This window comes from Lissotriton helveticus, chromosome 4_1, assembly GCF_964261635.1.
Source record: "Lissotriton helveticus chromosome 4_1, aLisHel1.1, whole genome shotgun sequence".
Taxonomy (NCBI): domain Eukaryota; kingdom Metazoa; phylum Chordata; class Amphibia; order Caudata; family Salamandridae; genus Lissotriton; species Lissotriton helveticus.
Genome location: NC_136063.1, coordinates 1,438,609,126 through 1,439,185,841, shown reverse-complemented (window position 1 = coordinate 1,439,185,841; position 576,716 = coordinate 1,438,609,126). Strand labels below are relative to the sequence as shown.

Here is a 576,716-nt window from a genome sequence, read left to right as displayed (position 1 = left end):
TCACCGAATAGTGGCAGAGCATTTAGATGAGGTGATTGTGAATCCAAATATTCAAGTGTGTCATTACATAGATGATATACTAATTCAAGGTGAGACACAAGATCAGGTACGAACACAGTCAGAACAAATTGTTGCACATTCACAAAGCAAAGGCTGGGAGATTAATCCTGATAAATTACAGGGTCCTGCACAGCATGTGAAGTTCCTAGGTATTCATTGGCATGAAGGGAATCGAGAAGTAATTCCACAAGTGAAACAGAAAATTGCAGAATTTGCAGTTCCTAAAAACAGAAAAGAAGCCCAAAGATTTATTGGTTTATTTGGCTTTTGGCGCCAACATATTCCACATTTGAGTCAGATTCTGGCCCCTTTGTACAAAGTTACACGTAAAAAGAATGCATTTGAATGGAACAGAGCACAGCAAGATGCGTTTGATCTGGCGAAAGAAGCAATTCAACATGCTTTAGATTTGTGGCCAGTGCGTGATGGAGATGTGGATCTGAATGTATCTGTACAAGATATGTATGCAAATTGGAGTTTGTGGCAAAAGCAAGGTAAAACTAGAGTACCCTAGGTTTTTGGACTAAAAAGTTACCTGAGGCTGGTGAGCGTTATAAACCCTTTGAGAAACAGTTGCTTGCCTGCTATTGGGCTTTAGTGGATACTGAGCAGTTAACATTAGGACATGATGTGATTTTGAGACCAGAAATTCCTATTATGCAGTGGGTTTTGAGTTCGCCAAAAACTCATAGAATTGGTCATGCTCAGGAATTGAGTATCATAAAGTGGAAGTGGTATATACAAGACCGGGCTCGTGTGGGCCCAAAAGGAGTTGCAATGTTGCATGAGATGGTGGCGCAGGCACCAATGGAAGAGAGAGAGAAAGAATTCTCCGAACCGATAGTACAGGAGTCTCCTGTTAAATGGGGTATGCCGTTCGATGATCTGTCCGTGGAGGATAGAAAACATGTATGGTTTACGGATGGTTCAGCTAGGTAGATAGGAGAAAAGAGACATTGGAAAGCAGTTTCGTATAATCCCACTACCCAGAAATTGTTGAGCACTACTGGTGAAGGACAAAGCAGTCAATTTGCAGAATTGTATGCTGTGTACCTAGTTTTGAAACAAGAATTGCCAGGGACCTGTCATATTTTCACTGATTCTTGGCCGACTGCGAATGGATTGGTAGTCTGGTTGCCTACATGGCAGTCCCATAATTGGAAAGTCCATACTAAAAATATTTGAGGAAAAGAATTATGGCAAGAAATTTGTGAATTACTCCCTGAAAGTAATGTGACCGTTTTTCATGTTGATGCCCATATGCCAATTAATTCGCTTGACATGTTATTTAATAACATTGCAGATGAGAAATCTAAAATTTCTGAGGCAGTGGTGGACGAACAAAATTCTGATTTGGCGGGATTGCGAAATGGGTCCACCAAAAAGCAGGACATTTTGGAGAGAAAATTACTAGCAGGTGGGCTACTGATAGGCATTTATATTCCCCTTGATCTGATTAAAACAGCAATACTTCAATGCCCTATATGTCAACATTCCCGACACAGAGAGGTTCCTAGAATAGTCAAAGGCCATTTGCATCGAGGCAAATCTCCTGCACAGATTTGGCAGATCGACTACATTGGTCCTCTGCCTATGAGTAAAAATTGCCAGTATGTTTGTACAGTTGTTGATACTTACAGCGTTTTTTTAATCGCTTTTCCATGTAAGAGAGCTACTCAAATTAATACGATGAAAACATTGGATTTGATTACATTATATTATGGTACTCCACTTCAGGTGCAATCTGACAATGCATCACATTTTAAAGGAAGACTTGTACAAAATTATTGTGCCAAACATAACATTAGTTGGGTATTCCATATTCCATATTACCCACAGGCCGCAGGCCTGATTGAACGCATGAATGGGTTGTTAAAAGATCAGTTGCGCAAATTGTCGGATGGTACCTTAAAGAACTGGAGAGATCATTTATCTGATGCTTTATTGATTTTGAATAACAGACCTTACCTGTATGCAAACTCTCCTTTGATGCGTTTATATCTCCCTGTTGTAGATGCACAACAAATTCAATCAAAAGTACAATTTTGTATTGGGAAATCACTCCCGGAGCTTTGGCTCCACGCAGAGATACCCCTAGGACTGCAGGTTTAGACCTGCATTCTTTGAAAACAATTGTTCTGAAAGTTGGTAGTATCATTATTATAGAGACAGGAATAGGTGTTCAAATACCAGCAGAACATTTTGGATTGATTGCCCTGATATCTGGTTTAGCTTTAAAAGGCATCCAGGTGCTTGGTGGTGTAATTGACAGTGACTATCAAGGAGAAATCAAAGTCATCCTGTTAAATAGTGGCGATTCTGAAATAACGATTAAAAAAACTGATCGAATCACTCAATTGGTCATCATGCCTGTTTTCAGTGGTGTGATTCAAAAGGGCACTGCTCCAACTCTGTTAACAATGCGTGGAACCGGTGGATTCGGTTCAACTGATAATCCTGGAGCCAGAGTGTGGGTACAGTTGCCAAATAATCCCCCTGAACAGGCCGAAATTATAGCAACGGGATCTGACAACACAGTGTTAGTGATGAGACCAGGGCAGGAAAGCTGGTATGTAGTCCCGGCTGATAAATGTTACTTGCGAGAATGAGTAATGCCTGTTCTTTGAATTGCAGTTCATTGCCTGGATTGCTGCTGCCGGATGTGTCGTCGTTGGACTCCATTTGGTCCGCTGCGCCGAGAGTCAAGAGAGCGCCCTGGACCGGATTAATCATATGGACAAAGAACATCGTTCCATTGCTTCGTTGGACATCACCACTAACTTTTGGACGCATTTGGCACGCACCATAATAAATTCAACGCATTTTTGCTCAGCATCTATGAGAGCTGTAAAAGATCTCCTCACAACGTGCCTTGTGGCTGTCCCAGTCTCGACAGCTTCCCTTCTACACTTTTTCAATGTATCTGAAGTTCATCCTGAATTTATTCATTCGGATTTTTCGGCATATGATTATTGTGTTTCGTGTACTGTTCTGGATGCATTAGAACCCCCACTAACTTTTCCAATTTCGACTTATAATATTACAGAGATTGAAGTCTGTTATGCTATGACTTGTGATCGTAGATATATAGGCAAATGTGCCTAACTCCGATTAGAACATTCTAATTCACTTTCTGCTCATGGGAGAATTTTATGTGTCACCAGGACTCCTGCTGGGTGCACTTCAGTTCATAATCACATGTATTGCAAACGTCTTATAACGACTGCGAGCCATTATCATCATGTGTTATTACCGTCCGGATGGCTCTTTTCATGTGGCAATGTATCCTGGTCCTATATTCCTGCAAATATTTCTGGAGGTCCATGTGCTTTAACGCAATTAAGCATTTTAATGTTTTCCCCTGAGAAAGCTGCATCATCCCGCATAGTGCGTGATGCACCACCACTTTCAAGTGATTGCGATTCCTCTTTGAAGCTGTTTTCTAAATCCGAATATCTTAGTTTAGCTACTTCTATTATTGGTGTTCCTGCACTATCAGTATATAATGCTAAAACTGTAGGCAAACTTGCTTGCTGGATGGTGAAATCCCTAAACAGCACCTCTACTATTTTGACTGATTTATTATTGGACGCTCAAGGTGAGCGCCGTGCTATTTTACAGAATAGAGCTGCAATAGATTACTTACTACTAAAACATGACCATGGTTGTTCAGATTTTTTGGGCCTATGCTGTTTCAACTTATCTGATCATTCTAAATCTATTAGGTCCCATCTTAATAAATTACACGAGCTAACACAAGAAGTGAGGGAACATTTAGATGAAGGGTGGTTTGATTGGCTTTTTAATTGGTTACCAGATTTACATTCTTTACGCCAGGTATTAGGTGGAATTTTCTTGGCAGTTTGTTTTTTGATTATTATTTGTTGCTGCATCCAGTGTATACCATCCTTTTTCCGTATGTTTCATTCACAAGTTATGGCTAGATCTTTTAGTTTTGTTTCCTATTATTCTTCTAATGATATACATCCTGTTTGAGTTCCCCTTTTTCTTTTGATTTTTGACTTTCGATGTTAGTACATTTAGTCTGGAGTGGAATGGAACGACAGGGTAATTTTATTCACTGGTGGTGACTATAATCCACTACCATCTCAGTCCTAGTTGCATTTGCGTTCATTTGTAGGGCTTACCTATGTGCTTTGACAGGGTTTAGTGCCTTTTATCATTTCTGTGGGCCTACAGGCCCGAAAGCTAGAGAGAAGCCATTTTGTGCTTCTGCCTCGACTGTGCGAGGCGCTTGCAGGGTAAAGGTAATGTTTAGAGCTTAGCCTGTTTTCTGCTAGTAAGAAACCGGTCAAGACTGGCCCTTATCGAAGGAATGTATTTGTCTCCCCGGTTCTAGACGCAATACACAAGTAGCCACTGTGGAAGGCGGAGGGAGCCGGGGATTGGTACAGGAATTTGGTGGGAGTCGGCCTGATACCAGAATTTTCCATAGAGAAAGAGAGCTCTATATTATCAAAGAGCGAGCAGTGAGATGAGATTCAGCATAGGGCCAAGATTCTCCTGGCTTCCTCTCTGGCAGAAAGAACTCAGGTGGTCACCATAGGGCCTTTTCAGTCCACCACCCTATCTCTGCCGTGCGGAGTGCCTCAAGGCTCATCCCTGAGTCCGACACTCTTTAATATATACGTGTCGGACCTTGCTAACATCATTCGAGCTCATGGGATGAGCCTTACATCCTACGCTGATGACACCCAGCTGGTCCTAGCCATCAGAAATGACGGCCAAAAAATCGCCGATAACTTCAATCTGGGCATGCAAGCCATAGGGAACTGGATGGCCTCCAATTGCCTCAAATTGAACTCGGATAAGTCCGAGGTGGTTATCTTCAGAAACCTAACTCCAGAATGGTCTTCCCGCTGGTGGCCACAGTCCATGGGTCCTCCCCCTACTCCCGTTAGCAAAGTGAGGAACTTGGGAGTCATGTTTGACGACCGTCTCACTTTCTTCCCTCACGCAAATCAGATCACTTCCTCTGCTTTCTATAAGCTGCGACTTATTAAGAAAATTCTTCCCTTCCTCTCTGCTTCAGCTGACAAAACTTTGATCACGTCCCTGGTTTTGTCCACCTTGGACTATTGCAATGCTCTTTTCCTGAATTCTCAAGAAAGAGTCCTTAATAAACTGCAAGTTATTCAAAACGCTGCTGCCAGACTGTTGGGTGATGTCCCCAAATTTCAATCAGTCTCAGGAACCATCAGAGAACTCCACTGGCTTTCTATCAGGAATAGAATTAAATTTAAGGCTCTTTGCATTGTCTATAAGGCGTTGCATAACCAGGGACCAGCCTTTCTCACTCAACAACTCACTCCCTACCGGCCCACCCGGTCCCTGCGATCCTCAGATCGACACCAGCTGGAGGTACCCCGCACCAAACTGGTTTCATGGGGCGATAGAAGATTTCTCGTATCAGCACCCAAGCTCTGGAATACTTTGCCACCATCCATAAAAAGTAGCCCATCCCTCTGGTCCTTTCGAAAGCACCTTAAAACCTGGCTTTTTGATCAATGACCCCACCCTCCTTTATGGTTGAATTCAGCAGATAATTAGCGCCGAGATGCCCACGGGCCTTCGTTCGCGCTTTAAAAGTGTTTAAAATAAATAAATAAATAAACGTGTGGAGTGGACAGGAGAAGTTGGTCCGAAGGCTGGTGCCGAGAGACTGATACCATCAGCTGAGTAAAATCCTGAGACAAGGAAGGAAGGTGATGAAAGGTCCCGTAGTGATATCATACGGGAGTGGCAGAGACTGAGTCCAGAAGAGGGTTCGAGTATTTCGGAACCATGGCAGCGTAGACGAGGCGTAGCGGTGCAGACCTGTATTCGTGAGCCATAGAGGGAGAGCAGAGTCCCGAGCATATTGAAGACAAAAGCAAGAACGAGAGAGGGATCAGCTCCGCTCCTGAGATGGAAAGACGCACGTCTAAGGTGAGGCGTTCTGAGTTAGTGTAGAATACATCTAGGGCTAGATGTAGGTAATTCGTATTTACCGATTCATAAATACCGAATTTTACCGATTCGGTATTTATGAATCGGTAAATATGAAGGGGGAGATGTAGGTATTTTCAGAATTTGAAATACCGATTTGTAAATATTCGGTATTTACAGATTCGGTAAATACCGAAACAGTATTTCCTATTGATTCCTATGGGCTGTGAAGCCCATAGGAATCAATGGGAAATACCGATTCGGTAATTACCGAATTGGTAAATACCGATTCCAGCAAGGGTGCAGGGGGTGTCACTTTGACACCCTCTAGCACCCCAACAACAGGCATGTGCGCCATGTGGCACACAGACATGCCCTAAGGGCATGTCTGTCTGTCACATGGCATAGGTGTGCATGCACAGATGTGCATGCACACCTGAATTCAGTATTTTACCACACAATAGGATTGTGTGGTAAAATACCGAATTCTGAAGGCCTGTAGCACTGTACACAGTGCTACCTACATCTTGGATTTACCGAATCAGTAAAATTACCGATTCGGTATTTTACAGATTCGGTAAATTTACCGATTCGGTAAATTTACTGAATCTGTAAAATGATGCCCCTACATCCCAAATACCCATTTACTGGTCGGTAACGGCCGAAATCGGCCGTTACCGGTCGGTAAATGGCCTCCTACATCTGCCCTTTATCACTTATTTTGCCCCTTTTAGGTTATAGGTAGCGACTAAGCTAAATCATGTTTGTTTGGCTCATTCTGTCATGCTTAATTTGAGAATAAAGGTTTAATGCTAAATATCTTTGAATGTTGTTTTTATGAATGAGATTGACCTTTCCTTTTAACCAGGTGCTGACATACAGAAGGATGGGATATGCCCTTCTGAAAAGGTAACTGAGATGGGGGGAGAGTGTAAACTTCATTTGGGAAATAACTTATAAAGATGAACCCCCATTAGTGTAGATCGTCGGGTGACGTTAAAGATATCGTCGGGTGATGTTAAAGATAAAAGTCGGGAGACTATAAAGAATCGTCGGGTGACGTTAAAGATATCGTCAGGTGACGTTAAAGATAAAAGTCGGGAGACTATAAAGAATCGTCGGGTGACGTTAAAGATATCGTCGGGAGACGTTACAGAATATAAGATGAGGTAATTACAGGATTAGATATGGAATCCATTAGATGTTAGTGGTATGTTTGATTGTATAGGCTTGTAAATAGCTTCTTTTCACCTTCTCAGGTGAGTCTTCTAGATATCTTGTAAATAGTGGCCTGAGAAGAGTGTGGTTACGTGATGACTGGGTTAGCTACGGTTGGTAGTCTGCTTGGTGTGAGGAAACAGTAGTTACAACATGTGCTTTAGAGGGATCCACTTCCCGTTGAGCACACCAATCACACCATCGCTTCCATGAGGAGGAATATCTTTTGTGGGTGTTGGCCGACCAGGCCTCATTGATAAATCTGTTAGCCTCGCTTGAAAGGCCCAGGACTTTCCATCTATCCCTCAAACCCGTCAGGCTACTAGAGGAAGTTGGCTCGATATCACCAAAGGATGAGGATTCTGAAAAGGGTCCTGTAACCGGGTAAGAAGAACTGGAATCACACAACTCATCTCCAGGATGACTGGGAACCATGCTTAAGCTCTCCACAATGGAGTGATCAAGATGAGCTCCGCCCAATAAGCCCATGTTCGCGCTAGAACTCTGGGGATCATGAGGAATGGGGAAAACGCATAGCACAGGGACATCGGCCATTCTTGCAGGAATGCATCCGTGGCCAGGGTCTCTGGATCCGGCCTACAACTGAAAAACTGGGGAACTTGTCTGTTGAGTCGGGATGCAAACAAGCCTATCTGAAAAGGACCCCAAAGACGGGTCAGGTTTTGAAATACTATGGGTAATAGCATACAATCGCTGTGATCCTGCAGATGCCGGGAGTGCCAATCTGCTACTTCGTTGCTGTAGCCCGGAAGGTTTTCTGCAGCTACCAAGTTTCTGTTCTGAAGACAGTAGTGCCAAAAGTCCTTGGCAATCTCTGCCAGCATCTGTGATTTGGTACCACCTAATTTGTTGACATACCGTCCCCCGATATGTTGGAAGGGTACAACAATCTGTTTTCTGAGGCAAAAGACATCTGATTGCGAAGGAACCAGCTAACAGTTCCAGGCAGTTGATATGCAAATGCAGTTCTTCTGGCCACCAACGACCACCCATGGACAATGGGCGGCAACGGACTCCCCACCCCACCTGCTGGCATCCGATTCGATTACCACATCCGGGGCTGATCTGAATAGCGCTCGGCTGTTCCAGGGCTCCATGTGGTTTAACCACCAGTTCATCTCCAGCCTCGCCTCCTCTGAGAGAGGAATTTGTTCTGAGTAACTGAGACCTTTCCGGAGATGGCGGATCTTGAGCCGCTGAAGGGCCCGGTAGTGAAGGGGGCCCTGGAAGATCACCTGAATGGAAGAAGCCAAAAGACCCACTATGCGGGCTAACGATCTCAGGGATGTCGTCTTCTTGTGAAGTGTAGACCTCAATTCCCGTTTGATGGCCCTGATTTTTGGCATTGGCAGCAGTAGCTGACAAGTCAAGGAGTTGACCAGAAAGCCCAGGAACTCGATGGACTGAGAAGGGGTCAGTACCAATTTCTGCGGGTTTACAATGAACCCCAAATTTGCAACAGACTGATCGTCCAATTGATGTGCGTTTGAACTACCTGAAGGGATGAGGAAAATAGAATATTATCGTTATGTATGTCCCATCATACACCCTCTCTTCCACGTCCCGAGTTCATCATGACGATAACTAGTAAATTCAGCCACATTAACGTAAGGTTGCATGCAAACACATCGATTCCTCAAACTGCAACTGCAGATTCCTATGGTCAAGCCAATTCCGAGAAACAAGCCCCCCTTTTAACCACCCCTGCTTCTGGTCAGACCAATTCCAAGAAATAGGCCCCCGTTTACCAAGACACACGACCAATTCCGAGAAACCAGCTCCTGTTTGCTAAACACATGACACCAGACATCCTGTCACGACCATTTCTCCTTTTCTTATCTAAGGAACCAGCTTAGGGTTATTTCTCAACTCTCTGCCTCTGCCATGACTTCCTCGTGATTATGACACAGTTACGTCACTACTGCCATGATCTCTGTATGATTGCCACTTTTTCTAACTGAATATTACCCAAGGGAAGCTCCTTCCTCTTTTTGATGTATAAATGCTATGTGTTCTTTGATTAAAGAAGAGACCATCCCCGAGCCTCCTTAGGTGACGGAGCTCTCCCTTAACTCGAGTTACTGAATAAAGACCCTGAATTCTAACCACCACGGACTCTGCTCTTCATGCTTGACCTTATTGATATTATAGAAATTCCGATCAAGGTAAATTACTAAAATATTTACCACAGCAAATTGGCGCCCGAACAGGAACTTCCCTTTCTCCCCACACGCCGGTGATGCGGACCCGAACCTGTCTCTCCAGACATCGACGGACTTCCAAGTGCACACTGCAGGGTGTTCCTGCATGAACTCCTTCGTGTCGAAGAGGGACCGAGCCGCGGCCTAGCCATCCACACGAGGCGGTGAGGACGACGGCGGAAGACTCGACCCAGAGCCCGAACATTGTGAAGTTGCCGAGTCCGAGGTCTTCAGAACCCCGACAAGCCCCTGATCAAGAGCGCAGCGCAACAAGTCCGGTGACCTGGTTTCCAAGGTCTTCAAGTTCTCTGCACCTCGGTGAGTACTGCTGGGGGTGTATCAAGACGGGTTCTGATCTTTTTCAGGACACGGTCGAGAGGGGTTCTGATTTTTCAGAGCACGGTCAAGACGGGTTGTAGGTTTCTAGAAAACGGTATGTTTGTACTCTGATACACAGGGTATATCAAGTTATCAAGTGTAAATTGTTTATTTATTGATGAAAATGCCTTTGTTTTCTAAATTGTGTAAACTGGGTACCCGGAAAGGGTTACTGGAACAATCTGTACCAGCCCCCCGAAGGATACTCCTGGTTACTTCATGTATACAAAATATGGAATTGGTGCCATCTTGTATTTGGATCTTTGAGAAGGTTACACTAAAGATTTAGAGATTGCGATTAGATAGCCAAAGAGTGGCACATGGGATTTGAATTGTATCATGGCAGTTGAAAAGAAATGTTGGGAAAAGAAAGCAAGACCCTCTATGTTAGAAAGTGTTGAAATATGGCAAAAGGAAGCACATCGAAGGGAACAGAAAGAGCAAGGGAAAGTGGAGAAAGCAAAGAGAATGTCAGAAGAAAGTAGGATGAGAAAGTTACAGGATCAGAATGATGATATTTGTTTTGAACAAAAGAAAAGGGAGGTCTCGGCATCCGTGACGGGTATATATCCCGTCCTCTCGCAAAAGACAGGATCCAATGGTAGTTCAGACCCTAACATCCCCACAGCACCTCCACGTCCTAAGGTTCCTTCTGTACCCGAAGACTTCATTACTACCTATTTAATGGAACCACCTCCTGCTTATACTAATCAAATAACAAACAGACGAGTAGTTACCCAGACGGAACCCATCCCTGACACTTCGGGTGGTGTTCTACCTATGTTAGAATGTGAATATGACCCTACTCCAGGGGAAGGCCCACAAGCAGACGTCTCCTATCACTTACGAAAAGCTCTAGAAAGAATACGGGAGGTACCAAATATCACGAATTGCCTAAATAAAATTTACGAGGCTCTCCGAACAGGAGAGGATTTAGAAGTCCTACAAGAGGCCATTAAAAATAGACCTATCGCTCATAGAAAATGCCTCTCACAATTTATGATTACCTGTTTCATCCGCGTGATCTCAAGTGCGGGAAAAAGGGTTCCCAACGACCTACTTCAGCTTGATCAAGCAGTGGTAGCTGGAAATTATAATAAAATAAAAGAAATAGATCTCTTCATTGTTCTCTTTACTAGTAAGGTTTCCGACTCACACCAGAAACATACCCCTACCCAGGAGGTCGAGAATGAGGGTACAGACGAAGACAGGGAAGAGGGAACTGCTTTTCAAGGAGCAGTACGTTCCCGTATCCCTCGATCCCTAGGTAGTGAACAACTCAGGAATAAGACAAAAAAATTGTCAGCTTCTTCAAATAGATTGTTCCAACAAACACAGGAAGCCTAGGATGATTGGATGGACGAAGAGCCTCCACTCACCACACAAGAAAAAGAACTCGCTCGATCAAGCGCTCATTGGGTGTCTCAATACTCCATATACAGCCCTGACATAGTTGCTCAAATGTTGTTATCACTCCCTATGACATCTCAAAGACTAGCCAGCATATATATGGTTCAGCACCTCATTATCTTGTACGAAGACACTGGCTACCCGCCCTAAATGTTACGTCCCCTCTTACGGGATTGTCTAGAAGGGAGGTGGGTGGCAAGGGGACAAGAATTCCTCAATATTTTCCTGGATCAGCGACAATGCTATGTCCAATGCTTTTCTGATGCATATGACTAAAATCCCCCTCAGTACGGCCAAGGTCAATTTCCCCTCCGAGAAGTTCACCCCGTCATAGATTCTGCAGGAAAACTACGAAAGACATTTGTCTATACTCCCTTGACAAAATTAGAAATATTAGAGATGAAGAAAATGGTCCCTTCTCATGAAAAAGATCCTACAGGATTCCATAGGGAACTCAACGATATTCTTCAAATGGTCTCCTTTACTTATAAGGACCTCAGTATTCTCCTCAAAGTCCTGCTACCTCAAGGAACATACGACAAACTAAAGGGAAAGGATTGGGAGGTTGAAGGGAAAAAGGTAGCATGGGCAGATTTAGAGAAAGAAGACACTACTCGTGATCCTGGACAAGGCCTGGGACCTCTGGTTCTGGAACTCCCTCGCCTTCTCCCAAAGATACTCTCTCAGTTGTTGGCCACTAAGAAAGAAGATTGGGATGCTATATCCGCATGCCAACAAAAACCAGATGAAGATGTAGGGGACTATTATACAAGATTAGAGAAACGTTTTCTTATCAATAGCGGCCTCTCCTCAGGTGGAGACGCCTATAGTCGATTATTTGTCTCAAAATTCATAGAGAATGCTTTACCTATGATCAAAAATAGAGTATTAAAGGTTGAAAGCACTTGGCTAGCTAGTTTCCCTTCACAAGCACTACAGATGCTCCAGTACCATCAGAACAGAATCAGGGACGAACAAAAACAGGAGAAAAGAAGGACAAAAGATACTAAAATGAAGGTATTGGTAGCGCAGACTAATACAATGCCTCAGACCCATAAGCAAACTCCAGTATCACAAGAAAGGGTTACCTGTAATTATTGTAAAAAGCCTGGTCACTTTGTACGTGACTGTCCAGTCGTACAACACAATATTGCTACTGGTAAGACACAACCTCGCACCTATACCACTCGTCCTTCTGCTACAACACCAGCTACCCCAACTGATACTAAGTTAGCGACACAACTCTATCAGTATCCGGTGTCATCCTATCCTGAATTCCCCACGATTTCATGAGACAGCTGGGAGGAACACGATAGTCGTCCACTGATTCCGGTCCCGGTTGACCAAAAGGGTCCCTATGTACATGCTAAACTCCTAGGTAAAGAAACAAAATTTCTGATCGACACCGGGGCTAGTAGGACGACAGTGCAACACAACGAAGTTCCCAAGGTACCCCTCTCTGGCTCAAATAGTATTTCCTTGGGTTTTTCAGGTACACCTGTCATCAACAAAGTTTCTGAACCAGTATCACTTCAGGTTGGCCCTCTTACAACTTCCACCGATTTGGTACTTACAAAGTCCTGTCCCGAAAATCTCCTTGGCATCCAGACGTTAAAAGAACTGGGTGCTGTAATATGCTGTTCCCCGAAGGGATCCGACTATTCCTCCGAGATTTCAAAGGTCACTACACCACACGAGAATTAGATGTCAGATTGAGAGACATTCCTGTTACATTATGGGCTACTGATCCAACAGACGTAGGATTCATGGATATTACACCACACCTAGTGACATTAAAGGAAGGTGTTGTCCTACCTCGTGTCCGACAATACAAGTTACCTCCAGATGCGGAACAAGCCCTTATTCAGATTATCGATGACTTGATACAAAAAGGAGTGGTCAGAGAAGTACCTTCCAACATATGTAACTCGCCAGTTCTGCCAGTCCAAAAGAAAACTGATGATGGTGCGCCACCAGTCTACAGACTTGTGGTTGACTTACGTGAACTCAATAAATGTGTGGTACCACAATACCCTGTGGTCTCAGACATCAGTACTCTGTTAACAGCTATAGATTCTGATGCCACACATTTTACCGTGATTGACCTCAAAAATGCATTTTTCAGTATACCCATTCACCCAGACAGTCAGTACCTATTCGGATTCTCCCTACAATGTCGTAGTTTCTGTTTCAAAAGTGCTCCCCAAGGATATACAGAAAGTCCCAGTATCTACAGTCAGGCACTTAAAAGACAGTTAGACGACATTGTTCTGCCCTCCAATACGACATTGTTACAATATGTCGATGACTTGCTGATCACCGCACGTTCCGAACCAGAATGTGAACAAGCCTCAAGAATTGTCCTAATGTTCCTTGCACAACATGGCCACAAAGTGTCACCCTCTAAATTGCAATTGTGTTTACAGCAGGTGGCATACTTAGGACACCTGCTGTCAAAGGAGGGTAGGGCACTCACACCTGAAAGAATCCAACTCATTTTTAACATTTCTATCCCTAAGACACAGAAAGAAGTTTGTGCCTTTATCGGCCTCACTTCCTATTGTAGGCAGTGGATTCCCCAGTTCGCCTATTTGGCCAAACCCCTGATACAATTAACGACCTCCGATTTTGCCACCTCCTCTCCATTGCCATGGACACCTGATCATACATTTGCTTTTAACACCCTTAAACAAGCATTATGCTCTGCACCTGTCCTAGCTACACCAGATTATGCCAAACCGTTTGTCCTCTTTGTCACAGAACGGGAAGGTACAGCCTTGTCAGTGCTCACACAAACACAGGCCAATAAACATCGTCCCTGTGCTTATTTTTCCAGTACTCTCGACCCTGTTGCACAAGGCTTGCCTGCCTGTTTAAAATCTGTTGCAGCTACGGCTCTGGCAATTCGACAGAGTGATTCCATTGTCCTAGGACATCCTCTTGAAGTACAAGTCCCACATGCAGTAGAATTACTCTTGAATAGGACACAGACACAACACTTGACCATAGCTCGTCTCACTGGTTATGAAGTTACATTATTCCAACCCCACATTATCATCAAGTGATGCAATATCCTCAACCCAGCTACGCTACTCCCCACTGTTCAAGTAGACAACCAAACCCATGACTGCCTAGAGATAGTCGAACTAGTCACAAAGCCCCGGTCTGATCTTGTAGACGTACCTTTAAATGCACCAGAACACACACTGTTTGTAGATGGTTCCTGTATGCGCCTCCAATCAGGCGAACTTTCTGCAGCTTATGCTGTCACTACAGAAAAACAGTCCTTCTGGCAGCTAGAATACACGTGCATTCAGCCCAAGCAGCAGAACTCATAGCTCTTACACAAGCATGTGAATGGTCCAAATGAAAACGAGTCAATATCTACACCGATTCGCAATACGCGTTCGGAGTAGTCCATAACTTTGGTACCCTATGGAAGGAAAGAGGTTTCCTAACCTCTCCTGGTGCTAAGATACAACATGGAGATCTTATTCTTCAGCTACTAGAATCAATACACAGACCCACAGAAGTAGCTATACTGAAATGCAAAGCACACACAAAGGTCATAGACTCTATCATTAGAGGTAATGCTCTGGCGGATGCCACAGCTAAACACGCTGCTCAGACAGGAACGCTGAACACTGAAAATTCCATCAAGACTGTGTATCCAGTTATTGACCCTACCAAAGATGTAGTAGACATCCAAAACCAAGCTACAGAGACCGAAAAGAGGAAATGGGAAGAAGAAGGAGGTTCTCACACAGATCAGGGTTGGGTAACATAGGATAGGTCCAAATGGCTTCTCCCTGACATAATGGTTCCTGTAATCATAGAAACTGCTCACGGTCCTGCACATCTAGGAGAAAAAGGGATGTTAGACAGTCTAAATTTGATATGGCATAACAAGCATCTACGTTCAGCGGCTAAACAAAAAGTACGAACCTGTATGATGTGCTGTCAGTTCAATCCAGGGAAGAGTGTCTCAGTTGAACAAGGAGGGTTCCATCCTCCAAATCACCCCTTCGAAGTCCTCCAAATGGACTACATACAAATGGAGAGACGTCAGGGACATTAGTATGTCCTCGTAGTAGTCTGTACCTTAACCCGATGGACTGAAGCATACCCCGTCCCAGACTATGGTGCCCAGATGACAGCTAAACAATTGGTGATGGAATTTTTTCCTCGGTATGGGTTGCCAAGAGTCATATACTCCGACAACGGACAACCATTCTCCTCCAAACTGATGGAGGCTGTTTGCTTACTGTTAGGATACACCTGGAAATTCCACTGTGTCCGACACCCCCAAGCCGCAGGTCTAGTCGAACGGCATAATCAAACCTTAAAGACCAAACTAGCTAAAATATGTGCTGACAAGCAAATAGACTGGGTTACAGCCCTTCCGGTTGCTCTCTTCTACATGTGAATGGTGGCACTTTCCCGGACGGGTCTGTCGCCATACGAGATTACATTTGGGAGACCTCCGAATATCTGGGGTATCCCATCCCCATAAAAGTTAACTGACATTGATTCTAATGTACTGACAGATTACCTAGCTTCCTTGATGTCTGCACTACGTTCTTGTCGTTCACAGGTGGCTGCAGCTTTTCCAGACAAAACAACGCCCGAGGAACATGCCATCCAACCTCGCACTTGGACCCTGGTGAGGAACTTTGATCGCGCCAGCCCCCTGGAAAGAAGGTGGACGTCTCCCAAGCTGGTGCTACTCACGACGAGGACTGCCGTCAAAGTCGAAGGATGAAAAGGATGGCTACATGTCAGCCACTGCAAGAGATTCTTCGGACCAACTCCTACTGAAATTGTTGCTAACCCCAAGGACATTGACACCGAGACAACAGACTCTGTTTCACCCCTTCCTGAACTTTCCCCCAATCAGAGTACAGATCGCGGCTGCGATCCCATAAGAAACAAGCTAGAGACATTGCATCTGACCTCGACCTACCGGTGGCTATTTAAGTCCAGGACGAAGTTTTGGTGAAGCGGTTGCTGGGAAGTGTCGGGCCACGTATGCAAAATTGACTCAGACTAGCAGACAAAAATATGGAGAATTTATTTAAAAATGTAAAATTATTACGTAACAAAGTTTCTATCTTCCTACTCTTTATGATTTCTATCTTTTGTATCATGGCTTGCCTAGGTTGGTTCCTTCATCTAGCCTTCCCACTGTCTTCCCCCACACCTTTGAACAACACAGCTATGCATTCACACGTAGATCTTCCACCACATCTCAAGAACAGAAGAACGGAGTTTTTCAATAGCACTTTCATCTCCACGCTCCACCAACATCAATTGGTGATTAACAAAACCAATTGTTGGGTACACGGAGAAATGCCTTTTATCCCTCTCCCTTTTGGCTATGCTGGAACTACCTATGCACTCTCTATGATATTCTCCGCTTCTGTTAAAAACATACCTGAGACCAAGGCCAAGAACGCTAGTACCTGGAACGAGATAAAAACAAAGACAGTGCGAGCTGTCGAAAAATGGTAACTTTCACAGCAACATGGGGACGAGCAGACATTAATGAAAACGCCAGTTATTCCCTCTTTAATGATACTACCTCCTTTAGGGAAAGGTTTTCAGTCCAGAAGAGACAGACAGAACAGGGAGGATGGGCCGTGCCCCATAAGGGCCTATTCTGCGTAAGAGGAAAGGGCAAGGGTCAGAAAATGGGAGACAGTGAGTGTAACAAGACCTGATCTAAATTTCCCAACGATGGCCACTGCCCCCAACACCTATTTTATCTGTGGACCTCACGCACGCACTTGGCTACCTCAAGGCTGGTACGGAAAGTGCTACATTGTATTTCTCTTTCCCCCTACCTACACCGCCCCAGCAGATTACCATCTAAGTGACCCTCCGACCGTAATTAATAGACGGCGAAGGGGGGCCATAGATGCTTAAGATACAGCGGACCAAGAGGCTGGCGATATCTTTAAAGAAATCATCCCATTATGGGGGCCTATGATCGACAGTCGCCACATAAGACAACTGACTCGTGTAGTCCAGGGAGCCATAAACGAAGCAGCTGGTGCATTAAGTAACATCACCGCTGAGATGGCTGCCGACAGACTCATGACGTTACAGAACCGCATGGTTCTAGATATCATATTGGCCGACCGTGGTGGCGTATGTGAACTGATCGGGTCCAGCTGCTGTATATTTATTCCAGATAATGCACCCTCGGTGTATTCCGCTATTTCCCGCCTTCATATAATTTCTAGAAAACTAGATGCAGACACTGATGCCTGGTCCCTGACGGGTTGGCTCTGGGGCCTCCTGTCCTCATGGGGATGGAAGGCACTTACAGTTACAGGTCTTGCCCTAGCCATTCTCTTCACCTGTTGCCTCTGTATTCAGTGCGGTCCAGCACTCTGTAGTATCTGTATCACTACCTGCATTCCCAGACCCCAAACTCGAAAGATAAAGAAGGAAAAGATTATGTTACAGGAACAAGTGGACAACCTAATGAACATCGAGGTAGATTAGGAAAAACAATCTTAAAAGGGTATATTATGGGACAAGGAGGGAATGTGGAAAATAGAATATTATCGTTATGAATGTCCCATCATACACCTTCTCTTCCACGTCCCGAGTTCATCATGACGATAACTAGTAAATTCAGTCCCATTAACGTAAGGTTGCACGCAAACACATCTCTTCCTCAAACTGCAACTGCACATTCCTATGGTCAAGCCGATTCCGAGAAACGAGCACCCGTTGTAACCACCCCCGCTTCTGGTCAGACCAATTCCAAGAAATAAGCCCCCGTTTACCAAGACACACGACCAATTCCGAGAAACCAGCTCCTGTTTGCTAAACACATGAAACCAGACATCCTGTCACGACCATTTCTCCTTTTCTTATCTGAGGAATCAGCCTAGGGTTATTTCTCAACTCTCTGCCTCTGCCATGACTTGCTCGTGATTATGACACAGTTACGTCACTACTGCCATGATCTCTGTATGATTGCCACTTTTTCTAACTGAATATTACCCAAGGGAAGCTCCTTCCTCTTTTTGATGTATAAATGCTATGTGTTCTTTGATTAAAGAAAAGACCATTCCCGAGCCTCCTTAGGTGACGGAGCTCTCCCTTAACTCGAGTTACTGAATAAAGACCCTGAATTCTAACCACCACGGACTCTGCTCTTCATGCTTGACCTTATTGATATTATAGAAATTCCGATCAAGGTAAATTACTAAAATATTTACCACAGGGAGGACACCAAAATTATGAGGTCGTCCAAATATATTATGAGGCGGACACCCTGAGCTCTGAGTGACTGGTCTCAGGAGCTTCGTGAAGCACCACGGTGCTGATGACAGGCCGAACGGAAGAGCTTTGTACTCGTAGCACACCTTGTTCCATACAAACTGAAAACCGCCGATGAGGGGGAAATATGGGAAAGGACAAATACGCATCCTTCAGGTCCAGGCAGACCATCTAGTCCCCTTCCTGGAGGAGATCGCGTAGCAGATGGATACCTTCCATCTTGAAATGCCTGTAAACAATCCATGAGTTGAACTCTTTGAGGTTTAACACCAACCTGGAACCACCCCCTTTCTTCTCCACTAGAAAGACATTGCTCAGAAAACCATGAGGGTGAATTACAGAAGGCACAATCACGCCTTTCCGCAACAAGGACTCGATTTCTGCTGTGATAAAGCTCTGATCTCGTTGGGAAAAGACAGAGGGAGTGGATGAACATCCTGCGAAGAGGAGCCATACAGTTCTAGCCTGTACCCCTGCACTGTTTGCAACACCCACGCATCCTGCGAGATTTCGCGCCAGTTGCTGAGAAAACAACACACTCTGCCCCCCAACATTACTTCGGAACAAGGAATCAGGCTCACCTGAGCTTCCGGCATCTTGTTGATTATTGGAGTTGCCACCAAATCTGCCATCTTTGCTGAACCTTTTTCCCAATCGTTAAGTGGAGTAGAAGGAGGAGGTATTGGAATTGTTCTCTTGATGTCCTCGTCTTTGCTGACCACGCTGGGCTCCTTGATTGTACCCCCGGCGGAACGAGCGCCCACGAAAGCGTCCGGTCCGGCCAAAAACTGGGCGGAAAGCCCGTTTGAGCGATCCTTGGGCCTTATCTAGCCCGCTGAATGTAGCCACAAACTTTGTTAACTCTTTCAAGAAGGGTTATCCAAACAGGAGACCTTGGGCTAGAGGACCCGATTCCGATGTGGACAATTTGGCCAGTTTGGGGTCCAGCTTTAGGAGAATGGACCGGCGGCGCTCTGTCGAAAGAGCACAATTGGCATTGCCAAGTTGGCACACCGCCCTCTGGGCCCAGCCAATTAGCTTGTCAGGATCAATGGCAAGGGATGACTCTTTGGCCCTAAAGCCAAGCTCTAGAATCTTGGTCAGCGGACCCGCTATGTCCAATAGCTTATCTTGACAGGACCTCCAAGATCTGTCCAGCCCTTTCTTGGGGTCCTTAGAATGTTTCTTCAGGTAAGTTAGCATTGAAGGGTCAACCTTGGGGGTTTCTGCTACTTTATCTGCCAGATCAGGCCTAAGGAATTCCGACCGCAGTCGTGCATGCACCTCTTTATCAAACGCTTGGTGCAGATGGGACTGGACATAATCCACCATTTCCTGGGGTGGAAGCCAAGCTGTAGAGTTAGGGTGGATAATGTCAGCAGGCTCAAAATTGAGAACTTTAGGGGACGGGGTCTCTACCGAATGTTTCTCCTTCCTTCCCTTTTTGGAAGGGCGAGGAGCCTCCTGGTCAGTGGAAGGGTCTGAGGAGGTGTCCTGGTCATCATCCTCCTGAGATATCTCAGTAATCGTGGCTTCTCTACCAGGAGTCTAGCGTTCCTGATCAGCCATTGATTTAGCCAGTCTAGCAAAGTCTGACGCATGGGGATTCGCCCTTACTTTACCCCCAGATCTACCTCGGGAACCTGAAGAGGGAAGCCAGCCCTGTTGCTTGGCGTAGGTACAAAGGTGACGTTTCAAGGGTGCAATTGCCCTCACCAGCACCAAATTCACAGAATGTTGGACACCCGCGTCCAGTGACTCCACAAGTTCATGTTCGATAGACCCAGAGGATTCCTCCTCATAATAATAATAATAGTCCTCCTCATAGTACTCAGACATCTTCAACACAAGTGTGTAATCACCGACCCTGGAGGACTGCCTGTGACTGTGCAGAGTAAACCAGGTAGGTAAAATATGCAAAGGAGGTCCGGGGGAGTGGTAACCCCAGGCAAGCCCTAGATTAGTCACAAAAAGTGAGCAAAATACCAATCTAGGATGTGGAGGGAGGGAGGGTTTGCTGACTCCACTCTAGGCAAAGCCTATGCTCAATTGTGCGGCCCACTGCGTGTCTGTATACAGTAGGGCGTCTGAAGAGCCAAAACTAGCCTTTTTCCGCACTGAAAGAAATATATACAAAGGTCAGAAGCATAATACGCTGCTTCGGCGTTCACTCAATGCCCGCAATTGCAGCAAATGGGCAAAAATGGCTGCCACGCATGTGCGCTGGCCGAGACTCGCTGAAATTAGAGGACTGCGCGTCACTCAGACGCGCGTCCCTGCTCCTCGGCACCTCCAACTCCACTAATGCCCGTGAAAACAATCAACGTGATCAACCACACTGTGCTGGAAGCACGGGAGCGGACATAGATCAAAGGCCCAAGCAATAGAGATGCGGAAACAAGAGGTGAGCGCACGCAGCGCGTCAGAGGTCCCGCAAAGGCAAATACCAATCAAGGCACACCGGCACCAATTAGATACCAAATAGGCATAGAAATCGCCTCGCAGTGATCGCCCACACAAGCCACCAGTAAGCAGCACATACAATAGGCATGCAATCGCAAATAACAACAAACCACAGTACAATAGCTACAACTCTTTCCCAGTATGAGTAAAATAGAAGGAACTTAACTGGCTGCGGAGCAGCAAAGAAAGAGGACTCTATGTGCATGCAGGGACCTTATATAGCCTGGAACTCTATGGTTGTCACATGGTTTTTCTATCTGTGTTTTCATTGGCTGCTGTGAGCTTCTACTAAAGAAATGAGAAGCATAATCGGAGCCTCCGGTCCTGACATAGAATTGGTCCTGTGCCGTGAACACAGCTTCAACAAGGCAGCACTATATTTTTCAACACTTTATTGGTTACTCCCTGGCCAGCAGACAGCAGCCATGTCAGGCATGTCTGGGAGAACAGGCAGCTTTGCTAGCACACACCGGCCGATCTCAGGGGTGCTGCTCTCTTCAGGACAGCCAGAAAAGTCTTCAGGAAGATTGGCCTGTCTCCCGTTGCACACTGGCCTCCCTACTCTGCCCTGCTGTGATTACTGGCACCAGCTGGCCTTACATGGCTCCAGATGAAGCCATGTAAGGCGGGGGGCCCTTTGGGCACTCCAGGTATGCAAAGGAGCACACAGTGATAAAAACAGGTAAACAAGTGCATTGTAGTTACTGTCATGTTAAAATATGCAACACTGACATCAATGCTGTTTTTTTAAAATGCTGTAGGATACTTAACTTTAATATGCCTCTCTATAGTTTTATTTATTTCACTCTTTCTTATATCTCTTTCCCATCTACCTGCCCCTTCATTGTCTCCACGCCCGCCCCTTCACTTTTCCTCTCTCTACCTTCCAGTCCCTCCTCTCCTCTCCTCTCCTCCTCTCCTCTCCTCTCCTCCCCTCACCTCACCTCCACTCCCCCTTTTCTTTTGAGAAGCAACGCAATGCAGCAATTTACTTTGTTTGGGTTACTGCAGTGCAAGGTATTTTCTTTCCCCATCATTTCTCATGATCCCAGCAGTGATTGATTGCAAACATATAGATGAAGGCACATTTCATGTCTGCGAGGGAGGATATCGCCTAAAAAAAGCCGAGGCTTGCAAGCCATTATACATTTCTGCTATGTAGGCTACATGCAGGCGGGCAACTAGAGACAAATTTCGGGGGGGGGCTGAAAAAATGTTGGGGGGGTAATTCTTCCAGCCGTAACCACAGTGGCTGTAAGAAGGGGGTGAAAACATAACAAAGGCCTCATTTACATTTAAATGGTCTTTTACAGACGTGTGAAGTACTCAGGTTCGGCTGCCATTAGACGTCGCCAGCCGGGAAGTTGTTTCAGCCCCGGCTTACACACACGACGGGGGGGGCTGAAGCCCGGTGAGCCCAATGGGTGTTGCGCGCCTGGCTACATGTCATGGGTCTCGCCCTGTGTCAGGTGGAAACACCTTGGTTTTTCTAATTGCAAAACTAAGAACGTGATTTACGTAATCATTTGCCCGTGCTCCAGAATTTACATAGGTAAAACAACCCAGCAGGTGAACCTACGTATAGGGCAACATAGGTCAAGGATCAGAAACAAAACACTCACAGCACCGATGGTCGAACATTTCGTGGAAATGTCCCATAGCGAGAATGAATTCAGATGGTCTGTCCTTCATACAATGAGTGACGTACATCGCGCATGCGACATTGAGAGGATGCTACTGGAGAAGGAAGCATACCTCATTTTGAAATTTAACTGTACCATTACTGGCCTTAACAATATGTCAGAATTGTCAAGGATTTGAGACTTTGCGTCAAACTGCATTGGTTGTCTTGGTTTTTTAGTCATTGTACAATATTAATTGTCTATTGATAAATGCGTTTCATGATTTCAATTGCCCAAATATATCGTTAAAAGCACACACTTGTTGCCACCCTTGAAATGCCTGGGCCATAACTATAGAAGTTTTAGTTGCAAACTAAACATACACTTTCACTGGTGTTTGTTAAAATAAACTACAACTCCCATAATACCGTGGGTTGAGAAGTAGTTCCTTTTACCCTGACAGTATGGCCGCCGACTTCACACACGAGCAAGCTGCCGAGTGAGAAGCAACGTGCAAACGCGGTGCGTGCGAACAGAATGCAGAGGCAGGTATTGTTCTCTACACGGCCGCGGGGGTTTTATTTTACCTTCCCGCGAACCGCTTAGTAATTTTGACAAACCGTCTCCCCATTTCAGATAAAGGACTGAATTTATTACCAACATCGGAAAACGCGAGCAGTAAAGAGAAGGCGATTCCGAGACACACAGCCCCGGACGGGGCTTTTAGACTGGGGACGAGAGGGAGTGTTAAGCTCCACATTAAGCACAGGTACATGAGCGTCTGGCACCTACTGTCTAAAGTTTAACGAATTGCTTCTGTTAACTTGCAAAAAATCTGTGGACTTATAAGTATATCGTTCAAACAGGTTACCGTGGCAACAATCACAGAAAAACGAGGTCGCTAACCACGATCCAAAATATTGTGCACTACAGGTACGAGAAGTTCGTTTGCATTTCAGCATCCTGAGTTTTAATAACATAAAATGGGTTGGTAAAAGCAAGTTGTGTGTTGCTTTATTAGGAAAAGAAAAAGAAAAAGATAAAGATACTCCTCCGCCCCTCCCTGCATCGCAAGCTCGTCCAGATTAAGGTACGATTTCCCTATAACATACGAACGGGTTGAATTGGTGCCCCACGTTGAAGTCCTATAAACATGGACAATTTTGTTGTTAATTTCCCAGATTGGTTCGTGGATAAAGTTGCACCAGTTGAGACTGGAAGGATTGTTTCCAATAAAATCACCCTTGGTTACTATATAACCACACACAGGTACATTTAACTTTTTATCCAAATGGTGGTTCCAATATAAGAGGTGAATAGGTTGTAATAAAACTCCGTTTTTTTGCATCCTACAGAAAAACAAAAAGAGCCCTGATGATGGTTTGGACATTAATGGCCCGAACTTGAAACGCGTCGGCATATTCAGCAAGAGCCAATTAAAACATCTAGTGTGGTCTAAAATAATAATGACATATGTATTGTTTCGCTCTTGTGATAAAGCAATCCTTTTTCCATGTTATCAAACTTTGATGAACAAAACGGTCTAATGTAATGTGAAATTGTGGCATTGCAAATTTGTTTGATTTATTGGATGCAACATTAATGTTATTTGTATTGGTTAACTTTTTGCAACATGTCTTATGGTAGTTTGTAATTTTGTAATGTATTGTGAATAATTGTTAGTACTGTGTATTTTTTTCTTGCTATTTTGAAATAATTTTTGTATGAAATAATATAAGTAACAGGTAAAAATAAATATACCGGACCAGATTTGATTAAGTTTTATTTGGTTCCTCACTAAAAGTCAATTGGGAAGGGGGCAATTTTTTGTATACATGAGTCTCGCCCTGGCACTCGATCAAGATAAAAGAAAATAGATTCTAGTTTCACCCACTTTAAGACGCTAAGAAATTATTTTTTAGGTTCCTTAATAGATAGACTTAAGACCTTCTTCAAGTTTATATGTTTTTTTTAGGATAGACTCTTTTGCTTCGTTTCTTGTGTGGGTGTGCTTTGTTTTGGGTGGGGTTTTATTTATTTTGGCAGATAGTTGCGTTGCTTTGATTGTATTCTACGCATAGCAAGAGCATGCTTTAAATACTTTGTGAACAAAAAAATAAACTGTTGTCAGTAGCTGTGTACAGTAGTGCACTTGAACAGCGATTGGCACCACTTTGGCGCAGGCTTCTCAACCAGTACATATGGCAACATCACACTATTCTAAACATTTCTGAAAACAGTTGGCTGGTTGTGCCACCAGACCATAAAACAGGCACGCAAACATTACATGCAAAATCCATTCATTGACTACTAGGAGCAACCCATCTGGCACTACCTGATTGCTCTATAGGCAGGGTCACTCGAATTATGCAGGAGAGAGGCACATATTATCCAGCAGGATTGAGTAAATTATGCAGCAATGAAAAGGCAAATGATGCAGCATAATGCAGCCTATTTTGAAATTGTATTACTTCTTTATTCAGTCAGGTCAAAAACTAAAATTAAGGATGCTATATTAAATGTGTTAATGCTTGAACAACACATTTAAGTACAGATAAGGACATCTCCTTAATAATCTTTTAAAGGTCCTAAAAGTGAGACCTATTGCCTATACCAATGCTTGTACTAGTTTATTGATTCCCCCACCGGCTCCTCTGTTGCTCGTACATCAACTATTTTTTTCTCAGCTAGAATAGAACTGGCAATGAATAAAAGCAGGGAGATATTTTAAATAGTCAGTGACTTCTCTTCGCCTGCAGCTGCAGTTAAGCCTTTTCCCCCTAGGGAGGAATGGACTGGCCATATGGCCGCTCATTTCCATGACACGATCAAAGATATCCAGGAGTCCTTTTTGACAACTTCGGCGGTGTGTAGAGACAGTGCTATGCCTGTCTCCTCATGTACACAAGCCAAAGTACCCTCTTTCGAACAGTTCCTGAGTATCTCCATGGAAAAGCCTTTAGACATTATGAAAGGCCTTAAATCCGACTCTCCCTCCGATCCTTGCCCTGCTCCCATTCTGGCCTTGACCACGGAGATTATGAATCCAGCAGTCAACCGGGTTCTCAATCTCTCCTTTGAGTCGGGGCAGGTCCCAGATAGGTGGAAAATTGCTACAATTCTACCCCCACTCAAAAAACCTACACTGGACCCAGAGTTAGTCTCCAATTACAGGCCAATATCTCTGCTCCCCTTTTTCTCCAAAGCTCTTGAAAAAGCGGTGAATATTGCAACTATCGCGTTTGTTGAGACTACCTCATTATTACATCTGAGCCAGTCCGGATTCAGGGCTAATTTCAGCACAGAGACTGCAGTGCTGGACGTCTCTAAGGCTTTAAAGGAGGTTATGGACAGAGGCTGCAGAGCCATACTCATTCTGCTAGAACTATCTGCGGCCTTTGCACCATCTCCCGTGACCGACTCCTGCTGAGACTCCCTGAGTGCGGGTTTGGGGGCACCGGTATTTAATTGGTTGTCCTAATTTCCTAAAGAGCGCCAGCAAACAGTATGGTCTCCTCCTTTTGCTGCCCCTATTTCTCCTTTAGAGGTGGGTGTACCCCAGGGCTCCATCTTCTTTAGCCACAACCCCAGTAATATCTGGCGTAGCTGGTGGCCCACTGACATGTCCCCTCCCACTACATCCTTAAAATCTGTGTAAAATCTGGGGGTGAAGTTGGATGAGGACCTTTCCATGCAGAGGACCTTTCCATGCAGCCACAGATCCAGTCAGTGGTGAGTACTGGCTTCGGCATGCTTAGGATGCTGAAGTATTTCCTACCTCTCTTGCCTATCCCCCATAGAAAAACGGTGGTCCAAGCCTTAATAATTTCTAGGCTGGACTACGTGAATGCACTTTACCTAGGGCTACCAGAGTATTTACTGGCTAGACTGCAGATGGCCCAGAACGCAGCAGCCAGGGCAATAATGATGCTTGGCCCTGGAGTTTGCATGATGACACAATTAAGATCCCTGCATTGGCTTCCTGTCCACAAGAGGATCCAATTTACGTCCTTGGTTCTTACCTTTAAGGCTATCCATGGCAGTGGCGCTGGGTACATTGCGAAGAGAGTGCAATTCTACCATCCTCTTCGCACTCTCAGGTCTTCAGCACTCCAACTGGCTCGTACTCCTAGATATCTGCGAACTCGCATTGGGGACGTTCCTTCCAGGTGCAAGCTGTGAAATTGTGGAATAAGATGCAGTTGGAACTAAGGATGATGCCGGATCTCTTGGCATTTAGGAAAACTATGAAAACGTGGTTGTTTCATCTTTACTGTCCTGATCAGCGGTTACTGAGGCTTAGCGATATCAGTCATCACGCCTAGCTCCGGGACACTCAATTGAGTAGCTGTGCGCTTAACAAAACCCATTTAACATAACATAACACCACACCAGTCCTGTTTTTGTATTTAATTTTTTGGAAGGCCAGGCAGCAAATTGAAGCAAGCTCCTCCAACTCAAAAGAGCACTTTCACACTACCTCAATTTATTTTCTTTTTTATATAGTGCCATCACATAATTTTATAGCCATATGCATGCATGGTGATGCATGTGGGTGTTTGCATTATGAAGCATGCATGCGCATGTGTCATCACGCATGCATAACATAAAAATTATGGGGCGGCTTCATTGCACCCTTCTTTTTGCCAATGCTGGACAGTGTCTGCAAAAAATGCATTTTTCTCACACAGTAGTCCTCTTGTGGGAAGAAGGTCGCCTTTAAGAAATTAGATGAACTGCACAGCCACTGGAAGACTACAAGAGTGTAGTTCAGGGCAATTAACAAATTTCACTTGGGAAGAAGGATCAGCGTGTGGTGTGTGGAGGGCGTCACATTTATGGAAGTTGCCAAACTGAATGGCCAATGGAATATGCTAAAGATGCAAATCGGGCTTATTCAAACTATGATGCCAATGTCACCTTGTAAGAAGCAAAATATGCCATCTTAAAACCCCTGGAGAGTGGATAACTGCACTGTTGACATCAGGCCACCCACCGGCGCCCAGAAGAGTCTGAGTTAGCACTCCAGCTCCTGAAAATGTTAGGAAATCTGCTATATCTTGAGCATTACCTATCGATATTGTTTCTTCTATGGATCTTCAAAGCCAAGTGAAATAAAAAGTAATTTCAACCAGTGATGGTACAGCTTCAGCCTGTGGATTTGTGATCTACAAAGATGATCATTTTTGAATTTTGGACAACTTTAACCCAGCTATGTAGAGCCCCTGGTGCAAAGCATAGTCATTTCACTGGCATTATCTGACCATGTATAATGCATGTTGTACTCCTAAGACATCCTGTTGTCACCTGTACTCTAGTTGCTCCTGATGATGGCTTTTTGTTTGGTCACTATGTAGGGTAATCCAAATGTATGATCTGTAAAAAATGATTAGATGATACATGCCAGCAGACTAAATTCATCAAGCTCATACTATTTGAAACTAAGGCCCCGATTTAATTATTGACAAGAAAGATACTCCATCACAACAGCGACAGAGTATCCTTACCACCACAGCTCGCCGAATTTAGATGCAGGAGGTCCTTTTGTTTAATCACAGCAGACTCAGAAGTCAAAAATTTATTCTCCCTTTTGAGATACTTCCAAACATACACGCATAAACAGATATCCACATCAACAGCTCATGAGGTAACACACCAACTCAGGATGTCAAGGCACTTATAAAAATCCCACATTCATTTGATAATAACATACAATTGAGAAAATACCAAAATGCATTCAATATAACTTAAAAAACGTAATACATTACACTTTCCCAAAATGTCAAAATTTCAACAACCCCCTGGAAAGGAATGTAAAAAGACACTCAAATTTGTCATTTAGTTGTTAATTTGCAATCATAACACAGGAAACACAGGGGGTCTACCAGCTAAATTCTAAAGCTGAACTGTCACCGAGTCCACAGGATCTCGTAGTGTACAAATCACATAAAGACAGCGTATTTCAGAAAGAAGAGAGAAAAGGGTGAACACTAAATGCATTGAATAGACCGTCACATCAATGGGTTATTCGTACACGGCCGACCGGTCCAAAGCAATTTGAAAAAGGTTTTCCATCAAATTGACTCAATGATCAGTCATATCATTTGGCCAAACCCGGGTGCATAATGGGCTGTTCCCCTGATCATTGGGACATCAAACTCCGCACCTTATTGCTGTTTTTCGGGTTTGGTCCACCAAATGTACAAACCGTCCACGACGACTGATCTTTTGATGGTAAAGATAACAAGTGCAACAGAAAAAATAGTGAATTAAAATAGGATGGAATGTCCACCTTCTGACACCTTTATTCTGCGGACAAGACAAGCCTCCTAATTAAAAACCAGAACAGTGCAAGAAAGACAGTAACAAATATCTGTCTAGAAATGGGCCAACATGTTTCTGCCTAACGGGTATTTAATCCCTTGGCATTCTTCAGGGCCTCTGCTCTTATAATAGTTGCACTCCTGATAGTGAAACAGAACAATCACCACCATCACCAGAGAAATAAAGTATAATAAAACTAGTTGAATACGGTACAACCTGTAACAACCGTGGACATTAACCCTCCATATTTACTTTAGTTACCGTGAATTCTGTGGAGGAAATGTCACATCATTAATGCTGTATTTGATGTGTCAGTCAATCATGCAAAGTGTATCACCCCAACATAATTATATAAGAAAAAGTAAATAAATAAATTGCTCACCCTTAATGGTAGGGGAATGGACCTCACCTCACCTGGACCATGCTCAGGTTATAAGAGGCCCCGCACTACAAAGACAAAGCACTGTTCTGGTTTTTAATTAGGAGGCGTGTCTTGTCCGCAGAATAAAGGTGTCAGAAGGTGGACATTCCATCCTATTTTAATTCACTATTTTTTCTGTTGCACTTGGTAGACCCCCTGTGTTTCGTGTGTTATAAATTAAGCAGTAGCTGGGGATTAAATCAGGTGCGGGTCTCTAAACCATATATCCCTTGGACCCTCTTTTTAACTGTTGTTTTGTTACTAATTTGCAATCATAGACAGCACACCGCAGAGGAATTAATTCTCTGTCTTTGTATATTTACTGTATTTGACAAATTTAACAGAAATTCCAGCGTCAACGCATTTTGATGGATTACATCAATCTGGCCACCTTCATCAGGACAAACATGTCATTCAATCTCCTCCTTTCTGCTCCCGTTTGCATTTGAGAGGACTCCCACGGCGAGGGGAGCATTTTCTTTTTCACTTTCAAAAAGGAAATCCAGCTTCAAGATTTTCTTTATGAAATATTTTTGGAAAGTTTGGTTAGGCCGCCATCATGTTGATGGTAACTCTACACCAAACTCTAAACCACATAGACAGGAACCACTGTGACTGTGGTTCCTACAAATGCTTTAGAAATGATGGCCAGCTTGGCGGTCATTTCTAAATGAGGCGGCTGGTACCTTCATCAAGGAGATGGAGTAATTTATGAGCCGCCACAACAACTAAATTAGGCCCTAATTCTAATGCTGCATGTGAATCTCAGTTAAAAAGGCCCTAGAGAGAAGTAGGACGCAAAGAAAGACGAGATGGGATGCCAAAGGGGGATGTTGCAGTAAAAAGGAAGAAATCAACTTAAAAGTTTAATGAAACAAGCATTTCACTGCAATCAGTCTCGCATTTGTGAATGTTAGAGATATTGGCGTTGCAAAGGTATTATTGTTTTCTTATGTTTTTTGTTTGTAGTGGAGTGGATGTATGTTGTTTGCTATTTGTAGAGGTACTGTATAGTCATTCATGGAGTACCGTGAGCACTGAAACCCTTTGATATGGGAACTGACTGAAGAGCTCACAAATGACATCATGAATTGAGAGCTCTATTACCCCTCCTTGTTAATACATAGTGATTTGATAGTGCGCATTCAGTTCTCATTCCGACATCTTTGTTGTCGGCAAAACATTTTCAGAGTACCTTTTGTTAGTTTCTTGTAAATATGTGGAAGGACGCCAACATAGTTTAAAAATCCATGTGAGCCTAGAAGAGCTTCTTAAATTAGACACGAGTGGGTCCAGATATACATATATATATATATGTGAAAGTGCATGTGAATGTAGCAACAATTAAGGAGCAGATGAAAAGGTAGTGTAGCGGCCCGGGGTTAGCGTTCCCTCCGGTGCCACGTGGTGAGGCCTAGCGGGAATGTGTTGGTACAAATAATATGCACACACTACTTGGGATGTAAGGGCCAAGAACACGAGCGGTCATGCTCCTGTTTATTTATACCCTTTGGGCGAGCCCGCCCTCCGGGGTGCTGTACAGTGACAATGTATGGTGCGGGCTGGGTGCCTCCCACACTACATCCCTCCTTTTCTTTAGCTGCTTACTAAACACTCAGTCCTGTGATTCTTCTCAAAACATGCAGCACAAAAAGTCTTGCAGCCTTTGGGTTGGGGCCGGGTTTGGCCGAAGACCATACATCTGGCTCCATGCGTTGGCACTCGGCTCCACTCGAGTCGGGGTGTTGACAGGCAGCGATTTGCTCGGGACTGCCTGAGGTTATCCCACTGCGGCGACAGCTCTTTCAGTCCTTGTGTTTCTAGACATCTCCGTGAGTGGGTGATGACACCACAGCGTCTTCCTCCAACTCTTCATGTTTGGGGTCTTCCCCCCTCTCAGTCTAGGGCGTGCCCACTTTCTTGAACCACAACACATTCCGGGCAACGGCGTGCAAGCCCCTTTTTTCAGACATCACGGTCCCTTATATGTCTGCCACCTCCCATACCTCAGGCTCATAGGGTGTCCAGAACGTCCACCCCGGGTGTCGATCCATGATGACCACGTGGTCGCCCACCCGTAGGCAGGCTGGCTGACTGAGCTCTTCTCGTTGCACTGGCCCTTTGGTTGGTTGCTTTTCTCCTGGCCTGAGGGGCCTCACTGTCCAATTCTTTGGGATGCCATGCAGGACCAGCGGGTATGCTGTCCTATGGAGCTCGGTGGAACAGTACGTGGGATGGGCTCAACGGGTGGTGCTGTTGGGGGTTTGGCGATACGCATTCAGGAATTGTTGCAGGCACTCCTCCACTTCTTCTCCCTTTCGCACGCTGATCTTCAGCGCCCTGTTAAGGGTCCTCATACATCACTCCACTTCTCAGTTGGCTTGAGGCAATTGGGGAGTTATTTTGCGGCGTCGGACGGAGTGGGCTGCCAGGTATTCATGAAATACTCTCCCTTGCAATGGCGGGGCATTGTCGGACCATATCTCGCCGGGGAGACCCATCAATGCAAAGATCTTGTTGAGGACGGTCTTGACCTATAGGAATGCCATAGATGATACAACCTCCAAGAATGGCGAAACTTGTATTGAGAGCCTATCAGGACAAGAGTGTTGCGCCCATCAGGAAGCATCCAAAATCGATGCAGATGTGGGACCACGGCTCCCGGCAGGGGTCGTCTGTCAGAACTGGATCTGGCACGGGGTCCCAGCCAGTGATAGCACAAGAGTGGTATGTTCGGATCATGTTGTGAACCATGGCCTTCATGCCCGAGAACCAGACCTTACTGCAAAGGCGGGCCTTCCTCTTAGCTAGTCTTTGGTGTCCTATGTGTGTTAGACTGACCACTTGGTGCTGCAGGCTTCGAGGTATGATGATGGCAGACCCTCTTAGCACTATCCCATGGGGTCTGGTGCTAAGTTCATTGCGATGATTCCATAGTTGTTGTCTGGCTGCCTTATCCTCTTCATTTAGTGCTTGGAACCTATCTAGGAAGTTTTGCCACCCCTGGTCTGGCTTCCTCCAGATTCTCGTTGAATGCTGTTGCAACACCTATTTCCTCCAGGGACAGTGTCTTGGGGCAGGCTTCTTGCATGATCATGTGCACCAGTTCTTCAGTATCTTCTTCATCAGTGGTGACTCCTTGTTGTTCAGACCCCATAGGATGTCGTGATAGAAAGTTGGCAGGATTGTTGGCCCCTGGCCAAATTTCCACTTCAAAATGGTACACTTGGAGATGCACCACCCACCTCTTGATCCTTGGTGGGGCCAGGCGTGTTGTCCTTGCAAAGAGGGGGATTAACGGTTTGTGATCCGTCATAACTCTGAAGTCTTGCCCATAGAGTTCCAGGTGAAAATGCTAGCATGCCAACTTGATGGCGAGGGCCTCTCTTTCTTTCTGCACGTACCTCATCTCCGTCTCTGACAGTGCCCTGTTGGCTTAGGTCATGGGAACCCACTCTCTGCCAGCGGTCCCTTGGAGGTTGACAGCGCCTAGTCCGATGGGACTGGCATCGACGACCACCTAGGTGCGTCGTCCTGGGTGGAAATACGCCATCACTATCTTGTCCATTAGGGCCACCTTGATGTCTTGAAATTCTTTGTGGGTCTCTTTGGTCCAGTTTCACGGCACACCAGTTTTTGTGAGGGCTCTTAGAGGTTCCAGCAGGGACACCAGATTCTGGATGAATTGGCAGCAGTAGGTGGCCATTCACAGAAAACTGCGGACTTCGGTCGGGGAGGTGGGTACTGGCACAGCACAGATGGCAACCTCCTTCCTCTGGTCAACTTGCAGCCCCTCTCAAGTGAAGACATAACCGATGAAGTCAACTGATTCTTTGTTGAAGGAGCATTTGGACTTGGTGAGAATGAGGCTGCTGTCCTTGAGACTTTGGAGTGTGTGTCTCAAGTGTGTGTGGTGTTCCTCAAGAGTCCCTGAGAAGACAAGCTCACTCCTCGTCCTTGCAGGCCAGAAAGAGTTTCCTGAATAGCATTCCAGAAGACCTTTGCAGCAGACGACACCTCAAAACTCAGTCATTTATACATTCTCAGCCCCACATGCGTGGAGAAAGTAGTTATGTACCTACTTTCTGGGGCAATTTCGAGCTGATGGTATCCAGCGTTTAAGTCTAGCTTGGAAAACCATTTAGCTTTGTTGAAGTTGGCCACGATGTCGTCCATTGTTGGTATTAGGTGCCGTTCTCTCTTCACTGCTTGGTTGGGAAGGCGCATGTCGACACACAGCCTGATGGCCCCTGGCTGTTTGAGTTTGGGGCTATGACGAGCAGCAATACCCACGGGGTGGGGCCGGAAACTTTTTCGATGACCCCAAGTTGTTCCAGTTTCCTCAGCTCTTCTTCCACTTCGGGGGCACAAATGAAAAGGCACACTTCAATGCCTTAGGACTGTTAGTCGGACTGAGAAGTCAATGTGTAACTTGACTTGTTTTCCTTTGAGACGTCCTAGGCCTTCAAACAGCATGGAGAACTCCCGCAGGATGGCATCTGAGTGGGAGTTATGAACTTGGTTGGCGAAAAAGACCAATTCTATATCTTTAGCTGTGTGACAGCTAAGAAGAGTGCGTCTCTTGCATTCCGTGACATGGAATCTCGTGGGGGCGGAGTGTCCTTCACTGGCTACTTCCTCATCCATCACTCCTCTTAGGGGGAGTGGCTCAGTACCGGGATACATGTAGATCCTTGCCTTGCATGGCAACATGGGAGGCCTGTGTGAGAGTCGTTTGTATTGCACACTGTCCCTGACATTGACGGATGCCCCGGTGTTAATGAGAGCCTCTATTGTAGTGTAGCTCCTATCATCCCAATAGGCTCTGCGCATTGGAATAATACCTACAGCAGTAAAGGCCTAGACCAGACGTTAACTAGGTCTACTACTGTCGATACTAGACTTAAAGTTTTGGGTTTGCCAGCTTAGCTCAGAGTTCACTAGAAACTTTCTCGAATGTTCAGGAAAGAATTAACTCCCCTGATTAGACAAGAAGGGATTTAGTTTCTGACAACCATAGAACATGACAACTTTGCTCTCCCCTAATCAAGAGTAAATCTCGAGAGTCGTGTGAACAAAAGGCAATTTATTTTACTCAGTCAGTACGTGCATTCTTAGTCTCATCAGAATGTAGAGAAAAGGAAGAGACGGGCGTGTTCAATAAAAAGGTGTTATTTATTGATCAGCGCGTCAGAAAGGCGGGGCTGCTGCCAGCGGGGTCTGCTCTGCTCTGGGCTTCGGCAAGTATGGCTGCTCCGTCTCGTCACCGCGCGTTTGTTTGCATAGGGCAAGATCGGTAATATTTATACCTTTAAGGTGCCGAGATTGACGTAAGGATGGACATAGATACGTCAATAAAGATGTCATACGACTTGCTCGTTAGCACATTCTTTTGCTGAAGTTCTCGGTGAAATCAAAACAATGGCCGCACGGATTTTCCAGGTTGTCATAGGTTTGATTTGTTATGAGAACTCCGTATGCCTTATCAGGGGCTGGAGGAATATCGCTTGTCTAATTAGATCGCAAGCGTTATGACCTAATCAGATAACACGTTCCTGTGCCGTAGTGTGACTGCGTCAGATAACGGTATCTGCATCATGGGGGTTTTCTGCCTCATGGGCTGACTGCTAGTTAACTTGTTGGTTTGTTAACCAGAATAGGGTCAGGAATAGGGGGATCGATTCAGAACCTATAGGAATACATGACACCCACTCCACGCTAACTATGGACATATTTACTAATCTAGTCATAGTATAACATAGTACAACATACTATAGAGTAGTGTGTATACCTTACCACCCCAAAATACATAAATGCATTTCGAAATTTTCAAATATACGGAAAATTGCAGTCATATAAATTGTATGCACTCAAGCTGTATAATAATGCCAAAGTAATCACGCATTTGTATACATTATTGCTTATTTGGTATATGAGAAATTACACATGAAATGGCTTCTTAAATACAGAAAAAAGTTTCGAGACCATTCCATCACATAATAAAATATTTGTGAACATACCAGCGGGCAGCTAATGTCTATAAAGTATCTAAAAATAGAAATCTTAGTTCTCTAGGAATAGTTTCTTACTTTAAGCAGAAGATAGTGTCCCGAAAAATTGTAAAAATCAATTTGGGGCTGCTAAAAATTGCTGTCCGTGAACTGGAGGGAAAATTGTTCATGTGACTTTATTTTTAAAGTTGAAGGCCGAATTCAGGGAACGCCGAGTGCGAGTTTGCTCAAAAGTCTCTATTTCTGTTCGGGTGAGAACATCATATCATTTAGGCTTTCGAAAAAACTGTCAACAGCTTCCTGGGAAAGTTCCACTAACTCGGAAATAGGTGTAATCATGCATTCGTGCGCATGATTGTCTCCATTGACATTCTGATTCATATTGATGACAGAAGGTCGTACCTGATCGATGCGGCTTTCATCTTGAACTTCACTACCCCTCAGTCGTAGTGGTGAAGCTTCCACGAATGCCGTCATCAGGATTGGCAGCCTTTGAGGGCAGCACAAAGCATGAACCTTTATTGGGCTCAACAATGTTTCTGCATCCATCGGCGCATCCGATTGTAGCGTCAGACAGGTGTCCAACACGCATTCTTCTCCGCATAGCAGACACCTTAGTACAGGTAAAACACATCTTTGCCACATTGGTCGAAATGATAGAAACCAAGTCATGTTCAGGTCTCTAAGCCGGGAGAGTCCCAGGATTTTTGTTATCCGGTCCCGGTATCCAATGGCTAGGATTGTTTCTTCCATTGTCGCGAGAGTTTGGTCTGTGACATGGGTTGCCATAACGAAAAATAAGGACTAAGAATAGGATTCCTGCAATTAGTCCCAAGATCAGGGGAAGTCCGCCAAAAATCGAATGGACGAAATCTGGAAAAATACCCAGTATGGCTTTGAATGGTGTTAATGCCATCGAAAATACTGTCTTAAATACCCCTGAGATCCCATTGGTATCAGAAATATTTAAGATTTCGTTCAGGATTTCCGCGAAATGTACGGGGGAATTAGTTGATAATAATGTATGTATCTCTGCAGTCGTCCTTGCGACTTGTAGATCATACGTTTCTTTTGATGACGTGAGCCTTGTAGGCGTCTGAAGAAGCACTGTTTTCATTCTGCTTAAAGTATCTATTCGAATAGAAGTAATTTTCAATTTGGGCCATGCCCTTGCCTCCCTGTCTGGAAAGGAGCTGGGGAACAAAGAGCGTCCACAGCACTTGACCTTCGCAGTCGTAGTTACTAGATAAGGAGTCCCGGGCATAAGACTACAGCATCTGCGGTCTACAATTAGAATGTAACTCCCATTATAGAGTCTTTGAAAGAATGGTTCTATCTCAGTTGCAGGTGTGCCTTGCTGGTGACATGAAAGGTTGTATGAATTCCCTTCACAGGCTCCATGCAAACTAATTCCGTTACACAGAAGCGTGCCGCTTAGTGACATCGCACAATTATTGCCACTAAGAAACACTTTCTGTCCTTTATTACTGACACATGCATGTGAATAGGGCAGGTTCCATGTTGTTTTAAGGTACCCCTTTCCCAATTTTTCGTACATGCCTATATATATTTTTGGCAGTATTGAAACCTGAAGGTTGAGATTGGAATATTTATTATCCCATGTATTATCCATTCACTGACAGGTCGTTCTGACATTGTCACTGGTAATCTTTCGAGTTTTTCAATGCTCAAGATTGTATAATCAGCACCCTTTTGTGCCATACTGATTTGTCTATCAGTAAGGTTAAAGATTTGGAATAATGACGTTGTGTTGATTAAACGCCAAGGCACATAGCCTGAACGCAGATTTTGTAACGTCCAGCCAAGCTGTACAATAGAACGCAATTGAGACTGACCGTGTTGTAATAACAGTAAGTCCTGCGATAATATGTCGATTGCTGAAGACACAATGCTGTCCAAAGAAAAAATTCTGGAGGACAGAGTCATTAACCCATTGTCCACTACAGAAAGTGATTTTTCCAAATTAATACGGTCAATTTCCCGTATTCTCTCTGCTGTTTCAATTTGAGTAACCTTCCAGGCCTCATTGTATGCTGCATATACAGAGGCTGCTATGAAACGCTTTTGACGCTGTTTGCGTGGTCCCATTATGAAATCACGCAAGTCAGCACCATCAGTAAGTAAAGTTAGGTGTTGCTTAATTTCAGGCAGTGTGGAAGTTTGTAGCCATTGAAGGCATAATTTGCCCACACTGTAGGTTGTTATTATCCCTGGGTGATGTCTTTGGGGATATCTAGGGTCTGGCCTGGTCATTTTGAACCCCTGTGTTTTGTTCAGGAATCTGTCTTGACAGTTATTAGTATCTGTGGGCCAGATCAACCATTGTTTCCAATCAGGATGTGTTCTGTTTTGGTTTAATATATGGTTTACGTCTATCTCTTCATCTGTATCAGAGTTATTGCTAAACATTGTTGGCTTTGGAATAGACGGTTTATTTAGGTCTTTGATTTTGGCTAAGCCAAGACAGGTGGTTTGTTGAACAGTGTCATTTAAAAATATCATTTGTTCTGGGATCATGCAGGCTCTAAACAGTGATTCTATACCCTGTACTTGCCATTCTTTTGTACCCCAAACACTTTTCAATTCAACATTTTTGTCCCAATACTCAAAACCAAAAGTATTCATTTGTTCGAAGAATGAATCTGAATATATCAATTTTGTGTTTGTTATCATGGTTTTCATCCCTGTCTTGTTTGACAATTTAAAATAAAATGTTTCAGCATTGCTTGTGTTAAAACCTGAAAAGTATGAATATTTGTCATAAACGGTTCTTGAGCTCCCTTTTGGAGGTGTAGCACAATGTTCCCATTGATTATAATTTAAAACATTTCTAGGCTGTGCAGATCTATGTAAAAATGGTTACCATAGTGGTTATAGCAATACATACTATCATAATTTGTAGAACCCTGCAAATAATCATGTTTGGTAAATTTAGCAGACATTACTAAGTCAGACATCATATTATTAATGCTTTCGAAGTCCCAATCATCAGCAAATGAGTTTGGTTTTACAAAGTCACTCAAGGAGATCTTAATTTGGTGTGGATATTTCAGGATCTCGACCGGACCATGAATTTCATAGTCAGTGTTGTCCCATGCTACCCCACCCGGTATAGGATTGGCTGTGAAGTTGGCTGAAGAAAGTTCTCTTTTCTCGACGTGTGAAGATGTGTGTGGTTTGAGGATCAAGTTGATTTTCTGACTTGCTGTGTCCATTTTAGCATATTTTCCCTCAATGAAGCGTCCCAAAGTTAATACCATGATGAGCCAAAGTATGAGGATAAATGCACCAAAACCCACCCAAAATTCAATCCATGGGGAAATCAGATATGTTTCTTTCAGTTGTTTCAAAAGTTCTTTAGCTTTATCTTTAAAGGTTTTTGATGATGGCTGTGTCTTTGATTCACTGAAGCCTTCAGAGGAATCATCGAAGTTTATGAAGTAGCCGGATGCAGTTCTGTCAATTGTTCCAATTGCTTCAGGATTACTGTTTCTTGCATTTTCACTTGGTACTTCATTATAGATTGTTGTGTCTCTGCTAAATGTTTTTATTTGGGTTTTCAGAGGTCTGAGTTCTATTGCATTGCTGCATAGTCCTTGTTGTTCTTCTGTAGGCGTTTCGAATGTGATGAGCCTCTTTGATAGGACCTCTGTACTGGTAGCAAACCTTGGTGTTCTGCTACTTATTGGGAGTCCACTTGGCCTACTGTTTGTTATCGGCCACATGTTGTGGTTCAGATGGGCAATTCTGGATTTTTCAAAGTTGAATTTGTAACCCTCTGCAGCGAACCCAAGTATTATGGTGTTCACTCTCTTCAAGTGAGTATCCAAGTCATCATCTGTTAAGTATATGTCGTCGACATAAGATAATGCTTCATCATCATATATTTGTAGTAATTCTGTTACTCTTGCTGTGAATACCCCCGGGCTGTTCTTGTACCCCTGGGCTAATCGACAGAATTGCTTTTGAGTGCCATTTATTGAGAATGCAGTTAAATATCTGCTCTCTAGTGCTATATTTTGACAAAAGAATCCATTAGAGATGTCTAAGGTTGTTTTGTATTTTTTGCGCACTATGTTATTCATTAGTGCAGCACTGTGTGAGTTTTGCACTGCAAAGGTTTTGCAACATGTGTTAAGGTGTCGGTAATCCAAAACTAGACGATATGAATTGTCTGGTTTGGAGACCGGAAACAAAGGGTTGTTCATTTGTGAGGTGCAAGTTTCAATCACCCCCTGGTATTCTAGCTGATCTAGTATTTCTTTTACCTGTTTTTTTAGCTTCTTGCTTAATTGGGTACTGCCTTTGTGCAGCAGGTTGTGATTTTAACTGGATTTTGTGAGGAGGGGAGTCCTCATCCCATCCTACATGATTTTTATATAAAGCAGGAGCTAGAGCTACTGCCCACTTTCTAGCAAGTGTATATTTTTTATGAATTGGGATATGATTTGAGAAGGCAGGCATAATTATTTCTTCGCCATGAGGGCACTCCCTGACAAACTCTGGTGGCCAGTCTTTTTCAGCTAGAAGGATGTCATAGCCCTCGGAGAGATTATCCCAAAATAGTCCCCTTATTCTCCTAGTCTTATCTCCCTCTATACGTAATGTTATTTCGTATATCTTGTGAGGTTTGCTAACCCTGGTGTCTGCAGTTTCCACTTGAAGATATTCATTCGTGTCCACTGTCTCCAGATGATTCATAAGGACTTTGCGAGCTATGCTCACTTCTGCTGCGCTGTCTAGCATTGTCTGAGCCCATTCTCCGTTTTTCAGTTGTGTCCTCAGTATTCTCTGCATTGTTAACTACCTTGATACTGGCTACCTTCTTTTTTGGAAATTGTAATTTCTTTTTTAGCTGAGCAGGTTCCTTGTCTTTGGACTTGGCGTGCTCTTCTCTTTGTTCTGATCGTCCTCTTCTTTCCGATTTCTGCGAGGAAGTCTGAAAAGATTGAGAGGGACGTGTATCAATGTCTTGATATCTATCAGGCTTTTTTATATTATCCCTATTTCTAAGGTTATATCTTTTCCCAGAAGGGTCACTCTGGGGTGACCTTTGTCTCTGGTTTGGAGATTTCTCTCTTCGCCTAGGAGACCTTCCTCTGGACTGGAATTTCTTTTCTTTAGGACTGGATTGTTTGTTTCCATCCCAGTTCTTTTTTGGTGAATTATTATTAAAAAATATTTCTTCTGGACTTTCAGTCAGTTGCGGTTTTACTGGTATTCCACCTAAACTATCTCTACCTAGTTCCTCATAGGATTTTTCTATGATTCTGGCAATTTCAGCTGGTTGGTCTGCTATATCTGTCTCTTTTAACCTCTGGTGGATCGCCACGTTTGCTGCTTCTCCCTTTATGTTCGCTAATAATATAGCCGAGACCTGCTTGAAGTCTTTCAGTAATTTCATACCAAGAGTTAAAGCGGGTTCTGGACCATATTCGTCTTGAATTTGTTTTAGCACATCTGGTATTACCGAAATGGATGGAACACCGTGCGTTTTTGTGTAGATAGAAGCGAAGACTGTACCCCAAGTGTCACAGTCCTCTATGTGTGGTGCGATTCCCATTGGGAGACATATAGTCAGAATCCTGTGTTTTTCTAGCGGGGTGGTGTCAGGAAACACCGCCTCTATTTGGGTGATTTTTTGTGCCAACCAGAATGGTATTTGTTCCCGTTTAGTCGGTACTTTACCTAGGCAGGACTGGATGTTCTGTGGTGTAATTTTATTTGTGTTCCCCTGGTGAGGGGTCAGCTGTGGAATTTTAATTGCTGGATGAATTGTTGAAGTCCGCATCACATACTGTACTAATTGTCTATGAATTTTTATTAATTGTTTTAGCTGTGTTAACAGCTCTGGTGCAGGCATCTCGTTGATGTCTGGATGTGGTGTGTATCCAGCTAGGACCGGCCACGTTGCTCCTGGTCTACCTAAAGGACCGAGCCTGGTGATGTGATTTTTATGTTTTAGGGCGCCATCAAATAAGAGCAAATGCTCTTGGAATTTGAGTGGTACTTCCACCTCCTCGAAAGGAGTGTAAATATCAGGAGGTTCCTCTATCTTGTAATAGTGGAAGTACTTTGTTACAGCATTTGCTGCTGGAAAATGTATCCATGAATAGTATACCTCTGTCTGCCGATATTCGTGTGCCTCAATTACGAATATGACTGTGCCACCTCTTGGTGTCGGTCCATTTTCTATAAGTTTTAGAGTTATAGATCTCCTTTTGATGATCGGGATGAGTATTATATCCCCGTCCGCATCTAATGCTGCAGCATCAGCTGCTGCGAGTTCAGCTGCTAATCTAACTGCCTCTCTTTCTTCTTCATTGTCTGACATTTTACTGTCTTGAAGGTTATTATGTTTGTTTGCAGATCAGGTTCCTTATGGAAACAAAGATTAGATGCACAATATTTTGGAACAGTGTATCCTTCAACGTTGACTATACCAAGAACCATACATAGGAGTTCCCTCCTGCGAGGTCTGGCGGATATAACCTTTCACCCACTCCAGACGTCTTTGGAGTATTATGGGAAAAGGGGTCTGAGTGAGAAAGCACGACTGAGTTACTCTAAATGTCTTACGTTAGTTTTATCGCCCTTTCCAAACGCGTTGGGCGCCATGTAGTGTAGCTCCTATCATCCCAATAGGCTCTGCGCATTGGAATAATACCTACAGCAGTAAAGGCCTAGACCAGACGTTAACTAGGTCTACTACTGTCGATACTAGACTTAAAGTTTTGTGTTTGCCAGCTTAGCTCAGAGTTCACTAGAAACTTTCTCGAATGTTCAGGTAAGAATTAACTCCCCTGATTAGACAAGAAGGGATTTAGTTTCTGACAACCATAGAACATGACAACTTTGCTCTCCCCTAATCAAGAGTAAATCTCGAGAGTCGTGTGAACAAAAGGCAATTTATTTTACTCAGTCAGTACGTGCATTCTTAGTCTCATCAGAATGTAGAGAAAAGGAAGAGACGGGCGTGTTCAATAAAAAGGTGTTATTTATTGATCAGTCTCTTTTCTCATACAAGAGAAATGGATCGATATTATTGCAATACTTATAGTTAAGTAAAGTGCATACATTAAAAGCAATAGTATAAAGTAATACTGTAAAAACATTGATATGGTTTCTAAGCCATATGAAGGTTTAAAATGATTAAAATAGATTACATACATATATACATTTGACTAAACGTACTCAACTGGTGTTTCTAAATACGCCTACCCCGTGTACCTGACCTAAGTCTAATACGTGGGCGGGAATAGAAAGTTACAGTTTAAGTTAAGTTTGTTTTTGCCAAGTGAATAACTAAAGAATTCTCTGTGAGGGGTTATTCAGTTCTGTACCTGGAAGTTAGGATGAATGAGGAATGGTATCTCTTTCTCTGCTCTCGATATTCCAGGCTGCCTGCGAGGGCTACCCGGAAGCTCCGGTGCTGGGTCTCTCGGCAGGAGAAAGCAGCTTCTCTCAGCGCGTCAGAAAGGCGGGGCTGCTGCCAGCGGGGTCTGCTCTGCTCTGGGCTTCGGCAAGTATGGCTGCTCCGTCTCGTCACCACGCGTGTGTTTGCATAGGGCAAGATCGGTAATATTTATACCTTTAAGGTGCCGAGATTGACGTAAGGATGGACATAGATACGTCAATAAAGATGTCATACGACTTGCTCGTTAGCACAATCTTTTGCTGAAGTTCTCGGTGAAATCAAAACAATGGCCGCACGGATTTTCCAGGTTGTCATAGGTTTGATTTGTTATGAGAACTCCGTATGCCTTATCAGGGGCTGGAGGAATATCGCTTGTCTAATTAGATCGCAAGCGTTATGACCTAATCAGATAACACGTTCCTGTGCCGTAGTGTGACTGCGTCAGATAACGGTATCTGCATCATGGGGGTTTTCTGCCTCATGGGCTGACTGCTAGTTAACTTGTTGGTTTGTTAACCAGAATAGGGTCAGGAATAGGGGGATCGATTCAGAACCTATAGGAATACATGACACTATGTTGGAACCGGCCATGAGAATTGAGCACATGGGAGGCGGCCTCTGGCTCTGGTCTGTGCGACTGACGAACGATACAAATAAGACCTGGCAGGGCGGGCCGGGCAGGGTGGCATCATCTCATCCTGTGGGATCTTCCAGGGACAGCTGCCTGATGGCGGCCAAGGCTCCACGCTAGCTGTTGGTAGTTGTTTTTGACCGTCCACCTCGGCACACTGGTGACGTAGTTTAGCTTACCACACCTGGAGCATGTCTTGCCCCTCGCAAAGCACGTGCTTGTGGGAGGATGCTCGAAGCTGCAGTTTCCACAGTCTCCTCTTGCAGGCATCTTCAGCCTTGCGTGGGAGCCACTGGGTGTCTATTAATGGCATCTACCCTCTCCCCTTTGACGGAAGGTGTCCAAAGGGGTCCGGATGCAGTGATGTGCCTGTTCAGGGCTGCTTCCATTTCATCCGCCCGTTCGTTCGATAACTCATGTGACCTCACCAGTACCAGTATTTTATTTAACAATATTCCAGGTTCTCTGAGGATTAATCGACGCAGTAACACCGACCTGCATCCCTGTATGATCTGCACCCTTATCTCCTCCTGTTGATCTTGGAATGTGCATAGAAGATGTTGATTGATTCGGTTTCTGCTTGCTTGGCCTGGCGCAGTTTGAACCGCTTGAAATCGGGGTTGATTTGAGGATCAAAATGTCGATTTAGCGCTGCCACTGCCGCATCATAGTCATTGGCAGCTCCTGTGTTTGGAAGCGTTTCGAACAGATCGTACAGTGTGCCTCCTCTGTAGCACATGAGTAGTGAGCTCTTAACTGTCCCATCTGTTTCACGCATCCCAGTGAAGTAATGGTCTAGGTTCCCGGTCCACGACGTCCAGCGTGGGGCTGCTGTCACGGGATTTGCGAGCTCACTGAACTGTGGAAGGGGCACCGCTGCTGCATGGGATTTGCGAGCTCACTGAACTGTGGTAGGGGCACCGCTGCTGCATGGCCCGGACGTTGTTGTGGTGCTGGCTGTGCGGCGCCAGCCTGCAGGTCAGCAGCTCCTGCCTGGGCTGATAGACTCATGCCTGTTCGGTTGAGTGTATAAGCTCTCCGCCCTCTCTGCCTTTATGCAGTTCAAATGTTGCTACGTATCTGGTTCTGCCTGCCTCCTGCTCTCTCAGTGCTGGCCTCCTGCACACTATATGTGTGGATCTCCCCCTCCCCGAGGGCAGTGTGACTCTCTATGCCCTCACTCTTCCTTTCACTTTCCTCCCCTGTTTTTTTGGGAGGGGTGCTCAGGAGCGAGTGTCTGGAGAAGAGGGAGAGAGAGAGAGAGAGAGTGGCGCTCAGTGGCTGCCTCCAGGCGAGCGTGCTTCCTTGGGGCACTGACCTGTTGTGTTGGAGGCGCCGGTCCGGCCCAGCAGGATAAAAACAGCGGAGGCCTTGTTGTGCGCGTGCTGGCATTGCAGAGGCGCGTGAACCGCAGTGCTGCCGGGATCACACAGGGGACGGTTCTGTAATGGTCCAGTGGCAGCGGCAGCCTGCGCAGGGCCATGACGGGGGCAGGATATGGCCACAGCAGCAGGACGACGGAGCGCTTTCAGACACAGCGGGCAGGTCAGTTTGAAGCAGAGGTGCATGCGCGGGTAAGATCCCACCTTCATCGCCAATATAGTGGCCCAGGGTTAACGTTCCCTCCGGTGCCGCATGGTGAGGCCTAGCAGGGAATGTGTTGGTACAAATAAAACACACATGCTACTTGGGAAGTAAGGGCCAAGACCATGAGCGGTCATGCGCCCATTTATTTATAACCTTTGGGCGAGCCCGCCCTCCGGGGTGCTGTACAGCGACAATGTATGGTGTGGGTCAGTGGCTCACACACTACAGGTGTCAATGGAATCAAGCTATCCTGGCTGAAGAGTGGTGAAACCCCGAAACCGGTCCTAGGATGCTTGTTTCCAGTCCAGGGAGGACCTGGCTTGGCAGTTCGGGCTGGACTGTTCTCATGAGGCACAGGGTCAAGATTGATTTGCATATAGCTGGGTCCAAACTGGAATGGCATGGTGAGCAAAACAACAATGGATTTAGGCCCAGATCTCTGTACTGGGGTGAATGTATGACATTGTTCTGCATTCTGTCCATCAACTGTTGTTTTTACATTTGTCACCCCGAGTGACACGGGTATGCTCAGATGTGAGTCCCATGCTCTCCATGCCACTGGAATCAAGCTACCCTGGCTAAAGAGGGGTGAAACCCCGAAACCGGTCCTAGGATTCTTGTGTCCAGGCCAGGGAGGACCTGGCTTGGCGATTCGGCTGGACTGTTCCCATGAGGCACATGGTCAAGACTGATTTGCATATGGCGGGGTCCAAACTGGAATGGCATGGTGAGCAAAAAAACGATGGATTTAGACCCCGATCTCTGTACTGGGGTGAATGTATGACATTGTTCTGCATTCTGTCCATCAACTGTTGTTTTTGCATTTGTCACCCGAGTGGGACGGGTATGCTCAGATGTGAGTCCCGTGCTCTCCATGCCACTGGAATCAAGCTATCCTGGCTGAAGAGGGGTGAAACCCCGAAACCGGTCCTATGATGCTTGTTTCCAGTCCAGGGAGGACCTGGCTTGGCAGTTCGGGCTGGACTGTTCCCATTGGGCACAGAGCCAAGACTGATTTACATATGGCTGGGTCCAAACTGGAATGGCATGGTGAGCAAAAAAACGATGGATTTAGGCCCAGATCTCTGTACTGAGGTGAATGTATGACATTGTTCTGCATTCTGTCCATCAACTGTTGTTTTTGCACACACTACAGGTAGCAGCCACATCCCCTCTGTAGTGAGAGCTACAGGGGAAGCAATCAGCATAAGGCCAGGGGAGCAGTTGCACAGTGCCATGCAAAAATAAAGGCACGTGTGTTGAAACATGGCGCTCAGGTCTTGTAGTTAAATTTAAAGTGCAAGCGGCGCCTTTGATAAATAATTGAAGGTGCGCTTAAAGTCAAAGCAGCGCTATTTATAAATACATGAAAACGCGCTTAAAGTCAAAGCAGCGCCATTCATAAATAAAGGCGCATGGCCATGCTATGTCGGGACGTCCGCTTTGAAGGAAAGTCAACGAACAACATTCCAAGCTAACTTTCATGGCGTTATTCAGGCCTCTGTCGTTCCGTGACAAGATATTTAGTCCCAGGTTACCTTTCATGTTTGTTGTTTGTAAGATCTCTCGTCTAGTGGTATAGTCATGTATATTCTCCTGTACCTATCGAACACTTGTGTTCTCTCCATAGTGTAATACATCAAATGAAGACATAACAAGTGCGGTTTGCCACAGCTTGCTTTCCTAACTAACAAACCTTCCCACACCCACTCTGCACCACTGAGCAAAGTCGTCCCACTTCACCATTATCAAAATAAGTGATTGCCCATATTAAAGTGTAGGTTTTGCATAAAATGTACGTGCCAGCAGCATGCATTTCCACAGACGTCCCAGCACAACTACATTGATGTACGAAGAGATGTATATAATCCGTGGAGCTCCATATCATCACACAATCAAGCAAATAGTTTTTCAGCTTTGAAATTTCATTGTTCAAAATTCAGTGATTCAGCAGTCCAGTCGCCACCCAATCGACATAAGGCTACTTGAGGTATAAAATGCATATTGTAGATATTCACAGCCTAGTTTTACTCAATGTCAGTTAAAATGGAGCACTCTGCTTCCTCTGATTGGGTATTTTCTCCTAAGTTCCCTCATTACGTTGCTTGATTCTAAATTGTTCGATCCCATACTTTAACATCTTCTTGTGATTCATATAGAACAATCTTTAGTTTTGCTGGACATTTTGCGTGAAGTCAGGGAACAGTGATTGTTTCATGACCCTGAGAGCAGGTCATGCACTTGACCAGGTCCTGTGCTCTCCAGAGAACAGTGCACCTTGGGCAGTCCCATCCCATCCCATCCCATCCAACAGAACATATACTAAGAAGGCTGCAGAAGAGCCGCAGTGACCAGAGGGTTACAGGCAGGGCCGGCGCTAGGCATGGGCAGCGTGGGCAGCTGCCCAGGGCCTCGCACTCAGCTCATCAGCATGGGGCCACGCACTGGTGATGCGTCCTGTCGGTTCCCTGGCGATCCATTTCAAAGAAAGGTGTCACCTTTCTTTGAAATGGAGGGGCCCCCCTCCCCGGGCCTCTCAGGGATGGTATCTGGATACATAAGGGAGGGAGACGCTCCCTTCAATTGAAAGGAGACCCATTCACAGACACTGTGGGAGGCCCATTGTCCATCATTTTGGCGCCCCCATAGTTTTAACTTTTAGCCCACAAGCAATTCTCGCACCTATCGACTGAAGGTGTGAGAAATGCTTGTGGGCTCAAAGTTAAAACTGTGGGGGGTGACAAAATGCTGGACAATAGGCCTCCCACAGTGTCTGTGAATGGTCTCCTTGCAAGGGGCCACTTATCTACATTAGATGGTGTTGTTACGTCATGCATACCGTGGCTCCGCTCCACGCGCCACGGTGGAATGTTGGGAATGCGAAGGTTTGATGTTGAGCGCCGCGCGCTGTCAGGTCAGTGATCATCTGCTGGCTGAAGGCGGCGGGCGCGCTGATGTCGTGTTGCTTTGATGAATAAACGCCCTAACACAAACAGTGTCTCCGCCTCATGTTGTGGTTACAACATGTTCTTGGTGACGAGGTGGTCTTCAAGCAGCGGGCAACACGACGTACAGCGGAAAGCGGACGCGTGAAAAGGTCAGATGAATAAAACTCTCCGGTGCGGGCAAGAGAAAAACATGAACATTTTGATTGTGCTACCACGCGTCATAAAAGAATAGTATTCCCACGCCGCTGGAATTGAGAAGTAAGAAAGTGCACCTCTGCTTGTTTACGTGTGAAAGACATGTGTGCAGAACATTTGGGACTCTGCCCCGAGTGTACAGAGTGCCCGCTGAGTGGAGCTGTAAAACGGAGTAAAGAAGGAAATGCCGAAACCCAGCTGAGTAGAGCTGAAGTGCGGAGAGAGGAAAGATATGCCGGAGAAGAGATGAGTCACATCGGAAATTTGTGAATGAAGGCGTTGATGAGATTCAAACGCAAGATGGTTGTGACAAGAATGTCGGCGGTTTTAAGCGGCGAGTGAGTACTACTGAGGAAGATATAGGAATTTGCCGAAAATAACAGTCACGCCAGCTGATGAGTTAAAGATAAATTTGATGCGGGTGAGGGGCGCCACGTCAGAAAGCGGTTCATGGTGGCAATTTGAGTCCGCGCTTTGTGACAGAAACGATCAGAGCGCAAGAGATACTACGCATATGCCGAGTAGCTGAGTAGCCATATTGTAAATAATTGCAGTCCGGGTGAGAGCAGAAGGGAGAGTCATCATTTCCGAAAGCTGCAGCGTCGGATTAAAAGAAATTGTGCGGAGAACAAATTATCTCTGACTGAATTTGACATTCACGGAAGACAAAGCGTATAGTTGGCATATTTTAACAGAAAACTGCAGTGGTTCTTGGTGTAATGCTGCCACCTAAGGGCATAGAGTGGTACATATAGGTCATTCATTGTAATGTAAAAGCACATTTATTGAGAAGGTTATAACTGGTGTTGTTTCAAAGTATACATCAGTAAGATAAGACCCCAGACTGTATGGTTACGCAATCTTAATCTTCACATTTCATTACTTATAAGTAGAAAGTGGAGTTAACCAGATATTACAGGTATTACTTGCGTGTTTACCAGTTGGGTTGGTATAGGGTATACATTTAAGTTAAAATGAATGTAAGTGCCCTTGATGTTTCCGCTGTGTTTACTCCTCCTCACTTTCTCAACAAGCCAGGGAATCCAAATATAGAATGGGATGAGTGGATTGAGATGTTTGACAATTATTTGGAGGCCTTGGATGCGCAGGACTACAGTAGCAATAGGAAAAAAGCAATCTTACTTACTAATTTAGGTAAAGAGGGACAACATATTTTTAAATACTTGCCTGTTGCTAACAACGAGCGTGGTCAACCCATTGACGATGTTTTTGAGGAGGCACGTAAAAGGTTGGAATTGAGATTTGCTAAAGAAACAAATATAGCGTTGAGAAGGTACAAGTTTTATACCCAGCCACAGAAAGTTGGAGAGTCTATTGATGACTTCGTCACAAGACTTCGTGAACTCTCAATAAAGTGTAAATTTGGCCCTATGACTGAAGAAATGATCAGAGACCAACTTATCGTTCAATGTAGAAGTAGGAAGACCCAGGAACACTTATGGGCTGCTAAAGACCCTTCTCTTAAGGATGCAATTGACATTGCCAAAATAATAGAAGAGTCGGATTCTTGCATGAAAGAAATGGATCGTAGGGACTCATAGGTTAACATGTCTAGTGAGGGTGAAACTTCTGTGGTGGAGGGTTGTGAAGGGGAGGTAGCTGCTTCTACTAAATTTAAAGGTGTGAAAAATACTCCTGGGGGTAGAACATATTCCAGTAGATTTGGTAACAAGACTTGTGGAAAGTGTGGCAGCGCTTACCACAAGTCTGACTCAAGGCAGTGTTGGGCCATTGGGAAAGAATGTAGAAGATGTGGCCGCAAGGGTCATTTTGCTAGAATGTGTAGGGATGCAAACAAAGGAAAGGTGGCAATGTTATCTGAAGAGTCTGCTGTCTATGAATGCTCTTACAGACCTGACAGGATCTTGTGTGTTGAACCTTCATCATATGATGAGGGTTAGAATGGAGAAATTCTTCTCACTGAACTTCACAATTTAGATGATAGGAGGAAACACAGGCCAAAAGCAGGATTTGTCATTGGTGACAAAAGTGTAGATTTGATGGTTGACTCGGGGTCACTATATACTATCATACCCCAAAAAAATTTCAAGCAGGAGTGGCCTAACAAAAAGCTGATGCCCAAAGATATAAACCCTGGGGGGTATCAAGGTGAGCAGATAGACATACTAGGTTACATGGCAACATATATTGTGTTTAAAGGAAGATCTGTGAGGGGTAAAGTGTATGTAGCAGAATCAGGACCACCTATTTTAGGGTGGTATCACCAATTGGACCTCCATATCAGAATTGACCCACACGCTGTTGAACAGGTTATGGTGGTGGATGACCTCTCAGTGGAAGACATCTTGGAGGGAGGTAAAGGTGTTTTCAGAGATCAACTGGGCAATCTAGAGGGATATGTACACAAGATAAAGCTCAAAAGTAATGCTGTCCCTGTGCAACACAAACTGAGAAAGGTTCCCATCATGGTAAGGGGGAGGTGAAGAAAATGTTGGATGAGATGCTGTCCAATGGAGTCATAGAACCAATTGAATGCTCATCATGGATTTCCCCTGTTGTAATTTCACAGAAAGCTGACGGAAATTTTCGTTTCTGTGTTGATCTCAGAAGTTTGAACCAAAATTTAATACCTGACACTTTTGCCCTACCTAACATAAACGAAATGATGGTATTGCTTAAAGGGGCAAAATACTTTCCAAAACTTGACCTTCGTCATGCTTACCATCAGATACGTTTGCATGAATCTTCGAAACACTTGACAGCCTTCATCACCAATGAAGGGATATTTCAATTTACGAGGATGCCCTTTGGGTTATGTTCAGCTGCAAGTGTGTTTCAGAGGATGGTCATGGAGATTTTCAAAGGTGTAAAGAATGTTATTTATTTCCAGGACGACATTTTGGTATTTGTTGAGAGTGTGAGTGACCATAGCTCTGCCTTGAAAGATGCTCTTGCGAGAATTTTGGAATCTGGTTTGACATTGCGCATGGAAAAGTGTTCCTTTTTGGCAACGGATGTGGAATATCTGGGGCATTCCATCTCATCTGATGGTGTGAAACCAAAGAGAGACTTACTGGCATCCATAAAGTTGGCTCCCGTTCCCACCAATAGAGACCAAGTACGCTCATTCATTGGGCTAATTGAGTATTACTCAAAGTTTGTGAAGAACTTTCGAGTAAAACAGAACCCCTGAAGGTGCTCTTGAGGAAAGGAGTCAAGTTCTGTTGGGGGGATGACCAGGAAAAGTGCTTTGATGTCATTAAGATGGAAATATGCAATGCAGGCATTTTGGTTCCTTTTGATGTACATGGGAAGACTATTATCACTGTGGATGCAAGTGATACTGGCATAGGAGCTGTGTTATCGCAGAGTGATGGCATGAGTGAGAAAACAGGGGCATTTTCATCTCGTACTTTGACTACTACTGAGCACTGCTATTCTGTTATAGAAAAGGAAACCTTGGCAGCTGCTTGGGATGTGGAGTATTTCAGGATGTATGTATGGGGGCGTAGGTTTAAACTTCGCACTAACCATAAGCCTTTGTTGAAAATACTCTCACCAGGTGGAACAGGCAAGGGGTCAGCCAGACTGGCTAGGCTAGCCCCAGACTACAGGAGTACAATTTTGATGTTGAGTTCATTTCGGGCTGGCGTAATGTACAGGCTGATTGTATGTCACGTTTATCCTTGAACTGGAAGGATGTAGACAAGACAGGAGTGTCAAAGAAAGAGAGAGAAGGAGCTATCTCTTGTGTCGAGGATGTAATTCAGTGGAGTTGTAGCGCAGTCAGTAAAAAAGAGTGGGCAGAAGCTATGTCTCATGATGAAGTTTTGAAGAATGTTATGAACCTCATCTCGAAGGGTAGACGTAGGGAAAGCACCTTGCCAATCAGCGTTAGACCTTTTAATGCAGTCATTGATGAGTTATCTATTGTCGCTGATCAGGTCATCTTGCGTGGTGATAAGATAATTCCCCCATTCGACATTCGTAAAAGACTCTTTGACTTGGCGCATATAGGGCATCTGGGCCAAACTATTACAAGAAAACGGTTGAGAAACGAATTTTGGTGGCCTGGAATGGACGGTGATGTGGTTATTTGGGTAGAGAGGTGCAATGAGTGCTGTGAAAGTGAGAAGAGACTCAATGTGGGACCCCAATCTGTCCCTAGTTCCATCCATGACCATGGCGTAGTGTCGCACAGGATATGCCTCGATTTTATCGGGCCTATGCCGGGCGTTCACCCCAGCAAAAGATTTGGTTTAGTGGTTATGGATGTCCATACTCGATGGCTCATTGTTTACCTACTTCCTGAAATAACCACTTGAGTTACCATTAAAGTTTTGCGCATGATTTTCAAAGATGAGGGTTATCCCTCAGTACTTATTACGGACAATGGGACAATAAGGAAAAGAAGTTGTCTAACGTACTTGTAGGTGACTGGGTCAAAGTCCGTTCTGGACGATGGGTCAGAGGTCTATGTACGTTTCGTGAACCCTTCAAGGTAAAGGAAGTGTACCCCTTCTATGTTGTGTTGGAAAATGGGGAGAAATGGAACCTACGAAGGGTAGCAAAGTACTGCTCACGCGACCATCCTCCTAACACCTTGATTAGTAATGCTGTTACCAAGAATTCATGTTCAGGTTACATGTTGGCCCATGATCGTCAATTGCTTGACAGTGCTCACACAGGTACAGAGGTGAAGGCACCAGGCCCTGGTGGGGATAACTTGAGCACAGGTCAAAGAGCAATTAACTCACCTTCGAAACAAATCCATTCTAAGGCTGAAGCAATGCTTCATTCTCCAAGCCCACTGACCCATTGAACCATTTCCTTCCGTGGAATGATTCCTAAGGGGTAAAGATGCAGTGTGCCCATTCGATCCTTGCCATCCTTACTCAAATCAAAGTTATTTTTAATACGGAGCTATGGCACATGTATTTTTGCCAGATTCTACTGTCTGCACCAAACACTTTGCCCCCAGACTTGGACTGTCCCTTTTCAAAGTCTTACTGTCAAGAACAATGTTTATTTGAATCGCATGATGACAAAAACTGCGTAGATGTATTGATTTCTTTTTATTAAAACCGGGTACAGAAAATATGGTACTTTACTTCACAAGGAGTCAAAAAGGACTCCCCCCCCCCAACCCCCCACCACCACCACCAATTGTCTGACAAGCTCATGGACTCCTCCTAAGTCTCTAGGGTTTAAATGGTACCTTAACTTGTTTTATGATAAGATAAAGCATTCAAAGTGCACCGGAGTGCTGCAGAACTCAAAGGGTGCAAATTGAAGTCATAAATATCCAGGCTCGTGTGAAAGAGTAAGACCCCTTTCCCTGTTGTGCCACACAGCAACATAGCGCTGCATGCATCTCACATACAAGGGAGACTAGCGCTTTAGGACCGGTATTTGTCAGCTACACAAGAGGCAGGTAACTCGTCTATTTATAAAAACACTTGGAAGGCCATCACAAGTTTGGTTTACCATTCTGTACAAAATGTAATATTGCTGTCCATTTCCCAGTCTATGGAATTGCAATAACTCTGAAATCTTTTTAAATAGTGTTTACCAAAGCAGGTTTTCTATTTCATAACAGTGCAAATTACATGTTGTACCTACCAAGCCTAGAGTATGAGTTAGGGTTCAGTAGTAATGGGAAATCCTCGGTTTTCTGGACCAAATAGGAATTACCAATAATCAATACACTAAATTTCCTACACAATAATATCTATGGAGGAGGAAATCGCCCCCAGCTGCATGTCCCCCACCCCCGATGCAGCATCTGCCCCAGATATTGGATGTTTTCCCATTTCCACCTGAAGTTCTGGATATCAGCCTCAGACGGATGAAGGGCAAATCAGTCACACAAACCCCTGCCATGCCGGCACACACAGCTGTCTGACCTGCTTTAAAAAGGTATTTAGGTGCCAGAAACAGCAAACAATGCCCCCCTATTGTGGGTGGTACCTGGAAATAACAGCTGTATCAGGTGCCCCCACAGAGGCTGGTCACTGCCTTCCTTCACTGTCCCAGGACGGTGCACGTTACTCTGCAGTGAAGGTGTACAGATCAGCAGTGACCCCAGGACATGGCCCGACAGTCAGACTTCCTAGGAGGCTGATATCAGAGCTTCCCACCCCACCCAGCTCCAGGTATTCCTCTGTCTGGAAGGCTAATGTTACCTTTAACATGATTAATAAAGGGAAAGTTTACACAGCAGTGTCTGCTGCTGTAATGATAATATTACAACAGGTCTGTATTGATAATATTACAGCGGGCTTCTTTCAGGGAGGTGTCTGGTATTACACCTTTTCATAAGGACGAGCACTTCTCTCAGAAGAAACACGCCTTCTCCTTCCTTTCTGTATTCAGAGACTTCTGGAAGTTCCAGACTCTTTCTCTTGAAACCCTCTCCTCGTTATCAGTCAGGAGGATATGTTTCAGCTCACAAGATTCATATCTGTACGTTCCCAGGCCCTTCTTTTGCGGTCACTGTGACGTGGCAAGGGTAGCATCGACTCAAATGCAAGGAAATAACTATATTGTGTCTCCAACCCTGGAATGGTTGGGAAAAAAGACAGTTATAAGAGCAAAGCGGTTCCCTAACAGGCGCGGACGCCGGTGCCACTGCACCTGATGCGCTATTGGCAGCCATGTCCCTGCGGCAGTGGCCTGTCCTCTCTCCAGGCTGGGCCAGGGTGCAAGGCTCTGACACGGCTCAAAGCTGCTGCTCCTTCTGCACAGCTGCAGACCTGTCCAGCGACCCTCCCCACACACACACGCACAAAGCCTCTGGATTTCTGCTTGCTGCCCTTCACCCCTTAGATCTGGGGGTTCAGTACCTGCTGGAGCCTGTTTCAGTGGCAGTGATCGTAGCTCCCACCTTGCCATCGAAGAAGAACCAGGGACAGGCCCCGGGAGGGGCAGGCAGGGGTTAGAAGCTTTTGAGCTGGCGGGGGCAGTTCGCTGTCTGCAAGAAACCAACTCCAACAACAAGGCTCCTAAATCACACGAGGCGCGTGACGGCAGACTCAGTTCAAAAGGTGAAAAGGAATAATAAAAGGACACAAAAATAATATTGCAGGAATCAACATATATAAAACAAGCATCTCCAAAAGTGCTTTGCTGTCCCACGGCGATTCCCATTGGCCTCTTACAAATCTGGGGATTGACCCGTGTGAGGCAGCGCTGCCAGGCGCCCTCTCCGGTGTGCTTTCCATGCAGCTCAGTCTGAAAATTCAAGGCCAGAAGGACTGGACTCCCTGGGACAGAGCCCTGTAGGTGATGACGCATGACGCCATCTTGAAATGACCACCTCACCCTTGCAAAGCAATGCGTGAAAACCAAGGATCGGGTAAATCGTGCAGCAGGAACATTTAATAAGTGTATAGAGAAGAAATATGAGAAAATAGGTTTTGTATTGCCTTGGATGCCGTGTTTTTTTAAAGGTCATATAATTCAAAAATAAAAGCATGATTTGAGAGCTTTTCCTGGCTCAGCTCGTTCCTTCCCTGTCCCAGCGTTACTGCAGCTCAAGCAAGCACTGAGGGGCGAACGGCCACATTCTTCTGAGTGCTTCAGAGTGAAAGGAGGCGTGGCCTGCTAGCTGTAAGCACAGGACTTATCCTGCTTGAAGAAGGCTCGGACAGCCGGAGGGGTGGCACGGGGTCAAAGTAGTGCTCAGGAAACATGCAGTAAAGGGGCCAATAGCCGTGGAAGGAGACATGGCCATCCTAAGGCGGGACTAGCAGCCTGCAAACCAATTAGAAGGCAGCATTTAGAAAGCAAAAAGCCACAAGCCAATGAAAATGTGGGTGGGGGAGTGGGCGGAGCTTCCCTCACCTATAGCGAATACTGCATGCCTCGCAAAGCAAGCAGCGCATGCGCTGCTCCACTAGGCGTGACCTAAAAACGAGGGACGGGAGGTGATGTTGCGGGAACGGCACTGGAGATTAAGTGAACTGGGACAGCAGCAAGGAGAGAACAGAAAGATAAAGTAGTGCACTGAAGCAAAACATACATAGTGAAAGGATCCATGTAGAAGGGGCAGTCTCCAGGGTGTAACAAAACAGCCCAAAGGTGGGACAAATCTATGCTATTGACCAGTGAAAACAAAGAAATTTGTAAAGGTAGACGAAAAAACCAATGGAAAGCGCTGGGCGTGTTTTAAGCCCATAGACTGAATACCACACGTATCAAAGACAGCGCATGCGCTGCCTAGGCAAGACCTAAAAATAGTACAGAATATCATTTGATGGGACTTTCATCGAACCATCCTTCACACTGCTCATTAAAGGCCACAGTGACCGTAAAACTGTCACACTTTTGCGCAAATCCAAATCATAATGATTTTTTACCGATTCTCTTTAAAAAAATTATCCGTACTAGGGGCTCATTAGGATTGCGGATTTCCCGCATCCTCCGGGCCGGCGGAAGCCACCGCCGGCCCGGAGGATGCGGGAAATCCGCTGCGGACTGAAAAAGACCCCCCGCCAGATTAGGATGGCTGGGGGATCGTTTTTAAGTCCGCAGCTTTTCCGCCGCGGTCGCCTTCCGACCGCGGCGGAAAAGCAATAACATGGCTGGCGGTGTCTATCAGACACCGCCAGCCATATTGTGATCGCGTAGAAAGTATGCTTTTCCACGGCGGCTTTTCCGCCGTGGAAAAGCATACGGAGATTGCCTTCGGGGGCCCGTTGCAGGCCCCCTGGGTGAAGGGGTGTGGGGGGTGCACATGGGGGGTACCTATGGTACCCCCCTGCATTTGCGTGAACAAAGCGGCAGGCACCGCGCCGTGCCTGCCGCTTTGTACACGCAAATGCTGTGCATGCATTTTTAACATTGTGGTGGGTGCAGCTTGAAGCTCCACCCGCCGAAATGTTAAAAATAGAGGATGTGACCGCCACCCTGGCGGTCACATCCTAATCTGTATGGAGGGCCCGCCGCTGCCCCTGCGGACGGTCCCTCCTACTCTATGGTGGCGGACGGACTCAAGTCCGTCCGCCATCATAATCGGCCTCAATGTTCTCTGCCAATGCATTATAGGAAAAAAGAAGGCGTGGAGCCTCTTTGTTATATTACTATGGATTAGGTGTTTCTTTCACTTAAAACACATCTCCCTGAGGATTTCTTGCTAGAGGTCCCTAAACTCTGCTTGAAATGAAAGATTAAGGCTCCCTTCTAAAACGTAATAGGTCATACATGTTGAAATGTAAAAGTAGTGTTAGTTTTAGAAAGGTAAAACCAACCCCAATGAGGGATGCTTAGAAGCAGAGTGTAATGTACATTGTTCGAAAACAACAACATTAATTTTATTCAAGCATAATATAGAATTATTACCGATGGACAGTGAAAGATATTTTAGTCATGAGGGAATAAAATAGTGTAGCTAGACGTTATCCCGCCGGTGGCATTCCCTGCGTTTACCAGGAGGGGAGTGGGGGGGTGCTGGCAATTCCTGCAACAGCCACCCCGTATGGCCGCAGGTAAGAGCGGGGGGAGGCTGCTGCCACCTGGACTGCACCCCCTGGCCCCCCTTGCTAAGCCACTGTGGAGTACCCAGCCACCAAACTCTAAATCAGGCACTAAAACGTGTTAAAAAAGCCTGCCGCAGTGAGACAAACTAAGACAAAAAATTATTTTGTGTGTAGAATGCATGTATGAAGTAAAGAATTTAATGTGTGATTAACTTGGCGTGATTTCAAAATGTAAAATAGTCCCAAATGCATTGCAAGGCATGCATTTAATAGAAAGTGGGGAGAGGAGTTGGCCTAATGGCTAGGGCGATCGACCTCGGACCTGGGGATCTGGGTTCGAGTCTCGGTAACGACGCCAAAAACCTCCTGTGATTCTGGGCAAATCACTTAATCTCCCCGTGCCTAAAATGAATGTGTGTCCTCATGTAACGTAACTGGTGCTCTGATACCTGATTCGGTACGGGTCTAGTTCGCGCTATATAAAACTCTGCAAAAAAAAAAAAAGGTGTAATGATACATCAAACAGCTAGTAGAATGAGTACCCCGATGAATAACTTAAAGGCTGGATTGGACTTGCTTTTTATCCCCTCCGACCCTCCCCAGTATGCTTGAACACATGCCTTATGACCCACAGAGATGTGTGAACTCCCGAGGGGTATTGCATATTTGAATGGTGTTCGAGTCCCCAGGACTATTTCATGTTGTTTTAATTTAGTTTACATTACTCATTTTGTATGCATTATGGCACTGATGAGTTAAGTCCTACAGCTCCCTATAAAAAGTTTATACAGAGAGCACATCATAATAGCGGATATGAGAATAGACATGCGCACTGACCAATCAACCCGATGTCCATAGGAAGAGGTTGAATGGTGTCTACTTGAGGCAGGGTTATGTCATAATTGTGTACCTTAACAAATGTTAGCTTTATGATAATATTTTCATTGCCACTTGAGACATATAATGACTGTCCTAATAATATGTTTTTCCTGAACTGGCACGGCCGGTGGAAGATTGCTGGACTCCCGCGTATGCTTTTGCAATATGCAGAAGGCTACTCTTACACAATTTCATGTATCACTGTTAAAATGGCAATAAAATATGTAAAAACAAAATAGCTCATAGAATGAGGTTAGGGAAAGACAGTACTCCAGATGGAGCCAAAGCTCACTCTATCAATAGTCATATAGACAGCTACATCTTCAAATCAGATCTAATGAATCCATTACTTACATCAGTGAAAGATAGCCGATCTTGGCTGTCACCCAAAATTTCTAATGCCCCAGACTCATGCTACTTATATATATATTGTAATGCTTCCTAAATATTTTTCTAGACAATGTATGTCACTTTAGAATATATAATTAGGGCTCTCTGATTCCATATTTACTGATTTTTATAGATAAATACAGATAGAAACCATTTGCTTTCCTGTCTTATTTATTTCTTAATATGGATGAAAACATAAATTATGTTTTCACTTGTCTTTCTTGATAGTGCTGTTTCTTTTCATACTGCATCCTGTGTTCTTAGTCTCCCTCTGTTGTCATGGTCTTTTCTGTCCCCTAATGTTCCCCCTTCTTTTTACACTCCCTCCTCTGCCCTCTTAATTCTCTCTGTTTTATCATACCTCCTCTTAGCAATGCCCCACTCAATTTAGATAGAGTGCTGCATACACTCTTGGGCAGATTTACAAGCACCTTGGGCCTCTTTCTTCTTGTATTGTGTCTCAATTTTTGGATGTAATGCTGGAAAAAGACTAATGCTGCATATTGGAAATGTATTTTGAAAATGAGTCAGGTTTCTGCACTGTAATGTAGTGCTCATATACATGGGCTGTGTTCTGTCTCTTAAACGTTTTAGTATGGTAAATGTGTTTTGGTAAAATGTATGGTTTTAAAGTTTTTGTCCAGGATCACACTGAGTGTCTGTGTAAATGAAATATTTATATTTGCAACTTTTTCTACAATCTCCCCTGTCTCTCCTCTCAGTCTACCTCTCTCTGCTTATACTGTCCTCTCTTTTCTGATATTTCCACTCTTCCCTTGTTTTCACTTGTCTTTCTTGATAGTGCTGTTTCTATTCAAACTGCATCCTGTGTTCTTAGTCTCCCTCTGTCGTCATGGTTTTTCCTGTCCCCTAATGTTCCCCCTTCTTTTTATACTCCCTCCTCTGCCCTCTTAATTCTCTCTGTTTTATCATACCTCCTCTTAGCAATGCCCCACTCAATATAGATAGAGTGCTGCATACACTCTTGAGCAGATTTACAAGCACCTTGGGCCTCTTTCTTCTTGTATTGTGTCTCAATTTTTGGATGTAATTCTGGCAAAAAACTAATGCTGCATATTGGAAATGTATTTTGAAAATGAGTCAGGTTTCTGTACTGTAATGTAGTGCTCATATAAATGGGCTGTGTTCTGTCTCTTAAACGTTTTAGTGTGGTAAATGTGTTTTGGTAAAATGTATGGTTTTAAACTTTTTGTCCAGGATCACACTGAGTGTCTGTGTAAATTAAAGATTTATATTTGCACCTTTTTCTATAATCTCCCCTGTCTCTCCTCACAGTCTACCTCTCTCTGCTTATACTGTCCTCTTTCTTCTTGTATTGTGTCTCAATTTTTGGATGTAATGCTGCCAAAAATCTAATGCTGCATATTGGAAATGTGTTTTGAAAATGAGTCAGGTTTCTGCACTGTAAAGTAGTGCTTATATACATTGGCTGTGTTCTGTCTCTTAAACGTTTTAGTATGGTAAATGTGTTTTGGTAAAATGTATGGTTTTAAACTTTTTGTCCAGGATCACACTGAGTGTCTGTGTAAATGACAGATTTATATTTGCACCTTTTGCTATAATCTCCCCTGTCTCTCCTCTCAGTCTACCTCTCTCTGCTTATACCGTCCTCTCTTTTCTGATATTTCCACTCTTTCCTTGTTTTCACTTGTCTTTCTTGATAGTGCTGTTTCTTTTCATACTGCATCCTGTGTTCTTACGGCCACATGCATCAACCTATTTAGGAAGTGCAAACGGTGCGAATCGGTAAATTCGGCCGTTTGCACTTCCTAAATACGTTTTTGGGATGCATGAAACAATGTTTCAAAATTCGCTATTTTTTGCATTTCCAAAAAATGCGAATGCATTTAAGAAATCGCATTTGTGCGATTCCTTAAATGCAATGCATCAATTTGTTAAAAAATGCGAATTTTGAAATAGGAAGTACAAATTAACACGAGGTTGACCCTCGTGTTAATTTGCGAAAATCTTTAAAAAAGCACAAAAGGGGGCGTGGCCAAGATGGCGGCTTGAAAGGACGCGGATTGCGAGGCTCCCCGGCCCGGTGTCCCTCACGCACGATTTCCTGGCTGCCACCCCCTTGTGCCCCTGCCCAAATTCGGCTCACGCCGACCTCACTCCCTTGGGGGACCACTAGCCGAGTTTCATGAGCCGGCGACCGCTGGAACCCCGCTTTTCCCGTTGCTGCCAAACCCGGTGCGCCGGCGACGAAGGTTAGAGCCCTTCCGCCGCACACCCACGCATCGGCGGCTGCGGTCGCTGACCGAAGCTCCACACCTACGAGCGGCGGAGCACAGAGAGGCGACCTGGGCGACCTACGGCGGAGAGCCCGATCAGCTGGTGATCCCGGCCGCCCCCGGACGGCCTGTGCCCAGCCGCCAGCCAACCGCCGACTCCAGGCCCCGGCGCGGGCCTTCAGGCGACCACCCGCGCCTTTTCTTGTAGGGCCTGTGGGGACTTGCCCTGCACAGAAGACGGGCTGCCGGCCCAGCGCACCTTCACCAGCCCCCCCCACCTCATCGGCTGCCTCCGGAGAGGCCGCTCCAGCTCCGGCGGCTGCACCCTCTCGGGGCCTTGAACGGCCCTCTACAAATTTAGGCCCCGGCGTGGGCCTACAGGGCGGTGACACAGGCTCAACCCCGCCGCCCCCCCAGAGCTACAAACCGGGCGGGACTTTGGTCGCTTGCCCTCCACGGATCTCCGGACCCCCCTCGCACCTCTGACCTCCGGCGGGGGGGACCCACCTGTGCTGCGGCCTACCCCTCCCCCCCGGCCTCTCCGAAACCTACGAGGACTCTGGCCTCCCTCGCCCCGGCGTGTGCCTGCTGGCTGACCGGAAGAGTCGCAGTCCATTGCGCCACGCACGGCGGTCACTCAACGAGGCAGCACCAGCCTTCAGAACACTTTAGGTCCCGGCGTGGGCCTACCGGGCGGTGACGCAGGGCCCTTCCACTAGCTGCCAGGCGTGGGCCTGCTGGACGGCCGGAAGGCCCACCATCCACCGCGCCATCTGCTGCGGTCATCACACGAGGAGACATCGGCCCGCCGCCTGCGCCCTGCGGCCCCCCCGCCCCCTGGCCTACCGGTGGAGGAGCACTCCGACGGCGTGAGACACCACCCAGCTGCAGTGACCCTCTGGACGGGAGATATAAGGTGAGCTGCGCACTGCGACCTGGACTGCCAGCCTTCCCCTCCCCCGGACCCTGCATTTCCTGTGTAGTGGCCCTCGGCTGCTGTGGTCGACATCGCGGACTTGTTGGGAGGGGCCGTTGGCTCCAGCTGCCTGCCGGCTGCCTGCTGCCCACCATCCACCGGGACCCCCGCGCAGTCCGTGGATCCCTCTGCGACATCCAACTCACGAGCCTCACGAGACTCTCTTCTTGCTAATGCCGGGGCTCAGTTCTCTTGCCTGACGCCCAGACGCTCCCCCTGGGCCCGTACTGCTCCTCCTCCGGCCACATATAACCCCGCTTAGTGCATTGCCCTAACCCGGACATTCTGGTTACCCCTACCATCAATCTCTCACTGGCTACTACGCACTCTGAGCGCCGCCCTTGCGACTCCCTTGCGACGGACAGCGGTCCCCGGACCAGCCCGCGGACCCCCCTGCTGAATCTCTGCGCTTGACCTCTCGCATTACCCAGGGCCGGCTCCGCATCACCCGCTGACTCTCACGGTTGGCCTCGCTTCGGTGGCTGGGCGATCACTCGGCGGCTCCGACGACGCCCGCTGGCCGAGCCCCTCACCCCGCTTGGGACATCATGACACAATCTACTCGCAAAGGTGGCCGGAATGTTGTGGACCTCATGCATAAGGCAGCGGCGAAGGGAGATAAGACCCAGCCACAGTCGTCCCCGAAGCCCCCCACGAGCCCTCAGACACCGGACGAGGACTCCGCTCCCATCACGAAGGCCTTCCTGGCCTCCCTTTTCAACACATTGCGAGAGGACTTCCAGACTTTGAAACAGGACATTGCCGGGGAACAGCGCGAACTCCGTCGTGACATTGATGGTCTGGGTGAGCGGGTTGCCTCTCTGGAGGACGCTGATCGGTCCCGCAGCGGGGAGGTGGAGAGACTCCAGCAGGAAATCCTGCGACTTCAGGATCAGCAGGTGGATTTACAGTCGCACTCTGAAGATTTGGAGAACCGCTCCAGGCGGAATAACATACGGGTCAGGGGTGTTCCGTTGAAGGCTGAAAAAGACAATGTGACCAGCTATCTCCAAGACCTATTCAGGGACATCCTGGGTGAGCCGAGCGACTTTGAAATCCGAATCGACCGGGCTCACAGGGTAGGCATGGCACGCAGAGCACCTGCACCACCTCCGGACATTCTGGCGTTCCTCCCGGACTTTCCTCTGAAGGAACGCATCCTTAGAGAAGCCAGGAAAGCACAGCCCATTAGATTTCGAGAAGAACCTGTAGCCCTCTTTCAGGACCTCTCCAACATCACCTTACAAAAGCGTAAGTCCTTCCGGCCCGTGACGAACTTCCTGCGAGATGCCGAGATACCCTACTCCTGGGGTCACCCGTTCCGCCTGATCTTCAAATGGGACGGCTCCCTTCATCAACTCAGATCACTCCGTGACGCCTGCTCCCTCCTAGGGATAGCCATGCCGGAAGGTTCCAACTCCAGAGACGCCTCTCCGTCCCGGTCACAGGAGGACCCATCTCGCCCTACAAGAGACGGCTGGCAGACAGTTCGCAGGAGGAGGACGCCGAGACCCATCCCAAAGCCGGACCCAATCACGGTCGCCCAAGAACGTGAAGCTGCAGTACAGGAAGTGGCGGATAACACAGCACCCGATCAGTAGAACTTCGACCTTGTCGGGGGTGCGCTTTCACTCGCACGTAGCTTAACTGGGGGTTGGGCCGGGGAGCCGCCAATTGGGCTGCAGCCATGGTACCCCTTTCTTTGACTTTCTGCGGACCTGTGCCCTGCACGACTAGGCCCGAGACTTTTACCAGTTGTTGTTGGGGGGGTTGTTCTGGGAGGGGGAGGGGGGTTTGGGGGACAAGGGTTCAGTACTTGGAGGGGGTTGGGAGGGTCCACTCTGTTGGGGTTAGGGTGGCCGAGGGAGGGAGGGAGTTGTGGGAGGGATCCAGTACGCCATGGGGCCTTTACACACACCACGGGCTCCCTATGTTTTACGTCGCTGCGCAGCGCCTTGCACTCATAATCCAGCTTGTTCCCTTGTGCCGTGGTGATGCCTGATACGATTAAAATCCTATCTCTTAACGTCAAGGGCCTTAACAATCCGATAAAGCGTAGAGCTATCATCTCTTACTTGGAGAACTCTGAAGCCGACATCTGCTTACTACAGGAAACCCACCTCTTAGCTAAAGATTGGCATCGGTTGCGCTCCCGCGCCTTCCCGCAGCAATTTTTCTCCTCTCTCCCATCTAAGAAAGCCGGGGTGGCTATCCTCATATCTCGGCGCTTCAAGGGCAAGGTGGGGGCCAAGGTAGGGGAAATCAAAGGACGCCTTCTAGCCCACACTTTCCTAATAGGCGACACTGCATACACAATAGGATCCATCTACTCCCCCAACACAGGTCAAGAGCCCTTCTTAATCTCCGCGATCTCTGAAGCGCTTCAAGCTCCTCACACCCACATGCTACTCGGGGGGGACATCAACTTCGTCATGGATACCGACAGGGATAGATCGGGGCGCCGCTACGGGGACACCGGGGCACTTTCGCAAAAAGGCGTTACCTGGCTGCATGATAGAGACATCTCGGACCTTTGGAGGCATACACACCCCCTCACAACGCAGTACGCATTTTACTCACACGTACACCACACTTACGCGCGCATAGACCACTTCCTAGGATCATCAGGCCTCATTCCTCACATCGCCACAGCGTCAATTGTCCCGGCAGCCCTCTCCGACCATGCGGCATTGGAATTGTCACTCAACGTGCCCAGGTCGCCACGCACCCCGGGGTCGTGGAGGCTTAATGAAACCCTCCTGCAGAAGCCGGCGGTAGCCAACCAGCTTCATAAATGCATATCAGATTACTTGGCCACCAACGACACCCCTGATGTATCGGTGTCGTCTTTGTGGGGGGCTTTGAAAGCTGTCGTCCGAGGGGAGTTGATAGCCATATCGGCCGCGGACGCTAAACTTCGCAGAGAGAAGAGAGGTGACCTCTCCGACAAGGTCGCGGAGCTGGAGAGAGCGCACAGCCGCACAGGCGCCCCAAGAATTTGGCGCCAACTTAAAGCCGCCCGGGCTCAACTAGCCAGCCTCGACACCGACCGAGCGGAATTTGCCGCTCTCCGCCTTCGCCACACATATTATGTGGGGGGCAACCGTACCGGCCGGCTTCTGGCCAGCGCCTTGAAAGCCAAGCTTCAACGCTCCAAAATTACGACACTACTGGACGACGCCGGCGACGCCGTTACGGAGGACGTACAGATTGCTTCAGCCTTTCGGTCCTTCTACGCCTCTCTGTACAGCGCGGACAGGGCGTCACCGGCAGACATAGATACATATCTGCAATCTGCTGATATCACGCCGCTATGCCCGGCAAGCACGGAAGCCCTAGATGCCCCTATCCGTGCCGACGAGATCCTCGCTGCTATTGCGCGCCTGCGCCCGCTTAAATCCCCGGGCCCTGACGGCTTCTCGGCAGGCTTTTATAAGTCCTTCGGCCAGGTCCTGGCGCCTGTCCTCGCCAGGCTGTTTAACTCCTTTGAAGGCCCGAGTTCCATCCCACCCGATATGCTGGCAGCCGATATCGTGGTCCTGCCTAAGCCGGGCAAACCCCCGACGCATTGCTCCGCGTTCCGCCCCATCTCCCTGCTCAATCTGGATCTGAAGCTGTTTACGGGGGTGCTTGCGGCTCGTTTAGGTCCATGCCTCCCGGGCATCCTCGAACCGGACCAATCGGGCTTTGTCCCGAATCGCCAGTGCAGCGACAACACGAAAAGGTTCCTGCATCTCGTGGACAAGGCTCACTTTCAGGTATCGGATTCTGCCCTACTAGCCATCGATGCAGAGAAGGCCTTCGACCGTGTCGACTGGACCTACCTGCGGGCTGTGCTGCGACGCTACCGCCTGGGCGACCGGTTTCAGGCCTGGATCGCGAGCTGCTATCACCGTCCCTTGGCCCGTGTCCGGTTGGGTGGCCTCAAATCAGAACCCTTCGAGATACAGAGGGGTACCCGCCAAGGATGCCCTCTCTCGCCCCTACTATTCGCCCTGTACGCGGACCCTTGGCGCAAAAAATCCGGGACAACCCTCACATTACAGGGATGTCTTTCGGCAACGAACCCCACGTGGTGGGATTGTACGCGGACGACATAATCGCCGCATTGGACCGTCCGTCCAGCTCCATACCGGCGTTCCTGGCGGAGCTGGAGCAATTCGGCGCGGTGTCCGGTTTCAAAGTTAACCAGGGGAAATCCTTGATCCTGCCCCTGGGACGCCATGCCCTTCCCAACAGCCCGCCGCCTACCTTCGGCTGCAAATTACGGTCCACTGCTCGGCTTCCGTACCTGGGGATCACCCTGACCTCTTCCACGATCTCGACGGTCAATCATAACTATTCTTCTTTAACATCCCAGATCCGGGCCGACTTCGCGCGCTGGTCGAAGCAACCCCTCTCCCTGCTTGGCAGGATCGCGGCGGTGAAGATGTCGGTCCTGCCCAAGATATTGTACATTTTTCAGACCCTCCCGATATCCCCGCCTCCGGGAATGCTAGCTGACCTCCAACACGACATTCACCAGTTTGTGTGGGAGAAGAAACGCGCCAGACTACATAGACGAGTTGCGCACAGGACCGTGGACGAGGGCGGCCTTGGGATCCCGAATCTATTGCAATATTTCCAGGCCTCGCAAATTCGATACCTGGTAGAATGGTACCGACCCGAGTCAGAGAAGAGATGGCTTTTTCAGGATAGGGCAATGGCTCAGACCTCTTTGTGGAAGGTACCATTTCTTGCTCGCCAGCACAGACCGCGCTATCTCCTCCGCTCCCCTATTACTCGGACCACTATGGCAACCTGGGACATGGTGGCGGTCAAATGGGGCCTCACGACCTTCCCGTCTCCACTTACCCCTCTCTTTGATAATCCCGCATTCCCACCTGGCACGGACGCTCGAGCTTTCCTGCAATGGCGCGATACGCCTTGCCGATCGGCCGGCCACCTCTTTGATCTGGAGGGTTTTCTCTCTCTCGCTGACGTTTCGCAAGCCTACGGGGTGGATAAACCACGCATGTTTCAATATTTCCAAATTCGCCACTGGCTCTTGCACCCGGAAGTTGCCCCCTTGGTCGGCCGGCAAATGACACCGTTCGAACGATGGCTTGTGTCCAAAGACTCAGATAAACATCTTATCTCAGACCTTTATCGGATGCTCACCCCTGCTGCCGACCCTGCTAAAACTGCTGGCCAGCGACGATGGGAAACCGAACTCGGGAGAACTCTTTCCTCATTAGAATGGAACCACATACACTATAGAGCCGCCCACACCACCCGCAATACCAAAGCTAGGGAATCGGCGATAAAACTGGCGATCTATTGGCACTTAACCCCAGCGAGACTCAACCAGGGTAACCCTACCCGAAGTGCGCTGTGTTGGAGGGGCTGTGGCGGCCGGGGCACGCTGACTCACCTCCTATGGGAATGTCCGGCCCTGCAGGAATATTGGAAGGTCGTCTTGGACGACATTGATTCCACATTCGACACTGAAATCCCACGCTTCCCAGCTTACACAATCCTAGGGCTCCCTAATGCGCTTATGTTCCCCTTGAGATCAGCTCGCGGCAAACAGATGGGCATCGCTATGCAGGCGGCGTCCCAACACATCCTGTCGCTCTGGGGCTCCACCACCTCTCCCACCCACACAGGCTGGCTGCATAAGTTGTGGTTCACGTTAGGCATGGAACGGATTCAGGCCACGCTCACACACACGCCTGACTCATTCCGAACCACTTGGCAACCGCTCCTGACGTTACTCTCCAGGGAATTCCATGAAATCACTTGCCCAAAGTACCTTCGCATCCTACGCCTTACGGAGTGCATGGTGGACCGCGAGCGACCGCAGGCACCCTGATACACTTGGACTGACTATAACGCATACGATCACTACGGAAGACTGGCGTACTGGTAGGGGCGGGGGGAGGGTGTTTGAGTTGGATGTTGGGGGGGAGGGGCGGGGTTTTTGTGTTTTTTAAGGCTGGCCTTTTTGATTACTGCTCCACTTAGGGGCTCTTCTCGATCCCCGGGCAGCGCCTCGCCATCTGGGCATGTTCACCCTGCTTACTTAATGCTTCTAAGAGAAGACGTGTTTGTCTGTCTCGCTTGCCTTCCTTGCCTGCTGATTGTCTATTGCCATGCCATGCCTGTTTCTTCTGTTTCAAAACTCAATAAACATACTTTGACACTAAAAAAGCACAAAAATGCATATTGGAAAGTGTCATGTTACAGACACACATGTCCTTAGGACATGTGTGTGTGAAACATGCACTTTAAAATACATTTCAGGGGTGCAGGGGGGGTGTCCTTTGGACCCCCCTCTGCACCCTTGCAATGCATCATCAAAATTGCATTCGCAAAATAAAAATTCGCAAAAAGGCATTGATTCCTATGGGCCTCTAGGCCCATAGGAATCAATGTAATGCCATTCCTTAATTGCGATTCGCAATTAAGGAATCACAATTTCCGAAAATTAAGAAATCCTAAAAACTTTTAGGATTTCTTGATGCATAGGATTTTGCAATTCCTAAATTGCGATTCCTTAATTTTCGCAATTTAGGAAGTGCAAAATCCTACAACGATGCATGTGCCCGATAGTCTCCCTCTGTTGTCATGGTCTTTCCTGTCCCCTAATGTTCCCCCTTCTTTTTACACTCCCTCCTCTGCCCTCTTAATTCTCTCTGTTTTGTCATACCTCCTCTTAGCAATGCCCCATTCAATTTATATAGAGTGCTGCATACCTTTTGGGCAGATTTACAAGCACCCTGGGCCTCTTTCCTCTTGTATTGTGTCTCAATTTTTGGATGTAATGCTGGAAAAAGACTAATGCTGCATATTGGAAATGTATTTTGAAAATGAGTCCGGTTTCTGCACTGTAATGTAGTGCTCATATACATGGGCTGTGTTCTGTCTCTTAAACGTTTTAGTGTGATAAATGTGTTTTGGTAAAATGTGTGGTTTTAAACTTTTTATCCAGCATCACACTGAGTGTCTGTGTAAACGACAGATTTATATTTGCACCTTTTTCTATAATCTTCCCTGTCTCTCCTCTCAGTCTACCTCTCTCTGCTTATACTGTCCTCCCTTTTCTGATAATTCCACTCTTTCCTTGTTTTCACTTGTCTTTCTTGATAGTGCTGTTTCTTTTCAAACTGCATTATGTGATCTTAGTCTCCCTCTGTCGTCATGGTCTTTCCTGTCCCCTAATGTTCCCCCTTCTTTTTATACTCCCTCCTTTGCCCTCTTAATTCTCTCTCTTTTATCATACCTCCTCTTAGCAATGCCCCACTCAATATAGATAGAGTGCTGCATACACTCTTGGGCAGATTTACAAGCACCTTGGGCACCTTTCTTCTTGTATTGTGTCTCAATTTTTGGATGTAATGCTGGAAAAAGACTAATGCTGCATATAGGAAATGTATTTTGAAAATGAGTCAGGTTTCTGCACTGTAATGTAGTGCTCATATACATGGGCTGTGTTCTGTCTCTTAAACGTTTTAGTGTGGTAAATGTGTTTTGGTAAAATGTATGGTTTTAAACTTTTTGTCCAGGATCACACTGAGTGTCTGTGTAAATGAAAGATTTATATTTGCACCTTTTTCTATAATCTCCCCTGTCTCTCCTCTCAGTCTACCTCTCTCTGCTTATGCTGTCCTCTCTTTTCTGATATTTCCACTCTTTCCTTGTTTTCACTTGTCATTCTTGATAGTGCTGTTTCTTTTCAAACTGCATCCTTTGTTCTTAGTCTCCCTCTGTCGTCATGGTCTTTCCTGTCCCCTAATGTTCCCCCTTCTTTTTATACTCCCTCCTCTGCCCTCTTAATTCTCTCTGTTTTATCATACCTCCTCATAGCAATGCCCCACTCAAAATAGATAGAGTGCTGCATACACTCTTGGGTAGATTTACAAGCATCTTGGGCCTCTTTCTTTTTGTATTGTGTCTCAATTTATGGCTGTAATGCTGGCAAAAAACTAGTGATGAATATTAGAAATGTATTTTGAAAATGAGTCAGGTTTCTGTACTGTAATGTAGTGCTCATATACATGGGCTGTGTTCTGTCTCTTAAACGTTTTAGTGTGGTAAATGTGTTTTGGTAAAATGTATGGTTTTAAACTTTTTGTCCAGGATCACACTGAGTGTCTGTGTAAATGAAAGATTTATATTTGCACCTTTTTCTATAATCTCCCCTGTCTCTCCTCTCAGTCTACCTCTCTCTGATTATACTGTCCTCTCTTTTCTGATATTTCCACTCTTTCCTTGTTTTCACTTGTCTTTCTTGATAGTGCTGTTTCTTTTCAAACTGCATTATGTGTTCTTAGTCTCCCTCTGTCGTCACGGTCTTTCCTGTCCCCTAATATCCCTCTTTCTTTTTATACTCCCTCCTCTGCCCTCTTAATTCTCTCTGTTTTATCATACCTCCTCTTAGCAATGCCCCACTCAATATAGATAGAGTGCTGCATACACTCTTGGGCAGATTTACAAGCACCTTGGGTCTCTTTCTTCTTGTATTTTGTCTCAATTTTCGGATGTAATGCTGGCAAAAAAACTAATGCTGCAAATTGGAAATGTATTTTGAAAATGAGTCAGGTTTCTGCACTGTAATGTAGTGCTCATATACATGGGCTGTGCTCTGTCTCTTAAACGTTTTAGTGTGGTAAATGTGTTTTGGTAAAATGTATGATTTTAAACTTTTTGTCCAGGATCACACTGAGTGTATGTGTAAATGAAAGATTTATATTTGCACCTTTTCTATAATCTCCCCTGTCTCTCCTCTCAGTTTACTTCTCTCTGCTTATACTGTCCTCTCTTTTCTGATATTTCCATTCTTTCCTTGTTTTCACTTGTCTTTCTTGATAGTGCTGTTTCTTTTCAAACTGCATCCTGTGTTCTTAGTCTACCTCTGTCGCCATGGTCTTTACTGTCCCCTAATGTTCCCCCTTCTTTTTATACTCCCTCCCTGCCCTCTTAATTCTCTCTGTTTTATCATACCTCCTCTTAGCAATGCCCCACTCAATTTAGATAGAGTGCTGCATACACTCTTGGGCAGATTTACAAGCACCTTGGGCCTCTTTCTTCTTGTATTCTTTCTCAATTTTTGGATGTAATGCTGGCAAAAAACTAATGCTGCATATTGGAAATGTGTTTTGAAAATGAGTCAGGTTTCTGCACTGTAATGTAGTGCTCATATACATGGGCGGTGTACATGGGCTGTGTTCTGTCTCTTAAACGTTTTAGTGTAGTCTAATCTCTGCTCTCTTCTTAAGAGTAATACAATAGTATGTTTTATACATTTATTTTTGAAAAGTGATATATCTTTTTATACTAGATTCTTTTCATCAATACTAAAAAAAGTCATCATGCCTAGTAAGGTTAAGAAGACAAAACAACGAAAGAAAGCAAGTTATTTAAAGAGAAGTGATCTACAAGATTTACCTCAAGAAAAATGTATTAATAGGACGCAAACATGTCCTGGTAAGAAAACTAAACGTTTTTTACGAAGATTGGTAAACAGTAAGACTAGTGTGTACAAAGAAAAAAAACAATCAGTGTTTCTGCAAGCAAGAGAAAAGACAAGAACCGTGTAGTATTATGTTCTGAAAAAAATGAGTGTAATACAAGGAGGAAACATGTATACACGGAGATGAGGAAGATATAGTATAATCGAGTTGTATTAAATTTGACTAAGATTGTAAAGAATTGTAAAAGAAAAATAACTTTTTACAAAAAAAAGAAATATATTGAAAATGTAATTCAGAAAGAGTTTGAATTGAAAAAAAGACTTTTTATTTTAGTAATCAATAGAATTCGATCATTAGATAAGACAATCCATTTAATGAAGGCCAAAAGTAAGTGGAAAAGATTAAATAACAAAAGCAATTTTTCAGAGGTTTTACAGGGAAATGGAAACATAGTTCAAGTTCCGAGCCTTTTTTTAATGAAATAAGTTATCTTCAGAGTAATGATTTATTGCATGCAGTTGACACTAGTGGTCGTGCTTATGAGGTTAGAAATGGTTGTCCTATTGAGAAAGAGAAAATTGTTCCTAGAAATGAGGAACAGTTGTTAGCTGATGAAGTTTTAGGGAGACGTCCTAAAGCTCCAGTGTACACTTGGAATTGCATTAGTATTTGTAGTGTACGGCAGGAGTCTATTGAATTTTTTACGCAATTTCTTACGTAACTATACTAAGAAAAGTGTTAAACAAAAGATTAGGATGTTGCAAGGATTAGACCCTTGCAGAGTGAGACAAATTACTGGATTGCAAGGACATTCTTTAGCTTGTCTTTCTAAAAAAGTGTGTTGTAGTGTTTTTCACCATTTCAGGATGTTAGCAGTTCATCATACTCAAATGAGGAAATTAGTGAGAAGGTTGTATTATGCAAAAAGTCCAGCATTAATGTTAAAAAAGTTGAACAGTGCTCTTTTGCATGGATCTTTATCAGATGTAATTAAGGTTTGTGATGAAATTGAGGTTAGTTATTTTGGTCCTCAACAACACTGTGCAGAAATTGATCCGTTAATAGAGGGAAATGTAGAAGAGAATGTACAGCATTGTAGTATAGAAAAATTTGAGCAAGAAATTACTACGTTTGAGGTAATTTCTGGTGAAAGGCCAAATTATTCTTGTATCTGTTGTCGACGTACTCATTATAAAAATCAGACTAGGACTGTTGATCTGTATGTAAAAAGTGAAAAAGAAAATAATGAGTGGAAAGATTTTGCAACTTATTTGTTGGTAGAGAATTGTTTTGATTTGGGTTCTGATCAGCGTATTTGTAAATATTGTTATAATAAATTAGATGAGAATAAAATGCCTGCTAGAGATGTGTAAAATAATCTTGAGTTGGTAAATATTCCTTGTGAATTGATGGATTTAAATATTTATGAGTCTATTCTTATTCAATGTGTTCATCCATTTCAAGCTATTGTTTGTATGGAGCCTAAGACAGGGACATTGCCTCCTTCAGATTTACAGAGAGGGTTAAAGTGAAGAGTTATATATTTGCCTCTAGATTTAAAGAAAAATTTTGAAACAATTGGTGTAGAAAATGTAGAAGATGAACCTTTAGTTATTTTAGTTAATGGTGTTCCTACTAAGAGTAAGAAAATCTGGCAGGAATTAGCGGATGTTAGGAAAGTTAAAAAGACAACGTTGTATCTGATAAAAAACAATCAATATTATGAAAATGTGTTTCTGAGAGAAGAAGAAATAACTGTAGAAGAAGAGAGTGACTTGCCATCTAGACAAATTGAAAAGTGGATGTGTCCAGAACAGAAGAAATCTACGAACATTATAGTGTTCCTCCACTCCATTCTAAAGAAGTGATGGGGTATACTATAGAGTTGTTCCAAATGAAAGAAGCAAAGGGAAATCCCATTAGTGTATGGGGAAAAAAGCTTGGAAGCTCGCTGCTTTCCTCAGTTGTTTCCCACAGGAAAAGGAGGACGATATGATGACCGACCTGTGCAGATTCCTGCATCTGAATACCGGACATCAAGATTGTATGCTGAAGATCCAAGATTTCAACAATGTATTCCATATTTGTTTCATCTGTTATTTGAGAGTGACTTGTCTGGACTATCTTATGCAGTAAATCATATATTGAAAACAGGTGTACATCTGCAAAATGTTTCAGCAAAGGAATTTATGGATAAAGTACACTTGAAAGATAATGTTTTAGAATCTCATCTGACTAATCTCATGGCATGTCAGCATGGTACTAATGAGTACTGGTACCGTCGTCATGGAGAACTTAAATGTATGCTAAGGAACTTAGGAACTCCTACATGGTTCCTTACTCTAAGCTGTGCTGAATATGCTTGGGATCATTTACTTCAATTTCTTCGAGGCAAATGCAAATATAGTAAATATTGAATACAAGACACCTGGAGAATTGTGTTCTTTGGATCCAGTTAATGTATGCAGGTTTTTCAATCATAGATTTGAAGCTATGATATCTTTTATCACCAATAAAAAAAATCCACCTCTTGGAGAGGTTTTGGATTTCTTTTGGAGAAAGGAGTATCAAGCAAGAGGTGCTCCTCACATCCATATGATAATAGGGATTTCTCCCCTCCATGCCATCTGTTGTTAGTCCCTCAGTTCTGCTTGGGTGCCGGACTGCTGGAAGCTGGCCGTGGTATCGCTGCTCCTGAAGAAGGATACATTAGATCCCACTTGCTTAGCAAATTACAGGCCAATTTCACTACTTCCTTTCCCAATTAAGATCTTGGAGAAGCTGGTTACAAAACATCTGACCAGCTTTATAGAGACAAACACCTGCCTGGATGTGGCTCAGTTTGGTTTTAGACCAGCCCATGGCACTGAGTCTGCGTTGGTGACCGCCTTGGATGACCTTCGTTCGCGTGTCGACCTTGGTCGAGCAGACTTTTTAGTGCTGCTCGACATGTCGGCCGCGTTCGGCACGGTCAACCATGCCACCCTGGTCAGGAGACTAGAGGGAATTGGGGTATCTGGTTTGGCCCTGGACTGGTTGATCTCTTACCTTGGTAACAGACACCAGGTGGTGGCCCTGCCGCCCTATCGATCTAACATCAAAACGGTAGGGCAGGGCGTACCTCAGGGGTCGGCCATCAGCCCCATATTATTTAATCTATACCTCTGTCCCCTTGTCAGGTTGATCAAATCTTTTGGCATTTCGGTCATCAACTATGCCGATGACACGCAACTTATCTTTTCTTTTGAAGGTAGGGATGCTGTATCGCAGGAGACTTTCCACCATTGTATGACTGCGACCGCAGAATGGCTGAGCTCTAACTCCCTGCAATTTAACAGCTTTAAAACTGAGGTATTGCACTGCTCTTTAGATCGCATCCCCCGACCTTTGCCACTGGACTTTTAGCCTCCCTCTTCCCAGGGCCCTGGGTTAGCGGCAGACTCAGTTTGTAATCTGGGCGTGATGTTCGAATCCAACTTACAGCTAGACACGTTTGTCAACAAAACTGTGGCTACGTGCATGATGCTGCTCCGCACATTGCGGAAGATTCTTTCTCTGCTCCCGGTTCACGCCCGACCAGAAGTAGGGCGCAGTATCATATTAAGCAGGCTTGATTACTGCAACGCGCTACTTCTGGGTGCACCAGCCACCTTAGTGGGCAAATTACAGCGAATACAAAACTTGGCTGCTAAGTTGGTCCTTTCTAGGCGACGTTCGGACTCTTCCTCCTTGGCGCTTATGGACCTCATTGGTTGCCAATTGCTCAGCGTATTGATTTTAAGGCACTTTGCCTGATATTCAGGGCCCTGCACGGGCTAGGACCGTCCACGTTGCAGGCAATGTTTTCTTGGTACACACCTTCTAGATCTCTCCGCTCCTCGTCAGCCTGTCTGGTGGTAATCCCAAAAATTGTCAGGACTCGGATGGGTGGACGTTCTTTTAGATTTTCTGCAGCTAAACTGTGGAATTCCTTACCTCTGTCTCTGAGAAATAAGGGGGATCTTACCTCCTTCAAAAAAGGACTAAAAACTCACCTTTTTCCCTAGGGCAGTGTAAGACTGTGGCAGCGTAACAACGTACATGGCTGGTCAAAGTCAAAGCGCCAGGATACCCTTTGGGTGACAGTGACTGCGCTATACAAATATGCCATACAATACAATACAATTAAAGATGCTCCCAAATTTGGAACAGACTCAGATGACACTGTATTGTCTTTCATTGAAGAATATGCAACATGTGATATACTGAAATGTACAAAAGATAAGGATTTAAGAGAAAAAGTCTTACGATTTCAAAGTCATCGTTGTGGCAAATATTGTCAACGAAAGTACAAATCAAAGGATAAATTCTATACCAAATGCCATTTTGCATTTCCACGTCCTGTATTATCGAAAGGAAGAGTGAACAATTTGTTGTCATCTCTGCAAAATAGTATCAGAAGAAAGTCTCCAAAAAATACCTACAACTTAAGAAGAAATGAAGAGTCAAAATATATAAATGATTACAACGCAGTCATTTTGTCCATGTGGAATGCTAACATGGATATTCAATACGGTGCGGACAATTCCATAGCTGTTGCTCGATATGTAACATCTTACATAACCAAATCAGAAAAGACAGAATTGAAAGAAATGTGGGAAGAGATTTCTCACGAGAAGAGTCTAAGTAAGAAATTATATACTTACAGTTTGAAGATGTTATCTCATCGAGAAATTGGAGCGTATGAATGTTCGGATCGCTTATCATCTGCAAGTCTTTACTCCAAATCTAGAAGAATAACTTGTGTGAGTCTTGGTCTTTCTGCAACACGAAACCGAGTACTTAAATCTGTACAAGAAATTGAATATTTAGCTGAAAAGGAGCCAGAAAGTACAGATATTGTGAAAATAAATATGTTGGATGCATATTATCCAAATCAAAGTCATCATCTTGAAAACATTTGTCTGTATGAAGTGTTGCAAAACTATATTTTTAAACGGAATATTACAGAAAACATCAATAATAGTAAATATGCCGTGATTGGTTCTGAAGGATGTCTGGTGAAATAAAGGAAAGGACATTTGATTAATCATCGTAAACTGAGTTGCGAAACACCTGACAAAAGGGAATTTTACTATTGAGCTCTTTTGCAACTTTTCAAGCCATGCGTTCAGAATTAGAATTACTTGGAGATTTCGAGAGCTATGAAGATTCCTTCAATGCTACTAAAGACACTATAGAATATCCTGTTTTCTAATTACGTGAAGATGTTGAATGATGAAATTGAGCAAGAAGCTGCAATTGCAGCTGAGATTGCTAGAGACAGTTCTCAGGATAGTCAAACTTCTGCTTCAATAAGTCAGGATCCATTAGGAGAATCAATTATTCAAAATGAAGCAGCAACTGCTATGGAAGAGGTGGAAACAGCAATGTATCAAGCTCTAGAAGATGTAAGAAACTTAGGAAGTTTGGAAGAACAACTAAATGTTGAGCAGAAAGAAATATATGAGCAAGTGAAAGAACAGATTAACCATGGATTTACTTCATGAAAAGAAAGAGTGCTCTTGCTCATTATTTTAATCTATCAGATTGTACGTGAGTGGACAAGCTGGAACAGGAAAAAGTTTTTTATTAAAAGTAATTTCAACTTATCTACACAAAACAACTGATTCATATTTGTCTTGTGTTGTCACTGCTCCAACTGTGCGTTGTCACTGTCTGGTCTGGGAAAGACATGGCTTGGTAGTTCGGACTGGACTGTTCCCATGAGGCACAGGGTCAGAGCTGATTTGCATATAGCCAGTGTCTAACCCAGGGTGGTGTGGAGTGCAAAAAAACGATGGATTTAGGCCCAGATCCTTGTACTGGGGTGAATGTATGACATTGTTCTACACTCTGTCCATCAACTGTGTTTTTTGCAATTTTCACCCCGAGTGGGCTGGGTATGCACAGACGTGAGTCCCAGGCTCTCCATACCACTGGAGTCAAGCTATCCAGGCTGAATGAAGGCTGATAGCCAGAAACCGGTCCTTGGATGCTTGATTCCGGTCTGGGAAAGACATGGTTTGGTAGTTCGGACTGGACTGTTCCCATGAGGCACAGGGTCAGAGCTGATTTGCATATAGCCAGTGTCTAACCCAGGGTGGTGTGGAGTGCAAAAAAACGATGGATTTAGGCCCAGATCCTTGTACTGGGGTGAATGTATGACATTGTTCTACATTCTGTCCATCAACTGTGTTTTTTGCAATTTTCACCCCGAGTGGGCTGGGTATGCTCAGACGTGAGTCCCAGGCTCTCCATACCACTGGAGTCAAGCTATCCAGGCTGAATGAAGGCTGATAGCCAGAAACCGGTCCTTGGATGCTTGATTCCGGTCTGGGAAAGACATGGCTTGTTAGTTCGGACTGGACTGTTCCCATGAGGCACAGGGTCAGAGCTGATTTGCATATAGCCAGTGTCTAACCCAGGGTGGTGTGGAGTGCAAAAAAACGATGGATTTAGGCCCAGATCCTTGTACTGGGGTGAATGTATGACATTGTTCTACATTCTGTCCATCAACTGTGTTTTTTGCAATTTTCACTCCGAGTGGGCTGGGTATGCTCAGACGTGAGTCCCAGGCTCTCCATACCACTGGAGTCAAGCTATCCAGGCTGAATGAAGGCTGATAGCCAGAAACCGGTCCTTGGATGCTTGATTCCGGTCTGGGAAAGACATGGCTTGGTAGTTCGGACTGGACTGTTCCCATGAGGCACAGGGTCAGAGCTGATTTGCATATAGCCAGTGTCTAACCCCGGGTGGTGTGGAGTGCAAAAAAACGATGGATTTAGGCCCAGATCCTTGTACTGGGGTGAATGTATGAAATTGTTCTACATTCGGTCCATCAACTGTGTTTTTTGCAATTTTCACCCCGAGTGGGCTGGGTATGCTCAGACGTGAGTCCCAGGCTCTCCATACCACTGGAGTCAAGCTATCCAGGCTGAATGAAGGCTGATAGCCAGAAACCGGTCCTTGGATGCTTGATTCCGGTCTGGGAAAGACATGGCTTGGTAGTTCGGACTGGACTGTTCCCATGAGGCACAGGGTCAGAGCTGATTTGCATATAGCCAGTGTCTAACCCAGGGTGGTGTGGAGTGCAAAAAACGATAGATTTAGGCCCAGATCCTTGTACTGGGGTGAATGTATGACATTGTTCTACATTCTGTCCATCAACTGTGTTTTTTGCAATTTTCACCCCGAGTGGGCTGGGTATGCTCAGACGTGAGTCACAGGCTCTCCATACCACTGGAGTCAAGCTATCCAGGCTGAATGAAGGCTGTAGCCAGAAACCAGGCCTTGGATGCTTGATTCCGGTCTGGGAAAGACATGGCTTGGTAGTTCGGACTGGACTGTTCCCATGAGGCACAGGGTCAGAGCTGATTGGCATATAGCCACTGTCTAACCCAGGGTGGTGTGGAGTGCAAAAAAACGATGTATTTAGGCCCAGATCCTTGTACTGGGGTGAATGTATGACATTGTTCTACATTCTGTCCATCAACTCTGTTTTTTGCAATTTTCACCCCGAGTGGGCTGGGTATGCTCAGACGTGAGTCCCAGGCTCTCCATACCACTGGAGTCAAGCTATCCAGGCTGAATGAAGGCTGATAGCCAGAAACCGGCCCTTGGATGCTTGATTCCGGTCTGGGAAAGACATGGCTTGGTAGTTCGGACTGGACTGTTCCCATGAGGCACAGGGTCAGAGCTGATTTGCATATAGCCAGTGTCTAACCCCGGGTGGTGTGGAGTGCAAAAAAACGATGGATTTAGGCCCAGATCCTTGTACTGGGGTGAATGTATGAAATTGTTCTACATTCGGTCCATCAACTGTGTTTTTTGCAATTTTCACCCCGAGTGGGCTGGGTATGCTCAGACGTGAGTCCCAGGCTCTCCATACCACTGGAGTCAAGCTATCCAGGCTGAATGAAGGCTGATAGCCAGAAACCGGTCCTTGGATGCTTGATTCCGGTCTGGGAAAGACATGGCTTGGTAGTTCGGACTGGACTGTTCCCATGAGGCACAGGGTCAGAGCTGATTTGCATATAGCCAGTGTCTAACCCAGGGTGGTGTGGAGTGCAAAAAACGATGGATTTAGGCCCAGATCCTTGTACTGGGGTGAATGTATGACATTGTTCTACATTCTGTCCATCAACTGTGTTTTTTGCAATTTTCACCCCGAGTGGGCTGGGTATGCTCAGACGTGAGTCCCAGGCTCTCCATACCACTGGAGTCAAGCTATCCAGGCTGAATGAAGGCTGATAGCCAGAAACCGGCCCTTGGATGCTTGATTCCGGTCTGGGAAAGACATGGCTTGGTAGTTCGGACTGGACTGTTCCCATGAGGCACAGGGTCAGAGCTGATTTGCATATAGCCTGTGTCTAACCCCGGGTGGTGTGGAGTGCACAAAAACGATGGATTTAGGCCCAGATCTTTGTACTGGGGTGAATGTATGACATTGTTCTACATTCTGTCCATCAACAGTGTTTTTTGCAATTTTCACCCCGAGTGGGCTGGGTATGCTCAGACGTGAGTCCCAGGCTCTCAATACCACTGGAGTCAAGCTATCCAGGCTGAATGAAGGCTGATAGCCAGAAACCGGTCCTTGGATGCTTGATTCCGGTCTGGGAAAGACATGGCTTGGTAGTTGGGACTGGACTGTTCCCATGAGGCACAGGGTCACAGCTGATTTGCATATAGCCAGTGTCTAACCCCGGGTGGTGTGGAGTGCAAAAAAACGACGGATTTAGGCCCAGATCCTTGTACTGGGGAGAATGAATGACATTGTTCTACATTCTGTCCATCAACTGTGTTTTTTGCATTTTTCACCCCGAGTGGGCTGGGTATGCTCAGACGTGAGTCCCAGGCTCTCCATACCACTGGAGTCAAGCTATCCAGGCTGAATGAGGGCTGATAGCCAGAAACCGGTCCTTGGATGCTTGATTCCGGTCTGGGAAAGACATGGCTTGGTAGTTCGGACTGGACTGTTCCCATGAGGTACAGGGTCAGAGCTGATTTGCATATAGCCGGTGTCTAACCCAGGGTGGTGTGGAGTGCAAAAAACAATGGATTTAGGCCCAGATCCTTGTACTGGGGTGAATGTATGACATTGTTCTACATTCTGTCCATCAACTGTGTTTTTTGCAATTTTCACCCCGAGTGGGCTGGGTATGCTCAGACGTGAGTCCCAGGCTCTCCATACCACTGGAGTCAAGCTATCCAGGCTGAATGAAGGCTGAAAGCCAGAAACCGATCCTTGGATGCTTGATTCCGGTCTGGGAAAGACATGGCTTGGTAGTTCGGACTGGACTGTTCCCATGAGGCACAGGGTCAGAGCTGATTTGCATATAGCCAGTGTCTAACCCAGGGTGTTGTGGGGTGCAAGAAAACGATGGATTTAGCCCCAGATCCTTGTACTGGGGTGAATGTATGACATTGTTCTACATTCTGTCCATCAACTGTGTTTTTTGCAATTTTCAACCAGAGTGAGCTGGGTATGCTCAGACGTGAGTCCCAGGCTCTCCATACCACTGGAGTCAAGCTATCCAGGCTGAATGAAGGCTGATAGCCAGAAACCGGTCCTTGGATGCTTGATTCCGGTCTGGGAAAGACATGGCTTGGTAGTTCGGACTGGACTGTTCCCATGAGGCACCGGGTCAGAGCTGATTTGCATATAGCCAGTGTCTAACCCCGGGTGGTGTGGAGTGCAAAAAAACGATGTATTTAGGCCCAGATCCTAGTACTGGGGTGAATGTATGACATTGTTCTACATTCTGTCCATCAAATGTGTTTTTTGCAATTTTCACCCCGAGTGGGCTGGGTATGCTCAGACGTGAGTCCCAGGCTCTCAATACCACTGGAGTCAAGCTATCCAGGCTGAATGGAGGCTGATAGCCAGAAACCGGTCCTTGGATGCTTGATTCCGGTCTGGGAAAGACCTGGCTTGGTAGTTCGGACTGGACTGTTCCCATGAGGTACAGGGTCAGAGCTGATTTGCATATAGCCAGTGTCTAACCCAGGGTGGTGTGGAGTACAAAAAAACGATGGATTTAGGCCCAGATCCTTGTACTGGGGTGAATGTATGACATTGTTCTACATTCTGTCCATCAACTGTGTTTTTTGCAATTTTCACCCCGAGTGGGCTGGGTATGCTCAGACGTGAGTCCCAGGCTCTCCATACCACTGGAGTCAAGCTATCCAGGCTGAATGAAGGCTGATAGCCAGAAACCGGTCCTTGGATGCTTGATTCCGGTCTGGGAAAGACATTGCTTGGTAGTTCGGACTGGACTGTTCCCATGAGGCACAGGGTCAGAGCTGATTTGCATATAGCCAGTGTCTAACCCAGGGTGGTGTGGAGTGCAAAAAAACGATGGATTTAGGCCCGGATCCTTGTACTGGGGTGAATGTATGACATTGTTCTACATTCTGTCCATCAACTGTGTTTTTTGCAATTTTCACCCCGAGTGGGCTGGGTATGCTCAGACGTGAGTCCCAGGCTCTCCATACCACTGGAGTCAAGCTATCCAGGCTGAATGAAGGCTGATAGCCAGAAACCGGTCCTTGGATGCTTGATTCCGGTCTGGGAAAGACATGGCTTGGTAGTTCGGACTGGACTGTTCCCATGAGGCACAGGGTCAGAGCTGATTTGCATATAGCCAGTGTCTAACCCCGGGTGGTGTGGAGTGCAAAAAAACGATGGATTTAGGCCCAGATCCTTGTACTGGGGTGAATGTATGACATTGTTCTACATTCTGTCCATCAACTGTGTTTTTTGCAATTTTCACCCCGAGTGGGCTGGGTATGCTCAGACGTGAGTCCCAGGCTCTCCATACCACTAGAGTCAAGCTATCCAGGCTGAATGAAGGCTGATAGCCAGAAACCAGTCCTTGGATGCTTGATTCCGGTCTGGGAAAGACATGGCTTGGTAGTTCGGACTGGACTGTTCCCATGAGGCACAGGGTCAGAGATGATTTGCATATAGCCGGTGTCTAACCCAGGGTGGTGTGGAGTGAAAAAAACGATGGATTTAGGCCCAGATCCTTGTACTGGGGTGAATGTATGACATTGTTCTACATTCTGTCCATCAACTGTGTTTTTTGCAATTTTCACCCCGAGTGGGCTGGGTATGCTCAGACGTGAGTCCCAGTCTCTCCATACCACTGGAGTCAAGCTATCCAGGCTGAATGAAGGCTGATAGCCAGAAACCGATCCTTGGATGCTTGATTCCGGTCTGGGAAAGACATGGCTTGGTAGTTCGGACTGGACTGTTCCCATGAGGCACAGGGTCAGACCTGATTTGCATATAGCCAGTGTCTAACCCAGGGTGTTGTGGAGTGCAAGAAAACGATGGATTTAGGCCCAGATCCTTGTACTGGGGTGAATGTATGACATTGTTCTACATTCTGTCCATCAACTGTGTTTTTTGCAATTTTCAACCCGAGTGAGCTGGGTATGCTCAGACGTGAGTCCCAGGCTCTCCATACCACTGGACTCAAGCTATCCAGGCTGAATGAAGGCTGATAGCCAGAAACCGGTCCTTGGATGCTTGATTCCGGTCTGGGAAAGACATGGCTTGGTAGTTCGGACTGGACTGTTCCCATGAGGCACAGGGTCAGAGCTGATTTGCATATAGCCAGTGTCTAACCCAGGGTGTTGTGGAGTGCAAGAAAACTATGGATTTAGGCCCAGATCCTTGTACTCGGGTGAATGTATGACATTGTTCTACATTCTGTCCATCAACTGTGTTTTTTGCAATTTTCACCCCGAGTGGGCTGGGTATGCTCAGACGTGAGTCCCAGGCTCTCCATACCACTGGAGTCAAGCTATCCAGGCTGAATGAAGGCTGATAGCCAGAAACCGGTCCTTGGATGCTTGATTCCGGTCTGGGAAAGACATGGCTTGGTAGTTCGAACTGGACTGTTCCCATGAGGCACCGGGTCAGAGCTGATTTGCATATAGCCAGTGTCTAACCCCGGGTGGTGTGGAGTGCAAAAAAACGATGTATTTAGGCCCAGATCCTAGTACTGGGGTGAATGTATGACATTGTTCTACATTCTGTCCATCAATTGTGTTTTTTGCAATTTTCACCCCGAGTGGGCTGGGTATGCTCAGACGTGAGTCCCAGGCTCTCCATACCACTGGAGTCAAGCTATCCAGGCTGAATGAAGGCTGATAGCCAGAAACCGGTCCTTGGATGCTTGATTCCGGTCTGGGAAAGACCTGGCTTGGTAGTTCGGACTGGACTGTTCCCATGAGGTACAGGGTCAGAGCTGATTTGCATATAGCCAGTGTCTAACCCAGGGTGGTGTGGAGTGCAAAAAAACGATGGATTTAGGCCCAGATCCTTGTACTGGGGTGAATGTATGACATTGTTCTACATTCTGTCCATCAACTGTGTCTTTTGCAATTTTCACCCCGAGTGGGCTGGGTATGCTCAGACGTGAGTCCCAGGCTCTCCATACCACTGGAGTCAAGCTATCCAGGCTGAATGAAGGCTTATAGCCAGAAACCGGTCCTTGGATGCTTGATTCCGGTCTGGGAAAGAAATGGCTTGGTAGTTCGGACTGGACTGTTCCCATGAGGCACAGGGTCAGAGCTGATTTGCATATAGCCAGTGTCTAACCCACGGTGGTGTGGAGTGCAAAAAAACGATGGATTTAGGCCCAGATCCTTGTACTGGGGTGAATGTATGACATTGTTCTACATTCTGTCCATCAACTGTGTTTTTTGCAATTTTCACCCCGAGTGGGCTGGGTATGCTCAGACGTGAGTCCCAGGCTCTCCATACCACTGGAGTCAAGCTATCCAGGCTGAATGAAGGCTGATAGCCAGAAACTGGTCCTTGGATGCTTGATTCCGGTCTGGGAAAGACATGGCTTGGTAGTTCGGACTGGACTGTTCCCATGAGGCACAGGGTCAGAGCTGATTTGCATATAGCCAGTGTCTAACCCAGGGTGGTGTGGAGTGCAAACAAACGATGGATTTAGGCCCAGATCCTTGTACTGGGGTGAATGTATGACATTGTTCTACATTCTGTCCATCAACTGTGTTTTTTCCGATTTTCACCCCGAGTGGGCTGGGTATGCTCAGACGTGAGTCCCAGGCTCTCCATGCCACTGGAGTCAAGCTATCCAGGCTGAATGAAGGCTGATAGCCAGAAACCGGTCCTTGGATGCTTGATTCCGGTCTGGGAAAGACATGGCTTGGTAGTTCGGACTGGACTGTTCCCATGAGGCACAGGGTCAGAGCTGATTTGCATATAGCCAGTGTCTAACCCAGGGTGGTGTGGAGTGCAAAAAAACGATGGATTTAGGCCCAGATCCTTGTACTGGGGTGAATGTATGACATTGTTCTACATTCTGTCCATCAACTGTGGTTTTTTCCAACTGGGTTGGCGGCACACAATATTAAAGGAATTACTTTACATCATTTATTAATGCTACCAGTAGAGCATGAAAACAAATTGGAATACCACAATCTATCTGGAGAAGCTTGTTTTGAAGTTTCAAGAGTCTTGAAGAAAATTAAACTTCTCATTATTGATGAGGTAAGCATGGTATCAAACTTAATGCTTGCCTTTGTGCATTTAAGAATGCAGCAAATTCTTAAAACAGAGTATGACGTATCATTTGGAGGAAAACACTTCATCGTTTTTGGTGATCTACTACAACGTACTCCTGTAAAAGGACAACCAGTGTTTAAAACACTAGGGCATGAAGATACCAGAAAATCTTTGGGGAGCATTGGAAATGTAAACATTTGGTCATATTTTGAGTATAAGGAATGTATTACACATATGCGACAGTCAAATGATGCTGATTATGGAACTATTCTTCAAGATATAAGAATTGGAAAAATGACTATACATGACAAAGAATCTTTACAGAGACGATTACTTTCAATTTGTTTCCAAATGAAAATATTGTCCCAGAGAAAATATATATGAGAATTGCAGAAAACCAATCTGTAATCTGCTTAATGCCAACACTGTGTGAATGTTCTATATTCAATGAAGAAATGTTCAAGTTGGAAAATGAAGAAATTATAAAATTGGAAGCTATTGATAAAATAGAACATGAAGGAATCACTATTATTTTGACCGAAAATTCAAGAGGAAATTGGATTCTTTAGAGAAATCGATAAGTAAAACTGCTGGTTTAGAAAAGAATTTATATGCATGTGTAAACTGTAGAGTAATTTTACGCCGTAATTTGAATGTGGAAAAAGGTTTAGTAAATGGAGCAATAGGTAAAATTGTTGATTTTGGTAATCATGTAAATAGATTTGGGATTGAATTCTTGAAGATCAAATTTGATAAAATTGCAGAAGTACAACAATTTAGTCGTTGTTCAGCTCGGTTCTTGCTTGTAAAAGATTTGTATGTTCGCAGAAAACAGTTTCATGTTTCTTTGGCTTATGCGGTGACCATTCATAAATCTCAAGATTTAAGTGTAGATAGTGCTTTAGTGAACATTGGAAGTACCGTGTTTAAAGAGGGTATGGCATATGTTGCTTTGTCCCGAGTGAGAACTTTATCTGGATTGTACTTGATAGATTTTGATGAGGCAAAGGTTAGTGCAGATGCAAATTGTGTGAAAGAGTATAATAGATTAAGAAGAGAATATGCACCCAATTTAGGTCAATATCCAGTGTTTGAAAAGCGTGTGGTAGGTAAAAAAAGAAGATTAGAGAATATCTGTAGTGAAACTGTAGAGGAAGGCAAAAAACAAGATGAAGTTGCGCCTGCAAGCAAAAAGAAAAAGGATAGTGTTGAAGAAAATATTGGATATCGGTTTGAAAATAGTTGTGGTGTCAACTGCTATGCTAATGTAGTTGTTAATGTTGTTTTTGTTATTCAAAATTTGCAACAGCAAATTGCTGAAAATCGGGTGGAAAATTCTCTTCATTGTTGTATTCTATTTATGAGAAATGTAGTAGTGATAGAACTAAAATACAAAGTGTTTCCGATACTCTAAATCTTTTGGACATATGTTCTGGTTCTACTCATTTTATGCAAAATATACAGCAAGATTGGCAGGAATTTTTTAATGTTTATGATAGGTGTATTGGAAGGTATAGATATTGAAACCCTTTTTAGCCTTTCTTATAAATGGGAACATGAGTGTCAAAATTGTTTGTCTACATGTACCACTGACATAGACACTGGAAGATTTATATATTTGACTTTACCAGAGTGTGAAAGATCAAAACACGGAGTGTAGCAAATGTAAATCAGAAATTTCATCAACATTATTTCTACTGAGTTATGGACAGTATGTTATTTTAATGCTGCAACGTTGTAGAGCTGATGGAAGAAAATTGGAAACTTTAATTAAAAATGTTGTAGCTACTCAAGTATCAATATCAGGAAGAACTTTTGTAGCTGTTGCAATTATTTTTCATGATGGACCTTCTACAACATATGGACACTACACTGTTTATTTAAGATGTCTGAAAGGTTGGACACATTGTAGTGATGCTCAATTAGTTTTTAAGCAACGTTTGCCTAAAGAGTTACCAAATTCTTACCTAATATTTTTAAAGCCAAAATTATAAGAGCTAAAATTTAGCCTATCATGATTACTGTTGTTAAGGTAGATTTGTTTGGTGTTGTAGAGTATTTTGTAAGGGAGGGTGAGGAGTTTGTAAGATAATCTTCATGTTGATGTTGAAGCAGTGTAGGTGTATGAGGTTGTGATTGATGTGGCTGCAGCAGAGGATATTGAAGATCAGTCAGGTAGAGGTGTTTTGGATTTGTTGTAGTCGTTGTAGGTGTTTGCTTGCTATTTCTATAGAGAGTGTGTTGCCACTGTGTAGTGAGTTGTTAATAAGGGCCTGTGTCACTGTTCTTCTTTTAGTTACGCTGCACTTATAAATGTTGCAGAGCATGTGGTGGGTGTTATAGCAATATGAGGAGATGCTGTAGACTTGCTTAGACATGCAGAGAGAGGAGTTAAGGATGAATCATAGGTTATTTACATGGTCAGTAGGTGTGGGAACTGTTTATAGTGTAGTTGGCCAGCAGAAGTCATCTGAAGCTGAGTAGGTGGGTTTGAGGATGTGTATCTTCATGTTGTGCAAGTTCAGATTTATAGAGCTACTCCTTATCCACTTGGTAACATCTTTAATTATGATGTGGAGGTTGTTTTCTATGGTATGTGGTTTCCTGGTGAGGAAGAGGATGAGCTGGGTATCGTCGACGTAAGAGATAATGTTGTGGTTGAGATGGTGGGCCACTTATATGAGGGTGGCTATGAAGATGTTGAATAGCGTTGAGATGACGGATCAGTACTGGGGGACGGTGCAAATGATATCAATGGTTTTAGATCAAAACACTGTAAAGCAAATGTTCAGAATTACTATTGAACAATTTTCAAAGTAAGAATTTCACACATACTATTTGGCCGTGGGGAATAGTTTGTGAAAACTTTAATAACTTTTTTTCAGGTTTTGTCATGGAATAAAATTAATGATGGTGTTTTTTTATTTCAGGATTGTTTGACATACCTCATAGTTACGTAAGAAATTGGTATTAAAAAAGAACATTTAAGATATGTTTTATTTCTATTTTTTAGATTCTTAATGAGATTGTTGTTTGTTTTTATTTAAGATAATCTTCTGGATTGTCTTTTTTTTGCCCGCTGTTATGTGATGAGTACTATTGAACTCACTGTTTGTAGTGAAATTCAATATATTCGCAGAACAGCAAAAAAGGCAAATTAAATGCTTTAGAAATGATTTTGTGTTGTAAAAGATAAATTGTAACTCTATTTCTTTTGTCTTCTACAGATGCTAAATTTGTAATAGTTTTTTTTTTATTTGTTATTTTGAAGGTAAGTATAACTAGCTGTCAAAAAGAATCGAAGGAATGTACTTCTACAGAGGTGAAGTAAGAGAACGTCCATGGTGTACAAAAGTTTGTAAAGATGGTTTGTATCTTTGAAACACATTTGAAGATTTAAAAAAATATATATACTGAGTGTACCTGTGTACTTTGTATTTTACTACAACACATCATCTGCTTTGGAACTGGTAAGCTGAATAGATATGTTTTACTTTGTTTAGTACTGCATTTTATTATAATAGCCTTAGTTGTTTTTATACTGATAAAGAGTGACTGGTTTGAAAATGTAAGGAGATTTTATAACTAAAAATTCATATGAGCAAATTTTATAGATATAATCATATAAAGTTGTTGAGAATGTTTTTTGCATAATATTTTTTAAAGAGCAAAATAGTTGTTAAAGCTAATTTTGTATTATGTATTAGGGAAAATGATAAAATTAAGTGTTTTGTTTTTTTGCAAGGAACAACAACATAATAAAATTCACTATGGAAGACGAACAGAAGAATATGGAAGAGAGTTTTGAAATTACTAACTCTCTGATGGAAGAGTTAAATATACCTTTCATGGAGAGTGAAAATGAAGTATTGGTGCAGGAGATATTACCTGCGATTTTTTAGATGAAACTTTCGACGACAACTTTCTTGAAGAGTTAAATGACATTGAGTTTCATGAAAAAATGACTTTTGAAATTCATGATGAAGAAAACGAAATTTCTGACGAAATCATGCTGGAAGTTCTATTAAATTATAAAATGTTACAAGAATAAATTTATGATTAAAAAATAAAAATGGTTTGAGAGACTCTTCTTGCAGAATTGTAATGATTCAGCTAGTATTTAAGTTCTCATGGTACAAACTGGGTCTTAGGGCATGGACTGCTTCAAACCTTTATAGATTATGTATGTACTGTTCTATGCACCAGCAAACTTGTGTTTTGTAATTTTTATTTCCAGGTGTATATCCTTTCACTTACAGCAAAGTCTCTTTGATTGGTGATTCCGTATTGTACAGAGGTATTCAACAGAATATCCTTCAGTATGCACTGTGCTAAAAATGAAGTTATTTAAAATTCAGTAGGCAGTCTGCTTGCAGAACTGTAATCATCTAGTCAGTATCCAAATATTGATGGAGGACAGTATGTCTTAGGCTGTCGACTGCTTTAAACCTCCATAAACTATTTATACAGTCTTCTATGTACCTACAAACTAGTGTTTTCTATATTGAATTCTCCAGTCTGTATTATTACATTTTCATCAATCACTCTCACTCTACTGTTTCAGTATTGTATTGAGCCATACAACACTATGGGTCTTATTTATGAAGGCCTTGCGCCACCGGTGTGTCACTTTTTCCCATCTTAAAAGTGACGCACCGGTGGCGCAAGGCCTTCATAAATAAGGCCCTATGTGCTTATCTATAAACTATTACAACATTGGAATGTTGGGAGCTCCACTGATAAAAATCGAGTGCTCTTGGCTTATAATGACTGGTATAAGCCTGGAGCTCCAACATTCAAATGTTACTTTGTTTACTGCTCTGGCTGTGAATAAAGGCTTCAGGGAGCCTGAGGGGAATCCAATCCTCTTGCACTCCCTGAAGGCTTTGTTCTTTTTTGTTAGAACATTCTGTCTTCTAATGGTAGAATGTTCTAATACTCTTATAGCCCTTTTGTAGCTGGGCTATACTGGCTATAAAAACAGAATACTCTCACCCAGTCAAGAGATCAGGGCTAGATCCAACACCGTTTTTTAGCTCACTGCACCATCCCAGTTCAGAACCTGGCTATATGCAAATTAGTCTGTTCCTGTCCCAGTGCATGATGGGAACAGGGCAAACCAAACTACCAAGCCAATTCTTACACTGGGAAGGAAACAAGCTTCCGGGGACCGGTTTCTGGCATTTCAGCCGTCCCCGGAAGCTTGTCTCCTTTCTGGTGAAGAATTGGCTTGGTAGTTTGGTCTGCCCTGTTCCCATGATGCACTGGGCCAGGGACAGACTAATTTGCATATAGCCAGGTTCTGAGCTGGGATGGGGCAGTGAGCTAAATAACGGTGATGGATCAAGCCCTGATCTTTGGACTGGGTAAGAGTGGTCTGCTTAATTCAGACACTCTGTTCATCACCACCCCCTTTTCTGAATCGTTTTTGGCCACTATAGGTGTGGCAGGGTATACTCAGACATGAGTCCCTTGCTCACTGCTCCATCAGGATTCAAGCAAGCCGGGCCGATGACGGATGAAATGCCAGAAACCGGTCCCCGGAAGCTTGTCTCCTTTCTGGTGAAGAATTGGCTTGGTAGTTTGGTCTGCCCTGTTTCCATGATGCACTGGGCCAGGGACAGACTAATTTGCATATAGCCAGGTTCTGAGCTGGGATGGGGCAGTGAGCTAAATAACGGTGATGGATCAAGCCCTGATCTTTGGACTGGGTAAGAGTGGTCTGCTTAATTCAGACACTCTGTTCATCACCACCCCCTTTTCTGAATCGTTTTTGGCCACTATAGGTGTGGCAGGGTATACTCAGACATGAGTCCCTTGCTCACTGCTCCATCAGGATTCAAGCAAGCCGGGCCGACGACGGCTGAAATGCCAGAAACCGGTCCCCGGAAGCTTGTCTCCTTTCTGGTGAAGAATTGGCTTGGTAGTTTGGTCTGCCCTGTTCCCATGATGCACTGGGCCAGGGACAGACTAATTTGCATATAGCCAGGTTCTGAGCTGGGATGGGGCAGTGAGCTAAATAACGGTGATGGATCAAGCCCTGATCTTTGGACTGGGTAAGAGTGGTCTGCTTAATTCAGACACTCTGTTCATCACCACCCCCTTTTCTGAATCGTTTTTGGCCACTATAGGTGTGGCAGGGTATACTCAGACATGAGTCCCTTGCTCACTGCTCCATCAGGATTCAAGCAAGCCGGGCCGACGACGGCTGAAATGCCAGAAACCGGTCCCCGGAAGCTTGTCTCCTTTCTGGTGAAGAATTGGCTTGGTTGTTTGGTCTGCCCTGTTCCCATGATGCACTGGGCCAGGGACAGACTAATTTGCATATAGCCAGGTTCTGAGCTGGGATGGGGCAGTGAGCTAAATAACAGTGATGGATCAAGCCCTGATCTTTGGACTGGGTAAGAGTGGTCTGCTTAATTCAGACACTCTGTTCATCACCACCCCCTTTTCTGAATCGGATTATATTTTTAGACAGATATTGTGGTCCTTGTTTGTGGAAGGCCCTAAAAGTTATCATTAGGACCTTAAATAGGATCCGCTTTTGGATGGGGAGCCAGTGTAGCATATCAAGTGCTGCAGAGGCTGAGGTTTTTCTAGGCATTTTCAGCACTAATCTTGCTGCAGCATGTTGGACCATTTGTAGTTTATGTAGAGCTGCTTTATTTGCCCCTGCATATAAACTATTACAATAATCCAACCTGGATATTATTAATGCCACTGCTACCGTTCGTCTGGCTGACAGGGGAAGAAAGGTAAAGAATTTTTTAAGACCCTTTATTACATTAAAGCACGATCCTGCTACTTCACTAGCCTGTTTTTTGAAGGTTAATGTCTCATCAAATTTGACTCCTAGATTTCGAGCCGCCATGATGGTGCTAGGCGGCGCCTCAGCCTCTATCGGCCAACAAGTTTGGGGGGAGAACAGGTTATTTTTACCAAAGGGTAGAATTTCGGTCTTTGCGGTGTTGCATCTCAGATGATTCCTGTTCATCCACTCAAATAGTGGCCTTCAAACAATTTCTCAGAGAGCATTCGGCAATAGCCACGTCCTCATCCAAAAGTAGGACAAGTTGGGTGTCATCGGCATATGCTATAGAGCTGATGGCAAAGGAAGAGATAAGCTCCATCAGTGGGACCATGTAAAGATTAAATAAAATGGGGCTCAGACTAGAGCCCTGGGGTACCCCCGACTGGACTTCCCTTTCTTCTGAACAGTACTGCCCCAGCATTGTAATCTGCTTTCTTTGTCCCAAAAAATTGTTACACCATTTCAACACGGTGCCCCCTATGCCCACTGTCCTAAGGCGATGTATCAGGATATTGTGGGACACCGTGTCGAAGGCTGCAGATAAATCTAGCAGGATCAGGACTGCTCTTTTGCCCTGATCCAAAGCAGCTCTAATTGTTTCAGTGGAGAACAAGAGAGCGGATTCAGTCGAATGCTGGGACCTGAAGCCAGCCTGATTTGGATGGAGAAGATTATTACCCTGCAGGTATGTTGTGAGCTGTTTATTAATACAGGTCTCTGCAAGTTTGCATACTGCTGGAAGCAGCGAAATAGGCCGCAAATTTGATAATACTGTAGAGTCTTGGATGGCTTTTTTCTGGAGAGGTCTAACTGCTGCGACCTTCCAGCATGTTGGAATATCTCCTGTTTGGAGTGAGGAGTTGAGTATGGAGTTAATCAATGGATTAACGTCATGTTTTATAGCCTTTAGAAACAGCGGGGGCAGGGATCAAAAGGGGAACCTGAATTCAGTCTGGAGATGGCCTGGGACGATTCCGCAGGACTAATCATGGCAAAGCTTTCCCAAGTAGTGGTACCCGATCTTTCCTTTAGAGCTTTAAAATCTTCATCTAGCTCTTCCTGATTAACCTGTGGGAAATCTTTTGTGAAATTGGTAATTTTATGTTCAAAGTAAACTGCGATTTCATTGCAGAGAGACTGGGATGACGGGATTTCTTGGTACAGTATTTTAGGTTTCCTAAAACTGTTGACAATTTGGAATATCTCTTTTTGCTTATTATTCGTGGACTCAATCACTTTTGTGTAGTGGTTTGTTTTAGCAAGTTTGATTGAGGTATGATAGTTTCTCCTGGCCTTTTTGTATCTTTCCCGGTCGTCACTCTTATAGTGGCGACGCCATTTACGCTCTAATACTCTCACTTCTCTCAATGTTCCTTTTAGTGAGCTAGTGTACCAGGGGGCGGATTTTTTTTCTTGAGTAGTTTTTGGTTTTGTTCCACGAGTTTTCAGTCTTTCCCCTATAGTTCTCATCCAGCCCTCATAGTGTTCATTGTCGATGATCGTATTCCCTGATATAGTTGGTTTTTCTGCTTCCACCCAGCTTTTCAAATCTGGGTGTTCTATTATCTTTCCCCAACAGGGGGTAGATTTTGTATTACCTGAAGTTAATTTAATTTCCTTTTTGTTGTTAACTGTAAGGTTAAAACCTATAAATTTATGGTCTGACCATGTTTGGGTTAGCGGAGAATCCACTTTAATTGTGTTTAGATTAGAGCAGATACAATCCAAGATATGTCCAGCTGTGTGAGTTGGCTCTACTGTTTGAGTTGTCAATCCTAAAATATGTAAGGTTTCTTTAAAGCACAGTGCGTTAGAGTCACTGATATTATCCAGGTGAATATTTATGTCTCCTAGCAACGTAAAATTTGCGAATCGTACAATCAGACTAGCAAGTACCTCCCCTATACTTTCCAGAAACTGGGTTGATTGTCCAGGGCACCAGCACAAAGGAAAAGGATAGAAATATGCTGCATCTTATAGATATGGTACATTCCTATCTTTTTCTTTTGTCATAGGGAAGTATCACATGAAGGCCTGCTGCACTTTACTACGGCAAAATCTCATAAATGAGGCCTATGTGAGCAGTGAATTACTGATGCTGCAAAGTAGGATTACTGATGGTGCAAAGTAGGCCTAAGGGTATAGAATGCTTCAAACTCCTACAGACTGTGCATACATTTTTGTATGCACCTGTAAATTTTCCTTTTTATGTTTAATTTTGCAGTTTCTATCTTTTCACTTGCAGTAAACACTCTGTTACTCTTGGTATACTTTTCCATTGAGTCATTGAAGAGAGTGTAGTAAGGCATTCACTACATTAAAACAGTAATTAGTAGATGTAGAATAAGTGGTAGATCCCCAAAGATATGACATTTATTGTTTACTGTGACATCACCACCATGGAAGCACTATATTTACAATGTTGTGCACTATGAGGCAAAAGTGGCGCAGATATGTGATGTATGTGTGCTGTGAAGATGGTGCATTGCTTCATTTGCATTAAAAGCAAAATGAATCTGTAGCAATGCTGTTTGGGCCCTATGGTCATAATGCTGTAACAATCCTTACACATGCTTGAAATAAGTGCAGGGTTTTGACGCAGTATAAGCCCAAAAGTGACTGAATGAAATCTTATACATTTCACTTAGTTACTTTTAGGAGGTGTTCGTGCACCAGAACAGCCACTATCTAAGCAAGAAAGCCTCCTTTTGGCGCACGGCTTTACAAGGTGACGCACCTTCCAATTACGTCAGATTATAAATAGCATATATCATGGTACATCTTTTACAGCACCGCTGCATGAGAAATGTGATGCAACGGTTGTGTAAAAAGGCACAAGGGGGTTGTAAAAACGCCCTTAATACATGCAAATTTATCCACACACTTTCACTAATAGTGCAAATTGAAGCCTAGATTTGTAACATATTTATATACATATGTTACATTCAAGTGCTTCGGAGGTACTACAGTATACTATAGGTAAACACCCTATAGATTTATGTTGTAGCACATCCTTATAGTTTTGCACTTTCATATGCATTCATTCATTTATGAACTACATATTCTTTCTGACAAAATTTTACAGACAAACATAGAAATATAGTTCTTTTTTGACCAGTAGAGGTAGTTCTAAAAAGAACTGTTTTTTTTCTTTGTTGTTTTGTATTTTTTATAGTTTTTTGAACAATTTTTTTCTTTTTTTTTCTAAACAAAAACTAGAAAAATAGAACTTCTCCAAACAAAAAACCGTGGACCTCTATAAAAAAAAAGAATTTTTACTTTTTGGGGCATTGGTGGTGTTCCTGCCTCCTTACAATGAGGTCCACCAACTGTTCCCCATAGCAAAGCAGTTCATTGCAGTATTTACATAGGAACTTGATGTTAGCAAACTGGGGAACAATCACATGTGAAGGAGTGGTTCCTGAAGGTGATGCAGTGGAGGTGCTCGCTATTGCAGGTGGTACATCATCTTGTCGGCTGCGTGTGGCTTCTCTAGCATAGTTATTGGGATGCAAGTTTTTTACATGCCGATCCATGCTTGCAGTCCCAAAAGAATATTTTTTGTTTGGATCACCATGGGACAGTGTCACTTGGCAGATGTTACGAGTGACCTTTGGAGCATTTACTTTCTTCTCCCCCTCTGGAAAAGAGAAAAATTTCCAAATAAAAGCCTCCTTCTTTTTCTTCTGAGGAGGCTCTGGAAGATAAGTGTTTTCATCTGAAGAGTGATCAGATGGGGATGAAGACCGAGCAGCCATGATAATAAGGAACAGTTGCACAATAGTTCACCTTCAAAGAAAAGATCCTGTTTGTCTGAAAGTCCAAGTAGAATGAACAAAATGGGAGGGGTCTTTCAACAATTGCACTTGGATGTATTATGAACCAATGAAATCTCTTCTTTTAATGTCACATGACTGTACGTGCTCTTACAGTGCGCTTACGGAGCTCTTATGTTCCGCTTACGATGCTCTTACGGTGCGTGTACGCTGGACGTACGATCGCGATGTTCGCAATTTGAAAAGTAGTATACGGTTCTTAAAAGTTAACAAAAAACATTTTCTTGATTATCCCAGGTAATGTCTACCTTTAAAATTTACAAGAAAAACATAAATATATCGTTTTTAACATTATAAAACTTTTGAAGGTGCGCGTACGGGGGGTCGTACAAACGTAGATGACGTCAAACAGAAGCGCTGATGCGCCGCGCAACGTTCAAACGCACTCTTGACATGTGCGTGCGCGCTGAGTACAATTTACAGAACAAATGACGGTGCGTTTACGGTACGCGTACGGTGCGACTATCTAAAAAAAAAAGGAATAATATAAAATAAAATTTTTATATTTGTAAAAAAAATGTAATTAATATTTTTTTTATTTCGTTTTGTTATTATGTTACATTATAATAGGAAATATAAATAAAACAAAATAATATGTAAATATTTATTATAAAAATGAGGAAATTTAATGAAAACAGATTTTTTTAAATAATTAATACATTTAAAAATGATCATTTACAAAGCCTTTCAAATTTATTGAAAAACCCATAGGTTTCTTCCGCATTATAATTAAAAATTAGCATTTAAAAACCTTACAAATTCACTGAAAAAACCATAGGTTTCACATACGTTATAGTTAAAAATTAGCATTTAAAAAACCTTACAAATTCACTGAAAAAAACCATAGGTTTCACACACGTTATAGTTAAAAATTAGCATTTAAAAAAACGTAGAAATTCACTGAAAAAAACATAGGTTTCACACACGTTATAGTTAAAAATTAGCATTTAAAAAACCTTAGAAATTCACTGAAAAAACCATAGGTTTCACACACGTTATAGTTAGCTGGACATTTCACTCATACAAAACCATTAAAATTCCCCCGTTATAGTTAACTATAACTCGCGCGCCCGCAATGCACTGCGGATGACGTCACATATTACATCACTCATGACATGATCAGTGACATCACTCATGACATCACTGATGACATCATCCAGTGAATGTGTGTCTTTCTGAGAAATAAATATTTTTTATATATGTATATCTAAACGTCGATGGAATAATAAATGGGTAAATAAATATCTAAATGGATTTTTATTTGTAAAATTGATTGTATAACTGACTTATTAAGTGTATCTTAGTGAATACATGTATTAGCGAGTAATGTTTAAATATGTAAATATCTGTATCAGTGTCTCACTTTGTGTATAAGTGGCTGCATGGGTTGGTGAGTAGCTACATGAGTGTGTATATGGGTTATTAGTTTGTTTTTTGAGTATCAGTATGAGTGTCTGTATGGTTCAGGGGGATATTACTTAGCGTATAGATGCATGAATGAGTGACTCACTGTTTATATATGTTTTGAAGACAGCATGTGTGCAGGACTGCATGGGTGGATGACTGTGTGTATGGGTGTGTTAGTGAGTGAATGACTGTCTCAATAGTATCTTAATGAGTAACTACATATGTTTTAATCTAGTATATGAGAGTATTGATGTATATAAGTGAGTATATGTGAGAGCAAAAGATTGTAAGAGTTCCTGTATAAATAAGCGTGTATTTCTATAAGTGATTGTTTAAGAGAATACGTATGTGTACGTTTCTGTAAAAGTAAGTGTAGTGGTGTGTGTATAGCTGTATATGTAAATATATGGATGTTTGGTAGCTTATTTGCATGTGTGAGTATGTGTGTGAGTAACTACGGATGAGTGTCGGTGTGTAACAGGATGTATAGGTGTATGAGTACATATGATGAGTGAGTATATGTATGAGTGACTATATAGAACTGTTGGTGAATGAGTGGATGTAAATGTAGATTTTGGAATTACTAAATAGGTTGTTATTACTGGTATTGGTATCTCCATTTAAAAAAAATAAAAAATTCTATTTTTGAATGTGTGTATCAAGGGTTATATTACGCTGAGAGGAGGTCTGCCACTCTTTCACAAGGATGGTTTTTCCAGTGGATGATGTCATCAGTGATGTCATTTGAGATGTCATCAGTGATGTCATGAGTAATGTCACTGACCATGTCATGAGTAATGTAATATGGGACGTCATCAGCAGTGCATTGCGGGCGCGCGAGTTATAGTTAACTATAACGGGGGAATTTCAATGGTTTTGTATGAGTGAAATGTCCAGCTATCTATAACGTGTGTGAAACCTATGGGTTTTTCAGTGAATATATATATATATATATATATATATATATATATATATATATATATATATATATATATATATATATATATATATATATATATATATATATATATTTGTACATATTTAACAGAATAGACATTATGGCCCTGATTACGGTGTCAGGCGTCCGCCTGACACAGTATTGGTCTGGAAACTGGAGACCGACCTTAAAATTAGGATGTGACTGCCCATAGGGTGGTCAGAAACATCCATTTTGCTATGGCAGCATGTGTGGTGTGCGGAAAAGGCCCACAGAACAAACTGCCAGAGCAAAATGGATGTTTGTAATCATCCCTGCACCGTAGGGCAGGCATCTCACTGTTAGGTGACTGCCAAACGATGTTTAGGGGGCCACCATAGGTGCTCCTCAGGCCCCGTAGCGATGGGTCAGGAGGGAGGGGGCCCTGCTAGGGGCCCTTAAAGTCATTTCCCGACAGTCTTTCATTGTGGGAAGCGCCAACATAGAAATGCTAATGGAAAATGACATCATAATCTTGTGCAGTTGAAATCCGAATGCATTGCAGAAGTGCGGTCAAAGACTCAACTCGGCTCCTGCCATGTGGCTGAAAGATCGCTGCCCTCCTGAGCACAGTGTCACCAACATCCGTGCCACAGGCCCTGTGGTGAAGGCCCTGCTGTGCAGCTGAAGAAATCAATGCATCATCTGCTTTGCAGCTGGGAAATCGGCGCAGAGTCTGTTCCAGCACCACCGCATGGACTCAGCACGTCTAGATGTTCAACACATTGTACCTGTCCGCCAAGTTCTTCATCGGCATTGCCCAGCAGTAAGGAGCCAAGGCTGTGTGTCTGAGATCGACGCATCACCTTCCCTCACAGTAAGGAACTGATGGATCACCTCCCTTTTGCTGCTGTAAGGAACAGATGCATCACCTACCCTGGCAGTAATGAACCAACACATCTCCTCCTCTGGGAGTACAGAACTGATTCAGTACTTTGCTTTTCTTGCCCTTCACCTCCTCTGCGCCTGTTTTCGTCTTTGATTTTGATGCATCCGAAGTACTTTGTGATAAAAGTGACACATCCGTAGTTTCCTATGACCTAAACTATTGTGAACCTTTTAAAAGTGATATCTTTAATTGTATGTGTTGGAATTTTGTCATTTTGGTCTTGTTTTATTCAGATAAATATTGAGTTTTTTCTAAACTGGTGTGGGGTCCTTTTATAGTGTTTTCTCACTGTTACTTTGTGTGTATGTATAGCTCTGCGTCCATACCTGGCTTCTACAGTACTGTAATGATAGCCTTCATAGTTGATGGGGTGGGCTGAACTTTACCGATCCCAGCATCATGCACATCCAGTAGTACATGCCAGTGGTCTATATACATCTTATAAAGGTCAACTGGTAAGCCATCTTCACCTAGTACCTTACAGCTGGGCTGTCCATGATTACCCTCTTGACATCCACAAGCGTCATCATGGAATTGAGGAGGTCTCTTAGCAGGCCTTCCAGCCAAGCCAATGCCACACAATTTAGAAATCTCCGCAGCATCCCAATGATACAGTGCGGAGTGTAAGATTTCGTGGTAGTCCTGGTGGATTGACAGAATCTCAATTGGATCGGTAGTAAGGCTCCCATCCGGGCTGCGCAAGGCTGTGACTGGGTCATGGGATTGAGTATTCCTGTTTATCCAAGCCAAAGCTGTCCCTGGTCAGTCGCCTTCCCCAAATTGTCCTGGATTTAATATCTCCCTCATCACTTCTTCCCTAAAATCACTAATGATCTCCTGCAGTTGTGTCAACATACTCCATCCCTCCTAACCTCATACTGGTTAAATAGATCTGGAGCTGCGCCTCCAAGCAATTCAATCTGCCCCTGATAGAGGTTAATATCCCAGCCAATTTCACAATGCATATACCCCTTATGTAGGTTTAAAGGTCTCCCAGTGTGTTTCCAACTCATCAACTGTGTTTTCATTCAACTGAAAGTATTCTGTGATTGCTCCCTTATTTCAGCACAGAATACACAGTCCTACAATTCGCAGCATTGCAGATGCCACCTAAAGAATGGAGGAGCCAGGATGGGGCTAGTCAGTACCAAAAACACAGGGGATTGGTCCGACAGTGTATGAGGGAGTATCTCCAAAATGTGGAGCATAGGACACAATGTGTGCACAGGAGCCAAAAGTCTTGGCGAGAGGGTATGCTGCGAACTCGGGTGGATCACCCGCCGGGCGTCTACCATGTGCAGGTTGTTTAAGGGCCAAGCTGGCAATAGGCTAGGATGATGTTTCTGCGAAGTCCTGTCTAGCCGTGATGAGAAAGTTATGTTGAAGCCCACTCATGTCATAGGCCAGTCCCTGTATTTAATGCAGAGGTTGAGAATCTCATCAAAATACTTTGGTGATTCCACACTGGGGCAGTAAGATTCACCAGCAACAGGCGGGACCAGCCAGTCTTGCTGCCACAGCTACCAATCTACCCACTGCATCTTTCAGGGTATCTATGACAGTAAAGTCAGAAACCTCAGAGCTAGTACAATCACACAACAAGCATAAGTAGAACGTGAGGAGAAGTACCAGTGCTTCCCTTCAGGCAGAGGAGAAAATAGGGTAACCCCTGGGTGAGCAATACGTCTCCTGCAGTAAGGCCACATCAATATGACGCCTGTTTAGCTAGGTTAGGACTTGTCATGATTTAGACGGACTGTTCAGGCCTCGCACATTCCATTTAATGAAAATCACCATGAGATTAAATCAACAGGATCTAAACTTTCCCCAACCTTCGCACAACCTCTGCTCTACCCAAGCATGGTGTATCACAGAATTGTGAGGAGTGAGATCCCTGCAGTGCTGAGTGGAATTGGTTAACATAGATGCACAACAACTTTAAATATGCAAAAAAAAACTAGACCACGCCACACACATCAACCCCAACTATCAGAGGGTACCCACCCAAAAACAAACCAAAACAAATATGGGAACCATGCTAGGAGCAAGGCTGTTTGTTTGCGCTCCGCGCTTGGAGGACCTAGGAGCACGAGCGAATCCTCAGGGATGCATATTTGTTCACTCACATATTAACCAATGGCAGTCAACTCCCATTGTGCAGTGTAGCAGGAAGTCCCAACATTCGGCTTCATCATAAGAACATTAACTATTTCATAGCATATCAATAATGGAGGATGAACTCAATGATATGAGGTTGAGAGCAGGACCCAGTGCAGAGAAATGTATTTACTGTCCCATATCATAGATTCAGTTCACTGCTTGTCAATTCAAGGTGACAAAGGTTCACCTGAAGCAGGCAGACATTGCTCAATTAAATTCAGAGCCTGCTCAGGGTTCAACAAGAAGTGCATCTTTCCCTTATCTTCCAGTCGAAGCTTAGCCAGCTATTGCAAAGAGTATTTCAGCCCCCTTGCTCAGAGTGTTTTTTTCAGCCTCCATTAAGGTGCACCTCACCTCCTGGACTGCTTGTGGGAAATCCGGTTAAAAGGAGATTGACATGTTCTAAACTGCAGGTCAGGGGTGACACGGTTGAGGCTCAGAATGAGATCCCTATCCCTGTAATTGAGGAGCCTTGAAGTTATAAGCTGAGGAGGCTGGCCTGGTTTGGGGGCCGGGGCCAAGGAGCAATGTGCTCTCTCAACAATAAAAGCAGTGGAGAAATGGGAGCGCTCAAAAAGCAGATATGAAGAACTCCTCCATAAACACTTCCATATTCCCAGCAGTGGTTGACTCGGGGATGCTCAAGGTACATATATTGTTTCAGCGTCAAGCAGCCCTCCAAGTCTTCATTTTGGGCCTAGAGTGTGTTCAGTTCATGCTGCATTTGTGTCAGGGCCTCCTCCATGCTGTGCTGTGAGCCTTCTGTATCCTATATCTAAGCTTCTGCCTGGGTCAGCCTGGAGTTGTGATAATCATTCAGCTCCAGGAAACCATTAAAGCTGCATTACAAAAGAGTCAATCGTCATGCCAATGGCATGCAAACTAGCCTTTACATCCTGTAGGGTCTAGGAGACAGGATCTAGCTAAGTCCCAGATGGGCCAGAAGCACTCTCAGGACCAAGCGCAGTTGTGTTCTTTTTGTCACAAGGCAGCTTGGATTGCCATTGGTCAGCTTTGCCCATTATGAGGCTTCCTCTCTCCACGTTCTGTGTCTCCAAAGTGGCAGAATTTCAAGGGGTACCGCAGATTGCAGCGCAGCAGTGCGGAACACACCCAGCTCAGCACCACCTCTGGGCACAGCTATGCTGGATCGGTAGCAGTTTATTAGTCTTGCGGCACAGTCTATGAGATTTACCCAGGTGAGTGAATTCGGGCCCCAAACAGGAGTGGCTTAAGCCTTCCTTGCGCCCCTCTTCTCACATTCACGGGGAGATGAAATCTGCGGGGCCGGTCGTCCTGTGGCAAAAGGGCCAGACAGGCAGGATCGAGTATGAAGAGCCCCAAACCCCACCCGCTCACCACACCAGTAGGAGCACTAGCTCACAGGGGATGAGTTTTAGGTAGGCTGATTTCAAGGCGTAGAGCTTACCGCCTTTTACCCCACTGCAGGGGGGCGTAGGCTGCACTGGAATGGGAGGCACCAGGCTGCCCGACAGCAGAGCTGGCCCAATAGGCCCCAACAGTTCCCCCCCACCAACCACCAGTGCCCGCTCACCCCAGTATTGAGGCACTCCAACCCACCTTCTCAACAAGCGATCCCCGAGAGCCTCAGCACTCGGTTTGGGTTCAGGTCTACCAGGGGCGGCAAGTCACTGCAGCCAGTTTGCTTACGCATACAGGCCGCTCACTAACCTGGCTCGATCAGGCTGACCGATCATCTCCTAGGGGCGCTTGATGGCCTCAGGAAAGCAGTATAGCCCCCAACATCATGAGGAGATTGTTTTGTGCAGGTAAACATGATAAAGTAGCATGGCCTCAGCTTTTGTTTAGGCATGCCACCGAGGTTTGAGACTATGCTGCCATCTTGGACGCCTGCTCTCTAGCGTCCCCCTTTGCTTGAAAATTCTACTGCAGATCCAGAGAGGATGGCCAACTATTTGTCTTTATCATTTCTGCCTTTTCCAGCCAAATATCCAGAAAGGATGGTAAACAACCACTTATTGAAGACTATTTTGCTGCTGAACCAGGCCCAAGCAGGCTTATGTCTAGCAGTCCAGATTGCTGCACTGAATAAACAGAGTTATTCGTAACTAGGGAAGTTCAAACAACCAGGGGCCAGATGTAGGTGGCCAAATACAGAGCTGTAATGCAGACATTCGCAGAATTTCTGCATTACCGACCAGTATTTTGCTGAGAGCAATGTAGATGAGTTTCAACCTACTTGCAAAATAAGGAATCGCAAAATGCAATGTAAGTAGCACTAACAAAATAGCACTTCAGCCTTAAGGAATCGCTAATTACCACCAACTTCAAGTTGGTGCTAAGTAGCGATTTCCTTCAAAAAAGCACTTTTTTGTTTTTTTTAAAAGTGGCATGTGGCACACATCCATACCCTTAGGGCATGTATGTGCGTCACATGTGCACACATGCACATTTCAGGGGTGCAACAGGGTGTCCTTTGGAAACCCTGGCCTCCTTGAACTAGCTCCCGCTATTTGCGATTCTGTAATACCGAATCACAAATAGTGAATATCTTCCCATTTATTCCTATGGGCCTCCTAGCCCATAGGAATGAATGGCTAGGTATTCCTTAATAACGAATCTCAATTACTGATTCGTTATTAAGGAATAGTAAGGAATCGCTAATATTTTAGCGATTCCTACCTACATTCAATTTAGCGAGTCCTTAATAGCGATTCAGTAAAAATCACTATTAAGACTCGTTAAATTGAATTGACCTACATCTGGCCCCAGGTTCTTTTGAATCGACCTGCAGCTTTTGACCCAGTTCAGCATCCAATTCTTTTTGAATGCCTCTAGCGAGATTTGGGTTCCAGACCGCACCGCGGTTTACTTTAAATCTTGTATTTCCCGGCACACTCGGGTATCATCTCTTCCTCAGATCACCCCCATCAGTAAATCTATGCCCACTGGGCTTCCACTGGCACTGTGAGATAACTATGGCTAACTCATATATAAACTACAAATTATGCATGGTGCTACTGCAAAGCTTATCCTGGGCCTTAGCAGGAGGTCACACGTCTCCTGTATTCGCTTTCTCCACACTGGATCCGAATAGCTAAGAGGCTTACTTTAGCTCTTTGCATTGGTCAGAGGTTTATTTATTTTTTAACAATACTGGTCCTTCATTTGTTCATATAACATATGCTATGTTCCTCCTAACATGCTCCATCCTACTTCTTTGTCATCACACAAATCTGAAAAACTTTTCTCCGGGAAGCTTACTTGCTGCTCTTATGGAACAAACTTGAAATAACCTAACAACCTGTCTTAGATCCACAGAAAATCGCATGAGTTTCACACAAAAAAGTTAAACCCTTGTCTGTTTACAATCTAGTGTTTTGTATGGCCTTTTTTGCTCTTGATTTGGATTTTCAGCATCAGAACGCCCTGTTCCTTGTCAACAGAGGGCTTTCCAAAATCCAGTAATAAGAATCAAAACAATAATTAATAGCTCTTGGATTGAAAAAAGCACAAACATTTGTTCAAATAATATTTAAATACAGAAATTCAGCATGCTCCAAAATAGCCACTCATTGTGCATGACAGGAAAATACCTTATTTGGGGGAAAGCCATGATTATTTACTGCTGTATAACATTGGTTAATTGATTTTCTAATATGTTAGTATCTGGTATGAAATGGAGAGGTTGAGGTGTTAAGTATTTTATTCTGATTAAGTAAATAGTCTTCTTTCAGTTTATTTGTATTTGTTTTTAAGTGTGAATGATATGAATGGGGATTAAAAGCTTTATGTATGTGGTCTCACCATGCATATCTTGGCAAGGCTCTTATAAAGCAAAAATAAACTGATTTTATTTTTATAATACATGCATTTTAAAGGTTTTTTAAAGGCATTGGTCATTAGGAAATTCAGCAAGGTACGAAGATTATCTACCATGTAACTTTCCAAGTAGGATCTTTTTAATGAACAAAGTGAGAGACCCTGAGATGGGCTACTGATTCACCCTGGTCTAAAGTGACTAGATCTTCTTATGTTCACCAGGATTGAGTTCTGTCCCTCTAAAGAGAAACTGGCAGTTGCGGAAAATAAATCTTAAATTAGCAGTGGCTTTTGAGACTTGAGTAACATCTCACAATCATTTTCTCGTTGAAGAAGAAGATGGAGACAACTAGTTTGTTCTAAAGTTCCTTTGAGTCTGAAGATGCTTTTCTAAACAGTGGATGGCCAATGCTTATTTGAGAAGGAGCAGGGACTTTGCAATTTCCAAGCGATTCATTCAGTATGGGAGATCAATTGGAACCAGAGTGTTGGATGTTTTGTAATTAAACCTGAGAAGCACAGTTTGAAGGGTCCTCCGAGAACTTCAAAGATGCCACTATTTGGAGAATATTTCCAAGGCGAAGGATTCAATATTTCAAAAGTGGTTTTGACATTCCTGAGTCAGCTGTTTGTTGGGAGTTTTATCCTTCACTGATACAGACTCATGTTTCAAAAATCTTTTCTGCCCGGTGTTAGACTTGCCATCTTTTGGTGTGTTTCCCCTGACTTTTTGCTTTCTGACCTCCCAGTTTTGACTCTGTTTTTGCTGGTGTAATGACTCTGTGCACTTTTCTCACTGCTGTCCAGTGGTAAAGTGCAAGTGCTCCTGTATAAAATGTGTTATGAATTGGTATTTCCATGTTTTGCTTATTTGATCTATGTGTCAGACCCTAGTAAAGTGCACTGCGAGTGCCAGGGCCTATAGATCAAATGCTGTTGGTGGGCTGCAGCACTGGATTGTGCCACCCATGTAAACAGCCCGTAAAGTGTAACTCTGGCCTGCCACTGCAGAGCCTGTGCACAGCCTGGGGCTGCAATGTCGACTTGGCAAGTGCACACACTTGCAAGTCCCTAAACCTTCCCTTTCCTACGTGGAGTCACCCCTAAGGTAGGCCCAAGGTACCCCCATGGGCAGGGTGCATTGTAGGTAAAAGGCAGGACATGCCCTGGTGTGTGGCATGTCCTGGTAGTGAATTACAGCCCACTTCGTTTTTCACTATTGCAAGGCTACCGGTTCTCCATAGGCCAGACTGGGCAGTTTGATCATTACATCCTTTGATCCTAACTGACTCAGGGAACATGGTAGAAATTTGAGTTTAGTATGCCTGAACTCAGAATGATAAAATACATCTTTTAGTGAAGTTGGTTTTAACATTCTGTGTTTGAAAATGCCACTTTTAAAAAGCCGATTCAGAAAAGGGGGTGGTGATGAACAGAGTGTCTGAATTAAGCAGACCACTCTCACCCAGTCCAAAGATCAGGGCTTGATCCATCACCGTTATTTAGCTCACTGCCCCATCCCAGCTCAGAACCTGGCTATATGCAAATTAGTCTGTCCCTGGCCCAGTGCATCATGGGAACAGGGCAGACCAAACTACCAAGCCAATTCTTCACCAGAAAGGAGACAAGCTTCCGGGGACCGGTTTCTGGCATTTCAGCCGTCGTCGGCCCGGCTTGCTTGAATCCTGATGGAGCAGTGAGCAAGGGACTCATGTCTGAGTACACCCTGCCACACCTATAGTGGCCAAAAACGATTCAGAAAAGGGGGTGGTGATGAACAGAGTGTCTGAATTAAGCAGACCACTCTCACCCAGTCCAAAGATCAGGGCTTGATCCATCACCGTTATTTAGCTCACTGCCCCATCCCAGCTCAGAACCTGGCTATATGCAAATTAGTCTGTCCCTGGCCCAGTGCATCATGGGAACAGGGCAGACCAAACCACCAAGCCAATTCTTCACCAGAAAGGAGACAAGCTTCCGGGGACCGGTTTCTGGCATTTCAGCCGTCGTCGGCCCGGCTTGCTTGAATCCTGATGGAGCAGTGAGCAAGGGACTCATGTCTGAGTACACCCTGCCACACCTATAGTGGCCAAAAACGATTCAGAAAAGGGGGTGGTGATGAACAGAGTGTCTGAATTAAGCAGACCACTCTCACCCAGTCCAAAGATCAGGGTTTGATCCATCACCGTTATTTAGCTCACTGCCCCATCCCAGCTCAGAACCTGGCTATAAGCGTGGAAGGGTATACTCAGATGTGAGTCCCTTGCTCATTGCACCATCAGGATTCAAGCAAGCCGGGCCGACGACGCCTGAAATGGCAGAAACCGGTCCCCGGAAGCTTGTTTCCTTCCCAGTACAAGAATTGGCTTGGTAGTTTGGTTTGCCCTGTTCCCATCATGCACTGGGACAGTGTTGGAACTGGGTAGCCTGGCCTAGGGCAAGACATGCATTTCAGAGGCACAGTGTTAAGGTTGCAGACCACCCAAGAATAAAACCACGCAATAGCACACAAAAGAAAACGCTACACCAAAAATGTTAGGAAAATATGAGCTGTTTTATAAAAATAATATACTCTTTGGTTTAACTCTTAATATTCACACAGGAAAAATTTACATTTAGTTCAGGAGAAATTATAACACTGTTTGTCTGTGGAAAAAGAATCACAATTCAATACATGTGACTTGTAAATATGCTAGTTTTTCACCAGTTCTAAATTGACATTTCATGCAGATTCCCTGTTGGAGAAGAAAACCTATTAATTGGGAAAATTACTGTAGTCCCCACTAAGGTGCTACTTAAGTCACCAGCTTTTACATCACTAGAGGTTCTATCATGTAACTAGGCCTAGTTTTTAAACAGGTTTCAACAAGGCATGTACTCTATAACTAAACTCTGTACTTGCAAAAACACCTTTGACCTGTATTACAAATTATCACCAGCTCCTGTAGTTGATTACCTCTAAGTAAGCACTAACAATATCTGGCAGGTAACCTTTGGGCCTATTCAGGCCAGTTAAATATCTGTTGTACTTCTCTTTCGCTCCTCAGAGCTTCTATTCCCCTCAAGGAGGGGCAATCTGTCTTGCACTGTCAAGAGCCCTTGAAGTTATTGCTGCCCTGTGGGGGAAGAAAGCAGACGAACAGGTGGCCTAGTCAGTTCTCCTGCGCCACCCCTCACTCTCCCCAGCTTACTTGGTTGCACAGGCGGCAGGCAAGTCCTCCGCTCTCCTGCCGGGCCCTGAAAACGCTCCTTCCTCGATGGCTGGCCTCCCCGCCCCCTTTCTCACCAGAGTAGCGGTCCTCCCAGGTGCAACCCGGGTCGCTGCGGTGAAGGCTCAGTCACTTGAGCGGCGGCTCCTCATCTAGAGGGATCTGTCCCTCGACGCGCAATGGAGACACTTCTCCTCAGCAATGACGCCCTCGTCTTTCTCCACACGCGAGGCTTCCGCGCATGCGCGAGGGTATAGTGTCCCCGCACTGGGCCTGCTCGGTCCTAGGCCCCTCCTGGGAGATCGAACAGCGCGGATTGCACATGCGCGAAGGCTCCCTTGGGTAGCGGCTCGCCCTGGCTTTTCCCCTGATACCGGGACACTCCTCCACAGCGCGACAGAAGCGCGGAAGGCGCCCCTGGGGTCCCGCTCGCAAAAGGGAAGCCTCGCCAGTCTTCCCAGGCTCAGTGGATCCCGGGGGGCGCTATTCCATAGAAACTGGCACCCCACACCAGGGCCTCTCAGGACACAATCCTTCCTCAGCACCCAGAAAGGTAGGAACAGCGCTGATTCGCTTCTGCACCCAGTTCCTGTGTCGCAAAGTCCTTTTCCTTGCTTAATCTGGATGAAGACTGGGGTTTAGGGATGAGGGATATCCTTTCTGAGTCCCGTTCACTGGGCAGAGGACTGCGCTACACAGCGTCACAGTCTCCTTCTCCTGTTCCCACCCCACTAACATTAAGCTAGGGGATAGTCAGGCGCCCAGGGTCTCCCTTAACTTCCTACAGCGGGGCCAGGACAAGTAACCAACAGGGGAGTAGTGGGCTGGACCAATAGGGCAGCTTCCTAGTCCAGGGGGTCAACCCTCAGTCTAACCTCTTCCCACTCTCAGCTACCACCTGTCCTCCAGCTGACTTCCACAGGTAGACAAAATGGCTGCCCCGCATTCCGCCTTTTATAGGCTGCCCTTCAATGGTCCAGCATGGACCAGAAGGTTCTGGAATGCCCTATGTTAAGCTATGGCCAAGTTCTAGGTGCGACAGTTGGGGCAGTTGGTGGCCACCATTTTAGGTGGTGCCAGCTTTCCTGTCAGAACAGGCCTCAGGGCCTGAGGTAAAAGATTATGGGGGGAAAAAGAACACCTATCCCCTTGACCAACACCTAAAAAAAATAGTAGACAGAAAAATAGTAAGGGTATGAGGGGCAAAAAGGGGACAAAATAAATAATAATGAGGAGGGACTGCGCAAAAAATCCAGACAGGTCTAACACGCGTCCCCCCCAGCTGAAAGTGGGGAGAACTACCCAACCCCTTGGGAGTCCTCTTCACTAAGGCGGAAATACCTGGAGAGACCGTTTGCGTTTGCGTGGTCCACTCCAGGCCGATGTTCCACCGGAAGTCCATTCCCTGTAGGGAGATGGACCACCTCAACAGCTTGGGATTTTCCCCCTTCATTTGCATCAGCCAACGAAGGGGGCGGTGGTCAGTCTGAACCAGGAAGTGCGAGCCAAAGAGGTATGGCCGCAGATTCTTCAGAGCCCACACCGCCGCAAAAGCTTCCCTCTCAATTGCACTCCACTTCTGTTCCCGGGGAAGCAGTCTCCTGGACAAGAAGACTACAGGCTGATCCAGGCCCTCTTCATTTAGTTGCGATAACACTGCCCCAATGCCATGTTCGGATGCATCTGTTTGCACAATAAACTCCTTGGAGAAATTGGGAGCCTTCAGGACCGGTGCTTCACACATGGCCTGCTTCAACTTTTCAAAGGCTTGCTGACAAGCCTTTGTCCAAACTACCCGTCGAGGTTGTTTCCTAGAGGTGAGCTCTGTGAGGGGCGCTACAATAGTGCCATACCCCTCCACAAAGCGATGGTAGTAACCTGTGAGGCCCAGGAAAGCTCGGACCTCAGTCTGTGTCTTGGGGGGTTCCCAGGCCATGATTGCCTCAATCTTCGCCTGCAGGGGTTGCATGGACCCCCTACCCACCAAGTGTCCAAGGTACACAACCGACCCCTGACCAATCTGGCATTTACTGGCTTTGATGGTCAAACCAGCTTGTTTCAGCGCCTGGAGAACTGCTTGCAAATGTTGCAAGTGGTCCTCCCAACTGCTACTGAAGACAGCAATGTCATCCAGGTAAGCAGCCGAGAAACCCTCCATTCCAGAGAGGACCTGGTTCACCAGTCGCTGAAATGTAGCAGGGGCGTTCTTGAGCCCAAAGGGCATCACACAGAACTGGAAGTGTCCCTCAGCGTGGAGAAGGCTGACCTTTCCTTTGCTCCATCTGTCAAGGAGATCTGCCAGTACCCTGAAGTGAGGTCAAAGGTACTCAGGTATTGGGCAGCTCCTAGCCGGTCAATTAACTCATCCGCCCTGGGGATTGGATGAGCATCAGTTTTGGTAACTGAGTTCAGTCCTCGGTAATCCACACAGAACCTCAGTTCTGGTGTGGTGCCCGGTGGGGCGGCTTTTGGGACTAGCACCACCGGACTGGACCAAGGGCTGCTGGACGGTTCTATCACTCCTAGCTCTAACATCTTGGCAACTTCGCCATGGATGCTAGCCTTCACCTTGTCCGACAGCCTATAGGTCTTGGATTTCACTGGAGGGCTGTCTCCTGTGTCCACATCATGGGTACACTGGTGGGTTCTTCCCGGGACAAGGGAAAACAGTGAAGAGTACTGCCCCAATACCTGTCGACAATCCTCTCGTTGCTCAGGAGTGAGAGACGGGGAGAGAATCACTCCCTCCACCGACCCATCCTTCTCTTGACATGAAAAGAGGTCTGGGAGAGGCTCGCTTTCTGCTTCCTCAGCACCATCAGTCACCATCATCAGGATGACCTCTGGCCTCTCATGGTGGGGTTTGAGGCGATTGGCATGCAGCACCCGTAGGGGATGCCTCGGGGTCTTAAGATCCACCAAGTAAGTGGCCTTACCCTTTTTCTCCAACACCTCAAAGGGGCCTGTCCAACGATCCTGAAGGGCACTTAGCTCTCCAGGTTCCATCACCCAGACTTTCTGGCCAGGCTCCAACTCCACCGGGTGAGCATTCTGATCATACCATTCCTTCATGACTGCCTGACTGGCCTCCAAGTTGTCAGCAGCCTGCTTCCACAACTTGGCCATCTGGCTTCTGAAGGCCAACATGTAGCTCACCACATCCTGGGGAGGTTTTCTGGGAGACTTCTCCCATCCTTCCTTCACCAGGCTGAGAGGCCCACGCACCGGGTGCCCATACAACAATTCGAAAGGGCTGAAGCCCACTCCTTTCTGTGGCACCTCTCTGTAGGAGAACAGTAAGCAAGGTAGGAGGATGTCCCACTTCCTCCGTAAGCTCTCTGGCAGACTTCTTATCATGCCCTTCAGGGTCTTATTGAACCTCTCAACCAGTCCATTGGACTGGGGGTGATAGGGAGTGGTGAACCGGTAGGTCACCCCACACTCCTTCCACATGGTCCGCATGTAAGCAGACAGGAAGTTAGTCCCCCTGTCAGACACAACCTCCTTCGGGAATCCTACCCTAGTAAAGATTCCCATCAGGGCCCTAGCTACCACAGGTGCAGTAACAGTCCTCAGAGGGATGGCCTCTGGGTACCGTGTGGCATGATCCACCAGAACCAGGATGAACCTGTGACCAGCTGTTGTTGGTGGATCCAATGGCCCTACAATGTCGATGCCCACCCTTTCAAAGGGGGTGCTAACGACAGGAAGTGGTTCCAGAGGAGCCTTTAGCTTCACCCCTGTTTTCCCACTGGCCTGGCAGGATACACATGTCCTACAGTATGTGTTGGACGCCACTTTCATCTGAGGCCAGTAAAAGTGGAGGACAAGCCGTGCAAAGGTCTTGTCCTGGCCTAAGTGTCCTGCCAGTGGTATCGCATGAGCCAATTCCAGCAGAAAGGCTCGGTATTGCTGCGGGACCACCAAGGCCCTTGAGGAGCCAGGTAGAGGTACCTTGGGTTCACTGTAGAGGAGGCCATCCTCCCAGTAAATATGGTGGTGTCCCGTAGCATCACCTGCTGCCTGGGCTTCGGCCTGACGCCTCAGTCCCTCAAGGGTAGGGCACTCCCTCTGCCCCTTACAGAATTCTTCTCTGGTAGGACCTCCCTCCACGTGCCATTCAGCAGGGATGGGTAAGTCCTCCAGAGAGTCTACTCCCCCCTCCACGGACTCCTGGCCTACCACTGCAGGTGGCCGATCTGTCTCATAGGGCGTGGAAGCCGAAGCAGGCTGTCCCTGTCTCCGTTTCTGACCCTTTTTGGCAGCGGGTTGGGCCATTGTTCCAGGCTCCAACCCAGGCGAACTCCCTCTCCGGGCAGTCGCAGACCGTGTGCTTACACAGGCCCAGTCAGGTGTACCCAGCATCGCAGAATGCGTCCGGTATTCCACCTCTCTCCAAGTGTTGTGCTCCATGTCATTCCCCAACAGACAATCAACTGGCACGGCAGGGCTTACGGCAACTCGAAGTGAACCTGCAACCCCTTCCCACTCAAAGGGAACCTCAGCCACGGGATAGTGGCCCATTCTGCCGTCAGCCATCGCGGCGGGGTGGAGTACATTAGGAACAACCTGCTCTGGAGACACCAGTTGACTTCTCACCATAGTCATACTGGCTCCTGTATCTCTCAGAGCCTCCCCTCTTTGGCCATTGATGGTAACCCATTGCCCATACTTGATAGTATTTGGGGGCACCTGGATCTTTGGCACCATCTCCCGCTCTCCCAGGGACACTAAGGTGACACCCGCCCACTCACCCCCCTTATCTAAGGGCAACTCCTCCCCGAGCGCTACACTAGCTACTCCCGGTGACTTTCCTCCGGTGGGAGGGGGTGGTCTCTTTGGGCATTTGACATCTCCCTTATAATGTCCAACACCACCGCATTCAAAACAGTGGAGAACCCTTGGCTGCTGGCTTTGGCCAGGATTAGGGTTTCTGGGCGGGTTTGCCCTAGGGGTGAAACCTGCTCCCTTACCTTGGAAATTATTTTGGGGACCTTTGGAGAACTCCTTCTTTTTATCTCCTCCCTCTTTCTTCTGGGGGGCGCCCTGTCCGGCTTTTTGAGAATCCCCTCCAGTCCCCTTGGAGGACACCCGGGTACTTGCCCAAGTGTCCGCCTCCTCTGCAAGCTTCCGGGGACCGGTCAGCTTGCTGTCCACCAGGTGTTGGCGCAACTCGGGAAAACATTTCTCGAGGAGGTGTTCTTTCAAAAATAGATTGTACAGCCCCTCATAATCCTTTACCTCGCTGCCCTTGACCCAACCCTCTAAAGCTTTCTTGGCGTAGTCTAGAAAGTCTACCCAATTCTGGTTACTCATTTTGTGACTTCCCCTGAATTTTTGTCTGTACCTTTCAGGGGTAAGTCCAAACTTTTTCACCAGTGCCACCTTCATGGCAGGGTAGTGGGTTTGCTCATTCTGCTCCAGAGCCAACAAAGTGTCTCTGCCAGCAGGTGGCATGTATTTGTACAGCCCACCTCCCCAGTGAGTTTCTAGGATCCCGTGAGCCCTTAAAGAAACTTCGTAGGCGGCTAACCATTTGGCAATGTCATCACCTGAGGTGTAACTAGCGATGACATCTTTAGGTAAGTAGGGTCTGGATTCCCTGGTGTCTACTTTCTTTTCGCTGCCACCATTGTCTGGAGTGGGAGGCCTTTGTATTAGGACCTGTAGGTCCATCTCCTTGAGGGTTCGCTCATGAGCTAACCTCCTTTCCTCCCTTTGCATATCCATCCTAGCTAACTCCAGCCTCATTCTCCTCTCCTCCCTCCTATCTTCTAGCTCGGCTTCAGTTAAACCCTTCTGCGAGACGCTGCTGCCCGCCCTGGGAGGTGTCTTGGAACCTGTCAGTAGATTTCCCCCCTCCGCTTGGTACAGCATTGCAGTCTCAACGACAGTGTCCCTGTCACTCCCCTCTGACACTGGTACCTCCCCGGAATGAGCCTCCACCCATGCCCGTATGCTTGTCTGCAGCTCGCCTTTCTTGGCACCCTTGTTGAAAAACACACCTTGCTGCTGACACCAGTCCTTTAGTTGGGTCACAGTATAGTTATCCAGCTCTTCCGCATTTATCTCCATTTTTGCTAGAGTATAAACTTTTCACACAGGAGGAAACCGAAAGTGTCCTAGGGTCAACCTCCACCCACCACCAGAAATAAATTTAGAAAAACAAAAATGTAAATTAGGAGGGCCGCAAGGAGAAAACTCCTGGTGTAGGTTTAGTGTATTGCGTTGAATTACTAGTGAGTAGCTGCAACCAAGTCAGTGATCCCACCGCTAGGCACCAAATGTTGGAACTGGGTAGCCTGGCCTAGGGCAAGACATGCATTTCAGAGGCACAGTGTTAAGGTTGCAGACCACCCAAGAATAAAACCACGCAATAGCACACAAAAGAAAACGCTACACCAAAAATGTTAGGAAAATATGAGCTGTTTTATAAAAATAATATACTCTTTGGTTTAACTCTTAATATTCACACAGGAAAAATTTACATTTAGTTCAGGAGAAATTATAACACTGTTTGTCTGTGGAAAAAGAATCACAATTCAATACATGTGACTTGTAAATATGCTAGTTTTTCACCAGTTCTAAATTGACATTTCATGCAGATTCCCTGTTGGAGAAGAAAACCTATTAATTGGGAAAATTACTGTAGTCCCCACTAAGGTGCTACTTAAGTCACCAGCTTTTACATCACTAGAGGTTCTATCATGTAACTAGGCCTAGTTTTTAAACAGGTTTCAACAAGGCATGTACTCTATAACTAAACTCTGTACTTGCAAAAACACCTTTGACCTGTATTACAAATTATCACCAGCTCCTGTAGTTGATTACCTCTAAGTAAGCACTAACAATATCTGGCAGGTAACCTTTGGGCCTATTCAGGCCAGTTAAATATCTGCTGTACTTCTCTTTCGCTCCTCAGAGCTTCTATTCCCCTCAAGGAGGGGCAATCTGTCTTGCACTGTCAAGAGCCCTTGAAGTTATTGCTGCCCTGTGGGGGAAGAAAGCAGACGAACAGGTGGCCTAGTCAGTTCTCCTGCGCCACCCCTCACTCTCCCCAGCTTACTTGGTTGCACAGGCAGCAGGCAAGTCCTCCGCTCTCCTGCCGGGCCCTGAAAACGCTCCTTCCTCGATGGCTGGCCTCCCCGCCCCCTTTCTCACCAGAGTAGCGGTCCTCCCAGGTGCAACCCGGGTCGCTGCGGTGAAGGCTCAGTCACTTGAGCGGCGGCTCCTCATCTAGAGGGATCTGTCCCTCGACGCGCAATGGAGACACTTCTCCTCAGCAATGACGCCCTCGTCTTTCTCCACACGCGAGGCTTCCGCGCATGCGCGAGGGTATAGTGTCCCCGCACTGGGCCTGCTCGGTCCTAGGCCCCTCCTGGGAGATCGAACAGCGCGGATTGCACATGCGCGAAGGCGCCCTTGGGTAGCGGCTCGCCCTGGCTTTTCCCCTGATACCGGGACACTCCTCCACAGCGCGACAGAAGCGCGGAAGGCGCCCCTGGGGTCCCGCTCGCAAAAGGGAAGCCTCGCCAGTCTTCCCAGGCTCAGTGGATCCCGGGGGGCGCTATTCCATAGAAACTGGCACCCCACACCAGGGCCTCTCAGGACACAATCCTTCCTCAGCACCCAGAAAGGTAGGAACAGCGCTGATTCGCTTCTGCACCCAGTTCCTGTGTCGCAAAGTCCTTTTCCTTGCTTAATCTGGATGAAGACTGGGGTTTAGGGATGAGGGATATCCTTTCTGAGTCCCGTTCACTGGGCAGAGGACTGCGCTACACAGCGTCACAGTCTCCTTCTCCTGTTCCCACCCCACTAACATTAAGCTAGGGGATAGTCAGGCGCCCAGGGTCTCCCTTAACTTCCTACAGCGGGGCCAGGACAAGTAACCAACAGGGGAGTAGTGGGCTGGACCAATAGGGCAGCTTCCTAGTCCAGGGGGTCAACCCTCAGTCTAACCTCTTCCCACTCTCAGCTACCACCTGTCCTCCAGCTGACTTCCACAGGTAGACAAAATGGCTGCCCCGCATTCCGCCTTTTATAGGCTGCCCTTCAATGGTCCAGCATGGACCAGAAGGTTCTGGAATGCCCTATGTTAAGCTATGGCCAAGTTCTAGGTGCGACAGTTGGGGCAGTTGGTGGCCACCATTTTAGGTGGTGCCAGCTTTCCTGTCAGAACAGGCCTCAGGGCCTGAGGTAAAAGATTATGGGGGGAAAAAGAACACCTATCCCCTTGACCAACACCTAAAAAAAATAGTAGACAGAAAAATAGTAAGGGTATGAGGGGCAAAAAGGGGACAAAATAAATAATAATGAGGAGGGACTGCGCAAAAAATCCAGACAGGTCTAACAGACAGGAACAGACTAATTTGCATATAGCCAAGTTCTGAGCTGGGATGGTGCAGTGAGCTAAAAAACGGTGATGGATCAAGCCCTGATCTTTGGACTGGGTAAGAGTGGTCTGCTTAATTCAGGCACTCTGTTCATCACCACCCCCTTTTCTGAATCATTTTGTCCACCATAAGCGTGGAAGGGTATACTCAGATGTGAGTCCCTTGCTCATTGCACCATCAGGATTCAAGCAAGCCGGGCCGACGACGCCTGAAATGGCAGAAACCGGTCCCCGGAAGCTTGTTTCCTTCCCAGTACAAGAATTGGCTTGGTAGTTTGGTTTGCCCTGTTCCCATCATGCACTGGGACAGGAACAGACTAATTTGCATATAGCCAAGTTCTGAGCTGGGATGGTGCAGTGAGCTAAAAAACGGTGATGGATCCAGCCCTCATCTTTGGACTGGGTAAGAGTGGTCTGCTTAATTCAGGCACTCTGTTCATCACCACCCCCTTTTCTGAATCATTTTGTCCACCATAAGCGTGGAAGGGTATACTCAGATGTGAGTCCCTTGCTCATTGCACCATCAGGATTCAAGCAAGCCAGGCCGACGACGCCTGAAATGGCAGAAACCGGTCCCCGGAAGCTTGTTTCCTTCCCAGTACAAGAATTGGCTTGGTAGTTTGGTTTGCCCTGTTCCCATCATGCACTGGGACAGGAACAGACTAATTTGCATATAGCCAAGTTCTGAGCTGGGATGGTGCAGTGAGCTAAAAACGGTGATGGATCAAGCCCTGATCTTTGGACTGGGTAAGAGTGGTCTGCTTAATTCAGGCACTCTGTTCATCACCACCCCCTTTTCTGATTCAACTTTTAGAAAGCCAGCATTTTTGGACCTAACCTTTCAGCCTTCCTCTGCTACCGTGTGTATTGTATGTCTGGTTTGTGGGTGACAGGCGCTGGGGGGGAGACAGGGAGATTCAGCCGGACTGAATAGGCACATCTACACCTAGATGGGTGAGAGGAGTAGCGCCTAGGTCTGAATAGGGCTAAGCTCACCTTCTACAAAGCTGGCTCCACCTCCTGTGGTGCGTCTGAGGACCCTGGCCCACACTGACAAAGAAAGAAGGTGCACCCTGGCAGAATGCACCCTGAACTGGTTTTAAATAGGTCCAGGCCCCTCTGCCTTCAGAGGACAAAGGATTTGCTGGTATAAATATTGGGGCCAAGACCCCAAGACGAGCTGGAAGAGCTGCCAGGAGTACTGATGTTTGCTGTGTTGTTCCTTTGTTGGGTTGGCCTGCAGCTGCTGCTTATGCCTTGGGCAGTGAAAGGACTGGACTGAACTTTCTCTACTTGTGCTGAGTATCTCCAAGGGCCTGAAACCGGGCTGGCCTCCTGTTAAGAAGTTTCAGGGACTGCAAAGACTTAACCAACCTCTGGGTACCGCTCCTGGAACCGTTGTTTCAGTTGCCACAGAGAAGAGGGAACCGCGACCGACTCGGTTAGCGGACTCTGCCGCTGGCCTTGTGTCCTGAAGGCACCACAGGCTGCACCGACTCACCCTGCACCGCATGCCTTGGTCTCACCGATGCCGTCTGCACGATCAACAACGAGCTGTTGCCTGCACCGCATCGAGAGGCACCGCAACCAGCGCCGTCTCACTTCACTTCACTGGCCTGGTGATGGAGCAAGGTTGTGCACGTAAAGCGACTTACTTGTACTCAACTCTCTTTAATAACTCATAATATACTAACAACTAACATGTTTGTCTTATTAATATTGCATTTCACAACATGTTAGGTATCTAGAAGAAGCTTGCTTATGTGTTTCTACTAACAATAATTTGCTTACACTAAAATAGCCGCTGCTACGCGGGATTTTCTTCTGCGCATGCGTATGTCATACTCACGTGACATGACGTACTCTATGCTTTGGTGGGAAACTTTCGCTTCTGCGCACTAGAATTAAGGTGGCTGCTCTGTGTCAATAACGTGCAAGAAGCTTGCATTGCTGCTTTTGCTGAGCTGTTTGTTCTGCCTAATTTCTAATGCAATAGTTAAAATAAAGTAATGGGAATAGAGTAGAGATAAGTGGTATACAGTACATTCATTTATTCTGTGTTCTAAAACTGTTTCTTTTCTATTTTTCATGGAACGATAATCTTGGGCCTGGGAGGTGTTATTACTCCATCTTGAAAATCCACACTGCGCATGTCAAACTCCAGAAGGAGCTGAAGGGATTTGACATTGAAGCAATGCCAAGCTTACAGCACACTAGAAGATGTGCTTAGGAATCTAACCTGCTGACCCCAAGCGGAAGAAAATATTGTTAACATTTATTTCTATAAAGAACATCCATTGTTGGGTGGAATAAAGATGCATGGGAAAATTAAATTTGATGGGCAGGAACGTTAATAGAATATTCAGAAGTAAAAGTTTCTTTTTAGTATGGTGTGATGATCTCTCCCCGACTTTTGTCCAATCAAAATTGGGGATCCTTACACTTGCAACAATGGGGGGTGGGACATTGCCCTGGAAAATAGTATAATAGAGTAGGCTTAGTTAGCTAATTTGTCCGACTTGTCCGAATAGCTGACCTCTCACTGACCCAACGCACTCAATAGATGACCGAGAGCAGAGGTGCTGGCGGAGCACTCTGTCAGAAGACTTGATAACCCAATCGGGGTTCGGGAGAAAGGGTGCTGGTGGAGCACTCTGACGGAAGATTCGATAACCCAATCGGGGTTAGGCTGTTAGCTGCAGAGAGGGTTGTAGCGCTGGCGTAGCAACTTTAACTGTGGGTGATGGTCCTGTCCTGATCCAATTTGGCTGCACCTGTTCTCATTTCTGGTCGGCACCTGTTATCTCGCTGGCACTTGCACTTTCGGGGTTCTATCCTTTGACTGATCCGTGGCCAGGGTTGGTCTCCACACCATTCTAGGTAATTATACCATGTGGGTAAATGTCATTGTATTGCTTCCTTTTCTTACCCTTCCTAATATCAAATGCTTAATGACTGTCTTATAAAATCTTTGCATATCTTCATCTTAATCGTTATTTCTCTAATAGAAAAATATTTGATGTCTAATATTTGGATTAAGACATTTAAGAGATTTAGATAAAGAGTTTAAACCTTTCCAGAGTTTGCGGTTATTTTAAGAGTGCAAATGGTTCTTTATTCTACCTATTATTCTAACTCCTTTGATCCATTAGGACTTTAGGTAGCGATGACAAGGATTGGTAAGTCAATGGTATAGGTCCTAAATGAAATTTATAAATCACTGATCAGAGTTAGTGCACAGGTTACCTGATTAAACTCACAATAAGTTGTGTTGTTTTATGGGCCCAGGTGAGTAAGGTAAATAGAGTTGGGTGACCTGCACGCTTTATCAGTATTTCTTTTGGTAGCAGCAGTATGGTTAGTGTTTAGTTAAGATAGGTAGTTAGTTAGTATTGATTTTTTTATTTTTTTTTAAACTTTTTATTTAGTTTCAGTCTTGTGATACAATAAAACAATCTGGAGCATAAACATGCAGCACAGCTCAGCACATCAGTGTCAAAAATGTTTTGAATTATTACAGAATCATAGATATACATTCTTATAACATCAGGGACCCAACTTCTTTTTTTTTTTTTTTTTAGTCCTTGATCAGCAGATCTCCTCTGAGTCTGAGTCACTGTCTTCTTGGTCCGATGGATTTATCACATATCTCACCTCTGTGCGTATTCCACGCTCCCCATATTTTATTCCACTTTTTAGGGCAACCTCTGCTACTGAACACCGCCCTCTCAGATATCATGGCTGCATCCATATCCTTACCCCAAGCTGCTAGGGTAGGCACATCCGCTCCTCCCCATTTCTGTGCTATTTTTCACTTGGCAACCATCATGCCTACCGTGACCAAACTTTGCCCAGAGCGTGTAAGGTTGTTTGGCTCCCTTATATTTAATAGGCAGCGCCTGGGCTCAGGTAGCAGCGAGCCCCCTCCACTTGCGAGATTGTTCTTAGCACTTGTGTCCGATATTGCTCTCAATCTGGGACAGTCCCATATGGTATGGTAAAAGGTCCCTTCTTCTCCACAGCCTCTCAGGCAGTAGGGATGCTCCAACCTTCCTATCTTATGCAGGGTGTGTCTAGTGTAATAGGAGCGGTGTAAAATGCGTAACTGTACCAGCCTAAGACGTGAGGATATATCCACCTCCCTTGGAGATGCTAATGCTTCCTGCCATTCTGAATCATCCGTTTCACCTAGATCGTGGGCCTATTTATTCCTCAGAGGTCCCGTCGGGTCAGGCAGGTTGTTTACAAGTTTCTGGTAGGTTAGAGAGGTTGCCTTCTTTGGCATGTAATCAGTCAACAATCTATCCTCCAATGGGCATGCCTCTAGGACATATGAACCAGTCGGGAGTGCCGTCATTAGAGCGCGTCGGATTTGTGTGTACCTGAACCGTTCCGAGGGGGCCAATTCGTATTGCTGCCATAAGCTGTCAAAGGAAACCACTTCCCCCTTCTGCCACATATCTCCGACCGTGGATATTCCAATGTCATCCCAACGGTCAAATCCCTTACTGTGTCTGAGATTTCCCAGCCATTTTGTATCCCACAGTGGAGTGAGCTGGGTTATTAACCCCTGCCATCCTAATCTTGTCTGAGCCTTATGCCACAATCCAAGGGTATGACGTATTGGTCCGAACAGTGCCAGTGCCAATTTTCTATCATAAAGGGGAGCTAATCTATTCCTCACGCATAATTGTGCTCTATCTGCCTGCAACGCCGGGTCTAATTGTGGGAAATATACCCACTGATTAATCACTTTCAGTTGTTCTGCCCAATAATAAAGTTGTATATCAGGAAGCGCTATTCCACCACCATACCAACCGCGCACTAGCTTGGCCTGCGCAATACATGCCGGTTTATTGCCCCACAACAGACTGGAGACCTGCGCTGCGATAGCTTTAAAATAGGAGGATGCCACCGGATACGGTGTATTTTCCAAAATGTATAAGAAACGAGGTAGGGCCATCATTTTAAAAAGTGCTGCCTTCCCCAGCAAGGTTAGCGGTAGCGTTTCCCAGTGACGTATGTCTCTTTTGAGACGATCTAGTGGTGGCTGAAGGTTCTTAGTATGGAATTCTCCTGAGTCAGTTGTAATGTAGACCTCCAGGTATTTGAATGTGCGGTCCGCTGTTTTAAGCGGGCAATTGTCAGGAAGATGCGGTGGCGGGCCAAGCAGCACGTACATGATGGACTTAGACCAATTAAGGGTGTACCCGGATGCTCGACCATAAGCCGTGCAGATATCCAGAAGACTGATTTTGGAGCCCCTAGGAAAGGTCAGATATAACAGGATATCGTCGGCGTACAGGGAGTTTCGATCTTCCCAAGTATCCGTCCATTTAAGGTCTTTTATCATTGGATCCCAGAGTATCCACCCCGCTAGTGGTTCTAGTACCAGCGCGAACAGTAGCAGCAATAAAGGACAGCCTTGAAGCGTGCCTCTCGCCAAAGGAAAGTCATCCGAGATGTGGCTATTAGCGGCAACATGCGCCATTGGTTTGGTGTAGAGCAGCTGAACCCACGAACAGAAATTTGGACCGAATCCTAAATGGCGTAATGTTGCAAAGAGAAAGGGCCATATGTGCATCCAGTGAGAGCACCACCGCTGGTTCCTGCATGTACACGGAGCACGCCAGCACCCCATGCAGCCTCCTTAGGTTGAGGGCTGTGTTTCTGCCAGGCATAAAGCCCGACTGGTCCGGATGTATGAGCTTTGTCAGGTGAGGCGTGAGCCGGAGTGCCAGCAGTTTTGCAAGGATTTTAGCCTCTGCATTTATTGGGGAAATAGGTCGGTATGAGGCACAGCTATCCGCGGGTTTCCCAGGTTTTAAAATAGCCACTGGTGGCCGTGCGTTGGTCAGGTGGGAGCTCTCCCGCCTTCAGGCTTTCAGTGAACATATTTAACATGTGGGGCGTAACGGAGTCAGCCATCTTCTTATAAAATTCGATTGGTATGCCATTTGGTCCTACCGCCTTGCCCGACTGCAGTGCCTTGATGGCTGCTTGTACCTCCTCTGCCATGAGGTCGGTCTCTAATTCCTGCGCTTCTTCGTTAGTACTGATTATTGATTGATCTAATTTGATTTTACATTGACTGTATTGATGCTGTATTGATTTTATGTATTAACCAAGACTTGTTCGTACCTGGTTAATGTTTTGTCTGGAAGCCCCGGGGGCAGAATAGTGAGTGGTAAATGGAAGCCACACTGCAGTGAGGTTACTTGCCTGTAGGAAGTAAGTGCATGGTTTGGTAGAACCGGAAGCACTATTTTAGGGAATTTTCTGTATAAATGTGTGAATAATTGTTAGCAAAGAGTTCGCTAGCAAAACTTTTTGTGTGATATCACCTAGAAAGGGTCACACTGAAGGAGTAGCAGGTTCTTCTGAGCTTGATTGATAGCAAAGGGGTTCGCTGGTGGAACTTTGGCTTTAAAATATCCTGGAGAGGATAAGTCCGAAGGAGTAACAGGTTCTTCAATGCTTTAGTGAAGGGTAGACGGAAGGGATCTACTCGCAGACCTGACAGCACTGAGCTCCTGAGGCGAAAAGCCGGGAGTGCTAATTTGTTTTAACTTGTATTTTAAATATTGCATTTGAGAGTCACTGTATTCCTGTGTCACTACCTACCTACTTCGCCTCCTCACTGCTGGTCACGCAGCCGATTTAGCGCTGGCGCGGCCCCTCTAAACAAACTTCTCTGCTGCCATCGCGGCGTGCCCGGAGGCCACGCCCCTTTTGCCGAGGCCACGCCCCCTTTTGTCGAGGCCACGCCCCCGGCCGCCGCCCTTCATTTAAGACGCTGATTGCAAGCGCCCAAGACCTGACAGCACTGAGCTCCTGAGGCGAAAAGCCGGGAGTGCCAATTTGTTTTAACTTGTATTTTAAATATTGCATTTGAGAGTCACTGTATTCCTGTGTCACTACCTACCTACTTCGCCTCCTCACTCCTGGTCACGCAGCCGATTTAGCGCTGGCGCGGCCCCTCTAAACAAACTTCTCTGCTGCCATCGCGGCGTGCCCGGAGGCCACGCCCCCTTTTGCCGAGGCCACGCCCCCCGGCCGCCCTATCTATCCATAAAACATGTGCATTTTCCGGAAGCGCAGCGGACGAGCGCAGCGGGCGCGACGTTTGCGCGCCGAAGGCGTGCCAAAAGTAAGCCTGTCTGCGCCCGTCCGCGGCCGACCGGGCCTAGGGGCGACCCATCATGCCCAAACTATTCAATATTCACCGGCACAGCTTCACTATCTCCAGGGACCATGGCCCTTAGAGGACTCTGTGACTTTGCACATTGGTAAATTGGGTTTGACGGCTCCGTGCCCTCTCCCCTCTTTCCCGCTCATGTCCCCCCCCCCTCTTCCCTCTGATCCTCCTTCCGCCCACCTTGCGCCCCCTGTACCCACTACCCTTTCCGTTTATTACCTCAACACCAGGTCAGCAGTCAAGCACTGCCATGAAATTTTTGTGTTATTAGACCTGCACAAACCAGACCTACTATTTCTCACTGAGACTTGGTTCGCTGACCACTCCCTCCCCTCTTTGTTAGCTACCCTTCCCGTCACATACTACGCTCTGCGCACCGACCGTCCTTCCGGCAAATCAAGAGGCGGCGTCGCACTGATTGCTCGTAGAGAGTTCTCTTTTCAGTCCTTAACCTTTTCCTCCATTGGCTCAGCCGACTTTTTAGCTGTGCGCTCAGCGTCTTTTGGAGTCCCACTTACCTGCCTGCTCATGTACCGTCCCCCCAGCCCTCTCAACTCTTTCTACCCGGGTTCCAAGATCTAGTGGCCACCCTTGCGGTCAACAACTCCTCCATATTGGTGTTAGGAGACTTTAACTTCTGGCCCTCCGACCCTGCAGAATGCCCTACTTCCAAATAATTCTCAGAAACCCTTCGTTCCCTCAACTTCGACTCCCACGTTCACTCTCCCACTCATAATCAGGGTCATATCCTTGATCAGATTTGGTCCCTCAACTGCCCGATAGCCTCCCTGTCTATCTCCCCTTGCACCTGGTCTGATCACTTTCTGATATTCTTCTCCCTACACCTTAACCCAGTCACTAAGCCTCTCCTTCCCAGAAACACCTGGGCGCGCTCTTGGAGCAAGGTGGATGTGGCTGCTCTATCTGTAACACTCTCCGCATCTAGCCCGGACCTAGACGGACTGTCATCTTCCGCCCAAGCCGACTCTATAAATTCCTGGCTCCTATCGGCTTGCGACTCTGTCACTCCCCTCAGGCGGGTGTCTTCCAGACGTCCGAATGACGCTAATCGCTGGTTTAATGAAGAACTCAAAACCCTAAAACTCTCAGTACGTCATGCTGAGCGGGCCTGGAGGCGTGACTACTCCCCAAACCTTAAAACCCAGTACTCCGTTCTCCTATCTCAGTATAAAAAAGCAATTCTGCCCACTAAGACCGCCTTTTGCTCCTCAAAAATTTTAGCCGCTGAAAATCTGCCCAGGGAAATCTTTTCTATAGTACACGATCTGGCCTACTCTGACAGAACCACCCTCAAACCTTCTCCTTCCCAGGATCTTTGCGACTCCCTTAATACCTACTTTCTAGATAAAATCTCTAATATCAAAGCAAACACCCCTCCTCCCCCCCTACTTTTGTCGACCCCCAGTGTCCATTAGGCGAGGCTCGCCTCGTATCCCTCCCCCCTTTGACAGAGGAGGCCTTTCTTACCCTCCTCTCGACGGTCAAATCAGGCTCACCCCTGGATCCCTGTCCCCCTCACATCCTCAGACATATCTACTCCACCTGTGTGCAGCCCCCTCTCAAACTTCTTAACAGCTCACTGTCTCAGGGCATTGTTATCCAACCCCTAAAAACAACCACCATCTTGCCCATCCTCAAGAAACCTGGAGCCGACCCCACCGCCCTTGTCAACTACCGCCCTATTTCATTATTGCCCTTCCTAGGGAAGGTACTAGAGCGCCATGTCACCCGTACGCTTAGCACCTTTGTGGAGGAGAGCGGGGTTTTAGCCCCCCGGCAGGCGGGGTTCCGCCCCGCACATTCCACGGAGTCAGTGGTGCTATCGGTCCTTGACAACCTCAGAGAGGGTATGGACACCAACCATCCCCAGGCCCTGGTCCTCCTCGACCTCTCCGCCGCCTTTGACACGGTTGATCATTCCATCTTACTTTCTCGTGTCAGGGCGGCGGGGATCGGAGGTTCGGCCCTGGTCTGGCTGTCCTCCTTCCTGAGGGACCGCATCCAGGCAGTACGCCTGGGCGACTTCTCGGCGGACTTCCGGAAAGTCCCATGCGGGGTCCCCCAGGGTTCCTCCCTTTCTCCCCTTTTATTTAATTTGTACATCGCCCCTCTTATTTTCGCCCTCCACCAAATGAAAGTCACCGTTCTTAACTATGCGGATGACCTGCAGCTTATTTTCACCCTGTCCCCATCCCCAGAGACCATGGTGAATTTTCAGTCCACCATGATCTTCATCCGGGACTGGATGAATTACAACCACCTAAAGTTAAATCCAGATAAGACCGAGTTGATTCTGACAGGTGGTTGCTCCAGTCCCTGGACCTCTCTCTTCTGGCCCCCCTCACTAGGTCCCCCTCCATCCCCTTCCTCCTCCGTAAAAACGTTAGGGATCAAACTGAATAACCAACTCACCCTGCACTCCCAGGTCAGTTCGGTGGTGTCCTCTTCTTTCGTTTCACTTCGCACCATCCGCAAAGTTTCCCGGTTTTTTTCGTTCTCTGCCCTTAAACTCATTGTCCTAGCGATGGTGGTCTCCCGCTTGGACTATGGAAATGCTCTATATTGCGGTATGCCCGCCTATAGCATGCGACGTTTACAGCTGGTTCAAAACCAGGCGGCCCGCCTGGTCTACAACTTGGCCAAATTCCATCACGCTACGCCTCTCCTAAAGTCCCTACACTGGCTCCCTATTCGAGAACGAGTCCAGTTCAAGATGGGATGTATCACCTTTCAAGCCCAGGCTGGCACAGCTCCCGCCTTTATCTCTGCGGAAATCAAGGCATATGCCCCCGCCAGGGAACTTCGCTCATCTTCCCAACACCTGTTTGCAGTCCCACGCTTCAGACGTAAAAAGTGGGGGGGCATGAAATTCTCCACACTTGCCCCCGCCTTTTGGAATTCTCTGCCTGCCCACCTCAGATCTTCCACTCAATACTCCCACTTCCGAAAGGCCCTAAAAACCTTTCTTTTTTCACAAGCCTTCCCTTCATAATCCACCCCTCCTTATCTTCCCCGACTTCCCTACCCTCTAGGGCTCAGTACCTCATAGCGCCATGAAACCGCCAGGTGTACGCGCGCTCAATAAATGTTTTAAACTCAAACTGAAACGCAGTATATGAAGAGTAAGCAGAAGGGATTTACTCACAGGGTGTGAAAATTATCTTTCCTTTGAATTAGTCACTCAGGCACAGTGGTGAATGTTTTTACGTTGTTGAATAATAAAATCTGTATTAAAAGTGAAAGAAATTAAGTTTTTGTATTACCTTACAAAAAGAGGGAGTCAGTCGCGGAGTTGCGCTGACATTACTCAGAGAGGCGCTGGTATTGGTTGAGACAGCGGGTGTGTAGCTGAGATAGTAATTGTAAAGGAGGGGTGAGTACAGGAGTGTGAGAACTAGTCTCACGAGAAAAGCCGCGCAACTATTGGTTGGATTTATTTTGAATTCAAAATTTTGATTGGACACTAAAAAATAAAAGACGCGCTGGTATTGGAAGTCATTTTGAAAACAAATTGAGAGTCATCCTAAAGATTTTTTGGTTTAAAATATATGTGGCATATAGGTCCGATTGTAGGAGGTAGACCTGATAGAAAATATCTAGGGTTTGCACAAGAACAGTATATAAGAGGAAGACCTTATATCATGTACAGAGAGAAAAGAAAATGTCATTCATTAAAAGAATTAAGAATTTTTTCAGGAAAGATAAAGCAATTAAAAAAAGAGAAGGGATTATTATTCCACCACCAAATATGCCCGCATCATACATGATGGTTGAAAGGGGCTGTCACACTTGTGTGTGGTTAGAAAATTGGATGGAGTACACAAAAGATGATGGTGTTTTAGCATTTCCAGAAAATGGTACGTTTAATGGCAGAGTTCTGTACAATTTGAGAACTCGTATGAATGAATTAGATCCCAGACCTAGATTAACACAATATGAGGCATTAGAGGAATGGGAAACTGAGGCTTTTGAGCAAGACAGACCCAGAAGTAACAGGAATTGGAGTAAGTTTTATCCCTGATTTCCAAAAGAGACCAGAGACAAACAAATGAAACAATGGAGAGGTACATACTTCCATGTTAGTGGAAGTATTATATCCTGTATTTACTTCAGAAGATCCTACTGGAAGTAAAAGGACTGAGAATACGAAACATTTAATGACTAGTGGTGAATCGGATGATGATTATTTGGAGGATTTATTAATGAAAAATCCACCACCTTATAATGAGGGGCCAAGCAGAGTTAATCCAAGTGCTCCGTTCTTGAAACCACCTCTGATTCCTCAAGTGGTACATGAGACTTCAATAGAAAAGGTACTTCAGGAAAAAGAACGAGAAGCATTAAATAAACCAAGAAGTGAGTTAATTCAGAAAATTTCTCAATTAAATACGAGTCCTGAAGCCCTGACGATTCCGGTAACCATTGGCCCAGTTGTTTCTCTGTATGCAGATAAACAACCTAGTCCTACCGTTATAACTCTACCTGTAGTACAGCCAAGAAAAGAACCCTTAATAATTGATGATCAAGCAAGTGAATGTGAATCAGTGATTTCCCTGATGGATTTACCAAGAAGAGAACCAGTGAGTGACTCGGTCAGGAAAACCACTCCTATAAGATCTAGAGAAGCACAGATGGAGACATCCTCAGGAACAAAAAGTGCCACAGTAGTAAACTCAGAAGAAATTGAGAGATGGACACGAGAAATAGAGAAACCAAAGTCACAGCCAAAGGTATTGGACATATTGAAATTAAGAGTTGAATTAGAAGAAATGATGGCTGGAAATGTGAGATTGGACAGATTAAATACACTCAGTGAGGACGAGTTGTTGTTCATATGCAAGAGCATAACTAGAAATACAAGAGTGTTTCATGAAAAATTTATGGATATGGCAGCTAATATGGGAATTGACATTGGCAAATCTAAAGTGTTACAGAAACCATATCGAGCTTAATTTTCAGACAAGGATTTGGAAAATATGAATGTGTCAGGTAGAAAGGTACAAATTAGGGAGCTTATGACATTATTGCAAAAATGGGGTGACATAGAAAAATGGAAAACTAGATGGGCAAAGAAAAAAGAAGAGGCTCAACCAAAACAAACTGCATCAGAATATGTATTGAAAGAATCGGAAAAGGTGGAAAGGCTGTGTCCCATGAGAGAAGTGCCAGGTGGAGGTTATGTACATGTCCCATGGTCCCAACAGGATATTTTGTCATTCACAAATGATTTCCCAAAACTTCGAGAGAAGCCTGTAGAATGGTACAGACAAGTCGAGAGATTTGTGAAGGTTTCAAAATGTATTTTAAAAGATTTAGATGGGTTGTTTGACATTGTCATTCCTGTAGATTTGTGGACAGAATGTAAAGTTGCTGTTGGTTGGCCAAGTGATGAGTACACTAGAGACCCAAAGACAGGAGCCCCCTCAGAAGATGTAATGAAGAAATATAATCAAGTAATACTGTATCTCAAAGGTAAAGTACCTGCAAAAGAAACTGATTGGACTAGAATAGATAGAACTACTCAAAATAAAGATGAATCTGTGCATGCATATTATGAACGTCTGTTACAAGTATTTAAACAGTACAGTGGTTTAAATAATATTGATATGAAAGACATGACGCATTTCATCTATCGGTTTGTGTCAGGATTAAGACCAGAAATTTCACAATGGATTATAGAGCATAAGATTTGTTGGCAGGCCAAGCCGATTGATGAAATTCTTAAATATGCAAAATATTGTGAAGATGAACTTGACAATAAACGTAAAGAATTAAAAGAAAAAGTAATGTGGGAACAAGTAAAATTAGCAGAGCAACAGGAACTCCAGTTAAGTCAAATAAACAATACCCGGACTCAAAGTGATGGCAATGGGGGTAAGCCAAGGGGAAAATTCAATAGAGAGGAAGGCAAAAAGAAATTCCCTTGTCACGGGTGCGGCAAGTTGGGGCACTGGAAGAACGAGTGTAAGGCTGTGCAAAATAACACTGTTCAAACTAATGATTTGAATCCGCAGACGCAGAATGAGGTGCCACGGAAGCAACAGCAGCAGGTAATACAAAACCAGTTACCCCTTGCACCTATGCCAAATTTTAGGAGCAAAGTACACCAAAGTGTGGATACCACAAATTGGGAGGGAAGTGGTAATAGAGACGCAGTGACATCACAGTTTCTGTTGAGCAACACATTTTTCGAGGAGGAGACATACTGACGATGCCTGAGAGGGGAGGACGAGGAGTGCGTACTTGGCGCCTCCTAACCGGTAGATCACTCAGGTCCATACATTGAAGGAAAGGTTGAAGGAAATAATGTCACCTTTCTATTGGACACTGGTGCTACCCGTTCTACTGTGAGAACAGCAGACGTTCCGTACCTACCCCTCTCGGGAGAAGCGATCCAAGTAGTGGGCGTTTCTAATAAACAAATTAGTACCCCAGTCACAGAATCAATGGAAGTTAGAATAGGTAATTTTAAATAAATGCACAAATTTGTCGTTTGCGATTCTAGCCCAGTGAATTTGTTAGGCAGAGATTTATTGTGCAAAATGAATTGCACCATCTTTTGCACCCCAAGTGGTGTTGAAATTCAAACTCCAGATGAAGACGGAATCTATAAATTAATGCTAGCAAAAACAAGAAATAGAGAATAAAAAGTTAACTGTGGAAGACCTACCAGAAGAATTACAGCATACTGTCAATCCTAATGTGTGGGATTTTACCGGAAAAGATGTAGAATTAATGGCAAATGTCAATCCGATAAAAGTGACAGTAAAAGAAGGTGCAGTTTACCCAAATATTCGACAGTACAAAATGAGCCCAGAAATAAAAGCAAGTGTTGCAGCAGAAATAAAGCGTTTGGTTGAAACAGGCATTTTACAAGAAATCATGAGCAGTCCATGTAATTCACCCATAAAAGGCATAAAGAAACCGAGCAGAAAGTACAGGGTAGTATAGGACCTCCGAAAAATCAATAAGATTGTTGTCCCATGCTGTCCAGTTCTGTCAAATTCTGCTGTGATTCTGCATGAGATACAGTGGGAAGCTGGATGGTTCAACGTAATAGATTTATGTCAAGCATTATTTTCGATTCCATTACACCCAGATAGCAAATTTCTTTTTTCTTTTGAATTCGACAGTCATGTGTACGTCTGGAATCGTGTTCCTCAGGGGTATACAGAGAGTCCATCGATTTTTAATCAGATATTGAAAAAGTGCCTTGAATCTTTGGTACTTCCCGGACAGTCAGTCCTGGTCAAGTAAATAGACGACCTATTGGTGGCGTCTAAAACTCGAAATGACTGTGTTGTTGATACCATTGCTTTACTGAATCATTTGGGTGAATGAGGACATAAAGGGTCACCTGAAAAACTACAATTTTGCACCACATCAGTGAAATATCTGGGGCACCAGATAGAAAGAGGTGTCAGAAGAGTTACCTCAGAATGGATCAGAATAATTAAAAACATGAATCTACCTCAAACTCAGAAAGAGATCAGAATGTTTCTTGGAGTCATAGGTTACTGCAGGCAGTGGATTGTGGGATTTGCAGTCCTAGCAAAACCATTGATACAAATGACAAAGAAGCGAGCAAAGGACCCAGTAGAATGGGATGACGAAAGCATGACTGCTTTCTTAAAATTACGAGAATGTTTGTGTACAGCTCCAGCATTAGAGATTCCTGACTATTCAAAGGATTTTGCACTATTTTGTGATACACAAGATAATTGTGCACTTTCAGTTCTGACCCAAAGTCACAGTCTAATGAGATGCCCTGTGGCATATTTTTCTTCTACACTAGATCCAGTGGCATCTGCATTGCTAGGATGCCTGAAAGCAGTAGCTGTAACCTGCATGAGTCTTGAGCAAAGTGAGTTCATTATTATGGGACATCCAGTGACAGTGAATGTTCCACACGCAGTTGTGATTTTATTAACAAGGACCAAGACACAGTACCTAACTCCTAGTCGGCTGACTAAGTATGAGCGAATCATTGTAGGTGCAGGAAATTTAACCATTGACAGGTGTAATATTCTGAACACAGGAAAACTGCTACCTGATTCACACTTTGCAGAAGTGAAGGGAGAAATCGAACATGATTGTATTGACCTGACAGAATACAGTACAAAACCACGACCAGACATGATAGAAGAGCCATTAATAAATTCTGAATATGAGCTATTTGTAGATGGCTCATGTATGAGACATGAGGAAGGAGGTTTGAGTGCGGCCTATGCAGTGTGCACATTGGGGGGTCCAGTTGAAGCATCGTATTTACCTGGAGTCAAGTCTGCACAAGTAGCCGAATTGGTAGCATTATCATTATTATTATTATTGCATTTGTAATGCGCACAGCTACCCTAGACAGGGTTTCCCGGCGCAGGCATGTCTGATGCTGTATATCAAAAGGGCGACAAGCTGGGTTACTGAGAAAAAAGTCAGGTCTTAAGATCTCGCCTAAATTTGGGATAGAGAGATTCATGTTTCATTAGACTAGGGAGAGAATTCCATAGTCTAGGGCCAAGAAATGAAAAGGAGAGACCTCCCATTCTAGTGAGTCTACAACTAGGGGTGACGAGATTGCCTTGAGTGGATGAGCGTAGAGGCCGTAAAGGGGCATATAGATGGAGGAGCTCCTGAAGATAAGCTGGAGCGGTCCTTGCTTGATTTTAAAAACAAGACACAGGGTCTTGAATTTAATACGGCTGTCAATGCGGAACCAATGTAAGTCTCCAAGGACAGGAGAGATGGAACATTTCCTTGGGATATGACATAAAAGACGAGCTGCGGAGTTATGCACCACCTGTAGTTTCCTCAACACCTCCTGACTTCCACCTAGATACAGCACATTACCGTAGTCCAGGCGAGAAGGAACCATTGCCTGGACTACCGTTCTTTTGTTGGAGTCTGGAAGCATCCAGATGATCTTACGCAGCCATCTTAGAATGGTAAAACAAGTGGCGGCCACACTTACCGCCTGTTGCCGCATTGAGAGGTTGCTATCAATAATAAACCCGAGATTGCGAACTTGGTTAACAGGTTGAGGGAGAGTTCCCATTTCCAGAGGCCAATGTTGAGCACCCCAAAGATGCTTGTGTTTACCCAAAATACCCACCTCGGTCTTGTCTCCATTTTATTTCAGAAGATTCGCACCCATCCACTCCGACACCCGCCGTAGCCCCACCTGAAGGGAGGACAGGGAACCTTCCTTCGTAGAAGACAAGGAAAAGATGATTTGTGTGTCATCGGCATATGAATAAAGGGTTAACCCCGCCTCCTCCACTATGGACGCCAGGGGTCTCACATAGATATTGAAGAGCAACGGGTTCAAAGTGGACCCCTGGGGCACTCCATATGCTGATGTCCTGACGGTCCATGAAGATATGGGGGAGAAAACCTGGAATGTACGGTCACTAAGAAAAGAGGACAGCCAGGTTAAAGCGGGCCCTTCCACTCCTGCCGACCTGAGAGACTTAAGAAGGACGGTATGGGACACAGTATCGAATGCGGCGCTCAAATCAAGTAAAATGAGCGCCGTCGTCTCCCCCCTGTCTAGGCAAGAACGCAATTTCTCCGTGACCCCCAGCAAAGTAGATTCTGTAGAAAAATGGGTTCTGAATCCAGATTCAGACGGATGTAGGAAACCCGAGCTTTCCACATGAGCTGAAAGCTGGCCATTGACGTGTTTTCTAAGATCTTGGAAAGGTCTGGCAGCAATGAGATTGGACGGAAATTCGACATAATCGAGGGGTCAGCTCCAGGCTTTTTTAATAAAGGAACCTCCATTGCGTGCTTCCAATCTAGGGGAACGCATGATTCACGTAAAGAGTGTTTAAAAGTGCTCTAAGAATTCCAATAGCTGCTGGTGGGAGCTGATGTATGATGTTAGCAGGGAGAGGGTCCAGGGGGGAGCCAGATTTTACCCTAGATAGGCAATCTAAGAAGGATTGATCCTCCAAGAGGGACCACGTTGAAATCTTAGCAGCTGAGGGCTGGTGTCTCCCACCAGTCAAATCTGACCTAAGGCTCACGAGATCTGCAGCACTAGAGGGTATTAATGAGCTATAAATCGTCTCAACCTTAGAGATAAAGTAGTTTGCAATATTATTGCATTGGTTCTCTTCCAGGGCAGGTGGCGCCGGAGCAACATTCGAACCAGCCAACTTTTTGACCATGGAAAATAAAGCCCGTGGGCGATTCGCTGCATTAGTAATAGTATTTGATACAAAGAGAATTTTTGCCGCCTTACAGGCCCGATGGTAAGTGTTTAAGGCGGTCTTATAATCGGACTTGCCGCTAAAGGGTTTTCCGCCATCTTCTTTCCAAGTGCTTACACTTGGATTTCAAGGCCTTTAGCTCATCATTGAACCATAAGGCGGGAAAATGATGGGAGGAGCTACTGTTTGATACCAAGGGCAGGCAGGTGTCAATAGACTTAGCTAACCAGTCAGACACAGCGGAGTTCAGAGAGCAGCAGGGTAAGTTGGTATCCGGGGGATTCATCATTAAGAGGTAATTGAGGGAGTCTAGGTCTAGCTTCTTCCATGGCCTGTGTTTGACTAAAACATCTCTGCAAGCAGGCACCATGCCCCCGGCGACTGCTAAACTAAATTGGACGGCGTAGTGATCTGACCAGCATAGGGGAAGTGCAGGAAAACTGCAGTCCCACACGAGGTTGGACAGAATGGGATCCAAGAGGTGACCTGCCTGATGAGTAGAACCCTGGCTGTTTAACAACAGGTTGAGGGCTTCAAGATCAGTTAGGAACGTTGAACTCCCATTGTCCAGGGGATCTTCTAAATAAAGATTATGGTCCCCCAAGATGGTGAAATTGGCCGCCTTCATAACAAACGGGGCAACTAAGTCAGGGAATACCGACAGCCACTTTTTAGAGTTTCCAGGGGGATGGTAGATGAGCAGGCCTGATAAGGTCATTTTAGGGGAAACGGCCAATTGGAACAACGCGGCATCACAGTCTGGAAAAGTTTGAGGGTCAAATTTACAGGAGTAGATATCCTTAAAAATTACCGCAATCCCACCTCCTTTCTTCGCCACTCTGTCGCTTCTCAAGATGGCGTAGCCAGTGGGGAGAGCACTGGCAACATCTGGGCCCGAACTAGTCTGTAGCCAGGTTTCCGTTAGGAACAAAGCGTCAGGAGTCTCTGAGATCAGGAAATCGAATATGTATGATTTGTTCTTAGGAAGGGAGCGGCAATTAATACTCCAAAAGCATAAGTGTTTACCTGCCTTTGGGAGGGAGATTCTAGATGTGGTGATGTCCCTGTCTTTAGATGCAATAGTACCCGAGTTCAAATACTTCAGGCCCAGTGTAAAACCACAGTTAGCACATCTAAAGCTGCCTAATGATAGACTGCAAGCAATGCAATATGGAAAAACATTACCTCTAAGTGACAAAAGCTCTTCCGCGGCATACGTAAGTTGGCTACGAGAGCTTATGTCAGTTGCGGCATAATTACAGGCCGCTGGTCGCGTTGTTGTAATCTAATCTAGGACCCTAGTGTAATTTTTCCGATTCATGCCCTTATATAGGTATACTTTATCATATCCTTATATAGGTATAGAAATCACTACCCTATTTGGTCTAAGCCACACAGCCCAAATACGGCATGGCTACTTCCACTAGGTTCCGAGAATTAACAACGATTTCTTGGAAAACCCCGCCTTCAGCAGCTAGGAACTTCCCCCTGCTTGAATATTAAGTTCTCCAAGAACTCCTGGCGTTTTCCAAGAATTTAGCCTTTGAGTGACGATATTAAGTCCAAACATGCATCAAACTCGGCACCTTCAAAGTATAAATATGCTCAGGTTTGCCCAGTCAAACACACAGTGGTTTGGAGCAGATCGACTATCTACTTGCCCGACGCCCTGCAGCAGCAAGTGCCGAAGGAAGCCGACCCTCCAGCTGATGCACTGAGAAAGACGCTGTCTTTTCTCTTGCCGAGAAAATCCAGCTCCAGTGTTTCCGGCTTACCCTTGCGGGTATCTGGCAAATCGAGTTCTGAGAGAGAGATACAAGACTTCCTTCATTCTAAAACGAAGGTACGGAGCTGATTAGACCTCTTAGAGAATTCTTGGAATAGATTCCTGGCAGAGAACTACTAAACTTAGGCTACTCCTCACTTACTTCTTCCCTAGGTTAGGTACACTGGGGTAGGCATATTTTAGAAGCACCAGTTGAGTACTTTTAGTCATTATTTATTACTGTATGTATTTTATACATTTTATGCACTTTATGGCTTAGAAACCATATCATGCTTTTACAGTACTACTTTATAATACTGTTTGTATTATATGCAGTGCACTTTATAACCAGTATTACGATTGTAGCAGTTCATTTCCAATGCTTGAGAAAGAAGACTGTTCAATAAATACTTTTATTGAAAACGCCCGTCTCTCTATTTTCTCTGCATCTCTGGTGAAACGAAGCATGCACGATTGACTGAGTAGAATAGCTATCTATTGTTTCCGCAACTCTAGAAATTTGATTTCTTATTCTTGGGAAACAAAGTTGTCATGTTTATGCGGTTGTCAGAAACTAATCCCTTCTTGTGAATTCGAGAAAGTTTCTAGTGACCTCCGAGCTAGCTGGCACTCACAATTAAGTTTAATATATTTGGTAGAGACCTATTCGACTTCAGTCCTATGTCTAAACTACAGTATATATTATTCGAATGCACAGAGCCTATTGGGAATATAGGAACTACACTATAGCGTCAGGGCGCGGACGGGCGCGGACGGGCGCAGACGGGCTTGCCTCTGGCGCACCCACTGCGCGCATGCGCTGCGCACTTGCATCGGGACGTTATTTGAAGTCTCAGGAGCAACGAGCAAGGCGGCTAGAGTGTCGCCCTGTCTAACAGGCCCCCAGAGAGTCTGGAATGGGACGGGGCATAGAGTTAAAGCACCGCCATCTTGGAAGTAAAAAACCACACGCAGAACAGTAGGACACACAGCGTTTGCAGGAGCAGCAGGTAAAATCAAAAGGAAGGAGAACAAAAGGTTCTGCGATGCAGATTGAATTTTTTTAAAGTGCGAGTGAGAGGGGGAATACACAATTTAAATTTTAAAACATAGTAGGCAAGGTTAAAACCGCAATTTTCTCAGCACATAGCAATTGGGAGCATTAACAAAAGCCTGCACATTTGGGAAAAATTGGAAAGTAACCATTTACACTGATAGCCAGTATGGTTACGGGGTTGTGCACGACTTTGGCCAGCTCTGGATGCAAAGGGAGTTTCTGACTTCTTCAGGTACTCCTAGTACAAATGGTCATATGTAAAAGATTTGCTGAAAGCAATTCAATTGCCAAAAGATGTGGCTGTGGTCAAGTGAGCTGCTCACCAATCTGAAATGACAAGGTGACAGCTGGTAACAGATATGCTGACCAATTGGCCCAACATTGTGCCAAATATAAAATGGCTGTAAATAAGAAAATTGATGCATGTGGAAACAGCTGCCAACTTATGTTGCTTGAAGGTGTGAGAACGTGGGAGGAAGTGAGAGATTTGCAAAATGAAGCAGAACCAAAAGAAAGGGAAGAGTGGAGAAAAATAGGTTGTCAGAAAAGGGTTGAAGATGGTGTCATTGTTTACCTTGATGGTAGGCCTGTGTTACCAGACTGTATGCTTGCTCCTATGGCTAGGATGTTTCACAGAGATTACCACCTAGGGCGGGATGCCATGATCAGGTTGTTCAGACAGAATTGGTTCAATGCGAGGTTCAGGAATGTAGCAGAGAGTCTTTGCCAGAGGTGTCTAGTTTGCCAGCAAATTAATCCTGGAAAGAAAACTGTAGTGTTGCCAGGAAAGATAGGAAAGGCAGAAGGCCAATTTATAAGATTACAGATTGATTTCATCCAGTTACCCCCTTGTCGAGGACTAAAATACATTCTTGTCATTGTTTGTTTGTTCTCAAAATGGGTGGAAGTTTACCAAACACGTAGGAATGATAGCATCACTGTAGCCAAACTCCTACTCGGAGAACTCATACCTAGGTTCGGTTTTCCAGTAACAATTGAATCAGACAGAGGCTGTCATTTTAATAATGAAATTATTGGCCTAATCTGTGAAGCATTCTTTTTTTTTAATATTTATTTATTCATTGGCAATTTCAGATAATCAACATAAGTTACTTAACATAAGCAGTGCAGATAAATAAGGCATGTATGCAATACAACATAAAGGCATGAAATATGTTGAAATGAGTAATCAATATAGTACCTAAAGTATATGAATCAACCATCGAATTAGAAATACACTAAGGGAGTGACGTAAAAACAGAGAAAAAACCATATACATTTTAACCATGCCAAACAGTAACATCGTTTGAGGCCAAAAAGACGGAAAGTCACATAATCAATAAGGGGGAAAGGTAAACCGGAAAGGAAAAGAACAGAAGCAAAGTAGCAAGATACACTATCATATATCCAAAGCAGGGTATCCACTTTCAGTATTATACCACCTAGTAATGGGCTCCCACAGCTGTTTACCAATTGCCCTTATTTTCCTGCCTCTTGTGGCGTAGATTGCGATTTCCTGTTTATAGATGGCAATAAATCGACTAAGCCAGGCTCTACATCTTTCCATCTAGCTGTTAGAATTATTCGAAGTACAGCATATCCCAGAAAAAGTACCGCCTGTTCTTCATTATTGTGATCCAGGGAGTCGTCATGGCCTAATAAGTGCAGTGTTATAGAGTCTCTTATCCGGTGCCCAAAAATTTTGGCCCAATACTCTCGTATCATAGTTTTAACTGTTGACAATGCAGGACATTCAAAGAGCATATGCAAGAGGTTTGCAGATGGCTGTTTACATCTCGGACAATTGTCATCAGTCTTGAGCCCCCAAGCAAATAATTTAGCTGGTGTATGGTATAGATTATATATGGTTTTGTAATATTGGGCCTTTAAATTAGAAGCTATAAAGAGCTTTGCTGAAAGAGCTAGCGAGAGGTCTATATCTACGTTGGGATTAGCTAATTTCGAGGCCCAAGATTGTTCCGTGCGTTCGAGATCGTCTGGAGTACTGGCCATAAACATCTGATATAAAACCCCGATTCTTGTAGAGTTTTTCCCTATAATGTCCAATAATGGTATATTATCTAGTAGAATTGTTGAAGTAATATTGTAGATGCTGGACGATATTTGATAGAATTTTAAAAATTTGCACGCTGGAATGTTGTATCTTTCTTGGAAAGACTCGAAAGATGATGGGATGTTGTAACCAAAAAAATCGCCTATTGTATTAATGCCAAGGAGCTTCCACCTCTGGGATCTAATGTCGTTGCAAATGGGGGGTGTTAGACGGACCGGGAGGGTCGGCCGAGGATACGGGGAGAGGTCTCCGGGGAGAGCCGTCTCCAGTAAATCGTACAGACAAGCAACTTCCCCCCCACAGACGGACACCACACAATGATAAAGTTCAACGATACTTTATAGACAATTCTTCACGTACGGTAGGATGGTACAAGGAGGTCTGGACTCAGGGGTCCCCTCTATTCTGGTCTCTGTTTGGGAAAAGGGTAGCGGGACAGTCTTATTACCAAAAAGATGGAAAATAGCTCTCAATCCTCGAGCTCGGTGGTGTAGATGAACGGGCCGCGGCGGAGCCAGCAGGTCCCGAGATGGATGAAGGAAGACGACGGTCCGCGGCAGAGCCAGCAGGTCCCGATGAAGGTGGTGGTTACAAACGGTCCGCGGCCACGCCAGCAGGTCCCGACGATGATGAAGGATAGGGTGGTTCCCAAAGCCGCGGCAGCGCCAGCAGGCAAGACGAGGGTGCACAAGGCAGAGCTACGGCAGCGCCAGTAGTCCGTCAAGGATGAGTTCTTCTTTGCGTCTCTCGACTCCAAGATACAACTGCCCTCCTGCTCTGGAGCTGCCCCAGTTATAGGGCTGGTGTGCTTTGATGTCCGGACCCTCGCACTTGGAGGTCGGGAGGTCCGGGATGAGGGGGTTCAGACACCCAGCAGGGGGGTGGAGCCAGCGCCCGGGGAGGCGATGGGCGAGCGGCACTTGGCGGGGGAGAGCCATCGACACCTCCTGCTCCCATTGACTGACCAAGTAGCCCGCTCACCTCCTGGGTGGATGTTGGTGCCGGAATGTCTGAGGCCTGGCCAGGCCCAGGGTTGAGGTCGATCGGGGGCCAGGCGGCCTCGTGGTGGAGTGTCCAAGATGGCGCCCAGGATGGGCGCGCAGGCCGGTAGTGGGTCGGCCTACGCGGTCAACAGGTTCGAGTGTAGGGGTCCCTGCGGGGACGGTGGACGTGCAATGGTGGTGTGTGGTACTTGCGTGGCTGGTTCGGGCCTGGTTGGGCCGGGGGAGAGCGGCCCTTCATGTGGCCTGTCCAACATGCGTCCCCCCCAGCTGAAGGCGGGGAGAGTTACCCATTCTCTTGGGGACTCTTCTCGTCGAGGCGGAAGAACCGGGACAGGCCATCTGCGTTGGCGTGATCGGGCCCAGGCCGATGTTCAACTGTGAAGTCCATCCCTTGTAGGGAGATGGACCAGCGTAGCAACTTCGGGTTTTCCCCCCGCATCTGCATCAGCCACTGCAGGGGTCGGTGGTCGGTCTGTACCCGAAAGGGTGTGCCAAAAAGGTAGGGCCGGAGCTTCTTGAGGGCCCATACCACCGCGAAGGCCTCCCTCTCTATGGTGCTCCAGCGTTGTTCCCGTGGTAGGAGTCGCCGGCTGATGAAGGCCACCGGCTGGTCATGGCCTTCGGTGTTCACTTGGGACAGGACTGCCCCAATGCCATGGTCGGAGGCATCCGTCTGGACGATGAACTCCCGGCTGTAGTCGGGGGCCTGGAGCACAGGGGCGGAGCACATGGCGGCTTTCAATTGTTCAAATGCAGCTTGACACTCTGGGGTCCAGTTGACTTTCTGGGGCTGATTTTTTGACGTGAGCTCTGTGAGGGGCCTCACGATAGTACCATAGTCTTTCACGAACCTTCGGTAATAGCCCGTGAGGCCCAGGAAGGCTCGTACCTCGGTCTGGGTAGTGGGGGGCTGCCAGGACTGGATGGCGGCAATTTTTAGCTGCAGAGGGGCCACCAGGCCGCTTCCCACCTGGTGCCCGAGGTAGGTTACAGACCCTTGCCCAATTTGACATTTGCTGGCCTTGATCGTGAGGCCAGCTTGCTGAAGGGCGTGCAGTACTGCTCGGAGGTGGTGGAGGTGCTCGGACCACTGGTTGCTGTATACAGCGATGTCGTCTAAGTAGGCGGCGCTGAATCCTTCGAGCCCCGCCAGGACCTGATTGACGAGCCGTTGGAACGTTGCTGGGGCATTCTTCATGCCGAAGGGCATGACTGTGAAATGGTAATGGCCATCGGGCGTGGAAAAGGCAGAACGTTCTTGTGCCCGGGGTGTGAGGCCGATTTGCCAGTAGCCCGCCGTCAGGTCGAAGATACTGAGGTAGCGGGCAGCTCCCATGCGGTCGATTAGTTCATCTGCCCGGGGGATGGGATGTGCGTCTGTCCTGGTGACCGCATTCAAGCCCCGGTAGTCGACGCAGAACCGGAGTTCTGGTGTGGTGCCGGGGGCAGCTGCTTTGGGGACCAGTACTACAGGGCTGGCCCAGGGGCTGTCTGAGGGCTCGATGACCCCGAGCGTGAGCATTTTGGCTACTTCCTCCTGGATGCAGGCCCGTACCCGATCTGGCACGCGGTAGGCCCGGTGGCGGATAGGGGGGCTGTCCCCCGTGTCCACATCGTGCGTACACCAGGAAGTGACACCTGGGGTGAGGGAGAACAGGCTGGCGAATTGTGACAGGAGAACTTGGCACTCCTGGTGTTGCTCTCGGGTGAGGGCCTCTGAGAGTCGGACCCCATCTACGGAACCGTCTTTCTCCCGCGTTCGTAGGAGGTCCGGGAGGGGCTCGGAGTCCTCTTCAGCCCCATTGTCTGTGGCCATCAGGAGGCTGAGTTCTGTCCGTACAAAGTGCGGTTTCAGTCTGTTAGCGTGGAGGACCCGGAGGGGGTTCCGGGAAGATTCCAAGTCGATGAGATAGGTAGCCGGACCCTTGCGCTCGACCACTTTGAAGGGCCCTGTCCACTTGTCTTGTAGGGCGCAGGGTTCAGTGGGGGACATCACCCATACCTGTTGCCCAGGTTCAAATTCGATGGAGGAGGCATTCCGGTCATACCACCTTTTCATGTCCTCCTGACTGGCCTCTAGGTTGGCTTTTGCTAGTTCTCGGAATCGCCGGGTCTGGTTGCGGAGTGTTAGGAGGTAGCGGAAAACATCTGGTGGGTTCTTTAGAGGGGGCATCTCCCAGCCTTCCTTAACTAGGCTGAGCGGCCCGCGCACGGGGTGTCCATATAGCAGTTCAAATGGGCTGAAGCCCAGGGACTTCTGGGGAACCTCTCGATATGCGAAGAGAAGGCACGGCAACAGTACATCCCACTGGCGACGGAGGGGCTCTTCCAACCCCCCGATCATCCCTTTGAGCGTGCGGTTGAACCGCTCAACGAGTCCGTTTCCTTGAGGGTGATAGGGGGTCGTGAACCGGTAGGTAACCCCGCACTGTTGCCAGAGAGATTTCATATATTTCGAAATAAAGTTCGTGCCTCTGTCACTGACGACCTCCCGGGGGAAGCCCACCCGGGAGAAGATCCCCATCAGAGCCCGGCCGACTACCGGGGCTGTCACAGTCCGCAGGGGAACAGCCTCCGGGTAGCGGGTGGCGTGGTCCACTAGCACCAGGATGAATCGATGGCCTTGTTTTGTGCGCGGGTCCAGGGGCCCCACGATATCGATTCCGACCCTCTCGAACGGGGTGGTGACCACGGGAAAAGGTTGCAGGGGGGCTTTCAGTTTGCGGCCGCTCTTCCCACTGGCTTGGCACGTGGGGCAAGATCGGCAATGCTGGTGTACATTGTCCCTCATTTTGGGCCAGAAGAAGTGGGTCACCAGGCGGCTATAGGTTTTGTCTTGACCCAAGTGTCCTGCCAGGGGGACGTCGTGGGCCAGGTTTAGCAGAAAGTCTCTAAAACGGAGGGGTACCACTAGGACTCGGCTGGCCCCCAGCTCCGCGATTCTTTGCTCACTGTACAGCAGATCATTGTCCCAGTAGACCCAGTGAGTTCCGGAGGTATCCCCTGCGCTTTGGGCTAGCGCTTGCTGGCGGAGTCCCTCGAGGGAGGGACAGGTCTTTTGTTCTTGGCGAAATTGTTCTTGCGTGGGCCCCCCCTCTTGAGGCCACTGGTCGAGGTTAGCGAGGTCTGGAGGTTGAGCTGGTTCGGGGGGGACGTCACGGTCGGTGGTTTCGGCGGGGGCGACCGGAGGCGGTGGCGCCGGCCATTCGAGTTCCTCTGGGCGGGTGTTGGCACGGGCGGTCATGGACCGGGTGGTGACGCACGCCCAGTCCGGGACGCCCAGCATCCCCAGGTGCTCTTTTCGTTCGACTGCTGCCCATGGAGAGCTTTCCAGGTCATTACCCAGGAGGCAGTCTACGGGGGCATCATCTCGGACCGTCACCTTCAACATGCCGGAGACCCCTCCCCATTCGAAGGGGACGCAGGCCATCCGACACAGACTTTCTGAGTTATCGGCTGAACGTACAGGGCAGAGAATGTTTGGTAAGTATTGTTCGGGGGTCACCAGGTGACAGCGGACGGCTGTTACACTGGCCCCAGTGTCACGAAGGGCTTCAGCCCGGCGTCCATTGATGCCCACCCATTGGCTGTACTTCTGGGTATTAGCGGGTAGGGGGACCCGCGGGACCATGTCTCTCCCCCCTAGGCAGGCGAGAGCCATGGCGGCTGGCTCCCATTCTTGGTGTTCCTGTTCATATTCTTCTTGTTCCTCTGAGATCCGTTCCTCCCCCAGAGCAGCAGCGGCTACTTGGCGGGGTCTTGGGCTCTGGTACTGGGGGCAGTTTGGGTCGTTTGCATAGTGTCCGACTCGTTGACAACGATGGCAGGTAACATTGGCTCGATGTCCCGGTCGCGCTGGGGTGCTGCCCCGGTTGGCCGGGGGGGTGGGGCTGGTAGTGGGGGTGACCGGAGCGTTGCTTCTTCCGCGTCCTTGGCCTCCACCTCCTCGGGGACGGTGCTGACCATTGTTGTTCCGGTTCTGTTCGGCCAACTTTAGTTCAACGTCCATTTTGAGCCGGGCCATTTCCAGCTCGTGTAGTCGGGTTCTTTCTCGTTCCTGGATCTCGTCTGGCGAGAGACCCGTTCTTCGTTCTTCAGGGGCCATGGGGGTTTGTGCTGCGATGTCTTGATCGGGGGTTCCGGCAGCCCCGGTTTCTGCCCAAGATTCCAGGGCCTGCTTAAAGTCATCTTTGGTATTTAGTCCGGTGGTAGCGATACCTAATTCGATACAGAACTGTTTTAAGTTCACGATGGCTGTACTCGCCCAATTTCTCCATCTGGAATTTCTCCGTTGATCCGCTGTCTTTAGTTGACATCGTGATTCGCCGTGGGGTGAGCTACTCTCTGTACGGTTTATGCGGTGATTCGGATCCCGTCGCTGGCCACCAATGTTAGACGGACCGGGAGGGTCGGCCGAGGATACGGGGAGAGGTCTCCGGGGAGAGCCGTCTCCAGTAAATCGTACAGACAAGCAACTTCCCCCCCACAGACGGACACCACACAATGATAAAGTTCAACGATACTTTATAGACAATTCTTCACGTACGGTAGGATGGTACAAGGAGGTCTGGACTCAGGGGTCCCCTCTATTCTGGTCTCTGTTTGGGAAAAGGGTAGCGGGACAGTCTTATTACCAAAAAGATGGAAAATAGCTCTCAATCCTCGAGCTCGGTGGTGTAGATGAACGGGCCGCGGCGGAGCCAGCAGGTCCCGAGATGGATGAAGGAAGACGACGGTCCGCGGCAGAGCCAGCAGGTCCCGATGAAGGTGGTGGTTACAAACGGTCCGCGGCCACGCCAGCAGGTCCCGACGATGATGAAGGATAGGGTGGTTCCCAAAGCCGCGGCAGCGCCAGCAGGCAAGACGAGGGTGCACAAGGCAGAGCTACGGCAGCGCCAGTAGTCCGTCAAGGATGAGTTCTTCTTTGCGTCTCTCGACTCCAAGATACAACTGCCCTCCTGCTCTGGAGCTGCCCCAGTTATAGGGCTGGTGTGCTTTGATGTCCGGACCCTCGCACTTGGAGGTCGGGAGGTCCGGGATGAGGGGGTTCAGACACCCAGCAGGGGGGTGGAGCCAGCGCCCGGGGAGGCGATGGGCGAGCGGCACTTGGCGGGGGAGAGCCATCGACACCTCCTGCTCCCATTGACTGACCAAGTAGCCCGCTCACCTCCTGGGTGGATGTTGGTGCCGGAATGTCTGAGGCCTGGCCAGGCCCAGGGTTGAGGTCGATCGGGGGCCAGGCGGCCTCGTGGTGGAGTGTCCAAGATGGCGCCCAGGATGGGCGCGCAGGCCGGTAGTGGGTCGGCCTACGCGGTCAACAGGTTCGAGTGTAGGGGTCCCTGCGGGGACGGTGGACGTGCAATGGTGGTGTGTGGTACTTGCGTGGCTGGTTCGGGCCTGGTTGGGCCGGGGGAGAGCGGCCCTTCATGTGGCCTGTCCAACATGGGGGATAATCTTGCAGTGCTATAGTGGTGTATATTTCGTAAATGTAGGAATATTCAGATGTTTGCAGATAGCTTTCCATACCGCACGTGCATCTAATACTGTCTTTAATTTAATTTTTTTATAGTATGACGGTTCCACCTGTCTTAAAAACAACCCCTTATATTTCTCCCCCAAGCTAAATTCATATATCGACGGGATATATAGAGCTATAGAGGTTAAAGCCCTAGGTTTAGCAGTCAGAAGAGGGTCCATATGTTGTACTAGTGTTGCCCAAAGATATAATCTTAAATTCGGTAAAGCTAAGCCACCTCTATCTTGAGGTAGCGCCAGCAGAGGGAGGGCCCGTCTTATTTTTCCATAGCTCCAAATAAACTTTGAAATAAGAGAATCAATAGTCTTAATAACATGTTCTCCTGGCAATACAGGGATTGCTCTGAAATAATATAGAACCCGTGGGAATATATTCATTTTGACATAATTGGCCCTGCCGATTATAGATAGGTGCAAGCTATCTATCCTTTTAAGGTCTCTTTTAATTTTATCAATAAGGGGGGAGTAATTTAGATTGCTAATATTGCTTACCTCCGTAGAGAGGCATATTCCTAGATATGTAGCCTGTTTTACCCTAAGTATGCTTTCATAATGAGTGTTATTAGTGGCTAGTACCACCGTTTTGTCCCTATTCAAAGAATACCCTGAATAAAACCCGAATGCCTGAGTGATTGTCTTGATTTCAAGAATGGCTTCAGAGGGATTGGTGGTTATAACAGCAACATCGTCTGCATATGCCATGACTTTTGTGGAGAAAGAGCCGGTAATGACTGGTTGAATTGCAGGTGAAGTTAGTAACTTCTGAATAAGGGGATCGATATAGAGGGCAAACAGAGACGGAGAGCATGGGCACCCCTGCCTTGTGCCTCTTTGTACCCTGATAAACTCTGACTCATTGCTGCCTATGATGATTTTGGCTGTGGGGTTGGAGTAAATGGCTTTAAGGGCTTTAATAAAGTTGTTACCAAAGTTTTTGCTTTCCAGGATGTTCCAAAGAAATTGCCATGATACTCGGTCAAATGCCTTCTCGGCATCGAGGAGGATCATAGACATCTCGCCCCCCGTGGCACCCATGATGTCAAATAGGGTTATGGCTCTCCGACTATGGTCTGTGGTATCCTTGCCAGGGATAAAGCCGTGTTGCCAGGGGGACACGAGATGTTTGATGACCCCACTCAGCCGGATTGCGAATATTTTAGCATATAGCTTTGAGTCGGAGTTGATCAGGGATATGGGCCTATATGAGGAAGGTAGGTGAGGTGGTTTGCCCTTTTTATGAAAAATGATTATATTTGTTTGTTTCCATGACTCTGGGGGGATTGTGTGGTACTGCACTCCAAGGAACAGATCAAGCAAAAAAGGAGTTATTTGATCACCAAGGATTTTGTACAGATCTAGTGGGATTTTGTCCGGGCCCGCCGCTTTACCATTGGCCAGCTCAGCTAAAGCAATCTCCACTTCAGTGAGCGTAATTTCTCTATCCAGCTTAGCTTTGGTCTCATCATCAATAGCTTTATATAAAGTCTGGTCTGGGAGCCAATTGTTTAAGAATGATGTTATATCGCTATTAGAATGTGAGATATCGCTGCTGTAAAGTTTCTGGTAATACTTTTGGAATGCCTCAACAATCGCTTTAGGAGTTGTATGCTCATTACCCTCAAATTCTATTTTCTTAATACTGCCCAATGATTGTTTTTGTCGGGTACGTAATGCTAGCTGCTTTCCCACGTTTTCTCCTGCTTCGTACAGTCTATTCTTATTGGCCTGATACGTTTCAGCAGCTTTTTGAATAAGCATATTATTGATCTCATTTTTTAAAATCATTATTTTATTTAAAGTTTTTCCAGGATCTGAGGTAGAATCTACTTGGCCTCTTTGAGCTTGATTTATTTGGAAGGCATGATGAGTCTCAAGATTAGAGAGTTCTTGCATAAGTTGTGTGTTAATATATTTTTCATTCTTTCGTTTATTTGCTACAAACGAAATAGTTTCTCCTCTCAATGCTGCTTTAAAACAGTCCCATACTATTAAGCGGGACGCACTAAACTGGTTACAGTCAAAGAAGGACTGGGCCCATGATTTGATATAGGTTACATATTCCTGATTAACCAATAACCTCCTGTCAAAAGTCAATTGAGTCTTTGGCTTAACCAAATTAATAGTATCAAAAACGATGGTCAGCGCATTATGATCGGATATTGTTTTCGGTGATTTAATTATTTCTATAATGTCCGCCTCCTCTATAGATGACATAATATAATCGATTCTAACATATTTATTATGGGGGAAAGAAAAGTAAGTAGAACCATCTGTGTTTGGCCCCTGAAGCAGCCCCCAGATATCTGTTAAATTATGGCTTTTCATCATCCGCCTTAGTGCGCTGTATACCTTCGGTTTACGCCCTTTATACTCTAAGGACGGGTGATTCTCTGTGGGCAGCCCCATATCAATATTAAAGTCCCCGCAAAAAATCAGAGGGCCAACCCAAGAGGCCAGTTCAATTTCGAGTTCCCGAAAAATATCTGGGTCATCTAGATTGGAGCCATAAATTACACAGATAGTAATACCTAACTGTAACTGAACTATGACCTATCTACCATGTTTGTCAGCCGATTTACGGATTGGGGTACCTATTATAGGTTTAGTTAAGATGGCTACCCCTCTGGTTTTGGATGTTTGGGATGTAGTAACCATAAGGCTATAACCAGGTAGTTTGAGTAAATCTCTGTCTGCATATGCTATATGTGTCTCTTGCAGGCATATTATGTCAACTGGGTTCTGACGTGTCAATTGAAATAGCTGGGCCCTTTTATTTTTATGATTGAGGCCTGCCACATTCCAGGTGCATTAGCTTATTCTCCCCATTTATTGACATGAAAGTCTAGCCTAGATATAGAATATAGGGACCCTGCCACCAATGTTCTCATAATGCATAGTACAATTTTGCTTTTTACAATTTTTTTTTTTTTCTTTGGTTGTATTGGTTCACATCAAACCGTGATTTTTGTGATTTTTGTGTACATCTCGGCATACGTCTGTGTTTGCCAATTTTTTTTTACATTTTTCCCCCCCCTCCTTGCCTCCTTATCCACCCCCCCCCCCAACCCCCACCCCCCAGACACCACCCTTTGAGGCATATAGACTCTAGCTAGAGTCTGTAGTGATGGAGAAACACCCCCTGCGCTGTGCTATATTATAACTTCCGTGTTTAACTAATAGTACGTGTGAGGGCTAGCAGAGAGATACGAAACAAAAAGAGATTAAATCTAGAATAGCCAGTTTAAGACCTTATGAAGCCCACTAAAACAAAATGAAGAACCCGCAAGTGCCTAACAGTAAATCATTGGACCAGTGATAGAGATATCGTTTTCACACTCTAAGTAATTATCATAACGATTATCGCAGCAAAAAGAATAGGCACCAAAATTAGAGCTAGTTGGAACTAGATAGTCCCATTAAACGTGCTTATATCTCCTATGTCATAGATCGCAACCCACCAGCCGGGGATTAAGTAGTAAACATAGTAATCACTGAAGCACTGATCTTAGAGTTCTTAATGAAAAGTATCATTGTCTCATTGTCTCGCATTACGTCATGCTGTCTAAGAAGGCCTTCGCTTTGATTTCAGAAGTGAAGAATTTAACCTGACCCTTATATAAAATTTTAAGCGTAGCAGGGTTGTTCAAGTAAACCTTGGCCCTTTTGTCCATAAAGGGTTTGATTAACTGACGGAGCCGCCATCTCCGTTCCACAGTTGTGTGACAAAAATCCGGCCTGGCAAAGTATGAAATATCACCTCGAGACCGATGAGCATCGGGCCTTGCCTTCTCGGCGATAGTTTGGCGCAACAGAAAATTGCCGAAATAAACCAGTATCGCCCTGGGATATTTACCTTGAGAGTTATTATCCCGTAATGTAGGCGGGGTTCTATGGACACGCTGGACTTCTAGCTCCCAGTTCCAAGAAGATAGCTCGGGGAATGTATCTTTGAAAAGTTGAATCATAAAACTGCGTATGTTATCTCCTTCGCTTTTCTCCGGGACCCCTAGTATTCGGAGGTTGTTACAGCGCATACGATTTTCCATCTCCTCCAGTTTCCACCTTACATCAGTCAGTTCTGCGTCATGGGCATCGACCTGTTCTTTCACCACCGTTGCTTCAGCCTCATTGGCCACTATTCGATCTTCCATATCTGCCATTCTTGCGTTGGAGGCCGCTACAGATTTGGAAAGCTTGCGTACCACACCTTGTACCTTTTGTAGAGCTTGTTGAGCCTTCCGACCATCTTTGGAGGTTTGCTCCCTATGGGAGGCAATCGCCTGCAACACCATGTCCATTACCGATGTTAAGGTAGTGTTTTGCTCCTTCGAGGAAGAAGGCCCTTGAGAGCTAGTTGTTGCAGGAGCATATTCCCGAATACGGCCTACTGCGCCGTGATGGCTTCTTTTTTTTTTAATCACTGTGTGCCTCCCCATTGTGGTTTTGTCCAATAACTCATCCACGTCGCTATCTTGCGTGCTGGTACTGGAGCCTGAGTGCAAATCGGATAGAGAATATAGATCGGAATCCAAATCTTGATGCTTCCCTAGGTCCTCGCGGCCTTCAGAGATAGTATAGAATTCTATCGGTTCTAAATCTGTATCAGAGGTGATCCCGGCTCCACTTATAGGGTCTGGCATAGATGCTGCTGGCCCCTCTTCATTTTCATTCCCCGATAGTATGGGTACTGCCAGAGTGTCTTGTGTCTGAGTTACAGTCTGTGCCGGAGGGAGTGATGTTAAATTGTTCTCATTAGCCATATTGGATGGAGCAAGAAGAGTTTCGATCCATTGCTGTTGTTGTTTGGGCATACTATCTGTATTAGCTGTTTTGCCAATACCAGTTGCAGGTACAGCATCATCGTGTAACTGTGATTGTACTTTCGGTTGAATGGCCTCAGCTCTCGGTGACTCATTAATAGTAGATGTTAATGCTGATGCTGTAGGCGCGGTTATTATCAGGCCTGGCTCCTGAATCGGTATACCCACCCCTGCTAAGGCTGATAGTACTGCTTGCGCTTGGGGATTCGGTATTGCAGGCACTGTCAAAGTTTTTGCCCCTACCATCTCTTCAGTAACACCCCCTGGGCCCTCCACAGAAGCTGCTAAGTCGTGCGGTGAAGGTGGTGCGGACAATTCAGCTGTATTTGTAAGTGCAACTGTAGCCGGGATACTCACAGGGATGCGCGCCTCCTCGAGAGGTTCGGAACGGGTCACTGCTAGCCCCACCGAGTCCGCATTGGAAGGCGCCTCCGGGATCGCGGGTGATGCTGCAATCAGCGGCTCGCTTGTTGCGTGATGGAAAGAGGGGGATGACGCGGCCCCAGCCGTAGTTTTTCGAAGTACGTCTACAACGGAGGGGCCCGGGCCCGGGATGTTGGTATTTTTGACGCTTTCTGGTGCTTTGTCTGTGATAGAGCCTGCCCCCCATCGGAGCCAGCGGTTTCATCCGTCAGGGAACCGGCGCGCCTCGCCGCCAGCTTCTGATCACGGAGCGCTTGTTTGGCAGCCCGGGTTTTGGAAGCGGCCGCTACCGCTGCTGCATTCTTTGGAGCCATCTGCCCGTTCTGCACAACGGGGTCAGCAACACGAACACCGTTTGGCTTATCTCGGGATTCTCTGATGGCGCGAAGCTGAATGAAAAGCCTTAACACCGTGAGGCCGAGGGCTGATGCGATGCAATGGAGTAGCGGTCGTGACTGCTCCGATGAGGACGAGGAGTCTCCTGATGCATCAAGGTAGGCACCATCCATTCTTCATGTTTTAACACTGCTTAATACTGCTTATGCCAGTATAATCCCGACGCGGTTAATGCTGTAATATCGCTTTTAGCCGCGTATGGTATTCTCAGACAATCCTGCAGTGAGCATCCAAAGTCCAAGCCCCTCTAGCCCATTGATTAGGCTCAGCACGGGAGAGTGTCTCACAGCGGTCTAGTGAGCCGCCGCCATCTTGCCTGTCGTTTACATCAATCTGTGAAGCATTCAACGTTAAGCAAAAGCTGCACTGTGCATTCCGCCCAGAGGCTTCTGGAGTGGTAGAACAACTGAATGGCACAATCAAGTCAAGATTGGGAAAGATATATGAATCTACCCGATTAGAGTGGCCAGATGCTTTACCACTTGTTCTGATGGGATTTAGAAGTATTCCAGATCGGAACACAGGCTTGAGTACTCATGAGAAGAGCAATGAGGCAAGCATGGGTGCCAGGACACAAGCTGATAAATATATCTGATGATTTAGTACTGGAGTACTGCAAAGAACTGGCTGACCAAGTGGGTTCTATCTCTCACCAGGTTGGGGAAGACGCTGTCACCAGACAAGCAACTCCAGCACATGACCTGAACCCAGGTGATTGGGTAGTGTTAAAGAAACACACTCGAAAACCTTGCCTCGCACCAAGGTGGGGAAAACCATGTCAAGTAATTTTGGTTACCACCACAGCTGTAAAGTGCAAAGGAGTTCCCCACTGGATCCATGCCAGTCAGACAAAAAGATTGACTGAAACTGATGAAACTGAAGCTGAAGGTTGTGCAGCTGAGGGGTCTCAAGATATCGATCCTGAAGTAGCTGAAGAGGAACAACCAAGCACCAGTCAAGATGATTGGATTCCAGTAGTTGAGATACCTGCAGAATACGTGAGAACCAGAAGTCAAACTTTTTTTTTTTTGTTGAAAACCTTTATTTCAATTGCAGTGTTACATTTACGGGCCTACAACCACAGGGGCCGGCCGTCGCTAAAACAATAGAAAACGATTGGTGGGGGGGGGGGGCCCGGGTAATCGGACATGTAGTGAGAAAATCTGTAATATGTAGGAACGTCAGGTCATGGGGATTGTGGTAACACCGGGACCTCCACAAACGGGGGGGCACAAATCTCCCCACGATACGAATTCCATTGGTTCCAGAATCTACCCCACTTCTTGGGCCTACCGCGTGCAACATATACCGTTTTTTCCCTGAACATGCACCAGTCCATATTTTCTTCCCATGCTAAAGTCGTAGGTGCCCTCTGAGACCCCCATAGCTGCGTAATGTCTCTTTTAGCCACCATGTTCCCAAGAGTAGCCCATTGTGTCTGTGCCACAGTGTAGTCATTCGGTTCCCATATATTCAGCAGACAACGGCGGGCCTCAGGCAGCAAAGAAACTCCCGTAACTTCTTCCATAATCACATGCACACGGTTCCAGAACAGAGCCACAGCTGGGCATTCCCATATGATATGTAGGAAGGTACCCAGCGCACCACAACCACGCATGCACACTCCATCCACAGAGAGACCCATACGAATCAGACGGGGACCAGTTACATAGATACGGTGTAAGATCTTTAGTTGCACCAGCCGGAGACGAGCCGGGATCGCAACCTCTTTCGGGGAGGATACCGCTGCCTGCCAATTTTCATCGTCCAATTCCTGTCCATCGCCGGTCCACGCCTCACAGAGCTGCAAAAGCAGATCTGTTCGGTCGTTAATCAGTTTTTTTGTATATTAGAGATATGGTGCTATCAGGAGTATGGCCATCAAGCACCCTATCTTCGAGAGGGGAGGATTCCGGAATGACGGTTCCGGTCGGGAAGACCGAGTGGAGCGCGTGTCGGATCTGCATATAGCGAAAATATTCCCTATTACTAAGTGCATATTCCGACTGCAGCTCCTCAAAGGTCTTGATCCTATCTTTGACCCATAGATCCCCCACCATACTGATACCGATAAGGTCCCACTTTTCGAAGCCCTTCGTCGTCCATAGGCTACCCAGTTTCACCGCCGCATAGAGCGGGGTCGCCCTGGTTAATCTGCCTGACCACCCCATGGCTGCATTTGCACTTCTCCACACCCGCACGGCCACTCCGGTGGGCCCTGACAGTACCTTGCAAGCCGATTCGGAATATATTGCCCTGTTATAATTCCCTCTTGGTAACTGCCATTTATCCATTTCAAACGCGGGGTATGGCGTTGGGCCATACATAGCATGGTTAATTGCACTCAATTGAGATGCCCAATAGTAGCGCCTGATGTCCGGCAATGCGATGCCCCCGTCGTACCAAGGCAGAGTCAATTTTGCTAGAGCGATACGAGGACGCCCGCCCCAAACTAATTGCCTCTGCAGACTCTCCACCTCGCGGAAGTATCGTGCTGGTACGCAATCGAGTGTATTCTGAAGGGCATATAGGAATCGGGGCAGAGACATCATCTTAAAAAGGGCAGCCCTTCCGAGCGGGGACAACGGCAGGCCACTCCAGGCCGCTACGTCAGATTTAAGCCGGAGCAGCGGGGGGAGTAGGTTGCGTTCATAACGCACCGCGGGGTCTAATGATATAAAAATCCCTAAATATTTAAATCCGATCCGCGTTATCTGTATCGGGCAAGTACGCGGTAGCGGGGGCACATCACCAGTGAGTGCATAGACGCTAGATTTAGACCAATTAATCACCAGGCCGGAGTTTTTGCCAAACGAACTGAGGACATCAAACAGCACTCCCAGCGATTTCTGTGGGGAGGTGAGGTATAGCAGAATATCGTCGGCGTATAACGATAGGCGGTCCTCAAAGTCAGGGGTCCACCTGATTTCCTTAAGCGACGGTTCCCACCGTAGCCAAGCAGCCAGGGGTTCCAGGGCGAGCGCGAACAGCAAAGGAGATAACGGGCATCCCTGTCGCGTACCCCTCCCGAGCACAAAGGACCTCGAGACCCTACCATTAACCACAACCTGGGAGAGCGGCTCCTCATACAGGAGTCTAACTCAACCGATAAACCCGGGGCCAAACCCAAACTTCGTGAGGGCGGCCCACAAATACGACCATTCCACTGTGTCAAAGGCCATCGTGGCATCCAAGGACACCAAGACGGCCGGCTCACGTAAGGACCCCGCCCTCGCCAGGACGCCATGAAGACGACGCAGGTTGAGCGCTGTGTTGCGGTGCGGAATAAATCCAGACTGATCCGGGTGAATCAAGTCGCCGATCACCTTTATCAGTCGATTAGCCAATAGTTTTGCCAAGATTTTGGGTTCGGCATTTAAAAGTGATATCGGCCGATATGAGGCACAGAGATCCGGGGTTTGCCCTCTTTGTGGATTACAACAATGGACGCGAGTCTCTGGTCTCGTGGGAGTGACCCAACATCGCGCGACTCCAGGAACATCTCGCGGAGATAAGGCGCCATTTTATCCGGACGTAACTTGTACAGCTCGATGGGGATACCATTCGGGCCGAATGGAGCGAGCGCCACTTCATCATTGGAGAATTCCGACTCCATGAGCTCTTTGTCCGAATCCGACAGACAGGGCAAGGCGATATCCCTAAGCAACAGATGCAAGTCTTCCTCCGGTCTGTCTGAGACTGGTGCATACACCTTCTGGAAATAACACGCGAAACTCTCCACTATATCCACTGGGTCAACTACCCGCACTCCATCAGCACTTTCTACCACAGGCACAACACGACTCGCCCTCTCTTTCTTATCTAGCCAGGCAATCAACTTCCCCGCTTTATCCCCCACATCATACAGCCGTCCCCGCTGCTCCCAGGTCATAGCCTTGGCAGCGTCTGTCACCAGAGCTCGGTAATCAGACTGTTTAAGGTGCGGAGCATGTCATTTCTCTTGTGTCGCGCCAGACTCCAACTCTCTCTCCAAGTCACTAAATTCAGCCTCCAGTCTTTCTACCTCCTCATTCTTCCTTTTCCGAGCATCAGCAATCAGAGAGAGGGCCTGACCACGGACCACAGTCTTAAAGGCCTCCCACAGTGAAACAGAGGAGGATACTGACCCCACATTCTCAGTAAAGTACTGATCAATGGACTTGACCATACCCGCCCTGATTTTGGGATTACGAAAGTGCCAGGGATTAATCGGGGCCACTCTACCCTCCGCCCCATACCGAGCATCAATGGAGAGCCACACTGGGGAGTGATCGGATATGCCCCTGGCCAAGTGTCTAGCCTCCCTCACCGAGACGGCCTGCGCCGCCGGCACAAGTATGTAATCAAGTCTGGCAAGGCTCCCGTGTGCTCCAGAGTGAAAGGTGTACTGTGCCTGTCCAGGGTGCATCAACCTCCAGCAATCTACTAGACCCAGCGTCTCCAAGAAAGTACTCAACCAAGACTGCGATCTCGCGAGGTCTCTAGGGGGGCTACGATCCTCTTTACCACAGACCACCGAGTTAAAGTCTCCACCCACAATTAAAATACCCTCTGGGAGTCCCAGCACTATCTCCCCCAGGTCCGCAAATGTCGTAGTTTGTAAGCCAGGCGGGACATAAACAGAAAGTATGGAGATCGTCTTCCCCTCCCATCTGCCGCTGACGACAGCATATCTACCTCTATCATCTAGAGCGGTCACGTCTATTGCAAGGGGGAGGGAGTTTCTGACTAGAATCCCCGCCCCTCTCGACCCAGTGGTGAATCCGGAGTGGGCGCCCAAACGATACCCTCGGCGATTCATTGCACGACATGTGTTCCCAATCAAATGCGTTTCCTGTAACAACACCACATCAGGGGAAAACGTTTCAGGAACTGCGACACTATACCCCGTTTGATCCTATCTCCCAGGCCATTGACATTCCAACTGACAACCCTCAGCTTCCTACCCGCATCCCAACAGTAAGGATCGACTCCCCCTTCCAGCGAAGCGGACATCAGAATCAAAGTAAATCGTAAAACATTGCCTCTAAACCCAACAAAACCGAACAATGTGTCCCATCCCACCCCCAAGAAAACTCCTTGAACATATCCCCCCACCCTGCACCCCTGCACTAGTCCAAAGAACCACCCCAACTTGCAGTGTGCCTGTCGCCCCCACAAGAGACTAATCTACAAAAAGAAGAAAAACCCCAGGAGGAGGAAGAGGTCCGTACCCCCCCGCCATCTCCAGCTCAGCAAACATATACATGAACATAGAAAGTCATCAAACCGCTGCTGCAAAGTCCATTCACTTTGTGTGCCGGTTGTCACCTCTCACTCCTGATCCTGCAGGCCACCCGCTGCGCCCTCCGAGTGATCCGGGCGATCTCGACGCGATGGTAAAGTGTCTAGCCAGTCACTGACGACCCCAGGCCGATCAAAGAAAAGTGTTCGCTCGTTGTGTTCTACTCGAAGTCGGGCAGGAAAGAGCATAGAATATTTCACTCCCATGTCCCGCATCCTCCGCTTGACCCCCATAAAGTCCATTCTCTGCTTCTGGACCGCTTGGGTAAAGTCTGGGTAAAAGCTAATAGTGGCATTCTCAAATTTCGTGGGACCTCCAGTTCGCGATGCCTGTAGAATGGCGTCCCTGTCCCTGAAGTTGAAAATCCGAGCTATTATGGGTCGTGGCGGAGTGCCTGGCTTATGAGCTCCACCCGGAACACGGTGAGCGCGCTCAACTGCAAAAAAGTTACTGAGGCCTTTGGGGGCCAAATGGTTCAGTATCAGGTCCTCCACGAGGAGATCTGTGGTCATCTCAGAGGACTTCTCCGGAACCCCAATAATGCGGACATTGTTGCTCCTTGCACGACTCTCGGAGTCTTCCAGCCGGCGGGTGAACAAGTCGTTAGTGGAGCGTAGATTACGGACCTCAGTTTGAAGATCAGACATGTCGGTTGTAAGACTGGCGGTCTTGATGTCCAAGGACTTGACCCGTTCATTGGTCTTCGCCAGGTCGGTCCTGAGCAAGTTAACGTCGATCGCCACCGTGTCCAACTTCGAGGCCAGCGTCTCATACTGCTGGCCCATGGAAGTCTTAATCCCTGCAATGGCGCCCGTAACGTCTCGCAAGGTCAGCTCCGCCGTCGACGCAGAACCATCTCCGGTCTCATCCGGTGTGTTGCCCGCGCCACCGGGGGATCCTTTAGGACGGGTGTAGCGGTCCATGATGTTTGATTGAGTGGCACCCCCTCGGTGCGTGACCTTGGTCGTCCGCTTATCGCTTTCAGGTTTGCCCGTCATGGTGTGCGACGTGCCCCTTAGGGCCCTTTGAGACCTGGTATGAATGACTTCTCTTCAGGTCAATCTCAGAAAAGTCTAAAACGCGGAGAGTGGTGGGCCAGCGTACAAGCCAAGTGTAGACCTTGGGAGACTGAAGAGAGATGGAAACTGGGTTCTGCCCAGAGAGTCCGAAAACGAAACCGAAAGTACCTCGGGGGCACAAGACAACCTCCACTGTCCGTTGTTGTTCAATTACCACCCGGGTACTTCGGGGACCTGAGTCCCAGGCCGTCAACTTTTCAAACGGAGTAAGTCCGGTTCCCGGCATCCAAATCAAATTCGGAAAAGAGCATTTAGGTCAGCAGGGTCAGATCTTAAATAACCCGTCATCTGTGGCAGGATTAGTGGCAGGATATATGCGGGAGGCAGCGAGGGTCTCGGGAGCTCTGTGCTTACGCGACCATCTTAGATGGGCGCTAAGCTCCTCCTCGCCAGAAGTCAAACTTATCTAGACAGTCAGAGTGATAGTGAGGATGAGATAGGTCTAGAAGAACATACTCAGATTACAGAAATCCAAGCTAACAGTAATTCTGAGGTGGACCAGATAGGGAAAGATAAAGATACCCAGACAATCGACATTTCACCAAGAACTCCAGAGTCTGAAGAGGGACAGATAGGTATTAGGGCGGAAGCTCAGGTAGAAGAAAATCAAGAGTTCAAAGTGCTTGAGCAGGGCCGGATAAGAGTAGAAAAATGTGTTCAGGAAGAAGAAAGTGAATCAAATCAAAGTCAAATTCAGCAAACACCTGAACAAGGACAGATTAGTGACCAGACAGAAGAAACTGAAATAAGACCTGGACCAAGTCAGACAGAGAGGGATACAGAGGATAACATTGAAATGGATGTGACACAACTGAATGAAAATAAGAGAACACTGGAAGAAGGCCAGAGCACAGTGCCAGCTAAAAGGCTCAGAAAAGTAGACAAGTGGCCTAGGTTTGTCAAAAGACTGAATTTTCGTCTAAAGACAATAAATGAAGAACCAGAACAAGTAAATGAACTAACAAGTCAAGCTGAACAATCTGCAGTACAACCAAGAAGGAGAACTCCACGACTGAAAAGACTGAATAACACATTCAGAGGCCCTGAATGGACTTACATCATCCTTGAAGATTTCGAAAACTTAGAAATAAGTGACGAAAGTGATGACAAATTAATTGCTGATCAGACTGACGGAGAAGTGAGACCCACTTGAAAAATGTCACAGGTTAAAAAACTGTGTAGAAGCTTCAAAGAGGGGTTAAGTCTCCTTGGTCAGAAATGGCTGATCATACTGTTAATGGTAAACCGAAAAGAAACTATTTAAAAACATGTTGTAGAATATGCACATGTAGTATTGTAATAGTACTCATAGTATGCTTAGGACTGACAATAGCTATTCCTTACATAATGAGTAGAGACATGAATAATAACACTAATGAGCTTGAAACGATAGATACACCTAGAATAGATACACAAGAAAAAGCACTTAGCATTAAACAACAGAAGGTAGATTTAGAAGCATCAGATGAGGAATGATTACATTATGGTAGAATTGAGGGAGTTACATATCATCATTTACCCCTAACACAAGGTATTTCATGTAGTATTTTAGCTAGTTTATTCTATAAGAAAGGACCCTTGCAGTATTAATATTCTAATTCAGATGCGATATTTTCTGAACTTCCTTTACATAGTAACCTGAATCCTGTACATACTAAGAGTGATGTAACACGTTACATGGGTGAATGCTTTCTAACTATAGGTACAATAGATATAGCTGAAGCACACAAGAATAATTTAACATGCTTATTACGTGAAAAAGAGAAAATATTTGTTAATATGGTTGAGAAAAGCAGAGAGAATTTCCAAAGAAAAGCAAATGATAAGAGCCATAAAATTCTTAAATGGGCTGAAAATATAGGGTTCACCCCAAATGGCAAGACTCATGCTGCTATGTTGCTGGATTTCGAAAAGAAAGGGAAACTCTGTCTCCATAGGGAAAGAACTAGTTATTATAACAATATATTCATTGGTTCCAGTGAATGTGAACACAATTATAAGGTAATTGGGGGTTGGGGTTTCACAGATGGAACTGAACCTGTGTTTCCTGGAATTTATTTTATATGCGGAAACAAAGCTTATTACAAACTGCCAGATCATTGGTATGGGAGCTGTTATTTTGGTATAGTATTCCCAAACATATATCATGTAAACAAAATCACTGGAAACAATAAAAAAACTAATGGATTAATACGTAGCAAAAGAGCTAGTTTTGGAGAAATAGTAGGTGATATATTTAGTGTATTGATACCTACAGTGGGAGTGGCTCTGAATACGCAAAGAATTTGCAAATTGTCAACAGTAGTGGATCGTTTATAAACTGATACTGCTGGAGGGTTCTTAATGGTCAATACCGAATTGGTTGCGATCAGATCAATAATTTTACAAAATCGACTTGCTCTTGATACATTATTAGCAAAAGAGGGCGGAGTCTGTAGAATTTTGAAAGCGCAACATTGTTACACTTACATACCTGATAAAAGTGTTGAAATTAAAAGGTATGTAAGAAATATTACTAATTTGGAAAAAGAGCTTAAACTAAGCGCGGGCGTAAAATCCGTTTTGTTCGCGGAATTTGCAGATTTTTGGCAATTTCGCGATCCGCGAAACGCGCGAATTTGCCCAAATATCCGCAAATTCGCAAGCTGCGAATTTTTTTGCTTGGTTGGGCTTGAAAAATACAATATTGCGCGTTCCTCGTTGACTTACCGTGATTCTGTGTTCGCCGAGTTGTTTTTCTCCCGGTTTGCGTGTGCTGCGCCATTTTGGATCTTGCTGCGTGATCGCGCGAGAGTTTTTCGACCGCGATTATGCCATCGCGGCTCGCCATCTTGCACAGCGAGAGTTTGACAATGCGAGTACGTCATAAGGGCCCGTGATCACGCATCACGGGAGTAAACAATGCCGAACACGTAGACTTCAGGCGGGAGATTTGAACAGCTCGCTTTCCCGAAATTGCAAAAATTGCAATTCTGCACAAGAAATCCACCTCAGGCAGCATAAACCTTCTGAAAATGATGATTTTGATCAGAATAACTCCTCAGATTGACATTTGGCTGCACTTTTTGGTGCAAGGAGTCCATTTTTGGGGGGGGGGAGGAAGGATGTGCCCCAGAGTCTCCAACTTCCTGTTCCTGTCCAGCAGGCTCCTCCCAGTGCTTTGTCCATGTCCTGGTCACTTTTGATTTCGATCTGGAGCTGGAAGGATTACTTTTTGTGGCTGCTGCTGGATATTTGTATTTGAGGACTTTTTGGACTTTGGAGTTTGGATCACTTTTGGACTTGAGATTTTACAAGTAAGTTGGTGTTGTTTGTTTGGGGCATTGCAGTTGCTGCAACTACAGTTTTAAAACCTTTTTCACAACTTTAAAAAAATATATATTGTGGGTAGCCACAGTATCCAGTAGGCCCAGGGTTAGTCATGGGTGCATGATACAACTGTTTCTGTGATTTTTTTAAACTTAATTATCATTTATGTCATGGAATTTTAGCTCACTTTTATATGTTGATTTATTTTTTATTTTGGGGTGCCTGTAAAGCCTCACTAGCCAGTAGGCCCAGGGGTAGTGAGTGGTGCATGGAGCAAGTCTTTCTGTGGGGTGTCTTTAATTTAGACATCATTGAGAGCATGGATGGCAGTTGATTGTGGTGATTTTTGTGTGTTTTTCGAATTTATGGGGTGTTGTTGTGGCCTGGCCATGTGGGTGGGGGCCATTTTGAGGCCTGGTCCAGGCAGGGCCTGGCCATGTGGCTGGGGGTCAAGGGCCCATTTTGAAGCCAGGCAGTGTGCTCAGGCCTGCACCCAGTTTGCCTTGCTTTCTTACGTTAGGCCCAGGGGTAGTGAGTGGTGCATGGACCAAGTATTTCTGTGGGGTGTCTTGAATTTAAACACCATTGAGGGCATGGATGGCATTGGATTGTGGTGATTTTTGTGTTTTTTTCCAACTTTTTGGGGTGTTGTTGGGGCCTGGCCATATGGGTGGGGGCCATTTTGAGGCCTGGTCCAGGCAGGGCCTGGCCATGTGGCTGGGGTCAAGGGCCCATTTTGAAGCCAGGCAGTGTGCTCAGGCCTGCACCCAGTTTGCCTTGCTTTCTTCCATTAGGCCCAGGGGTAGTGAGTGGTGCATGGACCAAGTCTTTCTGTGGGGTGTCTTGAATTTAAACATCATTGAGGGCATGGATGGCATTGGATTGTGGTGATTTTTGTGTGTTTTTCAACTTTTTGGGGTGATGTTGGGGCCTGGCCATGTGGGTGGGGGCCATTTTGAGGCCTGGTCCAGGCAGGGCCTGGCCATGTGGTGGGGGTCAAGGCTCAAGGGGCCATTTTGAAGCCAGGCAGTGAGCTCAGGCCTGCACCCAGTTTGCCTTGCTTTCATCCATTATCCCCAGGGGTAGTGAGTGGTTCATGGACCAAGTCTTTCTGTGGAATGTCTTGAATTTGAACATCATTGAGGGCATGGATGGCATTGGATTGTGGTGATTTTTGTGTGTTTTTCGACTTTTTGGGGTGTTGTTGGGGCCTGGCCATGTGGGTGGGGGCCATTTTGAGGCCTGATCCAGGCAGTGCCTGGCCATGTAGCTGGGGGTCAAGGGCCCATTCTGAAGCCAGGCAGTGTGCTCAGGCCTGCACCCAGTTTGCCTTGCTTTCTTCCATTAGGCCCAGGGGTAGTGAGTGGTGCATGGACCAAGTCTTTCTGTGGGGTGTCTTGAATTTAAACATCATTGAGGGCATGGATGGCATTGGATTGTGGTGATTTTTGTGTGTTTTTCGACTTTTTGGGGTGATGTTGGGGCCTGGCCATGTGGGTGGGGGCCATTTTGAGGCCTGGTCCAGGCAGGGCCTGGCCATGTGGTGGGGGTCAAGGCTCAAGGGGCCATTTTGAAGCCAGGCAGTGAGCTCAGGCCTGCACCCAGTTTGCCTTGCTTTCATCCATTATCCCCAGGGGTAGTGAGTGGTGCATGGACCAAGTCTTTCTGTGGAGTGTCTTGAATTTGAACATCATTGAGGGCATGGATGGCATTGGATTGTGGTGATTTTTGTGTGTTTTTCGACTTTTTGGGGTGTTGTTGGGGCCTGGCCATGTGGGTGGGGCCATTTTGAGGCCTGGTCCAGGCAGGGCCTGGCCATGTAGCTGGGGGTCAATGGCCCATTTTGAAGCCAGGCAGTGTGCTCAGGCCTCAACCAGTTTGCCTTACTTTCTTCCATTAGGCCCAGGGGTAGTGAGTGGTGCATGGACCAAGTCTTTCTGTGGGGTGTCTTGAATTTAAACATCATTGAGGGCATGGATGGCATTGGATTGTGGTGATTTGTGTGTGTTTTTCGACTTTTTGGGGTGTTTAACTGATTTTCCTCTGGCTTCCATTGCTTTTAGGTGCACAAGAGAACCACCAGTACCAGGAAGAAGTCCTGCAGCGGTGTGTGCAGAACAACGTCACGTGACATCACGTGTGGCCACAGACAAGACAACTCTGCAACTCGTGCAACTGCGGCCTGCTGTTCTGACATCGGAAGAAGATGGGCCCAAAGAAAGGTGGCTGTAGCGCCTCAGCGAAAAAAGTTGCCAGTGCACTGCCAGTACGAAGGAGCAGAAGAAGCAATTGGCACCACCTACCAAGGAGACTGGTGTGCCCACCGACACCTTTTATGGGAGAAAAAAAACTACGCCTGCAGCAGCAGCGGTGTCCGCCGGGGACCAAGCTGGAAGCAGCACCTCCGCTTCATTGGGCTCAGTGACACCACGCCAAGTTAGGTCCAAGACCATGAGTGCTTCAGAGGCAGCCACTTTACTTTCTCAATCACCATCAACCAGTGATGTTGGCTCATCACAAGAAAGTACCATCCAATCAATCCAGGATCGATTATTTACTTATGAGTAGAGAATTTTTGTCCGGAACCATGACCATCTCCATCTTAGCCAGTCACGTTTCAGATCACACCCCTATCTTATTTTCATACAAAACATCTATGAAGACAGTTGAATCGAGATGGACTCTTAACAGGAGAAGTTTATTAGATCCCGAAATAATTTCAGCCATTAAGGTCTCCTCTTTGGAGTTTTTGGAGTTTAACATTGGTTCAGCAGCAATAGGGGTTGTCTGGGACTCCTTTAAGGCCAGCCTTAGAGGTAGGTTGCACGGCCTGATATCCTCAAAAAATAAAATTGAATCCCGTGAATTAAAACTAAAAGAAGAAAGAATTAAGATCTTAGAAGCTGACCTCCTTCACTCAGGGAGCGGTCCATCGGAAAGAGTTGGAAAAATACAGGATGATCTTATAAAAGCCAGGTCAGAATATATAGGTATGCTGGATGAAAAATGCAGGGCCCAATGGTCAGTTAAAAACATGGAAAATTTCAAATATGGGGAAAAGGCAGGGGCCTTGTTAGCTTGGAAGGCCAGAACTGAGCGCTTCAAAAATGACATAAGCGAGTTAGTTATAAATGAAAGAGGAGATAAATCGAAAGATATAGAAGATACAAAGAATTGTCTTCTCTCTCTCTTCAAAGACCTTTACAAAGAGGATCTGAACCCTTCAAAAGATCAAATTAGCGCCTGGTTGAGCTCCAAAATCGTTGCCGTCTCGAACGCAGGAGGGTAGAGACCTTATGGACTCCCCAATTTCGTTGGAAGATATTAAGACACAAATAAAATTGTCAAAAAACAAGAAAGCGTCAGGTTTGGATGCCCTTCACAAACGAAATATATAAACTTTTGGAGAACGAGATAGTATCAACATTAGGCTCCTTGTTTCAATCGATCTATAGCCCCCAGGGAGTCATACCAAGCTCCTGGCGAGAAGCCACTATTGTTTTAATACTCAAACCCGGAAAGGATCCCCTGAGGGCCGATTCTTATCGTCCTATCTCCCTGCTAAATTCCGATTATAAAATCTTTATGGGTATTTTGGCAGGGAGACTGGCAAAACTGGCCCCGGGGCTGGTTAGACCTGATCAAAAAGATTTTATCAGTGGGCGTTTTATTGAAGAACAGGCACAGCTCCTTATTTGTAACATTGATTTGGCCTAAGCGAGATCTGACCCCTTGGCGGTAGTCGCTCTTGACGCCGCCAAGGCGTTTGATAGGGTCTGTTGGTCCTACCTTTGGGAAGTTTTGGAGATCATGGGTTTGTACCTGTCTTTGTAAACACACTCAGACAATGCTATCAGGGAGCGTCTGCAAAAATTCTGGTAAATGGGACTCTCACTTCTGCATTTGAGATCCAAAGGGGATCCAGGCAGGGTTGTCCCATCTCCCCTCTTTTGTTTGATTTATATATAGAGCCGTTAGTCCAGGCTATAAAGTTAGATGATCAGATTTTACCCTTTAGATCTTAACAGTATGAATCTAAGATAGCTTTATATGCGGATGATATCATCCTTTACAGACCATGAGTGCTGCTGAGGGAGCCACTTTACTTTCTCAATCACCATCGACCAGTGATGTTGGCTCATCACAAGAAAGTACCATCCAATCAACGCCAGGTGTATCTCAGCTGACGAGTGTTCAACAAGCACAGCCGCAACGACAACCACAGGTGCAACTAGTACAAGCGCAAGTACATGGGCAAGGAGAGGCGCAAGTAGAGGCACAAGGAGAGGCGCAAGGAGAGGCGCAAGTAGAGGCGCAAGGAGAGGCGCAAGGAGAGGCGCAAGTAGAGGCGCAAGTAGAGGCGCATGGAGAGGTGCATGGAGAGGGGCAACTAGAGGTTCATGGAGCGGCACAACTGCCTACAACGCTTGTTCCTCCAGAAGTAGGGGCACATCAGGAAATTGATATTCAAGCGGAGGTATCATCCAAGGAAGCCACTCCTCCTGATGATGATCCATTGTCTTCCAGATCCCCAGCAAGAAAATGGTCAAGGAGGGCTACTACTACTACTACAAGTTCTTCTTCAAGCTCCCTTCATTCTGATGACCTTGATTGGAACCCACCAATGCAGTCTGAGAGTGAGGCACGCCATGAGCCGACAAAGGTAGCTAAGCTTAAAAGGAAGGATCCCGCAAGACTTCGACTTATGGGTGATGACGACGAACAAGAAGTTGTGTCTTCTGCTGCTGATGAAGAGTCTGACGACAACCCAGTCATCACAGTCTTCACTCCAGCCCCAGCGGGCATGCAGCAGACAGACATTTTCACCCTATCCCGAATGGCTGCTGTGCGGGATGTGGGCGGCGTGGCACTGTTAACGCAGTTAACTACAACACCAACACGACCTACAGCTTCCATATTTTTTAATCAGAAGGACCGGCAGGGACCTCCATCCAGCTCGACCTCCATTACCTCAAGTAGTGGTGCTGTAAGAGAACAACATAAACTAATTCAGCCACGCCCATCCTCCCCTTCATCTGGCATTGAAAGTCAAAGTAGCACCTCCACCACCAGCAGACATCTCCAGTCCCCAGTTTGGGACTTCTTTACTGTTAGCGAAAGGGCGGAAAACATGGTTGTTTGTTCGATTTGTAATGTATTAGTTAGTCAGGGTAAGCTTGGTACCAACTATGGTACCGGAGGCCAGAGAGGTCATCTCAAAAAACACCACACTATCCAGTGGGATGCGCACCTCAGGAACATCCGGGAAGCCAAAAGTAGAACTAATCCAAATGTATCCATTCACATCTGATGCTGACAAGGGGCTGATTGTGCAGGGGGGAAGTCAAGAACTGACCAACATTTTTTCTGGTACACCCAGTACCCCTGGCAGCAGCACTGCAGTGGTAGCGCCCACACCCTCTACACCTGCAACATGTATGAGGCACACTAAGAGTCTGGGACAGACACCAATGGGAAAAAGTACATCAATGAGCCTAACTGGTTTGAAGAAGTCTGCATCATCATCATCACGTCAAACGGTCCAGACCACCGTTAGTAGAATGTTTTGGTCGGATGCGCCATTTGAACGCAACCACCCAACGGCACGTCTGTATAACGCAAAGCTGGCTAAAATGCTAGCGCTGGACCTTCTCCCTTTTTCTTTCGTGAAAGGGGGTGGGTTTTCTAGAATTTGTGGCAACAGTCTGCCCTAAATGGAAGGTTCCTAGCCGGTCCTATTTTGCCAGAGTTGCGGTTCCAGCACTACATCAAGATGTGCTGGAGGTGATTGGGGCAGCTTTGCAGAAGAGTGCTGTTCACACTATCCACTTGACAACAGACATGTGTACCAGTTGCCAAGCCCTTGATTACATGTGCATCACTGCACACTGGGTCTCTTTTGCAGGGGTTAGAGACAAGATAAATGCAGGTGTTGACCGGAGACAGTTTTTCAAGCTACTCGGAAACATGCAACAGTAGCCATGTTTGCCATGGAGAAAACTCATACTGCACCTAACCTTTTGGACGAGTTTGATAGGAAGGTCTCTGAATGGCTGCATTCAAGAAATCGCATAGTTGGTTATGTTTCCACGGATAATGGCAGTAATATAGTTAAGGCCATGCAGGATGGTGAGTACTTCAGAGTGCCATGTTTGGCGCACAGTATTAACATTGTGGTGCAGGACTTCTTGAAAAAAGAAAACACAATCAGCAAGTTACTGACCAACTGCCGAAGAATCTGCACACATTTCAGCCATTCTTTTAAGGCCCGGAAGGAGCTGAGGAGCATTCAACATGAACGTAGACTGCCAGTCAAAGGACTCATCCAGGAGGTGGCAACACGTTGGAACTCAACCTTTTACATGCTTGAGTGTCTGTCTGAGCAGTGGGGGGTAATAAATGATTATGTCTATAAACTGGGTTCTCCTATGAAAGACATGAGGCTAGAGTTGGAAAAATGGAAGCTAGTTGCAAGCCTGACAGACATGCTTCGTCCTTTTGAGGTCTTCACGCGTGAAGTCAGCAGGGAAGACTGTTCTTTGGGCATCCCATTGTTGGTCATGCTAGAGCACCAACTGAAGGCGGTGTCTTCAACGTTCCGAGGTGATGCTGAAAAGCAAGCGCATATCAGTTGGCGGAGAGGTTATTAAGCCGCTTAGTTGCCAATGAAAGGCTTAAAACCATACATACAGAACAACATTATATTTGTGCCACTATTCTGGATCCACGGTACAAAAAGGCAGTGGCAAGCAAAGCATTCATTCCTTTTGATGAAGCAGATGTTTCAAAGTACAAACATTGGCTAGCTGTGTCAGCCACTTGGTTCGAAAAAGAGCGGCAGAAAATTCAAGGAGCTGGCAGAAGTACAACTGAATCAGCAGGCCATCCGGCGTCAAGTTCCACTTCTGAATCTGTGGCCGAAGGTAGTCACTTTCCCTCACAGCCGTTAATGACACCTGCAGCAACCGTATCATCATCCTCACCTGCACCAGGCCCAGCCATAATATTGTCGGAAGCGGATTGGCTAACTCATCAAGGGTTTGCTCATTCCAGTTCTGCAAAGGCCACAGATGGTACGCAAAGTGGCGCAACCGTGGAGAACCTTGAGTCGATGGTGCAGGCCTATCTGGATGACCCAACAGAGCTCTTTGTTAATCAGAACCCATTGCTGTATTGGTATAGGAAAAGGCCTCTATGGCCACTGATCACCAACCTGGCTCTAAATTATTTGTCTTTTCCACTCGCAAGCTTGTCTTCTAAACGTGTTTTCAGTGCTGCTGGTGCCATTGTAACTTCAAAAAGGACCCGCCTCTCGCCAAAAAATGTGGAGAGGTTAACACTGATCAAGAGGAATCAGCACTTCATACCACCAGATTACAAAATATGTGAATGCACGCAGGAAGAAGAGGACACCGACTTAGGTGAAGGAAGTTCTTCTATGTTAGCTGACCTACTCCCGTCTCAATTCATAGAGTTTGAGGACGAGCTCTACTTCCCTGACACCGAGGCCTGAAAATGACTTCCTTTTTTTTCTTCCTTATTCACTTTTATTCCTGTGTGTCTTTCTTTGTTTTGCAACTTTTACCACAACAAAACTCTCACAACAAGTCCATCAGCAGCACTATCTTCATCTTATTTTCCTTATTGATTTGAAGGTGCCACAGTCTGCATTCCTGAGGTTCACAAGTTCACAACTCAATCATGCTCCTCTATCCTCCTCCTCCAGACTCCCCCTATCCATTTCCCTCAAGGCAGATGGATGGATTACGAAGAATAAAGAACCTTTGTTTTCGTAGACGAGTCCCCTCAAGTGGGACTGAAATTACTGACTGACTACATGCTTGCTGATTGCTGACAGAGTTACTTCTGAAATTGACAGGAGAGGCTGCCCTGTGGGCCCTCACTTTACGAAGAAGATGCGGACAAAAAGTAGAACAGGTAATGAATAATGAGAAGATGGCATGCAGTGGACAGCAATGGCTGTCTGGCTCTGATGAAACCAATTGCTGTTTGTTTTTTGTGCATTTAATGAATCATGTCTTGTCTTAGTTATTATTTAATCTTTTACACAGTAATTGTAACTCATGTCTACTACTCTGTTTTTTTTTACCTTGTTTAATTCAAATTGTACTTCAAATTCAGGGGCCACTATGTTGCATTTTCCAATATGCAAAATGTCCTTGGAGTGGACTCACTTGCCAATATACCATGATGATTGATTAAATAATATCTCTTTTTTCTTTACAGTCACTCACTGGGATGGATGGATCATCAGCGTCGGTTTACGGAAGAACTATGGCTAATTCGTGAGTGGCAAACAGGTAAACCAGTCTACAACAACTACTACAGCAGAACTACATGTCTGTCTATTCGTGGTATGTAGTGGTCGAGGGCGAGGCAGTGTACTGTTGTTGTTATACCAGGTAGAGTCCACTCCAGACAGCAGTTCATGTAAAATTGGGGCTATGTGGCTTCCTGCATACAATTAGATATGCTGTGTCTGTCTGACAAAGAGCCTAGGTATGCTACATCAGGTTGCTTCACTCAGTGGTGCCTGCCTTGACCGTCTGCATGGCACTGCCTCAAGCTTGGGCCAAACATCCGTTATGTTTGCAAAATTTGCTGTTTTTCGGTTTTTCGCGAATCTCGCGAAATTACCGAAAATTCGCAAATTCTTGAGCGGAACGGATTTTTGGCCCATGCTTGCGGCAGGGCCATGCAGATGGTCAAGGCAGGCACCACTGAGTGAAGCATCCTGATGTAGCATACCTAGGTTCTTTGACACAGACAGACAAAGCATATCTAGGGTTTAGGGTTCAGTGCGATTTACTAGGGTTTTTGGGTTTAAGTTGGTAGGGTTCCCGCTGAGTCTAGGGCTCAGGGCCTGATGCAGGCTCGTTCATAATTATGTTGGCAAGGTTTTAGGGGGGTTTGGCGTTCTTTGGTCCAGAATTGGCAGAATTTTGGCCTTTTTTGGTGTTTTGCAGGCGCGTATGTTTGGGTGAAAAGTGAAAACTAGTCGTAGACCTTCTTCTTCTTCTTCTTCTTCTTCTTCTTCTTCTTCTTCTTCTTCTTCTTCAAAGAGCGCAGTGGTTCGATTTTGTTCTACCTTGCTGAGATTCTTGGGAATCGCTGGAACAAGTGTCCAGTTAAGTTTCAAGAGGATCGAAGTAGTGGAAGTGCTGAAAACAGCAATTTTTTGTGAACAGCGCAATTTGCCATGTTTTGAATATACCAGTATTGCAAGTTTTTGAGGGGCTGTTTGGGGGTGTTCTAGATTTGTGGGGGTGGGTCGGGGGTCTTGGAGCACTGCTGGGAAGGTCTAATTTTGATTGCAAGTGGTTTCAAGAAAATCCATGATGGAAAAGGGGGATTTGGGCCTAGTTGCAGACAGCGTTTTGGCACAATTTAAACTGAGGCCTAGCAGTACTGCATGTTTTTGGGGGGCTGTTTGGGGGGGTTCTAGGTTTTTAAGGGTGGGTTTGGGGGTCTGGGAGCACTGCTGGGATAGTCTAATTTTGATTGCATGTGGTTTGAAGAAAATCCATGGTGGAAAAGGGGAGTGAGGGCCTACCTGCAGAGCGCGTTTGGAGTGATTTTTCAAGTAGGCCTCAACTTTTCTCTGTGTCACATTCTCCATTTTTGCTTTTGGCCTGTTTGGGGGTGTTCTGCTTTTTTGCGGGTGGGTTGAGGGGTCTGGGAGCATTGCTGGGAAGGTCTAATATCGGATGCAAGTGGTTTGGAGAAAATCCATGGTGAAAAAGTTTTTCCTTTTTAGCTCACTTGCCTGTTTTGGGGGGGCTTTTGGGGGTGAGTCGGGGGGTCTGGGAGCACTGCTGGGATAGTCTAATTTTGATTGCAAGTGGTTTGACGAAAATCCATGGTGGAAAAGGGGAGTTAGGGCCTAGCTACAGAGTGCGTTTGGAGTGATTTTGACTGGTAGGCCTCAAACTTTCTAAGTGTGGGATTTTCCATTTTTGCTTTTGGCCTGTTTGGGGGTGTTCTACTTTTTTGCAGGTTGGTTGAGGGGTCTGAGGGCATTGCTGGGAAGGTCTAATATCGGATGCAAGTGGTTTGGAGAAAATCCATGGTGAAAAAGCTTTTCCTTTTTTGCTCACTTGCGTGTTTTTGGGGGGCTGTTTAGGGGTTCTAGGATTTTGTGGGTGGGTTTGGGGGTCTGGGAGCACTGCTGGGATAGTCTAATTTTGATTGCAAGTGGATTCAAGAAAATCCATGGTGGATAAGGGGGGTTTGGGCCTAGTTGCAGACAGTGTTTTGGCACAATTTAAACTGAGGCCTATCAGTATTGCGTGTTTTTGGGGGCTGTTTGGGGGGTTCTAGATTTGTGGGGGTGGGTTTGGGGGTCTGGGAGCACTGCTGGGATAGTCTAATTTTGATTGCAAGTGGTTTGAAGAAAATCCATGGTGGAAAAGGGGAGTTAGGGCCTACCTGCAGAGCACGTTTGGAGTGATTTTTCAAGTAGGCCTCACATTTTTTGTCACATTTTCCATTTTTGCGTTTGGCCTGTTTGGGGGTGGTCTGCTTTTTTGCGGGTGGGTTGAGGGGTCTGGGGGCATTGCTGGAAAGGTCTAATATCGGATGCAAGTGGTTTGGAGAAAATCCATGGTGAAAAAGTTTTTCCTTTTTAGCTCACTTGCGTGTTTTTGGGGGGCTTTTTGGGGGGGGTTCTAGGTTTTATGGGGTGGGTCGGGGGGTCTGGGAGCACTGCTGGGATAGTCTAATTTTGATTGCAAGTGGTTTGAAGAACATCCATGGTGGAAAAGGGGAGTTAGGGCCTAGCTGCAGAGTGCGTATGGAGTGATTTTGACTGGTAGGCCTCAAATTTTCTAAGTGTGGGATTTTCCATTTTTGCTTTTGGCCTGTTTGGGGTTGTTCTACTTTTTTTACGGGTGGGTTGAGGGGTCTGGGGGCATTGCTGGGAAGGTCTAATATCGGATGCAAGTGGCTTGGAGAAAATCCATGGTGAAAAAGTTTTTCCTTTTTAGCTCACTTGTGTGTTTTTGGAGGGCTTTTTGGGGGGGGTGCTAGGTTTTTGGGGGTGGGTCGGGGGGTCTGGGAGCACTGCTGGGATAGTCTAATTTTGATTGCAAGCGGTTTGAAGAAAATCCATGGTGGAAAAGGGGAGTTAGGGCCTAGATGCAGAGTGCGTTTGGAGTGATTTTGACTGGTAGGCCTCAAACTTTCTAAGTGTGGGATTTTCTATTTTTGCTTTTGGCCTGTTTGGGGGTGTTCTACTTTTTTGCGGGTGGGTTGAGGGGGCTGGGGGCATTGCTGGGAAGGTCTAATATCGGATGCAAGTGGTTTGGAGAAAATCCATGGTGAAAAAGATTTTCCTTCTTAGCTCACTTTTTTTTTTTTTGTAAAAACTATTTTTATTGGCAATCAAATCCAAAATGAGACGGATACATTTAGCAGGATGAAGTGCCAAGTATTGGCAATCTAGGATAATATTGCATTTCGTAATTTATGCCATTTACAAAACAAACCCACAAACTTCCCCGCCCTCCACCCTCTCCACCCCTGTCAGTGCGCCCTCCGTCTCTCCCGAATAAGCATATCACCAGTGGAAATTCTCCCTCCAGTTTGCCGCCAGATACAATCAAACGCGACGGGGAGACCGACACCCCAGTGCCTATGTCGCGTGTGCGTTAGTTATGTGTGTCTTTGGAAGCAGGTTACCCTCTAGAGTGTCAGTCCTGCGCTGCCGCCCCTTCCTCCTCCTCACTTGAGGTACCCTCAGGTCGTTGGAGTGCCACCACCAAGGCCTCCCATGCTCTGGCTATATCTAAGGCTTTGTTGTTATCTAAGCGCCTGGCCTGCTGCATTCTAAGTGTACACTCAGCTCTCGCCCAGCGCTGAAGAGTGGCCCTCCATCGCAGGTAGCTGGGACCCTGGTTGGATTTCCAGTGCATGGTGATCTCTCTTTTGGCTAAAATCAGGCCCAAATCATAGAACTTGCTAGTGACCCACGTGCAAGGGGTGTGAGGGAACCAAAGCAACAAGCAGGCGCCCATATCCACCGCTATCTGCCGGTCCGTGACAGCATTCAGGCAAGCCAGCACCGCTCCCCAGTAACCAGTCAACCCACCACAGGACCAAAACATATGTGCGAAGTCAGCCCCGGTTGTCCCACATCGCGGACAGAGCGATGATGCGCCCGCAAAATATTGTGAAATCTTAACGGGCGTCAGGTACGCGCGGTGCAGCGTAAAGAACTGGACCAATTGGAACCTGGCATTTCTAGTGCCCTTCAGGTGTCCAGCCTGACTCCGGTCAGAACTGGTCGCTCCTCTCGCAGCTCGCCCCAGCCATTTGTGCCAGCGACCTGCATCCTGCCCTGCCATCTGTGCCAGCGACCCGCATTGTACCCTGCCATAGTGCCTGGTATCGTTGCCTGCATTGACATCTATTGTGCCAGCTGATTGTGCCTGCGACCGCATTTTATTTTGTGCCAGCTAATTGTGCCTGCGACCGCATTCTGTGCCCTTGACTGTGCCAGCGATTGTTTGTCTTGCGCCCACGACCTCCCAGCATTGTTGTTGTGCCTTTAGCCCGTCCACGCCGCCGCTGCTCCCCCGCGGCCCCACCCCCGCTCCCTCCAGTTCCTACTGACCATCCTACCCCGCCCCCCGCCTCCCAGCTGCCCCGCCCTCGCTCCGCCCCCTCCACTCTCCATTTATGACAGATGGACCTTCGCGCAGCGTCCACGCGCAGCGGCCGCGCCCCATGCGCGCCGAAGGCGCGCCAAAGGTAAGCCCGTCTTCGCCCGTCCCCGCCTGGACTGCGCCCAGCGCCAGTCCCCCTGGTCCACGCAAACCCCCCTCCACCCGCATAACGTACGACGCCGCTACCCTCTCTGCCCTTAACCCCGGACGCACACCACAATGCTGCAAAGCTGCCCCAGGACACACCCATGGACCCTTCACCTGTCACTCCTGCAAGTTCGCCTGCATCAAGACCTACACCAAATCCACTAATTCCAAACACAGTTCCGACTCTAACAACCTAAAGTGCATTCTGCTGAACACCCGCTCGGTCCACAGACACGCCACTGAACTTTGGGACCTACTCGACACGTCCTCTCCGGACGTTGCCTTCCTTACAGAAACCTGGATGAACACCTCATCAGCGCCCCACATCGCCATAGCCATCCCGGACGCTTACAAGATCATCCGAAAAGACCGCACCAACCAAACAGGAGGAGGCATCGCCATCGTCCAGAAGAACACCATCCGAATCACGACCAGCTCCGACGATAACCTCGACACCTCCACTTCCAGATCCACACCGACCACAGGACCACACTCAGAGGCACCCTCATCTATAGACCACCAGGAACCCGCACTCAATTCAACGAAGACATCACTGACTTCATCAGCCCACATGCCCTCAACTCCGAAAACTACATCCTACTGGGAGACCTCAACTTCCACCTGGAAAAGAAAAACGACAGCAACACCACCACCCTTCTGGATAACCTGGCCAACCTCGGACTCAAACAACTTGTTGACACCCCCACCCACCTGGCGGGACACACGCTCGACCCCATCTTCACCGCCAGCAAGCACATCTCCTTCGACCACACCACAACTCTCCATTGGACGGACCACAGCTGCGTTCACTTCAGCTACAAAAAGACCTTGACCCTCAACCCCCCACAACCTGTTCCTCGAAGAAACTGGAACAAAATCACCGCCGAACAAGTCTTCACATCGCTTAACCAAAACCCTCCTGCCATACCATCGAATCCAAACCAAGCTGCCTCCAAATTCACACAATGGATCACCCACAGCGCTGACGAACTAGCACCCTTGAAAAAACACCAAATCAAACTAGGTAGCAAAAAGGCCCCCTGGTTCAACGATGACCTTAAGAAATCCAAGAAGTTATGTCGTTCTCTCGAGAAAACCTGGAGAAAAAACCCAACCTCTAACAACCTGACCATCCTCAAGGCCGCCACCCGCAAACACCACCAATTGATCCGATCCACCAAGAAATCAGCATTCAAGGACCGACTCGACAAAAACGCCCACAACAGCAAGGAACTATTCAATATCGTCAAAGAATTTACCAACCCCACCGCCGGCGCGAACGACATCACTCCCTCCCAAGACCTCTGCGACTCCTTATCCTCTTTCTTCCACAACAAAATCGCCGACATTCATAACAGCTTTGAAAACCAGTCCGAGGAACAGGCCTCTCCACCCACCCCCGAACCAAAACAGAACTCTCACAACCTTCGTGCCTGGAACCCAATCACTACTGAAGACACCATCCGCCTGATGAACTCCATCCACTCAGGATCGCCAACCGACCCATGTCCCCACTACATTTTCAACAAAGCAGACTCCATCATCGCACCCCATCTCCGCGATGTCATCAACTGCTCCTTCAACTCCGCTACCTTCCCAGAAAGCTGAAAACATGCCGAACTCAGCGCCCTCCTGAAGAAACCCACAGCAGACCCCTCTGAACTTAAGAACTAGCGCCCCATCTCACTCCTCCCATTCCCTGCTAAAGTCATTGAGAAAGCCGTCAACAGTCAGCTCACCGCCTTCCTTGAATCCAACAATTCCCTCGACACCTCACAGTCCGGCTTCCGAGCCAAACACAGCACCGAAACCGCACTCATCGCAGCTACAGACGACATCGGAACGCTACTGGACAACGGAGAAACAGTTGCCCTCATCCTTCTTGACCTCTCCGCCGCATTCGACACAGTCTGTCACAGCACTCTCATTCAACGCCTCAGCAACGTCGGAATACATGGAAAAGCATTGGACTGGATCATCTCGTTCCTCGCCGGGAGAACCCAGAGAGTCCGCCTCCCCCCATTCAAATCAGAGGCCACCGAAGTCATCTGCGGAGTACCACAAGGATCATCACTCAGTCCCACCCTCTTCAATGTTTACATGAGTCCCCTAGCATCCATCGCGCGACAACACAACCTCAACATCATCTCCTACGCAGACGACACCCAGCTGATCCTCTCCCTCACCAAAGACCCTAACACCGCCAAAACCAATCTACACGAAGGAATGAAAGAAGTAGCCAAATGGATGAAGAACAGCCGCTTAAAACTAAACTCAGACAAAACGGAAGTCCTCATCTTAGGATCATCCCCATCTGCCTGGGACGACTCATGGTGGCCACCGGCCCTAGGTACAGCACCCATACCTACAGACCACGCACGTAACCTGGGCTTCATCCTAGATTCCTCCCTCTCGATGACCAAACAAGTCAACGCCGTCTCATCCTCATGCTTCAACGTACTCCGCATGCTCAAAAAAATCTTCCGTTGGATCCCCACCGAAACAAGAAAGACAGTCACCCACGCACTGGTCACTAGCCGACTGGACTACGGAAACACCCTCTACGCCGGAACCACAGACAAACTACAGAAAAAACTCCAACGCATCCAAAACGCCTCAGCCAGACTCATACTAGACATCCCTCGTCAAGCTCACATTTCCGGCCACCTGAAAGACCTCCACTGGCTCCCCGTCAACAAGAGAATAACGTTCTGTCTCCTCACCCACGCACACAAGGCCCTCTACGACCTAGGACCCGAATGCCTCAACACACGTCTGTCCTTCTACACACCCACCCGCCAACTACGATCATCCAATCAAGCCCTCGCCGCAATTCCGCGCATCCACAGATCCACCATGGGAGGAAGATCCTTCTCCTATTTAGCGGCCAAAACCTGGAATTCTCTCCCCACTCACCTCCGCCTTACACAGAACCACCTTTCCTTCAGAAAACAGCTTAAAACCTGGTTATTTGATAAGTAATGCACAACCCTCCCCAAGCGCCTTGAGACCCTCTGGGTGAGTAGTGCGCTATACAAATTCCTGAACTTGAACTTGAACTTCCAGGCGCGGTGCACCAACTGCGGCCATGTTGTTTCGGGGATCGGTCGCCCTACATCGCGTTCCCATTTGGCTCGTAAGCTATCCATGGGCAATAGGGTTTCAGTCGAGAGCCTCCGATAGAGGCAAGTAATGGCCTTGAGCGTACCGGCGCCATGACCACAGACTGGCAGCCCGCCGATGTTGGTGGCTCGGCGAGCCCCCCCTTCCAGTGCTTCTGAATGCTGGCCACCAGAGCGGCGTGGAGCAAGTAGTCTCCTCTCGGGAGGTCATAAGAGTCCTGCAACTCTTGGAATGTGAGCAGCGCACCGTCGCCGTAGAGATCTCCAATCATATGCAGTCCCAGTTCCTCCCAGGCCGCCAGCGCCGACCAGTCTCCCCCATGTGGGAGGGCCGTGCACATCCCCAATGGAATTTCAGGGGCGTACGGGCGGGCGGTACCCGAGCGCCTGTGGCAATGAAGCCAACAGCTACGGAGGGTACGCTCCTCAAGTGTGAGCTGAGTTAGGTCCAGCTTCTGGCCCAGGATTATAAATGAGATGATGTGCCTGGGAAACAGCCTGCCCTGCATCCCCTCCGGACCCCGGAATTCCCGAGCCACCGCCAGTGTAAGCCACAGTAGTTGCACCGCTAGGTAATACCATTCGAAATCCGGGACCGCCAGCCCCCCATCCGCTCTAGGGCGCATCAAAGTGGCCAGCGCAACGCGACGCCTTCCCGATCCCCAGACGAACCCGGAGGTTAAAGAACGGAGTCTGCGGAAAACCGTCGCTGGAACCCAGAGTGGTAGGGTGCGGAACAGATACAGTAAGCAGGGGAGCGCCACCATTTTCAGTAACGCCACCCGCCCCGCGACTGACAAGGGCAGCGTCCGCCAGAAGTCCATGGAGCCCTGCAGATTCCTGATCGCTCTATTGATGTTACCCTCCAAGAGAGCCAGTGAAGAGTGATAGATACGCGTGCCCAGGTAGGGGAGGCAATGGTATTCCCAGCGAAGGTCCCCCTCCGGCTGGGATTCGTCCTCCTTCGGTGTTATCGGGAAAAGGCAAAACTTTTCCCAATTGACTCGCAGTCCCGAGAGGCGGCCAAAGTCAAGGAGCAAGCTCCTGGCACCACGAAGTGAACCACCGGTATCCGCCAGAAACATCAACAAGTCGTCTGCATAAAGGGAAATGTAATGGGACTCACCCCTCAGTGATAGACCTTCATAAGCTCGGCCCATCCGGGCATGAGCCGCAAGTGGCTCAATGGCCAGCGCGAATAATAGAGGGGACAAGGAGCATCCCTGTCGCGTCCCACGACCAACCCTGTATGCGGCTGAGATCGTAGCACCCGTCTTGACTCGAGCTGTGGCTGCAGTGTAAAGCAAGGCAGTCCACTTCACAAACCGCTCACCTAGTCCAAACGCCTTCAGTACACGGAGCAGGTATGGCCACTCCACACTGTCAAAGGCCTTCTCGATGTCAATCGATAAGACAGCGGCCTCCGGGAGGCCTCCAACATCGCCCCCCATGACCCGAAACAGTCGACGCACACAGATGGCAGTGGTGCGTTGGGGAATGAAGCCCGCCTGATCGGGGTGTACCAAAGCTCGCATTTGTGCAAGAAGCCGCGTCGCGAGGACCTTACTCAGGATCTTGTAGTCAGTGATGAGCATGGAAAGCGGGCGATAGGCCGAGCGGGAGCTGGCGTCGCCCCCACGCTTCAGTAAGGGTATCACTAAAGCCTCAGGAGCAGTTGCAGGTAAAGCCCCGGTATCCCAGGCCTCCCGGTAAACAGCCTGTAACCGCGGGAGCAACACATCCGCATAAGTTGCGTAAAACTCAATTGGCAGACCATCTGCGCCAGGGGTTTTGCGGCGAGCCATGTGTTTGATAGCTGCGCGTAGCTCCCCGTCCGAGATCTCCCCGCCCAAGTGGTCCAGATGGTCCGGATCGAGCTGGGAAAGACGTGCCGCAAGTAAGAAGTCATCAAGCTCCGCAGGTGCACTCAGGATCGTGCTCCTATAGAGGTGCTCATAGTATGTGAAGAACTGGGCATTGATCTCCGACTGAGTGTAGACCAGGCGCCCCTCCGGAGTAGCCAAAGCCACAATTGGAGTACCACGAGTCCCAAAATTGGCTAGCCAGGCCAGTAGGGAGCCCACCTTGTCGCGCTCAGCATGAGCCCTACCAAGAAACTCCTTGTAATCAAAGCAGCGGAGCTTCTCCATCTGCGGCGGAACTACCTCACGCGCGGCCGAAACGGCCCCGTGAGCTTCAGGATTTACATGATTAGTTCGCTCTTCCGCGCGCAAGCGATCCTCACTCAGTGCAAGATCCTGCAGGAGGGTCTTGCGGGCCTCTGTGGTAGCCGAGATACAAACTCCCCGAATTACCGCCTTATAGGCGTCCCACTCCAGAGCCCTGCTCGACGCCGTGCTCTCATTCGCAGTGAAGTAGCTTTCCACCCCAGTTCGCACATCAGCCTTAAATGCCGCATCCTCCAGCGCCAGCGGGTTCAGCCGCCACGTGGGGATAGCCTGGCGCTGTCGAGTCCATTGGACCACCACCAAACAAGGGTTATGGTCAGATATCGTTTTAGCCAAGTATTCGCTGTGGCGGACCAAACACTGAGCGTCCGACGAGCAGAGAATGCTGTCAAGTCGAACATGCAGGGGGAATAAAAGGAAAAATCCCTCTCAGCAGGGTGTTGTGTGCGCCATGCATCGACCAGGCAACATCTATCTTGCCACTCTCGCCTGCTCTTCGCCAACCTATGAGCCGCCGACTGCGCTAATGGTGGGTGTGATCTGTCTAATTCCACATCTAACACTGAATTAAAATCCCCTCCAAGCATGACCGTGTTAGCTAAAACTGCCGCCAGTTTCCCCGACAAGCGCGTGAAAAAGGCAGGCTGCTCTACATTCGGGACGTAAACGCTGCAAAGTGTCAAATCCCTCCCATCCAGTTGGCCCTGCACAGCCACAAATCTCCCCTCGGGATCTACCACTGTCACCAAGGGCTGGAATGGAACCCCTGCTCTCACCCAGATTAAAACCCCCCCGTGCAAAGGCTGAGTACGTGGTATAAAACAGCTGGCCCCTCCATCTACGCTGCAAAGCCCGCCCCTCCGTCTGGTCAATATGCGTTTCTTGCAGGAAAGCCGCCTGGATCCCCCTGCGAACAAGATAGGCATGCACTTTATGACGTTTCAGCATGGAGTTCAGTCCCCGTATATTCCAAGTCACACATTTCAGCTCAGGTAGGGTCCCCATTCAAAAAAGCAAATACAGTTCTAGTTATTGAAAAAGCACCAGGCGCACTGACAGTACCCCAAAACCTGAGTCCCGAAACAACCCAACAAACCCTCATCCTTCCCACCCCCAGAATAGGCACTAAACCGCAGAAACCCATCCAAATGCAGAATCCCCAATGAAAACAGCCTCTGGTAACTACCAGAGTCTCACAATAAGTGTGAGATCGGGGGGGAGTCGGCACCACATACCACGTACAGTGAGCTCACACATACCGTCAGCCCGGCCTCCCCCATTACTCCCTAGGTGTCCCACATCCCCACTGTGTCAGTGGCAGGAGCCACGGAGTGTACAAGGTATCAGCCCAGCAACCCTCAGCCAGCCCGGGGTAGACATTCCCATCCCCACCTTATTAGCATGAACCATATCAGCATGTACAATACCACATCAGGGGGGGTACAGGGGTCAAGCAAGCCATCTGAAGTCCCAGGAGTGACATGAGGTGGCGCAGGGCCACCACCGCCCGATCCCTCCGACGTCCCATCCTCCGAGCCCCTGCGGGAGCCCGACTCCACCGGCGACATCGACTCTGCTGTTTTGGAAATGGTAGAGACCGCCCTGAGGGCCTCCTTGCGTTCCAGTTCAGTTTGTGACACGGAGGGAGTCCGAGTAGCTGTCGGCCGCCTCCTGGTTCTCCTGTGTCGTCGAGGCTTCGGCGCAGCATCCCGTGTCTCCCCAGGTGTCAGATGAGCGTCCGCACCGGCCCTGTACAGTTCCAGCCAGTCCCACTCCTCTTCAGGAGAATTGTAGAAGGAGGAGTTGCCCTCCATCATGATCCGCAGACGGGCCGGGAACAAAAGAGAGTAGTGGATCCCTTCCTCATGGAGAGCCTTCTTGACCGCCAGGAAGGTGGAGCGCAGCCTCTGGATCTCAAGGGAATAATCCGGGTAGATGGAAACCTGGGCATTGTCCACTCGGTAGGGCCCCAGTGCCCGTGCTCTCTGCAAGATAATGTACCGGTCCCTGAAGTGCAAGAGGCGCGCCACCACCGGCCGAGGAGGCCGACCCACAGCAGGAGGGCGGGCCGGTACACGGTGAGCTCGCTCCAGCGTGTAAAATGGCGTCAGGCCCTCCGGGACAACCACGTTTCGGAGCCAGGTTTCAAGGTAGCCCAACATGTCAGTACCTTCAATTTTTTCAGGTAGGCCCACCACGCGTATATTGTTGCGGCGATTGCATCCCTCCGCATCCTCTGCCCTCTGTTCAAGCAATTTCACCCGCTGCTGCAGATCTCCCAGGGTGGCCTCAGTCACCTTGTGAGAGGGCTCCAGCATGTCCAACCGAGCCTCAGTATGTTTGACCTGGTCTGCCAGTTTGCCGTGATCTGCACGCAGGAGCCCCAAGTTCGTGGACACCTGAGCGATGTCGTGATGCAAGGCCTCTCTTGTGTCGGTGATGGCTTGCAGGATCTGATCCAGTTGGCTCTGTGGAAGGCCCGCTGTCGATTCACCGGACGGGGCAGGGTCCCGACCTCCCGAGGAGTCCCCCGCCGGGTCAGGAGGCGGCTTCTGGCGCTTCCCCATGGTGGCAGCCGATTCCCAGTGTTCGATCAGCAGACGTGGGGCACTCCCCAAGGCAGATCTGCCAGGGGCCCTCACCGAGCCGGTGGGCAAGAGCTCAGTCCCACGAACTAAGGTCCGCCTCCCGGGCCGTGCACGTGGCAACGCCGCCGCGGTCCCCCAGGGCCAGGGTCCCGCTCTCACATCCGATCAGGTGCACCGTGCAGCTCAGGGCAGATGCCGCAAGAAGGTTCCAAGGTCGAGCTGCCCCCCTCACAGAAGCGGGGGCGACCGGGCGTGCAGCGGCAGGCCCCAGCCAGCAGGCGCTAGTGATTTCACTCCTCAATAATCGGCCGCCCCAGGACCAGGCCCCGCCAGGCCCCCGGGTACTCCACCGGAGCTCCAACGTCTCCCGTTAGCAGCAGCCGGCAAGCCCACACCGCAGCCCCCAATCCAGAGAGGAGCGCGGTTCCGCTGGTCGCGGCAGATGGTCCACGCCACCACAGGAGCCCGCAGCGCCGTCTCTCCAGGACCCCCACGGTCGCCCGGGCCCACCAGCGCCACAGTTCAGCCAAGCGGTCCAAGCAATTCACCCCCACAGAGTCACGGTAGAGCCAGGCTGGTCCGGGGACGCACGCAACCTCCAGGCCCCGGACGGCGGCCCAGCGAGGATCACGGGCGGCCAAGCGCCGATTGCGCTGCTCCACCACGGGCCTCAGCAGCAACGGGAGGTGCAAGGCCTCCTCCGCTGAGTGCACGCTCCACTGGGCACCATGTATGTCCTCCACCGGTCGGCTGCAAAGTCGGGGCTCCAACCCCTACCGCAACCGGAGTCCGGCCGGCCCTCACCACCAGGCGGCCAGCCAACTAATCGAGGCCGGGGATGAGGCCGGGCGCGCAGGCCGCAGAAAGATGTCCGGCGCCGCCCACGGGAATCCGTTCGCGGCGCGCTGTGTCACTGCCGCCGAGCTGGCCCCGCGTCGATCCTCGACGTCCTCGGCCGGGTAAGTGACCAGTCTCAAGCCGTTAGGGACACCAGGAGAGTGATTATCAGGATAAAGAGGGAAGGTGGGCACGGAGCGCAGGGCTCACACGTCCATTCTCGTTGATGGCCAAGCCACGCCCCTCCCTTTTTAGCTCACTTACGTGTTTTTGGGGGGCTTTTTGGGGGGTTCTAGGTTTTTGGGGGTGGGTCGGGGGTCTGGGAGCACTGCTGGGATAGTCTAATTTTGATTGCAAGTGGTTTGAAGAAAATCCATGGTGGAAAAGGGGAGTTAGGGCCTAGCTGCAGAGTGCGTTTGGAGTGATTTTGACTGGTAGGCCTCAAACTTTCGAAGTGTGGGATTTTCCATTTTTGCTTTTGGCCTGTTTGGGGGTGTTCTACTTTTTTGCGGTGGGTTGAGGGGGCTGGGGGCATTGCTGGGAAGTTCTAATATCGGATGCAAGTGGTTTGGAGAAAATCCACGGTGAAAAAGTTTTTCCTTTTTCGCTCACTTGAGTGTTTTTGGGGGGCTTTTGGGGGGGTCTCAAACTTTCGAAGTGTGGGATTTTCCATTTTTGCTTTTGGCCTGATTGGGGATGTTCTACTTTTCTGCGGGTTGGTTGAGGGGTCTGGGGGCAATGCTGGGAAGGTCTAATATCGGATGCAAGTGGTTTGGAGAAAATCCATGGTGGAAAAGTGGGGTTTGGGCCTAGCCCTAGTTGCAGAGAGCGTTTTGGCACGGTTGAAAGTTAGGCCTAGTAGTAGTATCGCATGTTTTTGGGGGGCTGCTTGGGGGGGGTTCTAGATGTTTGGGGATGGGTTGAGGGTTCTGGGAGCACTGCTGGGAAGGTCTAATTCTGTTCTAAAATCGCAGTTTACACTTTACACCTAGCTTGAGAGGAAAGATCTGCAAATTTGGCCCACACAAGTTATTTATCCTTGAAAAGGAGACTCAGAGTACGCACTTTCGAAATGATGCTTGTATGTATTGTAATACTGTCGACTCTGAAACTGAAAGTGTTATTTTTGCACTACACAGCGTACCTTATATTTTTTTCTCCGTGGTGTTTTAATATCACTTCCTGTTTTTCCATCAACAATTACAGGCCGGCTTTTACCCTGTGCAATTGCAAAACGGATGAAGTCAGGCTTACAATTAGCGACCCGCAATTCAGCATCCGCCAGGCAGGCAGTGGACAAGGTGTCTTCTGGTCCCCAACATTGATCGACGGAGCGTCAGATGGCATGGAGGAGTAACGCGAAAAAAAGGAATGGCTGTATGCATGCAACTTCCCAAATTCAACAGGACAACTACAACAACATACAGTTACAGTATCCATCTTCATTTCTACTTATCTTTTAAGTAATGTTATTGCTGTGAACTTCTATGAGTGTGACTCTGTGCATTTGTTTGCTCTCTGCTTCAATTCATACCTCCAGCCATCATATACTTTTTTCTTTGCTATTTTTTAAACTAATTTAATGTACTAAGTGGTTCTTCACTCTGAGGGCAGATAGGCAAGTGCAATTGCGTAATTACTGCAGCCCCGTACTGTCACATTGTTTCTTCATAGTTAGTACATTGTAGAAAGTACTACTTACTTTTCAGTAACCTATCCATTTAGCAAACAACTTCATGCATGCAGTAGTGCATGCACTTCCTTTATGTCCCTTAAAAGATTTATGGATAGCTTCGTATCCAAAGATTTGTTTATCTTCATTTGTTGTTTGTCCATGCTGTGTTTTTTTTCCTCTCTCCACAAAACTTTCCCCACAAACCCCATTCCCATCCAAGTTTCAAACCCTAACCCTCTTCCCCCGGGCTGTGTGGTTTTCATTGAGGTGTGAGTAAATTACAACAATAATTCCACACACTTGCTGGTGAGGATAAGGTGCAAGCAACCTCCTCAAATCAATTTTAAGGCAGCTAGATGAATCCTAGGATATTGTAATTCTGGTAAAAAAAACAACAATGAGTATTTTAAAATAAATTCTGAATTTCATGCCCACCATCGATGTTATCCATCGTCAACATCATCCTCCTACATGTCAAGAAGACTAGTTGTTACTAATACGCTGCTGTGTCACTGTTCTTGTTGTAACCATAATCATCCATGCACTTCTTTTTTCCCTATACTTATCCTCAGCATTGCTTAGGCTACTCTAATACTCCTCTCAGGCCACTCAATGTCTCATTTTTTTTACTTTGTTTTTTATATGCTGCTACTGCTAGTGTGGTACCACTCCTACTAACACCACAAACACGGAATTTCGGTCCGGGATGGCGTAATCGCCATTTGCCATGCAGCCAGCGCTGTGCCTAGCTCTATTCTCAAACACGAATCACAGGTAAGATAAGCATTTTCGGGAGGTAGAATAATGAGCTAGGACTCGGAGGAGAGACTGGCAGTAGTACTAGTAAAGTACTAGTAGGCCAATTGAATTCAATAACTTTGTTAGTGGCACTTTTGAACATCTTTGGACGTTTTAGATAATTCATGCTGGTAAGTTTGATGAAACCAAACGTGCCGTAACCCCCGCCCACCACCCCACAAAATAAGATCAACGCATACACTATGCTGAAGTATGTAAAAAGAATAATGATATATTTCCCCTAACAAAAATAAACTAGTCCCACCCCTCCCTAACCCAAACAATTGTCCATTTCAAATAGTCCACTAGTCCCAAATAATCCCCAACTCCCGATTCCCCCCCCCCAACAGTCTTTAAAAAAGGGGCAAGGGACACAGTCACTTCCGGTGGTGTTTGGACAGGTGGTCCCGCCGCTCCTTGCGGAGGTCCCGGAGCTGTTTTTCAAGGTCGTCCACCTTGCGCTCCAGGTAGTCCATTCTTAGGCTTAGGCAGCGCATGCGTGCCTTCCAGGCTCTGGGGGTGCCAGCTGCTGATGTTCTTGCAGCTGATCGGCGGCGGGGGGCTGTCCGAGCACGGTGCCGTGCTGGAGGCTGCTGGCTGCTGGACACGGGGGCAGTGCTGGAGGAGGTTGTTGACGCCCCCTCCTCCTGTTCCCGAGCCCACAGCCGGCAATATTCCACCCGAATGGCCTCCAGCTTCCGGGCCCTGGCCCGGACAGCCATCTCCCTTCTGGTGAGCTTTTTGGGAGCATCTATATGAAGAAAGAAAGAAAAATAATGTAACCAATACTCTTTAACAATATCACAAAATAATTCAACAGAAAGTTGTCTCACAGTAACACTAGCAATTTGCAAGCACAGTATAACGTTTTGGCATGTATCTTTCCGCCGTCTTTGTAGGCCTGTAACAGTGGGAGTTTCAGGAATTCTACTACCAGGCAGCACTATGGACTCAATACATAGTCAGAGACTCAGAGAGTACACCAGTATTCTTCTTTTTTTCTCTAGTTTTGCTAAAGAAATTACTTGTACATGAACTTGTGGTAGCCGGCATAATGCCAGCTCAGTCAGCTTGCACCCAAGAAAAAGAGACACAAGCCATGATGACGCAGACTTGCATGCATTACTTTAAGCAGTACATGCAGGTGGGGATAGGGAAGCTCTTACTTTTGTATAGGGGTGGCACTGGCCATACTCGGTTACATCAAGGGCTACTGCTCAATGTAATTTATATTTTGCACTGCCCCCCCTGGACCTTCAGTACTACAAAAGGCAAATGAAGATTATTCATTTCTGATCATGTATCCAGCCGATCACATGATCTCTTTGCTTATATGATGTATGACTTTAGGTGCTTTGTTGTGATAGATAGAGTGAAAAAAAGCGATAGTCCACCCATGATTAACACTGCAGAAAGAAAATTATGAACATAGGGAGTGAGTGTGGTAACCATAATTGCCGGAGGAAGGGACTTGACTTGATATAATTGTCAACTATACAATACATACACAATATATGCTGTGCTTGCAAAGTAAACTACTGCACTGTTACTCTAGGCAAGGAAGAGTTTCTGAACAATCACAACTTGTAGTATTTGGATTTCCTCTGCTTTGCTACTCTGGCACGGACATGCTGTTCGAACAAAGTAACACTCTTCATGCACTGAGCGTCTGCTCTACACATACACCTCTGCTATGTATGAGGAAGAAGATACCGTCCAGGCTTCCAAAGTAAACGTCTATCATTCTTCTTAATGTCTCAACTGTAACAACTTTACGTTTTCTCAACAACCAAATAACACCCTTTTCATTTTATTTGGTAAACCATCGTCTTGACTTGCATTTGAGTTTCACCAAAATGATATATTGCAATGCAGACCACACATGAATTTTCTGATTTTCTGATTGACCCACACAGGCAGTCATTTATTCTTTCTCCTCCAACCATCCTTGCTTCAAGCAGCCATGCATCTGATTCCTTCCTATCAGCCACCTCTGCCTGCATTCAGAAACACGTATCATTCTTTAGTCATAAATGTTACGACTCGCTCGTCCTTCCATTGACCCTAAGTTCTTTCCCTTTTCATCCCTCAAGTTCATCTGATATGACTTGGCTTCAAGATAAACGTTTCCCAGCTGATTTGAAGTCAAATAAAGGGGGCCATTGCTTACTCGAGAACTACAGCCGCTAATGCTATTGCTAAGTCAAGGGTGACTGTCTTCTCCGTGATTGGCTAAAAAAATGTAGTTCTAAATCAGTAACTGTTCTTAACAGTACAGTGTACTTGTAGTAGTGTACTGTCTACTGTACAGTACATCATACACTCCTTTGCAAGCCTACTCTAAAATGTCAATAAGTAGGGAGCATAATAATAACTTACCACCATCCGCCGCTGTTGAGCCATCCCCCTCAGCTCCTCCTGGTGGGGCCGCCGCATCCGCTGCTTGAGTGGACCCCTCCGCGCTGCTGGTGGTGGCAAGTGCTGCATCCGATGTTGTGACGCCTCGAAAAAACATGTCATATTTTTAGAGGCCATACACCACCCCCTACTTCGTCTCGTAATGGAAGAGAAAATGTTAAACAATTTTTAATTATTGGGACTGAAAAGAAGTCACGGTTTTGAGGAGGGTGTTAACTTATATGCTTAGCCATAACATGCAACTCTTTTTGGCACAACTGATGAATGTTTGCTCTTTAACGTGCAACATTTTTATAATTACAGACAGAACCAACTACTCCTCATCACCACCAGGATGACTTGAAGGCTCCCGAGTCCCGCACAGATACTTCTGACTGAGGTATGTGGAAAGTCAAACCGCACCTATCATCAACAATGTCCTATTTCTCTTGTCCATACTTCTGTATGTGCAGAATAGTCCCTGAAACACTAGCGGTATGGTATGTGCTACTATCAAATCAAAAAGCCAACTACAAGCTTATTCTTGGTGGACATTGACCTTTTGCTGTTGGAAATTGTCAAAGCACTAACATTAAGAAGACTGAAATAGACAGCAAGGGCAACCCAGAGGACTGCACTGAGTGCCTCAAGAGCTATTGCTGGATCAGAGTTTTGTTTAACACCGTTTGCTGACTGGGCAAGCTTAGCTACCTACACAGACAGAGTCAGAAATAATAGTAAATAGTAGTAGCACAGAGAGTGATGGTAGAGAGGCAGGATAAGAAAGTAGAAACAGTGTACAAGAAGATCAAAAACTATTTTGTAAAAAATAGAATTAGGAAACAGTTTGGAATGAATAGGAGCTGTAAAAGTTAGGGAAGTATAATTATATTAACAACCGAACAACTTACTGGGGCCAGCAGAAAAGCCTGCAGAGGACCGTTCCTGCCCACTCTGTTCCGCCGGAGTCTGGGATGTTGCTGCCTTGCCCCTGGGAGGTGCTGATGATCATGAAATAAACACAAACATGGATGATTGTTTTTTGGAAATATTTGATTTCTTTGACCACAATCTAAAATTATCTCGGGGAAACAAATTAGCAACAATTGCACTACATGTAGTGACCTATCTGATCTGGTCAACTAGGAGGATACTTGTAGAGTATTGCTGGATTCGCAGACCGTCTACTAGGAAAGTTATGTAAATCAGTAACTAAACCAACAACAAAAAGGTTCTACTACGACTGCCAGCACTCAGCAGCACGCGACGTGACAGACACAGTCCGTCATCATGATTGCAGAGCACTAAAAAATGTCCTACTACTAATAACAAGTCATAATATACTCAACCTATCAATCCATCACTATCTCTTCTTCTTAGTGGCAGCAGGAGAACAAAGGAAGGACTGGACTGGAGTCTCTAGTCTCTCTAGCATTACGCAGTTCTGTAAAGTACTACACTCATACATATTCAGGCCAAATGAGCACAAAGTTGCAAACAAGTAAGCATAGTAGCAACGCCACTGAGGAGGCGAGCACCTGCAATCACAGAAGCTATTTAAACACTATTTTACCTGCAATGTAATCGAATTGGCAGCATTCTTGCTCTTCGGGAAAAACATATATTAGCAATATAACACAGAGCAGAAGAATACAAAGTAGTTATTAAACAGCTACTCACCAAGGTCCTGCTCCCGGTCGGGGACGTCGGCCCACCGGTGCGTCGCTTGGTCGTAGGTGCGCCGGACCCCTGACTCCCTCCGCATGGCCCGGCCTACCTTATCCCACCGACGGCGACGCTCCCGGAGGCCATACCCTTGACCGGGCCTGCCCCCTGCTGCCACGGTCTTAGGGAGGTGGCACAGATCAAAAAATACAAGGGCGGCCACCTCCACCGCGGTAAAAACCTCCCTGGCCACTACATCCACTCCCCTCAATCGCCCGCAAGGGAGCCGGCTACGGGGTGCGGGACCCCTTTCCCTTTGACTTGCCGGCTCCCATTGCCATGGTCCTGGGCGAAAGAAGAAAAGAATAGGGGGAATAAATAAATAAATAAAAAAGAGAGCTAAACAAAAAAAAGTAGTTATTAAAGTAACAAAAATTTGAAAAAAACACAAAATATAGATCTAGACAAATAGAGAGATAGATAAGGAGCAAAAAAGAGCAAAAAAAAAGTTCAAAGAAACAAAAGATTGCAAAGATTAAAAGAGGATAGAAAAGCCAGGCCCAGAACCATAGCATTGAATGAAAAACAAGATGGCCGCGCCCACCGAGGACCGCGTGGGTAAGTTTGCGCGATATTTCCACCGCGAGCACGCAAAAACACACGTGAACTCGTAATAGAGTGCCGCACACAACGCGAGATTGCCAATAGCGCCCGGAAACGGAAATACGCAATGCGCACAAGATGGCCACGCCCATGTACGACCGCATGGGTAACTTCATGGTCGGTGCACTGCGCAAAAAACCCTGCAAACACGCAAAAACAAAAAAAACGCAAATTCGCAAATTTCACCCATACTTAGCTTAAACCACTGGAGGTTGATAGTGCATGGAAGAGACTTACCGATGGTCTCTCCTCTATAGGTAGTTAGCTTTCTAATGTAGGAAAAAGTTTTGTAGGTTTGTAGGTAGAATACTGATGCCAAAGGTAGGAATAGGCCTACTGATTTTAGGGATAATAATTTGTTGCAAATGTCGTAAGCACAAAAAGACATATACAGTAAATAAGAGAGGGACAAAGAGAAATATGGATGAACTTGAGTTAAAAGAACTGAATGGAAACATCTACAAGAAATTTAAAAACGTTCACATGAATAATGAAAAGAAACAAAACAGAAAGTTTGAAGAAATTGAGCTGGGAGAAATGTGTAAGTTGGCATCTGTTTAATTAATTAGTGATGATATAAAATATCATCAAAGAGGGGATTGATGGAGCAAGGTTGTGCACATAAAGGGACTTGCTTGTACTCAACCCTCTCTACTAACTCATAATGTACTAACTAACATGTTTGTCTTATTAATATTGCATTTCACAACATGTTAGGTATCTAGAAGAAGCTTGCTTATGTGTTACTACTAACAATAATTTGCTTACACTAAAATGGCCGCTGCTACGCTGGATTTTCTTCTGCGCATGCGTATGTCATACTCACGTGACATGACGTACTCTATGCTTTGGTGGGAAACGTTCGCCTCTGCGCAGCAGAATTAAGATGGCTGCTCTGTGTCAATAACGTGCAAGAAGCTTGCATTGCTGCTTTTGCTAAGCTGTTCGTTCTGCCTAATTTCTAATGCAATAGTTAAAATAAAGTGGTATACAGTACATTCATTTATTCTGTGTTGTAAAACTGTTTCTTTTCTATTTTTCATGTAACGATAATCTTGGGCCTGGGAGGTGTTATTACTCCATCTTGAAAATCCACACTGCGCATGTCAAACTCCAGAAGGAGCTGAAGTCATTTGACATTGAAGCAATGCCAAGCTTACAGCACACTAGAAGATGCGCCTGGGAATCTAACCTGCTGACCCCAAGCGGAAGAAAGTATTGTTAACATTGTATTTCTATAAAGAACATCCATTGTTGGGTGGAATAAAGATGCATGAGAAAAATTTAATTTGATGGGCGGGAACGTTAAAAGAATATTCAGAAGTAAAAGTTTCATTTTAGTATGGTGTGATGATCTCTCCCCGACTTTTGTCCAATCAAAATTGGGGATCCTTACACTTGCAACAATGGGGGGTGGTACACTGCCCTGGAAAATAGTATAACTAGAGTAGGCTTAGTTAGCTAATTTGTCCGACTTGTCCGAATAGCTGACTTGTCACTGAGCCAACGCACTCAATAGATGACCGAGAGCAGAGGTGCTGGCGAAGCACTCTGTCAGAAGATTCGATAACCCAATCGGGGTTAGGCTGTTAGCTGCAGAGAGGGTTGTAGCGCTGGCATAGCAACTTTAACTGTGGGTGCCGGTCTTAGCCTGTGATTGTCCTTTCCTGATCCAATTTGGCTGCACCTGTCCTGATTTCTGGTTGGCACCTGATATCTCGCTGGCACTTGCACTTTCGGGGTTCTATTCTTTTGACTGATCCGTGGCCACGGTTGGTCTCCACACCATTCTAGGTAATTATACCGTGTGGGTAAATGTCATTGTATTGCTTCCTTTTCTTACCCTTCCTAATATCAAATGCTTAATGACTGTCTTATAAAATCTTTCATATCTTCATCTTAATTGTTATTTTTCTAATAGAAAAATATTTGATGTTTAATATTTGGATTAAGACATTTAAGAGATTTAGATAAATAGTTCAAACCTTTCCCGAGTTTGTGGTTATTTTATGAGTGCAAATGTTTTTTTATTCTACCTATTATTCTAACTCCTTTGATCCCTTAGGACTTTAGGTACCAATGACAAGGATTGGTAAGTCAATGGTATAGGTCCTAAATGAAATTTATAAATCACTGATTAGAGTTAGTGAGCAGGTTACCTGATTAAACTCACGATAAGTTGTGTTGTTTTATGGGCCCAGGTGAGTATGGTAAATAGAGTTGGGTGACCTGCGCGCTCAATCTCTGGTCTCACCGACTCGGTTGCCGCTGGCTCGACACCCATGACCGCCTCGTCACGTACACATGTCCGGCCCGGCCAGCACTGATTCCCGCAAACCGGCTCTATCGCTGCATTGCAACTTGCCAGCACCGCAATGAGCACCGTCTTGCCCTGCACCGCCCGCCTTGGTCTCACCGACGCCGTCTGGACGATCGCCACCGAGCCGCTGCTCGCACTGCATCGAGGGACACCGCACCGTTGACCGGTCCACTTTGCACCGTAACTGCGACGGACGCCACAACCGGCTCTGTCACCTTCATCGCAACTTGCCAGCACCGCATCGAGCACCGTCTCGCCCTCACCACCCGCCTTGGTCTCACCGCCGCCGTCTGGACGATTGTCACCGAGGGACACTGCACCGTGCACCTCTGCCACTTTGTATCGCAACCATGACAGATGCCAAGACTGACTTGCACCTCAGTGTGAGCCGCTCTAAGAAAGGTACTGTAAACAAGTCTGTCCCGCTGTTGCTGGCCCGTACCGACGCGGTCAGCTAGAACTGTGAGACTCTGTTGTTTCAGCATCACGGTAGACTCGCACTGAGTTACTGACTCGTACGAACTGTGTTTTCAACATAATTTTGCCATTTAAATGACATCTGGAGAAGCAACTATTTTTAAAGTACTGTATTGTGGATTTTTATCGTAATTAGTCTTGTTTAAGTATACAAAAATATTGGATATTTTTATAAACGGGTGTGGTTTTCTTTTGTAGTGCTTACATTGTGTTACTGTTGGTATGGTGCAAATACTTTACACACTGCCAAGCTACCAAGGGGGTGAGCAGGGGTTATTTTAGGAGTGTAACTCCCTTATCCTGACTAGAGTGGTGGTTTTTGCCGGGCTTTTGTGCAAACCTTAGCCAACCAGAAATCCCATTTCTAACACCTGGTTATTTAATATTGCCATCTGTGCCTCTGACACTTAACACTGCTACTGTTGATAACTGTAAAAACAGGGAACAAAGGGTTCCTGTAAATAGTCGAAATACCAAAGTCTCTCAGACAGCCTCATGCCAATGCTTGCTATACAAGGTGTGTCAAGAATTCCTTCCCAGTATAAGCTGCAATACAAATTTTAAGTCAGATATGTCCCCTTGTGTATTCGACAGGAGAGAGACATGTTATGAAAACCAAATATTTCTTCAAATAAGGACGGTCATGTATTTGGACGTCAACACGAGTTTGCAGTTGTCTTGTGTGGTGATGCAGAATTTTATTTTCAGCAGTCATGTATTTCAGGAGGCCAAGCATAATATTTGGAATTTGATGCAGTGAAAGTTTACTGCAGATTTCATGTCTTCTCGCAGTACCTACAGGATGAGCTATGCTGCTATGAGATTTCAGCATAAGTAGCATTTCCATAGATTTCTGAACCAGGGATTTAGTTGGGCATTAATAAATGAGGTTTGTGTGAGGTGGAGAAAATCAATTGATATTTCTGACAGTTTTAGTTGGATGTTGTCTTGTTTAACCAGGTGGTTTATTTGGGGAGTAGGATAGTTGATTTTCAATTATGAAATTGCACCAATAGTGCTAATGTCCAATGATTATACCTTACCTTTTGCAGATCTCAGTCAGCAGTTGCTGCTAGACCATTATGTATAAGTGATAGTTGCAAGGACTCTCCCAGTGAAATTCATGGTTTTCTCTGGAATCTCTGACAAGCCCGGAGTGTATGTTGTTATATACATGTAGATGTCACTGGCATTGGCAATAGATAATTTTGTGCTCCTAGAAGGGGACATCTATTAGAGCCTAGTTACTTTTCATGTTTTTTTCGTCACCAATATTCTTAGAAAGACCATGTTCATGGTAAGTCTTCCATGGTTAACTGATTGCAAACTTATAGCCCACTGAGTTTCCTGTTTGACGCTGGCTTCTGGTCTTCCTATATAATAATATGGAGTTGTGCGTTACAGCGATGTATGTCAAATACACATAGCGTTTTCTCTTGCTGGAAGATTAGAAAGACAAAAGAGGTCAACAATGCTAGCAGCAGAAGAAAAGGTAGACTGCAGTTTGTTGCTTGAAAATGAAATGTAGACAATGATACACATTTGCCCAGCAAGAGTGCCTCCTTCAAGGTGTCAGCAGGAGTGTATGGGAGCAAAATAAATGTGGGTGTCAGATCATTAACAGGTATATGCACTCGAACGGTTAGAAGATCCATGGACGGGGCCTACTCGTGGTTTTTTTTGTGTTGAGTAAGAGACTAAGCAGCTCACAGAAGAACTAAAAATGATGTCACATATTTTCATGTTGAAGGTGTTATCAGTGATACTATGTACAAGCAGCTCACATTCAAGACTGTTGCAAGGGCACTGCTCACGTTCTCAGCCCAGAACTGATTTCTGGGAGACTTATTGCAGAAGAACTATAAAGGTAATGCTCTGGACAGTTTAGGATTAGGAACTACTTTCCATGGTCCCTCCACAGTAAAGATATCTACTGTAGGTTCCAGGATGCTCACTGCTCACCTACTAGTAGCCTGTGTAGTGAGTACCTGCAAAATTAGTAATTGTGGGTGTCAACAAGACTCCAAAGAGTAATTGTTACATTGGGAAAATCTATAACCAACACTAGACCTCCAGCAGGTCTCGGCACATGATGGAGGACAGAATGTAGCTTTCCCATCAGCTTCTGTGTTCCTAGAACGATGACAAGCCAGGTAACAGCAAACTGGGCTTTAATAAAGAATGTTTTATGGTCAACTCGATTGGCAGCTGTAAAGTATTCAGAGTATTCGCTTAAATTAAAGCAACACCAATACCATAACATTTATATACATTTATCACCCTTAAATATTTAACATACATTTTTTATTTAGAATCGATGGAGAACTGAGGACAAGCAAGACAGTAACTTCTTTTATAAGGACTCTACTTAATTGTTCTATAACTAGTCTTCTTTGAACAAATGTAAGGGTTATTGTTGCAAACACCTATAGACTGCAGGACGAGTCCTGCTGCTTAAAACAATAGAAAGTAAATTCTTCTGATGAACAGATTAGTTACCTCCAGAATTGCTCTTTCTGTTGGATACTCAGTCTAAACATAGATTTCTCAACTTTCAAATCTTTATAGACGCCAGACTGGATTTGGAAACTCTAGCAACAGTTCCTGTGCATAGCGATTTCATCATGACATGACATGGAGGTGCATATTGGTGCCGCATAGGTGGGCTGTCGTGAGTTTATTCGCTGGAATTTTCCACACCCTCAGGCACAGTGTGACTCCGAGATTGAGAAACACTGGCAGTGTACAAATTTAAGGTGGCACTATATTAACTCCCAAAAGTTGGCTAAACAATATGTGAAGGAAGTCAGGTGGTGAGGAATCTGCAGTTAAGAAGAGTATCAATCAGAAAGAGAGTTACAAAAGGTAAACAACTTATTCTTTTGATGGATTCTTCCAACCAAAGATTTCTCACCTTGTAAATTGATGCCAAAGAAGAGCCCACTCAAAAAACAGGGGTCTAAGGATTGGATTGTTTACCAGACGTTCTGCAGGACAAGGTGGGCAAAATGACCCTCTCTGCGAACCTGAGAATCAATACAGTAGAGCCTAGTGAAAGCATGGCCAACATGGCTGCCTGGTAGATGCCCAAAATAGGAACATCAAGGGCCAAGGCTGTAAAAGTGGATTTTGCCCTGGCAGGATGAGTTCTAAGGACTTCAAGAGGGTCTTGTTCTACCAAGGCATAACACAGTTTGATGCAAAGGACAATCCACTGTGACATGCTCTGTTTATGAACCTCATTACCTTTCTTCACAATTGAAAATCCAACAAAGAGCTGCTCTTCTACAATGTACTCCATAGTTCTAGCACTGAAGATGCCACAGTGGATCCCTTCCTAGACAGATGTGATGGATAGAAGAATGTGTGGAACCTGATAAACTGCCCCTAAGGGAAGGGTGACAGGGTGACAGCTTCCAAAAGAAAGGAAGCTGTCACCCTGAACTGATTTCTGGGAGACTTATTGCAGAAGAACTATAAAGGTAATGCTCTGGACAGTTTAGGATTAGGAACTACTTTCCATGGTCCCTCCACAGTAAAGATACCTACTGTAGGTTCCAGGATGCTCACTGCTCACCTACTAGTAGCCTATGTAGTGAGTACCTGCAAAATTAGTAATTGTGGGTGTCAATCAATCAGAAAGAGAGTTACAGAAGGTAAACAACTAATTCTTTTGATGGATGCTTCCAACCAAAGATTTCTCACCTTGTAAATTGATGCCAAAGTAGAGCCCACTCCAAAGACAGGGGTCTAAGGATTGGATTGTTTACCAGACGTTCTGCAGGACAACCTGATAAACTGCCCCTAAGGGAAGGGTGACAGGGTGACAGCTCCCAAAAGAAAGGATGCACAACCCCTAGGTATCATGTCATGGTGGAATGCAGTGCTTAGTTTGAGCTGGTGGTGGCAGTTGGACCCCACTGGCACACGTTTGGGGACCAGCACTTATTTTTCTTCACCGGACTTCCATCCAGAGCAGGAGAGAGAAAAACATAAAAGGGGAAAATGAGGAAGAGAAAGAAGAAAAAACTGTGTCAAGAGGGAAATCAGGGATGAAAAGGAACCAATAAGAAAGAGTGAGATAAAGAGGGTGGAAGTGATAGAACGTGGAGTAAAGAGGCATAAGGTGGAACCAAGTCTATACAGCATTGGTATTTAGCACCCAGCCTTTAATAACCCCAGCCTCAAGCTCTAAGCAAACCTTAGGGAACCAGCACTTAATCTTTTATATAAAGCATTGGAGAATTGGAGAATTGTAGTGTATGGAGGCTGGACTGAGAAGGCCAGTATCTCACACACAAAACATACACATGTGAATGCAAAAAGAAACATTGTCTTCGGAGTTCGGAGCCTCAAGGTACAATTATGTAAAGGCTTGAAAGGGACCCACATTAAGTAAGGGAGGAATACATAGGTGTCCCACTACAGCATAATGAAAGGGCCAAGCAAAACACATGTGAAAGTCTCTTCAAAAATGCATTTGAATAAAGAAGACAGATCAGGCAAACAAACAGAGGGCCAATAAGTACCCATTAACCAAGCCCACACTAAAGATTTGCTGGGCCAAAAATAACACAAACAAAAAGATATCACACAACTAAGTCTGTAGAGGGTCAACCTGTTCTCCTTATACCATTCGATGAACTTGAACCAATATTCTGAGTACATCAACATAATGGAAGGGCAGTGAGGAGCCAAAATGACAAGCACCACCTCATATGAAAGATCATAACTTTCCAGGTGGGTTCACCCAGTCTCCGTGCATGGAAGTGTCAATAGTGGAAGGGTTGATGCAGTACTCTAGCCTGTTACTATGGCAGCAGATCCTGCCTAAGAGGTAGTTAAGAATAACAGAACATCCTGGTCCAATCCATCACCACCAAAATCACCTCCACCAGTCTGATCTGACTTTCTTCAGGCCCATGGGATCAGCACCAGAGGCAGAAAAGTGAATCACATCTCCAAGAGACCAACTAGAAGGAAAGTCTTGAGTGCAGAAGACCTGACTAAGAGGCCCATTATGATGGCGGGCGGATTGCCCCCACCAGGCTGGCGGTAGCCACCGCCGGCCTGGCGGGGGCAATCCGCCCGCCATCCTCACATAAACGTCCCCCCGCCATATTAGTATGGCGGGGGGGGACCGCGGCGGACGGAAAGACCGTCCACCGCTTTTCCGCCCCGGTCGCCTTGCGGCCGGGGCGGAAAAGGTTTAATATGGTGGCGATGTCTATTAGGCAAAGCCAGCCATATTACAATGGGCTTAGTTAGATGCCTTTCTGTGGCAGCGATACCGCCATGGAAAGGCGTGCGGTCTTCACTCTGGGGCCCCGCAGAGGTGGGGGGTGCACACGGGGGTACCTGTGGTACCCCCCAGCATTTGCATACACGAAGCCGCAGGCACCACTGTGGCGGGCGCATCCTAATCCCCACCACGGGACCCCCGCCCTTATGGCGGGCAGTCCCAATCCCCGTGAGGATGGTAGGCGGGCAAAGTCCGCCCGCCATCCTACTGACCCCCTAAGTGTTTTCAAAGGTAGTGAATAGACTAACCGAGCATGCCCTAGCAGGTGAAGATTCTTAGTTCCACATCCTGGTGTAGACCAGGAAGAACCTAGAATATCAATCCAGACCCCTCTTTGCCTCAAGTAAGAGTTTGATTGTTTCCTTTGTGATTAAAGTAATCATTTACTTGGTAAGAATAGAAGCACAACCCACTGCCTTCTGAACAAAAGCTGGAGAAATGTTGGCAGGGGGATGCTCAGAAAGGGAAGGGCAAAAAGTACTGAACAATTTCAATGACTAAGAGTAATAGAATACAATATAGTGCCACTGGGGGATTCTACCAGATTCTGGTCTTAAACTTCTGGTAACAGGTAAGGCCCTGCAAAAAGAATCTCCAAGACATCCAATACTGCTGATGGAATTGGTGTGTGGGGATTGTAACCCCAAGAAACGAGCTGCTGTATTTAAGGTGTTCTAGTGCAGTGTGCCTTTTCGGCGAACCATCTAGCTCATCAAAAGGCACATTCTTGACTAAGGCTTGCTTGGATGGCCCCAGAAAACCCAGTAGCATGCATCCAAGCGTGGCATCTGAAGGCATGGTGCCCATAGCTGAGGTGACAAAATCCAAGGTGGCCGGATCCAACTGTAAAATATATTTTGCCAGGTCCTTGCTATCCTGTACTGCCTCAAAAAGGAGTTTTGTAAGAGTTCTGACAAAGCAGGTGCAGCTACACCCACCATGAGCATAGTAACACCAGCAAAAATCAGGATTCATAGATCAAGGCACTAGGCTAGCTGATGAAAACTCTCTCTTGATCATAGGATCTATTCAATTTAAATCTTGGTCTGCGGAGCAGCAAGAAAGAATTTGTATGGACTTTGTTCTGTAATACAAGGCTCTTAAGATTACGATGCTGTGTCAGGCAAGTTACATCACATGGTGCAGCTGTATGTGATCTTACAATAGGGTGATTTAATGGCAGGGTCTAGGAAAGCTTAGAGCAAGCCACCAAGATGAACTCAGTCAAGACCTTGTTAAATTGTTAAATGACTGTAAGGACTATGAAGTCACTGCCCGGACTGCAAACTTTCCGTCAAGAGGATGATCTTAGTCTTTCATGCACTCTTTTCTGTTGAGGGAATTCAGTTCCATTTCTGCTGAAGAATCCAAGGGACATCAAGATTTATTTATTTATTTATTTTATTTTAAAGGTTTTATATAGCGCTGGCTAGACCCGGAGGTATCATAGCGCTTTACATGAGCATCAGATCATAGTTACAGGTTACATCGTTACAAAGGTTACACAGTTATTAGAGCATGGCAACATAGTTACTTGTAAGGTCAAGATAAACAATAAGCACAAATACGTAAGGGGAAAAGCGGGCAATCAGGGGAGGAGCTGGGGAAGTAGACAGGTAAAGAAGGCGGGAAAGAGGAGGTTGAGGGTGAAGGACATTGCATGGAAAGAGGAGGGGAAGGGCGACGGGACACAAACCGGTAGATGTGTCAAAGCAACGTCCAAAGTCCAGTAAGCTGTGATCCCAGGGGAAGTGGTATCGCTTCCCTATCTCTGTTGCGGGAGGCTCCCTTTATGCAGTGGACTCTCTCAGAGGGGTCTCTGAGACTCCAAGGCCTACATACAGGATCCTTCCCCAAAAAGGGGAGAGGGAGTGCTTTGGCAAAGGGTGCCATACCATAACTCAGCTGTGAGTGGCTCCCTAGGCGCAGTGGACTCTCTCAGCGGGTACGCTGAGACTTCAGAGCATAAATATTGGATCTTTCCCCAACAAGGGGAGGAGTGCTTAGTCAAAGGGCACAAAGGACAGGGGGCTAGGCCGACGAGCAGGCAAGATGAGAGATTCAGAGGAGCGTGGATGGATAGGAGCTGGGGAGGTAGACAAAGGGAAAAAGAGTACTAAATGGGAACAGATTTAATTAATGAGTTATTATATAGCCCTGGCTAGACCCGATGGAATCAGTGCACTTTACATGAGGGACAATAATGTTGCAAATTACATCAGTTAAAAATTACATAAGTATCAAGAAAAGCATTTAAAGAACATAGGGGACAAGGTGAATGGAGCAGGAAGGGTAAGGGGATGGGGTAAAGGGGTAGGAGGCAAAAAGGACATAGAGACGAGGGGAAAATCTGCCCACGGTCCGGCTGGGTAGGTGACGTCAGGGAGGGGGAGTCCACAACCCATGTCCTCTTTAGCTATATGGTAGCTCTACCGGGGGAAACATCCTTTACAACGCAACTTTTACCACGCAGTGCTTTTACATCGCAACTTTTCAAACGCAAACCATTACAACGCATTGCGCTGGGGGGCGCTCTAGGATAGGGAATAGATTTAATTTACTATCCAACACCTTCCCTACTATCCCCGGGGACTGGAGTTGGAATAGTGCATTAAACTATTCACTATCCAGCACTCCTAAGCACTATGCGTTGTAAAGGCATGCGTTGTAAAAACTACGTTGTAAAGGCATGCGTGGTAAAAGCATGCGTTGTAATGTCATACATCCCTCTACTGGGCATCAGCCAAATCGCTAGGTCTCCACAGTCTGGGTTAAGTTCCGCAGGTTCCAAGTCCTGATGTGTAAGTAAGTTAGAGGATAGGTTTAAGGTCTGGTCAATGTCCTATTGTTGTCCCAGGGAAGTAAAACAACGTTTAGGGGACCACTATAGAAGACATCTTGGGGTCAGGCAGGGGACTGTACTGTACACTGGTACTCTGGTGGCCATCCTAAGGTTAGGCATCAGGCAGTTAAAGTCAATATCCAGGACAGCGGCCGCCAGAAAATAACAAATCCAGCGTGCACATACCATCACACGTGCAGACATGCACAAGCACCCACCAATTAGAGCACACACTCTCCAATGCGCACTGATGCACACAGACAAGCACATAGCCAGAAACATCCAAGAACACAAACACACAAAAAAATCCCATGCTCTAATGCAAAACACCCATACACATGCAAACGCGAACACCATCACATGCACAGATATGCACAATCACACACAAATGCGCTCACTCTCATATATACGCAGACACGCACAAACGCACATACAGAAACTGTAAAGAACACAAGCACACATACAATCACATGCTCCAGAACAAAAATACCCAATGGATGCACACACAAATACATACACACACACACCATCACAGGCAAAGACATGCACAAGCACACAACAAATGTGCGCACACACTCTCATACGCGAACAGAGGGCGCACATACAGAAACATCCACACGCACAAACATACATTCAATCCCATGTTCTAATACAAAAACACTCAAATAAATAAATGCACACACCATCACATGCACAGACATAAGCACAGAAACATCTGCACGCACAAACACAAGCACACATAGAATCACATACTCTAATACAAAAACACCCAAATACATGTCCACACCATCACACGCACAGACATGCAGAAGCACAAAACAAATGTGAACATAGTCTTCCATACACGCACAGGTGCACACACACACATGTGTGTCTGCACACCCCCCTCATACACGCACAGACGCACACACAAAAACACTCCCATGACACATTTCTCCAGGACTGCCGCAGCATTGATGGCACACAAAGGCAGAGTCAGCGGTACCGATGTCCTGGCGGCCCCTTGGTATAATGGAGCCTATTCCTCCTCTCAGCCACCATCTTAGGGTCAGGCACTTAATGGTGCATGATCGTGGTTGGGCTAAGAACATAATGGCAACAAACATTGTCTTGCAAAAAGAGGGGGAAAGGCCGGTATGAGCTGTTCCATGTGCTCCTCACCGACCCTCTGCCCGCTCACCGCCAGGGTCCACCGATCGGGGGTCTGGTCTTCAGGCACTCCCCAGTCCCCGTGTGCTGGCTGCCACAGATAGATAATCCTCTCAGGGCAACACAACCCAGGGTGCCCCGAACCGGGCCCCCACTGCTGTGCAGACTTTCCTCACCACCAGTGTCTGCACTCTGCTGGCCCCCTACATACTCAGGTGGCTGCGATGAAGCCCCCAGGCTCCGAGCCACCCACAAGGCCGAGCGCGATCCCCAGGCCGAATGATCACCGCCCACAGCCCTTCCAAATCAGTACCTCTCCTTGGGTGCAGGCGCCATCACCGTGTAGCCTGCGACAATATCAAAGCTCTGGCCAGCAGATCAAGGGGGATGACATCTTCACAGAGTAGCCCGGTGATACAACCAGGTATCTGCACCTGGAGACGACAGGCGAGAGTGTGTCAGGCAGATCAGCGTGGTTTCAGTGAGGGCAGGCTTGTTATCATCATTTTCATTATGGGAACAAGTTCAAGACCTTTATGAGAATCTGAATCAGAGACCAGGAGGATCTCCATTCTCCTAAAATATTGACTCCAATGCAATGGAACAGGAGGAGAGTCTTCCTCAAACGCAGCTTGCGTTTTGTTTATCATATATCAAAACAATTGGCGTGCCTCTGAAGCCAGGGCCATCTCCAATAAAGGAACAACTGTTGGAGCCTGTGGCAAAGGAGTCGAGGCACCAACTGGCATGGCCTCAATTTGGTCTGGTCAGTTTGGGGGAGTACCCAATGACAGAAACACAACTAGAGACCCTGCCTGAGTTGTGTGGCCGAAAAGCACACCAAAAGGATCTAAAACAGCCTTCAAGAGCTGCAGTATCACCTGCTTGAAGGTTAATATTTCACAGATTCAACAATTGCATCGGCTACATAACTGAAAATAAATCAGAATCAGATGTCAAAGCTAGAATCGGGACTAGGGCACTGATTATGAGGTCTCTCCTTGGAGCAGGAGCATTAAAAAGTCTAAGGACCTGATTTAGATCTTGGCAGATGGGTTACTCCATCATAACGATGATGGATATTCCATCTGCCGAAATATAAATCCCATATGACATAATGGGATTTATATTTTGGCGGATGGGCTTTTTGTCACCGTTATGACGGAGTAACCCATCTGCCAACATCAAAATAAGGCTCTAAGAGTTTTGCGTGGATTTCTTGTGTTTTCTCTTCAACTTCTGTCTCCAATGTGTTTTAGTCTTACCTGAGGAGGGTAAATAGGACAGGTTAGGGCCTGCAATTTGGAATGGGATCAACAAACTTTTCCTATATTTGGTTACGTAGTTTACCTTTTCGCTTCTTGATGGCCTTTGGGTGTATCAGAGATCATTTGACATAGGACCTAGCCATGCTTGGAACAGAGGAACCAACACGTGGCATGATTTAAACACTGTGGTTGTGCGTGGACTTTTGGAGAAATATTTTTGGTGAACAAATGGCATGGGCAGATCTCGAGATCCACTTCAAATTGAGCAGAAAAAGAGGAACTGACATCAGCACTCAGTGGTGATGCCTACATGAGAGTCCATGTTGTATGCTCCGGAGGCAGGATGGAGTCATGACTTAGGCCTATAGCACCACCTCTCTGCATGCAAGAGATATTGTGTTTCCTGTTCCAGTCTGGCACCTGGGAGGAATTCACAAGGTGAGGAATCTGCAGATAGTATCTATCAGAAATAATTTTTTCAGGTATATATATTTTAGTTTACATTCAGTAGCAGTTACTCCTGAAAGGACAACCATACAACACTAAATAGCATGGAAATGCATCAACACAAAACAACCCATGCCTTGCTCCAACAAAATCCCTGGATGTCAGTGTGTAACAATGAATAATAACAGTCAAATGTTGCATTGCAAAGGGTTTCTCAATAGTATTGTTGAAGATTTACGTGATGCCAATGACTATATTACAAATTAAATTTGACTAGATGGTATGTCCTAGCAGTCCAAGACAAAACCCACCAATCAGTCAGGAGTGAAACATAATATTTTCTGAAATGGAGGTAGGCATGTTTATGACATTTTTCCTTTCATGGAGAGCAGAATCGGCCACAGAACAGGAGGTTGCGTGTCTTATTGTGTCTGATAAAAAACAGGAAAGGATGATCTACCATGAATCTTTTCACAATGATTAGACATTCCACCATCATGACAGCTGCAGTTGCAGCAGCAGCTTCTGTGCCTTCCTCGTTCACATCCACAAATGCCTTGTGAACCACCTTGGACAGGACCAGATCATTACTCTCAGACATTCCAGAGAAATCAGAATTGACCACATCAAATGCATCCCTCATTCCCAAACTTTTGAGGGATGATTTCAGATCATAATTCTCCTCCAGCTTAAATCGGGGTAGATATAGCTCCACCTCATCAGTCTTCATCATTTCTGGGTTTGTCCAATCTGCAAATTTCTCATATATAAGCTGTTGTTCAAGCTGGAAAAAAAACCAAGAACTGATTTGCAAAAGAGAGCATAAATTGCTTAGTCAAACGCATTCTTCTGATTTTATCAACGTTATACTTTTCTAAATGCCAACATTTTCAATAATATGTAGACTCAGAAATGCAAAAGCTCTTACTTTGTAATACAGCTGTGTTAGCTACAAAATCCCTTAAAATGACAAAGCGCAGTATAAGATAGTATGATAACATTTAAGTCAGAACTACATTGATTAGCAAAACCTTCCACAAGATTAGAACAGATTGAAAACCTGATTTATTTATATATGTCAGAAAGGTAGCACCCAGTATTTATTAGAAACAAATACTCTTATATGTGTTCTTCCTCCTCAAAAAATACAACAGACACTCATTGCCTTCAGAAAATATGAAGCGTCCAAAATTTCCTCAAAACTGTGCAACCTGTATTGCAAGACAACACATTTATATCAAAATGTGTATTATCTTCTAAGCCTTCCAGGCCTAAGCTTCTACTTCTATCACACACTGTTTCAGAAGATACAATCTTTGTCTTACTTCGTTCTTCCACAGCCAACCTACAAGAGGTACCAACATTCATCAAAAACATAATTATTGGCCACAGCTTCGCAGTATACTTGGCCAAGCTATACCACTCTCTTTCGGAAGCAATCAGACATGAATCTACCATCCTTTAATTTAGATGTTCTGCCAAAACCTGGCTGCCTTTTTTTTTTTTTGCAAGCTTGTCTATCATCTCAAATACTGCTAGCACTGCCTGCTCTTACATGTCTAGCACCAAGAAACCAGGGGTTAACATATACTTTAAATGACAAAATAATATGCCCTTAACAAGGACTAGTTGATCAGAGTTGCTAGTGTTATGGCTTTACTTATGGATGGTGTAGAATGGGATCCACAATTGAAATCAGTACAATTTAGGAACGTTGAAAATAATATTGCGGACCTGAAAAGCATACATAATATTCTATACATACACCATGAGTTACAAAAATATTTATTTTGTATTCTTATTTTATTTATTAGCCATATTTTTATGTAGTTTAAGATCAAGAGAAACAAAATATGCTCGAGGGAATGATGTGCTCTGTAAACGTGTATAATGTTTACACATTTAGTTACATCAATAGTTTTAGACCGAGGATACAGTGATTTCTATTGTATCTGAAATTCATTCAACATTTGTCAAGATATTTTACAAATTCTTATTCGATGTTGTAATGAGGAACACAAATTCATTTTGGGCATGGCTCTGGAAAATTTTAGATCCTACACCCATTTCGGCTTGGAGCCTTCATCAGGACGCCATGTACATATATCATATAAAACCTAAACAGGGTATATGAAACAAAAACATATATCCGTGTTGTGTATAGGTCCTATTTACAAAATGTGACCCCAAAGTGGGGTATTCACAAAGACTTTTTACTGAATTAACATATCATTTTAAAAACACTAGTCACAAAATAGCACAAACATTTTGAAAAAGGAACATTTAATATGTGCAACTTCTCTATATATTATTGTCACTTAAACACCTCATAACCATCACCAAGTGCAAAATTCCATAATATGAAACTTAGAAGTGTGACTTAGACTAAGTATTCAAGATACAAATGTGTCAAGAGAGGAAGAAAAGTTATTAAGAAAAATATAACAAGGAATATATAATCTGGCCCAATGCTTATCCATAGAATTCAGACTTTGTTGTCGAGATAAGTTGGATGTGGAGTTAGACTAAACGAAGACAGGTGATTACCTCTTTATTTTATAGTAGGTTCTTTGACCTCTGGGAAACTTCAAATACGTTAGGAGTCTAGTATGTGAAATGCTGTAAATCCTCAATTCCTTCATGAAGTTCCGTAAATCATAAATAGGTGTGATATTGAGCATATAAGAATAGGTATGGAAGAGATACGAAATTATGGACCTAAATGTCCTATCATTACCTTGAATAAATATCTATTATCAAGAGCGTGATTATAATGATGTCCTTTTTGATGTCCGATAATTCCTGTCTGTATGTTTAATCAGCAAGTCACAATGTGTGCACTATACAAACAGAGACATAAAGAACCATACATGAAGGACGGGTTTTAAACATGAAAACTATGGATTTTTCACCTAGAATATGTAAAAAGATTAATAAAATTAAAATTAATAAAAAGAATTAAAAAAAACAAAAAACTGGGAGCTCATTTATGATATGATATGCATTACATTGTCTTTTTTTAGCCCTAAAACCACCAGTGGGTGTAAATCTTCCTACTATTTTAAGAACTTCAACAACAAAGTAGGTTTTAGTAGTAGGATTAAGATCTGTAGGTAACAAAAATTATTTGGGTACGCCATAGATATATTCACTTATTGTGAGTTTATGAAATAAGGAATGTTATAATTAGTGCATTATGATTTTAAAAGTTGTGAATTCTTTTTTAAAGTAATTTAACTGAGTTTATTTAAAACCATGACAATAGAATAAATATAAGATACTTCCAACAGTAACAATTGAGAAACAAGTATATACCTAAATTAAATAAAGAAAAAGATGTATGAACCCTAGGCCCAGTGCTCATTAAAGAAAGTAAAATATATGTTATTTGGAGGTCGTAGGAAAAGAGCCTATTTTTATATAGCCATTCGGGTATTAAACAATTGCAAAAATACATTAATTAAAAGCCAGTATGTGATTCCTAGCCCTAACCTCAATGCAAAATTGAGGAATGTATTAGTCACAGGGCTCAGAAGGAAATCTAAAAATGTCTGTTATTTAATTATGATATAGTACTGTATATAATTGTAAAAAATGTAACCAGACCAGCAATTAGCATGCCATCTTCGCCTTTAAAAATAGCCTGAATAGTACTGGAAATGCCTGGAGGCCAGCAGCAGCTCCTCCACTAAGGCAGAGGAGCGTCTATTTTAAGACAGTAACAGTAACAGTGTCTGTCTGGCTTATAGAGAACACTGCTACAATGTTTATCCAGCTTTGATAACGACCGCAAGGTCGAAACACGTCAGCGATAATAAACTGCTTTTTGGACTATGCCTGATGTGCGGGCTTCCTTGCAGCCGCGTCAACGTCAACAAGGGATTGTGAGAATATATCAGGACAGCCATATGGAACACACCGCATCATGGCCAAGGAGGTCTTTAACTTTCATGCTACAGAAACACACACCTCTATAGCATGAAAATTAAAGACTTCCTATGCCGTGCTGGTATGTGTGTTGCAAAGGGGCACTTTGTGATTCTGGCCTGAGGTCATGGGCTCTGAAGGGGTTGATTCACCCCAGCACCCCCAATAAATCCTACTGTCCTGCCTGAATTAAGTCAGCCATCACACTAGGAGACTTTTTTTAAAACAAAACTCTGTTCCCTAATGTAATGAGAGGGCGGGAAGGAACGTGAGCATTCAGAGCACAGCAAAAAATGTGCATGCTCACCAGACCCCCTCTCAAAACCGGTACATTTATCTATTTTTGTAACAAGTGTCAGAACGCTGGGACAATCATCAAAAAACCAGGACTGTCTGGGCAAATCTGGGACGTCTGGCCACCCTAGTGCTGCAGTCACATACACGTTATTACTAAATTCCAGGAACTGCTCATGGGCATAGAATTATGGTGGCCAGCTCTGCTGATGTATTATTTGTACTTCTGTTTCCTTTCAGCGTTTCTCACGGTTTATAAGGGCAGTTGTTGGTTTGGCGTTTCGACTGGGAACCAAAACCGGGCCTGGCAAAGTGCTCGGCCGGCCACCCGAGATGTTGGGGCTGTGGCCGTGCTGTGTGTGCACGGCCAGTTTCAGCTTATTTTGTTACAGAGGGCGATGCTGCAAAAACATCCGTGTAACAAAATCGGACCCCAGGGGCCCACTGGGGAAATGTCCGGTGCCCGCTACAGCTAGTCCGGCACTGGGTCTAACCACCAATAGTTGTTAGCTTTAGTTTTCTTTGCTTTATTATCACCAACCATATTTCTTGGCAAGGCGACTCAAATGCCATACTTCAACCGTGTCTAACGCAGCAGTGTTGTTCATTACTTTTGTCACTCTCTTAGGTTCATTAAATTTACTTTCACCTTTTGCTACTTGCCTCCATTGATCGGCACTTAAGTATACTTGTTTTGTACCATGTGTACAATCATAGTATGACTTGTTCCTGCTCTGGGACTCTATGATAAATGTCTTTACATTCTGGATATCACACTCTACCATTTCACTTTTCCTCATACTACCAGGATTGATTGTAGAGTACAGTACTCTACCTTTCATCAATGAAAACAGATCCTCACCAATTGAACTGTGGCAGGTAGTCCCGTATGCCCCCACCATTTTCTTAATTCAATCTTCCCAAGACATGTTGCTATTATTAGAAAGTTGCAAAATACCTTTGATGCTTCTATTCACCCTTTCCACAATACCATTCCCACTTGGGTGATATAGAGCAGAAAACATTAGTTCCACGCCTGATGCTTTTGAACTTTCCTTTCAACTGAACCCCATTGTCGGACAGTATAACTGCAGCAAATCTTCCCTCTAAAACACTTCATCCAAATATTCTATCACCGTAGTGGTGTTCACTGAATCCACAATTCCCACTTCTAACCAATGTGAGAACATTTCCACTAGAACTACAATGCGTTTGCACGTACCATCCTGCATATTAACAGGTCCAATAATGTCCAAGGCCAGCTCCTCCCGAGGTAATCTAGGACACTCCAAAGAACTTAATGGGGGATTGAACATTTTTGGAATATATACTAGTACTTTGACATTTAGCACACAACCTGACAAATCTTTCAACTTCTAAATCTACTTTGGGCCACCAATACAACTTTTTCAATCTTTTTTGTTCGAGTAATTCCTGAACGACCTTCATGACAAAGGTTGATTATCTATTCTCTTAAACCTTTAGGAGGAATTATTATTTCCCCACGTAATACAAACGGTTCCTCAAAACTAAGTCAGTCTCTGACTTCCCAGAATCCTCTGTTTTCATCATTCACACTTTTTTTTTTCAAAACACTCCATCTATTTACTATTTTACCCTTAATGTCACTCTACACCTCATCCTTATTCTCAGCTTCCAACCATTCCTTGCTGTCATAGCTGTTCTGAAGTACATCATCTCGTGAAATATTAGCTACTGAAAATTGATTCCATGATCTCTTGTCCATTTCCATTGAAAATAACAACATTCTGCTAAAAAAACAAAAAAACATTGGCTGTGAAATCTTTTACACCCGGAACATACTGAATGTCATACCTGTAACCTTGCAGTTGTATGGACACCCTCGCAATTCTAGAAGTGGCCCTCAAAAGTCCATCTGTCGTCAAAAGCTTAGTCAAAGGTTTGTGGTCACTATGTAGTATAAATTCCTTCCCCATAAAAACGTTCTGAAATGCTCTAGCGCCCACACACATGCCAATGTTTCTCATTCCTTGACCGAGAACCTCTCTTCTATGGGAGTATGTGAATGGGAAGCAAACATTACTACAAACTCTTTTCCTCTCACCACAACTTGGGTAAGCAAGCTGCCTAACCCTTTACCACTGGCATCAGTAGTGACAACTGTACTTTCCTTAGGATCAAACCCTTGATGGTTTGGTGCTCTGCTAATGGCGTTCATGATTTCCACAAATGATTGTTGACAGTCATCATTCTAAACAAATTGTACATTGTTTTTAGTAGTGTTCTCATAGAATGAGTTTTTTCAGAACATTTACTCACAAACTTTGCGTAACACTCTGCCAGTCCTAAGAATGACCTAAGATCATCCTTAGAGTTAAGGGAAGGTGAATCCACAATAGCGCTCACCAACTTTTCCTCAGGTTAAATCCTTTTTGAGCTAATTTCCTGAGTCATCTTCCTTTAAGCAAATTTACATTTCGAGGTCTCTGCAGTTGAACCTTTTTCCGGTAGTACACTCATGGCCTTTCTCAATCTGTTATTATGCATTGCTTTGTCACTGCTCATAACCAAGATATCATTCTGGAAGAACACAACTCTGGGCATATCACCAAATAGTTTTGTTATAAGTCTCTTAAACACAGAAGCAGCAGACGCTAGTTCAAAAGACATACGACGGAACCGAAAACAGACGAAATATGGTGATATGCCGCATGAAGGTCCAATGTGGAAAACCACAGAGAATTCCTAGTCAAAGAAAGCATTTCGTCACTTCTTGGCAATGGACACTGATCTACAAGTATGTGGTCATTAACTCCTTCCATGCTCATGACGGAGCCGCTCCGTCATGAGCCTCGGTTGAGCTGTGCTCATGACGGAGCGGTTCAGTCATGGCCCGCTCGGCGCGCCTGTGCGGCGCGAATTCCGCGCCTGCGCTGGACATTCCATTGAGCGGGCGGGCCATGATGGAACTGCTCCGTCATGAGCACAGCGCAACCACGGCTCGTGACGGAGCGGCTCCGTCACGAGCATGCGCGCCGCTCGGCCCCCCCTAGGGCTGCGGCGGAATTGCCGCCGCAGCGAAAGGGTTAAGATACCCGAGGTAAACACAGATTCACATTTTTCCATTGGCACGTCTTGCGACGACCAATGGAGACATCCTGTCCAAAGCTTCAACAGGCTCAAATATGCCTGCATCCAACAGCTTCTTGCGTTCAAACTTAACTTCATCTTTAACAATTAGAGGTATGTTGCATAATTTTTATATCCTTGGGGCAGCCAATGTTTTTAGTCTGATTTTGTGAGTGAACCCAATTTTTATATCCTTGGGGCAGCCAATGTTTTTAGTCTGATTTTGTGAGTGAACCCTTTGAGTTTCCCAATTTAGCTACTAAACTTGTCAGGAAATTCTATCAGGACCCAACTCTTTGTTTCTTCATCCTCACATGCAACCAAAACCTGTTCAGGACTGTTGAGATGATCTAGAACAACATGTAAAGCTCTTAGGTCCTTCCAACCTAACACCGATGGGCTGCCACATACAGCTTACGCTTGACCCTCCTGCTTTTGAATTAAAAAATCTGTGCTATAAAACCTAATATATCGATTTTTTCACCTGTGAAACACTACGGATTAATATTTGTGGCTTCTAAATGAGAGCCAATAACCTTAACAAAGTTGTCTTCCCATACAGAGCAGGCTATAATGATGAAAGGAGACCCTGAATCTGTGCCACCTGTAAAGGAATACCACCAAAAGTAATAACACATATATAGGCTTGTTACAATCACTACTGTTCAATTTTCGGACAACACTTCTATTGCTACTACTACTTTTTTGCATCCAAATCATCTGTGACATCATTTGACTCATTATCAGTAGAGTCAGAAGCACTTTCAGCAGGACAAGCATTTGACGATTTGATCTCTTATCAACTCATCATGTAAATTTCCGAACCTGCATTTGATAGCCTGATTTTTTAAGGCAGAAACATAATCCATCACAGTTTTTTTTATTAATCTTTTTATTAAGCCAGCTCATTTGATATCACAAGGCTGAAAGTGTTTACATGTACATCACTAGGTTAAGTTTGATAACAATAATACATAGTTATGGGATCATACAATTATAATCACTTTGGGAACAATCAGCATATTCTCTTTTGCAGTTCTACCTTGCATGGGGGATGGGTCGCATCTGGCCTTTCTTTCATTCTGAGGCGAGTATAAGCATATGTCGGGGGGCTCAAGGCCCTTCTATGTACCCATGTAGTTCCACCATGGAGACAATATCTTTTCCCACTTCTTTAGGTACCCGCTGCTTTTGTATACTACTTCCTCCGCTCGTTGGCACCAGCCTAGATCAATCTCCCATTCTGCTACTGATGGGGGAGGGACGCCTCCCAACGTCTCACTATATTGCGCTTTGCCACTCCTGCAGACAATGCCAGCCAAAGCCTGCTGTGTCGAGGTCAGTCTCCCTCACCCTTGATCATCAGTAGGAGTCACCTGGCATCAATCATCACTTTATCTCCAACACCCTTGACATAATCCGCCACAGATTTGTTATGCACTTGTTTCGGTTGAAAGAAGGCACGTCATACAAAAAGTGAGTAATGCTCATCAAGTTCTAAAATAGCATTCTTAAATGCATCTGAGTCGCCCACTCTTTCAGGTCATCTGCCTATATACTCTGAGACCCTCTGGACCCAAACAGTTTAATAGTATTCTTTTTTTCCTGTCAGTTGACATAACACAACCATTGACTTTCAAAGTTGCGATGTAATTAACAAAGTACTCTTTCCATTTGACATTCCTTGGAAAAGTAATGCCCACATTCAAAGTAACACCTGAACATGAACTTGAGCTACCTTCCATGACACTGTAATCGCTCTGGTTGTGTGAAGAAAAGAAACCAGTTATACAGTAATATCAAAACACCAGAAAAGTTTGTTATTAAGGCCAGAAGGTTGCTGTCCCAAATTCATGGGGTGATGTGAAATACTCAGTACAATTTCAGCAGTTAAAATGTGGAACACAAATGAACTAGTGAACTACAAAGCTGATAGCGTATGAAGTTGAAGCAAAATGGCAACCGCGCAAGTCATGTAGCATGGCCTTTCGTGCAGATGTGCTATAAGAAAAAGAGATTCGAAGAGAGGTTCACATTGCCGCACAATTGAAGCAGCTTACTCTTTGTACGAGTGAGGATTTCTGAAGAACAGGTCACACTGCTGCACGAGATCGCACAATGGAAGTACTCGTGCACAATCTCCTGGAACCTGCAGGCTACTTTGCAGATAAACACAACTATTGCGTTAAGTAAAGGGAAGAAATTGTGAACAATAGTACCATACCTAAAACGATTCCCAGTAAGATGCATACGCTGATTTTCACACCGTATAGCGTCTGCAAAGTGTCTCCAGACAGAACGATAAGTTTGCTGATTTTTCCCACAAAGCTTATGGGTTGATCGTGTGGATCCCATGAGGTTCTTGAGAGTATGCAAATCTGAGCAAGACCGATACACCAACTGTCATCAATTTGTGAAGTAATACTCCCAGAATAATTCCACATGTTCTTGACTAAGGCTTGCTTGAATGGACTCAGAAAACCCAGTAAAATGCATCCATGCGTGGGTTGAAGGTATGGTGACCATAGCCCAGGCAGCAAAATCCATGGTGGCCGGGCCCAACTGTAAAATATATTTTGCCATGTCCTTGCCATCCTGTACTGTCTGCAAGAAGGGGATTTGTAAGGGTTCTGACAAAGCAGGTGCAACCAAACCCACCATGTCCCAACAGGCTTGAGTGTAGTAACACATGTGAAAATTAGCATCATGGATCAAAGCACTAGACCAGTTGAAGAAAACTCTCTCTTGACCATTGGATCTATTCAATTTGAATCTTGGTCTGTGAAACAGCAAGAAAGAATTTGTATTGACCTTGCTCTGCAATACAAGGCTCTCAAGATTAAGAAGCTGTGTCAGGAAAGTCAGATCACCTTGCACAGGCATGTGCCATCTTAATCAGGTGACTTAATGGCAGGGTCTAGGTGAGCTTAGAGCAGGCCCCCAAGATGAACTCAGTCAAGACCTTGTTCAATTGTTAAATGACGGTAAGGACTATGAAGTCACAGGCCGGGTGTGAGAAGTTGGCCTGATGTGCAGTGCTCACTATTCTAGTGATCACTATATATCAGTCCAAACAACCCTTATTGATGATTGGTTGTAAGTCAACCTTATAGACCAGCTATCCTAGTAGCATGGATACGAGCAGTCTAAGGCTAAGACTCTAGAGGGCGTGTTAAGCCAGCTGTTTTACCATCACATTACCCCTTGAACACCCAGTGAAAGGACACCACACAAGTGTTATGAAAATAAACAGTGTATTTATTAGAATCACAACAACCCTGTACTCTTTATGAGGACAGGGTGCTAGGCACACAACAAAACTCTTACGAAAATACTTAAGTTAGCACGTTATACACAAATGCCCGAGGGGCACGAAAAACCATATACTTTAAAAGTGGAATGCGAATTACTAGCAGGTAAGTAACAGTTCTAATAGGCTTTGGAATCGCTAGGACTTGACTAGGGAATCGTTAGATTACTACTAGGAGACCTAGGGGACTCGGGTGCAGAGTGTGCACTCTCACGCGGGATGCGGGACAAAGTCTATGGAGGCTAGTAAAGGCAAAGTTAGTGTTCACGGGCGAACCCGACCTGGTAGGAAGAAAACGACAGTGGATCCTGACCCTAGGATAGTGAGGCTATGCTGGGACACCGAAGTGCCGAAGTTACCTAGCCCAGGGGCTGCAGCTGCATAGGTCTGAAAAGACGTCGGGGATCTCGTTGCCGGACCAGGAGCCTGGAAGGAAGAAGTTGCTGGCAGGCGACCAGTGAAGGAAAGTTCGATGGATCCAAGCCTGGATCAAGGAAGAAGAAAACCTGAAAGCAGAGGGGACCAAGTTCTTGAATCACTAGCCAGTGATTAAGTGGGCACCAGGATGGCACCGGGCGAAGTCACCGCAGTCAGGTGAGTGGGCGCTGCTGGGCTCTGCAGTCTCTCGGACCAGGAGGCGTTGTCGGCGACCAGGATGGAGGTGCGAGCTGTCCCACGAAGGTTCTTGCTGTCGACGTCGCTGGACCCAGGATTGGGCAACAAGTCTTGGCAAATGCAAGGCCCACGCGGTGGACCTAAAATGGCGTCTTGGGTGGACCAGGAGGGTCCAGGGTACTTCTCCGATGGAGGGAAGCAAGGGCCAGTCTGGAGCAACCAGACCAGCAGCAGAAATGTCGTCGGGCGTCGTCAGGAAGGCCACAAGCCAGCGGGCTAGTAGCCAAACAACGCGGTGAGCAGTAAAAAGCAGAAGGGCCCCACGCAGATCGTGGAGATGCTGGGGGGCTGCTCTTCGGTGCTGGAGCTGCTCAGGGTGGGGGCTTCTCGGACCCCAAAGCACTCACCAGGAATTCACTCGGCGGGCTTGCTGGAAAGAAGTCGTGCAGTCTTGAAGATGGCCGGTCCCTCGAGGTCTCGTCACACCCACGAATCTCAGCGTGACTGATGATGCAGGTAGAGGTCAGAGGTGCCAGGGAAGCCGGTTCTCGTCGAGCTGGGCAGTCGGATTCCGGAGGAAGGACTTGCAGCAGACCGCAGTGTTCTTAGATGGTGCCTGCGGGTGCAGGGTGACTACTCCTTAGTCACAAGGGAGAAATCTTAGGAAGAAGTCTTGAGTTCCTTTCGCAGAAAGTAGTTTCAGGATTCAAAGATGATCTGATTTGGAAGGGGGCCAGTTCCTACCTTTATCCTGTAAAAAGGGGCTGGCACGCGACTAAGTCCTGCCCTATGGGTGGGACTAGGAGGGGGGTGGTTACACCCACTTCCTTGGCGGGCTTTTCCCCAGCACAGGGTCTGGAGAGACCCTGGAACTGGTTCCAGCCAGCCTATGCACAGTGAGCACCGGGGTGCCACGTGCAGTCACCTTCCTCTAAAGCCCTGCCTACCTACAATACACAAAACCCTGTCTGGGACGGTGCTGGCACCGCCCCTGGCAGGAAACCCTTTGTCCTTATCTCCTGCTCTGGGAGGACTCCCAGCAGCAGGAGGGCAGACTTGTGTCTCGGTGGCAGCATCCATTTTGTGGATGCTAAGGCTCTGTCTGACTTTAACCGGGGTTAGGGGTTACATACATGTCGTGTCCCTCTAGAAGGGTGGAATGCTAACCCCGTCGCCAGAATTGGCGAGGGGTTAGTATTCCAATTCGTATGACACCTTACTCGACATGTTTTGATAAAGCGATACCAGAGTTGGCACATAACCGCGAGGATTATAATGCACTTAAGAGTATATGGTATGCGATATCATGGAAACGGCTAAGGGATGGATCCCGAAAGCCGCAGACAGGCTCAGCTCATGCCAGAGCACCATCTCACACGATTCCAAGCACTCTGCCTTCAGGATTGTTAAGGCCTGCCATAGGAGTGACTGATAGGAGATCTGTGTGTCCATTTTAGGGTTAGATATAGGTATACTATATCTAAAGCAAAGGGTGAGTATACCACCTTGCCCCAGCTGTCGTGCAGCCAGTTGTGTCAGTTTTAGTTAGTCAATCCAGGGGTGGCACAATACATGCTTCAGCCCCTGGGAGACTTCTGGGTGCACCTCAGCCCTGGGTACAGGGACTTGGAGAGGGCCCAGTGCCAATTCAGTACCTGAGTACAATTTGGATAGAGAGAACAGCTAGGCTGTGGGTCTGATTAGCAGGCCCACAGCCAGGGAAAGTCGTAAACCAGTGCAGCAAAAAGCAAAAAATCTGGGTGATCATAGGATTGCAGACCCTACTCTCCTACATGACCCCCCCCCAAACTTTGGGACAATAAACTAACCTTGACCAGGTGAGTCTTCTTGCTCTAAGTGGAAATACCTGGAGAGCCCATCAGCATTGCTGTGATCAGTCCCAGGTCTATGCTCCACTGTAAAATCCATCCCCTGTAGGGAAATGGACCACCTAAGCAGTTTGGGGTTTTCACCCTTCATCTGATTTAGCCACAAGAGGGGCTTATGGTCTGTCTGAATGGTGAAGTGAGTGCCAAACAAGTAGGCCCTCAGCTTCTTCAGGGCCCAGACCACAGCAAAGGCCTCCCTCTCAATAGCTGACCAATTTTTCTCTCTGGGTGTCAACCTTCTACTAATGAAAGCAATAGGCTGATCATTACCATCAAAATTCAGTTGAGACAGAACAGCTCCCACACCCAACTCAGAAGCATCTGTTTGGACAATGAATGGCTTGGAGTAATCTGGACTCTTGAGGATAGGTGCTGTGCACATGGCCTGCTTTAGGTCATTGAATGCTTTCTGACAGCTTGCTGTCCACTGAACTTTCTTTGGCATCTTCTTGCTTGTCAGGTCATTAAGGGGGGTCACTATGGACCCATAATTTCTGACAAACTTCCTATAGTACCCAGTCAGGCCCAAGAAAGCTCGAACCTGAGTCTGGGTGATTGGAGGAGTCCAGTCCTTGATGGCCTGTATCTTACTCTCCAGTGGCTGAACCTGGCCTCCACCTACAAGGTGGCCCAGGTATACAACCTGTGTCTGCCCTATCTGGCACTTGGTGGCCTTGATAGTGAGGCCTGCCTTTTGCAGGGCCTCTAACACTTTCCTCAGGTGGACCAGGTGATCCTCCCAGGTGGAGCTAAAGACAGCAATATCGTCCAGATATGCTGCACAGAAGTCATCCAGCCCAGTGAGGACTTGATTCACCAACCTTTGGAAGGTGGCAGGTGCATTTTTCAGTCCAAAGGGCATTACCACAAATTGATAATGCCCTCCAGGGGTAGAAAATGCTGTCTTGGGTTTGGCTTCCTCAGCTAACCTGATTTGCCAATACCCAGCTGTCAAATCAAATGTGCTTAAGAAGTTGGCAGAAGCCAATCTATCTATAAGCTCATCTGCTCTTGGTATTGGGTGGGCATCAGTCTTAGTGACTGCATTGAGGCCTCTGTAGTCTACGCAAAACCTCATCTCTCTCTTACCACCCTGGGTGTGAGGCTTTGGCACTAGAACTACTGGGCTAGCCCAAGGGCTATCTGAGGGCTCAATGACTCCCAGTTCCAACATTTTCTGCACTTCAGTTTTGATGCAGTCTCTAACATGATCAGGCTGTCTGTAGATTTTACTCTTGACAGGCAGACTGTCTCCAGTGTCAACATCATGGGTACACCAATCAGTTTGGCTGGGTGTCAGAGAGAACATATGTCGAAAGGATTGCAGAACTTGCCTGCAATCCTGTTGCTGATGTTCAGTGAGGCTGCCACAAAAGACAACACCATCAACTGACCCATCATCAGGATTCTGAGTGAGCAGGTCTGGGAGAGGGTCACTCTCTTCCTCCTGTCCCTCATCTGTGGCCATGAGCAAGCTCATGTCCTTCCTGTCAACATATGCCTTGAGCCTGTTAACATGGAGCACTCTGAGAGGGCTCCTGGGAGTTCCAAGGTCCACCAAGTAGGTAACCTCTCCCTTTTGCTCAATGATGGTGTGGGGCCCAGACCATTTGTCTTTCAGAGCTGCTGGGGCCACTGGCTCCAGCACCCACACCTTCTGTCCTGGCTGGTACACAGTCAGTACAGCCTTTTGGTCATGCCAAGCTTTTTGAAGTTCCTGGCTGGCCTCAAGGTTTTTAGATGCCTTTTCCATATACTCAGCCATCCTGGAGCGGAGACCAAGTACATAGTCCACTATGTTGGTTGCAGGCTTTTTGAGAGGTCTCTCCCATCCTTCCTTCACCAAACACAGGGGTCCCCTTACAGGATGCCCATACAGAAGCTCAAAAGGGCTGTAGCCAACCCCCTTCTGTGGGACCTCTCTGTAAGCAAACAAGAGGCAGGGGATCAGGACATCCCATCTTCTCCTAAGAGGTTCAGGTAGTCCATGAATCATCCCTTTCAGGGTCCTGTTGAATCTCTCAACAAGCCCATTGCATTGTGGATGATAGGGTGTGGTGAACTTGTAGTTCACACCACACTCTTTCCACATGGCAGTCAGATATCCTGACATGAAGTTTGTACCTCTGTCAGAAACGACCTCCTTAGGGAAACCCACTCTGGAGAATACTCCAACTAGGGCTCTTGCCACTACAGGGGCTGTAGTGGTCCTAAGGGGAATAGCCTCAGGATACCTGGTGGCATGGTCCACCACCACCAGTATAAACTTGTGTCCTGATGCTGTCTGGGGTTCCATTGGACCAACAATGTCAATCCCCACTCTTTCAAAGGGAACCCCCACCACAGGTAGTGGTATGAGGGGGGCCTTTGTTGTGCCACCTGACTTACCACTGGCTTGGCAAGTGACACATGAGCGACAAAACTCCTTGGTATTCTCATTCATATGGGGCCAGTGAAAGTGTGAGACAAGCCTGTCCCAAGTCTTTGTCTGACCTAAATGACCTGCAAGGGGAATCTCATGGGCCAAGGTGAGAAGGAAACCTCTCAGAGACAAGGGGATGACCAGCCTCCTGGTTGCACCAGGCTTGGGGTCTCTTGACTCAGAGTACAGGAGTCCATCTTCCCAGTATACCCTGTGGGCACCTGTGGCATTCCCTGCAGCCTCAGCAGCAGCCTGCTGTCTGAGGGGTTCAAGGGAAGGGCAGCTCAACTGTTCCTTCCCCAGGTCTGCTCTGGAGGGTCCCCCTGAGCCCAGAAACTCAACTTGATCAAGTTCAAGCTCTTTAGGCTCAGTTTCCCTCAGCTCTTCTAGATCAGCCTCCTCAGAGACTTGATCCTCAACCTGGGGCAATGGGGAAGGCAAAGCCTTACCCTTACTGCTCTTCTTCTTGGAAGGTGTCTGGTCCATAATTTCAGGATCCAGCACCTGTTCAGTGGGGCATCTTCTGGCCTGTGACCTAGTCACAGCAAGCACATGTGCTGGCAAGCCTAACATCTCCATGTGAGTCCTCTGCTCCACTTCTGACCATTGTGATGACTCCAAATCATTGCCCAACAAACAATCAACTGGGAGGTCTGAACTGACTACAACTTTCTTTTGTCCCTTCACTCCACCCCAGGAGAAAGCCACAATTGCCACACTATGACTAGTAGTGACATTGCTGGCATTGGTCACCAGGAAATCAGTACCTGGCATGATCTGTCCAGGGTCCACAAAGTTAGGTGTCACCATGGTGACACTGGCACAAGTGTCCCTATAGGCCTGAGCCATTTTGCCATTTATCAAAGGTGTCTGCCTGTATTTGCCCAAAGTATTGGGACTTATTTCAGGGGACATATCCATATCCCCTGTACAGACAAGGACAGCCTGAGTGAGTGTGCCAACTAAGTTGTCAGACCCCTCAGTACCCAAGGTTAACCCAACTAATGCCTTGGGAGTGACACTGTGACACAAGGGATTGTACAGAGTTCCCCTAGTAAAGGTCTATAAACGAGTCTCGCTCTCAGTGAAGGTGGTGGAGAGGAGGGAGCCAAAGGGTCCCTTTTCGGAACTAAGAAACCTCATACAACTGCAAGGCTGGATGACATATTTCGTTCAGCCCTTTGTGATGTTGTTTGCATCATCGGCTTCCTGCTCCTGCGTCAAGCCGGCGCTGCAATGCCTGACGGGTAACACTATGTGTTACTCTCTGTCGGAGTTCTTTTGTTCCTTGCCGTGATGTTTTGGTCTGTGAGGTACAAAAAATAGGTGAAGTAGTGAGCGGAATGTGGGTTAAAATAAGTTAGGTAGTCCACTAAGAACACTTTAATGGTGTGGCTAGCTACTTGTTTAAAAAGTGAAAAGAGGGGTATAGAGGACCAAGGTAACCATTAGTACGGCCTCATTTCAACCCTCCAACATGGTCAACATGTTTCATGCCCACAGGGGGCAATTCTTCAGGACCAAAAATTGTGCTCATATACTTAAAAAGTACCCTTGGGGAGACCTCAAGAGTACGGTTAATACAACCTTGTTAGGTCAATGCCCGGAGTTCAGCCAAAAAAGTACTGTCACACCGTCGGACCTAGGGATACAAACAGGAAACAACAGAATCGTCTGTCATTAATTGCTCAGAAACTAAGCTTTTTTACTTATCCCCGAATAACCATCAGACTACAAAGGTAACACCCAAGCCATAGTGATTCAATCGATCGTGGGACCGTTGGGTTTGTGCAGGGCGTGTGCAAAAGAACAAGAGAGAGAGACTCTTTATAACCAGTGGGTCCCAGGAAGGAAGTTTAACTGGGAACAAGGCGCCTTTGGTGTGATTATACAAAGACAACCTGTTCAAGAACAAACAAAACACAGGGAATGTTGATATTTACAAGAGGAATCATACAAGGAAGTAATAGCGCCTCTAGTGTCAACCGCGCATGGGGAGTTAGCATTGAACAATGTAAAGAACCTCTCACAATGTAAAGAAACTCTCCAACAAGGGGGGGGAAAAAAACAAAGAGAGGGGAGGGAGAGCCCAACAGAGAGTTTCTGTATGCTGGGTGCATCTAAATTGTGCTTAACAGGTGGTTTATTTCGCACTGGTGCTCGCTGTAGATATGGGCTTACCAAACTCAAGGTTGTCTCTATCTGCGCGACTGGTTCCAGTGGGGCGTGTGCTAGAGGGGTTGACCTGTGAAGGCAATCAGCATCAAAGAAAAGTAGGATCAACCTCTCTGACCCAGCTGGATGCTGAAATGATTATCAGGGTAGACGGGGTCACTAGAGGACCGTTACAGGCAACCTCCCGACAGGCCATGCTGGTCGGAGTGGCCGAGTCCCAGCCACAGTCCGCGGCATCGCCCGCTGCTGCCCGTCCACGCCACCCAAGGAGCCTCAGAGCGGATGGGCGGAGGGCTGTCAGGCAGCCCCGTTTGTAGTAGGCAGGTGCCTGCGAGGTGGCGGGCCCGGGCCGCGAGGCAGGCATGATCGCTAGACCCGGCGGGGGCTATTACCACCGACCGCAGGCGGGCGGAGAAATCTGCCTCAAGCGGTCTCCTAGGGGGCCGTCAGAGGAGTACTAAAAACACCCTTTGAGAAAGGGTCCTATGAGCTTACCTTAGCCACAGCGGGACAATGCCGATAGGAACCTACCCCCACTCGCAGCGGCGTGTGGTGAAAACGCGAACCAGCCGGTACTGCGCAGAAGTCCACACGCCGGTTAAATGTCAGAGTGGAGATCGTAGGGAGGGCGGGCGGCGGGGTGTGTCCCATGACGCGTGGGGCAGGGAACCATTCACGGCCATCTCAGGGAGGAGATAGAGGTGTTGCTGCTTGCAAGGGAACGTCAGCAAAGAGGTGCATGGTTAAGGAAAGGCACGTTTCTCATCAGTGTGAAGCCTCAGTAACACGCTAACACCCGCCAAGTCAAACCCAGTGGGTGAGTTTGCACACGGCCCTGGGGGTGACACAGGAACCAATGTTGGTGGAGACGGTGATGGTGGGCGGCCCCTCGTTTTTTACGGGGGGGAGAGTGGAGGTAGAGCGGGGACCCATGATAGCGCAGGTTGAGCGGCGCCCCCCGTGGTCACCTGGCCCCACTGGAGGTAAGGGGGTGACGGGCTGGGGAGAGTGTAATAGATGGAACATTGGATAAAGGCACATAACCAGGCAAGTCAGTCCACAGGACAGATACCAACGGAGGCCAAGCAAGGCGGGCCCCAGAGGTTATTAATAATTGGAAGAGTTATGGTTGTCGGTGATGCCATCGAGGGGTGCGTGGACCTAGCCCATCCATTCTAAGGGAGGGCCAAGGGTACACCAGATATGCTCATAAGGGTCCAGACAAGATGTCTGTATACACTGTCTGGCAATGACATCAATCTTAGTGGCAGGAGTTTGTCCTCCTCTTTTGGTGCACTCACTAAACCAGTGAGATTTACTTTTGCAGTACTGGCACCACCTTTTTGACTGGCCTTCTTGAGTCTTCTTCTTCTGGGAAGCCTGACCCCCACCCTCTTTGGTTTGTTGGGGACCTGGTGAAGACTTCTGGTCATTTTGCTCATTCTTAACATTACCCTTCTGGTCTGCTTTCTTCTGACCACCCTGGTTCTGGTTCTGGTTCTGCTTGATCCTTGTCCTGACCCATTTGTCTGCCTTCTTTCCCAATTCTTGGGGAGAGGTCAGATCTGAATCAACAAGGTGCTGGTGCAGCAACTGGTTCTGACAATTGTTTAAAATTTGTTCTCTCATCATTAGATTATACAATCCTGTGTAATCTGTAACCTTGCTACCCAGCAACCAGCCCTCCAAAGCCTTAGTGGCACAATCCACAAAATCAGACCAGTCCTGAGACTGAGTTTTCTGGGTGTCTCTGAACAGCAACCTGTACTGCTCAGTGGTTAAACCAAACCCATCAACCAGTGTATTCTTCAGGACCTGGTAATTGTTAGCATCCTCCACTCTTGTAGTGAGGAGCTTATCTCTACCTTTACCATCAAAGGAGAGCCACAGTATAGCTGCCCACTGACTCTGGGGAATGCCCTGCACAGTGCAGGCCCTCTCCAGAGCAGCCATCCATTTCTGGATATCATCCCCTTGCTTAAAGGGGGGCACTATTTTAGTCAGGTGTTTAGTATCTAAACCCTTCTCTCTATCTCTTGGGAGATTGCTGCCACCAGTGGGAGCTAGCCCACTCATCTGCTGCTCTCTTGCCAGGGCAAGCTTCTCTTTGGCCAGGGCAATTTCTTCCCTTTCAATCCTCAGTTCAGCTTGTCTCATCCTAGCTTCATGCTCCCTTCTCTGAGGGGAAGTAAATCTCCTCTGTGGAGGATTCCTTCTCCCCTGAGAAGAGGCATTAGAGTGCAGAGATCTATTGGAGTCCCTAGAAAGAGATCTATCCCTCCTAACTCCAAGGTTAGGCCCACTTCGGGTCAGTACTGGGGGCCCCCCAGATCCTAGCCCAAGTAAGTCTAAGTTGGTCCTAGTTAGCCTTCTGACTACCTCAAGACCTTTGTCTACCTCATCCCCAGAGAGTACCTCCTGATCCTCCTCCTCAACTGCTGAATCAGTGTTGGGGAGATCTGGATCCCCAGAGGTTCCCTCTAAGGCTGGCATGTTCTCATGTAACTGAGAAAGCTTTCTGGCATCATATGTCTCTAAGAGACCTATCAGAAAGGGAGTGGTGGGGTTAGACCCATGCTTCAGTTTTCTGGAGACACAGATCTGTCTCATCTCCTGGAAACTGAGAGCTGCATATCTTGAAGTGACCTGTGGAGGGTCAACACTGACCAGGGGAGTCTCAGTAGAATCTCCCTGGGTAGACATGCTTTTCTAGTGAGGTGTAAGTGGTGCACTTACCTACACTATATGTTTGCCTACTGATCCCTTGCTAGAGTTGTAGTTTAGGGTGTGCTAGGCCCTAGGAGCTACAACAGCTGGTTCAGTAGAACTCAGAGTATTCTAAGCTAAGTTATATGTACCTTTAGTACTTATGTGATCTTTCACAAGATATTCTTAGGGCATGTGTGGTAAAACAACAGCAAGCTCAAATCCCAACCGCTGCTCACCAATGTGAGAAGTTGGCCTGATGTGCAGTGCTCACTATTCTAGTGATCACTATATATCAGTCCAAACAACCCTTATTGATGATTGGTTGTAAGTCAACCTTATAGACCAGCTATCCTAGTAGCATGGATACGAGCAGTCTAAGGCTAAGACTCTAGAGGGCGTGTTAAGCCAGCTGTTTTACCATCACATTACCCCTTGAACACCCAGTGAAAGGACACCACACAAGTGTTATGAAAATAAACAGTGTATTTATTAGAATCACAACAACCCTGTACTCTTTATGAGGACAGGGTGCTAGGCACACAACAAAACTCTTACGAAAATACTTAAGTTAGCACGTTATACACAAATGCCCGAGGGGCACGAAAAACCATATACTTTAAAAGTGGAATGCGAATTACTAGCAGGTAAGTAACAGTTCTAATAGGCTTTGGAATCGCTAGGACTTGACTAGGGAATCATTAGATTACTACTAGGAGACCTAGGGGACTCGGGTGCAGAGTGTGCACTCTCACGCGGGATGCGGGACAAAGTCTATGGAGGCTAGTAAAGGCAAAGTTAGTGTTCACGGGCGAACCCGACCTGGTAGGAAGAAAACGACAGTGGATCCTGACCCTAGGATAGTGAGGCTATGCTGGGACACCGAAGTGCCGAAGTTACCTAGCCCAGGGGCTGCAGCTGCATAGGTCTGAAAAGACGTCGGGGATCTCGTTGCCGGACCAGGAGCCTGGAAGGAAGAAGTTGCTGGCAGGCGACCAGTGAAGGAAAGTTCGATGGATCCAAGCCTGGATCAAGGAAGAAGAAAACCTGAAAGCAGAGGGGACCAAGTTCTTGAATCACTAGCCAGTGATTAAGTGGGCACCAGGATGGCACCGGGCGAAGTCACCGCAGTCAGGTGAGTGGGCGCTGCTGGGCTCTGCAGTCTCTCGGACCAGGAGGCGTTGTCGGCGACCAGGATGGAGGTCCGAGCTGTCCCACGAAGGTTCTTGCTGTCGACGTCGCTGGACCCAGGATTGGGCAACAAGTCTTGGCAAATGCAAGGCCCACGCGGTGGACCTAAAATGGCGTCTTGGGTGGACCAGGAGGGTCCAGGGTACTTCTCCGATGGAGGGAAGCAAGGGCCAGTCTGGAGCAACCAGACCAGCAGCAGAAATGTCGTCGGGCGTCGTCAGGAAGGCCACAAGCCAGCGGGCTAGTAGCCAAACAACGCGGTGAGCAGTAAAAAGCAGAAGGGCCCCACGCAGATCGTGGAGATGCTGGGGGGCTGCTCTTCGGTGCTGGAGCTGCTCAGGGTGGGGGCTTCTCGGACCCCAAAGCACTCACCAGGAATTCACTCGGCGGGCTTGCTGGAAAGAAGTCGTGCAGTCTTGAAGATGGCCGGTCCCTCGAGGTCTCGTCACACCCACGAATCTCAGCGTGACTGATGATGCAGGTAGAGGTCAGAGGTGCCAGGGAAGCCGGTTCTCGTCGAGCTGGGCAGTCGGATTCCGGAGGAAGGACTTGCAGCAGACCGCAGTGTTCTTAGATGGTGCCTGCGGGTGCAGGGTGACTACTCCTTAGTCACAAGGGAGAAATCTTAGGAAGAAGTCTTGAGTTCCTTTCGCAGAAAGTAGTTTCAGGATTCAAAGATGATCTGATTTGGAAGGGGGCCAGTTCCTACCTTTATCCTGTAAAAAGGGGCTGGCACGCGACTAAGTCCTGCCCTATGGGTGGGACTAGGAGGGGGGTGGTTACACCCACTTCCTTGGCGGGCTTTTCCCCAGCACAGGGTCTGGAGTGACCCTGGAACTGGTTCCAGCCAGCCTATGCACAGTGAGCACCGGGGTGCCACGTGCAGTCACCTTCCTCTAAAGCCCTGCCTACCTACAATACACAAAACCCTGTCTGGGACGGTGCTGGCACCGCCCCTGGCAGGAAACCCTTTGTCCTTATCTCCTGCTCTGGGAGGACTCCCAGCAGCAGGAGGGCAGACTTGTGTCTCGGTGGCAGCATCCATTTTGTGGATGCTAAGGCTCTGTCTGACTTTAACCGGGGTTAGGGGTTACATACATGTCGTGTCCCTCTAGAAGGGTGGAATGCTAACCCCGTCGCCAGAATTGGCGAGGGGTTAGTATTCCAATTCGTATGACACCTTACTCGACATGTTTTGATAAAGCGATACCAGAGTTGGCACATAACCGCGAGGATTATAATGCACTTAAGAGTATATGGTATGCGATATCATGGAAACGGCTAAGGGATGGATCCCGAAAGCCGCAGACAGGCTCAGCTCATGCCAGAGCACCATCTCACACGATTCCAAGCACTCTGCCTTCAGGATTGTTAAGGCCTGCCATAGGAGTGACTGATAGGAGATCTGTGTGTCCATTTTAGGGTTAGATATAGGTATACTATATCTAAAGCAAAGGGTGAGTATACCACCTTGCCCCAGCTGTCGTGCAGCCAGTTGTGTCAGTTTTAGTTAGTCAATCCAGGGGTGGCACAATACATGCTTCAGCCGCTGGGAGACTTCTGGGTGCACCTCAGCCCTGGGTACAGGGACTTGGAGAGGGCCCAGTGCCAATTCAGTACCTGAGTACAATTTGGATAGAGAGAACAGCTAGGCTGTGGGTCTGATTAGCAGGCCCACAGCCAGGGAAAGTCGTAAACCAGTGCAGCAAAAAGCAAAAAATCTGGGTGATCATAGGATTGCAGACCCTACTCTCCTACACCGGGGCTGCAAACTTTCCGTCAAGAGGATGATCTTAGCCTTTCATGCACTCTTTTCCGTTGAGGGAATACAGTTCCATCTCTGCTGAAGAATCCAAGGGACTAAAATTTGGGACTTCAAGATACAAGCCTACATTAATATAATGAGAAGGGAGCAAGCGGTCAGCCTCCTCGTCATCATTTTCATTAGCTAAAGAGTTCAAGACCTTTACGAGCATCCAGATCAAAGACCAAGAGGACCTCCATTCTCCTAAAATATTGCCTCCAATGCAATGGAACAGGATGAAAGTCTTTCTCAAACTGAGGTTGCATTTTGTTTATCACATATCAAAACAATTGGAGTGGGGTCCGTAACAAGTGCCTCTGAAACCAGCGCCATCTCCAATAAGGGAACTGTATGACCCTGTGGCAAAGGACTCGAGGCACCAACTGGCACCAGAGGTGGAATGGCCTCAATTTGTTTGAGTCAGTTCGGGAAGGACCTAATGACAGGAACTCTACTTGAGGCCCTGCCTGAGTTGTGTGGCCCACAAGAACACCAAAGGTATCCGCAACAGCCTTCAAGAGCTGCAGTATCACCTCCTTGAATGCTGCGGTTTCAACAATTGCATCAGCTCCTTAACTGGAAACGAATCAGAATCAGATGTCAAAGCCAGATTCGGGACTAGAGCACTGATTATGAGGCCTCTCCTTGAAGCAGGAGCATTTATTTTTATTTATTTATTTTGTTTCTTGTATAGCGCAGGAATTCGACCCCCGAAGGGGTATCTCCGCGCTTGCGTTTTTACCACAAACTGGTTAGCATAAAGACAATCAGACAGGAGTGGTGGGAAATTACCAGGTCAGAAACAGATGAGTCTTTAGACATTTCCTAAATGCAGTCAGATTGGGATTTAGCCTGAGTGTGAGGGGCAGGGAGTTCCAGAGGGTAGTGTCTTTATACGATACAGCTCGGCCTCCCTGTCTCTCTTTTTTTGATCCTAGGTATCTGAAGTAGAGCTTGATTCTTAGAGCGTAAGGAGCGGCCTGGTTCATATGGTCTGAATATTTCAGATAGGTATTTAGGACCAACACCAAACAGGCATTTATGAATGATACAACAGATCTTGAATTTTACCCTCTGATGAACAGGCAGCTAGTGTAACTTGCTCAACAGGGGGCGAGATGAAGACCTGGCTGGTACATTTAGAATTAATCTGGCAGCTGCATTCTGGGCTACTTGTAGCCTGCCTAACTGTTCTTCATTAGCGGAAACAAGCAGCCCATTACAGTAATCTAACCTGCTGATTACCAATGCCTGCACTAAGGTTTTCCTGTGACTTTCTGCTAAATATGGGAACACTCTCCTCAATAGTCCGATGATCCTCATACAGGATCCTGTTACCTGGGTAGCATGGTCCTTGAGTATCAAGGATCGATCAAGCTTGACCCCCAAGTTTTTCACAGTCTCCTTTGGACAGGGAGCAGAGCCTAAATCCGGAGGCCACCACTCAGGTGACCAAAGGAGCGGGGCGTCTCGGAAAAGCATAACCTCCGTCTTGCCCACATTACACTGTAGGCAATTGGAGGTCATCCAGTTGGATATGGCTCTCATTCCTGCGGCAAAGGAGCTTTTAACTGCTGGCGTCATGGTCTGGAAAGGGAACAAAAGCTGGGTGTCATCAGCATTGGATATGGGTGTGAACCCATATTCCCTCACAATTCCAGCCAAGGGGGCCACATACACATTAAACAATGTGGGGCTTAGGCATGAGCCCTGTGGAACCCCCTTGGTGAGCTCCCTAGAGATGGACATATGGGAGCCCAATCGAACACTCTGTGAGCGGCCAGTGATGAAACTCTTTAACCATGAGAGGGCCATTCCGTCCATCCCTACCCTCTTCAGACGACTGACCAAAATGTCATGTGACACCGTGTCGAAGGCAGCGGATAAATCTAACAGCACCAGAATCATAGAGCCTCCTCTATCCTGTGCCATCCGGATGGTATCGGTCACGGAGAGGAGAGCTGATTCGGTGCTGTGATTAGGTCTGAACCCAGATTGAGAAGGGTCCAGACCGGCCGCTGATTTAGATCTTGGCGGACAGGTTACTCCATTATAACAGTGATGGATATCCCATCTGCCGAAATATAAATCCCATAGGATATAATGGGATTTATATTTTCGCAGACGGGATATCTGTCACTGTTATGGCTGAGTAACCCATCGTCCAACATCGAAATAAGGCCCTAAGAGTTTTGCGTGGACTTCTTGTGTTTTCTATTCAACTTCTGTCTCCAATGTGTTTTAGATATACCTGAAGAGGGTGAATGCGACAGGGTAGAGCCTGCGACCTGGTGTGGAATTGAAAAACTTTTCCTACATTTGGCTATGTAGAGTACTTTTTCGCTTTTTGATGGCCTTTAGATGCATCAAGGATCATTTGACATAGGACTTAGTCATGCTCGAAGCATAGGAACCAACACATGGCATGGTTTGAACACTGTGGTTGTGTGAGGATTTTTGGAGAAATATTTTTGGTGAACATATGGCATGGGCAGCTCTCCAGATCCACGTCTAAGTGTGCAGAAAAAGAGGAACTGATATAAGCACTCAGTGGTTATGCCTATATGCGAGTCTGTCTCTTAACTTCCGGAGACAGGATGGAGTTACAACTGAGGCATATAGTACCACCTCTAGGCATGCCAGAGATATTGTGTTTCCTGTTCAAGTAAGTATGGCACCTGGGAGGGATTCAGAAGTTGAATAATGTGTAGACGAAGTATCTATCAGAATTCATTTTTCCAGGTGTTTGTATGTATATTATAGATATATCCGCATAGTCCTATTCTCCCGACCATATGGGCGCCTCTGTGGTGATGCGTTTCTGAGTACGGCAGGACCAAGCTTTTTCCAATTGCCACACTTTCCCGCAAGGGGTTACCTCACCACACTTACAGCTCCACAAATTTCCAGATTTCAAATTCAATTAATCACAATCCATTCGTATATTCAAGAGTGTTTAATATCAAAAGCTTGCCAACACACCCAACGCGTTTCGATCTCGTCCGAGATCTTGTTCACAGGGGTTTCCCTGTAAAGGACTACTTGCGTTTGTATATATATATATATATGCCGCTCACGTGAAAGGATCACTGCACACTCGCGGGGATGATTCAGAGAAGCTTTAATGGGCAGAAAGCTTGGATAGCTGCACAAAGACGGGAAATGATGAGTCCTGTTTCGTCAAAGTCCTGACGCGTTTCGAGGGTGTAGTCCCTCTTCCTCAGAGGACGACGAGTGAATTACAGGTAGGCTGGAAGCAGCTCCACATATATGGCACGCCTCAGATAGGGCGGAACTGAATGTCCTGTTGCCTCATGGGGCTTGTAGTCCAGCTGTAATGATACCGCTAATGCTTCGTTACCCGTTTTTTTGTGCTGCACATCAAGGACATCCTCTGGATCTCCCCTCGCCAGCCAGGCGACGTCTCGGGGATGGGGCAGGGGACGGCATAATGTCCGTTAACCCAGCAAAACTGAATGTCTGCTAAACTCCTCCCAAGTTGCCGCGTGGCGGTGCTCAGCGCATGCAGTTTTACTACCAGGCTCAAAGTTCCATCAGGGTGCTGTGTGCACTCTTGCGGCGGGTGCTGCATAGAATGGTGATGGAACCATTCAAAACATGCCGCTCACGTGAAAGGATCACTGCACACTCGCGGGGATGATTCAGAGAAGCTTTAATGGGCAGAAAGCTTGGATAGCTGCACAAAGACGGGAAATGATGAGTCCTGTTTCGTATATATTCTGTTTGGCTGGTGCACGCGGCGAGACAAGGGCAGGATCTCGCAAAATATTATCCACAATAAGATAAAACACGCAGCACTCCTCTTGGCTGATAAGATTGATTTATTCAAGCCGTATCCCTCCTATTCCTATGCGTTTCGAACTCCTAGTTCCTGGTCACGGTAGTTAAACAGAGTCCTTCTTTACTTTCTGCTATATATATACTCTCACCCATATTAGCCTATAATGAGGCATTATGGGGGTAGTAGTTCTTCACATACAATCATACCGATTGCGACTTTTTGTTATATTCGACTGGCTCCACGCAGCGATCCCAATGCCCACTCGGCACTATGAACATTATATCACCTAATTGAGCATGTTAGTTCTGTGCACTATATCAGTTATAGAAAGTTGCACAGTTAATAGCGCTGCACGCGTTATGTGACAAATTGCCAAGTACCCAGACAATAGTTGTCACGGGTATCGTGCAATTTGTTCCTCATGCTCTTCGATAGACTGAGTGTCATAATTATTATATACTTGGCTGAGTGGCCTAGTTCATAGCTCAAATGTGCCACCGGGTGCCCTGCCGGCATACGGCCTATGTAACAAACAAATTACCGTCTCTATTACACAATTTGTTTCTCTTCTACTGAACATCAGTTGTCAATTATAATTAGTACTGCCAGTACAAAATGAGAATCCAATTATCAAATCAAATTCCAATGTTGCTTATAAAAAAGGTGGTTATTTGAGGTTCATGAGATACCAATAGTTCTTATTATTTCAGTCTTACAAATGCACATACATCTCTTCATCCCCATTTAATCCATGGGGCATTCTTGTTTTGACCCTTATTATGAGTCTGGATTCCAATTGTCTCAGTTTCTGTGTTCTATTACCTCCCCTTTCATGTGGCGGTATGGTGGCCAAGTATTCGTTTTTTTAAAGGACAGATGGTGCTTCCTAGTATCTTCTTCCACAAAAACATTCTAACATATACACTGCATAGGTCGATTCGCAAGAAATGGTTTCTCTAATTTCAAAGACTTTCCCTCTAGGATCATCCAATGATTTCAATTTGTTTCCAATATTGCAAGCCTTGCAGGGGGAACATTTATTGAAACCTTTTCGTCCTAATTGTAGCCACGATTCTGTTTTTTTCTCTTCAAAGTGACTATTTACTAAAGAGTCAGATAATGCAAGTGCTTTTCTGTATGACACTAGAGGTTGATTTCCAATTTTTGTTTCTATGTCAGGATCCTTTCGTAAGACATTCCAATACTTGACTAGAATCATAAAGCTTTCTTTGCTGTAGGTCAATATTAGACGTGGTGGTCTTTCGTTTGACTTCACTTCATCCTTCCCTTTTGTTTTTTTCTCGTCCACCAGGGTCTGTGCTCTCGTTTTCTGCCTTGATTTCTCTTCACCACGTTTTAGATCTGTAAACTTGTATCCTCTTTTTATAAAACGTGACTTGCTTTTCTCAAATTTTCTCTCCATCTTTTTTTGTTCTGAGCAGTTTCTTTTCATTCTCAAGAACTCCCCATAGGGTATACTTCTTTTTAATGATTGGGGATGGAAACTTGACCCATGAAGCAGGCTATTGGTCGCAGTTTCTTTTTCTGCATACAGTTGTGTGTATTTGGTTGGATTTAATGTAGACCTTGGTGTCCTGGAAGTCTATTTCTCTTGAATTGATGTTATGAGTAAATCTTAATCCCACTTGATTATCTCTGAAAACCGCTAGATATGCCAGAAATCCTGCCTCAGTTCCCTTCTATAGGAGAACGAGGTCGTCAATGAACCGTAGGCAAACGGCTACATTCATCGTGTATTGGTCGTTCTCCTCTCTCCAAGCTATGCTCCTCTCCCACCACCCCATCACAAGATTTGCATAGCTTGGAGAGAACGAAACTCCCATCGCGGTTCCACAACTTTGAGAGTAGATCTTATTAAACAGAAAGATGTTGTTCTTCAAACATAGCTCGATCATGTCTATCAACCTGTTGGTATGTTGAAGTTCAGTTATAGGTCTTTGTTGACGGAAATACATGGTGCCATTTTTTCCCATATCATGATTGATTGAGGAGTACAGCGACACCCCGTCGATTCTCACAAGCAGATAGTCATGTTGCCAATGGGTGCCAATTAGTATTCTGAGGAAGTCCCTAGTATCCTTGATATACAAACTCAGAGTAGGGACAATTGGTGCCAAGAAGAAGTCCACATGTGAGGCTACATTTTCATACAGACCCCCACAACTAGATATGATTGGGCGTCCTGGAGGCTTTTTCAGAGCCTTATGAACTTTGGGTAAAAAGTAAATGGTGGGTATCACGAACTATCCACCATTAAAAAACTTTTTTCTTCTCCAGTTAGGAGGCCTTTCTCAAACCAGATCTCCAATCGATTCTTTAAATCATTAGTCAAACCATTGATGGGGTTCTTATTCAAAACATTATAGTTCTTTCCTCACATAGTTGGAGCATTACTTCATCTACATAGCTTTGTTTATCCATGACAACTATATTTCTGCCTTTATCGGCAGGCTTTATTTCAATTAAGTTGTTGCATTTCAGTGTATTCAATGCTTCACGTTCCTTCTTCGATAAATTTTCCTTTTTGTAATGGTTTTTAACATTCTTCATTACGTCTAGTTCAACCACCACCAGATCGTAAAAAGTGTCAATTCGATTTCCTGGATGAAGTGCTGGACAAAATTTAGATTGTTTCTTGAATTGAGTTGGAACACATTTGGTCACTTTGACATCCATTTCTTCAAGGATTTGTCTATCTGTTAGCTGTGTTGCATTTACTTCATTTGCTAGCTCATAGGCAGTTCTTAGGCTTGGAGCTTCTGCGATTGAGTACGTTTCCCGCTGTTCTGATGTTATTATATTGCCTGTTTGATCTCCAATTCTTGATGGTATCCTGGCAAAATATTTCATAATTTCAATTTTCTGACGTATTTATATACATCGATCTTCGTCTCCACAAAGTCTTGATGCTTCTCTGGGCAGAATGTCAAACCTATATTTGAGAGGCTGCATTCTAAGTGTATTTTGATAGATGAATGATTACATTTTATGTCTCCAATGGTTGTTTTACAGGGTTCACTTCCTCATTACTGTTAGATTCCTCAATCGATATCCTGTGTTTCTTTCTGGTGCCTCTTCTTGTCTTCCGTTGTTTTCTTTGTTGAAGAATATTCCCCTTCCTCTCACTCTGGGTTTTCCTGATCCCCGTCCTCTTGTTCTGTCCTTTGGGGTTTTCTGCTCTTGATAGAGCAGCTTCATTTCCTCTAAAAAAGAGAGTTGGCGTGTTCCAGTTGATCTTGATTCCCCCTTACTGAGATCAGATTCTGATTCGCTCTGAGTTGTGTTAGGGGTTTTGCGTACATTTGCATTCTTGGTGTCTAGTTGTTGCCTTAAGACCTCAAATCTTTTTGAAATGTAAAGATTGTTCCATATTCATAGTCATATTCATCCCTGCGGAACTTATGTTGCTTGCATTCTTGTACCTCATTCTCGTATTTGTCAAGGTTTCGCTCCATGTCTGCTCTTAGTTTTCTCAGAGTCTCACCATCTTCATTAGATGTCTTAATTTAGGACTCTATTTCTGTTATTTTGAGATGTAAGTCTTCTACATCTTTTCTTGCATATTTGATGATAATTAACATCATATTGCGCAAGCAGTCCATGTTGTTCCTACCCTACTCCTTGAGCATCTCTGGTTTTGTATCTGGGTGACTGGGTTGAGTGAATATGCGCAGGCCCCTCGGGACCTTACCGCAATCTACATACTTCTCTAATGTAATTATCTTCCAGCTTCTCGAGATTTCCTTACGCAGCAACCTTTCCAATTGGTTAAATAGGTGTTTGATCATTGTGACATTAGTTTTAATTGCTCTTCCTCCATCAGTTGTTTCCTTGGAGGTTGAGGCTCCCTTCTGGAACAAGCTTTCTGCTTTTAATACGCATCTAGCAGCTCTCTCCTCCATATTTCAGATTAATCACAGTTCTTATTATGACTCAATTCACTACTGTTTTCTCAAATTAAAAAAAAAGTTTTGCTATTGGATTGTAGGACTCGTTATACTTTCTTGGACTTGGAGAGTGTTTCTGTCACATGGGGCTAAATGACGAGCCCAATTACGGTGTTTTTAATCTGCCAAGAGAGATGTGACTATTATCGTCAAAAAACCACCTGCAGTCAAGTGGCTGTGTAGGTGGGCTTCCACGCTACAGCACAGGGGATATTAACCCCAAAGAAATAGTGAGAACGCTCTGACCTGGGAGACTCTGTTTAACTACCGTGACCAGGTATTAGGAGTTTGAAACGCGTAGGAACAGAAGAGATACGGCTTGAATAAATCAATCTTATCAGCCAAGAGGAGTGCTGTGGGTTTTATCTTATTGTGGAAAATAATATATATATATATATATATATATATATCCAACTCCAAAGTTTGGCGCGAAGCATAAGTGGCCGCTTGCAGCGGCGGGCCAAGACGGGAGCGCCACTCCCAACGTATTCACAGCACACGTTCTGCAATCTTGAAAGAACGACGTCCAGGCCAGCTAAGTTTTCAAAAACCGGTGTTTATTCACAGCCCACTCAACGTTTCGGGAACCACTTCCCTTGCTCACGAGTGATCATGTCTGTTTACATCCAGTGTTTTATGGTATGACATGTGATCAGAAAAAAGTAAACATAATAAACAGACTCCCAATTCATTTGTTTTCTGGAGCTGCGAGGACAGACTTCTATACATAGTCAGTAGAACGTGGCACATTTTTCATTCCTCATTTAAATAAATGAAATAAGCATATGCGTCCATTAATTGTAAAATATAGTTTAAAATAAATTAAATTAAATCAATTAACAGAATTCCATACTTGCATTGGCGGTCTGCTGTGGCCATACTTATACTGCTCGGGGTTAAACACTGTTTCTCCTTTGTTAACCCTAATGGTGATGTGGTAGTATTGTCACGTGATTCCATGCCCCAGTGGGCAAACCAAACAGACAAATCATTGTCAATTTATACTTTGCATAAGCCATGCAGTGTCAGTTTAGCATACTCCAAGTTGACTCACTCGAGGTAGTTCAAATCCTGCTTGCTTGCAGCGGCAGGCCAAGACGGGAGCGCCACTCCCAACGTATTCACAGCACACGTTCTGCAATCTTGAAAGAACGACGTCCAGGCCAGCTAAGTTTTCAAAAACCGGTGTTTATTCACAGCCCACTCAACGTTTCGGGAACCACTTCCCTTGCTCACGAGTGATCACGTCGTGAATACTACTCTAATATAGCCCAAGTAATATTACTCCAAACTTTAACTATACCCAAAGTCGGATTGACCTTTTCCAATTCACAAGGAAACTTAGACTTAAGAAATGGTTTGCCACTAGGATGAGTGATAATACAGAAACTGGCACCACATTTCCCAGTAGCATTCAGATTGGAGATGCTGAAATACTACAAGTGATGCATGACCTAGGGGGAAATCCAGATGTCATTGAGAATCCAACCCTTAATTTAATTAATGAGAACATAAGGCTGGATCTGAGCAGCAAAAGCGGCTTCAAACCAAAGTCTATTTTTTTGCCAATGCTGAATAATGATGCAATTGATGTGTTTGAACGGGGGGTTGTGTCAGAACTGAAAACACTAGCCCAGAAAAAACCGAGAATAAACAATAATCTTAGTCAGGCACATAGAGCAGCGATTGATAGTCTATCCAAAGACACCAATATTGTCATAAAGAAATCTGACAAAGGTGGAAATATTGTTATTATGTCCAAAGAAATGTATATCAATGAGGGCATGAGTCAACTGAATGATGTCACTAAGTATGAGAAAAGCAGTCGAAAAATGTATGAAAGTAAGAACCTAGCATATCAAGAAAGGTTAATAGAATGGCGGAACCAGGGACTCATTGAGACAGAAGAGTTTAACTTTCTCAAATGTAAATTACCGAAAATTCCGGCCCTATATCTGTTGCCCAAACTACACAAGAATGCTAAAAACCCGCCAGGGAGGCCCATTGTGTCCTCTAGGAACAGCTGTTTGGAAAACACATCACGGTATGTGGATCATTTTCTACAGCCCATGGTACAGAACCTTCCATCTTATTTAAAAGATTCTGGTGATTTTTTACATAAGATTAATGAAATCAGAGTAGATACCGACTGTATATTAATGACGCTTGATGTCAACAGTCTGTACACCAACATCCCCCATGAGATGGGAGTGGAAGCCTGTAGACACTTTTTCAAAAGCAGGTCAGTGTCTTACCTCTTTCATACAGACATGCTACTTGACATGATCCATACCTGCCTAACCCAAAATTATTTTTTATTTAATGGCACCATTTACCACCAGTTACTTGGGACTTCAATGGGCACTTGCTTTGCTCCTTCTTTTGCTGGAATCTACCTAGGTTGGTGGGAAGAACAAATTGTTAGACAGCTCAACCAATTTCGTACCGGAGTATGTACTTGGCTCCGGTACATAGACGATATTTTTATCGTCTGGAAAGGTACAGCAAGGGAGGCAGAAGAGTTTGTGGACATTTTAAATGTAAATGACTACAATCTCTCCTTCACGAGCCACATAGATGAGGTATCTGTGGATTTTCTAGACTTAAGGGTCACCAAAGAGAATGACCGGCTAATAACGACTCTATTCCGGAAGGAGACGGCTGGAAACAGCCTTCTGCACGCACAGAGCTGCCACCCTAGAAATTTGATTAACTCTATCCCCTATGGTGAACTTCTGAGAGCTAAGAGAAACTGCTCCAAAGTAGAAGATTTTGAAAAAGAAAAAAGCATTATGTGTGAAAGATTTAGAACCAGGGGATACAGTAAAAAGTGCATTGGTGAAGCAGTACGCAAGATAAAAGAGAAAGACTTGAATCCCACTACCACAGAAGTAAGTAACACAGAGAAGGAGGGGGTTAGGTTTATCACAGATTACAATCCCCATGCCAAACAGGTCAGAGGAGCAATTAACAAATACTGGAGTGCTCTCATGACAGATAAGGACATTAAAGCAGGTATCCAAGAGCATGCGCAGATAACATACAGGAGACCAGCATCTCTGAAAGACAGAATCTGTCAAACACTAGTGACACAGAAGAAACGGAACGAGAACCCAGTCCAAGGTTTCTTTGTATGTGGGCGGTGCAAGGCATGTAAATTCAGCCATAGTGTAAAAGAAATCAAATTGTCCAATGAATGTGAACCATACAGAATCACCAAACATGTGTCATGCCACACAGAATATGTGGTATACGCCCTGAAATGTCCCTGCAAAAAATGGTATGTTGGGAGCACTATCAAACCTGCAAAGGATAGAGTGTTACAGCACCTCAGAGCAATAAAAAATCATGACAAACAGTACCCTGTAGCAAGGCATTTCGCAACGCACCACCAAGGCAACAGTAACCTCCTATCATTTGTAGTGTTAGATCAAATACCTACAAGGGAGAGAGGGGGGAATAGATTACAGGAACTGAGGAGACTAGAGTCCAGGTTTATAATCAAGTACCACACTATGCAACCGGTGGGGCACAATTCGGATGAGGCATTGAGTGTCCACCTTGGATGAAAACTGACAGTGTATGATAATCACATGTAATAATGTTTCTGGCTGTTTCAAAGTATTTTGTTGTTTTTAATGGTTGGTAGGAAGATTACTTAAATCAAGTTAATCACTGTATTTATTTATTTTACAGGTACCTTAAAACGTTTATTTTGGGAGAGTGTGAGACAACTAATGCAGCACGGAAAGAATGTGACACAATGCGTCAAGTGGTAAATGATTGGCTATTGACTGAGAACTGGTGACCTTTGTGCCCACTTGGGCTATATTAGAGTAGTATTCACGACGTGAGCAGCAGGATTTGAACTACCTCGAGTGAGTCAACTTGGAGTATGCTAAACTGACACTGCATGGCTTATGCAAAGTATAAATTGACAATGATTTGTCTGTTTGGTTTGCCCACTGGGGCATGGAATCACGTGACAATACTACCACATCACCATTAGGGTTAACAAAGGAGAAACAGTGTTTAACCCCGAGCAGTATAAGTATGGCCACAGCAGACCGCCAATGCAAGTATGGAATTCTGTTAATTGATTTAATTTAATTTATTTTAAACTATATTTTACAATTAATGGACGCATATGCTTATTTCATTTATTTAAATGAGGAATGAAAAATGTGCCACGTTCTACTGACTATGTATAGAAGTCTGTCCTCGCAGCTCCAGAAAACAAATGAATTGGGAGTCTGTTTATTATGTTTACTTTTTTCTGATCACATGTCATACCATAAAACACTGGATGTAAACAGACATGATCACTCGTGAGCAAGGGAAGTGGTTCCTGAAACGTTGAGTGGGCTGTGAATAAACACCGGTTTTTGAAAACTTAGCTGGCCTGGACGTCGTTCTTTCAAGATTGCAGAACGTGTGCTGTGAATATATATATATATATATACATATATATATACATATATATATATATATATATATGTATATATATTAGTTTGCATTCTGTAGCAGTTCCTCCAGAAAGGCCAACTATACAACACTAAATAGCATGGAAATGCATCAACACAATAGAACCCATGCTTGCTCCAACAAAAGCCCTGGCATGACAGCATTTAACAATGAATAACAAGATAGTGTGTCCTAAAATATGATCTTAACAGTTAAATGTTGAATTGCAAAAGGTTCCTCAAAATTTTTGTTAAAGATTTACTTGATGCCAATGACTATATTACAAATTTCTTTCAGACTAGGAGGTATGCCTTAGCAGTCAAAGACAAAACACACCTATCAGTTAGCATTGAAAGATAATATTTTCTGGAATCCAAGTAGGCATGTTTATGGCATTGCTCCTTTCAAGGAGTCCAGAATCGGCCACAGAACAGGAGGTTGCGTGTCTTATTGTGTCTGATAAAAAACAGGAAAGGATGGTCTACCATGAAAATTTGCACAATGAATAGACAATCCAGCATCATGACAGCTGCAGTTGCAGCAGCAGCTTCTGTGCCTTCCTCGTTCACATCCACAAATGCCTTGTGAACCACCTTGGACAGGACCAGATCATTGTTATCGGACATTCCAGAGAAATCAGAATTGACCACATCAAATGCATTCCTCATTCCCAAACTTTTGAGGGATGATTTCAGATCATAATTCTCCTCCAGCTTAAACCGGGGTAAATATAGCTCCACCTCATCAGTGGTCATTGTCTCTGGGTTTGTCCAATCTGCAAATTTCTCATAGGTAAGTTGCTGTTCAAGCTGAAAAAAAGACAAGAACTGATTTTCAAAAGAGAGCATAAATTGCTTAGTCAAACCATTCTACTGATTTAACAACTTTATATTTTTTCTACATACCAACGTTTTCAATATTATGTAGACGCGGAAATGCAAAAGCTCTTGCTTTGTAATACTGCTGTATTAGCCACAAAATCCCATAAAATGACAAAAAGAAGTATGACATTAGGATGAGAATCTTTAAATCAGAACTACCTACATTAACAAAAGCTTCTACAAGATTAGAAACAGATTAAAATCCAGATTTACTTAAATATGTCACATAGGTAGCTGCCTGTATTTACTAGAAACAAATACTCTAATATGTGTTGTTCATCCTCATAAAATACAACATACACTGATTGCCTTGAGAAAACATGAGGCGTCCACGATTTGCTCAAACCAGTGCAAACAGTATTGCAAGACAACACATTTATATCAAAATGTGTATTATCTTCAAAGCACTCAAGGCCTAAGCTTCTACTTCCATCATACGCTGTGTGAGAAGATACCATCTTTGTTGTTTTCTTCGTTCATCCACAGCTAAGCCACAAGAGCTACGAAAATTCATCAAAAACAGAATTAGTGGCCACAGCTTCGCAGTATACTCGGCCAAGCTATGGCAGTCTCTTCCAGCAGCATTCCAACATGAATCTACCATCCTTCAATTTAAATGTTATGTAAAAACCTGGCTGTTTTATTTTTTTTGCAAGCTTGTCTATCATCTCCGATACTGCTAGCACTGCCTGCTCTTACATGTCCAGCACCAAGAAACCAGGAGTAAACATATACTTTAATAATTTAAAAATATGCCCTTAACAAGGACTAGTTAATCAGGGTAACTAGTTTAAGGCTTTCTTTATGAATGGTGTGGGATGGGTTGCACACAACTAGGATCTACAGGTCCGGCTTTAGCGATGGTGGCGCGCGGTGCGCCAATCTTTGGTGACTCCTCCCAATGACTTCCTTCTCCACTGATCCCCTCGCTACCGCCCTCTAGCAGTGCCCGTCATCTCTCCATAGCCCCTCATATGTATATAATTTCTTTTTATAGCACTACTCACACCAGTGTACGGTGTGAGAGCACTTTACATCACACACATACATTATACAGAGACAATGAATCATATGTGTGTTAATCAGTGTATAGGAAATGTTACTTAGGGAAGGTGAGCAGGCAGAGGCAAGATGGCCGCTGGTGGACTGTAGTGGGTAGTCGCACCTCACTCCTTCTCCTCTCCACAATCACTTAATGGAGTAAAAGTGAATTACTCCCTCAGCGATGAAAGCGGATTCCTGTGGACCTATAGACGGCAAACCCGGCGATCAGGCCATTGTGCTTTGCCTCAGGCCTCTGCGACTCACTCGCCTCGTTCTTTCACAGCAAGATCGTCGACATACACATCAGCTTCGGCGCACAGACCACGCACCCAACCAACGCCCCCCACCACCACCCTCCGCGCCTGGACACCGGTCAGCACCGAAGACACCACCCGCGTGATGAACACCATCCACTCCGGATCACCAACCGACCCCTGCCCCCACCACGTCTTCAACAAAGCCGACTCCATCATCGCACTCCAACTCCGGGACATCATCAACACCTCCTTCAACACCGCCACCTTCCCGGAGAGCTGGAAGAACGCCGAGCTCAGCGCCCTCCTGATGAAACCAACAGCGGACCCCACCGACCTCAAGAACTTTCGTCCCATCTCACTCCTCCCTTTTCCTGCCAAAGTCATCGAGAAGACCGTCAACAGACAGCTTGCCGCCTTCCGAGACGAACGGATCCCTCGACCACTCGCAGTCCAGCTTCCGAGCCAACCACAGCACCAAGACCGCCCTCATCGCAGCCACAGACGACATCAGATCCCTGCTCGACAATGGGGAAACAGCGGCCCTGATCCTCCTGGACCTCTCCGCAGCGTTCGACACTGTCTGCCACCGCACCCTAGTACAGCGCCTCAGCAACATCGGAATCCAGGAGAAGGCACTGGAATGGATCATCTCGTACCTCTCCGGAAGAACGCAGAGAGTCCGCCTCCCCCCGTTCGAATCCAAGGCCTCCGAAGTCATTTTCGGCGTACCACAAGGACCATCACTCAGCCCCACCCTCTTCAATGTCTACATGAGCCCCCTCGCAGCCATCGTACGCCAACACAACCTCAACATCATCTCCTACGCCGACGACACCCAGCTGATCCTCTCCCTCACAAACAATCCCGCCACCGCCAGAACCAGCCTACACGAAGGGATGAAAGACGTCACCGAGTGGATGAAGAACAGCCGCCTGAAACTGAACTCCGACAAGACGCAAGTCCTCATCCAGGGACCATCGCCCTCCGCCTGGGACGACTCCTGGTGGCCCCCTGCCCTGGGCACCGCTCCCAAGCCAACGGACTATGCACGCAACCTGGGCTTCATTCTGGACTCCTCCCTCTTGATGACCAGACAAGTCAACGCCGTCTCGTCTTCGTGCTTCAACACCCTGCATATGCTCCGAAAGATCGTCCGGTGGATCCCCACCGAAACCAGGAAGACGGTCACCCAGGCACTCGTCACCAGCCGACTGGACTACGGAAACACCCTCTACGCCGGAACCACAGCCAAACTTCAGAAAAGACTCCAACGCATCCAGAACGCCTCCGCACGACTCATCCTGGACATCCCCCGACACAGCCACATCTCCGGACACCTGAGAGACCTGCACTGGCTCCCCGTCAGCAAGAGGATCAAGTTCAGACTCCTCACCCACGCACACAAGGGCCTCCACGACCTGGGACCCAGGTACCTCAACAACCGCCTGACCTTCTACACTCCCACCCGCCAGCTACGTTCCACCAGCCTAGCCCTCACCGCCGTTCCACGCATCCGCAGAGCCACCACAGGAGGAAGATCCTTCACCTACCTGGCAGCCAAGACATGGAACTCCCTCCCCATCCACCTCCGACTGACCCAGGACCACCTTTCCTTCAGGAAGCAACTCAAGACCTGGCTCTTCGAGCAGTAGCAGACCAAACCCCCCCCCCCCCCGCCCAGCGCCTTAAGACCCCTCCGGGTGAGTAGCGCGCTATACAAATGCTCTGATCGATTGATTGATTAATTGCTTTGGCAGCAGGATACTCGCGAGTTACTGAAAAAGATCTTTCTCCGGGCCCAGGAAAAGATAACCGCCCTCGTTGTATTTTTCATGAAAGGAACCGGCAGTATGCCGCAACGCACAACAAAGGCCAGTGAAACCAAAGCTAAAGAAGCGGGGATGCAGAAAGATGCGGCAGGCAAGGATAAGAATAAAATTGAGCCTAAAACTTCATCCGACTCTGGCACCTTGAAGGGCAATATCGCTGGTACTACAAGGAAGACCCTGGGAAAAAAACTCTGGAGAAACGGGGATCGGTAACGAAGCAGGGCCAACCCCTGGCACCCCTTGCGAATGCTCCCCCTCAGCACACACAACTGAAGCCAAAAATGAAGGAAATAAAGGAAAATAATATGCGGCCAGCAACAATGATTGAAAGTTTTGCAAACAAACCTACAGCGATTGCAGAGGACGCTGCCGGCAAAGTGAGCGGCGGAAAGGAGTCTGAGCTTCAGAACGTCCTTGTGGAAGCCGTCTCCGTGGTTACCAAGCAACCGGAGCAGTCGGAGCAGGCAGGAGCCTCGGCGGCAGTGCAGATGCCAGTGCAGTGGGTTGAAAGCGGATCAGAGGAGCTGATCGACGATCCTGCTATACGAGGAACTGTAAGTACCAGGGGTGCCAGTGGCAGACTCCACGAGCAAAGCGCTGGGGGGTAGCGGAGTCAAGGGATCCGCTAGAGCTATAACAGGTACAATAGGTGATGTACTAGGCTCTGTTGGGGCCGAGGGAGCAGAGTCTGAGCAAGGTGGTGATGGAGTACTGTGGGACAATCTGGACAATCTAGGCATGGGGGGGTCAGTAGCACTATGCTCCGGAGCGGAACAAGTCAGACTTTGCGAGCTAGGGATGGCGGTATTGGTGGCGGTGCAGCCTCACCGGACCGGTTCTATTCGGTCAATGAAGATTCAGACTCTGTGGGTTCTGATGAAGAGAGCTCAGGGAAATTACTGACACAGGGATTAGCTCTGCAGCCCCTAAAAGCACGTAAAAAAGGAGACGCTTATCCAGAAGGAAACTTAATCCCTCAGGCAGCCCCGCGGACCCTTCTAAGAAGCTATTCAGCCACCTCACAGACCTACTATGAACAGGATGCTGCCTCCTGCCTGAGTGGGGGCCAGGTCCCCCCACAAATGTCACCCCAACCTGTGTCAATGGACATGCTATTTAATACCCTCAAATCCATGCAAAGCGAGGCCAGGGCCGAGAGCCGGAGGGCAAGGCAAGGGGCAAGAAAGATACAGAATACCCTGAGAAAGATGAACAAACTATACGACGAAATCACGGAGAGGGTTACTCATGTTAAGGAAAGGACAGGGAAGCTGGAGGATGATTTTAACAGCCTCCAGACTTTTAAACAAGATCAACAGAAGATGGCTGAAGATGTACAATGGAACCTGGAGGATTACGAAAATCGTCAACGCCGTAACAACATCAGACTTTTGGGTGTGGCTGAGGGGTTGGAAGGGCAGGATGCCAGGCTATTTGTTGTGAGCTTACTAAAAGGGGCTTTTCCGGAGCTATCTTCTTGGCACTGGGAGGTAGAAATCCAGAGGTCGCACCGGTTTCCTTTTACAATCAAGACAGGACAGCCCGGGGCTCAAGAGCGGAGACCTAGAGCCATTATTATTTTTGTAGGCAATTTCCTGTTGAGACAACTAATCTTCGATGAAGCAAAGCCGGAGGCCAAGCGCTCTTTTAATAATGTCACGTTCTTTGCTAGGCCAGATTTTTGTCATGTCACTGTTAAGCGCAGGTGGCGATTGAGACAGCTTATCGCCCCTCTGCAGGCCCTGGGTTCAGAGGCCTATTTGCTGTATCCAGCTAAATTGAAGGTGATCACCAAAGGGCAGGTGAAAATGTTTTTTTCGGAAATTAAAGCACAGGAGTACATGGTAGAGGTATTGGGGTACAGGAAAGGGGGCGGAAGAGAATGATGCGAAGGAGGTAAAAACCCTATGGCACCGGCTTAGTATGGGGGATCCATAGTTTGCAATCGGTATACCTTAGAAGGAGGTTCACTTGTTATATTGGTGTTTAGTATGCTAGAGGGGAGGAGGAGGCGACTACTACTTTTCTAAAGCGACCACACATAGGTCATGTTTGACCTATTTGCCTGTAAGGGGGGGGAGGTGCAGGTGGGAGGGGGGGATGGGGAACAGGGGGAGGGGGTGTGGGGGATCAGGGGGAAGGGGCGAGTCAGGGCACACGCAGCACATGAAGCACTTGCAGCACGGCACGATTTTTCTTTTTCTAAATGAGGATTTGGCCAAAACAGTAGAACAACCATTTGCCGTTTTTTAAATGTCTTGTCGGATAGCTTCTATTAATGTTTGTGGACTAAATGATACACAGAAAAGACTTCGGGTGTCTGCAATATTGAAAACAATGAAGCTGGATTTTGTTTATTTACAAGAAACCCATGTGGAGGGGGGGGGGGGAAGGGATTCTTGCTTGAACAACTGGGGTTTACTTTATTAGCTAATACTAAACAAGGCTCCAAAACAAGAGTGGTAGCTATACTTGGTAAAGGGAGGGATTGCTCAGTGATCAGAAAGGCGGAAGATGCAGGAGGCAGGTGGGTAATAGCGGAGGTAGTATACAGGGGAGAGAAATTCACGTTGGTCTTGATTTATGGCTCCCCAGAGGATGACCCTGACATATTGGAGTATTTAGATACTGAATTAGCTAACTGGCCTGAACCGATTGTATGCTGCGGGGACTTTAACATTAGTAGCCCCTCAGACTCTGAGGTTCAATCAGGGAGGGGGTACACTGGCAGGAAGAGGAAAACACTGCGGGCATTAACAGCTATGGCAGATGAGAATGCATTGCTCGATGTATGGGCCAAACTCAATCCACAGATGGATGGTACCACTTGTTTTTCAGCTCCTCATAGAATTCTTGTGAGATTAGATTACTTCTTGGTATCAAATTCCCTAATATCCAGATCTAAAATAGAGAAACTGCCCTGAAATATTTCGGATCATAACCCCTTGATTCTTTCTATTAACTTAACGGGCACAGCCGTTAACACCTTCAGCGCGGCGCGAATTTTCGCGCTGTGCTGAAGGTTCTAAAAAACGGGCGGGCCGTGACGGAACGGACGGAACGGTTCCGTCATAAGCATCGAAGGGGTTAAACAAAATATCTGGACATTTGAGAGTGCCCTCCTAAAAGACAGTGGGTATATCAACCATATGAACAATTAGATTAAGGATTTTTGGAGGAATATTAGGGGGAGCACAGCGTCGGGTAATGCCTGGGATGCATTTAAGGCTGGAGTCAGAGCTACTCAATACACAAGCAGAATTCTGAGACGTAGAGTGGAGGACCTAGGAAGGGCTTTAACTAAGGCAGAGGAAGACCTCAACCTATTAATTCAATGGGGTATGCCAGTCCAGCAGCATTAATTAAAAATTAGTACGCTAAAAGCTGATGCAATTGAGGATATTGCTAGCAAGACTGCAGCCAAATTTTTAGCTAAGAAGGAACAGTCCTTTGAATTAAGCGAGAGGGTTGGACATATCTTGGCAATTCGCACCAGGCAGCAAGCGTCGGCAGCAGAAAATAAGGGTATTCTGGACGGTCAGGGGATGTTGATATCTGATTCAGAGGGCGTCTGAGAGGTGTTCAGGAAATTCTTTGCTGATCTTTATGGTATACCTGAGGGTGGAGGCTCTACGGAGATTAAGGAATATCTTAATCATAATTTAGCTCCAGAATTGTCAGAGGAAGAGAAAGCAATTTTAGAATCCCCAATCAGTTTGGAGGAAGTGATTTCAGCTTTAGCGGATCTCCCTTCTGCCAAAGCGGCGGACCCCGACCAGATACCAGTGGAATTCTATAAGGTTTTCCTGAAGGAGCTGATTCTCGACTTATTAAATACGGTTGTGCAAACGCAGAAAGGACACTCAATACCAAATTCATGGGGAGGGGCGGAAGTTATAGTTATTTTAGAAAAAGGGAAGCCTGCTACAGCTCCTGGGTCCTATAGGCCTATCACATTTATGAACCCTGACTCTAAGGTATACTCCAAAATCTTAGCGAAAAGGCTGGCTAGAGTAATAGAGGGCATGGTTAGCAATACACAGCACGGACTCATCCCGGGTAAGGTTACTACCCAGCATATTAGGCAGGTTATAACATTGTTTGATGCCGCCGAGGTCCCAGGAGACCCTATTGCTGCCTTATTTTTAGACGCTGAAAAGGCGTTTGATAGGGTCTCCTGGGATTATCTGTGGGAAGTGATGAGATGGTATGGCCTAGGGGATGGCTATATTGGAGCAATACAAGCATTATATAGGGAACCGACAGACCAGATTAGGATTAACAAAGGCCTTACCACATCGGTATACAATAGGAGGGGGACCAGGTAGGGATGTCCATCATCACCTCTGCTGTTTGCGCTGTATATGGATCCTTTACTGCGTAAATTAGAAAGGAATCCGAATATCCCAGCGGTAAGCGCTAACAGCAGACAGTTTAAAATATTCGCTTACGCGGATGACGTGGCAATAGTTACTCCCAACCCCACCCTAGCTATCAATGAGATAGAAGTAGAGGCTCACAGGTTTGGTGAAATTTCAGGCTACAGGCTTAATAGTAATAAGACCCAAATAGTTAAAAATTCCTATGTCGTGTGTAATGACTCTTGGGTAGTTAGTGCTGCAGTATATCTGGGGGCGGAGATTTCGGCTGATTTAAATAGGATAGTGGAGAGAAATATGGCACCCCTCATGTCTATGGTTAGTGTAGATTTGATTAGGATGAATAACCTTCACCTTTTGCTGGTAGGTTGCACGAACATAATTAAAATGCTGATTCTCCCGAAGTTTCTGTATTGTTTTGGGCAATCCCTCTGTTATTTGAGGGTGTTTGGTTTAATACATTGGAGGCTCTCTTGAATAGGTTCATATGGGCGCAAGGGAAAAGTAGGAGAGCGTATAAATGTATGTCTTTACCTAAGGCTAGAGGAGGGTGGGGGGCTCCTGATTTTAGACTCTATTATTGGGCAGCAGCGTTACAGTTTATGCAGGGGCTGGTGGGAGGTGTAGACGCTAGAATAACATTAACCTCTACCGAAGTTTATGCAACTATCCTTGGCTCAGATACAGAGAACTGTTTTCTTAGCTGTACCGATTACTCCTATTTTAAAAGGACACGGTTCAAGACTATTCGAGCCGCGCATAATATTTGGTTTGCCTTTGCAAGAAAATTTGGCCTGGGAAGGTTTAATAGATATACTAGGTTGTATAAAAATAGAACCCTACCCTCATTGATCTTTGCTGATGCAACTATGGCAGAGTGGGCATGTAAGGGGATCGTGAAAATTGGGGACCTGTTGGATCCAGATGGAGGTCTGCAACAATTCTCAAGTCTGGAGGCTACATTTCATATAAATAGGAGTAGTTTTTTTTTTAATATCTCCAGGTACGTAGTTTTTTAAGCAAAAGGAAAGGTGGGGCTGCAGGATTTGATAAAAATAACATTCTGGAGGCTATTGAAAGAGGGGGAGGGAGAGCTCAATCCGTAATTTTTATGCAGCTCTGGCAGCAATCAAGCCGGATGATTTGGGAAAACATGGAGAAAAATGGGCAAAAAAGTTGGAGATTGAGGCAGGCTTATTTCATAATTCCTTAGACCTGGGGCGTTCAGTGCTATGCTCCGCTTCACTTCAATCTCAGCATTATAAAACATTATTTTCTCTATATTTCACTCCGGCTCGAATAGCACAGTAGGGAGGGACCTCTGGGACAACATGCCCACGTTGCAACACTCCAGAGGCAGATAGTATACATATTTTTGCTACATGCCCCTTCTCCATACACTCATTAAGGATATTGAAGACTTTCTGTCTGGTACGCTTGGGCTTGATACTATCCTTACCCCTCCCCTGATATTACTTGGAGTTAGTGCGGAGGTTGACAGCCTATATGAGGAATTTTTGTTTGTGTCTATGGCAGTCTATAGACTTGTGATAGCTAGAGCATGGTTGGATAAAATAGCTCCAGTAATGCAACAGTGGCTGGCCACTCTCCTCGCTGTTTATAACCTAGAAAAAGGTATATATGCTAGAAAGGGTAGGAGGGCGAGGAAATTAGGAAAGAAAATATGGGAGCCAATATCGGCCTGGAAAGAGGATATGGTTAGTGATTGATCTTATAAATATGATTTTGTGTAAACCTACTGTTGTATCTTTGTTAGGCATTGTAATACTGTGCTATGGCTGTTTTGTTTCTGTGCTGATGCCGGTTTATTATTTTATTTGCTTTTTTTTGTATTGTGCTGTGCGTATATTTAAAAAACCAATAAATATAAAAAAAAAAAAAAAAAAGGAAATGTTACTTAGGACAATGGGGAAAAGAAGGTGTCGGAATCACACATCATTCATACTAGCAGGCAGTATATTTTAAGAGAGCTTGGTCTGGAGAAGCACAAATTCAGGATTTAAAACTTGGCACAGGTTGGCTTTAATAATAAGAGTTTATTTCTACCCTAAGAAAGAACATAATGTTTAACCTATACTTTGCCGTTTGCATGCAGCTGTTTGAAGGCAGTTCATAGCTCACTGTGCTATATTAGGATTATAATTTATGAACTACAAGTGACAAAAGGGTCCTTGTGACAAAGGCAGTAAACAACTGAGCTAGCCACATAAAATACAGTTCTGTGATGTGCATAGTACACGTTATTTGTAGCAGGCATACTAACCCCCCGTGCAGCTTGGTTTATGAATCAAAACTCCCACTAGAAAAAAACACGGATCTATCCCCAGCAGGATCAATAATCATCAGAGTTATCTTGACACTTATTGTTGCCTGAAAATTGCTGAACACACAACAAAGCTGCAGCAGGTACCTCTAAACCCATAAAAGATATCAAAACACAGCGCTCTTCAAGCTCCGCGCACTGTGCGATGGCATTGGTTGCACCGCCTAGATTATCTACTAGACCATGGCAGAGAAATACGTCAAAAATACATGTCTTTCAACAAATTGCGCTTAAATGAATTTTTTATAAAACAGTATGCATGGGTCTCATAAAACTAAGGGTCTGGTAACAGCGCAATGCACATACATGGTAAAAGAGTGGGGTCGGTACATACAAGGTTTGGCGATTCAGAGCCTGCCAAGAACTCAGGGTTCAAGAAGTTATTATGTTTTATTGAGCAGTATTCATGCCCTAATCCTGCCAGAAAATATTATTGAGCAGTATCCTGTCCTAAACAATAGACAACAGGGGATTGGGAAGTAAACTATTTCAGATGACCAGGTTCTGGGCTTCGTGATTTGCCATGGAGATGTTGCTGGAAGTACCTACTCTTTTAGGCTCTCGTGCAGGACAGAAGAGAAATAAATTAGAATTTTCCCTGAAAAGATGGAAACTTGCTTCTTTTAGGAACATGGTAATTGGGGGTTTAACTAGGACATTGCAGTGGCAAAAACCATCCTTTTTTAGGATAAGTTATTTTCTGAAGATGGTTCTGGGCTAAGAGGTGGATGAAATGAGCCGCATTTTATTGGGGGTAGTCAAGCCAAGAAAAACACAGGAAGTTTTCAGTGCAGAAAGAGCACATTTTATTTATTTATTTATTCAAAGTTTTATATAGCGCGAACAAGATCCTTACAGATATCAGAGCGCTTCACAATGACAGGGTAGGGGCAGTAGGAATGAACAGAGGTAATGGGAGCAATGTAGTAGTCACTAACATGGAAGGATAATAATAACAAACATAAAACATATCAATATACAGTCAGGTAAACAAGTAATATAAGACGGCATAAGTCATTGATCCCACTACAGAGGTGTTCAGGTACACTTTGGGTGTGTGGAAGGCTTATAACAATGTTTTGGTATAGAGAGAGCATTGAGTGGGGGCATCGGGAGGGTGAATCAGTGACCCAACGTGTATCATATATTGGTCGGTAGTAAGAAAGTAGCGTAATAGTGTCTCCCTCAAGTAGAGGTATAGTGCCAAAGGACAAGGTGAGCATTGACACAAGGCAATGCAGAGTCTCTGATCCAACACCTATAGCGTTCAGGAGATCTTGGCCAGAAGGATGGTTTTCACCTCTTTCTTGAAGAGTGCAGTGGAGGAGATAAGCCTGGTTTCAGGAGGGAGCGCATTCCAGATCCTGGGTGCCATTCCTGAGAAGGAGCGCTTGTAAGTTTTCTCTTTCCGGAATCTACGGGGTTTCAGGAGTAGATTTTTGGAGCTTCTATTGGATCTCGAACCTCCTGATATAGACAACTTTTGAGCGAGGTAGTTGGGTGCATTGTGGTGCACTGCCGCGTGTGTCATAACTGCAATTTTTAGTTGTATTCTGGCTTCAAAAGGCAGCCATTTTAGGGACTTTAAGTCTGGGGAAATATGCGAATGTTTTCTTGAGCCAGTAATGAGTCTTGCGGCAGCGTTCAGGGAGGCTCTTAAGGGTGCTGTTGTGGATAGCGGGAGTCCGCTGAGGGCCACAATTCCGTAGTCTATTCGAGGGATGACTAACGCTTGTACAGCAGTTCGGAAGTCTTCAGCAGGGAGGAAGGGTTTAATTTTCCTCAGTGTGTTGATTTGGAAATTAGCTGCTTTAGTGGCTTTGCTGACGTGCTGCTGCATGTTGAGCCTGGCGTCCAGTGTGATGCCTAGGGATTTCGCTGAGTCCACGATGGTGGGTTGGACATTGAGTGCTGTTAGGTTGTTCAGCCATGTTTGGGTGGTTGAAATTTTCGCCGGGGGTGAGATGAGAAGGAACTCAGTTTTCAGAGCATTTAGTTTGAGGTGATTATCGGCTAGCCAAGATTGAGTGTTAATAAGCGTGGAATTCAGATGTTTGATATCTTCCGGGGATTGAAGCTTTAGGTACAGTTGTGTGTCGTTGGCGTACATATGGAATTGGACATTAGAAGCTTGGAGCAAGGTGGCGAGCGGTTCCATGACGAGGTTGAACAATGTGGGGGAGAGGGAGGATCCTTGTGGAACACCTAGATCTGCAGGCACAGGTGAAGATAGCACATTGTCGATCTTGAACTTCTGAGTCCGGTTGTGAAGGAAGGACGAAAACCATTTGAGAACCGTTCCCGATAGTCCCATTCTAGTGCTTAGCAGCTCCAGCAAGTTCTCATGTTTGACCGTGTCAAATGCTGACGAGAGGTCAAGAAGGATGAGGAGGCAGGACTCATTGCGATCAAGAATTTGGAGGGCGTCATCAATTATGTGTGTCATAGCTGTTTCCATGCTATGTTTCGCTCGGAAGCCTGATTGATGAGAGTTGAGGAGGTCAAATTGGTCAATGTGTCTTGTTAGTTGGAGTTGGACACATTTCTCCAGCAGTTTGGCCAGGGTGGGGATATTGGTGATGGGCCGGTAATTGTTTAGGTCAGTCGGATCAGCTGTAGGTTTCTTGAGTATAGGCGTGACTTGCCCCACCTTGAGGGAGTCCGGAATGAGGCCTTGTTGCAGGGAGCTGTTGATGATTTTGGTCCAGAGAGGGAGGAGCAAGGGGGTGAAGTATTTTACCGCATTAGCAGGTAGAGGGTCTGTGAGGTGATTAGAGGGCTTCAAGGTGCAGAGCAGTTTGCGGATTGCTTCTTCCGAGTAGGTATCGAAGCACAGCCAAGATGCCTTGTTTTTAGGTTGAATGTAAGACATTCTGGAGTTGTTGGGGAATCGACTTACATCCAAGATGAGGTCATTTCTTATGTTGTCAGTCTTTAGCTTAAAGAAAGCAGAGAAGGCTTCACAGTGTGGGGTGTCGCTTGCTGTGCTGTTTGATTGTAGGGGTTGAGTCTTTGTTTGGGTCTTGATTAGTTCGAACAGCTTTCTTGGCCTGTTTTTTGCTCGATCCAACTGACGGCTGAAAAAGTCCGCCTTTGTGCGCTTTATTTTCCTGAAGTAGGCGTTTCTTTTGTTCTTAAGCCTTTTGAGGTGCAGTGCTGAAGGGTCCGATCTCCAGGTGCGCTCTGCCATTCGCATAGTACGCCTGTCGTCATTGAGTCTATCATCATACCAGGGGTTAGAAGTTTTGGTGGAGACTCTCTTCAGTTGAAGTGGGGCGACTTCATGGACTACTGTGTTCATAGAGTCAAGGTAGTGGTCCATCAGTGTTTGAACATCCGAGGCACCTGAAGGGGGAAGGAGGAGATTGCCGATGTGGGGAGGCAGGGTAGAGGGGTTAAGGTTCTTCATGTCCCTTTTCCAAGTTTTGGATTTGATTGGTTGAGCTGGGATAGGTTTCACTTTTTCATTGATAAAGAAGGTGATAATGTGGTGGTCAGACCAGTCGCAGGGTTGGATCGCCTCCAGTTGTGTTGAGTTCTCTTTGGCAATGATGAGATCGAGTATCGAGCCTTTGTCATGTGTTGGTCTATCGCATATTTGGGTGAGGTCAAGCGCATTAAGGAAAGTTTTGAGACTATTCACCACTGTGTCTTTCTGATCGTTCCAGTGAAGATTGAAGTCACCCAGGTAGACTTGGGTTGTCTGCCGACCGGCATTGGAAGTGATCATGTCCATGAGTTGTTGGGTGAATATGAGGTTGTCACCAGGCGGGTGATAGATGAGATGTAAAGCACAAGCTTGTTTGCCCTCGCTGGTGATGTCGAGGCAGAGGAGTTCACTGGAGGGGAAGGCGGGAGGGGTGATTTTAGTAACGGAGAGGTTGCTCCTAAACATGCATGCAATTCCCCCGCCCGTCTTGCCAGGGGGCCTGTCCAGCCTAATGATGTGATAATTGGGGGGGACTAGTATGTCCATAATCGGGGTAGAGGCTTCAGTAAGCCACGTTTCCGTTAGAATGGCTAGGTCCAGTTCCCTAGCTAAGACGAGATCAGCGATGTTGGAGGAGTGTCTCTGGGCCGATCTGCAATTGAGTAGGATGCATTTGAGTTTGGGAGAGAGAAGGGTGGTCGAGCTTTCTAGTGTGAGGGGGACTTTTCTGAGGTTGTTAGGGACGGAACCTCTATTATTGAGTGTTGGGAGCCTCAGAGGGTTTGTAAGAATTGTGGGTATGGGGATGTGTACGTTGGATAAGTGTTTTTCCGGACCTGGGCCATAAGAGCGCAGTAGAAAGCATAATTCACGGTCCGACAATGGGTTGAGGGCACGCCGGGGGCGGTGGGCGTTAGTGCGAACGGGGATAGTCGGCCAGCGCGGGTGTCGGAGGCGAGGGTATGTAGGGAGGGTGCGTCGTTTGTAGGGTAGAGGGATGGTGGGAGATAGACTGAGCTGGGAGGAGAGAAGCTCTTTGATTGCGTGGACATCTTTTTTGATTTGTAGCATATCCTCTGACTTGCTGGAGGGTGGATAAAGTCTGGTCAGGGGGTGTATTGGGGATGGGGTTAGTGATGAGAGCCATTGGCGAATCGTTGAGTAGTGAGTTGGAGAGCAGGCAGGGTATCGAGGGGGTGGATATGCTAGCGTTGTCGGAGGGTTCTGCAGTGCTAAGGAGTGGGATGGCATTCAAAGTGGGGGCCTTTTTGTGGGCGAGGGGTGTGGGTGAAGTAGGAGAAATGGGCGGTAGGTGGGAGGCATAGGTAGTGTCGTCAGTGGGAGACGGTGTCGGTGGGTAAAAGAGTGAGTGAAGGCTGGAGACAGTGGGGGAGACAGGAGGGTAGTGGGGGCTGAGAATAGGAGGTGGGAGAGAGGGGGATGATAAGGTAAAGGAGGCGGTATGTTCTGTATCTTTTGTTGGGAGGGGGAGAGTGTCTTTGGTGGGAGTGGGGAGGGAGCTGGGGAGGGAGAGGTGTCCGCCGTGGGGGGGGATGGGAGTGGGGGGTGGATAAACTCCAAATGGTGGTGTGTTCAGATGGCGGCGTGTGGGTGAGAGTTATTGTGTCAGGTGTAAGAGGCTCGTGGGTGGGAGTGGGGAGGGAGTTGGGGAGGGAGAGGGGTCTGCCGTGGGGGGGAAGGGAGGAGGGGGTGGATAAGCCCCGGGCGATGGTGTGTTCAGATGGTGGCGTGTTGTGAGTGGGAGTTGTTAAGTCAAGTGGGAGAGGTATGGAGGGGGTGTGAGAGGGGGTACGAGGGGTCCTGTTAGAGGGGCGGCTAGTATATGATGTGGAGACGTTTGTGACTGTTCTTGGGGAGTGTGGGGCGTTAACCGCAGGTGGGTCGTTTACTGGGGTGCTAGGGGTATAGGTGTTGTAGGTGGGGGCTGCGACGTCAGGGGTGGTAGTGCTGGTGGAGTTCTGGGTGGGGGTGATGAATGTGCCCTGTTTTCGATCCCAGGTTCTCCAAGGTATGCTGCATCAGAATGTACCTTGAGCATTTCGAATTTTATTTAAAGATGCATGCATGCTAAAACTCCTTTGTGCTTTCAACAAGTACTTATCACAGTTCCAGTTTGGTACTCTTAACTAAAAAGAACTTCTACAAGTACGTTGCATCAGATCTGGATTGATGTATATTTGCATTACCCTAAAAAATGTTTCAAATTTTTCATAAGAACACTTAAATACAAAATTCCTACATTGCCTGGAAAGGCCAAAGGGTGTTCTTTCCAAGAACATGCCTTGAATGTGTTATACTGTGTGCTTTATAATTCTAATATAATACTATTTAATTTTGAAGGTTCCGTGAAAGGAGATGAGATTATGAGTGTGTTAACACCTGTTCCAGACTTAGTTGTAGAAGAGGCCTTTTGAGGTCACAAAAAATTAGCATGTGCTACTTGTGGGGAAAGGGCTGGAAAATGTAACACGCTGATCAATTTGCCATGATAAATTCTTTGTTAAAAACTGGGAACCGGTTGATGATATAAGATGCATTCAATTGCCTTTTTAGACTTAAAACCACCAGTGGGTGCAAATCTTCGTACCATTTTAAGAACTTCGACAACAAAGTAGTTTCTAGTAGTAGCATGAAGATTTGTAGCTCACAGAAATAATTTGGGTAGGACATAAATATATTAACTTATTGCGAGTTTATGAAATAAGGAATGTTATAATTAGTGCTTTATGATTCAAAAAGTTGTGAATTTTTTAAATACATTTTTTGGAGATTATTTAAAACCATGTCAATAGAATAAATATACGATACCTCCAACAGTAACAATTGAGAATCAAGAATACACTAAATTAATTGAAAAAAGATGCAGGAAACCTAGGCCCGTACTCATTAAAGAAAGTAAAATATATGCTATTTAGAGGGCATGGCAAAAGACCTTACATTTACATAGCCATTCGGTTTTAAAACAATTGCAAAAATAAATGAATTAAAACCCAGTATAATTCCTAGCCCTGGACCTCAATGAAAAAGTGAGGAATGTATTAGTCACGGGGCTTGGAAGGAAATCTAACAAGCATTGGTAAATGCATTAGGTTTCGCCTAAGTGATTAATAAGCTGATTTTTGTTGTAAGTTGTAGCTTGCTGAGTAGTTGTACAATATAAGTTACAGAAAGTCTGTTAAAGTGTTATGACTTGTTTATGTACAAAAAGACAATATATTGTGCTGTTACTAGTGGTATAGTGCAGATAAATAATAGCAAAATTTAGAAAAATGAAATGAAAGGGATTATAATAGAATGAATTGCTATAATTGCAATATTATGTGTTTAGAGGAGTTCTGACAAATTTTAGGCCTGGTGTCCCTGTACCGGCTGCACCATTCAAATTTTGCTCCTATTACATGTAAGGTAACTGCACTTGTGACTGCCTGTTTAGTAGCAAAAGATTGCAATATTTGGTGTTTGGAGGGGTTCTTAGAGCTTAGGGCCCCAGAGTCCCTGCACCTACTGCACCATTGAAATCATGACTCTAGTGCCTGCAAGGTAACTACACTCGTGACTGCTTATTTAGCAGTTGAATATAGCAATATTTGGTGTTTAGAGGACTTCTGACAACTTTTGGGCCCAATACTACTGCACCTACAGCACCATTGAATTCATGGACCTAGTGCCTGCTAGTTCCTGCACTTGTGACTGCCTGTTTAGCAGTAATATTTAGCAATATTCTGTGTTTAGTGGGGTCCATATCGCTTTTGGCCCCGGTGCCACTGCACCTGCTGTAGCATTCAAATCAAGCCTCTTAACTGCAAGATAACTGCAACTGTATCTGCCTGTTTAGTAGTAAAATATAGCAATACTGGGTGTTTCGAGGAGGTCATGAAAAATGTTGGGCCCAGTGCCACTGCACCTGCTGCACCATTCAAATCATAACCCTGTTGTCTGTAAGGTAACTGCACTTGTGACTACCTGTTTAGTAGTAAAATATAGCAATATTTGTTGTTTAGTGCGGTGTCTAGAGCTTTTGGTCCTGGTGTTACTGCACCTGCAACACCATTCAAATCATGACACTATTGGTTGCTAGATAAATGCACTTGTGACTGTCTTGTTTAGTACTACAATTTAGCAATAATATGGGTTTAATGGGGTCCCTAGAGCTTTCCGCTCACGTGCCCATGCACCTGCTGCACCATTTATATCAAGCCCCTTTTAACTGCAAGATAACTGCAATTGTGACTGCCTGTTTAGTAGTCAAATATAGCAATATACTGTGTTTAGAGGAGTTCTGACAACTTTTGAGCTCGGCGCTACTGCACCAATATTCAAATCATGACCCTGTTGTCTGCACAGTAACTGTACTTGTGGTCGCCTGTGCAGGAATCAAATATAGCATTATTAGGTGTTTAATGGGGTGCCTGGAGCTTTTGTTCACAGTGCCACTGCACCTGCTGCACAATTGAAATCATGACCCTAGTGCTTGCTAGATCACTTCACTTATGACTGCCTGCTTAGTTGTAAAATGTAGCAATATTAGGTGTTCAGAGGAGATCTGAGAACGTTTGGGCCTGGTGCCACTGTACCTGCTACTGAGAGAAGAGGGTATGCAATTCCTCGAAAAGAACAGAGGGAGTGAGGTCTAAAGGCCACGGACCATGTGTTCAATCAGTGTCACTGGAGAGGAGGAGGAAAGGAATTCCGCCTGTCGGAACTAGGGTCCTCACACACCCAGCCAGCTAGGTGTCATGCTTCATCATATGGACCGACTCCTCATCGGGTTGGCTCTGCAATACTCGAAGGGCACCCATAAAGGGGCTCTTTAGCGGATATCTTTTGTTCCTTGCCATTTGGTGCATTGGTTGTGAGGGGTCTAGGTAGTGTAGATGTGGTAAAAAGGTGATTACAACAGGTCAGATAGTCCAAAAAACGTTAATTCACGCTGGCTATCCACCTGATTAAAAACAGAAAAAGAGTGACAGCTTTCTGACAAAAGTTCTGCCTAGCTATGCTCAACTCTAAAGGTCAACATGTTTCATGCCTATTGGTCAGAACGATCCATGGCAATTCTTCAGGACCTAGTGCAAGAACTATCTACACAATGTGGTGGGTTTGAGTTCTACCTACCATGTCTCAGTACTGTGAATTAAAGTATCCGCAGTATCGCTGGGCCACCTAAGAGAAAATACAGAATGCAATCACAACTGTATCAATGGGATTTAGGTAGTTATCTCTTCAGCTCACACTCTCAACTCTCTCTCTCTCCGTGTCCAAATCATATTAGTGAGTATCCAACAGTGTGGGTACACAGAATGATACTTGACAGTTGTGGGGGTATCAAGTGATAACCTCCATTAAGGTTAGGTAACCTATCTTAAAGTGACATTTAAAAATCAGAAGACTGTGTTTAAAATGTGGGGATTTAAAATTGTGCCTGCTATCGGAGTGGATCAGGATGTCATTCCACTCATCTATCATTACTTAAAGTATCGCTCCAATCCATGTCCAGTTCAATTCCGGGGCACCTAGAGCATTGTGTCCAGTAGATCAAAGGTAACACAGAAAGGTAATGTACAACGCAGTAGGTAGGCTAGGAAAGCCAGGGCAAAAGTGTCCCCAGCGTCGCTGTACCTAATGCATGACTGTTGGGTTGGTTTGGGAAACATCACTTGTCTGCTACCCCATGTGAATACTGTCTCACCACCGCACCCAGGTGAGGCCGATAGCAGTGTGTCATAAGGTAGCAAAAGCCTGTACAAGTAGGGATAGCTCCTCAAAGGTTGAAAGCACCCCTCCGTGGTCAGCGTGTCTCATTAGCACCGACCTAAGGACTCGCTTGCAGGTTTAGTCGGAGTGGCACCCTCGTTGCAGCGTGGATAGATATAACCAACAACCTCCCACTAACAATGCGCTGAGGTACAGGGTAAAGGACATTTTCTGCAGACCGTTTACTCACAATTCTGCTTGCCGGAGTGGGCAGATTCACCTACCCCTCGCTACCGGGAAGGAATCAGCTACCAGGTACTGGCACTGAAATACTGGCCGGCGTCTCAAGCGGGGCGGGGCAGGCTTCCGGGACGTGTCCGCGGAGACAAGTGATTGATGCATATTGTTCCACTCTGAATTCAGTAGAACATAGCGGCCATCTTGTAATGCGGTATTAGAGGTATATTCATTGCAGTGGGATTGCCTGGACCCTAGTTGGTAACGAGCACCTAGTAAAATATAGAAATATTAGGTGTTTGGTGTGGCGTCTAGAGCTTTTTGTCCTGGTGTTACTGCACCTGCTGCATCATTCAAATCATGACCCTACTGCTTGCTAGATAAATGCACTTGTGACTGTCTGGTTTAGTAGTAAAATTTTGGCAAAAATATGGGTTTCATTGGGTCGCTAGAGCTTTCCGCTCACGTGCCCTTGCACCTGCTGCACCAGTCCCTTTTAACTGCAAGATAACTGCAATTGTGACTGCCTGTTTAGTAGTCCAATATAGAAATATTTGGCGTTTAGTGGAGTAATGACAACTTTTGGCCCCAGTGCCACTGCACCTGCTGCACCATTTAAATCACGCCCCTTTCAACTACAAGGTAACTGTAATTGTGACTGCCTGTTTAGCAGTAAAGTATAGCAATATTTGGTGTTTAGAGGGGGTCTGACCACTTTTAGGCCAAGTGCCACTGTGCCTGTTGCACCATTTAAATGACCCTGTTGTCTGCAGGCTTCCGGGACGTGTCCGCGGAGACAAGTGATTGATGCATATTGTTCCACTCTGAATTCAGTAGAACATAGCGGCCATCTTGTAATGCGGTATTAGAGGTATATTCATTGCAGTGGGATTGCCTGGACCCTAGTTGGTAACGAGCACCTAGTAAAATATAGAAATATTAGGTGTTTGGTGTGGCGTCTAGAGCTTTTTGTCCTGGTGTTACTGCACCTGCTGCATCATTCAAATCATGACCCTACTGCTTGCTAGATAAATGCACTTGTGACTGTCTGGTTTAGTAGTAAAATTTTGGCAAAAATATGGGTTTCATTGGGTCGCTAGAGCTTTCCGCTCACGTGCCCTTGCACCTGCTGCACCAGTCCCTTTTAACTGCAAGATAACTGCAATTGTGACTGCCTGTTTAGTAGTCCAATATAGAAATATTTGGCGTTTAGTGGAGTAATGACAACTTTTGGCCCCAGTGCCACTGCACCTGCTGCACCATTTAAATCACGCCCCTTTCAACTACAAGGTAACTGTAATTGTGACTGCCTGTTTAGCAGTAAAGTATAGCAATATTTGGTGTTTAGAGGGGGTCTGACCACTTTTAGGCCAAGTGCCACTGTGCCTGTTGCACCATTTAAATGACCCTGTTGTCTGCAAGGTAGCTGCACTTGTGCCTGCCTATTTAGTAGTAAAACATAGCAATTTTAGGTGTTTAGTAGGGTGCCAGGAGCTTTCGGTCCTGGTATCACTGCACTTGCTGCACCATTGAAATGATGACCCTTTAGTCTGCAAGGTAACTGTACTTGTGTCTGCCTGTTTAGTTTTAAATTGTAGCAATGATCTGGGTTTAGTTGAGTCTTTAGAGTTTTGGCCCCAGTGCTACTGCACCTGCTGCACTATTCAAATCAAGTCCCTTGTTAACTGCAAGGTAACTGCATTTGTGACTGCCTGTTTAGTAGTCAAATATAGCAATATTATGCGTTTAGAGGAGTTCTGACACATTTTGGGCCTGGTGCTGCTGCACCATTCAAATCATGATCCTGTAGTCTGCAAGGTAACTGCACTTGTGGCTGTCTGTTTAGTAATAAAATATAGCATAGCTCTTGTATATTAACTTTATTTTGAATGTGCATTGTTTATTACAACATTTAGAATTTGATCATAATGACCAAATAGATAAAGTTGAAAAAATCATTTGGATAATGCATAGAAGGTGCAAAGAAAAGTACTGAGGCATGATCAGGAAATGCCACAAATATTCTAAGCCTAAAGCACCTGCTTTACAGAACTAAGGGCCTGATTACAATGTCGTTTAGAAGGCCTACGAATTGGATTTGGCTTTCCCGGATCCGATTCGTAGCCCTTGTGTCTAACCGAATCGTACACAGGTCCGAACGACCAAGTACGATGTGAAGATTGCGTACGCGTTGACCGAATCGTTTTTGGGACCCGAACCGGTCCATATGACTTATTTGTAGCCGGAACCGAATTCCAACCTAGCGAGTACGATGCACGATTCGGACTACAGCTTCGCCTCGGTCTCAGTGAGATGAAACAGCTGTAGGAATCGTACATTGGGGGGCCGTAGTAAGCCCCCTGACCCAGGGCCCTCTAAATCTGTCATGAGGGTGTGCCCGTGGGTCCCCCTGATCCAGGCATGCACAGTGTGGCGGGCACAAGGGGTGCCTGCCACAGGATATACGCTTTTCCCCACCCACTCCTTTACTGCTATGGGAGCCTTTGTAATAATCTGTACACAGGCTCCGAGCGAACCGAGTCCGTAAGCATATGGCTGCATCGTACTTGCTCGCTCGGACTCCCGGAGCACGTTTCTCTCGGAAAGCCCTCCGGATCAGAGTCGTGCGGAGGGCTTTCCTTGCGAGGTCGTAATCGGGCCCAAAGTGATAAAAAGCAAGTGGGAAGAGATCTTAACTTGAAGGGGAATGAGGCTTAAGTAGAAGTATCGTAAATGCATGCATCCAGGGGAAGTTAATGAAAAAAAACTAAAGTTTCACACAAAGCTAACAAACACAGAAATTCGGCAATGGGAACTGATAAGAGGCAACTTTTAAGATATATTAAAATACAAGAGATTTCACAAGCACAGTGCAAGATAAACCTAAATTAAAATGTGTATGATTGTGATTTAATTGTGATATAGTACTGTATAAAATTATCAAACGTTTTACCACATCAGCAATTAGCATGCCACCTTCACCTTTAAACATAGCCTGAATGGTACTGGAAATGCGTGGCAGTTCACTCTGCTAAGGATGGAGCTAAGTATGGTGGCCTGGCTGACAACAATTCTGAGTAGCATAATGAGAAATTGGTACTCTCAAACAATTACAAAAGAGGCATTAATCAATCAAAATCATAGCTGCATAAGTATCACTCTTATCCACCTCGAAGTTGTGTTTACTGAATATGGCTGGCAAGCTATTGGCATTACTCGGCCATGTGTTGTTCCAGTAACCAGTACCAGTAAATGAATGTCAGCTATGGACCTTCTTCATGTTGTATTTGCCCAGATAGATGTCATTTGGCAGATAGACAGGAGATCGTACTGTATATATTTTAAGACAGCATGCACTAGTAGTGGTTGTGCACATATGTATCATTCAATTCCCTCACTGTCATAACTCACGCTGTTTATAAAAAAAAAACGTGATAATCGTTCTGCATGGTACAGAAGCAGAATAAGTTATACCCTGTCCAACTAATGCCAACTATCACTGCAGACAGCGCGTACTGCCAAATGGATCGCACAGCTTGTAGTGCCTGGGATCTCTCTAGTTGGTATGTTATTGTAATCCCCAAAGCTGCTATAAAATTCCTTGCTGAGTAATGCTAATTTGACGTGTTGCGCCAATGATTGTCAACAATCTGTGCTGCATACAGTAATTACATTTTCAGGGGGAAAGAACAGGATAGCCATTGGCATAGAAATAGGACTATATGCTGGTACTGGTCAGTGCAGTGTCAACATTTATTCCTATTTCTATGTAAGTGGATATGCCGATAGATATATTGCCAAGGAAGTATTTATTTTTCATGCTGCAGAAACACACATCTCTGCAGCATGAAAATTAAAGCCTTCCTCGGCCAAACTGGGATGTGTTGCAAAGGGTGCTTTGTGATTCTGGCATGAGGTGATGGGCTCTGAAGGGGTTGATTCACCCCTCATTAAATCATACTGTGCTGCCTGAATTAAGTCAGGAAGCACAGAAGGAGACACTTTTAAACAAAGCACAGTGATAAATGTGAGTGCTCACCCGATTAACTCTCAAAACTGGGACATTTATCTATTTTGTAATAAGTGTAGGAACGCCAGGACAATCATTAAAAAACCACAGATATCCAGGCAAATCTGAAACGTCTTCTGAAACAGTGGGAAGACGGGTTACATGTGTCATCATATAGGATGAGATCAGAGAAGACGTAATGATGTTAGAAAAAGAAATCATTGAGACTAATCTGTCAGATGCTATACAAAAAAACTGTCATTCTTAAGAAAGAGCTAGCCAATTATCAAGTCCATCTTAAAGGCAAGAAACAGCAAAAGATACAGAGAGATCAGAATGATTATGATAGGGGACACATCTTTACTTTCGCTAGGAAGTATGATGATATCATTGGCAGATCTACATCTGTTCCCTCGAGTGACACGAGGCCCCCCCAGCATATCTTCTAGCAGTACCTCCATTTCTTCTATAGAAAGTGACCCGGGTAAAGGCCCTAGTACAGACATAACAAATCCCAACCCACCCTGTTTTTTTTTTACGGGAGGTACAACGGTACCGTTTGGGAAACAAAAAGAAAACCTTTGGTGAAGAACAAGGAGGGGTGGCAAAAAACACACAGGCAGGCAGGATATGAAGTAGATGAGATTGTGCACCACCATGTGGACAGCATAGGTGATGAGTCTATGACTAATGCAGTGAATGTTGTGAATTTGTCCTTTAGAACTTTGAGAAAACAAGAGACACTGGTCCTTTGTAAAGGACTAATTTTTTGTCTGACAGAAAAAACAGTTTTTGAAAATGTACATCTGGACTTATTTAAGTTTGTACGCAAGTTAAAATTAAAAAACAATTTTTCTGAACATACATCTGTTTGTCATCCAACTATTACTCTACCATGTGACTCTGAATTTACAATATCTGACATTAATGTGTTGCTCTTGATTGCTACCTTGCATGATGAAGAGTCTTTGGGAGATTTAGTTGAATATGCACGTAATCTAAACGTAGCATAGGATGTGAGGGTTGATAGTGGGTTGCGGAGCACCTCCAAATTCATTCCCCCAAGTAGCACTAAGTCTGTGATTGATGAGTTTGCATCCAGGGTTACTCAGGATTTGTACCGTCTGGAAGACAGTCATGTCAACAATAAGAAATGTTTACATCATCCAAACATTAGCAGAGAAGAGAGAAATGTTCTCCAATCTGTACGAGATCCGCGAAGCGGATAAAGGCGGCAATATTGTGTTGATGAATTAATCTGAATATGTAGCAGAAATCGACCGCCAATTAGGCCAGACCGACTTTTATGCCAAATTGAACTCCAACCCTACTATGACAATTGAGATGCTAGATTAATGGAATGGCATGAGTCTTGCTGTATCACCAACCTGGAGTATAAATATCTGTATGCACAATATTCAAGACATCCCTGTATCTACGTACTAGCCCTGAAGAAGTCCGCATGAGGATGACGTTATATATAGGGGGTCCCAGACCAAGAACACAATTCCTACTTTGAAACACACATTATTTAAATGAATTTAGGAAACACACACTAAATGAAGGTGACCAGTGTTTTTAATCCACTGTACCAGACAAACAGTCAATGTTGAGAAATCAGACGTAAAATATACAAAATTCAATGCATGAGGATGAAACACGTAGGCGATCTTGAATTTTAAGAATTTGAAAAAAAATAAAGAATGTACTCACCTACAATCAAAATCTATCAGTATTTTTTGGGGAAGATCTTGACATATTGTTTATTTATTTTATTGTAATTGTGGATAATAAGCAGTGCTTAATTTGTATAAAAAAAAAATTGTAGGTGCTGAAAACTTTGCCAAGGAGGCCACAGCTCACTTCTTCTCTGGTGTGGCCCACTTTCAACACTCTTACTGCCTCAGTCTATATCTTCTTCCCTTGATCTGTGGTCTATCCCCTAAGTCTTTGCTCTAAGAGTCTATCCTCTAAGCATTGTCCCCAGCCGTAATGCTGCCAATGCCAGTAAGTATGGCTGTGGTGCCTACTGGACTCATGCACGCTCAGCAATTACCATGCTGGGGTGCAGCGCACAGATTCTACAGGTGACGCCATGGGGCACAAAAGTTGTGTTGGGCCACAGCTGCATCGAGCATGTTGAGGATAGCAGCAATGCAGGGCTGCAGGATATGCTACTCTGGCTACACAGCAAGTGAAAAGTCCACACTTACTTTCGATTATTCTTCCTCAAGAGCCCTCACTCCCAAGTTCCAAATGCGCTCTTGCAGCTTCCTTGCCTCAACTCCGTCATGAGATAGGTCCCAGCTACAATTATCCAATGGGAGGCTCAGGCTCAGGCAGTGGCAGGGTGCATATTTATATAACAATTAAGAACCCCCTTCTATCCAAAGGAATAGTGTAATATATTAAGTTAACAGAAAAAGTTATATCCTTTGGAGAAAATATCACCTATTCAATCAATCAGTTCCACTCATTCTTAGTCACTCATATCATCCACATTCATTGGAAGTGAGACCATATATTCCCAATAGATAATCCTGACAACATCAGACGTAGTAAAGTACAAAATCAATACAGTGATAAAAATTACTTAAAATATACATATAGTCTCAAAGACAATCATGCATCAAATCATCTATATCTAACACACAACTGTGTCAAAATATTAAGACAGGCCTAATTACATCTTATAAAAACCAATAATAAAAAATAAAATAAAAAGGAGAGAGAGTACATATCACAAGACACACTACCCTATGTCATCAGTGGCGTACACATCTGTATTAAAAGACTTTGCAGGGCTAGTGCCAGGTATTGTCCAATTATTTAAAATACTGTTTGGTCTTTCCACCTAACAGATTATGTACTTTTCAGTAAAGCGTTAATGCGTTTCGATGGACTCCTATGTTGCCATCTTTAGCAAGAAAAATAATTTTGTGTACTCTCAACAGAATGTATAAGATGAGAAAATAATACACATGTAATCAATTGGAAACCTTTCTATGGAAACGTTGAATACTAATATGACCCTGAGTGTATGCTTCTCGGGCAGTAGGGATCAAAATCTCCCAATTCCTTTACTGGGATTACGTTGTATACTCTGCATCATTGTACAAGCAGGAGGATGATTAGCTGAATATAAAAGGATCCTTCGGCCTGGTGATGTAAGGTGAAGATAGCTTCTACTGGTTAGGGCTGATAATTAAAGAGGGCGTCACTCACTCTATCATTCGTGGCATACAAGGTTGCTGGCCCACTCATCGATTCTGAAAATGGCCAGACGTGTATCCTTGCTAAGCAAAAGCGATGATTATTAATGATCTCTATCCCTTTCGAACCGAATATCCTAATTCTGGTCCCCCTTTGATAATTAGGGTTTGTGTGGTTCGACACTCCTACTTGAAATCGTGTACCGCTTGTCTTACCTGATAAGTGGAGGGTGCAGCAGACTCGGGGAATAGAATGCAAGACATAGTTTGTCAATGAGTTCTTGGATTTATGATTGGCATGATAACATCATCACTAACGTGGTGATACACAATCATGCCTGCCTGGACAGGCATATGCTGGCCTGTCTATGAACATTTACCAGCCCGTCACCATGCAATGTATGTTATTCTTTTCATTTTTAATTTGAACAATTAATATTGAGATCACAACCTTCAGGGTCAGAAGTTGTAGCCCCGGCCCTGTAAAAGAAGTGCCGGTGCTGAGCACCTGAAAGCACCTGCTCAAATTAAGCACTGATAATAAGTAAGCTCCATCCATACAAAATTTACATACTTGAGTGCTGGGCCACCCTTTGCTAAATCCGAGACATCTGGCCATCCTAGTGCATCAGCCAGTTAATCGTCTTTATTAATGTCTGGATTTGCTCGTAGGCATACAATTGCCATGCCAAGCACTGCTGATGTAATATTTGTACTCTTGTTTTGTTTCGCAATTTGTCACTGTTAATAAGCACTGTTGATGGGGACTCACATATACCCGAGACTTCTTATCAGTTTGCCATTGTGATAACAGCACTCCAATGAAGGTATTTGATAATTCAGTACCATTCAATATTAATCTCTGCTTATGAATATCGAATAATCAATGTAGCAAATCTTTCAGAAATTGCACAAAACAGAACAATTGGATTTGCAGTGCTTCTCGGTTTCAATGTTGGTGGTTCCCACTTTTGATCTTGTATTCACCCCAATGAGTGCTCACAGTTAAACGTTTGTGCTAAAATTAAAATGTCTTTGTGTGGTTTACTTATGGCTAAGCACGAGACAGTGTTCCTGAGAAGCAGCCAGTACCAGTTATTAGTGCTGGCATAAGATTAATTGAATAGCATTGCAATTATGTTGGTAATTATTTTGATATGCTACGGAATTTTCTGAAAAAGTTGCTCTTTAAATGACACATCATTCAGCAATAAGACAGTTTTGCTAGTATGTCTTTGCTGTTCATGAACCATGACGAGAATATCAATGGGAAATAGAGCACTTTTCATTTACTTTGAGAAAAGATTCTGTGAAGCTGAACATGTTCTCTTGAGCACAAACAAGTCTATGAAACTGAATTGGTGTGCTGCTCTTCGCCTTGCTGCGCTGTTCATGTAGCAGCAGGAACTGTGATTTATGTTGGGAAGAGGGCCATGGACCATCACAGGCACCGGTAGCGCCAGGCCGTACAACAGCGCAACCTCGGTTACTACATTGGAAGAGGCACAGTGATTTTTGTTGCCAACATCCCGATATCTGAGCTTTCTCAACGCCAAGCTCCACCCCACTTTCAGTGAAGAAGGACATTATGGTGCCGCTGCTGCTTACCCAGATGAGACCCAAAAGTAGTCCATGAATACTTTGGTCATTTGGTAGTATAAGTCAGCTCTTTGGTGGGAGTTTTAACATCTACAAGATCAAGCTCACATTTTAAAAACAAGTACTGTCCTTCTATGTTGTATTGTAATTTGTAAAGTGTCTAGGCAGCTCTGACACAGCTTCCAAGTGCAGCTGCTCAGGAGAATTGAAAAAAGTCAGGAAAAAAGTGTCTATAACAGTGATGTATGGTCACACCTGTATTTTAATATGCTGACACAATAAAAGAGTGATTAGCTTGTAAATGCTTGCGTTACATGATATGGCTTGACAGCCTTCCTGACATTTCACGGTTAGATACTTCAGCTAGGTATGGTTCCTGTGCATTCCAATGGAGATAGGCATATGGGGAAATAGATCAATCACAAAATATTAGCTTCAGATAAGTATAGCTAGATATTTGGAAACTAGTGCTTGTTAACAGTTGTCTTGTAAGACTTTAATTGGTAACACACAATCGGATACAGAGTAGTCATTAATTCTAAGAGACTCATTTATTCCAGGATTTCCTGTCGAAGGTTCTTGTGTTTCTCTTCTCTAAATCTGAGGAAGGATCTAATGTGCTTGCTTCTGGAAGTACTTACATTTATATTATGTCGAGATATCAGAATTATGCATCACTCGAAAACAAGGATTCCTTATTTCATAAAATTTATCACCAAACATGTATTTCTATGGGTTTATAAAAACAGGTGTTTGTATCAAAAAGATTTGTGTGTATACTGGGTAACAGACTACTTAAATAGAAATATTGTCAACAACAACTATACAATGTCACATAAAAGACAGAGTAATCATGTTTTTATTGAATCTTTAACATTAATGTTTTTGAATACACAGTAAGTGCTAACTATTCCCAAAGAAGCAAATAAGAAAAAATACTTTAGTTCTAAACTCAAATTATGGTTCAACATAAAACAAATGTGTAAATCAACAATTAATGCAGTAGAATCATAAGGCAAAAGCACATGAAATAAAGACTAAAAGCCGATTTTCCATTGACTTCTTTGAACTCCATTGAGCAAATGCTAATGATACTGCTTCTTTCCAAGTAGACCAGGTGCCGCATTACAGACGGTGCCCACAGGCTGCGTGGTATTACAGAAGGGGCCGTAGACGCTTGTGCGCACCCTACAGTAACATAATGGCAATGGTATTGCTAGCACTATCTTGTGCTATCTTCAGAGGGTGTTTCCTCATTGGCACAGGTGTGTGGCAAACAGGACCTCAGGAGGTACACTGAGTGCCCACAAAAAGGTGGTGAACTATCAGTGCACCCCCTTTGAAGGCATCCCTCTGGAGGGGAGAAGAGTTATGTTACATATACGAATGTCAAACAACCGAATGTCAAGGGCCAGCAAATCAGGCAGACAAAAAGCTCAGTGGACTGGCAGGAGAAACAGAAGACTGCTGACTGCCGCGAGATTTAGACAAGCTCCTGCTATGCCGAACAAGAATACCATCTTAAATTAATCAATAAGTGTGTACCCATGTATGTGCAGAAGCTTTTACTGGTTTTGATATTACAAATGAATGGGAACACAGCATGGCATAGTGAGTCAAACAAAAGAAAGGCGGACGTTAGGTGCTGTACACATAGGACTGGTTGGAAGATCCATGCAGGGTGCCTGCACATGGTTGATATTTGCTTTAAGTGAGAGTTTAGCAATTCGCAGAAATACTAAAATAAATGCAATATATTTCATGTTGAAGAAGTATGGTCATTGGGGTATTCTGTTCAAGCCGCTCATATTCTGGAATGTTTAGAGCGCACCCCTCACGCTGTAACTATAGACATGCTTTTTACAAGACTAATTAGCCTGGACTTCTAAAAGGTGATGGCTTGGACAAATACCAATGTTTTGTAGCATAGATACATCTCGATCAGCTGATGCAGCTCCTCACCGGCCACTATCCTGAATTCTGACAGGTGTCCGATGGAAGACTATCCGTTCCTTTTTAGGGGCTTTCAATTACTTTAGCAGTTCGGGACAACTCAGGAGGCTTGGTTGAAGGGGCACTTTCTATGCTTTGCCAGCTTCCCTACCACAAACGTTCTGTAGGTTCCATGTTGCCTTCTGTTCACTTTCTAATCCTCTATGTAGAGGCTTTTTTCCAAATGTGTGCTTGTGGGTGTTCCCAAGCCTGCAGTGGAGTAATGTTTGATTTTGTTCATATAAAGGAGCAACGTTTAGATGAACCAGACCTCAAAACTCTAGATCAGTAAACCTCCAGCAGGCCCGTGTCGTGGGTGGATTGCAGTAATCTGTCTATAGTTTTCCCACCAACTTCTTTTTTCCTCTTATTATGACAAATCAATTCGTGACTACTGAAAAGGTAACAGAAAATTGGATTTTTAATGAACATAATTTAATAGTCCACTGGATCAGCAAATGTAAAATGTTTACAGCATTTTAATGTTTTGCTAAATGAACAACACTGGTATAATAAACATATCATAACGCAAATACCAATTTTACATAAGATCTTTATTTAGATTGTATAGAGGAAGAGGACAAGCAAGGCAGCCATTTCTTATATAAGGACACTTTATATGGAAACTATAGTCCGCTCTGTAAAACTAAAATATGGTTATTGCTTTGGAGGCTTACTGAGTGCAGTTCAAATGCGATCACTAAATCAACTTAAAGTTAATTCTTGGAACGTTGTTTTTCAATCCACAAGTCTAACAGTCTACAATATAGTGGGTTTTCTCCAGAAAGGCATACTATGCTACATTACTCTGTATGGAAATGCTGAATTTATACAACTCCGGCATTGCTTTTATGAGAACGCTGACTTGTCATCATGATCATGTTTTTGTGTAACAACATACCTAAAAAATGACAAGTGTCATACAGGAAATATTTTTCTTCATTTAACAATGAAGAACAAAATGAAGTGTGCTCTGCATTCTGACCATAGCGGTTGAAAGGTGCACCGTAAAGGCAATGGAAATAGTTAGATTTATAAACTTTTGCAACATTTTCAATTTTCTTTGTAAAATGTATGTGAAACCAATCACATTATTACAAACTACTGTGAAATTAAGGTTTACTTCTGGGAGTCCAAGACAACATCCACATATCAGTTAGGAACTAAACATATTTTGAGGAGTGCCGAGGGTCGTTTTATGGTATTTTTCCATTTATGGAGAGCAGAATCGGCCACAGAAAAGGATGTTGCGTGTCTTGTTGTGCCTGATAAAGAACAGGAAAGGATGGTCTGCCTTGAACCTTGGAACTCTGATCATTGCACAGCGCAACATCATGACTGCTGCGGTGGCAGCAGCCGCTTCCGTGCCTTCCTCATTGACATCCACAAATGCCTTGTGAACCACCTTTGACAGCACCAGGTCATTGTTGTCTGACATTCCAGAGAAGTCAGATTTTACTACATCAAATGCATCCAGCATTCCCAGGCTGGTGAGGATTGGTTTCAAATCATAATTCTCTTCCAGGTTAAATCGGGGTAAAAATAGCTCAACCTCATTTGTGTCCATCATTTCTGGGTTTGTCCAGTTTGTAAATTTCTCATAGGTAAGTTCTCTTTCAAGCTGAAAAGGGAGACAAGAATGTTTTTTCAATACAACAAAATATATAAATTAGTTAGTCAAAGGCAGTTTAAAGGTCTTTAAAACTTTATAACGTTTCTAAATATACAGGCACCAACGTTTTCAATATTTCAGGGACCAGACCCAATGCCATTGCTCTCATTGTGCAATCCAGTTGTGCTTCGCTGTTAAAAAATTCCCTCCGTTACAGTTGAATCAAAAAGAGTGATACGGAATGAAAATGTTTACATCAGAAAAACTAGCCTAAAGCTCCTTCATTGATTTAGTACTAGACTAAAATAAAAGTGATTCCATAAAGGTAATAGCAAGAAATATAAATTTGCAAGGACACAATTAAACACAGGATATGGATTGCAACCTGAACATGCCATAAACACATGTGGTTATGTGTTCTTTACCCTAGAGAAACGGAAGGACAATGTCTGCTTAAGGAAATATAAGTATTCCAAAACAAGGTCAGCATTTTATTTCCTTTTCCCTCTTGTTGGTAACAAAGTTATGGTTTCGGCCATAAAAATTAATCTGAATCAAATAATAAGTACGAGACAAAGGATTCCACATTTTTAGGATAAAATGTGTATACATGTATATTTGGTACACAGAGCAAATCCAACCAAGTAGTAACGAAGCACTGTATATGACCGGGTTGACAAAATAATGTTCTATAAGTGTGTAGTGAAAAATCAAACAGAGTATGTTAGGAAAGTAGTAAATGACATTTGTCTGATGTCTGGGTACAATTAATTAAAACAAAGGGATTCCAAAGAGCAAATCATTTCAGCAACTGGGTACAGATCTTCAGTAATCCTATAGGACTTTTATGGTTTTCCTTATAGATTGTGCTTGCTGCCATTCTAACAACTAGTATCCACTTGGTTATAACAAAGTCAAACAGCAAAGCAAATGTCATTCAGCAATTTGTATATAATTATATTTTTCAACTACATACTATGATTAAGTAGAATGTAAAATAAAGGGTTTGTGAACAGCACAGTGCAAATACATGGTAAATAAGTGGGGGTGGTACATAAAAAGTGTAAACAACTTTGACAAGTAAGTGGCTGTCAGAAACAGACAATTCAACGCCAGAGATAGGAATATGTTGCCCCAGTCTAAAAAGATGCATCAACTAACAACACTGTGTCTGTGGCAAACTATTTCAGAGGACGTTGCTAAGGACATGATGATTTTCTACTAAAGGTGATTTCAGTAACTATATGGTTGTAGACTTTCATTGCTGCGGAGGGCTCTGGCATAACAGGTGGATCAAATAAGTAACATTTTAATGCAGATAGTAAACCGGAATACAATTTCTGTTTCTGCTCCATTTAGGCACAGTAATAGTTCTCGAGTTCCAGAATTCTTTGATCCAGGTAATGCATGGATCAGTTCATAATTTTAAGTTGACACATTTAGAATTTAGAAGATGTACACATATGCTCAGACTCATTTGTGGATTTACCGACTACATGAGTGAAACTCCTTTTTGTCATCACCTACCAAGAACTACACCACAGACAATTTTGTATCGGATCTGAATTGAACTGATACCATGAACACAATATGTTTACTGGTATTTTCGGATTTGAAAAAATGCATTCAAATGAAAGGGGGTTACTGACAAAACAAATAGGAGTATGGGAGGTAGAACTACAGGTGTACTCCTTTAGATATTTCTTTCTGCCTTCAGGGTCGAACTGGCCGTGTTGGGCACCGGGCATTTCCCCGGTGTGCTGTCAGGGTGGGTTCAGTTTTGGATCCTTGGAGGGCCACTTTTGTTACCAAGGCGGTTTGCAGCATAGCTGCAATACCTTCCCCTGTATACAAAAGCAGTGCAGGATACACGAGTTTTAATACTATATGCCTTCATTAGGACAGCAATAACTATTTGAAAAGTCTACAAGGTATGGAGATATATTATAAAGTAAACTCTCCAAGTTTAAGGACTGTACGACTCCTCCCAGTAGTCATGGTGCCATACCACACAGGACCATCTTATGGAGACACTTGACATGTGAAAGGTGCATTGTCTCTCTGTAGGAAGGTCCCAGTTAGGAGGATAATCCCACAAGGCAAAACATATGTGGCAATCTAGTAGTTCTTGTTTAAAGAGGATTATTAATTCAGAAGTAGATAAACAAGGCACCCATATTTCTCACTGACATCAGGCAAACTGACGATCTAAGCCAGAAAATCCAGTAAAAGATGCATAGCAACAGAAAACAATGGAACACATGTTGAGGTGCATATTCTACTTGTCAATACCTCATTTATATATGAATCAAACAGAACTGACATCACAAGAAAAAAGACAATTTCATCTCGATTGGGATGCTCACTCAGGAATCCTGAATAGACAGCATCTTGGAAATGGCATTTCTAAGACCTTGTATGCACCTGTCTTCTATACACACATCAACAAGATACACAACAAAGACCAAGTTTGACATCTTAAGTCCAATACCGAAATCTGAAGTCTTGTCACAGCTCCTCCCACCCGCTGGTCCTTACAAGATTCACAGCATCCCTCACAGTGACTACCGGCAGAAAAAATAAATGGTCTTGTCTAATCTGGGAGGATACCCAGCCACATGCTAAACATGGAGTTCTACAATCTGTTTCTTGGTTGTGCTCAATGCAAGTTCCTAGCACATGGTAACTTCAAGCAAAATGCCACAGGATTAATCTGATGGAGAATGACAAACAAATAGACAAACATTTTGTGGCCAGTGAAGAAGAAAAATAGATGAAAGTTAAACTTTAGTTCCAGGAACAAAATAACAGTTTGTTGTTGATTTCGCAGCGTATTTCATCATCTCAACTTCAAAAAAGCATAAACCTTCAGAAACCAATTGTCAATGTTTCAGTAACTCATTCAAATCATTCGTAGCCACAGGAACTAAAGGGGCAATGCAAAGAGAAGAAGGAAAAACTCTTGGCTGAAAACCTTAATACAGAAAAAAAGGTAAAACTTTGATAGCTCTGGGAGTCCCATTGTTGTAAGAAAATCTGGCAACTGGTAATCAGAAAAGCCAAATATCCTGTGTTGCATTTCAATAGCATTGCAAAAACTGTCCAACCTTTAATTGGTTTGCTCTGGTTGCCTGTTAGACCGGGAATGATAACCAGAAAAAGAGCTTGTTTAATTTGTTCATACTTTGCACAGAGCCTTCCAAATATGTGAAAGATGTAGAGTTTCTCTAACAAAAATAATTATATGAGGTAATCCATGACTATGAAATAGGTAAATTCAAAAACATTGAGCCGTTTCATTTGCTGTAGGTAACATACGTACAAAAGAAAAACTGGCCTTCTTGAAAAGGCGTCTATTGTAGCCATTATTATCTGAAATCCTCCTGAAGGAAAAAGATACATTGTAAAAATCAATCCAATGTTCAGGGGCCATTGGTAAAGAGAGTAAACATCTTGGAATGTGAGGATGTATGACAGGCAGACATTGGGCAGGTAAGAACGTATTAATGAACACCAGAAGGAACAGCTGGCCTCCAGAAAGGTAGTACAATCCAAAGTAGTCCAAGGCACTTCTAAATGTGAGAAATAGCAGAATGACAAAACATTTTCATCACATCTTGCTGAATTTCTTTTGTTGGATAAATGGCTAGTTGATTGAAATACAACTCATTTCAACAGACTAAAAGATTCCTACCATGAAGGTATTTTAATTATTTTGCCTCAATTTGTTCTTGACCCATCTCATTTTGTTTAAGAAAGAATGGACACATTTAGCTGTTTGATGAGAAAATCATAAGCACTGATCATGACTGAGTTCTGACTCTGGATAGCCACAAGATAGTGCATCAGCCAAAAGATTCTTAGCATCAGAAACACATGCAATAGTAATGTCCTACTGTGCAAAAAATAAAACGTCCATCTACCATGAAGACTATTCCAGCATTGAAGGTTTCATATATACTGTAAACTCTAATGACTGATTTTATTTAAAAACAGTTCTAAAAAGCCCCTTCGTTATAAGCCATCTTCACATCTAAAAGTTCTCTTACAAGTACCAAGTAATTCCAGTCACTCTCTGGCAAAATATGAGACAAAGAACACAGGATGTTCTTGGCCATTATCATCTTTGTAACAATACTGTCCCTTTGCCTCTTTCAGAGATGTCTTGGATTTTAGCGGTTTAAGCTTGCCACTGCTTTGCCCAACAACATATTATACATTTGTTTTTGTGACACAATGTTATTTTAGAAATAAAGTATACATAATATTTGTTATTTAGTGAATCTTCTTTGGATTCAGTTTGAACATTTTCTTTAAGGTCCAAAAACACAGTGTTCTGTTTTCTTATGCCTAGTAAGCAACATCTCCTTTTTAGGCATGACACGGGATCACAGCTGCATTTTTCCAACACAGTAGTTCTTCTCATATAAACCGTGTCTTGTACCCCTTGGAGGCAGAGAGGAGAATTCCAGCAGAGAGACAGGTCCTGGAATGAAAGCAGCAGCCTTATGTAAACGGAGTTTACACCTATGATACGGACCACCTCACTACACACATCAGGTATGGGGTCTGTTGCTAATCCCAGAGATCACTAATATATCCCTGTGCTCACATAGGGAGGGTAGGCCTAGATAGATATATAAGTTGCCATAGTTGGGTTGTTTGTTGTATACAGCCTGCTTGTAATGCTGGTTATGTTGCTTAGTTGAATAATGTTTACTTATTGCAACTCATCTGCCTCAAAATAGACTACAATAGTTAAAAGAAATATTTTGCAAGCTTCCTTGTTGCCTTCCTTTTGTTTACTATGGACATGCATGAGTGAGAAACGGAAGGTGATGATCTGTTTTCATAGCTGCCTTGGGGACTAGTTCATGTTCTAGGTTTGCCAACATCAGCTGCTACTCTGGGAAGGTTAGGAGTTCAGGTGAGGCACTTGTGAGCTAGTCATATTTATCCCTACATTCTGACCTCCTGTTACACCAAAGCATAGTTCTGCTTTCCCAGCAGAATTCCTGCTTTCTTTTAATTACTGTGCATCCATTTGTTCTTGAGCCATCTCATCTTTGTTTAAGAAAGACTGGACAGTTTTAGCTACTTAATGAGAAAGAATCATAAGCAAGTTGATCCTAACTGAGTTCTGAATCTGTATAACCACAAGATAGTGCATCAGCCAAAAGATTTTAGCATGAGAAATGGATATGATAGTCATAGTAATATCGCACTATGCAAAGAAAAATGTTCATCTACCATGAAAACTACTCCAGCATTAAAGATTTCATATACTGTAAACTCTAATGATCGTTTTTAATTATAAACACTTCCGTAGTGTCCATTCATTACAAGCCATCTGCATATCTAAAAGCTCTCACAAGTACTAAATAATTCCAGTAACTCTCTGACAAAACATTAGACAAACACAGGATGTTCTTGTCCGTCTACTTTGTAACAACACTGTTCCTTTGGGTCTTTCAGAGACGTCTATTAGAATTATCAGGATGACAATAAACTCATTCAACAGTGAACATACTTTTGGGTATATTAAATGCCCGTTCAGCTTGATTATTCCAGCAAAAAAACTCTTTTAGTATTTTCCTCTGTAGAACTTAACTTGCATCACTGGTTATTTCTCAACGTTCTTAAAAATTGGCAATAAAAATTAGCAAATCTAAGAAAGGCTTGAGGCTATTTTTACATTAGGAGAAGAAGGCCATTCCAAGTTAACGGATGTTGGCTGCAAATCCATGGAAAGGCCAGAAATATTTAATCCAAAGTCAAGACACTTAATTTCCTCCTTCTCAAACTCACTAAGACAAGTGATGCTGCTAGTGTCCTGATCACACCGAGTTCAGGTACAGCAATACAAATTGGTTCAAAACATAAGAAATACTGAATACATACTATGTTGAAAAATGGCAGGAACATTGCAGAACCAAAATGGCATTACATAATAATAAAAATGCCCAAATTAGGTGTGGAAAGTATTTTCCCCTCTCCGCCCTCCTTTATACACAGAAATTGATAAGCAGCTTGCAATTCAAGTCTAGTGAATATTCATGCTCCTCGCCTTTACTTTAAAATGCCCTTCATGAGAGGATATTTATCCTTGATTGTAATTTGATTTATACCTCTAATCCATACCAGGTAGGAGAGTGTGATCCATCTCATACAAGATACAAAAGTGCTCCAGGGGTGGGTTGAAGAATATAGTACAATTAGCCCATGTTTGTAAGTTCTCCTGTATATAAGCCTTCAGTACCTCCTTCTCATTGAATATAAGGAATACATGTGTTCAAAATAAATAATGGAGCCTACTTCAGTTGTTAGATTACTGTCATAAACTGAGGGGGAAGACGCGATATTTGGGCTTGGCAATAACGTAAGAAAAAGCATGCATAGAACTGACTTGGCACCACATAAAGATTAGCCACAATTACACATGAAGAGAAAACCTTTATTTCATGCCTAATGAAACACTAGGTTCCCAAAGCACCACTCCTCCTTTCTTTTCATCTTTCCTGTAATTGATGTTCAATTTACAGATATACGCCAATGAATTAAAAAAAATAGATAGGGTGCTGCGAACAAATCAGCTCCTCTTCCTTTTCTAATTTGCAACTTGCAGTAAATAAGTTAACCAAGTTCATTCCAGCCAAGTAGTTTGAGCTGTGAATTGACTGAAATGAGTCACATAAGTCTATCCATTACCCCGTGCTGAATATTACACAATGCTTCCTCACCAGAATGCGCCAACTCATATCTCCCTTCATGCAAGTAAGGAGTTATAAAAAAAAAAGTCTCCAAACAGACATGTGAAATAGTTTGTAGACAAGTTGCTCAGGCCAAGGCAGGTTTGACTAGGTAGTCCACCAAAGAAACCATCGTAGCTCGGTCTTGTTTAAACTCTGCAGGGTTGAAAGCAAAATGCACTGTCACAAACTCTAATTCTTCTACTATAACTGGAACCGCAGAAAAACATGCAGCTCTTGAAGGAACTAATGGGAAACGAATAGTTTCTTACCTGTCGTTGTAGTTTTGCAGCTTGAAGATCTTTCTGGATGCACTATGCTGTGCATATTCCGCAATCTGGTGGTTGGGTCCGGAATCGTAGTCTTTTTTCTCTCTCTTTTTTTTTTTTGGTCGTAGCCCAAGTGGGCGTCGACGTCCCACCATTTGGTGTCCCTTCGGTGAGGTCGGCGTGCTTCCGGCGGAAGCTACCACCCTTGGGCGCCATCTTCGGATTCTTTTTTCTGTCTCTTTTTCCTTTTCGGTCTTTGTAGTGAATCCATGGCTATGTTTGTTAATCGTTTTTTCAACGTAATTCTTTTTACGTATCTTTTGACGTATCTTTTCACGTATCTTCTATTTTTCAACTTGCTTTCTTTCTATGTGTTTCCAACTTTTTCTCCAGCCTCATCTTTCTGGCGGAGGCGGGTGGGTTCGCTAGTGAATCCAGAAAGATCTTCAAGCTGCAAAACTACACCGACAGGTAAGAAACTATTCGTTTTGCAGCGTGAATCTTTCTGGATTCACTATGCTGTGCATAGATTTTGTAGCGGTTTCCCTTACTTTTGTGGCGGTTGGGTGGAAGATGAGCGTTGGTTGTTGAATATATGTTGAAGCACTTTCTGTCCTACTTGTGCTTCCTTGTTCATCTGTACATCCACGCAATAGTGCTTAGTGAAAGTGTGCACTGAAGCCCATGTTGCCGCCAGGCATATGTCCTGAATTGGTGTGTTGGCCAGAAAGGCAATTGTTGCTCCTTTCTTCCTGGTGGAGTGGGCCTGTGCAGCTTGTTTGTGGCAGAATTGTATTGTCTGTGCGATCCATCGCGCTATGGTGTTTTTAGTCACTGGTTTGCCCATGTAACTGTTTGCGAAGGATACGAAGAACTGTTTTGTTTTTCTGTGTTCCTTCGTTCTCTCAATGTAGTGCATCACAGCCCTTCTAGCGTCTAGGTTTTGGAGTGACCTCTCTGCGCTTGTAGTGGGGTTTTGGAAGAAACTAGGGATCTGAATACTCTGATTCATGTGGAACCTTGACACCACCTTTGGCATGAAGTGTGGGTCTGTTCTCATCACGACCCTGTCACTGTGTATCTGGATGTAGGGTTCTTGCAGTGTGAGTGCCTGCAGTTCGCTCACCCTTCGTAGCGAGGTGATTGCTACCAGAAAGGCCGTCTTCATTGTTAACATTTGCAGTGATGCTTTGTGGATGGGTTCGAAAGGTGCTTTCATGAGCTCCGTCAGTACCACATTTAAGTTCCATGCCGGTGGCGGCATTCTCTTTGGTGGCGCTATTCTTTTAGCTCCTTCCAGGAATCTTTTTACGACTTGGGTTGTGAAGAAGCTTCTCCCTGTTTCTCCTCTTGTGTATGCCACAATCGCTGCCAGGTGCACCCTCAGCGAGGAGGAGCGTAGCTTGGCCTTAATTAGGTGCGTGAGGTACCTTAGCACCGTGGATTCCTTGGTCAGTTTCCTTTGGAGCTGTTTCTTGCAACACCATTGAGTGAATCTTTTCCATTTTTCCCCATAGCACTTGCGTGTGCTGGGCCTTCTTGCCTCACGCAGCACCCGTAGGGTGCTCTCTGGTAGTTTTAGGTGTGCGAATTCTAAGTCCTCAGGAGCCAGGCTGAGAGGTTGAGGCTCTCTGGCTCTGGGAGTAGAATTTCTCCGTTTTCCATGGAGAGTAGGTCTCTTCTTTTTGAGAACTTGTGTGGTGGCCCCTGCGCCATTTCCATTATCTGAGAAAACCAGGTCTGTCTGGCCCATTGTGGTGCCACAAGGATGAGCGTCATGTTGCTCTTCGTGCATTTGTTGAGAACCCTGGGGATCAGTGGTATCGGGGGAAAAGCGTAGGCAAATGTTTTCGACCAGCTTATCCATAGGGCATTCCCCTGGGACAGTGCCTCTGGTTGCCTGGATGCAAAGTACTGGCATTTTGCATTCCGGTGTGTTGCAATAGGTCTATTGTTGGCGTGCCCCATTTCCTGAAAAGTCTCTCTGTTTTCTGAATATTGAGTTCCCACTCGTGGGACGCTGAAGTCTGCCTGCTGAGCCAATCTGCTTCTACATTGTCCTTCCCTGGCAGGTGAATGGCTAGCAGGTCTATTTTTAGTGGTATAGCCCATTTCCAGGTCTCCTGTGCCAAGTTTGACAGAGGGAACGACTGAGTTCCCCCCTGTTTGTTTATGTAAAACATTGTTGTGGTGTTGTCTGTTTGTATTAGCACCTTCTGGTTGTACAGGTGTTTCTGAAAAGCCTTGAGGGTTAGCAACACAGTTTTCAGTTCCAGGTAGTTGATGTGCCCGACTGCATCTGTAGGGCTCCATAGACCCCTCACTCTGAGCCTGTTCATGTGTGCGTCCCACCCCTTCTGGGATGCATCTGTGGTGATGGTCACTGTTGGGTCCGGTGGTGTTAGAGGTTTCCCTTCTGTTATTCTCTCCCTGGTCCACCACCTTATCTCCTCCTGCACCCTGTGCGTTACAACCACTAGATCCTCCCAGCTTCCTGTAGCTTGTGACCATTGCTGTTGCAGCCACTCTTGGAGTGGTCTCATTTGTAGGCGTACATTGGGGATCAAGTGTATGCATGATGCCATCATCCCCAAGATCTTGCTCACAGTCCTCACTGTCAGAGCTCGCCCCTTCTGGTAGTGACGTTTCTCCCTCAGTAGGCTGAGCGTTCTCTTTTCGCTCGGTAAGACTCTGCATTGGACGGTGTCGATCTGGGCTCCCAGGAAGATCTTTACTTGCTCTGGTTCCATCGAGCATTTGCCCCAGTGCATGGAGAAACCCAGGCTTGCTAGTGTTCTTGTCACCTGTTCTGCATGCTCTTTGCATGTCCTGTAAGAGTTTGCCTTTACCAGCCAGTCGTCGAGGTAGGGGTACACGTGTATCCCCTCTCTTCTTAGGTGGCATTTGGTGAACACCCTTGGTGCGGACTTTAGTCCGAAAGCCAGGGTCGTGAATTGGTAGTGATCCTCGTTTACTGTGAACCTTAGCATGTGCTTGTGCTGCCTGTTCATGGGGATGTGCAGGTACGCATCTTTGAGGTCTATGGTGGACAAGAAGTCCCCGGTCTTTATCTGTGTGATCACCTCTTGTAGGGACGTCATTTTGAATTTTTGAGTTTTGACGTATTTGTTTAGGAACCGTAGGTCCAGGATGGGTCTTAGACTTTCGTCCACTTTTGGCACTAGGAAGTAGTTTGAGTACACTCCCTTGTTCCGTTCTTTGAAAGGCACTCGTTCGATGGCCGCTTTGAGGAGGAGTTCTTTGGCTTCCTCTTGCAGTAGTTGCAGCTCTCTTCCCGAGTGCTGTCTTTTCTTTGGTTTTGTGTTTGACGGCATTTTTTCCAACTCTATGCAGTATCCGAACTGCATGATATTGAGTATCCACTTGTCTGTTGTTATTTTTCTCCACTCCTGGAGAAAAAATCTCAATCTTCCTCCTACCGGCATTACATGTTCCTTTGTGTTCTGTCCGTGTAGGTCTCTCCTCTCTCTTTTTCCGTGCTCCTCCCCCGGAGGGTTTGGGTGGTGGAGCACCTTTTCCCGTGTGAAGTCACTTGGAGGGTGGTTGTTCACCGCCTCTCCTTCTCTGGCCCCGTCCATTTCCTCTTGACCGAAAGGACTGGCCCCTGCTTTGGTAGTTCCAGCTTTGCCTCTGCTGGCCCTGGTGGCCTTGGGTGTCACTCTGTTGCCCCTGGTGGAAACTCTGGTGAGAATCTCCTCGTTGACTCCCACCTCTGCCGTTCGGCCTCCGAGTAGGAGTGCCTCTTCTCATCCCCCTGAACTGCAGGGCCCCCATGGACCTTGCCGTCTCGTTATCCTTCTTCAGTTGGGTGAGCTTCTCATCAACTGGGGCTCCGAACAGCGATTCCCCGTTGAAGGGTGTGTTCAGGATGTTGTTCTGAACCTCAGCCTTGAAACCTGAGATCCTGAGCCAGGCTTGCCTTCTCTCAGTGATGCCTATAGCCATCAGTCTGCTGGATGTTTCTGCCCCATCCAAGGCTGTCTTCAGGCACGAATTGGCAATGCTCTTCCCCAAGGTGTGACGCCCTCTCACGGTATTGTTCCGGGAGGTGCTTGAGCAACTGTCCCATCTCATCCCAGTGCTGGTATTGATGCCTATTCAGGAGGGCGTTGGAGTTCGCCATCCGCCAGTGTGCTGCGGCGTTCCTCTCAATTTTCCTGCCAGTTAGATCCATCCTCCTGCTTTCTTTGTCAGGTGGAGGTCCAGACGTTGTTGGGACGTTTGCCCTTTTCCTGGCCGCTGCAGCGATTATAGAATCTGCTGTGACGGATCCCTTGATGTAAGCTGGGTCTTGGGAGGAGAATTTGTATTTCTTCTCCGTCCTCGGCGTTACTGATCTGCACGTAGCCGGGTCCTTGAAGGCTTCCTTCCCCTGGTCTGTGATACTCTTGAGCATGGGCAGGAACTGGCTTCTTGTCTGTATGGGGAGCAATGTCTCGAGCAGGAAGTCTGCTTCTGGCTTCTCCTCTTCCATCTTAACTCCATAGGCTGCTGCCGCCTTTCTGACCACCTCATTCTATGCCCCAATGTCATCCGGTGGTGAAGGCCTCGAGGGGTATGTTTCCACCGCCTCCTCTGGGTTTTCGGCCTCGATGTCCTGCCATTCCTGGTCTTGGGCCGTCGAGGACCATGAGCCGTAGCTTGACTGCTGTTCCCCGTAATCCCCTTCTGTGTAGTAGAGGTCTTCCTCCTCTTCGTGCTCCGAAGGTTCCGGAGTTTTCGGCGGCTCTTCGATGTCGAACTCCTCGAGCTCCTGAACCTCAGCGACGGTCGTTGCCGGCTTCGAGGGGATCTTGTAACTTTTCATTTTTTTCTCTTTCTCTGCATCTCTGCGGCCTGTTCGTCGTCGAGCGTTTCGGCCGCCGCGGCGAAGTCGAAGCTTTCTTCGGCTCCTTTTCTTCCGACGTCTAAGTCGCAGGCCCTCTTTCGGGGGCTTGCTTCGATGACCTTTGCTTTTCGCTGGTCTTCGGCCTCCGGGAGTCCTTCTCGGAGGATCCGCTGGGCTCTTCTTCGGAGGATGCAGCTTCGGTCGTCGATTTGTTCGGCGCCGGTGCTCCTTTCGAGGCTCTGGGCTCAGACTTTCGAGAGTCTGCCTCTGGTTTTCGAGGCCCTGTGGGAGTTTTCGGGGTCGTAGACTCTCCTACCTTATCAGGCGTTTTCTTATCGGTCTCAGCGACCGTGAAGTCATCTGGGCCTTTGGCGATGTTGTCCTCGTCGTCTGTGGAGAGGCCAAGTTCATAAAGCGTCGGGGCTTGGCCCTTGCCCTGCATCGTGTGGTGAGCCGTCCTCTGTCTTTCTCGAAATCGGAGTGTCTTCGGCTTGAAGACGGAGCAGGCGTTGCAGTCTCTGCTCTCGTGGTCGATAGGCAGGCAGAGGTTGCAGACTGGGTGCTGGTCTTTCTGTGCGAACTTGTGGTGGCAGTTCTTGCAGAATTTAAAGGGCGTCTTCTACATCCCTGCGCTCAGGGGGCCCCCTGTGTGCGCATTCCTCCAAGGACGTCGAAGATTTTGACGTTTTCTCCTTTCTTCGTCGTCTCTTCTCTAAAGGTCCTCTTCTCCCGATCTTCTCAGGTCTTCTCGGTTGAAGATTTGCAGTACTTTCTCCTTTCCTCCTCAAAAACTTCTGGAGCTTCACGCGACGATCCAGACCCAACGGCGGAAAAAAGAATCTGAAGATGGCGCCCAAAGGTGGTAGCTTCCGCCGGAAGCACGCCGACGTCACCGAAGGGACACCAAATGGTGGGACGTCGACACCCACCTGGGCTACGACCAAAAAAAAAACAAAAAAAAAGACTACGATTCCGGACCCAACCACCAGATTGCGGAATATGCACAGCATAGTGAATCCAGAAAGATTCACGCTGCAAAACCTATAGACCTTAATACCACAAGAAATATATGTTGAGGAAAAAATTACCGGTCACCAAATATTTGCTTCAAATAAAAAGGGTCAGCTTTTCAGAAGTCAGTGCTGTATATTGGTTGTTTTGTCAGATGGAATCTGGTGACACTGAATATAATACACAATAATAGTGTAATCCAGGAGGGATTGTGCAGTAAGCATGGACTATGGAATTAGATATAGTGAAGGAGTTTTTGTGCAGGTTTCACGTTTTCTCCTCTTGGCAGATAAAGGAGGTAGGCTGCTAGGCCTGGAAGTACAGAAGATTAGAGCTCATTAGAAGAGACAACATCATATATAGCATTCCCATAGCTGTTTGTGTCTTGTCTTTACTACAGCTCCATTCAAAGTTTTTTTTACAAGAGGTGGAGAGAAAAGGTGTGATATTTGTGGCAGTCTATTTGGTGTAGCCTTTAACCATCTGGTTTATTTGAGGGAAACAGGACAGTGGGTTTTTATGATGAAAATAGATCAGTGATAGTAATGTCCAATGGCTGTACCCTAACCTTTGCAAATCTCAGTGGGCTATTTCTCAAATATAATACAAGTGGTGCTTGGATTGGATCTGCCATGGTACACTTCAAGCAAAAACTTTGTTTTCCAGGATCATACCATGGGATCGCTGAATACCCAGAATTAGATCGGTCCCCAGATCATTGAGAATCATGGATATTAGATGCAGATAATTTTGTAATCATAATGGGGTAGGGGGGGGGGGGGGAGACCTGCTTTGGTTGCTTTCCGCATATCTAACTAACCATGTTTGGCTAGTGTCAAGGTCTTAAAAAGTTCTTCATGGCTAAGGGATTTGTACATTGTAGCCCCCTGGTTTCCTCTTTGAAGCCGATTTTGTTTTTCTTTCTGGCCCATTTGGTTAGATATCACTTTCCCTTTAGTTTAACCATCCCACATTATTCCACACCATGCTTTCTCTAGTACAAAATGTTCTCGCCCATCCTTGTAACAATTCAGTTGGGCAGCTCAGAGGAGACCTTCCATCCCCCATCTCCCTTCCGCCCCCACCTACATAGGATATAACCCTTCTTTCTGTCCAGTTGAATAGCCGAGGCTGAGCTCTCCTGGGCTCTCCTTTCATCTTCTTTACTTGCCACTTCCTCACAAAGTCTTTCCCTCTTCTGTCAGAATCTAGCTGTCATGCTGAGCGCTCCTGAGACAATGAAGTAGGCTATAGGGGCTCTCAGTGTGGCTACACGTCACTCAAAAGAACTCTCTTCCACACTAACACTGCACTACAGAATTATGTACATGGCTGGTGTCAAACTCTCATTACACATTTTATTACCAAAACAAGTTATTTCTGTAATTATAAAGTTATAAACAGAGATGTTGATTATAGCGCGTTGCTTGTATTGAGGAAATAATTGGACTTAAAAATAATATCAATAAGACCTATATAATTTCCAAGAAAAATAGCATTTTCAAAACAGAGAGAATAGTAAATATGTATGATAGATCTATTATATCATTGATTGTTGACCGCACAATAAATGTAAATTAAGTTAATCTGCAAATGCAACAAAATATTTTAAAAAATGGTAACTGTGGTCTAAACTTATGGTTCAACCAAAATAATGTATAGACTAGCAAATAATAGAACTGAAATACAACTTAAATGTATGCAGGTTAAACATGAAGACTTAAATCTTTAGTTTTCCAATTATTTTATAGTGGACTCCATTTGACCAACGATATATCTCTTCAATTAGACAAAGGGTGAACAAAGTAAGAACAGGAGTGCTGAAACAACGCCAAGTTGTCAGGATATCCATATATTTAAATATAAATAAAACTTAGATTAATTTACTTAGTGGTTGCCATGAAAGTATAGGTATGGGTCTGGCACCCATAGACCTGATTTGCACCTTAAAATAACTGGTTTACTGCCAAATGATTAATTTCAACATTCAAAAATTGAAATTTCATTCACAATTTTATTCAAATTGGACAGTTGTTTTCCCAATTGATAATGAATGTAATTGTAGAGATTAATAGTTATAAGGACTTATGTTTCATGTACCAATGGCATATTAACAAACTGTAGGGGGCCGATACATCCCTAGACAGAAGAGCTTGACAGCTCTCGCTTCTACAAGACTAGCCAGAGAAACCAGAGATGTAGCTTAGAGCTGGGTGATTTAGACATGCACCTCTGTTTCGCCAGCACTCACGAGTGGGTGACTTGCCCTTAATTAACAGTACACCAGCCCCACAAACCCATGCTTATCCCACTCCTTATAAAGATGGGGAAACACTAAATGGAGCCAAAACAACATGGGCTTTTTCCACATTTCACTCTGCCAATATTGGAGCTCCTGGTGCAGCTGCTGCATTCGTGGAAAATAGCTCCCTCTAAGCAGAGCAGGAGCTATAAATAGGATGAGCAATCCTCAGCCATGAGAGAGAGGTTGTGGCCTCCCCTGATCTGGTCGGCAAGCCTCCAACTGCTTCATGAGGTGGAGTAGTTCAAAGACTTGCACAAATGGATGACAATTGCTTTCACTGTAAAGGTGTTGTGTAACCAGGTGCTTCGTTCAAGCTAAGCATCATCAGGACAGTTTGGAATAGAATGTGCACACGCTCAGCCCTTTGGAAGAAGGGCCCAGACACTATAAAAGATGAATGCCTGAACGTCTGCTTGCTTTGCATTATAGATCCATCTCTGTCTGATACTTTAGCTCATCGCTGGCCACTGTGTGGCTAGTTATGGTAGGAATCTGATGTAAAACGCTTTAACAACTACCACACACTTGATAATCGGGGACAATTCAGGTTAGAAGAAGCTCACAATCTTTCCAGGTCCAGCTTCCACAATGGTATTTAAGGTTCTAGGGTTCTTTCCACTCAAATACAGGCTTGTGTTTCAAAGTAGAACCACAGCTTTAGAATAGTAAATATGTTTTTTGTTTAATTACAGAATGAGACGTGGGCGGAATCTGGGATCAAAACTGCAGAGCAATGACATTCCGTTGAATCTCTGTAGCAGGTGGACATCACTGATTGGTCTGTTTTCCCAAAAGCTTTAGGAAACAGGACAATCCAGTTTTTGCTGCAGCAAATTGGACTTTTAATTGCTAACATTTTATAGACGGCAGGAGAGTCCATTGCTGGAAGCAAAATGTCGACAATATTCTAATGCCTTTCTCAACTTTAATATACACCAGTAGTCACTTGACATCAGTTCTTATTCATTTATGTGAGAAGAACTTGTAAGGGCAAATAATGTAATCATGTGTGTTAAATATAGTTATCACTTTTTCCATTTACATGTCTAGCAGTTTACATTCTCTATCGTTGGCTCAAGAATGTCCCAATAGCAACAAGAAGCATCAACTTGTAAAATATCATGTTTTTCTTTAAAAAAAAACCTGGAAGTGTTGCCTTAGTTAACCATGTGTATACCATGATTCCTGAAAGATTCGATGTACTAAAGGTAAAATATTTTGTGCATTTAACTAAGGAATAAATTGGCTCTGAAGTTATTTTAGGGGCAGACATCATATATATCATGTTAAATATCGGACATCTCTTAATATGTAAACCCATTGAACCTTGGAGAGTTTCATGTCACTGCTGGTATGAAACAAATAGTGCATGTCAATTCCTTATATCATGATTGTAAGTATAAAGTAGTGCACTATTCTGACTATACTGACCAGTATTTTAGGGGGAGGGTGCCACAATAAACAGTTAGCTACAACATTATTGTGCAACATGTTCATTGGCACATTTGAATTGGTTACAAATGGTTACCGAAAGGTATAATTGTAGTAATAGCATAACTAATTCATTGTGATTAAGGAAGAGGGTCTCTGCGGTGGAGAAAGGTGCAGTGGCACTGGACTTTAAATTGCATGCTTTAGGGTCACTGGTTCAATGGTCTGAACAGCAGGTGAGGGAGCAAGCAGATTTCTAGGATCGGGCTAGTGGTGTTCTGCTGGCCTCTGAAGGAAGAGCGGGGATGCTAGAAAAAACATGGTGAGCAGCTAATGTTCGGGTACTGGGGTTTCCCAATATTCCTATGGAAAACACAGTGCATCAGGAGAGGGAAAACCTTTTGGTGAATGGCAGACTCTAGAGGGATTTTACCATAAAATATTACAACCAAGGATGTAAAGATCCCCTGGCACCTCAATCACACAAGCTGTGAGAAAACAGCTTTTCAGTTGTGTGTTATGGTCTCCCTCTGGTACTCAGTCCACCTTAAAGTGACTTTGTAGAATGCCCCTTAGATAGTCACACAGACAGAAGCACCATGAGCCCTCTACAGCTGTTGAAGAAGGCAGGCAATGTTACACGTGGATTAATTGATGTGAGGGTGATGATGAGACTGCATGTTCCTGCTCCTAGACAAATCCTCCCATTTGGAAAAGATAGACTTGTTGGATTGGGAAACAAACTTTAGTTTGTTATGTGGTCCCTGTTTGTGGCGGTGCTGCTGTTTGGTGACATGTCCCTCGCTCCCTCCCATATGCACCTGATTCCCTACTATCTTTTCCTCCCTCCTGTGAGAAACTGGGTTGTTGGTTGAATTTGATGTAGCTTTCTAGAGGGAACCAGTGAAAGACCTTTACTGCAAGGTGTGTGTGTGTTTTCTTTTTTGTACCTGAAGGATGAATTAAGCTGCTTTGTTCTGGATGAATTGAGGTTTAGGTGTATATTTTGCCAAGATACCAGTCCACGCAGCATTCTATCGGTTATTCTATTATGGCGTCATCAAATGGTGTGATATTTCAAGCAATTTTAGTTGGATGTTACCTTGTTTTGGCACCTCAATTTTGTGTCGAGAATAGATGATTTTGCATTTGAAAAGTATCTCAATGGCACCAATAAACTCGCCTTTCCAGATCACAGTGGGCAATTACCTCATAGAGCATTCTTAATAAGCGGTGCTTGGGTGACTGTCCAAAGATTTCATGGAAGTTACTTGGGATGCATGCAGGAATCTCCAACAATTCAACATTGTATGGGTCTGCGGACAGGTGAGTGTCAGAGATTCATGTTAAATGATTGTTACATTTTAAGCCTCACCACTACCTTTCATTCCCCGCCCCATTACTTTCCACTTTCCTTCCCTTGCGAAGTCTGGTTTTAGGCTACATGTTTAGAAATTCTTTGGCTGTTAACTGATTGCTCCTAAGTAGCTCCTGCCAGACACGGATTTAATCTTCATGTTCTTCTTTTATTTTTTCATTTACCGGCTACGTTAGGTAGTAGATTTCTTTTCCTTGATTCATCCACCCCTGTTTATTTCACTCTGTGTTTTTCCCCTACGACAAGATGTCCTACTCTTTTTACTTCATTTTATTGTATAGATTTTGAACTTGGGAGCCTGAACACTTTTGGTTTCCATTGTTTTCCTTTTCCAGTAGTACTCCTCATTCTCAAGGTCCTCATTTTAAAGTCTATGGGGGTCATTAGGATGGCAGGCGGACTTCCGCCATCCCATCGGTGAATGGGACCACCCGCCATAAGGGCTGGGGTCCCGTGGGGGGCATTAGGATGCGCCCGCCACTGTGGCGGGCGCATCCTGCATGCTTAGCATTGTGGCGGGCGGTGCACTCAGCCCCGCCCGCCACAATGCTAAACATGCTTGTGATGCATTTGCATAAATAAAGCGGCAGGCACCGCGCGTGCCTGCCGCTTTGTTTATGCAAATGCATGGGGGTACAACAGGTACCCCCGTGTGCACCCCCCACCCCTCCTTCACTTTGGGGGCCCCGAAGACCTCATGCCTTTTCGTGGCGGCATCGCCGCCACGGAAAGGCATCTGTCCTGGCCCATCTTAATATGGCTGGCGGTGTCTAATAGACACCGCCACCATATCAAACCTTTTCCGCCCCGGCCGCAAGGCGACCGGGGCGGAAAAGCAGCGGACGGTCTTTCCGTCCGCCGCGGTCCCCCCCACCATACTAATATGGCGGGGGGGGGGGGCATTCAGGAGAGGATGTCGGGCGGACTGCCCCTACCAGGCCGGCGGTGGCTACCGCCAGCATGGTGGGGGCAATCCGCTTGACATCCTAATCGGCCCCTATGACTCAACTTTCATGTTACCTTTTGGCTTTAAGTTATGTGTTGTCTCTCTAACCTTTGGTTTATCTATTTTATAGCAGCTTTTGGGTTTCATGGGATCGTTACCCAATTCAGAAGGGCATACAGTGAGGGGGGAAAGGGCTATTCCGCTAAAGAGGTTTTCTTTGTCTTTGAGGTCCACCACAATGAAACTTATTCTCACATATCACACCATGCTGTTTCTTTGCAAGTTACTACCCTCTTAGGCCCATTTGTCAGAAACTAGCTGCCTTGCTGAGGTACTCCTGCAGGTTGGAGGGGCTCTCAGTATGGCATGGTTTTGCTACTGAAGCATCTTTGGTCTAGAAGACTATGAAAGGAGGTTTTGTTAAACCGCTATGTTGACAAAAAAAAGTTACATAGGAGTGTTATGAATAAGAAGTACATAATTTCAAAGACATTAGGTAGTGGCGTTTTCAAAGCAGACAGAATAAAAAAAAATGGTTACATTAGATAAGATGATTTTATGAATGTGTGCTAAATGTGAAAGTGTTAAAATATGGTCGATCTGACCAAAGACTTGTTCAACAAGAAAAGAATCTTGCGATGAAACCTTATAGGAAATGCACTAAAGGTAAACACGGTATTGATAGGTTTTCCACTGATGTCCGTTGATTACATTTAGATTGCCTTAGCAGTGCATCTCAGCATTAAAGAGAAGTATCTGCTGCAAATACTAATGGCTACTAACTATATGTGCAACCTCAGGAACTGGATGACAGCTGAATGCCCCTCAGCAGACAATGGCAGAAACAAGTGTCTGGAATAAGGGAATAGAGAGAATTTGTTGTGGTTCAGCCACTTATTATTTGCTTATAGTTCAAATGTACATATTCAAACACTTGTTCCCCAAGAACACAGGGAAAAGTACCTAACCATTCAAATGAATATTTCCCAGTAGATTAATTCATAAATCTTTATTTAGTTTTAGTAAGCAAAACCATATAAGATCTACCACCAGGCCAACCCTTTGGGATAGACAAAGACAGTTGTATAAAGTTCAACCTAACCGTGTTCATAAAAAACGAGGTCTGGAGGTGGTGACCAGGAGTAAATAGGACTCGGCATGGGGAAACAGTCTTAAGAAACACATTCTCTGACCAAAGGCTTAGAGAGTTCTAGGTCTTACCCATCGGCCTAGCACCTTACATTCAAGTTAGCCTAATCAAAACAAAGTCAGATTTACTGATTTTCTCTTGAACAAATAAATCCCGACGGTCCAGCTGGAAAAACATCTTGTCTAAATATTGTAACCAAGGAACATGCTCTGCTTTTGCAAAGGAAAGACAATCATGCCGTTTAGCTTGGTTCAATAATGTCGCTTTGTTAAATCAAATAGTAAGCTATCCCAGAAGAAGACACATGGCCAAAATTTTAGAAAGTTAGCTCAGACCCAGCTTTTGATGAGCAATAGCCGCAGGGTGGATATGGGACATTCAATAATCACCTAACAAATTTATTTTCTGCAACCTGCAATGAAAAGGAGTCAAAATAGCTCATTATGTCGCTACCACAGGCCACTGCGGAGACACTTTTCACCTGATGAATTGCCAATGAAGCCACCGATTTTATTCCCCAAATCTAGATTCAAAATCAATGACAGAACCATAAATACATAACAAGCAATAGGTCTCGCATTAGGAAAGTTTGAGCAATTGGTATTGTAAATGACACTTTTTTATTTATGTGTTGGTTTTGAAAATAGGAAAAGTAATAGCTTTGTCAGTTACAATGTCAATAGTTTTAACTTTTGCAAATGTGACACCTATAGCATTTGTAATGCAATGTGTGTTGTATTTACGTGACTTAGATGTATTGATATTGCAAATAACAATGGCTTTTAATTTTGTAAATAATTAATACTTAAATAGAATTTATTGTAATTTATAATGGCAATAGCTGAAACGTTTGTAAATAACTTTTGTGAAGATTATGTTCAGTGTATTTTATTGTGACGAAAATCCAAGAACATTGCATTTGCACCTACACACACACACAGCCACACACACACACACACATAGATGTGGTGGTGGTGGATCTGGGGGATATGGTGGTGGTGGATGTGGTGGTGGTGATGGTGGTGGATGTGGGGGTGGATGTGGGGGTGGATGTGGGGGTGGATGTGGTGAAAGTGGTGGTGGATGTGGTGGTGGATGTGGTGAAAGTGGTGGTGGATGTGGTGGTGGATGTGGTGGTGGAAGTGATGGTGGATGTGGTGGTGGTGGATGCGGTGGTGGTGGATGCGGTGGTGGTGGTGGATGTGGTGGTGGTGCATGTGGTGGATGTGGTGGTGGTGGATATGGTGGTGGATGTGGCGGTAGATGTCATGGTGGATGTGGAGGTGATGGTGGATGTGGTGGATGTGGTGGTGGATGCGGTGGTGGATGCGGTGGTGGATGTGGTGGATGTGGTGGTGGATGCGGTGGATGTGGTGGTGCATGTGGTGGATGTGGTGGTGGATGTCATGGTGGATGTGGAGGTGATGGTGGATGTGGTGGTGGATGCGGTGGTGGTGGATGTGTTGGATGTGGTGGTGGATGTGGTGGTGGATGTGGGTGTGGTGGATGTGGGTGTGGTGGTGGATGTGGTGGTGGTGGGTGTGGTGGATGTGGCGGTGGATGTCATGGTGGATGTGGAGGTGATGGTGGATGTGGTGGTGGATGTGGTGGTGATGGTGGATGTGGTGGTGGATGTGGTGGTGGATGCGGTGGATGTGGTGGTGGTGGATGCGGTGGATGTGGTGGTGGATGCGGTGGTGGTGGTGGATGCGGTGGTGGTGGATGGGGTGGTGTTGGATGGGGTGGATGTCATGGTGGATGTGGAGGTGATGGTGGATGTGGTGGTGGATGTGGTGGTGATGGTAGATGTGGTGGTGGATGCGGTGGTGGATGTGGTGGTTGTGGTGGATGCGGTGGATGTGGTAGTGGTGGATGTGGTGGTGGATGTGGTGGTGGATGTGGATTTGGTGGTGGATGTGGCATGACATTTTTATTATATACAGAGGGGTACTTATTTTTTACCAATCACTGACGGATGTTAATGTAAGGGTTGTAGATGGTGGGTTGCGCATGCCTTGTTTTCATTTCCATTATAATGACAATAATCCTTTCTTTGACCCTGTGCTCAATCAACGTGGACTGTATTATAGTGAATACGAGGGGCTTAGATAAAGAAATAGGAGAGGCGAGGAGGAAGGGAAACTGGGGTAAGGAACAAGCGACGGAGGAGAACAAGACGGAGGGCATTGCTGGGGGGAGGAGAAATGCGACACGGCGGGCAGGGGAGGGGGCGGAGCGGGGAGAGCAGCGATGAGGGTGTGAAGGTCTCACATGAGGGGGCGTGGTATCTTAAGTCGTGTTGCTTTGGGAGGCAAGATTAAAAATGTGTAAGCACATCTCTTTCATAGGGAGTTAAACAAAGTTAAAACAACTGGCTCCAAAGGTTTTGCTTAAGTATGTGTGAAGTAATTAGCTGTCTGCCTCTGCTTTCTTCCATTGCACTGGCATCTAGGTGTTAGGCTCAGATGGCTTGAACAAAAGACGGGCTGATGGTCTTTTAAATCAGGCCTTTGTTTCTGCGCAGCTGCATGTTAAAATAAAGCCCCCTCCCTTCCACGCAGGTTAATACAGACAAATGCCGGCACTGCTGAATGATGTCCCAGCGTCCGAAAACGACACCAGAAGAAATTCAGCATGTTTTACTGAGCCAGAAATATCCGCCACATAACCCTTCTCTCCAACACTGTTTGGAATCGATCGGCTGATTTGTAAAATTACAAGTAGTCAGAGGGATAAATCTGACGGCAAAGAAGAAAAGGAACGCGAGGCTTAAGGAGATTAATGTAGGGATGGATTTGACAGAGAAAAACAGATATTTGAGAAACATTTCAAAGCAATGCGTCACCCGGAGATGGGGACATTAGATCCACAGAGTAGGAGAGAAAAGAAATGGTTTACTTTTTTGCTTTGGGTTATTTTAGATTTGGGAATTTCGAGCATCATTTGCTTAATGTAAAATCGATTTTTAAAGTGGAGTCCGCAGCACCTACTCAGGGGGTCCTTGAAAATTAAACAATATAAACTTGCTGATAAAATAAAAATGCACATAAATAGCCACATTGAAGAAGAAAAAACTCTATAAATGAAAATAAATGTGAAATTGCAGACAAAGAAATGAAGCTTGTAACTAGGCATGCTTGAGACGTGGTCCAAAAACTGAAAGTACGGCCGACCGGCCGTGAATAATTAGGGGGGGAGAAATGCGCTGGGAGGGCTGCCTTTGATGTGGTAATGCGAGGCAGGCAGGCAGGCGGCTGGTGGCATTGTGCACGCGCTTTTTAGGGCTTGCGCAATGACCTAAAAAGCACATGCACTGCATGGGATCGCCAGTGGAATCGCCAGTTAGGTAAACTCTCGATAAGCCCCTATATATGTCGCTCCCGCTCAATGCGCATGCGCATTGAGATAGGTCGCTCGACCTAAAAATGCATTTTCTTGGCTTTTAAAAGAGAGGATCAAGTTCCATCCAAGTCAAACATGAATCCCAGGTAGGTGAAAGAATTTAGTGTAGTTAATTCCTGGCCACATGCATGAAAGGTCCTTTACCTGGTAGACTTAATAGCCAACTACCATTACAGAAGACTTTCTGTAGTTGGTTGGCAGGTCAAGGCTGTTCATAAATGCCAATTAAGAATTGAAAAGGTTTTGAAGCCTCCAAGTGGTTCTTGTAAGGAGGACTCAGTCGCATTGCCCAATACGTTTCTAGTGACATACACTTCTTCAGGGGCTTTGGATTTTCATGGATAAAGCAATAAAACAGACATGATTTAGGCTAGGACAAGATTTAAAAATGAACTTCGAAAATGCCTATCTAAATGTAAGGACTTCAGCAGGTCATTCTTTCATGCCACCAGTTCAACTCACCAATGTCAGGTCAGATCCACATAAAGGTTTCCAGAGGAAATGTATGGTTGGACATTTTTTGCTCTTTCAGTGAGCCTTTTCTCTATGCACTTGTACTTTTCAGACAGGAAATGCATAATATTGCTTCTCATTTAGGCTTCTTGGTCAAATTGTATCCAGTTTAATCGATCCAATGTGCTTCTCATTTTATCGTTTTCAAACATGTATTTCTTGCACATATATAGTAAGGAATCCGATCTAAAACGTGATATTTCATGGGCTGCACCTTTTTCAATAAACTGTCTCATAAGTGGTGAGTTCATATTCATATTCCCAGTCCTAAGTTTACTCTTGTGCTAGTTTTATTGAGTTTTCACTTTCTTTTTCATCTTTCCAATGTAAAAAAGTCTATAAAGACCATTTATTGTGTAAACTGCCTATCTTCCTGATTGAAAACATCTGGAGGATGAAATCAGAACATACCCTTGCTGCAATGCAGTCGTTCTTGGGGACGATCCCCATCTCTTTGGAACGCCATACATGAAGATCTCCTTCAAAATATGAAGTTGATTTCTAAATGCTTTCCTATTGGTTCTGTGCCTTCTATCTTCATGTTTGCCTTTACTCTCTTCCTTCACTGTACCTCAACATGTCTTTTATGGCTACCTATTGCCACCAAGCTCCTCCTCCTCCTCTTTTCCTTATTCTTATCATCCTTCATTCCCAAGTGTTCAATTATTGCCTTTTCTTTTACTCACTTTTCACTTTTGTCTTACCCTCGGTTTGTTTCCATTTTGTTCTCCTCTCTCAGCTCCCGTTCACACTTGAAAAACCTCTTCTGCTATCTTGTGCTGTAACATACATCTTTATCCTCCTCTAGACCAAACTACCTCCCTCCCCTCAATCATCCCTCCAACCCATATCTCCCTCTCTCTCTCTCTCATCTTGCTTTTAGTATACGATCTTTCATATGTGTCCCCTCTAGGCAACTGGTTTACGATAACATTTAATGTTCATTCTTTTTTGCTAGTTTTATTGTAAGCAGGTTTCAATTCCCTAATGTTATTTTACTTGTAAAGCACATCAAAGCTCTGCTTGCTTTGAGTTGTGCCACATAAAAATGGGAAATAAAGTTTAAAAAAAAATCTAATGCAGCCATGTAGGATTTCGGTTCATTGCTTTGCCCTATGTGGGTGCTAGACTATATCAGATTTGACTACATGTTTGTAATAATTAAGAAGGGAAGGTTGCATTTGTACTGTGTATTCTTTATTTATTTAAACAACTTCTAGAGCGCACAAATACCCTTGGATGTCTCAGCGCTTTGGACTGTAGGGATTAGCGGAGGACTGGTTGCTTATTGTTCAAATAGCCAAGTTTTTACTTGTTTCCTGAATGATAACAAGGTATTAATTTGTGTGGGAAGTGAGTTCCATAGTTTAGCCGCAGCCACTGTAAATCTATCAACCCAGTTAACTTTCTTGGTTCTGGGGTTGATCAGAAGGTTGGCATCTGCTGAGTGCAAGGCTCTACTGGGCGCATATGCTAGAAAGGCTTTTTCAGGTATCCAGGTCCTGCATCCTGCACGGCCTTGTATTATGACTCTGAGGATGAAACCACTCCTTTTAAGGTCCTAGTTCTTTTGTAAGCAAGAACATATTTACTATGAAAGAAGTGTTCAGTTTCCTAATCATTTTGCTAGATAGACAATGTTTCAGAATTATACTTAGTTTTATCTGATGTGGGCAAATATGAAAGATGCACAACACAAATGAACACAGGGGCCTAAATGCCAGCTAATCTGGCTGGGCTGCAAATGCGGACTATCAAAGTCACAGGGGTGCCTAGATCACCAAAGGACAGCCTCTCAGACAGGGGTGAACAAGTACCAAATAGCGAAAAACACCAGACACTGTACAGACACCAGAACCATTCAAAAAGAGGTTGACAAGACAGATATTTGTTGCTGTCTCCTTTGCACTGGTCTGTTTTTAATTAGGGGTTGTTGTTCGGCTAAGGAATAAAAATGTATATATGAAGGACACATCATCCTATTTTAATTCATCACTTTTTGTCTTTTGTTGCACTGGAACTTCTCTATAACCATCAAAGATCAGCTACTAGATGGCGGCCCGTATCTGTTGGTGGACCAAATCCAAGACCAGCAACTAACGGTGTGGCGTTTTTATCCCAATGATCAGGGGGTTAGCCAACTCGCACTTGGGATGGCCAGATGATATGACTGATCATCAAGTCTTTTTGATGGTAACCAATTACCCGATGGTTTGGATTTTGTCAACCTCTTTTTGAATGGTTCTGGTGTCTGTACAGTGTCTGGTGTTTTTCGCTATTTGGTACTTGTTCACCCCTGTCTGAGAGGCTGTCCTTTGGTGATCTAGGCACCCCTGTGACTTTGATAGTCCGCATTTGCAGCCCAGCCAGATTAGCTGGCATTTAGACCCCCTGTGTTCTTTTGTGTTGTGCATATAGTGTAGCTGGGGATGTGAACCAGGCACGGGTCTTTAAACTTTGTATCCCTTTGACCCTCTCTCCACTGTTGGTTTGCGACAAATATGAAAGATGTCATTTGGGAGCTGGCAGTGAGTGAAAATTTCCAAAATGTAATAAATTATTTTCGTCGGTATCTTTCACACAGTTCTTTTGGTAACGCCCATGTAAACCAAGACGTTCAAAAAAGTTAATACTATGCTTACTCATTTTGATTTGATCATGACTGAATTTAAATTCCACATTACTGGTCCAGAGCTCTCCCGAGTGTCTGCTCAGCAAAACTATTGGTCATACATTTTTCAAAGATGGATATTCATGTTTTTTTTGCCCAAAAAGTTTAAAATAATGTAGTTGCAATTGAAACCTCAACAAGTTACATTTGTGTAAGATGGGGCCCTGTTGGACTGCAGCAATGCGTTAGCCATTTGGAGGAAGAATTTGTCTTTCTGCTGAAAATAGCTGTATTGCCGATTTATATGGCAGAGTTCAATAACTCATATTGTATTAGCTCCTTTTAGAATGTTAATCTTTAGAGGTTATATCCCCTCAGAATGTGAAATAGTGTGTAAGGGCCTCCTGTCCATGGTGCAGAATATCATATTTTTAGAGGGCAATTTATCTTTTGCAGTATTTCCTGAAAACTGCTTTTGCAAGACTTAAATAGGTCTTTATCATGTATTTATTTTATATATAAAAATTACAACAGAGATATTGAAATGTTGCAGATTGAAAGTCATACTTGATACTAGGAGATCGTGGTGGAGCTATTAAATGCTTGTGAAGTATTCAAGCTTGTGTCTGATGGATATTTAGGGATTATATAGCATCAAAAGATTGAGTTTTGAGATGTTCCAAATCAAATGCATTTTGCAGGGTATATAAACAGAGATGTCAATGTAATTATTCAATAATTACATGATTAAGAATATGGAAAGACCCTGAACACGTGCAGATCACATGACTAGACAATATTCATTTGAAAATGTTCAGTGACCTATGTTAATGAAACATTATTGATTCAATGTATACTTATGAACTAGTAGGCAGATAAATGTGACAATCGACTAGTTTAGAAGAATTGCTTGAAGCTACACAGTCCAACTTATGTGGGAAATACTGATGTTACAACAAAGTTGATATTTAGATATCGAACCTATTAACTACATAGGCACTGATGCAAATTCCCAAAAAAACATGCATGTAGCTTATCCAAACCAGGACAGAAGTCTTTAAAATAAAATTGCAAAGAATTTCACATGCAATATGTTATGTGTATTTATAAAGCGCACTATCACCTGTGGGAGTATCCTGGCGCTGAGCAGGTGTTTGTGCTTAAAACAGGTTAATTGAAAAGCCAATTCTTTAGCTTCTTGCAGAATTCAAGAAGAGAGGAGGTGCTGTGATGTGGAGTGGGACGTCATTCCACGCTTTAGGAGCAATGTAAGAGAATGCCAGTCCTCCAGATCTGGTACTGTTTATGCGTGGGGTGTGTGTATGAGAAGCAACTGTTTAGGTAGGTTGAGCCTTTGTTCTGTAGTGCCTTTTATGTGTGCGAGAGGAGTTTGAAATGAGCACATTTGTGTATCGGGAGCCAGGAGAGCTCTATGACGTCTGGTGTGATGAGAGTTCTGTGTGGGAGGTTGTGATTGAGTCTGGCTGCCGAGTTCTGGATGGTTTGAAGTCTTTCTAGTGAGTTACTTGGTGTGCCCAGCATGGAGGGCGTTCCCTTAGACCAACTTCCGAGTGATTAGGACATGAGTGATAGTTTTTGAAGTGTTACTTGGGAGCCACTTCAAAATCATTTATAGGTCGTGGAAGCAGTGACAGCGTTGACTTGTGCAGTCATGTCCAGTTTGTGGTTAATGATTATTCTGATGTTCCTGGTGTGGGTGTGGCTCGAGTTCAGCTGACCATCAGCTGGAGTGCCATGGTGAGGTGTTCTTGCTGAAGATCACTACTTTTGTCTTGTCAGTGCAGATTTCAAGACAGTTGGCTTTCATCCATTTAGTCTCTTTGATCATGCAGACAGTGAACTGGTTTCTCGTGTTGGTGATCTTGTCTGAGAAGGAGAGTATGAGTTGTGTGTCTGTGGCATAGGAGAGGATGTGGATGTTGTGTGCGCAGATGACGTTGGCCAGAGGGATCATTTATGAGTGGAGAAGAGTGGGGCTAAGCGATGAACCTTGAGGCACTCCACAGATGAGTTTGCGGGCTTCCGAGAAGTAAGGTGCAAGTCTGACAGCATGTGTTCTATCCATTCAGAAGGAGCTGATCCAACAGAGAGTAGGTGCTTGGATGCCAATCTTTTACAGGCGTTTAAAAAGGATGGAGTGTCAGAACGTATCAAATGCTGCAGAGAGGTCCAAGAGAATGAGGGCTGCCATCTCTCATCTGTCAAAGATCATGCTGGTGGCGAGTGAGGTTTCTGTACTGTGCTTAGGCCTGAATCCAGACTGCTTGGCGTCGAAGGAGCTGATGGTTGCAGAGGTTGTTGGTGAGGTGTATGTTGATTAACTTCATTACTCCAGGAAAACCAGTGTTCAATGACAGTTATCCCCCAATGACTCAAGTAATGATCAAATGAGTATGAACATGGCTACTGGAATTATGTGACAGGAAAGGACCAAATTATGTGGCATGGTTAGCTAAATTATGTGGCGAGATAAAGCTAATTATGCACCACAATGAACCACATTTCGTGAAAGTACTGCTAAATTATTTTGTCATATTTACACCTGTTAACACTGTATGGGCGAGGTTTTACTCCATTAGTACTAGCTTAACACCAACATGCAGCAATAAGCAACAGAAACGTAAGCAGTAAAACCTTGCAAAGGGCCTTCCACTGCGTGCAGACATGTCACTGAGCTTTAGTAACTCTGCTAAGAGAAGCAGAGAAGACTTGAGGTTTGTTGAAGGCTGGAGCCTGAAGACATGGTGTGTTAAAGGCTAACTGTTGGTGGCTGTGTGGTCCAAAGTCCCAGGTATCGAGGGAGAAATGGTCAGTTGGACTATGTTGTTGTGGTGGATCGGAAAGCAAGTAGCTAGTATTAAGAAAAACTAGTGTGGAATGCATTGGTCCAAGAGCTGTGTTTTCGAACATCCAAGCCTAGGGCAGAAGTAAAAAAATCAAAGCTAGAGAGGGTGTCCTGGTGCATTGTGGACAAACTTCTTCGAAGAAAAACAAGTTGCAAACATTTGGACCCCACACCAGATGGCAGGAGTATGCAGAGCATGAATAACTACAGCAATACATACTATGAACACTGTGTTCTAGCGCAGCATAATCAGAACCGTTGAGACAAGACTGATCATGCTGACAGCTCAGACTGGAATTCAGAATGACTTTTTGTCAAGGCCCAACTACCCAGACAGACTTTGCCTTGCACATGTCTACATCCCTATTTCAAGCTGTTGTGTGTCTGCTGCTGGATTACCTCACTGCCTGCTGTCCTGCTAAAGTTCTGATAGGAGACTGATGAAAGACAACCTGCTACAATGTAAAAGACACGGAGAACCTTAAAGGTTAGGGACAGTTCAGTAGGCTTGGCTGAAGTGGTGTCTGGCATTCTTTTCAGGTCCCTAACATACAAACAAAATGTTTCCCTGTTTACTTGCTAATCACCGATAGCACTTTGCACAAATGTGTGTATGTTAGTTATATGTGTAGTTAGTACCGTGAATTTAGAATTTAGAAGGGTCATTTTTTTGTTTCATTTTGGTTCATTTGCATTAAGATGGTTGGGAGGAATCAGAGTTCAAAAACGCAGATCAGTCAACTACCACTGATTCTACGTACTGGACCCAGTAATCATTGGTCCATGGTTTTTGTTAAAGTCTTCTGTATTTTTGGAACTATGTAAAACCCAATTTGTGCCTCAAATGGGAGCAGTACATTTGACTATTAACAAAAACGATGTTATAGTTCATTACACAATGGATTGGAAGTTGCACAGATGTTCACAGTATCCCAATGCCTTGCAGAAAGGAAATATATACCCATACCACAACATGTACATGACCCTAACTCCAATATTCACTTGACATTAGATCATCTTTATTTGGATGATGAATACATGAGAATGGACAAGCAAGGAAACCACATGTTTTAAGAAAACACTTTTTACTGACACTATTCTCTTTTTAGCAGAACACAAAGGAAGGTAATTGCAGTCTATAGAACAAGTTGTAACACTTAAAATATAAGAAGGTTAAGTTTTTACTTGTGAATGTTTCAGCTTGCATTGCTAGCAGTTTATCTTTTACTGAGAGGCCAACTGAAAGACCTGACATCAAAGAATAACAGGCACGTGTAAAATCAAAGTCTGTTTTTTTACAAAAACGTGAACTTGTCAAGTTGATCATCATTGTTCTATAATATAATACTAGAAATTGTGCCCATAATGTTCAAATGCTGCGTTTGATGGCATTGGAAAATGGTACGCTAATAATTAAGTTCTTATTAATGTTTAGGACTGCATGCTTATGTGAAGCCATTCACATCAATACAAATCTGTTTAGAATAAGGAACTAAAGCTTTGCAATCAAGGACAAATTCTGCATATCGGTCATCAGGGGGAGCAGAAACGGCCACAGAATAGGATGTTGCGTGTTTTATTGTGCCTGATAAAGAACAGGAAAGGATGGTCTGCCATGAACCTAGGCACCCTTAGTGCACATCGCCTCATCATGATTGCTGCAGTTGCAGCAGCTGCTTCTGTGCCTTCCTCATTTACATCCACAAATGCCTTGTGAACCACCTTGGACAGGACCAGGTCATTGCTATCTGACATTCCAGAGAAATCAGATTTGACCACATCAAATGCATGGACCATTCCCAGGGTTATCAGAAATGATTTCAGATCATAATCCTCCTCCAGCTTAAAACGGGGTAAAAAAAGCTCAACTTCAGTTGTGTCCATCATTTCTGGATTTGTCCAATCTGCAAATTTCTCAAAATTAATTTCCCTTTCAAGCTGAAAAAGGAGACAAAAATGATTTTTCAATGCAAAACAGTCAAAATCAGCCTGAAAATATGAATGACTTAATATTAATTTATTAATTTCATGAAACCCATCATTTCATGAATTTTTGGAATGCAGAAACAGGATCCAACTGTTTCGACCATATAACCCTTCTATTACATAAAAATCAAAAAGGATGCCATAGAATAGAAATCTTTCACAGTACAGAGCAACTTTGCCTAGCAAAACCTTGTACACTTTATAAAACTAGGTAAAAAGAAAAATCCTCTTAATGCAAGTGCAAGAAAAAAACTATATGTGACAATGTTAAGCATTCAATATACACAGGTCACCTGTATTTTTTAACAGAATAATATTTCTGATGTCCTTTTTTCATTTAAAACCTCTCACAAAGTGGCATGCTAACAACTTTTCCAAGTGGTGGCATAACACAAACTCCATTTTACATTTGTTCTGTTCATCCTCTAAATGATACACAATATTAAAATAGCACATTGAGATTGTACATTATTCATACTTTCAGTACTACCTTTTCTGTAACTTCATTTCACACTTGTGAATTTGTAAAACGGGCCACATTTTTATTCCTTACTCTTCTGCAGCCACCATTATTTTTTTCCCATCAAATGGAACTTAACATTGCTGGAATTTTTATGTTCACCGCGTTAATGTTTTTAATAACGAATATTAAAGTTATACAATTCTAATTTTACAATCATAATCAACCAAAAATTATAATTTTTTCAATTTGTCAGCACTTAAATGTGTGACTTTTGTCGGCTATGGAGACACACCACATACAGATAGACAATAATAATTCCCAAAAGGCATTTGGTATATGAATTACTGTTTTAGGAAGTCTAATATATTAAATTACATATCATATTATTCATTATTACAAAATGTTACAGGCTGATCACCTTAGAAAGGGCAACCATAGACTTGTCAGTGTCTTTTTTCATTTCTTTTAGCATCTTTTCATCCTGGGGGCCTAACAGATGCTCACTATCGAAAGGGACATGCACAATTAAGAATTTCTGAGTCAGGCAGGTCTGGTGTTATTACATTTCCATTATGAAATGTCACAAAAAACATTAAATCTTCAAATCTTGTGGTGATAGTGTATCTAAATTATTTGGCCAACATTTTTTGTGATCGTAGTTTATATATGATTTTCTTTGTGGTATGCTGTAATTTAAGTACAGAGTCTGCAATGCAAAACCCTGTCTCGAAATGGAAGATGTGAGATTACTTGTCCGATAACTTGTTGAAAAATGTTTTAGTAACTTTAAATGGAGGCATTTATATTCAGTAATCCAGTAATCATCTTTAGCTCAGTTGACCACTGAAGCATTCAAAGAGTCAATAGGTTCTTAAGTACTTGATACTCCCAAATGTAATTGTAAATGGGAGCCCATTCAAAGGAAGGGGAGCACTTGACAGGCATATTAATAATTGTAAGGTGTGCCAAGCAGGGATATGTTTCTAGCAATTCAGGCAAAATATTGACAAGCAGTCAATGTGGATTATACTCTGTATCCAAATGCAATTCATGTTATTATAATAAAACATAGGGAGTGGTCAAAGGATTTCCTAAATTCTCATAAAATTCCACTGTGCAAACTATTTCCTCTAGAAAATTACCAATTTAACTTCTTTATTTTTACATTGGTAACATAATATGGGAGGGTGAATATAGTAAGGGGTTATAACTTTGAAACAAAGATAATAATCAATAACAAAATATCTACATTTTATGTTTAAAGCTTGGACCTACCTAAAATAATTGCAATTCTGCCCATAAAAGGGGGGGGGGGGTTACCCAAATACTTTACAAATTTATGGCACAGTAGGCTTGTGGTGTATCAGATAGGAAATGTAAAGACACATTCGTAGCAAAGAACAAACAAGAGATAAAAGAAAAAAACAATTCAAATCAGGGTTTAATTAAATCGGACGAGAGTGGGATTTTGGAAGGCAATTTAGTTTGCCAACAGGTATGTGGCCCAACTACACTGAAGGGACTAATCTAATAGTAGCTTTTGGTATAGTGGTGATAATGGTTGCCAGATTTATGCCTTTCTTATGAAGCATAGCATGGGGGATCCACACCAACATTCACCTGACTATGACAGAGAAATATAGCAAAGAAAATTACCCAGCAATTTGTATATAAATGCAATTCTTTTAACAATGCAATATGTATACAATTAATATAAAATATTCAATATGTGGTTTGAGAACAGTGTAACACACACACAAGGTTAAACAAGTTCTGGCAATGCCGATGGGTCTGGCTTTAGAGGAATGCTGCATCGTAATATGAAGCATTATAAGTAAACAGCACGAGAATAGAGATGTATTTCTGTATATTAACACTGGTGCAGGTTAAAAGATCAGGTGACAATTGCACAGTCAAGCCATACCTAAAAATCCATGTAAGTTAATGCCTGCCCTCCTTCCATCTAAGAAAAGCAACAACAATTATCTAGTTATCTAAGAAGCCTTAATAGTATGCCAATTGTATGTCTGTGACACTGTAAGTTCAAGCATAGACAAAGGCATAAATAAACAAAATGATCACCACGGCTGCCTCAAGGGCAATCACTTTTTTGTCAAAGCACACAACTTCTGCACAATCAAAAGGTACTTGTGACTCAACTTGGAGGTGGAGCAAAAGCCCTTCTCTAGTGATGATCACATAACTGTCTGGCAATAGCTGCACTTTCGAGTCAGACCAAGAAATAGTGTTTAGTAGGTATAGGATATTGGCAACTTTGGTAGTTGAGGGATCTTGAGAAACTGATGATTCAAATGGCTCGCGCCATACTGAGTAGCATACTATCCTGAGCCATAAAGATTTTCTTTTATTGCGTTCTGTTGTAAGATATTGCAGTTAGCCTTCCTCAAAGTATGATGGCGTTTTTTTTTTAAAGACAATGCCAAACAAATATTGCTAGTTGTTCTTTGTTTCCTAGGTTTTGTGCCGAATTAGAAGTAATATACATTCCATTTTCCTTGAAGGGAGTTCCATTAAAGAACTGGTTAGTAAGAGATGTAAAAGATAAGGCAGGGTCAAAGATTACCCACAGATCGTACATAAAAAAAACAGAGAAAGGATTTTGACCTAGAGAAGTGGACCAAATGAGGAAAATGCCACTGTTGGGTAGCCCACTAGAGAAGACCTTTTTGATTTCTACTCTATTTCAACATAGCAAGGGTGTATTAACCACTTGGATGCTAAGGGGTGTGCTAGAAGGACCATTGAATTTCCATTGAAATCAATGGAAACTCCATGACGAGCTGAGCTCGTCATGAGCGTCGAAGGGGTTAAAGAGCCTCTCTGTGATCTATTATCCATAAGGGATAAGCCCAGACTTATTCTCACTGAGAGTTGGATGAACTCTGGAAACATTTGGAATTTTAGGTTGTAGATGCTAATTTTGTATGTTAAAAGACATATACCTGCTTATATTAATTTGCAACTTTATTACCTTCCTAATTGCACTACAATATATTATTTTCAAGAGCTAAATCAGCTACACTGTTCAACCTGATGTGTTGAAATCGCTATATAATAGATAAGTTGTCTGACATTATAGAATTCCTAAATGATAAAAAAACAAGCATTTGCAATGCAATCGGTATCGCATTAGGAAAGTGTGTGCTATTGGTACTGTAAATGACAATTTGTTTTAATATGTGTTGTTTTTGAAAATATATAAATTAATAGCATTGTTATTTACAAAGCCAATAGCTTACACTTTCTTAATGCAATTCCTATTGGCTATGGAAATGCTTGTTGGTAGCAAGCAAGGACAGTGCTGTTGTGGTGCTGAGTGATGCTGTGGTGGTGTCCTAGAGTGATGTGGTGGTGTCCTAGAGTGATGTGGTGGTGTCCCCGAGTGATGTGGTGGTGTCCCCGAGTGATGTGGTGGTGTCCCCGAGTGATGTGGTGGTGTCCCCGAGTGATGTGGTGGTGTCCCCGAGTGATGTGGTGGTGTCCCCGAGTGATGTGGTGGTGTCCCCGAGTGATGTGGTGGTGTCCCCGAGTGATGTGGTGGTGTCCCCGAGTGATGTGGTGGTGTCCCCGAGTGATGTGGTGGTGTCCCCGAGTGATGTGGTGGTGTCCCCGAGTGATGTGGTGGTGTCCCCGAGTGATGTGGTGGTGTCCCCGAGTGATGTGGTGGTGTCCCCGAGTGATGTGGTGGTGTCCCCGAGTGATGTGGTGGTGTCCCCGAGTGATGTGGTGGCGTCCCCGAGTGATGTGGTGGCGTCCCCGAGTGATGTGGTGGCGTCCCCGAGTGATGTGGTGGCGTCCCCGAGTGATGTGGTGGCGTCCCCGAGTGATGTGGTGGCGTCCCCGAGTGATGTGGTGGCGTCCCCGAGTGATGTGGTGGCGTCCCCGAGTGATGTGGTGGCGTCCCCGAGTGATGTGGTGGCGTCCCCGAGTGATGTGGTGGCGTCCCCGAGTGATGTGGTGGCGTCCCCGAGTGATGTGGTGGCGTCCCCGAGTGATGTGGTGGCGTCGGCGAGTGATGTGGTGGCGTCGGCGAGTGATGTGGTGGTGTCTGCGAGTGATGTGGTGGTGTCTGCGAGTGATGTGGTGGTGTCTGCGAGTGATGTGGTGGTGTCTGCGAGTGATGTGGTGGTGTCTGCGAGTGATGTGGTGGTGTCTGCGAGTGATGTGGTGGTGTCTGCGAGTGATGTGGTGGTGTCTGCGAGTGATGTGGTGGTGTCTGCGAGTGATGTGGTGGTGTCTGCGAGTGATGTGGTGGTGTCTGCGAGTGATGTGGTGGTGTCTGCGAGTGATGTGGTGGTGTCTGCGAGTGATGTGGTGGTGTCTGCGAGTGATGTGGTGGTGTCTGCGAGTGATGTGGTGGTGTCTGCGAGTGATGTGGTGGTGTCTGCGAGTGATGTGGTGGTGTCTGCGAGTGATGTGGTGGTGTCTGCGAGTGATGTGGTGGTGTCTGCGAGTGATGTGGTGGTGTCTGCGAGTGATGTGGTGGTGTCTGCGAGTGATGTGGTGGTGTCTGCGAGTGATGTGGTGGTGTCTGCGAGTGATGTGGTGGTGTCTGCGAGTGATGTGGTGGTGTCTGCGAGTGATGTGGTGGTGTCTGTGAGTGATGTGGTGGTGTCTGTGAGTGATGTGGTGGTGTCTGTGAGTGATGTGGTGGTGTCTGTGAGTGATGTGGTGGTGTCTGTGAGTGATGTGGTGGTGTCTGTGAGTGATGTGGTGGTGTCTGTGAGTGATGTGGTGGTGTCTGTGAGTGATGTGGTGGTGTCTGTGAGTGATGTGGTGGTGTTTGTGAGTGATGTGGTGATGACTGTAAAGTGTCCCGTGGAAAGGGATCTGTGAAAGTGCTATTCAGCCCCAATTCTAATGACGGGGCCAAGGACAATAGGACACCCGTAGATATACTGTAAAATTGCAGCAAAAACCCTACACCTCATAGGTTGAGAACCTACACCTGATACGGTGAGGAAGGAATTAAGTAATTTTTGGTTTCATTATTTAAAGTTTATAGACAAGATGAAATCCAATAAAAATGTAGTGTAAGTTATGATTCAAAAGAGAATAGATAACACAATTTCCCAGGCTGTCACTGAGCCTTGCAAGACCAAAACACGTTAGACACAGGGGCAAGAGAATCACTGCTTAAAAGCATCAAGCTTCAGAAAGACATAATCTCACTGTACAAATATTGAAGGTCAGACAACACATGGTCAAATCACAATATGGAACCTGCTTCAAATTCCTTTTCAACTGAGCTAAGTTGGCATTAAGTTTCGACCAAGTCAATATTCGCTAAATGAAGGAATTTTACTGATCAACAAAATTATCTATGAACAAGTTCAATTACTTTTCCACTCACTCAAAAAAGCACTGCAGCCCTGGCCATGATGTGAGGAAGTACAAAACAAAATACTCAAGGAGAGCCAAACAAGCCTGGATTCCATGGAAAACCAAGACCTACCAGGACACCTCATTGCAGACAAGCAGCAGCATCTAACACTTAAAGTAGCAACTTTTTTAATACAGTCAACTTAAGCTCCACGAAATACCTATGTCTATGAAGGGTTCCTTAAGTAAGTCATGAGTGGATGAAGGAATTTAATAAGAAAACAAGATGATCTGCTAATAGCAATGGCCTTGGAGCCAAATTAACCTTTTCAAAGAAAGGCGCTGTCCCATCAAGATAGGATATACTGTGTATTTCATGGTGTAATCGGACAGATTATGTTTACGGATACAAATTACAAAGACATTGACTCAATTCAACTGTACTAACTAATAAAGAAACAGGAGATGCAGCCACTGGTCTACAACTGAGCACCTAAATTTGGGCCTAGAGACATGCAAACAGGTAGCTCAGGTGCAGGACAATCTGTATAAATGTCATCAGTTTCACTTACTTTTGTCACCCCTTAGCCTCGGAACTCTCTGGATCACCTCTCTCCACATGCCATCTACAGTCCCTACATCTTGAGCTATATTTTTAGCCACATCCGGCATTTACTACAAGCAGAAATAAATATGTATATATATATTTTTTAAAGCCGTAATCATTCTAGTTTTAAATGCTGATTGACATGTACATGTCTCCGCGGAGTAAACAGGCACAACAGCTAAGTTTAAGATATGTGCATCGGTCGCTGAGCTTGGATCATGCACAGAAGTAAAGACTGGGGAAGCGGGGCAGATCTGCGAGAACAGCGCTACATCTTTAAGCTCAGTAAATTAATTCCGACTTTTCTTCAGTTTTTAATACCAGCCATTTTATCAGAGTCGTGTGCTGAAAGTTGCCAGTTATGTAGACAGTTAATTCTCGCCATTTTAAAGGAAGTAAAATAACACTACATCCTCTAGAATTCACTGATTTCAGAAATCAAATGTTAAATGAAACCCAGGACTGGAACAGTGATGCCCTGTAAACCAGACAAACTGTCAACTATTCTCATGCTGCCTGTGGGACCCCCATCTGTTCAGCGTCCCTCCTACAGGCTACAGCGGGCGCTCAGCTGCATGCTGCATGGCCAGCTCTGCGATGTCCTTCTGGCTGAAGAGGTAGGTCTTGGAGCTCAGCCACGTCTGCAGCAGCTGAATGACCACGGCCAGGGCTGCCAGCGCTGCCCGCAGTGCCCGGGAGCTGAGTACAGCCATGCTGCAGCCGGAGAGGACCTTGGGGTGCAATGCTCAACCTGCAGCGCGCGCTGACTCCCTTTCCCTGGCGCAGACGGCACACGCCCTAGCGCGAGACGGGAAGAGTGGCCACAGAACGGGGGCTCCGCGCGCACGCGCCCAGCTTGACACGGGCCGCCTGGAGACGTACCGAAAGTCTAGCACGCACAGGTTACCAGCTGCCAGTCGTGGAAGAGGTACCAGACAATAAAAGCCCCTGAATGGCAATGTGGTGCAGGGTGCAGCGTTTTTTAAAAACTGTAAGCCATAATGTACGGCAGAGAACGCCGCTGTGTAACACGTTTTAAAAATGAAAGTGTTCCTTTGCAATGTGAGTGGTGCTTATGTAAAGCACTCCAATACCATCGGAATAGAGTTTGCGCTACATAATTGAAGCCAAAAACTGTGAGAAAATAAGAAGTTGTGCTAAAAAAATGTGGCAAAAAAAGTATTAAATAAAAATCAAAGTGTTTGGAAGGCCATAAGGGGGGAGGGTGGGTGTCACGAGGGAGATTGCGTGAGCAGGGAGGAGGACATAGTGGGTTAAAAGGGAGGGGGGTGTTCAAAACAACAAAGGGGGTGGTGAATCTCAGAGTGTACAAGTGAATTGTAAGTGGTACTTGTGTAAAGCACTTCAATACCTTCGGGTCATGTCTGCGCAACATAAAGGCGCCAACATATAAAAAAAATATGACTAAAAGCCCCTGAATGGCAATGTGGTGCAGGGTGCAGCATTTTTAAAAATCTGTAAGCCAACTTGTACAGCAGCTAATGCCGATGTGCAACATGTTTTCAAAATGAAAGTGTTCCTGTGCAATGTGAGTGATGCTCATGTAAAGGACTCCAATACCATCGGAATCGAGTTTGCGTTACATAGCTGATAATGGATTGGGTATTCTCGAAGCGTTTCCCTTTACCATTTACACTATTTTGTGCAAAAAGATTTCTTCTGCATTAATGGCTCACTGGCACACTGTTTATCGCAAAGTACGGAACCTCCGTTATTACTTACGGAACCTCCGTTATTACTGGAAGTGAAGCTGAGCATGTCGTCATGCAAAACAAGTAAACTCACCGCCGCAGCCCAGCTTCAACAGGAAGCCAGGCAACCTTTGTTGGGACGGGGGCGGGGCCGGACAAATACAGGAAGCAGACGGGATCCTACCCCGCGTTCCTGTGCCCGCCGGAAGATTTCCGTCTCAGCTAGCGGGGCTCCGATGCTCGTGGAGAGCCCCGCGGCCCCCGCCTGTTAACCAGAATGACCCACTGGCTGCCGAGGGACACGCGAGAAGAACCAGGTGAGTGGGGTGTGAGGGGGATGTGTGCGCGCGTGTGTCTGTGTGTGTGCGCGCGTGTGTGTATGCGTGTGTGTGTGTGTGTGTGTGTTAAGAGACCGATGACTGGTTGGTGGTGGGGGGGGGGGGGGGTGTACGCGAGTGTCTGTCTGCCTAGCATAGCATGACGCCACATTCTAGAAGATGCACGCGAAAGCTAAACAGCGCACACACAGCAAGCAGCCAGCAGCAAAAGCGTGCTCACGAGGACAAATCTGAGACAGCAGAAGCGCGTGGCCGAACGCTGTATCAGATTCCCAGGAAACTGAAAACAATAGTTGTCGAGCTAGACCGCATGCTACGCATGCGCAACTCTAGCTCGACCTAAAAAGAATGAGTTTAAAAGAATGCCTAAATACACAAAGGGGACAGACATCGCAAGTTCATTAGGTTGAAAACCTAATCTGCACTAACATACAGAAAATATAAATCATTTTAGATCCAATTTTGCACACAGTCACTACAGAAAAAATTAAAATAGAGAAACAAGCCTGACAAAACAGATTATGGGTTTCTGACCATGCAATATCGCTAAAGAACCCACGAAATTGAAAAACTCTAAAACCTTCCCACTAAAAGATGGAAAAGAGAAACAGCTAAATATTATGCTAAACTGTAACCGTGCACCTGTGTGGGGGACTCACCATTTTTACCTTAAAAATAAAAAAAGACTTCTGGAACATCTAAGGGCTATCAAGAGAAATTATTACGCATTCACAAGAGTTAAATACTATGACAAAGTACATGGTAACAGCATCTTCAATATCATGTACTGTATGAAGTCAGAAATCAAGAAAGAATTGAAAACAAAATAAAACAAAAACAAAAGACAATTGGAATCAGGCTAGATAATAAAAACAAAACCATTTCGGTTGAGTAACGATGATAAACTACACGTCTTTCTAGGAGAATAAAGCATAATAAGGAATTAGTCAGTACCAAAACAATTATAGGACAATCTTGTTAAATCGAAATCAAAAAGGAGACTATTTGGAAATCAAAATAGGATTAACACAATCCAATGAGAATCATTTTAAAATAGCAAACGTAAATTAGCCAATCCATTTGAGGAAAATATACCCATAGCAGAGACTTCAGGCTTAAAGAAATGTCCATGCGAATCCACAAATAATCATCTTGTAGAAAAGCAGCCAAAAAGAAAAAAACTATTAAAAATAATGCAAATTAAAACTAGCCACCTGTAGAGTAGCAAATATCACCAGAAGACTTAATTAAATGAACGATGAATGATCTAATTTTCCATGAAAGAAGCCTATTGTGAAATCATGATAAATTCCACATTTTCACAACATCTACCACAGTGCACTTAGGTGAGGTAATTACAAATACAGCCTATTGGATAAAAAAGGAGACTATTTAAGTTATAATTGAAAAGATATTGTGAGAAAGACCTTGTGGTATACACGTGTGAGAGTAGATCTTTGCAGTTATGAAATAAAGGGACCAACATTTCCTGAGTTCTATCTTCTTTACTAAAGGTGGTTTTGAAAGATATTTGGCATGGTTGATCCATTCAACAGCACTAACTGAACGCCGTGATGAAATAGCTTCTCTGCATTAAATATTAAACACGAAATTACTATTGGCTGTAGAATGGCATACTATTGTATGGATCGTGCAATATATTTTATAAATCTAATGCAACACCATATTATTTGGAATGCTCAAGTGATGGTTAGTATATGTGAGTATGTATGTATGCATACACATTTGGGACACATTCAAGTTTTGTTGTAATCCAGGGAGACATCCCAAAAATGTGTTGTATAAATAGGAATTGGACGATGTACTCCACTGTAATCAATTTAGTGATCTAAAGGCAAACGGCAGACAATTGTTCTGGGTCTTCTTTGGAATGGAGTACAGAACCTTATATACAGGCTTTAAGACAAAAGTAGTACCACTTTAGGATTAGGTACTATACACCAATGGTGGCTGATAATACTGAAAAAAAATTTGTGTGGTGTAATTTGAGGAAGCAAGCAAGCCTGACTTCCGAGAATTTCTTTTTTTTAGGGCAAATTGTGCGCAAATTGTGCGCTCACACATGTATTTTCTAAGAAGTCATACTTGAAAGGGCACTCTAGTAGTTTTTACACTACGTTAATGGTGTTCAAGCAAGCCTAGGATTCCTTAGGAGTGTTGCAGGTTTGCCCATCCCAAATACATGAGAAAATTATAGCAAAATGGTGAATCCTGCACCTATCCGATAATTGTTAGGACCAGAATTATACCAAAAAATTTTTACATCTTGCAACAGAAATGCAGGCTTCATTATCTGGGAATCACTTCCTCAAGAATAGAAAATTATATAATCCATAAGTCCAAATGGTTTTATCCTGTGGTACATACCTTCACAATAGAAATGTATATTCATGCTGTAATGTACATGAGCAGTGATATCAATGAGCCATTTGGGACTTATTATTTACATCAAGTGTATATCACCAACAAACCACTTCCCAATAACATGATCAAAAAGGCCTCAATAAGAAGATTCAGCTGATCAAAGAGTGCTACTCTTGCCCTCTGTGTACTGATTCCTATATTGCATTGTTGAATTATATTTATTGCAAAAGGAACAAATGATGTACGGAATTCTGAACAATGCAGACATTCACCCCTAGTTGCAAAGATCTGGGGTTTAATCCATCGTTCTTTTGCTCACCACGCCACCCCAATTTGGATCCAGCTATATGCAAATCAGTCTTGACCCTGTGCCTCATGGAAACAGTCCAGCTCGAACTGCCAAACCAGGTCCTCCCTGGACCAGAGACAAGCAACCTGGAACCGGTTTCTGGGTATCACCCCTCATCTGTGGGAAGACATGAGGTATGCGGTGCCCACGCCAAGGAGGAGTTCTTATGTGCTATGATAAATGCACTATCCATGGTCAAACATAGTACGGACATATGTGAATTGATCGAAACCCAAGACATAGATTGTTTGTTACAGAAACCTGGGCTAAGGAAGACTCTGGACCTGATTTAGTGGCAGCTACCCCTCTAGAGTACACTATTGCTAGTCTTGATCGATCGTTTCACAGAGGTGGGGGATTTGCTATCATTTAGAAAAACGCGTTCAACTGCACTTTGCACCCATTAGCTCAGACCCACAAGACACATGCGAGGTAGTGCAGTATAGACAAATAATACGCTTTTCCCCTGGCTCTTGAACTCAGTTTATCGAAGCCTGGGATTAAGTCCTGAAATCTTTTATTAGAAACTCTCTTTTCACTATATTGGTTGATTTTATCTTCTGTTTGGAAGATACGGAATGCATTGACGTTGCTTTTTAGGTCTCGCCTGTCGATGCGCATGCGCATCGAGCTTGCGAGACTATTGGGGCTTAAACAGTCTTTAACCAACTTGCAAGGAATCGTGGCGATTCCTTGCAGTGCCCGTGACATTCAAGCTTAATGCGCATGCGCTTAAAAGCGCGTGCACATGCCCCCAGCCGCCTGCCTGCCCCTGCTGCTTTCACACCCTCTCGCCGTCTGTTCCCCCTGCTGCGTCATCAAAGGCTTTCACGGCCGGCCGTGCTTTCAGTTTCACTGCCGGCCGGCCGTGTAAAGTGCACTTCAAAGGCCGCTCTCCCTGCTCCGCCCCCTGTAAGACTTCCCCGCCATCATCCGCTCCAGTTTAACAGCCACGCGGGATATTAGTTTCACTTTCACGGCCGTGTCATGCTTGTTGGGACTTTCATTTTGGTGAGTGAGTGAGCCTGCAGTCATCAGCCTTATTTAAGATTAATTGATTTTCTCAAAATAACAAGATGTTTGACCCTCTCCAGACTACTCGAACCCTGTTCCGCAGCTTCGAAGGCGAACTCTCTTGACGCGCCCTCACTTTGCTTTCACCGTGGCGCCATCTGGAGCATGATTACTTTCCCGCTTCAGTTTCCTATCAGGCGCCATCTGTCTTTCCTTAGTTTATGGCTTTCCTATAACACTCGCAGGCACCTACCCCCTCCCTTCTCTCCCTCCCTCTTCGTCCGCTCCAGTTTAACGGCCACGCGGGAAATTAGTTTCACTTTTATGGCCGTGTCATGCTTGTTGTTTCGGCCGTGTGTCTTGTCTTCATTTTTTCTTTGCTCTCTGACGATCACAGCAGACCAGCTAATGTCTCGCTCTACCCTCCCCACACCAACACTTTGTCGCTTTCAGCCCGTTCTTGCAGATCAGCTCAAGCCTTGCGATGCTCTCCCCACACCATAACTTCCTATCGCTGCTTGGTTTACTTCTCCAGTCACTTCGCTATAGCCGCCTGCTAAGTAAAACAGGTAACCGGAGGCTACTTCTCTGTGCTTCCGAATTGCTGGAGCACATCAAGCCTTAAGTCTTGGGCTTGCCCCGTGATGCAGCCCCGACAACCCCGTTCCGGCATCACTGCCCTGTTCATCCCACAGATGGCTGATCCTCCACTCCTATCGCACGCGGACAGTGCAGTCAGCAGCAGGTACATACCAAACAAAACAGGTAACGGGAGGCTGGATCTCCATGCTTCCCGGACTAACTCCAGTTCCGTAGCCTTTTTCTAATGTTAACGCATGTATACCCCATAAATTATGTGTTCCTTGACTCACAATGCTAATAAACCTACCTAACCTTCCAGCGGAGCCACTTGAAGGAATGTAAACCGTGCAAAACATTTTCTTTCGGGTCACTGTGTTAAAACTATGTGCTGCGAAGCTCATTAAACCAGTTGCTAAAAAGTGCTTGAGAAAGTATTCAACAAACACAGAGCCGGTTATTACTTAGCTCTCGATTTCTTTTAATGAAGTCTTAGTCTGTTTCTCTCTAAGAACAAATTAAAACAAACTTCGGCGTCTCTACTCCTTTAATTATGTAGGCTGGCATCTTTCTGTGTGCAGCCACATTTGCTTCTTTCCACAGAACACTGTTAGAAACTCCTTATCAAAGGAGTTTTATTGCCTCCTTATTCAAACCGGAGTCGAAGTCAAAATGAGTGCATGGAAATGCTGCACAGAAGCAGGGTATTTAGAAAGTCAGCAGTCCATCTAACCTCCTTAGGATGCGATTTTGCTCCCGCATGCCCCATAATTATTCTTTCCTTACAATACTACGAGTACAACGTAGATTTACATAAAACATGTTTATTTACTACAAACAATACATAATTGTCATAAATTAACAAGCACTGGCGTTGCCAATAGGTCTCGCAGTAGGAAAGTTGGCGCTATTGGTTTTGTAAATGACAAAGCCCTTTATGTTTTGAAAATAAAAATACAAATAAAAGGCATTGTTATTTGCAATTGTAATAGCTCCAACTTTCCTACTGCGAGACCTATTGGCAACGCCAGTGCTTGTTTTTGTTTTTTAGAACTTATGAATAACTTGTTTTTTCCCCAAATCCAACTCCCCCACCCACACTGCCGGCTAAATGCTGGATGGAATCTTTGCCAATCACTCGGTCTTAGAGGTGGGCAATATTCTCCTGCTAAGCTGGTCAGACAACCTAGTGGTAACTTTTAGAATCATACTGCAGAAGGGAATAGAACAGACACAGCGTAAACCCGCATCTTATAGAAGTTGGAGTAAATTTTACTCCATAGATTTGGAATTAGCCCTCTGTGAAATACTAGTGAAAAAGAACAGGTTACAGGACCCTACGGCAGATGATTTCAATGTTTGGGTGAAGGCCACAACAAAACAAGTTTCTCCACTTAAATACAAGACTGCCACTAGAACTAAAGCACTCGCACTCTGGTTACCAGATGAGCTTAAAGACCTCAGACCGCAATGTCGGAAGCAAGAACGGAGGTGGAGGGCCACTCTCACTTCAGAGGAGAAATTAAAACAAAGTGCTGATTGCTACATACAACGCACCATTCTGGCTGCAAAAGAATATTACTATGCCAACAAAATCTGATCCACAAGCAACTCTCCCAACAAACTCTTTAAAGTGGTGAAAGAGCTCTCTACTCTCTCGGTCCAGCACTGGTTGAACTTGCAAAGCTTCTGCAATAACGGCACAGTTTATTTCAGAGATAAGATACTGAAGATCTTCTGGGATTTTAAGGTTAATGAGGATAGTCCTCCACTCACTATGGGTGCAGAAGTTCTCGTTGATCGGGATTCCATCACAACTATTTCCACTCTTCCCCCCATAACCTGCATGAAAGTAAAACAATCTTCTTATGCACCTAACTTCAGGCTCACCTGGGGAAACCTGTCCTCCCTAAGCCCCCACACTCGCCCCTGGGATTTACAACTTGCACCAGATCGGATTGCAACTTTTCTGGAAAGGATCTACAACCAGATAATTACTATGGAAACAGGCAGAAGTTATTCCCCAAAAAAAAGCCTGACGTGGTCCTGATGACCTTAAAAACTTGTGCCCAATCTTGCTCTTGCCTGCACTGGCCAAAATCTTTGAAAAATATATTAACCAGCTATTGGGCAAGTTTATCACCACCCCAAGACTTTCTGGATCCCTCACAGATTAGCTTCCAGAGTAGTAACAGGATTGAATTGTCACTGGTTGCTGCAGTAGATTCCATCAGTTGCCAGGTGGCTCAACGTGGCACGGCCATCTTGGTAATGCTGGATCTGTTAGCTGAATTTGATGAGATATCCCCATCCCGCTTGGTGCAAAAATGACACAAGCCAGGGTTGAAGGATAGCGCTCTGGACCTACTGGGTTCCTTTCTGACCAATAGAACGCAGACTGTCAGCTGCAAGGACTTCAAGGCAGAACAGTTTCAGCTCCTTTGTGGGGTTCTGCAGATGTCTTTTTTCCGCCCCACCCTGTTTAATTTTTGTGGCCCACTGGCAAAATTAGTTATTCAGCTTCTAGGTTCTATCCTATGCGAACGAGACCCATACCATTGCCTTTATATCTGATATGTTATCAGTTGCAGATAAAGTCAAAATCTGTAGGATGGATATCAGCATCTGGATGAAGGAGAACTGTCAGAAATTAAATGCTGAAGAGACGGATACCCTGGTCTTTTGGGCACAACATTTGGTACGGTCAGAGCGGTGGTGGCCAAAGGTGTGTGGTCCCTTACCTACACCAGTTGTCTTCACTAAAAACCTAGGAGTCATCTTTAACAATAACCTTACCTTTGATACCCAGGTAAATGTGATGCTTCCTCATCATTTAAACATTAATAAGTCCTCGCTCAACAAACTACAGTCATTTAAATTGTGACAGCCCATCTGGAATTCGATGTTCCTAAATGCCTTTCAGTTTGTTAGAAAGTGGGTGACTTTTAGAATGCTTGTATGGTCCATTAGGCGCAGGGGTAGTTACCCTCAAGGAAAGTATTTCACTGGTCCTCCCATAAGAGATAGCTGAGATCGTACTATCTGAGGAAGGTGCACATTCCTAGTTTTCAGAAGGCCAAAAGGGGGGGGGGGGGGTCACTCCTTTTCTGTAGTAGCGGCTAAAATGTGGAACACGCTGCCAATTCACATTGCTAGCTTAAACTCTCTAATGGCCTTCTTCAAGGAATTGAAAACTTGGCTATTCTTCCTTCTGTGACTGTAGTGCTGTGGACTCTCTTGGCAGCTTCTTCTCCAATGGTATCGCTTTGACGCCTATAGGCATAATGCGCTTTATATATTTAAATACAAATACAAGTGGATGGCTCTCCTGGAACAATACTTAAGTAGTGGAAGCTTGTTACACCTTTCGATAAAAAGGTGAGAAAAAGCTTATTAGCTTTGTGTACTCACACTAAATGCACCAAAGGGTTTAATGGCACTTCACAGGTTGTGCACCTCAATTTTGCATCATATTTACATTAAGTTTGGTAAGAAAGCAGGAAACGTGTTGTGTCACATGAGGTGCATATATATATACAGCAAATACTAGGATTTAACAGGATTGTTCACTTGATCATGTTCCCTTTCCTGCCACGTCATGCACCCTCCTATGTCTCGGTGTTCAGCTCCTGAAGTCTTCCCCAGTCTGCTTACTCAACCGGATACAGATAATACTTTTTTTGTATTATACCATTTCAGATTACCTTCAACTGTGCTGGGTACTAGAGCATATACTGCAAGCCCAGTGCTCTTAACGTCTTCCTTAACCCAAAGGATATTTCTTGTTTCTGCACCAATAGTTTAACCCCTTCCATGCTCATGACGGAATGGTTCCGTCATCAGCGTCTGTGCTCCGGTGCTGATGACGGAACATTTCCGTCATGAGCCAATACGCTTTTAAACCCTTCAGCACTGCAGCGAAATTCGCGCAGCACTGAAGGGGTTAAATCTGGGAAAAGAAAGATCCTCACATAATTCTAAGGTAATTTACTTTGAATACTGGCATTTTAGACCCCAAAGCTATATCTCTGTATTTCAAGAACCTTGCAAAAAGTTGCACGGGGTAATGCGGGCAGTGTAAGGGTGGCATTCTACTAATAAAGCATTTAGACCATACCTTCAAGCAGATATTGCTATATTAGGGACCCATTCACTTTCCTTCCACCAATACTGTTTGAGGAATCTCTGGACTCCTTAATGGCTTTCAATATAATGCCTAGGAAGTTGCAAAGGTGGTGACCAGGCCAGTAGGTCCACTGTAATCAATGACCATGTTTTTCTTTCTCCATGTAATATCAGTAGATTTTGTGTAATTGTATGCAGCAGTTACTGGTATTTCTAGACTTCCACTCACGGTTCCTATGCCTTATATTACATTTCCAACTGCACACAGTCAACCACATTGGCCCCACACTTTCTTCCTTTTGAGCAGTGGTTGGGAAAATAGAGTTCACTGGAGAACTGAAAAAGCATGGTTATTCACTGAACACTGTTCAGTGAGGACTGTGATGATGCTTTTGATAATGCTCATTAAGGTGCAATTTTTTATAATTAACAGCTATATATCCATTGATTAACGTGCAATGTAAAAGAGAAAATGACATGCATTTTAAATGTGGAAAGTTGCAATTGGCAGCCACAGCTATTAGGATAGGCTACAGAAATGCTAAAATACAAGTTTTTCTATAACTAGAAGTGAACTCAATATGGCACCATTTCATTTAGGAACTTGACCTAAATGTGACATGCTTAGAAATGTTCGTCATAACCGCAGAATGTTTTTCATCACAGCAGAATGCTCCGGTTTCAATAAATGTATCATTTTACTAAGCAACATATTTTTCAATGATTTAATGTTCTGTTCTCACCATGTTTCACATAATGCTTGAATATGCAGTTGTATATTTTAGAACAGTACTACGGCTTTATATAAATGAAATGCATTACTATACGGTATTTTGCAAGGTGATGTTTCTCTTATTTTTAAGCATAGATCATGGTTTACGCAGTGAAACATTTAATAGTAGAAGGTTAAACTGTACTCGATGTCCATGGGAACGGAAGTTCGTGAATAAAGGAGCCACATACGGATGAGGTCTGTAACAATTATTGTGACGAAACTTTGCAAGTTGCATGTTATTTTGTGGAAAAGAAAGAGATGAACTCGTTCTCAGACAAACGCTTCTGTTTGATTGGATCCGAGGAGAGACCCGCTACACAAATTTTCAACAATATTTTATATTAGTTCGTGTTCCCAATTAGTTTCTACGCTTTTTGGCAAAATGCTTCTCTGCACACTTTTTCCCAGACAATTGCCAACTGTGGCTATCTCCGCTGTTAATCCTTTGCCTTACTATTTGATGCTCGATTTGGCCGATTGCTATTGCAATTGTGTGCCGATTTACTCGAAATACAGACTCGGCTTTCTGGGAAGTTCAGCTGACTTGATCTGACTCGTGGGGTTTATGTTCTCATATCTCACTCTTTTGCTTCTGAATACAAACTCTTTGTGTGTTTTACTGAGCTAAAATTCTGATCTTAATCTTTATAATAGGGAACATTTCCTTTATGGAACACGCTTATTGCATTATTTAATGATTTATTCTAACCAATCTTTGTGGTGAGATTTCTGTAAAATTTGGTGATTTTATTGACTAATCTGAATGAAAAAGAATATAAAGATACTTCCTAATCTCCCGGCCCCTGCCCTCACAATCCTGAACGACTCTCTGACCTCCGGTATAGTTCCTTCATCGTTTAAAGAAGCCACGGTCATACCGCTTCTGAAAAAACCCGGGACTGACCCAGCTTGTAAGGCTAATTACCGGCCCATATCCTTATTGCCCTATCTGGCTAAGGTCCTGGAGGCCCACGTGGCCAAATGCCTCTCTAATTTTCTTGAGGACTCCTCCTGTTTCGATCCCCACCAGGCTGGTTTTCGGCCGGCACACTCCACAGAGGCAGTAGTCACCACAGTCCTGGATACGCTACGAGATTGCGCTGACAAACGCTCCCCACAGGCCTTGGTGCTCCTGGACCTGTCGGCCCCGTTTGACACGGTCGACCACAACATCTTGGTCGACCGTGTCGGACAGGCCGGCATACGGGGCACGGCGGTTGGCTGAGTTCTTTCCTGGAGAACCGCACGCAGGCAGTACGTCTTGGAGAGCTAACTGGCACCAGGCAGTCCATCACATGTGGAGTGCCACAGGGCTCTTCCCTGTCACCCCACCTGTTCAATCTATACATACTCCCTCTGATCCAGACTCTTGGAGATGAACAGGTGAGGGTCTACAATTATGCCGATGACTTACAGCTACTTTTTACTATTGACAACACTGAAAACTCTATCCTGCATTTCCAGTCAACCATGAGGTTCATAAAATCTTGGATGGACCAAAACTAGCTGAAACTGAACCCTGGAAAAACCGAGCTGGTCCTTAGTGGGGACAGCGTCAAGCACTTGGCCCCCGGATTTAGGTCAAGCCCCGATACCCTCCCCATCGGCCAAAACACTTGGAGTCATTGTGGACTGTGATCTTTCATTAAAAGCACAAGTGGGCCAGGTGGTCTCCAAGTGCTTTTTCCAGTTAAAAAAAATCCGGAAGGTTCGGCGTCTACTCACGCCCGAGGCAATCACCCAGGTCGTGATTGCCACTGTTCTGTCCCATCTGGACTATGCGAATGCCATCTATCTAGGTCTTCCCAACTACCTATCTAAACGTCTCCAGATGGTACAGAACTATGCCGCGCGGCTAATTTTGAATCAACCGAGGCGACAGGCAGCCACTCCCCTACTTAGGAAATTGCATTGGCTTCTAGTCACCCAGCGCTGCGCATTCAAAACAGGGTGTATGATATTTAAGTCTTTGCACTGCAAAAGCCCCAAATTCATTGACTTACTAATCACCAGATACATACCACCCCGCAACCTACACTCACTCCACCAGGGCCTCCTCCAGACGCCTTCTTTTAAACTCAAGCGCGCTGGAGGCCGCAGGTTTGCAACACTTGCCCCCTGCTTATGGAACACCTTCCCTCTGGAGATTCGGAACTGCCAAGACCTCCTCTCTTTCCGGAAAGCCTTGAAGACCTGGCTCTTCAGACAAGCACTGAAATAATCCTCTATTCCTCATCCACGTCTATGTTACTTTCGATCTTAGCGCCAAGAAACCAATCGGTGATAGCGCGCTCAACAAATATTTTAATCACATGAGAAACAAAGGTTTTAAAACTATTCCAAACTCATCATTGACTGGACTTAAACTGTTAATGTGATTTGGCTTGCGATGATGAAATAGATCCTGCTTCAAAACACGGCGGCAAAGGTCCATCTCCTGAGGCGATTGAGAAGAAGCAGTAATAGGAGAAAGGCTGAACCATATTTATTTAAATTTTCCCCTGATCCACACTATCACTTTTAATGCTGCCACACTCCTACCCTGCTTGCAGAATACAGCTAGATGGCTACCAGTGCTTACTTGTCTTCAATTTATCTCACCACAAACCCTACAGACTACGGAGGAACATGGGCATAGTTTCAGCTACCCCAAGCATAAAGCAAACAGCAAGTCAAGTATTTTAAATAATGAGGTAGATACTAGGACACTATTCCTCTTACAGATCCTAACGTTCCGGGGACCATCATCCAATCATGGAATCCTAAGCAGGAGCCATTATTCTTCTCCCCTTGAACAAGACGCGCTACATCTAGTCGCTTCACCATAGTGTGACAACAGCATCAGGCCTACCAACAATCCTGAATGTTCCTCTTCTCTTAGCATGTGCTGCAGCATCACTGCATACCAATGTCGAAGGGCTGATTACTGGTGCAGCAAGCAGGACAATGCTATTTATCTCCTCTGGTTGTTGGGTGCTTCTTCTCTCCTGTGGTCCTGGAGGCTTCTGAAGTTTTTTAAAGTTTAGTTTATTTGCATAAGTTAATTAAAACCATTGCATACCAATAAAATCATAAAACCAAGCCGGGAGAGATACTTAAATCTACAATTACATTTAAAAGCCAGGTACTCTGGGGTCTGTCTAAAGGTTTAGTTTGAAACAATACAATTGATTCTAACCTTAAAATTGCTTATAAGTGGGTTAGCAACAACTCATCACCAGTGAACACATTCCCCGTTGGGGACCAGTTGGCACTCTGTTACTCGACTCAGCCCCTTTACCCGTAAGCACTTAGCCATTAATCCTTTTCACTGTTAAGTGTGCGCGCATTGCGCAGATTTTGCTTTGTACAGTCCTAAGGTCTGTTGCTAGCGTGTATAGGTTTTTAAAGGAGCGGCAGATTGGAATTTTCTTAGAACACACAGCAATAGGGAAACGTACTAGTACCATTTAAAGTCTTTAAGGGCGAACGTAAATGAAATGCAATTGAGGGATCCCCTTGCTCATGTTCTTAGTTTGGGAATGGGTACCAATCTTGTTCAGTTGCAGTAGGCTCCTGTAGCGAGCTCGCTTTTATGATGCTGAATGACCTAAGAAGATCAATGCTGTGGAGAGGTTCGTCTATCTCCCCGTATTTTTGTAGTAAAGTCCAATATCAGTTTCTGGGTTTTGTAGGGGCGTTGAGAGGGTCCAGGCCAAGGATGAAGAGCATCCCTGAGTCTTTGTATAAATCTTCCAAAATGGACCAAGGTGGAGGCATCTGTGTGTGAAAAGCATATAGCCGAAGCCTCTAAGCAAGTGTGTGCTCTATTACTCAGTAATAGGTACCTGAGTAAAGTTTTCCTTTCACCGGCTATGGTGGGGCAGCAGCACAGGAGGTCCAACCATGATTCGTATTTGTACAGTCTGAAAGCTTCTCTGTTTTTTTGGTTGGCCCAGGCTCAGTTGAAGTCTGGTATCTGTAAAACCACCATTCGCATGCACATGATCTCTTAACGGGTTTTGCAGTAAAGGGAAGCAGAAATATAAGGCTGGGGTTTGGATACCAGATATGAAGAGTTTAACATGGGGCAAGACAGAGGTGGAACTTAATGAGGCATATCCTGCTAAAATGAAGCCAGTTACACTTGTCTGTTTATAGTCTTTTTCCAAGTTGTGTAGGAAGTGGAAGTTAGTGCTAATGTTGATTGATTTATCTCTGTGGTCGCTAGAGCGCTCTTAAGCTGTTTGTTCCATGGAGAGCCGTTTTTTCAAACATATGTCGAAGGCAGGCCTTTCGGGAATTTTCCAGAGCCTTTAAGATACAGATGTAATATTTAAGAAAATATGCCTTGGTTTTAAGAGCTTGTTTTATCAGCACAAATTCCAGTCTGAGTCTTGCCCTGTGTAGGTATTTCGGTACTTTGAAATTTTTTTGTAGCCCACACATTGAGCCTGCTCCAGAATTTCAGAGCAAGCTCCCGGAAAAGCTTGGTGCCCATATTTGAGCACTGGGAGGAGGGGTGCTTGAATTACTTTCTTTATTCCTTCTGCGGACGGGCATTTTAAGTTGTTATTGAGCCTAATGAAGCCATAAGTAATTGCAGTTGATTTATTTTCCAGAGCATTTTTATGAGCAGATGGTTAAGCGGAATCTGTGAACCACACCCTCAGACATTTATGTCTGGGGTCAGGCGTGATGGTCGAGAGGGCCCATGGTGCATTAGATTTGTTTTTTTATTTTTATAACGGCAGACTACAAGTATTTTTGTCTTGTCTGAATTGATAGTAAGACAATTTGTGATGCTGTATTCCTGTAGTCCAATCAATCAATGCTCGTTGGGTCTCCACTTTGGTGTGGTCTATGACTATAAGGTGCGGCGTGATGACCGGGGTGTTATAGACCCATTTCTCTCATAGACTCTGCGATTAAGATACCAGGCAGAGTCTTATTGTTTAAATTAAGGGATAACATCGAGAGTAGGGGAGGTCTATCAAACATCCAGTTTGGGTTTAGAGCGAAGAGAGGCACCTTGGACCAGTGTTCTAATCTGCATTTGTTAATCTCAAAGTATACGGTAGCCAAGAAGGGGTCCCTGTTCCTGGCCTTCATGGACCTCTCCTCGGCTTTCGATTTGGTAAACAGGGCAAAATTGTGGGATATCTTACTGGAGTTCGGGATTGATAAGCTGCTGGTGAACTTCATGGCATCCCTACACCAGGAGCTGTTTGCAACAGTAAGGGTCACCAAGGAGGGAAGGTGCACGAGCCGTTTTAAATCGGAGCGAGGAGTGCGCCAGGGCTGCATCCTGGCCCCCCTCCTTTTTACCATCTATATTAACGGCCTGGGAAACCATCTAGAGGCAGTGGAGGGAGACGTTCCGCGTGTAGGAGAAGCAAAGATACCGACCCTCCTATACGCGGACGATGCAGTCCTGATAGCCCGTACTGGGCTGGGTCTCCAGCGGTTATTGGATCTATTCGGCACCTTTATGGGCTAGTTAGATCTAAAAATTAACGCAAAAAAATCCCACACGAAGGTTGTAGGTTCCCATAGAAATAAGTGGAAGTCTAAATCTTTTGTGTGCAAGGGTGAGGTGGTCTCCAGGGTTACAGCTTTTCCCTATTTGGGGGTTGTTTTTGATGACAAGGGTTCGTGGGGCCCCCAAATTAAGGCCAAGAGTATATCTGTGGCTAGAGCCACGTCTGCCCTTATGGGGTTTTCAAAAAGGTTGGGGGCTAGGCCCATGGAGGCTATTTTAAAGGTTTACAATACCAAATGCATTACAATTGCTATGTATGGAGCACCCCTATGGGGTTATGTGTCACAAGATACGATCCAAAGAGTAGAAAATAGGTTTCTGAGATTCCTCTTGTCCGTTCCCCAGTCCACCCCCACCTTCTCGATTCACTGTGAGGTGGGTATGGACTATGTTACCGACAAGCTCAAAATGGCCCTTTTACTATTCTGGGTTAAGACATGGCTTAATCATGAACTAACCCTTAATCGTGCTATCATGACCGATGTCATGTCACTGGACAATGCGAAGAATATACCCTGGCTGGAATATGTGAGATACACTTTTGCACAGCTAGGTCGTCCGGAACTCTTCTTATTACCATCCAGTATCAGGAGGGAGGACGTCAATTGGATTAAAAAGCATTTTATGGATAGAGCTAGACTGGCTCGGGAAGAGCAGGAATTGTCAAAACCTACCGTAAGATCGCATTATACACTAATTTCTCCCTCACTGGAGCCATACCTTAGGATTGTAACCAAGCCTTTTCATAGACTTTTATTAATTAAATTTAGATTTAACTTGATTCACTTTTCCTTAGGCCGCTACCAATCATGGTGTAAACCAGAAGGGGGTCCACGTTGTAACTGTGATAAATTTTCCTCACAGGACACCATGCATTTTATTATGTTTTGCGGGCTATATTCGGACATAAGGCAAAAATATTTGGTACCAATCTTGAGAGAGGCCGGCTTTGTTCAAGTCAGGCCTGCCTTAGCATATTTACAGTCCTTGAATAGCACCCGCATCATATTTTGCGTGGCTAGTTTTTTAGTGGCAGCATGTAGAATAAAAACAAGAAATGTGCCATCCAGTGGATCTATATCCCCCAATTAATTGTTTAATTTACACTGTATATAAACTCCCTATTTGTATCTTTATCGCTTCTTGCTTAATTGCCCTTGCATGGAGCTTGTAATCTATGAAATATGTGTTTTATTTTTGTATATAAATGTTTTATGCCTTTTATGATTTTTAACGAAATCGAATAAAGTGTATTTGACTTTGACTTGACCATATTGTCCGCGTATTGGAGAATGTAAAGGGGTCTGTGGCCTAGAAGGGTTGGAGCAAGGCAACTGGTGGTCAGGGCTTTTCCCAGTTCAGCAGTGTATAGATTGATAAGTAGGGGGGCCAGCACGCAGCCTTGTTTCAGACCCCCAGTGGTCTGTTGCGATCTACCCAGCTCACACACAACGATCTCCAGTCCCTTAATGTCCACAGGGCTAAGCTGCAAAACAATCTCCCTTATTAGCCATCATGCAACAAGGCAGGAAGGACGACTCACTTTACCTGCCTCAGGTACAGCTACTCTCTTGCACAGGGACCCATTGAGGACACAAGCATTTAACTATTTTCAGTCAAAGACACAAGAGACCCCCTCTCCAATGCCAATGTCTCTGAGTAAATAAGAATTCTGTGGATTTGGATTGCTTTTATTGATTCGGAGGGTATTTACAAATTTAGGGTGGGGGTTCATGGAGGATCCATTCCGAATTTGCATGCGCAGCTCATGAAGTAAGAGGTTCATGTTAAATCCATTTCACACTGATCATGCATTGCGTTGTCACATTATAAAGCATAACAAGACCAAACTTTTAGTAGTCTTGATTAAAGAAAATGGCCTGGTGACCAGGATTTGAAAGTTGGGCTTAAAAGAATAGATACATTAATTTGTTTTGGAAACTTGTACTGTTTCTTCTGATACAGTCTTGATAATGAGTTGTCCACTATGTGTGATTTGCTTTATGTCAGTTGTCATTTCTCCATGGAATGTATTACGGGGATGGTATAATATGAAAGCGCATTTGACCAGATGTGAGGCTTCCCTTAGCCATGTGCCAAGTAGATGTTACTCAAGATTGCAATCAGACATTGATGCTAAGGATGGACTAGATCCTCTAGAGACAATAATGTGGACACCATTCAGTCGGTGTACTTCCTTATGAAAACTAAAACCGTCATGCACGTTGGTAGGTGATACTTTAAGGATCCACTTAAACACTATAGTCCATAGAAAGCTGGGAGTTGTTTCAAAGATCTTTAATATAAGACCTATAGAGTTCATTAAGATAGACAACACTGAGCCATGACAGGCAGCAACCTGGGGTATTAGCAATATGGGATAACATTTGTTCTAAGGAATTAATTTCACTAAATACATGGCACAGAACAAAACCATCCTTCATATATGAGACCTTTGGAGATGCGAGTGTGTTGCCTTTTTGCACTGCTGCTCCAGAGTAAGAAATACACGAGGCAAGTGGAAGCACATTAGACCTAGACTACAGAACACTAAGAGCTCTGCAGAAAGCAGTGGGAGCACACACACATACACACAGGGTTGCCTGGCTTCCATAACAAAGGCCGGATATTCCCCTATACTCCAGAAAGCTTGTACTATGTGGTGCAGTCCCCCGATTTCAGATTTAGATGGCTGACCACCATGCAAAGCTCGGGCAGGTCAGTAGGATGGAGTGTGGCACCCTTTCTGCCTGCATGTTTTCTTGTAAGGTTGACTCCATCTGTTAACTAGATTGATCCATGGCTGGTATACAGAGGTTGTTTTGGTCAAGTGTGATAAATTGAACCCTGAAGAGCCAACTTCCTTGAACCATTTATTGTGCCAACATGAGGACCACCCCACCTGCAGTAAAATGCTAATATAGTAACACTACGTAACCGATGCAGTTTATTTTACTCAAGTAAACATGGTTTTACACGTTTCCATCTGGTGTTAACAAGGCATCTGAGTGCAGTTATTTCAAGGTCTGATCCTGATTGAAATGGTGCATCCAGAACACTCGGTCCAATTTCCTCTTAATAAATCAAGAAATGTTCCCTGTGAGCAAGAGCACCATTTTGAAAGTGCCATTTTAGCATACTAACATGAAGGTATATGAAGGTGTAACTAAGAATTAAGCATTGAAAGAAAGGTTTTCTCAATTCATTAACCACGTCAAATCTATGTTGCTAGTCCGGCCTATTCTCTTTGCACTATTGGAATTTCTTACCTTTTCCAAGCCAGTGGAATCGTCGTTGATGTCATCGGGAAGCATTATAATCATGCTCAGCTCTTTATCTTCATAAGGCAGCTCGATGATCCTCGTCTGTTGTTCTCCGATATAAGTCATAGGATATTTTCCCTTTCTAAACATCATTTGGACTGGCTTTGTGTCATTCTGGAGATAAAAAAAAAAAGACAAAAACAATACATTTGAAGCATAAAATTAATCATTAATATCTTTAAGTGACAATAGCATTAATTATAATTTTAGAATGCTGAAACTGCTAGGGAGAATTTATTAGCTGTTTAGTTCCATTTCTTTACCAGACAATCTGTCCATACTCTCTACCTCAGAGGTCGGTGCATGCTGTCTCTCTACATGTATTAGGAAACTCTTGGGGCCTTGCTGTCATAGGCAAGCAAAATATACATGCACAGTGGGAGTTATGGCTGCGCGTGGATTACTGGTTTCCAGATACGGCATAAGTTTTAGCTGTGGCATCAGCACTAAACAACCTATTTCATCCGGTTCACATCACAGCTCTTCAATTTCTTTATCTCTAAAAACTGTAATCACATTTGTAAAGAGTTCTACAGAAATGTTATGAAATGTAAACAGAGGACATTTGCATAGAGGACTTCTCTGCAATGCCAGAGGTGACGTCTTCTAAACCGAGACAAGTAATGCAACTACCCCAAAATGATAATCTTTTGGACCCTCACAGACAGGATTTGCCGACTGAAAACAATATAGCACCACCAATTTATACAGGTTCATGTCTAAGACCGCTTCATTCCCAGTCTTGCAGCATGAGCACACCTAGATTGAGAGACAGTGAAAGAACTTGGAAGCAAAGGGGCTAGGCGCTGTAAGAGCATCAGTGGAGTGCGGTTTGTTGAGGAGCCGCGCAATACACCCATACCTGCCTCCTCACACGGTGCCACTGTGTGACACGATCAGCTCCTATCACACAGTCTCTCTCGGTGACAGGCGCGCAACACCCATTGGGTTCACGGGGCTTCAGACTCCCCCCCCCCCCCCTCCCACCCCCCATCCCCCGTCGTATGTCAGCCCGGGCTGACACAGCTTTGCGGGCTGGCAACCGTCTGATTGCAGCCGCACCCGAGTAGTTAACAGGTCTTTAAAAGACCATTTACTTGTAAATTAAGCTTTTGTTATGTTTTCACCCCTTCTTACAGCCACTCTGTCTATGGTTGTTAGAATTAGCCCCACCCCCAAAATATTTTTCAGCCCCCCCTCCCGGAAATTTGGCTCTAGTTGCCCGCCTGCTCGGTAAAGAGCCGATATCACACGGTGGCAGGGAACACGAGCTGAAAACCACCATAAACAGTGCATTTCCAGCTTGTTTTCTGAGGCTCTGAACTGCCGAAGTCCATTTAGCGGTGTGAAAACACCCCAGGACATCAGTACGAGCCTCCGCAAGCTTTTGTTTTTTTGTAAGGAGGGGGTTTGGGGGCGGGGTTCAAAGTGCCTCTTAGGTACCGCTCAGCACGAGGCTCCACCCCTTTCAAGGCCCCACCCTCCTCCTCACACAGTGAGATTGTACAACCAGTTGGCAGGTATGCACACCAGTGCTCGTCACTTGCGGCCTACGGAGGACTTATCGCACAACTGTGAAAATGTCTGCCCCGCTGAAGAGAAACACGAAATTGAGGATGAAAACCATAGGGGCAGATGTATATCTCAGTCTTGGTTTCGTGGACCTTTTGGACCACTGCCATACCTACCAACTTAAAGAACAATCTCACAGAATTGGGAAGGGTGTTGAGTCTCGTGCTAGGAAGTACCTACGAGGCACCTTCAAACCCCACCCTGCCGCAAAGACCCACCTTCCAAAAGAAAAGCTTTCTGAGGTTGATGTCGATGTCCTGGGTGTTTTCTCACCCCAATAGACATTGGCAGTTGAAAGGCTAGGACAATGAGCTGGAAATCCACTATTTACAGGGGTTTCCCTGCCCTTGTGCTATCGGCTCCTCACCGGGAGACCATGTGAAGGGAGTCGATATCGTGTGCCATACAGTGGCACAGTGTGAGTTGGCAGGTATGCACTGCACAGACACCCAGGAAAGACATTTGCGCTTCATTTATGTTGTATTCACAATGAAGGTCACTGTCAGCAGTACCAACAAGCTAATAAAGTAAACAAACACCTGCCATCAGAACAGGTATCCTTAACCCCATGGATGCTCAGCATATTCCCCTGCTGTGCTGAGAAATCGGAAATCCCACACAACATGACGAGCTGGGCTCGTCATGAGCGTGCGAGGAGGCTACTTCATGACGAGCCCAGCTCGTCATGAGCGTGGAAGGGGTTAAAACAGCTGTGCACAGTGTCCGACGGCACAAGTTGATGGCTAACTTAAAGCCTTCGAGGGCCCAGTCAGGTGAGAAGCACTCCAGGTGACACAGCTGAAAACTGGATGTTGTTCTGGAATAAGAAGGGACATGCGCCCTTCGCAATGCCTTCGTCCGAGTTTCCTGTCTTAATGAGTGTGGGCACGCTGCAACTACCAACGCTGTTGTTCACTGGTGGCGTGGCACTCGGATGAAAGTGGATGGCGATTTTAGAGCATAGTTGCCAACAATCTAGAACTAAAAAGAGGTACGATGTTCTGTTTTTTTCAAATTGATAATTAGCATAATGATGACATCACCGGAAATTATATTACATGATTATTTTCACTGTAATATTGGTGTAAATTATAACTCGACACTCAGGAAGGAGCTGTCCTAGCCAGACACATGATGCAGGGGCAGTCACTGATAAAAATAGTTCTGGCTAACATCAGTTTCAACAAGATTAGACAAAGCCGAAAGGTTTGGGGGACCTTTTAATGGTTATTGCAATAATGACACAAATATAGGAAAATCTGCCATTTCCTTAACGTGTCGGACACGTACGCAATTACAATTTTACATTTCAAAATAAACAACTGTAATAAAATGGTATGGGTGCTTCCTAGCAGGCCGGTGCACTTAGAAATAGGTACTGAGATTATTCTCAGTTTCAAAGCACATCACAGTGACACGATTACTGGTGAAAAGAAATGGCACAATTGGCTTAGATTTACTGTAACCTGAAGACATACTTTAAACACAAAGACAAAAAAAATTACTAAAATAATGCAAACAAAGAAAACATTTCTACCGGACTGGGTGTGCAGGAGGCAAAGCCCTTTGAAATATAAGGGGGGCTGGGTACAGCCCATCCCAGTCATCCTGCCAGAAAGGCCATCCTGTCATTTGTGTTACTTTCTGGACGCAACACACAAAGCCTCAACAACTGAGCCATTTTACCGTCTTGTGACCCAGGACAAGGCACAAATGGTTAGGATATAAAAACGCTAACTTTCTAAAAGTGGAATTTTCAGAATTATGACTTAAAATCCGACCATATCACCAAAGAGAATTTTAAGTCACATTTAATTTGCGTGCAAAAGTATATTTCTACGTACTCCCAATCTAAATTTATCACTTATTAAATGTAACGAGGTAGCTCAGTGTTTTTCAATGGAATAGATAGCCATTGCATCAGTGAAAAAAGAAGTTAGGAGATTTTCCCAGCCAGGACAAGTATAACTGAAGCACACATATCCTACTTTTTAAATACAATGCACCATACCCTAAGTGTGGTTAGAGTCTACCTTAGGGGTGATTATAAGTTTTAAAAATGAAGGTTTAGGCCTGGCAAAAGGTTTATTTTGCTAGGTCGAAATACAAGTTTAAAACTGTACTACATGCTGCAGTGACAGGCTGGAGGCATGTTTAATAGGCTACTTTAGTGTATGCCACGTTGACTGTTGTGGGTCCAGTAGTAGCATTTAACCTACAGGTCCTGGGTACATCTAGGACCATTTACCATGGACTTACAACTAAACTTAATGTGCCAATTAGGTGTATGCTGATTTACCATGTTTAAAAGAGAGAGCACAAGCTCTTTCGACCTGGTTAGCAGTGGCTAAGTGCACAGAGTCCTAAAGCCAAAAAGAAAAGTCAGCAAAACAGGAGGAGTGAAGGCAAAATGTTAGAGGAGTACCACACCAATAATTTCAGGTCTAACGCCAAGGACTGCCAGCACCAGTATTTTGCTATGGGCGCCTCCATTAGACAAGAACTACTTTCACTATGCCACGCATATGGCAGACTATCAAGCATAATACTCCTTTCTCACTCACGCCCATTTAGTCTTACTAATGAATATGCTACTTACCAGTATGCATCTGTTCTTGGCATGTAGGGCTGCTAACATTCATATCTTTTGCATAGATCGCCGCCTAGTGTTGGGTACGGATGATTGCACATTGTTGTCCTGGAAGAGTCTTCGAAGTATCACGAGATAGGTGGCTCCTCCCCTGGACTACAGTGCGCATGGGCATCGACTCCATCCCCAGATTGTTTTTAGCCATTGTGGTAGAGATGGAGTGAAATAGTGTAACTGATGTCCATGCTAATGATTGAATGCAAGAAATAGTCTGCAGCCGCTACGGGCACCGGGGAGGAGGGTGGGCGATATGAATGTTAGCAACCCTACATGCCAAGAACAGATGCATACTGGTAAGTAGCATATTCAGTTCGAGGCATGTGGGCTGCTAAATTCATATCTTTTGCATAGAATACATAGCAGTCCCTCCATTAACGGCGGCCGCCCGTGCCAGCTGCAGAGCTGCAGAAGTTTGAAAAAGAGTTTTGAGAACAGCCTGTCCTACAGCTGCCTGCTGCTTGGAATGCACATCTACACAGTAATGTTTGGTAAACGTGTGTGGTGTTGACCACGTGGCTGCTCTGCAAATGACTTCCAAAGGAATGTTCCCCAGGAAAGCCATGGAGGCTCCCAACTTGCGTGTGGAGTGTGCTCTGGGGGGGACCGTTAAAGTGCGTTTAGCTTTCTGATAACAAATCTGAATGCATTTAACGATCTACCTGGCTATTCCTGCCTTGGAAATTGGGTTGCCTTTGTGCTGGGCTGAGAAGGCAACAAAAAGTTGCTGTGTCTTTCTAAATTGTTGTGTTCTGTCAATGTAGTACATCAATGCCCTTTTGACGTCTAGCGTATGGAGCATTCTTTCTGCTACTGTTTCCGGTTTCGGAAAGAATGCGGGCAGTTCAATTGTCTGATTGACATGAAAGTGTGACACCACCTTTGGAAGGAACTTGGGGTTAGTGCGGAGCACAACCCTGTTTGAGTGAATTTGTATAAATGGCTCTTGTATTGTGAGCGCTTGTAGCTCACTAACACGTCTGAGAGATGTAATAGCAATGAGGAAAGCCACTTTCCATGTTAAGAACTGAATCTCACATGAATGTAGCGGCTCAAAAGGTGGGCCCATCAGTCTAGTGAGAACCACATTGAGATTCCACACAGGAGCTGGTGGGGTTCTGGGAGGAATGACTCGTTTTAGTCCCTCCAGGAAGGCTTAAATGGCAGGCACCCTGAAAACAGAGAGATGCTGCCTGTTCTGGAGATAAGCCGCTATGGCGGATAAGTGTATCCGAATGGAAGCGTACGCTAGATTGCATTTGTAAAGATGTAACAAATAACAGATGATGTTAGGAATGGATGCATCTAGCGGGTTTATGTGATGTTCTGTACAGTAAATGACAAACCGTTTCCATTTTGCAGCATAGCAGGCTCTGGTAGTGGGCTTCCTTGCCTCCCTGATGATGTCCATGCATTCCGGAGGCAGGTTAAGGTAGCCAAACTCTAAGACTTTAGGAGCCAGATCGCCAGATTGAGCTGGTGCGGATCCGGATGCTGAATGTCGCCATGGTTCTGCGTCAAGAGCCTGGGTGTGAGACGCAACCTTTGATGCGGTACCACGGAGAGTTCTAGAAACGTGGTGTACCACGGTTGGCGTGCCCACGTTGGAGCAACCAGGATGAGCATCAGCGAGTGTTGCCTTAGCTTTCTTGCCACCAGCGGAATGAGAGGTGCTGGGGGAAAAGCGTACGCAAATCTGCCTGACCAGTTCATCCATATCGCATTGCCCTGCGATTGTGGGTGAGGGAACCTGGCGGCAAAGCTTTGGCATTTTGCGTTTTCCCTTGTGGCAAACAGGTCGATCTCTGGATGACCCCACTGCTGGAAGTACGGGTGGAGTACTGATGGATGTATCTCCCACTCGTGCATTTGATGGCTGTACCTGCTGAGCAGATCCGCCATCTGATTGTCCGCGCCCGGAAGGTGTTCCGCCATGAGGAAGATGTTCCTCTGAATGGCCCACTTCCACATGCTCTGAGCCAGATGAGACAGCTGTGGAGAGTGCGTACCCCCTGCTTCTGGATGTAGTACATGGCTGTCATGTTGTCCGTCCGGATCAACACGACTTTGTTGCACAGATGTACTTTGAAGGATTTGAGTGCCATGAAGATCGCCATCAGCTCTAGATAGTTGATGTGCATCTTCCTTTGCTGCGTCGTCCATAGGCCCTGCACCGTGTAGTGGAGCACATGAGCTCCCCAACCTTGGAGAGAAGCGTCCGTTGTTAGGATGATCTGTGGCACAGGCTCTTGGAACGGTCGGCCCTTGCAAAGGTTGTGTGGATTCCACCAATGCAGAGAGGTGTATGCCCGACCGGTCACCAACACTAGGTCCTTTAACTGTCCTTGAGCCTGTGTCCACTGATTCGCCAAGCATTCTTGGAGCGGACGCATATGCAATCTCGCGTGCGGGACTATGAAGATGCAGGAGGCCATCATGCCTATCAACTGCATGAACACTCTCGCTGGGAGTGAGTGTTGCGGTCTGAACCTCTGGATGAGCGACTGTATGTTGTCGATTCTCGCTGGGTTCGGTTGAGCTGTAGCAGTCAGAGTATTTATCGTCGCGCCTAGATACTGCCGCACATGGGCTGGCTGAAGGTGCGACTTTGGATAGTTTAACGAAAATCCCAGACTGTGAAGGAGGTGAATAGTGTGGGACATGTGTGCGGCGCACTGCTGTGCCGACTTGGCCTGAACGAGCCAGTCGTCCAGGTAAGGGTAGACATGTATGGATTGTCTCCTGAGGTGCGCTGCCACGGTCGCCAGACACTTTGTGAACACTCTGGGGGCAGTGGTCACTCCGAAGGGTTGGACCTTGAACTGGTAATACCTGTTTTGTATGGTGAACCTGAGGTACTTTCTGTGGGATGGGTGGAGTGGTATGTGGAAATAAGCATCCTTGAGGTCCAAGGTTGCGAGGAAGTCTCCCTGGTTTAACAATGGAAGAACCTGCTGTAGTGTTAACATGTGAAAGTGTTCCGAGAGTATGTACAGGTTGAGGGGGCGTAGGTCTAGAATGGGCCTGAGCGAGCCGTCCTTCTTTGGGATTAAGAAGTACAGGGAATAAACCCTGTGCCTTCTTCCTCCACCGGCACGAGCTCTATTGCGCCTTTTTGCAGCATCACAAGGACTTCTTGCTGCAATAAGTGCAAGTGCTCTGCTGACAAAGGACGTTGTCTTGGGGGTATGTTGTGTGGAGTGGACGTTAACTCTAGACAATATCCGAACTGGATAAGTTTCCTTACCCACCTGTCTGTGGTGATGGACTCCCAGACTGGCAGGAACTGTTGGAGTCTCCCCCCGACGGGTGTTAGATGGTCGGGGGCAGTGACAGAGAGTCACTGTTTGTTGGCAGCAGAGGAACGGGAACTGTTGTTGCCTCTGCCTCTGCCCTTGGCGCTGTTTCCTCTGTAACCTCCTCTACCCTGTTTGGGGTATGAGGACTGTGCGCCTCCTCTATTGAATTGCGTCTGCTGTGCCAAGTGTCCTCTGGTAACACCCCGTGAACTTGAGCGACGAAAAGTGTTCCCTCTGAATTGCTGAGATTGAAGCGCACCCATGGATTTAGCTGTCTCAGTATCTTTTTTGATCTTCTCGAGGGTGGTGTCAACCTCTGGGCCAAACAGTCTGTCTGGGTTAACGGGCTGGTTGAGTATGGTTGTCTGGATCTCTGGCTTGAACCCTGAGATGCGGAGCCATGCTTGACGCCTCAACATCACACCAGTGTTTATCGCTCTTGCTGCAGTATCTGCAACATCGAGCGCACATTTGATTGCAGCGTTGGAAATGAGCTTGCCCTCCTGTATTAGCATCTCAGCTCCTTCTTTAAACTTGTCTGGAAGGTGTTGTAATAGCTGCTCTAAAGTGTTATAGTGTGCCCTATCATATCTAGCCAACAGGGCTTGTGTGTTAGCTATGCGCCAGATGTTGGCTGCCTGAGCTGCCACCCTTTTCCCCGATGCCTCCAGCACTTTTGACTCCTTGTCTGGGGGAGGAGCTTCACCGTGGTCTGTGAACTCGCCCTCTTGCGGGCATTGGAGACCACCAAAGAGTCCAGAGGCAACTGGCCCCGTATATAAGTTGGGTCTCCAGGTGCCGGTCTGTATTTTTTTTCTATTCGGGGGTTTACCACCCTTGCCCTTGTGGGTTCTTTGAAAATGTCTGTGGCATGCTTGAGAACCCCCTTGAGCATAGGAAGTGTCTTCACAGTTTTTTCTGATGCAGAGAAAGTGTCAAACAAAAAGTCAACTTCCACAGGGTCGGCATGCAGTTCCACCTTATGGTTTGTAGCCGCCCTTTCAATTAAGGCATTAAATGCCGCAGAGTCTTCTGTTGGAGAAGTTTTTACACCAAAAACCTGTGGGTCATGTACCACTTGTTGGTCACCCTGGTCCCCAGAGTCTACCCATGAGTCCTGCTGCTCATCAGGGTCAGTATTGTCTGGGAAGTTATACTCTTCATCCTGTTCACCCTCATCTCCCTCTGAGCAAGTGGGTGAAGGTGTTGGACTCCTCCTAGGTCTTTGAGGGATGGGTTCAACGAGGTCTGGCGTGTCTGGCGCTGGCCTCTTCTTCTTTAGAGGTATGACAAACGACTCCACAGGCTTGGAAGTAATTTTCCTTTTGTGGAGCGTTAATACTCCCGTGTCGGCGTCGATATAATGTTCCGACTGCTCTTCTAGTGAAGGTTGCCGATCGAAACATACACGTTCTTGCGTTTTCCCCGACCCTTCTGTGTCCTGTGGCACCGATCGGGGTGCAAAGGCCTTTGGCGCCACCTTGGGCGGTAGAGTATAAAGTATCGGCGTCGAAGCCTTCTTTGGTGGGGGTATCGACTGTGCCGAGGGCGTTTTCGGCTCCGACGTCAACCCCTTTTCCCGTATCCGCTTAAGGGAATCTGCTAACTGCTTCGTAAAAGAAGCGGATGGTTTTGTCGATCCGACCGATGACCTTGGTCCACCCACAGGGGAAGATCCGACCGTCGACTCTCCCTCGACGACTGCACTCCGGCTTCCTGCTCCAGGTGTAGGCGTCGACGCCGCAGGCTTCGGAGCGACAGCCTTTTCTTTTATTGTCGGGGCTCCAGACTTTGGCTCGGTGCCCTTCGCGGACTTCGATTCGACTGCCCGTTTGCCTGTTGGTGCGGCAGTCGTGGCCGAAGGCGTTTCGACAGTCTTCCTCGACTTCGACTCAACCACTTTGCTAGACACTTGCTCGACGACCTTCTTCGAGCTTGGCTCCTTGACCCCTTTCGGTACCTTAGCCTGTTCGACAGCCTTCTTCGGCTTCGAAGTCTCCGAGGACGACGGCGCCGATGGTGTCGCAGACGTCTTCGGCTTCGATGGTGTGTCGGCCATCTTTGTTGTTTTCGATTCCGATGTTTTTAGTTTCGGTTTCGTTTTTGGTAATGGAGGCTCCGCTAGTATGTCCGTAGCCGGGCCAGAAGGCGGGGCAGAGGATTGAGGTGTATGTTCGTGGGTAAGGCCGTGTGGCGATCCCGTGACCTGAGCCATAGTGATTGTACGTACGGGGCATAGCTCTTCCTCCGAGCTATCTTCCACGGCCCCATAAGCTTCCTCGTCGTCCCCTACCTCTTCGACGTATTCGTCTAGGTCTTGGCCCTCGACAGGTTCCCCGTAGTCGGCCTCGACCTCCGCCGATGTAGGTGAGATCTGCAGGTGAAGCTCTTGCTCGTCTGCTTCGGGGTCTACGAAGATGTCGACTGGCGCCGGTGCCGATCGCTGGGCCTCGAGGCGCGCCACGCGCCGAAGCTTGAGCGTCTTCTTCGACCTGAACTTCGAACAGGCCATACAGTTGGCCTCGTTGTGGTCCGGCGACAGGCACTTGTTGCATACAGGATGCACGTCGATGTGTGGGTACTTCGAACCGTACACGGGGCAGTACTTGAACGGACTTCGTTCCATCGCCGGGTTGTCGGGGTCTTGCTGCGTCGACAGGGCCTCGATGACCGAAGAGTCACCCGACTCCTCAGATATCCGACTCGAAGAGTTGGAGTACACACGAGACCGAACGCGAACAATACCGACGAAGTAAAGAAGGCCTTTTGGCCTTAAAGAAACAGTTTTATCGATTCCGAACAGGAGACGTCGAAATCACATCCGAACCCAATGGCGGAAAAAACCAATCTGGGGATGGAGTCGATGCCCATGCGCACTGTAGTCCAGGGGAGGAGCCACCTATCTCGTGATACTTCGAAGACTCTTCCAGGACAACAATGTGCAATCATCCGGACCCAACACTAGGCGGCGATCTATGCAAAAGATATGAATTTAGCAGCCCACATGCCTCGAACCTTGTAATCACTCATTCACTGTCACTTACTTTTGCACTCAATATTATGCTCACTCCCTAATTCTCACTCTCACTGTCACTCACATATTCTCACTAATTCAAATTCACTCTGACTCAATCACACTTTCTCACTCATATTTGCAAGTTATCTTTCTCTCACTACCTCTTACTCTCACTACCTCTTTAAATCACTCACACACATTGATAAGCACAATCTCTAACACTCCCTCACATTAACTAATTCTCACACAAAGGCACTCTTACTCTCATCTCGCCCATTCTCTCTCATACTTACAGGCACTCAATCTCTCACATTATTGCTCACTATTTGTCACCAACTCTCGCTATCACTTAACGCACATGCTTACACATGCATTCATATATACACACACACACACACACACTCTCTCCCTCTCTCTCATACATAAACATACTCTCACAAGCAAACATGCGCACATCATAAATTTGAAAGCATTGTTTTCACTTCCACTGCCAGGAAAGGTCCCATTATAGCTAATTGTACTATATTTTTATTACACTAATAGTGAATGTGTTATTCACTATTAGTGTAATGAAAACAATGGACTATAACGGGAGATTGGAGTCCCAGCTGACACTCATATGGACAAGATGCTTGTGTTCCTGTCACTCAGTTCGCCACCTTGGTCAATCCCTAAATGGTGTCCATCATGAGATAGACAAGAGGGTCATCCAATTAGGAGGAAAGGGATGAGCCAAAGTCCATTCTATGTATTGTACTGTAAACAATAGGTCTTTGGTGCCATAAAGCAGAAGTTTCTGTAGAAAGCTGAAGCTATCTTTAGGCAAGTCCTACAATGGGATCTGTAGAAAACAGTAGAAAGCTAGACGGGTTCTGTAGAAAGCTCAAACCTACTGTAGGAGATACCTACATTGGAGCCCTTTCACATTACCATATTTACAAGTTATTCATTTTAATTTCAATTTTATTTTGTATTCGCTCCTCTGGTCTCTATATACAATAGGATGCCAAGGGCCACCAGTTTAGTTCAGCTAAAAATATGAAGAGTGAATGATGGGATGGAGGGTAAGGATGAGATGGTCAAGGCAATGGTTGAGCTAGCGTGATCGTGGATTTCTTTCTTAGACCCAAATTAAGTGTTGCCTGTTAAATTGATTGTGATTTTCTCCACTTCACAATTATCATGAGTCCTGATACTTCTCATGCTGAGGAATGTATAAGGAGTACCATTTTTGAGGGAATAACATGACTAAATAGAGGTTTACCCACAGATTACCACATGATTTCCTCTAGTCTTTCACATGGAGATTGCCTACATTTGTAAATTGAAAGCTATGCAAAAAAGACAGATAGTTCTAATTCTGACTAGCCTGGTAAGTATGGTTACTGGACCCACTGGAATTTACATGCCACTTGTCAGGAGGGCCAACGTTGTATGCCAATCTCATAGTATTCAATTAGCATTTTGAGTGATTTCAGCGTTCTAAGGTTTCAGATATCATATGAGCAAGATAGCGGAAGCCTTGTTCCACACTAAACGTGTGCTCCGAGGGCTTGGATTATGGGTGGGGAGTGTACTATGGAAATCCTGTGACATCCCACATCAAACGCTAAAATTCAGTTTAAGGCAGCCACCAAATTCACAACAAACCCAGACCGGAATACGGCACCTGAAGTACCCTGCCTTTTTAGGTCTCGCCTGTCGATGCGCATGCGCATCGAGCTTGCGAGACTATGGGGGCTTATCCACTCTTTATCCAACTTGCAAGGAATCGTGGCGATTCCTTGCAGTGCACGAGAAATTGAAGCTCAATGCGCATGCGCAATGAGCTTCAAAGCGCGTGCACAAGCCCCCAGCCGCCTGCATTGCCTGCTCTCTCTGTCACAGCCTCCCCCAGCTCCGCCTCCTCACTTTTTGAATGCACGGCCGTTAGGCCGTGCCTCCCCTACTCTACTCCCCCCTCCTTCTCCACTCCCCCTCACGAGTGTCACGACGCACCTCCGGATCCGCCCCCTCCCCATTTTCTCTGCCTGCCATGTCGCGTCGCATTTCTCCTCCCCCCTCCCCCCAGCCGCCTGCCTTGCCTACTCTCCCGCCCCCTCACTTCTTGATTGCACGGCCGCTAGGCCGTGCCTCCCCTACTCTCCTCCTCCTACTCTCCTCCCCCCTCCCCTTATCTGGCCTTCCCTCCGTCTGTTCCCTCTCCCCGCTCCGCCCCCTCCCCTGCCCGCAGTCTGTTCGAGATATCTTCGGAAGCACGAAATGCCCTATTGCAATGTAGCGTTTGCCTTTTGAAGAACATGTTATTTAGAAGAAACGGCTATATAGTTCCCAGAAGCTCAACAACGAGAAAGTAAAGTGGTTTCTGGGTAAACTGCTTTTCGCGGTGATTTGGGGACAATGAGGGGAGCCGAGCACTGTGTAAAGATGGCACCATAATTTGCTTAAATCCTGCTGATCGTGTTGAATCGATACCCAGTGTGGCTTCATGGTATTAAAATATTCGGTCACTCGCTTTTGGGGGGACCTAAGGCTTCTGAAGGTCCAAGGCCCCAGAGATGTTTGTTAGACATGCGGAAAGCCAAGATCTGTACTTCAGGGCGTATTTCCAAGCCTCCTGCCCTCCGATGCCTCACTTTTAATATGGAAAAAGTGGCGCCAGAGGCTTGTAAATCAGCCCCTTCTTTTGCACTCGGGGCTCTGGGCGCAAGAAACGATTTGTCATTAACACAAACACAGTTAGAACCCCAGCCCTCTTCTTACAGCCCCCTTAACTTGATACCCCCTTGCTGACTTATGTTTATATTTCTCACCGGGTCTAGGCTGCTGGAATAAAAGCAGCGCACCTATTATTCTGTTGGGCAGTGAGAAAGCTCCCTTCACCTCGGAGTTACCTCACAGGTTGTACCTGTAGCACGTGGTGGTAAAGACTGACTACGAGGGCCGACCGGAGCAGGGGTCAGAGCTCACCTTTTACTGAGAACTTGAACTACATGTATTTCATAATCAGTCTCCAGCACCAGATGCGCTCCGCTGCCCGGGGGTGTCTTCAGGTGTGGGTGCGCGGGCACTGTTGTGCTCAGGACAACACGTGCTGCAGACAGTGCAAAGCCAGCCATGGACCCTATGTGGGGAATCAACAAACATGCACCCGCCACGGAAGCCCCTTCTCTGCTGCACGACCTGGCATTCGGACCCGGTGCTCCCCGCGGGTGCACGTGCCGGCTGCGCGTGCCCGCGGGCACTAGCATTTACATTTCTGAGTGCGCAGCCTGGCGACTAACAGCAACTCGTCCCCCGAACCGGCGCACATAAGGCCAAGGACAGTGGGCAGTTAGGGACAGACATACTTCCAAAGCACAGGAGCAGTGACTGTCACAGACAGAATGGCGCCTCGAAGCCCGAGGTCAGGTGACTAGTAGCAGAACTCTGCAATGATGCGTTGTGAGGCGTGAACACAGGTTTAATCTGTGCATTTTTTTACTCAAAGCCCCACTTTTATATGGAAAAGCAAAACCCTATGTCCCTCATTGCAAGCAGAGTCTCAGCACCGGAGACGCTACTCACACATGAAATGGGGCCAACGGGATAGTCCGGTCATGCTCCGTCCGAGGAGCGCATTTCTACGAGATTTCTTTTATACTGAATCCGGTCTGCTTCAATGAGATGGACAAAGTAGCGCCTGGTCAAAAAAATCCGAGCTACGCTATAGCGTATCACAAATGAGTTCATAATGTAGTGCCACACAACATCTTGTCACTGTCAGCGTTTCACGGAAAGCCCTCCAAAGTCTCAAAAAAGCCCTGACACTGTAGCCCAGACAAAAATAACTTTTGCCGGTATACAATTATATAAGAGGTGTGGTCACTTTGCCATCTGGTAGAAGCGCGTGGCTTACAACAAGTGTTGACAGCACAGAGACTCTTATATGAAAGCGTGATTCCTATAGCATCTCACAGAGGTGTGCGAAAATTATAGCGCCTCACCCACATCTTTTATGACAGTTTAGAGTCTCATAAAAAGACGTCTCTACAATACCTCACATGAGCGCGAGGTCAATACAGCGCCTCACTAGAAAGTGTTGATAGCGCCTCACTAGAAAGTGTTGATAGCAGAGTCGCATAAACGCCGTGACCACTATAGCATCTAACATAAGTACGTGGGAACTATAGTTTAAAAAAAAATTGCATCGACTCTAGCGTCTAAACAACGTGTTCACTGTAAGGTCTCACAAAATAACCTTTTACACAATTACATCTCACAAAAAAGAGTGATCGCGGCAGCGTAAGAACAAACACATGTAATACAAGGATGGACTGTATAGCGTCTTACAAAAAAACGTTAACATGTCAGTTTATCCAAAAAGCATGGTTGCTATAGTGTCTCACCAAAAATCGAGGACATTACCGTATGTCACAACAAATTGTGCGCTATAGCGCCTAAAAACACAGAGCTATATTTGAATGTGTAAAGAAATTCGCAAAGAATGTAATTTAAAAGACACAAATGGTAGGCAAAATAACACAATTGGCGTGTTATCTTGTAACTGGGGTGTTTTTTTTCGAAGTAATGCAAGACATATGCGTATTCCTTCGGGTCAGTTAAGGTACCCTTCTCTGATGTGCATTTTTCGCGCCTTTTCCTCTCTCACTTCGTCTTAATTCATTGCGTTTCCTCTTTTGAATATATTTAAATATATTTTTCTTATTTTGGCTTTCACTGGAAAACATCTTTGCGAGTAGAATAGTCTTTTGCGGGTCCGTACAACCGGTTCGTAATCCCGAATTCTTGCCCTGTCTAAAATGAAAAGCTCTTCCCGCCCTCTAACCCCTCCCTTTTTTAACCTTAATTCCTGCCTAAACGGTTTTGCTCCGGGAGAAGAAATCTTTTCTTGAAAAAAAAGAAAAACGTGGAAGGAGAGAAGGGCATTATTGGTCTAATCCTCTTAGCGGCCGTCATTTGAAGAAGGGCTGTTTTGGAGCCTGAGATTTGAATTCCCTCTCAATAGGTAGGATATTTTACATTATACACCACTACCTGTAAACAAATGTGACAGAAAGGTAAAATAAAGTCACGTTCCAATTAGGAAAAACATTAGCTGTAGCTGGAGCTCGAGTCAAGGATACCCGTGTTGTACGGCATTCTTTTAGTCTGTATCATTCTTTAATCTGCTCTGCCTGTAAACGGTATATTGACAAACTAATGTAACCAAAAAGCTCGTGCTCAGTTAGTTCGTTGTGTATCAACACGTATAATGGGTGTCGGGAGAACACACCTAATGGGTCTGTCTTGAGAGTCGTCCCAAAAGCGATTCAGTTGTCGTCAGCTTCAAATGTTTTCCTCTGGATTCAATCGGTGTTTTAGATTTTTGGATCTGTATAAGTTTCATTATGTTTTTAACAGTTACATTTTACTTCACCGGAGTCTCGAGTTTATATTAAATTAAACCTCGGGGCCCTGTCCACTTATATTCCGTCCATACAGGGCTAGGTGAGCAGTGTCTTAAGCTGTGCGCAGGTGCAAAAGAGTAAAGTATATTTGCGCGCTTGTCTGAAAGAGTAGTTCATCACAGTGTAGCCTCCTCCCTCGAATCACGCTGTGCGCATGCGATCAGTATTTCATGTTGCGCATGCCTATGGGATACACGCATGGTACCTTGATGAAGCTTTTTTTCAGGGAATTGTGTTCATAGTTGGGGTTTCTGGGTGAACCCCAACTCACCCTCACTCACCCTCAACCCCTCACCCTCAACATCAACCCCTCACTCACCCTCACTCACCCTCACCCACCCTCACCCTCACTCACCCTCACTCTCACTCACCCTCAACCCCTCACCCCCTCACTCACCCTCACTCACCCTCACCCACCCTCACCCTCAACCCCTCACCCTCACACAGTGCAATAGGTCTCGGAGCATTTGAGTTAGAGCTTTTAGAAATGTTTATGGCTTTTTTTTTTTTTTAATTCTTTAGCATTGGCTACAGGAAACAAAAATGCTAAAGATTTACAAAAAAAACCCATAAACAATTCTAAAAGCACTAACTCTAATGCTGCGAGACCTATTGCATTTCCAATGCTTGTTCATACTAGACAGTGAATACACAAGAATTGTCTTGACATCTTGTTATCTGCCTTTTAAGTGTGCCACAAGTGTTCTGTGTAAACCCAACAGACCTTTCAAGCAGGATTTGATACTCCAGCAGGATCTGAAACTGGAGTGTTATAAAAGATGCCTACGGCCCCCACTATGCATCTTCTGGGAGGTTCAGAGAAGTCCCCGCTGTCCATTCAGGTAAGCCTATTGTGTGAGCCTTGGAGGTAGTTCAGTCCTTTTGAACATGGAGGCCTTTCATTCATTTTGCACACCTACATAAATGCTAATAACTGGCTGAGGGAAGTTGGAGAGCAAAATAAATATTAGATGACAGGAACTTAAGGCAGGGAAAAGGTAATTTTCTTGAAAGCTACTTTTTCATTGTATTTATTGAAAGTCGGATTCATCATTGAATTGGATATTTACAGCCATTGAAACAGTTTTTTAAATTATTGTTCTAGCTAGTCCCATTTCCAAGATACAGTATTATGAGTTTAATACATACTCTGGGTTTCTTCATAGGACAGCTAAGTGTGCAGCAGTGAAAAATAGCTTGACAGTACTAGTCACTGTAGGAACATGTTTATATGAATTTTCTACATGTCTTTCTTTTAAATACCATGTAGCATGCCGTGTGGGCTACTTGGCCTACATAGGAGTTGCTAATTAATGCTTAATAGGAACATTTTGACCTCACAAAATGGTTTATTTGACAGGATGACATGCAGCTTTTAAACAGTTACAATCAGGCTACAATGGTAGGCTGGAAGCCAGGTTTGCACTACTACTGTAGTATATGGGCACAATAAATGCTCCAGTCAACGAGTAGCATTTAGGTTCCAGGACCTGGGTATATTTTATACCATATTCTAGAGACCTATAGGAAAGTTTAATATCCCAATTGGGAGTATGTCAATTTGAACATGTTAACAAAAAGGCAAACAAGCACTTCACTATTGGTTAGCAGAGGTAAAGCGCACAGAGTTCTAAAGCCAGCAAAAATATTCGGTACCACCAAAAGGCAAATGAATCTGTGGCTACCCTGCAAAAACAGTGGATTTACTACAACAAGGACAAGATCTACAAGTGGGTACAAATAAGAATATGATTGTAAATGGTGGCAAAGCAGTCCAGTAGAGCAGTAGTCCTGTGGAGCTTGTAATGGAGGAAAGCAGGTAGTAGGCTTATAACATGCAAAGTGGCATGCATGACTTCCAAATCCATATATTTAGGGCTGATCAGCTAAAAGAAAAGTCCACATTCCATCACACGAAAATTACAAAAGCATTAGAAACAAATCTTAACGAAGAAGCAAATCCTAATTTTGAAATCTCCCTATGTCTTGTTACAACATGGAACTTAGTGTTTGCCCCTTTCCTCTGGAGTGCAAAGGCCCCGTCTAGGCCTAACATGTACCCAAGGAATTTGAGTGCGCCCTTCAAATTCGCACATTTGTATCTGCTGAGGTGCATTCACTTTGAAAATTCCTTTCAAGTGAGTGTTGTGTTCCTGTGCATTTGTTAGCAAAGAGCAAGATATGAAGAAGGTCATAGGACATCGTGGATGTTGAGTAAACCATGGAGATTATATTTTGGATACCCTGACAGATGCAAAGTCATCACAACTCAACCTTCAGATGCTCTTGCCAGTCAAGAGTTTGGTGATTTAATGGGATACAGAGATTAGTGGAAGTTAAAGATACTTAGCATTTAGATTCAATTTACTATTCTCACTCAGTTCAGCTGCATCATCATTAATAGTAGACACAGGGTGCCTATATCACCCTTTGGCTTTGTTTGGCCAGCACATGGCAAGGCATAAATAACATTTTAATTAAGTTGTTTGGCTTGCTAGTATAATGGTGGATACCAATGGTCTGAGGCCATGCTTTTATGCCAGCTTCTAGTTCCTGAAGTGTTTTCCCCTGAGTGTGGAATAATATGAGCTGTGGGATATAGCTGTGGGAGTGCTCACTGAAATTATGTCTTCAGTTTAACATGCTTCATCTTCAAACAACCATTTCCACTGAAAATGCATTCCTACTCCTCCAGCAAGGCACAACATCCACCACTGTCATAGCGGCAGAGATGTTCAATCTGTTACAAGCATAAAGATTCCACTGGGGGCGTGGCTTGAGCACTGCCGTGCATGGTCGCCTGAGTCCCGATCTCCGGGCCGATCTCGGCGATTATCCTGGTAGATCTCCTCCCCGGCGGCGCCACTGACCCGCTGTAGTTCCTGGAGGTGTGGGGGCGACTCGACAGCTGCTGGACGCCTGGAAAACCCTGTGGTCGCCCTGGATTCAGCGGCCACCGGGAAGCCAGAGCGCTGACGAACGGCCATTTTGCTGGGGCCTACGCCTGTATCCGATCCCCGGCCTCGATTTAGAGGGGTCGCCGAGACATCTGACTCTCCGCGGCTGTGCGGGAGTCGGCGCGGCCGGGGGGAAGGCCCGTTACCGGGAGGCGCTGGGGGTGTCCCGTGCAGGCGTCCGAGGGCCTGCGGCTGCACCTGGTCGGCGCAAGCAGTCAGAAGACCGGACCGGAGTGGAGCTGAGGCGGCGCGGCGCCCGACCAGCGGAGTGTTGTCCGCCGAGGGGCACCTTTGATTGCGGCAGATCCGGCGGAGCGGGCACTGTGGGGCGCAGCACCGGACGAAGGCCGCCCATCCGGTGCTTCAGGGCCTAGGCTTCCGATCCCGGAGCGGAGCCGGCCCGGCACCGGGCACAGGAGTTGGTGCTCGGCCCCCTGCAGGCCCGGCTGTTCGGCTGGAGGACTCGGAGCTGGTGTGGTACCAGGGGCCTGCTAGTGCACCGGGGGGGACCGCACCCCTGACCTGGCTTGAACTTTGATGGTGGCGCTTTGGGGCCTGTGTCACGGGCCCCGGATCGCGGGAGGTCTCCGACCGGCCTGTGTCTAAGTGGCTGGCCCCCCTGGCGCGAGATTTTGGCCGGGGTCCCGGATGTGCGCTGGTGAGGACCCGGAATGACATTGGAGCCCCCCTGGCTGTGGGTCCTGTTATCTGGATACTCTGGACGTCTGTTGGGGGTCTGGTGCGACCTGGCATGGCTGGCATGGCTGGCGTGGCTGGTGGCCCGTGTTAGCGGACGAGGGGGTTGAAGGGTGGATCTGTTCTACCACCTGGAGTCGTCCAGTGGACCCCACCCTGCTACATACACAGGTCAGCTAAGAGGTGGTGCGCCTTGCAGCCCCGGTCGCATCACGGGACAGACACCTGGTGCCTGCCGCGATTGTGTGCTCTGGTGATACAATATGGGGAAGCCACGGAAAGGTGCTGGAGCGGCCTCGGTGGATCAAGCCGAGGACTCCCTTGAAGCGCACGACCAGCGACCGGCGGACGGCCAGAGCACGGGCCTCCAACAGCAGCAGATGGACCAGATCCTCAAAGCCATAGGGGACACGAGAGAAGCGCTGCGCCAGGATATTGCATTGGTATCCACGAACCTCGACCTATTGAAGGCGGACCACGACAAGCTTACGGCCCGCGTCAAGTCTGCGGAGCTGGTGCTGGAGGCGCTCGAACCGGCCCAGAAAGCGACGGACGCCACGCTGGATGATCTTGCGCGAAGGGTGCAGCAACTAGAGAGGAGGGCGGCTGATGCAGAAGGACGCAACAGGCGCAACAACATCCGAGTGGTGGGTTTGCCCGAAAATGTCGAGGGGGACGACATGATCTATCTTGAACGCTGGCTGCGGGATGTGGTGGTTCCTGAGGCCCTGACGCACTTCTATACTTTGGAGAGAGCCCATAGGGTCCCGGCCCGTCCTCTGGCTCCGGGCCGCCCCCCTCGGCCTGTGATAGCCCGGCTGCTGCATTTCAGAGATCGGGACATTATCCTGCGTCAAGCTAGATCGAATGGCCCGTACAAGGTGGACAATGCGTCTGTGTCCCTCTTTCCCGACTACTCTCAAGAGGTCCAGCGCAGCCGCTTCTCCTTCGTCGCTGTCAAGCGAGCTCTCCGCAACGAGGGGGTGCAGTACTCTCTTCTGTTCCCGGCACGCCTGAAAGTGCTGGTGGATGGAGTGGCGACGTTCTGCGACTCGCCAGATGACGCTTGGCAATGGCTGGAACGGTAGAGGGCGGGCAGGGATGGTACCGGTACATGGACGGAGGCTATGGAGGACCGGCCACGGCCGCTTCAGAGCAGACGTAATCGGAAACGAGGTCAGAGCCGGCGATCCCCATCGGCATCGCAGACGGAACTGGAGAGGCGGGCCGCCCTGCAGGCGGTGTCGCTCATCTCTGGTGTGGCGACGGAGGGCCCTGTGTTGGATTCGGGCTCCCGTTTGGACTCTGATGAAGCGGGACTGGGGGGCTCGGAGAAGGATCCCGGGGACCTGCCACAGGTTACCCCCCAGACGGCCGATGGACTGATGGACGAGTGACCACCGGGCAGCTGAGCGAGGAACAGTAAGGAGGGGTGCTCGGCCTCTGGGGGTGCCTGTGCCAGGGTTCCTGGAGACTTGTTCATCGGGGTGCTGGGTGTGGCGCCTTTCCCTATCTTACCGGGGTGTTAGTGGCGCTGACGGGGGCCCCAGGGCACTGTGATTTTGATTGGGCGGGGGTGCTGCTTGGGGGGGGGGGGGAGAGGTCCTTTCTTAATCGGGATCGGCCAATCACGGGGTGGTGGGTCTCTTGCTGTCCGGCCGGAGGCTGTTGAGCTATCCCCTCTTTCTCACATAGATTGGGAGTCTCTGGTGATTTCCAGAGTTTCCCTCACTTGTGGGGGTAGGAGTTTGAATGGGTAACAACTGTTTGGCGCCTGTTCTGGGGGTGGGTGGATTGGGGGTTGGTTGGGGGTGTTTGATGTTGCAGGGGTTTGTCAGTGTGCCTCTAGGGTTGTTGTGGATCGGCTGCCGCTATAGGTCTGCGGATGGCGGCTAAGTTGGAACTGAAATGTGTTACGTGGAATGTGCGGGGGTTCAACTCCATGAGTAAGAGATATAAGGTGCATGCATACTTAGTGCGTAGGGGGGGTTCAGGTAGCCTTTCTGCAGGAAACGCATTTAACTGTGACAGAGGGGCGAGCGCTACAGCGGCGATGGAGGGGGCAACTTTTCTATACTACCTACTCTGCCCATGCTAGAGGAACCTTGATTTGGGTTCGGGCGGGCGTCCCCTTCCAGCCCATGACGACGGAGGATGATTCAGAGGGGAGGTTTGTAGCGGTGTTGGGGAGATTGGATGGTCGAGACGTCACGCTTTGCAGTGTTTATGTCTCTAATTTTGATCAGGCCGTGTTCTTCTCTGCGTTGTCAAGGAGGTTGGCGTCTCTGTTAACTGGCACGGTGTTCCTGGGGGGGGGACTTTAATTCGGTGGTGGATGTGGATTTAGATCGCTCCCATCCCCCGCTGGATCAGTCGGTGGTGCGCAGGGTGGCCAAGGCCCGGAGAAACTGGCAAGAGCAATGGGGCCTTCTGGACGCCTGGCGTACGCACCATCCCGCCGTCAGGGACTACTCGTTTTACTCCGCGCCTCATGATCTCCACGTCCGCCTTGACACCATTCTCTGTACAGCTGGGGCCCAAGAACTAGCACGCAGTAGCGAATACTTGGCGAGGACCATCTCAGATCACAATCCCTGTTTACTCACAGTCCTTTGGTCTAGACAGCGGCAGCCGATTCCCACATGGCGGCTGAATCCGTTGATGCTGGAAGACCCGGTGTTTCGCACAGAGTTGCAGGAATGCCTTGAGCGCTATTTTCGGGAGAACGCGGGCACCGCAACTGCCAGAGCGATCGAATGGGATGCCTTCAAGGTGGTGGTGCGAGGCGTGTGCCTTTCATCCTCGACCGGGGTGCGTAGGACGCTGCTGCCTGACGTGCAGCAGGAGGAGGACTCACTCCGACAGGTGGAAAGGCTAACCACACGGCAGGGAGCGATAGGGAGGAAGTATTGGCGGCTCGGGAACGAGTAGCCGTACAGGTGGAAAGGCTTCGCTGCCATGACTACCGGGAATATATGGTCCGGGCCCACGCCGAGAGGGATCGGGCCGGATCGTTGCTGGCGTGGCTAGCGAACCCTCACTCTGGGAACACGCTGATTCTGTCCCTGAACACGCCTACCGGGGCGCTGGTTTATTCCCAACAGGAAATTAATAGCCAGTTCCTGGCGTATTACTCGGAGCTGTATCGGAGTAGACTGTCTATGCTCCCGGCGGGTCTGGATGCCTTCTTAGATGAAGCTCGGCTGCCGCAGCTGGAGTCGGACCAGGGGAATGCCCTGGGTGCTGCTGTTACGCTTGGGGAGATTAGAGCGGCGATTGCACACATGGCCCGGAAGAAGACGCCGGGGGGCGATGGTCTCCCGGTGGAGTTCTATGCCGCATTCCTTGACCTTCTGACACCTCAGTTGTTACAGGTCTATGGAGAGGCGTGGGAACTGGGCAGGCTGCCGGAGCCGACGAGGGAGGCGATTATTGTGCCGTTGTTGAAGAAAGGCGGCCAACCCACGGCAAAAACGGCGTACCGTCCGCTCTCGATGCTCACTGTGGACTATAAAGTGCTGAGCAGGATTTTGGCCACGCGACTGTCGGCCCATATGTGCACTCTCGTCCATCCGGACCAGGCGGGCTTTATCCCCACGCGGAGCACCTCGGCGTGTATACGGCGCTTGATACGGGTCATGGACGTTGAGGGGGAGGGCCCCCCGGACGCGGCTGTCCTCTCGGTGGATATCGAAAAAGCGTTCGATAGTGTGGAGTGGCCGTATCTGTTCGGTGTGCTTAGTCGGTTCGGGTTGGGGGACGGCTTCGTCCGTTGGACGCAGCGGTTATATGCTTCTGCTACAGCTAGGGTTCGCACGGGCCGTACGATATCCACGGCTTGTGCAGTGACGAGGGGTACTAGGCAGGGTTGCTCCCTGTCCCCGCTCCTATTCGCTTTGGCGATTGAGCCTCTGGCGGCGCGGGCACGACAGGGGCGGCATTACGAGGGGGGTACTGTTGCGTGGTGTTCAGCACCATATTTCGCTGTATGCCGACGACCTCCTGTTGTATCTGGCTGATGTGGAGACTTCGGTGCTGGGGGCACAGGCCTTGCTCCGAGAGCTTGGTGAACTGTCGGGGCTGCGTGTTAACTGGTCCAAGACCTGCCTGTTCCCTCTGACCCCCCGGTGTGCACGGCCCACAGAGCTTGGGGAACTGCGTTGGAAGCCGGAGTGTCTGCCGTATCTCGGGGTTCACATTTATCATACCCATTCGTCCCTGTACGAGGGAAATGTGGGCAGAGCGCTGAGAGGCGTCAGAGGCAATATTGGATTCTAGCGTACCCTTCCCTGGTCTGTGGCCGGACGAATAGCATTATTAAAGATGGTGGTCCTCCCGCGCTTGCTTTATTTTTTCTGCACACTGCCGGTGTGGATTCCGCTCTCCTTTTTTCGGACGTTGCGGTCGATGGTGATAGGATTTATATGGGGCTCTGGCAGGAGGCGCGTAGCTTTATCCACCCTACTCAGATCGCGGGAAGAGGGAGGCCTAGCAGTGCCGGATTTTGAGTGGTACTATCTGGCGGCGCAACTGCAGTGGCTCACGCAGGCTGTAGCGCGGGAGTTTAGGGGCCCGGACGGCTCGCAGGGCAGAATTATACAGCGTCACGTTCTATCTTTCATACTGCTTCAGCAGGGACTCCGACTGGACCAGCTGTCCCTAGAGGAACGCACCCTCCGCCACTGCTGGCTTCGTAGTCAGAAGCGGGCAGGTATCCACGTTCCTTATGCGCCGGAGATCCCCTTAGGCATGTGTACAGCCCTCCCGCACGGCGGGGATTGGTCAGGGCTGGCTACTTGGGAGGACCGTGGGGTCCACATGGTAGGAGACTTGTACAGGGATGGCGTCTTGTTGTCTTTTTCTGACCTGCGGGAGGCATTTGACTTGCCGAGAGGCGACTTCCTACTCCACGCGGCTTTGGTCTCTGCGATCCAGAGATGCTGGAGGAAGGGTCTGGCGGAACCTCCCACGTCGTTGGGCTGCCAATATGTCGTGATGGCGGCTGGCACCTTCAAAGCTATTACTTGTTTATATAGGAGATTGGCACTAGATGCCCCCTCCCCCACTGGATAGGCTGCGGGAACGCTGGGAAACGGACCTGGGCCGGCAGATACCGGAGATGACTTGGCCCCAAATTGTGCGCCGGGCCTGGAAGGGCACGCGCAACGTTTGGTTCCAACTGGTCCAATACTTCACTCTACATAGGGCGTATTGGACGCCGGCCCAGATCCAGCGGGTTTTCGGTGGGGCGCAATCGACGTGTCCTCGCTGTAACTCGGAGGGTGCTGACTTTGGGCACATGTTCTGGGCCTGCGCGGGGCTTGGCTCGTACTGGGCTGATGTTGTGACTTGTCTGAATGAGATTACAGGACGCCAAGTTGAAACTGACATGGGGGCTTGCCTCCTACTCCGGCACACCCCGTCCACGAAGGTTACCAGTAAATTTTTCGATTTGGGGTTGATCCTGGCTAAGAGGGAGCTCACTCTGCACTGGAAATCTAGGGGGGGTCCCAGCTTTCTGAGATGGCGGGGGTGTTTTCAGCAATGGGCGTCTAGTGAAGGGACACTCCGCTTACAATTAGCCAATCGCGCCGCTAATGATAAAGCGCTAGAAACAGCCAGGGCGTGGAGCGCGCTAGTGGTAGAATTACAATCAATGTCAGATGTTGCAGAGGGTAGTGAGGCGGAGGCTTCCGCGAGCCAGGAGGAGGCGACGGAAGCGGGGAGGGCGGGGTTACCGGCTGGGGAAATAGCACACTAGACCTACATACTCATTAACAGCCGAGGAACCGAATGGCCGCATCGAGGGTTGTGGCAGTTGGACTGAGTAACATGCACTGGTCTGCGTAGCGTTTAGGCCGCATGTAGGCTGGGGAGTTACTGTTCAAGACCTAGGAGGAGACACCTGCTATTTCATGCAGTTTATGTGGTACCGCAAGAGTAACGGATGAGGCACACTGACATGGGGGGGAAGGGGTAGTGGGGGTGGGGGGGAGCGGGAAGGATAGGGCATTGACATGTGGGGCGAAGAATGGAAATATTGAATTGTAACATGCAACTGGAGGAACCACTGTCATTTGTTTGTGTGTTGATGTATAAAATCAATAAAAATCTGTTTACAAAAAAAAAATAATAATAAAGATTCCACTGTGTGAAATATGTAATAGAGACTCTGTGCCCACTGAAGTATCATGGAAACATGTCTCCAGTTGCAAGGTGTTAGTGTATGACTGTCTTGAAAGTACCATGCACTATTATTTTGCACCTTGTAAGTGCTGGTGTGGGTGGAGTATTTACTGTTCAAACAGAGGGCTAACATAGCATGCAAAGAAGCAATGTTGCCAATAAGGTGTGCCACAGTCAATCCAGTCATTCACTGTTGGGACCTTGCCTTTTTGATTCACCTCTATGTTCTGGGAATCAGCTGAAACTATTAATGCACACATATTATTGGTGGAATAATCTGCCTAAATAGCCTTCCATTTGGGGCTTTCTTTCACATGGCAGAAGATAGAAGCCTTTCTGGATCATTTTCACATCATACTGCAGGTTTGGGAGCTCGGATCATGTAAGCAAATTAGATTTGCTAGCCACAATTGAGGTTTCAGATGACTAAGAGGCCAGTCAGATATATGAAGCGAGTCATTATCACAGCTTCTGTAGAATTTCCTGTGGCCTCCTAGTTGTTGTGAATCTTCTTGTTAGATTATAGGTGCACCAACTCTACAGGTCATGCCTGGCAAGGGGATGTGGCAAACCTCTGCAGAATACTTTGGGATTTTATTTGTGAAGAGTGTCACCATTATCATCGCATCTGTAAGCTAATTTTTGTCATGTGGTACCAAGAGTTCACAAAAGTGTTCTACCTGGTTCGCTCAGGATGTGGACATATCTTGTAAGACTGATTGCTTGAAAGAGGAGGAGTTTATTTCCAAAAATATATGATGGCATTTTCAGCATTTTACATGTTGAGTATAGAACAAAAAGGTGTGTATCGCTTCTTTAGGCCTCAGTCTAGCTCTTCTCAGGCTCGAAGTCTCATCTCAAAGAAATATCCTGCTGAGCTCGGAGGTATGTTGTTGGAACTACTGCTGCACCTATACTGCTGGCAGCATCGCCAGCAATGAGAAGAGACTTACAATGTAGGGCTACTGTTGGCAACGGCCTTTTCTCCAGGGTTACACCAGACTTTCGATTTCCTAGGCTGATCCAACTTTTCTTTGTTGGTCTTAGAATGATGCAAACGTTACCCCTGCTACCCAGAGTTAAAGTGCTTGTGCTCTCCATTTAATTTACTTATAAATCACTAGTGAACGGTCTAGCTGATTTGTACAACGTAGACCGAAACGTCGACAATCACAACTACTATGCAAAACTGTTGCTTTCAAGGAACTGTTGTCGTTTTAATCAGTCACATTTCCTTACTATACTCCTTGTAAGAGGTGTCCACATTAGTGTCAAAGAGGTGTTTGTAATATGAAATGATTTGTAAACCTCAGTTACTTTGTGCAGGTTTATTTAGACATTTGAATTAGCTTTTTGGTACCCTTTTAAAAAAAAAAAAAAAGGGGGTTTTATTATAAACTGAATTTCAGGAAACAATTACACCTGTGCAAGATATATGTTTTATCGGTCGATTCTAGTACAAATGATTTGAAATGAATTTCATAATCATTTAATACAAGTGACTGCTCAGAGCTTGTCAAGAATATTACAGCTATATGCAAAAATCGCTAATTGCGAAATCGCATATTTGCGAGGAATTGCATTTAAGGAATCTCTATTTGAGATTCCTTAAATGCAATCCATTAACAATTTTCTATTAGCGAATTCGCTATTCCTGGCCGCTATTTACCACGAAGTCAGACTTCGTGGTAAATAGCGAAAACTCAGAAAAATGCACTTTAGTGCATTTTTCTGAGTGGTATGTTACACACACACGTCCTTTGGACATGTGTGTGCGCAACATCTGGCTACATTTGCTTTTCAGGGGTGCTACAGGGTGTCCTTTGTACACCCCCGGAAACCTTGAAATCGCATCCTTATTTGCGATTAGCAAATTGCTAATCGTAAATAAGGAATAACTCCCCATTCATTCCTATGGGCCTTAGGCCCATAGGAATGAATGGGGAGTTATTTGCGATTAGCAATTTGCTAATCGCAAATAAGGAAGATGTAGGAATCGCAATATTTTTTGCAATTCCTACATGAATCCCGTTTTACAAGTCCTTAATAGCGATTCCTTAGGAATCGCTATTACAGACTCGCAAAATGGGACTTTGATGAATCTAGCTGTTAGTATGCTAAATGTTCAAACTGTGACTGTTAGAAAGTTGGCATTTTCCTGCCTAAACCAAATGTGTTTTCTGCTATGTCAATGGTCATTTGAATGTTAATGGCTCTCCTTACGGGGGAATGTATATTTCTACCAGACAGTGGGAAAGGGGCTTGGGTTTTAAGAGGTAAGGGTTTTTCTGATAGGACGATGAGGAGGAGCTGTGTCCCTGCCCTGATTGCCCTTTAAAGGACAGGTTAGGGCTATACCCATCCCTTCCAGACTCCAGAAGCCTACCAGCAGATGTAGCTCACACCTGCTAGCCCTTTGTTTTAATATCCAGGCTGGAGCCAGGTCTTGGGGAAAGTGAAGTACCGGCCAGAAGCAGTTTTAGAGTCCTGAGAGCTGAACTAAATTCAGAACACTCTTGGAACTGTGAAAACTCAGAATGTTCTAAGGACTGCCCTGCAGTCTGGTGGAAGTATGGACCAGCTTTCCTTGAACCCAATTCACAGAAGTGACTTCAAGGGTAAGTTGGCTGACCTACTGTGTGAACAGGGACACAAGTTTCCAGAGACCTTTCCTGCTTACCAGACCCAACTATAATCACCATGGTCCTCTCTGCTGGCCTGAATCCTGACCCCAAAGTTCTGTACCCAAGGTCCTGGACCCTTGGCTGGAGTGTAAGTGCACATCTCCCTGCATCACTGAAGGTTTGACCCGATCCGACTCAGAGGAATGCTAAGTCCAGCGGAGCTGCACAGCTCCTGACTGAAGGTTCCACTGGTGCTGAGCTCTCCAGAGTTGCGAGCTCCTAACCAAAGGCTTTACTGGTTCCGCCGCAGAGCCTCGCAGAGCCGTGCTGCGCAGCTTCCGACAGACAGCTTCATAGGGTCTGACACAGAATGAAACCGAACCCTACAGAGTCACACAGCTCTTAGGTGAAGGCGGCACCAGACAACGCTGAGTGAAGCAAAGCCTCATAACACTGTGCTGCAGTCCTTGTACCAAAGTTTAAATAAAAACTCTAGAGGGACGTAGTTGATCCTGTATACAGCTCACGCTTCATTGCACTCTGCTTGAACTTCTGACTGTGTCCTGGTCCAGCACGACCAGATACTAGCAGTTGGTGCTATTTTTACCTAACACTTTAAAAAGAAATCTCATGTCTATGGATCTAATGATTGGATTTGTCATTTTTGTGCCCATTTTATTTATCAAAATAGTCTATTTTTCTAAATTGGTTTGGCATTTTTCTTTTGTTGTGTTTTTACTTTAGGACTGCTTGTGTGCTGCACAAATACCTTACACATTGCCAGCCAGACTGATTTGTGCCAAGGTACTACAAGGTTAAACATAGGTTTCATTTGTGACTTTTGTGGTCCACCCTGACCAGTACTGTGATCATTATTGGGGGGGGAGGGGAGTGTTTCTCATACTTAACTAATAATACAGTTTCTTACAGCTGCAAAACAGTTTTACAGATGCTCTGGTAATCCACTCAAAAGGCATGGCGGGATGAGAGACCTTTAGCAAGGGAAGCCTGGCAAAGCATCCCTACATAATCTCTCCATTCCCATGCCTACCAGGAGGACTGAGTTTCATTGATAGATTGATAGATTCAAAAGTAAGAAAACAGCAATGAGAGGCAACATTGAGGTACTCTGTCCAGCGCATTGGTAGTTACATCCTTGTTAGAAGTTGGGTTTCTGGTTGGAAGAGGTATGCACCCTGTCAAAGCAGGAACCACAACCCTAACTGAGGGTAAATGTAGTACGCACTAAATGTTTACTTATGCCCACCCTCTGGTAGCATGGCACAGAGCAGTCAGACTAAACTAAAGAGGCAATGTGTAAAGTATTGGTGCACACACAGTAACACAGTGAAAACACCACAAAAGTACTCCACACCAGTTTAGAAAAAAAGTCAATATTCATCTGAATAAAACAAAGGCAAAAATGACAAAATCCAACATACACAAGTCAAGATACGATTTTTGCAAGAATACATCAAATAGCTCCAACTGGGGCTATCAGGTTGCGCTTAACCAGGGCAACCCAAAAGTTCAGTTCGACTGCGATTGAGCACCGGCCGGAGACCGGAGTCACACAGACCCGCAGACAGGACCTTGGATGCGTCGAAGCTTGGGACGACGCGTTGAAAAATGAAGGGGATGCATCGCTGTTGAAGGCGATATGCTGGTTTCCAAGCTGGGAAATGTTGTTGACACATGGATGTCAAGCGCACCATACGTCGGTTTTGAGGTGTCTATGTCGTACCGCTGGGCTGGAGGGGCTGCGTTGGCGCGAAGCCGCGCAGGGCCAGGAATGCATCGGATTCGGTGCGTCTCAGACATTGCCTACGCATTGTCCGAAACTCACAAAGCAGTGGTGATTCAGAGGCACTCCATCGGCAAAGCCGGGGCTACGCTGAGAGTCGAGGCCATTGAGCCGCGCAGTCGGTGAGCAGTGTCCATGGCCTTGGTGAAGGCAGTGGCGATTTTGGAGAATGCGCCAGTTCTGAACAATGCTTCGGGTTCGATGCATTAGTTTCTTGGGTTGCAGCACCACTTACTCACTTCCAAGGACCCAGGACTGGATTTGGCACCACTTCGGAGAGCAGGAATCGCAGCAGATGCTGGTAGCCAGATGCTGGTAGCCAGATACTGGTGATGTCTTTGATATCCCAGAGACTTCAGAAACAGGGGACAAGCCCAACAAGCCTTAGGAGAACGTTTAGAGATGCAGGACGTAGAGAGTCAAGTCCAGTCCACTCACTCCTAGGCAAGAAGTAGCATGCCAACCAGCAAAGCAAGCAGCAAAGTGGCAGTCTCTCCTGACAGCACAACAGCTCTTCTTCCTGGTAGAATGCCCTCAGTTCCAGAAGTATTCTGAGTATATGGTGTCAGAAGTCCAGTACGTATAACCATTTTAGCCTTTGAAATACAGAGACTTCAAAGAAAAGCATTTGTAGTGCACAGGACCCTGTCCTTTCCTGCCTCTGCTCAAGACACACTACAGGGAGGTATGCAACTCTGTGTGGGGACAGGCACACCCCAATTCAGGTTGAAGAGTCAGATTCCCCATCACTGTAGCTCAGGAAGACTCATCAGACTAGTGATGAGACATTAGGATATGCAGGGCACACCTCAACTCGCTTTGTGTGCGACTGTCTATAGGGAATGCACAAATCCCAGCTGTCGCCCAGCCCAGACGTGTATTCCAGAGACAGGCAGAAGCACAGAATGGTTAAAGTAAGAAAATGCCAACTTTCTCAAAGTGGCATTTTCAGACCTGCAATTTAAAGACCACTTCACTAAAAGATGTGTTTTTCAGTTGTAATTTCGGACACACCAAACTTACTCTTGCCATCTTCTCCCAATTGGAAGGCAGCTCCAATGAAAATCTATGGGAGTGATTGGCCTTGCTGTATTGAAAAACGAATGTAGCAGTTTTTCACTACCAGTACATGTAAAACTCCAAAGTGTGTCCTACCTTTTAAATACACTGCACCTTTCCCATTGGGATACTGAGGACCTACCTTAGGGGCGACCTATATGGAATAAAAGGAAAGGTTTGGGCCTGGCAAGTAGGTGAACTTGTCAGGTCGAAATGGCAGTTTAAAACTGCACACAAAGGCTCCGCAGTGGCAGGCCTGAGACAGGTTTGAAAGGCTGCTCTTGTGGGTGGCTGAGGCCCACTAGTAACAATTGATTTAGGCCCTGGGCATATGCAGAGCACTGTACTAGAGACTGATTAGTAAATCAAACATGCCTATTATGGAGAAACCCAATGCCATCACATGTTAGACACAGAGCACATGCACTTTAGCACTGGTCAGTAGTGACATAGTACTAGAAATCCTAAAGCCTGCAAAAACAAAGTTCAGCACAGCCAAAAAAAGGCGGTCAGAACACAAAAATACGGGAAATAACACCAAAAGAGGTCAGGTCTTACACTTGCTATCACATGTTTTGATATAATTATACCTTTTCAGGTAAGAAGCGCACAAAAGATAAAATATTCTTCAAACTGCAGTTTCCTTCAAATCGATCAAAACTCCAGTTTTCTGTGCTGCTGCTGCTTGCTGCCTGACAGGGACCACGGTCAGGACCACAAGATGCAGACCCCATAGCGGCCTGCCTGCCCGACGCCTACATCATGAACAGAGCCAGGAGGCGCTTTAAAAACCACCAAGGTCTCGCGCAGGGCGGGACTTGCGTGGGCATGCCCCGGCCAAGGGTGGGCCTGTCAGCGGCCAGAAGAGGCTAGGTTGGGCCAGGCCTCGGTTTTCAACTCGGAACGCACTGGTCCTTGGGGGTTACCAGGATGTGGCTTCCCCCATCTCTTTTCACTACGGTCAAGAACATGGTACTTTGTATATTTAGTTTTTAAGTGTTGTTTTATCATTGACCTTTCCGGAGCCCCCGCTACTAAGAATTTATATTAGGGAGAGTACTACCTATTTCCCTGACCTCCCAAGTGGTTTATATTGTGGCACACATGACAAGTAAGCCAGGTGAATCTAGCTTACACAGCCATGGGCAGAAGGAAAATGACCAGCCATGGGGGCCCCCAGAAAGCAACACGGTCACGACAACGGATTATTTTTTAACTAAAGCGGTGCATGTGATAAAGGAGATAGCTCTGACCGAGAGAAGGCTTTCATTGGAGTCAGAGAAATTTGCCCAGGGCTCTGCCGTGGCTAAGAATCGAGAGGTACTGGGGTTGACAGGGGACATAGCCGGGGACACAGCAGGTGTGGAAAAGTAAATTTTGCCATGTTATATGTGCCTACGTGTTCCTCATCTTATGTTATATGTGCATGATCGATATGCATGTATCCCCCTATGTTCGATTAAAGACGCAATTATAGTTGTGTCCAGCTCTAGTATGCCAGTTTCCAGTTCTCGTGAAAGCAACGAGTATTAGGCCTATGTTGCCACGTTTCACAGTGTGCACGTTAATTCAGTAAATGTCCCCGTTTCTAGGCCTCAAAAGGGCCGGACACCAGATTCAAGCTCCTGTCTCCTGAACCCTCTCCGAGGAGCGATACAGCCCCCACCTGCATCCCTGACCCTTCACTTCCTTTCGCGCAGCACAGTGCCCGGCCCGGCCTGGCTCTGCCTGCCTGTCTGCCAAGAGTATGTTATGCTTCTAGTTATCAGTCCAGCCCTCCTTCTCTGCATTCCTAAACTACTGAATCGCATCAACAGTTTCAGCTAATAGTCTAGCCTTTCTGTCTCCATGTAAGAGAAATACTGTATTAATATTCATAGAATATTCCTAGCACACGTAATACATGTAGAATAATGCATGCACCAGCCTTAGTGTCAAGTAGCCTTTACCCTGATAACTTTTGGATTCTATCAACATGTACTCCAAACACCAGATATGCCTTAGGTACATGTCGTCCTGACTCCACAGACTTTAGTCTCCTCTTCTAGCGCAGAAGTCATAGCCCCCAGTTCTCCCTGGTAACACATCATTGCCCGTTTGCGCGCACCGCTAGGTTAAAGGTCCCAGCTCCTCAGGTAGCGCCCACCATGTTTCCGCCCCATTCATGACACTTCTGTGACGTTCATATCACATGTCTATGTATACGCCCTGTACACGCCTCTTGTTACACCTACTTATGCCTTATCTTTCGCGACTGCTACAAGTCACGCCTACTGCTACGCCTACTGTATTGAATGCTATTGTAAATGTAATGTATATATACACCATGTACTGTTAATATGCTCATGCGATCCTGCCATTTTCCCCTGCCCCCGGCAGCTGCCATCCGTCTATTTTCATGCAGGCTGTCCTGTCCCTTCCCTTATGCCTTATTAAAGCCTGTAAGACTCAAGATACCTCGAATCCTGACTCTTATTTATTGAGCTATCTGTTTATTCAATGTATTTAAAAAATAGAACCGGTAATTAATTATTTATTTACCACATAATGGCGCCCGAACAGGGACTTGCCCTTTCCCCACGCGCCGGCGAAGCCACGCAGGCCCCCTGACCCTCTGCAGCCGTGACGGAACCATACCGTGCACGTGCAGACATTTCTGCTTCAAGTATCCCTCAGGCCCACGGAGGAGACGGAGGTTGCGGTCCAGCATCCAGACGAGGCGGTGTGGAACGCGGCGAGTCCCGACCAGAGCCCAAGCCGAGAGTCCAAGGTCCGAGGTATCCGGAGGCCCACCTGTAACCGAAGTTTCCGAAGTTCGTAGTCCGACGTCGTAGCAGTCCAGTCCAGTCCGAGGCCTTCCGTTCTTGCTGCCCGGTGAGTACCGTTGCTGGGGTAGTATCTAGACAGAGTCATTAATTTGTCTCTGGTCCGTGGGTTTGGGTACACAGATCCAACACGAAGTGTTCACCTAGGTGGACACGGGTCCAGACGTGTCTCTTTATGGGACCGGTATGTGTCGTACTGTTTTAGCAGTGCATCTAGTAATTCTAGTAAGTTGCGTTCTCGAGAAATTCATGTGTTCTGTTCCCAGTATATCAGGTAATATTCAGTCCGAACCGTTATTTTAATGTTATTTAATGTGTTTTCAATGTCGTGGTATGAGTGATTTGTTATTGTTATTCATCACTGTGTTTACCGTATACTGTATTGTGTTCAGATTCAAGTACAGAATGCCTCTATTCTCCAAGTTACGTCAGTTAAAGACCAGAAAAGGGCTGCTTGAAGAAGCAGTCCCTGTCCCTCCTAGGGACAGTCCAGGACATTTTATGTATCACAAGCATGGCCTAGACGCCATAATATATCTAGACTTATGGTCTGATTATACCAGACACCTCGAAGAGAAATATAGATGGCCTGTATCAGGCACATGGGATGCCGAGTGCATCATGCGAGTAGAAGAAGCATTATGGAAAAAGAAAGCCAGACAGTCCCAGAAAGATGCCATCGAGTTATGGCGCAAAGAATCTCATAAAAGAACCGAAAAAGAAATCAGAAAAACAGAATTAAGTAGAGAATCCTCAGAAAAAGCCCAAGAAAGGGAATTAATCGAAATAGGTGAACGAGTTAAAACAGAACAGTCAGACAGACAGAGGAATGCCCTTATTAAGGGTATGTACCCTCTTCTTGCCGAGGGCTTGCCGAAGGCAACCCCGGAGGCATCCAGTAATTTTCCGCCATCACTAGTTCCGACTAAGCTACGTCATAAACCGACCGCAGCTGATATTTTTCTTTCGTCCTATTTGGACGACACAGTCCCAGAATATGCAAATCCTGTTCCGCCTGCTCCTGTAAATAATGTAATTCCTGTTCCTCCCGCCACTGGTCCCGTGGGTCCAGTTAATGTTACAGCATCTGTTACAGCACCCCCGGCCCAGTCCACAGTACATGTACCCGTTCTACCAGTCACTCTACCAGCACGTACAGTGCACACCGACGACTCTAGTTTAGGAGCCGCGGGGGGAGGTTCTCCTCGTACCCCGCCTCAACATAGACGTATGACGCTACATGAACTAGCGTTACAGCGTACCCCAAAAGTTCATACATACGTAGATATCAAGCGAGCACTTACTGAATGTCGTTATGATCCCGTTCCAGGCGATGGCCACATGGTCATATATTCATTACGTTTAAGACGGGTCACCGATTATTTGGACACCTTGCCCGATACGAGAGAACATCTAGACAGAATATATCGTTTTATCCGTACAGGAGTGAATCCAGAAAGTGTTCACGAAGCCATGGCTCAAAGAAAAGTCGAGACTCAGCTCATGCTTTTAAAGTTTTTAATTAACTGTTTAATAAGAGAACACGATTGTCCGGAAAAAGATCAAGAAGAAATGAAAGTCCTGACCAGGTGGAGTGACAATATAGCCGAGGGAAAACACAAGACACAGAATTGTATAGAGAGTATGTACAAGAAAATAAGAAAAGAAATTGTAAGTATACACGAGAAAGAGAGAGTAAGTAGAGCAACCGAGAAAGAGAATGACTCTTCCAGTGAAGAGGTAGACAGCGAGAATCCCGACAGAATAGCGTATGTAGGTAGAACTAGACTTTCCGACAGACATTCACGCCTAGATTACAAGACAACTGTTCCTGCTCCAGCACCAGAACAATGCTCTCTAGAACAAGTATTCCAGGTTACAGATAAAATTCTGAAATCACGAATAGGTTATAGCGAGCTTAGTACCATGCATGAACAAGAACTAGCCCGATCAGCGGTCCGGTGGACTACTGATTCCGCCACGTTTCCTGACGAAATAGTGGCACAAACGTTTCTGAAACTGCCCCCAGCCGAGCAGCGACTGGTGGGTATGTATATGATCCAGCACCTCATCACTCTGTATGAGGAACAGCATTCCGATCCAGGTCCACTACATGATGTATTAAACGAGTTACTCCAGTACAGATGGAAAGGTCTAGGTACCGATTCAATTAGTGTCATTCTAGAACAGCGCCACAAATACCGAACGTTCCTGAACCCGCATTTTGTTCACGCCCCACCCCCAGAAAGTAAATCATTCTACATAGACAGACAGAATCCGTTACGAGAAGTACATCCAGTCAAGAAAGAGGGTGGTGGTCTAGAACGAGTATTTGTTTACACCCCATCACAAAGATGGAACTCTTAGAAATGAAGAAGTTAATTCCCTGTCATGACAAAGATCCAGCAGGGTTCCACCGTGAATTGAAGGACATGCTCCGTATGGGAGAATACACGTATCCAGATATCCTTAAAATGTTAAAGGTCCGGTTGCCTGCGGGCATATATGAAAAACTCAAAGAAAAAGAATGGGAGGTGGGAGAGAAAAAGATAGATTGGACAGCTCTAGAAGCTGAAGATAATACACGGGTACCAGGTACCGGTCTTGGGGATAAAGCTAAAGAATTGCCCGAGTTATTGATACAAGTTTTGCCAAGGTTACTAGCCACGAAAAAGGAAGACTGGGATGCCATCTCAGCCTGTAAACAGAAACAAGACGAAGATACTAGTGATTTTTATTCTAGATTTGAGAAATGTTTTATTATTAATAGTAGTCTGAAAACAAGTAGTGAGTCATACCCTCATCTTTTTGTCACGAAACTAGTCGAGAATTCAAGTCCACAAGTTAAAAATCGAGTACTGAAAGTCGAAAGTACCTGGCAAGCTAATACTCCGTCACAGATGTTACAAATGCTCCAGTATCACCAGAACAGAATCAGGGAAGAGCAAGAACACGAAAGGAGACGTATGAAAGACACGAAAATGAAAGTATTAGTTGCACAATCTGTTCCCCAAGACAGTCAGAAGAGGGGTACGAATCAAGTCAGTCATCCTGCAGTTCCTGTTAAAGGGACCTGCAATTATTGCAAACAGCCAGGTCATTTTATAAACGAGTGTGCAGTTCTGAAACACAACATAGCTACTGGTAAAACTAAAGAAAGACCACGTCCGCCTAGACAAGAACAAGTTTCACAGACTTTTCAGTCACCACAGAATGCACAACAGACAGTTACAGTACCGCAGCCTATAGCTGCAACACAGCACGTTACACAACAGATGTACCAGTATGCACAGTCCGAGTATCCAGATTATCAGCCATATTCATGAAACAGCCTAGAGAGGGAGGTAGGCTTGCCTCTCATCGAGATACCTGTAGATCAAGAGGGTCCCTATGTACACAGTCAAGTATTAGGGAAAGACAGAAAGTTTCTGATTGATACAGGGGCAAGTAGGACTACTATCAGTCATGACGAGGTTCCAGGGGCTCCGCTCTCAGGCTCAAGAAATGTTTCCCTTGGATTTTCAGGAAAGCCGATTGTTAATGAAATATCGAAACCAGTTTGCCTAGAAGTTGGTCCATTGTCCCGAACTACTGATTTGTTACTCACGAAGTCTTGTCCGGAAAACTTGTTAGGCATTAAGACATTGAAAGAGTTAGGAGCAGTTATATGCTGCTCTCCAGAAGGAGTACGATTGTTCCTGAGAGACTTCAAAGGTCATTATGTATTACGTGATTTTGATCCAAGATTATTGAATGTACCACAGCATTTATGGGCGCAAGGTCCAACTGATGTAGGTTGTATGCATATCACACCCCATCGTGTGACTTTAAAGCAAGGTGTTGTTCTACCACGAATCAGACAGTACAAATTGCCACCTGAGGCTATAGCAGCCTTATCCAAAATTATTGACGAACTCATTGCTCAAGGAGTGGTTGTAGAAACTGACTCCAATGTATGTAATTCTCCTATCATTCCAATTCTGAAACGTACTGATCCAAATGCACCTCCAGTTTATCGATTAGTGATTGATCTCCGAGAGCTTAATAAATGTATCATTCCCCAGTACCCAGTAGTCCCAGATATTTCTTCTCTATTGACAGCCATTGATTCTGAAGCTACGTTCTTTACAGTTATTGATCTCAAGAACGCATTTTTCAGTGTTCCCATTCATCCAGACAGCCAGTTCCTTTTCGGATTCTGTTTAAATGGAAGGAGCTATAAATTTACACGAGCTCCTCAAGGTTTCACAGAAAGTCCTAGCATTTACAGTCAAGCACTTAAAAGACAACTTGACAATATTCACATGCCAACTGACACTGCCCTGCTCCAGTATGTCGATGATCTACTGATCACAGCCCGTTCTGAACGTGACTGCGAACGCGCGTCACTTAAAGTACTGTATTTTTCTGGCCGAGATGGGGCACAAGGTGTCCCCTTCCAAATTACAATTCTGTGTCCAGCAAGTGGTCTACTTAGGACACTTACGGTCCAAGAGGGGTAGGCAGTTGACACCTGACCGTATCCAGTTAATAGCACATCTTCTACAGCCCAAGACCCAGAAGGAGGTACGAGCTTTTATCGGCCTCACTTCTTACTGCAGACAATGGATTCCTCAGTATGCATTTCTAGCCAAGCCACTGATACAGTTAACGACACAGGAGGCAGCCGCATCGACTGTCCTCCCTTGGACCCAGGAACATACACTTGCTTTTAATGAGTTAAAGAAAGCTTTATGTAATGCACCCGTTCTAGCAACACCGAACTATAGTAAGCCTTTTACACTTTTTGTCACTGAACGTCATGGTACTGCATTATCTGTTCTCACACAAGATCAAGCAGGACAATACAAGCCCTGTGCTTATTTTTCTAGCACATTAGATCCAGTATCCCAGGCTCTGCCTGCGTGCCTCAAGTCAGTTGCAGCCACAGCACTAGCTATCAGACAAAGTGATTCCATAGTGTTAGGACATTCCCTGACAGTCCAAGTTCCACACTCTGTGGAAGTTCTTCTAAACCGAACCCAGACTCAGCACTTGACAATTGCACGTTTAACAGGTTATGAACTGACACTGTTCCAGCCACACATAGAAATCAGACGCTGCAACGTTTTAAATCCAGCTACACTGTTACCGTCAGTTACTTCAAATCCTGCCACACATGACTGTGTGGAAGTTGTTAACACCATGACAAAGCCAAGACAAGACCTGACAGACATTGCATTATCTGATCCCGACCTGACACTTTATGTGGATGGTTCATGTATGAGAACAAGTACAGGAGAACTAGTAGCCGCGTATGCAGTGACTACTGAAACCGAAGTTATAGAAACACAACGTATTGACACCCTGTCCGCTCAAGCAGCAGAGCTAGTCGCTCTGACCCAAGCCTGCATACGTGCCAAGAACCTGAAAGTTAACATATACACAGATTTACGTTATGCATTCGGAGTCGTACACGACTTTGGAGTGCTCTGGCAAGAAAGAGGTTTTATGACTTCTCATGGAACCAAGATTCAGCATGGTCTCCTCATTCAAGCTCTGTTAGATGCAATACATTTACCGACAGCTATCGCTATTATGAAGTGCAAAGCACATACGAAAGTCACTGATATCATTTCCCAAGGTAACGATCTTGCAGATCGAACAGCCAAGCTCACAGCTCAGACTCCAGACATTCCAGTTAACGCAACACTGACACACTCCAGAACAGACTACTTGTATGACAGTTAAGGACCCTACACAAGATGTCATAGATATACAGTCACATGCTACTCCCGAAGAAATCAAGAAATGGTCCGAACAAGGAGGGGTCCAGACAGATCAAGGATGGTTGACGAAGGGAAAAGCCACATGGTTTCTCCCCGACTCTATGGTTCAAGTCATTATTAACACCGCACATAGTCCTGCACATTTAGGAGAAAAAGCCATGTTAGACAGTGTTCAGGACCTTTGGTTCAACAAGCATTTACGAGCAGCAGCCAAGCAGAAAGTCCGTACCTGTATGATATGTTGTCAGTTCAATCCAGGTAAAAGTGTCCCGGTGGAACGAGGTGGGTTCCATCCCCCTGACCACCCTTTTGAAGCCCTCCAGATGGATTATATTCAGATGGAGCGATGTCGAGGTTTCAAGTATGTCCTCGTAGTTGTATGCGCTTTGTCCAGGTGGACAGAGGCATATCCAGTCCCAGAATACACAGCCACGACCACTGCCAGGCAGTTGGTTCGTGAGTATTTTCCTCGTTACGGCTTGCCGAGAGTCGTATATTCAGACAACGGCCAGCCATTCTCATCCGAGCTTATGAAACAAGTTTCCCTTCTGTTAGGGTACCAGTGGAAGTTCCATTGTGTACGCCATCCTGAAGCAGCCGGTCTCGTAGAGAGACATAATCAGACATTGAAAATCCGCCTTGCTAAAGTATGCGCAGAGAAAGGTGTAGACTGGCTCGTAGCTCTGCCAGTTGCTCTGTTCTATATGCGAATGGTCGCACATTCCAGATCAGGTCTGTCCCCGTATGAGGTCGTATTCGGCCGCCCTCCAAATATGTGGGGTACACCTAGACCCCGAAAGATTACCGATGTTTCCAGTAATATGCTGACAGATTACCTAGCTTCCTTGATGTCTGCCCTACACTCTTGTCGTTCACAGGTTGCCGCTGCATTTCCAGACAACACTGAGGTGAAACCGCATGAGATCGTTCCAGGTGACATGGTCCTGGTTCGCAACTTTGATCGTTCAAGTCCGCTGGAGCCCCGTTGGAAGGAACCCCGCCTCGTCCTCCTCACCACCCGGACTGCAGTGAAGGTCGAGAATCGCAAAGGCTGGCTCCACTCCAGCCATGTGGAAAAGTTTCACGGACTTAAGCCAAAGACAATAATTAAAGACTGCCCTATTCTCAAGGACTGCCCAGATACAGACTCTGAATCAAAAATTCCCCTGTTAGAGAAAACTCCGCAGCAGGAGTATAAACAGAAACTCCGGTCTAGTAAAATAAGTCAGCCAGTTTAATTGTTTAAGTCCCTCTCGGGTGAAGCGGTTAGACAGGTTCCTGACATGTATGAGATAGACCCACATAGAGAGAGAGTTAGTCAAAACTCTAAGAGAATCCGTTATCGGAAAAATGTTTGCAGTAGATGCATTGTCACTTTGTTATTTCTTATGTTTTTGAGTCTTATGGTTACCTGCACAAGTTATGCTTTACATTTATGTTTTCCAATGTCACATGTACATATGTTTTCTAATGCTACAGTAGAGCACTCATTTAGTGATCTGCCTCCTCACGAGTTATCCTATCGTCTTGCTATGCGAAACAATACCTTTATCCGAATGTTGCATTATTCACACCAGACCAGCAATGCCACTAATTGTTGGGTATGTGGTCGGCTTTCCCCTTTCCAGACGCCGAAGGGAGTTCTGCCACTCTTTCCTTATCCATTTTCACATAATGGTTCGTGTGGAGCATGGTCCACGTTAACGTCATCCTCAACTGATATGTCCCTTCTGAATAGAACATGTTTCCCAGACAAGCAAGGTCTCACCCATAGAACAGGGTTAGATCTAGAAAATGAAGTATATGATTTAGGTAATTATTCCTCGAATTGCATGGTCTTGAATGTTCAGTCCGATACTACTCCAGATTTGCCTGCTATTTCAGTACTACCAGTCAAAGGCGAATTATGTGTCAGAAAGAATGGTTCCGCACATATAGGACATAGTGATTGTACTACTATTGTCGAGTATAGTGACAGTGGGAAATCTATTTTCAAGGCCTCACGTCATTCTTATTTTATTTGTGGTCAGACTGCATATGTTCGTCTGCCCCTCGATTGGGAGGGAACATGTTACATTGCCTTCCTACTGCCACCAGTTTTTCTAGCCCCATCCGATTATCACAGAAATACACATCTAGTACACGTTAGACATAAAAGGGAGATCGAGTCCCCAATTGTCGATCAAACTGAAACTACTCTAGAACAGTATCAAGATTTCAATAAAGGTTTCTTCTTCTTTATAGGCCCTGTCCAGAATAGTAAACTGATACGTAGGTTAACCAGAACCCTTGAAGCAGTAGTGAATGAAACTACTTCTGCTCTAGGTAACTTAACTGAAGAACAATCTGCTATGAGATTTGTCGTGCTCCAAAATCGTCTCGTTCTTGACGTCATACTGGCCGATAGAGGAGGAGCTTGTAGAGTCATCGGATCTAGTTGCTGCATTTTCATTCCTAATAACGCGCCGTCTGTTTATTCAGCTATAACCAGACTTCATAAAATTGCCCATCAGTTACACCAGAATCCAGGCACCTGGACATGGTCCGATTGGCTCTGGAGTATAATTTCTGCCTGGGGATGGAAAGTATTGTCATTCCTAGGTATAGCAGTAATGATCATATTCAGTTGCTGCCTCTGTTTACAATGTGGCCCTGCGATTTGCGGCATTTGTGCTACATCCTGTATTCCTAGTCCTAAATCCCGTTCCAAGACAATTCGAGACGAGCAAATGATGCTATATGAAATGATAGATGGTATCATGAATATAGATGTTTCCTGATGGAAACGTAGGGCACAAGGAGGGAATGTGGAAAAGTAAATTTTGCCATGTTATATGTGCCTACGTGTTCCTCATCTTATGTTATATGTGCATGATCGATATGCATGTATCCCCCTATGTTCGATTAAAGACGCAATTATAGTTGTGTCCAGCTCTAGTATGCCAGTTTCCAGTTCTCGTGAAAGCAACGAGTATTAGGCCTATGTTGCCACGTTTCACAGTGTGCACGTTAATTCAGTAAATGTCCCCGTTTCTAGGCCTCAAAAGGGCCCGGACACCAGATTCAAGCTCCTGTCTCCTCTCCGAGGAGCGATACAGCCCCCACCTGCATCCCTGACCCTTCACTTCCTTTCGCGCAGCACAGTGCCCGGCCCGGCCTGGCTCTGCCTGCCTGTCTGCCAAGAGTATGTTATGCTTCTAGTTATCAGTCCAGCCCTCCTTCTCTGCATTCCTAAACTACTGAATCGCATCAACAGTTTCAGCTAATAGTCTAGCCTTTCTGTCTCCATGTAAGAGAAATACTGTATTAATATTCATAGAATATTCCTAGCACACGTAATACATGTAGAATAATGCATGCACCAGCCTTAGTGTCAAGTAGCCTTTACCCTGATAACTTTTGGATTCTATCAACATGTACTCCAAACACCAGATACCAGATATGCCTTAGGTACATGTCGTCCTGACTCCACAGACTTTAGTCTCCTCTTCTAGCGCAGAAGTCATAGCCCCCAGTTCTCCCTGGTAACACGTCATTGCCCGTTTGCGCGCACCGCTAGGTTAAAGGTCCCAGCTCCTCAGGTAGCGCCCACCATGTTTCCGCCCCATTCATGACACTTCTGTGACGTTCATATCACATGTCTATGTATACGCCCTGTACACGCCTCTTGTTACACCTACTTATGCCTTATCTTTCGCGACTGCTACAAGTCACGCCTACTGCTACGCCTACTGTATTGAATGCTATTGTAAATGTAATGTATATATACCATGTACTGTTAATATGCTCATGCGATCCTGCCATTTTCCCCTGCCCCCGGCAGCTGCCATCCGTCTATTTTCATGCAGGCTGTCCTGTCCCTTCCCTTATGCCTTATTAAAGCCTGTAAGACTCAAGATACCTCGAATCCTGACTCTTATTTATTGAGCTATCTGTTTATTCAATGTATTTAAAAAATAGAACCGGTAATTAATTATTTATTTACCACAGTTCTCAAGCCCTCTTGCATCTGCTCTTACACCCATGGTAGCCCCTCCTGTTGAGCAGGCAATGCCCATAAGTATCTAGACAGCCAAAGCGCCAGCAGGTGACAATTTAATCCTGGACTGTACCCCCCCATCAAGAGGAAGCGAACAAGCTGTAATAGTCATGAGAAATTCCTTGCGGCCAAAATCTCCATTACCACTCAGGCCCAACCTTGAAATGCTGCTAAAGCCCTCTTAGCACCAATAACACTAAAGTTGGAAGGAATTGAGATGAGACTTAATTATTTTATTCCCATGTACACTGACGGTCTTATAAGGCCAAAGCCGGGGGGAGGGGGATCATGTTTTGTGTCTGATAACACAAACCAAGTGTTCCCGGCGAGATGTACTCAAGATCAAGTGAGCAAGAAATTGTCCTGTAGATCTAAAAACAACTGCTCACCTGGAGTCAAACCCAGCAGCCCAGGTGGCTCAAATGGTTATGTCGCACATATCTAAAGAAGGCCCATTATCTATACGTATCCCGCCTCAACCTATAATGTCTAAGTATGAAAATTTATGTATTCTTGATCTGCCCCCGCATCTGCTCCCCTAGTTGCTGTTTTAATGGGGGTTCCCCCACTGTCACAAGGTCTTAAGGAAACTTATCTGGACCTTATTTACAAGACCACTCACTGGTGTAACAATAACGTGGTTAATGGCCCAAACATAACCTCTGATATTATTATGGCCAGAAGAGTGGGATAGATTGGATGCAGAACAAAATTAATGTAGAGGGGGATTGCGCAGTTGTCAATTTCAAGCAACCTGAGCAGGCTAAGGCACCAGTGGGATGCCACTATAGGAATAGCACAAGATCTACAATCAGAACTGCTTCCTTACCGTTTTTTTTTTATCCCCCCTAAGCAGTCCTTAGCCAATCTCCAATGGCATTTGCCCTTTAAACTGGTTAGGCCTGGTCAAATAAGAAATATCAACACAATTCTACCCATGACCAACCGCTTCCAACCCCTGGCAAGTCTACAGGGCCCTAACGAAAACAACTGACTAAAGCAGGTGGTTGAAAAGACTCAGGGCAACAAACTGCCACTTAAGTTCATTAACAACCCAATCTCACTAGCGCCCATGCCTGAACCAATGTTTGATAAATCCCCTAACACTCTCTCCACATCCGTCATCTCTGGTGTCCCCTGTGTGAAGGTACTCTTGTGGAATATAGCTGGCCTTAGGTCAAAAAGGGGCAATATATCTTGGGAAAATGTTCTTTTAACGCATCATATTATTGCCCTACAAGTAACTTGGGAGACTAATGGGTAGAGCAAAGGGGGGCCTGCTCTTAATGTTTTCACTTAAACTTTCTTGCAAGACCAAAATGATAGCATGTCAATCACCCAATGTGCTAGCAGTAGAATTGTCATTAAAGAATCTTCCCACCCTGCTAGTTTTTAATTTTTTTATTTCCTTTTTCTAGAAGCCACGAGTTAGAACACCTTCCAGCTTTAGAGAAATTTTTCGAACACTATGGGGAAGGCAAACAAGCTTACCACAATTTGATCATTTTAGGGGATTTCAACATTCACCAATGTTATCTAAATTGCATTAGAGCAGGGGGATTACTTACCATTCACAAATCCTTTTGAGTACACACAGTCAGGCATTTTTTTTTCTCTCAGCCTATAACCTACCCTGCTTACAACAAACAGATATGTCCTCTTCCTATATCATGCTCTGCACCATTAGTTTTGGTCGTAGAGAGCCGGAGCGTCTCTTGGAGCGGCCATAGCAACCATAATCCCCTCACACTTGAGTTGTTCTATTCTGCTGCTCTAAAAGGGGTGGAGACTAGTTGCACCACAAACAAAAATATTAGTACCAAAGATCAAGCACGTAGGTTGAAGTGGGAAAGGATTACCCCGGAAATTTTCTTGGATGATCTGTATGACGTTTGTGCTACAGAAGTCCAAGCATGTATGGACCCTACCATGCATGATAGAGCCATTCTAGAGGCCTTTGATGAAATAACTAAGCAGATAGCATCTAAGAGGTGGTTTGACGGGACTTGTTCTGTGGTCACAGGGAGCTTTTGCAGGCCTTTAAGCATAACCCAAGGGATGAAGCAGTAGTCAGGAGTAGTAGAAAGGCATATAAGCTTGCAGTGCTGGAGAGGAAGAAGTTGATAAGAGAGCAGGCTTGGGAGGCCCTCGGGCAAGTAAGTGTCTTGCCAGATAGCTTCAAATTCTGGTCTGTGGTAAATAGCCCTTTCTTCTCCGATACGACAAACTCAAACACATACTGTACAATTCCTCCTGAGGTTTGGGTACAGCAATTTGGTAATATCTATAGCGGCACCAGTTTAGGAGAACTCGAGGGACAAATGGTCAGTGACCCAGCTAGCACTCACATTCACATTTGCTTAGAAGTGCTCCATAAAGCCATCATGTCGACATCCAGGGGTAAGGCTCCCGGTCCAGACGGGGTACGTGCAAGCCTATACAAGGCAGACCCTAATGTCTGGGCAAGGATATTAGCTCACGTTTTTAATGCAGCCCCGGTTCTGGTCATTTCCCCCCCCCTCCATCCCCCAGGGGCAACGGCTGTTACCACCATTTTTAAAAAGGTGGTACAGGACGATCCCGCATGCTAGAGACCAATCTCGCTTTTTGATTCTGCTGCTAAAATTATGGGCAAAGTGATACTGGATCGTCTAACAGGGTGGCTCGATCATTTTAATGAGTTGGTGGTTTTTTTACACACTGCCCACGAATACACCATGGCCGCAGTTAGATACAATGGGGATGGTGGTATGACAGACACCTGGGCAGGTAAGAGAGGGGTTGGACAGGGGTACATCTTAGCCCCCTTGCTGTTTACGCTCTATATTAACAAGCTAGGGGATTTTTTAATATCAAGCTGTAAAGACATCCCAGGGCTGGAACCAAGATGATCCCTGCACTCCTGTATGCAGTTGACACAGTCCTACTTGCTAGAACCGCTGTGGGCCTCCAACTACTTTTAAATGGTTTCATAGCTTTTATGGATTCATTAGACCTGGCCACAAACTTCACTAAATCACACACCATGTCCATAGGCTCCCTAAAGGCTGCTAAGACTAAATTGTACTGCAAGGGGGCTGAGCTAACTGAAGTGCCTACTTTTCCATATCTAGGGGTACTATTTGATGAACGAAGGTCCTGGTGTGCGCAAATAACGCATCAAAAGAATATTTTGGCCAGAGCGGCAGGGGCCACTCTGAACTTCGCAAAAAGACTAGGGTCAAAACCTTTTCCTGCCTTGCTGAAGATCTACAAAGAAAAATGTATCCCCATTGCAACATATGAATGTGATGTTTGGTGTTACAAGGATGTAAAAGATATTCAGAGGGCTGAGATCAAATTCATGCATAAGCTCCTTGCAGTCCAGCCCACTACCCCGGCATATATTTTACATAAAGAACTGGGGGAGGGGCACATCTTGGATCTGATAGCTGTAGCTCCTCTGCTGTGTTGTCTGAGAATCTGGGCCTGTCCCACCACTAACTTAAATCAACCTATAATTACAGACTGTACAGCGCTGGAGGGGGCTCTACACATTCCCTGGCTAACATATGTAATGAAACAGACAAAATGGCTCAGCTGCCCAGACCTGTACCTGAGCCCTAAGCTGTTAGGTAAAGTAGCTGCTAGAAACATCAAACAGCAGTTCTTGTACAAACGGCAGGGGTCCAGGGAAGAGAAGGAGCTAATAAAGCCCACTGCTATAAGGTTTGTCACACGGACCTTGAGCCAACAGGTTCAACCATATCTACCCTGTTAGTAATGCGCACCATAGTTTTGTGTGGACTAGATTCCGTCTGCATTTGGTCCACTGGCTATCGGTGTTTCCCCAAGGATTTACAAAACCTGGCACTTTAAAACCCTGCCCATGTGACATCTTCTCAGAGCCAGATACCCTACATTTTTATGTGACTATTATAAACCATTGCGCAGAAAGTTTATACTTCTCAGAGATCGCCAATTTACCCAAGTCAGGCTTTCACTATTATAACTTCAAATGCTATCTTCTCCTATGGTCTGCTTTGGGGTTGCAAGTTTTTTAACAGGGGCTATTAGACACAGGAAAAAGCTGTCCTTGCAGTAGCTAGCCTGATTCTCTTGTTTTGTGCTCAGGGATCTCATTGTGTTAGCATGTGCACTTTATGTTATATTGCCCACAGTATCTGGTTTTACCTTTAGCACTGTTGCACATTATATAATGTACCTCCTGTAAGTGTAAAACTTGAAGCTTGGCTGCTTTTATTGACTCAAACAGCTGTTCAAAGTTTATCTTTTTATGTGATTCTGGTTTTATAAATTGAATGTACCCTGACGAAATGTATTCTATTTAAAATGTCTGCTTTTATGGATTTCAGTTGCCGAATAAAGTACCTTTTGACTTGACTCGAAAAAATTCAAGTGAATTGATTTCCAAGCAGTATTGCATACATATATATATAGTCTGATATACATGGAAACAATCTACATTTTAATAATTTAAAACCGCAAAAATACACAAAGTTAACAGGGAAATTGGACACTGAAGAAATATCACATTTAATCCCTTTCGCAGATCTGCGTGTTATAAAGTAAGAGGTGTAAAAAGAGCCAACACATTATTGTGACTCCTGTTGCTTTTTCCAGGCTGCAATTAAACAAAACGAAAAGAGGCACTGTCCTCAAATGTAGAACTTTTAATAGTCATTCACAAAGATTTACGAGTTTCTCTATTAGGTTACCAATGTCAAAACTATTTTGTTTACCTATCAGTTAATCCTAAAAGCAATGCACAACTTTAACACAAACGTAGAACAGTTATTCCCTTCTTCCATCATGAAGCGAACTCTACCACAGACATTGATTCTCCACACACAACTATACGTTTTCCTCATATGTTCATCCATTTATAATTCCTCAACTTTATGCTAAAACAATATTTAACTGTAGTCTACAGCAATTGCATAAATCAATCGCAATGACAGGGCATACTTGTATTAATTCTTCAGTTCTTTTGACAACAAAAAAAAGGACCAGGTGCATCCACTGCACATTTAATTTAAGGTGGCACGACACGCACTGAATTTTAAAATGGGTCAGATTGTTTTAAGTTAGAAAAAACACAAACTGTGACATGGAGCACTGCAGTGTCAGAGCGATTTTTTGTTTTATATAACTTTCAGGCATATTGGACAGTAGCTGCTGTACAACATGGCTGAAAGCTTAAAAAAGAATGAGTCGCTATGATGCAGCCAAAATTGACTGCGTCATAGCTCTTTTATTTCTTTTCATTCAGCCATGCTGCACACAACTGAAAATCATTGACAAAGTCAAAGATTTTGCATAGTCGAGACATCTTGGCTTTGGTTTATAGAAAGCTACAAACTACATAGATCGGTTTTAGATTGTGTTGATTAACCCAACAGAGCTGATCGTATGTCGCGACTAACAGCAAATGTTTAATTTGCTATGTAAGGAGTAAATGAGCTTGTTATGGATTTTATTTCAGCTACTGGCTTGGATGGTATTCTCAATTACTTTACCATCACTAGGCTTGACAACCAATGTATTTGCCAAATTCAATGTCATCACAGAGACAACAACTGACTTTCACCAACTATCTTAGGTTGCCACAGACTCAAGAGAACTGATATTGAGACTGCTGCCAGGACTCCTTGAGGAGAGGGGGAGAGAGGTAGAGGGGGAGAGTGGGAGAGGGAAGGACAGTGTTTCTTCAAGTCAACATTCCTTGGCTCCATCCACAGTCCCAAATCATTTTGGAGACGGAGAGATGCTGTAATTTGTACACGTTACTTATACTGTGAGGCTCCAGACAGTTTTTTGCTGTGTTGCCTACGCTATGCTGCATTCACATTACGAGTAAGCCTTTTATTACATTCTGTAAATGTTCCATGTTGTTGAATTTAAGCATAATCTTCCTTTGCACATAAGAATGTATAATAGAATTCAAATGTTTATGTTATTTTTGTCACCATACATCACGGACACCCTCATGGAGAAAGGCGACACATAGGACACCATGCTGTGTTTCAGCAGAGGGGGCATTCGCTCATTCCAGCAGGGCAGAACTGGGATTTTTAGATCAGCATTGCTGAAAATAATAAATTTAGCCCCCTTGTGCAGAAGTACTAATGTGTGCTAGAACCAGAGCAACTCTTTCAAGTTGCCACCGGGGTCGCATAACGTGCACGACCGCTCTTGGAGGCCGAAATCTCCTGGGGCTCCAGCCTACTGGGGGGATTGCCCGCTTGCCCGGCTGGTCAATCCGGCCATGCACTCCAGAGAGGATAATCACCCCCAAGGACAACTGGCCAACTTGGCCTTCACAAAACTTGGGGTGTGTTAATTGAGGGTGGCTTGCCCTTGCATGACGTACACAAGTTCTGTACTCCACATCCCAAAATGGGAGATTATCTAGCTGCTAATGATTAGCAGCTGCAAGAAAAAGACATTCAAACTACTATCATGTTCGTTTTATTTAAAGTTCTTCAATTACGCAAACACATTATGTACTAGTTTCACTTCGAACAAAAGCCTCTACTAGTACAGATGTCTTGTGTTTTCTTCATCAGAGGAAAAAAGTAAGGGAGGTTCCTCTAACTGGCATGTCTCAGGCGAGTTTGACTGCTGTAGCAATATGGATCCTTTTTCAGGCGCATCATGTGAGAGGTTTCAAAAAACACTGGTCCATTTTATCTGCTTCATAAGGTAGGCCCACGACATGTGGGCCAAGAGAATTCCACAGGTTTGCTCAAGATTTCTTGTCATTGCACCAGCAGCACCATCACTGATGCCTTCCTTTGACCCCCCCTTGGTCTGCACAGACCATGGGTAAAAGGCTGTAGAGGAAAATGGAGCTACAACACATCGAGTTGGCTTTCATGCCTCCTTCAGGTTCATACAAACTGAAGGAAGAAATGAAATTAGACCACACTTAGCAGTAGCTCCGTCAGTGTCACAGAACAGCAGCATGATACCGCGGCTGCTCAAGGAGAGATGGAGTGTATCAAGTGCTGTGGGTCGGGTGGCTGGATGCCAGACATATTGTTTGCTGGGAGAAAGGGGGCGAGTTTGAGGATGGCAGGGTAGAACATGCAGCGGAGAATTATAATGCTGGCAAGAGGTGAAGTAAAAGTCTGTGTTTGTGTCGGGGGGGGGGGGGGAAGAGATTCTGAGAAAAGTGCTGCAGGACATCAAGTATTTTTTAATCTAGATTTCATTGAACATAAATGAGGGGATGTGACATGAGGCCCACTGTATTGTTTCATGGGAGTGGGAACAGCTGATAGGACATTTCAGTTATTGCTGCCCCATTTTACCTCTCTACTCCACACTTGAGTCTTATACCATATGCACTTGCACATGGGTAAGTATCAAAAAGGGGACGTTTTTTTCCTCTGGGTTTCATGAAATAAAACACGGTTATCAAAGGGTGCCAGGTAGAGTCCCCTGTCTTCAGTTTCGGTCTCGTGTTCAAGTCGTTTTTAGATTTCTGACAGAATACTCCTAAAGCATAGAACAACCTCCCACATCAGTACTGCCTCCACTCTTGAGTTCTGCATGAAGCTGAAGACCTGGCTTTTTGAATGGCCCCACCCCGGTGAGGATTGACTTACCTGCTTAGCGACAAGATACCCTCCCGGGTAATAGTGCACTGCACTTAACAAATGCACATAACAAATAACTCAATCTTTATTCTGCATAGAAAACAACCAAGGATCCTATTCACAAAGGTAAACTTAGACCCAAAGTCAAAGTTTAGATCTGACCTGAAGTCAAAGTTTAGACAGAACCTGAAATCAAAGTTTCTTTTAAATGCGAAGTCTTTCAGAGAAGGGAAAAAAGGCAACAATGTACATCACCACAAAGACCCAGTCCCTTCGACACACCTCTATTTCCATCTAAAAAGTCTCTTAGGAATAAAAAAGGCTAAACAAATGGAGCTCTAAAAGTGTGAATGATTTTTTTTCTCTGGTATAGTAAAATAAAGTGCTAAAAGATGATTGAATAATCTCAGTGTGCGTATAAGATTTATAGCTCTTAGCTGCAGGAGTTTCTTGGGTTCTGCCAACAGTGCCATAAGATAGGATGAACAGGAGAGGAGGTGGAGAGGGGAACAAGATGAGGACTGAAACCCGGGTCATCCAATGACCGGAACGAAGGGTCCTTTGTGATCCACTCTCCGGCCTAGCACATCTCCTCTGTATCGAAGATGAAAGATATTGGATAGAAAATGTGGTTAGGTGTCTCTTGCTCAGAGCAGTAACTGCTCATTTGCTTTTGGCTTTCCCTGATCTATTACGTCAGACCCTGCAGGACGAGAACCCTCAAAATAATTTAGAGGACCTGGATCTGTAAAGGTTGGTGTCCGCATTCAAAATATTGCACTACTCTGGAGGATCCAGACATTCACTACCATATTTTATCATAGTAACCGCAACCTTAGATATGTTCAACTCCTCCTTTGTGAAAGGTGCAAATGATCACTTTTCATCAAAATGCAGATCAAGCTGTATAGCATTTGTAAAGTTCAAGGAAAGCAAACATATTAAGTATGAATAGACTAGACTGAATAACACCCCAAGGTCAACATACAACAGTCACAGTAACAACCAAAACCCCACCCCCTCAGTTGGCCCTCTAAAGTACATGGATAAAATAGGAAAATCATTTTAGGAAACTTGAAAATGGTATAGGTTGGAGGGAAACAGGAAGTGGAGGGCCCCCCAGGAACCAACAGGGAAAGGTAATATCACAGATATGACAGTTTAAAACATTAGCATATCAACATGGATGGTGCCCAAAAGAATTCTGAGAGGTATCAGTTGCTGGAGTATCAGATATATAATAATGCGGTCAGTAGGGAGAAGGTGCAACTAATTACCTTACTTCAGAACATAGGAGGTAATGCAGAGAGAAATGGTGAAATTTGATATTTTGCTTCAGTGTAACTGTAATAAGTGCAGCCATCTTTTTGCTCCCTGCTAACCAACGCAACAAAGTCTGTGCCGGTCTCTGATGTGGAAATCCTTGGTCTCATTCCTGGCATTGTAACAGACATTTTTGCAAAGCTAGCTCAGTGCTTTATTTAGAAGTTTACTATTTCTGTAACTGTTTGGAGGTAGTTTAAATAATATTCCATTGCTTAAGATCCAGCATCTGTGTATTGTCTTTGGGGCCGATTACGACTATGGAAGGCCCGTCACCGCCAGCCATGCGGTGGCGGTCCTTCCGCAATCGGACCGCAATATTCCCCCTGCCACATTTCAATGGGAATTGCGCTTGGACTGTGGCGGAAGCAAAATGAAACCGTGTTCGTCAATATCCGTGCTGCAAGTCTAAATCATAGCGTGCGGTATAAGATTTCCTAAGGCTGCCCCCGTGAAGCTCACTGAATAGCTACACGCCACTCAGATTTGTCCGTAAAGTTCCGATCTTGATCACTAAGAAAAGTTCTTCCACCGCCGCCCGCTACACAATCAGTCTTCCCCTTATGTTTAGGGTTCTTCCTCACCCGAGTACAGTACAAGGTCGCCTGTACTTGGGTGAGCAAGAACGCTAAACTTAAGGGGAAGACTGATTGTGTAGCGGGCATGGAGGTACCACGAAATAACGCAAATTTGAGCCCTGAGGAAGCCGGTGGGTTACCTTAACCACTGCGAAACGCGTTGGCATAAGGGATTGGAGTTGAGAAAATAAATTAAAAAGAAAGAAATGATCATCAAGAGCCCAATGGATTGTTTTATGTTTTTGTAAAAATTATTGTGTGATACAGATTATGATAAGTGGTGTGCTGTGAACATTACTTGTAATACTGCTCAATTTTAGGATTATATAGAGAGAAGTAGGGTGTTCTCTTCTCCCATTTGGTTTGTAAGCACCCAAGGGAACTACATTGAAGGGCTACAAAACAAGTGTTTTTTCTGTAGGAGCGCTAGGAATCTCCCATACACCCAACGTTAGAGACTGTGGAAGATTGGCTGGTGGACGGACCAGATAGCCTTAAATGGTGGCGGGCGTAGCAGGGCACCGTCCACCAAATTAGGATGCTGGCTACAGCCGTACATGGAAAGGCTGGTGGGGATTTGTTATGAGGGCCGTTGCGGACCCCCCTTGTGGTGGGTGGACTTGTGGGTGCACTGGGGGTACTCATGGTACCCCCCCTACATTTCACATCACTAAATGGCAGGCACCAAACTATGAAATGAAGACTGATTGTGTCTTTTGTTAATAAACACTTGCAAACTTCGGATTACCGAATGCATAGGTTTTATTTTACAGAGTGAAGTGTTTTTGCAGATGTTAAGAAACAAGATTGTTTCATGGTTGAGACAGACAGGACTACAGTTATACTAGGGCGTGGCACTTCTGAGAAGCAAGGATGTATTTTTTGTAGGGTACTTGCAACAGCTACTGGCAAGAAGGAGAGAGAGCTATTTTTCTTGTGTAGAAGCAGGCTAAAGAGTTCTAGAAAAAGTTGTGGAGTGAGCACTAGCTTTTTGCTTGGTGCAAACGCCACAGGTTTTCCTCACTTTGATATTGTACCATTGTGAATGTAATGTCAAACTAACAAATGTAAATGTTGTGTAAAATGTGCAGTGACTGGGGAGCAGTGACTCAAGCTTCATACAAGTCCTTCAGTATCGACATGGGCAGACTTCATTGGTCTGGTGCTGCTTTTGTTCAATTGTCACTGTGTAATCATGTGTTTTGTTATCCAAGGAAAAGAACGGACAAAAAGGAAATGCAACTTAAAACTGAGACGTTATAGTTAAGAAGGTAATTCAGTAATTATGATACTCGAGTAAAGGATACACCTGTAAGAGCTGAGCTAATATAAATTCTTAAATAAATGGCCATTGACGACTGTATAACAAAATTCAATGAAAATTGATTCTGATCATAAGAACTTCAATTCTTTTCATATAATAAAGATTTTTCCAGCCAACGTCTGTGAATATATTGAGCTCAGCCAAGATTTTATAAACACAGCTGCCACCCTAATAGTTAGCTCACCTTTTAGTAGCCCATCGTTCGGAGTTCACGACCACAGAGGTGAAAAATAGCAACCCCTATTGTTTACAATGCTTACATGTCTGTTGTTGGAGTCAGAGATAGGAACTGTACTGAAAATAAGCAGCGCTGCGAAATACTGTATCCTCCAAGAGCAGACCACCACTCAGAGCACAATTACAGTATACATGTTCAATAATCTGTGACACATTTTCAATGCACCGCTTACCTTGTTAATTCTGAAAGGCATTTCCTGAGTATGGTCTTTCTTGAACTGGTCGGCCCAGTTTCCTTTGAAGTAGATTGCATTCACCAGGACTAATCTGGTAAGTGAATCAATCGTTCCCTCGACTAAAAGGTTCTGGATTTTGCCTAACAGAAGGAATGAAGACAACATTGATAAGAAACATAAATTTACCAGAAGACCTTCTTACAGATGTTGTTCACCTTTTGACATCTGAGGGCCCCCACTGAATCACTACTTGAAGCTAGGGACCCCAACCAAAGCAATATCTACAATTCGAACCACAAAACAATACCAAAAATGCAGAAATAAGCCTACATCAACCAAGTACATAAATTATGAAATAATTTAATTCACTAACAGTTTTGTTTTTATAAACTCATAATTTTAAATGGGAAAGTTACAGCTTTTCAAAACTAGTTTTTATTTCTGAAAGATGAAGCAATAGGCTAGACTGTAGCATATCACTCTGTCTGTTTTCCCTCTAATGAATGCAACACGCACCAGCATGTCAATTGAAGCTACTAAATGTTTAAATGGATACCACTGCACTCTCGTTTACCCCTGGTTCAGGGTTTAATTATAAATTGCCTGGGCTATGGTAATGCATTGTTTGCATCCATAAATGAAAAACTACTATCTAAACTTCAAGTACTGCAAAACATCGCAGCTAGGCTGTTGTTAAATCTTCCTCAACGTTCACCATTGGCTCCCAGCCTAAAGGCACTTCACTGGCTCCCTATAAAAAAAGAGGATCACATTTAAGATATGCTGCCTAGTACACAAAACTGTCAACAATAATGGACCAACCTATCTAGCAAAGACCCTGAGTAAATATCAACCAGTAAGAACACATCAGTCGGCCAGCAAACATCTCCTAACCGTTCCCAAGGTCCGTACGATGAAAAACGGCAGCCGGTCCTTTTCCAGAACCGCGCCGGAGACATGGAATACTTAACCGTTGCAGCTCAGTCTTGAAACAAATCACAAGACATTTCGTAAAGCCCTAAAAACATGTTTTTTCTAATAATATCCTGTTCTGACCTGGCTCCAAGCTAGCGCTATGAGACCTACGGGTGATATAGGCGCTTAATAAAAACCAATACATACATACATAATCATCCATACTAGATTCCGATTGCTGTTCTTTTGCAGCTCTCAAAAAAAAAAATCAAGCTAAGTAAACCAACTTAATTTTTTGCCTCTGATTACAAAATCTTTCACATTTATAGAGTTCTGAAATTCTCAATTTTACATTAAATATATATTTTGTATATTGGCAGATAGTCGTCAAAGCAGTGCAAAGAAAAAGGGAGGGTCAAAACAAGTTTTTTCCACCAATACTTTTTCCGTAGTCTGTGCACTCTAGAGTAGAACGAAAATGGATAGTCTGATTTTAATGACATTTGACAGGAATATGTTTTATGGTGTGCAGTTGATCCTTTTTTGTTGCAAAGGTAAGTAGGGTAACTTTTTTTTAATTACAAGCCATTAAAATATGGTGATATCGCAGGCTGTGAAATTTAATAAAATACCGCAAAATTATCATGGTATTTCATGGTACATGCCAATGACCAGGCAGTATATTATTGGGTAATGGCTGACTTTACGAAAGTAAAAGGCAGCCTTATTGTTTTACCAACACTTGCACAGTGTTTTCTGTTAAGACCTTAGATGTAGGCAAGCAGTATGTTTTATATTTTCCCCTACCTATTACCACTCTAATAAAGTGGCAATAGGAAAGGAAAATAACTCACAGGTTTCTAGATGTTTTTAAAAGTTACGAAGTACCACAGTACTACCTTGTAAGCAGCGCAGAGCTAAACATATATAAAAACGAAATTTAATATGTATAAAGATTACAGTGTACTACACTGTATTTCACAAATATATTGTATTTTCAATTTTATTTACATATTTAATTCTTCAGAAAAAAAGGCTATGGAGGACTGCAGTAATACCTCCAAATTACCATACAGCTTTAAGTAAAAACAAAAAATGTACATCTGTTGACAAATTTAAAATAGACTGAACTTCACTATATTTCACTAATATTGTGTACTATAGTGTATTTTTTTAATTTTGGGATTTGTTTTTCTTATGTCGCTGTAACTACATCTATACTTTCTGGGTACTAGTGCAGAACACCGTATTTTGTTTTGAAATATATAGAAAAATATAAACACATTTCCTTATCTATTACCACTTTAATAAAGTGGTAATAGGTACAGAAAACTATAAAACCTAATACTTTACCTATATTAAAGGCCCTAACCCAGAACACAGCCAAAAAGTGGTAAAAACAACATGACTGCCTTTTACTACACAATACTTTACCCCGCTCTATGACACTGCATTCTACACCACTCCCCTCTACAACGTTCTATGCCCCTACACTCCACCTTCCAAAACTCTATGACACATCACTCGACTGAACGACACGCCACTCCACTTTATGACACATTACTCAACTCTACGTCCCTCCACAGTGCTCCATTCCACGACACTACACTCTACGACACTCACACACCATCTTTAAATTATTATAACACATGCAACTCCATTTAGTGTAGTGAACTATGTCATTACATTAATATTAACTCGCACCTTCTCAGCACACAATTTATACCCTCTCATATTACATCACTTATACCATCTGAAATCAGAACATTCATAACACTTATGACATTGCAATTCACAACATTTGAGAGAACACAGTGCATGGTAGAGTGGTACGTTATTTTAATTTAAAGGAGGTGCATAATTTTAAAATTTAAGGTATAAATATAACTTGGTTGTGTAATTAATGTATGGTTTGTATAGAAAAAATTAAAAACAATTAAGCTTAACCCTTTGTTTTTTCATGATTATATATATATATATATATATATATATATATATATTGAGGGGAAGATTAAAAAGTGATGTTATAGTTGGGTATGGTAATACGATTCAAGCTTGCCTTAAAAAAAAAAAAGTATTCATTTTTTCCAAGACATTTTTGAGTGTTTTCTTTTTATTAATATTCAGTCAACACCCCAGCTTCCAGTCAGACTCCTGTGGCAAGCTCAGTCATGCGAGTGTCCAACCATATGCATTCAGGGGCAGATTCACAGAACTAATCTGAGACAAAATCCTAACCTAACTACTTTTGGTATTCACAGAAGGCATTTAGGAGGAGTAAATTTAGGATTGTGTCTTAAATTTGCATTTTGTCTTAGTTAGCATTTGGTCTTAAGTTAGGATTTTGTCTTAAGTTAGTGTTTGGTCTTAAGTTAGTGTTTGGTCTTAAGTTAGTGTTTGGTCTTAAGTTAGTGTTTGGTCTTAAGTTAGTGTTTGGTCTTAAGTTAGTGTTTGGTCTTAAGTTAGTGTTTGGTCTTAAGTTAGTGTTTTGTCTTAAGTTAGTGTTTTGTCTTAAGTTAGTGTTTTGTCTTAAGTTAGTGTTTTGTCTTAAGTTAGTGTTTTGTCTTAAGTTAGTGTTTTGTCTTAAGTTAGTGTTTTGTCTTAAGTTAGTGTTTTGTCTTAAGTTAGTGTTTTGTCTTAAGTTAGTGTTTTGTCTTAAGTTAGTGTTTTGTCTTAAATTAGTGTTTTGTCTTAAGTTAGTGTTTTGTCTTAAGTTAGTGTTTTGTCTTAAGTTAGTGTTTTGTCTTAAGTTAGTGTTTTGTCTTAAGTTAGTTTTTTGTCTTTAGTGTTTGGTCTTAAGTTAGTTTTTTGTTTTAAGTTAGTGTTTTGTCTTAAGTTAGTGTTTTGTCTTAAGTTAGTGTTTTGTCTTAAGTTAGTGTTTTGTCTTAAGTTAGTGTTTTGTCTTAAGTTAGTGTTTTGTCTTAAGTTAGTGTTTTGTCTTAAGTTAGTGTTTTGTCTTAAGTTAGTATTTTGTCTTAAGTTAGTATTTTGTCTTAAGTTAGTATTTTGTCTTAAGTTAGTATTTTGTCTTAAGTTTTATCTTAAGACACAATCCTAACTTAAGACACAATCCTAACTTAAGACACAATCCTAACTTAAGACACAATCCTAACTTAAGACACAATCCTAACTTAAGACACAATCCTAACTTAAGACACAATCCTAACTTAAGACACAATCCTAACTTAAGACACAATCCTAACTTAAGACACAATCCTAACTTAAGACACAATCCTAACTTTACTACTACTAAATGCCCTCTGTGAATACCAAAAGTAGTAAATTTAGTATTTTGTCTCAGATTAGTTCTGTGAATCACGCTACAGTCTTTGGTCCTGTATAGCAGCAAGGGTGGCCACATGACATGTGAATAACAAAGCGAACGAAGTGCCAATACTGATGTTCGATCAAAATTCACTTTTCAAGATCACACGTAAAACTCATTGTGATCTAATCATCACTTTTCTTTTTTCATTTCAATAGAAAAACGGTCAATCCATTATTTATGGTCCACACAAAACATAATTCTTCAAATATTTACATGAACCACACTACACCACATCTAATCAATAAACAATTATGCACACATATTTAGACATCACACTTAATTGACAATGAAAGAGAAAAAATAGACAAAGATTAATAAATTTTTAGACAACTAAACAAGCTCAAGTTCCAAAAACTTTTTAAAATTATTTAGAAAAAAGAAGAACATGCACCAAAGGTGAATTTTTGAACAATTAGTATTTCAACAACCCCAGTCATTGGGCAAAGACCAGACAGTGTACAGTCAAGGACAACCTAATGATTTAGTCAAAACTTGTTTTGAGCAGTTCAAACAAACATTATAAAAGAAGGTTGGCTTGACAGTCTGTTTTTTTCACTTGAAAGGTCATTGTATGGTCAATGCGTTTCGAACCCAGAAAGTCGTTTGTGGGTTCTCATCAGGACCTAGAACAAGAGCTTAGTCTGAGGTCAGCCGATCTCAGATCATATTATTTAGAGAAGAAGCAATCTTAGTTGCGGTGTTAAACATCAAGTTTTTAATAAGAATTTTGATACTCCAGGGATTGTAAAATGTGGGAGGACAGTGATTTCCACAGGCGTAGTGAATTTGATTTTGGAACGAAACGCGAATTGATTGAAGACGCTGTAAATTCAAGATACCTTTATGTTATTTAAAGGGTTATTGTGGAGCGAAAGCATAAACTCCCATCTTAGTGTCGCCCTTTTAGTACAGTGCAGTGTCGCTTACTGGAGGCAGCTGGTGGGCTAGTTGGCCCCCAGGGGCCCTCAGGATTGAAGGGGAATTAATTCCCCAACTTAAAACTCGCTACAGGGTGTGTTTGCACACGTCACCTCAGGCCCCGTCCCCTCCCTTCACCACTGTGTAAACGCGCCCTGTGGCCATTCTAAGTTGGGAGATTGAGTCCCCTTGAATCCTGACTGTCCCTAAGGTCCACCTGGCCCACTAGGTACCTCCAGTAAGTGCCACAGAGCTGCATTGCAGAGAGGTGTAAAAAGGAGCACGGCCTGGACCACCTCTCTACAACGCAGCGCAGTGGCGCTTACTGGAAGCACCTGGTGGGCTAGTTAGCCCCCAGGGGCCTTCAGGATTGAAGGGGATTTATTACCCCAACTTAAAACTCGCCACAGGGCGCGTTTGCACACGTCACCTCAGGCCCCGTCCCCTCCCTTCACCACTGCGTAAACGCGCCCTGTGGCCATTCTAGGTTGGGAGATTAAGTCCCCTTGAATCCTAAGGGTCCCTAGGGTCAAACTAGCCCACTATGTACCTTCAGTAAGCGCCACAGAGCTGCGTTGCAGAAAGGTGTAAAAAGGGGCATGGCCTCTGAACACCTGTCTGCAAAGCAGCTCCCTGGCGCATACTGAAGATATCTGGTGGGCTAGTTGGCCCTCAGGGACCCTCAGTATTGAAAGAGAATTAATTCCCCAACTTCAACTCGCCACGGGGCGCGTTTGCACAATGGTGAAGGAAGAGGGCGGGCCTGAGGTAACATGTCTGCAAACATGCCTTTGGCTCTTTCTAATTTGGGGAATTAATTCCTCTTCAATCCTGAGGGTCCCTGGGGGCCAACTAGCCCACCAGGTACCTCCAGTATGCGCCAGAGAGCTGGTGGAGGGGGCCACGTGGCCCCCCTCCTGGGCCACTTATGGCCTGGGGACCCCATCCCCAGAGCCGGCCCTATCTGCTGGGGACTGTGGGGGGTCCCCAATCCCCCCACGGTCCCGCCGGCATTGCTTTCCCTCATGGGGAGCTGCTAAGATGCAGCTCCCCGTGTGGAAAAGCAATCTGCTTTGGTATTTGGAAGAGATAGCAGGTTTCCTCTTCCAAATACCAAAGCAGAATTTTCTATGGCAGGGCGGGAGCCGCGAGGTTCCTGCCCTGCCATAGCAAACTGTAGTGTCCCAGGGGTGGGCACCCCGAGACATTGCAGGAGCTGGCGCTGGGGGGTGGCGGTCCCCAGGGCCTTGACAGGTCTCCAGGAGGGGGGCGCGCAGCCCCTCTCCCTCCATTTACAAAGCCCCGGGAAGGTGGCGGTCCCCGGGGCGTGTTGGGGACACAGGTTTTTTTTATTAAAAAAAACAAAAAACAAGCCCCGGGGGGTGGCGGTCCCCAGGAGTTGGGGGAGGCCTTTGAGCCCCCTCACACATGTATTTCATAAGCCCAGGGTGTGGCGGTCCCCGGGGCTGGGGGGCGGGCTGTGAGCCGCCCCTGCAAATATGTTTTATAGGCCCCGGGGGTGGCCCATGGGGCCCCCCCATTACAATATAAACATTGCCCCCGGGATTTGGCCCACCCGGGGGCTAAATATTAACGAAGCGCCGGATCCCGCGCTTCATTTTTTTTTTTGTTAAGCGGCCGGATCCGTGGATCCCGCGATTTTTAAAAAAAATGGTTTTTGGGACCCCCTAAGCAGGCCTAGGGGGTCAGGGTGTTTCTACCCTGCCCCCTTTTCTTGTTTTTCGCGTTTGTTTTTCTGTTTTCTTGTGCCTCGGTTCTGCCAACACTTCCTGGTTTAGAGTATTAGAATACAGCTCGTGGTCGGGAGGGTCTGCGGATCCACCGCGGCCATAGTTATCACTATTTTTTTACATTACATTTAGATTTTCTCAGCAACTACTGAACGGATTTACACCAAAGAGTTCTTTCTGAACCAAGGGCTACCTTTTTGCCGAATTTGGTGTAATTCCGTTCAGCAGTTCGGGCTGTAGCTGCGGCTAAAGTTTCGTATCGAAAATTGCATGGGGAAAACACATTTTGGGACCCGTCTTTTTTTCTCGGCTCCCTCTTTCCGAATCACCCCAAAACTTTCAAGATAGGAGCGGACCGGAGCGCCCCACGAATTTTGAAAGTTTTGCAAAGATTCGTCAATCTGCGCCAAAGTTATTGGGAATAGAATGTTGCGATTTTCCTATGGTAACTAGGTCCTAACTATAACTACCTACTGGCGACTGCCAGTAGGAAAATATATCCATACTAATATTATAAAGAGAGAGCCCAAACCTTTGAGGCGGGTAATCTCAGTAACCACAGCACCAATCACAACACCCAATACAGCGTTGGAAAGGGCAGTAGCAGCAGAAGGACATAGGCTATGCAGACGGCCACCATATTTTTTATTTATTTATATATTTATTTGCAGAGTTTTATATAGCGCAAACTTGACCCGAACTGAATCAGGTATCAGAGCGCTTTACATAGCACCAGTTACGTTACATGAGGACACACATTAATTTTTTTAGGCACGGGGAGATTAAGTGATTTGCCCAGAGTCACAGGATGTTTGGCGTCGTTACCAAGACTCGAACCCAGATCCCCAGGTCCAAGGTCAAGCGCCTTAGCCGTTAGGCCAACTCCTCTACACATTTAAAAGGTAAAAGAACCGTGCCAGCAAAGTAGTCCCTTGTGGGCGTGTCTGCGTTGTGCTGTGGGCGTGGGCTGGCGGCGTGACTAACGCTGGGGGCGTGTGGTACGGCCATCACATCGTGGGCTGTGGGCATGTGCTGGGGGCGTGACAAACGCTGGGGGTGTGTCCGCCCTTCATGCCATGTGAGTCGTACATACAAGCGCCAATTACGTTGCTGCACAGCATCAAGGGGCAGGCGTCCGGCCTTCATGCCACGTGAACGCAATTGTGCCGCATCAAGGGGCACGCTGGGGGCGTGAGAAACGCTAGGGGCGTGTGCTACGTTCCGCCCTTCGTGCCATGTGGGTCGTACATTAATCAGAAGATAGTCTGCTGAGTCCGTGTGCTGGGGGCGTGACAAATACGTTCACCTGGAGGCCTGGTAAGTAACGTTCCTGCAGCCTCTCCTGCGCGCTGTTACTGAACTCTCTCATTCAACAAAATTACACGCGCCTGCTACCATCTAGCCGGGCTCAGGCGGCGGATCAGTACACTAATTACACGCGCCTGCTAACATCAACCAGGGCTGCAGCTGGGCCTCAAGCGAGGGAACACGCGCCTGCTAACATCAACCAGGGCTGCATCTGGGCCTCAAGCGGGGGAACACGCAAATGAGCGTGTCTGCGGGGACAATTACTGCAGCCTCTCCTACTCGCAGTCACTCAACCCTCTCATTCAACGACATTACACGCGCCTGCTAACATCAACCAGGGATGTAGCCGGGCTCAGGCGGCGGATCACTACACCAATTACACGCGCCTGCTAACATCAACCAGGGCTGCAGCTGGGCCTTCTCTGTCCCTATTCTAATGAAACAAAAAAATGTTGTCTACCGCGAGATTTTAAAATAAATTGCCCTTGCCAAATACACACATTTTATTTCATACCCAGACAACGTTGGGACGGGATATATAGATATATATATATATATATATATATATATATATATATATATATATATATAGTGGTTAGGGGAGATGAGGAGACGGCGTGTTCCACAAGCATGGGAGGAAGGACGGTTCCCCCTGCAACTTCATGTACCTGCTCCACGCAACAGCCTCCTAATAACAAACTATGGACAATGCATCTTGGGACTGGTAGGCGCAGCAAAAATAACGGACTACCAGGGCTGCTTGCGCTAGGCATACACCTTTAAGGAGCAGGACTGTGTGCAATCAATCAGGAAGGGCAGGTTATTATATCCGAGAGACACGAACCTTCCTGATTCACTTACACCCATGGCGCTGAGGAAGGCAGATAATACGCTGAAATGCATTCGCCTGTAGTGGGTGAAGGAGAGCTGCCATTTACCTGTGTGATGGAATAAAGCCGGTTTCTCAACACTCCCCTGCTGTGGTCTCTTCACTTTTTCCTCGGCGAAAGTGTGGAGGTGGAGTGTGATTGAATATATATATATATATATATATATATATATATATATATATATATATATATATATATATATATATATATATAAAATCTCAGATGCTGTGGTAGTCCCATAATGCTGGTGTTCAACTTCACCTCCATTGTTCCACTTCCCAGAAAAAGTTTGCCTGTACTGCGGTAGCATGGGTATGAAGCCCGAGTGGGGGAGGCCCGGGGGAGGGCCACCGGAGTCCCTTGGTGCATCATGTGCGAGTACCACAGTACCCATGGCGCCTTTAAAAAAAAAAAAAAAAGCAAACATAACCTTGTACAAAAGGTGCCGCATTTTTGGTCCTCGTGCAATCTCACAGTTGCTTACTTAAGGAGCTCAAAATCGACTTCATTACGCTATTCCAAACTTGACACGGTAAAGTTACACATCACCACAATACTGCGAGGGAAACAACCAACTCAGAAGGAGTCTCATCAAGATCTCAATTTGATAAAAATAGTTATTTTTAAAAGACGCTAACTTGGGATCATTGCACTGACTTGAGATCACCTGCAGTCATTATTGTTAGTTATCTGACTGAGGCTGCGATGCAGCTCAGTGGGGAAGGGCGAAGCCAGAAATCTGTCCAATTACTGGCAGTGTGACTGAACACCAACACCTTCGTGTAAGTAGATGAAGCTTCAACATATGTGCTCTTCCATCCAATCCCCCACTAGAATGGAATGTACGCACTAGGTCTGGTAAAATTCCCTACGTCTGAACATAAGCTGGGTCTGCTCAGCATTGACATGATCTGTGAGCCCAAAGGTTCCAATTAAAGTATACACATGCTGAAGGACACGGGCACGAGATTAAGCCCTTATGGAGCCCAGGCACCTGTATTCACCATTAAGTCTGCTCAGTAGAAGAGAATGGCCTCTAGTATCAAAAGCTGGCAACAGCCTCAGTTAAGTCAGGACTCTAGACCCTCCTTGACCTGTGAATCTTCTCACATTTTCAGTACGGACACCACTAATAATTCTGTTCTTCTCCATATGAAAAGCACAAGCCTGTGCGATGCACATCCAGAATTCTGTCACATTCAATCAAATGTTGTAAATGCTGTACAGCTGCCTGCTCCTTGCCTTCACCCTAAAGGGAAGCTCTAAAACTGACTGGGTCCAAGTTTGAGAGATAGACTTTCAAGCTCCTTGGGCAAGGTCCGGTCACAAAGGAGATTATGATGAAAAGTAAATGTTTTTTCAGCAGCAAAGTGGCCTTCTTAAGCAACTAGGGACTTTAGAGGGGGTCAGAGTGATCTACAGGCCATCTATCCATGATATTCTGCCTATTTTTAAATCTTATTATGCATTAAACAAGCCAATTATTAATAACAGGTTAACAGTATACGGAATATGTCCCCCTAGGAAATAAAAAGTTCAATTTTCTGCATCGTAGTAGTGTGGTCTTACAAAAGCTTTAAAGCGATCACAATAATCCTCGTTCCCAATTCCCTTTCCTGACTCAGATAACCAAAATATTGTCCGAGACAGCTTTTCTGTGGTAGGAACTACATTCCGGTTTCTCACATTTTCCTTCCCTAAGTGCTAAAAACAAATACAAGCCTGGTGGTGGCTATATGGACAGAAAAGCTCTTATGAAGCACTCATGAGAAGAGCTAATGTTACTGCGCAAGGGACAGTTTCCCTACCGTTAGACTCTGTCAATGAACGCACATTATCAGAGAATAATAAGGATTAGTACAGCAAATGTGGGAGTTTATTTAACACTGGAAGTTCAATGGCGCACGCCAAGTGTCATTCTGTAAATGGTTCAGAATCTTTGCGGTGCAAAAGGTGAGGGACAAACCTCTAAAAACCTCTAGAAAAGGACCTAGGTCCTTAACACTTGAAAGCAATTCTTATGCACACGCTGTAGTATTGTATAAAAGTTCAATTGTATACAGATGTAAAGATGAAAGAAAGTGAAGTCTTGTAAGATGTTCTCCTTGTTTTAATTCAATGAGAAAATGACAGGGTCCAGCCAAAACGTGTTTCGTCTTTAGGGTAGTAAGTCTTTTATCAGAATATTTACTTGGGTTCTCTATGACCAACCGGGTTGGAATTATCACCGGCTTATAGGTCTGAGTTCTTGTTCTCTCGACATCCTTGAAGAAGTCTAGGGTTACTACCCTAAAGACGAAACACGTGTTGGCTGGACCCTGTGTTTTTCTCATTGAATTAACACCTTCAGCGCTACCGCGTTTACCTGCCCTGCGCTGGTAGAGGAGCAAATGGCTTGTTTGTGACAAAGCCAGCTCGTCATGAGCGCAGGGCAGGTAACGCCCATGACGAGCTGGCTTTGTCATTAGCGTCGAAGTGGTTAAAACAAGGAGAACCTCTTACAAGACTTCACTTGCTTTCATCTTTTCATCTGTATACAATTGAACTTTTGTACTATACTATTTTTTTTTGTAAATATATTTTTATTGCAGCAAAGTAGGTGGTACAAACAAAGCATTAGCATCAATCCCCTCGGTGCCCGGTAAACCCATTAGTCTCCTGTACTTGTTCCACACAGCCGTTTAGCTCACACCCCGGCGGTCGAGCGGCGCAACCGTAAATGAAAACTCGTGTAAGGAGATACAGCATGACTCCGTAGCATCTGGGCGTCCGTGAAATGGCAATGCTACTTTCCAGTTCTCCTTGTCTCCCCCCCCACGCACATTGTCTAGTAGGATCAGTAATTATACTTCTGCATTGCTGACCAACTATCTCCACCCGTTCAACCTGCTAAACCTCGCCTAACCCCCTCCCCCCCTGAAACTACCCCTCCCACCCTTAACTCTGGAGAAGTGTGGCTCACTGGTTAGAGGAGGCAGACCCGGACGCTGAGATCAGACCCGGGACCAGGGTTCAATTCCCGACGCGGCAGGGTCTTGAGCCCAAAATGTCCACGGACTCGGTAATTCTCGCTTCGGTGCCTACTCGAATCACAGGTTCACACTCTGCAACTCTGGGCAATAGCTTGCTTAATCTCCACTACGGCCCCCCCGCGGCGGGATGCCCGGCTTTCACCTTGGGGATACCCAGTAAGGGGCTATCTCACAGGGAAAAACCAGGACGGGTTCCCAATGCAAAGCGCTTTGAGACCTGGCGGTGATATTGCGCTATATAAAAACCCATCCATCCATCCATCCAACTCTGCCCCCCACCCCCCCAGACGTGCCAGCGGAACATCAGTGCGCATCCACACCCATCCCGATCAATCCAGACCCGAAGCAGACCATCAGGAGCAATCAACTAACATCATTCAGTCAACTCTTAGGAAATAGGGGAATTAGGAAGGGGGACTAGGACCCCATCTCATCAGGCGGCCGGTTCACCGGAGCCGGACTATGTTCTGGGGTGTCCGCCTCGTCCACGTCTAAAAGTGCGAACTCCAAGATCAGCCCCTCCCACGCCCTGGCCCCCTCCAGAGCCACATCATTGTCTGCCCTAAGTGCAGCTTGCATACGCAGCTCCCCCTCACATCGGGCCCACTTGAGAAGCTCGGCCTTCCACTTCTCCACCGCGGGGCCCTTATTCGCCTTCCATTGGGACGTTATGGCCCTCTTCGCTAGGAGTAGCCCAAGGTCCAGGAACTTGCTAGTAATCTTGTTCTTCGATGTGTGTGGGAACCAGTGTAGGATGCAGTGCGCCATGGTGTATTGCAAATCTCTCTCCGTAGCCTCCTTCAGGCTGTCCACAACTTCCCGCCAAAAGGAACCCAGGGCTGGGCAGGACCAGAACATGTGTCGGAAATCAGCCAAGTCCGCCGGACAGCGCGGACAGGCCGCTGGGTGGGCCGGGAAATATGTATGTAGTTTGTCAGGGGTCAGGTAGGCCCTGTGTAGGACATAGAGGTGCACCAGCTGAAATCTAGCGTTGCGTGTCCCGTTGCAGACCCGGGCCACTATGCCGTTCCACGCCTCCTCAGGTATTTCCGTCAATATGTCTGCCTCCCATTTCGCCTTCAGGGTCAGCAGTGGGGCGACCGTCTCCGAGACCATGCGCCTGTATAGGCACGTGACTGCCTTGATCGTCCCCGCCATCATCACCACGTATTGGCAGCCCAGGGACAGTGGCGGTTCCGTCATGCCCGACTTCCAGTGCCTGCGGATCGCCGCCGTTAGTGTCGCATGAAGGAGGAAGTCTCCCCCCCGCCAGATCAAAGCGGTCTCTCAGAAGGTCAAAGGGTAGCAGGACGCCGTCCTCGTAGAGGTCCCCCATGAACGAGAGTCCGTGCAGCTCCCATCCACCTAGCCCGTGCCACGAGCCCCCATGTGGTAGCGCCCCGCACAGCCTGAGCGGGATCTCAGGGGCGTAAGGGATCGTAATATGGCCCCTTCGGCGATATCGGTTCCAGCATTTCCGGGCCGTCGCAAACTCCTGAGTGAGGTGGAAATCTCCCATCGGGAGCCCCAGAACTATCCGGGAAAGCACCTGAACCGGGCCCGCCGGCTCCCCCACTCCATCCTCCCCTTGTCTGGCTCTCGCAACCCATTGCGTCAGCCATTGTAACTGGGCCGCAAGGTAGTATAGCTCATAATCCGGCACCGCGAGCCCTCCTTCCTCTCGAGGGCGGAGGAGCGTACTGTGAGCCACCCTACGTCTGCCCGCCCCCCACAGAAAACCAATTACCAACGACCGCAGCCGCCGGAAGTAACTCGCCGGGATCCAGACCGGGAGGGTCCTGAAGAAATAAAGCAGCCGTGGCAGGGTCACCATCTTAAGGAGTGCCACTCTTCCCATTAACGACAGCGGGAGCGTGCTCCAAAAATCAAAGTTCTCCTTAGTATGCCTGATCGCCAACCCAATATTTCCCTCAAGAATGTCCTTCTTGTCGTGGAAGATTGAGGTCCCTAGGTATCGCATGCTCCGTTCCTCCCATGTCACCCCCTCCGTGGCCTGTGGGCACATCCCCCGCGGGCGGGCCGGGAACAGGCAGGACTTCGCCCAGTTCACCCTGAGTCCCGACACCCTGCTCAACGATTGAAGGAGGGTTTTTGCTCCCCGCAGCGAGTCAGTGGAGTCCGCTAGGAACATCAGCAGGTCATCTGCATATAATGCGATGTGGTGCACCTGCCCATAAACATCCAGCCCCGAATATGCCCGACCCAACCGGGCTCGCGCCGCGAGGGGCTCAACGGCCATGGCGAACAAGAGGGGGGAGAGAGGACACCCCTGGCGAGTGCCCCTGCCCACCGCACACAACTCAGAGATAACTCTCCCAGTTCTGACCCTCGCCGTTGCGTTCCGGTATAGCAGCTCCGTCCAATCCACAAATCCCTCGCCCAGGCCCAGTGTACGCATGACATGGAAGAGGTAAGGCCACTCCAGGTTGTCAAAGGCCTTTTCTATGTCTACAGCAAATACCACCGCCTCATCTCCGTCATAGGTGTCAGCCTCTAAAACATGCAGGAGCCGCCGCACGTTAAGCGCCGTGTTGCGGGCCGGGATGAAGCCAGACTGGTCCGCATGGATTAGCCTGGACATATAGGGGAGCAATCGCGTCGCCAATATTTTACTCAGAATTTTATAGTCCAGGTTGAGCATGGACAGGGGGCGATACGCCGTCCGGTCCCACGGTTGCTTGCCTGGTTTTAAGAGGGGGACTATGAGCGCTTCGCTAGTGGACGTCGGCAGGCTGCCCAGTCGCTTCGCCTCATTGTAAAGGCCCGTCAACTTGGGTGCCAGAAGGTCAATATAAGCCAGGTAGAACTCCGTCGGGGAGCCCATCGGAGCCCGGCGACTTGTTCCTCGCCATATCCTTGATGGCGACTCTCACCTCCCTCTCCTCGATTTTGCTCCCGAGTCGCTTCGCGTCCTCCTCCTCTAGTTCCGGTAGGTCTAGTCCCTCCGTGAAGCTCTGGAAGTCTTCCACCGACGGTAGGACCCTGCTGCGGTACAGCTCCGTATAGTAGTCATAGAATATCTCATTTATCCCCCCTTGGTCAAACCGCGCCGCACCAGAGTGGTCCCTGATCTCTAGGATGACCGAGCTCAGTCGAGCCGGATTCGCCAGCCAGGCCAAGGGAGCTCCCGACTTATCGCGCTCCGAGTGTGCACGTGTGAGGTAGGCCTTGTAGTCAAAGCACCTGAGACGCTCCACCGTCGCCGCCACCACTTCCCGCGCCTCAAGTAGTGCCTCATGCACGTCCGGCCGCTCCGGCCTCGCTCTCCCCAGTCCCCTCAGCTTCTCTTCCCCCTTCGCAATGTCATCTAGCAAGGTCATTCTGACTCCTGACGCCGCCGCAATACATTGCCCCCGCACCACTGACTTGAATGCGTCCCATTCAATCGCAGTTGAGCTCGCGGAGCCCGCATTGAGCTGGAAGTACGCCTCGATGTTCGAGGCTATAGTGGTGCGAAAGAGCTGGTCGTCCAGTGCCTCCGGGCGCAGCTTCCAAGCTGGGACTCGCGGGCGGCACCGCGACCAGCGCAGCTGAACAAGGAGCGGGTTATGGTCAGAGATCGTGCGCGTAAGATATTCACTGTGGCACACCTCTGCGTGCACGTCCTGAGAGCACTGGAAGGCATCAATGCGAACGTGGAGCTCGTGGAGAGTGGAGAAAAACGAGTAGTCTCTGTCTGACGGATGGTTAGCCCTCCATGAGTCGACCAGACCCCATTGGCGTTGCCAAGCAGAGCGCGCAAGTGCCAGTTTTCCAGCTGGTGCGTTAGGTAAGGGGGGGTGCGATCTGTCTAGTGTAGTGTCAAGTACGCTGTTAAAGTCCCCGCCGAGGAGCAAAGGCTCCACCAAAAACGGGGCCAGCTTGTTGGACAGCAGGGAGAGGAAAGCCGATAGGTCAGTGTTCGGGGCGTACAGGCAACCCAAGGAAAGGTCCCTCCCATCCAATTTGCCCCGCACCATGACATATCTCCCTTCTGGGTCAATTAGTTGCTGAGTGCACTGGAAAGGAACACCCGCCCACACCCAAATGGCCACCCCCCTAGCATATGCGGAGTAGCCAGTGTGGTAGATCTGTCCCCTCCACCTCCGTTGTAGCGCTCCCCCTTCTTTAGTTAGTAGATGCGTTTCCTGGAGGAAGGCGAAATGAATGCCCCTTCTGACCAAATAGGAGTGGATTTTGTGGCGTCTGTGCATAGTATGCATTCCCCTAACATTCCATGTGAGACATTTGTAGCCTAGGTCGGGTCCCATTGTATAGTCCGTTGCGCTCCAACCACACTCTCAGCGACCCCCCTGGCACGTCCGGGTCCCCCCCCCCCCCATTCCCCCCCCAAACTTATCAAGGAAACTTCCCCAACTCCCACACCCCAGTACAAACATCCAACTTGGAAACACCATCCAAACTCTAGCAACGAAAGTGTATCTCAAGTGAATAGGGCTAGGGTGGCCAGAGCGCCTACCCAAACAGGACCGGAGTCCCCCACTCCCGCCCCCCCCGGTACAGTCAGGAGAAATCCCCCTTGCTCTATCCCCCCCCCCCCACATTCCAGTGGTGAGCATCAGGAGATCTCCGCATCCCACTGCATAGCGTCCAAAGGCCGCTCTCACCCACAACCCAGACCCAGTACCTTACAGATTCGTCCAACTGCTGGCCGTCTACATCAGCCAAAGATGCCGTCCGCTGTCTGGGGAGTCATTACCGGCAGGTCTGTCTCCGAGAGATCATGTCCACTACTGGAGCCAGGACTGGGAGCGCCGACCTTCGATTGCTCCGATGCACCGCTGGCAGGGCTGACGTCTCCCTGACTGATGGCCGCCACCGCCAGCACCGCCTTAGCCCTCTCCTACTGCCATCTCGACGGGGAACCAGATCTCCGCGGTGACGTCGTCTCAGCTGAGTGCCTACCAGGTGAAGCCCCCGGAGGAGGGCCCGCGTCCGACCCCCCCCTGTTATCCAACCAGCACCAAGCCTCCTGCGGTGTGTGGAAAAAATGGGACCGCTCTTCAGCGATGACCCGCAGCCGGGCCGGGAACAACATAGCATAGGGTAGCTGCAGCGACCTCAGTTTCCGCTTGACCGCCAGAAAGGAGGCCCGTTGTGTTTGTACGTCTCTGGTGAAGTCCGGGAAGACCATGACCCTGCTATTATCTATTCTCAAGTCCGGCAGGTCCCTGACCCTCCGGAGGATGTGATCTCTGTCTCGAAAGTGCAGGAGGCGCATCACGATTGGTCTCGGCGGTCTCCCCGGCTTGGGAGGGCGCGCCGGGACCCTGTGCGCTCGCTCCAGGGCGAAAAACTGGGAGAGTCCTTCCGGAGCCACCTCGGTCCGCAGCCATTCCTCCAGGTATGTTACCGCATCTTGGCCTTCCACCTTTTCCGGAACCCCCACGAGGCGGAGGTTGTTTCGTCTGGAGCGCCCTTCACTGTCTTCGACCCTAAGTTCCAGCACTCGGACCTTCTGCGCCACCTCCGCCAACGACGCTCTCAGAGTGGCCACATCCTCAGGTAAGTCTTTCAGGGTTACTTCCGAGGTCGCCACTCTCTCCTTCAGCTTCCTGTGGTCATCCTTCAATAGGGTCAGGTCTGAGCCGATGGTGTCCATGCGGTTTTCAAGAGCTTCCCGTGACGCTACCATCGCCTGCATTATATCACTCAAGGACGGATCTCGCTGGCCAGTCGAGCCGCCCGCTCCAGATGACGGCGCTCCTTCCTCCTCTAGGTGGCCCGGGTCGTCCAGCTTCAGTGCTTTGAAGCCCTTCTTCTTGCCTCCTCGCGCCATTCTGCCAGGCGGAGAGGCCTGTGTATCACAACCGTGACACGAGTGGAACAGGGGATTCCCGGGTCCCCCTCCGGTCCCACCACAGTCGCTCGGTACTGCACCTCTAAGCCCCCGCCAGAGAGGGCTCCAGGTCGTGGAGCAGCTCCAGCCGCTATGTTATGGGCGGTGGCTGCCCCTCTGAGTGTTCGAGGCCGAGTTCGCGTCTGCAAGCGGCAGGCCCAGGGCAGTGTGTGGCGTGCAGGCGCCCCTGGACAGGGATCAAACCCCTACCGCCAGTAGTCCAGGCGTCCCTGTGGCGGACACCAGCAAGGCAGAGCACCCCCCTCTTGTACCGCCTCAGTTGTTCGGCCCTACCGTGTTGCCCAACCCTTGCCAGGCGGGGTCCCAGGGCATATGCTCCTCATTCCCTCCTAGGCACTTCAGCATCCCCAGCTCCCCGCCTTCAGATCGTGGAGACACGGGTCACAGCCGCCATTTTGTCCACACAGCTCTGCGGCCGTCTCGCCTCGGGGCTTTTCGCTTCCGGCCCCCCAATGCCGCTTGTGTCAGTCTATCTAGGGCTTGAGGCCACAGGGGCTCCTCAGTAGTAGCAGGGCGGTATCCCTTCGCAGCCCGGCTGCGCCGTCACTAGTGCCCGGACCGGCTACGGGACGCCGGGCCGCCATCTTAAGGTCAGGCAGCTCGTCGCGCCGCCGGCCGTCGATCCCCTCAAACGGCTTCACGCTGGGCAAAGTCCCCACTCACCCCCGGCACCGGAGGGCTCCCGCTGCAGCGCGGGCGGTCTGGACTGGCTTCTGGTGTTCCCCGCCGCCTGCAGGGACTCGTCGTCAGGCGTGAGCAGCAGGGACCGCGGCCGCCATTTTGGGCGCCTGATGCTCCGGGCGCTCCTGCGGGAGCAAAATCGCTTGTTCTGGACCGCCACGGGGACTTCAGTGCCTCCAAAGTCAGTCCCAGCGCTCACCTGACCCTCTCCTGTATGTCTGGGGGTCAGATGGTCGAGCTGGGGGCCAGGATATGTTGCGGAGTGAGGCGGGAGCGGAGGAGCTCCGCAGTCCCGCTACCAGTTACATCGTCGTCTTGGCCACGCCCCCAACTTTTGTACTATACTATGGTGTGTGAATAAGAATTTCTTTCAATGATTAGTACATTCACTAGGGAAAGGAGGATTATAACACAACCTTAACAAATGTAGATTTCATCTCTAGGCAATAGTGTCAACTGGTTGGGTATGCTTTTCGGTCAGGGTTCAGATAGTATTATCCAACGCACACAAACATGTTAAAGGAAAGTCTTTTGATCTGCTTCATCACCAACTAGTTTGTTTGGGTGAACTCCCGTCCCCTTCAGTCATTCTTTGTATAAGTTCTGCACATTTTGAATTCACCCATGTCATTTCACCGATATTTGAAACTTCCACCTTACATTTTTCATACATCATCTTGCTCGGCTAACAAAGGAGCACCTCAGACATCACAGAACTTTGGAATTGCATTGTCATCTAAGATGGTGACCGCATTAACGTTTAGGACGAACGGCATAAACTTAGATTCAGAGAGGAAACCGGAGGTGACCTTCCTCATCTAAGATTTCCACCATGTCAACTTCATGATACAAGGCCATTTTAGATAAGAGGATTCCAGATGGCCTTACAATAATAGTGGCAGCTGCCTTTCTCCTTCTAGGTTACAAAAAAACAGAAGAGAGCCTGGTGGCTTTTCTACCCATGCCAGCGTGGTTACATCTTCTTGATTAACAAGAACCTTCGACACACAAATAGAGCGGTTTGATGTAAAGATAGACACTTTCAAGATACAATTGGCATATTGTTTTAGGCCTCTGAATGGAAGCAAAAATAATTACACGTGGAAGAGTGACTTTGGAACTTTAAATGTTGAAGCCGCAAGCTATATACAATCTGCCACCCTTATAACAAAAGTACAGTCGAGTTCTTTTTATTTTAATAATTGTACAATTCAACTAACCAATAAAAAGAGACATTCAAAAGGATCTCCTGCGATAGCTTAAGATTTAGAGAGTAGTGGTGGACAACTATGAGGCCTTTAGGAACAGCCTACGGTATTGTGGCCTGGTAGAGCAACGGCTTGTATCTCACTCAAGAAACATCTAGTAACTGCTTGCAGTACTGTACTTTTGTGAAAGACTATTTCTTGGAAATTCACCTTTTTTGTATTGTCACCCCAGATTTTCCACCTTAGCCAAAGCCTATATTTTTGCTGGCTTTAGAACTCTGTGCATTTTACCCCTGCTAACCAACAGTAAAGTGCCTGTGCTCTGTATTTATATATGGTTGAACTGCCTAACGCCTAAGTGATATATGTAACTTGACAATAAATCCGTAGTATATGATGTAGAAAGCCTATCCAAGGTCTGGAAATTAAATGCCACTAGTGGGCTACAACACATTGTGCCACCTGCTACAGCTGCAGTGCAAACATGGCATTAGGCCTACCCTGTGCAGCCTGACAGCTGCAGTTTTTAACTGCAGAGACAACTGCCAAACTCAATCTTTTGACATTTATAAGGAAGGGTTTTACCTATTAATCAGCAACTCACTCCTATGTAAGCCTAGCAGCTCACAACGTAGGTTTTGTGGTTTTTTAAAGTAGGACATGTAGAAATGTAAAGTTAACATGTCCTTACAATGAGTAGCACCAAAAAACAATTTTCACTGTAGGAATGCTGCCTCAGAGAAATAATGAGATGGGATATTACATCCTAATACTGTTAACTCAGCAAAGAGACTAGCTAGAAAATAATTAAATAATTATTTTTATTAGTTATTAAAATTAGACTTCAATGGTTAAGGTACATTTTTAATAACTATTAAGGAAACAGCTTTTAGAAAGTCACCCTTCACGTGCCTAGACTGTCACAAGACTAATTAACATAAGCCTCTGCCAGCTGTCAGCCTGTGCTCAACCCTTGAATATGCGTCACTTGAGGTGCACAATGCACCCCAGGAGCAAACTATGAGCTGACTTGTATAGGTAGAGAAGAATGCTCTGAGCGCAACAGGATTTGCCAGGTGGGGGCCTTGAACTTCATTTGACAGCCCAGTATGAAAAGCTGCTTGACAGGTTTGTTGAGCCTTATGTAACGCTTGGGGAACACTTGAAAGGAAAACAGGATGTCCAGACAATTCTTGTGTATTATCTGTCTTGGTGCTGAGGGCTCTGCTTATGCCCTACCAGATTTCTGCCTCTAGGTTTGTTGTGGTTACAGTGCCCTTTTCAATTTGAATTGTAGTGTCAGATGTGGAAGAGCCCTCAGAATCTATAGTACACTCCTCACTCATACACTCAGCGAAGTTTAGTGTGGCAGAAGGCCTTAGGCATTTTGGTTTTGCCCGGACGCATTGCATTTCAGCTTGTTTGCAGAAAGGCAAACGGGGACTACTGAAAAAATAGGCCGATCATGGGCTAGGAACCTTTACCCCATTGAATAGGAAGGGGCCACAAGTAACCCCCACCCACTTACTAGTTCCGAACATAAATATGGCGCCTCCAGGTACCCACTTCAGAAGCTTTACTGGATCTGCTGGTCCAGATCAATAAGATCTGTAAGATTAGAAGAGGAATGGATCTGCGGTGTGTGACCCAAGAGGAGCCCTAAAGGATGGTACCTGCTCACTCTTGTACGCCGCACAAGGAAGTGGCCTCTAAGGGTCAGGTGGCTGACCTCCTTTGTAGCTACAGGGAGACAACAAGCTGCAAGATACCTTTCCCTGGAAGTACTCAGCTTACCAGCGACAACTGGACCAGGACTGGACCCTGCGGCTGGCCTCTGTCTGTCTCAAAGTGCATCCACTGAGGTCTTAGGGCTTTAGAAGTGTACTCCGGTGTTTGGTTGGGACTTAAAAGGCTAGGTTAGGAGATAAAATCTTTAACAAGGACAAACCTGATTGGTGTTTCCAACCCCTGCTCCGTTGCGGTCAGCCTAAAATTCTGCCCAGTCCTGGTCTTCTGCGATCATTGACTATCTTTGGCACTTTTGTGTGCTGATTTTCTCTCTAAGAAAAGGATTATCAACTGTTCCCCTTATTGAATTTTTGTCATTGTGTTTATTAAATCGTACTCTGGTTTTTTCAGATTATTTTGAGAGTTTTATTGTTTTGCAATTTTACTTTACTATTACATAATTACTTTACACATTGCCCTATGTTAAGCTTTTTCCATAGCTACCAGGGAGTTGTGTTCAGGTTAATTTAGTCCCTTTGAATGCCCACCCTAACATGCTCACCCACCCCAAATAATAATCTAATTTCTTACATTACTCCAGCTCTTGTGCAGGACACAAAAAGAACAACTCCTCTGCCATCCTCCACAACTTCAACAACACACCAAACAAACTGTGCATCCCCCAATACCACAGTAGGACCTTTCTCCTGCACCCATTACAGTTTTGACAAATAATTGCTGTGTTTTACAAAATTATTTTGTCCAATCAATGTAGTGATATGTCTAGTGTGTGAAGGGCTCTCCCCACTACTGAGTCTGGGTATAGAAAGAAAACCGGGAGTTTAATGGTCGGCTTGAGGTGGAAAGGAGGGACCAGCTTGGGTAGAAATTCTGGGTTATTTACAAGGACTACCTGTCAGCGTCTCTACCATTGTGAGAGCTTGGATCTTGCTCACACGCCTAACGGAAGTAATAGCTACTAAAAACACTACTTTCTGTGACAAAAATTAGAGAGGACAAGATTGAGCCGGCTCAATAGGGGGTCCTATGAGCCTAGTGAGGACTACACTAAGATTTCAGAACGAGACTGGAGGTAATCTGGGAGGTATATCCTTTTAAGCCCTGCCATAAAGGCCTCAATGACAGGGACTCTGAATAGTACTGTTTCTTAGTGTTGAGTGAAAAGACTCAGCCTGTTGAGAAGGTTCTAGTGAGGGACTACAGACAGCTCGAGGAGAGTTATGAACCATGGCTTCCTGGTCCACATGGGAGCTATTGGGAGGACGGTGACAGAGGTTTGCCAAAACATCCGAATGGAAACCTGGAGGCAGTTGCAAACAGATCTTTGTCGGAAAACCCACAATGTTGGAAGTAGGTGAGCAGGACTTTGGGGGGTGGGTTACCACATGCGGACTTGTAGCCGCATTGTGCAGAGCAGGACTGCAAAGTTGTTGTCTGATCCCATAAGGTACTCCACTAGCAGGTGAAGTCTTTGGTGGATCGCTCAATGCCAAAGGTCTTGCGCTAACTGAGAGCTGATGAGGAGTGCATGCCCAACTGTTACCACAGGTAATGCATAGCAGTCAAATTGCCTTTTTTGACCAGGACCATTTTGTGATGTATGTGGCAGAAGGCGGCCTTCAGAGTCAATTCAACTGCCAACAACTCCAGATAGTTTGTGTGAAGGTCTGTTGAAGGAGTATCCACAGATCCTGAACAGTCATGTCCTGAAGATGCACCCCCACCACCAGCCCCTGAGATAGGTGTTTGTGGTGATGGTCAACTTGGGGACTGGGTCCGCAAAAGTCCTGCCCCGCAACAGACTACTGCTGACCAACAACTGCAGTGAGCGATGGGTGCTGACACAAAACACTATATCTTCCATAGGCCCTCCGCTTGAGGCCACTGTGCTGCCAGGAACTCTTGGAGTAGAAGCTTGTGTAAGCAGGCATGGGAAACTATGGGGATGCAGAAGGCCATCATGCAGAGGAGGCGCATCGCTGTTTTCAAGGTTAGCTTACAATTTGGCAGAAAGAGGCAGCAGGAGCTGGAAGGCTTGGACCCCTGTGTGACTGGGATAAGCTTTCCCGGTGACTGACTGAGTACAGTATTGCCCCTAGAAAGGTTTGTAATTGTAAGGGTTGGAGGTGAAAACATTGATGGTGAAACCTAGATCATGGAGGAAATCTAAGATGATCTGCGTGTGAACCATGAACCTAAGGTAGCAAAGATGTGCAGGGTGGACCAGGATATGGAACTAGGCGCCCTTCATGTCGGGTGCAGCCATGAAGTTGCTGTGCTGCAATAATTGAATGAAGTCCTTGAGTGAGACAATGTGGAAATGCTCCGAGAGGATGTACTTTTTGAAAGGCCAAAGGTCTAATATGGGCCCGAAAGACCGGTCTTTCTTGGGAATTAAGCCAGTATAGGGAGTACACCTGTTTGCCATGGTGTTATTGGTGTTCTAATGAAAGGCAGTGTTTTCAGGGGGATTCGTTTTGTGGTACGGAAGTGAGCTTCATGCAGTAACCCTGGTCTATAACGGACCACCCATTGATCTGAGGTGATGTTTTGCCATTGTTGAAGGGACCCCTGCAGACATCCCCAGACAGGTGTTGTGTGATCGGGGAGGAAGAGGAAGACACTGCTTGGCGGGTGAGGCTTCCTCAGTCACCCCATATCTACCGCAGAACTTGGAATGGTTTCCCTTATAGACCCGGGAGGCTTGGGGCTGGTGCTGCTGCCTCTGATAAGAGGTAGAGGCCTCTGGGGAGGTGGCTTTGGCACAGTCACAGAATTGTGAGTGACGAAAAGTCACATGGGATGATGGAGACTGGATAGCTCCCATTGCTTTGGCTGGGTATGTGTCTTTTTTTATTTTTTCAGGCATACGATAAGGTTGAGGCCCAAAGAGGTATTTCCCATCTAAGGGCATGTTGATCAGATGCTGCTGGACTTCTGGCTTGAAGTCAGAGACACAGAGCCAAGTATGTTTACAGATCAGGACACTGGAGGACACCAGGCCTCTGGCAGAGGTGTGGGCCATGTCAAGAGCACACATGATGGTGGTGTTGGAGAATCTTTGCCCTTCAGCTATCATTTCCTGTGCCCGTTTTTTTATATTGGTCGAGGAGATCCTATATTAGGTCGCACATTTCGTCCCAATGGCCATGGCAATATCTGGACAACAACCCTACAGAGTTGGCGATCTGCCAATAAGTTGCAGATTGTGTGGTAACTCACTTCCTTGCTGCTTCGATTTTCTTGCTTTATCTGGCGACAGGGCTTCCAAAGTGCCCTGTGCATTTGCCATTTATGGGTGGTGTGCACGACCAGATTGTCAGGTGGCAGGAGGTCTCTAATGTAGGGTGGAACAGGGGTGAGGGCTTGCGAGTAAAAACAAATACACCTTTGGGTGACTATCCAAGTCTTGATTGGGTCATTAAAGACATACTGTGTGGGCTTAAGCATACCCTTAAGCATGGGCAAAAACTGTATGGAATGCAGTGTATGTGAGAGTGTCTCTACTAGGAAGTCATCCTCCTCTGCAATAGAGTGTAGGCCTACCATGTGAAAGGTGGCCGCCCTGTGAATGACTTCATGGTAAGAGGTGGTGTCGTCTTGAAGAAAGGCTTGGCAGGGTAGAGATCAGATTTGTCACCTGTTGGGACAACCCCATACTCCTGAGGTTCTGGGTCATAGGGAACATTGTGAGGGTCCTATTGCTGAGGACTCCCCTTCCTATATGAAGAATGTGTAGAGCCATACCAGGAGGAGGCTGATGTCCTTGTGGTGGTGAGGGGGAGGTAGAGCTAGTTGGTAGGGAGAAGAAGGTCATGAGGGCAGGGAACTGGTTGTTGGCCAGACATGGTTATTTTACAGTGTTATACACATGCGCATTACGACCTGGAATGTTGCCGCCCGACCTCTGGGTTGTGGGCTAAATGGCTGTGTAATTTGAATTTTACTGTGTCTCAGATAACATATGGTGTTCATATGATTGTTGATCGGCATCACTGTGTGACAATATATCTGCAATAAAAAAATATAAAAAAAAAAAAAATGGAGGGCAGGGAACTGGTACCCCCGTCTTGGAGCTTCTTCAGCATTGGAGGTGGAGGGGACTCCAATGCTATCCGCTCTTCAAAAGCCAGCTTCCTCTTGTGAGGAAGTGACTTGTGCATCTTTGCGGTGATTTTAACCATATGAATAAACAGTCTTCACTGTCGAAGGTCCAGTTCCTTCTGAAGGCGTTAAACCATAGGCAGCTCCCCTTCCTCGAAGTCTGCCGTGGGTTGTAGACTGGGCGCCGAAGGCTGTTTCAGCTTTGAGGCTGTTCGACGTTGACTAAAGTTATGACTCTCAGGTGCCCATAGGTGACGGCGCTAAGACCCTAGAGGTTGTGGAGGGAGCTGTTGGCATGGAGGTGGGCGTGTCTCGGGCTGTTAGCTCAGCACCTGGTGTAGAGTTGCATCCGAAGGCTTAGATTAGTGCCGCCTATGGCTAGGAGGCAGTGCAGCCCAGAAGGCTGTGTCCCCGATTTTGGGTCTGAAGCCTGGCCCTGGTGGGGCGTGGAGTGAGTTGGTGGTGAGAACTCCATACTCACTGTTGTCATCTTCCGACGCTTGCCTGGCGTGGGCTGAAGTTCCGCAATCTCAAGAGTCCAAGGGTGAATCGGGTTCCAGGCTAAAGGCTGCAACTTGCTCAACCTGGTTTTCTCCTTCCACTTATTAGAGGTCTTCCCTAAAGATGTTAAGAATATCATCATCTTGGTACAGTTCCATTGTGCATCAAGTATTCCTATAATCCTGATGGTCCTTTTGGAGCGGAAGGCGAAGCAGGCTGAATAGGAGGACTTGTTATGCTCCTGCCGCAGGAAGAGGTTACAAACTGTATGTTGATTTGCCCACGAGTACTGTGAACAGTGGCGAACGGGCGTTTTTGCCATTAACATGATTGCATTCTTGAGAGCATGAGCCAATAGAATAGGCAGGGTGTTGATGAACCTAAAGACGCGGATCCAATGGAGGAACCACTGCAGAGATGGTGAAAGCTTAGTGCAAAGATGGATTGTCCAAAGTTATTGGGAGTGGAAGACTCAAGACGCCCTGATGAAGAGCTCCACATGGGGTCAAATCAGAACCTCAGCGAAGCATTTCCAACACCGATAGCATAAGAAAACAATCTGACTATAAAGTTAATGCCCATGCACATCACTAGTCGCAGGAGGAATCACTATTCCTCATGACTCGAAAGATTTATTTGAAGAGAAACAAGTTGTACACGTCCAAGCCCAACACTAGATGGCATGGGCATTCAAAGCATGCATATACATGCCAAGAACATGTGTTTTCAAGTTACAAACGTCATATCAACAGTAAGTCAAGTGCCAAATGGACGTTGAGCATGGAAAAAAGAGAAGTCATATGTGAGGAATGGATATTCACAATAAAACAGTTTTTGCTAGGATTAGTATTCAATCTGACTACATTTAAAATTAACGCAAAGTGCTAGCTGTGTTGGTGACTATGTTCACCACCCGGTGAGTTACATTCTCTGGGAATATACTTCTAATTAAACATAGCTTGTACGAATCAACTAACATTTGGTTGTAAGCTGACATTTACGTTTATGGCCCCATTGTTTTCCAATGAGAAAATTCAACTAAATAAGGTCTGAGTGACAGGCTAGATTATTAAGAACAGAACAATTATGGTTAAGAGTTTTTCACTAGTTTGGATATATGGTGCACAAAAAGTGGACCATATATTATCCTTGCAGATACATCAATACATTTTAATAGTGTCCACACTTCTTCATTTTCACCGTTGAGTCTGCATTTCAAGTCTGTTGCAAAGCAGACTCCACTCCAATGCATAGCTAAGCAGCTCTGGGAAACTGGAATAAACAGCAGGTTGCACCATGTACCTGAAATGTTCCAGAGAAAAGGGAAAAAAGGGTGTCTCTGTAAATATACGATTCTGGAACGGGTAGTACAGACCATCAGTCTGAGCAAAGAAGTGGATTCTGTTCCTCAAAATGGGATCACCAATGTTCACGTTTCTAACGGATATATGGAAAAATATTTAAGTGTGAGGGTTGGTAGAACCTGTTTTAACCCCTTCGGGGCTGATGACGAGCTGGGCTCGTCATGGCGCACACTGGTCGTGCGCTGATGACGAGCCCAGCTCGTCATGAGCCCCACCCTCGGGGGAAGCGCTGGCGCTCCCCCGAGGGTCTCCGATCGCGCTTGTTTTGCTGGGGGTGGCAGCGGAAGAGTTTCCGCTGCCGCCCCCACCCCTCCCCATTGGAATCCCCGATGACGTCAGCGCGCGCTGACATCATCAGGGATTCCCAGCGCTCGGGAAGCCATTTGCTTCCTGAGCGCCGGGGAAGATGGTGGGTTTTTTGTTTCTGGCGGGGGTTTGGGGCCGCAAAGAGGCATCAGGGGAGAGGAAAGATTTTCCTCTCCCCGGATGTCTCTTTGCAGGGCATTTCTGCCTCACGATCGCGCACAGCGTCGCGATCGTGCGGCGGAAATGCCCCCACTAGCACCAGGGATTTAAATTTAGTTTATAGAAAGCGACCCCTTGGGCAAGGGTCGCTTCCAGGCGGGGTCTGATTATGTTTTCGTTTTTCTGCCCCCCCCCTGGGGGCAAATCGGCCCGTTTTTTCTGCCGTTTTGCCCCCAGGGGGGGCAGAAATTCCCCACTAGCACCAGGGTTGTTTTTTGGTGGCAATATGGTGGCCATTTTTAATGTTTACGTTTTTCTGTCCCCCCTGGGGGCAAATCGGCCCGCTTTTTTTGCCGTTTTGCCCCCAGGGGAGCAGAAAATGCCCACTAGCACCAGGGATTTTGATGTTAGCTTTCAGGAAGCGACCCCTTGGGCAAGGGTCGCTTCCAGGTGGCCTCACAATTAACTTTTTGTTTTTCTGCCCCCCCTGGGGGCAAATCGGCCCGTTTTTTTTGCCGTTTTGCCCCCAGGGGGGGCAGAAAATGCCCACTAGCACCAGGGAATTTAAATTTAGTTTTTAGGAAGCGACCCCTTGGGCAAGGGTCGCTTACTGGTGGCAAGTAATTATGTTTCTGAATTTCTGCCTCCCCTTGGGGCAAATCGGCCCGTTTTTTTTTACGTTTTGCCTCCTGTTTTTTGGCCTACTAGGCCCTAGGATTTGAGTTTTGTTCCAATGGTGGTTATAATTTTGGTTGTTTTTTACTGTCCGCCTCCCTTGGTGCCGGTTGGTCTTTTTTTGTCCTTACTGCCTTGGCTGGCGGTGTGTGTGGAGTGGTGCTTGGCTGGCGGTGTGTGTGGAGTGGCGCTTGGCTGGTGGTGTGCGTGGAGTGGTACTTGGCTGTCTGTGCACGGAGTGGTGCTTGGCTGGGGGGGTGTGTGGAGTGGCGCTTGGCTTGCAGTGTACGTGGAGTGGTGTTTGGCTGGCGGTGTGTGTGGAGTGGCGCTTGGCTGGATGGTGTGCGTGCAGTGGTACTTGGCTGTCTGTGCACGGAGTGCTGCTTGGCTGGCGGTGTGTGTAGAGTGGCGCTTGGCTGGATGGTGTGCGTGGAGTGGTACTTGGTTGTCTGTGCACGGAGTGGTGTTTGGCTGTTGGTATGTGTGGAGTGGTGTTTGGCTGGCGGTGTGTGTGGAGTGGTACTTGGCTGGATGGTGTGCATGGAGCGGTGTTTGGCCGGCGGTGAGTGGCGCTTGGCTTGCGGTGTGCGTGGAGTGGTGCTTGGCTGTCGGTGTGCGCTGAGTGGTGTTTGGCTGGCGGTGTGCATGGTCTGGTGCTTGGATGGTGGTGTGGGTGGACTGGCGTTCGGCTGGCGGTGTGTGAGTAGTTACTTTCTGTTGGTCACTACACACACTGCTAGTTGAGTGACACTCTACGCAGTCCATCATTTTCTGTAGTTGCTGTGTCAGATATGTGGGCGTGTGAAAGTGATTGGCCCTTGAATGGCGCTGGCGGCTGGCGGTGTGAATGTTTTGTATGTGTCACACGTACGAAAGGTGTATGAATGTCCTTACTGCCCCCGTGTGATGGGGGTACTGGTAGGAGCAAAAGACCGACTGGCACCAAAGGGGTCAGGCAGTAAAAAAAATTCAAAAAATTAACCAGTGTCTTGATGTTAAACCTCATCTAATCCCAATTGGTCTAAGCCCTATTTGATGGCCCATCTGGGCGAATTTAAATTTGGGGGGCAAATTTGTGTGTTGTTTTTTTAATTGTTATATTGTTTGTGAAATGTGGTAGTAATTTTTTTTTCTTCTCTATTTTTGTCTTGTTCCAGGCTTTTGCTGTTTGGATTGTTGTAGGTTGCGGGTCTGTTTGCAGCTTGTGTAGTTGCTTGTGCTTGGTAAGTGAATGTATTTTGTACTACTTTCCCTTGATGTTTGTCTTTTTGAAAAAGGTTGTACTTATAGCAGTTTGTGTGGCTCTGTGTTTTTTTTTGGTTTTTTTCAGCATTAGTGTTTGATGTGCACTTTGTTTTCTAATCTGTCATTTCTTTTTTTCTTTCTAGTGGGATATCATTTCTTTTTGCTGTGTCTCAGCAGAGTAGGTGCTGGTGAGTGTAGCTATATTTTGTAAGAGTGAAATTGTTTTGGATTGTATTGATCTTTTTGTGAAAGCCTTACCTTGTTTACTTCTTAGTTTGCACAGTGTAGGTTGTTGTTCACTTGCGTGTGCAGTCTTCTTGCTTTGTAAGGATAATGGCTAGTCGCAGGATTACTGCTCAGCAGGTTCTTGGTTTGCTTTTTGAGTCTTCCTCTCACCATGGTTCAGAGACTGAGTCCGATTCGAACCCAGAGGTAGGGGCAGAAGATTCAGGCAGTGAGTTTTCTCTTCGCATGGAATCATCATCATCGGATGATGAATCTTCTTCTAGTGCTGATGAAGGGCCTATGGTAGAGGAGGACATTGATGTGCCGGTAGTGGGCCAAGAGGCATCTGTGCTGCTGCCTAGGGCCGCAAGGTTTCCTTTCTTTTTACGTCGGCAAGAGGCATGTGGGGGGCTGCAGCCTGCGCCCAAAAGGCTTCACATTGCTGTGGTGCGCCAAGAGGCATCTGGTGCTTTTCGTCTTCCTGCTGGTGTAGTGCAGCAAGAGGCATCTGGGGCGGTTAGGCTTCCCATTGGTGTAGAGCGGCAAGAGGCATCTGGGCCTGCTTGGTTTCCCGGTGGTGTAGTGTAGCAAGAAGCATCTCAGGTTCCTAGGCTTCCCGTTGGTGTAGTGCAGGAAGAGCCCTCTGGGGATGCTAGGTCTTCTGTTGGTGTTGTGCAGCCAGAAGTATCTGTGGCTGTTAGGCTTCCCGTTGGTGAACAGCAGCAAGAGGCTTCTGGGCTGCAGGCTGGGGTGGCTGCTCCCCCCGTTGATAGGGATGGCCTCTGGGTTCCCCCTGGCATGGTGCAGCCGGCATTGCCAGAGTTCACTGGTGTTCCTGGGTGTAGAGTGAATACTGAGAATTTTCTGGCAATACATTTTTTTCAGTTGTTTTTTGACGATGTGTTTTTGCAAGAGATTGTTGATCAAACTAATTTGCATGCAGAACAATTTTTGAGGGACAACAGTTCCAGCCTTAAGCCCTATTCTAGAGCAACCCGGTGGACTCCCACAAATGTTGAAGAGATGAAGAAGTTTTTGGGATTAACTTTTTTGATGGGCTTGCTAAGGAAGCAATCAATGTCTTCATATTGGTCCACTAGTCCCTTGATGGCAACAGCTATATTTCCAGCAGTCATAAGTCGTGATCGGTATATGCTTCTTCTTCGGATGATGCATTTTGTTGATAATGGTTTAGCGATGCCACGCGATCACCCTGATTGTGACCGTTTGTTTAAAATTCTGCCTGTCCTTGATCACTTTGTTGATCGTTTTTCTGAGATCTTTGCCCCTGGTAAAGACATTGCAGTGGATGAGTCTTTGCTATTGTTCAAGGGCCACTTGGTTTTTAGGCAATACATTCCTAGTAAGAGGGCACGCTATGGAATCAAACTGTATATGCTGTGTGACAGTGAGACTGGATATGTCTACAATTTCAGGGTGTACACTGGTAAGGAGTCCAGCATTAACCCTCCTGGTTGTCCTTCTACTTTTGGAGTGACTGAGAAATTTGTGTGGGAACTAGGTAGAGGATTATTTAACAAAGGCCATCATTTATATGTAGATAACTTCTACACTGGTGTGCGGTTGTTCAAGGAGTTGGCCAAAGTGGGCACTGTTGCTTGTGGCACAATGCGCAGTAACCGTAAAGGTTTCCCAAAGGAACTTGTTTGCAAAAGGCTTGTGCGGGGACAGTCTACTGCATTGCAATGTGGGGAGCTTCTAGCTGTGAAGTTTTCAGACAAGAGAGATGTGTACATGCTGACTACTATCCACGATGAAAGTACTGTACCTGTGCCGGTTTGGAGTTAGGGTGCTGAAGTGCGGAAACCTGTGTGCATTTTAGCTTACAATAAGTTCATGGGTGGTGTTGACAGAGTAGATCAGCGGTTGGAACCTTATGCTGCTCTTCGAAAGGCTTACGTTTGGTACAAGAAGTTGGCTATCCATCTGTTCCACTTGGCATCCTTTAATTCTTTTGTTGTGTACCAGAAGTCTTGTCCTTAGACGAAGATGCCTATTGTTAAGTTTCAGGAGTCTACAATAGGCAGCCTTGTACTTGTGGAGCTGGCAAGTGTTCCTAGATTTAAAGTGGTGGAGGATGTGGCTAGATTGAAAGATCGCCACTTTCCTGAATACATTCCTCCCACTACCGCAAGAGACTTTCCGACTAGAAGATGCAGAGTCTGTTGGCGAAGAGGTGTGCGGAAGGAGTCTCGTATGTACTGTCCTGACTGTCCTTCTAAGCCTGGATTGTGTCGGTCAGCTTGTTTTAAATCGTACCACACGCAAAAGAAGTTTTGGGAGTTTTAATGAGCTGTAAAGTGAATTGCCTGGTCTGCATTCTGTAACATTTTTTTGTTTGTTTCAAGGATTAGCATTAGTGCAAAGTGTTTAGTTTTAGAATTTGTGTTAGCTGATTTGTAGGTATTTCCATTTGTTTAGTGTTATTTTGAAAAAAGAATTCTAAATGTGTTTGTGGTGTGTGCAGACTGGTGCTTGGCTGGCGGTGTGTGTGGAGTTGCGCTTGGCTGGATGTTGTGTGTGGAGTGGTACTTGGCTGTCTGTGCACGGAGTGGTGCTTGGCTGGCGGTGTGTGTGAAGTGGCGCTTGGCTGGTGGTGTGCGTGGAGGGGTACTTGGCTGTCTATGCACGGAGTGGTGCTTGGCTGGCAGTGTGTGTGGAGTGGCGCTTGGCTGGTGGTGTGCGTGGAGTGCTACTTTGCTGTCTGTGCACGGAGTGGTGCTTGGCTGGCGGTGTGTGTGGAGTGGCGCTTGGCTGGTGGTGTGCGTGGAGTGGTACTTTGCTGTCTGTGCACGGAGTGGTGCTTGGCTGGCGGTGTGTGTGGAGTGGCGCTTGGCTGGTGGTGTTCGTTGAGTGGTACTTGGCTGTCTGTGCACGGAGTGGTGCTTGGCTGGCGGTGTGTGTGGAGTGGCGCTTGGCTGGTGGTGTTCGTGGAGTGGTACTTGGCTGTCTGTGCACGGAGTGGTGTTTGGCTGCTGGTGTGTGTGGAGTGGTGTTTGGCTGGTGGTGTGTGTGGAGTGGTGTTTGGCTGGCGGTGTGTGTGGAGTGGTACTTGGCTGGATGGTGTGCGTGGAGCGGTGCTTGGCTGTCTGTGCACGGAGTGGTGCTTGGCTGGCGGTGTGTGTGGAGTGGCGCTTGGCTGGTGGTGTGTGTGGAGTGGTACTTGGCTGTCTGTGCACGGAGTTGTGCTTGGCTGGTGGTGTGTGTGGAGTGGTACTTGGCTGTCTGTGCACGGAGTTGTGCTTGGCTGTCGGTGTGCGCCGAGTGGTGTTTGGCTGGCGGTGTGCATGGTCTGGTGCTTGGATGGTGGTGTGGGTGGACTGGCGCTCGGCTGGCGGTGTGTGAGTAGTTACTTTCTGTTGGTCACTACACACACTGCTAGTTGAGTGACACTCCACGCAGTCCATCATTTTGTGTAGTTGCAGTGTCAGAAATGTGGGCGTGTGAAAGTGATGGGCCCTTGAATGGCGCTGTTTGCTGGTGTGTGTTGAAATGTGATGGGTCCGCGGCTGGCGGTGTGAATGTTTTGAATGTGTCACACGTACGAAAGGTGTATGAATGGCCTGTCAAGAGGTTGGTGCCTTGACGTGGCTTTACAGCTCACGAGCTGTGAGTCAGTGGTTCAGTTAATCATACTTTCAATTATACGCAGTGTATTTCATTTTTTGTGAAATTACTTGCGAATACGATTGTATGTACTGAATCATCACTCACCCTCGTGCCAAATCCAACCAGTATGTGTGTGTGCTTGCGGATTAGATGGCTGTGCAGTAATATTTGTTTTTTTCTCTTTCTGCAGTAGGGTGTACCTTGTCCCTTATTGTGATTGTTGTAATGTGTTGCTTTTCCTTCCAGATGGTGTCAGTGGTCTGGTTTGTATCTGGTATGAAAGGTGCGTGAATGGCCTGTAAAACGGTTGGTGCCTGTCGTGGCTTTACAGCTCACGAGTTGCGAGTCACTGGTTCGGTTTTTATTTATTGACAGAGCATTTCATTTTTTTTAAATATCATGTTAATAAAATTTTATGTACTGAACCATCACTCGCCCTCGTGCCAAATCCAACCTATATGTGTGTGTCTTTGAGGAATAGATAGCCGTGCTTGATTCTTTGTCTTTTGAGTAACTCAGTTATGGTGTATATTATAGCTATAAATAACTTTCTAAATTTAGATATTATTGTTAATTCATGGTAGTATATGGTCATGTCTTTCTGGTGAATTCTATTGTTGTTTTTTGTCCACAATCTCTTGCAAACTTGAAATTGTCTGTCACAATTTTCATGCGATATTGTCCCCTGAATCGCACGTTCTCCAATTGAAAACTTAATTCATTCAAAACAATTTGGTTTTGCAAGGGGGTTCCCATGAGTTTTTGGCCCGGGGCTTGGCGGGCATCTTTGGAAACTACCAAACCCAAACAGTTCTGAAAACTAGACACCCGGGGGAGTCCAGGGAGGTATGGCATGCGTGGGTCCCCCAATGTTTTCCTAAACAGAAATCCCTTCAAACCTTAAATTTAGGTTAAAAAAACCACTTTTTCATACATTTTTGGGTGGAATCTCCCTGCCGGCACAAATGTCCTACTACCCAGCGTTCCCCTTGATCTCCCGAGTAAAATGATACCTCACTTGTGTGGGTGGGCCAAAGCCCTGTGACTAAGGTTGGGGTGCTTAATTTGTCAAACCTATATACTAGATTTTTTTTAAATTCATTTTTAGCCTGTTCTGCTTTGGGGCACCCACACAAGTGAGGTATCATTTTACTCTGGAGAACAAGGGGAACGCTGGGTGTTAGGACATTTTTTCCGGCACGGAGATCCCACGCAAAAAAGTTAGGAAAAGTGTTTTTTTTACCTAATTTTAAGGTTTGCAAGGAATTCTGGGTAGGAATACATTGGGGGACCCACGCATGCCATACCTCCCTGGACTCCCCCGGGTGTCTAGTTTTCAGAACTGTTTGGGTTTGGTAGTTTCCAAAGATAGCCGCCGAGCCCCGGGCCAAAAATTCAGGTGCCCCCCCCCCCAAAAATCAAGGTAGTGTTGCTATAGGGTACGATTTGGACCATTTCCTGTTGCAGCCACTATGCCTAACCACGCAAGTGAGGTACCATTTTTATCGGGAGACCATGGGGAACGCTGGGTGGGAGGAAATTTGTGTGAGCCCAGTGATGCCACGCTTTCCCATACAAAAAAGTGTGAAAAAAATGATTTTTTCAGCTAAAATTGAGGTTTGCAAGGGATTCTGGGTAAAGGAACGTTGGAGGATCCACGCAAGCCATACCTCCTTGGAAGCCCCCGGGTGTCTACTTTTCAGAACTGTTTGGGTTTGGTAGTTTCCAAAGATGCCCGCCAAGCCCCAGGCCACAAACTCAGGTGCCCCCCCCCCAATAAAATCAAGGTAGTTTTGCTATAGGGTATTGTAAATTCACCACCGTACGATTTGAACTTTTCCTGTTGCAGCCACTATGCCTACCCACGCAAGTGAGGTACCATTTTTTTCGGGAGACCCGGGGGAACGCTGGGTGGGTGGAAATTTGTTGATCCACGCAGATTCCAGAACTTTCCACCACAGAAATGTGAGGAAAATGTGTTCTTTTGTCAAATTCTTAGCTTTGCAAGGGATTCTGGGTAACAAAACCTGGTGGTAGGCAATCGAGTCACCCCATCCTGAATTCCCCTGGGTGTCTATTTTTCAAAAATGTATATGTTTGCTAGGTTTCACTAGGTGCTGGGAGAGCTAGGGCTCAAAAACAAAAGGTAGTCTCTTTGTCCAAAAATGACAAGATTTCACTGGGAAATTGAGGTGAGACCACGTTGCGTTTTTCGTGAGACCTGGGGGAACGCTGGGTGGGTGGAAATTTGTTGATCCACGCAGATTCCAGAACTTTCCACCACAGAAATGTTAGGAAAATGTGTTTTTTTTGTCAAATTCTTAGCTTTGCAAAGGATTCTGGGTAACAAAACCTGGTGGTAGGCAGTCGAGTCAGCCCATCCTGAATTCCCCTGGGTGTCTAGTTTTCAAAAATGTATAGGTTTGCTAGGTTTCCCTAGGTGCTGGCAGAGCTAGGGCTCAAAAACAAAAGGTAGTCTCTTTGTCCAAAAAGGGCAAGATTTCACTGGGAAATTGAGGTGCGACCACGTTGCGTTTTTCGTGAGACCTGGGGGAACGCTGGGTGGGTGGAAATTTGTTGATCCACGCAGATTCCAGAACTTTCCACCACAGAAATGTTAGGAAAATGTGTTTTTTTTGTCAAATTCTTAGCTTTGCAAAGGATTCTGGGTAACAAAACCTGGTGTTAGGCAGTCGAGTCAGCCCATCCTGAATTCCCCTGGGTGTCTAGTTTTCAAAAATGTATAGGTTTGCTAGGTTTCCCTAGGTGCTGGCAGAGCTAGGGCTCAAAAACAAAAGGTAGTCTCTTTGTCCAAAAAGGGCAAGATTTCACTGGGAAATTGAGGTGCGACCACGTTGCGTTTTGCGCTGTTTCATGTCGCAGCCACTATGCCTACCCACGCAAGTGAGGTACCATTTTTTTCGGGAGACCTGGGGGAACGCTGGGTGGGTGGAATTTTGTTGATCCACGCAGATTCCAGAACTTTCCACCACAGAAATGTGAGGAAAATGTGCTTTTTTGTCAATTTCTTAGCTTTGCAAGGGATTCTGGGTAACAAAACCTGGTGGTAGGCAGTCGAGTCACCCCATCCTGAATTTCCCTGGGTGTCTGCTTTTCAAAAATGTATAGGTTTGCTAGGTTTCCCTAGGTGCCGGCAGAGCTAGGGTGCAAAAACTACAGGTAGGCACTTTGCCATAAAAGGGTCAATTTTTAACTGCAAAATTGAGGTGTGACCATGTTGCATTTTGCGCAGTTTCCTGTCGCAGGCACAAGGCCGACCCACACAAGTGAGGTACCGTTTTTATCGGGAGACTTAGGGTAATTCAGATTTGTAAAACAACTGTCATTACCAATTGAGTTTTCATGCATTTCTCCCTTCCGAATGAAAGACATTGTGTAAAAAAAGAAATCTTTTTAAAAATGACCAATAATTCTCATGCTAGTATGAGTATTCCCAATTTTGAAAATGTGCAATTATATACTGTTCCTAGACTCTATAATTTGTACCCAATTCAGAAATACATAGGTGTCTTTCATACCGATTTTTCCACATATACATTTTCCAAGAATAAGTGCTCTATACACAGTAAATAAAAAAAAATCATTGCAAGTTGCTGCTAAGTTTTTGGATCTGGGTTCGTCGGGTTCTTGGAGAAACTACAAGTCCTATATATCCCCACAACCAGGAAGGTCTAACGAATGTAATGGTACATTGCTTTCCAAGAGCTGTCAAAATTACAAGAAGTTATAGGTGAAAACGTTGAGACAAAAGGCTGTTTTTTTCAACAAATGTTTAATTATTCCAATATTTAACTGTTAGTTTATATAAAGAAACCTTCATGGATTTAGACAAATGACCCCTTTTTGAATTCAGAATGTTGTCTACTTTTCAAAAATGTATAGCTTTCCAGGATCCCTTATTGCTTTCATACTCATTTCTACCATTAACTGGAAGGTGGTGAAAAGCTCTAAAAATAGCAAAAATAGGCTATGTCCTAGAAAAATGCCAAAACTGTGTGAAAAATGTTGGTTCTCTGACAAAAGACTGTCATTCCCTAAAAGCTAAGAAAATGGAGATTTCAGCCCCACAAACCCTTTTTAGATACCATTTGCAGGGAAAAACCCAGAGGCTTTCATTTGCAGCCCGTTTTTCCCATTTTTCTGAAAACAACAAAAATTTCACTATATTTTGGTTAATTTCTGGGACCCCTCCAAGGGAATCCACAAACCCTGGGTACCTTTAGAATCCACATGACGTTGGAAGAAAAGGACGCAAAATTGGCATGGATACCTTATGTGGTCAAAAAGTTACAGGGGCCTAAGCGCGCACTACCCCAAATCGCCAAAAAAAGGCTTAGCACAGGAGGGGAAAAGGCCTAGCAGCGAAGGGGTTAAGCAGACTAGCGAATGCCCCCTCCTGCAATATTGACGATGCTTGTCAATGCATCAAAAGGGTTACAGGTTTCCAGCTTTGTAGCACAATGGTCATCTAGGCAAAAATGAAACTGAGAAATCGACATAGTAAATGGTAAGAGGAATAGGAGTTATATCGCTCAGCTACAATTTTCAGGTAACTCATTGCAAGTAAAAGATAGCATAGATGGAATGAAGAGGCAAAGCACCCCCACCCCCTCCCCACACACTCCTTTTCAAGTTCCTTAACTTGTACCACATTTTAAAAACGTGTGCAGCTTAATTTCAAAAGAAAAAACATATAAATAAAAACAAGTTTGTGTAATGTAACTTTTGATTTGAAAGAACTGATTATTATGGACTTCAGCTCAAAACAGATTCTGCAGACCTTTAGTGTAGTAATCGCAGCTTGCACTAATTCTGCAGATAATATATATGTGATAAGGGGGTGCTCACCTTCAGTTTTTTCTTCTACCCAGTTATTAATTCGTCCTCTGGCTCCTTCATATTCCTGTTGGAAGTCAACTTGCTCTAGCTCCGACAGGTAGAATTTACTGCAAGAATCCAGGAATCCCTGAAAGAAGAAAGAGGTCAATGAGACATCAGTCAAAAGTTCAGTTTTAGTGTGGGCCATAGTAGCCTCGGTCGAAAATATCAACATTGAGGTAAGTGCAGAAATTACCAAAGATGCAAACCTCTCATGAGAGAAGCCTGCAGAGTGGACAGACAGTACCAGATAGGGGGTCAGTAAGGTGACGAGAAGAGGCTTTAAGGTGGAAAGTGTGCATGCTTCTTTTCAAGGGCAGAAACGTGAAGGTAGGGAGGTAAAATACTGAGGAAGCAATAGTAAAATCAGAGGTGAGAAGCAGCAAAAGACCGAAGTGACAACTATCAGGAGGTGTTAGAGTAGTCATGAGAGATTCGGTGGAGATTTCAGTGTAAAATACAAAAGTGTATGAGTGAAGTGAGAAAACAGCTAGAAGAACATGGCGCTGCAGAGCAGGGCTAGACCTACAGATCTGGCACAAGTATAACTGCACTGTCACCAGTAAGTAGGGTATTGCACAAATTGTGACTGGCTATGTGGTACAGAACAAACAGCTTGCCTTGAAGTCAATGAAAGAGGAGTTACTGTAATGGGACAATATTTATCTTTCAGTTTAAACGCCCTTACATGGAAATTCAATGCCACTTTCTTTACTGTTAAGTTTGTGAACTAACAACTTCTGGAGAATGAAACAGGGTCCCCCTGGCTGCACGACCCATCCATTTTAAGGAGGACAGAGACAGACACCTCTTAATAGACTGGCTGGAGTAAGAGTTCAAGGGAGATATGGAGACAATGTTTGGGAATCCTAATGAGGAAGGAGAAGAGTTCTTCAGTGACAATTGTTACAAAGTGAACCTCTTTTTGGGTCATCACCTCAATTTTTCCATTTTTGTTTTGGGATTTACCTGCTGATCATCTTGAATCCAATCACTGGAACACTTTTATATAGTGCCCAGTGTCGGTGCTCTCACCTCTAGAACGTGCCGAAATTTTCTTCAAACAAGATTGCCACATTTAACTTTCCTATAAAGCAGTTTATGGGCAGAATTACCCCAGTGACATGGAAAGTTAAATGGGACTTGTGAACTGCAGCACTATTGTGCCATCCACTATAGTGATACATAGCTTCATTCCTACTCTGTAATAATAATAATAATAATCCACATTTGTAAAGCGCACAATCACCCGTAAGGGTCTCTAGGCGCTGGGGGCCATCGGGGAGATTAAGCGAGCTATTGCCCAGAGTCACATGGTGCTGGGCTAACCTGCCGCCGGAGCCGGGGATCGAACCCTGATCCCCAGATTCCAGCGTCAGTCGCCCTGGCCGCGGCGCCACACCTCTCCTGTGCTGCCTGACAGCAGCACTTTGAACTTTATTGTCAAATTCACCCTTCTAGCAGGTAGGAAAACTTTAGTTGATATAATAATAAATAAGTTACCCCTAAGAATGTGAAATTTGAAAGGTGCTTGTTCTCCCTGTGACTAGACACATAATGATATTGTCACTGGTAAAAAAGTATGTGAGAAATACATGTGAAAACTGCCCCAAAACAGATCCAATGCCTGGAAGTTGGAATGTATTTCTTCAACTGGCAGGAAGAACAGTTGGGGTGGCCCCAGGATCTTATTTAACTTTAAAGGGTCCTGTCCCGTCACAAGCAAATGCTAGATGACACCTGGAAAGCCCCAGATGTTGTTCCCCTCATCAAGCTTGCACGAAACCCTGTGGGAGAAAAGCTACGCCCAGAGCCAATTTTGAGTGACCACAGAGGAGAAGACTGCTCATCATCCAGGCCACACCTCTGGGTTGACACTCATACTCTGCACAAGGGGAAGCAGGGTTTGCCCTGTTTTAGCTCAGTAGAATATGTGCTGGTCTGGATTTCATTCACGTAATATCACTCAACATTACAGGACCTCATCACAAATGGATTTTCAGAATAATTCAAGTGGTCATTTTTAATGTAGTCTACATGCATACAAGAACATCTAAAATGGGAATATTCCGGGAATATTTATACAGTTGGCACAAAGAGCTGTGCTCCATTTGCTCTTTTACCAATTGAGATTAAAAATGGCAGGGCTGATTCGCAAAGACATGTGAAAGAATCCCCCATAGTACTATTTCCCCACTCATAAATGCTTTATTGAATCTGCCACAACATGTTTCACTACATTAAAGTTTGTATTCTATTCACTTTAAATGGAGGTTCCAGTCATTTCCAGTCAATGGTACGGTGCCTTTGTCTCACCTTAGGTACTTTGAAAGGTAGCTGCCTGGAATCTACAATTCCATTACAATCATAAGAGCGATCTTTGTAAGTGTGAGCAAATATTTTAAAGTCCCTTAGCCATCAACAAAGATGCTCAACAACAGCATCTTTTTGACAGAGAAACAGTACGATTTAAAAATGGAAATGACGACTAATGTAACTTATTGAATCTCTGAAGTAGAGAATGAGACGCTAGTGTAACACATAAAAAGAAAATGTATGCCAACCAAGAGGGACAGTATATTAATACAACGTAAGAAATCGCAAACAATATTAAATCCCTAAATTTTTATTAAAGGTGGCATCTTACTACAGCGTATCTCTACCTAGATTCTGGATTTTCATACCACTAACACAGGCCTTCTAACCTGCCAATGTACACAAGTAATATGCACAGGCTTGACAGGCAACAAAGAAACCAAATCAAACATAATTTTTCATATATACAAAGAAAGCATTCACAGTGAAGGGGCAGGGCTGCACCTGCACCTGGAGACACTTGTGTGCTGTACAGAATGGAAAACATAAAAATAAAAAAACAGCAAAAGTGCTTTAATAGTATTCTCATATAGATGTTATCGCTGCATAAGGTGCTATGAATAAAAAGGATACATTTATTAGCAGTGTACTTAGAAGCAAGCTTTGCATACAGGTCAGCAGCTGAACTACTGTATAAAGCCGTGGTGCAGTGCGGAATACAAGATGCCTGGTGGAGATTCAATGAAGGCTGGTGTTGCTTCCATCATCCCACCCTCCTATTCCTAAGTCCTATAGTTGGGCAAAGCGTATGCTCCATTGGAAGCAACAATAGCAAATGCAGTCTACCGAAATGGATCAGCCATGGAAAAGAACTTCGCAGTCCCCAAGAGCAAACTCGAAATGCAAAACTCTCAGCAGATTGCAATCAACAAAGTTTGGCTGGTAAAGCGGACATGTACAGTTAAAGGAACCAAAAACAGAAGGAACAAAATCGTGGGTTGAAACATGCCTTCAAACAGATCCGCATCCGGCACAGTCAAACCTGCAGTTTTCTTGTAAGTAATACAGTATGGAAACCAAGCCTCAAGGATGGGTTGTGTATCCTGATAACTACACAAAGACAGTAAACGGTGAATGTACTGAATCACGTCTGATATAAAAATAACAGACAAACCACTTAATAATATATTCAAAGTCACTCAAAGCCATGTTCTCAGCTGAGCATTATGCAAAAAAGAGGAGTATGAAACGGCACGAGATTCCCATAAAATTCAGTAAAGTGACATACTGAACACAACATGAAGAGCCATCCTATCAATGTACAGGACGTAAATGTAACAAACGTTGACAAAGTCGAAAGCTCGGAAGTTGGCTGCTAGCCTTTTGGCTTTGTTGATGCTTCTTTTGCATTATGATTTTTGTAAAAAAATTGCTGTTGGGGAGCTGCTGGTCCCTCAACAATAAAAAAAGAAAACATTGGCTAAAAGCAAAAATATATTATGGTCTCAAAAACTAAGCTTTGCTATAGTAGTCCCTGGCACTGAAGGGAACTACTTTTGTGTGTGGATGTGCTCCTTGTGAAAGAGAACGCACTTTCGCTCAGTAAACTTGACCAATGGCTAAAATGGGCTGACTCACTGCCCCAAGATGTATGGAAGAAAACGGGAATTACAGCAACAGATCAACTGAAGAGGGCTCTGCCTGAAAGCCCCTATAAATATGGATTATGCACATATAATCCCGGACCTACAAACTGAACATACTGAACAACAATTTAAGTAACTTGAACAAAACAGCAGGATGCCCTTGTATAGTAGTGCAGCTGGGGAACAATAATAGAAACAAGGTACATTTTGCCATGGGCAATGTGGTTAGGCACCGTCAAACAGGATTTGTGTTTAGCACACTTTTTAAATATATTTTGATATCATGCGTCTCACTAGGCTTAAAGCCCGGTGTAAGAAATTAAGGGGGTGATGAACAGTGGTTAATTTAAAAAAAATAAAACTGCCAGGGCTCCTGGTATTCCACTGTAGTTGACAACACCCGCAGCTCTTATCACTGCTACCGAATGCCAGTGCCAGCATTACATACTGACCTTAACCTTAAGCAAGTGTGACATTTTAGACTATTGAAAGCCAACTCAAGCTCCAAGGATGGCCTTGAAGTGCTAGTTTTTCATTTGTTATTTACAACTCCATATATGTGTTCTGCTTAAAATTAGACCAATAACGGCAACATGTGACACATTCCAGTAAGTGCTGGTGCCAAGCATCAGCACAAATTAAGCACTGGGATGACCCAGCTTAAGCAATAACCACAACACTTGTTACTGTGAATCACGAAAGTAATTCAATTAACCTGAGCTCAACCCTGGTAGGTATGACACAGCGCAGCCAGTCTTAACTTAGAGATGCAATGTAAAGTATTTATGCATTACCAAAACAGTAATAATGTGAAAAGCACACGACACGGAAAACCCCAAATCAATTAAAAAAAAATTGAGTAAACATTAATAAATAAAATCACACCATAACAAGAAAAATCCAATAGGAGGAAACAAAGATGATTTTTTAAAGCAAGCTTAAGGAAAAAGTAGTGACACAAAAGGTTTAGCACCAACCACAATCAACTAGTCACAGTAGACTGGGACCTAGGCACGTATTGAGGCCAGCCATGATAGAACGGAGGTTGGCTTCCGGAACTAGGTTCGACCAGGTCAGAAGTTTTACATTCAGACTTAGTTACTGAAATAGCAGTTTAAAATCTTCAGCGAGGCAAGGCAGCAGGCTTTGGGCAACAAGGGGTCCATGAGGTCGCACAGCCATCGGATGAGGTACCGGTAAATCCATTGACGTTTGCCGGGAAAGGGCGAAGTGGGAAAAATTTGAATTTCGCACCCAAATCCCTCGTCGGATGGATACTTTTGGTGCCTTTGCCCAGTGAAGATTTCGATGTTCAAACTTGAATCACATTTTGGGCAAAGCTGCAGGCCTTGTGAAGAAGGCTTTACAAGGCCAGATACCTTCTCCACAAGGTACCGCTGAATCAGATTTGCTCCTGCGGGAAAGCTCGGAGGGGGTGAAAACTGAATCTTCAACCAAGTGGCAACACACCTTGGTCAGATCAGCTTGGCAGATTTGTCCCGATCCACCGGAGAACATTGGAGTCCCAGGTTTCTCTGGATGTTATCAGGAGTACACATGGACAGAGCCCAGGGTTCCAAACGTCAGGAACAGCACTTGGGGTACAAGACTCACTCCAGCAGAAGCTACCAACAGGGTCCAGGACAGATACAGTTGGAACTGGTCAGATGGGCAGTTGCAGAAAAGGCCTCTTGTAGCTTGTTGTGTCTCTGTAGCTTGAAGAGTAGGTCTGCCTTATGAGCCTGAGAGTCCACTTTTTTGTCCTGGGTACAAGAGGGAGAGCAGGTCTAGTCCTTCAGGGCTCTTCTCGGGTCTCAGACAGCATGTTAATCCTCTTCTGATATCCCTAAATCAGATCCACAAAGCATTCGGAGGAGGGTGCTGGGTATGCACCATGTATGATTGGTACTAGCTAGTGGGTCGGATGACTCTTCGCTCCTCCCTAACCAATGAGGTAAATGTTCCCAGGGCTTAACCTACCCATTTTTGCAGCATTTCCTGTGTGCCCTACTGCAAATAATACTGCAGTGCCCATCTCTGCCTAAATCCAAGATGGTGTAACCCTTCTTCCCTTGTGTAGAACCTGTGTGACCACCCAAGAGGTGTGGCTACAGAAATTAGCAACCCCTTCTCTGTAGTCACTTCAAACCGGTTCGAGGGGCAGCCCTCCTCCAAGCAATTGGAGCTTGGCTGACTGGAAGAACAAAGAAGGGGATGCACAAGTGTCATCTGCCTGTGATGAGAGGCGCCTCTGAAAATAATAAAGTTCCTGGGAACTACCCAAATGGCCATCCTGCCTGATGAACAGAACAGATCCTCACACACAAGCCTTTGTCTTTTGCTCTGGGTGCAATTTTCACACCTCATGCAGGGTTAAGCATGCAGAGGGCTGTAGCTGGAGGCTAACGCAAAAGGGCCTCCAAAGTTTTTAGGCAGGACAAATGTAACTTTCTAAAAGTAAATTGACCTTGGTATTTATTTTGTTTTAAAATCACACTTCAACAGTGTATTGGTATTTCAATAAATGTCACAACAGTCCAAGTAGGAACTTTCTTCCCTTTTCTAGAGATATCATTATTAAATGTAATATTGCATCCCAGTTTTCCTATGGAATCACCAGCCTTGCTACAGCGAAAATAGCTTTTGGTAGCTTTTCATTATAAGGGCATAAGTAACACTACATTTCTACATGTCACACTTTTAAATACCATGCAACCTCCTTTCTGGGCAGTAGGGCCCTTCTTAGGGGTGACTTAAAATTTGATGGGATTATATTGTTTGATAGAATTACAATTTAAAAGGCTGCTTTAGTGAGACTACAATGGTAGGCCTGAAGTCACTGTTGTTGATGACACAATGGGTATTGCAGTCCACTAGTTACATTAAAAAACAGGCACTGGGTACATTTTGTACCACATACTAGCGTCGTATAGCTCGGTTAAATGCTAATTATAAATAGAGGTATACAAATGTCATCATACTGAAAGGTAGAGCGGATGCACCTTAAAACTGGCTAGCATTGGTCAAGTGCACGGTTCTACAGCCAGCAAAAACAGTGAAGGGACAAATCTGGGGGTACACAAAGCAAAAGATGGGCGTTTCCTAAACACAGTAACAGTCTACGCACTAAATGAATTGAAGTATATGCCAGAAGTGCTAAGCCATAAATTTAGGCATTCGTTGATTCATCAATGTGTGCTTCTTATTGACATTTTTGCTAACACACATTTTATGTGCTAAATTGTCATTTTTAGGTTTCGTAACCTGGCGAGGGGCGAAGCCCCTCCCAGATCGAAATCTGTTGTTTTTAATAGTGAGGTTAGGACAGCCTCTGTTTCCAATTGGCTAGCTCCATAAATGGAGGCTAGCCATTGGGAGACAGAGGCTGTCAATCGCGCTCTCTCTTGAAAACGCGATTCGGGGGCGTTTCTGGTGCTTTTTTTAAGCCCCGCCCCTTTGTCCCGGGCCGCGCTGCGATTGGCTGCCGGCCCGGGACACCCCCGTGACGTCATTCCCGGGCCGTGCTGTGATTGGCTGCCGGCCCAGGACACCCCCGTGACGTCAGCCAATCACAGCGCGGCCCGGGACCTGACTTGTTTTATTATCTCGCCCCCTCACCAAAGCAGGACCACCTTACACTTATGACACATCTCTAGTGTGTTAGGAACCAGGTTTAGCGCCATGCCTTCAGAGGACTAAAAACTGGTAGAACATTAATGCATGGCCAGGGATTGTAAAATCCACTGATGCGAGTACTTTTGAGATGGCCCCTGAGGCTCGTAACAGGCCATCTCCTACGTAATCCATTGCTTGGCTTACTGTTCTTGACACGTGACCACGCCCCCCTTGTTTCATTTTGGTTCCTGGTTGCTGCGCGTTTGGTGTATTGTCCAGCTCTCTGTCCCGTCTTTAATTATGGGTTTATCCAGCCTCGGCCCCGGACTCCTGCGGACCTCCTTGGCCCCCTTTCAAGAGAGGTACATTCCTGTTGGCGTGCACGTCGCTGTTCCGCTCCGCCCGCTTCTAAGCCGGTCAGCGCACCACACCTTTAATTTTGGCATCTCCCTTTCGCCTTTATTCGAGTTGCTGCTCCGCTCCTGTGAACTTGGAGCCGGCCAGCACGCGACCCCCCCCCCTCATATTTCTTTGCTCGTGAGTTCTGCCTGCACGCGCATTGCTGCTACGCTCCTAATTCCTGAGCCGGTCAGCACGCCGTGTCATAGGTGTCACTCCTCAGAGTTCCCATCATTTCTTTTTATCGTATGTTTTGCTGCTCCGCTCACGTACTCAAGCTGAGCCGGCCAGCACACTACGTTTTGGAGAATTGTTTCCTGTACACACTCACGTTGTTGCTCCGCTCTGCCCGCTACTTTGAGCCAGTCAGCACATGATTTTTCAAAGGCACTTTTTGTGTAGTTTCCCAGTCATATTATCCCATTCCCTTCGACCCTATAACTCATCTATAGAACCTTGAACCTTCCCCTCTCAGTTGTTTTATACACCACCCAATATCCTCCTACAAACCTGGCAGAGTGATGGATGAGAGTATCCCCTTAGTGTAGTACATGCAAAACAGAAACATCCTAGATACATCAACTACTGGCTCCTGTTTCTTTCACGATGTTCAGGGATTTTCCTCTCTCCCTTGGCCTTGTTTTTTTAGCCGTCTCTCTCCCGCCCGCCCACTGTCCGTGCCTCCTCCCTCCCGCCCGCCCACTGTCCGTGTTCGATGCCTTCATAAATAAAAGAAATAAATAAAATCCCCCTCCCTCCCTCCCGTTGTCCTGCCTTCTCCCTCCAGCCCGCCCACTGTCCGTGCCTCCTCCCGCCCGCCCGCCCACTGTCCGTTTCCGATGCCTTCATAAATAAAATAAATAAATAAAATCCCCCTCCCTCCCGTTGTCCTGCCTTCTCCCTCCCGCCCGCTGTCCGTGCCACCCCCCGCCCGCCCACTGTCCGTGCCACCTCCCGCCCTCCCACCCACTGTCTGTGATGCTGTGAGGAGAGGGGAAGGTGTGTGGGAGGGGCAGGCGCGAGACGGCGCGTGCCGTGCCTGGAGAGAGGAGCGTGGTGCGCGAGACCGGGGGACATGCAGTTCTCCATCCCAGAGACCGAGACCCGCAGCGGGGAGGGCGGGTCCTCCTACGTGGTGAGTGATTGGGTCCCTGAGGGCGCCCGTGCCTCTCACCTCTCTGCTTTACTCTGTGCCCTTCTCACCCCACCTATCTCTGGCTGTCCCGCTGTCTGTCTGCGGGTGTTGTCACCCTCTCCTCCTGTGTCCAGCTGGCGGTGCTCCTTTTGATTTTGATTATCCTGCATCTCTCGTGCCTGTCACCCCTCTTCTTACCCCGCCCCCATCATGCCGGTACATGAGCATCCTCCTGTCTGTACCCCCACCCCCCCTCTGCAGGGCCAGTCTCCCCTTCTGCCTACAATAGACTAGAGTCGACTCTGCACTGGCGTGGCTTCCGTTCTGTTGTGCCCGAACACCATGCAGCAGCCGGTGCCCACGTGAGGGCCACAGTGCCCGGAAGGCTCTCAGCACATCCCTTGGCGCCTACCTACCGACTGCCCCCAGTGCGGAGGCGGAGTCATCCCCCACCTGCCCCCCAAGTCTGCCCCGTTCGTCAGAGCATCAGATGCATTTTTAATATTATTTACATAGCGCTACCCGTACCCCCTTGTGGCCTGAAGCGCTTCCTCACTTCTTAAGTGGCTACTCCGTGTATGTCTAGCGCTTCCTGGCCCTACCGTTTACAAAATATGAACCAAACAATGCAATCCACTAAATATACGAATATACACCATAATGCACCTTGACACCGCGATCTTCGCCCTGCTCACCTGGCTCCGGCCTCCATCCGGAAGGCCTGTCCTGCAGCGCTCCGTGGGCCCCCTGCCGGGGCTGCCCCCCTCCTTCTGAGCCCCTCCCCCCCCGTCACTCACCTCTTGGTGGGAGCTGATTTAGAGGCTGTTCCAGTTTATTTACTGCCTTTCACTGAGTGAAACGCAACCTTTGACCCCGCGCACTCGCCAGGATCAGCAGGGGACGACCCTCACCTGGGAGGGAAGGAAGGAACAGGGGGCTATAATTACAAGGAAATGGCGCAGCGGGGTGTTGCGGCCAATTTAGCTGTGCCATGCCGCGTCATTTAAAACAAGTGCTGGCGTTGCCAATAGGTTTCGCATTTGGAAAGTTGGAGCTATTGGTTTTGTAAATGACATTTTATATTTATATATCGTTATTGGCATTGTCAATAACAATATATAAATATAAAATGTCATTTACAAAACCAATAGCTCCAACTTTCCAAAGGCGAAACCTATTGGCAACGCCAGTGCTTGTTTTTTGCTGTTCCTAATAGAACACCCAGAGAAGAATATTTCCATTCGCAAGCTTTTCAGATTCGCTAGAATCCTGCTTGCATAGTACCCTAGTGCAAATTCAGTGCCAGTGGAGTTAAATGATACAATGTAGCCAGCTTCCTTATGCTTCCTAATAAACTTAAAAGAACACGGCGGTGTCCCCTGTCTAACAATTGTAGGGTGGGAGTGTGAGGAAGACCCTCTTGTCCCACGCACCTCAATGCACGTAAAATGTATAAAAACACCCTAGCAAACGATGAGGGGCAAGCAAACCGACTAGCTGCTGGGGAGAGATGCTGAAAATCCAGGGCTCCAATTCGAGGCCTATTGGCATACAGATATGTTGGGTGGAATTAAGATTTGCACAACTCTGCAAGTGTTATGATGTAATGCATTAAGCAGTGAACAAACTAACAGGTTAGGTAGTTGTGAATGACTATGCTTGGGGTGCATCAAGATTTCAGCCTTATTTTACTTCTGTTTGCCAAGATGTTTATTATTATGCTGATTAATTGTATTCACCAGATTTATGTGGGAATAGCACAAAAATAATCGATACATTGTAAAATACCACTATGTGTGCACTAATTCAAGGGGGGTCAAGGGAGAGGCAGTGCAATATTACCTGTAGATGTAAGAGGTCCTCGGGCCGGTTTGTCGGACTTTTAACACTCACACTCAAGTACAGCATTAGTCATTGGGAGATGCAAGAACTTAGACAGATTACCTTTTGTCCCAAAAGGGCATAGTCGATCTCATGATAGGAACGAAAGAGGCTAACAGCATAGCGAAGAGTGAAAATGGTATCCACAGAATAAAGAGCAATGTTTTTATTGATTATAGGGGGAAATGTAAATAACACAAGCCAGAGATCTCACTGGAGGCATACCTGGGCAGTCAAAACACAAGAATTGTCAGGTGATTAATAATGGTACAGGCAGCAGGAAGAATCTGCAGGGTGTTGTTAAGCAGACGGAGTGACGGTCCGACTAATAAGGAATTTCTAGTGGCGCTCTGAGGAGGTGGACCAACGCTGATAAAAGGGAGTGGTGAGGTACTGTTCAAGTTTTCTTGGAAGAATTTTATTAATTTTTCTTCTAATGTTCAATGTGTAACAGATAGGCTTTTGGAGTAGATTAAATGAGTAGCAGATAGGTAATGGAAAGATCACAGGGGTGGAGAAATTTGACCTCTAAGTTAGGAATGGAACTTGGCTGCAACATTTTTCACAGAAGGCAGGCCTCTACAGAGACTGTAAAAGTACCTTAGGTGGGGCGGGACAGGCCAGGGGCAATCATTGCTAGGACATTTTCTAGTACTCTGGAGCATGGAAATATACTCACAAAATGCAGGTGGGAAGAGTATATTCTCACTGTTGAGATTATTTCAGATATGCACACTGCCAGATTCTTTACTGTCTGTGAAGGGAGAGGCTATTGGCCTTGGGAGGGGTTGGGGTGGTGTAGGTTGCCAGGGAGGATTATTTAAGTTGCTGTGTACTTAGTTAACCTTGAGATAAAATGCCAATATATACTTTACTAGGTCGGAGGGTTGGTTGGGCAATGTTCTGTTTATTTTAAGAATAATGTACTTGTCATGTGCATAGTTTTAGAAGGTAGGCCCGAGGGAGGGAAACAGGTGTACCAATGAGTCAGGTAGTCGAACACGGAGATTGGAGGAGGAAGTCTGAGTTATTAGTCAAGCGGCGGAGAAGCTTGAAGGATTGAAACGGTACAAAAAAGGTATACCATTTGCAATCCAAGAAAGACATGGAAGAGGAGACTGAACTGGATGTTGCTGAGTCCATCCATAGGATGCAGTGTTCCTCCAGGTATAGCACGATTGCCCATATCAAAGTCTGTTGCGATGTCCATAGCACAAAGCCTCATCTTATTCTTAGTTTACTTCAATGCTAAGGTATTCAAAGAGTGACACAATAATAGTCTCCTTGCCTCAGTTGAGCAGGAAGCCTGCTGGAGCCAAATACAGTAGAAGGGTGCTTCGAGGCATATTTGCAGTTGTCCAGAGGCAAACATACTCATTCTGTGCCCCCTGGAAAAACTATAGTCTATCTCATATTATGTTTATACTTGATTTTAGATCCCAGGATGTGCACAAGTGGGCTGGTTAGGAAACAATGTTTGTGCCTATTTATTGTGCGTACTTTTTTGTTTGTGGTGATTTGGTTGGTCGTTTTTTGTGCTGCTAAGCTTTTCTGTGCTACATTATTGCAATGTGGTGTGTTGCATGGCGATTGTGGAGACAAACACCAATACAACACAACAGAAAGGAAACATCAGTATCACTAGGGTCAAACTTATGCAAGGGTGCGGGGTCTTTGAATTTATGCACTTGCTTGGGGTGTAGTGGAGGTGTGCCACCTTCACGAGTGCCATGTAGCACGGGGGAGGAGGGGGGACAGGCAGGGGCCCCATGGGACTCAAGGAGGACACTAAAGAACTCTTGATCAGGCTAGCTCGGCAAGAGAGCAACAAAGTAAAAGATAAAAACACAAAAGTTGTTACAGAGTGGGATTTGCTCACCTACAATTCAAAACTGAACTTTCATTACGATAAAACCCAATAAGGTGTTATAAAAAAAACGTAAATAGGTGAATTTCATGCAGTCTATCACTAGTGTGGCGTATGAGGGGCACAAAGGTTGTTTGTGAGAGTCTGCATCCAAAAAGGTCACGTTTTCAACAGGCAGCCTCATTCTCACTTAGCAGGGTACAACAGGTTTGGTAGCAGTATGTTAAGCAAACAGAGCTTCAACAGGATTAGTGCTACCCCAAGGTTGTGGGAAGAATAGGTAGTCTAAACTCCTGCTGCAATTCAGCAACAAGGGGTCCATGCAGGTCTAATGTCGGAGAATGATCAGCGAGCTGCTGGGCAGCTCAACATTATATTTACAAAAGTGGGCATTTGGCTGAAGCACAATGCTACATCAATAACCAGTATATCTCACAGTATCGAAGTGCCGCCAAATAAGAAAGAGTCAAGATTCCCTCCTTGGAGAGGAGTCTGGTATAGCAGACATCACTTGCTTAGTGGAGACGCTGCAAGAGAGCCATCCAAGTGCTTCTATGTTGGCAAGCAATGTGTATTCTACCACAGAAGTTCAAACGAGAAACACATTTTATTTTATTTTAATATAGAACGTTTTATATAGCGCGAACATAATCCTTGCGGATATCAGAGCGCTTTACAATGTTTAAGGAGACCGGTACACTAGACCTCATCATCAAGGAGGGCACAGGATATGACAGAATACCCAAGAGAGACCACCTCAGGGTCCAAGATGGACAAAAATAAGAACATAACATGCGAGAAATTAGCATGCGTGCAGACTTGGGCACAAATTGTGTCCAGGAGTAGGGTTTGTGAGTTATAAAGCAGAAATGTGTTCATCAGTATCACTTTAACTTTTTTCTTGAATGAAACAGTTGATGGGTTCATTCTGATTTCAGTAGGTAGGGCATTCCAGATTCTCAGGGCAATACCTGAAAAGGTTCTGTTATTTATATTCTTTTATAGAATGTTGGTGGTTTCAGCAGTAGTGTGCTAGTGCCTCTAGATGCTCTACAGCCACCCGTTTGCTCAAATGTTTGTGCAAGGCATCTCAGGGTGTTGAAGTATATGGCTTAATGGGCCATGCATGCACTTTTCAAAATAATCCTTGCCTCATAGGGGAGCCAGTTTAGATATTTCAGATCAAGAGTTATGTGATTTTTTCTTTTAGATCCTGCGATGAGTCTAGTAGCAGAGTTAAGAGAGGCTCTTAATGGCGCCAGCTTAGATCTGGGTAGGCAACAGAGGGTTGCACTTCCATGGTCCAACCTGGCAATCCCTAGGTCTTGAACAGCTGATTTGAACTCATGAGGCGGTCGGAAGGTTCTTATTTTTCTTAAGATGTTCATGTGGACACTCGCTCCTTTGGTGGCAGAGCTGATGGAATCCTGCATGTTCAGGTTCTTGTCAAACGTTATTCCCAGAGATCTCATTAAATCTATAATGTGTGGTAAGCAGTTAAAAGTGGATAGTTGTTTCACCATTCTGCGATGTCTGGTGAGTGTTTGGGTGGGGCAATTAAGACTAAATCCATTTCGAGAATGTTTAGTTTGAGGTGGTTAAAGGTCAGCCAGATTTTTTTTTATTTTTTTTAAGGATGTGTTGAGAGAACGAATATCTTTTCAGGTACAGTGGTTTGTCATCTGCGGAAGTGTGATAGTGGATGTTAGATAAATTCAACAATTCAGTGAAAGGCTCCATGAACAGGTTAAAGAGTCGTTGACAGCGTGGACCTATGTCGGACCCCTAGTGTGACCTGTGTAGGGTTGGATAGGGAAGTATTTACTTTGATTCTTTGAGTTTTGTTGTGGAGAAAAGACGCAAACCAGTTAAGAATGGACCCAGATAGCCCCATCCCATGTTCAAGTAGGTCTAGGAGGCAGTCATGTTTGACCATATCGAAGGCCGATGAGGGGTTAAGGTAAAAAGGCAGGATTCTCTCTGATCCAAATTTTTTAGCACATTAGCAATTATGCGTTTAAGTGCCAATTCAGTGCTATGGCCCGGATGTAAGCTGGGTTGGAATTGACCTTAGAGACTGAACTGTTCAATGTGGCTGCATAGTTGTACATGGACATATTTCTCTAGGAGCTTTGCAAGGGTCAGAATATTGGAGATTGGGTAAAACCGGGGTAACCTGCCCAGTTTTAAGGCAGTCAGGTATCGATCCTTGAAGTAGTGAGGCATTAACTATCTTGGTCCAGAGAGGGAGTAAGGACATTTTAATCTCCCTGAAGACCTTTGGCGGTAGAGGGCCGCTAAAGTGGTTTAAGGGGTTTACTGCTGTTAGGATTTCGAGAACGGTGCTTTCATCAAAGGTTTTGAATATGCTCCAAGAAACATTGTTTTAGGGGTGTGGGCTGAGAGACATTGAGGCTCAGAGATCCTGGGTGGGGTGTGCTAATAAGAGGTGTAAAAAGAAGGTGCTCTCTAGATGTCTGAAGGTCACTTTCGACCTTTCTTTCTTTTCCATGAATGAGACAAAATTCTCGCAGTTTGGCCGTGGATTAGAACCTGTAGGGGAAGGGTTGGGTTGGCTACTATATTGTAGCTCGACAAGTTCAAACAGTTTTTTGGGGTGATTTCTAGCTTTATCTAATTGAATCATGGTTTTGATTCTTTGGTGGACATTCTGTTTAGCTGAAAGGGTGCTAACAAGTGTAGAATGTTCTGCATGGAGTTGCTGTAGCGATCTGTGAGGTTATGGACACCTGCCACATCCAAGGGAGGTGGTAAGATGTTATTGCTGATGGATGTCAGATCGTTCAGGTTTATACTTCGCCTGCTTTTCCCAGTGTTTGGGTTTCTTTAGTTGAACCTTTTTTGTCCTCGGATTCTGTAATGAGGAAAATGATGCGGTGGTGATCTGTCCGGTCACAAGGGATGACAAATTCTAGTTGGATGGTATTACTTTTGGGAATGGTAAGGTCCAAAGTCGCACCCAAGTTGAGGGTAAGACTGTTGCAGAATTGAGTCCGGTTGAGATCAGCTAGGAAGGATTTAAAGCGGTTGACTGCTGGGTCATAAGAGCCATTCCAATAGAGGTTGAAATCTCCAAGGAAGATCTGGGTGCAGTGTTGTCCTGCGTTGGTTGAGATGGCTTCCATAATTTGTTCTATGAATGGGATGATATCTCCTGGCGGTCGGTAGAGTGCATGCAATTTGCACAGTGAATTGTTTCTCAAAATATCAATGCCGAAGTATTCACATGAGGATAGGGCAATGTTATGTTTCACTGAGAGATTGATTCAGTGTATGCAAGCAATACCTCCGCCTGGTCTGCTGAGGTCTCACTAATCGTATGATGTTGTGATTAGGTGTAACTAGTAGTCAAGGGTAGGTGTAGAGGCATCATTTAACCTTGTTCTGGTCGGGATTAGTAGGTCCAGCTCGTGTGAGAGGATGAGGTCTGCGCTGTCCGCTGCATGTTTCACTGCCTATCTGCAATGGAGCAGCATGCATTTCAGATGTTGTTTGGGTCAGCAGAGGTTGACTGAGAAATAAACACTTGCTTAAGGTTAGACTGTTCACAGCTCTGTGGTTGGACCTCGGTTCTCTGTGTAAGTTTGTAAGAACTATCTGGATTTACATGTAGTGCCAGTTTACTAGGGACTTATAGGTAAATTAAATGTGCCAATCAGATATGGGCTAATTCTATCATGTTTTAAGAAGTGAGCACAAGCACTTTAGCGCTGGTTAGCAAGGGTAAAGTGCACAGAGTCCTAAAGCCAACAAAAACAAATTTCAGCAAACAGGAGAGGAGCTGGAGAAAGGTTTGGGGAAGGCCACACCCAGGCTTTCAGGTCTAACAACATGCAAGTGTCATGCAACGTAAGAATGTGCAAAAGAAACAAAGTCTTTTAACAGCTTGCTGTGGTTACCGAGTTTGTGAACATCTGGTGCTTATTTTGTTATGCAGACTTTTGTGCTTCGTAGAGAGAGAGGATGAATCTTTCATCATTTCTAGGTTTCTTACTTCTTTTGAGGTTGTGAGTGGTGGGCAGGTAATCATTGTGTTTCCAATTGCCACCAGTTACAATCTTAGTTTTTGATGCAATGATATACTGGTGATTTATCATCATCAAGCAGCCATGGCTCTAATGCAACCCTTTAATTTTGAGGTGGAAATATAGTTGTTTTCCAACTTAAGTATTTATAGGAGTATTGCCTGTATAGCTGTAAAATGTGATGCTAAAAGATCTGATGAGCTCCAGGAGTGGTTCGATATATGTCGAAAAGCAGTGCCCAGATGAATAAGCCTTCGCATACACCTGCTCTGATGCTGTAGGGAACGAGGTGAATGGAGGTACTGAAACAATACTTTCAGTCCAGAAGCCGTGAGGAGATCCATTTGAGGGAACTTCTTCTTAGGTCTGTTTCTTTTCATCTTTGTAGTAATAGTTTGTAATGGACTGTGCTGAAGTCTACTGCAAGGTCAAGAAGTAGTAGTGCTACAACTTTTTTTATCCACCACTGTACTTATGGAAATCATAGCCAATTTCAGTGCCTCTTCCAGAATGAGCCCTGCTTGTCGGTCGGATATAGACACTCCGGGAAGTGTGAGATTTGGTAGAAAAGTGCTCTGTCTGTTAGTTTACTGAGGAAAATACAGTTTGCGATCAGTTTGTAGTTGTTAGAATTAGCTGGTTCCAAGTTGTCTTCTTTACTCATGGCCGTAAGTATGGATGTCCCGAGTTCTGACAGAAGTGTGCTGGAGGTTTGAGATATGCTGATTATATTAATTACTGCAATAGAGACTGATATGGATAGCAAAACATGTTTAAAGATTTAGTAGAGTGTGGATCAGACAGTGAGACTGCTGATCCACTTGATTCTTCCACATCATGTGGTTCTGCAAGGGTCAGTTGTTTGAAGGAAGTTAATAATAAGGACTAATTATTTGAAAGGAATCCATTACACTGGAGATCAAGTAGGTCTTGTGTTGCTTTGCTTAGTAGATGTATAGTTCTTGCTTTGCTGACAAAGTGATATGCCAGTTGATCAGAGAGGTCATTGGCATTGAGATGCATTCTGTATTGTGAAATTCGGGCACTGCTTTTTTAAATTTCTCTGTGGGGCATTTGGTATTGGCGATCCTGTGTATAGTGTGCTCGTTTTGGTATTTCATGGTGGCTTTACAGATTCTGTTGTGCATTGGGGGTCTTTTTTGTCCTAATGGCTCTTTATTTGGCACCATTTGATGCAAAGGGCATAACTGTATGTATGTCTTTTATTTCATTATTCATCCGTGGTGTTTTCCGAATCTTTTTGTTGATGACAAGTGATTTTCAAGTTGTTATCTTGGTGAATACTCTGGCCATCCAGTTGTACAACTCTTACTACTGTGTTAATCTAGTCTAGGTTTAGGTTTGCTGTAACATTAGCTTAGAGTTATTCCACGTTGCGCTTTTTCCATTGTCTGTAGGTTGAATTATGGGAGGAAACTTTGCCAGAAAGTTTACGTGAGATATAATTAATTAGGGTGGTATGGTGATGGTGCTCCAGGGGATACAGTCAATAGCATTGATGACAATGTCTTCCTGATTGCTGAACCAAATGTCAAGTGTGTATCCTGCCATATGGGTGGGGCCAGAGACAACTTGGCAGATTATAGCTTCCAGACTGGATGTGATTGATTGCAACATAATTTGTCTGGTGAAGCAGATATTCAGGTTGCCAAGTCTACATAGTTTAGGATGATTCAGGGATATGTTCCATGTGGCATCTGGCAACTTGTCTGTGAAGGCTCTCATGTTTGGAGGTGGTCAATATGAAGAAAAGAGTTAGAAAATTAATTCATTAAGTACCGGTATCATGTATTCTCCTAGCATGCTTCAGTAATGCCAATATGTCTGGTTTTATGCTGTTTATAGGTCATAGATAAGTTGTTTATTCTTGGGGATAGAGCATTGATTAGCAGCAGTTTATTTGGGGCAGTACTGTGATGGGAACTACAGATTAAGGTAAAGAGCGAGACTGATGTGTGTTTTGCGCCCAATCTAATTGTGCAGTGGGCTTGTGATTTGCGTTGGTGAATGCGAGATTGGTTAGTGCACTTATAGATGTATAAGTGGGGGAGATCAAGCGCTGAATTGTGGATTGAGTAGGTAAAAGTAAATTGTGTTAGAGTGAGTTGAAACTAAGTGGGCTGGAAGGATGAACATTAAATATTAGTGGGTTCATTATGGTTCTCACTTCCACTGGAAGGGATTTTATGGCGTTTGTTTGGAATGTATTTGAAAAGGTAGTGAATGCCATTTTTGGATTAACGTCTTTTTGGGGTGGTACATATTGTGTATTGTGTATTGTGGCTGCGATTTGCTGCTGTGAGCCAAATGAGAAGAGACGGTTTTAGTAGAGATTGGGGGCTTTGTTTCCCTTTATATCTTCTGAATGTGGATGGGGCGCACATTGGTGGTGGAAGGGGACTGTGGGGTCAATGTTAAGAGCTCTGAAGGCTGAGGTGGCTGTTAGTCATTTATTTCTGTGTGTCACAACTGATTTTGGTCCAGTGAGGATGAAGGTTATGCTAGAAAGAAGTTGGTGATGTTCTAAGCCTCACTGTTCTTTGTTGCTGTGGATGTGCAAGATGTTGTGATATGTGGCGAAGGTGGAGGGAAAGTAGGAATCGTTTGAAGTATAAAAGAGGTTGAATTTAACATGTGATTAATAATATTTTGAATAAAAGTGATTAGCTTTATCTTTGGCATGTGGGTAGCTTAGCCAATGGTGTTTTAGGTAGGAGGCAGTTGTGGAGGCCTAGGTCTATGGATGGCAGTTGTGATAACAGAGTTGGAAAGCAGATGCTGGGGTGAGTCAAGGTATGTGGAGTGAGGATGGAGAAGTTAGTTTATTGTTGAGCACTGAGTACAGAGACAGTGTGCAGAGTACTGACGGATATGTGTTAGTAGTAGATCGTAAAAGTTGTGTTTGTTATAAGAGTGCTTGTGGGCCTGGCGGTTTTGAAAGGAGAGGACAGGCAAGGGTAAAGAAGACAGAGTTGAATGTTGTGAGCATATTTTTGGGTGATGTTTATAATAAGGGCAATATCAGCAAAGTCCTGTGCACTCCTTAAGGGTGATTGGTTCTGATGTCAAAACCAGACAGTTAAATACAGTTCCTCAGAGATGCGTAATAAAGAATCGTAGTCCAGCGAAGCATGAATGGTGTTTTATAATTCAGTCTTGATCAGTACAAAATAAAACAAGCAGACACGTGTTTCGTCACATCGTGTGGAGATGCGACTCTTCAGGGCTGAAAAGAATCTCGGTCGAGATGTAGGGACGTTAAAAAGGCGATATGTGGCTCGATGATGAAGTGCCCTGGAGGGTGGGCACGTAGGGATGATGAAGGGCGGTATGTCAAGTCTGCTCAAGGCCTTTGCCAAGGCAGAAAAGTTAAACAATCCTCCTGTCAGGATTTGAAGTGCATTACAAGTGACTGCAGACAGTCAGAGTTGGTAGCCATAACAAGTATATTAAGCTAAAGAACATATATGGATCTGAAATTGACTTATCCCAGCGGTATCCAACATTTGTGGTAGGGGAAAATCCATGTCACATTTTCCCCATTTAGTTTAATTATATGAAAATGTATCCGAAGTGAATAGTCTGAAAATCGGGCACCCAAATCTCTTAGACCAAGGCTGCAACACGGAGGTAAACACTGTGAAATATATTGCAAAATGATACACCACCCTCCGGGTTGCTGTAGGGGTGGAAATATGTTGAAATAGCATGTGCAATGTGGTGGTTTTTCACATACTAGTCTAATTTACTCCTTTATGTCACATTTTACTGCATTTAGACAGCACCAATGTACGCATTTGGGAGGTAGTTTGTATTCTGAAAGTAAACTTAATGTAACAGGTCCTAGCACATGGCTCTAAAAGCAAGATGAAAATCCTGCAAAGCCACGTTTGGCTTCACTGCATTGAGACCCCGTTCTGCAAAAGGAAAAGTGCATTGATGCCATACATAAAGGTACACTGAGAACCATAATTTGGGGAAGCAGTAAGCGGTCCCTTCGAGTGGCTGCCTCCATCCCAATACCAGAAGCTGCACCACACTTGGTAGCAGCTGTTGGCATAGAGGCATAGATAGCTTCCGCTCCAGAAGTCTGTACTGTCTGTCATAAAATGTAAATTACAATTCAATGCTTCTATATTGCATGGGCATTTGTATTTACATAGCTGAACGCATCAATTGTATTTTAAGGAGTGTTGTATTCTCCTGAATGAGAAGGGACTTATCACGCGTATCTCGCAAATCGCAATAGGAATTGCATATTACACTGCAAATTTAATTAACTGAGAATAGGGATTATAAAGTTACAAAACCAGAAATTTGTGGCAGGTTTACGAAGCAATAAAATAAGGTTTGGTTCATTTGAAGACTATTTTCATGACATCACTACGGAACCAGGTCTAAAGTGCAACAGACTTCAACAAGGATAAAAACTAATTTTAGTACATGAATTATGTGCATCTTCCGTCAAGGAGTAAAACCTTTAAAAATCAACATAACTTACAGTGTTGAATGTGTAGCTCTTCTCCCCAAATAGTCTGTTGGCAATCCGAAGTAGGTATTTCGTGTCAGATTTGTTAATTTCTGAGGTCAAGGACTGGAACCCGGGGTGGACATCTTTGGCTTTGTGCAGCTGGAGGGCCTGAGAAGGAAGAAGATGGTTATTTATTCTCTTGATTGAAGACCCTTGCAGAATATTTTCACTCACAGTCATGACCGAGTCTCTTTGGCCCCTTACTTTCCAGTAAAGAAAGTTGAGCATATCTAAAATCGATTAAAAGAGGAGCCTTATTCCAAACCCACTATGTTTTTATTTCTGGATTCTTTCTCCTAAGCTCCAAATTTCTTCTGATTTAAGTCAAACTGGTTTGATTCTTGTGTGCACCATGTTATGTAACAGGGGCTCATTTTTGATGGTGGCACTGAACGAGGACTATTTACAATGGGTCTGTAAAAGAAGTTATTAACCATATGGAATAATGAGGAATTACTGGGAAATGCGCGGAAGCTTTTTAACTCTGGCTACTCAACGACAAGAAAAAATCCTATCTGACGACACGCAATAAAACAAGACAATTATTTTACGAGTGCAATTATTTGCTTTCATATGCAGAATTTGTAGACGGCCATCAAATAACCTTGTACTGGAAATCCGAACTGGCCAGTTCTTTTTCCTCTAATCCTTACCCACTTACCAGAGCCGGTTTTAGCACTGGCAGCGCCAGGTGCAACAACATTTATTGGTGCTCCGTTGTGACCTCCTTTATGGATTCCCTCACTACCACCCTCCAAGGGTGCCCCTCATCTCTCCATAGCCCCTCTCTCACATGCATTTCTTTTGTGGGTGTTAAAGCATTGTATTTCAGACAAACAGTATACAAGTCATACAAGTGTGTACATTGTTTTATTTGTAATGCTACAAAGAGACAATGTCCACTACAAGGTGTAGAAGTTACAGTTCATCCAGAATGGTAGGCAGCATATTTTGAGAGAGCTTGGTCTGGAGAAGCACCAACTCAGGATTTAAAGCATTACACAGTGGTTGGGGTTAGCTTTACTGATAACAATTTATTTATACCCAAACAAACCCTTTTTAGCAACGAAAGACTAGGCAGAAAAACACAAGACTACAAACCTATGCACTTCAGTTCATTTGCAGTTCTTTGATGCCAGTTCATAGCTCACGGAGACAAAAGACCTTATGTAATATGAGGCGCTGTATTAGTTCTCTCCATGCCACAGGAGTCAAGCTAGCCAGGCTGATGAGGGGTGATACTACGAAACCGGTCCTAGGATACTTGTTTCTAGTCCAGGGAGGACCTGGCCTGGCAGTTCGGGCTGGACTGCTCCCAAGGGGAACAGGGTCAAGACTGATTTGCATATAGCTAGGTCTAAACTGGAATTGCATGGGGGGCCACAAAACGATGGATTTAGGCACAGATCTCTGTACAGGGGTGAATGCATGACATTGCTCAGCATTCTGTCCATCAATTATTCTTTTTGAATTTGTCACCCCGAATGGGAGGCAGGGGGGGGCTCTTCCACAGAGGAGCGTTGCCCACCTGCTTTCTCGCAGTGTGAGAAGCAGAAACATAAAATGGTAATAACTACCATTTTATGTTTCTGCTTCTTGCACTGTGAGAAAGCAGAAGGGTAGGGTTTGCTTGTGGGAGGGGCTGCTCTGGGAGCAGGGCTGGGCAGGGGAGGAGTTGTCTTCCCACTCTTGAGTGCGCATGACTGATTTGGTCAGCCAGTCATGCGCACTCTGCCCTTCTCCATGCAGGCTGCAATGCAGCCTACATGGGGAACATGGCTGGGCCATTAGCCCCTGGCTGGGCAGGGTCCCAACCAATCAGCGCTGTGCTTGGCTGTGGGGTAGGAGCCTGGCTGCCTGCTTCCTGTTCTTGTCAGAGGCAGTAGAGGAGCAGAGACGACGCGGGACGCAGCCGGCGGGAAGGTACGTTTAATTTTTTTTATTACTCAATTGAAACCCCCCCATGAGTCATGTCGACCACGACTGGTGAGAGGAGTATGCCAGACATGGGTCCCACGATCTCCATGCCACTGGAGTCAAGCCAGCCTGGCTGATGAGGGGGGAATACTCAGAAACTGGTCCTAGGATGCTTGTTTCCAGTCCAGGGAGGATCTGGCCTGGCAGTTTGGGCTGGACAGTTCCCATGGGGAACAGGGTCAAGACAGATTTGCATATAGCTGGGTCTAAACTGGAATGGCATGGGGAGCAAAAAAAACGATTTAGGCACAGATCTATGTACTAGGGAAAATGCATGGCATTGGGGAAAATGCATGGCATTGTTCGGATTTCTGTCCATCAATAGTTCTTTTTGTATTAGTGGCAACTGGCACAGATTCAGGTGTCCAGCTTGGGGTAGAATCCCTGCCATTAGAATTTAGGATGATTTTCCCTTTTGGTCATTACTGTTCACAACTGACTCATTGGATTGGATCACGACATAAATTAATAATCATTTTTCATAAAGAGCCATGAGAGGGAGGTGTGTACAACTGGGTTGGTTGAGTGGTTGTTGGATCAGGCTGGTACTTTTTGGACCTTGATGAGAGAGAAGAGGGGTGTGCAAAGGCAGAGAATGATAGGAAACACTTCAGGTTAGTCTGAGATAGGCAACTTAAACGTAATGTTTCAGTCGGGGAGGAGGTTGAAGAGATTGAACAGATTTAGAGTAGATTGTAAGGTGATAATATTTTGGTTAGAGTAGGCAGCATTGCATTAAGGTTGTAGGAGCCGTCAAGTTTGAATCACGCAGGTCTGGGTGGGTGGTGAGGCGGGCACTGGGTTGGAGCCCCAAGAACGCAGATGCTATGCAGTAATGTGAGGTGCATGTCACACATAATAAAGGTGAAGGGTACAGTTCATAGTGCAACAATCACTCCGATATAAAGGGGTACACGGTGTAGGTCACTATTCACAGAGGTTTAAAGCACCACCCACTCAAATGCAGGAGGTTGGTGCAAAGTTGGTGCAAAGGGCAGAGCCTGGCTCATAAAGGTGCACACAACACTAAAATACACTACACCCCACAGTTCACAGGGGCTCAGTGCATTAATCAGCAAACTGCACATGGGAGGAGGTACAGTTTACAGGAGTGCAGGATACCAATCACTGAACTGCATAGATGTCGGAAAGCGTTAAGGTAATTTGTTATCTTTGATTCTGCAAAGAGTTCCAGCTTTTGAAACAAAGACAGGACCCTCAAAGAGGACAGCATTCTCTTCCAAACGAGAAGCAGGACATATCCATTAATCGTTATAAATCCCCTACATTCCTAATAGGCCAGCTTTCAGTCTTGCATAGCTGAAGCAGATAGTCCAAAGAAGTGGCTCATGAAATGATTGTAGAACCTCCTGAGGCACAAGCGTCTCCCTCTAAAAAAGTGGAGTGGTGTCCTGATGTCCTACATTAGTAACAGAAATGCCTCACTACAAACCACCCTTGCTTATAATGCAAAACCTCAACAGCAAACCAGTGACTAGATATGAAACCTACCAATTTTCACAGGACATCATCACTAAGATCAACCACAACTAAAATCCTCGCTTTTTCCCTTCTAGCACAGACTACTAAATACTGCTGGTCTGTCAGCTCACTGATCAAAAGGTTTTCAATGTTTTGCTTCTGTTAGTGAATGTTCCAGGCACAGAAAAGCATGCCATTTTAACACCTTTTGATGATAAACTTCGGAGCCAGCAGTTCAGACAAACTACATTCCGAGCGGTCTTCCATCCTCTATGGAGATTACCAAAACAGGGGTTACCTCAAAACCACAGGTCATGTGGAAAAAAATAACCTCTGCAGTAAATTAGTTTCGACTTCTGACCATGCTGACGTACACATACAACTTAAATAACATCAGGTAGAACTGCTCACTGTGAGTAGCCATGCAAGGACATCACAATGGTCTTCCCTAATTGATTCGCCTCCTGGGATACATGGAGCATACATTCCTGTCCCTGGACTAGATTTGAAGGGATGGACTTCATTAGTTTTATTCATTCCGGTCAAACATTACCCAACAAACAAATGTTGGTCTGTTCTTCTGCAAATCCCTCAAATTGTTTTGCAAGTTTAGGAGACTTCAGTGTTTGGCTTTAACTGCCACATCAAATGCTATTTCATGCCTAGACACATAACCAAGATCTGCATCACGATAGCTAAGGATAAGAGAAATAGCAGTCCTCTTGATTGTGACTTGTAAGCATAAAAATAGAAAACAGTTTCTGCACGAGTGGTGATAAAACTAAAGTATTTCTTCTGGTCGTTGGAGACCCTAGCTTGAGTCCACTTCACAGACACTGCTATTGGGTACCTTCAGCTCGCATCTAGCCTTTCTAACAAGCTAAAACCCTAAAGTCAGCAACTTGGATATCATCCCTACAGTTTTCATCTAACTTTTAAGATAACCTGATCAAACATAGGCTCATCGATTTTAATCAACTTCAGGGATCCTCACACTATTGCTTACTCAACACCACATTGCCTTCCTCCTTGCAGTGGCCCTCTTGCACATCACGTGTAATCATGCAGGTTTTCCAGCGTAGATGAGGAGAAAGCTCCAAGGACCTTAAGAAGAACTGCTCACTTGCACTGATGTCACTCTACAGGTTGCCGATTAAACAATGGATCCATTTTAAAAGTGAACATTTAGTCCTTAAGGTATTTACAACAGCATAGTGCAGAACCTGATCATTCCGTTTCTCCTGTACTGCCTGAGCAGATACCATGGATGGCCTTCCAAATGTGTCTCACAGATCCCATTGGCATACAAAGAGTTAAGAGAAAGATCCCTACCTTATGGACTTTCTTATCTTTGCCTCCTGACCTTAAGGTGGACTTCAAAATGTAAACAATTAAAGACCAGCCTCTTCGGGCAAGCTTAGAATTATAAAAATGTGTTTCTCTGTTGTTCTGCTCTCCCACACCTATCACTGCAGCTGTTCTACCCGCATCCTGAAAGATCCATCGAGTTGCACTATAGCTATACATACGTTACAAAATCAGACTGTGTATACACAGCAACTGTAGAAAAGATACTCTAGCTTTCCACTGCCTTGGATGAAAGAATGCCACTGGGTTAATGTTTTGTTTTGCTTACTTACTCAACGACTCTCTACATTAAGTCGCACCCCAGTTTATTTATTTATTTACTTTATTTTATTTTTTATTTTTATTTGAGCAGGTTCAAAACGGTACAACTTAAATAAAGGCTTTATAAGGTACAATATAAAAAATAAAAAAAAGTATACACAACATAATACTGCAAAAAAACAGAAAAAGAAAAATTCATTGCCTTATTCATTCCCAGCATTCAAATTAAATAGGCAGTACAATAAGACATAATTCATTTCGAAGTCTCTTCCTGAGGATACTTCAGTATGCTCCAGAGATGGAAGGGAAGTGGGAATACATGATTTGTGGGGGGCAACCAGCAATAGTATATTAATATTACGATTTCTATTACAGGAACTATGTGTTTCTGTGGTTAACAAACCAGGTGGCAACTGGAGCCCATATCTGCTCACCAGATCTCGATTTTTTCCCTCTAGTTCTATAGATTGCAGCCTCTTGCTTATAAATACCTAATAGTCTACTCAGCCACCCCTGGAAGGTAGGAGCATCTGGGTCTTTCCACCGTGCTGCCAAGATGATTCTATAAAACAGCCGTACCTACAAAAGTAACCATTGCTTCTTTATTGCTGTGCCCTAAGGAGTCATCATAACCTAGGACAAAAAGTGTCGCTGATGTTCTTAGTTCGTGGCCAAAGATTTCAGCCCAATACTTGGTCATGCCTTTTTTAATCGCTTTTAATTTTGGGCACTCAACTAGCCTGTGAACAAGATTAGCTGGACCCAACGAACATCTTGGGCATTGATCGTTTATTCTTTTGCCCCAGGTGAATAATTTTGCGGGGGTAAAGTAGAGATTGTAAATTGTTTTATAAATTTGAGCCTTTAGGTTTGAGGCCAGAAGTACTTTAGATGATAAAATCAAACACATATCGATCAATGTTTGAATTATTCAACTTAATGGCCCAGTTTCTTTCCGTTTGTTCCAGATCATCAGGATGATTCTTTATGAATAATTCATAGATGCTGCCTATCCGAGTTGTCTGTTTGCCTAAGAGGTTTAATATCGGTATTGTTTTTAAGTCTATGGTCAATACCGACTGTCTAAGGGAGGTGTAAATTTGTATAAATTTCAAATAGTCAGTGCGCGGGATTTGATATTTTGCACAGAACTCTTCGAAATATGGTATATATTCTCTACCCAGAAAATCTCCCACTGTCACTACCCCTAGTCTCTCCCACCTCCTAGAGGTGCTGTCGTTAAGTTGGATCGGAATTATTGAGCTCTGCCACAGGGGTGTATATTTGGTATATCTTGGTATTGTCAAAAGTTTAGTGGTTCGTTTCCAAATTTTCAAAGATGGTTCGACTTGTTTCAGCAGCAAACCTCTGGCCTTATCTCAATCAATCAATCAAAGACATTTATAGAGCGCGCTACTCACCCGTAGGGTCTCAAGGCGCTTGGGGGGGGGGGGGGGGGAGCCGTTACTGCTCGAACAGCCAGGTCTTCAGCTTCTTCCTGAAGGAGAGGTGGTCTTGGGTCAGGCGCAGGTCGGGAGGGAGGAAGTTCCAGGTCTTGGCGGCCAGGTAGGAGAAGGACCTTCCTCCTGTTGTCGCTCTTCGGATGCGGGGGACGGCGGCGAAGGCGTGGCTGGTTGATCGGAGGTGGCGCTTGGGAGCGTAGAAGTTGATTCGGTTGTTGAGGTAGCTCGGGCCTTGATCGTGTAGGGCTTTGTGTGCGTGGGTGAGGAGACGGAAGGTTATTCTTTTGTTGACGGGGAGCCAGTGCAGGTCTCTCAGATGTCCGGAGATGTGGCTGTTTCGTGGGATGTCGAGGATGAGTCTGGCTGAGGCGTTCTGGATCCGCTGGAGTCTCTTCTGGAGCTTGGCGGTGGTTCCGGCGTAGAGGGCGTTGCCGTAGTCCAGTCGGCTGGTGACGAGGGCCTGGGTGACAGTCTTCCTGGTCTCGTGGGGATCCACCAGAAGATCTTCCGTAGCATGCGCAGGATGTTGAAGCATGACGAGGAGACGGCGTTGACTTGTCTGGTCATGGAGAGGTAGGAGTCCAGGATGAAACCCAGGCTGCGTGCGTGGTCTGTCGGTTTGGGTGCGGTGCCCAGGGCGGGGGCCACCAGGAGTCGTCCGAGGCGGAGGGCGAGGAGCCCAGGATGAGGACTTCCGTCTTGTCTGAGTTCAGTTTCAGGCGGCTGGTCGTCATCCACTCGGCTACATCTTTCATCCCTTCGTGCAGGTTGGCTCTGGCGGCGGCGGGGTCGTTGGTCAGGGAGAGGATCAGCTGGGTGTCGTCGGCGTAGGAGATTATGTTGAGGTTGTGTTGGCGTGCGATGGCCGCGAGGGGGCTCATGTAGACGTTGAAGAGGGTTGGGCTCAGCGAGGAACCTTGAGGGACGCCGCAGATGACTTTGGTGGCCTCTGACTTGTACGTGGTAGGCGGACTCTCTGTGTCCTTCCGTCGAGGAAGGAGATGATCCATTCCAGTGCCTTCTCCTGGATTCCGACGTTGCTGAGGCGCTGCACTAGGGTGCGGTGGCAGACCGTGTCGAATGCCGCGGAGAGGTCTAGGAGGATGAGGGCCGCTGTGTCTCCGTTGTCCATCAGGGCTCGGATGTCGTCGATGGCAGCGATGAGGGCGGTCTCGGTGCTGTGGTTGGCTCGGAAGCCAGACTGTGAGGGGTCGAGGGATCCATTCGTCTTGAGGAAGGCGGCCAGCTGCTTGTTGACGGTCTTCTCGATGACTTTGGCTGGAAACGGGAGGAGCGAGATGGGTCGGTAATTCTTGAGTTCGGTGGGGTCCGCTGTGGGTTTCTTGAGTAGAGCGCTGAGTTCGGCGTGCTTCCAGCTCTCAGGGAAGGTGGCGGAGTCGAAGGAGGTGTTGATAATGTCCCGCAGGTGGGGTGCGATGACAGCGTCTGCCTTGTTGAAGACGTGGTGAGGGCAGGGGTCAGTCGGAGATCCAGAGTGGACGGAGTTCATCATGCGCACGGTGTCTTCCGTGCTGATCGGAGTCCAGGCGCGGAGGGTGGTGGTGGGTGGCGTTGCTGTGGTCGTGGCGTGCGTCGGATGAATGCTGAAGCTGTTGTGTATGTCTGCGATCTTGTTGTGGAAGTAGGAGGCGAGGGAGTTGCAGAGGTCTTGCGATGGGGTGATGTCGTTGTTTCCTGCGCTGGGGTTGGAGAGCTCTTTCACGATGTTGAAGAGTTCCTTGCAGTTGTGTGCGTTGTTGTCCAGCCGGTCCTTGAATGCGGTTTTCTTGGCGGCGCAGATCAGTTGGTGGTGCTTCCGGGTGGCGAGCTGGAGGGTGGTCATGTTGTCCGGTGTTGGTTCCCTTCTCCAGACTTTCTCGAGGGCTCGGCAGTTCTTCTTGGAGCTCTTGAGTTTGTCGGTGAACCATGGGGCCTTCTTGCTGCCGGGTCTGCTGGGCGGGGTCCGTAGAGGGGCGAGTTCGTCCGCGCAGTTGCTGATCCACTTCGTGAGGTTGTCGGCGGCCTGGCTGGGGTTCGCTGAGCTGGCAGGGGGGTGCTGGCTCAGGGAGGCGGTGAGCTGGTCGGCTGTGATCTTGTTCCAGCTTCTACGGGCAACCTGTTGCTGGTGGTGGTGGATCGTCGTTCTTTTGAAGGTGAAGTGGACACAGCTGTGGTCCGTCCATTGAAGTTCTGAGGCGTGGCTGAAGGCGATGTCTGTGCTGGATGAGAAGACGGCGTCGAGTGTGTGTCCGGCGAGGTGGGTGGGGGTGGACACCAGCTGCTTGAGTCCCAGGTTGGCGAGGTTGTCGAGCAGGGTGGTGGTGTTGCGGTCGTTGTTGTAGTTGATGGAGCGAGATAGAAAACAAAATTTTGTTTAAACTCGCAAAGTCACATTTCCATAACATGAATAAAATTATTAATGATTTGTGATATGTCGTGCTTATACAACCTAGATTAAACTTTACACGTGGGGGGACTAACATGTGTGCTCATAAACGTGCATAAATGTTGCATCTTTTTGTTAGTGCAAAATAATAAAATAATTTATTGTTTTCGTTTTTGTCATTACTAACTGCTGCATATTTAAAATAAGCATGTGCTTGTTTTGCTTTTTCTTGTCTGTGTGATGTCATTTCTACTATTCTAGGTGCATATGGGTCTCATAGAAAAACGGAGACTGGTAAATATAAACGCTGCTTTATTTGTTTGCAATGGCTAGGTAACATTTTGATTAATCGGGTGGGCTAATTATTTAGTAAACCATGGGGTGGATACAGAATATACTTTATTTCTTACATTAATACTTTTCTTGTGTTTGTTTTATACTAGAAATCATAAGTTGCCTGCTTTTGAGGCCTAGCTATTTGAGCCGCAAAATAAAAGCTGATCTGTAATTCTGCAGAAAGTCACGAGACGCCCATTCTGAATTAAAACGTTTATTGAAGCTACATTCACAAAGCAAAAACTGATGAGCTGACATCATTCTGTCGGACATGGCCAAGGTCGAAAGTGAACTTTTTGTCAGTCCTTAACTTGGCATCCGCGGAAGTTGCACCGTAAGACTATGGAAGCTGCGAGGATGACTTAAAACAAAGTTGCAATCGCAGGAAGCCTCTGGCTTCACGTGGAAGAGACAATGGTCTTTGTAAGACATGATTTTGTGGAATTTTTTAAGAATCGGGTGACATGTCACTTGTCACTCTCAGCCAATGGGACGTCGAGTATTTCTGAAAACTTTCCTTTGCTAGTTTAGTTAGCGTAGAAAGGTATAAAAAGTCATGCCCTTAGGGTTGGGCTGGCTGCTGCTTTCTGACTTTCCGATGAGGGTGATGTGCTGCTGGACTTTGCGTGGAGCACGTAAGAATCCTCAAAGAACTTTACTTTAATTTCTGTCTATTTAGCTCAGTTAGGGAAATAGGTTTTAGAAATGCTAAACTTTATATAAATTCTTTAAATTGATTCAATTGCTTAAATTGTAATTTTCTTATTTCTTACCATCATGCTTGCTTTAATGCTAATAAAATTCAATTATAAAACTTACAATTTATATACCATAATTTAGAAAATAAAATCTTACTTTTGACAAACAAGCTGGTCTTGGTTATTTAGAAGTATAGGTTACCTTTAGCTAGATCACGTCGCCTATGGTGGTCGTTTAAATGGTTGAGTTTTATTCTAATGACAATATTCTTTCTGCAAATGTATAAAATTGTATATATTGTGTAGATAATGTGTATATAGATTTATTCTGACCACCTGATTCAGTAGGCCCAAAATATATCAGGTTCATAAATGGGTCCATGTTTAGTATAGAATTTTGTTTATAGGTTATAAAGTTGGGTAGCGTAGTTTATGATATATTTTCTATAGCCCGCTGGATCAATTATCTGGTAGCAGAAATTGATGGTTGCTAAGAGGTAACCAAGGTAACATGTTGGTTGCTAAGGATTGCGTCATGGTATGAAAATAGGATCAATGTTTTAACAACTTGTTAAGTTCGTTTTTCGTGCCTATCTGTAAGCTATACCGGTATAGATTGTGTGGCGAGAAATTAGTCACGCAAGCCATCTGTTCGTTTGTAGTGATATCGCCGAGTATCACAAGAGGTATCGCCGTGTACCATAGTGTTGTCGCCGAGCAACACAGTTTTAGGGCTAGGTCTGATTCTTGTATAGTGAGGATTTTCTAAGAAATCAAAGCAGCATGAGAATAGGGACAAAGCGCCTTCCATAAAACTCACTGTGATGAGAGTAATAGTTATATCCAAGCTTGAGTGAAGGGTAAAATTTAACGTCGGTGCATGATTATCTATAAACAGGTTAGAGTCCTGTACGGGTACATGTTTCATATCTATAAACAGGTGAGAGCCCTGTACGGATAACGTCGTTATTTTGCTAACGGTGCATGATTTCTATAAACAGGTGAGAGTCCTGTACGGATTTCGTGTGTATTTGAATTTAGGGAATTTTCCGTGTAAAAGTGCGAGTTTGAGTTGTATTTTATGTTCAAGTGGAACTCTTAGAACTTTCACTTCGCGGTGGGTTCAGAGCAAAGCGAGTTCATAATTATACGTGTTAGAAGGGTGGGGTAAGGTTACTCTACTGACAATTGAATATTATCCTTAGTGTGAATAGCGCCGTCTATTCCGAAGTGTGGATACTTGAATGTATGTAAACTATCCTAATTAGTGAAACGAACAGATGTTGTCTTTATAAGTCATTGTTAAGAATTAATTTACACTGAAAAGTGTTCTTAAAATGGCGCTGTGAAAAGATTTTGTGAAGGAGGGGTAAGCGCCAGGAGTGAGAAGCGAGAAACCGCAGCTGCTGTGTACGTCACAGAGCCGCGCTGGGATTGGGTGACCTACGTCACAAGCTGTATTCTGATTGGCTCCTGAGTCTCTGACAGCCTGTGAGCTGATTGGTCCTTCAGAAAAACTCTAAATTTATTGGTTGAGCAGGAAACTGACGCAGCTCAACTGCCATTGGCTTGTTAGTGTGTTTCGCGCACGGATTGGTTGTTTGCGGAACATCCCGGAAATATTTTACGAACGATTTTGTGAATTAAATTTTACTTTTAAAAATGAGTTATCATTTTAAACATGTTGAGAAAAAGACAACATTATTTCAGAAATTTAAGAATTTATTTTCACCTGACAAGAAAATCGAAACGCGAGGTGGTAAACTACTTCATAAGTATAAAACACCTGCAGCGTACATGGAAGGTGAATACGGATATCATACTGTCTTATGGTTCGACAGTTGGAAACGTTATACTAAAAACGATGGTGTTTTGGCTTGGCCTGATGATGGTTCATTTAATGTAAGAGTTTTAAGAAACTTACGAGAGAAAATGAATGCTCTTGTTCCGAAACCGAGACCAACTCAATTTGAAGCTTTAGTTGAGTGGGAAGATGAAATGTATCAGTTACAAAGAGAAGCTAGTGGAATTAAAAGACCTTCTAAAAATCCATCATGGAAAAGAGAAACTCATGAAGATAGATTACGAATGTGGAGACAGGGAAACATGAGTGAAGGATTGTATTTAATTCATGAAATGGTAATGGGTTCTCCTACAGGGAAATCTATGGAAAGTGAATCTGAGGATGCAGTTATGGAAGAAATATATACAACTGCTAGAAAGAAACAGCCTAATCAGCCTTTGAGACCTCCTAGATCATGGTCTACTCCGGTGGTTTCTACTGAAACTTCACCGAGTGCACCTCCAATTAATGAAGCTCCTAAACTTTATCCAAATAATTGTGAAATCACTGAAACTCCTAGAAGACCAGAATTTGAGAATGCTCGAAATGAGGGTAGACATTTTTCAATGACTCCAAGAGCAAGGGAACCTCCAAAAGATTATACTAGAGAAACAAGAAATGTTGAGGATGATGATTATAATGAATACTTAAGGTCTAAAGAAGAATTAATTAAAAGAATGACAAAAGGCATGGAAGCTGTCACAGTTCCAGTAACAATAGGTCCTGTTCAGCCTATATTTGATCAAAGAAATACAAACAAAACTGGATTAACTATTCCTTTAAATACAGAAATTCAAAAGCCTGCTGAAAAATTTTATTCAGATTTGACAGAATTAAACACTTCTAGATCGAGAATGCCTGATTTAACCTTTAATGAGGATTTATCTCCAAAAACACCAATGGGTGCTATGTCAGATGTAGGAAGTCCTGAAGTCAGGGTAACTACACCAAAGCTTGATGTGGCCAAATTAAAAGCAAATATTGAAGAATTAATAATTGGAACAATTGGCCCAGATAGTTTAAATTACTATCGGGATGATGAACTATTATTCATTTGCAAAAGTATTCAATGGAAAACGAAAAATAAATATGATCAATTAGAGGATCTAGCTGCAGAACTTGAAATCGATGTGAGTAAACAAAAGAATTTTGCAAAACATTACAGATTAGATTTCTCAGAAAGCGACATTGAGAGTTTGAACTCAATGGGAAGAATAGTTCACATTAAAGATTTAATTGTCTATATCAAAAAGCTAGGAGAACTGAACAAATGGAGAGTGAAATGGACCAAAAGGAAGGAAGATGAAAGATTAGAAAGAATGTCAAAACAATTTCCAATGAGAGAAGTTGCAGGTGGAGGATATGTTCATGTCCCATGGTCGAGACAAGACATTCTGTTATTCACAAATGATTTTCCTAAATTAAGAGAGAAACCTGTTGAGTGGTACAGGCAAGTCGATAGATTTATCAAAGTGTCAAAAGTTCTGTGGATTGATTTGGATGGATTTTTTGACATTGTTGTTCCATCTGATCTTTGGACAGAATGTAAAATATCTATTAGTTGGCCAAAAACAGAACCTGAGCGAATCAAAGAAACAGGTGCCCCAAATCCACTCGTAATGGATTTTTACGAGAAAGTAATTGTTTGGATGAAAAACAAAATTCCACCCAAAGAAGTTGATTGGGTTAAAATAGAAAGAACAGAGCAGGAAACAAAAGAATCAGTTCATTCTTTTTATGAAAGACTACTGTTAATCTTTAAACAATACAGTGGTTATGAGAAATTAGATGAGAAAGACATGAGTCATTTTATCTATAGATTTGTTTATGGACTAAAACCTGAAATTGGAGAAATGATCAGAACTAGTATTGTCGGATGGCAAGCACTATCTATTGATGATATTCTGAGAAAAGCAAAATATTGTAGCGATGAATTAGAAGTAAAACAGAAGAAGCTGAAGGAGAAAGCCATGTGGGCACAGGTAAAAGTGGCTGAGCAACAGATTGCCAGCATGGGAAATAAGAACACTAATTTTGTTCAAACTGGAAATACGAACCAGATACAAGGAAAGTTTAAAGGTAATAATTTCCAAAAGAAATTTAGCCCAAAGATAGAAGAGCTGAAACAAAGATTACCTTGTTTTAATTGTGGCGAAATTGGACATTGGAGGGACGAGTGTCCTCATCCTCCTAGAAACTTAAAGAATCCCTTATTGAATCCACAGATGCAGAATGGTGTTAACGTGCAGCAACAGCTACAGATGCAACAGGGGTTAAATGAATTTAATATTCAGCGACAGTTACAACAACAGCAACAACAACAGGTGAATAATCGTCAAGACCAGTTGCCACAACCACCTTTTCCGAATTGTGGGGGAGTTCAAAAATATAATCCAAACGTGGGATTTCAGGGATGTGAACAGGTAATAAAACCACAAAAACAGCAAAAGCAGCAAAGGGTTCAAATGCAAAATGCTTCACAACAATTTTTATTGACAGAAAGCCAAGACAGTGATTCTGATGATTATTGCTGACGGTGCCCGAGAGAGGAGGAAGAGTGTGTTGTTGGAGCCACTCTTGAGGTTGACCAGTCTGGTCCTTATGTAAACGGGAAAGTTAATGATGTAGACATCACTTTTCTAGTGGACACTGGTGCTACCCGTTCTACTGTTAGATCAGTGGAAATTGAAAACCTACCTCTCTCTGGGGATACCATCCAAGTTGTCGGAGTAAGTAATCAGCAAATTAAAACAGACTTAACTGATCCAGTACCAGTTGAAATTGGAAATTACAGAGACAAACACAGATTTGTGGTTTGTAATAGTAGTCCAGTAAATCTATTAGGCAGAGACATCTTATGTAAAATGAATTGCAGAATATATTGTTCTCCTGAAGGAGTTGAATTACAAACAATGGAGGAAGATGGTTTGTACAGAATGACAATGATGATGATGGAAGCAGAAGAAACAAAATTGTTTCCTGCATTTGAAGAAAAAGATTTACCTGAAGAGCTAAAAGAAACAGTGAAATCTGAGATATGGGATTTTACTGGGAATGAGATGGGTCTGATGAAAAACGTAGATCCTGTTAAAATTGCATTGAAGCAGGGAATAGAATTTCCAAACACTCCACAATATAAAATGAAAACAGAGACAATTGAAGGTATTACACCTGTAATTGAAAAATTAATCAAGCAAGGTGTATTGGAAGAAATGAAGAGTAGCTCTTGTAATTCACCAATTATGGGAGTTAAAAAGGCTAACGGAACATTTAGGATCGTACAAGATTTGAGAAAGGTTAATCAAATTGTTATTCCATGTTGTCCTGTGGTTCCAAATCCAGCAGTGATTCTATTTCAGATTCCATATGATGCTGAATGGTACACAGTCATTGACCTTTGCAATGCATTCTTTACTGTTCCTCTACACCCAGACAGTTATGAAATCTTTGCTTTCAGATTCCAAGGTAAGACCCTTGGATGGACAAGAATCCCTCAGGGCTATACAGAAAGTCCTTCAATCTTTAACGAACTGTTAAAAAGATCATTAGAAGATTTAGACTTACCAGGTAGGTCTACGTTAGTGCAGTATATTGATGATTTGTTAATAGCTGCTAAGACAAGAGAAAATTGTGTAGCAGACACAATAATTCTGTTAAATCGCCTTGCAGAAGAAGGACATAAAGTGTCCCCAGCAAAACTACAGTTTTGCAAACAGGAAGTGAAATATCTTGGTCACAGAATTGCAAAGGGAAAAAGACAAGTAACAATAGAGAGAATAAAAATGATTCAAGCAATGTTACCGCCAAGAACACAAAGACAGGTCAGAATGTTCCTGGGAATGGTAGGTTACTGTCGACAATGGATAAGTGGATTTTCAGTAATAGCGAAACCACTACAAAGACTGACCAAATCAGATGTAAAAGATCCAATTATTCTCAATGATGTTGAGATGGAATCTTTTGAAAACTTGAAAAAGAGCTTATGCCAAGCTCCTGCTTTGGGTATGCCAAATTATGAGAAAGATTTTGAACTGTATTGCAGTGAGAGAGAAGGATGTGCATTATCTGTGTTAATTCAGAGACATGGAAACCTAAAGAAACCTATTGCATATTTCTCTGCAGTTCTTGATCCAATTGCAAAAGCATTACCAGGTTGTTTAAAAGCAGTTGCAGCTACAAGTATCAGTCTTGAACAAAGTGAAGGAATCATTATGGGATTTCCTGTAAAAGTTTTTGTGCCTCATTCAGTTGAAATATTACTGACAAGAGGTAAGACTCAACATTTAACAAGTAGCAGATTGACAAAGTATGAGAAAATCATACTAGGAGCAGATAATGTTTCGATTTCAAGATGTTTGAATCTGAATCCTTCTACATTACTGCCTGATTCAGAAATCGTTAATGACATTGAGACAGAACATGAATGTTTAGATGTCATGGAATTCTGCACAAAACCAAGGAAAGACATCAAAGACAGACCTTTGCCTGAATCGGATTTTGTCTACTTTGTAGATGGCTCATGCTTAAGATCCGAAGGTGGTGTCTTGAAAGCTTCATACTCAGTTTGTACAGTCGAAAACATTAAAGAAGCATCATGTCTTGAAGGAGTTCGTTCAGCACAAGTGGCTGAATTGATTGCTTTAATTCGTGCATGTGAAATATCAAAAGATATAAGAGTTACCATCATTACTGATAGTCAGTATGGGTACGGAGTTGTGCATGATTATGGACAACTCTGGTCACAGAGAGGATACATGACATCAACAGGATCACCAATTAAAAATGCGGTATTCATTAGAAGATTAATTGAAGCAATACAATTGCCAAAAGAAATTGCCATAGTCAAGTGTGCAGCACACACTAGAGGGACTGATTATATTTCCAAAGGAAATGCCTTCGCAGATGAAACAGCAAAGTACTGCGCAAGGAAAAATTATTCTTACAATCGGAATAGAAGTACAGAAACTGATTCAAATTCATTAATGCTAACAACTATTGTAGAAACATGGAATGAGATTAGAGATTTACAAAACGAAGCAGATGATGAAGAAAAAGACCTATGGTTAAGATCAGATTGTAGACAACGTGATGAAGATGGAGTGTGGGTTTACAAAGATGGCAGAGTAGTTTTACCAAATTGCATGATTTCTGACATGGCCAGATTATATCATGGTCCTGCACATTTAGGAAGAGATTCCATGGTCAGACTTTTTAGAGAAACATGGTTCAATACCAAATTCAGAACAATTGCAGAATCTTTTTGTCAAAGGTGTTTATCATGCCAACAAATGAATCCAAACAGAAAATCAGTGGTGGGGACAGGAATAATTGGTCGAGAGGGTGGTCCCTTTACCAGGTTACAAATAGATTTCATTGAAATGCCCTTACACAACTGTTTGAAATATGTACTTGTAATTGTATGCTTGTTCTCAAGGTGGGTAGAGGCTTTTCCTACACGACATTGTGATTCAATTACAGTAGCAAAACTAATGCTCAGAGAAATCATCCCAAGGTACGGTTTTCCAGTCACTATTGAGAGTGATGGAGGAAGTCATTTTGATAATAAACTGTTGAAGTTAATTTGCGAAGCTATGAGCATTGAGCAGAAAATACACTGTGCATACAGACCAGAGGCATCAGGTGTAGTTGAACAAATAAATGGAACTATCAAAAACAGAATTGGAAAAATGTGTCTAGAGACAGGAGTTAAGTGGACTGATGCTCTTCCACTTGTTTTGATGTCAATAAGAAGTACACCAGATAAAAAGACAGGTTTGAGTCCTCATGAAATTTTGATGGGAAGAGTTATGAGGCAAGCTTTTGTACCTGTAGGTAAACTATTGAGCATAAATGACAGTGCAATTTTGGATTACTGTAAAAGGTTATCTGATATGGTAACTTCTGTGTCTAATCAGGTGGGAACTGAAGCACAATCAAATGACAAAGTTTTGACACATGATCTGAGACCTGGAGACTGGGTCAGAACGAAAGTACATCGGAGGAGGAATTGTCTATCTCCTAGATGGCAGAAACCTAGGCAGGTAATCTTGATCACTACTAATGCTGTAAAGTGCAGAGGATTGAAGCGCTGGATTCATCCAAGTCATACTATTCCAATACCAACTCCTGAGAATTCTGATGTTGAAAGTGATACCACAGATGACTCTGATTCTGAAGCAGAAGACAGAACAGAAGGTGAAGTAATTCCAGATTCTGAAGATCGACAAGAAAGTCGACATCTGGAAACTGTGCCAGTGAATGGAAATCTGACAAGAAAAGACTTAGAAATAATTGAAATAGATTCTGAAGGTGAAGAGAATCTGTTAAAAGGAAAGATAACTGAGGATTCGGTTGTCTATGTTGAAGACAGAGAAGCTGAACCAAAAGAAGTTTCAGACCAGGAGAGTATCGAAAGGCAGAGAACAAGCTCTGAAGTAAGGAACAAAAATCCGAAATCTGGGAAGCTAGAGGTAATCGAGGAAGAGGAGGAGATCGAATTACCGAGTACCAGTGATGGAAGACAAAGTGAAGTTCCTGAAGGAGTGAAATTGCCGTATAGAGAAGTTCCTGAGTCAATTGAAATTTCAGACTACGAAACTGAGGAAAGTGACGTGGAAGGTGGAAGTGAAAGCAGAAAGAAAAGGACTTGGAAATCTGAATCGAATAATTCTGAACCAAAGAAAAAGTACGTGAGAAAAGCAGACTACTGGCCTGGTGGAAGATTGAGAGTCAGATTGATTAAAAAGCCAATAGAACAAGTTGAAGAAATAAGTAGTCAAAAGAGTCCTGGAAAAGAGGTTGGAGTTGGAAGAAAAATAGAGGTGATATCGAGAAAAGGGAAGAGAATAATTAGACCAAACCAGAAATACAAGTCTCCTGAGTGGACTTACTTAGTAATTCCACCTGTTATAGACATATATGATAGTAGTGAAGAAGAAAACGAAATCCAAGAAATTAGTGACAATGACTGAAGTACAAATTTATTAAATTGGCATAAGGCTGAAGAAATCCTGTTAGTTGACACAAGGTCGAAGAAAACTGTCTAATAGAAGAAAACTTATGTATGACATAAGGTCGAAGAAATCTTGTTTAGGGTTATAAAAAGAAAAATATTTTAAAAGGGGGGTGTATATAAATTTTAAAATTTATTTTTATTTTTATTTTATTTTTGAGGCTAAAACTAACCTAAAAATGCCTTACATTAAGGAGAGCACTTCAAAATGCTCTGTTTTTAAAAGATGCTGTAAGATGACTCTGGTGTGTCTGCTCATTTTAGTTCTGCTCTGGTTGGTACTAGCTGTGATTATACCTTTAGAAATGAATAGAGAATTACACAAAGTTAACATAACAAGCAAAGCTCTGGTTAGCCAAACTAAACATAGTGCATCTGCAAAAGTAATTGATCATCAGCCTAACATTCATCAAGATAAATCAATAGGTGATTTTTCAAGCAATACTTTCACAAAGCTTTTGAGTGAATATGTAAAGGTAATGGATGCAAAGGATTGTTATGTATGCGTTAAGTTACCCGCTTCTGTTTCTGAGGGAGTAACATATAATATGCTTCCTCTCACTTATGCTGTTACATGTAGTGTATTAACTAGTTTATTTTATCAAACTGGTCGTTTAGAATATTACTATTCAAATTATGATGAGATTTTTGCTAATGTTAAGATTGATAATGCTTTAAATAAGCATAAGAAAGCTAAACAATTGAGAGAATATTTCCTTGTTACTAACGAACTCACTTATGAGTATGCTTACAAGAATAATCTAACATGTAAATTAAGTGCTGAAGGAAAGAAATTTCTGAATATGGTTGAGGAGAGAAGAGCAATTTATAAGAGAAATGAATTAGTCAAGCAGACTAAGTCATCATTCTGGCAAAAAGAGGATGAGAAATTGAATGGCAAAATGCTTGAAAATATTGCAATTCACATAGACAAACCTGTTAGTGGAAAGCTTTGCATTAGAAGAGATAACACACTTTTTGATAATTATTTTGTAGGTGCAAGCAACTGTGAAGATACTTATCAGATTATGGGAGGTTGGGGATTTAAAGGTGGAAAAGATCCTATCTTTCCTGGAATTTATTTTGTTTGTGGTGATAAAGCCTACTACAACCTTCCAGACCATTGGTATGGAACTTGTTATGTGGGAATTGTTTTTCCTAAAGTGTTTCATGTTGACAGAGATTCAGAAGGATTGTTTAAAATACACAATTATGTAAATAGAGCTAAAAGAGAAACTTTTACTGAAGTTCTGGGAGATATTTTCCAAGCTGTAATACCTTTTGTTGGTATAACCCTAAATGCAGGGAGAATCAGAAAATTATCCACTATAGTTGATAGATTATCAACTGACACTGCTGATGGGTTTCAATTAGTGAATGTTGAAGTTATTGCTATTAGATCCATGGTAATTCAAGATCGTCTTGCTTTAGACATACTCCTAGCAAAAGAGGGAGGAGTCTGTGGCATTTTACATGTCCAACATTGCTGTACATATATACCGGATGAAAGTAAAAATATTGAAATGTATATTAAGAATATTACACAAATGCATTCTGAAATAATTCCTTTAGAAGAAGAAGATTTTACTGGGAAACTTTCAAATAGGTTTCAAGCAATTAAAAACTGGTTTCATAATATCGGAAGTTCAATTCTTGGCAAGATTCTGGCACCTTTGATTATAATTATATTCATTTTTATTTTGACTAAAGTAGGTTGTCTGTTGCATAAAAGAAAGAAGCATTTAAGAGAAAAGAAGAGAATTTATAAACTCAGAAAAGAAGAGGAAAGGGAGATTGAGTTGCAGGAGTTACATAGAGAGCGTCATGTTAATTGTAAAGATTATGCTGAAACAGACTTTTAGGTTTACTAATACAATGAATTTGAATCGATTTCTTATAAATTAAATTTACCAAAATTTTGAGTGCTGGTGTGGTGATTTGTTAATCACCAGATGAGGGAGTTGATGGAGCGAGATAGAAAACAAAATTTTGTTTAAACTCGCAAAGTCACATTTCCATAACATGAATAAAATTATTAATGATTTGTGATATGTCGTGCTTATACAACCTAGATTAAACTTTACACGTGGGGGGACTAACATGTGTGCTCATAAACGTGCATAAATGTTGCATCTTTTTGTTAGTGCAAAATAATAAAATAATTTATTGTTTTCGTTTTTGTCATTACTAACTGCTGCATATTTAAAATAAGCATGTGCTTGTTTTGCTTTTTCTTGTCTGTGTGATGTCATTTCTACTATTCTAGGTGCATATGGGTCTCATAGAAAAACGGAGACTGGTAAATATAAACGCTGCTTTATTTGTTTGCAATGGCTAGGTAACATTTTGATTAATCGGGTGGGCTAATTATTTAGTAAACCATGGGGTGGATACAGAATATACTTTATTTCTTACATTAATACTTTTCTTGTGTTTGTTTTATACTAGAAATCATAAGTTGCCTGCTTTTGAGGCCTAGCTATTTGAGCCGCAAAATAAAAGCTGATCTGTAATTCTGCAGAAAGTCACGAGACGCCCATTCTGAATTAAAACGTTTATTGAAGCTACATTCACAAAGCAAAAACTGATGAGCTGACATCATTCTGTCGGACATGGCCAAGGTCGAAAGTGAACTTTTTGTCAGTCCTTAACTTGGCATCCGCGGAAGTTGCACCGTAAGACTATGGAAGCTGCGAGGATGACTTAAAACAAAGTTGCAATCGCAGGAAGCCTCTGGCTTCACGTGGAAGAGACAATGGTCTTTGTAAGACATGATTTTGTGGAATTTTTTAAGAATCGGGTGACATGTCACTTGTCACTCTCAGCCAATGGGACGTCGAGTATTTCTGAAAACTTTCCTTTGCTAGTTTAGTTAGCGTAGAAAGGTATAAAAAGTCATGCCCTTAGGGTTGGGCTGGCTGCTGCTTTCTGACTTTCCGATGAGGGTGATGTGCTGCTGGACTTTGCGTGGAGCACGTAAGAATCCTCAAAGAACTTTACTTTAATTTCTGTCTATTTAGCTCAGTTAGGGAAATAGGTTTTAGAAATGCTAAACTTTATATAAATTCTTTAAATTGATTCAATTGCTTAAATTGTAATTTTCTTATTTCTTACCATCATGCTTGCTTTAATGCTAATAAAATTCAATTATAAAACTTACAATTTATATACCATAATTTAGAAAATAAAATCTTACTTTTGACAAACAAGCTGGTCTTGGTTATTTAGAAGTATAGGTTACCTTTAGCTAGATCACGTCGCCTATGGTGGTCGTTTAAATGGTTGAGTTTTATTCTAATGACAATATTCTTTCTGCAAATGTATAAAATTGTATATATTGTGTAGATAATGTGTATATAGATTTATTCTGACCACCTGATTCAGTAGGCCCAAAATATATCAGGTTCATAAATGGGTCCATGTTTAGTATAGAATTTTGTTTATAGGTTATAAAGTTGGGTAGCGTAGTTTATGATATATTTTCTATAGCCCGCTGGATCATTCTCCAGGTGGAAGTTGAGGTCCCCCAGGAGGATGTAGTCAGCGGAGGGGAGGGCATGCGGGCTGAAGAAGTCGGCGATGTCCTCGCTGAATTGGGTGCGTGGTCCCGGGGGTCGGTAGATCAGGGTGCCTCTGAGGGTGGTCTTCGGGTCGGTGTGGATCTGGAAGTGCAGGTGTTCCGCGGTGTTAAGGGAGTTGTCGGTGCTGGTCGTGATCCGGATGGTGTTCCTGTGGATGATGGCGATGCCTCCTCCCGTCTGGTTGGCGGTGCGGTCCCTCCGGGTGATCTTGTAGCCCTCAGGGATGGCGATGGCGATGTCGGGCGCTGAAGAGGCGTTCATCCAGGTCTCTGTGAGGAAGGCAACGTCCGGGGCTGTGGTGTCTAGGAGGTTCCAGAGTTCGATGGCGTGTCTGGACGGAGCGGGTGTTGAGGAGGATGCACTTGAGGTGGTTGCTGCTGGTGTTCGGTTTGCCAGGTGCTGGTGTGGGGCAGGTCCGGATGCAGGTGAACTTGCAGGCGTTGCAACTGAAGGGTCCGTGGGTGTGCTTCGGGGTGGCTTGGTGGCATCCAGGGAATCTGCCGGTGTTGAGTGCGACGAGTTCTGTGGCGCTGTAGGACAGTCGGGTCGTCTTCCGTCGGCGGGGGCCAGGGGTCCTGGCACTGGGCGCGGTCCAGGCGCGGACGGGCGCAGACGGGCTTACCTTTGGCGCGCCTTCGGCGCACAATCGGCGCGCCCGCTGCGCGTCAACGCTGCGCGTTCGCACGGTCGCCATATATGGCGAAGTGCGCGGGGGGCGGAGCAGCTGGGAGGCGGGAGCGGGGAGGGTACAGAAGGCAAAAAGGGGCGGGGTAAGCGGCGGTGGCGGGAAGCGGGGAGCGGGGAGGGAAGACGGAGGGCAGTTACAGACAGAAAACAGCAAAACAGGCAGAACAGAAGTAAAGATTTAACAAAATACAACAGTTCCAACAATTAATACACCAGGGTGAGAAGCGGCGAGCACGGACCACGCCGCTCGATGGAGGGGGCGTGGTCACGCGGCGGCAGCCGGGCGGCGAGGCAGTTAGGCAAGGAGGCACACGCAGCAGCTGGTGGCCGTGCGGCGCGGGGGTGTCCTAGAACTAGGTCACACTCACCTGCGTTGCACGGTCGCCATATATGGCCAAGTGCGCGGGGGGGCGGAGCAGCTGGGAGGCGGGAGCGGGGAGGGTACAGAAGGCAAAAAGGGGCGGGGTAAGCGGCGGTGGCGGGAAGCGGGGAGCGGGGAGGGAAGACGGAGGGCAGTTACAGACAGAAAACAGCAAAACAGGCAGAACAGAAGTAAAGATTAAACAAAATACAACAGTTCCAACAATTAATACACCAGGGTGAGAAGCGGCGAGCACGGACCACGCCGCTCGATGGAGGGGGCGTGGTCACGCGGCGGCAGCCGGGCGGCGAGGCAGTTAGGCAAGGAGGCACACGCAGCAGCTGGTGGCCGTGCGGCACGGGGGTGTCCTAGAACTAGGTCACACTCACCTGCGTCGCACGGTCGCCCAAGTGCGCGGGGGGCGGAGCAGCTGGGAGGCGGGAGCGGGGAGGGTACAGAAGGCAAAAAGGGGCGGGGTAAGCGGCGGTGGCGGGAAGCGGGGAGCGGGGAGGGAAGACGGAGGGCAGTTACAGACAGAAAACAGCAAAACAGGCAGAACAGAAGTAAAGATTAAACAAAATACAACAGTTCCAACAATTAATACACCAGGGTGAGAAGCGGCGAGCACGGACCACGCCGCTCGATGGAGGGGGCGTGGTCACGCGGCGGCAGCCGGGCGGCGAGGCAGTTAGGCAAGGAGGCACCCGCAGCAGCTGGTGGCCGTGCGGCGCGGGGGTGTCCTAGAACTAGGTCACACTCACCTGCGTCGCACGGTCGCCATATATGGCCAAGTGCGCGGGGCGGAGCAGCTGGGAGGCGGGAGCGGAGAGGGTACAGAAGGCAAAAAGGGACGGGGTAAGCGGCGGTGGCGGGAAGCGGGGAGGGAAGACGGAGGGCAGTTACAGACAGAAAACAGCAAAACAGGCAGAACAGAAGTAAAGATTAAACAAAATACAACAGTTCCAAAAATTAATACACCAGGGTGAGAAGCGGCGAGCACGGACCACGCCGCTCGATGGAGGGGGCGTGGTCACGCGGCGGCAGCCGGGCGGCGAGGCAGTTAGGCAAGGAGGCACACGCAGCAGCTGGTGGCCGTGCGGCGCGGGGGTGTCCTATCTCCTAGTGATAATTCATATATTGAGGGTATAGCCTGATCCCGGTTAATGCTTACTGGAGCTCGAGTAACAAAGAGGATGGTCATTTGTTGCAGGAGGGTCGCCCATGAATAGTATGTTAAATTTGGTATTGCTAATCCTCCTCTGAGATATGGTAGAGTTAGCTTAGGTAGTGCTCTAACTTTGCCGTAATCCCAAATAAATCTCGACATAACAGAATCTAGATTTTTAATTATATCATTGTCGACCAAAAGAGGGATTGCCCGAAACAGGTATAGTATTTTTGGGAACACACTCATTTTAATGTAATTACCCCTGCCAATTATAGAAAGATGGAGATTATTAACTCTGAGAAGATCTTTCTAAACTTTCTTAATAAGCGGGTCATAATTTAGCTGGTTAATTTCATTTATTTTAGGCGAGATGTTTACACCCAGATACACCGCGTTGTTAACTCTATATTGGCTAACAAAAGATGTATTCTCGGTGCAGATAACCATCGTCTTATCCCTATTCAGGGAGTATCCTGAGTATAAACCAAAAGACCGTGTAATTTCTTCGATCTCATCAATTGCCTCTGTGGGGTTTGGTGTTAATACCGCCACGTCATCGGCATAGGCCAATACTTTGGTATTATACAAGCCTACTTTAACTGGTTCGATTACTGGTGAGGTAATAAGTTTAAGGATAAGTGGGTTAATAAAGAGAGCGAAGAGTAACGGGGAGCACGGGCAACCTTGCCGCGTGCCCCTCTGGATGTTAATAAACTCTGATTCGCTACCCCCTACCATAATTTTTGCCGTAGGGTCGACATAGAGGGCCTTAATGGATTTTATAAAGACCGGGCCAAGATTGTTAGTCGCTAACACCTCCCATAGGAACTACCATGAGACCCGGTCAAAGGCCTTCTCAGCATCCAATAGGATCATCGACATCTGGCCTCCCTCTACTCCCATGATGTCAAAAAGGGAGATGGCTCTACGAGTATGATCTATCGTACTCTTACCAGGAATAAAACCGTGCTGCCAGGGGGAAACCAGTTGTTCGACAATCCTACTGAGACGGTTGGCAAAAATCTTGGCATAAATCTTTGAGTCTGAGTTGATAAGCGAGATTGGGCGGTATGAGGAGGTTTGTTCCGGTGGTTTATCTTTTTTTGGGAAGATGGCTATATTTGTGTGTTTCCAAGACTCAGGGGGTTTGCCATGCCATTGCACACCAAGAAATAAGTCGTAGAGGAATGGGAGGATAAGATTACCAAGCAGCTTATACAGATCTAAGGGTATTCTGTCTGGTCCGGCTGCTTTTCCAGTAGCCAGTTCTGCTAGAGCTAATTCTACCTCAGAACTTGAAACCTCTTTTTCAAGGTCTTCCCTTTTTATTTCATCGATGGTTTTACCAAGATTTGTTTCTATGAGCCAGTTATTCAAAAACTCTTTAGTATTAGGTGTTCACTGTTGATCTTCATTTTGGTATAACTTCCGGTAATAATCTTGAAATGACGCTGCTATACCTTCAGAGGAGGTGTGTTTCTGTCCTCCGTATTCAATGGTTTGAATGGAATTGTGTGATTGCTTCTGGCGGGTTCTAAGGGCCAGATGTTTCCCCACATTTTCTCCGGTTTCATATATTTTATTCCGGTTTACCTGAAGAGTTTCTGCTGCTTTTTGTGATAGATCGCTATTAATCTCGGCTTTTAAAACCAAAATCTTACAGAGAGTATCTTCAGTTTGTTCCCCAAGATGGATTTGGGTAGCGTGTAAGTGCTCTAGGTTTATTAGTTCATTGTTTAACTGTGCAGCCAGCCTGTCACGGTCTTTTTTACGCGTGGCTACAAAAGAGACAGTTTCTCCCCTTAGAGCTGCTTTGTAACAATCCCAGACAACCACCCTGGACGCGCTGTATTGGTTAAGCTCAAAAAACTCTTTAGTCCATAGCCTTATGTGTGTTATATATTCTTGATTAGCAAGAAGCTTACGATCGAATGACCATTGAGGATATAATCTCTTGTAACTGGCAATATCAAATACAACAGAGAGAGCGTTATGATCTGATATCGTCTTGGGGGCTTTAGTTATTACAGCATTTAGGGCAATGTCAGCAGTTGACATTACATAAATCGATACGTACGTATTTATTGTGGGGATAGGAAAAATACGTGTATCCCGGGTCCCCTTTATTCTTCAGAGTCCAGATGTCTCTTAAATTGTGGCTGGCCATCAATTACTGCACTGCCCTAAATACCTTGGGCTTACGTCCTACGCAAGTATGCTGAACTTGTCTGTTCTGTGGATGGCCCATTGTTATATTAAAGTCCCCACATATTATGAGTGAGCCGGTCCAAGATGCCAGCTCGAGTTCTAAGTCATTAAATAGAGCAGGCTCGTCCAAGTTAGACCCGTAGATCGAGCAAATGGTAATGCCTATGTCAAGCTGTATATTAGTCCACCTGCCGCGGGGATCCGCCATTTTTCGCGTTGGTTTACCCAAATAGGCGCTCGCTAAGATGGCTACACCCAGTGTCCTAGATGTCTGTGTGGTTGAAACAAGAATGTTAAACCCAGGGATTTTTAACTGATCTATTTCACCTATTGGGATGTGGGTCTCCTGTAAGCATATAATATCCCATGAACCTTGGTGTATTGCTTGACATAGTTGTGCCCTCTTCCCCCTGTCGTTAAGACCCGCTACATTCCAGCACCCGAGTTTTAACTTCCCCATAGTCTCTTTCCAAAAATCAGACCATACCTAGTGTTATAATAGATGGTTTGTTTTCTTGGTTTCATACATTGAACCTCATTTACTGCCTCAACAATTGTGTTAATTACTGAATTAATTGTGCCCTTTGACCTGCTCATTTTTTATTCTTTCCCCCCCCCCCCCCCGTGTCCCCACCCCCCTCCCCGACAGAGCCCTCCCCCCTTACACCCAAAAAAAGGCAATTAGACTCTATAAGAGTCTGTGACGATGGATTAGCGCTGCCTGACCAGTACAAGACAAGCACACAGCCATAAGAATAAGAAAGAGAAAAATAAGGAAAAGGAACTGAAAAGAGAATAAATACAAAAACAAGTACAAAACTAATTTCATATTGCAATAATACGGAATATATGCAAGGAAGTCCATAATATCATAATGAAGCCATCAATTGAACATTATTTATACATTGATATCATACCTGCTTAAGACATTAGTGTTGTGATCATTCTAAACTACACTACCCGTCAGTGCTACCATAGATATCGATCCACATTCCAGATCTAGATTCAAAGGGATGTAGTTATGTTTATTTTATGCTCTCCAAGTACTCCTTTGCCTTAACTTCCGAAGTAAAATACTTTGTTTGCCCACCATATATAACTTTCAGTTTGACTGGATTGTTAAGATACACCATCGCTTTTTTAATCTAGAAAGGGCTTAATTAGCTGTCTAAGGTGCCATCTCCTTTCCACTGTAAAGTGGCAGAAGTCTGGGCGCACAAAATATGAGAACGATTCTCTGCTGCGGCGTTTATCAGGTGTAACTTTATCCGAGATGGCTTGCCGAAGTGAAAAGTTCCCGAAGTAAACCAAGACTGCTTGTGGATATTTCCCTGTTGTTGCTGTGGTTTTTAGTGTTAATGGAACTCTGTGGGCCCGTTGTACCTCATAGCTCCAATCCCAGCTAAAGAGTTCAGGAAGGGTGTCGCGAAAAAGCTGTATAATGTATAAGCGGCAATCCTCCCCTGCGCTCTTTTCGGGAATACCAAGGACGCGTAGGTTGTTTCGGCGTAGCCGATTTTCGCAATCCTCGAGTTTCCATCTCACGTCCTGAAGATCAGCTTCATGAGCCTCCACTCGTTCATGAGTCGTAGCTGCCTCAGTTTCATTTAAGACTATTCGGTCTTCCATCTCATTCATACCGGACATTAAATGTACCTACGGTTTTAGTGAGCTTGCGGACAACACCTTGGACTTTTTGTAGTGCAGCCCGTGCCTTGCGCCCATCTTTAGATGTTTCTTCGCGGTGAGATGCGATAGCCTGTAGTACTATGTCCATAACTTGGGTTAGTGTGGCCCCAGACTGTTCTGTTTGATCCACTGAGACTGCTTGGGCAGGGAGAGAGACTTGTGATGTGTGGGAAGGGTGCAGATGACTTTGGCTCAGTCCATGACTTGTTGGAGTATAGTCCCATACCAAGTCATTTGCCCCGTGATGACCTCCCTTTTTCTTCTTTAATACTGTCTTCCGCCTGTCCCGTAACCCCTTGGCACGTAGGTCTAAATCACTTTCCGTGCTGATGACTGACTCCACATCATCTTCCAGTTCTTCAATCTCCCCCTCTGTGTCCCCCGACCAGCTAATGTCCTCTGAGAATGAGTAAAAGTCCGTGGGATCTGCGAGATCCTATCTGTTTCAGTCATTTCAGTCATCTCAGTTTCTGTGGCTTCAATTGCATTGCCCTGCAGATTAACCATTTTATTCACTTTATCAGTTGTATTCTCTTCGGTGAACACCTGGTGGACTTTACAGGCGGGCTGTGCAGTTGGATTATGACTCTCTCCACCGGCGTTTTCTATTAATAAGATGGGTATAGGTATGGATACGGGTACATCCATGTCCAGCCTGGTGGCACTGCCCCCATAATCACTGGTAGAAGGGATATTCGGGCCCTGTATATTATTATGAAGAGGCAGAGTAGGTATTGCAGGTAACTCTGGTGTATATGGAGTTAAGTTCAAAGTCGCACTAAGCGCTGCGCAGCCATTACCCCCAGGGGACATACCTCTTCCTGCTTGTGGCTCCAGGAGATCCGCTGCTATAAAATTTGGAATCTGCAGCCCAGTTATCGCTGAGGCCTCTTGGCTCCTTAACTGCTCGAGGGACTTCCAAGGATCCAGATGAGCCCGGACATTCAGCCGCAGATACAGGAGAGGTATCTGATGCATTTCTCTCTGCGTACTCCGCCGCAATCGCTGATGTTTCGGCCTGAAAATCCACACTCAGCAGTCCTGGGGATGCCGGGAAGGTATCCGTTATTTGTTTTGGCTGTGTATTTGGAGCTTTCTGGCTGGGGACACGTCGTAGCATTGCAATCACGGAGGGGGTAGGGGTATTGGATTTCGCCGCAGCTTTCCGGGTAGGTGTTACCTCTTCTGGCCCCACCGCCGTGCTGCTTCCCGTATTTCCAAGGCCGGCCGCTCTGCGTTTATTCATGATCTCTTGATCACGGAGAGCTTGTTTTGCAGCTCTGGTTTTCGCCGCGGCTGCAATAATGGCTGCATTCTTCGGGGCCATTGTACTGGCGAGAGTGCCGTCCTCGGTGCTTTCCGCCTGCTGCCATCAGGGCTGTACACCTGGGGGTGGGCGGATACTACTCAGCAGCCGTATCACCGTGAAGCCGATCAGGGAGGCGAGGAGTGAGAGCTGTGCTCTCAAAGCCGGATTTTCTCCTGCGTTACCCGCGCCGCCTGCCTGTTTCTCTGTCCATGCTGCCGCCGACATTCTCTCCCTTTAGTTCTCCCCCAACATTCTGCTTAACGCCGACCGGAGGATCAAGGAGCACAGAGCAGGTAATTACGCTGTGGAGGAGTCGTGTTCAAGCGGCAATAACATTATAGTATGTTCGTAGCATTTCTCTTATCAGTCCATCAGCGTGCTCATCGGGACTGGTCAGGAGCTGCTAACAGCGATCTAGCAGGTCGCCGCCATCTTCGCCTCCCAAAATCCGCACCCCAGTTTAGCATTAGATTCTCTCTTTAGTAATGCAACTGAACTTGATCAGACTGCAGTAGGTGTAAGAGTTTCATGGCACACTAGGGCCTTTAGAGTATATTAAATGGGTAACAGAAATGATCTTCTTACAAAAAAAATAAAAAAATACTTGGGACGGTCGGCATGTGTGTCTTATGTGTGCCAAAGGCAAAATTCAGTCATCATTTCTAGGACTCGTAGAGCAATTAGGAAGTTGAGGCAGCCCAAGTGGTGCTAGTCTGTGCAAATGTTTGGCAGTAGGCAGAACCCTTACAATTTGACACAATCCCACAAGATACTTTACAACTGAAGATCAATCTTTTAATTATTATATTCAACTTTTTAATCTATAAATAGTCCATAACGGGAGGTGGAAAGGTACAGATGGTAGATTCCAACTCAATAAAGTTCCTGGAAATAAAAATCAAGAATGTGAGTTCACTAATTGCACTCCGTGAGAAAGTTGCATAGCGGGAAATTGGTGTAGATAAGGGGATGCTATGCAGTGACGACTATTTCGTCACTTTCTTTGCATACATTAAAAATAGTTAATTCCTCATTCTTCTGCTCTTGAGAACATGGTCTATCGTTAGAATGAACCCTAGTTCACATATTGAGACAACAAAGTGGGTCAATGAGTTAGGTCGCTGCTGCTGACATCTGTGAGTAAAATGGAGGTCACATCTTCAAATCCTGGTGTGAACAGCCCTTCATTCAATCAGTTCCAGGTTGATGAATTGTGACATCATATTAAATTATAGTAACAACTTTTATAATGCTTAGGGAATATAAACGGTGGTATTAAGAGCTATATAAAACATGTTAATATTATTATTAGAAACCTCTATGGTATGTTGAAATTGACATGATCAATTAAAATGCTAAGAATTGCTGGCACAATTACTCTTGTCTGTCTGGATTTTTAAGCTATGTGGGTGTGTGGTTTAGTGATACAAACGGAGCGGAACAGTTGACATGTTGTATGGCGGTGTTTGATTCAAATGAAGAGAAGGGTGATATAAGGGAGAAAGTACACCCTGCTGCACATTTTAAGGATATTGCAAGTTTCATAACCATATATAGGAAGTGAGGCCGAAGGTTGAGTTCCTTTATAAGGTTATAGAAGTCCGAGGTGACTTGAAATATCCTTATCATGTACCCAAAGGGGTACTTTATCCCATATAATACATGGTCGCACCATCACCTTTCCTACAAACCCCTTCAAACCTTGGTGCGTAGTGATTTGACATGAAAGAGAGAGCATGCTTGCAAACATGAAGTATAAAAAGAAAACCTCTAGAGCAAAATTAAACAGATCAACAACCTGTTAGATATTTGTGTCAAACAGATATTAGAAACAGGTCATTAAAGTGAGATTTTGTATTAAAAAATAAAAAGCTGCTGTAGCTCAGAATGTGTAGAAACATGCAGAAAGATTCTAGCTTTTCTCTATCCAAAGAGTGTAAAAACAATAATAATAATAATAATAATTCTCTCCGATTGTCATTGTAAACTATTAAGATAGGGCAGAAGAAAGAGAAGCAAAGCAAAGCTTCAATAATGCTCCGTGGCCTGAACTGCCCTTCACCTTGGCTGCTATATCTGGCAGCAGGCGGGACGTCTGTACTAGACTGTAATAAATTAGAATAGTCTTTTCTTTATTATCGGCAACAGGGTGCGTCACAAGTTGCAGATTATAAAGAAATCTGATACTGCAATGTTTATAAAGGGAGAACATAATCCCATGTATTAGGAGGTTATTCAGCGCAGTGGTCTCCTCCTGTTTTTACCACCCCTGAAGAATCCGCAAGATTAGCAGATTCTTGACCACTGAGGCTTTGACTCTGGTCGTATTAGCACTGGTAATCTCACGCATTGATTATGCTAACTCACTATATGCCGGTATCCCAGCTTACCAACTACATTGTCTACAGTTAGTGCAAAATCAGTCGGCAAGGCTGATTGCCCATCAGCCTATGCGACATCACGTCAAACCCTTTATGAAGAGCCTACACTGGCCATCGGTGGCCAAATGCTGTGCCTTCAAGCTAGGCTGTACCATCTTCAAAGCCTTAGCTGGGAATGGACTAGAATACATTTCCTCGAGGATCCAGCCTTATATCCCTTCCCGCAATCTATGCTCCTCCAACTCAAATTTTTTGATCACCCCCTCATTTAAACGTAAAAAACATGGAGGGCTTAGATTTGCGGTCCTGGCCCCGCAATTTTGGAATTCGCTCCCAATGGAAGTGAGGCTGGCAAACCCTTATGAACACTTCAGAAAAATGCTAAAGACCTTTCTGTTTTCTGTATCATATCAGTAAGCTTACTGTGCTGTAAATGCCGTCTTTTTTCCACTGACCGTAGCGACATGAAACCGCCTGTTGTACGTGCACTTTATAAGCTCTTTTAACATAACATAATCACCCAAGTGGTGTCCAGCGTAAACAGCTGGTAATAGCCCTTCCTATCATTATGCAGCCTCCCAATGCAATCAGGCCCACAATTGTGTGGGGCGGCAATTATTGAATGAACCAAAAAGAGGCTTTAGCAGTTCGTGAGAATTGATTACCCAGTTGAAAAAAGAAACCTCCAAAAGGTAGTGTTAACTGAATGTTTCACAAGGAAAGAAAAAATACAAGCAGCCATAGTATTAATAGAAGGTTCATTCAGTTCAATGCTTTATCACCCAACAGCTATAATACACAATTGCTACAGGTATATCAGCAAAAGGTTGTCTAACAGCTCCCTTTACACACGCGTATTCCTGCACTGCAGCACTTTTACTGTACAATGGAAACAAACATACCTGTACCATCTGGGCTGCTGTGTCCCCTCGGGCACCCAAAAAAACCATAGCCAGAGCAGACGAAATACTTATTGGCGAATAAAATAAATTTTTCTTCTTGTCATTTTCACTCAGTTTTTTCCAGAGGTCAAGGGCGAATGAAGTATTGGCTTCGCTAAGAGAATCCATTCTTGAGAATCTAGAACAGAAAGAGAAAACTAAATGTACAAACATATTTTTTTACTTTCCTTAGACAAAGTGAATCTAGAATTAGAAAGGATATCTAAAGAAACATGAACTATTGCATGGTGTGACCACATTCCTCTCAAGTCCAGGTTTTTAAGAAATGTAGCACGTTACATGATACCCTAAGCTGAATGAGTTATTCACATAAGTGTGCTAACCAGGGAAAAAAACAACTCTGCTTGGCACCTAAAAGAGCCATCACTGGCACAGGGGCAAGGACCTACGTTATACCAATTACTGCTGCCTTGTACTCTCGAGCCACGGGATGTCCCTTTACTTGCATCATTTGGGCCAATTACCCATTTGTCTGGTCACTATGTATTACTGTGGCGAGGGAGGCAGCTGCTCTGGATGAGAAATCCTGTGGCAGTTTGTCACCCCGATAGAGATACAATTTCTTGTGTGCAGGCAGGAATTATGCGGCAATTCCCATTTCTCATCCTTACTTCTCATTTATCATCCATTTATCATCCATTATCCCTACTTCTCATCTATCAACCATACTTCTCAGCCATCATTCACATTTTTCATCCCTACTGCTCATGAATTATCCAAAATTCTACTTCTCATGCCTATTTCTCAAAGTCCTGCGGACTGAACTTAGAAGTGTAAAGCCAACAACCATACCCTCACAATGGTCTTTTGCCTAACCACCAAGATGAAATAGTTTTAAAACCAACTGATATGTGCGTACTCAAAGTCCCGACGCTATAACTACGTTAAAGTGTTAACTTTCAGAGTTAAAATACTACAACCAGGTCTCACTAACAAGAAATTCATCAATCAGATTGCTGTTCATGTTTGACAAATGCCAAAGTCTACGTTTGATTTCTATCCAGCTTTGTAGATGCAGAAAGTTAATGTTCACAGGATTTCTTATCTTTGGTGTGTGCTGGATTACAGCTTTCAAACTTTGGCAGAGGAACCTACAGTCCAACCTTCAGGCAGCAACGTGTCCTCTTAGAAGACAAGACCAGTCCTCCTTGAGTACACAGAAGAAAACGTGGCATGCATGTGAAACTCTAACACGCTGGAGAAGACAAATATAGACAAACATAACATCTGGTCATTCTGCTCACTTAGCAAATTATCCTACCACGCGGAGACTCGGAGCATGGTTCTGGCCTTGGCAGACCTCAGTCTAAATGGAATGATAAACCATTCCGATGCAAGAGTGAGTTACCAAAGACTACTGAACTCACAAATGCTTAGTCTGGATGAAGAGCAAGGAGAGCATATGGCTAGCCCCGTTATGTAATGGCCTAGATGGGTTTAACAGAATGGAATGGTAATTGGCGGCAGCCTGATTGGTTAGGAAGTGCTCAAACACGTCCGCTAGTCAAATTGTTATTGTCCTGCACATCACTCCACTGTCTAGCACAAGACAGACTCTTTACGATGTGGACCTCTGACCTAGGGAGAATCTATGCCTACAGTCTGCCAAAGTATAATCTGCACTACATTTCTAAACTCCTTAACATAGCATACAAAAGCACATATATTAGACTTTCGAGTAAATGCACAGAAAATCCTCTACACTTGGATAGAATAACAACATCAGATGGAAGACATGCAAGACACCTCTTCACGGACCCCAATATTATCCATTTCTCAGAGAGTTACTAAGTTTCATCATTTTCAGTTCAGCGATGGATGATATTTTGCATAGAATTGGAGGTCAACAGACTGACCTGTACCTGAATATGCACAGGCGGTGCTACCGGTAGACAGTTACCACAACACACTTCGGATAATACCCTATGAATGAAGAAAGCCTACCGTTAACACTCACAAACCAATCTCAGCCAATTCACGTTACGACTTCTATTAATTGGTTCAATCCACACTTATGGTAGGGTGTAGAGGGGGCTGTGTTTTGGATGGTTTTGTTGTCATTCTGGCTATTAAAAAACCCTAACAGACTCTCTGGGCGATCAGCTCTCTGCCAACACACCGATTAAATCCTAGGGTATGGTCAGTAGGGAACATACACAAAATGGCGCAGAAATTATCCAAGCCTTTCACATTCTGCTTCTTGTTCTACTCCAATACTAAAATTGTGGAATTCATGGTGAGATACATGTTAATTTCTCACATCTTCATTAAAATGCTACATCTCTCAGCTCTGTTACACAGCTTTTTCTGAAAAAATATTGAGAAGCTCAAAATATGGATTAGCTCAATTCTAGCACAAATAATAAGGTGCTGGCCATGCTTTACTCATCCCCAATTTTAGGACTGCTGTGCAATGAAACAACGGGACAGTATCCTCAAGATTTGTGCTACTACTATGCGGTTATTGCTTGTTCCACAACAGTTTTCAAAAGTTTGACCTCTATTCGTGTAGCTTGCTTAAGTGTGGTCATGGAAGAAAGCATACGCAGAGATGATGGACAAGAAAGCATGCGTAAGATCAAGATCAACAGAGGCCATAAGAGGATTCGTCCTTCAGGCATATTTGTTTGAATACTTAATATTGGCTTATTTAAGTGAAAGGAAGGACAAAGTATATTGAGGTCGTTATCAGAATAGGAAGCAACTCCCATGGTGATAACATCTCTGCCAAAATCAAACAATCTACTGATTTCATTCAAGTCCTGCTTTTGGTCAAATACATGGTGCAAGGAATCCCAAGAGCCAATGGTCTGTTTCGGATTCAAGAGATTTTCAAGGTCCATGCCTTGTGACTGCCAGTAAACGTCTCCCTTTGGGTTGCAGGACAGAGTGAAAGGAATTTGTTCAGACACTCACATGTAAAACGAAGAACTGACATAAATCACAGTTGCTGCCAGCACACCATACCATCCAGGTAAAATTGCAAACTTCAGTCTACCATCGAGTGACATACTCGTGCAACGTTCTTTCAGAAGGAAGCATGTGATTCCATAACTAGGACAATCAGCATGATGATCAATTTCTCTGGTAGATTCATTGTACTGACTTGGCCTGAAGAACACGATCTGGTTATGAAGCATATCCACATCTGGTTAATGAAGAAATACCTGTGTCTGCCTTGATCAAAGACATTAGAGCCCTTAAAAGCCAAAACAACATCAGCACCCTATCGAATACATGGCTAAAGGATGCTAAGGGATGCCAAGGGATGCCTTCCCACGAGGTCCACAAATATGGGCACCAAATTTAATTTGAAATTGTACATCACAATCCAGGTCCAATCACTAGAACTACTCCAAAAGCTAATACGTCCCCTACTTCTGAACTCCAAACACTGCACTACACTTCAGAGATGATTGATCTTGACTAATGTATCTCTGCAAGTACAGCACATTCAACAGCCATGATGCAGACAGTGCAAAATATCCTAACAAAGTGGTGATAAGAATCTTCAGCTTCAAGCTTGAACAAATAATCCAATACTATAGAATAATCTACTGGTTCCCGTTAAAGAAAATAATTAAATGCAAGTTGTATACAACAACAAAAAATAGGTGTCATAGCCCAAAGTATTAGAAAAGACTACTTCAGCATCCATTTTAGGACACCCTCATTACTCACTCCCCATCCCTACGTCTCTTCCCTATAACTCATCCATCAGCCTTACTTCTCATCCATCACTCCTTACTTATCAATGCTATTTCTCATCAAATATTCCTTTTTCTTATCCAAAATCCCTACTCGTCATCCCTACTGGTCATCACTGCATCACATCCATTGCTACATCTCATTCCCACGTCTCATAACTGCTGCTCATCCTTACTTCTCATCCACCATCCCTGCTTCTCAATCATCATTACGACTTTTACTTCTTATCCCTACTTCTCATCTGTCAACCCTACTTCGCATTCATTCTCTCTACTTCTTATCCATCAACTATCATCCTGATTTTTCATCCTAACTTCTCATGCATTATTCATTATTCCTACTTCTCACCCATCGTCCCCTCTTTTCAGCCACCATTCTTACTTCTACTTCTCATCCCTACTTCAACCATCATCCCTACTTCCCAGCCATCCTCCATACTTCTCTTCCAAATGCCATCCCTACTTCACATTCTTACTTCCCATGAATCAGCCATTATTCATACCTCTGATCCATCATCCCTATTTCTCATCCCTACTTCCAGTGAACAATCCATAAATATACTTCTCATCCCTACTTCTCAGACCTAATTCATAAACCATCATTGCTACTTCACACTCCTCCTCCCTCAGTCATATCAGCACACTTTCAATGTTGTAAAACGCACCTTCACATTGATTGACTGGCAACAGCCAATTAGAGTTAGGAGAGAGGGCAGCATTCTATTGGTTTAGCCATTAAAAAACAGCCTTTTCTTTGAAAACGCAACTGGTGTTTGCTTACAGTGAATCCAAGGTTGTACAGCATTTCATTTTATTTAAGTAAATGTTTTTGTGTTTACACAGGCCTCTGCAGAAAGAAAGCTCCGATGGTTTGGGGAGACTTAGGGTCTCCAGCTTGGGCTATAAATCAACACATGGAAACATCCACCTTTTCTGGTTTCAGTTTCATACCCAACAAAGAACATGTTTACAACCATCTGTCTTTTATTTTATTAGCCAAGGTTTTGGTGGCTGAAGAAGCAGCTGATTTGAGAAAAACACAGCATGGCCTAGGCCACATCAGTAACAGGGATCAGCCTTAGGCACCTACAGATTTGGAGGATATTGCCTCTGTATGCAGCACATTGCGCTAAATGTCACTTTTCTTATGGTGTCGAGGTATGTTGTTTTGTGTGTGTTTTGGTATCTAGACATCACCATACACTTTGTGGGGTAACCGTAAACAGGTGGAACTTAAACTGACCCTTTCAGTTGCAGCACACATTCTTGAAGTTGGTCTGTAACCTGTGGACTTCACTGAGATCCTACTTGCCGTCACCGAAACCCCCTCAATGTTCCACGCTGACGTGTCACGAAACAGAAGGCAGCTAGGTGACAGCTGTCTGTGTGTAAAATAAAGGGTGCTTGATGTAGGTGGTCATCAGCTTCCTTTAGAATTGGCAAAGCCAATAGGTTTCACCTTAGTGAGATCTATTGCCTTTGTCAATGTTTTTAGACTTGCTGCACAGCAGCGCAGCTGCAGTGGAACATGGCTGAACGCAAGGAAAAAGTACTATGACATGGCCAGCTTTGGCAGCTTCATAGTGCTAATATTTCTTTACTTTCAGCCATGTTGCACAGCAGCCATTGCTGCTGCCATTGCTGCTGTGAAATGTGTCTAAAAACACATTGACAAAGCAATAGATAGCAGGATCCTCTCTACCAGCTCTTCATGTGAGAGCATGACTAAGTCCAACTTTAACAGTTCCGGTCATCTGCCAATGCTGCTGTAAATTCCTCTGGAAGTAGCCTTTGTTTATCCGATTGCTGTTATTTCACAGTATTACAAATTGTGTTTCTGGACTCTGACTCACTAAGTGTTCTTTAATAACTTTACCCAGGAAAAAAATACCTTCATGGTGCTTAATTTGCAACACACTCGTAACACTTATTTAAATGTAGGTGGGGTGTAACTTGGGTTTTCAGTAACTAATATTTTATACTGTGAACCCCCATTCCTTCATCTTTTTCCTTTTTCTTCCCTTCCACATTTTTTGAGATTTCCTCTTTTCTTGTTTGCCTTTTTCCTTCTTTGCGTGTTCCCCTTTTCCCTTTCCTTGTTTATTTGCTTCTTTCTTGCTTTACTTCTTTTTTCATTCCTTTTTGCCTTTTTCCTGTTTTTGCCTTTTTCATCCCTTCCTTTTGCTCTTTCCTTCCTTTTTGTCAATTTCCATTTTTTTTCTTTTGATTTTGCCTTTTATTTCCTTTATCTTCCTCTTTCCTTATTTATTTTGACTTCCTTTTCTTTTTTGCTTTTGTCTTTCAACTTGTTTTTTGTCATTCCATCTTTCCTTTCTGCCATCTTCCCTTTTTCTTTCCTTCATTTGTTACATTTCCTTCTTTTTCTTTTCTTCTTTCTTGCCTTTTTCCATACTCTTTCCCTTTTGCTTTCTTTCCTACTTTGACTTTTTTCATCATGACCTTTCCTTCTATTGTCTCTGTTCTACCTTCTTGTATTCCTTATTTTGTCTGTTTTGCTTAATTCTTTTGTTTTTTTCCTTCCAATTACTTCCCTTTTCATTCTTTTTGCATTCTTTCCTTTTTCTTTTCTTACCTTTTTCCACTTTTCCTTTCCTCCTTGTTTTATTCCTTTTTTCATCCTTCTTTGTCTCGTCCTTGTTTGAGTTCCTTCCCTTCCATTCTCCCTTCCTTTCTTTTTTACCTTCCTTACTTTTATGTCTGCCTTAGTTTCTCTTCTTCCTTCCCCTTTGTCTTCCTTTCTTTTCCTCTTTCTTGCAGTCTTTCTCAAAGGCAAGAGGCAGGCTACCAATACCAGACCAACTATTGTTTTTAGGTTAGCCAAAACCATTTGGTTTCACTTAAAGTATGCATAACATAGTTACTTATAAGAGTTTTCAGTCAGAGTATACCCATTATTTGACGACTGGGTCATTTATTCCACCAAGCAAGCATCAACGGAAAATTCGTAAGCCCACTTAACTATCAGTTATGGCCTTCTTTCAATAGGAGCACACCCACACACAACACAGTTTCCTTCAGTGCCAGAATTACTAAGTACTTTTTGGAGACCCCAAAAACATTTTTGGCTTTAGCCAAAGTTTTATTTAGATTTGATAATGGCCTCGGTAGCTCTCTGAACAATAAAGCTTTTAAAAAACCATGAAAAAACAAGAGTTGCAAAAGGCTGGTGGCCAACGCCAGACCTATTGGCTTTGCCAATACTTGTTTCCTTTCAGATTTCAGGTCAAGCTGGGTTTCCAGCCAAGTTGTCAAAAACAAGGAAGAGCAAGGCCTGGATAGAGTTTTTACATCTAAAACTAAAACCAGAATGGCCCAAGCCTGGATGCCCCTTATCTTCACTAAAGCCTCAAAGATTTCCACAGAGGCCTTTTTAAACAGAAAAGCACTTACTTAAATAAAATGCAATGCTTTATGTCCTTAGATACACTGGAAGTAAACATGCAGTTGTATTTCCTCTCCCCTGTACTTAACCAGCATGTGCAATGACATGGCTGTTCTTTTCAATAGAATGCAGCCCTCTTTCTTACCGCTGATTGGCTGCTGTCAACCAATCAATCAATGTGAAGGGTGTTTCATAACATTAAAAGTGTGTTGGTATAACTGAGGGATGAGGAATGCAAAGTTGAGGTTATGGATGAGAAGTAGGGATGATGGATGTAGGGGTGAGAAATATGGCTGATGCATAATGGATGAGAAGTAGGGGTGACAGATGAAAAGTAGAGATTAGGAGCGAGGAATAAGGATGTCCTAAAATGAATGCTGTAGGAGGCTAGCAATTCACTACGTCCGCACAGGCAAAATTTACAACAAATTCTTCTGATGAGATCGCAAAAAACAGATGTGGGTCCTGTTCTCAATGGGAGAAACCAGTCCTAAGTTGCTTCTGGTTCAGTGAGGACCTAGCCTGGCAGCTCTGGCTGGACTGTTCCCATGAGGAGCAGGGTCAAGTATGATTTGCATATGACTGGGGTCAAACTGAGGTGGCACGGTGAGTAAACGAACAATGGGTTTGGATGCTACCCCGAGTGAATGCCAGCCGTTTGCCAAATAGCAAGAATTCTTTCCATCACCTTTTGTGTTTGATGTCATTGCTTCACAAACATCAAACAACTATTACACTTGAATTGTGACAGATTCCTATTAGCAGCTAGAATGGCCGTGGTAGACTATATATGTTACTAATTTAACAAACATTCCCAATAAGGTGTTGACTTCACCCACAGATAGGTGTGTTTGCTCTACAAGGAAGGCTGTGGATTTGGTGGTGGGTAGAAGGCAAGGGATTCGCCATCATAAAGAGAGCGCAGAGAAGCAAGAGATAGTTGCCCGCCTCATGTCGGAGTGCATGGACACAGTAGGAGAAACATGGAAGATGGGTGGGCAGGCATGGATAATGTGCAGAGAAGATGGGGGTGAAAATAATTTCGAGCCCCTGACGTTCTCATACTGAAGATGCGTGGGTTTTAATAACCACAGAGGTCTGGAAGAGGTGGCAGTGAGACTAGAGACCATGAGCAACGATGGAGCCATAAGATGGATAAACACAAATGGAGGTGGGACAAGTGAGTGGTGTGGTGATGAAGAACGAAGAAACCCAAGAAGTGAGGCACACACAGTGGGTGGGGGAACTGGTGGCAGTGGAATGAGTGCCTGGGACCTAACCACACAACATAAGCCTGGACAAAACAAGGACACAGCGTGGGGAGAAGGAGAGAAAGCACGATGGGGCACTGAAAGGGTAAAGGCAAGAATCTTCCCTGAGAGACTGAGGAGGTAAAAGATACTGAAACACAAGAAGCAGGTTGGTACTGAGACAATTCATTGGAAGCAAGGAGCTGGGGGATGGAACACGGTACGGGTTAGCTGGGAGGGTGGACTAGGTAGGAGGACCTGAGCTAACTGGAAAGATAGGAGACACAAAAATGTAAGAAAGGAGAAGTTAAATAAGGGGTAGAGAAGCAGCTACAGAGACATGAGCAGCTGGGGCAGAGGTTTAACGATCAGGAACAAGTGGAGAGACTAGAAAAGCTGTGATGGTGTGGGTGCTTATGGGACACACATGTGGGTGCTGCAGCTAGATCGCATTGCATCCTTGGTGGACAGATATACCAAGGATACAGTCGTCTTTGTCAGTAAACTTGTAAGCTTTTTCCTAGAAAGTTAAAAATCATAGCGTTCAGGTTAAAAAAAAAAAAACTCAGGCTACATCCTCCAGCGAGAAGTTCATAAAAAGGTGAACTAATTTTCAACCGGGTAACAAGCTAAAATGCAGACTTCAGCATGCTCAACTATTTTACAAAATCCTCTTTAAATAGAGGTTTCAAAAGGCCATGAAGGCGGCAGGGAGTGGCAGACAGCAATTTCTATTCGCCCGCCACAAACTGTCCCACAAGCAAATCTGCTTGTTGACTCATCATTACAAAGGAGAAAAAAAAACTACTGTTACATGTGTGCAATGCAGACCACATTCCAGGTCAATACCACTCCCTTTCCAAAGAACACAATGAAAAGCTTTTTGGCTGAATCCAGCAAGTAAAATGCAATTTCATGACAAGGCTAAGTCAGAGGCTTAGGGCATGGCAGCTAAAAGCAAGATTTCCATAGGGACAGTTATATACAAACAATATAATAGTAACTAATGGCATGAGCTTGAATATATATAGCTATACATCCTGTACAGTAGAACTTTTCTTAAGGAAAAAGGAGCTTATATATTTCTGTAACATCTTACAAACTTGATTTCACCAATAGGAAGCATTTCAACTTGCAAATATTTCCTGGAAACGTAACTGCAAGGAAAGACGTGTATTATAAGGTGTGGTTGTGCAATATCACCGTGTAATACACGCAAAATACCATCTAGAGTCTGCTCAGGTTTGTTTGTAAAACCTTAAGTTATTCCGTGGGTAGCTGTGGCTTCCAGAAGTCAGGCTTTAAAAAAAGGAACAAGTGTAAAGCATTTAGAAGTACCAAAACAATAAAATAAGAAATCCACACAACACAAAGGAAATCGGACACTAATTTACAAAACTAGATCTTATTTCCATGAACTGTTGGACACCAAAAACAAACAAAATCCAGCAGAGGGTTCTAGAAATATATATTTTCAAATACAAATTCCAACAAGCAGTGCTAGTCATAAAGTTTGGAAACTTTGATTAATCTTTTTAAGACTTGTGTTCGGCTGCTCTGGCCTGCGTTGAGCAACCAATTCCATCAGGGGAACCTCATGGAGACAAATAAAGAGTAGTAGGATGATTACCTTGTCACCAAAGCAGTATCAAGTCTAATTCCAGGTTCTAAGGTCAAACTGCCATAGACTTCAATGGAGTAGTCCTGATGCAAGGGATACAGGATAGTGAAGATGCGGTAAGATGCTGTGCGGTCGACGGGGGCTTCCTTGGGCTATTCCTCAGTCCACAGTCCCGGTGGGGTGTCTTTTACCACAGGGGTCAATGTCCCTCGAAGTCCTCTTTTGTCCAGCAAAAGTACAGTTGCTACTGGACTACTGCTCTCCAGTCACAGCAGTTCCCTTTGGTGACAGCAATTGTCTGTCTTGGGTGACCAAACGGCACTCAGATGACTCTCCCAGGTCTTGGTCATCCGGGCTACACATTGGCGGTCAGAGTCGAACAAGCAATTGTGGCTACTGACAGGATAGAACGGGCCTCAAACAATTAGTGCCTCACCCATGTAGACATCCTTATTTAACGTGGACCGGGTAGGGATATAAATTATCACTCCTACCTTGGATATGTCCAATAACATATACAAAAGGGTCTGGATGTACTCTTTTCACTTAAAATAATAAATCACACAGGACCAAGTCATTCACCAACAGAAAAGTTGTGAAGAATAGAGAGAGTACCTCACGGTAGAACAACCCGAGGGGGTTCCCGGTCAGTGATTCCCGGTTTACCCACTTCTCATCATCGGCGACTCTCTCTATTTGTGAAAAAACAAACGTGCACTTGACAGGAAGGTAGTGCAGACTTGAGAATAGTGAGAAAATATGAAGAAAGAACACAAATAGTGATCAACAAAGAGAAGTGTCCACATACAAGTAACGAAACCCCAAACAAACCACACCATAAACAAATAAAGTGGGTGGTGGTGCTTTGCTTGCTAGTACCGTTTTATTCTGATGCAGCAAAGCACTACCAAATAAAATTGGTTACTTGTATACCAACACAGATTATCTCCTCAAGCCGACATGTTTCATCGCTCCTTCTTGTGGGGATTTCATCAGGGCAACTGAGGGGTTTGTTATTCTCAAGCTTTTCACTTTAAAAATGGACCTGGAGTGCGCTATGTCAGCACATACCAGCGTCACTCCTCAGGACTCCATGCCAATTGTCCACGTGTCCGTGACCTGGACAATTCACAGTCACTTGTGCCGCGTCCCTCCGGCGCTTCCGACGGTCCACACCGTGGGGTGTGGACCGTCGGTGTGACGCTGGTATGTGCTGACATAGCGCACTCCAGGTCCATTTTTAAAGTGAAAAGCTTGAGAATAACAAACCCCTCAGTTGCCCTGATGAAATCCCCACAAGAAGGAGCGATGAAACATGTCGGCTTGAGGAGATAATCTGTGTTGGTATACAAGTAACCAATTTTATTTGGTAGTGCTTTGCTGCATCAGAATAAAACGGTACTAGCAAGCAAAGCACCACCACCCACTTTATTTGTTTATGGTGTGGTTTGTTTGGGGTTTCGTTACGTGTATGTGGACACTTCTCTTTGTTGATCACTATTTGTGTTCTTTCTTCATATTTTCTCACTATTCTCAAGTCTGCACTACCTTCCTGTCAAGTGCACGTTTGTTTTTTCACAAATAGAGAGAGTCGCTGATGATGAGAAGTGGGTAAACCGGGAATCACTGACCGGGAACCCCCTCGGGTTGTTCTACCGTGAGGTATTCTCTCTATTCTTCACAACTTTTCTGTTGGTGAATGACTTGGTCCTGTGTGATTTATTATTTTTAAGTGAAAAGAGTACATCCAGACCCTTTTGTACATGTTATTGGACATATCCAAGGTAGGAGTGATAGTTTATATCCCTACCCGGTCCACGTTAAATAAGGATGTCTACATGGGCGAGGCACTAATTGTTTGAGGACTTTTTGAGTGGGGGGCTGCCTCGCACATCCCCATCCCCCTGCACCCCTCTTATTTGTGAGGATAGAACGGGCTTCTTCAGCCTTTATGGCTCTAGAACTGTAACAAATTCAGGTAGCTTTCTATTGGAGTTCACCATCAGTGTCAGGCTCAGGAGTGAATTTTCCATGATCTAGGCGCCACAGTCTGCTCTTTGCTAGCACAATCTCTCTCACGATCTCTCTCCTGCCTGCCCTTATGAAAATTCTGGAGAAGCACATACACACGGTGCTCTCCAATTTTCTGGAATCGCATGAGCTCCTGCATGCCTCCCAATCGGGCTTCCGCCCTAATCTCAGCACAGAGACAGCACTCCTGGAGGTGTCGGAAGACATTAAAGGAGTTCTGGACTCGGGAGGCAAGGCCATGCTGGTCATGTTGGACCTGTCGGCGGCTTTTGACACAGTCCCCCATGATGGCCTTCTCTCTAGACTCTATGAGATAGGCCTCAGGGGGACGGTGCTTAGCTGGTTTTCATCATTTCTTGCTGACCGCCGACAAACGGTCTGGGTCTCCTCGGACTCTGCTGTGATGCCGCCACTGGCTGTTGGGGTCCCCCAGGGCTCTATTTTGAGCCCGACCCTCTTCAACATCTTTATGACCCCCTTGGCGGCACTGGCGGAGTCTTTTGGGGCCCGGATCGTGTCCTATGCCGACGACACACAGCTCCTCTTCTCCTGTGAGAGGGGGGGGAGATTTTAACGGAGAGAGCATTCGGGATTGCCTTGGGGCTGTTTTCAGATGGTTTCATTTGAATGGCCTCAAGTGCAATTCTGAGAAGTCGGAGGTTCTCTTCTTTGGGTGTACGTCGGACCCTGACTGGCATGGCTGGTGGCCTGTCAACATGTTTCCACCTTCCTCTCCATCTCTAGTTGCCAAGAATCTGGGGGTCAAGATGGACAAGGGCCTGACGATGAGAGCCCAGATTTTGGGGGTGACGGGCACTTGTTTCGGTCTCCTTAGGGTACTGAGGAAGTTTCTACCCCTTTTGTCGGAAGAAAATCGCAAACTGACTGTGCAGGCTCTGATCGGGTCCAGGCTGGACTATGCCAATGTCCTTTACCTGGGCCTGCCGGAGTATCTGCTACAGCGCCTCCAGGTGACGCAGAACGCTGCGGCAAGAGCCATTTATGGCTTAAATAGGTGAGCCAGTGTGTCGGGTCTCCTGCAGGCCTTACATTGGCTCCCTATCCGCAAGCGCATCATCTTTAAGACGCTGACTCTGGCCTATAAGGCCCTTCATTCCGAGGGCGCAAAGTACCTTCAAAGGAGGCTGTCCTTTTACCATCCAGCCCGTGCTCTCAGATCGGAGTCACAGCTTCTGGCTGTGGTGCCACGCGTGGAAAGAGCTCGTATCGGAGGTCGTTCCTTTGGACTGCGGGCACCACAGCTGTGGAACTCTCTGCCGCTGACACTCCGGGGCGCTACCAGCCTACTTGCTTTTAGGAAGGGCTTAAAGACCTGGCTGTTTACTCTATAGGTCTTTGTTTCTTTTTTTCTCTCCCCTGTATCACTGTTTTTCCGTCTCTGTTTTATTGCCGTGTTGTGTTATTGTGCTGTAGGTCCCGCAGCTAAAGCGCCGGGATACTCTTTTTGAGCCGCCGCGCGCTATACAAAAAAAGAAATAACATAACATAACATAACAAGGATTAGAAGGCGCAGTCGAGCTGTTGTTGCAGCCTCTCTTTCCAGGTCCATGGTACAGTAAGGCAGCCCTTCTTAAGACCTCACTTCAGGCCAGAGGTCATGGTAGGTCTGAGTGTCAGGGGTGCCATATTTATGTCCAGAAAGTACCCTCTGGGATGTGGCAGTCACTAGCCTATGTGCTACCGGATCTTTTCTCTCTGAAGTGCATTATGCTGCATACTCTCAAGATGGTAGACCCTTCTCTCGGTGTGTGGAGCTTGGTACCCATCATAGAGGTGTGGTTACCTCAGGGAATACCGGTCCATGGAAAAAACGGTTTGACAACTAGTCTCCCCTCTCTGCCCCGAGACGCCAACCTGTCTACCTCAACAAAAGAGCAGCCCCTCTCGTGTGTCCACCAGTTGCTCTTCAAAGGTGGCTTACCTTTGAATGTTGCATTTAGGGCTCACACCCGGTGTAGCTTCCTGCCTGGGGAAGGTGACACCTCTTCGAACGGAAGGCCTCTATGGTGCCCACTTCTGGGAGTCCGGGTTAAACATTAATGGGGAGACCCTGTGTCCCTCAGAACCTGTCTGGTAAGGATATATGAACAAAAACAATGTTTGTCGGGTTTGACAATTATTTCTTATGAATATGTTTAGTGTTTATACGCTTTTCACTAAAGTCTTCAAAAATTCATAACTCTGCTGTCTTGACACATGGGACACATTGCAAATAGTAACATACGTGACACCAATTACTGAATACTCTTGTTTTATATAAATTGAATCATTCATATAATATCTACACATTTATAAATACAGGCTGTCAATACAAGGTGAGGTTTCTAAGTGATGTGTGATAGAGTGACATTTGTGCTCAGTGCTAGGTTTTAGTGCACAATATATCTGATTATAAAATATGTACATGAGAAAGGAGGCCAGAAAGTTTAAGGAAAAACACAATGACTCAGTTGCCTATATATTCATTTGTTTTTTGGATTCAGAGCCTTGGTCAATCTGGACCACGTAGAATCGTCGACGTTTCAACCCGAACTATGCTCAATTAACTAGTCAAGGCGGGTCTACATCAGGACAGAAATAGGGGTTAGGGATGACAGCCCACAAAAAACCAGAGTAATTCCTCGTTAATCAGTCATCATGGGATACCTGGTGGTTAGATCATGTATGATCTTGGCACAGGTGATGTAGATCAAATTTATGGATCGCCAGAGTGGTAAATCTAAAAGTCTTCGAAGTGGCAGCAAACAGTGATTCAATCCTACAGCTCGAGTACAGGCAGGAGTCTGACGGCTGCAGTCTCCTGCCTGTTCTCACTCTCAATTATTTCTTATGAAAATAGTTATAAGAAATAATTGTCAAACCTGACATAACCATTGTTTTTGTTCACACTTCTCCCCAAGATGGGAGAAGGCTGACTTGTGGTCAGCATCTGCAGATGACCACTGAAGAAATTGGGCACCAGACTGACAACTTTCTAAAAGTCACATACTTGAAAACGTTATATTAAATTAGTTTTGGGCATCAAGTCAGGTTTCATTTTTTTAAGAACTTGATTAACTGAATCTGCATTAACTGATGTTTGCTCTGTTTTTGTAATCCTTACTGCACCTTGGAGCTTACCACTTGTTTGGGAGGTAGCTCGGGGACCATTTGTACTCTTTGGAAAGATTACTTCTGAACCATAATTTTGGAAGGCGCTCAGGTTGTTCTTAGTTGGTTGCCCCGCCTATTTAATCTTGGCCGGGGCATGGATGAGCAGCCTATGTACAGTCCGCAACTTTAAACTGCTAAATCACTTTTGCACATTAAAACTTGAATTAGGATGGCCTTTTTAATTTTGTCAATAATGCATGTTTTAAATTTTTTTACAGAACTTGATGAATTATATCTGCATTAACTGATTTTTACTTGGTTTATGTGATCCTCAATTAAGCTTGGAGCTTACCATTCATTTTATTGGGAGATCGGGCCATTTTTACTCATTGAGCCATGCCGACTTTTTAATCCTGGCCACGGAGTAGATGCACGCTGAGGGCACCCCACCAGCACACCAATGGCAAGCCCTTTTGCACCCAGCCGAGACCAGCACTCTGCTGGGAAATATTCCTACTTGCCCAATGAACTCCGAGCACTTCACTCAGTGAGTCTCCCTATTAGCCTCTTAACATAAATGAATCAAAAAAACTTGGCACTTTTAGCTTCAGGCTGTCACTCTTTTTGCAAAGCAGCAGAGATCTAGTTAAACACAGAGAACTCGCATAGGAACCTTTCCTCCAACTCATTATGTCGCTTTATTGCTGTATCTGTGGTTTATTTTAACACACGATTAGCGGTTAAGCACAAATTGGAGATTTTAACTTGCTGGACACAGTCAATCTGACATTTTACTCCTTTCCAAAAACGTGTTTAGCAGATGAATCCACTCGTGGTACTTTAGGAGCACAATCAGATAGGTACCATTCTGCAATCTAACAGGCAGTCAGGCAAGATTGGGTAGGAGTGGTCACCATTATTCTTTTAAAATGTCATACCCCAACCCCCCTTCACTGCCTCAGTATTCCTGAAACTGACCTTTTAGCTATAAAACTGGAGTTTATTATTCAGTCACTAGTTTGAATGCTTACATATCAAACTCCAAATTATGTGCCGACCTTTCGTCAGCAATTTCAGGGGAGATAATTTCTCCCGTTCTAGTAGATCATGTAAAAAGTATCCTTGGAGCATGAACCAAGTACTAACTGATTTCTTGACTAATGTGTTTCCACGTTGCTTGCACTCAGATTGTTGTACTTTTTTTTGTGCTTTTGATTGCAAGACAGCTTCAAGCCATTAGAGCTAAAGCCTGCTTAAAAGTATTTCCAAAAGCTGAATGCAAACAACTGGCAATAATGAAACTTTGTGGCATGTGGCCCATTTCTGAAACATACACTTTGGCCACCTGTCGCTTTACCGCTGCCCACCCCTGAACCCTCAAGTCACCCTCATCTCCCTGTACCCAGGACCACTCTTGAACCCTCATCTCACTCTCACCTCTCTATACCTCTAACCACCCCCAAGTCCTCAAGTCACTCTCACCTCCCTTTACCTCTACCCACCCGGAGACCTTAAGTCACCATCACATCCCTGTACCCTAAAGTCACTCGCCTCCTTTTGAAGCTACCCACTTCCGAACCCTGGAATCATCCTTAACTCCCTTAACCTCTACCCACCCCTGAACCTTCAAGTCAACCTCACTTCCTTTACCTCTACCCCGAACCCTCAAGTTGCCCTCACTACTCTTTACCTCTACCCACCCTGAAACGCTCAGCTTTAAGAGGTTCTTTTTCCCCCTTTTATTCGCACACCCTTTGTCCCTGTCGAATTGTTGCTTGCCCTGATTCTTCCATCCTCCTATGCGGTTGCTTGTCTTGTGAGCCACTCCTCCTCCCCATGTTGCTTGCCCCATTAACTCCCACCCCTCCCCCTTCATTGCTTGCTGACGTCCTGCCAGAAAACAAGCATCCAAACTCCCACCAACAGGTTTCAAGATAACACAAAGATGCAAACGGCATTGTGTTGATCAAAGATACTGTTTAGTACTCCATCCATATTTACCTCTGGGCTCAGTTGAAACGCCTGACAAGATACACCCAAACTGATCTCTGACAATAAAGAGCACATAAGGGTGCGTATTATTGTTTTCTAGCTAAGTTTAAACTTTGACAAATCCTATTTTTGCAGTATTGATTAATTACTTTTTCCTAGCAATCACATTTCTGGCAACTTGGACATTTAAATAAATTTCTCTTGCCACTCTTATTTATGCATTTAAAGATCTTTGAAATCAGTGGTTTTCCGTGATTGCCTTTAAAGAATTGTTAACTCACAACGCAAGTCATAAACGTTCAGCTTACTCAAGAGAAAAAAGAAGCGATGTCACATGATCAATTAAAGCAGTTTTACTCTGATATGACACATACTCTTGCTACACTATGCCTTTGAAGCATAAAAGAACACAAACTCTTAATTCTTAGAGCAGGATTTGCGGCTTTCTTGGTCGTAAGGTCAGGCAAAGCTTTGCATAGTTTACAAAGCACCTGTGACAAATAGATTTGCCAACCTAATATTAGGATAATAGGCCTTCTGCTCCTCCCAGTTATTGAACATCTGAGGCAAGTCACACCCGATTAACATTGTTGAAATACCAAATATCATGCAAATGGTCATTACAATTTCTATCCATGAAATTAGCAAAATCGTGATAACAAAACAGTGCACCCGCCTGTCAAAAGTCAACATATCAGCGCCCAGTGGTCCTGTCTGACTGACCAAAATGGCTACCTAACTTGAGACCTCCCGTTTCTAGCCACAAAATATCCAGACAAAATTCTCAAGGGTGTGCACCATCAGCGGACAAAGCTGGAATGATCCCTTCTTACCTGCAACTTGAGTAACCATGGCCTGAGCATGACGGGCTGAAACAATGTCCTGGAATATGATGGGTGCAGAGAATGGGCAGTGGTTACCTCCCACTGAGGTCTGCGTATGGATTGTCTAGCTCCTGGCCGGTCTTTCAGCCTGGGGTGACAGTGTTGGCTGCAGACCAGGGCTGAGGCAATAAGTGGAGGCCAGTGAAGTCAAGTCTAATGTGGGGGCCTCATTAGCCTCTGCTGGCAGGAGTTTACCTGTGCGGAGGGAGTTCCTACCGGGCAGTTTCACTGTGTGTTCCAGGTCAAGGACCATGGCAACCTGAAGATCCTATCCTGCAAATCTTGCTCCTCCTGCTAAAGGTGAGTGCTGCACAACACTACAATATGCAATAACCGGAGATGTGTCTGGCTGGATTATGCAGCACATTCTCCAACTTTCTATGGCATGAAGTATAGACTTCCAAACCTATCATCTGCTATAGAAGGCCTACATATGACCCATATTATACTTGCAGAAGCCCTTCTGTTACAGCACGTATTGTGCCCCATGGAGTGTGGCACAAACCTAGGCACTTCTTCCCTATGAGTGACTTGCAATCAGGTGCTCAGCATGAGCAAAAGTGATCCCAAGCAGAATAAACCCACCTTTGACAACAGTCACTCGGCTAAAGCCCCAGTTAACAATACTGCTAATGTACTGGACATGGGTGTGGAGGGGGGTCTGTTGCCCAGAACCAATCAGGCCAGGACTTGTGAGAACGTCTGATGGAGATGCAAACTAGCCTCCAAACCATAGATGGGAAAATTGACCACCTTGTAGCCTACCTAGCCAAATGAAAGAAAGTCTAGACAATCATGGCCTTACCACTGACCATGCCAAACTCTTCGCTAAAATTTGGACTAAGAATCGCACTTCACTGGTCTGGCACAGACCACAGACACGGAGAAAATGGAAACTTGTTGAAAAGCTACTAGGTGATATATTTGTCAGTCACAACTTCTCTGATCCATTTGTTGTTGAGAGGGCCCAAAGATTCCTTGGTCCTAGACCCCATCTGGTGCTCTGAATAGCCCAATTGCTGCAAGCCTCCTAAATTAGAGGGAAAGAGACATGGGTTTGAAGCTCGCCCCAGAGAAGAAGTTCCTGGATTTTAAAGGAGATGCTCTCCCAGTGAACCCAGAATTCGCCACTGCCATGCACGAAGCTAAGCATGCATTCACATATGAAAAAGCTTATTTGATCCTTGGACATCCGCAATGGTATGATATGCCCTGTCGGGCTTTGACTACAGCTTGAGTGCTGGACCCTGTTCTTCAACTGTCCTAAAGAAGCTAGGAAGTTTGTGAAATCTAAATTTGGCAGACGTCCACTCAACTGCAGAGATGACACGCAGTGAGAGAAATGCTATGAGGGAGTGGATGCCATCAGTGTTATATCTTTTATCTTCTTGATATTGCCCTGCTTGAGTAACGTTTGGCAATTAATCAGCAGAAAATATGTGTGATTGATTGAAAGGACATGTTTCTTTCATATGTCATTTTCTGCATAGTGATAATCAAGTATTGCTTGAATATATTTGCAGTATTTAATCTAAGTACTGACTTTGGTCATGCAGTATTTCTTATTGATTACTGAAGAGTTTCTAGAGAGGAGTCCATTCATTGTTGTTGTTCAAAATGATACAATCTCACAAATTGAAATAGCTGTATGTGAATCAATGCAACCAGCCAGACAAGCGTGTGCAAATCTATGGTGAAGGTGAGAGATCCAGAAGAGCTCTGTCCTGGCTGCTGTAGGCAGACCAGGCTTTCATTAGGTGAAAAGATGACCAACAAAAATGGAAATTTGGACAGTTTTGTTGACTACCACAAAAACAGTTACACTTCTAAAATGTCTTATACTGTGGGATGAAGTGCGAAATACCTGGTTGAGATCACGCTAGCCTGGGTGGAAGCGGAAATGCTGGACTATATGCTTGACGCAGTATTCCCTGGTAAGGGGTGGCCGCCACTGGAAATACTGCCATTTTAAAACTAGATAAGGCCAATGAGGGCAGATCGTACAGGCCAAGTTCCTTGCTAAATAGTGACAATGATATATCTGAACGGGGTATACTGCATGTGTATATCCCCCTCTTAGAAATTGGCATGGACATATAGCAAGGTGGCTTTCTCATTGATTGAGAAACCTATACAGATAGGCATTGCATTCTGTACGTGGCGGTTCCCATTGCCACTCTATGCTGACGACATACTACTATTTGGCCAAAAATACGGACCACAGACTTAAAGCAAATAATACGGGATATTGTACAATTTGGCGACATACTAGGCCACAGGGGCAATTGAGGCAAGACTGAGATGTTGCAGCTTACTGATGGTGCTGTAAGCAAGTGCTGGAGTATCCTCTGACTTTGAGGGAAGACTCCATTAAATACCTGTGTATTCTTGTTAGAGACCGCAAAATAGCTCTTGAATACAACTATGGTCCTGCAGTTGAAAAACTGATCATGCAAATAGAGAGATGGGTCAGGTTAGGGCCGGCAGAACTGAACTCACATTGCCCAAGTTTCTATAGTTATTCACAAATGCACCTATACCACGAGGTAAACAATGCCCAACATTTACCTTTTGAGAGGGATCAAACCAAAGTGGGGACTGCACAAAGTATTGGCACTGAAACTTCCTATACCATGCAAATACATAACAATTGGTGCACACACACTAGGTGATCTGGACAGCTGCAAATAAAGTTGGCAAAACAAAGGTATACTGTCGAGAAAAGCCCACTGCTGATAACCTTGCACTACTCCTGACACTGGAGTAGTAGGCAATCATTAGTTTATTGTTTTAAGTTAATAAACACCATCAGAATATTACCTCGCACATAAGCTCATAAAATCTCAGCTGATAGAGTATACGTGGTTGCCTACAAAAACTACAAGACACGAACTACAAGCGCATAAGATGATACAACTCTTTCCTAATGGCAGATGTATCATGACTGAACACTTCCGCAAAGCCGATGCACTAGACAGATTTACATACATACTAATACGACAGGCTGCCATGACCCATTTGGAAAACAATCCGGAGAACTGGAGGAATTCTATCCACCGACCACATATTTACACAACAATCTCTAAGAAATGGACTGCTCGGCTATATACATTTTATAATGACAAATGACTCTTCCTGAATGAACTGCTAAAAGAATATTGGAGATTGCCAGGTATTTTAGGGTCCCGTAGGTGCAACCCTATTTAGATTACAAAATTATATTAATCCAACTATTTTAGCCATTACTTGTATACAGAAGATCACAATTGCTTCCCCTTACGTTCCAGTCATCAATAGGTGGAAGCTGGTGATTAATCCGAAACCTGAATATTATATTAAAAGAAGGAACTAGAGAGCTCTGATTAATTAAATGGGGTTAAATATGAAGGAGAGAAATCAGATTTGAGTAATGATAAGGGTTTGGAGCAGGGGAGAGCTGAAGTTAAGTCAGCAGATTCTTGAAGACTGGTTGTCCTTGGACCGGGCATTGAGCATTCCATGGCTAGCCCATGTTAAGGCAGCTTTTCTATCTTTTAGGTAGGCCTGATATTTTTTTAACCCATATGCTCTCTCCGTTCTTGAGCCGGGGAGTGTTAAAAGCCTGTTTCTGGAACGCTCCCGCTTGAAGAGAGAAAGCCTAGAACTCCAGAAGCCAGCACTTAGGGATTACGTGCTTTTAAAAACGGTACAGGGTTTGGAGCCATACTTGGGCCTGGTTCGCTCGTAGCATAATACGTTCTTACTGGACCGATTTAACCACCTGCATCATTTTTAGGCCTCACGGTGCAGGTGGGCCCATCCGGAGGGAAGAAAATCCTGTGGCTGTGACAAAGTGTTTCCACAGGATTTACTTCACTTTACTGTGTTTTGCTCTTATTATAGCCAGCCGAGGAAAGGCTTTTTAATCCCTTTGCACAAAACATTGCAAGTTAGGTCCGTCTTCTTGAATTCACAGATTCTACCCACGGTCTAGGTCATTTTTACTGTATAATCTTTTTTACGGGTTATTTGGGCATGGAGGGAATTGAGACCGGACCAATAGTTTTATGTGTTTCCTGTTTTTATAAGCAACTGTATTTTTTGTTTTTTTTATTGTCTCTTGATAAACTTGATTTTATCACATGGAGTGGCACTCTTATGGTAATTTTATTTACTGGATAAAGAAATATTGATTGAGTAATTTACTTGTACCAGATAATATCACTGGTTGGTATAGTATAAATTTAAACATTACAGAAATTATTATACCCTTCACTGGAATACAATGAATAATTACTCTGGTTACATAAACATGAAATCGATTACTGAAAGAAAAAAATACAAATTTCTTTCCTTTTTTATGTAACAGATAATTACTCCAGTTACTTTATCATGCAATACATTATGGAAGATTACTCTACCTCATATTGTATTCCAGGAGCTTATTATGGTTATTTTTCTCTGCATTAGATTACAGATAATGAATCCATTACGTAGAGAGACCGTAGGAGACTGCACGAGAGCCTTCCCCTGTGCCGCGAACTGGAGGCGTAAACCAAATCGGATCGCGGGGACTGGCTGAAAAGCAGACTGCAAGGAAAAGTGAGCAGGCGGGCGGAGTAGCGCTGTGAAAATAGCGCCGCCCTGCCACCTTGCTGTCTTGCCGCCCCCGGGACCGTCAATGCCATTCTTGTCCCCGGGACCGTCAATGCCATAATAAAACAAAAACACCTGGCAACAATTTATTTTATTTTTTTAAAAGAAGAAAAAAGAGAAAAAGACTCTGAATAAATTGTCTAAGCCACTTTTTCCAAAACCTTGCCACTTCTGTCCACCAACGACGACAGACAGAGGGGGGGGCAGGTAGCAGAGGATTGAGGGAAGGAGTAGAGGAGAGGGAAGGAGTAGAGGAGAGGAGAGGAAGGGGTGTGTGTGCTGAGCACCAGTAGCACTAGCTACAACAGCTACAACAGGGCCTCCCACATCGCACACACCCTCCCACCTTCCCAACCATCACCAACACATCCTCTCATTAAGGAAGAGGGAGAGCCCCCAAGTTCCAAGGAGTCGCGAAGGGGCCGAAAACAACCTCAACGCTAGGGTAGCCTTAGGCAGAAACAATTTGCGCTGCATCACAGACGCCCTGACGGAGGACGAGCCACAGCCCAGAGTAGTAGTCTGAGCATTTAAGAGCACCTCAGACCCCTCACAAAGTTGATACCGACAAAAATCAACAAAACCGGCAAAGAGAAGCAAGGAACTGAGACCAGGACTAGCCAAGCACGCTCAAGCGGTTGGGCGGGCAGGTGTGAGCGCTGGAGGTGCGCTGTGACAACCACACCGCCGTTGTAACAGTTCTCTTCAAACACACAGCCGACAAGGGGAAGGCAAGGACTCCAATTCTAAGAACCAAGCTCTGCAACAGTTTGTCCGACAGGCCAGGACCACGAAAGGTAGGACACAAGATGAGATCTGGCACTAAAAGGCAAACTAATCCCAGCAAAATGCAAAAAAAACACGAACGTGAAATCAATCCCTAAAGAGTCCTTAACTTCGCCATCAGACGAAGAGAATGAGAGAACAATGGAGAGGCAAGACCCGGGAAAGTCAGTGACGATACCGGGAAAGTTGATGACAATACCGGAGAACCCTTGTTTACCGACACGCATTCAAGGTCAACAAAAAATTAACACATTTTTCTTTTTGAAGGACCCGGTTTCAGCGATTTTCTCCGTCACAGCAGAGTCACAAAATCTCCCGAGCCCAATACTTCCAGAGACAACTAAATTGTTCAATGCAACAAGGGCTGCAAACAAGAAAAGTGCGCTAAAAAAAAAAAAAAAAAAAAAAAAAAAAAAAAAAAAAAAAAAATCGAAGCACACAGGAAAATTTACTAGGCAATCCCAAAAACATAGGGAAAACCAACAACATGAATAAACAGACAGAAACAGTACAGGTCCAAGTACACAACGTTTTCAGTCCCTCTGAGATAACAGATACCATTCAGGAAGGCGACAATAAACTCTCAACTAGCTCACATGTTCAAGAAACAAAGGCCCAAAAGAACTCTAAAATGTATTTGTCATCAACGCAAGACCAAGAATCGCTAGAAAGTCTCTTTGCCAAATCAAATCTACAAAACACAAGTCATAAAGAATATACCAATAACAAGAAACTAGCAGAAGGAGCGGACACGGGAGGAATACCAAGCCAGGAATTCGTCAGGGAGATAGAGTCTGAAAAGCCCATTTCAATCAAATACACACCAAAGCTGGCTAATACAATCAAGAAAAAAACGAAAAGATCACTAGACTTCAACCAATCGACAACCGTATCTCCTTCTACAAAGGGGCGTACACGCGAGCTGAAGGCCTCCACACCACGAAACATAAGAGACCACGACAGTAGCCGAATAATTTTAATTGACGATACCAGCACTACTAGTAACGAAGCTACAAACCAAGTCCAGACGGACCACATTCTAATCTCATCGACAAGCATGATCGAACAGCCTAGCGCGATAACAGGTAACAGAGCCGATCCTCAATACAACCAAAATTGGGGGAAATCCCTAATTAGTACATTGGACCAGGCAATAAAGGCACTAAACTTCCAATCTGACAAAATGGAAGTACAAATAGATCTGATAAACATCATTGCCGAGCACATTTCCAAAATAAGCTCTAAAGTCGACACAATACTAACCTCATTACCCAAAAAAAGAAAATGGGGGTACCAACGCAAATAAAAGCAGAAATCGTACAAACTCAGGAAACGGACCCCAAACAAAAAAATCAGACAAAATTTAGTCGCTGTAACTGTGGCAGCATAATTGAAAAACTGGCCACCCTACCAGAGATACTAACTGATATCCTGGGTGTAGTCAAATCAACCGGCGAACTAAACAGAAACCGGGAACAAACGAACGGTACACACAAGGAAAGAACTCCAAGCGGTCAACCCGGAAGACAAACCCAGGAACAACCCCCCAATAGGGTAGAGAAGAAAATAGCTAATGGACAAGACAAAGGGTTGTTGGATAGCCAAGAAGAGCAAATTAACGAAGGCTTGCCAACCCTTTTGACCGAACATCAGGACAAATTAACAAAACGTCAACGAAAAAGAGCAAGGAAGGCTCGGCCCAAACAAAACAAAAAATCCACCGGTGTCCTGGACCACATCTTTCCAATGTTTAGAAGGAGACCAAGCCAAGATCCTGAAGAACAAAAAGACAGGCACAAAAACCCGGAAAGTACTCAATATCAACGAAACCCGGAAAGGGTAAGCTTTTCCTTTGAAAATTCCGCAAAGACGGAAGAAACACAAAAAACAGAACCAAAAACCCCTAACGGGCCAACAAGACCCAAACAACCAATCGAAGCCAAAACCAAACCCAGACGCAATACTAAAGAATCTCCAGGAATAGTATCTTATGCTGACCACGGCCTAATTGCCGGGGACAAAGATAAGGTCATCCATACCATCATTGGCAACTTACACCCCACTTTTTCAGTATCCGAATCAAAAGAGGAGGAGGAAACAAGTAAACCGGACAAAAAGCACCAGATTAAAAATGCAAGCATGGCCGTAAGAGAACAAAAAACCTTACAACACGATCATGATCTGAGAGCTTTAAAGATTACGACTAACGCAATAGGCAGGTGTGTCACAACAAAACAAGATCTTCGCGAACCTGTGGAACCAGCTCAATGTACAGGAATCAGATTAATGAAGCAAACAAAAACCAGTAGGGAGACATTATTCGTCCACGAAACAGAAAGCGATCCAAAATTAGGGACCCCAAGTGCAAAAAATCCCACAGAATCTCAATCGAACAACATGAGATTAACATCAGAGGAAATTGAACCAGTAATAACATTCATGTCAGAATGTGAAACAAAGGGAAAACACGACATCCTCAACAGAGGAAATATCTTAAAATTGTTCAAGGAAATTCCAGCCCTAAAGGGAATTGTTTCCCAAGACATGGAAACTGTAGAGTTCCAGCAAAATAGAGCAAGGCCAGGAATAGAAAACTCAGTTACCACTTGGAAATCAAAGGAGTTAGCAGCACAAATCTACGCACACAAAGAAACATTTGAGAACTGGGGAATTAAAATACTTCAACACAAGCAACCGAAATACCCTTATCCTTTACAAAACAGCTCGGATTATCAAAAGGACAAGGAGCCCCAAAGGCCCCAAATGAAATCATGTTTACAAGCAGCTAGAGCAACCTCCCCAGAAAATGGAACAAACACAAAAACCGGATAAAAAAATCAGACACTCATTTACCGGCACCAAGGTGGTAACCAAGACTGGTCTTGGATCCCATCTGTACTAGGCGAAACGGGCTCCTAGAACTGACAAAACAACTATACTCAGAAAACAAGTAACTGGCAGACAAAAGTACAAAACAAGTGGAGACCAAATTAAACTATGCTCCTGGAACGTGCATGGCTTCAATTCCATGGAGCAGGACCATGAAACTAACATTTTTCGACAAGTCGGACATAATACTTTTACAAGAAACATGGAACTTATTACAAATAGGAATCCCAGGTTTCACGGACCATCATATACTAGCAGAAAAGCATGCGAAATATGGACATCCCCGGGGAGGCTTATCAATCCTCATCTCACAGAAATACAACTGGACCCAAGAAACAATGAATGTTGGACTAAACTGGGTTCAAGCCATAAAAATCACAATACAGCCCCGGCAACAACTGCTAATACTAAACATTTACGAACATCCAGATCAGAAAACAAAAAAGGAAAAAATGGAAACACTTAACCCTGATCAAAACCTTACAAAAAACTAACAAACAATGCTCCATGATAATTTCAGGAGACTTCAACCAAAATTTACACAACACCAAAACGACTAGAACGAACAGAGATAAAGGGGCAGCAGAAGCGACTACACAAATTAACCAGAGGAAAATAGAAAAAATGGGCCTATCAATATTAAAAAGTAAAAAAAAGGAAGGTCTGACTCAACCGCGCATCACCTATGTGAGCGGTAACGTTAAATCAGCACTGGACTTTACACTAGTAACAACGTACCTGACAAACTTAATCGTGGAATACACAATAGTCCAGCGCCTGGAAAGTGATCACTATCCGCAAATTCTCAGGTTGAATATCATTGCACCCAGAGCCGAGAGAACGAGGTCATTAAACCAAGAAACAGAAAAATTCAACCTACGAAAAATAAAATGGAGGGGCGAGGACACACAAAAAATCATGACTACGGCTACCAACTTCATGCTGCAAAACGGGAGCCTCGACAACGGTGATCCAATAAAAATTTGGGAAAATTTGTTGGAGGTTTTAATTGAAAACCACTCAGCGCATCTGAGAGGTAATAGAAATCAAACAAGAGCACCAGCGCCCTGGTTTAAGAAGGATCTAAAACAAGAAAAAAAGAAACTAGCAAGGGTCCAGTGAACAGCAGTAAAGAGCCAATATACAAACATAGTAGATCTCAGAAATATGAGAAAGGAATACCGGCGAAAACTATGGGCAGCAAAAGGCCTATATAAAGAACAGGTATGGACAAGGCTACTGATTTCCACCAAAAAACCCTCCTCCAGAGAGTTCTGGGTAATCATTAATGAACTAAATCTGGGACAGACACTACAGCAGGATCCCGGGATCAGCAACATGGAATGGGAGAACTACGTAAAGAATCTCTACCTAATAAAGGATCCCAAAAGAACAAGGGAGCCCATGGGAGAGCGAGGATTATAGTACAAACCCACTCGTCAGTGTCACCACAGAACCAAATTTTAACCAGGAAGAACCAACGATAACCCAAGCCCAAATAAGAAGGCTACTACAGAAATTAAAATCAGAAGGGGCCCCGGGCCCAAATGGCATCCCAACCGCAGTCTACAAAACAGACACGGATTTCTGGGCGGACCTATTAACTACACTATTCAATGACATCTTAAAAAAAGGAATCCTTCCAGAAACATGGAGAGGTAACATCATCCACCCAATTCACAAGAAAGGGGATCGGAAGGAGCCTGGAAACTATTGTTTAATTTCATTAATTGACGTAGAAGCAAAGCTGTATGCCTCATGCCTGTTGAAAGAACTGCAGGATTGGGAAACCTCAACAAAAATAATACCTAGGTTTCAAATCGGATTCAGAATGGGGATGGGGACAACAACCAACCTGGTTACCCTGTGCCTACTAACCGACAACGCCAAAAAAAGAAAACACCACCTATATGCGTGTTTCGTCGACATAAAATCAGCATTCGACCACGTAAGCAGGCCCAGGTTGTGGAGCAAATTAAGAGGTTGGGGGATGCCGGAATAAATGCAATTTCAAGACTATACAGAGAGACATGGGCCAAGGTCAAACTAGGTAATGGTAGCAGCCTTACCAACAAAATTGAAAGACAAGACGGACTAAAACAAGGCTGCGTCCTCGCACCCAGTCTCTTTAACCTATATCTTGCCGACATCGGAAGAAAAATAGATGGAATAGAAAGTCATGCACCTAAACTAGGCAACGTTCCGGTACCTATTATGCAGTACGCCGACGACATAGTCTTACTAAGCAAAACACCGGTCGGGCTGCAACGCCTAGTGAATACGCTGGTTACGTACTTAACTGAGGAAAACCTGGAGCTGAACAAAAACAAAAACAAAGTGCTTCTAATTACGGAGCGCAAGAAACTGAAATACACATGGACAATTAATAATTCTCTCCTTTAAGAAGAGGACTCGTACAAATACCTGGGGATGACCATCAAGCGGGGTAATACAAAAAAGAAGCACATTCAGGTACTAAGAGGGAAAGCGCAATCTTTAATATACGCATACAGACAACTGCAAAAGACTGTGGGTGGTCCAAACTATACCCACTTACTAAAAGTCATGGCCGCCCAAATAATCCCTACCTTGTCTTACGGACTAATCGGATGGCTTGGGAGCGAATCGGTAATCTTAAACAGCCTTCAAAACAAAATATACAAAGTGGTGTTTGGGTTGCCAAAAACAGCATCGGCAGCCCAAGTTCGACTAGAATTCGGTTTACAAAACCAAGACATTAGGTCAAACTCCACATTTGTAAAATTTTGCCACAAGATCTGATCCGCACCCAGTGACTCCTTGGACAACTTGTGCTGGGAGGAAATAAACCTTTTAGTAGAAAAGCATAACACCACACATTGGGGAGAATTCCTTAACCAGAGTTTGTTAACCCTGGGACTCCACGAAGTGTGGAAAGAAAACATCGACCACAAGCAGTTTTGCAAAATAGCAAATGGTTCGGCAAAAAAGATCTCCTTGGTCAAAGACAAAATAATTCTAAGCAAACGGAGACACGCCTGGACAGTAGTAAACTCTTATTCCATCCAAAAACCGCAAGTTTACTTAGCCCAACACTACTGTCAGCACTTAAAAAAACTCTAATAGCGTACCGTTTGGGCATGCATTTCACAAAAGACCTAATGCCTTCCTGGAAACGAAAAAAAGAAAGTGCAAACTGCAGACTATGCGGATACAAGAACGAAACAGTGCAACACATACTATGTGTATGTCCTGCGCTGCAAGCCTTAAGAAGAAGATATCTGCGGGAAATCTTCAACACACTGAAAATCCGCACATGGAGACAGGCGGTCATACGATGGTTAAGCGGTGCCTCCCCCACACTATCATGTCGGGGAATCAAATTCATGTCCATGGTAACAAAACAGATATTAGAAAAGGAACAGACTTAAGGAATATATAATGACTAAACTGAAACCAACGGACTTAACACGCTGTGTCCGGGGACCATGACAACCGTAAATACTATTTATAGACAATTTGCAGACTCTACGACATTTTTTAACTCGTATTTTAAAACTTGTTGCGGTATTGTTTTTTATTATATCAAACAATAAAATCATGATATGATATGATATGAATCCATTACGTTGCCCCAAGCTAGATTACATTATAGGAGATCACTTTCCCTTGCATAGATTACAGATGGTTACTTTGATTGTTTTACCGCACATTGGATTACCAAAGAGAAAAAAGTCAAATTGTTTTACCTTGCAGAACATGATCGAGGGAGATTACTAAACACAAAATGTATTGCAGAATGAAAACTCCCACCTGTAACTTAGCCCTGTATTGGATTACAGAAAGAGATTAATTTATGTGCAATAGGTTAGGAAGGACATTACACAGAGTCATTTACTCCACATTAAATTAGAGGAGATTACACAAACTACAGCACACTGCATGGGATACCAAATATTAGTAGTTACTTTGCTCTACATTAATTCACAGTAGTATGGTAGTCACTTTCTTTCTCCATCATCTATGAAATACTGAAAGGAATAAAATGCTTTTAAAAGCATCATGTTAAGGTGTCCTTCATCAGTGAACACTTTGTATGGCAGAGGTAATGTCCTCCATATATAGCCGCCTTCATGCCCTGTACAGCAACACTTGTGCTGCACTCGTCTCTGGAAGCAGAGGAGGCCATATCCCTCCCACGGTTGGTGTAGGAGAGTAGGGTCGGCTTCCTATGGTCACCCCCACTTTTTGCAGTGATTCTGTTTTCTCGACTTTAGTGTGGCTGTGGGCCTGCTAATCAGACCCACAGCCCAGATGTTCTCTCTCTAAATTGATACCATGTATTTTAGGTACATACCTGATTGGGTATTGGGTCACCTTTGTGAGACCCTGTATAGTGTACCATAGGTACCCAGGGCATAGGTGCATCCAAGGCCTACCAGGGGCTGCAGCATGTATTATGCCACCCCTGGCTGGCCATCGAAACTGACACCACAGGCTGATCACTCAGCTTGGGTAAGGTGGTGTAATCACCCCTAACTTAGATATAGTATATCTACATAGTAACCTATAAGTCACTCCTATGGCAGGCCTTAACAATCCTGGAGGCAGAGAGTTTGGTTTTGTGTGAGAGGGTGCCCTAGCATGAGCTGAACCCCTCTGCAGCTTTTGGAACCATGTCCTTACAGCTGTTCTATGATGTAGCCATACCATATACTCTTAAGTGCATTATAATCCTCACGGTTAATGCGAACTTTGGTTTGGCTTTATCAAAACATGTTGTGTAAGGTGTCAAACACTGAACTACTACCCCCCCCCCGCCAATTCTGGCTGCGGGGGTAGCATTCCACCCTTCTAGAGGGAAAAGACATGTATGTTACTGCTTTACCCGGTGAAAGTTAAACAGAGCCTCAGCATCACAAAATGGATGCTGCTGCCACAGACACAAGTCTGACCTCCTGCAGCTGGAGACAACTCCAGCAAGGGAGGCCGGAACAATAGGTTTCCTGTCGTGGGAGGTGCTAGCACCTCCCCAGACAGCCTGTAGTGTTTTGGGGCAGGGTGGGTTGAATGGAAAGATGCTTTTCCAGACACTGCCTGGGGCACACAAGGTGCTCCATGCATAGCCCGGTTCAAACCAGTTGCTGGGGCACTCCAACCCCGCTCTGGCGTGAAACTGGACAAAGAGAAAGGGGTGTAACCAACCCCTTCTCAGGTCCACTCATAGGAGGGACCTAGCAGGTAATCCATCCCCAAAAATCAGTATAAAGATAGGAGCTGTGTCTAGAGACATCAGATTATCCTGGAACGAAACTCCGAAATGAAACTCTTGGACCTTCGATATTCTATACCGATTAGAAGACTGAAGACATCTCCCTTGTGGTAAAGGAGTGACCACCCTGTGCAAACAGGCACCACCAGTAACTTGCCGGTGAGGCACCCTCGCAGTTGTGCATTGGAGTACGAGAAGCCCCAGACCCGAGCGCCATTTGCACCAAAGCTTAGCCCTCCACGAGTGCCACGTGGGTCCTGCCCCTGAATTTCAGCTCGACGCGTCTTCCCGGTTTCTAGCCCGTTGGCTAGTGCGCCCTCCGAAGACGAACCTTTGAATCTACACCTCTTGCCTGGTTGCTCCAGGCTTGCTCCAGCTTCCCTACAAAGGAGAAGCGCCCCAGACCTTGCTGGTCTGACCTGAAGTCAATCTTCACTTCCTGCGTGGATTGCGTTTGCCAAGGCTTGTTGGGTCCAATCCAGATACCGACACCGCAGTCAACTAGATCCTTCGTGGGACAGCTCGAATCCAGCTCCTGGTTGTCGCATACACCTCCTGGTCCTTGTGGCTGCAGAGACAAGCTTCACCTCTTCACCTGATTGCATCACAACATCGCCTGGTTCCTTCCTGGTCACTGGCTAGTGACCCAGACTCTGTCCTCTCTGCTTTCAGGTTGTTCAGTTCTTCGATCCACCCTTGGATCCACTCGGACACTCTTCCTTCGGCCGCCTGCAGCACTTCTTTTGCAGGTCTCCATTGAAAGCATCGACGAAACCTGACACGAAAAAAAACCTATGCACCCGGCTTCCCTGGGTAAGGTAACTCGAGTACTCTGGTGCTCCTGTGGATATGGACTATCCAAGTGTCCTAGTTTAAAGGGGTTTTGTAGTAGTCCATCCGAAAGTGCCCTAAAACAGTAACTTTGTAACTTCCTCGTGCTCCATTATAAGTCAATGGTAAGTCACGACTGTGTTCCCACACTGCACGCGTCTCCCGTGGGTCTCCTACTTCCTAACCTTTGGTTCTGTAGTGTAGCCCCAGCGATTCCCTAGGCCTATTCACTATTCCTGTAGTGGCTCTGGTTTGTGAGGCCCCTAGGGTAAAACTGTATTTGTCCAACTTATATGCTTAATGAGTAACTTGTGATGTATTTCGATCTCTAACCTCATAAAGAGTTCAGAGGGGTTGTGTTAGAAATAAATACATATATATTTGATATATACCTTGTGTGGTGTCCTTTCATTTGTACTCAAGGGATTATAATTGTTAAAACAGCTGGCTTCACATGCTCTCTGAAGTTTTAGCCTAAGACTGCTGGTCCATGCTACCACTGGGATAGCTTGACTATAAGGTTGACTTTACAACCACCATCAATAAGGGTCGTTTAGACTGGTGCAAGGTGCCTACTAGAATAGTGGACATCATATGCCAGGCTAACTTCTCACAGTTGGTACGCCAGCTATGCCTTTGGTGGAAAGAAATACATGTTTTATCCTGTGTGATTGTGAGAACAAAGGGAACATTAACCTACATCAGGGTGGGACTGGGAACCAAAAGCAACACTGGCAAAACTGCTCAAACCAACATTGTTCCCTTCCTTCCCTCTTGCCATCTAAAGCATCTTCTGTATTCTTTGTCTCTCCCCTCTCTCTGCTCACTCACTCACCCCCTCACACATCTCCCTCTCTCTCGCACACATCTCCCTCACCTCTCGCACTCCTCTCACTCACCTCACCCTATTCCACTCACCTCACTCACTCAAACTCACACCCACCCCACTCAAACTCACACCCACCTCACTCACTCAAACCCACCTCACTCACTCAAACCCACCTCACTCACTCAAACCCACCTCACTCACTCAAACCCACCTCACTCAACTCAAACCCACCTCACTCAACTCACTCACCTCTCTCTCTCTAGAAGCCATTGCTGTAGTTAGCCTTGGGACGCTGGGGAGAGCTAGAGGAGGCACCAGTGGTGCAAAGTTTTCTAAACCGGCCTCCATCGGTTCCATCCCACTGGGAAAGGCATGGGGGACTAGTCCTGTCACACACACTTTGCAGTTGTTCTGGTCCAATGATTATCTGAAATTAACTACAGATGTCCCCTTTCAAGTAGGAAAATGTAAACTTTGATGTTTTATGCATAGAAATGTGAATGCCCAACTATTTACCAAATTTTTGCCACAGTTATATAACGGTAGTTTTGGCCTGCTGATGTTAACCCAAGTGCACAGACTTCCTTAATAATTACCAGAGGCAGCAAACACTGCAATACTTCTAACGGTGATCCATGCACAAACCTGTTTCTGCACAGGTATCATAAAAACTGTGGCATTCACTATTAAGGCCTTAGAAAGAGCAAGTGACTACTGTTCCAAAGAATATGCACCCATTACATCAAAAATGGTCACAGTGACATGCTTTCAGTAAACTGCATTACCATGCTGTAAATAGATGGATTATTTAATGTACTGAGAAATACAACACATTTTGGTCTTAACTGCAAGGTCCAGGGGTGTAACATGGGCCCCTGCAATGTCAAAGGTCAGGTATTCAACATCAGAACTATGAATAGCTGTGAGATAAGGGAGTTTCAGGGGCCCTTCCTCCTCGCCTTCTGTAGGGGCCCGTGGGTGGAATCGTGGGGCACGACGTGCCCATACTTTTTAAATTTAAGACAAAACGTCTCCCCTACTTTATGTCAAATGACAACCGTCCCAGACGATAAATTCCTAGTTTAAATGCTTCTAAAGTGTCATTCAGTGAGTCTCCTGTGCTGTGAAACCAACGACCGGCAGACACATAAACAATCGGCAAGCCTTCGTGCCAGGCTGCCTACTTACCTGAAAGAAATGCAAAGGTGTGCAGCTCGTTAACCTGCAAATGAATGGGAGCTTTGGATACCAGAATGGTTTTAATTGGAGGAATCACTTGAAGCTTTGTGATTACAGATTTATTCTTTTTTACTGGAAATGCAAAGGAGTTACCAGCTGAGTTGTGAAGTGAGTGCTTTTAAGAGACAGTTATTATTTTTAAAAATGCCTAACATTCAAATGCCCATTATTACAATCTATATTTCGGAAGCACCATTGTATCTTCAACCTGTTTTGTAACACTCTATCTCATGCAATGCAGGTTTAAAAATAATGACTTACATATTCATTGTGGAGAAGTGTGGCTCACTGGTTAGAGGAGGCAGACCTGGAAGCAGAGGTCAGCCCGGGACCAGGGTTCAATTCCCGGCTCGGCGGGGTCTTGAGTCCTAAAATGTCCATGGACTCGAAAATTCTCGCTCCGGTGCCTACTCGATTCACGGGTTCACACTCTGCGACTCTGGGCAATAGCTTGCTTAATCTCCACAACGGCCCCTCGCGTCGGGATGCCTGGCTTTCACCTTGCGGATACCCTGCCGGGGTTATCTCACAGGGGAATACCAGGACGGGTTCCCTAAGCAAGCACTTAGAAACCGCTTGGTGATTTGCGCTATATAAATTCCTGTACATTCACCGTGCTTTCTGTCGGAGGCTGGGACCTCGTAGCACTAAAAATACACAAATCACTATTCTCCACTGCACCAACCAAGATTTAATTCTGTGGCTCTCTGGTTACACACAGACCTCTTTATGGCATTAACTAATAGAGGTTTCATAATATACTATAGTGCATTGCCCACTGATTAATTTGACTTTTTTGTATTTTTTTTTTATTTAAGCTGGACATTTTTAGCCACATGTTTGACCCCGCCCCCTGCTCACTCACCGGGCCCCCATTGCATACAGTATCACAGTTCCCATACTTTTTTAATGCAATTCGACCCCTGGTTGAGGTCCATCATCTTCTATTACACCACTGTCCTGTGCCTTCACTTTTGTAAAAAAGTATAGAGAATTGTAGTTTATTTCAGTGAGACGACCAAAGTGCTACGGCTAAGCCCAGACGAGGATCTCCTCCTCACTGGGTCACTGGAATCAAGCTGCTCCCGACTGAAGAGCCCTAAATGGGCTGATCCCGGTCCTGGGTAGCTTGTGTTCAAAGTGCACCTGGCTTTAAAGTTCGGACTGGACGGTTCCTACAGTAGCAGGATCAAGACTGATTTGCTTATAATTGGGTCTAATCTAAAGTGCCATGGAGGGGGGGGGGGGGGCGGGGGAACAAAACAACAAAAAAAAGATGGACTGGGAGACTACCCGGTGAAATTACCAGTGGCTGAGAGTTCACACATCCCATTCACCCTTTTGTTTGCCTCTTTTCGAAATGGTTGTAGCTGGGTGCATTAACAGTAAGTGTCCGATCGCACTAGTCTCGATGCTGCGTACAATCGTGAAACTACTGATGCCTGGTACTTTTTGAGCCTGAACTGAAAAATCATAACATACTAAGAGAACAAGACCTGGCCGGCACAACTAAAAGAAACAATATACCCAAAGCGTATCTATCTGCTTTCCTATGCGGTGGAGATTACCAGAAATTAAGTTCCGGACAAGTCTGTCCCTCGAACCGAGATACTCACTGTCTTCTGCAGAGGTGTTTTCCTGCGTGTGGTTGGGGTGAACTCTGCCCTTGCTGCAGTAGCTGCGGCTAATGTACCTGAATGGTGACGGCACAGCCCACGGCCTCGCCCAGAGGGGAGGGGCGGCCGCAGCAGCTGGGAGGACTCGGCACACGGCCCCCCCGACGATGACAGACCGGAGGCGGCATGTGGGAGGGCGGGCACACCCATCTCCTTCCCTGCAGACGAACTATTGACTCTTCCATTCTAGGTTTCTACATTGCACTACCTCAGTATCAGAAACAGTTGCCATTTAAAATCCCCATCCCCGTACGAAAATGCAAATATCGATGCAATCTTGTTTGAGACCTTGAGGACTGCTGTATCGTCGTGTTTCTCTGCTTCACCCGTCGGAATTCTGAACTTTTCATCCCAACAACCCTCTGCTTAAAGTCACTCGTTTAATAAATTAATTAAAATTGAGGTCGTCCGTTTAAAGTAATAATTGGCAGACCTCTGCATTTTTATGTAGCGCCGTGTAACTACCATGCACAGCAATGTATGTAAACGTTTAAAAGGGAATGTTGAGATAGAAAATCACCTCATGATATCCGAGCATAAGTGGCAAAAGGTTGGATAATAGCCTGGGGCATAAGTAGGAATCTAAAGTAGGCAATCTCGGTATTGGACAACCCTAGCTTCAGACTTCTAGAACTCTGCACCCAGCGCTTTTGATTTATTTTACAAATTATTCATTGGTTTTAAACGTAAAGACATGTGACGAGGCCAGACCGTGCAACATTTAATTTGTGACACATATCAAGCGGTTAACGTGGTGGGAAAAAAGGGTCACAGTTCGTTTTAAAAGGGTAGGGCGCCACGCCCTGCAGCGCTTTCCGGCGAAGGGAAATTCCTCCGCTGCCTGCGCAGAGAGGAGAGGGCACCTTTGGACGGCTTCCCACAAATCTACCCCGCCCACCGTTTGCGAGTTTGAATACACTGTATCCCGTGCGGACAGCCTCTCTGCGCGAACGGCAATAAAGAAGCTCTAGTTTCAGTACTAAAGCTGTGTATTCACTTGTGAAATAACCACACATTTGACTCTTCTGCGTTGTGTAGGGGGCTCGGGACTGACACGCAATCACCCAGTCAATTTTGAACTGCAAATGCGTTGGTTTTCTAGATACGTTTTCAGGGTCACAGTTCAAAACGGGCAATTATTTGCAGATAACGTGTATAAGAGGGGTTATAGAGCGAGGGTGTGAACTTCGAATATAAAGATCGTGTTCATGGCCCTACCCTGAACTCTTAGTGTAAGACTTAATGGCCCGTGCGGTCAGGAAAAATGTCTCAATCCTCACCTGCTTCGGGACGGGCGTGTATTCTTCTTGGAGTCTCCCTGGGCGTGAACCGTCACCGCGGGACTCTGCTGCCCTGCAGATACAAGCACAAAAGAGCTTGAAAAACGCCCAGACAAGCCCTGCCCCTGCACGGATGCATACAGCCCAACGGGTAAAGTTGCTCGTAACACTGCCCTCCTATGTTAGGAATAATGTACCTAATTTTCTATTGAGTCTGTATATTAGTCTGCTACTTCTTGTACTTAGAAGAAGCTTAAGACAGGCGGTCCTGAGACTTAGCATGTCGCTGGGAAGTACGAACAAATGTTGCGGCCATCTTGGAATAGTAAATATTCTATTTTCTTTTTTTAATTCTCCTTTTTTCGGAAGAGGTTCCAGGCTGGTTAACGAGAAAGTGGGCAACAAGTGGAAGACACGAATAAAATACATACGCTCGTTTGAGAAAATAGTTGCCCCTACTATTTCAAAACAACTAGAGCGAACGTTCAATAAACTTTATGGTTCTGAGACGACCTTTAATTGGCAAAGAATGAAAAATCGCGGCCGCACCGTTTACCTACTCGTTCAGGTGCGTTCACTCCTTTCTGTTTACAATGCAAGTGGCCTCATCTCCTGAAACCCTTAGCAATTCCCGGCTCTTTAGCCAGCAGTACTGTGCACAGGGGTGCCACGCCCAGTGGGCTAAAAGGGCTTCAGCCCCTCCCGTCTGCGTACCAGACCAGGCTGGTTGCTGCAGGCAGCTACAACAGAAACAAATTGATTAGGGTCTGGGCGGGGATTTAAAGACCAGGCTCTAGTAAGCCCCAACTTTACAATGAACTACAGAAATGAGAGAGCACAAGTTTGAAAAAATGTATAAGTGCACCATATTTACAAGCACATAGTTAGTTTAAACATGTTTTGCACACGAGTGTTTTATATCTAGGAGTGAAATATACAGAGTGTTCTATATTCAGTAGTGAAATGTTTCGAATGTTTAAGTAGTGTAACAATAATCATAACTGTGTGAGATTAATGTAGAAATGTTGGGATGAAAATGAAAACCTCACGTTCTCATGTTAAAAGAATCATGTCAGAATTAAATGTAACTCTGAAACCCAGTTAAATGTGTAGGCCTCAGGGCAATTCACAGCAAACCTAAACGTGCTGCTAAAATAATGTGAGATGGGGTTGACGTGGTTCTTCCAAATGTATTATTGAACTTAAGGTTAAAATATATGCTTTATAGATGTGTTATTTTAGAAACGTATGCTAGTTAAGAATGTTTGCTGTTTAAATCAAGTTAATGTTTTAAGAGTGCAGGGACCCGCTTCATGTAAATCAAGTAGGCCTGAACTGATAATGTCATATCGTTTGAACTGCCATGTGCTCGTTAGGGAAGAAGTCGAGAGGTGTCCAGCACAGAGCTTTGGAGTGTGTTTTACGACCTAAAGATATGGTGGAGTCTGGAATTTGAGGCCCACTGCAGGACGAACTGTATGCAGGTGCGAGGGTCCTAATCAGCTCGAATGAAAGGGACTTTGTTCAGTGGCGCCTTGCGCAGGCCTGTAGGAGTTTCCAGGAATTTCAGGGGGTATCGGCGCATTGGAGAAGAAGCCTGGGAACCAAGGTCAACGTTAACGAGGGTCTTCAAGAGTACCATCATGGAGTTTACCGCGCAAAGATGTACCACGTGAGGGGCGTCCCAAGGGGCGTTCCTATCAGAAATGTGATTTGGTATTAGGGAAAGAGACCCGGGAGGAGAGCAGAGCAGATGATTTTGGGAGCCTAAGGAAGCGGATGGGTAGGCAGATAGGCTGATCAGGAGAGACCCATTATCAGAGAAGAGACAAAGAGAAGTGCGTGATCTTCTTAGGAAGTCACCACGGCTGACACCTAGAGGGGTAAAGATCTTGCTAAGTAGGGATGACACTTAGTATAGTGTAGGGACAGACTAACCTTAATTTTCCCTTTTCTGTAATGACTTTGAGGTTGCAACTTGTATCCATTTTGGCAACCCTTATGGTTTTCGAGCTTGTACTTATTATTCTGTTTTTCAGACTCAGACTACTCAAGAAGTTCATGTTTATAGTGATACCGATTTATCTTCTGAATCTCATTTTGAGAAGTTTGTATCTTCAGTTATCTTTGACTTTATATTAAAACTTTGAAACTTAAATTTGGTCAGTGGTCATTTAGAGTGGTGTAAGTTCTTAAATTGATTGACTTATTGTTAGATTACCTTTTACTCAATGACAGGTACCAACGATTCAGTCGACATAGTTTGGGATTTGGTAAGGTAACTAGTAACCAGTAATCCCGCGTTAGCAGTTGGTAGCAGAGTGAGGATGGTTATCTTCTTGAGGAAGGTAATCTAGAGAGGTTAGTTTACCCCAAGGCCCCTAGACGTCGAGAGACGGGCAGCGGAAGAATCGTGTGCCGAAAGGTGCCGACGGTGCGAGAAAAGCAGCAGTATCGGAGGAGAGTGAGTATAAAAAGGGTCATGCGTGAACAGATTGCGGTGTTTTGTGTTGTATTTGTATTGTAATGTCTTGCGGAGTTGAATGCCTGTAGTGTGAATGAGAGAAGGTTGTGAGCGCGCGCAACCTGGTAAACTGGTAACCTGGTAAACGGGTGAACTGGTGAAATCTTAAGTTCAGGCCAGAGCTTAAGTGGTTTTGGGTGTATCGAACATCCAGGGTAGTTGTCGACCATAGTACGGAGGTCACGAGGTACCATTGACCGCCGTGGATCCAAGATAGGGGGAGTGTAAGAGTGAGTGTATGAGTAAGGACGCTGGTCGAAAGTTACTGTGTGTGAGTAACCTATCGGAGAAGGCGATTGTCTGGAAGTAAACGGAAAGACATTTCGCCAAGTTAAGGTGACAACTACAGAAAGACTGTGGGCGTACAGTCAAGAAAGGTGATCGCTTGGACGGAAGTAATCATTTTTCAGAGTATGAATGGGACGCGTGCATGACCGAGGAGACGAGCTGAGAAAGGAGGGGAACTGCTGCGAAGGGGGACGGGTGACGTCGGCTAGAGCCGCGCTGTGATTGAGCGGTTGGTGTGACGTTAGCTAGAGCCGCGCTCTGGTTGGGCGGCTAGAGTGACGTCGGAGGAAAGTCGCGTACGGATAGGTCAGCTAGTGAGAACGGCGCTGAGATTGGTGGAATATCATCAGGAAGTAAACAAACGCAGAGAAAGAGCGAAATCATGAAGTGTTTTAAGTGTTTGAAAGGGATTTTTAAACATAAACAGAGTGAACATTATTATGGGGAAGAGGCTCCGCCGGAGGGTACACCAGCTCATTATATGGCAACGAATGTTGGGCTGCATACCATATTATGGATTGGGGCTTGGAATAAGCTTACGGAAGGGAATGAGGAAATGCAGTTCCCGAAGTACGGGACGTTTAAGTTAGAGGTGTTACATCGGCTAAAGGCAACCATGTCCTCATTGAAACCCTCGCCCAGACCAACACAGTTTGAGGCCCTTAATGCATGGATTAGGGCTGCACATGACAGAAATTTGAACATGCGTCAACAAAGGCTGACGCGTTCGGTAAGAGCAGTGCGAGATTCCAAATGGGATGAGGAGGCAAAGCGTTGGAGGGTACAGGCTATTGAGGTGGAAAAAATGTATCCGATGAGGGAGGTGGCAGGAGGAGGAGGAAACCTCATGGAAGAAGACGAGGAAAGCGAGTCGGAGGACAATCTGATAAATAGATTGTTAATGGATAGACCACCTCCGAGAGTGGGGGTGATAGAAGATAGAGGGCTCGCAAGGGAAGATGGGAATGCTATAGAGGGGTATACACCACTCCCTATATCGGAATGGACACCTATCAAAGGCGGAGAAATACCTCAAAACCACACTGTACAGAGTGTAGTGGGAAGGTTTGTGGTGCAGAAAACGCCAATCACCGAAAGGGTTGAGTCTGTTGGATTGCCAGATGCTCTTCAGGTGCCTGTTACCATAGGACCCATAGTATCGATCTATAACCCAGAAAGAGATAGAGAGGAGGAACAGAGACAATTGGATAGGGAAAAGATTGAGATAGAAAGAAGGAATAATGTGACAAATGCATGGAAACAATTGCCAGGATCGGTAACATGGAATACCCCATTAGACACAACTGTTGGTCCCAATTCAGAACAGGGAGGTCCGAGAGGACCAATGGATCTAAGGGGACCGCGGCCAAGACCCTATTCAGAATTAAGAGCTGATTTGAGGGAATGGGACGGGTCCATAGTATCCCGAGTAACAGGACAAGAACGGAACCAGAGTGGGAAACGAGGGGCAATGGGACTGTATCTCATTGTGGGGCCAGCGAAAGCAGTCAGGGTCGGGAAAACCAAAGCCCAGAGAATAGGGGGGATGCACGTCCTACAAATCAGGGAGAACAGCCGGAACAAAATACGAGGATTGTAGAGTGTGAAGAAATGTCTCGTCTCTGGGGGAAAGGGGGAGATGAAATGGTACGGGCTTTTCAGAATAGGTTCAGGTGCCTTCATCATACACTCGGGGAAGACGTTCAGCATTGGAGGAAGGAGAACAGTGACAGGTCCCGCAATGCTTCGAGTAATCAAGAATCACAGGGCAATAGTGAGGAAAAGGGGAACAATGGGATGCCTTACTATGCACCCAGAGAAAACAGGCAGATCGGGGAAGGCGGGAGAATGAGAAACAAGGAAGTATTTCATCATCCACCCCGAGAGGATGGAAAGGCATGGGACCTAGAGAGATGGGAAGAGGGGAGGACTCCCTTTAACTCACCAGTGCCTAGGCGCAGGGCTAGGAGCTGGGATGGGAAGGAGGTGGAAGGTACATCTGGACCAGAAATGCTGAAAGCTGCGATAAAGGTTAAAAGGCTTGATGTCTCCAGTTTAAAATCCGATTTAGACGAGATTATAGAAGGAACGGTGCCTTTAGAAAGGATCGATTTGTACGAACAAGATGAATTGCTGTTCATAGCAAAGGATACTACTAGGAGAGCTAGAGCATTTCATGAGAAACTGACTCATTTGGCTGACAGGTATGCTGTAGATTTATCTAGGACAAGGGCACTACAGAGTAACCATAGACTACAATACTCAGACCAAGACCTAGATGAGAAGAGGACTACTGGATTGAAAACTCACATAAGGGAGTTGATATCTGGAATAAGAGTGTGGAGAGAACTGGACAAATGGGAAGAAAGATGGTCGAAAAAGGGCACGGTTAGGCGAAGTACAAATGTGATGACCCCTGAGGGAAGGGTAATGCAGATGGAGGCATTCCCTTTGCGAGAAATATCAAACGGAAATTATGTACATGTGCCCTGGAGTAGAGGAGACTTAGCTGCATTTACCAACTCATTTCCGAAGCTAAGGGACAATCCAGTAGAGTGGTATAAGCAGGTAGAAAGGTTTGTCAAAATCTCGAAAGTATTATGGATTGATTTGAACACGTTGTTTGACATCGTGGTCCCATCTGATTTGTGGACCCCGTGCAAGACTAGTGTTGAATGGCCAAATACTGAACCAGCGAGGGATGTTCGAACTACTGGACCATCCAAGATGGTCATGCGAAAGTATGAAAGGGTAATAGCTTGGTTGAAAGAGAAGGTACCACCACAGGATATAGATTGGGTAAAAATAGACCGAACGAGGCAAGAACCGAAAGAGACCGTGCATGAGTTTTATGAGAGGTTGTTGAAAACATTTAAGCAATACAGTGGACTCGATGTAATGGATCCCAAAGATATAGGACAATTTGTGTCAAAGTTTGTTTTGGGGTTGAGACCTGATATTTGCTTGATGATTCAGCAACATTTAATTTGTTGGCAAAACAAACCACTCGATGAGATCCTACGTTATGCACGATATTGTAGTGATGAGATAGATTCTAAAGCTAAGAATTTAAGGGAGAAATTGATGGTGGTGCAAATGCAGTCCGCCGGGAAGGGTGGCCAGCAGAAGCAGGGGATGGGACGAAAGCCAAACGGTCAGAATAAGGACAATGAGGAAGGGCAGAGACCTAGGATAGACTTTGCCACTTTAAAGAAAACGACAAAGTGTCATCAGTGTCACCAGGTGGGGCATTGGCGACGCGAGTGTCCCTTTAACCCTGAAAATGGAGAGCTAGAAGTAGAAGAGCAGGTCCAAGAAATCCCAACTCAGAAGGTGACAGTTCCAGGTAGCAAGGTGGCCAAAGGGGGGACTTCGGCTCCGCGAACTCAGTTCCCACAGCCACCGAAAATATCGACAGGGGGAAAGGTCTTCAAACAAATGCCTCTCTTTATCGAGGAAGAAAAGTGTTATTACATTGATCCATTGACAGGACAGCGTGTAAGTAGTGAGGAGGACTGCACCCTCGGGGCAGTCTTAGAAGTGGATCAAAGAAGGCCATTTGTTGAGGCAGAAGTGGCAGGGTGTCCCACTACGTTCTTGGTGGATACTGGGGCTACCCGATCAACACTGAGATCGGCGGTGGTTCCAGACCTGCCGATGTCAGGGGAAACAATTCAGGTGGTAGGAGTCGCAAATAAAAGGATGACTAGTCCCTTGACAGAACCAGTGTCTGTGAAAATTGGAAACCACATGAACGAACATCAGTTTGTAGTTTGTGACTCGAGTCCGGTATGTCTGTTAGGAAGGGATTTGTTGTGCAAATTGAACTGCACCATATACTGCACCCCGCAAGGAGTGGAGGTACAGACTACCGATGAAGATGCTACTTTTAAGGTGGCCAATTCAAAATCCTGTGTAGAACTATATCCTACTCTGACTGTAGAAGATCTTCCCCAAGACCTACGAGATGCAGTGGCGTCAGAGGTATGGGATTTCACCGGAGAGGAAATAGGATTGATTAAAGGGGTAGAACCGGTAAAGATTCTGGTAAAACCAAATGCTGAGTTTCCAAGAACGCCTCAATACAAATTGTCACAGGAAACGATTGCAGGAATAAAGCCTGTGATCGAGTCAATGATACAACAGGGAATACTGAAAGAAATCGTGGGTAGTCCTTGTAACTCCCCGATTATGGGTTTGCAGAAACCTAGTGGGAAATTCAGGATAGTGCAGGATTTACGAAAAATTAACAGCATAGTCGTTTCATGTTGTCCCGTGGTACCGAATCCTTCAGTGATACTGTTTCAAATACCATGTCAAGCAGAATGGTTCACAGTGATAGATCTTTGCCAGGCTTTCTTTTCCATCCCATTGGATGAAGAGAGCAGGTATCTTTTTGCTTTTAAAATGGAAGATCGCGTTTTAACATGGTGTCGAATCCCACAAGGATTCACAGACAGCCCATCCATCTTTAATCAGTTGTTGAAGAAGAATCTTGAGAATCTAGTACTGCCACAGAATTCGGTTCTGGTACAGTACATAGATGACCTACTTGTTGCGTCAGAGACAGAGGAAGCCTGTAAAGCAGATTCAATTGCTTTATTGAACCATTTAGCTGAAAATGGACATAAGGTATCTCCGAGCAAGTTACAGTATTGTCTGACTGAAGTGCAGTATCTGGGACACCGGTTAGAAAAGGGAAAACGCAAGGTGTCTCCAGAGAGGATTGAGGCGATAATGAAGATGAATGCGCCTACAACACAGAGAGAAGTTAGAATGTTCCTAGGAATGGTGGGTTACTGCCGACAGTAGATAGTTAACTTTTCACTGAAAGCAAAGCCCTTACAGAAACTGACGCACAAGGAGGTGAGTGATCCAGTACCATGGGACGAAGAATGTCTGGTGGCGTTTTTACAGCTGAGAGACGATTTATGTCGTGCTCCGGCCCTGGGAATGCCTGATTACGAGAAAACATTTTCACTCTATTGCTGTGAGAGAGAGGGATGTGCTTTGTCAGTCTTGGCACAGACCCACGGAAATGCCCGTAGACCAGTTGCATATTTTTCGGCTACATTAGATCCAGTAGCCGCAGCGTTGCCCGGATGTCTCAAATCCGTTGCTGCAACGGGTGTCAGCATTGAAAGGAGCGAGAGTATTGTGATGGGGCATCCAGTGGTGGTGTATGTACCACATTCAGTTGAATTGTTAATGACCAGGACGAAGACGCAGCATCTGACCAATAGTAGGCTCACGCGCTACGAGCAAGTTATTCTTGCTGCAGAGAACGTGACTCTCAGGAGATGCTCTGTCTTGAATCCTGCTACTTTGATGCCATTACCTACTGTAATAGAAGGCGAAGGTTGTGAAGACCACGATTGCATTGATGTGACTGAACTATGCACGAAACCCAGACCAGATATTGTGGATGAGCCATTGTCTGACCCCGATGAAATTTATTTTGTTGATGGCTCATGTTTAAGAGACGATACTGGTCGGTTGAGAGCAGCTTATGCTGTTTGTACCATTACTGGAGTTGTGGAAGCCGCTTGCCTGGAAGGAGTACATTCCGCACAGGTAGCAGAAATTATTGCCCTAACTCGTGCCTGCATAGCAGGAAACGGAAAGAGAGTCACCATATACACGGACAGCCAATATGGTTTCGGTGTGGTTCATGATTTCGGGCAGTTGTGGTCTCAGAGAGGTTACATGACCTCCTCTGGTTCGCCCATTCGAAATGGAGAATTTGTGCGGCTGTTGTTAGAAGCATTGCAAGGTCCAGTTGATATCGCAATAGTAAAATGTGTAGCTCATACTAAGAATACAGATTTTGTGTCACAAGGCAATCGATATGCTGATGAAGTCGCACGTTATTGTGCAGAACAAAATTATTCCTTCTCAAAAGTGGAAATAGAAGGTGCAGGAGAAAGGACAGAATTAAGCATGATGTTAGAGACTGTGGATTCCTGGGAAGATTTGAGGGTAATGCAGGAGAATGCACCAGAAACTGAGAAAAGGGCATGGGAAACAGCGGGTTGTGTGCGAAGTGAAATGGATTTTTGGGTTTCAGCAGATGGGAGAGCTGTGTTACCTGAAGAATTAGCTAATCCCATGGCAAGAGAAATACATGGTCCAGTACATCTAGGAAGGGATGCTATGATGAGAGTGTTTAGGCAAACTTGGTATTGCCCTAAATTTAGAATAGCAGCAGAATCAGTATGTAAGCGATGTGTTACCTGCCAACAACTGAACGTAGGCAAACGAACACCAGTCACACTGAGTCACATTGGGAGGTCGGGGGGGCCTTTCAATAGGATGCAACTAGATTTCATCGAAATGCCAAGAGTTAATCGCCTTCGGTATGTGTTGGTGATTGTATGTGTATTTTCCAGATGGGTTGAAGCGTACCCTACACGTAGGTGCGATACCCTCACAGTGGCTAAATTGTTGCTCAGGGAGTTGATACCGCGCTTCGGGGTGCCTGCCTCTCTGGAATCGGACAGAGGAAAACATTTTAACAGCGAAATAGTGAAGATGTTGTGCTCCACGCTGGATATCGATCAAAAGCTGCATTGTAGTTATCGACCAGAAGCTTCAGAAATTGTGGAACAAGTGAATGGCACATTGAAGAATAGATTGGCTAAAGTAGTGGCATCCACATCTTTGAGTTGGCCAGATGCTCTTCCTTTAGTGCTCATGAGCATGCGCAGCACCCCTGACAGGAGGACAGGTCTCTCTCCACACGAGATTCTGATGGGGAGGGCCATGAGACTTCCCACAGTTCCAACTGCTGCCCTATTGAATATTACAGATGATCTGATCTTGGATTATTGTAAAGGACTGTCTGACGCCATCCATTCTGTGTCCCTTCAGGTGCATGCGGTTGAAGTTCCAGCATCGAGGAACCTGTGTCATGACCTGAATCCAGGGGATTGGGTGTTGGTCAAAAAGCACGTCCGGAAGAACTGCCTAGATGTTCGCTGGCGTGGGCCCTTTCAGGTAATCCTGATCACGAACACCGCGGTGAAGTGCGGGGGGCTGCCAAATTGGATCCATGCATCCCATACTCGAAGAGTTCCAGCACCTCTAGAAGAAACAGCTCCTATCCCAGACGAAAGCCAGGAAGAGGAAGAAGAGTCGCAAGAAGGGATTGAGGCAGCTGAGGGGGTGTCGGAAGAAGTTGGGAACGCATCGGATTTAGAGGAAGAACGAAGGCAGGACGGCAGTGAGACGGAAGACGCAACTGAAGGAGAGAGCAGAAGTGAATACGACTCAGACTCAGATCCGTATCAGAGCGACCAAGAACCAAGTGAGAGGACAAGGAATAGGAGAATAAGGCTTGGAGCTGCCACTTGGCCAGAAAGGAGAAGAAGGCTAAGCTTAAGGTCGGCTCAGGAAGAAACGCTTGCTCCTATATCCGAAGACTCAGATCCAGAAGAAGATATCCAGGATCAAGCCGAGGAGGGTCTTAGAAGATCAAGGAGGGTGCGAGTGCCTAGCAGAAGATACTCTACTCCATACTGGACCTACCTCGTCGCAGATGTCTGGGGAACACAGAACCGGGAGGATCAGGGAAATAGACCTGGTCAGAACTGACCCGATCATCACAGTGCAAATAAGGTTCCTGCTGCCAGGAGCGGAGACCGAAAGGTTACTGACACTCAACATCGTTCATCCTCCTCTCCTGAGCGGGATAAGAAAATTGATTTTAGAGACAGTTGAGTTTCCAGTTTGCTGTTCACGATATCCAATATTGGAGGGAACTCTTCTTCGTTTGGAAATGCTTGAGCGAGTAGTAGAAATTCTTGGAGCGCTCATTGTTGTGGATTAATTCCTTGAAATCACTGCAAGATAACCTAGCGCCGAGTGGAAGAAGAGAAATGGTAGGGGTTTCCTTTTAGCGGATGGAGAAGGGCTAGGGTTGTCTATTTTCTACTGGACTTTGAACTGTTTTGCGGAAATAAATTGTCAAGCTTCCAAGTGTTCAAAAGAGAGACATTGCGAGAAAGAAAGACTTTGTTCGAAAAGAGGAAGAAGTTGATGCAGGAAGAACGTTCAGAACCACACTGTTTGAGAACATGGAGGCTGGCAACCCGAACCGCAGGGCAAAATGTATAGTTGGCACACTTTTAGGAGTAGTGATTTCCTTGATAGTTTTAGTGGTTACTGTCTCATACATAGTGGGACACGAGACAGATGCAACTACAGTCCAGGAGGTCAAGGGAGTGTCAACACCGAAAACTACCATTATTAATGATAAGGGAAGCATCAATGATAAAGACAAAGCGTTGTTAGATGCAGAAATAAAAAGGTTACACACAGATGAGTCACAGGGAAATTTCAGGTCAAATGCTTATGCTAAATTGCTTTATGAATACGTTGATGCCATGGAGGTGAAGAATTGCTACGTTTGTATGCAATTGCCAGCTTCGGTAGAGGAGGGTATCAGATACCATCATCTTCCGTTGACATATGGAATCACGTGCAGTTTGTTGTTGAGCATATTCTATGGACGAGAAGGATTTGAGTATTATTTCTCGAATTTCGACTCGACATTGCCAGAGGTCCCGAATTTCAAGCATTTGAACAAGTGGGACTATTACAAAAGCGAGGATAGATTACACAAATGGTTTATTCCATGGAAGACGTTAGATACTTCACATGCTCGAAGAAACAATCTGACTTGTCAAGTGTCAGAAATTGAGAAAAAGTTTATAGGACAGGTAGATACTAGATACAGGAGGCAGAAGATTCTGAAGGCCTCAGGACAATGGGAAACAGATTGGACCAAGGAGGAAAGGGCACATCAAAGAAAGGGTAGTATTGGTCCAATTGCTTTAGATAAGGAGAAAAGGGGGAAACTGTGCATTCACAGGAGTTACTCCTATTATGAGAATTTTTATGTAGGTCAGGTCAATTGTGAACATGCCTTTCAATTGGAATATTATTCTAAAGATTTTCTGAAAGGGATGCAAGCAATTCCAAATGTGTATTTTGTATGTGGAAGGAATGCCTATGTGAAGTTACCAGATAATTGGTACGGATCATGCTATCTGGCTGTTGTCTTCCCTAAAATATATCATGTTGAGAATTTAGAAACGACAAAGAAAGAAATACCAACTAGGTGGAAGAGAGGGCTGGGTGCAGCAGAAGTAGTTGGAGACGTACTCGGTGCTGCATTCCCTATTTTAGGGGTGATATTGAATGACATTAAGATCAGGAGGTTAGCTACAGTCGTAGATAGGCTATCTGCCAGTACTGCTAGATCATTGATGCTGATAGAAGGTGAGATGCAATCGATTAGGGCAATGGTTCTTCAGAACCGACTTGCTTTAGACGTTCTGTTAGCTAAAGAGGGAGGAGTCTGTAAGGCTTTGAAGGTCCAGGAATGCTGCACTTACATTCCAGACAATTCAAAACCTCTAGAGAAGTATATACGAAACATCACTGCCATACACTACGAAATCGAGGATCTGACAAAGATAAACGTGTGGGAAAAAGTAGGTCATGGAATGGGTAAAGTTGGAGGTTGGTTCGCCAACTTAGGAAAGGGTATCGTTTGGTACATACTGAAACCCATCATCATAATTGTGATTTGTGTAATCACTTTGTGGGGATTGGTGCGTTTGTATCAGTGGTATAGAGCAAATAGGTTACAGAGAACTATGAGGAAACAGGAGGAAAAGTTGACAGCGATGCAGGACACTCAATACAAGAGTCTGAAAGCATTGGAGACTATGAAAAGAGGGGGCACTGCCATGACTTCACTTTGAAGGGTTTTACATTTTAATGGTGTCTTGATGGTGATGACCCCTGAAGGTCATCAAAGGGGGGATTGAGAGAGCACAAGTTTGAAAAAATGTATAAGTGCACCATATTTACAAGCACATAGTTAGTTTAAACATGTTTTGCACACGAGTGTTTTATATCTAGGAGTGAAATATACAGAGTGTTCTATATTCAGTAGTGAAATGTTTCGAATGTTTAAGTAGTGTAACAATAATCATAACTGTGTGAGATTAATGTAGAAATGTTGGGATGAAAATGAAAACCTCACGTTCTCATGTTAAAAGAATCATGTCAGAATTAAATGTAACTCTGAAACCCAGTTAAATGTGTAGGCCTCAGGGCAATTCACAGCAAACCTAAACGTGCTGCTAAAATAATGTGAGATGGGGTTGACGTGGTTCTTCCAAATGTATTATTGAACTTAAGGTTAAAATATATAAACTGCTGTGATAACATGTAACGGAACTGGTGCTATGTAAAGCGCTCTGATAACCTAATCGGTTCAAGTTCGCGCTATAGAAAACTCTAAAAATAAAATAAATAAATAATATATGCTTTATAGATGTGTTATTTTAGAAACGTATGCTAGTTAAGAATGTTTGCTGTTTAAATCAAGTTAATGTTTTAAGAGTGCAGGGACCCGCTTCATGTAAATCAAGTAGGCCTGAACTGATAATGTCATATCGTTTGAACTGCCATGTGCTCGTTAGGGAAGAAGTCGAGAGGTGTCCAGCACAGAGCTTTGGAGTGTGTTTTACGACCTAAAGATATGGTGGAGTCTGGAATTTGAGGCCCACTGCAGGACGAACTGTATGCAGGTGCGAGGGTCCTAATCAGCTCGAATGAAAGGGACTTTGTTCAGTGGCGCCTTGCGCAGGCCTGTAGGAGTTTCCAGGAATTTCAGGGGGTATCGGCGCATTGGAGAAGAAGCCTGGGAACCAAGGTCAACGTTAACGAGGGTCTTCAAGAGTACCATCATGGAGTTTACCGCGCAAAGATGTACCACGTGAGGGGCGTCCCAAGGGGCGTTCCTATCAGAAATGTGATTTGGTATTAGGGAAAGAGACCCGGGAGGAGAGCAGAGCAGATGATTTTGGGAGCCTAAGGAAGCGGATGGGTAGGCAGATAGGCTGATCAGGAGAGACCCATTATCAGAGAAGAGACAAAGAGAAGTGCGTGATCTTCTTAGGAAGTCACCACGGCTGACACCTAGAGGGGTAAAGATCTTGCTAAGTAGGGATGACACTTAGTATAGTGTAGGGACAGACTAACCTTAATTTTCCCTTTTCTGTAATGACTTTGAGGTTGCAACTTGTATCCATTTTGGCAACCCTTATGGTTTTCGAGCTTGTACTTATTATTCTGTTTTTCAGACTCAGACTACTCAAGAAGTTCATGTTTATAGTGATACCGATTTATCTTCTGAATCTCATTTTGAGAAGTTTGTATCTTCAGTTATCTTTGACTTTATATTAAACCTTTGAAACTTAAATTTGGTCAGTGGTCATTTAGAGTGGTGTAAGTTCTTAAATTGATTGACTTATTGTTAGATTACCTTTTACTCAATGACAGGTACCAACGATTCAGTCGACATAGTTTGGGATTTGGTAAGGTAACTAGTAACCAGTAATCCCGCGTTAGCAGAAATACTAGAGGGTCTAAATAAATGCAAGACAATAACAGACAGGAAAACAACCAATCATCCCTCATGCATGGTCCACCCACAGTCACCCTTCACCACGACCCTCATAGTGGTCAGGAAAGGATGCCCATCAGTCACCACACAAGACCGCCCTTCATCATTTGGGTTTCTTTAAAGACCACCACGTAGAGTACCAATCGTCTTGTACGACGAGGGCTCAGTCTGCAATCATTCAGACAGATCTTATGTGGTCCTATAACTCCTCGTGAGAGTGTAGAAGTGGCTGGGACTGATGTTGCAGTGCAAAAAAGTGTGTGAACAAAGGAGAAACAAATGTGAATTAAAATTGGATTAGAGGGCACTGATAAATTTATTCTGTTGTTCCCCACTATGCCAATATTAAAAAGTAGTAAGAGACAATCAAGACATTACAAATTGTCTAGATGTGTGTAGGGGTCGACATGTTTCAGCAAAATAAGCATGATAAGCCTTTGCTTTCTTCAGGACCAATCTCTCTTTGTAGCTACTGCAACTTAGTGAAAAAGAAAATGTGCTAAAAACCATACATAATATAGAGATCACCTGAGTCTACTAGGTGTCCTTATCGTTTTCCACCTTCCCAATTCAGACGAGTTTCTGAGAAAAGTGAGATAGGAAAAGAGAGGGATTAGGGTGAATACACTGTCAATAACTGTCGCATTCATGCCATAGCGTTAGTCTCTAAGGTGCTAATATAGGCATCCTTTCATTCAGTACTAGGTAACATCTAATATTGTTACCCTGTGTAATTTAGTACTAATGTCTCCACATATACTGGAAATAACAAATGATAAAGGGAGAAAAACACCTTACCGGTTTTGGGAGGTGTATGAACCTCACCCCACCTGGCCACAGCTCAGGGATAGGCGAAGCACCGCTCTTTGGAAAGAAGAGGCACACATGTAAGTCCACTCCTTCTTTCATCTAAAAACCAAATTACCAGCGCCACCTTTAGAAATGTCTCAATAAAGCCTTAAACTGAAACTATTTCAGTTTAAGGCTTTATTGAGACATTTCTAAAGGTGGCGCTGGTAATTTGGTTTTTAGATGAAAGAAGGAGTGGCATCAGTCCTTACATGTGTGCCTCTTCTTTCCATAGAGCGGTGCTTCGCCTATCCCTGAGCTGTGGCCAGGTGGGGTGAGGTTCATACACCTCCCAAAACCGGTAAGGTGTTTTTCTCCCTTTATCATTTGTTATTTCCAGTATATGTGGAGACATTAGTACTAAATTACACAGGGTAACAATATTAGATGTTACCTAGTACTGAATGAAAGGATGCCTATATTAGCACCTTAGAGACTAACGCTATGGCATGAATGCGACAGTTATTGACAGTGTATTCACCCTAATCCCTCTCTTTTCCTATCTCACTTTTCTCAGAAACTCGTCTGAATTGGGAAGGTGGAAAACGATAAGGACACCTAGTAGACTCAGGTGATCTCTATATTATGTATGTTTTTTAGCACATTTTCTTTTTCACTAAGTTGCAGTAGCTACAAAGAGAGATTGGTCCTGAAGAAAGCAAAGGCTTATCATGCTTATTTTGCTGAAACATGTCGACCCCTACACACATCTAGACAATTTGTAATGTCTTGATTGTCTCTTACTACTTTTTAATATTGGCATAGTGGGGAACAACAGAATAAAATTATCAGTGCCCTCTAATCCAATTTTAATTCACATTTGTTTCTCCTTTGTTCACACAATTTTTTGCACTGCAACATCAGTCCCAGCCACTTCTACACTCTCACGAGGAGTTATAGGACCACATAAGATCTGTCTGAATGATTGCAGACTGAGCCCTCGTCGTACAAGACGATTGGTACTCTACGTGGCGGTTTTTAAAGAAACCCAAATGATGAAGGGCGGTCTCGTGTGGTGACTGATGGGCATCCTTTCCTGACCACTATGAGGGTCGTGGTGAAGGGTGACTGTGGGTGGACCATGCATGAGGGATGATTGGTTGTTTTCCTGTCTGTTATTGTCTTGCATTTATTTAGACCCTCTAGTATTTCTGTAGTTCACTCTGCTGCAGGCAGCTTCCAGGACGCCGCAGGTCTTTTATCTGACTTGTGCTTGAGATGGGACCCTAATGACAGTTCAGATGTCTGTGTGTAACCAGACAGTTACACAAATGAATCCTGGTTTTTGCTTGCTAGAATAGTGATCTGTAATTATAGTGCTACACTGTCACAGCCTGGGACTGAAAGCAGCAGCCAAAGTTGTGCTACGTTGCATGAAAATGAGGGTTGAACACAATGAACAGCCAGGGTTGGATTGAGATATAAAATAGGCCCTGGTCACGCTAAAAAAAGTTGTCCGGGCATCATTAAAGAGACATCTTTTCTTAACTTCATTTAGATCACAAACAAGCATTGGCCTAGGCAATAGGTCTCGCATTTAGGACCATATTAGTGTCTGGTTATCCAGCAGAATATCCTTGGTGCAAAACATCAAGTGTTGCATGGCTAAACACTTATACAGCCCCAAAGGCGAGACCTATTGGCTATGCCAATGCTTGTTTAATACGTACTTACGGAAAAATATTTGTAGTGCAGTGTCATCGCTTCCAAAACTGAGCCAATTACATATTCCGCACTAAAAAGCACATAAAATACAAGCGTCGCAAGGAAGAGCTGTTCGTGTCTGTCTTTTCATGTTGTTATGGCCCTTACAGGGTTCTGCAATAGTGTTTAGTTTTTTTAGCTGGGTGTCCGCGGAAATTCCATGTGGCGTTTTATCGCAGAATTTCGCATTGAAAAATTATAACAAAATTACGGGAATTATATAAATCACACCAGCGTAACTGAAATTTCACCTAGGCTCAATTTTAAACCTTTCTGTTAGGGCTGTAACTATTGAATGTCAATTCGGCGGCACCTTTTGAGGAACCAATGTGCAGTGACTGTTTTCCATAAATCCTGAATGTATAAAGCGGATGTGCGTATTAAGCTCGCTGGCAATCATGCGTAAACCACCTAAAGTTTATGGCACTGCTTTAATTTACATTTACCACCTATGTCAACAAAGAATATGGAAAAAGGAGGCAAATATTTATATCAGGGCTCACAGATACACACCTTTCCACCTAATAATTAAATGGCCACACAATCTGCTCGTTTTGTGGTTCAAAACTTGAGGCAAATGAGCTGGGTGGACCTCGCCTACATGCTGTAATAATGTCACTACAAACCACCTAGTGTTTGATGAAGCAACGTCAGGGTGAACACTAGTTAGTCTGTGTCTGGGCGCCTGTCGTTTACAATTCCAGAATGAGATTGTATGTAGCCATGTGCTTGTTTTAATCCCGCTCTCCAACATCCTGGTATTTACCATCAATATAAGGATAGTACCAAATAGGTATTGTCTCTTTTTGCATCGGATGCTGGCGTTGAGAATGAAAGCCATTTCTTTCATAATGTCACGCGCATTGGGCACAGTTTTGTTCCATTTTAATTGCACAACATGGAATAAAACATAAATGAAGCACTTTATGTATGCTTAAAAGAAGAACGATATGCTGCAGTTTCCTGGCGCAGCTCCTAGCCAAACAGCTTAATTGGCCATTCCAACATTTTCTGGATTCTCGCCTCTGTGTGTTTTTTGTCAGATTACTACCTCAAGGGATTTACCTGATTTTCTTCCTTCCCTCAGTGTTGTTGCGCTATCGACTCTAAAAGGTCAACCGCAATGTTTTCTTTTCTTTAATTTGCAAAAATGTTGCGCCTCCCAGTGTAACCATATATTTATAATTGTTTCCGGAGGTAGTCTTTGAGTGAGCCCTGTGTATTTAGCTAATGCCCAAGGATGTTTGCAACGTTCTGCTAGGTGAGCAACTTGTTTACAAGTTATGCGTGAATTGAGCTACACTTCCACTGACGTGTACCACTCAAGGCCATACTACTAAACTAAAAATCCATTCTAAGTTTTCACAGCCCTAGAACTAATTCTAAATGCAGTGGTTCGGTAATAGCTCACAGATTAAAACGCGCGACTGGAAAACGGAGCTGAGGAACGCAGTGGAATGCTGTTCATTAGAGTGCGGTATTGTTTAAGCTGAAAAACAAATTCCTGGTATTCAGCATCCCAGGATAATAGCTCACAGCTTAAAACCCGCGACTGATAAGTGGAGCCGAGAAACGCCGTGGAATGCTGTAACAAAATAGCCTGTAACAAAATAGCCTCTTTCTTCCAGTCCAAAATATTGGACATTCACAGTGCCTTGGAGTCCCAAAGATCCTCCACCGTTGTGCCTCCGGTGCCCGCTATTTTGGAATCTAACGGTGTTGATTCTTCTCGGCTCATAGGTCTTGAATCCTTTCCCCCTCTCTCTTACCAAGATCTTGAGATCCTCCTTAACAAAACTAAATCTGGATCTCCGCTAGATGTCTGTCCGCTAAAGATCCTAAAGCAGTGCAGAGAATCCCTCCTTCCCCCTCTGGTTGACATCATGAATAGGGCGATGGAGGAGGGCGTTTTTCCCCAGCAGTGGAAAAATGCTGTGGTAAAACCTCTGCTCAAGAAGCCTTCCCTTGACCCTGGGGTATTAAAAAACTTTCGCCCCATTTCACTGCTCCCGGCTCCCGCAAAGATGTTAGAGTCCCACCTAAATAAACATCTTGCTGTATTCGTGGAGAATTCCGGCTGCTTGGATCTTTCCCAACATGGATTCAGGAGGGAACATAGCACCGAGTCTGCCCTCACCATAGTGTTTGATAACATCCGCACACGGGTTGATGGGGGACAGACCTCCCTCCTGATCCTCTTAGACCTCACGGCTGCGATACCCTTTCTCCCTCAGTCCTTACATCTCGACTGAGGGACATTGGAGTTCGGGGGGCGGCCCTGGGTCTCCTTTCCTCTTTTCTCGATCATAGAGAGCAAAGGGTGATGCTGGGTCAGTTTCTATCTCCATCCCTGTCTGTGCACTGTGGGGTCCCTCAAGGGTCAGCGCTTAGTCCTACTCTTTTCAATATCTATGTGACCCCCCTTGCCAGACTTATTAGATCTTATGGGATGGAGGTAGCCTCTTATGCGGACGATACCCAGATCCTCGTCTCTCTCTCCCAGTCAGTTACGTCGACTGCCGCCAACTTCAGATCTTGCATGGAGGCAGTCGGCCAATGGATGATTCACAATTCATTGAAACTGAACGGGGAGAAGACTGAGGTGATGGTGTTTGGAGGAAGGGAAGATATTTGGTCCGCTGAATGGTGGCCGGACTCATTGGGTGCCTGCCCGGATCCTACATCCTCAGCTAAAAACCTGGGGGTCATGATCGATCCTATCCTTAGCATGTGCCAACAGGTCAACAGGACTGTATCGACCTGTTGGGGGATCATCCACATTCTAAGGAAAATCAGGCACTATCTTTCCTTACAGGCAAGAAAGCAACTGGCTGTTGCCCTTTTGGGCTCGCGTCTGGACTATTGCAATGCGCTGTATGCTGGACTTAATAAGTGCCAGCTGCAGCGCTTGCAGGTGGTTCAGAACGCAGCAGCCAGATTTTTTCTCGATCTACCCCGGCGTGCCTCTGCCACCGTTGCCCGGAAGCAGCTGCACTGGCTTCCCGTTGTGGACCGCATCCTCTTCAAGTCCATGTGTATGGTCTACAAAGCTTTAGCTAAAACCAGCCCCACTGGTATTGGATCCATCCTGTCCTACTATAATCCTGGTAGGAACCTCCGTTCCTCAAATAGACTTCTCCTCTCTGTACCTCGCGTCCGGAAGACCAGATGGGGTGGCAAGGCTTTTTCCAATCTGGCCCCCAAATGGTGGAATGCTCTCCCTCTTGAGGTAAGGTCTCTCCCCACTCTTCAAGCCTTCAGATCTGCCCTAAAGACCCACCTCTTTGTACGTGCCTACCTGTAGTAGTGCTGTTGTAATTTTCGGATCTTTTTTGATAGGCGCCTTGACACCTTCGGGTTGAGTATGCGCAATACAAATCGCTTAATAAATAAATAAATGCTGTTCGTTAGAGTGTGGAATTGTTTAAGCCAAAAAACAAATTCCTGGTATTCAGCATCCCAGGAGTAAACATGGAGGGTGCATGGACTTAAGATAAGCAAGGGTGGTGGGGGAGGCAGGGTCGAGAAAGAAGTGGGGGTGGATGTCAATGATCAGACCCTACCGGCGAACACAAGCGGCTGTGAAAAAATGAAAGTGAAACCGCACGGACAAAAAAATGCGCGTGGTGTTCACATCCCTACGCAAACAAAGATGGTGTCTGGCTGTCCACATGGCCGTGCATTTTTTTGCCTGTAGGCGATGGCGAGAGCAGCCATCTTTGTCCATCTGGATGCATGTGCATTCTGCTTTTTCCTGAATTGATCGCAAAAGGTCCTCGCATGGCGAGACAGCGCATGCCGGTTGCTAATGCCATGCGACCTAAAAATGCATGGATAAGTTCACACCTGTGAACCGCACCTGAATACAAGTGAGACCACTTCTGCTCAGGGCCCCAGCCCCGCTCAATCTTTATACATTAATGGGCCGTCCCAGGGAGAGAAAGGGAGTGACACCTCTGCCGCGTTGGTAAAATGGAGGAAATAGAGGCCCAACTGTCTCCAGAAAGGCTGTGCTTAATTTGTAAAAACAATAAGTGCCAGGGCTCTCGTCAAGATGTCACTGGAGCTTGTACAACCCATTGCCCTGCCAGCGATGCTAGTGGGAGTACCAACACAAATACTAACCATCACATTCCTACAAGTGTGACAATTCAGACTATTCCAGGTCCTCAAAGCCATAAGAATGGCTTGGGCGACAGATAGTCGTAACTTATTTTTGTATTTTGAATTAATAAACAATTGTTGTTCACTCCTTTCTAAAAAGGACAAACAGCCAAAGTTTTGGTCTTAACAATTAAGTGCCGGTGTTGACCATTAAGTGCCGGTGCCGAGCACCAGAAACCACTGGCTTAAATTAAGCACTACAGAAAGGCCACTCAGGTACCCACTGGGGGCATCCAAATAGCACAGACACCGCCCACATTGGCTCCCAGGCTGCGCAGAAAACTAACCATCACACTCCTACAAGTGTGACAATTCAGACTATTCCAGGTCCTCAAAACCATAAGAATGGGTTGGGTGGCAGATAGTCGTAATTTTTTATGTATTTTGAATTAATAAACAACTGTTGTTCACTCCTTTCTAAATAGGACAAACAGCCAAAGTGTTGGTCTTAACAATTAAGTGCCGGTGTTGACCATCAATTGCCGGTGCTGAGAACCGGAAACCACAGGCTCAAATTAAGCACTGCAGAAAGGCCACTCAGGCACCCACTGGGGGCATCCAAACAGCACAGACACCTCCCACATTGGCTCCCAGGCTGCCCAAAAAAGCAGCCCTAAACTGGAACTCGGATACCTGTCCCTCTGCCTTTTTCCAAGTGCCCCCCTTACCCATTCGACCCTGAGAACAGTACATCTAATAAATTATGGTGAATATCCCCATAGCTACAAAGATTGTTTCATTGTTTTCTTCTCTCCTCGTGTTTCCACACTTGACGCTAACATGAGCCAATGCACACATTTGACCTAGTGCACAGGTTAGGGTGACCAACTGGCATGGGTGCAAATTCAGGACGGTGAGTGTAAAACTTCAGGACAGGAGGTTAAAATGCAGGACAAATCTTTGGGACAAATGATACGTTTTACAGACACATCAAAGGAGGTCACACAAAAGAATATAATTAAGTCCATCCATATTCAATCATTTGCAAACCTATCCATCATGTATCCTTCCATCCATCATTTCACACATCCTTCCCTCCATCCACCCTTTCACTCATCCATCCATTATCTATCCATCCATCCATCCATCCATCCACCCTTTCACCATATCCATCAGTAGACTCATCCATCCACTCTTCCACCCATCCATTCACTCATCCATCCAGCCTTTTAGCCTTTCACCCATCCTTTCACTTACTCATCCATCCCCCTAGTCACTCATCCTTCCGTCCATTCACCCTTTCAATCATTTATACATCCTCCCTTTCTCTCTCCATCGACCCTTTCACTTAGTCATCCTTCCTATCAACCAATCCATCTACTCATCCACTCATGAATCCATTCAATGGGTCTTCTACTTGGTCCCTCTCTCTAAGAAAGGGGGTTATTTCCAATAATTCATTCTAGTAGGGAGATGGGTATTTATCTCGTGTCTATTTGATATCTCCAGGGACCGCTTCTTCCGTGTAGAGGCAGCCGGGATGGTCATGATTGGCACTACGCGGAAGAAGCAGGCCCTGGAGATATCAAATAGATATGGGCTAAATACCCACCTCCCTACTAGAATGAATTATTGGAAATAACCTGAACAATCTATACTTACGTTGCTAAAGTACTTGGATAAACATAAGGTCTAACTGGAATTCCTACCTTAGAGAGAGGGACCAAGTAAAAGTTAGAAAAGCACAGAAATGAATTAAGAAATACTGCTATTGTTGAGACTGCCCTGAAGAGGATCTTCTGAGTCGAAACGCGTTGGCTACCGTCGTTTTTATGAAGATTTTTTCAATAAAGAAACCAAGAAATAAGAACCTGCTGAATTCATGTGCCTCTTCTTACTTTGCTTATATTTGCAAATTACACTAATCCCTTGATTTATTGAAGTGCTGAATCGCCGTTTTTGTTGCAAATTCATAGGATTTATTTCCTCGGAGGTTTAAGGGGTATTGAGCCTCTGATTCTTTGCACCCGTAAATACTGTAAAAATATTATCCTTTGACATCAAGATAGGTGCATTGATAATTACCCCATACGCCTTCCTTGTTGTTTATTAAAAATCTGTGCTTAGTATAGTGTACCGCCTGACTGGTATTTTGCCTCTTCTGTCATTGTATCCAGATATATAACAACAAATAACTTTACACCAGCAACAAGCCAGAACTATTGGCATTGTCAATGGTTGTTAGTTGCATTAAAAAAAAGTAGCAATCATGGCTTCCTTGAATATAATATTGAAAATGCATCAGTTCTAAAATGGCGAGACTGTGAAAGAATTCTAACCCCTTCTTTTTAACTTCTTTTACCAGCTTCTATTTTCGAACTGGATTCTCATGTAGCAGCATTGGCGTTTTTGCACATTTCTTCTGTCTGACAGAATGCCCTGCCCTAGAGAGAGGTTGGAGGAGGCCCACCACATGCTTTTCCAGCCCAGACTGGCCCATTATTATTCTGTATGTGGCAATCAGCCAGCATACAGAATAATAAATGGCGGGTGGGGCTGCTCTTGTGCTCCGAGGAGGAGTGCAAGGCAGCCCCATCAGGGATTGAGGCTTCAAGCAGGGAACAGTGCTGTTTCCTGCAATGCCCAAAATCATGGATAAAAGGCGTCCGTGAGGTCCAAATTACGGATGGTCCGTGAAATTTACTGACGGATAGTCACCCTAGTACAGGTGTGTGTATTCTGGCAAACATAGGTACTCCTCCAATACAATATACTGTCCTGAGACATAGTTTAACACTTTCCCACTTAGTACGTGTGCTGTATAGTGAAGCATGACTGCAAAGTGGGAAGAACTTGGAGAAAAAAAACATTTTCGCCAAGTCAAAGTCAGCGTCAAAAGTGTGTTTTTTTGTGCAAAGCCCTGTCCCCAAATATTAATTTAGGGCTTTGCGTTAAAAACAATGGGTGGGTGCATGGGAACAGCCATGTACCACCGGTGCTATGCCACCTTGACTCAAAGCAGCACTGGGCTACTTGTGTACTTAAAGCCTACTTTCTTTCCAGCACAAATTATGGGCTACTTGTGTAACTTAAGGCGTTCTTTCCAGCACAAATTTTGTTTTGCACTGAAAAGTAAATCCCAAATTAATTGTTTGTATTGGTTTGTGTCACTTTTGCGTTGCCAACCCAGCGCAAATGGTTAGTAAATCTGCTCAGCGTGTTTAAGATAAAAAAATTGTGTTAAATATATATTTTTTAGTAATACACAATCAGACTAGACTGTACCTTGCATAAATCTCTTTTAATACGTTTCCATTTGAAGGACACAAACCAGAAAACAGCTGATAACACTGTTACATTACTTCTCAAAAACAATAAACATTTGTCACAACGATGCCTGAAATGACACCATCAATTAAGCCATATACAAGCTCCCAAGTACCCTTTGGATTTTTGATTACCCAACTGCTCATGTTTGCATTCGTTTCAGGTAGCTGACACCCTGGCAAGTAGGTTTGTTTCTTCTTTTGCTGCGTGGCTCTCAATTTGCTTTACAGAACAGAAGATCTCCCTCCCCCCACTCATTTCCTTTCATCCAGAGGCACCTGAAGGTGGTAGTCGTTGTGCAATTGTTGACGTTTTTTTTCTCTTAAAAAAAGTATGGAAACTTATTGGAAAAATTATATAAGATTGGGAGTGACGTTCCAAATAGATCCCACCCACTTCAACCACTGAGTTCATCCAAAATCAATTTACTGGTAGACGAGGCGTTGTTTGTTTTCATTGCTTCTCATGCCTCATGGTGTTGCACTCTCTCTGCCTACTCAGCAACCTACAAGATGCCCATAAAAGGCATAGGCCCTGACTGGAAACTGCAGAGCAGAATTCCCATGTGGAAACCCATTCCACACAATTATAAAAGGCCCAGTGTTCCTGCTCCCAGATTTGCTGGGCGCAGGAACAACAAATCCAATTTTACAGACCGGAAAAAACAGCAGCTAATATCAGTGTCAGAAAAGGATGGATTGTAGTCAGGACCCTTTCTATGCTCCCTTTCCAAACCTCAGACAAGCCACAAGATTCTCCCCCGGTAGCCAACATTCACCAATCCTTCTTTCATCCGTCTCACACCCTTCATCTACCCCTGCCTTAACACAGCCCCCTGCTCACTTTTACCACAACACCCTGCCCGCATTTGTATGCATTAAACCCAACTGAAAAGGGGATACAATGTACAATACCACCAGGTAATAATAGTAATTTCCCATTCTGTGGGGATTAACTTGTAATTACATATGGGTGGGTTGTTACCGCCCAGTACTGGTAATTACTGATGTGGAGTTTGCACACCAGAGTACATTGCAACTTGTAATTGGGGTTATTTAAAGTGCCAGTGGATAGATCAGCAGGGTTAAAAGATCTAGTTATCACATCCCACTGCCTCTACAAATACATAGAAGGATAATTCATCACATGTTAACTTCAACAAAAAGACAGAGAATGCAAGATTCAAGCATATCTTGTGTGTATTTTTTCAATATATTTTAGTGATGAGTTATGGCTTTTTTCTTTGGAGATGGTGCATTCTCATCTGAGGAATTCCTCAGATGACAGGTGCCTGACTTATGGATAGACTGGGAGATAGCTCATTTATGTGAAACTTCAACATATAATTTATGTCTAATGAGAGGCATATCTCTCCCACCTAAAGAACACACCTCCATGATCATTTTCTCAGGGCAAGGGAGTAGCCAGAACATTTAAATACCCCCCCACTTGAAACATGAACCAGGCATCTATTCACCCTGTCCGTGAATGGGCAAACTCAACCCTCCTCAGATAAAATGAAATGAAATGAAAGAAAATTTATAACGCGCAACTAAAACCCGAAGGCATCAAGGCGCCTATCCAAAAGAATCACAAAAAGGCAGAGGCAAAATTACGGGTATGCTTTGGCAAATAGCCGTGTCTTCAGGGCTTTTCTGAAGGCCGGAAGAGTGGAAAGGGCCTTAATTTCCACCGGAAGAGCATTCCACATTTTTGGTGCTATAGTGGAAAAAGCTCTGCCACCCCATTTGACTCTGCGAATGCGTGGTACAGATAGCAGGGATTTGTTGGCAGAGCGCAGATTCCTCGAGGGGCTATAGGGGGCCAAAAGAGCCCCAACCCCCCCTGATCTATTTCTCGCTAAGGCGCCAAAGGTCAGGCACAGGATTTTAAAATAAATCCTGTCCTCAATAGGGAGCCAATGCAACACCTTCCTCGCGGAGGTGGCCGACGCCCGTTTGGGTAAATCCAGCACAAACTTGGCCGCCGCATTTTGGACCATGTGAAGGCGCTGCAGCAGCCCCCTATTGAGTCCCGCATACAGCGCATTGCAATAGTCAAGTCGGGAGCCTATAAGTGCAACCACGACTTGCTTTCTGGCCTGCTGGGATAAGTAATGTTTAATCTTCCTCAAGATGTGAATGATGCCCCAACAGGTGGAAACTGTTCTGTTCACCTGCTGACGCATATTGAGGGTAGGGTCGATCAAAACTCCTAAATTTTTAGCCAGAGCGGCGGGTCCATTCACCCTTCTATTCATCATTCATTTCTCTCTCCCATCTAATAATTTCCATCCATTCATGCATCTGTCCATCCATTCACGTTTTCATCCACCTTTTAAAAAAAAAAATATTTTTTTTCCTGCAATATTCAGTTCAGCACTCACAACAATAGGGTCATTATAACTTTCATTGCTTTGTATGCTGTTCACAATTCTCAATAAAATATGTATAACATCACAGTTTTCTTTTACATAACTCCCTAATAAATCTCAATCCCCCCTCCCAGAACTTCCCTTGCACTTCTACAGGTCGCCCGTATGGATCATGTTGCACTGGTTCATCTCTATTCATTGCATCAATATCCGCTGCTCCTCTCACTACCATCACTCCTGTCCATTAGTAATTGTCTCTAAGTTATCGATTACTGCACCCTTCCTTATGCTTCCACTTCATTTTCAAGTTGTTGTGTGTGGATGGGGGGGGGGGGGTGGGGGGGGGGGGTTAAGGGAGGTGCGGAAGGAAGATGGGGAGGGTTGGGGGAGGAGAAAGGAAATATATGGGAGGGGGGAGGGGATAGGGAGGGGGGAGGAAGGGAGGGGGGGAGAGAAAAAAGGGAGTCCAACACTGACATCCTTGACATAGCAGAGCTCTTGTACTAACAGCAATTGTCTATACCAGCTCAGTAACATCACATGCTTCAAATCCTAAAAGTTTGGCGTGCCATTCCATTGAGATGTGTGTTTTACGGAGGCCTCTACATTCCTCTCTTTGCAGTTCTGATCCCTCTGCTTTCCCCCAGCGTATTACCTCCCTGTGCCAGTCTCCAGGGTCTGGCGATCTAGCGGATTTCCACCTCATCGTAAGTGTTCTTTTAGCCAAGAGTAGGGCCAGATCCATGAACCGTGTGGTGGTGCTTTTTTTCTTTTCGGTGGGGCCCAGGCCTAATATATTATATGTCAGGGAGGAGTAGGGCCTTGCAGGTGCGACTGTTGTCAGGGTCTTGTGTATTGTTCCCCAGTAATGGCCTAGCTTAGGGCAGTCCCACAACATGTGTAGGAGGCCAGCGTCTGCAGCCATGCATCGGGGGCACGTGTCTGCCGTGTCCGGGAACATGGTATGGAGTTGGTGGGGGGTGAGGTATGCTGTATGCATGATCATTAACTGAATAAACTTAAATTTGGGGTTTCGTGACACCTTTTTGGGGGAACTTCAGTACCTTCTCCCATTCCTTATCTTTGAGTGCCCGGCCTACATCTTGTTCCCAGGGGACACAGGTTAGTTGTAGTGAAATCGCCCTGCCAGTTCGTATGCTATATGTCAGCCATTTCGTTAAGTGACTACCGGTCCCCATTAAATATTGCATGGTGAGCAATGGTTTCGTTGGTGGCTCCGTACCGGTCAATGTCCAGGTCGTAGTAATGTAGTGTGTTACCCATGCATGTAGTAAAAATAACGCTCCAGGAGTCCGATGCGTTCGTGCGAAATCCGCATGTGTCATGAGGTTGCCATCTACAAAAAACTCCCCTGTTTGCAGAACACCTGCATCGTGCCATAGTCGAAGTTCGCGCTCTGTCAGTGTGCCTGTCCCGAGGGAAGCCCTAATAAAGGTATTGTAGGTGCATATGAGGTCGCCGCGCTTGTGTATTGGACCGCCTTCTTCAGCATTTGATTGCAATCCTTAGCAGGTGTGGTGTAGAGCTGGGTATCTTAACAGTCGGCAGTAATAATCGGTGAATGATGCCACGGTCCCTATCGGCCGCGGATATATCGAGCTCTTGGAGATTGTGGCCCGCCAGCCAGTAGGCCAGCCATTGAAGTTGGCAGGCGTAGCTATATGCGATCATCCCTCCCTGAGCGGTAGGCAATTGTAACTTGGCTAGGCTGATACGTCGCCTACCCGATCCCCATATCAGTTCCGTCAGTAATGTGTTCAGTAATTTAAAGGTGGTCATTGGAACGAGGAGCGGCAAATTCGTTAAGAAGTACACCATGCGGGGCAGGACCACCATATTTGAGATTGTCACCTTCCCTGCTACCGACAATGGTAGTGTATTCCAAAACTGTACTTGTGTTTTGAGGGTGCTGAGCGCCTTGCCCAGATTACCGTCTAGAAGATCTTGCATGTCACGGTATATTTGTATCCCTAGATATTTAAATGTCAAGGGTGCCATCTGGAACCTATACGGTGGAAATTGTATCTGGGTGTCCCTAGGGGTGGTCCCAAAACAGTAACCATATGATTTAGTTTCATTTATCATAAGGCCCGATATCATTCGGAACGTATTAAATATGTCAGGTAGCGGATCAAGACAGCCCGTCATGTCCCTGACGTACAATATTATATCGTCGGCATAAGCCGACACTACGTGTGGCACTGAATTTCGTATTATCCCTTGCGGTGTGGCAAGAGCCCGGAGTTTATGCAGTAAAGGTTCTAAGGCCAGTATGAACAGCACGGGTGATAATGGGCAGCCCTGACGCGTGCCCTTAGCTATCATGAACTGTCCGGATACACATTTATTAGTGCGGACATGCGCCGTTGGGCGTAGATATAGGAGGTTTACCCATGCTCTGAACTCGGGCGGTATGCCAAATCTGTCCAGAGCTGCAAACATATAGTCCCATCTCAGGGAGTCAAATGCCTGTTTTAAGTCCAGAGAGATGCATCCCTCTGCACTATTCCTCGCTTCCTCGTGTAACATTATCTGACTCAATCTCCTTATATTCAGTGCCGTACTCCTACCGGGTACAAGCCACACTGGTCCGCATGAATAAGCTCTGGAATGTATTGGTTCAGTCTTGCCGCTAATATCTTACTAAGGATTTTGTAGTCCGTATTCAGTAGGGACAGTGGTCTGTAATTCGCCATTTGTAAACCGTCTCTGCCAGGTTTTAAAAGGGAAACTATCAGTGCGTAGAGTATCGGACTCCATCGATTCCCGATATAGAATGTGTAGTTGTGGGGCATGTAAGTCAAGATATGTCGCATAGAACTCAGCCGGCAGTCCGTCGGTCCCGGGGGTTTTGTTCCGTGGCAGTGCTTTAATTGCCTGCCTAATTTCAGCGGTCGTGATGGGTCGCGCCAGGTCATCTCGTTGCGCAGTCGTAAGTTGTGGGATGGGTAGGTCTGCCATGAAGGACTCGAAATTCTTGTCCATCATCGGCGGGTGCGGTCCATATAAGTTGGTGTAATATTCTTTAAATGTGGTGTTGATATCTAATTGTGTCCGCATCGCCGTTCCATACTGATCATTGACCTCCACTATAGGGGTGCTCAGAGGTGCATTGCGTACCAGTTGTGCTAACAATGGCCCGACCTATCAGCTTGAGTGTGTTGTCTGTTCGTGTATTCCCTATAGTCGATCACCCTTAACTCCTCTAGTAACTCTGCGTGTTGGATATGGGCCTCTTGGACTTGTGTGAGTTGGTCATTCGTGCCCGCCGCCTCATTTTCCAGCATCGCTAATTTGCCCTCCACCTCCGTAAGCCTTTCCACCACAGACTGTTTCATGCCCGTCTTCGTACCCATTGCCACTCCGCGTATGGTCACCTTAAAGGCGTCCCATTCTATTTGTCTGGAGCTAGCTGTGTTCGTGTTCTCATTAAAGAACTTGGTGATTGCGTCCGATAATGTGGATCTGAAAACCAGATCCTCTAGTACCCCCGCCGGTAGACACCAAGTCGGTATCGGGGTCGGGATCCTTCCCCATTGCAGCGTTAGTTCTACTGGGCTGTGATCGGACAATGTCTTTCCCATGTGTGCGGTAGACTCTATGGACCCCAGCAATGTGTTAGAGCAGAAGAAGCGATCTATTCTGGTGTGTAATTTATGCGGCGGTGAGTAGAACGTGTATTCTCTGTGGTTTGTGTGCTTGATTCTCCATGCATCGAACATGTCCCAGCTGTCCGCCCAGTGCGCCAGCACTTCTGCTTGTTTTCCGCTGTCTGCTGAGTGTAATGGGGGGTGGGACCTGTCAAGAGAGAGATCTAGGACCGCATTGTAGTCCCCGCCTATTATCCAGTCGTGCTCCGACCAGTCTGACACTACTCCACTAAGAGTGGCAAGGAACTTCATCTGGTCAGTGTTGGGTGCATAGACGCATCCCAAAAACACAAAGGCACCATCTAATATCCCTCGCACAAAGACATATCGCCCCTCTTTATCCACCCGCTGTTCTACCATTTTAAAGGGGACGGAATTTTTGATCCATATAGCGGCCCCTCGGGAGAAGACTGAGTAGGTAGTGGCGAATAATTGGCCCTTCCACTTTCGGAGTAATTTAGCGTCCTCCGCTCTATTTAGATGGGTTTCTTGCAGGTAAGCTATAGTGACCTGTCTCCTGTTCAATTGCGCCAATATCCTATGCCGCTTGTGCACTGATCCCATTCCCCGTACATTCCAGGTGCAGAACTTATATGTATTAGGAGTCGTCATAGTGAGGAGGAAACATGGCGTGTGGTGTACCCAGTACAACAGATGCGTTAATCATGGTGCGTTGCGTTACAAGTGCATTTACTGTGCTAAACTTCCCAACATGAAGGTCCTCACCCAAAAACAGCTGGGGACCAAACATCTATACCCAACGTGGGTAAGAACAAAGAAACTTAACTGTACCTTCGCCTGGGGGGGGTGGGTTACACACACCCGGCGGCTGCCCACTAAAAGTCCCTGCAGTGCACCCTGTTAGCATCAGGAACCCGGTTTCACGTGCGCCCACCTCGGCATGGTAATTTTACAGTTACATACATTACCAAATGACATCTTCATCACAAGCAGTCAAAATTCGTTCGCCATTTGTGCTGTAATGCGTGGAAACAATTGTAAGCTAGTGTCCGAGTCTGATGCTTCGGTGCGTGTGCCAGACTGGCGATCCGTATGTGGCTGGTCCCGGGCGTTGTGGGCTGCTAGTGCATTCGTTGTCAGGAGCGCTGCCTCCGTGATCGTCTCTTCCATATTCAGCGTCTGGTCCGTGGTCCTGTTGGTCGTGTCACTCGTGTGACCCACTTGGTCCATTCGTGGTTCCATTTGACGAGAGGGGCGGTCTTCCATTGCCTCTGCCAAAGGATCCTGTGAGGGGTTTGGCGTGAGTGTTACCTCCATCCATTCCGAGGCCTCTTCCGGGGTATCGAAAAAATAAGTCTTGTGCCCGTGCATGATTTTTAGGCGAGCCGGGAAGAGGAGGGTGTATTTCAGGTTGCGATCCCGCAATGTTCGTTTCACTCCCATGAAGGTCGATCTAGCTTTATGGACTGCTGGGGTGAAATCTGGGTATAGTGATATTGTCATATTGTCGTATTTCACCGGGGCATTCTCTCTAGCGGCCTTGAGGATCGTGTCCCTATCCTTGTAATGCAGAAGATGCGCAACCAGGGGGCGTTGGGGTGCTCCTGGTCTGGGCGGTCGTGTAGGCACCCTGTGCGCTCGCTCCACACTGGAAAGCGGGGTGAGGCCCGTTGGCACCACTACATTCTTGAGCCAATCCTTTACAAACTGCGTGGGGTTCGCCCCCTCGCTGCGTTCCGTAAAGCCCAGGATGCGGACATTATTGCGGCGCGAGCGCCCTTCCGTGTCATCAAGATCAAGCGGGAGAAGAAATTAAGAATCTGGTACTGGAAATAGCCTCGGTTGGATGTTTCTGATCTCCGACAGTTATTTATCTGGGAGAAGAAATTAAGAATCTGGTACTGGAAATAGCCTCGGTTGGATGTTTCTGTCCCTTAGACCCTTGAGCTGTCGCTGCAGCTCCTCTAGCTGCGTGGAATGTTCCATCTGCTGTGGTATCAGGTCATCGAGTGCCAGTTTGTGCTCAGTGACTTTCTCAGCTAGTTTGTTGTGGTCCGCCTTCAGTAGGGACAGTCCTGTGGACATTGCGTCCATGCGTGTTTCCAGCGCCTCTCTAGAGGCCCTAATTTCTGACAAAATTAAGTCCAATTTGGCCTCCTGTGAGCCCATCCCTGTCGGTTGAATCATTCCGTTATTGGAGGAGGCCAGGGGGTCCTCCGAACCGGTGTACTGTATCGAAGCATCCACTCACCGGGTCCGGCTGTTTGATTTTGCACCCCATGACTCGTCCTCACCACTGTGTCCAGCTTACTCTCTGCTGGCGTGCGTTAGCCCCTCTTGTTACCAGTAATGCAATCTTCTCCTTCGTCACCAGGACTCTAAAAGCGTGCACCGCAGTCTCAAGGGGATATTCTCGTTGAGCCGCAGCTGTTGCTCGGGTGGAGGGTGCCTACACGTACCTCACAGCGTGGACCACCAGCAGGAGATTCACAAAACTGTACAGTAACCGCGGGAACATCACCATTTTTGCCAGTGCCAATCGGCTAGAAATAGATAAGGGTAACCTGACCCAGTATGACACCTGCAACCTCAGGGAATTAACCGTACGCACCAGATTTCCCTCTAGTAAATCCCATGTTTCCCCATAAATGTGGATACCTAAATAGCGGAAAGAATCGGGTTCCGTTTTCAATTGTGGCTCACCAAAGGGGAGAGTTGGCTCTCTCTAAGTACCATAGAAGGAATATCCGCAAGACTGAACGACGTTTATTTGTAGTCCTGACATGAAACCGAACTGTGAGAATAGCTGGGCCAGTGCAGCCATATCAGTCCATAGATCCTTAAGATACAGGAGCATATCGTCGGCGTACAAGGACACCAAATGAATAACCTGTTTCACAGGGATTCCAATGGCCGGCATAATATGACGGATATGCTGGGCAAGTCACTCTACCTCCGACGCAAAGAGGAGCAGGGACAGGGGGCACCCATGATGGGTCCCATGAAGTGTTTGTTAAGAGTTGAATATATATTGGCCTGTTTTGGCTCCAGCCGTGGGTAAAGAATAAAATAGGTAAGATACTTCTGGAGGGATCCCATACACCCATAGTGTTGCCAGCATATACTTCCACCCCAGAGTGTCAAAAGTTTGACGGATGTCCAAGGAGGCAGCCAGCATAGGGGTATTGATCACAGGCTGCATCCATTATCTTAAATAGTCGACGTATATTCGGTGAAGTACTACGGTGGGGTACAAAACAGCATTGATCAGTATGTATGAACCTAGGGAGCAACAGAAGCAGGCGACGTGCCAGAATTTTACAGAGTATTTTGTACTCAGTATTAAGAACTGATACCGGTCTATACGAGGACAATTCGGTAGGTGGCTTATCTGGCTTCAATAGAGAGGTCACTAACAGTTCCCTGACAGTGGGGGAGAATGTTCCCTCCACGAGGGATGCACCATAACGTTTTTTTTTTACTGTGGTGCCAACTGTGACACAAAGGTAGAATTAATTTATATAGGCAGGTCCGAACCTGGCACTTTTCTACGAGCCAGGTCTTTGACGGCCCCTCATTTCTTCATGAGTGTGATAGTGGTCGTCAGGTCCTTTTTATCAGTGTCTAGGACAGTTGGCAGGGATGCGATAGACAGAAAGTTGGTCAGCCCTTCTGGGGCGGGCGGCAGAGGCGCAGAGTAAAGTTCTGTTGAAGGCCGAATTAAGCCGGCTAGTATGGTGCCTGAACATGTCCGCTACAGAGTGTGCCCGTTGTATATAGGACCTCTGATCAATTATTCGCAGTTGTTCTAGGAGTTCAGCATATAAAATCCTAGCCTCACGCACTTACCTCTGTTTGTTGCATTTTCCTGGGCTGCCACACCCAGGAGACCCAGTTTGCCTTCAAGCTCCGCAATGTCTCTAGTGACCTCCCACCTAGGTCCCACCACCGCACCCATTGATGCTTCGCAAACTACCACCTTAAAGGCCTCCCACTCTATCAAACATGAGGAAGCTGTGGCAGTATTCTCAGAGAAAAATGTAGTGATGGTTGAGGCTAAGTTGTCCCCGAATACTGAATCTTCAAGTAGTTGAGGCTGCAAATGCCATGCCAGAATTGGAACAGGGATTAGTCCCCGAGTAAGTGTAAGCTCAAGAGGGTTGTGGTCTGATATAGTTTACCAAATATATGTAGTGTGAGTCGCAGAGGAGAGTAAGGCATGTGCGCACAGGAATCTCTCCAAGCAGGAGTGCAGGGCATGGAGAAATGAATAAAAGGAGTATTCACGCAGTCCAATATTATGGTCGTGCCACATATCCGCCAGTTCCCACCTATTCACCCAGTGACGTAATTCCTTGGCTTGATTCATTATAGATGTGCTTGGGCGGGGGCGGGGGAGGGTGGGATCCAAGTCAGTATCAAGTATCGCATTAAAATCCCCGCCAGGGGTAATGTGACCAATCTGCCAAATCGGTCGATAAACGGGCCAGAAATTCACCTTGGTCTGTGTTAGGTGCATTTATACATCCCACAACCATTTATTCCCCATCAAGTGTGCCCCTGAGTAGGACATAGCATCCCTGAGTATCAATTTTGGATTCTGACTCTGCAAATAGGACCCCTGCTCATATCTACATGGCTGCCCCTCATGAGTATGCGGAATAGGTAGTGTAATGTAATTGCCCTCTCCACAGTTTATGTACTTCAGAGGCTACCAAGTGGGTTTCTTGAAGGAACACTATTTGTGCGTTCTGTCTTTGTAATTGTGCAAGTACTCTGTGCTGTTTGTGGATTGAACTCCTACCCCAGACATTCCAAGTGATAAAGGGTTAAGATTTAGCTACTGTCGACATGAGGAAACTGAGAGAATGCAGTACAAATACCCCAAAGCTAGGCCCACCCACCCCAGTGTTATCACCAAAAATGACCAATCCAAAAAGTAAAAGCCAAACAATCCCACATTACTCGGTCCAGCGATTCTTCATCATTTGACCAAACAGGAAGCCAGACTGTAACATTATAAAATGAGAAATAAAATGTGGCTTCGCCATAGGGGCGGGCAAAGAGCTCTCATCGAGCGAGAACCTTGCGTCTAGTCAGGGTAAGGGGCTACACTCCTAAAATAACCCCTGCTCACCCCCTTGGTAGCTTGGTAAAAGCAGGCAGGCTTATCTCAGAGGCAGTTTGTAAAGCTTTTGTGAACACATACAGTAATACAGTGACAACACTACAGATGGACACCACACAGATTGTATTATAAAAATAAGGATTTTTATATAGACTTAACACAAGACCAAACGTCAAAAATCCACAATACTGTACTCAAAAATAGACTTTAAAATAGTTGAAAATAGCTCAGTTCTCTCAAGTTGTAAATGCAACACTTTACTCTTAATGTACTTGGGATGCGTAATGAAAAGAAAACAAAAGGGTCGCAGAGAAGGTGATGCGTCGGTTCCTTACACTCAGGGGAGTGGATGTGTCGGTTTCTTACTGCTGCGCAGGGGAGTTGATGCTCGCTTCCTTACTGTGTGGGGAGGTGATGTGTCGGTTACTTACTGCTCCCCGGTACGATACGACAAGATGGCACCTCGATGAGATACTCTTTTCTGGTGTGATGCGACAAAATGGCGTCTTGGTTGCGATGCGACAACGTTGATTTGATGTGTGTACGCCTGACGGCCGTGAGGCGACTCTATGATCTTTGGAGCCAGGATAGGCCCTGCGCCGCGCTTCAGCGACGCGATGATGACAGCGGCAGCGGCGGCTCGCTTCTTCGGCGAAGTGACGACTGCTGCTGCGGCAGTGACACGCTTCTCATTATTGCGTCACGCTTCCAGCTCCCAGCTCCACGCAGTCTCTCAGAAGGCCCAGCACAACAACAGGCACTTCAATTCCCAGAAAGATAATTCAGGGGGGAGCTGGTTGGTGAAGTCTTGTATCACTGAGACTTCAGGTAGGAGGCAAGCTCTAGTTCAAGCACTTGGAGATTCTTCTTCAAGTTGATGAAAAGCACTCTCAGTCCTCGTCTCCTTTCTTTGGCAATCAATCAATCAATCAATCAATTGTAAAGGGCACCACTTACCCGTGAGGGTCTCAAGGCGCTGGGGGGTGGGGGTGCTGCTACTGCTCGAAAAGCCAGGTTTTGAGGAGTCTTCTGAAGGTTAGCATGTCTTGGGTCTGTCGTAGGTGGAAGGGGAGGGTGTTCCAGGTCTTGGCGGCGAGGTGGGAGAACGATCTGCCGCTGGAGGTCTCTCTTCGGTTGTGGGGGATTGTGGCGAGGGCAAGGTCGGTGGGGTGGAGCTGGCGGGTGGGGGTGTAGAAGCTGAGTCATCCGTTGAGGTACGCTGGTCCGGTGTTGTGGAGTGCCTTGTGTGCGTGGGTGAGGAGCTTGAAGGTTATCCTCTTGTTGACGGGGAGCCAGTGCAATGATGCAACCACTGCAGGCCAACCCCCAAACACACAGCACAGGGGTAGTCTCCTCCTTCAGCTCCCTGGTTGTTCTCCCCAGCAAAGGTTCGTCTTGGTTCCCAGAAGTGATCTAAAGTTCTGGGGTCTGGGTCCCCTCGTTTATACACCAAAATCCTTTGTCTCTACAGGCAGAGAGTGTCTTTAACTAACCCAAACCAGTTCTGGTCAGTCCTGGAGCACTTTGTTTACAGGACTTCTTATCATCCTTTGACAGTGTAGGCCAGGTAATTCAGACGCACCACAGGAGGTGGAGCCAGCATTGTGGAAGGCAGGCAGGCACAGCCCTATTCAGATCCCAAGTGCTCCCCTTCTACCACTCTACATGCAGATGGGTCTATTCAGCCCTGTGCTGACTCACCCTGTCTCCTGGAATCCCCAAGCCCCTGTCACTCAAACTCCAGACATGGAATACACAACCTAGCAGAGGCAGGTTTGGACAATTAGGCAAGAAAATACCAACTTTCTAAAAGTGTTTTTTTCAAACACAGAATGTTACGCATACTAAACTTGAATTTCTTCCTAGTTCCCTGAGTCAGTTAGGATTATAAGACGTTATAATCAAACTGCCCATTCTGGCCTATGGGGAACAGGTAGCCTTGCAATAGTGAAAAACGAAAATAGCTGGAATTCACTATCAGGACATGCCACCCACATCAGGGCATGTCCTACCTTTTACTTACAATGCACCCTGCCCTTGGGCCTACCTTAGGGGTGACTAATATGTATAAATGGGAAGTTTTAGGGACTGGCAAGTGGGTGCACTTGCCCAGTCAACATAGCAGTACCAGACTGCACACAGGCTCTGCAATGGCAAACCTGAGACACACTTTACAAGCTGCTCTGGTGGGTGGCAAAATGAGTGCTGCAAGCTCACCAGCAGCATTTGATTTACAAGCCCTGGGCACACGTAGTGCACTTTACTAGGGTCTGACAAGTAAACCAAACAAGCCAATCAATGAGTTACTAATCCATACATCAATTTACCATAGGGAGCTCTTTCAAAGTGGCACTGAATAGCAGTGGCACAGTGCCCAAAAGTATCTAAAACCAGCAAAAAGATAAGAGGCAACAGCAAAAAATGGAAAGGAGACCCACGCCAATGGTGCCAGGTCTAACAGGGAGAAAGTGAGTTACCAACATATGGTGATAAAACACAGTACCAACCCAGGACGTTAAACAGTGCACGATCCAGATATAATTATATATCCAATATACATATATGCATCAAAAGAGGGAGCAAACATGACATACATGGCTCGGCAACGCCATCTACGCCGGAATCAATAGAAATCTCCTATACAGACCATCTAGAACGCCACAGCCAGACTCGTCCTAGGAACCCCACGGCACGTGCACATGACCAGCACCTATGTAACCTCCACTGGCTCCCCGTCGAGAAGAGAGTTACCTTCAAACTGCTTGCCCACGCCTACAAGTCCCTCCACAACATCGGACCCAAATACCTCAACGAGAGGGTCTCCTTCCACGTACCCAAGAAGTACCTTCGCTTCACAGACCTCGCCCTCGCAGAGATCCCCCGCATCCACAAGAGGAAGAGCGTTCTCCTACTTCGCAGCTAAAACCTGGAATGAGCTCCCATTGACCATCAGACTCTCCCCCACCTTCCACACTTTCAGGAAGAACCTCAAAACCTGCTTCTTCAAATGATCCGGAGCTGCACCCCCCCAGGGCCTTGAGTTCCTCACGGGTGAGTAGTGCGCTTTATAAGTCTCCTGATTGATTGATTGATGGTCCATCATTGTTGGACTCGGCCTCGTGGCGTGGTCCTACCCCTCCCGCATGGCGGGCCTGGGACGACATCGGCCCTCCGTCGACCCGCTGTCGACCCCCCTGAACACGAACTCTCGACGAGAGCAGCCCCCTGGCAACCCACGGCTCTCCCCCATGGGACCCCGGCGGGCCCTGCTCGCCAACACAGCCGGTCTGGCGACCAGGCCAGACCACCATTTCCGGCCCGACTCCATCTTGGGCCCATCACGACCCGAGCACGTGGCCGCAGCCATCCCTGGCCCCGGCCTCAGCGAAGCCCCGACATCGAGGCACCAAGATCCTCCCAGGTGGTAGAGTGGCCACTTGGCGGAGCCCGGAAGAGGGGAGTTTCGAGGGGCCTCCAGCCGTCCCCGGACGCCTGGTATCGATCGCCCTTCAGCCTCCCTGGGCGCGGGCTCCACCCTCCTGCTGGGTGTCTGGACACCTTCATCCCGGCCCCTCTGAACCCCAGGCGCGAGGGTCCGGACATCAAAGGACTCCAGTCCTATATCTGGGCCAGCCCTGGATTAGGACTCCAGTTGTATCTTGGAGTCGAAGCCCCGCTGACCTGGTCGCGGCTGATCCTGATCCGAACTCTTGCACCTGGAACCTTCGAGGCCCTGCTGACGCTGTCGCGGCCTGACCAAGCTGAACCACCTTCGAGGCCCTGCTGACGCTGTCGCGGCCTGACCGAACTGGACCATCTTCGAGGCCCTGCTGACACTGTCGCGGCCTGACCAAGCTGAACCACCTTCGAGGCCCTGCTGACGCTGTCGCGGCCTGACCGAACTGAACCATCTTTGAGGCCCTGCTGACGCTGTCGCGGCCTGACCGAACTGAACCATCTTCGAGGCCCTGCTGACGCTGTCGCGGCCTGACCGAACTGAACCATCTTCGAGGCCCTGCTGACGCTGTCGCGGCCTGACCGAGCGGAACCATCTTCGAGGCCCTGCTGATGCTGTCGCGGCCTGACCCCTTGAACTATCCACGCACCAGTTGGTGCCAAGACTGTCCCGCTACCCCCTATCCCCGAAACCAAGACTTTACGGATCCCTCGATCCCTGCCTGCTAACCTGCAAAGGACGTGCCTTAAGTGATTATATAAAGATTTTTGTAAATAATCCTCCTGTGTGGTGTCCATCTGTAAGTAGTGTGATTGCTCAGCTGTTACGATTGTAGGAGAGGAGCCTCGCCAAGGAGGCCTCCCTACGGCGCTCGGCCTATTCCCTACGGAGAGGTGGGTCTCGGGGCGGACAGTCAGACACCTTCTGTCTCCCCTGGGGTCGCCTTTGTAACATTGGTGGCAGGCGACGGGATCCGAGCCCGCGCAAATCGTACAGCGAGTAACTCGCCACTACTAACAGAGACCCACAACCACGATGACTACTAAAGAAGCCGGAACAACCGCAGAATTCCAGAAAGAACTATTAGAGGAGTACACCCATAAAGAACTCAAACAATTCTGCAAAGCCCTAGGTATCGCTACCACCGGACTAAGCACAAAAGACGATTTTAAAGACGCGTTACAAACCTGGGTGGAGACCGGAGCGACCCCACCCCAAGCCAACGAGGACATTGTCCTAGAAGTACCCCTGAGTACCGTCGTAGCCCCAGTGGAAGAAGGAACCGCCAACAAAGAACCGGGCCTCTCCCACGAAGACGCCCGGGAGCGAGAGAGGAGTCGGCTCCATGAACTAGAGCTCGCCCGACTCCGGCTGGATGGAGAGCTTCAATTAGCCGCAAAGAAAATGGCCATTGAACAACTACGATTAGAGGGAGATCTGGAAGAGAGGCGGAGGCAAAGAGAATTGGACGAAAAAAAGCTCACGTACGAACACGAGCGTGGCCTCAAAGAACTAGAGATCAAAGCCAAGATCGAAGAGGCTGGCGCCGCGGTAATCCGGAACCCTCCACCTCCTGCCGACCCGAAGGTCCACATTCCCAAGGAGATCGTCAAGGAATACTACAAAAATGACGATATCCAGCAATGGTTCAAGGCGTATGAAGTTGCCATGACCGTGCACCGCATCGCGCGAAAAGATTGGGGTGCCGGCTTGTGGGGGAGATTCGTCAGCGAAGGAAGAGACACCCTGCTAGAGCTGGCCGAGGATGTAATGTCCTCCTATGACCACATGAAGGACGCCCTGCTCACCCGGTATGGCCTCACCCCCGAGATGTACCGACAGAGGTTCAGAGACTGCAAAAAGATTCCCGGTACCACGTGGGTGGAGTACGTAAACTTTTATAGCCGGGCCCTAGAAGGATGGATAAAGGGCAGCAAAGTGTCCACCTACGAGCAGCTGTTCGACCTCATCGTTTGGGAGCACCTCTCCAACAACTGCTTTGTCGAGCTCAGGCAGCATCTCCTCGACAGTAAGCTGACCGAGCCCCGAAAACTCGCCATCGAGGCGGATCGATGGGTGAGCACCCGGGTCCCTCGGACCCCGATAGGAGAAACGGGACGGAACGGCCAGGGGCACCCCCGCCAGCGTGGTGGCGGAGGAGGCCAGAACAGGAGCCGAGACTTCCCGTCGACCCCGGGCCGGAGTCCGCCTCGGGGGTCCCCCCAGAAGAACACTTCGCCATCCCTGACCAGAAGAGGGCCCCCACCACCGCGGCCGGGGCCCCACCCGAACATTACTTGCCACAGATGCCAGCGGACCGGTCACTATGCCAGTGACCCCCTCTGCCCCATGAACCAGCGCCCCGGCACCACCGGGCCTCCGACCCGCCAGTTCGCTGCTGCAGCCCTGGGGGAAGGGGGAGAAGAGGACGAAGAGGTCTACAACGAAGATCAGACCGAGTATGAACCAGCCGCCATGGGCGAAAGAGACATGGTCCCCCAGGCCCCGCTACCGAGGAACACTCAAAAGTACCGTCAGTGGGTCCACATCAATGGACGACGGACCGAAGCCCTCCGAGACACGGGAGCCAGTGTGACGGCCGTCCGCTGCCACTTGGTGACCCCAGAACAGATCATAACAAACGTACGATGCCCCGTGAGGGCCGCCGACAACTCCGAAACTCTGTGTCAGATGGCCCGAATCCCCTTCGAGTGGGGGGGGGGGTGTCGGGCACCCTCAAAGTGACCGTCCGGGACGACGCCCCCGTGGACTGCCTCCTTGGAAACGACCTCGAGAGCTCCCCCTGGGCCCAAGTCGAACGGAGAGAGCATCTAGGAATGATGGGACTACCAGAGTGGGTCTGCGCGACGACCCGATCCATGACTGCCCGGGCCCTGGCGGCACCCGAGGCCACCCCGACTGAAGAGCCAGAGTGGCCCGCGCCCCCACCGCCCGCAGTCAATGAAGAATCCGAGCCCAAGCCATCGGAGCATGACCAAGAAGGCAGCGCCGAACTCAGCGACATCCCCGAACTAGCCCAATGGCGCCAAGAGGGTGGTCCCACCCGAGAACAATTCCGGCAGGAACAGAAGGCCTGCCCCTCCCTCGAGGGGACCCGACAGCAAGCCACCGGCCAAGCTGCCGGGGACACCTCGGGGTCCCACTTGGTCTACTGGGACCACGGCCTCCTATACAGTGAACAGAAAATTGCCGAGCTAGGGGCCAGCCGAGTGTTGGTGGTCCCCCTACGATTCAGAGACTTCCTTTTGAACCTGGCACACGATGTGCCCCTCGCCGGGCACCTGGGGCAGGACAAAACTTACAGCCGCCTGGTGACCCATTTCTACTGGCCGAAGATGCGCAACGATGTGCATAACCACTGCCGCACCTGCCCGACATGCCAAGCCAGCGGAAAGAGCGGAGGGAAGGTGAAGGCCCCGCTCCAACCCTTTCCAGTAGTGACCACTCCCTTCGAACGAGTGGGGATAGACATCGTGGGGCCCCTGGACCCCCGAACCTCGCAAGGGCATCGCTTCATCCTCGTCCTGGTGGACCATGCCACCCGCTATCCCGAAGCCATCCCCCTACGAACCATAACGGCTCCCGTGGTGGGCCGAGCACTGATGGAGATCTTCTCCAGAGTGGGGTTCCCCGAGAAGTCGTGAGCGATCGGGGCACAAACTTTATATCAAAGTATATGCGGTCCCTGTGGCAACAGTGCGGGGTCACGTATAAATTCACCACCCCGTATCACCCCCAAGGGAATGGACTTGTGGAGCGGTTTAACCGGACACTCAAGGGGATGATCCAGGGCCTAGAAGAGCCCCTCCGCCGCAAATGGGACGTCCTGCTGCCCTGCCTCTTGTTCGCCTATCGGGAGGTACCACAGAAATCCCTGGGCTTCAGCCCCTTTGAACTCTTGTACGGGCACCCTGTCCGAGGTCCCCTCAGCCTGGTCAGAGAAGGCTGGGAAACTACAGTCCAAGACGCACCGCCGGATGTCTACCGGTACCTCCTGACCCCACGAAGCCAGACTCGGAAGTTCGGGGCCCTTGCCGAGGCCAATCTTGAGGCCAGTCAGGAGGACATGAAACGCTGGTATGACCAGAACTCTTCATCCATCGAGTTCGAGCCGGGCCAGCGGGTCTGGGTCATGTCCCCGGTCGAACCTTGTGCCCTCCAGGACAAATGGTCGGGCCTCTTCAAAGTGATCGAGCGCAAGAGCCCTGTCACCTATCTCGTGGACATGGAGTCCCCCCGAAACCCCCTACGGGTTCTGCACGCCAACCGGCTCAAGCCTCATTTTGCCCGCACAGAACTGAGCCTGCTGCTAGCTACCGACGATGGGGCCGAAGACGACTCCGAGCCCCTGCCCGACCTCCTAAGGTGCGCTGAGAAAGACGGCTCCGTCGAGGAAATCTCTCTCTCCTCCGACCTGACCCCCGCGCAACGCCGAGACTGCCAAGAACTGTTGGGGCGGTTTACGGACCTGTTCTCCCTCACCCCCGGGGTGACCCAGTGGTGTGTCCACGATGTCGACACCGGGGACAGCCAGCCAGTGCGACACCGGGCCTACCGAGTTCCCGACCGAGTTCGGGCCTGCATCCAGACAGAAGTTACCAAGATGCTGGCCCTGGGGGTGGTCGAACCCACCGACAGTCCCTGGGCCAGCCCAGTGGTCCTGGTCCCAAAAGCCGCCGCACCTGGCACCCCTCCAGAACTCAGGTTTTGTGTCGACTACCGGGGACTGAATGCTGTTACCAGAACCGACGCACATCCCATCCCCCGGGCCGATGAACTAATCGACCGCCTGGGAGCCGCCAAGTACCTCAGTACCTTCGACCTCACGGTCGGGTACTGGCAGATCGGCCTCACTCCAGGCGCCCAGGAGCGGTCGGCATTCTCCACACCGATGGCCACTTCCAATTCAAGGTGATGCCCTTCGGCATGAAAAACGCCCCAGCCACCTTCCAGAGACTGGTGAACAAAGTGCTGGCGGGGCTGGAAGAATTCAGCGCCGCCTATCTAGATGACATTGCAGTGTACAGCCTTCACTGGGCCGAGCACCTGACGCACCTCTGGGAGGTCCTGACGGCCCTCCGCCGGGCCGGACTAACTGTGAAAGCCAGCAAGTGCCAGATAGGTCAAGGATCCGTGACCTACCTGGGACACCAAGTGGGGAGCGGCCACGTGGCTCCCCTCCAACCCAAGATTGACGCCATCGTGGCCTGGGAGCCCCCGGTCACCCAGACAGCCGTCCGGGCCTTCCTGGGGCTCACTGGATATTATCGGCGATTCATCAAGAACTATGGGAGCATTGTGGGGCCCCTCACTGAACTGACCTCGAAGAACCGGCCACAAAAAGTACAATGGACACCCACGTGTCAGGTGGCATTCGAGACTTTGAAAACAGCCATGTGCACCGCCCCTGTGCTCCAAGCCCCTGACTACAGCCGGGAGTTTGTAGTCCAGACCGACGCCTCGGAGCACGGCATCGGGCGGTCCTATCCCAGATGGACCCCGAGGGGATTGACCATCCTGTGGCCTTCATCAGCCGGCGGCTGCTGGCCAGAGAACAGCGATGGAGCACCATTGAAAGAGAGGCCTTCGCCGTCGTATGGGCCCTCAAGAAACTCAGGCCCTACCTCCTCGGCACCCACTTCCGGGTCCAGACTGACCACCGGCCCCTGCGGTGGCTGATGCAGATGTGTGGCGAAAACCCAAAGCTGCTGCTCTGGTCCATCTCCCTCCAAGGGATGGACTTCACGGTGGAGCATTGCCCTGGCGACGAGCACGCCAATGCTGACGGCCTGTCCCGATTCTTCCGCCTCGACGAGGAGAATCCCCAGGGAGATGGGTGACTCTCCCCGCCGTCAGCTGGAGGTGACGTGTGTTGGACTCGGCCTCGTGGCGTGGTCCTACCCCTCCCGCATGGCGGGCCTGGGACGACATCGGCCCTCCGTCGACCCGCTGTCGACCCCCCTGAACACGAACTCTCGACGAGAGCAGCCCCCTGGCAACCCACGGCTCTCCCCCCTGGGACCCCGGCGGGCCCTGCTCGCCAACACAGCCGGTCTGGCGACCAGGCCAGACCACCATTTCCGGCCCGACTCCATCTTGGGCCCATCACGTCCCGAGCACGTGGCTGCAGCCATCCCTGGCCCCGGCCTCAGCGAAGCCCCGACATCGAGGCACCAAGATCCTCCCAGGTGGTAGAGTGGCCACTTGGCGGAGCCCGGAAGAGGGGAGTTTCGAGGGGCCTCCAGCCGTCCCCGGACGCCTGGTATCGATTGCCCTTCAGCCTCCCTGGGCGCGGGCTCCACCCTCCTGCTGGGTGTCTGGACACCTTCATCCCGGCCCCTCTGAACCCCAGGCGCGAGGGTCCGGACATCAAAGGACTCCAGTCCTATATCTGGGCCAGCCCTGGATTAGGACTCCAGTTGTATCTTGGAGTCGAAGCCCTGCTGACCTGGTCGCGGCTGATCCTGATCCGAACTCTTGCACCTGGAACCTTCGAGGCCCTGCTGACGCTGTCGCGGCCTGACCAAGCTGAACCACCTTCGAGGCCCTGCTGACGCTGTCGCGGCCTGACCGAACTGGACCATCTTCGAGGCACTGCTGACGCTGTCGCGGCCTGACCAAGCTGAACCACCTTCGAGGCCCTGCTGACGCTGTCGCGGCCTGACCGAACTGAACCATCTTCGAGGCCCTGCTGACGCTGTCGCGGCCTGACCGAACTGAACCATCTTCGAGGCCCTGCTGACGCTGTCGCGGCCTGACCGAACTGAACCATCTTCGAGGCCCTGCTGACGCTGTCGCGGCCTGACCGAGCGGAACCATCTTCGAGGCCCTGCTGACGCTGTCGCGGCCTGACCCCTTGAACTATCCACGCACCAGTTGGTGCCAAGACTGTCCCGCTACCCCCTATCCCCGAAACCAAGACTTTACGGATCCCTCGATCCCTGCCTGCTAACCTGCAAAGGACTTGCCTTAAGTGATTATATAAAGATTCTTGTGAATAATCCTCCTGTGTGGTGTCCATCTGTAAGTAGTGTGATTGCTCAGCTGTTACGATCGTAGGAGAGGAGCCTCGCCAAGGAGGCCTCCCTACGGCGCTCGGCCTATTCCCTACGGAGAGGTGGGTCTCGGGGCGGACAGTCAGACACCTTCTGTCTCCCCTGGGGTCGCCTTTCTAACAATCATCAACAGAGATATATACAGTGGTGGCTCAGTCTGTACATACTACACCTATTGTGTGCATCAATCAGCACCAGGGCCCCCCCGCGAGGCATTGCCTAGACTTCAAACAACCGCCTGCCGGCATCGGTGTGAAGGATCTACCCACCTCAATCAGTCCAAAGGATCATTACTCAGCTGTGTGGACATCGATGGAACCAGCGCCATGCTTCCTGCAGAGTCCAAGTCTGAAGCATTATCGTGCGAGGAACTGGAACTGATGGGCAGCCGAGCAGATCGCAGCGCTGAAGCTGAATAGAGCTCCTCCTGCCGGCCCTCCAGGGCCTGTCTTGGGGAAGGCGTGCCTCCAATACTGTCTTGTGTGGTTAGCCCTTTTCTGCGTCTACGGGGGTCATGCTGTGATCTCGGTGACGCCATCCCATGAAGTTCTCGTCTTGTGGAGTTTGGAAATTGTTGCTCCAACCAGTCCCAAGCGCTCTCGGGAGTATCAAAAAATTAGCGTGTTGACGATGGAGAATTTCTTGTTTGGCTGGGAAAAGAAGAGCATAAGTGAGGCCAGCTGCGCATAAGTGGGTTTTTATGCCCTGAAATGAGGAACGTTTATGCTGCACACCATGGTATTATCAGGAAATAAAGAGACTTTTGCATCATTGACAAATATGGGGCCGTTGTCGCGGGCTGCTTGTAAAAGCACATCACGGTCTCTGAAGTTAACAATTTTAGCGATGATAGGGCGTGAATTTGTACCAGGAATCAGCTTCTTGGAGGGCACACGATGCTCCCTCTCCACAGTGTACAGTACAGAGAGTCTAGAGAGGGCCACCTCTGTCTTGAGCCACTTCTATATATGTAGTGTCAAGCGAGGGCAATCTGTTCCTTCAGGGAGATCTACTAGGCACAGATTATTCCATCGGGATCTCCCTTCAGTATCATTTGCATGTGCCTGAAGATGCTCTACCTGTTGGCGCAGTCACAAATGCTGGCCAATGCGTTCCTTTGAGCACTTAGCTATTGTCTCCAATACCAATTCGTTGGCCTTGACACAGTCTGCCATTCTGCGGTTGTCATCCTTCACCAGGCTGAGATCCATAGTGATCCCCCCAAACTGCTGCGTAATGCTGTTTTAGACTCCCGGATCTCTTGAAGAATAACATCTAATTGGTCCACAGAGGAGGCCGGGGAAGTGCCAACTTTGGGTAGAGAATGAGTGGGAGAGCTCTCTGATGGTGAGAAGTGAGAGCGGATTTGAGCCAATGGTGCCTCTGTCTTGGGTTTAGTGCGCCCCTTAACCAATACTCAGACTGCAACCTCGTTTAGGCAATGGCTGAATGGAAACTATAAGGGTGAGCGCAGGGCTGGGCGAAGGGGGTACTCCGATAGGGTCCACGCAGGCTCTGCCAAGCCTCAGAGTAAATTGTTGCTATGCCAGTCACCTTCTAGAGCCTCACCGCTGTTCAGCCCACTAGGTGTACCCCAGGGAGCCTTAAGGTGGATTGGTTAGGTACTCACAGTGCATGTGATCTGGTTCCAGGTGATTAGCTGGGGTCACTAAAGTCTTCTCACTGGACAGCACTGTAGTCGACTGGTGGGCCTCGGCCCTCCAGGACTGATCCTGCGACTTGGGCAAACCGCCTCCACAGCCCGTACAGTGGCATCTATGGTAACCCTGGGTGGAACAGTACGCTACGCTCGCAGAGTGGGCGTAGTTTGCACAACTATGCGCTACGCGAATTGCACGTAGCACAGAGCAAAAAGGGTAGCGTAGCACAGCGGGCATTTTTTGCTCGCTCCCAGTCCTCATAGTCAAGTTGGCGACCGCGAGCGAGCAAAATCAACATCCCGGCAAGACTTTTTCCTCATTCGCGATCGGCCACATCAAGTTGCCGATCTCGAGCGTGGAAAATAAACCTCCCGGTGAGATTCTCAACGCGGGGAGGTCAGGTTTCTCATTGCGAGTGGTCGCATATGCTAGCGATCGCTCGCGATGAGAAACTACCAGTCCACGTTGAGAAAGCTGCCGCTCGAGTACAAACTGCAACTCTACTTGAGCAGCAGAAAACGACCGCTCGCACTGTGCATGATGCAATTTGCAATGATTGCACAGTGTGGACAAGCATCCGGCACTGTGCAATCATTGTGAACAGCATTTTCCCTACCGCACTACGCAGTTCGCGTAGCGTGCGTAGTGCGAAGTGCACTTCACGTAGCTACGCGCAGGGCTACTATGCGAACTACGCCCACGGTTAGTCTATGAGAGCGTCTACACCTTCTTGCAGGATGGGCAGCAGGTGTAGTGCACACAAGGGGGCACCACAAGCACCTAGACGGCACCTCCACCAAACACATGCCGGCTATGGATATCCTCTTCTATGTAGTCATCAGTGGCTGGCCCCAATGGCAGTCCAGTGCATGTCCAATTTCCACGTGTCGCTCCAATCCCAAGTGCCAGGGGGGTTCGATAGATTACAGTGCTGGTGCAGCCCTGCATGAGTCCCGAGCGGCGCCTTCGATCACCCCAGTATCGGCCAGGCGGCAAGGCCGCATCCTAGCAGGCTCCAACTCCAGACTGCATCTGGTACTGCCCAGGCACAGCATAGGCCGCCCGTACAACATCCAATAGAGTGGCAGGTAAGAAGAGTGGCCAGAGGGTCCTCCCACCGGCCTGTGTCCATTTCGGTAGGCTCACCGCATCAAGTAAGCTCTCAGGCAACGCTGCAACGGCCTACTATCTCAGACCTACTCAGGCCACCACAGCGATGAGAGAAAGGGCTTCCACCAGTCCGCACTGGTTAGGGCCACCTGACTCCGTCTGTCGCAACGTCTGTCGGGGGTCTGGCACAATCTATGACTTCATCAGCCGTGTTCCCCTGCTCCAGTTTCCTTCATCACTGCAGGGTTTCCCTGCCTCCAGGCAGCTCCGCGTCAGCTGCCGCGCTGGTACCACCTTACATCCTCCGCAGGCCAGACCCACACCGGTGCCGGGCCCTCACTAGACTCTGCATCTACTCTCAGGCAGCGCTCAAGGCACATCAGTGGTTCAACACAACAGGATTGCGAGTTAGGAACAGGATTCTGATTCCTGGGTCAGGGAGAGTGTTGACTAAGTGATCACCATCTTGGGCAGCTAGCCACACCTCCGCCAACAAGCTCCCAGTCATGGTTTTTCCTAACTCATGTTTATGAAAACATTTTCTGCAGACAGATGAGACCCACAAATAGCAAGTTAATGTTCTAGTAGGTCGCAGTTCAGCAGACGATACAGCCAAAAGGCCTCCCCTGCTCAAGCTGCTAGAGTGGGAGGTTCCCTACACCACTGTCTCAGGATACGCGCTATAAATCAGTCCTCAATTACCCTCTGAGACAGATTCACCACCAAGTTCAGGATTAAAGAGAGGCAGCCAAGCAAAGTAAGACAGTCTCAATACCCATAGTACCACTGCCCTGTCCAAATAAAGGGCTCTCAGGCAGCACCCCACACTAGCGGCGTTGTAGAGCTAGAAATGGAAGCCTGCTGAGAAAGTCCCAGGGTCTGGCTATAGGTGCTGCTGGGAGAACAATCTGGGTGCTGTACATTCTATGCTGCTTGAAAACGTTGTGTTAGCTGTAGTTTCCTTTATTGCAGGCTTTGTTAGGTTTTTAGAAAATACAGCTGCACCTTCACAAATATGGGATGCTCGAAGTCCAATAAACTAGTAGCCTTTAGCCATGCTCCCCAAACATAGTAGCCTTGAAATGGAACAGAGAAGAGCACAGGGTATTTTCGAATGTTAGCACAAGGCCCACTTCCAAACTCGCCAGTGTTTACTTATGCTGCTTATTGAAAACTTGCTCCTTTCCTGAGATTTTAGCACAGGGAGGGATTACTGGGGATGCTGGAGGCTGCAAAAACAATGCTAGGATTTCAGCCACACGAGCTCAAAAAATGCTCCTTCACCCACGTCAGAATTTAAGGTGACACCTTAAGTTCTGATGTGGATGACGGAGCATTTTTTTAACCTGCATTAGGGCCCAAGGTACCGCTGCTATACCACTGTGATCTTGCACCAATTGTTTAATAGTCATGTCCTTGCTTTCATTGTGATTTAAAAAGGCAGTGCAACTTTATTATCCACTCAGAACAGATTCCTGATTTTGAATCATATCAATTATCTCTGAATGCTGTTGCATATTATTACTTTCAGCGTCTCACAGTTTTTGAATACTTTAAGGGCTATTTTTAAGAAAATAGCTACCATTAAGTGAGTGGTAGTTAGCAGAATCATCCCGGAGCGTGCCGTGGCCAAGAGGCTGTGAAGGAAAGGAAAGAAGGGGTGAAAAAACAACAAAACCTTTTTAACAAGTGAACAGTCTTTTTAAAGACCTGTGAAGTACTATGGTGCGGTCGCGAGAAGACCGACACCAGTCAGGGAAGCTGTCTAAGCCCAGGCTGACACACACATGAGGGGGCGGGGACTGGAGCCCTTTGAGCCAAATGGCTGTTGTGCGCCTGGTGGGAGAGGTGGCCCCACTGTGCAGTCCGGGAACCCGTACAATCCATGCTAATGAGGTCTGATCACTTGGGAACTAGTCAGCGCAATGTGAGTGCTTGGCATGGATGTTTTGACAGGTTTGTGAAAAAATGCAGGGGAGACAGCTACCTACAGATCTATACATTCACCCTTACAGTTCGACCGAATAGAGCACTGTGGAGAAGTATGGCTCAACAGTTAGAGCGGCAGACCCTGATGCAGAGGTCTGGCCCGGGACCAGGGTTCAATTCCCACCTCGGCGGGTCTTGGGCTCAATTTCCTCGGACCTGATAATTCTCGCCTCGTTGCCTATTCTAATCATGAGTCCTACTCTGCAGCTCTGGGCAATAGCTTGCTTAATCTTCACAACGGCCCCAACAGCGCTAGGATACCTAACTGCACCTTGGGGGTGCCCAGGAGTGGACGCCTCACAGGGAAAAGCCAGGAAGGGTTCCACAGCGGTATGCGTACAAGCGTCGGAGAGACCCCATGTGGGGTGATTCGGGTGCTATACAAGTACTACAATATTTACAACACCAATTAATCTCCTCCAGCAGAGCCCTAGCAAGCAATTGATTAAACTTCTTCAAAATGGATTCCCTCCCAGTTATTGCCCTCCGAGGTCTCTCCTCTCGTATATTGACAGTGCCCTCACATAACAACCGAGCGCATGTGTGCATTGTCAATTTAAATAAATGTGGAAAAATACTAGCTGTAGCATCATCTTTTGCTTGTAGCAAAAATAAATGTGGGTAAATACAGAAAAATTGCCCCAAAAATAAATATGGATAAATACAGACGGAAATGACAAAAAATAAATACCATAAAACCGGGAGCCCTAATTGTAAGACAGATGTAGAATTTGCATTAACATACAGTTTGTGTGTTTTTTCTCCAGGATGGTGCCAGTTCACCAGCACTCCCCATGTGCAGACTTGGCATCGCTGTGTCCTGCCTCTTCAAACGAATGTAGCTTGGCAGAAAAATGCTCGTGAAATGTTATTCTGCCGCCAAACTAAGGCTGAGTCCTTCAAAAGCAGCATAAATCTGATATTGGGTGTAATATGTGACCAGAGCAAAAACATTGCACAATGAAAACAGTACTTAGTGTGCTGATTGTTACTTTATTACCGTAATAAACTGGTAACCATGTTGTCTACCTTGTTTCTCTCTTGTGGCCCATAGACGGTTAGCCTCTTCCTCCTCCCAGGCCAGGCTGATTGCTATAATTAGCATATACTTTATGTACAACCATTATAGAGAAAATGGTAAATCTTTTCACAGGAATTTTGGGGAAGTTTGAAATAAATGTTGCATTTTATAACATACATTGCCTCTGCACAATATTGATATTTTTGTGAGTTTTCACTTTATGTGCTAGGGCTTCAAGACAAAGTTAAAAAAAATGGTTTATGTGGCGCTATTTCTGTTTCTGTTGGTGTGACCTATTTGGTGGACATTAACCATCAGCCAAACGTTCTATTTGTTCTGGAGCTTGAAGGAACACGTATGTCTTTTGTATGCAAGAACTGTGTTCTAAAGTTATTCAAAGGTAGGGGTGTTGCTACCTGAATGTCGGCACACCTCTTATTTAACTAAATTTACCGCCAGTCTTGCTGTCAAAAAGTGGGGTCAGGACAGGGTGTGGCAACTTCACTATCTGGAAACTCGCAATGACGGGGGTCCAGCCCATGTATTGCTATGGCTTCCCTGTGCGCTGGTAACATCTAAGGATGAACTTTGATATTACCGGGACATATCCATTCTTGCAGATATGCCCTAACATGGGTATAGTGCACCCTGCCTTAAAGATGTAAGGGTGACTTACCTATACCACATGTAGTGCTGGCTGGCATGGCACAGGAATGTGTGCCATGCTGTCTCTTCGATTTTCTCCGCACCAAGACATAGAGGTTGTAATGACAGTTTGCATGAGCTTGGTGATTGGCCCCTTGGGGTGGCACATTTTTGCTGCAGCACTTTTGTGCCCTCTTCAGGTCCAATGCCCTAGGTACCAGGGGTACCATTTACTAGCAGCTTACAAGGGGCCTAAAGGGGGTGCCAATTGTGGAACAATCGTACAATTTATGGAAATAACACTGGTGCTGCGGACCTGGTTAGTAGGAACCCAGCACACTTTCAGTTAAAGTTGCACCAGGCACCAGGTGAAAAAGTGTGTGGGGGCACTGCAAGAAAAACCCAGTCTCCTACAGTGAGAATAAATAAGAGTGAGTGAGAATGGGTGTGAGTTAGGGAATGTAAGTGAGCATGAGTGAGAATGTGATGTTATGCTTATGAGTCTGCAATTGGCACTGGCATACAGAAGGCACCGTATGGCAAAATACTAGTGCTGCAATACTGTAGGTAATTCTTGGCATTATTTGCACCTATGACTAAATTCTTGCACTGGGACACTAACTGTAATATTTGGCATATGGGACGCACATGTCACAGTTCTGTCACTGGCATACTGCAGATATAACAGGCACCTGTGACAAACATTTAACACTGAAATACTGGAGGTACTGGAGGTATGGGCAACCCGTGGAAAAATGCTGACAATAGTACACTTAACAGCATTCTTGATGTGTGACCATCTGTGGCAAAATGCTGGTTCTACCATGTTGGAGGTATGTCTTGGCATAAGCAAGTGCAAGGGTGCCATATTTGAGGGGAAACCATGCCAAACGTTGGCCCTAACATACTAGAAGTAATTTTTACATAATGGTCTAGCATGGTGCTAGGGTACAGCATTTGACTAGGCAGAAACTGCGTTCTTTCACTGAAAAGGGTGCTTGTATTGCACATCTCTGGCTTTGTGGAAAAGCTTTTGCTAAATACACTAGGTCTGTGTTTGTTAGCCAAGTAGCCAATAGGTCTCGCCTTTGGGAACTTATAAGTTTTTAGCCATGCAACAGTTGATGTTATTGCACCAAGAATATTGTGCTGCATAACTAAATACTTATAAGGTCCCAAAAGCGAGACCTATTGGCTATGCCAATGCTTGTTGTTATCATTTGCAAATACAAGAATTTACTGTGGTGCTTCAGTTGTCCCGTAACAGTTTTGAAGCTTACACTTCATTGGCTGGATCTTACTACCGTAACAGCTGTTCTCATCAACCTACCTAGAGCAGATAGTGTCACTCAATATGGTGTATTTTCAATATGCTAAATATATATTCTGAATATTGTGACTCGGAGACAACATATACACTAGTAAGAAAAGTCTCTATCATTTTCACAGGACTCCTCCTTCTAACCTAGTAAATGCCTACATGGAAGAAAGTTTAGTTTTTAGTGCTTTGGAAAGAACTCTGGGATTCCTACCAGACTTTGTTTTAAGACTGTTCTACTATGTTAGCTATCATGAAACACTGTTGTAAATAATAATAATAATAACCTTGAATTTGTAAAGCGCACAGCTACCTCCGAAGTGGTTTCCCAGCGCTGGGGGCCCTTGAGAAGATTAAGTGAGCTATTTCCCAGAGTCTCATGGTGCTGGGCTGACCTGCCACCAGCACCGGGGATCGAACCGTGAATCCCGGAGTCAGGCACCTTGGCTGCTGCGGAGATGTGCACGCTAGAAATGCAAGTGCATCCCTGTTTATAAGGCACAGCCTTGGTTTTTAGAAAAAATCCAATAGTTGTTGATAAAGTTTTTTTAATTTTTTTTATTTGGCTTGTATTTTTATCAAAGTTCTTTGAGTTAAGTAGATGAAATTAGGGGCGTGGCTTAGGAGCCTTCGGAGATGGCCACGACTCACGGGAGCTCTGCCGGGACGTAGGAGTCCGAGCTGCCTCCAGGACTTCATTTTCATCTTCGGACCCGGAGTTTGGCGTTTTCCGGCGTCGGACAGGATGCTGCCTGCCTTGCTGCCACGACAGTCGCTTTTTGTAAGCATTTCCCCCTCATTTTAATGTTTATTGCTGCTGCTCTTCTCAGCAGCGTCACGGCCGCCATTTTGTTTTTCGGCGCGTCCGCATTTTCCCGCTTACACTCATCTCCTGATGCTTTTACCTCACAATACCTCAGTAAACCCTCTACTTTTCGGCCATAAGGTTGGTTTCTTCCTCTCTTTGCCCTGCTTTTGCCGTTTTTGAGTATCAGTGAATTTCATGGGTGTTTTTTAAGACAGAATTCGCAGTATTTATCTTTATTTTCACCAGTTGGTTATCGCACGCCTGTATCGACTACGCAGTGGTTTTCCTCTCATTTCTATGATGGCTAAGGCACGTACTAACCGCAATGGGTCTTTTCAGCTGAAGGAAACAAATTTGGAGGACTTTAATCCTTTTAATGCCTTACAAGACTCTCCAGAGGATTCTCTCACGGACACTGTTAACTCTAAGGGGTCTGCTTCTACGGTGTCCCGCTTGACCACTAAGCAAACCACTAAAGCGCCCCTTAATGTACCAAATGCATCCTCTGTACAAGGCAAACGAGTCAAGGTGAATCCTCCATCTCCACCTCCTACATCATCCTCTTTGGCTTCCTCAGATCTCATTCTTGAAGAACTACGTGCCCTTAAACCCCACATGGAGGAAACTAATCTGCGTCTGCTTAACTTAGAATCCAACTGGTCCATCACTGAACAGAAGGTCGGAGTGTTGGAAAATCGTGTTGATCTTATTCAAGGTCTTACGGATCAGATTCCACCCATATCTAAGGAGATCGCACTGCTTAAACAACAGGTTGAACAGTTAGAAAACCGCAATAGGCGTAATAATTTACGCATTTATGGCTTAGTAGAGGGTTTGGAAGGTCCAACACCGATTTCCTTTTTTCAAACCTTTTTGCCAACGCTTCTTGGCCTACCTGACTCTCCAGTTCTGAATATTCAGCGAGCACATCGACTTGGTCCAAGTACATCATCTTCAGCTTCTTCTCCTAAGCCTAGGGGAGTTATTTTGTACTTTCTTGAATATACTGACCTCCTTCGTGTGTTGCAAGCTGCTAAACAACGAGGGAAAATCATTTGGAATGGCTCTACACTATTTTTTGCTCAGGACTACGCTAAGGCTACGGCGGATCGACGTAAGAAATTCCTGGATATGAGGCCGGCGTTGCGCAGTTTGAATGCAAGATATGGTTTATTCCATCCATGCCTTTTCAAGGTGACATATCACAATAAAACTACCACTTACGAAGACCCTGCTCTTCTCCAACGGTTCCTGAATAGCTGCAGAGTGGATTCAATGGACATTCCTCAGCCATGAAGTCTGATGCCTCCTTAACTTGAGTTGTTCGACTTCCTTGCTCTCCTTATGTCTCCTGTAGTGTCTCTCTGTATCGGTGGTTTTTGTCTTTCATTTTGTTGATACTTATTGTTTGACGTAATTCCTCACCTTTATGGAGGTTAAGGCTCTGCTTGTGTTTCTTTTATAGGCTCCGTTGTAAGTTTTTCCCCCGTTACTCAAGTTTTTTCTCTCCCTGTTTTCTTCTTTTCTAGGTGGTTTCGTATATGGTCCCAAACTGTTTTTTCCTCTGCTGCGATGTTTCCTGGGGTTGTTTCCCTCTCTGCCGTCTCGTCATGGAGTTTACCCGTCTTTCGTTCCATCTCCCTCATGTGGCTTCACCATCCCTATTTTTTCTGTTTCCCTGTGGTATGTTTCTCATATATTGTATTTCTCTTATTTTTCTTTTGTACTCTTTCTTTTTCTTTTTTCTCCTTTTTCTCTCTTTTCTCTTCTTTCTCTTCCTTCTCTCTTTTTCTTTTGTCCTTTTCACTCCTTTCCTTTCTCTTATGTTGCTATCATCTTCTTTTCTATGCTACTTTCCTTCCTTTGTTTTCTTTCACATTTCCGATCTATATTCCTATATCTTTTGCTCCTATTGCTACTGTGTGGTTGAATTGTATTTTATGCTGGTTATTCCTGTTATTTTTGCTACATATTGTGTTCTTCGAGTTTGCTGATAAGCTTAAATGTCTATTAATGTAATTTCATGGAATGTCAAAGGTTTGGGGTCCCCAATTAAGCGACAACGTGTTCTTTCCCATTTATCACATTTGAAGGCTGATATAGCTTTATTGCAAGAAATTCATGTTAAAGATGTTGAAATATCTAAGTTACGCCGTAACTGGGTAGGTCATGTTTTTGCCTCTCCAGGTTCGGGGAAATGTAACGGGGTTGCAATTTTATGTCATAAACGTTTAAGCATTCAACTTCTTTCCCAGGATACTGATACGGATGGTAGATGGGTGGTGGTTTCGTTATTAGTTAATAAAATTCCTTTGACCATTTTCAACTTATATGCCCCCACTGTTCCAGACAAATTGTTTTGGCCATCCATCCTTCAATCCTCTATGAATTATACTGACGACTACTTTATTCTTGGAGGAGATTGTAATATGATTGTAGATCCATTTCTAGATAGGAAATCCACGTCTCGTTTCTCCCATTCTCAGGTTCATACTCAATTCACATCCACTATTTCACAAAGGTCTCTTGTTGATTCCTGGAGGCTTTCCAATCCCACTTTACAAGAATATACATATTTCTCACCCGTCCACTCCTCCCAATCAAGAATTGATTATCTCTTTATTTCCAAGAATCTCACACAAGATATCACTCATTCTGACATTGGGTCCATACTAATTTCTGACCATGCCCCTGTTTCATTAGGTCTTGATTTACTCCCTCCAGTTAAAGGCACACGAAGATGGCGATTTAATAATGCCCTCCTTTTGGATACATCTTTTACCTCCGCTTTCCTTGACTTTGCTCCACGCTTTTTTGCAGAAAATGAAACACCACACTCTTCTCCTCAATTAATTTGGGACACTTTTAAAGCTGCTTCTAGGGACTTTATTATTTCTTATGTTGCCAAGAAACGTCGCCTTGCACGCCAGTCTTTATCTTCTTTGACTTCCCAGATTAAACAACTGGAGCTTTCTTATCATTCAACCAAATCTCAATCGGTCCTTCCCCAACTCATTAATGCTAAACTTTCTTTTAATAAATTAACTACCAACTCGGCCAACTTGTTTTTACTTAAGTCTAGCGCTAAATTTTATTCTGCCCAAAACAAGGCTGGGAATGTTCTTGCCAACTATCTTAAAGTCAAAAAAGAACGAACAAAAATTGATTCGATTGTTTCTTCTTCTAATACTACACTCCATAAAGATGAGGATATTTTAAATGAATTCACTGCTTTTTACCAAAATCTTTATACTCCAGAATCTCCTCCCGTACCCTCCGATATTGATCGGTACTTATCCTCTATTCCTCGTCCTCAATTAGCTGATGTTGATTTTTCCTCTTTAGATAAGGATATCCTCCCCAAAGATATTTTAGATGCCATTCATGTACTTAAAAAAGGTAAGGCGCCGGGTCCCGATGGATTTTCTATAGAATTTTACTCTCATTTTTCTTCTTTTCTTGTGCCCAAACTTTACCAATTATTTAGCTTTTTTATATCCTCTCAAAAATCCGAAGGTACTTTCCAAGAAGCTCTCATCTGTCTCCTTCCTAAGGACAACAAAGATCATACCCTTTGTAAAAATTATAGGCCTATTTCTTTAATTAATTTAGATTACAAAATATTTGCTAAGATTTTGGCTCTTCGTTTGGATAAAATTATTCCACTTCTGATAGGTCCGGAACAATGTGGCTTCATTAAGGGGCGTCTTCTCTCGGATAACACTCGCCTTTTCTTTAACGTTCTTAGCAGGTCCCCCACTTTCAAACATTCCTTAGCTGCGATTGCCTTGGATGCAGAGAAAGCTTTCGATAGAGTTGATTGGTCCTTTATGCTTCCTACCCTCTCTTGGTTTGGTTTCGGCCCCAAATTCATATCTTATATCTCCCTATTATATTCCTTTCCTAGGTCTTTTATTTTTGCTAACGGTCTTGTTTCTTCTTCTTTTCCCCTTTTTCGTGGTGTTCGTCAAGGTTGTCCTCTTTCTCCTTTACTTTTTATCCTTGCTTTAGAACCATTTTTGTCAAGAATTAGATTAAATAACGATATCTCGGGTTTTCCATATGGAGACGCGCAATTAAAGCTATCTGCTTATGCAGACGATATTCTTCTGTTTCTTTCTCATCCTCAAACATCTATTCCTTTTTTTTTAGCCGAAGTTTCTTCCTATGCAACAGTCTCTGGCTATAAACTTAATGTTGATAAGTGTGAAATTCTCCCTCTTAATAAATATTGTTTCCATGCTGATTTTTTACTTTCGTCTTTTCATTGGAGTCCTAATAAAATCAAATATCTAGGTCTTGAATTTACTCCTTCTATCAAAGATACAGTGGCTTTAAATATTAAAAACTTAATTGCCATTATAACAACCTCCACGACTAGATGGCACCCCCTCTTTTTATCCTGGTGGGGCAGATTAGACTGTATTAAAATGATGTTGGTTCCGGTAATTTTATTTTTTCTTTCTAACCTTCATGTTAATCTCCCCAAGTCCTGTTTTAAAACCATCTATTCTGTCCTTTCAAAATTCCTATGGCAACACAAAAAAGCTAGGATGTCTTTTACCAAACTTAAACGTCCCAAGTTTCTAGGTGGAGTTAACTTTCCGGATTTCGCGTCCTATCACTCCTCATTTTTCCTTTCCCATTCCACTTCTTTTTTATTAGTCTCGGAGTCAGGTTTTTCCTCACTTCCCATATGGGTTGCAATTGAATCCTCCTTCTTCCACGCTTTTACTTTCAAAGAATTTATTTCTCTTTCTCGCGTCCCATCTAAGATGTCTCTTCCTATTCTTAAAACTACTAGGAAACTCTTCTCGCCTTTTTTCCTTAATGGTCTTGACAATCGAGCTCAATTTTTGCAATCTCCCATATGGTACAATCCTTCTGTTAAAATTAATAACAGAACATTTTTCTGGAAGGATTGGCATTCACGTGGTCTTTTTTGGGTTCATCAATTCTTTCAAGATGGCCTTTGCCTTCCTTTCTCCTCCCTTCAATCTCTTTTTGCTCTCCCTCATTCCTTTCTTAATAAATATAATCTGTTACGCGTGGCTCTTCAAACGTCATATAATACTTTTCTTACTCCTTCTTCTCTCCCTGTACCCTCTTCTCTCACTCTGCCTTTCCTTTTGTCTTCACCTTCGGCTTCACAAATTTATAAAAAAATTCATGATTTTCCTCTAGTTAGAGATAAATCCACGACAGAACAAGTTTGGGAATCTAACTTGGCTGATACTTTTTCTACTTCGTTATGGCATGACATATGGAATAAAATAAGAAGATCTTCTAGAGCAGCTAATACTACTCAGACTTTATTTTATGTTTACAATAGGCTTTTGATCACTCCTGCCCGATTGCACACTATTGATTCATCTATCCCATCCACGTGTTGGTCCTGCTCCAATCCATGTGTAGATCTCAAACATATGCTTTTCACTTGTCCACTTATTCATTTATTTTGGTCTAAAGTATGGCAGCAAATCAATTCCCTTTTTTCTACACACTTTCCTTATTCTATCACTCACATTTTCCTAGGTAGCTTATCTGATATATGGTCTTCTCTGACCATTAATACTTCTATTATCGACCTGCTCTTGGCAGTGGCTTTTCAGCAGATCACTAAATCTTGGAAAGATACATCGAACGTCTCTTTTCAAGCTTGGTGGTATGGTGTCTGCTATAACCACAGATTGGATAGAGCTTATGTCTCCCCCCTATCTCTTGCTATTAAACGTGACCTCTTATGGATACCGATTACTAATTTTCTTGATATTTCTGCTTCTTCCCGTTCCTTACATACTCCTGCTATTGAGGAAGTCCCCAAGCCTTCATGATGTTGATATTGTTTTTATAGAATTGTATGTTTGTAATATATACACATTTTTTCATTGTTTTCATTGTTTACAGTGAATAATTTTACTTAGCAACGTTTATCTCTTTAGATATATCTTAAACACTTTGCATAATGATCTGTTTTTGTTTTCCTGCCCCATCCCATTTCTTTCTTTTTCTCTTTCCTTCTTTCTTTCTTTCTTTCTCTCTTCTTTTTCTTTTCTTTCTTTCTTCCCTCCCTTTCCCCTTCCTCATATTGTGCTATAATACTTTATATTTGATTTCTGTTTACTTTATTTTATGATCATACTGTATGTTTTCTGATTGCAATCTTTTCCTGAAATAAACTTCCTTAAACTAAAAGTAGATGATATTAATTACATATCATTCATTTCCATTTCTTGATGAAATAAACGTAGTGGTTTTCACACAAAATACACCTCCAATGCATTTCGGGCAGTCCTTGCCCTTTGTCAAGGAGTACTAAAAAATGAGGAAAGATATAGCATACTGTCATTAAGCTCAGAAAGTTAATAAAGTAAAGACAGTGCCAGAAGAGATTCGAATAGTGCTCGTGCTTAGGAAAGATGTCTAGGACCCGTGAAGGCGATTAATAAACCCATGTGAACACATGTGATCGAGTCGATTTGGGTGTGTGGTTGTCAAGTGCCTAGATGCACCCTGATAAGAGCGCCCTTAAAGACGATCAAGTTCATAAAGACTACATGTCCCAGAATCCTTGGCGCGGGGGGGGGCGGAGAATAAAAGGAGGAAT

At 45.5% G+C, this 576,716-nt stretch overlaps 1 protein-coding gene and 1 long non-coding RNA gene across 10 annotated transcripts; both read right to left on the bottom strand.

The window, feature by feature from the left end:
• Positions 1 to 229,781: 229,781 nt before the first annotated feature.
• On the bottom strand, positions 229,782 to 234,272 carry LOC144829155 (uncharacterized). Its single transcript, XR_013610602.1, has 2 exons — positions 231,196 to 234,272; positions 229,782 to 229,910 (listed from the first exon to the last, which is right to left on the bottom strand). It is a non-coding gene; the product is annotated as an uncharacterized LOC144829155 (long non-coding RNA).
• A 36,263-nt stretch (positions 234,273 to 270,535) lies between these two features.
• On the bottom strand, positions 270,536 to 515,850 carry LOC144829156 (serpin B6-like). Of its 9 annotated transcripts, none has more exons than XM_078688005.1 (8): positions 515,810 to 515,850; positions 515,613 to 515,685; positions 478,135 to 478,312; positions 444,993 to 445,130; positions 423,536 to 423,653; positions 384,794 to 384,936; positions 329,559 to 329,726; positions 270,536 to 271,621 (listed from the first exon to the last, which is right to left on the bottom strand). In XM_078688005.1, exons 3-8 carry the CDS (start codon positions 478,300 to 478,302, stop codon positions 271,214 to 271,216), a joined length of 1,143 nt encoding a protein of 380 aa, XP_078544131.1. In that variant the 5' UTR covers positions 478,303 to 478,312; positions 515,613 to 515,685; positions 515,810 to 515,850; the 3' UTR covers positions 270,536 to 271,213. The 9 variants fall into 9 exon arrangements, with proteins under 9 accessions (XP_078544131.1, XP_078544127.1, XP_078544130.1 ...); XM_078688010.1 differs by lacking the exon at positions 270,536 to 271,621 and adding an exon at positions 302,090 to 303,030; XM_078688001.1 differs by lacking the exons at positions 515,613 to 515,685; positions 515,810 to 515,850 and adding an exon at positions 514,244 to 514,406.
• Between the last annotated feature and the right edge of the window lie 60,866 nt (positions 515,851 to 576,716).

What these genes read in the sequence shown, in the direction of transcription:
- LOC144829156 (XM_078688005.1), bottom strand. Translation starts at nt 478,302, where the DNA reads ATGGATTCTCTTAGCGAAGCCAATACTTCATTCGCCCTTGACCTCTGG. An exon ending in AGAGCTACACATTCAACACT is followed by an intron (nt 423,654 to 444,992) that starts GTAAGTTATGTT and finishes TTCTTCTTTCAG; the next exon opens with GGATTCCTGGATTCTTGCAG. An exon ending in ATTCCACTGGCTTGGAAAAG is followed by an intron (nt 271,622 to 329,558) that starts GTAAGAAATTCC and finishes CTCCCTTTTCAG; the next exon opens with CTTGAAAGAGAACTTACCTA.